At 42.0% G+C, this 487,587-nt stretch overlaps 1 protein-coding gene across 18 annotated transcripts; it reads left to right on the forward strand.

The window, feature by feature from the left end:
- Positions 1 to 126,565: 126,565 nt before the first annotated feature.
- Positions 126,566 to 486,435, forward strand: NFIA (nuclear factor I A). 18 transcript variants are annotated; one of them, XM_027806990.2, is made up of 13 exons: positions 126,709 to 126,883; positions 236,812 to 237,343; positions 368,980 to 369,045; positions 394,965 to 395,039; positions 404,511 to 404,628; positions 407,143 to 407,270; positions 423,423 to 423,509; positions 424,543 to 424,581; positions 433,354 to 433,482; positions 446,441 to 446,604; positions 449,135 to 449,300; positions 456,566 to 456,657; positions 479,182 to 486,435. In XM_027806990.2, the coding sequence occupies exons 1-13, from the start codon at positions 126,788 to 126,790 to the stop codon at positions 479,197 to 479,199; spliced, it is 1,710 nt and encodes a 569-aa protein (XP_027662791.2). In that variant the 5' UTR covers positions 126,709 to 126,787; the 3' UTR covers positions 479,200 to 486,435. The 18 variants fall into 18 exon arrangements, with proteins under 18 accessions (XP_027662794.2, XP_027662797.1, XP_055581237.1 ...); XM_027806989.2 differs by having other exon boundaries at positions 126,713 to 126,883; positions 446,441 to 446,619; XM_055725263.1 differs by lacking the exon at positions 126,709 to 126,883 and adding an exon at positions 230,645 to 231,051 and having other exon boundaries at positions 446,441 to 446,619.
- Positions 486,436 to 487,587: the final 1,152 nt, after the last annotated feature.

A 487,587-nucleotide genomic window follows, 5' to 3' on the forward strand; every position in this document is an offset into this window, starting at 1 on the left:
TTGCACTAGCAATGTAAGAAGAAAAAAAGACACCACCTGTAAACTGTAAGAATAACAGTAAAAATAAATAAAATTATAAGTCCTGCCACAACGTGCTTCAAATGGATGAGCAAGCGGGTCCTCAGGTGGATGATGCATCAGGTGATGCAAAGCTTTCTTTGTGCTGGCCATCAGAAGTGTTTCCCACTCCACCCAGGGAGAGCAGATGGATGAGGAGGAGATGCTGAACAAGGCCAGGTAGACCAGGTGTTGGAATATCCAGTGACAAAATCTGGGATCCCGGCATCCCAGGCCTGGGCCCTCCCTGCCGGGCCGCGCAGGGCTTGTGCTAATGCTGGATGGGCAGCAGGACCTGGGGAGTGAGCCCATCCCGCCAGCTGCTGCTGGCTTTGCTGCTCTCCCAGCACTGCCAGGTGAATTACTGACCTCCTCCTTTGGGAAGCAAAGGAAAGGGAGGGGGCTCCCTGGTCTTGGGCTGCCGCGTACTCATGCAGAGACAAGACTACCAAAGCTGCGCGTCCTCTGTGGGTACAGCCCTGAGACAAGTCCTACCTGTGCATCCAGGGCAAAAGCCCTGCTGCAGGATGGATGTGCTGCTGGGTCCACACCCTCAGCCTGTTCTAAATTCTTGTTCCACTTTGTGGCTCCCAATTAATAGCTAAAGAGTTGTTTAGTAAGATGCTTCATGTTGTTTTGTACATTTAGATTAAGTTTTTGTTTTGTTTTCATAAAAGGTTATTCACAAGCTCTAGGTGCCCTGGCAATTAGCTAGATTCACAGTCAAATTGGAATAAACACCTGGCAACATAATGATCCTCCTACACAACAAAGCAAATTAATCTGACCAGCCAATAAATCAAGTGGCAGAATACAGCCCCTTCCACCCAGCTCCAAATCCCATGCCATCAGGCCTCCTCCAAAGCTGTTGCATACAGATGTTTTTTTACATCATGCCTGGAAGGGTCAGTAATATTTGGGCTGTTTCACACCAATGGGGCTGGGGACAGGCTCTGGAGCCAGAGGGTGTCCGCAAAATGTGCTGTTGGCAGCTCTCGCCCTTCTCCAGTCAGGGACTTTTAACGGGAGTAAGCCCAGTCCTGCAGCACCAAGCTGCGATTCAGGCACTTGCAACTCACTCAGAACGATGGAGAGTGGTCTCATAAAAGTTGGAGAGGCATGAGGACACACCCACAAGCCCACACAGTCTTCCAGCTTCAGCACTTCTTTAACCATCTTTAAGCTGGTTTAACTTTACCTGATTATTTCTCATATATCTGAAAAGAAAAATACAAGTCTTGCATATGAACGATTTCCTGAGTCCCAAAACCTATTTCAGGACTTCACTCCCTGTGAGTAGTCTCAACAGATGAGGTTTGGTCTGCTCAAAGATTAACACAGGGCAACTGCCTTTCTGTGAATAATGCCAGCATTTGCAATATTGCTGTATCAGTAACAAAACAGTAACAGCATAACCACTGCAAAAAACCAATACATACGTGTACAGTAACAGCTTGGAGTAATGAGGGCATTAATCAAAATGATGTATAGTGAATAAAAAAGCTCCAAACATTTTTAGATAGTTGTGGTCAGAAAGCTTAGCTGAACTCCTTTCAGGAGAAAGTAGGGCTGAATTGGCTGCGTGTCTTTCAGACTGCACCACTGAGGCAGCAGGCTTGTATCTGCATGCTGGGACTCAGAGGAGGAAATTTCAGTATGATCGACAACATTGCAGAGAAGAGATAATTCCTTTGACAAATAAAGGGTTAAATTTGCTTAGGAAAAATAGGTTGGATTACCGATAGGTAGTGGCTGAGTTTCAGGCTACGTCACCAGAGATAAATAACCAGCCGAATGCTTTCTAAGGGCAAAACAGCCTCTCTACAACATATTGTTTCCTTGAAGGCAGCAAAGCTGAGGCGAAAAAAGGAAGAAAAATGGGTGGAAAATGAAGTAAATATCCTTGACTAATGAAAGGCATGAGGGCTGGCAAACTTCAAGTGATTCAAAGTTGGGGATGTGAGAGCCCACCTCATATTCATGCATTTTAAAAAAACTGTCACCAAAATAACCCGTGCTTGAATAGAGTCTTATGCTACCGGTCTCTCATCAAACTCCTGGTCTCTGCTTAGGGACTGCAAAGACAGGTCTTCCAGGAGGAGCCTGCCATCCCCTGTGCATGCAACTCAATGGGTGCAGAAAGCAGTTTTATCCTAATGCCAGGTGAGTTTCTCCCTTTGTCCTTAGGCACATCAGAGCAGATCCCTGACAATTCCTGAAGTATCAATAATAGCTTTTTAAAAATTGATGTGCAGTAAGAGTTGGATTTCTGGAGGGGAAAATGCTGCCAGAATAATCAGTTTGAATCTTGCTAATTGAAAGCTCAACGCAAAATTCAAGTGGAGGCAAGCAGAGTACACAGCACATGGCCACCCGTTAATGTAATGAGGAGGAAACATGAAGGCTTCAGTGGACATGGAGAGAACATATTCTGGACCTAAGAGGCATTAAGAGCACACATTTATGGAGCTGTCTTCCACCAGCAAAGGGGAAATGCATCTTTAGCAAGGACCCATGATGTCAGTGAGTTTTCCAAATCTGCATTCATGCCTCTGAAAACTCATTGTACTCAAAGTCAGTTAGTTTACCAAAACCCAGTTAGTCAAATCCTGAGGCTGGCAAATACAAGAGGGTTTAATGTCACTGGTATGTCCCAGAGCAAACTGGGATCTTTGATACCTTCCACAGCCACAGTGTGAGGGCACAAAATGGCTCATGCCTTTGGGTGAGGAAACAGACTGTGCAGTGAAGCAATGCAGCGTTGAATCTTTCCCAGCTATTAAGGAAGGATTCAGCATTTATCCACATGCAGGAAAAAACACAACTTTCTGAGCACAGAGCCTGAAAGTGGCCACGAGTTTTGGTCCCTTTTGCCAAAAATAAACAGGTTGATATAAGTCATGAGTCACTCATTATTAATTCAAGTAATATTATTGCATTGATTTTATATCAATTTAAAAACTTAAAGAACTGTTGGATGACCTGTCATTGATTAGCTACCACTGGCCCAGAAGAGGGTTTGGGATGTACAGGGTGATTTACATAACAGATTGTGTCATGTCTCCGTCTTCTCTGCTTCTTTTCATTTATTCGTGTGTGGAGCCAGGCAGATAATGGAAAAGTAATTAATAGATTTGGCTTGAAAAAATGTTTTGATATTAGTGTATATTTTATTAATACAAACCTTCTGTCCAAATCCAGGAGCTGGATGAATAATGGGCAGAAAATACTTCACTTACTGGAGATATAGCATAAAATTTATTGCATCAATCTTCTGACAGATACCTTTTAGCCTGTTTTAGCAAGGTGGATAAACCAAATTAAATACAGGGGAAAGAATGAGAAAAAAGACAATCGTACGTGACTGCTTGCTCTTGTAAAAAGACTAGACTGCTACTGGAAAGCCAAATTCTCAGCTGGAGAATGATCCCTGGCCGAGGTCCAGGTCGGCCACACAGATCACACAGATACGCACGCACGAGATAAGAGACACAGCAAAGTTGGCTGGAAGTTCCCTTACAGATGCGGTGATTTACCTGCAGTCCTGCGGTTATCGAGGACAGCCCGAGGCATGAATTCCACACAGCAGGGAGAACTGGCTGGGGTTCGCACCTTTCCAACCAGGTAATTTTTCCTGTGGCACAAATAGACTTAGAATATAGCATGAGAGAATAATCAGGAGGAAGTTGACACTGTTAGTGGTTATTTATTACCTATTTACTAGCAGATAATGGCTGACCTGCAGGCTATACTAAAGAAACATACACAGCTAACTCCTAAATTACCAACTGTTTCAACTCCTGCTACTGAGCTTCAGAAATCTCTGCCTTGCATCGGTCAGTCTGGCAACCAGATTAGCTTCTTTGCTGCTACTGAGGAAATCTCTGCATCCAATGAGAATGACTTATGAAATCAGAAAGTGCATCAATAGCTGTGAATGTCAAGGCTGCCTGGGCATCACAACTGTGATCACAACATCATGTAGCTGGGGTTCAAGTACCCAGTGCAAAAAAGACACACAGCTATTCCAGAATAATACTTGAAAACAAGGAAAGAAGCTATCATCTGATCACTACAAATTTATAGGAATACCAAAAATACAGTAGTCTTCAAATAGCCTTTATGTGGGCTAGCAGCTGATGGCTAATGCTCGTGCTTAAAAATATCTGGGTTTTCCTTGCAACCCATCGAAAGGGCTGGTGAGATGCACCAAGTCCTAGTCACATCCCCTTCACTCTTAGCCTCCTCATGACTGTCAAGTCTATTCTTCCCCTGCCTTTCCAAAACTGCCTTTCTCCAAACAAATTTGTGTTTTTTCAGGCCAGAGGCTTTTTTCCTGGGCTGTCCCTATATCCTAAGCTATACGAACAGAAAGCATAGAAGAGCAAATTTGATCTAAACCAGAGCACAAAGGAGTGTGACAAACGACAAGCAGGACAAGAGTCAGACTGTGAAACCAAAGCAAATAAAATAAGGTCACATAGCTGCATAACTGAGCCGGTCCCCATTTCCAAATCTTATCAAGGGTCTACTTTCAAATGCAATTACAGCAAGTTACAGCTAGTGATGCCAACCTACACACTACTGCTTATAGGCACAGCAGAAACTTGGTCGTGGAGAGACCCCTGGAAGAGGAGGTGACTAGAGGATTTCTGGAAATACAGAGGACCCACGCTTTCAAGTGCCCTATAAATGCTGTAGCTGGTCTAATAACTAAGACAGTTAGGTCACCAGGGGCACGTCCACAGGACCCAGCTGTTAGGAAAAAAGGACTTTTGACAGGGTCTGGTGCTCAGCCATCCTGCAAACTTCTCAGATCCCAGCTTTTCAGCAGTTCTTCTTCCCAGGTTATGCACATACCAATGCAGATGCTGTTCAGGAAAAAAAAAAAGAGGTGGTCTGCAGGTAATTTCTCCTCCCAAAAGCACAGTAGGTGAATGCTGGGAAAAATATCTACACAGACAACATGAGACAGGTCAAATTCTGCTGATAAATGATCACAACAAATAATAGAATTCTTTTCATTATAACACAGGCTGTTTTACAAGGGGGAAAAGGTCTTTCAAGATCTTTTGCAGAACTTCACAGAGCAACTTATCTGTTCTTATTGGAGTGTTTCAATATGTTGTAGTGCGTCACTGATTCAAGGCCAGAGCATTGCTAACCCTAAGTGCTGTATGATTAATAACCTCTTACTCCAACAAATTGCTGGTTTGCACTCTTCAACGAACCCTTCCTCTTTGCAAAACTTGGCATAATGTTTACTGAAGAGCTTCATATTTTGCATAGGATTCTGCTTCAGGGAAATTGGGTTTCCAGTTTCTGTATCATTTCAACTCAACCGAAAGAGAAAATCTGATTTTCTTTTAATTCAAGGTAGATCACCTTTCAAGTATCACCGAGAAAGAAATGTCCTGCAACTCACTTTGTGATTTATGACTATCCCTTTCAGAACAATTACTATTTATACATTCATTTTTTGTGTCTCTTGGTGTCATATTTTTGGCAAAGTCACTGGACAATGTAGTGTGTCCCAATTCTCCCTCCATCAGAAAACATTTAGCAGAACTGCCTTTTAATAATGGTACTGCCTTTTAATTTTCCAAATGAGGATGTGGATTGTACTACTTTACTCAGCTTTTCCTTTGATTAATGGGAACGCACCTCTGCATACAGAGAAAGGGGCTGCAAGCATTCTAGCCTGAAAAAATTCAAGTATGAGGTTTCAAGTGTAAAAAAAAAACCACAGGGAACCTGGAATGCATTGTTTTAAGGTAGATTCAGGGTGAATTGAAAGATAAGACAGTAGAAAGGTGGAGGAAGAGATTCTGTTGGAAACAAGGCTGTTTGCAAGAACCAAGTCAGTGCCTGGACATATGTATTGTTTGGATAAAAAGAGAAGAAAAGAAACACTGCTGATAATGATAATAGATGATTCTGCTTTGCTGCTGTCTTCCATCATAAATAAACAGCATAGGCCAACAGTTAAACATCATCTGTTTCAATTAGTATTTAAAGCATTTAATTATCTATGTACTGAGTAACTGCAACAAAACTTTGTCAGGCTGGAATGCAAAGGGGGGAGTTTTGCAAGGAAAGCAATCTGATCCGTGCTCAGTATTGTGGCCTCCCTTTAGATACCAAAACACTTACATGCTAAATTCCAGCTGACATTTCAAAAGAAAAAAAAATAATAGAGAACAAAACCAACAGATATGAAGAAGCTAACTTTTTGATCCTCAATTTTTCAATGATACATGGGCCAAACAGACCTGCACAGTTGCACAAAGGCCATCACTGCACAACTGCTCTGGTCAACCAACACATGAACTGATTAATAAATGTTTACAAACTGCTCCAGCATATTTACTATTTGAACTGTGAGGTATTAAGCAGTTATATTATTTTTTTTAAACCATTGCCTACTTTTGTTAAATTCATCAGTATCCAGTATTCTAATTAGGTTCTTTTGGGGAAAGCGGTATAGGGTTATGTTGACCTATTGCTGGATGAGCTTAACTGCTATAAATGTTTGTAATACCAGATCTGATGCTGATGAATTGCACTGGTGTGAAATAAGTCCTGCTTGGCAGCAATACAACTGTCAATCCACTATAGTTTAAGCTTAATAGGGAGGTGGCTTTTGGCCCAAAACATGCCCTAATAGTTATGGTTGGGAAAGTGAGTTCAATGCACTGCATGGTGGTGGGCACTCATGGCAATTGTGAAGGCTGTAAGACTACTGTTTCCTGAAAACTGCAACCATAATCTTAAGGAACTAAGACTTTTGATTAACAACTGAACTAGAAGGTCAACCAACTTCATGAAGTGAAGTTTTACTAGAACTGAAGCCATAAGGGACCTCACCAGTTGTGTTTGTAGCTGCTGGGTTTATCTCCACAGCCTGCCTAAGGAAAGAGATCCAATGACGTTGCTAGTCTCCTCATCCTTGATCTCCCGGGGACCCAGGCAAACAACTGTGTGCATGGCTTAGAGGAGTAAATAGGAACAGATTCCTGTGCCATTTCCTACGGAAATCAAAGAAAATCCAAAAGATCAGATAGATTTTTGCTCTCCAAAAGCAAAATCATGACAATTAACTGTATGTTATAATTAATGAGATTTCCTCAGTTTTAGAAGGTTAGCACATGAAAACACATTAACCTCAGGGTTAAGGATGCCTGTTTTTCTGCCTGTCCTGGGGGAGCAGATATGGCTCTTTCTGTAGGGGCAGGGTACATGCTAAGGAGAAGGTGGTTCAAGCTGTGGTGCTGCCCTTCTAATAGAAGCACTGCTTCCCCTGTGTCTTCTGGGGGTGGGGGTGGAACCACAGCCAAGCACAGACTCCATCCCTGCTCTCCTTCAGGTTCCCGCACAGCAGGCATGCTTCCCCTCCTTGAGGCTTCCCAAATGCTCGCAACACCAGCAACACACAGAAATGTTCAAAGTGCTCCTAGGAATCACTGTCCTCTTCCTCACACCAACTGCTCTGGGTGTGGACACAAACCCCTGCATATCTCATGCCTGGGACTCTAGTGGGATGTAGCAGTGCTCCCAGCACTGCCGCATGGCTCCGGCAGCTCCAGCAAGACCGCTGTGGAGAATTGCCTTTACGGATTGATGATTCAATTTTGACCAGATTGCTTATCTCTGCTTTTCATGGTGAGCTTCCCTAACTAATGGCCACATTTTCAATGAGCCTGGAAAAAGCTTGAACTACACTTCTGAGTGTAAACCTGCTCTGAACAGCTTGCCCAGTTGTAGAGTTATTGAAAATGTTTACACATGTAATTTTATTGCAAGAATATACACAACTGTGTCTTTATTGATTGCTTTCCTAGTTATGGAAGTGTTTCACTGCTTTAAACCCCGCAGCTCACCCTGCAACCTCCCCAGCTCTATCATGCACCATTTAATGTTGTTCTAATATTAGCAAACCTTTGTTTCCACAACCTGGATTTTCCATATTTTCATCCATACGACCAGCGGAAAGCTCATCACCAAATAACAATGAGCTCATCTCAAATGCTTATGCAGCCAGTGCCAGGTGAACAAATTGTCTATTATTAGACTTTTTCATGCACTAAGAGCTTTTGTTCCCTACTTGCCTGTCTTAACACCTGCTGCTGCAATGTATATCAACTTTCAGAACATGATTCCCAGTAACAACAGAAAATAAAATGTATTTGGGGATTGTTCATACAGAAAGTGATTAAGTTTTGTGAAGGGAGCTTTGTCAAGCAAAAAGGAAAAAATAAGGCATGTGGTGATGCGACTGGAGTAATTATGAATATAAATAAAAAAATCTTCATTGAATAAATGCAACAAAAAGTTAGGCATTCAATTGCAGTAAATTCATTCAGCAGCACTCAGGAAAATACTAATAGTTGTGAGAAACGAATTTGTATTAGTAGTAGTAGTAATAGGAATTTTTTTCCTTCAGTGAGTTTCACACAAATATAGAGTGTTTGACTGGTGTGTGAAAGTGTTGATGGGATTGTGTGGGCTGGGCATATGGAAAAGGTGTAACCCAAACCCAGCAGCTTAAAAAACACATATATAGATATTTAAAAATATTTAGTAGTGTGATCCAAATGTTAGAGAAGGAAATTATAATTAACAGGTTATAAGGTATGTTATGAGGAGGTCTGGCTTTTACTGGAACAAGAACAGTCATCGCTCGTGGTACAGAAATGGACTACTGTTCTTATGTGAGATGGCTTTTTTTTGCTTTTAATATTTTTCTTCTGTTCAGAAAATCATACTTAAATGGTTACTTTTACAGCCATGAAATACAGAGCTGGAGAGAACAGCATGACCTGTGAGCAGAGGCTCCATGACCACATGGAGTGGGCAAAATTCCTGCCTATGGCTGAGTCACTTCCCCCTCTCACTAATTCAGATGTCCATTTATAATAAAAGAAATTTCTCTGCTATCCGCTTCTCACCTGCCACATGTATTTAGATCATAAATGTTTCAGGCCAGGAACTGTCTCTCACCACATGTTCATACAACACATAGCACGTGGGGATTCCAGGCTGGATCAGGCAGTTGCAGGAGCGTGCTGCACACTGTAAGCAACAGAGACATCCGTGAGCAGTGAAACCCAAAAGTGTTTGTTACCTCTCTTTACTGTGCAATAAGTTCTGACCTTGGTTTAGCATTGCTATCAGAAAGAGCTGAAGACCAGTTCCTGGAAAACCAGAGTCCAGGTGTTAGATTACTTATTAAATATTGAAACGGCAAACTATTCAAATAAGGTTTTCTTAGTAATAACCCCCAAAATGTACCCTGCATGTAAGTCAGTTTTTCTAACAAACCTTTCTTTACTCTTCCTTTTCCTTCCCAAGTCACATACTACAAGGATACACATGCACTGCATCTCCTCCTGCCCAGGGGACAGTTACGTACCGTCATATTTGTACAGAAATCTTTGTGTGGCTTTAGCTGTATTTGAATTTCATCATTCTCAAACCGGAATAAAGGGGAGGGAGGATTCATTATTGACCTTTCTTGCTGCTTATTTAAAAAATATGACCTGACCCCACCAGTCAAAAATTATGTAAAAATATTACTTACAAGAAACAGGAGGATACAGAGCAGTCTCTGCTAAAGAAGGAATTACTCTGCAGAAGTAGTTAGTCCAAATGCATCTGCTAAACCAGGCAGAAACGAACAACAAAGTTACTTAAACATGTACACCACATTTAAATTCAAGAGAAAAAAGTTATTTTTGGACTGTAACTAAGGAAAGGGTATGTTAGAGCCTCTGCTACACTTCTAATAATAAGTAAGAAGTCTGAAGGCAGAAAGTCAAGCTTTTGTTAGAGTTGTTTAAACTTACTCTGTTACCTACAACTATTGCTGGACATGTGCCTCAGCTGCCCCTCTTGCCCCCAGCCACACCTTTGGTACCACAGCAGGAGAGGCAGCTCCACCGCAGCGACCGGCTGTTGTCCAGGGACTCTCACCTGCCGTTCTCTGCTTTAAGGTGCATTCGCACCAGCTTGGTCCTGTCCAGAGATAAAAACCAGTCATAGGTTTGAAGGGATAATAGATCCAGACCATCCTCTTCAGAACTAAGAAAAGATGAGTCCACTAAGAAATCACCAGCTTGGACCTCCAGCAGGAAAATACTCTGCTCTGAAGTCTACACAAACTGTTCTGTGTTAACTTTGATAAAGATGCATACTCATAACCTCTCTTTTCACCAGTAACAGCTGCAGATCTTAGAAAGGCAAACAGGAAAACACAAACCCCCTGCAATTAATGGCAAAGCAAAATACTAAAGAGCCAAATCAGAAAGTAGAGCTTAAACAGGAAGAAAGCAAAAGGAAGAAGTTTTGCTTAGGTGGCCCAGGGTCTTCCTGAGCTACGATGTTTGTTGGAGAGCTTACACAGCATGAAAAAAAGTTTGGAAGAAACAATCACCCATACAAAAATCTGGTGAGTGCACGACATGAAGTCTTGCTGTTAGACATAATAATCCCTATTTCATGTGTGAGATTTATTCTCAGCATTTGTTATTACACCTCTGAACATAAACATAAAACACATATGAAAGCTAACAGGCAGGACAATTCACTCATATAGATCATCCAAAACAGATTTGACATGGTCCCTTGTATCAGATGGCCAAGCACATCTTTCTTGTAAGATCTTTTAACACGCCATATATCCATCAGCATAAAAGAGACGTTTCTGCCTCTGGTGTTGCACGCTGGTATCACATGGCCGCTGTAAAATAGGTTCAAGGGGCTCATGAATCTGCCTTAGCCACCAAAGATAAACAAATCTGGAACTCATTAGTCTTCACACGGCAGTGTTTTGGCACACAGAGGAAAAGGAGTTATCAAGACTAAATTCAGAAAGGTTGATATATGTATCTACATCTCAAAATGTCTGTTAGACTGCCAACATGCTTCACATAGTCCCTGTGAGGTTTGTATTTTTTCCTGCATTGTTTAAGCTGTCAAATGTTAATGTGTTTCTGGCTTAATTTATTACACTGATATGACAAGTTATGAGCAAATGTATTCTTGTTTACTACTGTTAATATTTTGGTTATACTCATTAAGAGCAGTTTTAAGATTAGTCTTTTTTGTTATTTTGCATAGTCGAAAAGAAGCAAAAGTCTTTAATGAGGACTGCATCCCGTCGTGGCACAGGCTTTCAAAATGGAGTTGTCCAATTACGTATTAAAGCATCACCACAGATCAGGACAAATCTTAATGAAGGGGTGCCCCAGAGCCTGCCTGATGGAGGAACTGTCCTGCTGCTCATGGGATCTCACCTGGATGTGAGAGATGGACACTTCACTCAGTGAAATTCCAGAATATACTCCTAAACAGGTAGGGTGACTTTCTTCCCTAGCAGGAAGCTGAGATACATATAATTTGCTTTAATGCTAGCCAGGTCACCCTCTCCAACCTCAGGGATGGCACAACATATTTGCCAGCAATGCCTCTGCATGATCCAGTAGCTTTCTGTCATATTTGGGCCTCGTTAGCCTCTTGAGCCACCTAAGAGAGAGCCCATTTCATAGGAAAGATGACAGAGCCGTCACGGCACAAATGCCATGCTCTGGTCAAAGTCTCACGAAACACTATGCAGCACTGCCTGGGGTACACAACGCATGATCAGTATTTTCCCCAGGAATGCCTGGAGATGTTCTCACAGCTCACCACAGTCTTGCAATTTCAAATGACACTGCCTCTTTGTCATTTGCTACAAACTCAGGGTCAAAGGTAATCAGAAGCTCTTTAGCAGCACATTTCACCAGCCGTTATATCAGAGATACCCAATACGGAGCTGACAGCACCTGCCAGCTCAGATGTCTTTAGGAAGGTATGTGACCATGCATCCCAGCCCTCTGAGTAAACACACCATACACCACGATCATCATCAGATTTTCGCTCCTGCAAGCACCACAATGGTAGGCTGACTGAGAATGAATTCACTGCTTTGCCCCTACTACTACTACTACCGTGGCTTAGCAAGTATACATTTTCTCGAACAACCATGTCTGTCTGTTGGCAGAAGGTAGAACATCTTTATAGATATACGGCACTGTGATGAGCACTTAGAATGTCAGTCTGTCATTCACGCAGCATGATGCAACACAACATAGCTCAGTCACAAACCCTATTGTGACACAAATTTAGAAGTGGAGCTGGATGAAGATCTGTAATTCTGGCACAGGAATTATTTTAATATTCCAAAGTTTGTTTTCATTCTGCTTTGGAAGGAAAAGAAAGAAATCTAGAAGGTTTGAAAAATTATCAAATAATTTGGATAAGTTTCTAATTAAAATTCCACTTGGCTGCATAATACAGAGACAGGAACTTGGAAGACCCAGATAAATGGGAGTCTCGGGGCTCAGAAGCCAATGCTCCTAGGCTCCTGGCTTCCTATACATATACATGAAGCTCAGAGCTGCAGCAACCTGCCCAACGGGCTGTCAAGTTGCCCATCAGCCTGCATTCCTATGACTCTTCCACTCTACATTCAACCAGCTACCAAGCCTGCTCAGATTTTCACAAAACAAAGAGTCCAAGTAACTTTCTGGAAATCAACATCTGTCTGGGCAGGAGCAAGACTCTTGACACATACGACCTCCCTAGCCTGAGGGCATCCTGTTTATGTCTAGATACAGAACTACACAATTTCATAATTATGGGTGTGATCCAAAGGACATCCAAGACAGTGGGAGAATTCCTGTTACCTCCAGTTGCCTTTGGGCCAGCAAGCTCCACCTACAACACTTTGCAGTATTTACTACATATTGCAAAATCAATTGCAATCATGATAAATTCCATACAAAACCTTAGCTCGGAAGTATTTACTTATGTGGCAGGGCTTTTTACTAGTCAAGTTGATATTTTTCTCTTCCAGTAGCTGAATGTGGCAGATGGTTTGATTCAGTGTGGCTACAGAAAGAGCCAAGGCAATTCTGGGGCCATGTGTGCAAAGCTTTCACACCAGGGCTCAAGAACAGAATCACTCTCCCTCTGCTGTAACATTCAACATCTGCCTCTGCTTGAAGAGCACTGACAAAATGATGGAGAACGTAGCAAAGAACAAACATCAAGCAATTATTGGAATGCCTTCTACAGAGGCAGGTCACCCGTACTTAGTGGCCAGGTAAGCTCTCTCAGTGTGTAGCTCTCAGTTCATGGGGGCACAGAAGAGGGGTTTTGTTAACTTGGCCTCTTATTCCTTTGCATTACCTGGAACATGGTTTATGGGTGTGTGCTTTAATGAACATGAAATGCCTTATGGTCACATCCCTCCAAAGTATCTCTGAACATACTTATCCCAAGGACACCAAGACAGACAGGTAATGGTTAAGGCACAGCAAGTCTTTCTTATCCTCAGGTAAAAAATAGCAGATGAACTCCAAATCTTGCTTCTGTCCACATGTGACACAAGAATGATGATAGTTTTGATTGAAGTGACGTATTTTTCCATAGGCTATTGTGCACTTTTGGAAACACACAAACAAGAACTCCATTTTTATCTATCACTACGCTACTACGTCTTCCGCCAAGTATTATGGCGCTGCCTACATATTTCACTATAGTTCACATAGATCATCAATCCTAGATGTACCCTTCCCATCACTTATCAGACCCATTTTTTTTTTTTTAAATTCTCTAGCATGCAGTCTGAAACGGGACCAAACTCCTTGTTGCTACAAGCCAGTCCAGCCACACATGCCGATTCACAGAGGTCATTTATATACGGTTTGTCACAGATACACAAATTTGATCAGTTTTGGTTATTTTTGCCTGTAAGCAGAGGTATCGCAACATTCAGGTAACCCAGATTTCCCACATTAGATTTCTTGATTAGGCAACCAGGCTACAGACCTTTGCTTGCTTAACTGCAAGAGGCACCACTCTCTTCTCAAGGGCTTACAGTAAATCATTGGTACAGCCTTCATTCATTTTCACTTCACCACCATTGTGTGAATTGGCCTACAACGCTGACATTCCTCCTGTCTAAAAGTGCTTTCCCCCTCTATTTTCTTTGTTCTGCTTCCCAACGTTTTTATTTTCTGGGTCACACCCCATTCCACTGCATATTTTGAGCAAAGCAATAAAAGTACTCACATAAAACCCCTGCAAGAAATGGACCCATTGCTTTCATCAGTGAGCTCTCCTCATGTTTGATTGTTTCGTTCTGAATAGCTGGAATATGTTTTAAGGCATAAAAGTGCATTGTTTCATATGCTCAGGAAAGTCGGCGATGATGGCTAGATCTCAGCCAGCGTTGGAAATACAGTACCTCTGTAACAAGTTGTCAATCTCAATTAAGACATCAACATGTCAAATTAAGAAGGTACTGCTGCACAGCCTATTGTTGAACTGTATGTCAGGTGAAATAAGCACTAATTATACACTTAGTCAAATATGTCTGTTCAATATTACTTCAAAACTAAGGTCACTGAGTTATTGTGAAGTGGTAGTTTACACTATTTTGGATCCCACCAAATGGCAGGTGGCCATACAAATATGCAACTCAGCATGTTCTGCTTGGTCCCCACAGCTGTGCTGCCAATCAGTTAAGGATGGCTGCAAGTAAATGCTAATTAGCTTCTGTTGATCTGCATATACCAGCAGCCTCCCAGGATTCCCATTTTGATATGCAAGATTGCCAGTTGGGTATGTGATTGAATTAAGAACCAGAGAAGATTTTATCTTCCATGCAGGAAAATGTGGGTCTGAATCCCCAGCAGAGACAGTTATCGCTCTGATTTATGTTTGGCAGTGCCTGTCATTGGAGTGGTAGCAAAGGCTCAGTGCTAGAGGGTGCTACCTCCCTTCTTTTGAAGGAGAAAGAGCCTCCTTGTTAATAGCAAACACTCACCATCTGGGGTCCGACCCACTCCTGGCTTTTACATTTGCTATGCTTCCGCACGTTTGCTTCCCCACTCAGGGTCCAGCAGATGCTCTTCTGTAGGTTGACTGGTCCTCAAAAAATAAAATATGAGAAAAATAGAGAGAAAGAAAATTCAAGAGCAGAAAGATTTGGAATTGATGGCGCTTTTTTTGTTGGTTTTGGATTTTTTCCCATTGGTAGGATTGCAGGAGGCAAAAAATAAAAACCAACCAAACAAAAAGATATTTACCAAAGTTGTCAATAGCCCATTAGTAGCTGGCTGGTTACATTTGCAAGGACTGCTTAAGAAAGAAGTGGCTGGAAAGTTGCACTTCTGGGAGCGGAGTGTTTAGATATTGCACCTGTACTTCATAAGGGAAAAAATATGATCTCATTATGTAAACATTACAATAACAATTTTCAGAAATTTTGCTTGGCTCGGCTATTAGTGAGTGCTGGTTCCCTGTAGTGAGGAAACAATATTTCTCAGAAACTGCTCACCGCATATGATAGCAAAATAAAATGTCTCATCTTTGTGATTTTTCTCTTTACAGTTTGATCAGACATTGGAAGAAAAATGATTATTTAATTATCCTGCCAAGTTTCTGTAGGTTGTTATCATATTGTTTCTTGACTTGAAAATAAGTCAAAAAAAGGTTGGCTTCAGACTGATGGAACTGTATGCTGCCACAAAATACTGGGAAACTGTTCTTCCGTAGGGATTTCAAGGTATCTTCTCTTTTAAATGATGCTGTTCTCCCATTCATAAAGCTTGTCAGCACTCTGCTGTGAGATACCTGAGTGCATGTGCACTAATCCAGTTAGACCAGTTCAGTAAAGTTTATAGGAGAAATGAATAGGTAAAATTTCACTGCCAATTTCAGTAACATATTTAATGTACAAAAGCCTGACACAGGATCACAATCACTGTTTTAAAAGGTACTTGTGTACTCTAAAACAGTTGCAGTTGAAAACACCATCCTCTTCTAAAGGACATAAAAAATAAATAGATGGATTAAGATGCAACACTTAAACAAGTCCCCAGTATTTTTTTCATTGCTCTATTTATTTAGTTGTAATGAATAAAACAAAAAAAATGGGGAAAATGTGTTTAAAAGTAAGAAACAACTGCCAAGAATTTTAAGTCAAACAAGATTTGCTATCCCTTTTACTCCATGTACAATTATAAATGCAAAAAGAGTCTTGGGCCCAATTGTGCAAATAGCTTACAATCATATATGTATTTTATATATATGTGTGTGTATATATATGTATCTGTGAGATGAAAACCAAGCTTTGGTATTGGGAGAAATAGAATCTTAGGTATGATTCCATCAGCTGAGAATTCATCCTAGGGAGAAAAAGAACCTCTTATGTTCTTTTGTGTTACAGGGATACTTTTAAGAAAGTGGAATTATTTATAAATGAAACTGAGCACTATTAAAGCCTGCTAAGCCCATGCTTTTAGCCAGGTCAGTTTTTAATTGGGTATGCATTATCACTCTATCTATGGCCACAATTAAACAATGCAATGAAGCGCATTGTTAACTTTAAGCATCCTTGAAGTCAATGAGACGCGTGCTTTGTTGAATTAGGGCTTTAGGCTTCTTGGGGTATTAAAAGAATGTATCATATTTCTCTCTATTATGTGAACTGCAGGGACCGGACGGTTTGGGAGGTGTTTCGTTTTAACTTTTTGCAATGACATTGTAAGTGTCAGAGTCAAGAGTAGGATTAAATTTTGCCCTGCAGATGCTGAAGGTCAGAGCTGCTCTTTGCTATCCTGGGAACATCTGACTTTCTGCAAAATGGATTACTTTAGCATGAGTATTTTCATGTGGTACTACAGTGGAGCAGCATGTTTGAAACAGAAAATATGAGAACACATGCTCAGCTCATAGAGTAATCAAAATATGTATCTTTGTCCCCAAATACATATGGGCAAGAGTACCTTCAAGCCCTAACATATTGCACAAGCCCCAAGATACTCAGAAACTAACATCGAGAAAGTATAAGCCAGAAAATGTCACTAAAAACACAGTTTAATCTATTTTTATACTTTTTTATCATTTTACCATTGACACATTTCATGAGAAGGTTTTGAATTGCTCTGTGGCCCTTGTTTGTCAGATCACAGAGTTAACGTCACTCGTCCCAGCTTGGCCAAAACAGACAAGGACTTTCCAGTCCAGGAAGGAGGCTGGGAGAGAGGAATAAATATTGCACTGCGTAAAATCTAAACCAGTGCAAAAAAAGAAATAAGCAAACCCTGTTTACATTTCTCACAAGACAACAGTTAAAGGCACTTAAAGAAGTTATCAGGGAGGCAGTTTAAAATAAATATAATAAATAAAAAAAAAATTATTTACTATATATATGTGATAGATGAAGTAGAGGCGACAAAAGGTTGTAAAAAGTACTTGGGGTGGACATGCTATGAAACTCATAAAAAATTCTTTGTTGTTAAATAACACTAAATCTATGCACAAAGAGACCAGCTTAGGCTGTTATATTGTGGAATAAATGATCTATTCAACCATTCTTTTATATGAAGTGAACTGCTGAAATAGTAGTGAATACTGCTTTGTAGAAGGACTAAACAGAGAAAAGATGTATTCAAACAATGTATCATTCCTTACACCAAAATAATAAAAGTTGCTTGTCTACCCATCTAACATTCACACTTCAGTTTTCTGTGTAAATAAGTGGATTCCCCTAACAAGGTAGAGTCTGATTTTCACTCTTGGCTAACTCCACAAAAAGAAATATCTGAAAGTGACAGTTAAAGTATCAACAGAAAAATTCCCTATCATAACAACTGTTAGCTCTTGGACTGTCTTCCATAGGAAGTAACAGCTGTTTCTTTTGAGTTCTTACAGTACTGATAGTTTAATTTTGGGACAAAATCTTGCCTCAGCAGTGAGGAGTGAATGGAGGACAAAGACTGCCGTGTACAAGCAGTTTTCATGGTGGAAACACTGACAATTGAAAACAGAAGAACTAGAAGGGAAAAGCCTTAAAATGACAGCATAAATCTGAACAATCTTAACCAAACCACATCAAAGCTAAAAACTATTCAAATTAATTTCTCAGGAGGTTGGACTAGATAACTTTCAAGCAGGAACCTGCTTCGTTTTATGCATATGAAGTAATACCTGGTTCCAGGGTGAATGAAGTAAAGGATGGGGCTGCAAAGCTCTTGTAATACCATTCCTGAGGTTGCTTCAGTATCTCAAGAGCTCTACGCAGGCAATATGTGACATTTGCTCTTGTCAAAGTGACCAGAAATAGGTCATTTGATAGCATGCCAAATAAGTACTGTCATTTGCACCCAAATATATGTTCCAATCTTACTTCTTTTAATTTTATGTTTTCCATGGGTTTCAGCTCTTAAAACTGACCAGTTGAGACCCCAACTTCTTTGAAAGCTTGTAGGAAGTTTAGTCCACAGCCACACATCTCTCACTGAGAACAATGAGGGAGGACACTCAGCTTGACAGCTAGGGTGTAAAACTCCCATTCTTTCCTTAAACGCAAAAATGATGAAAACATTTATTATGAAACATATTTTCCATTACTGTATTGTAGAATGTAAACAAGTTCTCATGACATATGGGGCCATGTGTTTCCTTAAAGAGGTGTTATGTATGTCAGAAGCAGCATATGTACCGTGTGATACAGCTACCACCATGGTAAGCATTTGTTATTGCCTAGCGAACAGGTGCATAAAATCCCCATGTAAACAGATGTCATAGCTGCACTGACATCTCTTGCTCGTGTCTACTCCTGCAGGAAAATGAGGGGGTTTGTTTCCCCCTCTTGGGTGTTTAATGTGGATGGCCTCGACTTGTGCATTTGCATCTTCCCGCTTTCACGTACGTGTCTCCTCCTTGATCGCACAGTGGCTTTTAGAAGGAAAAAAATCACCCAGAGAAGAACAGTTTCCTCTAAGAGACTCCACAATAATGCTCGTTCCAGAAGTCTCCATACAGTGGACAGGCACATCCAGTTCCATAAAGGAACTGACTCAAGAGTCCTGAAAGGCACAACCAGATTTTCTCTTGATTTGTCTCTTAGCGCCTAGAAGACAACTTTTCCCAGTGAAAAAAAAATAAATTATTAAAAAACATGGATGATTCAAGTGGACCCCACTAGAAAAACTCAAAACATATGGGAACACCAAGAGGATGTCTCACCACCCCACTTTAAAGTCTCAATTTGCAAGGTGATGCTCGCAGGTGGACATGACTGGGTGGGACACAAAAGGTCTCACTGGCAGTCTTTGCATGGCCAAGGGTCTGTGCAGATGGAGCCAACCCAAACTCACCCTGCTCACATGAGAAAATTGTCTTTCCCAGCAAGCAATCTCAGTTACCTTCATGTCTCATGACCTCCCAGTGCCATTAGATTTACATGCCTTACAGAGTGCAACACTTAATTCTCGGGTTGCTTTGGTGAGAATGACAGAATCTTGCAGAACCATTTGTACTAACTCCTTTAAAAGACTCCTAAGTCACAGAAGCAATGAACATAAACATGTAATTACCTATTATCAAACATATGCACTCAAATCAGATAAGTCTCAAAACTTAAGTGTCATATAGCTTCACAGAAACAGGTAGGGACTTATGCACCAGATCTGGCTCTTTCCTCCTCACACCTTCTTTTTAAACAGAGATATTTGCCAGAACTTTTCAATGTAAGCCAAGGTTGTGGCTCTCTGCTGCTCTCAGACGTGGTCAGATTTGTGCTTGTCCTTGCCTGGTACATATTAAAATAATAATTTTTCCTCCCTTTTACCCTTCCAGAGCAAAGTAGTCTGTTTTCGCTCACGTACTAAATTTTTAATGCATTTTTCATTTTCAATTCCTTTAGCACAGTTTCTGTGGTTGTCTTTGCCTTCCTTTCTTCCCCACTCCCCTTAGCTATGGTTTGTTGCACAAAAGAAAAAGCCATTCTCACAAAATTATGCAAAAAAGACAGTATATTATGATCATGATTCTGGGCCTGACCCAAAGCCCACTGGAGACAAAGCTACTCTTTGCATTTAATTCAACAGGCTTTGGATCGGTCACCCCCTCAACAGAACTCTTGCAGTATATATCATTTAAGTTATTAACTGTGGCAGGCTTCTTTCCAGTGAAATGCAGTATGGGTGGCACCAGCTAACCTACTGCAGACACCACAAAAAAATGTGTATGATAAATCTGAGCATGCTTACCACCTTATTTACAGCAACTTCTGGTAGCGCAGCCAGGCTAACCAATGTCCATAAATCCTGGCTAAAGGGTGTGAACTGGTTAGGAAAGTGTCAGCCTGCAGGAGCTGGTGTGTGCACCAGAAAAAGCATGGGTTCAAGGCACAGCCCTGCTCAGATAACCTGGCTGAGGACATACCATATTTTAGCTTCCCTGAGGTTTTTATGAGTTGGTAATGACAAACCACAGTGGAGCAGGAACCTGTCCTTTAAAGAAGATGTCCTGCAAGCCCTGGGCTGCTAGCAGAGAGGAGCTGATGCAGTGAAAGGAGTGGAATGAATGTCAAGGAGATAGAAAGTAAATCTGCTGGGGACCACCTGGGAGAAATGGCCTGAGAGGAGGAACTTGCCGTTCTATGAGGAGATATGCATAGAGGAAGGGAGGCAAAAAAGGGGGAGTCTGAACATAACCAGAAGGAGGTACTGAAAAACTCCCTTTATCCAGAAGCAAGGATGCAACTTGCCCCACTGCTTTAAGCAAACCCACTTAACATCATCATAAATCCGAGCCAGAACGGTTCTCAAACAGGGAATGCCTGAGGCTCAAGGTAGGTCAGAGCAGCAGAGAGCAAACTTTCCCAATGCCTTCAACGGCCCCCGCAGAAGACATCAAAACTTAATCAACTCAGTCACGTGTTCAGAGATGCCAGGAATTAACAAGTTGCTCCGTGCCAGTGCAGAGGCATTAACTGATGGCACATGTATTAGCACTCCACACCCCATCATCCGCAGAGACCTCGGTGGGATGCACCCATATGGGCAAGAGGCACTGCTCTGCCAGCTGCTCTCAGCTCAGGGCTTAAACTGTGCTAAGGGGGGGAAGGGGATGGTGGTACCCTCGGTCAGGAACAGACTTCAGGCTTTGCAACAATCCTCCCACCTCTAACAAGTCCTGTATCTCCTACATTAACACTACCCAGGCAACTGCATCGGCCAGCCCAGAGCCCTCCCAGCTCTCCAGGCAAGTGTGAGAAAATCCTCCCGTTTTCATTTTATACTCACATAAAATCGTAGTGCTGGAAAAAAAAATAATCTGAAAATCTTGCCTTCTTGCAAAAAGATGCACAGGATTTATGAAAGCTGAATTAAAGGGACTCAGAACACACAGATCAAAGGACTGCCCTTTTCAGAGCAGTAGCTCAGGACATGGAAGATACAGTTTCATGTTCTTGGACTGCCAGACATACTCTTAGCTGGTCCTGATGAAGATATTTCATCACATCACTCCCAACCTGTGAAGCGGAGCAACAGCACTTCTAAGGGGTAGTGCACCATGCTGCACAGTTAGCATCATCAACTCCACAGACTGCCAGCAAGCATTGCTGGTTTGGTTACAGGTGTAGGGCTAGAGGTGGCAGAAAGGTCTCTTCCCTGGCCGGGGGTGTCTGATCCGGCCCTAGCCTTCAGTCATCTCTCATTTATGGAAACACATCCCTGATTTTATTTTCCAGGAACATCCCTCAGCCAAGGACTGACCTGATCTGACACGGCTGAGCTGGGGATCAGATGAGAACACAGCCTCGAGCCAGCGGTACAACAGCAGCCTGTAGCAGGATCCGTGTACACTCTGGGACTGGGGAAACATCCTCCTTTCTCCCCTGCTTCCTTGTGTTGCCTTTCCAACACACTGAGCACTACTGCAACAGAGAGAAAACACAATCTGCTGGGTTACAATGATATTTAAATTTCAATTGTTTAAATACCATTAAAAGATGCTTTACAGCCATTTCCAAAGGAAGTTTTCCACGGTCCCCATTTCTGAGCAAAGCAGAAAGTTACTTTTCAAGTCTGAGCCCAAAAGAGAAAAATAACCATCACATCTATATAACCCCATCTTTCTCCTTGTTCCCTGATCACTTCATGAAGTGCAAACAAAACCATCTTTAACTGATACCAGGAAATCCATACAAGAGTCTTTTAAAACAATACTTTTTAGATTTGTATCAAACCTGAATGCAAGATCTAAAATTCATATTAAAAATTCCCCTCTGCATTGCCTCTTTGAATTTGCACATCCTTCCTCAGCTGTCCTGGTCTCTCTGGGAACATTTTCATTATGAAAAATTGATTCCTCCATTTTTCTTTGTGGCAGGAAAAATATTCAGAAATCCAGTGGCTGGAACAAATGAAGGGATTTATCCCAAGATCAGTTGTTTTCCATCTCTCCTTTCAACCAGTAATGAGCAGCAGGATTGGGACAGGCAGATGCAGAGCATAAGGGGACTTTTAACCCAACATTCAGCTAGATACTAAGGCAGCACAAAGGAGAGAAGACATCCTTTCAGAGAGGAGTGAAATAACTCCTGGTCACAGCAGTGACTCAGTTTTTACACTTCAAGATATGGATAACATAATTGCAAACTTCTATTAGGATTACTAAATAAAACTACTAAATTAATGCCAGACTTCTTTATTGATCCAGAAATTGGAACCTAGAATGGGAATTTTTAGGACAGGGGTTTTGTTATATATACCTCTGATTGCCCCTTAGGGTCTTTAGGGAAGACACAGTAGAAATAATAGCAAAAATACAGATAAATCAGAAAGTAGACTATCTGAAAACTCTTTTGCCATTATAAAGCAAAAAAGTAAATGGGATAAATAGTGAAATGTGTTAGATAATGTAAAATCCATAAACTAAAATTTTTTGGGGAAGGTGGAAGCATGGAAAGCTAGATATCCTCCCTGTTATTTAAGAGCTGGGGGGAATGAAAGCATTATGATGTATGCTAACCGTGATGTCTCATGGTCTGTTAAAGGGTAGATCAATTAAAATGTAGTTCTAGGGTCCAGATTTTATCTTCCTCCATCGTTACTGGTGTTTGTTTTCATAAAGCTTTGACTTGCTACATAATGGCACTTATGATCAGGGTCCCCTGAGAAATTCAATTCCTCTATTTTATTTTTAGTTTTCTCTGGTGGTTAATTTCTGAAGACATATTTCAACCTTTCAGTTTTTAGCATATATCACATTTCACATGGGATGGGAAGCAAAAATGTATTACTTTTCGGGGGTCTTATTCCCCTGCCCCTGCCGTATATTTGACACAATCATTTCTTTTCCAGCTGAGCAGCATTACTGTGGGGTTTTGCTGTGTTGCCACAGTTCCTAGCCTGGTAGGGCTGAGACGCCACAGGTCAGACTGCTGACAGCTTCACTGACCGCGAGAGTACTTCACAGCACTTCTCCCAAACAATGAACGATCAGTATCCCTGTATTTCACAGTACCAACATTACCCAGCTAGGTTCAACTGGGATACTTTGACAGCAAACTGGAGAAAGCGTGTTCTGCTTCAGTTTTTTGATGGTTGATTTGCACCCCATGCTGTGATGAAGTGCTGGATGCTGATACACATCAAATCAAGCATCTCAGAGGTAAAGCTGCATGACAGCTTAAAAAAAAAAGAGGAGGAGAAATAAAAGAGAAATAAGTGATCCTTCATTTCCAAGGACTTCCGTATCTTATCTTTACAGAAGATTGCTACAGCTAGCTCAATTATTACTTTCCTGGGATGTCTTGTTTGTTTCCACCAGACGGAAGTAATATAAAATTATGTAAATCAGCTTTCTTGAAGTAAAGAATCATGGACCAGTCAATAATGTTTATGCATTAAGAAAGGGCAGCTCCTCCTGGAAGAAATAACACAGGGAGCCGATCATAAGTAAACATTTCTAAACAGACAAAGGGCTGGTCCCTGCAGCACAATATATTATCATATTTCCACATAATTAGTTTGTTTTCCACTTGAAATCAGAAAACGATTCGACGTTGCATTCTGTGCCTCAGGATGGTGCATACAGTACAATTCTCATGTGCAGGTTCATATGTTGAATAATTAGTAAGAATTAATCTGTTGAAATTAAAGTTTGGAATATTATAGAACTCATGAATAGTGCATGGAACAATCAAGTAAATTAAACCAGATACAGAATTTAAGAAGCCAGACAATAGCAGATGACTGCTGGCAATCTGTTTTTTAATCAGTGCATTACAAGCCAGAGGGATGAATAGTTACTGGCTTTGGAAAATAGTGTAAAATGTTAGCAGGCATAATAAAGAAGACTTACTAAGTAAGCACATTTTTATTATATTTGTGAAAGAAGCACACTTCAAAAGGACATACTAACTTAGATGCCTACCTGCTCTCCAGGATGCTCAGATCAGAAAAGATTAGACTTATGAAGAGTCCTGCACTTTTGGTCTGCACTGCAAGTGCACTAAGGACTTCTGAGAGCTCCATCTCTGTCCATTTTAAAGTTGTGTTTGCCTGTCTGGAGCCAAAAATGTGTAAGTTTCTTTTTAGTTTCTTTGAAAGTAATGTTTGAGTTGCTATAAGTCTCAGACAGCATGAGTCCAGTGAAGTAATTTCTCATTTTATGAATTCAGAACAGTTATCCTTTAGGTCAATTATTCTCTTTAAATCCATCTAACCATTATAAAGATATTTTCTTTTGCCTGCCTTACTGTAAAGAAAACAATGCTCACATCTTAAAAAAATAAGAGCATTCAGATATCCTCTATAGACTAGGCTGATTCATGCTGAAACATATCTATTCCTTCCCTTGAAGAGAAAAGCTTTAAATCTACATGCACACTTGACTTTTTCTGTTCTGTATGATCCTGTTAAATTGGAAGAGGTTTCCAGATCTATTTGAAAAATGGCCACTACGGTTAGCTGAAACTTCAATCTTGAAAATGAATGAATGGAGCTGGTCCAGTACATTGGCTCTGGACCAGTCTTTAAAATACAGCAGAACAATGAATAACTGAATTCACAGCCAGCTGGTATCATAGTTGGGCAGTGAAAGTGTCAAAATATTAGTGACTTTTTTACATTTGTCAAAATCATTGCCAATATGGGAAGCATGGGCAGCTTGCAAATGTGAATCTTACACCAAAATAGTTTTAAAATCTTGCCTTAAGAATGTGAGTGCAGTTCCTGGTTTTATATCACCCATCACAGGAGAGGCGGAAGAGAATAAAATATCTTTTACTTAGAAGATAAAAGCTATTATTGATTTATCATCAAACATCAACTACTAATGTGGTTGAGTGGTGCTATATGCCCTGCAGTAATAATGGATCAACCAGCATTTCTCTTGTCTTATTTTCTGGAGTCGAGTAAGTCCATTCAGTCATTCCTAGAACATAGCATGTAAGGTCTCCACGCAGAGCAAGTATAAAATTTATATCTGTATATACATACACACGCATAACTCACACAATGTAAAGGAGAAGGAAACAGAGTTTGGCCATGTTTCAGTTACAGGAGAGAAAAAGAAAAATAAACATATGTTAGTGGTGTCTGACACATCTTTCTGCTCCAATAATTTGAAAAATGTTTGTTTTATTTTTAAACCAAAATTTTGCTGGCATTCACTGGATGCTGCAGTTGAGAGACTTTCACTCTTTTTGAAAGAAATAAACATCTACATGACCGAGTTACTCCACTGCAGCGGAACAGAATTTCCCTGTGCTTGTGCACCGAGCTTATTCTCCGGCAAGCTGCTGGAGACTTTTCAGTGCCTACTGTCCACTTGCTATGTACTTCCTTACCCTCACTGACACAGATCTGTTCAGGTGTCAGGACTTCAAAGGGGCTACATAAATTATCCTTCCCATGATGATGTACACGGCAACCTAGGACCATTCAAACCAGGACCCGTCTATCACTGAACTTAATGGATTTTTACAGAGGGTTTTGGAGACCTGAATCTGCTGACAATTTATTGATGATCTTTAAAGGCCTGATGCACAAAATATGTGGACAATTAACTCCTATGACCAGTTAAATTAGCATCTATGGAAGCAATCACTGAGCTAATGAACTTGTGAACTGCAGCACTCCATCATGTGCAGATAGATTTGTGGAAGAACAGTGCAAAACTCCCACTGATGCATTTCAGCCACAAATCAAATCATATCATAACTTTTAAAAGAACAGGACATACCTCCTTTTTTTTTTTTTTTCATTAAAAAAGGACTGATTTCAAAAGCAAACAAGCATACCTCTATGCAGGTGTATACTTTGTATAGGCAAATTCATTGCTGAGAGTAAAGGTTTTTACTCTTTCTGCACCCAAGTATCTAATATATTCCTCTTTTTCCTCTCTTTGGAATTCATTAGTTAAACAAATTGTCTCTTTATGTTCCCTTATTAGTTTTATACTGAAAAACAGAAACCTCTGCTATTTTCCCCTGCTCCTCTGCAATGTTCTTATTTCAGCTAAGTAAGGTTTGAGCTGGAAAGTTTCCCTAAGAAGATTTTCATTTCTCATCTTGTCTGATGCAAAGTAAAGAGTATGCCAAGTGCCACTGACCTTAACTCTCCTGAATCAAAAATATCTGATGTGATATATAGAAAACTTTGATGTGTAGATATGCTAATCAGCAGAGAAATGTCAAATTTGCATACATTTCAAGTGACCCAACAATATTTACCTTAGAGCTAAGTTTCATATTTTTCTGACAATTGCAGCATTGAACAAGTGACTCATTTAGCATATCTAAGCAGCATTATGTCACAGGGATTTACCTCAGAGTTGTTTGAAAGCATCAAAAAGATGAACATCACTGTCTGAAATTAACAACAAGCCTAATTTGATTTGACAAATGATGTTGATTTAGATAGGGTCACTAGCTATTGAAGATGCGGAGGACAAATAGTGCCTTGAAGCCTTGATAAAACTGAATATTTAAACAGTTCATTATGCAAATTTGCCCTCTACCTGTCAGTAGTGACTAAAGAATAGGGTTAGAGTGCTGGAGAGGCTCTGTGCTAAGGAGACAACTAGTATACATGTACCTGGCTCCTCTTAAAAACCCAACTCCTTAGACATTTACAAAGTGGATGTGTACCAGGACTGTCCTCGCCAGGTTTGGCAGTGACAAACCAGACAAGGGCTTGAGTCTGAAAACTTTCAGCATCAGTGCTGAAAGCTTAACTTTACCAAGAGAGCAGGCAGACACGGACATTCACCTATCGCATATTCAAGGCCTCATTCTCCAAGCCTTTCCCACAAGATGAGCCTCCTGGGAGCCCAGTGGAATTCCATGGAGCTACCTGCATAAACATTGCTGCTGCTCAGGACGAGGATGCTGGATAGGAGCCCTCTGGTGTAACCAGTCTTAGAGATAGGCTCCCATCCGTAACAGCCTGTGAACCAAGAAGGTCCAGATTGCTTTACAACTGTGTGCAACGCCTACAACATATGCCTTCATCATCACTCCCAACATCACTTGGCCAACTGGTATCCGTTAGCAGCAGAAAGACAAAATCTTGTCCACGATAAGCCTTTGGTTTTGAAAAAAATACCTTGAGATATTATTACCCATTCAGAATAGAGGGCTTTAACTCTTGAGGGTCTATTCTAAAAAAAGTAAGCATACTTAACTGCATCAACCTTGTTGCACTGAAGGAATGAAATGTGTAGTAATAGAATTTGAAGCCAGAGTAGATATCTAAGTGTTCAGGAATAGTTAACAATATTTACATGTTCCAAAATATGATGTGCTAATAAATACTAATTCTGAAAGCAAGTGCTACAGAGCACTTAACCTATACCACAGCAACTCCTTAGAAGTTGGGTTTTGGGGTTTTTTTGACATTTGGTACAATAGTATACTTCAGTTTCCTAGCACACTTCATGACCATGGGTCAGCAGCTTTTAAGATACTACGTAGTACAGTATGCTTGGTTATTTTATGCTTTACAAGTTAACTTTTTGTAAGACACTTTCCACCATGTTTTCCTCAGAGCTCAGAAGAGCCCACTGGTGTAAATCAGACTGAATTTTGATGCAGTGTGTTTAGAGAAGTATATGAAAATGTCAGTTGAAGTACTGGCAAGTAGATAATATTGGAAAAGCAGATAGAAGCTATTCAATTAAAGAAGTAGGAGAGAGCAACAACAATACAGAGAGCAGATAGAGGAATATCTACACAAATTAGATCCCAGGAAAGCCTTGCATGTAGTGAGCTCTGGCACCCATGGGGCAGGGTGCCTGTGCAGCACATCAGCTATGCTATAACCACGGAGGGGGTTGCACCTGCACTTTCCCTATAACCAGAAGTCCTCATGATGTTGGTACAGAGGCCAGCCAAGCCAGACATGACTCAGGAGAGGCACTGTTCTTCCTTACAGCCCTGTGCATGAACACAGATTCCCAACTAAGAAATGGGATTTCTGAGGGCTGTGGAACCAGGGATATGTTTATACCGTAAGTAGTAGACTTGGGCTAAGGTATATAGCAGCCTGTTGTGTAGACATCCCATCTCAGGAGCTCATTAGCATCCATGAATCTAAGCCGAAAGCATCATAAACCTTTTCCCTTTTATGCTTTTATCATACAATCTTATTGACTCATTTACATGTGTTTTGGAGTATCTGTGGGTTTGTTGGTTTTTTTTATCCAGGTTATCCCATCTCCTCCTCGCTGGTCAGACTAATTGAGAGATGACTGTATTTACCATTTCACCGGATCTGAGAAAACATACCTTGTGAGCAACTTTGATTTGTTTATAAACTACTCCCCTCACTCTGCTGAGATTGTAAGTTCTTGGCTAATTGCTCTCATGTCCATGAAATGGGAGAAACCCAAGTTTGAAATACATGGAAACAATTAGGGCAGGGAAAAAAAAAAAAAAGAAAAAAAAAAAGGCTTCCCCCATAAACAGATGTCCATGCCAAGATACCCTACCTAGAGCAACTGGCACGTGGTATGTTTGCAGATGGATCCACAGTAGGATCTAGCCATTTATATTTAGCATGCAGTGTTATTTGTTTTAGCTAGCCAGCCAGCAATAGGCGGGAGTTGGAAGCGGAACCCATCATTTTTGCACAGAAGTGCACCAGTGTCAACACCCCTCTCATACCAATCACATACCTTAACCCTTAATTATTACAAATGTAGCAGTTATTACAAGAATATCCCCCTTTTTCCTTCACAACTAGACACAAGGAAAGCTGTCTTAGAAAAGCATAGGTAATATAATTTGTAATGTGCTATCTTGTTACATACTACTTTTGACATTTTGTTCACATGTGGAAAAATAAAAAAAAATACAGTAGTGTTACAGCCCATTTCATTATGTTGATAATTTCCAACACACACATTTACTGTTAACTATGGTTAACATGCATGAAGTAATTCAGCAGTCTGAAGGCCAGGAGGGATCATTTGTGCATCTAGTCAGATCCTCCTCAATAAGCTGTGCCACAGAATTTCCCCATTAGTCCACTATCTGTACTCATGCCTTCTTACCTAGCTAAAATATCAAATCCTGACTTGAAGCCTACAAGTGATGAGAAAAATCTATCCCTTCCCTAGATAAGCTGTTCAAAGATCAAAGTTAGTCACTGTAGTTTCTATTTTCTCCCCATCTGAACACCCCAATTACAAAATCAGAATTGTCTTTGGACCAGACATAATTGTAAAATCATACAGTACTCCTGAAGCAAAAAGCTATTATTTTTTTATAAGAAGAAAAATCACTTGAAGAGAATGAGAGCACTGAAATGTCAAACAGACTTGGTCTTTGGGCTTACATCCAAAAGGAATGGCTACATTTCCATGGCCCACAAAGCACAGCTACATGATCATATTGACCTTTTTTGCCCTAAAATAACCTACAAGTTTACAATCTGCCACCTTGGAATTGTTACTTTAACAAAAGTGCTATTTGATGTCAGAACAGGTACAAGTGTTCGATCCCTGCCAGTTTGCATATGACAGCCTTAAGATTAAGATTTCTTTCTTATAGAAAGACGTTCCAAACACTAATGATCTCCAAGGTATTTTTGTCTTTATAAGACCAAAAGTTAAAATATATTTTCCTGTAGAAGGGTGGTAATTGAAGCAACCATTATGATGGAAAAAACTAAAAGTCTAGTCAGTTATTTATGTATTTGGATGCAGAGTTCATCTTCACATCCTGCTGAACAAGCACCTCTGCAATCTCTGTATGAAAATGAAAAGGCTACTTCAAAACATTTTGAAATTTCTGAGTTATTGCAAATGCCATAATCCAGCAATCAATAATGGAAACAACTTCAAGGAGTGCACATTTTGTTAATATCAAATTATCTTTTTCCAAGCATCGTTATTCAAATGTCATTAATTTTATGACCAAAAGTAACTGCATGGGCTTATTTTTGTAAGTCATAGTATCTCCAAAGTAGATGGATTCTGTTGGACTCCTCTTTTGCTGTAGGCCAGATTCTCTAGGTCATGCTAGACATACCAAGTATTCACTAGTGCACATACTACCTCTGAAGTTATTTCTGAGACATTTCAGAGTATCTTACACTGCAGTTGCTCTATTAGCTCGGTGTTACATGTCCAAGCATAGGCAGGGTAGACAAATGACCAGTTATCCACGCTTGAGTATCATCAGGAAAAAAAAAGTTCTTCTTTTCCATTTCTGGAGCTTCAGATGATAAAGTTTTTCTCTATAGAAATGGAAGCAGTAGTAGCTCGGTGAGTATCTCATAAGGGATGAAGATTCAAATACATAATCGTATTCTGATTTTATAGCTTTCTTCAAACTTGCTTTGTGAAGTTTAAAGGACTGTGATGGCTTGTGAATAAATACAGGTAAATAAATAGCTTTTATCATTAGAATTTAAGTCTTCTTTCTAAAGCAAGCTGAAACCATATAATATTTTTTTTTTAAAAGGGGGGGGGGGGGGGGCGGGGCTTGGGAAGGATGTCTCAATTGTAAAGAGAAGAACAAGGAACTGAAGAATACCAGGAGGATGAACAGCAAGCAGTAGTCTTAAAAATATTCCTGGAATGAATATCATTCTAGTGACTGGATTGCTGCCAAGAGTTTTTATTCTGTGTTTTAAAAAATGCATAGACTAGGAGAGTCATAAAAGAATGTTTTGTCTCTGGAATATGCTGGAACAAAAGCCAGATATGATTAGACTTTGACATGGACATTCATCATGTCCCAAGCTGAATCAGTTATTAATTCTGAAAGTATTAAATACGGAATGAGTTGAGTGTCTTACAAGTCTACAATATTACTCAGTTATAACTAAAACGTTAGACTGACTTCTCAGAAACATCCTCCTGTATATTAAGTTGTGTGAACTCAACCAAACAGCACCCCCAGTTCTAGTCTTACAGAAACAAGCTCCATGGGGACCTCTACCACTTTGCCTGACAAGTTGAAGCTGAAGTGCCAGGATTATTTTCATGGGCATGTAAGGAACTTCCACACACAAAGTGCAAAACCCAGATAAAATTAATAAAAGCTTCTCTTTTTAGAAGCTTGCAATGTACCGGCTCCTGCCTCCTGGCCAAACTGACATCTTCCTCTGAAGACTGGTGTAGTTAGATGGCTGGAACATCACCGCAAGGGTTTAACATATCCCCCACATTTCCTTTCTGGGATCTCCATGATAAAGTTTCTCCTCTCTAGTCCTTCAGACCACCTTTGAGGGCACAAATGCAATTATTTCTGCTATTTAGTTACACTATTCAGCACATCCCTTCAGGAAGTCAGTAGCTCACATGTACTGACTCATGTAGATACTAGCATTGTTATATTTAACAGCACTTTGAAACTTGCCAATATTTATCATAATAGTAGCATAAGCAGCGGTGCTATTAAATTCTGAATTTTAGCATGAAGCCACTTCCATAAATTCTGTATTTAAGTGTTATTTCAGTTTTCATTGTAATGTTTGTGCCATATTAAAGAGAAAAGCAGAACACTTCTCCAGCTGTTCATTAGCACTACTGCTTATCACTAGGAGCTTCTTGGGAGGAGAAAGGTTACAGCTATAGCTCACAGAGGTACAAGAATTTTTAAGCTTATTTATCATCCTAATATAAGCCTTCGGTATTTTTTTTCTCCTAAGTGGAAAAAAAAAAATCCTTACATTCAGGAGGAAAGCATACCTTTATAGGCTAAAAAAAAAAAAAAAAATGTTAAATGTGGATTCATGCACTCTGGTTTTCAACATAGTGCATATCCTACATAATGTTCCTAGACAGACAGCTTTCTGTTTTCTTAAACTCCTAACATAGGTTGTCTTCAAAAACAGAAGGAAAAAAAAAACCACAAATCAAGTTGGGTCTTCAGAGCTGACCAAGAGGGTCTGTTAGGCTTTCTTGGAATGCTGTTCTCCATTTTCTAATCAAATTTGTTAAGTGGTGGCAATATCAGTAATAACAAATGTTAATATTAGCGATGAGCAAAGTGACCGATGGAACCCATTGCACTTGCGCTACAGAAGCAGAGAAGGGACAGTCCTTGTGCAGAAGAACTTCCACTCTGAAGCCATAAATAGGCAAAGGGATTGCAAAGCATGTAAAACATCAAAAGAAAAAAAACACTACTGAGAAAGTGTCCAAGCACCAGCCCAGGGTCAGTCCACCATGCTATGGACATCCCAGGGTCTGACTTCATTTTTAAGGAGTCCTGCTTTGATGACAGTACGAGGCCTCCTGTATTGCTTCATATTCCTTACTTGTAGGGAAATCTCCACACTAAAGTATCCTCCTTCCTCCGCCCGCCCCCCCCCCCCCTTAGTCCTGCCAGAGGTATTTTCTCAGAGTGGGAAAAACCATACATATTAACACTGCCTCAGACTCTGTTACCAGAGGAAAGTGCCTTTTGAACCATGAATTCCTGATACTGAAGATCATCCATTGGAAAAAGCCTTCAGCTTTACCTCTGACATTCAAAGCTTTTGTTTATTTCAGTAAGCATGCATGTAATTTTTAGCTCACATACATAGAAGACAAATGTTTTCTTATGCCTACCCAATGTAATGAAGAAGATGGGAGAAGATAAAAGGACATTTGTGCTGTGTCCGTGTTAAACTGAGCTGTGTGGTTCTGATATTTCCTCTCAGTTTTAATATCGTGATAGTAATAACATAGCTGGAGTCTAAATATTTCTCCTGTCTTCAGTTTTAGGCTGTGGCTGTGCACAATCTACAGCATTTTAGCTGCAGTGATATTCAAAACCAGTTTGACTAAATACTTGCCAGGTCTGTGCACGGCTCCTCTTTTGTATGGTCAGAAGCTTGGTTTATTTAACCCAGTAGATACCAGATCTGTTCGGCACAGGGGATGCTACACATGAAGAGGATTCTTACAGAATCTCTGCATAAGCTTTAGTCTATTAAGATCAAAATATGCTGAAAAAAGTCACCCTCAAGACAGATACAAGCAAGTACATACAAATAAAAAAATACTCTAACCAAACTACATTAAAAATCACTCTTTATCAAACAGTGCAAGTTTGCTTCTAGACAAGGCCTACAAAAATTGGCTACGCTGTTTTAAACTACTTTTTAATACTTTTGGGCAAGCAGCTTATACATCCACTGTGTGGCTAATATTAATGGCAGAGCTGTAAATCCCTCGCAAGGGACTTTGTGGAAATGCTGATATATCCATTACCACCACAGGAAAGTGCTGCCAGGCTCTTCTGTAATTACAGCTTCTTCAAAGGATAAGTACATCATTTGGTCTGCAGAGAGAAGCAGCAAAAGCCAACACAAGAGTAGACTGGCCAATTTGTCAGAAGTCCTGGTGCCAAGGGCAGGAGTATGTTGGTATCCAGACATCCTCACCCAGGTCCCACAGCAGCAGAGAAGAGAAACTACCCCTTCCTACCCCCTCCACCACTCTTCTGCTCCTCTTCCTAATTTGTTACACCCACTTGTTCTTTTGCAACCCATGTTTCCCCAACACCCATCAACACATCAGTCATGCCTTCCCTCTATATAGCATTTCCATCTGTAACTCTCAAAGCATTCTGTAAAAGGCAATAAACAAGCTGCTTCCTCCGCCCAAGGTCACCCAGAAGGTCGGTGCTGAGCCCAGCAATTGAACCCAACCTCTCAAGACCTGCACCAAGGATGGGACATGCTGTACCACTCACAGCCACCTGCTAGGGAACACCACAGACCGAGTTAGTATCTGAGCTCTTACAGGGTGCTTGACACTACTCCTAATCAAGTAAAAATAATGAAAACTATTTTCTGTCCATTTGAGGCATTTGCAAATTACCATTCACTGTCATATCTAAGTGCCAAACACTATCAGACATACTGACAGGCTTTGAAGGCTTCCAAGATGAGGCGGCATTAACACAAGCCTCCCTCACTACAGTACTACAAGAATTATACAGTGGATACCTAAGCCTTCGACCCTTTAAGTGCAAAATGATTCCTTGCAATCAGTAATAACAGAGCCTTGCGTGGAGCAATACAGCTGTGAACGGGTCATTCAGCTCAGCACCAACGCATCCTTGCACAATCATCCAGCAAAGGCGCAACAGAAGGATGCTGTGCTCGTGTCCTGCAATCAAGGGCTGTGGGTGGTACCACACAACATCCCCAGGAGTAGGTGGCTATTCCTGAGTAAGTGTCTGACTTGCTACTGACATGAAGTTCAGCTGGATCTTGGTTGTGATGAAGGCAGTATTACAGACCTGCTAAAACTTTGTGTTACTGGCCTGTCTACCTCTAGTCTTGTTTCTGCATTGCAAATAACGAAGGAAGAAAATATACCTGACTCACATGCATGGAGAAACCACCTCACACACACCTGCCCACTGCCCCAGAGTACCAGGATTAATCAAAATGCATAAAGTCTCTAACTTTGCAGGCAGATATCAAGGGGCGATCAGTATCAGATGATGGGAACTTGGGACCCACAATGGCTGTGCACATCCCTGATGTATGATAGCATCTGAAAGAAACTTGCATTTGCGTGTGGCCAGGGAGAATCCTTTCTTCAAAGAGGCTTTAGTGTGAAAGAAAAATCCACATTTTACCATCTTGACTCTTACTCAGATCCTGAATCCATGTTCACATAGTACTGAGCCTTCAGAGGATTCAAGGGGCTTTGACTCATTTTGAGCACACAACACTTGGTTTCAAGCAAGACTTTGAATATTTTTCACTCTCAGACATAACCAGCTACTGTTGGAAGAGAACTACTTGGGACCAGAATACAACAGTAAGAAGCACTATTTTAGTTTCTGATCACAATAAAGTTAGCAAAACTGAGGTTATTAGGGTGACGCCTTTGTAGTTTTTACTGAGTTGTTAGCTGAATAAATGCAATGGTTCCTTGCTCAAAGAGTACAGGATTCTTTAGAAGATTTTTGCCTTCACTTGCTTGCTAACAGAATTGTCTCACAAACTAGACATTGTTAGTTATTACATATTTAGCCCTGTGACTGGTGTGGAGATAAGTCACTATATATCAGAAAGGCTTCTTGATGAAAACTGGACATGTGTATGATAGAAGTTAAATGTAAGCAAATATTTTTCAAAGTATACTTCTTTTCACCAAACTGAAATCATTTTAAGACCTGTTCTATATCTTAAGGGGAAATCTCACCGACACTTTATTACCAGAGCCACAAAGGGAGATATTATGCTTCGTGAAAGATTTCATTATTTGTTTCATTTATTCAGAGTAAAAGCTAAACCCCAAAAATGTGCGTTCTCCAAGAAAAATACTTTCAAAATATTCCATGAGATTGTGCCATTTGCATTTTGACTTAAGGTTCAGTACAGGCAGCCGAAAATTTAACCACTTAATTTGTAAAGGTCCAAAAGAAACATTTAGACATTGCTAGAATATTTCTTCTTCTGTCACAAAAAGGAATATACAAATGAGTGAAACTTGACTAGTCAGCTTGTTTTCAGAAATTCCTCAGTTTGACAGAATTGCATTTTATAGGGGGGAAAAAAATAATCCAAAAATTCAACTACTCATTGCTTCCCCCCCCAACAGTATCTGATCAGCCATGCTGCTTGACTACATCTGCAACGTTTCTAATTCTCTTTCCATTTCAGAGACATGAACAGAATTGCCTTTCCATCAGTGTTGGCAGCAACACAGGTCTAAAAAGCATAAACCTGTGACCCTACTACAACATGCAGTTGCTTAAAAACATGCAGAGTAGGTGAGAAACATCACCAGAACAGTGTAGTTATATAGCTACAGTCTTCTGGACAAGTTACAGAGTACAGGATGAAAGGTAGTGCATCAGCACAGTCTTTCCCACCTGATTCAGATCTTAATTAAAAATAAAGAAAAGGGGGTCTGGAGTTGTTTGTTTTGGTTTTGTTCCTTTTCGGGGGGGGGGGGGGGGGGGGGTGTGTGTGTTCTTTTTTTTTTTTTCATTTAATCTAGAGCACCATCTTTCCATTCAGACACAGTCAAACATATTTTGAGAATCAGAATATCTAATGAAGTTAAATGGAACAATGAACAATGAATTTCTGCTCAGCCCTTAGTGGACACCTCTGTCTAAGATCAGAGTCGCTATTTGTGCTACTTAACATTTCAGTCAAATTAAGTAAGGATTGAACAGAATGGCACACGTTGCAACACTACCAAAAAATGCTCTTGGGACTGTGCTTAAGTCCCAGCTGCTCCAATACTCTTTTTGGTCCCTTTCATTTTCTACCTGCGAACTTGGACTAGGAGATGGTGGCCTTCTGGGTTTTAGAAACTAAAAGGAAAACACGTCCATGTTGGGCAGCTTAATTGATTCTGCTCGTGACTATTCCCAAAGACTACTCACAAGCTTCAGTTTGTCAACGTTTTGACAGAGCAGAGCAGTCTGGGTAAGTTATTCCTCATGATCCGCGAGCTGACCTGCTGTTTGCTGCTGGGTGTCAGTCTATCAATGAAGCCTCACACAGGCTGGAGCAGAGTTTTGTTATGGATCACTTCTCTCCCTGTGCACCACCACAACACCCAGACTCAGAATTAAACGCATCTGCTAGCACTCCGCCGGCTGCGCATCTATGGAATGAAGGCTGATGCTTTAAGAGAGGGGTCACCAGATGGCTATTTCTTACTGGCAAACTAGCTTAGCTCGACCTTCAGAGAGTACTGTTGTATCCTACGCAGCATGGCATCGCTGAGCTCCAAGGCAGAGCGTAAGATGCATTATTAGGTCAAACACTTACTTGGCTGAAGACCATTGTGGAACTATTTATTATGGCCAATTGGGACAGATTGCACTGGGGATGTACTGTAATAAGCACATTAATGCTAAGTGTCACATGCCAAGATCTGACAAAGAGGGGTGAAGAACATCAGTTAGTACTTCACTCATCTGTTTTTCCTGGGTAACTGCACAAGAGGCTTAGAGAGCTTCTGCCCATACTACATCTAACCTGCTGGAAATCAGAAACCTCCATTTCCCAGACTGAAATACTGGCCAAATCCACCCAATCTGATTCAGTTGCAGTCAGAAAAAAAATCCTGACTGAACTACATAGGGTTAAGCACTGGCCAAAATATTAACAGAAGCAGGAGGCTTGGGTGCTTTGAAACTCTGTTCAACATATGTCTGAAGGATTTTTGGGACTGCACAAAACTGTAGTAAAGGAAAAGATTGGCAAGGCAGATGTTCGTTGTTTACTGACCCCTGATGAAACCTGCCCTTTCCTTTACCCATTTGAGATGTTCAATAGATACGTTGGTGCTGATTTTTAAACCATGTGCTGCCAAAAATCTGGTGTATTTCTACATCCCTGAGAGTTTGAAAACAAGAAGTACACTAGACTAGTGTGAAAACACACTTCCTTATGGCAGGTTTATAAGCTGATCACTGGAAATGAATTTCTTGCAAAGTAACATGTTGAAAACCATGACAGGCTCATTGACAACAAGCAAAGCCCTCACATTTCTATCTCAGGAAGAGGGTCAGTTTGCAGAGCAGGCACCAAACGATTGTTTATTGGAGCTTTGCAGAAAAAAAAAGAAATTTTGCCTTCCGGGTATTTATGTGGAAAAAGCTGATACTGTCGCAAACACAAATAACACAAAAACAGGACTGTGAGAACTCCCAACTACACTCAAGCTTTCCTTTCCACGCCATTTTTCTATATGGCTAACATGGCAATGTTAGAGCCCCAGCCAATGTTGTAACACTTCCGTCATTGGAAGAGGCCAGCATTTTCCTTTACTTGATTTTTTTTTCCTCCACCTGTCAAGCATGTTTTGTCCAAGAATACTTCCCAAGCAGCTGAAAAGATGGAGGTGGAGACATGACAAACACAGAATAATGAAGATATTTCCTTGAGTAGCTTCTTAGAATTGCTGGGGCAGCAGCTAGCAATAATCCTAGGGACTTTCATTCATAGGAAGCCAACACCATGGTGGTCCCAGATGGAGTAACACAGGCACTATTTCTGTCACATATTCACCCCCTGCTTCTACAGTCACACTTATCTTACCTTCCACTTAAATTTCCAGATATGTGACTGGACAAAAATAACCCCCACGCAAGTAGTGTAGCAAAGCTATTGTAAATGGGGCACAACCGAAGATCTAAAACCTTACAGAGCCAAGTTGTATTAAGTAGCATCCTGGCACCCCAATAGCGAAGCCACCAGTATCCCACACACCGTGGGACCAATCTATTCATCCAAGTACACATATGAACAACTCTTCTCTTGTGCTACAGGATGTGCAAGATTCTCAGTTTCAGTGTCTATAGCATACCAAGCTCCAGAAGGAACCACCAATACTGTTAAACATGACACTTCAATTTTAAGCTGTGCATGGTGCAGAGAGATTAGCTTGCTTCAATAACACTAACTTGATTAAATGAACTATGATTCCATACATTATGGAACAGCAAAAACTGATGAAGTGTGGCTTTTGAGATCTAGACTGGTTTATTTTACTACCAACAAACTCTTCAGCTGGCAAAGCTGCCTCTTTTCCAGCCAGCTGAATGGCCAGCACAAGACCAGGCTGAAAACAAGGGCTGCACCCAAGGAGCATGCAGCAGAGGTCCTGCACTCCGAGGCCACTCCTACTCCTAAATCCCTGCTCATCCTCAGGTGGTTCATTTTCCTTTCTTGGCAAGAAGGGAAAGCAAGAGAGGCTGCAAAGCAAGTTGTTAAGTAGAGTCATGAGAAAATACAGGGAAAGGGTGCATGGACTACTGAAAAGAGCAGGGGAAATGTGGTAGCTGGAGTCCCTGGAGTGAGCTGACAAAACGATAGGGTGAGGAAAAAAAGCAAGAGTTCAGACGGCACAGTTTGTCAGCTGCCATCACTGTTAATACATCATCCAGTCTTCACAAAAAGCTAAGTTGATGGCCTTTGCCATATTCTTAACTGAATACACAGGCCATTAATAATCCATGTTCAATAATGTGAACTATTGCAGACCCATAAAATGGTACTAAAGTGCATTGAGCTGACACGGAAGAGAGACACTAAGGAAAGCCTTAACATGTAACAGAGCTGAGGAAATTCTGCACAGCAGAGATAATTTTGCATGCCAGAAATAAATATTCCTTCAACAAGGGTTGCTACTCATTTCCATTAGCAAACTCTAAACCTGCCTCTTCCTGAACACTGGAGAGAAACAGGGCTTTAATAAGAATCAATAATCCCAATTTCAAGTCATAGGATGGAGTCACTCTTCTTCAAGAACAAATCCTTCCTTTGCCCAGGATGGCCCATTTCCTCCAGGATCACAACCTCCAGCAAGTTTCCCTTTCCACAGAGGCACACTAACAAAGGCAGGTTGCAGGCACCCTAAGATCCTGAGCACAGACCTGAGAGACCACCAAGTGCCTTAGGCAAGTCTGGCACAAGAATGGTTGTCACAGGCAAGGACCCCACACAAGGCAGCAGATTCACATCACAACACCAAAAAGACACCTAAATAATATAGGACAGATTAAATTAAAGCATCTATACCAACAATAACATCCCTAGTAGTCCCATCTCAAACATAGCAAGCACAACTCCCAGCAGAAAACAGCTTTGGACAACAGCAAGGAACACTGGGGATCCCTTTCCCCATTCCAGTCTCAATGGTTCACCCTTCGTGCAGGCAGGGGAGCTGCCTGGTTTTTGCTGGGTTAGTGGGCAGCCACAACATCCAGCCCAGTGCTGTCACATGCAGGAAGCTTAATTGTAATCACAGAAGTGAAGCGTACTGATGAATGTACCTTGGGATCTGCCATTTGGCTCACACTCTTTCTTGCACTTTCTATTTTACAGGTAAAGCTAATAAGTACAAAATTAAACACTTGAGAAACAGATCACTAACAAAGTCCACACCAGATTTGTTGGAGAACGACATAAGCAAGTCTGGGGAATATTCCCTATTCTCTCATATCATCTTTCCCTCTCTTCAAGAGATATGAAGGACACAAGCTACTAAACACCTTAAGCTGTTGTTTTCATTTTATTAATGTATTCCTACTGCCATTTTCAGCTCCTAGTCAATGTCTTTGATAGCTGACACATTGTTTTTATCACATCTTATTTTGCTGAAGGCATTTTCCAACTCCCTTAAGTTTTTCCTTTCCCAACTCCAGTGCACACCTTTGTGCTAATATTAATTTAAATGACCTTTTTTTTTCCCCTAGACCTGCTTTTTAAATTTAATGAGATCCCAGGATTATACCTGTACTTACCAACACCCACAGGGGTACAGTCCCCGCTAGACAGATTATAAAGGCTGAAGTAACTAAGGAATCTCACAGAGGAAAGAAGTCTTGCAGGAAGCATAAGACTGTATGGATGCCACACTCCTGCCTCCTCCCTGGTAAGGCCCATCATGTTCTAGCTCCCTGCTTATATTTTGTTTCTGTGGCACATCTGGGGGTGGAGAGAAAGGGGAAGTTACTGAGCTTGAATCCTAACCCAGCAAACACCTCTTTTTTTCTAAAATTACTCATTTGCAGCACATTCATAGCAAGCAACAGCACAAATATACACAAAATATAGTAGTAAGAATGGGATTATTAAGAAGCAAGTATGAGTTCTGTGGAACGAGGATAGAATGATACAAATATGTTATTAAATTTATTTTTTAAATGAAACTTATCTTTTTTGAGGGAGGGGGGCACATTCAACACTTTTGACTTTTTTTTTTTCCACGGAGGGCAGGAAGATATTTGAGAAGGCTCTTTCAAGCCCATTCCCCTTTCCCCACTCTCCATGGTAGCAGTTAACATTAGAATCACTCCCCAAAACCCAGAAAGTCATACATTCCTGAAAGTTCAGTCCCCTTCCCACTGGAAACCAGGGACCCCACACCCACCTTCTATTCCAGCTTCCAAGCCAGGACTGAACAAGCAAAAGACCAAGTCTTCCTACCCCTCCCAGCTCCACCAGCCCTCCTTGGCAGGCTAGCCTCCTACAGCTTGCTTCTCCAACACCTCTCCACCTACTACTCCTATTCCTGCTGGGCTGCAGCCTTTTATAGCAGCTGTTTTTTGATTGGCACTTTTTCACAGATGGGGGAGGCAAATAGGTCTTTCATTAACCCTTTTCAGGTTGCTGCCAACTGTGTGTGGGGGTTATATGTCATTTTTGTTAATGAAGTGCCTTCTGGAATTGAACCCTGTGCTCCTTTTCCATATCTGTGTAGTTCAGCACATCTAACTGGAAAGTAGAAACAATATATATTCTAAATCTTATTTACTGTTGGTAAATGAGGCAGTGAAGTGGTTAGGTGAAAAGGCACTATTCTGAACAAAGAGGTTCCTTTATCCAAGGTAAAATTTAAAAATTAGCAGACTTTGGAAAACAACACAAGTACTTTGTCTCCACTGTTCTTTTTGATTTATTTTTATTTTGCTAAATGAGATCTAGGATAAACAGGAAGGAAGAAAAGAAGCAGCTCCCTTCCCTGCTTTTTTCGTATTTTCCCCTCAAAGGGAAGTCCATGGAGCTCCAGCCTGCCTATAAGGTAGCAACCAGCTATCTATAAGGTAGCAACATGTGTTTGCAGGTAAAGCCTCCTGTGTGCTGGCAGCGTGGGAGGGAACTGAAGCTCTGCGTGTTTGGCTGACGATGTCTTGCTTTGCTGTCTTTTTCTGGCCTTGCTTTACACGCACTCCTGGCCTAGTGTCCCACAGGAGAAATCAATTCAAGAAGGTTTATTAAAATATAAAGCTCTCTGCCCCATGTGGGGCTTTATGGAATGTTGCTGTTTGTGAAAGATGAATAAGGTTATAGAGAGAAGCCCTCAAAAGTGAGATTTAAGTGATTTAAAGCAGAAGTGCCTAAAAGTATTGTTAAAATCAGTATTTACTCAGTTTTCCTATTTGCACTGTGGCTGCAAGTGACCAGGGATACATAACCTACATACTCAAACTTCCCAGAACTCAGATCCTTTCTTCTCCATTCCTCTTCCTAATGTGGGGTTAGGGGCAAAGCCAGGTGGGAAAAGGTATGGGAACAGGACAAAGTACTTTAACTGCTGCTTTTGCCAGTGAAAGGTGGGGGAGATATTGTTGAGAGTGGCTAGAAAAAAAGCTTCTACTTCTCAGGAGCAACCAACTTGGGCATTCTGCAACCATGTGAAAGGGCTAATTGCTTAATCTACACCTTGAACCAGCTATGTGGCAACATCTAAAGGGACACTTGCTTAGCACTCAACGTTCAAAACCTTGCCTACCATAATAATATTCTCTGCCTTAGGTGCCACTGCTCAACAGAAGTGTAAGCCATAAACAAAAGTGCCATGTTACTGTAGCTACCCATATAAGTCATTAAAACAAGTGGTCCATTTCATCCAAATTTGGAGGGAACACACAGCGAATACTTTAACAATTCAGCAAAAGCATCCGATAAAATGTATTTGATGTCTTCTGCATGATGATATAATACATCAAAAATCTGATTTTAAACTTTTTGACAACTTGCCCCAGGTTTTATATCAAAATTAGCCTTATGCTGATGCTGCTGAAGGGAAGGAGGAGGGGAGACAGCCGAATACCACGCATTAAGAAAATAAGCAACTATACAAAAAAGGTGTTCAATGTGCAAGTGGCCCCAGTACCCCAATGGATCCAGGGACTTATATGACATACTGTGAACAGACACGAGCTCAATTTGTTCACTTTCCAAGGTGGTTCAAGCCTTGTGGTTAACATCATGCCAAGCCTGAAAGGGAAAGCCCTGCCAATGACTAAATATATTAACTTGGGCTTGGTGCTGTGTTGATGCAGCCACATGGAATTTGAACCAACTGGAACACAGACAGAGTGAGGCTGTGTTTGCTGATGAGGTACTGCCAGATGAGCTCTATGTTCATCCATAAGAACAAACAAAAGGTCTTCCTGCACCATGTCATTAAGGAAAACATGCAAGACACCCTCTCCAAATTTCACCATAAAACTGAATGGACAGGCCAGAGCTCCCTGCAAGAAACAATACATGGGAGGCACATTTGGACAGGCTTGTATAATGGCCAAAGTTGTGCTTTTTCCAGTCTGCATTTAATGCAGACTCTGTGTAGTATCTCATACATGCATAAAAAAAATGCCTCTCCCCTGGGGACATCCAGGGCTTTGCACCTTAAAGGTGAAATTACATCAGCAGGCTCCATTGCTGCCATTCTTGATGATCGCTGAAAATGTAGCATCTGCACAGAACACCAGTGCTCAGAAAACAGCACTGTTCCCTGTTAATTTTGTTTACATTCATGTTTTAAGTCCTGCTTGTTTTGGTGCCTTATGCAGAACAATAAAAGAACCACTAACATACTGCCACTATGCACAGTCATGCTGATTTTATAACTCTATAACCACACTTCATTTTAGGGAATGAATATTCTTTCAGTTACGTCACTCTGGCTTAAGCTGCCCAACCTGTGAATTGGTAGTGCTGCTTTTTTTCTTAAGCTCTGCATATTGGTAGTGGGAGAACCACTCACTTCTCCAAGAACCTGAATCAGGACACTTTTGAAGTATCAGAAAGTGGCTTGATTTCCCTCCCTTGGTTTCATTTACCTCCCCATTATAATGCCACCTCTCCTGGTTTTAATCAGGAATAGCAGCACAAAACTGAAACAGTGTTTAGGAATATTTATTTTTTGTCAAATCAGAAAGAGGAAATATCCAACATCTTGTGAGCGACCTTGTTCTCCTGAGCCTGCTCTACCTCAGCTTAGTTTATTCAAATGGTTTTGCATAAACATCTGGAACAGCTGAGTGCTTTATCCCATCTTAATGTTTGACACCCATCTCTAATAGTAAAGTGGACCATAGTGGAATTAGATCCAAAAGGAATTTTTCTGCATTCATGAGTGTTATGATCAGTAAAAGTTAACATCCATAGACAAAATCTACAAATTGTCACCGTGCCCAGACAAGTTACTTGTCATTACAATGATCTGCAAGGCATCCATAGAAAGAAATGATTTTGACTGAGCTTCATTCCTCAAGGACAATGCCAAAGTTAATATATTTGGGTTTCACTTGGAGTTGGGGGTGGACAGTCCCTAGAAGAGTAGTAGTATCTGCCAAATGCATTTCTGGGAGTATTTGCTCACGGACTACCCTTCCATTCCTCACCTTCCCAAATGTCTCCAGCAATTTAGGCTACGTTCATAAGCTTATTCTCAAGGTTTTACTCCACTCAAGTGGCTCCTGGTTGAATTTTCCAAGATTTGTAACAATGAAAACTGGGAAAGCCAAATGTCACTACCTGTAACGCTAGAAAGATACTAAGAAAAGATACCTTGTTAGAGAGAAATGCTAACTGTAGATATGGGAAACAAGAAAGAAAATTAAACACTAAAAACTAAACAGTCCCATTTTTTTTTTTGGAATTTAGAATAACACATTGACTGAGAAGTCCTCTCTCCCTTCAAGAACTGCTCTCCTGTCAAAATACTGTCCCAACACATTTAGCCTTTCGCCATGGCTTCTTTTGTAATGTGAGGTTATATCTCACTGTTTGAGAGTCTGCACAGATACTGATAATATTTCCTGAGGTCCCCTCATCTTTCACAGCCTTTCTAAGCTTTCTGTTTGATACAGTCTTGAGGCCTCATATTGTGATCATAGCCTGTTGTACATCAAATTCTGTCTTACTCGAGGTTTCAAGAGCTCTTCACTGTATTTTTATATTAGCATCCAAGGTCCAAAGATGTGTTCATGGACATATAACAGCCAGCTGCAACTGTACCTTTGGAAACAAGCCTTTCTCAAAGAACCATTTACACAGAAATTTTTGGCTCTTAGTAGCACCATGATGAATAACCTCAGCTCCAACAAGCTGTTTCCAAAACAGAGAAGAAAAGTGCATATTATAAAACACACTTATATAAGGGAAGTGAAGTTGTAGAAACATTGACTGCACTTTGAACACGTTCTGCATTTCATGGCAAAAAGTAAAAATCAAAGGTCCCTGTTAGAAAACTCTATTTTCTGGGGCTGCAGTTTGGCAGTTAGAGACCAATCAGTGTTTGGGGGATTTTTTGGCCTTCCAAGTCCTCACACTCACAGGGCTTGATGAAGATTGACCAATAACTTCTGAAGGATAACATAGTTCATATTTTATACCATAGATATAACTACAGTGGCAGAAGAGGAAAACCTCAAAAAAAAAAAAGAGTAGGGAGCACAATAAGTTAAGTACAAATATAAGTGATCTTGGTCAAAACCCCAAGATATTTGATACAAATTTGATTTTAAAAGAATGAGTATTTTTACTGGGAAATGAAGCTTGAAATCCAAAATAACAATGCCAAAATTCAGCCCCACGTGAGACATCCATGCCCCACACACTTGAACAAATGTGGACTTGGACCTAAAACTGTCCTTAAAATTACAGATGTGTGTTCAGTAGTAAAATGACTTTTTATTGACAATGTGTGTCATATCCATTTACATTCTGGCCAGCCCTCCAGTATCGAAAACCATATGGCTGTTTTTTTAAACAGGCTGAACTCTTTTCAAAATCCATTATAGAAAGTGTGCTGAACACCAGCTTTCTGAAATGAGCAGGGAGTTTGTTTAGCTCTGTCTGCATCAGGGGTTACATGTGTAAAGTGAACTGATGGCTGCTGGAAAAAGTCAAACTTGCTACCTTCATCAATAATAGCATATTATGTCAGGCCACAAAAGGCATATTTAATACATTAAGAACATGTAGAGTTAAGATTAAAATTCTGAAATCACTGTGTCTATTAAAAACGCTTGGTTAGGAAGAAGCCAAAGGAAACAGTGTTAGGATGGTGTCATGATCCCAAACTACAGAACAGGACTTGAAAGGAATACACATCCCAGTGCTCAGGAAAATACTTCCAGAGATGTGAACTTCATTATAGCTTGTACCTGCATTGTCCCATTGAACAGCAATAATAATTACTATCATTATTTATTATAATAAAACACAAATAACTGTGATATCTGATATCCAACCAAACTCTCTCTCCTAAAGAAGATACTTTGCTCAGATGACGTTCCCCCTACCCCATACATCCTTTCTGTGCCGAGTCACACAACTTCCCAGCATATTGGAGTGGAAATAAAGCACCTTGCAGCCCTCCCTGATCATTCATCTTTCTAGTGTCGCACATCCCTGTCCCATTCCTGAAGAGCTGCTCTAAGCCACAACTCCTGGTGTATTATAACTGTCTGGAATAATCTTAAAAATTATTACTAAATACTGCATCTCTCAAAAATATGGTATTCTGGGTATGCAACTTAATCCTGAGGATGTCGAAGATCAGAGTGACTTGCAGAAGTCCTGTTGATTTCAGTGTTTTGCCTAGGATGAGTGCAAAGTTTGTCCAGTATTATTACACCACGTAGATGACAAGGTGATTATTTTCAAACTCTCACTCAGCACGTGGCCAGGTGACTCGGCTATTTCATTTAGTTACCTGCTTCTGCAGTTAATTACAAACTGTTGGCCCCAAATCACAGCTACAGAAAGGAGCAAGCAGTACAGCCACAAAGATAGAAAAACACATGTTTTACAAGGCTCCTGAAGAGCTAGAAACTCAAGCTGGTTGTCTCCAAACACTAAAAGGGATAAAGAAGAAAATAAACTTGTGCAAACAAGGGAACAATGTATCTTGGGGAAGCCCTGACTTCTTGCACCGTATTACTTTGTGCAATACATTAATGTTAACCTGACACAGCACATAACTGGAGAACTCAAGTTAAATAAATGAAATCAGCTGTCTGACTTCTTTAAGATAAATGATGTTATTACAGCATAATTGTATAACCCTACATAGCTTACAGCAGCAAAAGGATGTGTATTTCACATGCCCTACTATAATTATATTCCCATTATAATTTTGCAGTTAGTTGCTATGAGCTCTGGTCATGAAAACATGCCAATTTTGTATGGGATTGAGTTCTGCCTAATTTTAGCAAATTGAGAGCTGCACAAAAGAAAAGAGATAAATACTATGTTGTTATTTTTCATTAGAGAATTGCTATATTAAGAGGCTGTGATCCAGCTGTGTTTGTTTAAATAAAAGTGTGATTTGAATACCTCCTACAGCTATGTTCCTGCCAATGAATAAAAGATAAAATGCGGCTCTCGTTGGATGTTAGTCTCTGAGTTCTAGCTGACTCAGAGATTTATTGTTTAACATAAGGAAGTGAAAAGCATGTAGAGCAGACCACACACAGGGCTCTTTTGTGTATTGTTTCAAGCCATACCACTAATAGATTTGTTCCACCAAGGCTTGCAGCAATTCAGCTGTGCTAAAATGCTCCACTTAACTGTGAAAAAAATAATAATAAAATAGTAATTATGTCTAGATGGCAAATGCAGCTTAGACCAACACCATGAGTAATGTAAACAGGAACTAATACCATTCAAAGCTGTATGTTATCATCATTATAATGAAATTAAGCTTTTATTTCCAAAAAACAAGCCCTTTAACATACTACTCAGTATCTGTATAAACAGAGTGACTTCCTCTCATAGCCTGATATGACTCTGAAGTTGCTGAGCTAATATCCTTCTAACAGTATATACATATATATCTACATATAAATACATACACCAAATTTATAGTGTGCTCCAGTAGCCAGCCTGAAACTTATCACAGGCAACTTGGAACTCATTTTGTGTTGGAAAAGCCTTTTACAATGCAAATAAAATGATGCATATAAATAGTCCTCACTTTGTAGCTTCCTGTTTTGTAGGTTCCTTCATGGTAATCTTAGATTGAGGGACATCATTCTCATGGAGCTGATGTGTTTGAATGGATTTCATTATGGGCAAGTGCAGAAGTGAGTGGCTGTGTGCCAGTCAGAACTGACTACCGAAGGGCTTAGGTTGTCAAAGGACTGTCTTGGGCTGTCTGAGTTCATTTAAATAACACAAGCATCTCCAGTTTGGGGAAAAAGAAAAAAAATAGAAAAAAGAAAAGAGGAAAAAGAAAAAAGAAAAGCAAGTCTTTTTTCCACTGTAATCTTTACATTGGATTTACAACTATAATGGATTGAATGTATATTACACATGTACAGTTTAGTTCAGCAATCAGCAACTATATTACAGACTCTGAATAATCTGAACTACAGGCTAACAAGTAGGTAGCAACTTCCTTGAATAAAACAGGCCAGAGTGCAGAGCATCCATAGCCAAAAGGACCAAGTTTGAGACTTGAACTATGTGTTTGGAGAAAAATCTTGCAGGTCTAGCAAGGCAAGCTGCATCTTGCATTTTGTATGATAAAATGGAGCTTTGTGCCCAATCTTTACCTACTTTAGGGCGGGTGCAAAGCAAGGAGAAAGACAAGAAACCTTATTCACTGTTCTTTGGCCAAAGAGGAAAGACATCGTGTGTATAGGAGAACCAGCAACTCAGTGCAGTGCAGGTAAAGGATCCATTCTCATCTCCTCTCCTCACAGCACCGTAGATGCAGATGAACTACAATTCAGCCCCAAGCTGGAGTCACCAAGTCCCTGGGGCAGAGCAACTGACACACTACTCTTTGCTCAAACCTGTGCCAAAAGAACAGCCTGGAGCCTATGAGTATGTTGGAGCTGTAATATCTGTGTTTTGAAGATACAATCTCAGCTCATTCTACAGGACTTTATGCTTCAAATTCTCAAGAGTCTTAATAACAATATCCTGCCTGCTTTTTATGTAGCACCTGTCAACCCGGAGGGACCAAAAACACTTCAAAAAACTCTGTGTGGTTGTTGCTATTAAAAAACTCGGGAATCACTGCTTGAGTTGCCTGCAGGAGGCTGAAATGTAGGATATTTAGCATTAAAGAAGAGCAAATAATTAGCTATGAATAATTTATCCCCTCAAATCAGCTTCTTTTTGACTTTATTGAACATCTGCAAATAGGTCTCAGCCTCACTTTTAGCTTTGACTGTTTCATTTCACTTTTTCTTTTTCACATTACTGCATAGTTTTGTGAACTATCATCTACCTAAAAACACTGAAGAGAGTAGAGCAAAGATGATCAAAATTTAAATTACCTGACTATAAATGTGATAGAAACCACTAATACATAATAAGGAGAGATACAATTTTTTAAACAAAACAATGGACAAAAACATTGAGTAAAAGTGTTGGAAAGAGATGAGCAAGGCATGGAAGAGAGTGAATTGTCTAGGACATAGATGGACAGAAACATTTTATGGAGGCATTTTAAAGGAATATAATTTTGGAACTCTAAGCTAAAGGAGAGAGGGGATCTGTAGAGAAACTGGAATAAATGTGATTGATTGGATATGCAGGTCTTGGAGCAGACATCCCAAGGGAAGCTCTAATCATCAGGATGAAAGGAAGGGAAGGTATGAGTAAAATTTGGGGAGGGAGACATCAAACCTGTGGCATGAAAGAAGCCGCTTCTGAAGCTGTGATTAATTCACAGCTTAAAACGGATGAATTTAGACTTTTTTCCTCCTGCTCAGAACTTTTTTATTAACACACTTTGTTTATTTGAAATTGTTGAAAAGTTTTCTGAAAATCTGTTTCAGTTAGAGGTTGATAACCAGATATTTGTTTTCACATGTTTTCAGTTAGACAGTGTCCATGGCATGTGGTGGGATGCCCTGATCATGTGATACTGATACTTTCCTAAGCAGGAGGAGGGAAATCATAGCTTGCTATGTAAGCACTTTCTACTACACATAAGCAGTGCTGGAATGAAATTCTACCTATATATATGCAAGGTAAGTGCAGTTAAGAATTTGTTGGATGCCTTTTTTAGATTAGTACACATAAGGTTTTGTCTTAGAATAAAATGCAGAATTTCTCAAGACAAGTAGAGGCAGATTTAGAATGATAACCTTAATAAATGCTCTAAGGAGAAAAATGGAAGAAAGAATTGCTCTTGAACTTCTCTGAATTTCTAACAAAAGCCTTCCTGCACCTTCCTGGGAATTGCTTGCAATGGAGCACTGTCCTAGGGTACAAATAGCTTTCTTAGATCTGCTATTCCTAGCTATTTAACATGATCATTTCTGCTCTTTGCTGGTTTGCTAGGGATCTTCTACCAGCACAGTAATGCTGATGTTTCATTATTTTCTAGGCTTTACTGTTTTAACCTTTCACCTTCTCCCCTTCTTTTTACTGCTGGCAAGGTTTACTCTTATGGTTGCAAAAATACTGAGGAACTGATTTTCTAGCTGTGACTGAACTTAAATAAACTGAAAGAAGCAGAACTATTGTAGGACTAAAGCAGTTCAACAGTTTACAATGTGAAATGATTTAAGTTTTGACACTTATTTCCTCAGCTATCTTTCCATACCGAAATATACCACAAATAACAGCTCAGCATGCTAGCGCTGACAGCAGTGCTACTGCCTGCCGAAGGTTATAGCACCCTTTGCAGGGTTCCCATTAGCTGAGCAGCATCTGCCAGGCGCAGCACGACTGCCTTCATAGACGGGCAGGAGATGGCTGGCGAACGGCAACGGGAGCTGCTGGGAAAGGCTGCGTGCAGCAATGCTTCTGAGCCCCTGCAGCTGTGGATAACCCCAGCACAGATGCTGAAGCCAGAATGGACCACAGGTCACTCATTTCATGCAACACAAAATGTCTCCCAAAGACCGTGAGCAAGCTTTGAGTGTTTGCTGTGAAAGAGTGGAAAGCTATCTGCCATTGAATGGGAGCAGGACTGACTCCAGATTCCGTGAGCTGAGCATATGCAGCGAAACCCACCAGTCAACTCAAGCAATTAAGATGCACCGTTACAAACAGGAAAATATCTTTAGATACTACACTTACAGATACATCTAGTCTGCTACATACTATATCTCATAACTAGCCAGTTTCTGTTGCTTTTGAGGAAATTAGAAGCCCTACAGCATGGAATTAGTCAAGTACCACACAAGTACAACAGAATTCATGTTCACTGATCAAATCTCTTTTCACCACCTTTTTGGGGATAATGAATCAACAAACCAAACAGTCCAAGCTTCATGATCAGAAACAGTGGTTTCAAAACAGCCACTATCCTGTTTTACAATCTCTTTCATAAATTCTTTAAGCCATTCTTGAAACACTATACTTCTGGGTAAGGCCATTCCAGAACTTCTGGCAGCTACAAAGTGTTTTCTAATTCCTAATCTAAAAATATTGAGGACAATATATACTCATTTGATATTGTACTAAACTTCATGTTACCTCTCTTTAGACAACTAAATAAAACATTCTAGTGCTTCAACATAGTGTTGGGGAGTACTCACCTGTTACAGCTGCTTCTTAGCAGCATTTATAATAACATAGTAGAATGGGACTCTTGTGCTGGGTGCTGCAGAAATACATAGAAAGAAACAACTCCTGTCATTCAGAATAGAAATGCTACATAGAACTTGGGGTGGGGGAAGGAGTAATATAATGGTGTATGCATTTTTAATGTACTTTTAAAATATGGATATTTTTAATCTTTCCTGACTCTCCAGTTCTCTTTCACTGACTGATTTTATTTTGTTATTATCATAGAGGTGAAACTTGAGAACTGAAAGGAGACAGTGGCACTCTCTGCATTATGCATGATGAGAAACAATATAAAACCCAGAGCTGTTCACAGGAGATACTGGTTAACAAACAACTTCTCCAGGTACTATGGTGGAGCATTGTTAGATAGGTACTGCAGCAAAAGACATAAGATAGTAGGGACAAAGGTAAGGAAGGATCCAAAAGATTAAAGAAATAGTAGGGATGATGAGGTAAAACAGGATGAGTAATTAGAAGATTTTGTCAGAGGAGTGGGCAAGGAAATTAATCTTTACTGGTGTCATTCCTTTGGACCAAATGGATGAGAAGTCCATGAGATGGAAATGAATTAATCCTTGTTTTCTGGGCCAAAGACTAGAATGAATCAAAGCTGATCATCCCAGGCTGCAGAATGAGGAGCAAAAGAGTGGTGCAGCCAAGGATCATAAAGAACAAATGGGATGAGAGAAATATTAAGGATATGTTAGGAGTTAACTTCTGTCTTTAAAGTATTTCAGTTGTAGCAAGACAGCTACGAAGACATGTCCATGCTCCAAGACGTATGATTGGAAACAGCTCAGGAGCAGGTCAGAGGATAGTGTGTATAAAGACAGCAGATGAATATGCTGAATGGGTGGATTAAAAAAATGGGCAAAGGGTATGAAGAGAAGAGGGCACAATTAAAAGAGCCCTATGGCACCCTTACTTGGAAGGAGAAAGGAAGGAGAAGATGCAACAAGGAGATAAAAAATAAACAAAGGCAAGAATCAAAGAATAAGAGAAATCCTGAATGTTTCCCATTAGAAAAGAAATGCTAGCCCATATGTCCTGCCCAGATTTCCACTCCCCATTGTTCTAACTTAATTTTTCACATGGGTAAAGATGTTCCCCACAGATTGTTTATAATATTTGGGTTTATAATGTTACCTGTTATACTCCACATAAGTGATGAATGTTTTTCAAAAATGCCTACTGTACTATATACATCAGTTGATTAAATGCATGAATGTTAGGGATGAGGGATGCTACTCAACAAATATTTATTATTAATGTTCTTGGATCATCAATGCAGAACACAACAGTCATTTTCATTGTAAGGTTTTATCTCTCCTCTCCTTCCACAGAAATGGTAAGGTTTCTCACAGGCAAAAGCCACAAAGCAGGTTCAAGACAGAGCCTGCATAGAAGTACGTATGGATTTTGGATACAGTTTTGTTATGCCTTACTTCAGCAGAATATCCAAGGCAACAAAGAGAAAGGAAATGTGAAACCGTCCAAAGCACTGGCTGAGCTGTAGCGCCAGGGGGGGAAGAAAGCGCAGAGAGACAGAGAATGCCTGAAATGTCTGCAAAATGTAACTCAATTATCAGAGATCAGCCATAACAAGGAAAAAAATCACATAAGGCTGTAAGAGCTATAAGTATCAAATAGTTACGTTTACTGCATTTATAAACAGATATCTTTTGGCAGGAGACTCAAAGAGGCCTCCACAAGGCACGAGAATCTGGGCTTGAATCCATTCACTCTGTGAATTAATTGACTTGGTTTGAACTCTACTGTTTTCAGTTGGAGAATTCACTGTGAACATGTTGTACATATCTCAGATATCAAATAGCAAATGTACTGAAGCCAGATACTGAACTGGAGCCAGAAATTTTTCATTAATCAGTATTGTATGCTTTCTGTGAATAGGAAATAGAACAACAAAAAGCAGACAAGAATGGGGAAAATATTTTTCTCTCTCTCCCTGTTTCTACACCCCCACATATGCTATTATTATTACTCAGTATTTACATTATAGTCACACCCAGTGGTTCCAATTGAGGCAGGAGCCCCACAGTGCTAGGTACTGTACAAAATAAATACACTTCAAGAGACAATGGCTGCTCTCAAGAGCTCAAAGACCAAACAGATGGGACAGATGAGAGAGAGGCATAGAAAGGCAACTGAGTTGGCCAGAGGTCAGACAGTGGGTCCATGGAAATGCTGAGAATCCTTTTCTAAAGAGAAATCCTGAAATCATTGTCAAAATCCACAAGTTTTAGGGGAGAAAACAGCTTAGTCCACACCAGCAATGCAGGCTTGTGCCTTTTCCATCAGCTTCCATCAGCTCCCCAACGCTGCAGATCAAAACTTACTTCCAGGCAGAATGAGTAGCTGAAAATAACAATGACATAATATCACACACACTTTTGTGAAAGGGCAGATTTAGCAGGGAACTGAAAGTATGGTAGCCCTCACCACCATCTGACAGGAAAGAGGCGGTCCCCCTCCTTGTGTTCCTTCATAATCCATTAATTTGCTCCTGATTTACACCACCTAAGAGGGCAGACCCAATGTCTTCACAACCCAGGAAAAAACAGTAGGTTAGACTTCTGTTTCTTTGCAATTCTCCTGGGCAAAGCACAAATAAAGTAGAAGCACCCCACAGCTGGCATCGATCACAAACAAATGCAAGCACTCATTTTCAGCAGCAAGGCAGAAGCCATATATTTTACACCTTCTTTTGCTCAGCAAACCCAGTTGTTCCCCATCCCTGCTGTGCACAAGTCAGATGGTAACTGAGGCTGCAGTTACTGTGCATTGTGTTCTCTGCTTCAGTCTCATCTCCTACCTAACCTGTCCTGCATAAAGCTTTGTTACTGTGTGTTTAGATTGTGCTATGCCATGGCCAAAATCATTTCTCTGGAAAAAATGAGAAAATCTGCAGGAATATGGTCTAAATACATAAAGAATCTGCTGGAATTTGATGATGGCTTCTCTGCCTTGTCTCAGCTTTTTAAGCTACCTATTTGCAAGCCAAATAAAAGAGAAAGCATATTACGCAGTTGCTGGAGGGAAGGATATTTCTACTTATACAAATGAGCAGGGGGAAATGGAGACAGAGAGAAGACGACCATAACCAGGAAAATAAATGAGCAGATGGAGAAAACAACAAATGAGGAAATAACACCAGGCAGAGTCATGGCTGTGATTCCAGACGGCCCACCTGCAAATGTTTTATGGTAAGCATGCATAAGAAGAAGAATATTTCCATTGGCCATCTCAGTGTTTACCTCCCATTACTGGCACATCCTACTTGCCCTAAATCCTGCTGAATGCTGGAAAAAACATAGAAGCAAGCAAAAATAACAACACAAAGGATTTATTAATGTCTCTGTGACTTATGAGGCTGCTGCCAGCAAACTGGGGAAGCCTCTCGGCAAACCCACTGACCCAAAGCTGTCCCTACTTCATTGCCCCCATATTCTGACCCCAAGCATCCCATTAGCTCATCTCCAGCTCTTTTAGAAATCAGAGAAAACACAAAATTTCACTCCCTAAACCATCTACCTTTGAAAGTTACACTCGTACTTTAAAGGTCCAGTCCAGAATAGCCTGATCTGAACACAAAGACACACACTGTATTTTTAGCCCAAGAACCAGTACCATAATGCAGTACATATAGGTTCAATTCACATTATCTAGTTAAAGGAAATCCTAGGAGTAAGCCCATTATTAACCTTGACTAGATAATGCATATTAAGATACGACTGCTTTGTCTCCAGCAGGGTTTTAACACTGTTTAGCTCAGATCGGCTTAAAAAACCACATATTTTTCCTTATGAAGATATATACAGCACTTGAGCAATTGTTTGGAGAAATCTCTCTATCCCGTTCTGCAGTTTTCATTACCTGAGATTTGTTAAAGACCAGTGATTCTACCTCACCTGGTCAGGAAGCAAGGTTTGCTTTTGACTTCTGAATGTTTCTAGTTTATATAGAGTGCTCAAAACAGTTACAGCCATGTGCACTGCAACTTCCTGAGCAAGAAAACGTACGTCAGCTCCCAGACCTCCTGCCCAGTAGCCCATTTTACAGATTTAGGAAGGTAGATGAACACCAAGGAAACAGAAAGAAAACATGAGTATTTCTCCTCCCACTCATGCCCCATATTTGCACAATTGGTTGGAACAGGTAGGAAGAAAACCACCATTTCTCCAAATGTTCAAAGCAGAATCCCTGAATCTCTCCCAGAATTAAAGTTCACTCCTGCTCCATGCTTATGAACCTTCTGTATCTGATTAATGATGAAAATTTTGGACAAATGAAAATGCAGTGTAAGAGCTTAATAATATCAGGAAAAGGTCTTGGTTACATTGGGAAGGAAACTTCTGTTTCATTACTCTCTATTTTTACTGGTTTAGTTTTTTGGGTTGTGGGGTTTTTTGGTGGTGGTTTTTTTGGTTTTTTTCCAGAATTACTAAGCATCCTCAGGCAAGAGGAATACAGCTCACTAAGAATTGAACTCCAAAAATGTTAAGAGACTCTGACATAGCTATCTATGCTCATAAAGTATGCAAACTGTATTCTTCCTTTCAGCACCCATTTAGTCTGTTCCAGAAATAAATATATTTGCTTGTAGGAAAGTCTGAAGAAAGTACAGTCAATAGACAGATGTGTTATATGTTTGTGTAAGAGTCCATTTCCTTTCCTCCTCACCTCCCATTTCTGGTAGTAATATACTTTAAATAAAGTATGACTAAAATCCCCTATTTGGCATGGGGAGATTGCCAGCTGTTGAATCCAAAGCAGTTCAATTTAATCTAGACAACCACTGTCTGGTTCAAATGAAATATGAATATTTATTGTCACTAAATACATGAATTATTTACATTATTTATATTAGCCAGAAAAAGAGTTGCAAGCATCTTTAAAAGAGGTGGTTATGCTGCTGACTGTAAAGAGACAGATATATAAAAATATTCTCAAAATATTTTATTTATGGATTGAACATACACAGTTTGCATAACAATCTAGTCTTGGGAATATATATAGATGTATACATATGTATATGTAAATAGGCCAAGAAGAACTGAGAGAAGGGCAATGTTCTTGATCCTGAGGGTATCAGAATGCTGTAGGATGAAAGCCAGGCAAGGTATGAAACAGTCAGATGCTAATAAGCAAGAATCTGGGACTGGGAAAGATTCTATGCTGTAAAGCGTCCATAAGACAGTGAAGGGAGCAGGAGAAAAGGGAGAATTTAGTGGGACTTTAAGGGAGAAGTCACAGACCCTGGAAAGGAGTGTAGGGGAATTTACTGAAGTACAGTCAAGTAAGAAACAGGGAAGAAATTTGAAGCTGAGAAACTTGTTATAGGTGGTGATCCTGAGAAAGGGGAGCCTTTCCATTTGGTCTATATAGCAGGCAGACAACTGCTGATAACAGCCTGTCTAGAATTTGAAGGGAGGAGCAGGGGTTGTGTGAGTGAAGGCACCCAAGGATTCAGCCTGAATGAGAATGGCTGGAGCGCCGGCTGCAGTCACAGCTTAGTGCTAACCAGTGCTCCTAATAAAGAATACATTTAGTATTGGAAACGTGGAGCTTTCTTGTGTTATTACACAGCATACTGCATGTACAGAAGTGTCTGAGGTCAGCCTTGTGGCAGTCGCAGCACAGAGGGGAGTGATGTCAAGGGAAAACAAAGCAGCATGGTAGAAACAGTAAATAGGCAGCACTCAGATGACTAGGAAAGCTGGACATGCTTTGAACAAGAAGAGGGTAAGGGTTTGTCTGCATCTTCACCGCTTCACTTAGACATTTGGAGTGTATTTTTCTGTGGAGATATGTAGCAACAGAACTGCTTCAGCTAATAGCTAGAAATGTCCAACATGGACGTTTTTCCATACCCCCTTGTAAGCTTGCTCTCAGAGGGCACCTTTGACTGAAGATGAGCAATAGAAATGCCCTCTAAGTGTTCACAAGCTTTAAGAGGTGTGAGCACAGAGATAGTACTAGGCATACTAGCTTGACTGTAAAGACCTGCACTTGACTTAAAACAAAGAGAATGGGATTTTGCTTTGGATTCTTTTATTCTTCCTGGAAAAAAAATAATTCTAATTTCTACTGGCGATTGAAATACTAGCATTAACAAATGACCAAGGAGAAACCGAGGCACAAGTTGCGTATGAAGGACAACTGCTTGCTGCTAAATAATGCAGCAAACGTGCAGGATATTTTTTAAATCATAGAAAAAGCCGACTGGCTTGCTAGTTTGAAAAAAAAATGCTTACAAATAGAATATTCCTTAAAAGCCTATTACAGTTCCCTGCATTTATTTTAGGACTTGTCTGTACTTAAAGTTAATTTGACCTAGGGTTGATCTGAATTTTGAAGCCAAAAGCCATTTTTGAGTAATTCCATGCTAGGCAAGCCATAATCACATACTTACATAGCCCTCACTACCTTATCATGTAAAATAACATTGCTGTATTATGATGTTAGACGCTGGGCAAACCAAGTGTACTAATGGTCCCTGCTCAGGGGGAGTGGCTAGCACAGGGCTGAGACTGTTGCTGAAACCTCCAATATCCTGTTTTAACTGTTTCTGCACTTTCTCATACTGGCCAGCAGTCTAGTGTTCCTCCTTTAAAACATATTGCCCACAGAAGCACGATGCACATTTCTGACCTACCAAGGTGTATGAGAGGGTTGGGAAGGAAGATGGAGTTGTTTCTCTTCCCTGTCCTGAATCTCAGAGATGCTGAGAACAGCCCCAGCTAATCCACATTTTTCTTCTCTTAGTTGTGCATGACCCATTCAGTGAAAACATACAACACATTATGTAGCTGCTATTAGTAACAGAGCTCTAGCCCAGAAACTAAAAAGTCAGATTAATATTAATTACCTTATAGGTATCAAGTTATATGCCATATATTTCTACTAAAGGTCAATATGGCATTCCTTCATTTTATATCCATCTGCTTCATTAGGTAGAAGCAAGCTAGATATAATGGATTTTTTGGTAGTTTTAATCAACAATTTCATCAAAAACGTTTTTCACCTGTGATACCAACATAATGGAAAACTGGATCAATACATTAATTATATCCACTGCTTTCTAAACTTTTTTTGAAATGAATTACGGTAAGTGTTGTGGAAACTGGTAAGAACTAAAAGATATTACTTTTCTATGTCAGGCAAATAGTCTCAAAAACATGCCTGCCTATTCATATTTTTCAAAGACACTTCTTAATGTTCCATATAAAAGACCAGAAGTTAGGAAGCCTCTAATTGTGATGTCCATACAATAGCAAATAAGCAGCATAACTATTTTGCTAGCACATTATGCAGAATAAGATGAAGTAAAGCGGACTGACAGTAGAAATGGCAACCACAGTACTAATCTGGGGAAAATGCAAAATCTTGACTTCATGGGACCACCTCCCCAGTAGACTATGGTGAAAATAAATATCTTCAACTATCAAAGGTTCTGTGTCAACCACAAAAAGAGAGGCAAGGCAGCTGTCAGAGCTGTATGGAAGCATCTCTACAGCCGGGATATGTTCTTGTTAGGAAGAGCATTTTCATACTGAAAGGCTCATTTGTCTCCCAGGACGTTGAGTTCTTATAAGCCTAGAAAGTGGAAAAGAGCTACAAATCAGCTAAGATACAGACCTTAGCAGGGTTTGAAAAACATTTGGTCTCCAGGGAAAGTGGAAGCTGAGGTTCTCCCCAGTTTGCTAGCCTTGCTAGCTCCCCTAGTAACACACCATCTACAGTCACAGCTCCTCATACATCTTGTACGTGTTTCACTGTACAACCGAGCACAGTGCAAAGAGCCCCAAGAAAGCACCAGCTTGGGACAGTAAATCTCTACACAGTACTTACACAAAACAGATCCAGAAGCAGCTCTGCCTTGGGGACAGAGCTTATTAATTTGGGTGAAAAATTGCAGAAGTATAGCTGTACAGATTCAGATCCAGCTCAGAGAGACTCTGTACCTTCTTCCTCAGTGACTCCAGTTCTAGAGTTATCCTGCACCAAGTCAACTAGGACACCTCTAATCAGCAATCTATGAAAACTTTACATATGCACTATTAACTATGTTCTGTTCCAGTTTCCTTACCCCAAAAGATGCTTCTTTCAGATGCTCATTTTCCAGCTCTGGAGAACATTGAGAATACTGAAGACATAGCAGAAAATGGATTTAGCTAAAAAGGAACAAGACAATCTAAGTTAGCAACCCTTTCACACCAAGGTCTATTCAGCATCATATCTTGCTACTGCTTCCATTTCTTCTCTTCATTCTCCCAATAACCAAACCCAACACATCTTTAGCACTTATTTCTTAATATGCTCACATATTTTAATTACCAGCTTAAAAAGGAGAGCCGAGTCCTACATTATTTTCTTCTTCTTGCAGGCATCACTGGTTAATTCCCAAAGACATCTTCCAGGCATTCCCTGAAGCTTTCTGATGCAGAAGTCTGCAGTGTTTGGGGAGCTTTAATTTCATAGACTACTAGCACATGATCCTGATCCTCTGACCCAAATGACAGGTCAAATTTGAAAACATCTGGGACTACATTCTTCACTGGTTGTGGGGAAAGGGGAGAATTTAATCTTTTGACTGAGAAGGGAGCCCTCTGAACTATTAAACAAATAGTTGTCTGACCAGTGGAATGAATTAAGCCTGGTTTCTTACGAATTTGAGGTGCATAAAAGTGTGACCTTGGACTGAAGCTTTTCTGTGTAGTGGGGTGTTTTTAAATGCAGTTTTCACCTCCATGGTTTCTCTGGAGCCTCATAAGATATAAGCCCTTCCCTCAGCTGGGCAACATCAAAATTTTGGTTCCTCAATCTGGCTAATTATTTTAATGAAATTTGTCAGAACCTAGTTACCTTGAAACTTCTGTCATTTCATCACACTTGGTTGGAAAAGGCCACTAGATTCAAAAGTTATTAGGGGGTACACAAGGACAGATACATGCACAGAGACAGCCTGATCACAGATGCCTTGTTTCCATAGGAAACCAAACTAAAAATAGACAGTTTCCTAAGTGTTAAAGATGGAATTTTTATTTGTTTTTGCAGTTGGGAACCAAACAGACCCACTATTCACATGGCTGTAGCACATGTGAAATCGGAAAGAAAAGTAACCTTCAATACGTGTAATACAGTGAGCAATGACACAACAACCATGCATCCAAAGGCTGCAGTCTGCTGGGCTGAATGACACATTGTCTAAGTGGCAGTATATATGAGATACATTTTTTTTTTCCTTTTAGCGATATCTCCAAAATAATTTAGTAAGCTTCTTGCCAGAAATGCAACACATGATGACATCAGTCTGTGTAAATTTCATTGTTTTGAATGGCCAAGGCACAAACAAGGTCTCTATTTGGTTTTTCATTCATCAAAAAATGATAAAACAGATGTTAGCAATTCATTTCTCCCCCTCAGTTGCTAAGTACCAACCTCAACATAGCATGCAGCAGCAAATGATAGCTAGGCATAGCACGACAGAGAAAGCACAGCTTTCTTTCGTAATCAAAATAATATGGTCCTTACAGCATGCATATAAACTGTGCAGCACAACCTTTGGTTGCATCCTTATAGAAGCTGACATTTTACATACGGATGTCTTTAATGTATTTGAGGTGTTTGAGCTGAATCACTCAGGGACATTATATAAAAGTATATACAAGTGAGGTGAGCCTCTCAAGTGATGGATAGAAGAGAACGGGAGAATGACTGACAGTTTGGGCTATCTGCTTATCATCCAGCTAAACACATAGGGATCTTAAGACCACAAGGACCGTATAAATACAGATAATCTGAGATCTCTGAAGGGTCTCAAAACAGAAGACTGCTTTTAAGGTGTAGAAACAATGCAGAAAGAATAACCTCCATGGTGTCTTATGCAGCAGTATAAGAGATTGTTGCATGAAAACAACATTCCAAATACACTTTTCTTGGGACTGAAGCTGCAGGTGGCAAAGGCTGGTTGTGCTTACAGCTACCCCTCCAGCTCAGGTGAGATCTAACAGTCAGCAGCTTGCCAAGAGCTAGAATGAGCCCTTACAGCTGTATGGAGATAGGGTTGCTTTGCCCATTACCAGCAAATGGTGGATGGTGCTGCAGATTTCACAGAAAACAGTGTCATGGTATGCATTTATATGCCTTCATGCAACTGCATACAGCAACTTAACATGGTGTGCAGGTATGCATCTCAGACCACCACAAAACTTGGAAAGGGCTGGTGCTGAGCTGCAATTTGAGTTAAAATAGACAATAAATATTGCAATGCACCCATATCAATTAGCTGTCAACAGCTCACCTCTCACAGCATCTGTTAAGGGTCACACATTCTCTTGCTTGTCTCAGCTACATCAGCCACCAGTTTTTGTAGTCCAAGTCAGTTAGCCTCACACAGGGCACCAAATGTTGCAACACAAATAAGCTACAAGGCTGCATCAAGGCCTTACCATCAGTCAGACTCTACTGCCTGTGCTATTTCACCTTCCCCCAGAAGCCAGACCACACCACTCCTCCAACCCCTTCTCCCACACTCCTCAGGGCTATTTAACCACTTAGCAGAAATGAGCTACAGCTGCACATCATCCATGTCAATCAACCCACTGCCGTCGTGGCAAGGCCACAGCTGCATGTTATCAATGCTAATCAACCCACTGCCTTCAGTCCTCTACAGTGCTGGGCCTAAGCTTACACTTTACTGTGACAACTTTCTACTTCCTATGTCAGACACACTCAAGATTCTTTACGTTACCAGAAAACAATAGCGAACATCAGTCCTGAGAATCACATTTGTGGCTTTTAAGGCAAGGAGAGGCTTTGGGGCTCAGCCAGAATGAGAGCCCCATCCCTCCCCCGGCAGCCATAGCAAAAACACTCTTCTGTGGCCGCTTCCTCCTCCTGTACAGGGCCAGCACCAGCAGCCACAGGTTTCAAGTGTCGGCCTTTGTGTGAAACTAATGCAGCTGTATAATAACTCTATAGCAATAACTAATAAGCTTGTGGGGAAAGGGTGCTCAGGCCCCCCTCGGGTAGCACACAGCCTACAGTGGGTTGGGTTACCTTAAGGGCAGCCATGTTGTCACAGTGTTCCTCATCTTCCTGCTGCAGCCTTGCTTTAGGGACAGAAAAATGTCCTGAAGAAAGAAAGTGGGAATAGGAGGTAGGTAGGATACCCCAGGTGAGGGAGTGTGTGGGAGCTGGGGAGGGGGAGCCTCTGTCGGCCAGTGAGGTGGGAGGGAGGCAGCCAGGCCCTGAGGGAGGCCGCCATGATGGTGGTGGAAGGGGGCACTGGCCTCTGCTCATAAGCAAGTTAAAAGTCATATCTGAATACTTTTTTTTGCACTGTAGTTTGGAGGCTGGTTAGAGAAAAGGTTAGGAAGTGCTAGCTTAAATCCAGGATGGAGTTTTTCAAGGATAGGTTGTTACACACAGATTGATGCCACACTGTTGTCAACATGCCAGGGGTAGTTTTAGCTGTCAGCTCTGTCAGAGTCTGCCAACCAACTTTAACTTGTTTTCTGACTTTTCCAAATGTTTTCCAAGTTTTTGCTTGCTGTGCTGAGGATAAATTGTCCCTCTGTTTCTGTAAAACCACATTTGTTTACTTGTTTCCTTTTTGTCTCTGTTTCTTTCTGTAGTTTTCCCTTTTTTGGACAAGCCAAAACCTTGCACCTTTCCCTAGCAATAGCATAAACACGGTTCACCACTGCTGTCTCATGAACCATAAGGTTTTCCTCACCTACCAGTGGTCACTGGTGCAATGCACACTTGCCTCCCTCCGGAGCTGGCTGTGCCCCCACCATGGCCCTGCCCTGGGTTATGGACTGGACAGCACATGCAGCCACTCAGGGATAAACCCTTACAGCAGCTCTTTTCCTCCAGGTGAAGGCTTCTTTCTTCTGGAATGAACAATTTTTTGAGGAAAACTCGTCTGGTTTTGTTAGAATGATCTGCCCTGCGTGCAAGAGATTTGAACAGGTAAGCTACAATCCTGAAGCTTTTCCCTCCTTCCCAGAGCCTCTCTCTTCCCCAACTGGACTGATACTGAATAGCTCCATTTGGGAAAACAAATCTCTCATTGCAAACACAGTAATTACAGTGAAATAACATTTAAGGAACGTTAAAAGGACGGGGAACTTCAAAGACTGAAACATTAGAAAGCTGAAATTAAGAATGCACAACTTCTGTGTATGCATTGTGCTACTTTTACTTGACTGTGTCGGGTTTTGATTCACATGTAAGATAGATGGTACAGACATACTTCTGTTTTTCCTCACAGTTCAATGTGTGGTCCCAGGCCTCGTTTACTGCCCAGAGTTATTAATTTCCTCTTCAGCTCTTTTACAGCACTTTTTATTATAACGTTTATATATGTGACAAACAAGATTTATTTCATTTTCTTTATACCACCAGAAGGTGAAAGGAAATGAGGTAGAGAAAGAAATAAAGAAAGCATTCTAATGTAAGATTATAGTTATTTTAGAATACTTACCATTACATCTTCATATTAATACACTAATTTGGGGTTAACAATGGAAAATGGGTTCTTATGACCATTATTTTCTCAAAATGCAGCAAGGCAAAAATACGGAGCAATTGGATCACCTGAGTAATATTAGTCAGTTATTGAATTCAATCACTTTGCTTCTTGGAATCCACTGAATTCACAATAATAATATGTACAAAAGAGAACTTTAGGTTTTGGCTACTTTCTATTTTCAGTGTACCTAAAAAAAAATCCATCTTTTCAAAGTACTCATAGTTGATACTGTTCTTTTACTGATACTGGAGTTTATTTTAAATGTTTTATGGAAATAAATACCCACATTAAACTTTACATGTTCCTAGCATGGCCCTCTTTTGTCCTCAGCTTCAGCTAGTTTAGCACTTTAATGTATCTAACCCTTGAGTACCAATTTGGGCCCCCTGAAAATGGGGTACATATAAGTGACCAAATATCATTGACTATGTCATTTGTCTATCACCTCATGATAACTTTACTTATGGCATTTACAGAATCCAAATCTCAACCTTAAGTGGATTTAACTTTCCTGTCAGTTCCAGTAATCTCTACCTTATTTATTACCTCAAATTTCTCAATCTGTGGAGATCCAGAGGTGTCTGCTTCACTATACAACCCTGATTCATGCCAAAGTAGGTCAGAACTATGCAAGGAATAAGGCAAGAGACTTGTAGAAAAAAGTAGCATGCAATTATGTCATTAAAGATATAATGCATGTGAATAGAGAGAATTCAATTTCTACTGAAGGAATAACATTGATTCTCTAATCTCTTTTCCCATGAGTCCTTGGCATTGAAATATGTATAATTTTAGTGTAGCTCCTGCCTGTCATCTTTCTAAAAGGATCACAAATAAAATGGAAAACAGATCTTGCATCACACTGACATCCCTGTAGGTCGCTCCTGAGTCTGGGTCCCTTTGTACCACAGCATGGACCTCTCTGTCTGAGCTAATGGACCAGTTAACAGGAGCAGCAGCTTTCGCATATGCTTTCCCCATTGGCTTCCAAATGCAGTTTGCTCTGCTTACATTCTTTCCATAGCCAGCTCCAGTCCTTTTTTTCCTTGCTAACTTCTCAGACCTGCCTTTTCCTAACCTGTTAGTATCTCAGAGTTAGGGTTTGTTCAGTGAAAGACTAGAAACAAGATCTATAAAAGGTTACTGAACACTTTTATCTACCACGGTACAGAAAGTTAGGCTTGTCTTCTTAGTTATGTCTTGGAAAATTAATTAGGATGAATTTCAAAAACGTATTAGTGTAAACATAGTGATGGAGGATAGAGGCATATAAATAAACATTACAGCATAAATTTGAGTATGAAGTTGGTGGACATGAGCTACTCTGCAGTAGTTGCCTATGTGCTTAATTGTTTCTCCATTGTAAATGAAATATAACATAGCTCTGTGTGAAACAGACTATTTCACATTTACCTCTACAGACTTACTTGCATACAAGCAGTAATGACAGCAGATATGCTGTAAATTCACATTCAGGCTTAGGTCACTGTCACTTATTTCTAGGCTTGTATGAGAATGAAGTGGCCCTACGGCCCTACTTTGTATGTGCTGCACTTTGCAAGCAAGATCATTGCCGTTCTGTGTCCACCAAGTGTTTTATGAAGGGTAACAGATCCACTATAAATTCACGTTTGTAGTTAACTCAGATATCTTTTCATAAACATTGCCAAGTAAACAAACACTTTTCCACCTCTTTTAGAGTCATCATCCTCGGAGGAAGTTGTCATGTTGTGATCCAGATCTACGAGTGGACCTGTCTTTGATGGCAGTGGTAAGTCTAAGACAGAACTATCGGGGTTTTCTCACTCCAAGTCATATAAAGCATAACAGTAAAACGTGCAAGAGGAGGTTGTACATGATATATCACAAAATGTGGTTTGGCATCAAGCACAGTAACAGTTTAGGGAACAGGCTGTTCTTTAAATAATATGCTTTTGTTTTCATGTTTTAATTCTTCATGCTGCTGATTTACAGCAAAGACTTTTTTTCTTCAAAAAAAGCAGACCCACATCTAATGCATCAGAATGGTGTAGTATGCGGTTTCTTTGTCAAACATTTCAATAAATGATTCAGCTTTCTCAAGGGTATTTGTACAAATCACATTGGAATGGGATTTTTTTTTTTTTCATTTGAACAATGGGACAGATTTTCAAACGTTGATGCGTGCAGAGGTATGTGCACAAATTCACATGCCTGGCTTCAAAAGTTTGATCTTAAACACACAGCAGGTGAGTGAATGATACAGAGACTGAAGAAAAACTAAAATTCAGCTAAAAAAATCAGAAGAACCGTGACCTGATAGATGTCTATCACCAAGCCTTAACTGAGATCGAGGGGGTGACTGGTAATTGGCACCTTTGGATCTGATGTCATTATGTAGCTAAATACATACCCAACAACTAATCCTAAAAAAAACATTAGGGGTTCAAAGCTGCACATAATAATTTTGCCTGATTTTCTGTCTCTCTTCCTTTTCATTAGGAAGTTTATCTTCTGTGTTACTAGGTATTTATGTTGAAGACATTGTAATAACTATAAAACAATGTTGACATGTCAGACAGATTTAAAGTCAGCGGTAGTATTATAGGTAACAGATGAGCTTAGAGTGTGGTGACAATACCTAGAATACCTTGGGTGAGGGTATTTGATCTTGCCACCATAGTCAGATCTCTGATTTTCTGTTTGCCATATGTTGCAAAAAAATAGCAGCGTGATCAATGGATTTTTCAATTCCATCACAAAATAAAAACTAAAAAAAAATTTTAAAAAATTAAAAATGTGCTCTGAATCATCCCTGATTTTATCATTCAAATGTAAATTAATTATTTTGTTTCCTTTTTTATATAACTTAAAATTTCTAGAGGCTCTTGTCTTCTTACAGGATGAGGTCAAACTTTAAATAAAAAATATTTGTTTCTGAGGGAAAATTCTGAAGTAGTATTAAACAGAAAGTATCAACATTCCTGAAGTTGGACATTTCAATTTTTAGAAGAACCAGAAAAGAATGTTTTGCCATTTACAATATTTTCTGCATTTTTTAACCAAATTATTGACCAAATCTATTCTACTAACAAACAGTATTTTTTCTTCAAAACTGTCATATACACACACACAGAGTTCTATTTTGCACATTTCATTTGTGAGGAAAAAATATAGAACAAAATAAAACAAATGTTTATTTTAAAACAGGGAAGTAAAAGAGAGAGAACGCCAAAAGTAAAATGTATTTCCACAAGGTGGACCATTTGAAATGTATTTCTCATCTGCCTTTGAAGATATTTTTCACTAAAATTTGGTGAAATGTGGCACAGCCAAGCTTTCTGGTCTTCAGCAGTGCATGAGATATTACTAGGCAAACCTGCAAAAATGGGGCTTATAGGAAAGTATAAAGGGAAGCAAGTGAGCAAATTACTTAGTAGACTAAAAGCAGCGAACAACCACTGGATTGTTAAGCCAAGTGAAGACTGAGCATGAATGGAGGGGAGACACTAATGACAATAAAAGCTACATGGGCTAAATTGTATTAGATTTAATGCAACTTGAGGCATTGATCTTCATCCCTCTGAAGCCCCTCATGTTGATAAGCACTGCTTATAAAACTCCATCATGATAATGCTGACCATTCTAAGTGTTGGGGGCAAGGGTGAAATCCTGGCTCTTGTTGACATCATTAACAGTTCTGCCATTGATCTGAACTGGGTCAGGATCAGCCCAAATTAAAGCAGTAGCATTGGTGACAAATGACCACCAGTCAGGAGACCCTTTCACTGAGTTTGTCAATCTCATGTGTTATATTCAGCAAAAGTCATTTAAGATGGAAGGTCTAGATTTAGATTGCTAGAAAGATAAGCATGCCAGGCTGAAACAAGACTCCAAAGAAATCAAGGGACAGCATTATTTGGATATTTGCTGTATGGCTTGTTTGCAAATTTTTAAAATGTGCTTTATCCATATTTAAATCCAGTGTAAACTGAAGTAGAAGAACATGATCTCTGTGGGAAGAGGTCATGGAAACAATATCTATGCACCTGCCTACATATCTATGCAAACATCTTCAAAACAGAGATTTTGGAAACAGCTACTACGAATCTATTATTGTTTCCATGCAGATGTTTATATAAATCTTCCTGTAAAATGCCACATACCCTGCTTAGCTTTGAATATAGGCAGAAGAAGCACAGATTCAGCCCATGTAAATAAAATTTAAAACTTAAATGGTTTAGGGATCTGGACTTAATAGAGGCAACTGTGTTAGAATTATTATAAAATCATGAATTCAAAAGGATGTAAGTTCCAAATAATGTCTGTAACTTTTTTTACAGACTCTTAAACATTTTCTGCTTGTTTATATTTCCTTTAAGAAAATCTGAAAATCCAGTCTGAATAGTAGCCACAAACCTACCTTAGCGATCCGCTATACCTCTTAATTTAAGATACAATCGCTTGAACATGGTTTGATAATACAGGCTGTAAAGCTGTGTGCGTGCGAGTGCACACACATGTGTTTATCCATACATGCATTCTTTAATTTTCTTCCTGAGACCAGCACGCTTTGGAATGATATTTTAATTTATTATTATGAAAGGAATGGCAACTGGTTTTTAATGGTTACAGAATGGTGACTCACAACACTGTCCCAGATGCTGTCACCGTCGCTATGAGAGCAGATTTGCAACATCTTGTCACAGGCACACATCAGTGCTCATGCCTGCTGCCTTCATCCCAGAGGACAGCCTAACACCTGCTGCTGGCAGCGTGCCGGCCCTTCGGGGAACAAATGTTCCATTGCTGCTGGGTGGTAGGACAGGACAGACTCGAGATTTCAAGTGAACTGGCTAAAGGCACCCTAGGGCTCAGTGCACCCACCCCAGCACCCAGATGGTTGCCGTTTCTGTAGGAATATTAGAGAGTGAGTGGTATGCCTATAGCTGTCTCCTACAAATAAAGAACAAGAGAAAAATCAACAGCATCCTGGATGATTTCTAGCATTAGATGTAGTTCCTTAGGAAAAAACATTTTTCCAGTCAATATTATCCTGCTGGAGTAATATGTGTCTACTCTGTATATATCCACATAAGGAACTTAGAAGAGTGTGTTAAAGATATTTTTACAGGAAAATGTAAGTGCAAATCCACTTCTAGAAGAATAATGTGCTTCTTTCCAGCAGAATATCCTTAACCTTATACAATTTACAAATCCTAGACAAAACAGATATTGGTTTTATTTTTCACATACTGTTCATCTGTCATACCTTCATGTTGCCAGACATACTATGTTAACAGGAGATGTAAGAATAAAAAAAGAAAGAGTAAATACCTTTTGCAAATATTTCTTTTCAATGTATGTTTCAATACACCTATCACAGAGTTGTAAAACTAGAGTACTGTGCACTAGCTTTGGAGAGCCCAAATTTCCCACTGACATCAAGGACAACTAAAAGGAACCCTGGCTTGGAATAAGAAGCTCAGTGCATTTCAGGATCAGGTCTCTTGGATAGTATGTTATGCTTTTCTCTCCATTTTTTACCACTCTACATCCAGTGGGGTGATAATAGCAGTGTTACGGCATCTTCACTTCATGTGGATTGAATAGCAGGCTAATAAAATGAGGGTGGCACTTTTTTCAGCTGTTACACTCAAATATCAAATAAGACCATTTTTATTCTCAGCTTTTGAAAAGGTTTTTTGTACACATTATTCCAAAAAGCTTAGATCAAAACATTGTCATGCTTCTGAGAGAGGTACAATCCAGGATGCAATGCATTAGTATTTCAGCTACTGTAATATAGTTTTGATACTCTTTTGCATTTCAGCCTTTGCACAGGCATTGGCCTCTATGAAAGCAGGATCCCTTAAAAATAAAAGGATTGATCATATATTTATAGGAGGGTGGCTTGATCCAAAGCCTCTAGATTGTTGCAGTTTAATTCAATGTGGTTTAAATCAATGTGCAGTGGAGCAAAACCCAGGTGATATTTCACTTTCACTGCAGTATGCTGCACTTTTCTGCAACAAATCAATCTAATCTACATCACAATACACTGGGTGACACCCTGAACTACCTATGGGAGAATTCTGGATGACTTTCACCAGTGAAAAATTTCCTCTTTTTCTCCTCTTAGAGAGGTTCACAACTGGGAAATATCCCTGTAAATTCTTAGGAAAGAACAGCATCACACATACATCAGCTCTCTTTGTGGTTCTTTGAGCACATGTTCCTCTGTTATATTTTCTGATGGCCTCTAGACAAAGTTTCCGGGTAATGCCAATTCATAATAATTTCTCTGCTAGTGATCCCACAACTGGCCCTGGGCAAATCGCATTGTTTTTCTTTGTCCCCTGTTTCTGTAAAATGATGCTAATAATATCCACATCAGAGAGATCTTGGGTGAATCTGTCAGCCTGCAGAGGACTTTGAAGATGAAAAGGTTTATTTAAATATCACATATTGCCACTATTATTACTAAAGATTAAGAGTGCATTCTGCCCTCAGATGGACATGTGCAGCTGCTGCTACTCCTATTGTCCATGTTTACACAAATAACCATGCAATAGCCAGAGATGTACAATTCTAGAGACTGTAAGTTCAGCAAGTCAGCTTCACTGGAGCAAAGACAAGGTTTTTATGTGCAGATGGCAGGCATGCAAATTTGGTATGATCACAATTTAGAGGTGCTTGTAAAGCATTTGCATCGAATGAACTCGTTCCAGCTTCTATTTCTACAAGTGTATTAATTACAATGAGAAAGAATAGAATGAAAGAGCAGGAAAACCATTTATCATAAATCTTTGGATATATCTACTAACCAAAGGTGTCCAGAGCTAAGGAAGTCTTGGTGACAGAGACCAGAATACAATTCAGAGGTCAGGCTGAGCTCTCATGTCACATTTAGGTCAAGCTGCATGAATCTTCTCTTTTGCAAGGCTTCCTTGTAAACTATCGAGTGTCCCAGGTCCTAATGCAGGAAATGAGCCCCAAAGGTTTGATAAACCTTAAAGAGCACTTCTAATCTGGAATTTCTGTTCAAACTGAAAAAAATATGGAGGCTCTGTTATTGCTCAAACATTGCATTCTATTTTGATGTTGTTAAGAGTATTTTTTCACTGTCCTGCATACAGTCTTTACAGAGCATTTACAGGCTAATCTTTCTGACTGTGCCGTGTCACCCTTGTGAAATTCAGTTGCAGTTCTATAGTCACACTGCCTTTGATTAGCTTGCCAGGTGTAATGGCAGTAAAATTTGGTCTAATGAGTAGAAACTTAGCCTTGTACTCAAATAAAATTCAAAAGGAGAGTCTCCCTAAATAGATTGTCATCTTCCACTTTTTCATATAGACTGCTTTAATTCCCTTTTTTTAATTGAGTCAGTACACTTGCAAAGTAAGGATCATCTGAATTCAGAAACAGAATAAAGAAAACTGCCACTCAGTTGTTATAAAGGCAGTGTTGGCAAATAGCAGAGATGCTTCTTTTACCAGGGAAAGCTGCATTTATTGCTTTATGTTCAGAACATTTTGTGAAGTGAGAAGAGATGAGGCTGATCTATGCAAGAACCAGGGATTCAGAAGTCAAAGAAATAAACAAGTTCCTGCAGTTAACAATAACTTTGAATACATTTTTTAAGGCCAAGAATAAGTAAATCAATAAAGGAGATATATGCATCTTCAAAATCCAGCCACTCAGACCTGCTTTTTTTTTTTTTAATAAAAAGATCAAAAGTGGCTTATGGTTTGAGAACTCAACGTTACTACTGAAGAGCTCAGCATTAAAATAAGGGAAGCCAGAGATTGTGGGCCAAGCTGACTGACAGAGCAAGCTAGTGTCTGAGCAGCTGCATAAATGCTTAAAGGGCTCTCCATCCCTTTGAAAGTTTAAGACAAAAACAAGGAAAAAAGAAAATCTTTCATTAAGGCTCTGTTGCCCTGGATAATCAAGGACAGATTCTGGGTGGTCCCCATAAAATTTCTTTTTAACTTGATAGCCAGACTCATGGGTACTTTTCCAACAGTTGTAGGGGATGAAATGACACTGAATTAATTTCCTTTTTTAAAAATAAAAGGGATAAAAGGAACAGCTTGATCTTTATACAACTGCCTTTGAAATCACCACTGTTGTGCTTGTCTGCATGTTCTATGCAATACTATGTATTCGCATGGTCTGGCCCTCCTTCGGGCTAAACAGCTGATCTTGGTAACATGGGATGCTTCGCTTGACCACTGCAGAATCATTTGGGCTGGGCAGCATTCAGGAAGGTCACTACTAAATGCAATGATAATTAACAGTGGTAAAATATGTGACCGCCTCACCTGGCTTCTTAGATAGTCATCTGCTATCTCCAAGTCATATTCTCCTGCACTGTAGGAACCACCCACAGATGATTAAAACCATTAGGTGACAATGGCTAAAACCATTGGTTGAGCTGGCTACCTTATATACAATGCTCCCAAACAAGTTAAATATTTGACAAAGTGCTAAACAAATAATCTTCAGAATCAAGGGGGGATTTTTCCTGCTGTTTCTTCCAAGTATTAATGATGTATTTTACAGCTGTTCCTTTCTTGGAAAAGCTCTTCCTAACCTAGGAAAACTTTGGTTTCATGACTGCCCACGTTCTGAGCTTGTTCTTATCTCCTCTTCATGATGCAACTGTACTGCCTAATAAAGATTGCCACCTTGTGCTGCCCCTCATTACTCATTATCACTCCTTGACTAGATCTTCCATTTCCAAAGATCTGTTTTGGAATTCCTTTATGGAATGACTTTCCTTATCTATTGGAGACAAAATGAGCTGTATGATTGGCCTTCTTCAGGTGAACCCTCCACCTTTGGAGTGATGTGGGTAAGGGATGTCTCCCAGGAACAGGCACATCACCAGGCAGTGGCAATAGCAAGACAGCAGGGATGGGCTGCAGGAGTTGGGCTTTAGACCTTCCTTTAGACCAGCTTCTGCTGAAAGACATTATATGAAAGTAAATAAATAAAAAATACAGTTATTAGCTTTTTTTTTTTTTGGTGGTGGACAATAAACAGCAGGAACATGCACTTCACAACCTGAAATTAATGGCTTTCATCCATGCATCACTGTGATTAAGTCTAGACAAATGAGCTGTCCTCTAGCACTGCTGAGTATGTCTGCATCGCGCACAGCTTGCATGGTATACATTCCTTAACTGCTTGAAAAATTATGTCAATTCTATTAACTTCTTCATCAGTGTTGAATGAAAACAGGTTTAGTAACATTCAGGGCTGATATAACCCCCTGCCTCTTCAAAGCATCCTACTGCACAATTGGCTTAATTGTCTATTACTTCGCAGGATCCTTTTCATTGTGCAAAAAAAGACATGCCAAAAAAACCTCCATGAGGCTCTGGAGCAAATGTCTGCAAAGACAACAGTGGGCATTGATCTACAGAAAGACAATTGAAGATAGGTCACAGTCATCTTCACATAATTAGAATCAACACACTTGTAAACAAGGAGAGCCAAATTCCAACATTACCATCTTGATTTTACAATTACACAAATAAATATAAAAACATGACCTTATCAGGATACTCAGTTTCAGGTAAGTGGAAAGGTGAAAACTGTTTATTATTGACAAGGCAAATGAACGTAGGCAAGAAAAGATAGAAATGTGCTTGTTGGAACATGCTGATCTGAAATTTGAGTTAAGAAATAGTTGCATTTTTAAGTATTAGAAAGAAAGTACCTTTGATAAGAGGTGTTCTCAGAAAATAGTCTTAATTTGGAAATTCTATTTAAGGAAGCAATTTATATTCTCTTGCAATCAAATTCCCAACTGCCTAGACTCCAGGTTGCTTTTCCCAGATGTTCCATCTTTAGTTGTCAAAGAAGTGAAGTACATTTCTGTAGTTTGCAGGTGTTTATTTTTGCATAATATAGTTTGCAGGTAGTGAACTTTCATTTTCAAAGATAAAAATGCTAAATGTAGTCTTGTGTCTATTGTTTGCATTCCTAGCACTGCTTTGTTACTTATATTAATGGCATTAATAACCAGGGAGGAGCTGTGGGGTAGCTTTGAGATTAAAAGGCTTTTAGTCCTCAGTTGCTGGGTCAGACTTTGCAAGCTGTAACTATCTCAAAGCTCTTAAGTGATCTCTATGGTATACATGAATTGTCTTGGTTTAGTTCCTTAGGGACAGGTTTCATTGCTGCTCTGTGTGGATGGTAGGGTATCCCATCTGAAGACAGAAGTGAAAATGTCATAGATTTTTATGCCTAGTCAGCCTTTTAGCTGATTTCCATTTTCCTCAAGTTGCATCCATTCTTTTGTTTGCAATAACCTGGCAGTGGTGTTTCCTTAGATTGATGGTTTTCCAAAATATAATTTCTAACAAGAATTGCAGATGTATCTAAGAAAACAAATGCTACTTGGACAGAAATTTAATTCTTCATTCACCTGCACAGACACTGAAAAACTCCATGTGGCCAGGAGCAACTGTACCACCGCTTGAGGTACTTCAAGGACACTTTCCAGCCCAGTTACTGGTCAGCCAGGAGATAAGTCTCAGAGAAATCATGGTCTTATCATGGAAAAACTACAATCAGAAAAGTAAAATCAAAACAAGCAATCATTAAATATTTGCTTAGTTCTAGGTGACAGTCAAAGCAAAAAAGACCAAGTATTTGAATAGGCATGAAGTAAGCTTATCGTTATTTATTCTATAAGAAGTGCTAGAGGCACACTGGTCCTACTGTGCCTGTTGTTGCAAGAATAGCTAAAGGACTTCAGCTTCTGAGTCAGAGCCATTTTACTCACTAAAAGTGATTCTTCTTTTTATTATTTACAAAAGCAATGATTTTTTTTTTTTTCAAAAATAGTTAGAACAAGAGGAGTTTAGAAAAAAATTACCACAGGTGCTTTTCCCTTGAAGGCCATTGCTTACTTAAAGATGTAATTCAGATCTCCAGTTTTCCCCTTGACTTAATTGTCATGTGTTTATGACTCCTACCTTCAGTTTTGTACCATGTTCTTCATTCCAGATCCCAGAACCTTCCAACAGTGACTATTCTGGATGCAAGGACTGGTCACATACTGTTTGTTCCCTCATTCCCGGGGGGGTAGTCTGTATGATGAGGAAATTATTTTGGTAAAGGAAGCATTTGGGGCAGATTGTGTAGGGTTTGGGTGTCCTGAGTAAACACCTAGAAAAATATTGCCATTGCAAAGGCTTATGGAATATTTCTTGCAATTTCTTTGTCTTTTCTAGCAGAAAACAGTCCTTGGGAAATTCTGGTTATCAATGTTCATGAGAACATGAGATAAGCCTTTCTGCATGTTTGATCCATCTAACCTAGCATCCTCCCTACTAAAGGACTCGAAAGGGTATTCTAAGGATAGAGTATAAAAGCAGCACTAGAGTGACCTTCCCACTGTATAATCGTTCTGGTTTTCAGCATTCGGTAGTTTAAAGACTCAAGGCTGCAGCTGGATCATCCTCTTTAATGACTATCAATAATTTCATTCTTCAAGAATTTCTTTAACTCCTTTTTTCTATCATCAGATTTATTATTCTTTGGAACTTCTGGAGTTTAGGATTGGATCATTGCAAGAGTACACTATACATTATTTATATTCAAAATATTTAATGTCTACCTCAACAATATAGCTTTACTTGTTCTAAGATTATACGAGGTTGATATGCCTGCTTGAGTAAACATACAGTTGCTAGTTAACAAAAATAACATCTTAACTGCTTGAGTGCATTTTTCCAGTGACCCACAAGGTAATTGTTCTAGGCTTTCTGCACCCTTAAGCTCAGTGTGAGTTTAACCTCTATCCATAGGTCCACAGATACGGCAGCCCTAGAACAACAGATGAACTTACCTAAAAGGAGTGAGCGTAAAATTCAAGCATAAATTTAAACGACTGTGTGGTAAAAGCAAAAATTTGCTGGACACTTTTAAAAGACAGAAGGCTGAAATAAGAGCTGAGAATGACAGAGAGGGCAAGTACCGACCACCATACTAAAAGATGTACAACAAAGGCATTTGCTATAAGTTCTCATGGAAAGCCTTTTAGACAAATTAATTAAGCAATAAGACATGACAGGGTGTGAATCACTTGGTAATGATTTACGCCTATTGTGTTGTTAGGCAGAAGGCCAAAGGCCAAGTGCTGTCAAATCACCTAGGTGTAAATTATCATTTGATAATTTGAGCCCTGGAGTGCGTTATTGTAATTAGAAGGTGTTCTATCATAAAAGTTTGCTAGTTCATCATATTTTTTTTCCATTCTCAGCTACATTTTGATGCTTAGAATTCTATCACTAAAAATTATTCTTTTTGCAAGATTATTTCAGACAACTAATATCCTCAGAGGCTTTAGATAACAAACCCTGTCATATACCACAATGCATAGCAAAGAAGTCAGTGCAGGCATGTCATCACTGTGATTTAGTCACTGTGCCTTCATTCATAAAGCCAGTTACAGACAAAGGGAGGTATTAGGGTTATAAGGGAATGTGCAATTTAAAATTAGTTGGAAGTCAGATGCAGAGTTGATGAAGAGGAATGAGGCAGCTGCAGATGACTTTCACTTCTCACATTAAATAGCACAAAAAAGATGAAGAAATAATAACATGAATTCTTCCAAGTTTCAGCATTCTAACAGCTGTGGAGACCACAAGGAAAAGGCAACTCAAAACCTGGTTATTCAAATTGACAGAAACAAAGTCCAGCAAGGGCTATTCAATACAAAGATGTGATTTGGAAATTCATACAATGCAGCTTGTCAGAACCTGGGAGAAGGTATGACTGGCTAGCTTTCTACTTGTTCTGTTCTTAGATGCTTCTTTCAGCTGCACACTACTACTGGAGATAGTATATTAAAGTAGCAGGGTCTCCAGTTTGATTCAGTTTGCCATTCTTAGGTAGTTACAGCCACTAGTCACATCATGTGTACCAAGCGGAAGAAAAGTCTTTTCAAGTCTGGCATAGAAATGGATGTCATGACAGCCTCTTTTTCCACTCTTGTCTCATCTAAGACCCCAACATAGTTAGGGAAAATTATTTCATCAAATCTAGCTACTGCTTCCTAAACATTAACCAAGGTCACAGTCATATGAAATAGAATGTTCCTAATGTTCTTGCATGACTAGATGACAATGGTCTTCACTGCAGAATTCCTAAGACTAAAATGATTGCCCACTGCTAAAAAGCAGTCCCAGGATGCAAGTATCCAGGGTGAAATGTCAAGGTCAATCGGAAGAACATCTCTCCAAGCATTAGACACACTCAGAAAGAGAGAGTTACACCAAGCCGGTAATTTCTTGGTCAGCCATGGTTTCAAAACCAGTAAGAAACCATCTCATAAGTTATGTCACTGTAAAAAACAAAATATCTCAAATCTGTTCCGATAAACTACTGGTCTTATCATTTTTCTGGAGTTTACTTTTAATGTTTTCTTATTGATGGCATATGCTTCTGTTTTGTTGTGATTCTTTTTGCATCTATCTTTTTCCTCTCATTTTGCGTTGTCACAGAAGCTGCCACACATCCTATTGCATTTATTTAATCAGAAGGATCCAGATAGCATGATAGTTGGTTTTACCATCCGTCTAGCATATTATTAGTAGGTTAGGGTTTGGAAAATTGACAGAGAAACAGATGTTGGGATTATTTTATGTAGCTTGAATATCATAATGATATACAGTTGTCAGAAGCTTCTATTTTCTTATTTTGGGAAGATGATTATTTTATGGAGAAAATGGCTTGAATTTTTACAAGCCAGAAGGGAGAGAAAAATAAAATGAAAGACCTGAGAAGAAAATGTAAGGAAGGAGTGATGAATGTTTAGTCTGTGCCTAAATGTCTGTGCAGAACATGTGCAATTTATGAAATTATTCTAAGGGAACAATCCTGGCTTTGCCTGTTTCCCTCACAGATACATATTTAATGAAATAAGGGAAAATAAATCTACAGTCTCATCATTTGCACATCCTCAGTCTGCTGTAAAGTGTGACAGGAAGGAGGCACCATTTTAGTTAGTTGCAGCTTAATAACATAATATGCAGAGGTTTCTCCCTTTCTAGGAGGAAAACAGCAAGCTTGCAAATGAAGAACTTGGACATGCTTGGCATGTCTTCATTCCCTTTTAGCTATGCTTATCAGTCACAGTGGGGAAAAAAGATCTAGCTGATGTATGAAGGACAAAGGTCAAAAAAAATTTTCCATTTTTTTCCCACATTTAGTGTCTTACTATTGGACTTTTAGATATGATATAACAAAATCAAAGATATTTTTGATTGCTTATGAGTTTGCTTCCATTGTTTTCTGTCCACCTGCTCAAATTACATTTTAGGAAGAAACTAAGAGACAGTGGAAAATATTGTGAAGAGGACACAGTACTCAGTGCTTTGATGCGTACCTCTAAGAATGAATATCCATTCCTACCTTTCTTTGCCTCTAATTCCTCTTTTTCCTGCCTGTTTCATCACTGCATGTTAGTGCCAGATGTGGATAAGGTTTCACTATCTGGTAGGACAATTGTATTTGGTCCCCATCACCATAATTTAAATCTAAAAAGTTCAGGCACTTGGCTCCTTCTAGAGGTGAAATAAGCCTCAAAAATTAGTTGTTTGAGCACTGGGGAAGACAAAATCTCTTGACGCTTTTCATCCAACATTCATATGCAGGGCATGATACTTTTACCACTGATATCTGTGGGAACATTCTCTGACTGGAAAAAAAAAATGAGCAAATAGAATTGTATGTGGATTGGTGTTGGCACTTTGTTGGGTACAAAGTAAAGAGAAACTTTCCTACACATACGTGGACATTCACATGCAAGCATGTATCAGCAGAGAGATACATTATATGTCTTCCAAAATCTCTCTTATTTAAAAAAATAGAAAAGATGAATGTTCGGTCTTTAAAAAGCACATGAACCTGGTTATGAATAGAGTAGTTTGCACAAGATGATATAGTCAAGTAATTGCCTAGGAAATTTGCAAAGATTTTTATTATTAATATCAAATATTCTCATTTTTTATTAAAGGCATAAATCTCCACAATGAAATAGAGTTCACCATCTCCAGATTTATACTCTTAGCAGGGGTTTAGATCTTTATGGATGCCTCCCAAAAATCTAATAGGTAATAAAGAAGTACCGGTCCAATAAAGTCAACAGGTAGTTGATGGCTGATGCAATATTTGAATTTACACTACAGTTTTTAATTATAGGGTTACAACATGTAATATATAGAACTGCCTCTGGCCATTCATCAGAAATATCTCCTTTTGATTTACTTACCTAGCCACTGGTTTCTAGCTAGTATTACTTAAAGGCAACTGGGAAAGGATGTATCTGATAGTAAAACTATTTTCATTAAGATATTTACGAACCAGAGCGTGCATTTTTTCCATGCAGCTTTAATCAAAAAGCACTGTTCATCATGCTTTAGAACAACAATGGTTATTACCAGTATTACAGTAAGATTATTAGATTGATCCACTGATTAAATTATTCATTCTTTCTTCTCTGTCCTTTTATTTATTTTAAAATATGAATTTCATGGGTGTTATTGACAATGAAGAGCAAAGAAAAGAGAGTCAGCTGACTATCAACTGCTCAACGAACTCAAATTCTGTTCTCACAGGAGCATGTTGTTATTATTCAGCTATGCCCAGCCATTCTCCAAAGTAAAAAAATATTAGGTACTAGCGAAAGGTTTAAATGAAAATTCTAGATGCAAGCCTTCTCTACCCTGGGGAAGACTGCTTCAAACTTTTGTATCTTTTTGTCATAGCCTAGTCCCAGGCTTCAAATTCAGATTAACCCAGGATATTGAAGTAACTATGATCTGAGTCTTAACTTTGTAATTATGGTCCATCTTAGTAACATCCAGTGACTTCATAACATCCAAGTACTACTATAGACAAACACGGAAATGCTAATAGAGTCTTTCAAGGTTTCTCAGGAAAGCTTCTAGGATTTACAAATCATTATTACAAGAGACAAGCCAGAAATAGCGGACATTTGAAATATTTGAGACATGTTAGTATAGTTTTACGCGATTAAAATACACACCAAAAGAATGAAAAAGAATTAGCCGTCAAAGATAGCAGACAGGGACTAAGGCTACAGTGAAATGAATTGGGATCACTTCAAAGAGATTATTTTATCCTTGAGGTAGATGTGTAGGAGAACTGGATTCTGAGATTATTCTTTTCCTTAGAGAACTAACCAGAATCATGTGATAGTCTTTACAGAGTTCGGTTTAACATAACCAGGAACAGTATTTTAGCATTCTTATACATTGAACAGATCTCTACTGGGAAACATTAAAGACAGCAACCAGCATGATACAGAATGTTCTGTATCTTTGACCTGCAAATATATTTTATGGCTGAACTGGTGTCAGGATTCTGACTGGCTGCTGCACTGGCCTCAAAATGCAGCCCAGCTCCCTTGTACTAACTTGCAAGTGATTCAGACAGAATATTTTGGGGATCGTAAAAGAGCAACATCTATTCCCAGGGTAAGGCAAGTCTATTTCACAAGTTACTTTATGGACCATATGGTTATACTTGGTTACGTTCAGTCACATAACATCACATAAAGCAACTTAATCCAGTATATTCAGATACCATGCAATGCAAATGGAGCATCATTTGCAAGCTTTAAAGGAGCCTTGTCTTTTCCCCTGGGGAGCATGGTGTAGGCTATAGTTTTAAGTCAAACTTCCCATAAACTTTTAACACTCCAGTCTTTCAAAAAAATATGTCAGCCTCCAACTTAGTGTGATGCAACTTATTATCTGTATGTCTGAGTATAAAAAAGGCATTCTGGTGTTCTTCTAAAAGTATGCTGAAAACAGAAAATGGAATTGCAACCAGTAAAGAGGAGAAGTCAGAATGGGTTTAGGTTTTTAGGATGGTCCTTGCCAAAACCAGCAAAGCATCCCTGAGGCTCCTTATCCAGTGTGCTGAGCCGAAGCCTTCTGGAAACAGTAGGCTCAAAGGTTGCTAAGCCAGACTGTTAGATAATTTTAAGGCTTATAACTAGGATATTTTAGTACTATACAGAGAAATCGTTCTCAGTCTCAAATATGGCAGATACTGGATGTAATTATGGGGTGAGCAAGACAGAAAACATTGCTCAAGAGGCAAGGAAAGAGTTAAACATTATGCACTCAGAGGTAGGATTCAGTCCCAGGCTAACAGCCCTCCAACACAACTTTCCATTGTTCACAGGTCTGGTAAGCTCCTGGGGTAAAGTACTTTTTTGGCTGTTGATGGCAGGAATGCTATCACTTTTGTGATATAATTTGGTTTTCTGTGTAATTACATCCTGGCAAAAGCATGTTTCTAATAGCACAGCTAGAATTTTCTGTTTAAAATGCATTGTTGACTTTACACTGGAATGCCGTATTTAGTTACATTCCACCCTCATTATAGAGCTCTCTGTACATCCCAGAGCACAATAGCGTTATTATGCACTACCTTGGCCTCCAGGTCATGAACTACAATTATCTCTTTTCATGGCAACAATCTTTATAACCTAGAAACTACTCCCAGGGACAACATTATAAGGAAGGATTGGCATACGCATAAATAAAGATGAATAGATATTGGCACTCCTCAGAGTTTTTGCCATTGATTATGGAATGTTGATTAATGCCATAATCACTACCTCCCCTCGTAAGTGATAGCGGCATTTTGTGCTGGCTTCACTTTTCTGTATTCACATCTGCTGCTTTCTCTCCAGTCCCTGGCTCTTGTCACCCATCTGATTCATCCTCGTAGCATGATGACAAAAGTCACAATGTTTGGTTGCCAGTGAGAAAATTTCAGAGGAACAATTTTGAATTTGATTGTTCTCGACTAACATGCTGCTCCAACGGATTATAGCACTTTTATATGCAGTTGCTTTTTGCTAGGTCCATCTGTCTGCTCTCCAAGCTGTGCTCCTAAGATTTGACATTTCAGGCAGTTCTGATTCTGTTTCCTCTCATTCAATTTCAGTTTTTAAGAACAAAAATCCAGTCAGGAAGGTTATTTGGGGAGCAGTAAGCAAAAAGTATGATTATTATTAGCACTCTTTTCAAGCTGTTAACCATAGTGCTTTATTTCCTTGATCTTACTTCAAAAAAAAAAAATATCTTCAACTCATCTGAGAGGCATATGAGTAAATAGCACCTGCACTGCATATCAGTGACTCAAATCCAGAAATCAGATACTCAATAGTCCACGGAAACAGCTTATGAACCCTAATGGCTACTCCCAAAGCACTAATTACTACAATATTCCCCATCCTCATTAGATCAATTATTTGAAAGTTCATCTTTACTGTGCATCGTTACTTCATGTAGGTTGCTTACCTGCATTCACAGGTAATTAATGACTTGTGAAATGCAGCTGCATTTTAACAGACGTGGCCACACAGACTTCGCAGAACATGATCAGAATTGCTACTAATAGAGATTGCTCCACAGAAAGAGGGCTATGCTAGAAATGTATGTCAGAGTAAAATAATTAATTTACATGCATTGTCATTTTATGCAACATATGTTCATTTCTTAAATACTTGCCTTGCCAGAAGCTAAAGAACCAACCGTAAAGATAAACTAAACCAGACAATGTCTGGTAAAGTTTAGAGTAAAAATTGCTCCAAGTCGTACTGCACTGTTCTAGTTGTCCTCCTGTACCATTTAAAACATATAGTCATATCAAGTTGATTAGGTTAGTCAAAACACACTAGATGAAAATTACTTGGTATTGGTATCAGAGAAGTCTTCTGATAGCTTGAGAAGAAAATGCTTGAGGGGAGTTTGTTAGCCAACACCAGCAGGTTTTGTCTATATGAATGTCCAGTGAGGCTTATGCATGTCTACATATTTTGTGTATCATCTGGTGTATCTGAGACAAGTAGAACAAATGGATTTTGTCCCTTTGGTCCCTCTGCTGTGGGAAAGGTTTCAAAATGAATTCTTTATCCCTAAATGCCACAGGTTCCTTCTTGCAATAGAGTAGCTAGGAGCAAGAGAGGAGTAAAATACATAGACAAGAGGTGTAAAAGTATGTCAAAGCCAGCAAAAATTAACCTGAAAGATTTTTCAGTTGTACAGGACAGAGGAGAGAAGGCTGGACCCTGGAACTGTAATTGATCAAATAAGAACATTTAAAGAATAGTATTTCATTTTCTACATCAAAATATTGAAACGTTTTGAGGGTTTTTTGTAAATAGAAGTACGCATCAGAGACATAATAGCAGGTTAATGGAAGAACTTACAAAAACTTTCAGAGATGGGGAATCTCCTAAAAGGAGTAGAGGTTGTACAGATATTATTGTTTCCCTTTATTCAGGAGTTGGCAGAAGGAAGAAATAGTATGGCAACCCAGTAGTTCTACTTTTCTGAAGATAACTCAGTGTGCAGTTGCCACTCTTTGGGTTTTTATTTCCTAGCATGACAGTGTGGCATGTGGATAATGAATCCAGCTCTTAAATCCTGTTTTTCTAAAAAGTGTGTAGACCCGTGTCAGTGTTCTGGCTGTATGAAGTGGCCTATTACTGTGAGCCCACAGAACATTCAAGCCCGTTTCTTTCTAAAGTGGGAATTTATCCTCCTTGAGACTTGCCCAAAGATTTGGCTGCAAGCAGATTCAAGAGGAAAAAAACCAAACAAAAATCCTCAGGGTGTGTTTAAGTACATGTTAGCACAGGGAATTAGTCACACTGAGAAGGACACCCATAGGGTGGATCTAGACCAAATCCCTTTAACATTTGCTGCTTGCAATCCAAACGGGTCAGCGAACAAGTGTGTCCTCTGCATGGCAAATGAGAGCAGCAGAATGGAACGATAAGTAATATCCTACTTTCTGTACAAAGTTTGCATCAGAGCAGAGTAACTACCTTGAAGGATTCCTCAAAATCTATAAAATAATGAACAGTTTAATAGGACTTGTGACAGGGCTGAAATGCAGAAAACAACTAGCATGGTAGAAAAACAAGTTTGTCTAGTACAGTAGGGAGCATGATATGCTCCCAACATTTGAAAAATGAGACAGGAGCTGCTGTGTCCTCGTGCCTTTCCATTTTTATAACTACACACCCACAGTGATTACAGTTTTCTGTAGAAGGAACTGCATCTGACTTATGCCGAATTACCTTAACACCAGCATAGTTTATTACCTGCTCCTATGCTGATTTACACTCAAGAGAAACTACAGTTCCCAGTAAGGTCTGCTGTCCCTTTAAAAAATTCAAGTTTAGTGCCTGAAGTTCAGGGAATCTTTATCTGATTAATGATCTTCACTGAAAATTAACATCTGAACTGAGCTGACACGAACACAGTTATGTCCGAAGAGAACCAGGAATTCCTCCTCTATTCCCTCTATTCCTGGATAAAAGCAGAAAATAATTATATCCCTGTTTTCACAGGATGCCTATTATGGACAAATACAATCTAAAAGGGAGTCCAGAATAATGCCATTCAGCCTAGTGACAGACTACGTAGGTAAGCTAGAACCAAACTTAGCTCTGCATGTCTGTGTGGCAGCAGAGGTGACAAGAGAATACCATTTGCAGTAAGGCAGCCAAAGAGCAGTGACAGCAGGGATGATGGTAGTTGCAAAGTGCCAGCAGACTCAGCTTTGGAACAGATTTGCCAAGACTGCTGCACCATGTGATGACACAGATTCCATGCTGAATGCACAGTGACATGGAAAATGTCTCCTAGTGTTTCTAGGCTTCCCCAGTTAACTTCTCTAATAGCTGCTGTCCCCTGACTTTGTACTGTTTCACCAGCTGTTGTGCATCTCCTGTTCAGGAGACACTGGCAAAGTGGAAGCATCATTAAGAAAAAGCAACAACATATGGATGGGAGAAGGGGGGGTGGGGGTGGGATGTTAAATAATGAGTGTGTGTGTGTCTGTGTTCAGTACATACATAGGGAGTACCGTCTTTTTTAGTTACTTGAGCTTGATTTGCTATTCATACCATTCTGTACCAAGGAGCTCTCAGAGGTGCAGAGGATTCTGGAAGATACAAGAGCAAATGCACCAAGCACAAAGTCAGTTCCACTTAGCAATGCAAAAAAACTCTAAGGTGGAGAAAATTTCTATTTGATGAAGAGTCAGTTCAGCAATCCAGCCTTACACTTCATTCCTGGTTGTCTTCCAGGGCTGAAGACATTCACCTGATGTCATCATGATCTATGACTGCTGAACAGCCTTTTGAAGTTTATGGCATCCAGTTAGAACTGCCTTTGGGTAGCCCCAAGACCAGAGAGTTGAAACAACCTATTCTATAAGAATTAGAGCTAATGAAGACTGGACTACTCCATGTATTTATGTCTTAGGGTGACTGTCTTTGGTGATACAAGCTCAAACTGAGGCTTTTGGGATGCTAGGAAGGAGCAATCCTCTGAAGATTCTCTGACATCTAAAACTGTCAGCTTGTGTGATAAATGCTTCCTTAGAGTATGTATAGCTTCACTCAGTGGATCATTCTCCTCTAAACAAATACTGATTTTTACCCAACCTGGAGAAGCTTAGTTGTCTTTAAGACATGTTTGAAATTCAAAAAGTGTTAAAGGACACAATGCAGACAGATAGTTTGCCCCACCTAAAACCTGTGCCCTCAGGAGCCTGGTTCTGCAGTTCTTGCTTCTGTATGAAGGGTAGTTAAAAGTAAGGTAAGCAGTTTTTTGCACTTTGCTGTCTGGTTTTGCCTGTTGGTAGGTGGCTTGGCTGCACGTTGTCAGTCCTGGTGCTCTTTCTTCTGATGGTCATGAAACCCTGGGGAAGACACTGGAGCAATGAAGATTGCCAAAGTAATTGCACTGTCTTTTGTCTTTTCTAGGGCCTGTGGCACATTCATTGTCTCCAGGATGTCATAGGCCCAGATTCATAAGAGTTTTTGAGGTTTTATGATCTCAAAGTTCACATCCAAACAGCACACGGTTTATTTGGGCCACACTAAATTAAAGGCTTTTAAGAGTTTATTAGCATTTCTCCCAAGCTTTTAGTTTATAACTGAGATGAGGAAGTATTCCTACATTCTGCTTCACACCTGCCTATTATGTTTCATTATTAAGAGCTTTCATTTGTAAAATTTCCTATGAGATGCATACCTTAGAGAGTAACTGAAATCAGGCAGTCATAATCTATCCAATTTAATGTTTCATAAGATAGAAGCTTTAGGATTCCAGCTGGTATAGTAAAAAATCACCAGATACACCACCATAACAATGCATTGAAAAAAATAATCATTACAACAATGTAAATGATGCTGGTACCTTACACTAGGTTTCTCAAGGGTTTCTATACTATACTTAGCAATGTGACAGGATCAGGGAGCAATCGCTGTAATTTAGCAGATGGTGGATTTTCTCCTCTTAGTCTAGGGGCTTTCATCTAACATCCTTATCAAGTTTAGAAGCACACTCATTCCTCATGTTTCAGTAGGACTGTTTTAGCATAAGTTCCAAGTCCAGCAGGTAGTGAGGACGTGCTTTTTCTGTATGATGGGTGCCACTCACTGGGGTGCATCTCACTACTGAGAATGTTTAGAGATGAGGTACAGTGTGCCATGGAGCTCAGACTAATGAGGCTTATTATTGTGATGGTTCTCCATTGCCATGGCCAGAAATGGTAGAGGGGAGAACAAGAAGAGATGGAGGAAAGCTAATTGGGTCATTATGAGAAAGGAGATTATGATATGGTGAGTGTAATATATATTCCCCAGTCTGCACATTTGTCAACAATTCGTTTTAGGCTTATCTGTATTCAGATCATAACATGAATTCAAAGGGCAGTGGACCTGATTTTCTGTTGCCTGGCACATTGTTTAACATTTGCCTTTTCTGCAAAGGAAGGAAAAAATGAGTGTAAAACACAGCTCAGAACCTGGGTTTAGTTTTGAACTCACCCTGGTTTAGCAGAAATGCCTCTGTACTTTTATTCTTCCTGAGTTACCCTTGCATGACAGCAATGGAATGGTATGACCCTCTTTTGTCCTTGCTATACTTATATGTAGCTTATGTTCTCATCAAACTGACCCCAAGCCTCTTCTCTGCCTATAACTGCAGGTCAAAACATCAATTTTGGCAATTTGGTTGCCCTCTCTGCCATTTGGAAGGGGCAAGGTGGAGACAGCTGGCAGTTAGGGGAGCACTAGGAAGCATATGGTGGCTCTGTACAGTGCTGTCCAAGAGCTCCTAGGACAATCATTTGCTTGCTTCACTGATTTCTAAAATGTACATCTCTTTTTGGGTTGGTTTTTTTTGTCTTTTCTTGTAAGCCCCAAGGATAGCCATTGCTTCAGCAAGTGTCATTTTGGAAGAAATGTCGTATTTTGATTTTTTTTTTTTATTCTTTACATGCAAGAAAATCTACTTTAAAATTATTCTGCTGCTATAAATGACTACAGAGAAAATAAGGTGACTGACAAATATAGGTAACTGGCCAGAAACAATTTTTCAAAGACTAAATGGAACAATAAAATGCTGGAAGAGAGCATCTTAAGTTTAAACAATTATGTAGCTGGGCATGTGCAACTTGTGTTTTTAACATGGCAGCTGGTCAAAGGGTTAAGAAAATATGTGGCCATGCAACTTTGGCTGAGATCCTGCCTGATCTTGGGAGTTAAACACAGCCAAGCCCTGTAGTGTTGGATGGAAAACTGCCAAGGAAAATCCAGTGATTCGATAAGTGGCATTCTTCCTGCACTATTACAGCAACCCAAGTGCCAGCATGGTTCTAGGAGATAGTTTTGTTGGTGGCAGTGATGTTTTAATATGAAATGTAAACTTGTCTAAAGATCTAGTGACAATTTGCACAAAACTAAGAAAGTTTCAATAATTACTGTCTTGTAGTTCCACCCACTGCTTTCCGTTGTATAGTCTTCCTGTTTTATTCTGTTTGTTGCTCGTGGTCATCACTACAATAAAACTAACAAATTCCTCCAAGGAGGTGGCTGCATTTCTGTAGTAAATTCTGTTTATATACACTGCCCATAAAATATCTACAGCATTTGATGAGGTATATAATCAGAAGGTTTTGCCTGTATAAAGAAATTTCAAAAACTCTCAAGCAAGAGAGAGTAATTTGGGAAGCCTTTTATATGGTTTACTTCCCTTTCTCTACCACAGTCATTCATTCCAGCCCCTGAGCTGCAGTGCCTTGTACTAATATTTGTGTTGATGCAACTGTGTGGGCTGCTTTCCAAACTGGGTCAATGAGCTGACTTTGCCTAAAAAATCCTTTAAAATAGGATATTTTTTAACTCAGATAAGTTCCGATCAAGTTTGAAGTGCAGCCATACAATTGGTTTCATTAGCACAAGTGTGGAGGCCATAAATCCCAATGTGAGCCTAGATGTGGTGGAGCAAGGAGGCAGGAGCACCTTCAAGTGATCTTTACACCAGAAGAAAGTCTGCCACACATTTTTACCATTACTGTAACAGTAATGCCTATGTTAAGTTTTGAAATTTAACTACTAAACATGAATCTCCATTCTTTGTATACCTAAGTTTCCATTATATAATTAGGAGTTTGGAGTTTATAAAGGATATACAAAGTGCTTTTGGATCCCTAGATTATAATTGTCTCCTGTAGTACTCTCTATAATGCACAAATGGGAGTGCATAAATGAACATTTTTGCTGAGGTCAAGCTGTAATTTTTGTTATTTCACTTCATCGTTTCCATTTGAAATAAGATTCCATGATACATCTAAATCATCATACACAAGGGTCTATTCTAATAGTAGTAGGCTCATAAAAAATAACAAGACCAAATGATAACTGTCTCCTGACCCATACATGTATTTACAATAGAAGTACTTTAATAAAGGTAGCTACATCCTCTAGATCCCTAGACCTTTATTTGAACTCTGCTGTAGCATAATTGACGGACAGAATTAGAGTGTATATTAAGACCTGGAACTGAACTTTTTTCAGTAGGCTCAGCTTCACTCACATCACTCATAATATTAGAAAGAATCTGTGACAATCATATTAAAATTATGCCACCCTGACATAGATTAACAGAGTATGCAATTATATTTAAATGCTGTAATTGAAACTTGCTGTTATGCGCGTACTGTCACTTCTTAATTCCCCTCAAGGCAAGTAAACCACTTCTTCCTTTACTCTATAAATGTAATGCCATATTCTGCACACAGAAAGAGCTGGTATTTCATCAAGAGCATTTTGTTTGCCTCAAATGCTGTGAAAACACAGGCCTTGTGAACACTGCAGGATACAAATCCATCCTGGAAAATGACTCTGTTAAAAAAAAGGCATTTTGCCATTTCATGCTTATGGGGACAACCTGAATCTCTGCATTTGAGTAGTTTCTTAACCTGAAAGCTGTTTTGAACTCAATCTTTTGTACACAGCACTGTTAGGAATAAAGATCCTGCAGGTAAGGGCAGGGCCTGGTGAACCTAATGATACCCAGGTGTACCTAGTTAAGGCCCATGGGTGCACCCAGGTGTTTCTGGGGACCCCACCTCGTTGCCTGAATAGCTTTTGCTTCTGCTGATACGTGACAAAGGAGACGCTTGGGTTGTCTTCTCAGCAGAGGCAGGACTGTAGATGGGGTAGGTAAGAAAGAAATATTGTTGCTTATACTTTATATGTAAGGTTTGATGGGAAATTTGAAGGAAAATGGTAATGGTGGGTTTTGTGCCTCTCAAAGAAGTCTCTCCTCTGAGCGCCTCTGCAGCTTTCTGTGAACGTGGTGTGTTGGCTGTTAGCCTTTGGTCAGTTCCTTCTGTGTTTTGTTAGACATAGTCAGGAGTGTATGTATCTCAAGTTGTGATATGATTGCTTGTTTTGCTGGATTGGGTTAGCAGCTAACGTGCTAGCAGTGTGTAAAGAGTAGCAGAGTGTTAGTTAAAGCTTAGACAAGAGTTTTACCATTTTTGTGGGTTCAGGCTGACTGAAGCTGGGCTTCTGTTTTTCCAGCACAGCTATGAACTCCTTTTCCTTCGTGTGTGTTGCCAAAATGACCTGGACTTGAACTCTGCCAAGTATGGGAAAGTGCTTTTATGTAGTCTCCATACTTGAGCAGTCCTAGAGATCTTAGCTAATGGGATTGATAGCCAGTGTCTGTTATGTTGGTCATACATAAGTCTGCAATGTTGACTCTTGCTCACTGGAAACTTAATCTAAGATAACTAATTCCTTTAATGCTCAAAAGCAGCAGTTAAATAGTATTAATTTGGAGGTGCTTTGAAAAAGACTGGCTAGAAAAGTGTAGGAAGGAAAAGTGGGATTTTTTTATTTATTATGACTGACTATAACTTTGCTGTGAAAATTGGTATTATACAGGCTGGGGTGCAATTAGATACGCATTCTAGTGGTGGTGTTTTTCTGCGTACTGTACTTGTATTAATTCTACGTGATGTCTACAAGCCTATGGATGTTTTGAAAACAGTGACTATAAAGCTATACATTGATGGGTTTGATAAATACCTGGAAGACTAGAATATGAGACTCGGCACTGCTCTGCATTGTACAAAAATCCATCTATTAATCCCTTTCCATTTTCTGTCTTGAAACCACATATTTTTCTCTGAGCAATGAACTAGAAACCAGCAGACCCAGATGCTACAGAGGGCCCTTGGCTCCTCCACAAAACTTGGTCTTAAATAATGTTTTTGCAGTGTGGCAAGTGCTAGAACCCCACATGGTGACCTACATGGCATTGGCTAGAGCTTTTCTTATGAATCTAATCCAACAGAAGCAGATGTCTCTAAACTAGTAGAGCTGCAAAAAAATTAATGTTTTAGCACTGCAGCTATTCTTCAGGGTACCTGGTAGTAAATGTTTCTAATGGGATACAATACTTTCATCAAAACTTTAGCATGCATGTTTTCCTGTAAATCTCTTTTTTCATTCTTTTTGTCTTGACACTATACATATTATACATACTCTGCTGGCTCCCTGAGCTGGTGGAAGGTAAAAATAATGCAGCCAAAAATTCTTTTAAACAGAATCTGCAGTCGCTACCAACAGAGGCTAGCTCATGCAGCATGATTGCCATCATTGTATGCTAATGGACTTATTAAAGAATGCAAAGTAATACAATGCAAACTGTATGAAAACATACAGCTCTTGCTGAGACCAAATCCTGTGTGCTCTCCCAGCGCCTCAGCTTAAGGTAAGAGTTCCACTTACAGGGAGTCCCAAGAATGTCACCTTTCAGTCACCCCTTGTAAAAGACTCCCTTTGTTGAGGTCCAACAGCTTTGTTAACTGGTGAGTTTTTTCCAAGTGCTTTGAGCATTCTCCTACAACAAGGATTTGCTATTAGTTTATCAAAATTTGTAGCATTGGCTACTGCTTTCTCAGCCAATATCACAAGATTATGTAGATTAGGTCCTGCCCTAAGTTATCCATGTCACTATCTCCATTGTTGAGACAACTGAGGATATTTTAAGGCTGGTTTTGTTCCATGGCATTTGATAATCTACTTTGTTAATTAAATTCTTTCTCTTGGGATTCCCGGTAGAATATGTAGAGTGAAATTCTGGCCCCGGTGAAGTCAGTGGCAAAACTCCCATTGTTTTCAATGGTCCAAGACTTCATCTGTAAAATCAAAAAGGAACAGACGCAGGCCAATGAGCTGCAAAAATACTAATAGAGTCATTTTCAATCTACTACCATGACTGAGGCTTATATTCTGGGAGTGAGAAACTTAATCCCAATAGTAGGCGACAATACATCTCTCCAAGGAATGAGTGGAAGAGCTGGTGAGGCTTAGAGGTTGTGACAGGCCTGCTGTCCTAATTAATAACTTGTCAATCTCAGGATGGAGTTAGGCTATTTCACCAGCCCAGGACTCCAAACCTGGGGATACACAGAGGCGGGGTTAATTGAAGCTATACACTAGCTTAAAATATCAGGAAGTTTGGGGGGCATCTGTCATAAACTTCTGATATGCTGTGATACTTCATTAACTTCAGGATATGTTTCTGGCAAACATCACCATAGCATAAAAGAAACTGGAGTTTTGAAATTCCATCCCTCACACACTACCAAAGATGTGCCTAAAGGAAAAGTTACATCTTCAAGCATCTTGTATCTAGTAAAAGAAAAAATCTTTTAGGGTTTTAGTGGTTGTCCTAAAAACTCTGTAGTGTTGGGAAAAGTATCAGTGATAATAAATGGAAGAGGAAAGACAGCATAAAGTACATGACTTTTGGGGAAAATGCATATAAAACCAGATTTTGAATAGTGACCTGCAAAAAGTTACAGTAACAACTGGCCAAAGTTTTCTTCAAAATTTTGTTCAAACACTTTAATTTCGTGACCCCAACTACTTCACAGAGAGGTAGTGACTTTTTTCATGCCTTTACGAGGAGGCTTTGCTATCACCACTTATACACAATGGGAAACAAGCACAAAAAGATGTGCCGAAGGCTGTAGCACCTACTGTGAATTTAAAGCCACAACCCCTTATATATGCTAGCCTTCTAAAAAGTAAATACAAATGTGTAAATGCTCCAGTAACTTTCACTCTAGAGTCAGAAGTGTTTCGTGTTTAACTAGCAAAAAGTGTCTTGCAACTCGCTAGTTTGCCCTGTGCACAGTTTGAGTGCTGAAACTCATATTTCTCTATTATGCAATTCTTTTTTTTTTTCACCAAAATGTATTGAAGATGCATTCCAGCCTTGTCTGTCCATCCAGAGTTTTAAAACTTCAGGAGCTGAAATTGTGGCTTCAACATCTGTTGATAAGGTACAGCTCAGACATTTTTAGTTATTGTGATAAGTAACTACCTGCCCCCAAAAAGAATAGCTGCAGCCCTGGGAAACTTCAAATCTCGGTCATACCTTTTAACTTGGGTTCATCTCTAGTAGTCATTTAGATAAATGCAGATTATTACACACTTTTCATCCTTCCTTGAAGAAGACAGTCCTCATCTGGACAGAATCCATCAGCCATTTGGAAAAACAAGAATAATGAGAGTAGAGTGTACGGAGTACCACCCACCAAACGGTGCAGAAATCACCTACCTATCTTAGCTATCCTAAGTCCACCACCCCTGGTAGTTGCTGGAGTCCTCTGGGGAAGCAAGCTCAGCTTTATTGTATCATTCCAGCAGCCAGCCAGAAGGGGGAGATGACAGCCAGGTTGTTTAAAACTGAGAGGGCCAAATGACTCTTAACTCCACTAATCACATCTAGCCAGAATAGAGAGCTTTTGCTATCCGCTCTGCTGCTTGGGGGAAAAAAATAGACTTATAGACATAACTAGCAGAAGTGAAGTATGAGCGGAAATAGGAAAAGAGGACACTCAAGAACACTGGGCAGCCACAGGGAAATTGATTTTGAGAGAACCTAAGTTCTGCCAAGAAAGATGGCTAGATAGAAGAGTTTGTATTAAAGGCCTGTGTGTTGTGTAAACGGATCGTACTAGGTCTACTTTGCTATGGATAACTGTGAGGTCTGATGGTTATGATATCATCTGTACTCCTACGAAAATAAATTCTTTTTTACATCCAAGCTACTACATGTCATTTCTGTATTCAATAGCAAGGTGTAAGGGGAGTAAAATGTCAAGTGTGTTTAATGGCATGATAAGCTATGCAATTCAGTGAAAATATTGTATATACATTAAATGTTTTGTGCCTGGCAAGTGCCGTTTTATCATCCTGCTGACATTTTGGATTATTTGTTGACTATTTTAGAACTCATTCTTTTTCAGCTGAGATTTTCTGTCTTACTCTGATAAAATCATAGTGTTTGATAATAAAGTTGGGAAGGAACACTAACCTAACATGGGACTTAACTAATGCTGAAAGTGATTATTTGTAAACAGATGCTGCTACTAAGTGCTTCATTTGGATAATAAATGGTACCTATCTCATGAATGCCTTTCCCTCCATTTAGTGTGGTGTGTAGTCTGAGATTTTTTTCCCCCAGCTTTTAGGATGTTTTAGGGATGCAATTTGCTTGTGAATCGTGCACAACTGTCACTGGCTCAATACAGGCTTAAAGGGATTAATTCTTTTCTAGAGGGTCTCAGGTGCATTTTTTTATTAACCTTTTGGGTAATAAACATTTATCTCATTTTTACAGCAGCATTTAACACTATCTATTTATGGCCAAATATCTGTAAATCCATTACATGAGCTGAAAATGCACCTGCTTCAGAAAAAAAGCTCTCTAGAGAACCCACAGCAGGCACTGATAATTGTAAACAAAACAAAACAAGAGCCCATAAAATAAAAATAAAAGTATTACCTTGAGTATCATGTCTTACAGAATGACTGCTTTGAACAAAACCCCAATTATTATCATAGCATGTCTATTAGGGAAAAAAAAAAAAAAAGGACAGAAGAGGATGATAGTGTGAAACTGAGGTGGATGCTCATGTGCCCAAACCACAGCAACTGCATCTGGGACATATGTGTATCAATTTAGAGCATGAGATTGTGCTATTAATATATAGCACTGTGACCTATCTGCCTTGTTGCTTATAAATTTATAGCCCCCAAAACTACTTTGAATGCTCTGTGTGAAATAATAATAATATAGGCCAGTGGAGGAAGCAACCCTGGTAAATCCCATACCTGCTGTAGTCTTTGCTCCAAAAGAACCCAAATAAAAGTAAGGATGATAAATGAATGGAGGAAACCAGGCCAGAATACTACCTGCCGTCTGAATAACATATTTTCATGTTATGTGTTGTGAGTACAGGTGACTCGGAACAGAGAGGTTGCATGCCAGAGATCACCAATAGTGTTTTCAGAGGGAACAGATTTTGAGCATATGTTGTTTTAATTGTCATCTTACTTTCTTAAAGGTAAGCATGTGCTTAAGAGCTTTGATTAATCAGAGGCGTAGCAACAGAAATAACTACTTCTATTTAAAAAAAAATAATAAATTAGTGTGATTGAACATCAGGGTGCAATAGCATTCTCCTTGCAAGTCTGTTGGACCTTTCATGATCTTGAAACTTTAAGTCCAAACTTGAAGCTACTTTAAGATTAAACAGAACTGAGTTTCTCCTAAATAGTGAACTGCTGATACCGTATGTGTATATCACCTTTTCCTAAAAGATAGTATTTTCTTATTATGGAGCACTACACTTTGTCATAGTGGCCACGTTTCCAAAAAGCTATATAAATTTGGTTTCCTGAAAAGATATTTAACTGCAGCAACATGATAGGAGATGTACAATGCACATAACATTGAGGCAACCTGATGTTTTTCAATTTTAGAAATAAATAGATGGTTTTTTCATCTATTGAAGTAATTATTCTGCTAACAATTTAATTATACCTGCTAACTATGCAGCAGTTGCCACTTTTAACCATGTCAACCTCTTATACCTAAAATGTAGAAACAGGGGTCAAAGAAGTTACATCATTGCACCACAAGAGAAAAAAGCAGTCTTTCACTGGGCTGATCAAATTAATTATGCTAAATAGCTGAAAATAGAGGGAAATGAAACAGAATTAGCCCTTCAAATGATGCTTAAGGCAAAGCTAGAAATGAGCCCACTTCAGAGTGGTCCAGTGGTATTTACAAAACAGGATCTTACACCATTCCCTCTGGCTCTGGCTGACACCAGTTTCAGTTACTGGTACAGTTTTCTGTTGTAGAACTGCACCATACGGGAGCAGAGGGTGAGAGCTGTTAAGTTCTGGGATGCCACTACCACTAAACATGCAGTTTTTTAGAGAATTTTCAGGAATTACTAATGCTGAATTTTGATTTGCTATTTACATAATGTGATTTTCTTTTTCTGTAAGTGGTAGCTAAGAGCTTCCCAAGAAGTCTTGTGTTTGGATGGAATAGGTAAATGTGCATGAAGCCAAATTTCTGTAGTATGTACACCTGTGCAGCCCAGAGGGAGCAGCTGAATCAAATAAGTGTAATGGAGGAACAGGGAGTGGGGTGAAAACTGTTGTGGGTCTTCATTTATATCAAAACAAATGATAACCATCTTTATTTCCAACACTGAATCCATTCAACAGGGTGATTTTGATTTAATTAAGTAGTTGTCCTGCTGCTGCAATTCTCTGAAATTAGTGATAGTGTTCAATTCCCAATCTAAAAGGCATTTGAAAATACTATCAATTTAATCATACATATATTTTGGTTAAAATGCTTGTCCTAGTGACATCTGTATTTTGACATACTTTCATGCAAAAATAGAAGACAAGATAATGCATAGCTAAGGAATAAATCAAGAGCATTTGCTTTGGTTTTGGGGTTATGTTTTTCTTTGATTTTTTGATTAATACAAGGCACAGCTTTCTTTTGCAGAAGTTAGTAGTCTATCCTTCCTGCATCAGCAGTGGACTTAAGTCTTTCCCTCCTGTCTTTATCAGTCAGGAAATGCATGAGTAAGAGTAGAGACTGAAGCATAAAGTGTTCCCAATAGCTTTCATAATTCAGTGAAGGTCACTGGTTTTGTACTCAACCAGAAAAGACTTAACGTGAGAAATTAAACAATGACTGTACTGAAGGTTAAAACTTTTATGCTCAAAATTACTCCGCTGTATGTGGAATAATACATGTACATAAGGTTTGTAAGACCCTTTTTATTTAAAATCCCACGTATTTCTTTACATTTACATATGTGTTATTATTTCCACTTTCTAAATAAAGAGCTTTAGGCTCAGAAATACTATTTAATTTAGCTAGGTCATGTAGCGTATCTGCAGAAGAATGAAAATACAAAACTGTTGTTCTGCTTTCTGAATCTGACTATACATCAACCACTCCACAAGGCTGGGTAGATAAAAGGCTGATGAAAGAGTTTGTAGAGGCTTTCAAAGCTCCTTCTATGGTGGGAAATAAGCTCTTTGATAAAGAAGAATGTAAAACACTTCTTGAAGGGATACTGAAAATGGAACTGTTACTGTATGTTGAAGTAGATGGTAAGAAAGCCACTGTTGGAACCATTATTAGGAAGTGTTGAAACAAGATGAAATGCTTCTCTGGGTGGAACTACTTGGTCAACAAGGTGGTTAAGACTATATGATGGTAGGTGTTCCTCCATAAATAATATATATCCAAATCTCTAGAGAATTGTATGTTACATAATAGAGTATTCCACATACTGAAAATGAGAACTGCAGAAAAGACTAAAATTGAGGAGGACTGTCAGTATTGGTAGGACTTAAATTATGCTTCTTCCTTCCAAAAAAAACCTTAACGAGAAGATGTTACTCGCTGATGGTCTGAAGTATGTAATTTAAATGGTTTGGAGTTGTCTAGAAATCGGTGACTTACCCAATTCAACATAAAGTACTGGGACTGAGGGGAAGGTAATCAAGAAAAAGGTTTTACTGTTATTTCTTATTTTTTATGGGGACATGAACAAAAGAAAAATATGGTAGTGATTTGAAATAAGCTCTCTGAAGTAATGAAATAATTTTAAATAGCAATAACAAAACCTTAGGAACAAGTAAAAGTTTTCATGTTAGCTGTCTTATTTATTAAACCAAGAAATGCTATAGCAAACAAACCAATGGGGCAAAAGGTTATTCCTTTGGGGGCATCCTGTGATACATTAACACTACAAATCCAAGCCTCAGACCATAAAAGAAGCCCCTGAGCTCTGTTACAGAGTACACAGTACATGTGACTTCAGAAGTAAATTGTTTATGTATTAGGAAAAAGAAAACATGGAAATAGAGCTTGTTACCAGACTTCAGCAGCCCAGGAATTATGAACACATTGTTTTTGTGTTTTCACTATTTCAGCTTCTTAATGATTTAGGTACATCAAAACCAGAGCTGTTGCTTTGGCAGGTGTCTACAATTGAGCACGTGTGCTTCCTGAGTCAGGCCTGCAGTACCTGCTTCCTTCAGAGAGGTGCTTTAATACCAAACGCAGGGTAATGCAGGTGGGAATTCTTCTTCACAGAGTTAAGAATTTCCTGAACTTGAGCCCAAAACTGAATTCATTTCTGTTTCGAAGAGCTGCTTGTCTAGCTACAATAGTTAATTACAACCAGATTGAAGAAAAATAGTTGAGACTCTTGGATTCTTCAGTTATCTGTAGAGTCCTCTTTCTCTTAAAAAGATGTTGAGAGTTCTTGAGGGCTACGTCCCTAGTTTATTATCTCTACTACTGCCTCACCGAACAGGAGAGACTCTATAAACATGTTAAGTCAAACCACCTTGAAACTAGAAGCAATGAACACATTTGTTTTGATCACAGGCAAATATGAAGACCTGACTTAAATTCTTTCCATTTAAGGTCAATATTTTTGAGTGTCTTAATAAATATGATGTTTTCTCAAAGATTACTTTGTTTGCCTCACACCTGTGTAACCCTTTCTTTTCCTTTAGGCTAGTCCTTTAACAACTCCAAAAATGTTATGATTTTTTCTATTCTGAAGGCAGAAACCAGCTGTGTTGGCCATTTTAAAGGCTATTGGTGTGAGCCCTAAAGACAGGGACTATGACCCCTGCCATCTTGCAAGGCCTGAAAGAATTTTGATCTCCTTGCAAGTAAACAGTTTCTCTTGCCTTTAAATACATTTTTTCTGCTAAATCTTTCAGATAAATTATGTTTTGGGATTGCCAGTTGTATTCTCTGGTATTTGAGCAAAATAAATTAGAAAAGGACTCATCATAGAGAATGTCTCTGAGCAGGATCATTCAAGAACTGCTGGGACATGAGGTAAAAAACCCACAGGATAAAATGAACAGGCAATGCAATTACTTGAAGTTTAGTAGATAATGAATTGCAAAAATTAAATAGTCTACCATTTTGTGGGCTACAGGTGTCTTTCAAGAATACCCCTTCAGAACTTCTTCAATATAGTTATTCAGTCAATACAGTATAACTGGTAAAAAAACTTAATTTGCCAAAAGGTAAACAGAAGATCTTGTCTTGGGTTCATAACTAGTAAAGAAAGAGCAAACAAACAACAGAACAACAACAAAAATCCTGAGTTCTTAGGTGACAAAATGGCACCTGGAAACCCAGATTAGTAAGTGCAAAGTAATGTGTGTTGAGGGGAAAACAAGCTGCTACACAGAATGGTTGGATCTAACTTACCTGTTATCACTCCAAAATGAGGTTGGTTTTTTTGGTTGTTTTTTTTTTTTTTTTTTTTTTCACAACAAATGTGGATACTTCTGTGTAACTGTCCACTTTTGTGGTGTAAACTGACAAAAAGAAAACATTGCTAGGAACAGAGGGCAAAGCAAGGAACACATTTACCTTTTGCGCCCAGCGCAGGCCCTAATCTGAATGCAGTGGACTGTGCTCTGATCCAAACGCTTGAGTGTTTTTAAGGACAGGGCTCTCTGTAAGCCCCTGTGCAATTCATAAGTGATTGTTTAACATGGTGCCAGTGTACAGCAGGCAGAGTCGTTGCACTCTGTTGAACAGTTTCACTGCTATTGCAATCACAGCTAAATCTTTGCAAAAATGAAAATAACTAAATACCTGTAAAATTATTTGAATCAAACAAGAACAATACCAGAAACTTTACCCGAGAGTGAAAAGAAATAGGCTTCATCGCTTCTGAGGGTTATGGATGCTTGGTTAACCTCTACTGCCACAGTAGTTCTAATTTTCCATGGCATTTCCAGAACTATTGCTAAAGTGGCAGTGGAAAAAATAAAATAGCTGTGAGAGAGGCTTTTCTCACTGCCGTTTTGGTCTGCCTAGAAGCCACTCAAGGAAAGCCATTTCTCATTATGTTTCTGCCTCTTTATGTGTTTGTTCTTGGGTGTTTCGTCAAACCAACTTTCTGAACTGATTCAACCTTTGTCCACATTTAGAGATGTCAAATCATGACTGAAAGATGGAGAAGCACTCATTTTTCTTTTTCCTATTCACAGCTGTCAAGCTACTGTGTCTTAGCACCTGCACAAATTAGCATACTCTGCTCCAGCCGAGTACTGACTCCCAGACTTCTCTAAAGCTCTTATGGGCTACAACAGAAATTGCTATTGGTTTCAGAAATGCCAGCTCTACTTGTGGTATCTGGATTTCTTTTGTGTCTCAATCAACTAGAGCAAGGATGTATTCTTAGCTGGTGATAATTAGTTTGAATACACAAAAGCCAGTGATGCTTTGCTGTTTTACATCTAATAAGAATCTGACCTATCTTTGAACCTTCACAGGCCTATGTTTTTGGCTTTCTTCCAAATCATATCTTTTTTTATAGGGTGGTCAGGTCATCATTTTCCAAACTTTAACTTATGCAGCAAAAGTGTGTTCCGTGTATAGAAAGTATGCTGCATTTCCATCAGGACGGAGTATCACTTGCTTCTGCGGGTGGGAATGGCTTATATCAAGTTTCTCTTTGCATAGCCAGTGTAAGTCTTTTCAGGCAAACAAATCTTACGCTGAACATCCTTCATGGCCCACCCCTCTACAGCAAGCAGCATGCGCTTCTGGAGAGTGCTGTCACTGTTGTTTTAAGTTTTGATACATATCAACCTCTGTGGCTGCTGCTAGGTAGGAAGCTAGTGCACGGCAACATCTGATTGTGTGAATCCTTCCACCAAGCCTCTCGCTTCTATCTACGTGTAGGTGTAGCTGAAAGCCCAGTTCAACTAGTGAGAGCAGGCACAGACCAAGCCGCTTACAATTTACCTGTAAAAGAAGAAAGACTAGGAAATTATATGTTTAATTTGAAGAGAGCTTACATAAATACACTTTGCAAGGAAACCTTTCTGACAGTTTTGTATGGTTCTTGGAGTAATTTTGTCATGTACTTCGGGTAGCAAAGTTAAAGCACTTAGCTGCCTGTATTTCTATTGCAAATACTGTGCTGTATATGGGCTCTTGTCTGAATTCAGTGCCAACAAACTGAGCCTCTGCCATTGCTAATGTACCAATGCATCAGAGAGACCATTAACCTCTCCTTTTACATGCTCAGCCCTGAAGTAGTTATTATTTATCAAGCAAGGCATGCTGCAGATATTCTCAGCAGGTTTTCTAATTTCATTTTCCTTCTTTTGCTGACAGGATATGGTGTACTATCTTCCCCCTTGTAAAGAGGTGCAAATAATACCAGAGATTTTACAAAAAAGAAAGTAACTGTTTGAAAATAGGAAAATATTAGTATACATTAATATTATAATCCTAACTGAATTTTTTAAATTGTAATCTCTCATTTTTCTGAAAGTAGCTAGAAAAAATTGTGCACCTGACAGTAGGAAATTATTTCTTTCACCAGTTTTTTAGAAAATGCAATTATATTACATCATCATTTTTATAGGCTTTTCACCATTTTTATTTTTGAGAAAAATTCTTTTCACTGGGAACCCACAAAAATGCTGATTAAAAATATTTTTCCCTTTGTATCATTTCTTACTAAATAATGTATTTAGGTTTTTGCAAGAGTATTTCATGAAACTTTGTAGTATTGTTCTGTTTCCTAGCTTACTGTGAAAGGTATGCCATACATTTGTGTGTTGCTGTATTTAGCTATACCATAGAATAACTCCAAAAACACATGAGCAGAGGATGTCCCAGGCATTATTTTAAGAATGTCTAATTGGAGTGGGAAAAAGAAGCAGCAGAATCATAATGTGAAGAGGGGTAGCTATAAGGCTGCTTTTTTTTCTTGATGAGACAAGGTGGCAAATTCAACAAAGAAAAAACTGCTGGGAGTCAAAGCCAACTTCTTCCAGCCATGGGGCACGAGGCTGCTCCCGTTGGAAGCAGTGCTGCCTTTTTCAAGGCTGCTGGAGCCTGGGGGAATGGTTCTTGGGCTTTTGCTAGCCCACATCTCCCCTTTTGCTGCCAGCAGCCCTGGCCCTACTCCCATTTCAGTTACAGCGCTGTGAATGAGTCTGTAACCTTGGTGGAGAAGCAGTAAAGTTAATAAGAGGACTAACTGTCACTCTACACCCCATCCGCCTTGGAAATTACAGAGTTCAAAACAGCTGTCCTTACATAAAGCAAATAGTTCTCCACAAAGCATGCAACAGAATGTTCTTTAAATGGCAGGGTGCAGGAAAGACTGCTTATGCAGAGGAATATCTGTACAGTGTATCAGTTTGCATGTTGAGAGATGCTCATATAGTTGTGGGTCTAAAAAAGCCTAATTCGGTAGATATCGAACAAGACTTTCTTCTTTCCGAATTTTTTTCCTTGGAGGCATTTGGTATGGCAGTCACAGAAGTTGGCAGAACTGAGAGGTTTCACAATAGAGAGGGATAAATTGTTTCACGCATTGTCCAAGTGGCAGGATCTTGGGAGGCACGGGGTCCCTTTGCCCAGAACTCTGTTCTGTGTAATAAGGTTTATATAATGAAGACACCTTCTTCCTGCACCGTGTCTCCCTGTAACATCCATGACCTCAGGACTATGAGTGGAACTGGGATGTAAATCTGCCGGAGCTATGCCCCATGCCCTCACACACACAACCCCCCCATTTTTAATCCTCCAACATCAGACACAATGCATATGATTCTGATCTCATTTATAGTACTATAAAATGGAGATTAATTCCATCTAAATCATGCAGCCAAGTCAAGTTTTGGAAGTGTACCTTTAAGAAGCATATGGCAGAACACAAATGTATTAAAGTCATCAATATTTATGGAGCAGGTAAAATGCATATTAGACAGGCTAGATGCCATCTGTCAAAATAATCTTGATTCCAACTTGCTATCCAAAATTATGAAGACTAATTCTAGGGCCAGCTCCTTAAGTCAGGTTAAAAGATAACATATTCCTGTGCCAACAAAAGTGAGGTTATTGCACAAATGAATACAAAAGGATTTCCTTATGTATTGAGTCACCGTCAACTCCAGACGTGTACCAAAAATCTTGGACTCCAAACTTGTCACAGGGTAGCTCCTAGGCATGACTTTGTGAAAGTAATTTTATCCTTTAGCCAGAGCGCTAATTGTTCAGGGCAAATTATACCTCAAGTAAATTAACTAGTGTTCCATTTCCGAAATCACCTATTAGAAGAGTGGACCATATAAGCTCATCGGTGACATAGATTATTTTAGGTAAGGAACAGTCTGAAATTTTCCCCTTTCTAGATTAATTCCAGGAAGTGTTGGGAGTTAAATATTTACAGTCTAATCCTGCATCAGCTTATGTTAATAAAACTGTCATTAAACCCAGAGGAAGAAATTTCAGACCCTGGAAGGTAAATCTATTTTAATCCTGTTACATAGGGCTGTTTAACAGTCTCCACAGAAATCCCTAAAATAAGGCAGAAGTGACTTGTTTTTCAGATTTTGGGAGGATTCTTCTTTCACACACACCAACCTGAAGCTCTGATCATGTTTGCCAGTTTGGCTAGAATTCTGACTGAGCTTAGGTTAAAAAAAAAAAAAAAAAAAACAACCAACCAAACCTAAGTTATATCAGGGTCTTCATGTGGTTTACAGTTTCAACCCAAATAACTCTAAGTTCTTTTGGTTTCATTCAGTGTAAAACAAAGCAAACAGTAACTTGAAGGAAAGGGGATGTGAATGGATGTGATGCAGCCCAAGCAGGTTGGTAGTGCAGGAGCAGAGGGAGGCCCTTCCCCTAGTCACTATTGGGGTAGGTGCCAAAATCCCCCTTTTCAGTGTTAGAAAAGTATTCATCTCGGCATACATTATGAGTAGAAAAGTATTTGAAATTCTATTGGCTAAGATTGTGTCAGCTGCTGCTTTTTCTTCCTCATTCATAAGAAAAATCCAAGTGTAGACACTTTCCATATATTTATAAAAGTTTTAAAATGCCAGGAAATGAGTGTCACGTTTGGTAACCGATGCACACTTCATTAGCAAAGCTGTTATTAAGCAACACACAGCCAAAGGCCTCTGAAATCAAAGGGAAACTTTCCATTTGCACCTTGAACCAGGCCCTTAAATACAAGCCAGGTAGTAAAAAATCAGGCCTGATTATTACATTTATTTCTTCTGAAATGCTCATGTCCTCTGCTATGTTATTAAATGCAGACTGCCTGATGAAGGGTATTTTTTTTTCCCTTAGATGGACTCCCTGAGTCTATTATATGTTATGGCCAATATCCACAAAATATTTCTTTTGCTAATTAATGCCTTCATTAAATACTATTTAAATTTCAAAGATGAAAGCAACTATTTAGTGTTCATTTTTCCTGCTACTGGCTTCATGCTTCATCAGTGATGTGAATGGGTAGTTTGTTGTTGGCTATACAAAAGAACTTGCAATCTTTTCATTTTTACTCAAAGCCTTTATCCCCTTAATGGGGTACTACATTGGGGTATTAAGTGTAGTGGGATCTGCTTGGTTTTTTTCCCACCTTCAAAAGGTGTTCATGGAATAGTAGAAAATGGCACAACTTGATATTCCAGCTCATAGGTGGCAGGGGAAAAAAAGTAAGTTCACTGAAAGCGAAACACATTCGTTCTGTACAAGTAGAGGCTTGTGTTCTCATTTTAATTCATCTTTTCTTCTTGCAAAGTGCCTTCAAGTATGCTTCTTCAATGAGATTTGATGTTGCTGAGCTCCATCTATAACCCAGACCTAGTATAAAAATGTTCAAGGAAGACTAAGTCTAATTTAATCTATTACATGATTGTGCAAAATTGCTTAACCGCATCAAAGGAGCAGGGGCATCTACTCTGGGAAAGACCTTGTAAAAGAGCTTTCAAATGAAAAATGCAATCTTACAGGTGATTTAGTCATGGGAATGCATCTCGGAATGTATGCTACACTTATGCCTCTAAAATCAAAACAATGGAGCCATTATCAGAGAAAGAAATATTAGAACCATTTTCCTTATTAACTTTTCTTATTAGAGAATATTTGCTGTCTATTCATCTTTTCTTTTTCTTCATTAATCAAAGTATTTTTGAAAAGGACCTTTATTAGACATAAGGCATCTTCCAAGGGTCAGAAAACATTTTGAGTTTTTTTTCATAAACAATAAATTTAAATATTAGTTTAAAAAAGGAGGAGAGGGATAGAATTCTGAATTAAGTAAATGAAGTTCAATTCTGAATGAAGTTTTTTCCCCACGAAGTCCAGTACTTCTTGCGCAGAGGTAATATTTCTTCCACACCCAGCTCTTGCTGCTGTAGTCACTGAATATTATTTGCTGTTTGAAAAAAGTCAGTGTTCTATTATTTGGTTTCCACACAAAGTGGTTTGAATGCCTGCGTACATCTCATTCCTTGGTTAAACTGGTAAAGTGCATTGAAAAACCCCTCAGCAGGATTTAGGGGTTTTTTGGTGATTTGGTAATTCCTACTTCAGGCAAACACCACCATGAAAATTCCCTTACTTCAATGACTCTCTGCCCCTTTTTTCATTATTTGTCTAGTCTGACATTGCTTATTCAGCACAGGAGAGGAATAGTTGATATGAATCTGAGGAGTGTGGCTCTAAGATACCTGACCTCTGCTGTCCTCAGCAGGCTTTTGATTTTGGGGCCATTTACACTCATTGTAAACTGGTGTAAATGAAGGGGATGTTATGGTTAATAACAAGACCTGGAAGAAGCCTGTCCCAAGCACAGCCTTGAGGGTGATTGCACAGAGCTGTTCCTCTCACCTGCCTCTGATCATACCCTGGAACGGATTGATGTAGTCACATAACCAGGCTCGTTTCAGGTACCAGAAATCTTTATGAACCGTTAATTACTGAGGGCCCAGCTCGCTGACATGCATCCCACACCATCCAAATGGCCTGGATCCTCCTCCAAAGCTTCATTCAGAGGTGAGTTGAAGCATAGCCAGCCCCCCCCAGGTCAGCAGTGATTGAAGGGGGCAAAGTATCCAGGAGCAGGGAATTCTCCTTTGCAGCAGAGTGGGAGTGCATCTGCACCAGCAGTCTCCACCTCGCACCTCCCACCTTGCTCACAACTACAGAGCATTAAAAAGATAAACTGGGGCTGACAGGGAAAACAAAGATTGGTGTTGCCTGCTGAGTGTGCTGCCCACAGTCCAATTCCTGTACACTACAGAGGCAGGAAGGAGGCAGGCAAAGCAGCTCAGCTGTATCTTCTTGCAGCATTTAACTTTTGCTCAGAGCACAGAAAAGTCTAGATGTGCCCCACCACCACTCTCTCCCATAAAGATGAAGCTGGATAAAACGACACTGTTTAAAAGAGGATCTTTTAGGATTCCAGGACTCTTGCTCTATGAGGAATGTTTGGAGGCAGAGACATGCTGGTTTCAAGGTCCTGTAAATGCTGATACAGACAACCAAGGTGTTACCTGATTGCAAATGCACTTGCAAGTACAAAGTAGTAGCAGAGTAAGGCCTTGAAGCTTTTTTGTCAGACATTTTGAAGCTTCTGTTAACAGTCTTCTTGTTCCTTGATTAGATCCAGAACCTGTAAAAACACTTAATTTAGTTATTTTAAAATAATGATGTCAATGAAAGGCTAGAGTGACCTTTACTTGTGATTAGCGAGCAGCATGTAGTTTGTAGCTTCTGAGAACAACATGTAGTAGTGCAATAGTTACAAGCTCAGATGTGAAGGTGTTTCTGTTTATGCAGACAAACTGTGTAACTCCAACTGCCAGCACTCACTGAAGAGTGAGTTTCTTCATTCAAGTCAACATGGTGCCCTGAAAATAAAAGCTTATATGGAAATGATGACACAATGCTTGGTATGACAGCAGAGTGCTTGCACTGCTGCAACACTGATTCAGTTGTGCCTGTGCCAAGAACACCTTGACAATCTTGCTTGTGCATTGTGGTCTGGTTTTAGCTCCAGTGTGCTGTAGCTCAGCTGAACAAATACTGTGGGTTTAGCAAAGGTGTCCGGATTACACTACATCGAGCAATGCTTCTGCAGCAGAATCAGCCTGGATGCAAAAAAGTTGTCTACATTTCTCTGCGGATAAAGCTGGTATAATGTTGTCCATATTGATTTGTATTTAAATGCACAGAAATTCTTCTTCATTTTTTGTTAATTAAAGGAAACTGACTATGGCTGCCAAAACCACAGAAGTCTAATGCCAATAATTTAAAGCACAAAGTAACTGAAGGAACAGACACACTAACCTACATATTAGAAAAACTGGGTAGGAGGTTGTTAGTGTTTTCCAATTCTATTTTAAGCCTTATAAAATTATCACTTCATTAAAATCCCTGAAACATCAATTTCAGGGGCTAAATTTAGCTTACACCAGCATACATCCAAACCACCTCCCATAAGACAATCATTTTGTATAGGTATAACCAAAGTCTAATTTTGACTGCTCTTGAAAGTGCAACCTTCTATCCATAGAGGTGGAAGTAGAATTGACTTTGGCCTTTAAACAGCAAAGCTATTTCATTTTTGACTAAGCAACGCAAGCTACCCATCTGTCTTTAATGTATAGAGGCAATGCACAGGAAAGGATGAAGAATTTAGATTGAGGGGAGCCTGATTCTAAAGAGCAAATATTAACTAATATTATTAGCAAATACTATCCTCAGTAACCTTCTGAACTAATCAGACTTGTAGCCTCTGGAGTACCCTGTAGTGCAGAGTCCCACTGCTTGCTTCCTCAAGCAGTTTCATTTGCTGCCCAAGTTCTCTTTCCTTAAACTTCATGAGCTAAGTGCTGGCAAAACACCCTGGCACAGGATATTCAAAGCAGAGATGTTTCCTCTTTCCAGAAATTAGTCTGGACCTTTGGTCTTTGGCACATCAGAAAACCTGATGGAAATGAAGTACAAATCCAGATTGTGAACAGGCTCTCTGCTCTTGTAGGGGGAACCACAGTCTGCTCTAATCACCCACAAAAGCACATAGAAGTATTGTATCTTCCTTATGTTCTTTCTGGTGAACCTCCAAGGATTTTGATGTTTTACATAGACCCTTGTTCAGAGTTGGGATTTAAAAGCTTCGGTTTAGCTGATATGTTTAACAGCAAGTGATAATCTTTCCAGGTATTTTGAACTGTCCTGTGGGACCTTAAGCATTAACTTGCTGCTAGATAATAGTTTGGAAAACCTGTGAAAGAATGTCAGTCTCCTTAAATTCTTTTCTTTCCTCAGGTATTTCTGATGCTGTTCTGTTTTCATCCTTGTCTAGGTTTTTCCACAAAGAATTGAAGTTCCAGCAATAACAATTGTGCTAGAAATATTCTCTGGCCGTTCGGTAGCACCAAAAAGCTGGAAATCTTGAAGAGAACATGCTTAAATGATTTACGCACGGTCTTATGCATTTATTTATTTTTACAGATTACACATTAGCACTGAATAAAAAATTCTCCTGGGTACAAAGTACGCATAATAGTATATTTCTTGCTTATGTGTAAAAGCTTTGGATATTCAGTGCACTGGATAGTCTGAGGAATCAGAGAAGTATGTGACATGGTGCAGAAGCCCCAACACTTGCTTCCTAGAGCATATGGTGTTTCTGGTCTCCAGGACACATATCTGTGTTTATAAGAATTGAGCTGCAAAATGTAGCCAGTCACTCTGCATATGCTGGTGCTTATGAATCCTTCCAGTGGTTAGAGATGGTATAATTAGCTACAGGAAATCATAACTCTCTGCCTCATAAAGAAAGAAAAAGATCCTTTATGCTTAACAAGTTTTAAATCTATTTCAAGTTGTAGCCGCTACATTACCTGAGTGCATGAAGCCACTGAAACCAAAGAGAACATTCTGAGTAAAATACTCAGTCTTGGGAAATCATAGGAAGACATGGATGTAGTCTTCAAGCTCCAAACTCACGTTATTGTGTTGCCCATAGCCTGTCAATTACAGTGCAATAACTGACAAATGAGAAAGCTTTTATCAGTATTTGCGTAGTGCAGGAACCAAACAAACCAATTTTGCAATTTGTGACTGCTTAATTATGTGTTTGGAGGCCAGGCCTGCTGCGGATAGCAAAACAGGTTTAATTGTGTCCCACAGTGAAAGGTTTAAAAGTCTTTTAAAAGGTTTTACAGCATTAAAAATGCACTTAATATTTTGTTTATTGCTGGACACAATAAATTACATTCTGCTTTGCATAGCTTTTCGAACGGCAAACTTTTGGACTGTTTGGGGGATACCTGGGGAGAGGAAAGGATGCATCCCCAGTTGCCTCCAGTGCATTTCATAGCAGCTCCCTGTCCAAAAGCACATGCCCTCTCACAACTGTGTCTTCTGTAGCGAGTGCGAGTCATTTTTTTCACCTCCTGGCTTCAGGCTGCTGCTGGACTGACTGAGTATCCGTAGCAGTATGGCTGTCAGGGGACTTCAGAGGGGGAGAAGGAGGAGCAGGAGGCAGCAGCTTTGCTTAGGCCAATGTACTGATCAGAGAGCAGATCAGGAAGTACCATCTCAGAGGGGATTCTCCATCTAATTTCCCTCCAGAGTCAGTTGACAGCCAGTTGCTATTCCCCTCCCCTCCTCTTTTGTGTTCCAGAGAGGAAAGCAAGGTGGAAAAGGAGCAGGAGGCCGCAAGCAGAGTAATTAAAGAAGGATGTCCCTGCAGAGGACACGTCTTGTCATTGTGCTTAGCCTCTGCCTTCAGTAGCATCAGCTGGCACCGTAGCACACACTACACCCATGTATCAGCTGATGCTGTGGCAGATGTGCAGACCCCCAGCCCCATTAAAATCCAAATCTCTCCCTGCTCTAACTTCCCACAGATGGATCCCATCTCGAATACTCTCTCTCAGGAAATACCACAGGAAAAACACACTGAAGTAGTTGCAGTACTAAATACTCAGTGGTGAGCCTTTCTCTACTGATCATGTCCTATCTGGAAATCCCATTGGTTTGATTTACAACTTCTGCTTTAGTCTCTTTAAATCTTCAAATCCTTTTTGGACTGTTTCTTTCCTTTTTTAAGTGAGGAAGCACTTGATCTTGCTTCCAAAACCATCTTGTCCAGTGTCGGCATCTCCACCTGCTGCAACCAACTAAAAACAAGACCAACTTTTGAAAGTTTAGTTATGTCTGTTTTCCTATGTTGATTGCTTCTATGCATTGGAGTGGATGCCTAAGTTTCATATTTGTGCAGTAGATTCATTACACAGAAGTGTGCAGAAAAAAACATAGCAACTGAAGAACTTACTGTAAACCACAACCCAAAGGTTGAAACGTACTGCTTTATGAAATGGTTTTCTCTAGGTGATGTGCTAATTTTACTTGAATAGCAGTTGTCTATTCCTTTAGCAAAAGAGTAACTTCAGTGGCCGGTTGAGGTTTGTTTGTTGTAATGGAGTTGTTAGTTATGCTGTGAATTAGTCTCTGATTCTTTCATTATTCATTTTAAATCTATCAGAGGCTGGGCTGGAGAAACTAGCCTAAGGGTTGATGTTGTTCAGTATATTAGAGAGCTGGGCTGCTTCCCTGTGTATCCCTAAAGAAAAGGATAAAAGAGGGAAGTTTAGTGAAGATTACAGGGAAGCCTAGAAAAGATGCAGGCAAAGCTTTTTCTCACTGCCACTATGGCATCTGCTGACCCAAACGCCTACTGTAACAAAAGGGTGCAAGGATTATTAGAGAGTAATCACTAGGTGTGATGCTATCAAATTAACCCTTGGATTGCTTGTACTGACTGGAAGGGAACTGGGGAGATGAGGTCTTTGTAAAAGAAACAGTACCACAAGAAACAGAGTTGCAATACATGAGGGGAGAAAGTGATTAAATAAAATTTAGTCCCACAGCTAATGCAAATTATACGTTATGTACAGAAATGTACAACATTGTGAATGTGATGTCTAAACAATATGCTAAATCATAAGAAGCACTCCTATATGTGATGTACAGCACATACCAAGGGCAAAATACTTAAATAATGGTCTGCAGAAATATCATTTTGTTACAAAAGAAATAATAACCTTATCAGTCCTGAAACTGAAGGAAAATTTCTATCAATAACCATCAAGAGACAGTTTCTCCACTGCAGTTAGGATAAAAAAATCAGAGGCTACCTATCTATAAATTCAGGGGGTCTGGATATTTTCTCCTTCACCAAGATAACTTCCAGCTCTGGACTGCCAAGCCAGAGTAAATATATAGGCTTCAGCCTACCTTCCCAGGTGATCCTGTCTGCCCCACATGGCTCCCAGTCCCTGAGTCCCGAGCCAGTACAAACAGTGTTTGCCTTCCAGTCAGTCCAATTCCAGATCAGACAGCCACCAAGGGGAATTCTTAGAACACGCGTCACCAAGCTACTGTAGTGATATTGCTTGAATCCAGGGACCTCCCCCAGACCACTGTTACCTTGTTGTCATCACATTTCATAACTTCTGCTCTCAAAATGCCAAAAAAATATTTTGAGAAGAGACCCTACTGTCCTCCTTAAAAAAGCAAGTATCTCCAAGGCTGCACTTACTGTTAGCTATAGTTTGCCATAAAATGCTCCACTATTTTTACAGAGCTGGGCACGGTGGAAATGAGCAATCGTTAGGAGTAGGACAAATGACCTTCCTTTGAACTTATTGGTTCCTTTAAAATTTGATAAAAACTTCTTATCTTTAACCTTTATCTCTAATTCTTCTCTAGAGAAGGGCTGAAGTTTTGAGCTCTTTTAAAAAAAAAAAAAATCCCCAGTCATTCTTTGCTGAGAGAGAAGGTACAAAATTGATAGAGAAAGGAATTTTATTCTGTAGCTTTTAAAGAGGGCAAGGGCATTGCAAGCAATGGAGATTAAAAAATAGAAAATTAAACTATAAAAAAGTACTTGACAGTTCTCTCCTGCACTTATTGGAATATGCTGCTCAAGCTAAAAGAGAGGGCAAGAGGTAATCTGCTCTGCTATTTGCTTTTAATATGATGATGTTTTTGGCTCATGCTACATCTAATGCTGCTTGTATCATTCAAAAACACACCTCATTATCTCATGTTAAATGTTGAAGGTGCTGGAAAAGCAATTGTAGTGGGTAGTATGTCTCTGAGGTTACGATATACATGAAATATGTAAGCTCAAAACATGTTTGCAATCACTGACAATACTGCCTGCTAATGTATTATTACAGCATTTGTCTTGGTTTTGGTCATAAGTATTTTGATTCTTAAGCTTTAAGGCAGCTCAGCATTGGAGGCTAAGTTTCACGTAACTGGTTTAGCTATTGTTGCTCTGACATTTATCTCAGATGCACTAACTTGTGTGTAGTCTGCAAAATCAATAAATAAAACACGTAAAGCTAGTTGGAGGTTAGCGGGTGTCTTTTAAGCTTTCTTCATTTGGTAAATATAGGGCTAATTTGAAAATCATGCAGCTAATTTGAACAAGGGTGAGGGAGAAATTGGGTTTCACTCTAAGCCTTGTTTTCAGGGACTGAAAAGCTAGGTCCAGGTTCAATGCATCATTCTTGAAGCACTGAACAAAATCAGTCTTTGTTCTTCAGTGAAACTTATCTGCAGAGGAGCTGCGTTACTTCCTGTGAAATACAGCCCTGCAGATGTGCTTTGCTAGTCGTCCCTCTGCTTTTGCTTCCTTTGGTCAAGTAGTCAAGAATAGATACTTTGTGCTGGAGTGAAAATGATGCTGCCTCATTTGCCCTCTGCTGAGACGGAGCCCTGCTCACCAGAGGGGCATGACTTCCTGCCAGTTACTCTGCTGTTTGTTTATTTGTAAAGTGTAATGGGATATCACTCTGTGAAACCAAAGTCTCCCTCCTTCAAACCTCAGAAAAAGAGGCAGCAGGTTCTCAAGCAAGTGCAAACAACCTGAACTGATGCTGTAAATGTGTAAATGTAGGCAATAAGCAAGTGGAGACAGTGGGTGTGGTAGAAAATAATTAAATAGTTTAGCTCTAAGAAGCATATGATCAGAGCTCAGGAGCAGCCAGTCGCACTTTAACGAGTCTGAATATAAGAAAGTGAATTGTAGCAAATTAAGGCTTTAAGTGGTTGGGCTATAAACCAGAATAGAAATTGATTTTATAATAGTCTTGCATACTCCAAATATCCTTAAGTGCTTTATGTTTTAAATAGAGTAAATGCATAGCAAAATGAATTGCCTATTATGCACCAAATAGTACGTTTGTTACTAAATCTTAGAACAGGTTGGATTTTACCAGTATCTTTTCTGTAGGTATTTGTTTAGCATAAAAATTATTTATAGTATGAAGCTGTCCAGAAACCAAATCCACATTCATGGCCTATTTGTGTTAGGTGCAGTGTAGAGTTAATGAGATCCCTACCCCAAATAATCTGTGTTGTTAGAATGTGAACGGCACAGAGGTTGGTGAACACATTCAGCTTTCCATATTTGTCTCTATATATCTTTGTATTATGTGGTCCCAATTAAGTGGGATGAATCAAGCATTTTCTGACTTTCAGATTGCCACAGAGGTGAGTTTCAAAGCAGAGGGTGTATGTGACTTTTCTGTGTGTGTAGGACACAAATGGAACTGCTGTCTAAAGCCTGGGGTGAATTGATGTGTTCTCAAGGCTCTCTTTTTACGTAAACTCAGAGTTTCTCTTTCACTAAGTTGCATCCCTGGATTCAGCAGCAGTGGCGGCTCTCACCAAGAATTTCTATTCTGCCCCTTCGGGGGAGCAGACCTGGAAGCAACACAAGGAGAAAGCTAACTGGGTTAGATTGGAGGGTCACAGGAGCTAGACAGGGGATGACCAGAGGACTAGAGTGGGGCAGAGCAAGGGAGTAATAGAATGAAGTGAGGGAAAAAAAAGAAACCAGAAATAATTGAGAACGCAAAGAGACTGGAGTCATGGAGCAAGGGAGGTTGAGCAGAAGCTTGGATATCTGGAGGAATGGGAATACCTATGGGATAAATTTGTGTTGCTACTGAGACTGCCAGGCAAAGTGATCCAGACTTGGAGGAACTGATGACTGCAGGCCTGAAAAATAGTGAAGTGCAGAAAGGGTAGGACAAGGGGATGTATGGAGGTGAAAGGACGGGAATTGCAAATGCCCCGTCCCTTCGTATTCATCCCCAGGGAAGACGGCAACCTGCTACTGCTGTCAGTGAGATATTGGCAGAGGTATGAATGGAGAATGTGAGTCCAGGCCCACTGAGGCCCTGTGGAGTTGTCAGTATAACGCAATCTGATAAAAGACTGGAGGGTAACAGGGTTTAGGTGTTTGGCGTTTTTTCACTTGGTTTAACTTAATATAAAGGCAGTTATAGCAATGTATGTTCACAGACCATGCAAGTGTTTTGCATTGTTTGATACATAATACTTTCCCATTTTCTCTAATTTTACATTGTTTCAGGCAGCTTTCCCAGTAACGTATTCTTGGCTCATATTTGTGGTGTGACATTTTTGATAAGTATTGTCTGGGTTAATCCACTGTGGAATAATCTGTTGGATTATCCACTGGAGCCCTGGACTTCTAGCACAAACACAAACAAGCTCTGGCTAATGCTGTTTCCCTTTAGGAAGGTGATCAATATATTCTCAGGTGAAGCAATTACAAGAAGGAACCTGATTCTATGTTTTGCTTTTTTTTTTTTTTTTTTTTTTTTTTAAAAAGGCACTCTAGGCAATATAATATCCATTTCTGAGAGAATGTGTGTGTGCATAAAGGTGCTGCTCTACATTTCTACACAGACAGAATGAGGGGCAAAAGAACTCGTTCTGCCTCATTTAGAACATACTGAGGTACTGTAGGTTTGGAAGCCTGACTCGGTATAAGGTTTACATAAACTTCTGAATAAAGACCATGGATACGTGCCTGTAAATTTACATGTGAAAGCAAATATATCTAATGTGTGCCAGGTATCGGTAACCTTTTTGTGACAGGGTAGCCTTAGAAGGAATGATCTTACTGCAATACTTGCAACAAGCTTCTCTTTACTTATAGAAACATAATTATTTTAGTTACATCAGAGAAACCTGCAAACTTGCACTAGTCTGCTGATGTTTTTTCCTGTCCTTTGATAAACCATTCTCCCTCTGCTTCCTGTGATGGCTATTTCACTTTCAAGAGTCAGGATCTGCCCTGTTACTGAAAAGTGTCTGTAATTTGTAGGCATCTCTCATCTTAACATAATGTTGTGCCAATTATTTGCTTTGAATCCTCATATTCCGATCATAAAAGCTCTGGTCCTGGTAAGTGCCCAGAAGCAAGACTGTCTAGCTAATGTGTAGGCAAATAATCTTGAAAAAAATGAGTGAAAAAACAGGTTTTAGTCGACAGCCTAGGTGACATTTTGTCAGAGGAGGGGAAACAAAACATGATCTCGATTAACTTGTCCACAGCTGTCAGCCAAGTTAATCTCTTTTTTTTTTACTGAGATTTATATTCTAAAATTTTTATTGGAACATTTTGAGTAAACATTTACATGTGAGTATACTTGCATCTCTCTGCATTCTGTTTAGGGCTTCTTTAGTATCTGTTGTCTACAGAGAGTGTGAGGATACTTTTTATCCAGTGAAAAATAAACTGGTCTTGTGACAGGTTTTGAATTGCCTTATTGCCTTAAGATGGTTGAGAACACAACAGTGACCCGGCTCAGGCTGGGAGAAAGGGAAGGTGATGCAGGCAGGAGAGTGTCCCAAAGCTCCAGCACCATCCCCAGACATCTGCACTGGTCTCTGCTTAACTGAGAATTAGGTTCATAGTTGTCAGATTGCAAGAAGTCTGGGATTTCTGAAATGTGAATATTCCTATATAGAGCCTGACCCAGAGGCTTGACAGAAAGCTGATGAGGACAGACTTGAGTGCTCTGTTCTACCTTCCAGTGTAAGCCATATTCTTCTCCTTGTATTCTCTTCTTAGCAAATAGTTTTCTAGTCTTGCTCAAATACAAGGTATTCTTGATCAGCTTAGTCTGTATGCTAAGTGTAGGGCTTGAAATATGCTCTTGCCAACTACATGTAACTATTTGTGTTATCTCATGTAAACAAGAGAACTTTTATCTTCTGCTTTTTGTTGATCCCAGTAGGTGACTTACACTGAAGGAAGAAACACCTGATTTATTAGTCATCAGTCCCCCTTCCTGAGGACTCAGCATCTGAAATAAATTGAATGGGGTTAAGAATGTACTTAGACCCAGACACAGTTGTGTCTTGTGTCTTGTCTCAACAATAAGAAAAGTACTCTGAAGCAAATTCAAAGTGTCATTAGTGTCATGCTATAAATAAACAAAACGCTACACAGATAAGAGAGTACCACATTTTCAATTTGGAAATACCTTGGAAGCCATTAGGTGCAGGGTAAGATATAGAACCACAGATTTAGAAAGACAAAGTAAAGACAGATTAGTGCTGAGGAGCAGAAGGAAAAAGCAATCTGCAACCATGATGTCTCGATTTTCCATCCTCAGATGAAGCTATTCCCTCTAGAAACATAAGGAGACATCAGTATTATTTGTCAAGATGTTATGCCTTTGAAAATCGGTCTCAAGGAATCAGAATCTGACCACTGTTGGTCTGATGGAGTTTATCCTGTAATGAGAGAGCCCCAGTGGCAACTCTGGGTCCTCTCTTTCTCCCCACGAAGCCTCTAGCAGTAGCAAGGTGCCAGGAGGTAGGATGGGGAAGCACTAGAGCACCCTGCATTCAGCTTATCATGTGGAGTGATGCATAATATCTATGGACCCAACTATTACAAGGGAAGACTTGCTCCTTCTTCATCTCAGAAATCAGGGAGGTATAACACACTTTTCTCTGCTTTTCTTTTTTTTTTTTTTTTTTGTGTGTGTGTGTGTGTGTGGTTTGTTTGTTTGGGTTTTGCTGCACACAGCAGTCAAACCAACTTGCTCTTTCTGGGATGTCTGCAGCCTAGAAGATAAGAGAGCAAACACCTCCCATAGTGAAGGGGACTCATTCCAGCAATTTGGTTGGAGTTGAATGGTAGATCTCAGAAAACATGTTTTCCATTCATAAACAGAAAGAAAGAAAGAAAGAAGAGCTACTCTCAGTACTTTCCAATGTCATCCTCTGGGGCCTTGGGGGCCATGTGTCACGCACTCTTACTTTGTAGGTCTTGTTTTTATAGGCTCTGTTTTTCACTCCCAGAGATTTATTGTCCCAGTGAAGACACAGTCTGGATATGCCTCTGCAGTGGAAATGTAGCCATGTATTTGCTAAGAACAAGCTTGTGGTTTACCAGAATATTTCTGTTTCCTTCTGAGGTTTTCAGCTAATGAAGGGGAATTTATCCAGTACATTTATTGACATTAAAATACGAGTTGCAGTCCATAAATAATCCCATTGTTGTTTTAGTTTGCAGTTTAAAACATTTTGTCAGCAGCATTGTCTTCTACTGTGACTCAGCTCGTGTTTTTGCTCGCAGTATCAGAGCAGCTTGCTGGTAACGCAGACATACATTCCAGCTGCTCCTACCAAGTAGGCTTCAAAGTACACTTTGAAAGTGCTCCTGAGCTTTTCAGTGCTGAGCACGTCTGATCCCAAGCATGGAGGCAAGTTCATAGTTATTCATTACTTGACATCTATGAAGATAAAAGCACAGCACCCGGACTGATTTCTGGGTTCATACAAACTCCTGCCAGCACAAAGCTGCGAGAAAGCCTGTGAGGGACAGATAATGTAGCAGCATAAGGGTCACCACCTCAGTTTTACCCACAGGCATTCAAAATGGCAAGTCAACTCTGAAAAGTTGTCAGCATTGGCCAGAGGTGCGTCATGATTAGGCTGAACTTAGGGTGCAAGTTATTTGTTACATTCCTGGCCCTGGTCCCCCTCCAAAAATGCCTTCATGGACAGAAAGTGTCATCTTAATGGTGGATCCCTGTGCCAGAAAAAGACTGCAATGCATCAAGGTACACTGTGTAATCCCTTCATCTGTATCTTTTAATCTGCATCCTAGAATGTCCACCAGTGTTTTAGTATCTGTCAGTCAGTTATCCTTTGCAAAAGTAAGTCCTTTATCACAAGGAAGAAGTCAGAACTTCAGAATAAAGGCAATAAAGAATTAAGTTTCCAATAGGTGTATGGTCTAATTTTAATGGAAATGTCCAGGGGATACAAGAAAAAATAAGAGTTAGAACTTCTTCATAACCTCCTCCTTGCTAGCAGTGCACCAGGTTTGATTATCAAAAGTCTGAAGTTATAGGTTTTCATTCGTTCTAAACTCACAAAAACCTTTCAACTTGGTTATCTGAAATGTTTCCCTTCTGGGTGGGTTAGTTTTTTTGATCAGCTAAAACTCCTGCAGATTTTGAAAACCTGTTTTGAAAAACAAAAGGAACCACACAAGTGCTACAGACTTCATCTCCAAAGTTCCTTTGTCTGTATGACCAGGTAACTGAAAAAAAAAATATGTTTATAGTAATGTGTTTTGAAGAAACTACATTCTGATTTCTCTTCCATGATGTGATGTCCAGTGGCATAAAATACACAAGAGTGTCAGTATATTTTAGAGTCACCAGAGTGTTATCTTGCTGTAAAAGTGTTCAATAATCCAGAGCCACTTCACTGGATTATACCGGACTGGCTTGTAAAACTTGCTTACATGCAGCTCAGCCCTTCCCAAAGCACTTCTCTAGGTATTTACCTACAGTGTTGAGCATGCTGGCTGCTATTCAGCTGGTATTACCAAAAGGACAAGTTTGACACTCAAGAGGTGAAGCAAAGAAAAAGGCAGGCATTTAAACAGACATATGAGCCAGCAAACAGGAGTGGTCTTAATATTAGTAGCATTTTAATCTCGTTCTCTAACAAAAGAGGATTTACTTATTCATGGCTCAAGAATTACAAATTAACGTATAGAACTAGAGTTAGTCCAGAGGGCACTGGAAATTCCTATGATTCAGTGTATTTATTGTTTTAATTGTTCATATTTCCTTTGCTTTGAGGGATTTGGTCTTTGAGATTAATATGATGGTCACTGCCACATCTGTCTTGGATTCCTAATTCCTCAAGAATAGCCCTAAGCAAAGAGCATTGCAGAAGTCTCTCATTAGGAAGGAGTAGTTGCAGTCTTTTATGTAGCTATTGATGATAAAAGGCACGGATTTAGCACTGCTGCCTGAAAGTCCACCAGCACTGTTGGACTCAGTAGGTCCTGGGCAAGACAACCGTTTCCAGGGAGACTTTGAGGACTTGTCTATCCCTCCTGATTAATAGTAAGATCTTTTTTTCCACTATGAGCCGCTTGCAGAAAACCGTTATCAGAAGCTGGGATACTAAGTAAAACTCAAACCCATAGATTCAAAGATTATTTTCCTGTCACTTGTGACACTGCAATCTTTGAATCCAAAAAAAGTCCTCAGTTCCACAGCATTACCTACAAACTCAAAAGGAGGGGATGTGAGACTCGCCTATGTGTCTACCCCAGTCATGTATACAGTAAGAACCAGTACTGAGCCTCCAATGTCTAACCAAGCTAATGATAGAAGTGTGCAGAGCTTTATGATTTTTACCTGCTGGCTTCTCTTTCTGCCCATACCCTGTAGACTTCAAGTACAGAAACTCTCTGCAGCAATCCCACAGTTCCCACTTGCAGTCTTTGTGTCCTTCCACACCCCTCTTCCTACTTTACCTTGCATGGAGAGATCCAGGCAGGTTGTTTCTCACAGCTCTAGAGAGCCTGAAATATATTTTACTTATGGCAAAACAGGACATCTTGAAGATAGGCAATGTATTCAGATATAGCAGATGTTTCTGAATACCCAGACAGAAAATTTAGAATGCAGTTACCATTTGTGTTAATATCAGCTCAGCCATAGCTCCAATAATGTCCTGGAGCAAAGATAATCAGTGTCCAGTCGCACCTCTGAAGACGCTGAGAAAAGATAAAACCCAAAGAAGGGGCTCATCTAGTACTTAGGTTTCAGGTGACTCAACAGTTATTCTTTATGTGTGGTATCAGCTACTAACGACAATCATTTCAAACCTATAAAAACAAATTAAAAGGGACTAAGAAAATTAATGGTACAAGCTATTCTGTATTTTCTTTTATGATAGCATTACTTTTGAAAGAATAAATCATTTGGGGATAGGGTGGTTAATGATTATCGTCACATTCAGCAGTTGTGCCCTCCCTGAGCAAAGGCTTAAATATTGACTCACCTCCGGAATGTCAGAAATCTGTTTCATGATGATAATCTACTTCCTTAATTATCTGCAGTTGATTTACATAAGAGTCATATTGAGATTATTACATGACATGAAAACTGTAAAGCATTGTTAATTTAAACAAGTTTTTAAATCAGCCAATTTTAAGCTAACTGTACATGACATAGAATTCAATACGAAAACAAAAAGTCTGTCCGCCTGAAAAAGATTTTTTTTCCAATTGGCTGGCACACAGAACAAGTTTGTCTTATATATGCCAATTTACAAATATGTCCAATAATAGTAGGGGGAGCAACTGTTCCATAGCTCTGCCAGTGTTCATCAGACACAGTGACAGTAGCCACATCATTAATCTCATGGTATATTAGAAATAAAGTCACTGGAATGGAATGGTGTCAAAGGATAAATGTTTCCCCTTTTGAAAATAAACTTCTCAGTTTCACCTCATTGTGTTGTCTTCCCCACCCCCCCCAACCCCCCCTCACTTTCCACCCGCCCTTCTATAAATCCTTTGGTTTCACCTGGCGTTTAGGTAACAGTAGGAGACCAATATCCTATGTCAGAGCTCATTCTACAGTTAACAGTTTAGCATACCCTTAAATCCCCACAATTGCTGTGCCAAGACCAATCCTTTCTCTGAGAGGTTAAACATATGCATTACATATTGAAACAATGTAAGTAGCATGTAATTAGCACTGTTTATGCATTCTCACTTTAAATTATACTTTAAAACTTATGATGTTTTTCAAGGCGCTCAATGTTAGAGAGACTTAAATGAGCATTCATCTTGTCTTTTTAACTTTATTCATAAATAATACTCTAAATATATTTGAATGGTTTATTACATTAGATCCTGTGAACTGACATACACATTCTTCCCTTAGAGGATATAGTTCTTAATAAAAAATCCTTTAAAATTATAAAACCCGTGAACATGGCAATTAAATCTACAAACAGCGTCATCGACAACTTTAACAAAAGATGTTTTGCAGGGGGTGGGTGTTGGGGGACTGTTTTTCTGTCCTTTTTTTTTTCCCCTCTTTTTTTTTTTTTTTTTTTTTTTCTCCTTTTTTAAAGTCTTGTTCCATAAGGATTATAGCTCCCCTGCTGTTTGGAAAAGATAATTTCACTTGTAACACTAATAACTTGAGCAGGGAGAAGGCTGGCTGGGTGAATGGAATGCACTTCACTGCACATCTTGGCTTCGCTAGAAATCGGAAACAGATGGTCCTTGCGGCTGGCTTCCCACTCGGGCCCGCTCAGTGCCAGCCTGTGGTCGTTGGCTGGTTGCTGCTGGCACTGTGTGACTTGAACATAGTAGGACAGTGGCAAAAGAAATCAAATCTTTTTCATTGAGCAGCAAACTGTAATGAAATTTGACAGATCTGACATTCTATACCCAACATCTAGTTAGAATATATTAACCTTTTCGTTTTCTTGAGCTCCTCTCCTACTAGTTATGAATTTCCTTATTAGAGTTTTGCAGTGGCTCTGGAGATGGCAGGAAAACAATATCTTCTGGATCCCCTCTGATGTTAGACCTAAAATACATATTGCAAATAGCAAAGGTAGTGAGGGGCTTCTAACTCCTCCCAAATTCTGATACAAAAAAGCCTTAGTAATAGAAATAAAGATTAGACACTTCTGTTCATATTTCATTCTAGGAAAAAAAAGAAGAAAATAATAGCAAGGTGATAGTCCACCCCCACATTCTCAATAAGAATATTATCTGGGTATGTCTTGTATCCCCACCTCACTGCAGCAATGCTATTTTGGATCCAGCTGCATCAAAACTGAGTTTGTGGTTTTGATGAATACTTTTTTTTTAATTCTATGAATTTGCATTTACTTAGGTGTTTTAGACTGGTCCAGGGCAGGAGTCCTTCTTTCCCTCTAAAGTCTTCTCCCAGGTATGAGCATTATGCTTGATATTAGCTTTTATCCAGATTAGTCCCTGTTTAGCCCTTCTCAAGAGGTCGTGTTGGCTGTCACACAGGCCTTGAGCCAGCAAAGCGCGTGCTCTGATGGGATGAGTACCTGACTCGGGTGAAGAGCATCTTGAAATGTTGTGCTGAGTTATGGTCAGAGATTATGAAATAGTTGGTTATATTTAGACTTAAAAATAAATCTGGTTTGTGTTCCTTTACATTTTGGGTTGATAGAGAAGAATTTTCACTTATTTTTTAAAAATGTTTGTGTGTCATTTCTTCCCCTTCACTCCTTTCATCTGTTCCTCCTGTTTCTTTCAGACATGAAGTCACAGCACTGTCTGTGATGTCAGTGTGTTTCCATATTGACAGACCGTTCTGTCAGAAACAAGATCTTGATGCTTGTTTCAGATGAGGCAAAAGGGGAATACAGATGGCAAGAAGAAAATCAAAGGCGTGAGAGGAGAGTGGGGAGAAATACACTTAGCAGAGCTACAGTGGGAAATGCAGGGTCCAAAGGCAACTTTTCTGTGGAGGGGAAGGGACTTCTTTCTCTGGGTTCAGCAAGATCATACAGCATCTGTGTGTCTTCTTGAGTATCCAGTAGAAGCTTTGCTGTTGCACTCGTTTTGGCTCAGGAGTCCTTGAAGGTGCAGGAGCAGTGGTCACATGCTGCTTCCCTCCTTGTTTACGCCTTCAGCAACAGCAGATCCTCTTGATTGAAGCCAGGATTATAGGATTTCCAAAAGCTAGAACACACACTCGTTGTCAGCAACTTTGCATAAGTTCAGAGGCTGTCCAAAAATCAACTGCCTGCTCTCACGTGTCACTTGAACTAATTGTCGCTGTTTGAGATAAGGAAATCCTCTTCGTAACTAATCTAAATTCGGGCTTCCCAAGGAAAACGCCTCCCAAATTAGGAACAGATATAAAATCAGACTGTTGCCATCAGCTGTGAAAAGGTTCTAAGCAATTGCAAATGGAGAAATAGGGGGAGGTGAAAGGAATAAAGAAAGGGTTAATGAGCAGTGGATACTATGCAATTAATAGATAATCTAGTAGAGAGCACTAAGATCCTAAAGATGTGTCTAGCACTGGGACCTGCACACCGTTCTGCCACATTTCTTTTACCGACATGAATAGTAGAAGCCAACATTTGGAGAAACCACCCGCTATGCCAGCATTTCTAATGTTCTCATGCATTCAGTTTCCAGTAGACTGTAAAATGCCAGCTTGATATAGTCATCTGAATTAATATACTTTATTAGCCTTTTTTAGCATTCATTCCTGGTTTTGTAGGGTTGATAGCAACAACATCCTCATGTGAACGTGCTGCCAAGGGGAAATAGAGGGGCATGCTTGCACTGCTTGTGCTGTGGCAGGTAACTCTGCTCAACAATTAAGCAAATTATTAGTGGCTACTTGGCCACTTCTCCAGCAGGAAGTCAGGAAGCAACTGGCAAGTACTTCAGCTCGTTGCTTGAGGCCTAAAGCTGTCCAGAAACAAATCTCTTCTCCTGTAGCCCACAAACGCACACACCTAACTTATTTCCAACTTGAAATATCACTCGTATGTTGCAAGCATTTTTATTTTGCAGCTGTGTCTGCACAAATGTCTATGCCGCATGAAGGCTTTTTCTTTCTTCGGAACGGATCTGATTTAGAAGCAAACATCTTTGTGGCTTATTAGTCTTTGGAAGGCATCGTTTTGTCCCAGTACTATTCACAGGGAGTGTTGTGCAGAATGCTGATTGACAAGAGTTAAATTCAAAACATGTAGCCATTTTCTGGTGTGTGGTTTTTTTCCTGATTGAAGGAAAACTACTTAGATGTTTGTTTCCAAAACGGCATCTGTCAGCAATCAAAGGGGAAAAATTGCATAAAACAAATGCAATTGTTTGGAGTAGCATTTCCTGGATCATGTTAAATGCTTGATTTGCTCCCCATTATGCTCACCAAATAATTTTATTTTCCACAATAATTGCAATATTTAACATGTTGTATTTAATCTTGTTTTAATGCTATTAACAACAGCCGCTTATGAAAGGAATAATTGCTCTACGGGTAAGAACCCACCATCCCCAGCATCAGAAAGAACAATGGCAAAGTTAACTGCACCTAATTGTTCTGAATTTAAAACGCTGTTAACCAACAGCACTCTGCATTTCTTTGCACATAACTACTATACTGTCAGGAAGGAAATGGTTTCATGCTTCTGTCATTCATAAGCTGAAAAGTGTATGCTCATCTAAAAAAATATTTATTCGGTGTGTTTATGATTAATATTGGGAAGTAAAGTCATGTATTGGTGTAGGAAGACCTAAGTACTCTCGAAGCAGTGGTTAATATAGCAATCAAGGGAAAGTTTGTCACTAGATCTATAACTACATCAGATGATGAAAAAACTTATAGACCTAATAGAGATTTATCAGAACTTGCCTGGAATGACATGCAGCACAACTGGGTATGAAATACTAAATAAATAATAAGAAGGGTGGGTAAGTTGTTTGGTTTGAGAGGTAGGAGCAGAGAGCACAGCATAAAATTGAATCTGTCACCGATTCGAAGGCTGGTTGTTACTTAAGCTTTTTACTTTGTTTTGCATGATTATTTGGAGGGAGGTATTTATTTGGAGGGAGGTATTTTTCAGTAAGCAGCAAGCCACAGAAAGGACAGGTAGCATTAACAAACCTGGAGTAATAGAATACGATAAATGCTTTGGCCAGCCAGAGCAAGGACAGTTCCTGGCACAGTGTCTTTTTTTTTTTTTCCCCCAGTCGCAAACTAAAACTTAACACTTCCCATGCTAGTCAGACTGTTTCCTGTAACTGGTGGTGGGATTGTACCTACTATCTGGAGCAAAAAAGGAAACTGAGATGCTAAGTAGTTGCATAGATCAGGCACTAATGTATTTTTTGTGCAGTCCAAACAGATCGTTAAGGCTGGGGCAAAACCAAAGACTAACCCCTGCATGTTACATTAGCAGTTTGTTTACCCTAAATCATTTGCTTATCATCTCACACATCACAGAAATCTTAAGGTATTGTTGAAGCTCAATGAAAGTTAGTTCTGTCCTGTACTGAATGACAGTTTTGTAATCTACGCAGCCTAAAATTATCATTTTGCTGTAGCCAAATAGTTAAATAGTAGTTTGTACACAAAATAATCAAACGAAGAATTGTGCGCCCACGAGCTCCCCTTTTTGAAACAAACAGAAATGGATATTGTTTAAAATCGAGTGGATATTCTTAATACATTCTCCTTTTGTGTCCAAATTGCAAAAAGATTTGCAGAGTGTAGCTGTTTCTGAGTGAGCAAGTTCTATCAGCTATAGCTCAACAGACCTAAGAAATATTCCTGGCGAGAGTCTGTTTGCCAGTTCAGAAGTTCGTTTTTTCGAGCACTTGAGGAAAGGCACTACTGTATAGACTGAAGTGCCCTGTTATTAAGCGGTGGTGGTCATAGCCAAGCAACTGTCGCTCCGTGTGATACAACCGGCAGATTTAAAAGGAAAGCATTCACTGCTTATTTAATAGTCAGCTGTCGTGGAAGTAATACTTCTGTTGGTTTTACAGTGCATCAGAAGATGCAGAAATGGGAGATGGGAAAATGTATGATTATCTTTTACTTTGTTTTCTGGGAAAGGATTTTAATATTGGACAATAGCATGATCTCATAACTTTTCAAAACTGTTTTGGAGTTGTCTTTTTCCAAGTTATCTGTCTATTCCTCACAAAAATTTTGAACGCTGGCAAGAAGTTTTGCAGGAGGGAGAAGCAAACCTCTGTGAGGCTTTGGTGGCTATCACCTTGATGGTATTAGGAAGTATAACATTAAAAACCAGTTTTTAAAAATACGGTTGCAAAACCATATTTTAAAAAAAATAAGAAAGGAATGGTTCATTTCTTAGGGAGCACTTTAGCCATCTAAACTTTCATATGAAAAGTCATTCATTTAAACAATAAGATCTAGTATCTAAAATCAAGAAGGAACAAAGAGCCAAAACTTCAACGTCTCTGAAAAATGAAAGAGCATTTTATTCCTTCAGAAAGCATCTGTCACTAAATCAAGAAATAAACTTGAGCAGTTTATACTTTTGGTTTGCCTTTCACTGCTTAAACGATTATATGCACAATTATGAATGATAGAAAGAAAGACAGAAAGAAAATAGAAAGAAAGACACAATCTTGCTCAGGTTTTTTTTCTGTTGTTTTTTTTTTTTTACCCCCCCCCGGTCACGTACATGAGAAAAGTAGCTGCGATATAAACAGATACTGAATCAGACTGAAAGTCTTAAAAAAAAAAAAAACACCCAAAACATTGCATGATAGTCTCTAAGCAGTTCCATCTGTCAAGCAGAAATTTTAGGCTAATAGCCTGTGGCGATCTCCCTCCGCAGTCCACTACCTGCCTTTGTCCTATTAAATCTCTTTATTCTTCTTAAAAAAGAAAAAAGAGGAAAGAAAAGAAAAACCTTGCAGACCAAAATCATCTGAGTGATGAAGCCCTAATTTTGACCGCCTCTCTTTGATGTTGAGCAGTGGGTTCTTATTTAAAAAAAAAAAAAAAAAAAAGTGAGTGAGAGAGAGGGAGAGGGGGAGAGAGAGGGAGAGAGAGAGAGGAGAAGACAGTGCTAGGAGCAGATGACTTTTCATCTCCACTTCACCTTGCCACTGGGTCTGTGAGAGATTGGTTCATTGTCAAGGAGATTTTTTTTTTTTTACCCATGATTCCATATGGTATGGACCGGGCTACATGTTGCCCAACATGCCAGTGCAAATGTTTTCTCAATTAGGTGTCTTATCTCCCGTGAGTTAGCATCAGATGAAGCTTGCTGACAGCATAATGGCAGGGAAAACCTCCGACGGCTCCATCAAATGGCAGCTCTGCTACGACATCTCGGCCAGAACTTGGTGGATGGTGAGTTGGCAGCAGGGCTGCTTTTTTTTTTCTCCCTTTTCTACTTTCCCTCCCTCTTTGACAAAATGTCCCAGACCTCACATTTATCAAATTAACATTTGATTTTTTTCACACTCTTCAGTAGAGCAGCCTCACACTTGTCCCACTTGTGTGCTTTCCCCTGTGTAACAGGAGACCGTTAATGTGCACTACAGTTTCCAGAGAGAAGCTTTTTCAATTCTCCTTAAGGGGGGAAAAAAAAAAAAAGTATGCAAAGAAGTAGTTTGAAAAAGCCTTGTGCAGAGTAACTTGTCTCGATCGGCTGCCTAACGCTCAGTTTGTTTTACTTTATCTGCTGCTTTCTAGCGTGTGTGTGCATTTTTTACCATGCAATATTTTGTAAAGAGGGGAGGTGGAAAGTTCAGTCCGTTACAAAGCAAGTCGATTACTGTAAAAGCCTGGAACGGTGCGGTAGTGTCGTGGTGTAAAATCATCACGTGTGAGAGGAGCGTGTTTTGCGAGGTGCTGCCTTTCATCGGAGACCCCGATCTAACTTTTCCCTCCGCGTGTTTACGTTAGAACAGGTTACCGGGCTGTGCTGACCTGGAGCCATGTGTTACAGATCCCACATAGTCTGGCTCTAGCTGCTTTTGGGCACAATTAAAGTTTCAATAAAGTCCCAACGTGCTCCGTAGAACGAGTTAACTAGCATGTCATGGTCAGCCGGGCCAGACAACCTTTGACATCTTGAATCTATAAGAGGTATAGTGAGTTAGGAGGATGCACAATAGCCCATTGTGGCAGAAGATGCAAGTCCTGTTGTGAGGAAGAGAGTCCTCAAATCATTACTGCCCTCGTTAGCGTGTTGTCCGTTAGGGATTAATTCGTTAGCAGCGCATTTTTAGTTTTCTGTAATTATTATTCTTGTGGCAAGCGTGAATTCTTCCAGTGAGAGGAAAAGTTTGCTGCCAGGACAATGAATGTATTATCCGCTCCTAACTGGACCGTGAACCTCAGCTCATTTCACATAGATATCAGTTAAAAAAGGACTGGCGGGTGGAATTACAAAACAAGGCATGATCACTTTCATTGTATGATACGCTGAAACAAGTCGGGGGCTTTCCCTCCCCCTCGCCGCCCCGGACCAATTTTGGTATCATTTGGAAAGTTTAAGACCTCTGAGGACTTGAAAGACTTTTAAAAGTGAGATCCGGAAGGTTTTTATTCTGCAGCTTGGTGGTGGCCATTGTGTATATCATGTGGCTTGTATTTAAAGGTGTTTGGGCTCGGGTTTTTTCCGTTTTGTTTTGTCTAAACTCTTAATTTTTTTAACCGTCTATTAGAGGTTTGCTAGTGGTTCCCAGTGAAATGTAACATGCAGCTTTTGGTTAATGGAAATAGGGAAGGCTAACCACTTTACTTATAGTACTGATTTTCCAATTAGACTTTCTGCCAGGGGAAGTTGGAGGGGGAAGGGGTATTTGCATGCACATAAACTGTTGATTATTCATGTGACTTTTTTTTTTTTTAGCTTGTTAAATGCCTGTAAATAAGGCTATTGATTCTTAGTTATCATTTTCAAAGCAAAGTTTTCAAGTACCTGTTTTAACCACACGATTTATATCATGCTGTGATTTTGCCTTATTCTAAGCCATTTGTATATTTTATTACCACTCCTCTTTTATTGTCTATCAGCTGCTCTTATGATGAGGTACGTTCATGTTTATTGTTTAATAAGTATCCTCAAACGTTATTAGGCAGTTATTATCACCCTATAGAAAGTGTCCGAGGAAGTTTCATTTCAGTCACATCTATTTCACAGATGTTTTAGTACTGTGAATATAATATGTAAAAATGCTGGAAACATTTAGTAATGCACTTGCCTAAAAATAAACAGTTTTATAACCACATATGCTGTTGTTTAGATTAAACATTGCAGAAAGTTCTCCTTAAACTTGAACATCACACCATTTATTTTCTAAGAGAACAAAAAAAAATATCACTAAAACAGCCTTTTTTTGTAGAAGTTGTGCTAGATGAAAGAGGTGTTATTTTTAACTGAAATGAATAATTCAAGATCTTTACAATAGATGTGTTAATTGCAAATAATTTTCATACAAAGTTTCAATTATTGATGGAGTAATAAGCAGTTTTTCATACAGTCTGTGAATCCAAAACTACAACAAAAAGTAGATATCTATTATTTTTTTACCCCCAAACCTAATCACATTTGCCACATTCTTTTAATCAAAAGTAAGCTAGAGAGCAGATTTTAATGTTTTAAAGACAAATAAAGCTTTTAAAATTACCTCATGCATCGTCTGGCTGCACAAAATCTCAGCTGCACAGTGCTAAACTTCGGTTTGGTACTGCCAGCATACAAAGAGATGAGTGAATACCCCTTGCACCCATATGGACTCAGCTGCCAGCACTGTGATATGCAATTTTGCTTTTTAATGAATCGTAAACAATTTGTGTCAAATGAGGGAGTTTGTTTTCTTTCTGGAGCAGGTTCTAAATCCATTTTAAGCTATAGCTGTGTACTGTACTGGAGTATTATGCCCAAATTTAAAGGTTCTGTGTCATTTTGATGAAAAGACCTGTTATAATGAAAGAAACGGCTTTATAAAAGGCTGGGTGTAGTAATCTCTCTCTCTCCCCCTCTCTCTCTCTCTCTCTCTCTCTCTCTCTGTCTCTCAACCTCACACTCTCCCTCTTTCACTCCAGTCTATAGTGTGTTTATAGCTAGCTAGCTGGAGATAATGGAGATTGGTTGATTGCATGATTAGTAAAATGAATGGATTTTAGCATTGGGCAAAGCAGCTTGCATTTTTGAAAGGTGGCTTTAAAATGCAGAGTTCTAATTTTGACCTTATTTTCTTTCATAGATAATCTTTATTAATGCTCCTTTAATTCGTTTTTCCTCATCACAGCTAGTTTTTCTTTCCAGCCATCTGATGGAATGGCTAATATATTTTATCTTACTTGCCAAAATAGCAAGAGGTCAAAGTAAAAGAAAAACATTATTTTCCTTTCTTGCAGACAGTTATAAATGTTTCAAACTATTTCAGTAGAACCCACAGGGTTTGTAAATTTTAGCAATAATTGCATTTGTCACCACAGTTTTAAGGCAATCTTTTGACACCTAATCTATTTTTTTTTATGCTTTAATCAAGTAAATGTAGAAACAGTTATTATTTTGGCTATATTGTAATGTGAAATTTAGCAGAAAATTCCCCCCAAAACACGGTGAATTTGTGTGAGAAGGAATTATGTATTTTTTACTATATACGTAACAGCAAATACTTTAACCGGTGTGGCAGTCTGAATATATGAGATGGATTAGTTTGTTGGAAAAATTATCATTGTTTTATAATCCTTGGTACTTTTTATTTAAATTTGATGCTGCCATAGAGACACTAAAGGGTTAGTCACAGAAAAGTTTCAGTACTCTGTCTTGCATTTGTAACAAATATGTGCAGCTGTGCTACTTTTATAAACATTTATTTCAAGCTGATTATTTTTTTTACATTATTTGCTCTAGCAAGCCAATATGATGTGGCTATAATGTATGTTTAATAAGGGTTTGTCTGCGAAATTCCTTTGCACGGTGTTATTGAAATACATGTGCAGCAAAGGTATATACTGGAGGAAACTTCTCATTGACAATACAAAACTAAAGACCCTGGGCCAAATTCTGCTCGAGGTTTACACTGCCATCAGCCTGGAGTTGCTGCATTAAGAGGAGTGAAGCGACTCCAGGTTTACTTACCTGAGAGGCTGAGAGCCAACTTTGACTTATAATGTGACTTAACTCAGTCCAGTTTCAAAACCCAAACTGTTTCCTTTGTGAAATATCTGAAGAAAAAAGCCTCATTAATAAATTAGAAGCCATTTCAAATGAATCCATGTATGAGTTAGCATGCAAACTGCTGTTATTGAATATGGTAGTTAAAGCAGATCTTCCAGTCATTTTCTGAAATAATTGTTTTCTAGTTTTATTACCCAGCTATCGACACATAGTTCAGTGGATACACCTTCATTTTCTTTAGATGCCTTAAGTTAAAATAGAATTTAGTAAAGATAGTCAGATTGGACTTGAAATGTTCATTTTATTACTTTAAAGGTTCTTAACTCAACATCATTTTTCACAGAAACTCTTGATAAATACTTTTCTTTCACACCTCTGTGCTCCATTTTTTTCAGAGGAATAGCTGAAAATGCTCAGGTAATTTTTACAGTAAAAAAAAAAAAAGAAAATTTCAAAATGTTACTAGTGTTTCCATCAATTAAGAATTACTAGAATCCTCATTATAAATCTCATTGCAAATGAAATTTAAAATAATGGTGCATCTAATAAATATTTAACTTCATCATATGGAAAACTAATTGTTACTACCGTAGCTAAAATTTCCAGAAGCATGAAACACTCAGAAGTAGTATTTCTTGTTTAAATCACTGAGTGTATCTATACGTACATGCATATACATACTCTCATCTAAGTTTATCATGATAATCCCCACTAGCTGTTGAAACATATGTGGCTTTGCTGCTTTGTGCTTCCTACTTATAATTTACTGTATATCAAAAAGCATACATGTATTAATAATTATCCTGCTCCTGCCTTTATAAAAATAACAAAGTGTGAACAGTGTAACATTGCAGCATGGATTTTCTCTGGTTTATGCAGTAACTCTCCTATGTTCATACACTGCTCAGCTGCTGTATAGATTTTTTAAATAAAATTATTCCTTTTCTGTCAGAGTTACTAAATTCCAGATATAACCTGAACACATGTATTCAGCGCATCGTTGTACATACTTTATATTATCTTCATTTGTTATACGTGGCCTCCTTTTGCCTGTGAGTATTTGCCATGGTTGTTTTCTACTCTCTTTCCTTCACCTGTCCTGAATATTGCCATGAATGTTTCTAATTTAAAGCCAGAGGAGTCAGTGGCTGATTAGAAGACAGGAAATTGGAGGATTAAACTGTCTGGTTGAACTTCCTTTACTTATCAGTGCTGTGTAACTTACACTGGATTATAAACTCATTGGGACAATTTCTACAGTGTATCGATACTTCTGTTTTCTTAGTCTATTTTTCTGGAGAAAATACGGAAAATGGGGGAAATGGTTAGTTTGTGGCTAAAAACCAATAGTTTTTAATAACACTGAAGTTTTAAATGAAATTTGTATGTCTTCAGATATGAGAACTCATTCAATTTTAAATCTTGTAGGTCTATAATATATATTTTAAATTAACTTCAGTATGTAAACAACCAAGCAACAGATACTTTCAGGGAGGGGGAGGGAAATGACATAATTTTAGTAAGAGGAGAATGCGCCATGTTAACCCTTGTTCAACCCTCTTCCCCTCAGAAACTTTCACATTTGGTGTAACACGATGGTGTAGCTCTAGGACACCCTGAGGAAGGGCTAGAGAGAAAAGCCAGTTTATCTAAAAAAACTTTGTCTGGACAACCAGTGCTACCCCCTGAGTGAGAAGCCAGAGATCTGATGTCCTTGCGCGGCTTTTGCTGGGGGAGAAGGACGTTGTAGATAGCTGTCTAACCTAGGAGGAGAATGAAGAAGAGCACAGCTTTGTACCCTGAAGGGCCAGCTCGTTCTCCCTCTTGATGCTCATGTGCTATTTCCAGAGCTCATCATGGCCCCAAGTTATGAAATCGTTGTGATAGTTGGGAAAAGACAGTAATAGTATGATCTGGATGACCTGTCTTGTGAAGGATAAACAGGAGATCTTCTAACCTCAGTCCATGCCATACCGCCGTACCTCAGGTGTCTCTGTACTGCCACTCACCATCATTTAGTTTTACACACTAGATTGAGATTTGAAGGTGTCAAAACTCTATTGAATACCAGACCGTGCAAGAAAACTGAAAAAGATTGTAGGTTACTGCCTGAAAGGTCTAACACCTTGATCTGAATCTAAAGGCTGTGAGACTAATCACATACTCCAGTTTAAACGCCGGGACTGGATCTTTAAATTGATCAGGACGCTTGTGATGGTTTCTGACAGTCTGATCCTGCTACATTAGGCAAGCTCTCCACTAATATTGTGAATAATAAAAAATGGAGGTTAAAATAAAAGAATATTCTGAAACTTTTTGCTGGCAAAGTCCCAGTAGTTTCCATATGAAGAAAAACACAACCTGAAACTTTTTATAAGTAAAGAAGTAAATATTTTTTTCACTACCTTCATATGAAAGGGAAAAGGTAACATTTTTTGTTTATCGAAAGTGCTTTAATCCCAGTGTGAAAAGAATCTCACTGTGCTGCTGGAAGCATGCTTCACTCCTCTCCCTCAGGTGTGGTCACTGACACTGGTTAACACTTAAAGATGATTTTTAGGATTAATCAAGTTGTTTCTTTAATATTTGAAGACAAACATGCTAGGTCATAATAGCATGTTTTGGACTGATAACATCTTTGTTATTTCCATTAACATCACTAGGAACTTCTTTCACAAGTACTGCAGGTAATACTTACAGAACTCGTTGGAAATGCTGGAGCCCTTTGTACATGTACATGCACACACTTCACCTATGCGATACACTTGTATTTTATATACCCACAAAAAGCAGAGGCCCTGCCACACTCCCAAGAAATCCAGCTGATGGCAGAGCCGCAGGAGCCGGTCTGATTGAAGTGCCTTTGGAGCAGGCGCTGTACAAGCCTGCAATAGCTTTTTTGCGCAAAGGTTTTAGAACTTATATTCACTGTGATGAAGATCACTGGATCTATTTTCCATAGACTACTGAAGAGTAGTTCTCAATAAGATAAAAAATCATTAAGGCAGATTAAATAGATGTGTCGGCTAATGGAGTGAGATTCAAAATATTTTGCCTGTATAAGCATGCCTGTTGTCCTTTGGTGTGTTTTTTTTTCAGAGACTGTGAAACACAAAGTTAGCAATACAACTAGATATGAGTGGAAGTGTTGGATAGTACAGATGGCACTATAAGCTTGTAGACTTTCACCACCAATAATTGCAATGCCCTTGCTTTCAAAGGAGTGCAGGTTGCCCTTGATGTACGCAAACAGCCATATTAATTTCACAACCCAATTGGAACTGCACACATGGATTGAGGTTGTCAATAGGAGCAGTGTGGAAACTGAGAGCACAGATAGTGCTCTGAAATGGGCCTTTCTGCTTTAGATGTGACTAACTCAAAAGACACAGGTATACATGGTCACTAACAGGCTAGTTCCATAACTGAGAGAATTTGTGAGTAAATAAGAGGGAGGTTTTCCTTATTTATTTTTTTTTTAATCCAGAATTCAATTAGGCTGGACAAAATGGACCTGGTCCTGCACGGAAATATGCTGATATTCATAAGTAGTCATCTTAAAAGAGTATGTTTTATTGGTTACATCAAGAAAATTTAAAGAGTATTCTCTTTATATTTATATATATATAAAAAATTGACCCAAACTAACCTTTTGTTTTTAGTAAGAAAGGAGAAAAACTGTTCCATTTGACCATTCAGTCAGCATTTATGTTTGCTCTTGGGAACAAATAGAAACAATATGCACATGCACCACTGTTTGCTAGGATTTTTTTATTAGAAATTTTCTTTTGTGGTGCTATTTGAAAGAATAAGTTAAAAAGAAGAGGTTAAACATGGGTTATGTAGGGCAGTGACTGAAAGGTGAATCACAAAGGTTTTTACAAGAGTGCAAACAGAACAAGTTTTCAAGGATTATAAGCAAATACAAGTAAATCTCAAATTTACTTCTGATCTGCTGCTAATGAGGTCTTACAGTTTAGACAAATTGCAATGCATATAAGCATTGCATTAGGACTTGTTGCTTCCCCTTCTTTTATCTTGATTTCTTAAGGAAATGAGGCTTAAAAGATCAGCTATGCGTCCCCTATGTGCAGTGAAGGAAACCAGCATAAAACATTACTTAATACACCCAAGGAATTCCCTCGTGTTCAAAAATCAGTGAATAATTCTTGAACACTTTAAAAGAGAATGGTAACTTTCTTACAGATTGTAACTGTCTCACCTGATTTTATAGGCTACAACTTTTTCACTATGGAGATATGTAGAGTTGTTGAAACGTGGTATAATTCTATGGACACTCATTCTTTTCATTCTTAATGAAGTTTTCTAAGAGTCTTTCACAGAGAAATGGAGGAAATACCTTCCACAGAAGTATGTGGGCATGTAGGAAGAGGGCATAGGCCTAAAATGGTGGAAAGTCCTTGGTGAAGGCCTGGCTCCCAGCAAGCCATGACATTTGCTAATTTCTAGTATAAGTTTGTGTCAAGAAGAGAACATCTAAAGAATAGAAAGAAAAGGCATGACCACAGCATGGGTATTCAGCACAGGCACTGTAAAGGAGATGGAAAAGAAGGCAGGCTTTGATATGAAAATATGTTTTCTGGCATTATGAAGAGCAGTGGCCAAGAGATCATACCTGAGTAGAGGCAGTGAGTCACAATGTTTTTTTCTCCTTCTCTTCCCAATCTCTCTTTGAAGTTCTTTCATTTTCATTACTTAAGATCCCATTCAGTAACATATGGGCTACCAACTGCTCTGGTCTTCCAATAACTAGACCACTGCACAGAAAAGTAGATTTGTGGGGTTTTTTTCCTCTCTTCAGAAGCAGAGGCGTGGTTTGAATTGCAGAATAGTAGCTCATTTGCCCACACTCTTCCACACTGAAGCACTCTACAGTAAGAAGCCAAAGAGCCGTAGGACAACAGAAGTGGCTGAACAAAACAAGGCTCTGTGCCAGCTCCGTGAGGTGTCCCCCATGATCAGCAGTGCAACCACTTTTGATTGCATCTACTCAATTCCAGGATTTCAGGGAATATTTCAGGGAACTTAGCTGTAAACTCTAGTGAACAACTGAGGAAAGGAAGACAAGAAAAAGGAGCAAAGACCAGGCTGGCAACATGCCCCTGTGGCACGGGGATTCAGAAAAGTCTAATGTTCCATTGCCCATCATGTCCCAGAGCCTCGTATCCTGGTGTCTCCCATTTGTGGCTTGACAAAGTCGGTGGTTTCACAGCACGTTAATCACGGGAGCCACGTGCCCTTGTGAAACTAGTTGTTCCATCTTTGAATGGTGAAGTCCACCTTTCTGTAAGTTGTCCTAACACATCTTCTGTTTTCAGACCTGTGCAATGATCATGGAAATGATCCTGCATAAAACCCAAGATCTTTGCAATAGTGGTATGCAGAGACAGTGGGCAGGAGCGCAAAACCTTAACTAAAAAAAGTTTGTCGGTAGATTAAAGAAGTGAATGATTGGCTAAGAACAGAAAGATCCATGGGCTAGGAATTTTTATTATCCCTTTCAACGGGATAAGGGGTTGGAGACAAAATGAGCGGAAGTTGTACCCTGAAAAACAGTGTGAGACAAGGCCTTCTGGAATATGAGAAATAAACAGACTGACTAGGACAGAGCTGCAGAGTTTTAAGGATGGTGACAATTTCAGTCTGATGCAAACATCTGTTCATGTGCTTTGGATTGAAATAATCAAACACCTGCACTTCCATGTATGTGCTGCAAATGCCTTTGTTCTAACAAGTTTTCTGTGTGCATGCTCCAGGACGGGTGTGCGCAAGCATGGCGTAGAATTTTTATTTGTATGCTGTAGGTGTTTGCACCTGCAAAGTGCAGGTGCCTGCTTTGACGTGTGTGTTCTTACAAGCAGATAGGCAACGTGTTTCTCTTGGTTTCTGTAGAGATGTGCCAAAACTAACACTTAAATTTCTTTCTATCTCACCCTTCCCATCTTTAGAGTAGAATAATAACACTCGTGTACCTCAGAAAGGGTGTTAGATGTTAATTAATGGGTTTCCAATGTTATCTGAAGACAGATGTTATAATTGCAGTACATTATTTTATAAGAGAGTTACTTAGGAATATATGCTTTTTGCAGAATTAGGGTACTAAAGACAGGAAAGACCTAATAGGCTGTGGAGTCTTTCCATCTACAAGCAGTCTGTTTTTTACTGTTTATTTATTGCTGACTTTTATTTTGCCTTTAAGCCAAACACTATGGGTTACTCATATAGCATATGCTTCTTCACTCTGCACACAAGTAAAAGCAGTGATCTCAAAATCAAGATAATATTATAATAAAACTTGACTGAGGGTGCCTGAAGTGGTACGTATGCTCACACTGTGTAAGACAGAGAGATCTCTGTGCACACCAATGTTTCGTATTAAGTAGGAGTTTGGTAAATTGAGTGGATTACTGGGATTTCATTAAAAATTAAATGTACAATTATTTAGATGAATTTTTCACATATGCTTGTGGGCAAACAATTTTTGATTAGTTGTTGACATATAGTACACACAGTGCGTGTGTGTGTGCGTGTGCACATGTATATTTACATGCACGATATATAAATAAAATACAGACAGTAATGTAGTGTTAGGGAAGTCCACTGTTAGTCATTAATTTGACAAGTCTTATATAGGATGGAAAGACTGATCTTCCTTAGACTGAAAAATTGTTTTCACTACATCACATTAAGGCTTATTTCTCCAATAAGCAGTATAAGAGCTCAAGACCAAGCACAGCTCATCCCAGCTCTCTGCTCATTTCGTCTATCTCTTTGAAGAAGTTGCTCTTCCGAACAATGCGATGGAAGGAAAGCCATGCAATGCCTTTTTTAGCAGTGCTTGTCACTGGTCTGGGGCTGTGGGTTTTACATCAGTGGAAGGAACTTTCTCAGTTTGATTTTAATTAGAAATCAGGTGGTAAAGCTGGGGAAAAGATTTGTAAAGATCTGAAGTGTCTGAAGAGGAGCGGCTTGAATAACACTGTATTAGTCATGAGGCAAGGAAGGAAGAATGTTGTCATGATTTGAAAGTAACATTGTTCAGTAAACGAAGATGTGTGAAGCACTTGCTAAACTAAATTAGTTCCGAGGTTTGGTGCACATTTGTGTAATTTTGTTCATTGAAGCTTTGAACAATTGTGAAGGAAAAAACAGAAACACATTATTAAGAAAAAAAAAAAAAAAGCTTGAATTTCTCTCTGGTGGTGTTTATCTGCAGCGATTCAGCTGCCACTTCTCATATTTCAGGCAGAATAATTAATTGGCACAAATAAATATTAATACAGTATAATTCTACACTGAATTTTATTTTGCTGTGCAGATCTAACGAAGACTTTGCTTTCCACACACAAACAGAAATTGCAGAGAAATTTTAGGGCCCTGTGCCTGCTAAATTTTCTACAGAGGCTGTTCCTCAATACATGACCTTTTTCTAATGCATGGGGATTCAGTGTGCAGACAGGGTAAATCTTGTGGTCTGAGTGTTCCCTGTAGAACATCACTGAGTAAGTGTAACCATACACTTTTCATTGTATTATCTTGTGATTAATTTCTCTAAGAGTTGGTGCTCCCACCTCTTTGTGGGGAGCGGAGACACTTCCTGCACTCCCAGGTCACTACCTCAACTCCTTTAATGCACGTCTGACATTTACCCGTCTACCCAGGATCTTTGCCTCCGTGCCATTATACTTGTTGCTGTCTTACTCAGTTAAGAAGTACAGATAGCCCCAGCATTGCCAGCTGCAGTCCCAGGCTGGATCATTACTCCAGATTTGAGGTTAATCAACTGCAAATTCCATTAGCTTCATACAGAGTGAAAATAAAGAACAGACGGTCTCACATGTGAGCCAGAAGTCAGGTGCAGCACAATACGGCCAGCCTTCAGGTAGAGGGATTTTTTTCCCTTCAGCTAACATCTTTGAGATAAGACCAAAGGATCAGATAAAAAAAGATTTTGATGAAAGTTTTATAGACTCCCCCCCTCCTTTTCCCCCCCCTTCTTTTTCTCTACTTCCAATTGCGAATGTTAGTTCTTCATTTGATTCTGGTGAGGATTTTACCCCTTTTTCTCCTGAACACTATGGAAAATCACTGCTACAAGTTATATTCTCAGACACCTTATGTTCTTTACCTACTTGTTGATTGTGCCGGCAACTTGCTTTATTGCTCAAAGAAGTGCTGTGTGAAGTTTTGGGGGGATACGGGTGCAGTTTGATGTTGAAGACCCATTTACTAAGATCGCAAACTTGTAAATGCTGCCATACACATGCACCTTGTGAGCTTGGCCACTGATTTCAATAGGACTCACTATATCAAAGCTAGACACACAAGCAAGCAGGAGCAGGATCCAGGCCTAGACGCTTCCCCGCTGCTTTTATTTTGTGCACTGTCTCCCACACACACCCCTCAGCATTTTTGCTCATCATTGGTGGTTTGCTCCTGAGTCCATTCAAAATCTGTTTAATGTTCTTTTTTTTCACATACTACAAGCAGTATTCATAGAAAAATTTTTTTTAAAAAAAGTAATCAAGTAATCTACAGTTGTCTGAAAAGAACGTCTCTGATATACCTCAGTCCTCTAAAGCAAAAGCTTTCCTATCAAAAGGGAAGTACTGTAGGAAAGTTAGGTCTGTGGCCAGAAGTTGAAAAACTGCTGCACACAGAGTACACAGCAATTTCCAGACTGAATTCTGAAACTTTACATCAGCACAGTGTTTGCCAAACAACATGAATTTTGTGTGCTGTGGTTTTTCCCTTTTCTTTGCATCTTTATCTCTTCATGCAGTTTTGGTGGGGAAGGGAGGTGCCTCTGTGTGTGTGTGTGTGTGTGTATCTCCCTATATACATATGTTAGATTATCACTGGCGTGCCATTACAAAAGGTTAGGGAAAATATTGCTGCCAACAGAACTAAAGATTAAATAATCCAATCTCTGGGAACTGTAAACTAACAATCACTATCACAAATGGGCCCTTTCTAATCATAGTTTGTGGTGGAATGAAAGATGCAATTGTCTGGAATTGATGAATATGGGATCCATGCTGGCTTCAGGGTCAAAGGTGACTTCATGCAAAGGTCCCTTTCTCTCTGGCACTGTTTCCTTTGTATAGCATAGCTTGGCAGCTATCTCTTTGCACTTCGGCTACCTGCCAATGCAGCTGGTACTGTGCAACTGTCTGGTACAGACTACAAAGCATCACTCAGCAACCAGCAGCTCCGCATGGGGCCCCTTTTCTAGGATGACAAAGAAAGATGGGCTATACATTCTGCCATCTATGCCCATTAAAAAGACTCTTAAATTGCATTACTACAAGTTATTGTTAATTATGTAGTAGTCACTGGATCTGTATGATCCTTTTAGGGGTTGGTAATCTTTACTGTATGCTGGCAGTGTAAGTAACCAAGAGGGAAAAATCAGTATTTTGCTGTGTAAAAAGTAAATACTAATGTGGTAAGTTGCTCATGCATAGCCATATGAATAAAACCTTCATTTGGATTATGTACACCACAGGTTTGTGGCATACCCAGGAACAAAACTGATTGAACTAGACAAATTACTTGCAAAGTTGTGTCCTTACAGCTTCAATATTCATGTTATAGTTAACCCTGGGAAGTGTTTTTGTTGGTAAGCATTTATCCTGAAAGCTTGCCGGTTGTTAAAATATGCCTTGAGCTGAAACTGAGATGGAAGAAAACAAAGTTCCTGGCTACATCAAAATAAAGTTTCCGTTTAGAAATCATCAATCTAACCTGTGTTTAAATGAAGGGGTTCTGATAACGAAAGTGGCATCACTGGCAGACTGATGGAACAGAGATTACCCTGAACACATTTTTAACTCAGTAGTGCATTTTCTTCCTGTTCTTGAGAAAACGTTTGTAGTGTGTCCAACAAAAGGAAAACCTTTGTCCCCCCTAAAGCTGAGGTCCTGGTTGTCTCCTGAGGAATGGCCAAGCTACTTCTGTTCTTCAGTTCAGGCATGTTGAATTGTATTGCTGCAACTAAACCTGCAGGCCTGATTCCACTGGATATTTTTCGCCTCCTCTAAATCCATCAGTGTTAACGTAAAACTGGAATAGCTAATCTGGGGCAAGCGGGCTTGGATTCACCTCCAGTAAGACTTGAGTGAAGTCAGCTTAGGTTGACTTAATACGTTGATCCAAGTTACTTCAATTTAAATATCTTGGGCCAAATGCTTAGCTCCTGTCAACTGGCATAGCTCCACTGAAGTTAGTGGAGGTGTACCAATTTACCATTCCTGAATTTTCTGGGACTTGTTTTTCCCCAAGATTTCAAGGAAAAGTCTGTAAAGAAAATGGTGGGACTTTTTTTACTCATGATTGGGTTTGTTCCCCTTTTCTATTTCCCTGCTTTCTCTGCACTAGTTATGATCTTGCACTTGCCTCCTGGAGAGCTGGCAGGCATCCTAAGATGTACACCAAATTCTGGGAAGGAAACAACACCATTTCTGTATAGTACCACTGCAAGAGCTAGTCTGCTGAGCCACTTTTCCTCTTTTGTTCAAATTACACAAAAATCTGAGAGACACAAGATACAACAGGAGGAGATGAGAACCTTCAGTCTTCAGTTTCTCTCTTTCCTGCTAGCGTCTAATATTCCTTTTCTTGCCTTGTTCTGATATCGGCTATTTGAAATAGTTATATATAATTTAACATTATACAAAAGTATTGTCATATCAAACATAGTGAAATGGATTCCAAAAACACCATCTGGTATTTGGGAATGCACTGTGAGTTGGGAACGTGAGAAGAGATATTCTTTGCCACTTTGCTTGGGACCCAGCCATTAGCAGTGTAATTGCCAAGAAAAGGTGACAGGCTTCAGGCTTAATGCAAGTGGGTTTTTTTTTCCCCTCTCTCTCTTTCCTAGCCTGTTAACTCTATGAGTCCTAAACTAAATGCAAAAGGCACTGTTAGGGCAATGCAACAGCAAAAAACAATAGGCTCCCTTAAACTGAAAGGCAGGGCAGAAAAAGAAAACAGTCACTGGGCTCCTACAAGAAGACTAAAATAAGTGAAAGCAAAATAAGCTTGTTGAGAGGAGGAAAGAAAACAAGCCATGTATGCTTTAAAGCTGCAGCATGCTACACAGAATTGTTCTCTTAAGTAGTGGATTTGTAATGATTAGAGTTTCCCAAGCTTTATCCAAAAGCTCATTTCAAAGCCATCATTAGTTTTCTCTAATCCACCCAAAATTGCAAAACGCATATTGTGAAGGTCATCCATGACCATTCTAAACCTGTTTTATTTGATGTTATCTCACTTCTTCCTCTGTATTTCCATCTATCCCTTTAAGGAGGGGGTGGAGGGGTGGGGGGGAAGAGAGAGGGCTTAATAAATTAAAATCTCAGATTGATTTCTATGGGAATATTATTCTGATGTGTAAGAATCCAAAGGGCATGCACAGTACAGTTTATATAATTTCATGTTTCTAGCCTGTATGCAACCATTGGCAGGTGTAATTCTAACAAGTTTTGCCAATATTTCTCACCTGAGAACCAGATCAAACATGAGGGAAGTAAAAAATCAGAGATATTTGAACAAGGATCAAAGTCACTGTGCCACACACGGGAAGACATCAGAGGACAAAAACAAGTGAATAACCCAGAAAGGTTTTAATCTTCATTGATTTTCATCTAATATTTGAAATACAGCAATATATTAATTCTGAACTTAAAAAAAGGCCACATCGATTTGTTTTGGTATGTCAGAAACTGCGATGCTACAATAGATCTGCTATTAAATTACACAAAATAAAATGATTTCTGGTGGGTGTATCTAATGCTTGCCAAATTAGATGAAATGAAAGCTAACCCTCTTAGTCTAGCTGTTGTTTTTAAATATTTATGTCTTTAACAGACATTTGTGTGTGCCATGAGGGGGACTAGAAACTCCTTTGCTATCAGTCAGTTTATGTAGACATGCAAAATTCTTACAATCTCAGTACCAGACTCACACGAAACGTTCGTCACTGCAAGTTCTTTCAATTTATTTGAAATAAACTTGCCGATTCACCACACTGCTGTTTTGGCTCCCGTTACTTATTTATTTACTGCGATTGCATTTCGCTGCAAATGAGTTCTGTATGCAAAATTTAGTCTACAAGGTGTAACGCAGATTTTCAGCAAGGAGTTCAACCCTTCAGTGCAGAAAAGGTGGTGGCATTCCCATGGGTGCCAGATTGCTTGAGGGACTGAGAGAGAAGCTGCGAGCCCAGAGCTCGCCCTCTCTGCCGGCGACCAGCCGTCGTGAAACTTTGCCCTGAAACAAACGCTGTAGAGCCGAGCCTCAGCACGCATCCGAGGGGGAAAATGAGTCAAACATCACAAAAGGATCTTTCTGTTCTTTACAGGAGCTCGAGACTGGGGCACAATTTCACCCCAGCCCTGCTCGACCTGACCTTCAGTGCTGTTTGCTTTCTACAAGGCAGCGATGGTCTCTGATATGTCTCTCATTTAGCACCAGGTTTCTTGCTCTGAAGCATGTTGATCAAGGCAGTCCCCGATGCACTTCGTGTCCCGAGCCCTCCTGAATAATAACCCAACCTAGGCAGCCCAGAAGAAAGAAAAAGTTCTGATTTCTATCTCACAAAAACAAACCCTCTTTTCAGGCAAAACCACTCTCCAGCAGAGTGTTGTATTCCGAGTCTCATTCAGTACCTGCCGCTCCAGCAGCACTGGCTTTGGAAGCGCAGCTCTGCTTGGGATGGCGCGGTGAGGGACGCTTCGATCCATAGAAGCACAGAGGTTTTGTGTGTGCAGAAACCGAGGCCATGCGATCGGTTCAGTGACAGAGGGACAGACCACACGTGGGATTCCTGATTCCCACTCCAAGAATCAAGAAACACACACAAAACTGTTTTGCAATTTAATTTCTGAAGGGGCGTATTCATCTATGAAAACTTTTATACGAGAGATAAAGGCCTTCAATACAAATTAAACGTGACGATATTTTTTGCATTATAGTTTCTCCTTAACAGAAATTGCACAAATTCTCTCCTTTTTGACTGTTCTTTTCTTTGACCTTTTCCTATTGAATAATCCAATGTTTCTAGAATATGTATTTTATTTAATGGTTTTAATCAACAACTACAGTAACAAAGTATCTGCATCTTCAGTAAGTTAATACCACTGAGTTAATACCAGCGTGGCTGAAGCCTCTGTAGAGCAGCCACAGCTTCTGTGAACCAAAACCTGCCGTGATGATTAATAGCAGCAATATTTTTATTCAGTACAATTTATTCCCCATTCATCCTCACTGCACAGGGGCACTCGGGGATGCCCTGGGTGTGCGCAAGCTGGAGCATCCAGTGCCCAGCTCCGTCCCCAGGGCCCTGCTGCCACCAGCCAGGGATCTGGGTCTGGGCACGCAGGCGCTTTCTTGGGTGGTAAACTGCCAGCTCCAGCAGCTTTTAGCTTTTTATCACCTTAACAGGAATGTGCCACCCACAGCAATGCAGAATTATTAGATCTCGTCATTTTTTTTCCTTCTGCATAGAGGGCTTTGCCTGTTTTTCCCTTCCCAGCCTATGCCAGGATGGGGTTTTGTTTTGCTCTCCAGTGACATGATGACAAACTGCAAATGAATAATCAGAAGTACTTAGAATTAAAATGGCAAAAATATTATTAGTTGCTGCCCCCCCCCCGCCCCCCCCCAGCTCCCGCACCACTCTCCTGTTTTCCCCTCCCTCCTCTTTTGACGGCAGGCAGAAAATGCAGATGCCAAGGCAGCGGAAGATATTTTTAAGCAGGAGCATCTGGCTCCTTGGCAGACTTCACAGGCAGTTGGTTTGGTTGTTTTGGAGTTGCCTCTGGGTCTGTCACATGTTTTGGCATCTGACTGATTGTCTGGGCTGCCTCCTCTTATTGGACATATTTTTTCTTTGACTCACCTTTGATTCTGAATTGTCTCTTTATTTTCATTTGCCAATGAACAGCAACTTCAGCTGATCCTGGGCTTGTTTATATAGAAATAGTCCCCGTCAGTCCCCGCCTGTGGCTCACGGGAGCCTCCTGCCTGCCCAGGCTGTGCTACCAAAGGTGCTTGCTGCGAGCGCTGCTTCCTTGGGGTTCAGGTCAGGCTCCAAGTACTCCCTGTGAAGGAAACTATTCCAAGGAGGACAATTTTCCCACATCCAAATATACCGCCAAAAGCAAAGAGACACTGTTCCAGATATATGCTGTACCTGTGTATGGGGTTTTTTTTATATATTAATTTATATATATATTATAATACTGAGGGGAGGGTTTGTCTTAAACCAGTGTTTTTAATACCTTTTGAGCAGAGTATGAAAAACTACTTGAAATGACAGGTCTGTTCCCTGCCTGGAAGCCCGCTGCCTGGAAAAAAGTTATGATGCTTAGCAGTATTTGTTTCTCTGTTTTCCTAACATGGTAAATCTTAGGCAAAGCTAGTTTGTCGCTCAAAAAACTTTTTTCCCCCAAACATCACAGTGAGGCAGTCTAAAAAGCCTGTCACTGCAACCTGCCCCAGCCTGCGGAGCCGACCAAGGGATTTTAGGACTGCCAGGGCAGCGAGGCTGGCAGAAACAGGTGGGCTCACAGCAGGGAGCAGCGGCAAAAGCCCCACCACAAGTTCTGCTGGGATTTTTTTAGGTGGCTAAACTAAATCTAATTAAACCAGAGCATGTTTAAATGAGCTTCATTTAATGTGTACTTTGTATAGCTCCTCTGTTAATAACAGCAGCTCTTGTTTTTATTATTAGTGCTATCATTTTTCTGTCTTTCCTGATATTCCCAGGGATTGAATGGATTATTTATCAAAAGGGTTGGTGTTGGCTTTATATTTCTAAAATGCTGGTTTGGAACTGTCCTGTGAACTAGTCCTTGCTGTGCTCAGGAGGCACCATGGAGACTCAGAGATGAAAGATAAATCTGTGCTTTCAAACTAAAATGAGACCATATTCCATAGAGAACGTGTTCTTCTTTTAAGCAGAAGGCAAATAGAAGGGAGAAAAAATGCTATTTTTTTAATACCTTATATTTTTTTGATGGTAACCTCATAAAAAAATTGTTTTTCGCTAATCTCACGTAAAGAGGGCATCATGTAACTTATATGTTGTTTTGGATTTTTTTCTTAATTACACCAAATCCAATTAAACTCATCCAGGAAAAGGGTAGGGAAAAACATAATATGACATTTTAAAACAAAAGCTCCCAGTATGTGTTTTTCATTGGAGTTAAATTATTGCCTAAAACGGAAAGCTTGTCTCTCACTGCCTTACCATTTTTGCCCCAGTCAGGTATGTGTTTGGAAGATGTACATATATTATTGCTGTAAATAGTAAGGATGTCAGAGGCTAGGGAATTGGCACATGTGAAATAAAGCTATTTCTACCCAAGGCAGAACATGGTGGGCAGCTAGGCTACATCCTTGTCTCATCCTCCTACCTGTATGCAGCAGGGACCTGCAGAGTAACTCTGAAGTTAGTCTTCAGGTACACAGAGTTCACAAACACAGAGGAAGATGACTAGAAAGATTTTAAAACATGAATGAAACTATATTTGCAGTTACATGGTTTGTGTGTGGAAAGGAAAAAATATTTTCAAACTACCTTGAATTTCTAAACCAGTGACTGAAGGACCAGACAGAAAAAAAAAACCCGTACATGTGAGCAGACACCCCTGCATGCACACACACCTTACACAAAATTACTTTTGCCATCTGATCCTGAGTCTCGTCAGGACTGATTCCAGGAAAAGCCCTGGGTCCCAGATCTGTGCGAGAACATTAGTAAACATTTGCACTGAACACATCGCATGCAAATTGCAGTGAGTTTCCAGCTCTCATGTTTGCAAAAGGAAGCCTGTGAGTACAGTAAATGCCTGCATTCTGAGATCTTGAAAAGAAAATTACAATAAAACTAGCAAAACCCCCAATCTACACTGTGTTTTTAAAGTCATCTTGGTATTCTAGGGAATGTGCATCATAAATTTTGAATAGATGGGATTAGCAATGTCATGAAGGGGAATCCCAAAGGGCCTATCTCCAACAAGGAAGGAATCTTGTAAAAGACATTCACAATAAATCCTTTCATAGGCCTTGGCACTTGGATGTAACTCCATAGATTCTCTGTTAGGTTTTCCTGGGAGGAAAAAAAAACAGGTCCTTTTGGGCTTTTGATTCTGTGAGTTGATTTTGCGATCCGAAAGCACCATATGGGTGCTTTCACCTTTGTTTTTCAGCACCTGCAGCATTTGGCAGATACATGGCAAAGCAGAAGCAGCAGCACAAAACACAATATTACTGGGAGAGGGAGATGTGATTCTGAACTATCTGTTCTCTCGGGGCAAGCAAATAGCAGAAAGCAGCTACAGTGCTGTGCCAAACTAGTCCTGTGGGATGATATGGTTACAATAACTAATTTTTAGAATAGCCTTGTTCATGCTACTCTAAGTCTGTGCAGCCTCGTCCAACAGGAGACTCGATTTTCAAGGGCACAGCTCTAGGAGTGCAAGATTGAAATCTTTGTACAAGAGTTACAGCCTTCGGGCATATGCTGTTAAACTGATAGAGCTTTTCTGTCTTGTCCTGCCTGTGAACAGTTAATAGACTAATCGGTACGTCTTTAGAAGCATAACCATACTCTTTAAGTTCTCTTGGATCTTTTCATACTGCAGACGGCACGCAGGCACTGCGGCTGGACAGACATGCTTCTCAGGAAAACAGAGACACCTTTAGCACTTCTGACTTGGTCTCTTGGCTTCTGGTGAGTCAAGTCAAAAAAACATTTCACACCAAGGTAACTGACTGCATTTCTCCTCTTATTGTGAAAAAAAAATCCTTGGTCAAAATCAAGGCATTCCAACAAATCCTTACCTATCTAGTCGTCAGTCTTGCATTTTTTAGATTTCAGGAACCCTTCAGAACAGGTTCATCTGCCTTGTGCATTTTTCTGTGGTCTGTTTTATGGCAACAATGGGCTTTGGGTCTCTACAAGACTGAAGGAAGGAAGACTTCAAAATATATTTGTAAAAATAATGAAGTCACTTCTGCTTAGCAGGGAATGGCAGTCTTTAGCATACCAGTAAAGAAAAAGGGGTTAATTGATTTGTTCAATATTGAACACTACTCACTACATCACCACATCAACCTTTTGTAAACCCTTAAACAGCTGCAAACACATTGTAAAACATGAATTATGATCTTGACTTCTCTTCCTACTTTGCCAAGATCCTTCCTGTCATGAACTTTGGGGACTTGAGAAAGTGGTTCTTCTGTCTTTGTAGCTGAACTAGAAAAACAATTCATCTGGTTTCTCTCAACTCAAACGAGTAGCAAGGGAAAATATAAACCTGATTAGAAATAATTTCTCATAAGGACACAAAGAGCTGGCTAAGGTCAGGACTAGGACTGAACATTATCTCATAAATCCCCTGGAAGCTGTGGCCAGTTACATTGGTATCACCAACACGCTCTGAGCATCTTGATACTGTTTGGGAGTGCAGGAAGCAAGGTGAAAATAAGCAACTAAGGAGTCTGAGTTTTGTAAACCTTTTTTCCACTCCAAATCGAAAGATGCTGCTGTTCCCAATCAGACTTTCCAAAGCAAGGACATGGCTTGGCCACAGTTGAAATGGATTTAGTCTCCCAGAAAAGTTGTTTTCTCTGCTGCCATCTGACACAGGTGGAGCTAGTGCCAATGTAGTGTGCACAAATTACAGCCAACATGATGTGGAATATCTTGTGCACGGACCTATGTAGCTGTGTAATTGCTTGGCATGTCTTTGGCCCTTCACTTGTCCCAAGTGATAGGTGTGTGAATGGGTTTATAGGAATAATAATCCTCAAACGTACAGCCAACGTTCTCCTTCCTCCATTACCCTGCTGGAAAAGATTTCACAGCCTTTTGCATTTGTTGCAGAAGCCTACAAAAGAGGTGAAGTTAATCAGAACTTTGGCTGTCACTCCACTCCTAGCAGAGGTTTTTTGGAGCTGCGTTTCCACATTCAGAGCGATAGAACTTGCCTTACATTTAAAATAAAGAGCTGACCTGTGACAAAGAGAAAATAATGGCTTAAGATCTGGATCATCTGGAACATAAAATGATCCATGGAAACAAATCCATGGACAAAAAAAAAAAAAAAAAAAAAAAAAGAAAAAGAAAGAGAGAGAAGAAAATTGAAATCACATATGAACCAGGAATAATTCTCCTCCCACCTCTCAAGGTTTACACAGAAACGTGTGAAAATGAAAGGGCAAACTGTGGTATAAATTCTGCTCACCTGTTGTGGCGCTGAGATCAGTGATACGCTAACGTTATGGAAATGAATCCTGAGGATTCATTGCAGAGGATAGCAAGGAATATCAGGTGCTTTGTGCATGAAGTTTAAATGAATGCTTAAATGCAACTCAGGAGCACAAAAGGAAGTTTAACTGTAAAATATGAATGTGAGTACACTTGCTTCCAGCACTTCAATCACTTTTTCTCTGCCTTCTTCGTGAAATAGTTCATATTTTCCTTTCCCACTCAGTCTTTTGATGAGGGATTTGTGCCTCAGCATCCTCTCCTAAGTACCAGGAGCCCCTCATAACAAGAGGAGCGCAGCGTGCTCCCTTTGTGTTTGCCCTGGCACAAGGTGCTCTCCTGCTGTAATGACTCAAGCAAGACTGAGTCGGGGGGCAGCAAGCTCTACAAGCCTAAACGCTGCTCCATGGATTTGGTTTTGTGGGTTTGTGTCTAATCCGTGAACCTTACGTCACTTAAGTGTAGATTCTCCCTGTGGTTTAGAACAAGCAGCCAAAGGTTGAATTCATACTGTGTTCTCACAGGTGAAACTTCGCTGACTTGTGCCAAGCAATATATTCCGCATGTTCCCAGTTTACATATTAAATCTATGGAGTAGAAGTGGGCAAAAAGTAGGAAATCTCCTATTACTTAGAGGCAGTGAGAAATAACATTCAGTGGGGGGGATACCATTTCTTAAGGAAATAAGCTGTTTCTCCTTTGAAGGAAAATTTAAATAGAAGGGAATAGTTAGAAACATAAACTGAAGTAGAAAAATTCACTTCCCACTTTATTTCAGAAAATTTTGATAATATTGCCCAGACAGGACATGAATATGTTATCATTGAGTTAAAAGCATCCACACACATAGATTTTGACCTTGCTGGAGTACAGAATCTACAGTGAACTATTTGTTCACAGAGATGATAGAAAATAATTGAAGTTTTTTTCAGGGTGAGGAAAATGCTTTGTAAGCAACCAAGAAGTATGTTTTGAAAGATAAAGGTGAGAATGAGCCGGGAGTTGTCAATATTGAGATTCCACTGTGTAATTTACAATGTTTCTATTGCAGCTCATCACCATTTAATATGTGAAAATATTCTTACTCCTTAATTTTGCAATGTTGCAGTGCTGCACACCCCCTTTTCTCCCTACCCAGCACTAGTAAAGTCAGACACTATTCTTTATACTTTATTTGGACAGTTCCTATCACATTAGGCTTCTGGTCCATTCCTCAGGCTCCCAAATGCTGTTGCAGTAAATATGAATAACATCAGTGAATTTCAGCATCATTTGCAGAAGTATTTCCTCTTCCTGAGGAAAGAACTAGACTTGTCTGAATTTAAAGCACCAAGGTTTTATTTCCAGAAATCAAACCCAGTGGAAATGACAGTCTGCTTTGAGAGAACCCCATTGACCTGTAAGACCTTAGTTAATTTTTGGCATAAAGTGAAATATTTTTCATTGTTACTGTGCTAAAGTTCCATACAGAAAGACAAAAATGAATGCTTGGGGGCTAGCTAGGAAGTTAGAAGTGTAAAACCTTCTCAGTAAACAACTTCCCTGTGAATTTTTGGTGAAAATGAAGAGAGGGCAAAGCAGGGAGAAAGCGATTTTTTTACCACTGCTCTGGTTCATGTGAGTTCAGTTCTTGCCTTTCACAGTGACTCTGGGGAACTCATTTAATCTGTTTGTTCCTCAATTTCCCCGCATTTAAAACATCAGAGGTAACACATCATTGCTCTGTAAGGATGCTGTGAAGGTAAAACCAACGGGAAGAGCTGCAGGTAAATACAGTGGTGTGAGCAGGTCCACCTCTGGCTGGTGTACACTGGTATGTGTTACAGCAGTATGCAAATGGGGCAGGCTGTAAGCTTCTTTGGGCAGCGGCCCTTTCAGTATATTTGCATAAGTGAGTTAAACTGAGAACATCTATAAATTATATAGATGCTGTGCAATGCATTGGTGAAATTGGCTGAAACACAGCCTAACGCTTGTAATAGAAAGTTGAGATTTTCCCATTTTCTTTGCATGAGGGGAGTTATGAAGGACTCGGAGACTTCAGTCAGACAAGACTGAAAAGATTGTCCTTTGAAATGGACTGTCCTAAAATCATGTTATCCCTTAACAGGATTAACCATGGAAAGATAGAGAATTGATATCTTCATCCTATGAAATGACAGCCTTTAAATATCTTCTCTCATTAAACTGCTTGCCACCTTTAGGGCAAAGAAATGATGAGTCAGCTACTTCACAAATTTCTGTGGTTTTGTAAGAAGAAGCATATGCAAGACCTGGTATTTATAACACACCTTTGTCATGCTAGAACATTTTAAAGCTCCTTCTGTAATAATTTGCTTTCTTTTAAAGGCATGAGAGCTCAAGCAGCCCAGCTCAGCCAGCGCTATGGAAGTGACTGCGTCACTCCAGCTATGCCGTGCCTGCGGTCTGCGCTCCAGTGATTGATGGATCCTTGAGATCCATCGTGACCTTGCTATTCATATCAATGGGCATCCTGCAGGAAACCCCAGGGCTTCTGCCACACTGCCACCCTCACAAGCACATCACAAGTTGCATGTTGCAAGTACTTTGAAGCTGCAATCCCTCTTTATTTAGCCCTCGCCAAGTACAGTTGTTTTGTCCATCTTTGGTACTGCATCAGCAAATATGTCACTCTGCAATCCTGGATGTTACCACACCACGAGGCAGTGGAACAACGGGGCTTTGCAAATCAGCAGCTGTATTTCTGCTCTCTTTTATCTGTTGTGGTTCTATTTCTGACCTTGATAATTACTAATTTGTCTTCAGTATACTCCCAGCCTCTCTCCAGTATCATGGTTTAGGGAAGCAGGAGATTCACTTACAGGGTTTCTCGTCTGAACTCTGGACACAGGACAACGTGTCTTGATGCAGTAGATGCAGAGCACTCCACTTAATAGAGAGTTGAGGACACAGCAGAACAAATGGGAGCTGGTGTCTTAAGTGCAGGCTGAGAATTACTGCTGTAAAGGAGGTTATGCCACCGAAAACTATGACGAGAAAGCAAAGCTCAAGTAGAGTGAGTAGTGTCAGAGAAACAAGCAATGATTTCTGCTTGGGCTAGCTGGGGTTTCTGATCTCCTACTCAGATACGCTGCGGTCGCTGACCCAGGCTTCCAAGGACTCCTTGCCAGTGACTCCATAGCGTTCCCTTTGCACTCCCCAGTCTCTGTCCCAGCCTCATTGCTCTCCTCCACTGGCGGCAATCCAGGTGAAATTGTGCATTCTTCCCTCTCACAACTGATAAATGCAGAGAAGCGTTTTATTTCATTTTTGAATGGTTTCAGCACAGGGAATTGTACCAATAAAACAATGAAGCTCCTACCAAATATGACATAATGATTCTTCGAGGTCTCATCATTCCCTTCCTAGATAGCAGAGCTGTTCTGGGGCTGTCAACCCATTAGTCTGATAGGATTGTCATGATAACCAGAAAAATAGTGTCAGTCCTAGCTCAGAGAAAAATCCTCTCCTCTTGAAAAAGCAAAGCTTTCTATCCCTGTGTACCCTGAGCCACACGAGGAGGTGACTGAAGCCAGAGCGGTTCCTACAAATAGAAATCTTTATCATTGTAAATCAACCTGGTGAGTAGCAATCGACTTCTTTGTCTCTAGAGACATTTAATAAAGTACCCTGCAAGCTCTTTGTCATCCATTAGTCACCAGATATTGGACATCCCATTTTAAAAGCACCATTTCTGTTTTTAAATATATAGCCTATGAAAGATCTATATTTTACCTCTTTTTGGATGGACACGTTAAAAGGATATTCTTACTTCCCACTCTGGATTGGAAGTGCTAAGAAAATCCTGTTGTACGTGAAGAAAATGTATGCACACATTTAGCAGGGGCTTTGCTTTCCTTTTTTATTGCTAATAAGGCGTACATCTCCAGCCTGCTCTGGAGGCCAGAGAATCCTCCAGAACAGTTGCTGAAATCCAGCCTGCCCAAGGACTTAGGGAGAAACGGCATTATGGAAAATAGGGAAAACCATTGTTTCCCTTCATGTAATATTTGACAAAACCTGTAAGCTAAAAAGTAGATTCAAATTTATCAGTTGCTGAAGTTCATTAATCTGCACATCTTGAGGGGTAAGGGCATTTTCTTGCTCTTAGCTGATTTGCCACAAACCTCTCTGGTCCTGCCCATGCTGCAAGCAAATACTCACTCTAACAGACTTTAGTCCTCAACTGAGGTTGAACACATCACTAACCTGAGCTTTGGCACAAAATAAAATATAGTCCAAGCCTTCACGAAGACAGAGCAAAGCTTGAAAATCCAAACCCTAGAAAGTCCAAAAAAGTCATAAACAAATATGAAGGGCATATACTTATTTGCTTCTGTTTAGTCTCCTGATTCTCTAGTCAATGTCATGAGTTTTGTGGGGTCTGACGCGTGATTTTTGACATTGATAGTACCACTGTTCTCACAACAGGGTACTGTTTAAATGGGCATTTTACTGTAGGACATCTTGTATCGCTGTGTAACTGGACCCCAGCTCCCCGTGAAACTTTCCATTTTTAGCTGTTCTGTCCGCAGGCTGATGACACCAGCATTTTCCTTCTGGGCCAACTTCTCTCCGATTCCTTACCCTGCATCCCAGAGTAAGACTTCAAAGATGTGCTTCCACAGCAGGGCAGGTGAAGACCTTGCCGACACTTTGCAATCAGTGAAACATGGGTTTAGCTGCAGTTACTGATTTTGTAAAAGAGGGAGTGCAGACAAGATTTAACTAAACGTCTGAGTGGTGAGGAATGCCTTAGTTGATATTTGCACTTTTCAGTAAACAGCTTAGCATTCACTGTGACAGAGTTTCATTTCTCCAGAGTGCTTTATTGCATGTCTTTTTTTGGCTTTTTGAGTTCAGATTCTGTGACTGGTATATTAATTTTATTTTTTTTTATTATATTTCCTCCCTTTATGTTCTGCAATTACATTAACTCAGCCCTTCCCGATCAATAAGAGCTGCAAACAGTTTGCCTTTCATGGCACATACAAAATCTGTAATAATGGTCTTCAAGTTTTTATGGTTTCTTTAGTGGTGTTAAATTTATTATACCTTATTAGCATAGAAAAAAGGATCAGTAAATGACTTGCTACAGTAGAAGGCAAGTAGCAGACCTAGCATCGGCTTCTTGCAAAGAAAAAAAAAAAAGTACTCTAGAATGGAAAAAAAACCCCAAATACCCAACATTTTTTCTCCAGAAATTTGTAACAGGGCTATAATTATTGGCATAAAATCTCTATGGTTGCTTTTAAAATCTGCACAAGCTCTGTTTATTTCTTGAGCATGTTATTGGTTACTCAATCCTTTTCAGTAGTGGATGAAATCAAACTGGATTATCATAATGGTGCTTACTGGCCTTAAAAATGAAAACCAGTGCTGGAAGGGCTTGACCGTCCCCAGTCCTAATATGAACATGCAGAGAAATGTGAAGTGTGGTAAACCTCTGTCCTGCTGCTCCCCTCCCCTCCGGTCCATGGTCCTCTTCACTTAAGCTCTAGAGCAGGAATAGGCAGAGGATCCCAGTGCTGCCTCCCTCGCCAGCAAAGAAACTGGGAAGGGGCAGAGCCCTGAGCACAGCATGGCAGCACACAGGGCTGTGAGGCTGGGAATGGCCGCAAAACCCTGCAGCACCAGCAGGATGGAGGGGAACGAGGAGCCGCATGGAGAACTGGGATGGGGGCACCCAGTACTCAGGGCAGCGGGCATGGTGGATCCTGCCCCACGGGTTGTGCGGGGACAGGTCAAGCCAAGGAATGCTTGGCTTCTCCTCCCTGGGGGGAAGAAAGATTGCTCATATTATTTTCTGTATACTTCAGGCTGAGTCTTACTCATTTTATTTACAGAAACTCTTTCAAGCCATTGACTTGAGCAACACTACTCATACGGGTAAAGGAAACAGGAATTTGGCCTCGTGACAGCTTTAAAGTCCTAGGATTTATGTTCCTTGCATCCCTCAGATATGTTTGCAAATGTTGACGCATACTCCTAGATTTTTGCTCATAAAAATGCTGCTTGTGTTTTGGGGTTTCTTAGAAAAATATTTTTAAATCACTTTCTACCCTTAAGGGCCGTTTGAAATTCACACTCCCAAGGCAGTAAAACAACACTACAGGTTTGGGTTTAACTGGGAAAAGGCAGGAAGCTGAGTTTTAGTACACTGCTCTGTGAACAGTAGGTGATTTTGAAGACAGCTTTGGTGTCAGCTCTGAATATCCCATCTTGTACTGGTCCAAGCAAGACTGACATGTTTTATTTTTTCACTTTGGCTTTCCAACATTTAATTTTATTAGCTGGGGAAAAAAAAAAAGCGGACATAAAGTTTTAATGGAAGTGTATGAGAATTGACACGTCAGGAGCAATTACCAATACATGCTGTATAACGTAAATCTGCAGGCAGTCTTTATAAACTGAAGGCTTTGGCTCTATTCAATTTAATGGCCTCAAACACTCTTGTCCACCAGTAAAAAAAAAAAAATGTTGTCTTCAATGTGATGTATACCTAGAAAATATGCATATTTCCTAGTGTGACTCTCTTTGAATAGGGATTGAACCCAACACCTCCCTGCCCAACAGCAGGACCTTCTGTTTGAACTTCTTAGTTACCACCTTGCCCCGTGGAGGTCTCCACTCCAGGGGAATCATGAAGTGCTCCATCACACAGGGCTCTGGTGGGAGCAAAGCTCTGCTGCTCCAGCACGGGTCACCCAGGGAGGGAGGAGATGAGGCCATGCTCTAAGAAAGCTCAGTGCGTGCTCACGAGTGTAGGATCAAGCGGGAGTGTATGATGAAGGAATGCTGCTTGAAGTCAAAAGTTAAAAAAACCCCACCCTTTCCAAGGGGCATACTAATACCCAGATGGATTTGTTTGCTTCCACTTACTTTCCCCAGTACTTACACTGACTTCTGTTCTTACTAGTCCTAATTAAGATCACTATGATTGTAATGAAACACGATTCTGCGTGCATGCAATACCATATGTTACCAGGGGATTAGGTACGGGTGCTGTCACAGCTTCTGTAACCGCAGCACCACGTCCTGCTCTCTGTGGAGCTGCAGTGGGATCTCAGCCCTCTGTGCGTCTGCCCCTCTCCCTCCTCATGCTGAGGATGGGGTACCCCCACAGCTTTGCCACACCAGCACCAGGGAAGTGGATGAGCTGGATTTGGGGCAGGCTTTTTTTTTCTCTTCTGATAACTGGGCGTATTGCAAGAAAGTGCTAAAGAGATGTTGTGAATATGAGCCAGTGCAGGTATGTTGGTCCTAGACCTCTTGGGTATGAGAAAAAGGAAGGGGTTGGGTTGGACAATGTAGGAAGGGAGAGGAGTGACCCAGTGCCATGACCACCAGCCTGGGCTGTATCTTTCAGCATGGGTTGAAGGCCTGGCTTCCCACTGAGAGGCAAAATAAGCTGGGAAATGAGGAATTAATGAACCTCTGTTCCACATCCTCTCATACCCTACAGCTCCCTGTACCACGCTTGGAGCCTCTGTGGTGTTGTGACACTTTCAGCATGTTGGTATCATGAAGGATTCAACTGATTGTTCCTGGCACTCATTATAACACACATTGTTGTCATATTTCAAGGTGAAGCTTCTCTGCCATTTTGCATACACCTCTCAAGTGGTAATCGCAGTCTTTTCAGCCAAGGAGAGTACCTCGATTCAATGTACTTTGTCCTGTAAAGCTGCTATTAAGCAAGACAAAATGGTGAGCATCATATTGTTCGGCTTCTGTTTTAGCCACATCTGACAACAGGACTGGGAGAAGGGAATTGGATCCTGGTTTCCTATAGGATGGAGCAGCAATGCTGTAGCCCTTCTGAGCTCAGGGATGTAATTACAAAATGGGTCTATAAACAAAAATTCACCATTATGGAGCAAATAAAACCAAAGGGTAGTTAATCCAGGGATATATCACACATCAAATTAAATCTCACTTTGCCTGCAGTAATAACAGAAATAATTCATTAAGATAAACCTCTAGATTATGCACAGCATCTGGAGATAGAATTAAGACCTTAGCTGTGAGTGCATGTGCGTGCAAACTCCCTTCCTCCCCCCTCCAAAAAATGATGCCAGCGTAAAAGGCAGTTGAGAGTTGACTACTGAGCTTTTCACATCCATTTCTTTCCGGCACTTACAGAGAAAACAAATGTGATTTCCAAAGAGAGCTGTCTCTGGAAGGGTAAAAAATTCCCACATCCTTTTTTCTGTGAAGGAATGTAACATGATGTAGGGGCCCCTGTGCGCAGTCAGGACTACTCAGAAAAATGTTGACATGCAGCCTTGGAACTTGATCTAACTTCTTATGAAGTCAGTGTGAGTTTTCCCATGTATTTCAACAGAAGTTGAAAGAGGTCCTTCTGTCCGCTTTGTCTCACTGCACACATAACACAAATAACACTGGCAGTGAAGATGCTAGTGGGCTGTTTTGAAATGTATATTATCTTAGTGCCAACCACGGGACAACAAGTTTCATCTATAGAAGCTAGACACGCCAATAGAGTTAGAACTGAATCTGCATCTACATTCAGTGTGAAGGTATCCATGTCAGGCCAGAATCATCCTAAACGTGCAGACACGATCCTATCGTGGAGCAAGGAAGAGCAGTGCTTACTCCGCTGCCCACATCTAGCAACTTAACAACAAATGAAATCTGCAATTGTAAAACTTTTCCTTCCTATAATCTTGAATAATATTAAAAATTGACAAGCTGATTTGGATTAAATAAAATCGAATCATAAAACCTAAAAAAAACCTCAAGCTGAAATGGACACAAAACCTGCTTATCATTTCTGTAAGCTCTTTAAGACAGAAATTCTCTCTTCCACATGTTTTCATAACTCTGGTGGAGCCCCACTCGTACTACACTGCACCAACTCAGGACTGTCAGCAACATGCCACTAGAAGCTCTCAAATACTTTGATTCTCAATAAGTTGTTATTGCTGCTCCTGTTCTTGTTCCAGGCCTTGCTGTCTTGTCTTTCATCCAAGAAAAAAAGTCCTTAGGACATGCCCAGGACACTGTAACAGAGCATGCTGAAGAATACGCTTGACAAACCTCTGCCAGGAACCAGCCTGCTTTTGGACAGAGGATCTCACAGGGGATTCCTCAGGGTCCAGACCAGCCCCGTTTTCATGAACCCATCAGTAAACCGTATGTTAATAATCCTTACTGGCAAGAATTATAATGGTATAATTGGTAGAGTGGAGATAAATCAGCCCTCATCCATTTCTGAAGGCACTCTATTACATTCAGACAGTTCAATCACACTCATTTTCTTCTGGACCTTTCTAGAAATGGCCTGCCACCTTGTTTCCCATCCATGCCCTGCAACAGCTGTTACAGCAAATGGATTTTTCTATGACTCGTACTGAGTAATGGTGGGCTATAAATTAGTGCATGCTTGGGAGCTCCCAAGGAATAGCGGCCATCATCTAATTACATTTCTAATTAAGGTTACAGGAAGACTAAAACCAGTAAAGAATAAATGTGTGGACTCTCAGCAAAATACATAGTCGGAGAATACCATCAGGGCTGCCCAAAACATGCTAGAGAGCACGAGACAAATGGAGACAGTATGAAGTTCTCAGTGAAAGATGACCGTGTACACAAAGGGTCTGACAGCAAACCCATGGGAAAGGACAGTGATGAGTTTGAGATGCAGGCATGAATCCAAAAAATTGAAAAGGCCTAGCAATAGGTGCCTAAAGGAGCAGATCAAGGAGACAGGATCAGAGGGAGTGGGAAAGCCGCAACAAAAGCCAAGGCTGAGAACTGCCAGATCATAGTATCTGCTGGCTTTCAAATCTCCAGGGAGTGGGAATAGGGACTAGCTACTAACTCATATGCAGGACACCACTGAATAGACTTAAATATTATTTTTTTTTTCCTCCAGAAAAGACTTCTGAAAGGGTCCTCTACTCAGCCTGGTGGCAAATGTCACAGGATTCTAGCTTCACGGGGAAGAATATTCCTCTGGATATGCCATTAGTTTTGCTGGAAAAAAGCCTGAGAGGTCACCAAGTACATTCAGCTATTCAAAAGCACGGTCAGCTTTCTGATTTTGTCAAGATCTCCAGTGATGAATAATTTGTGACCTCTTGAGACAACCTATTTCAGTGCTTCGCAGGATGTTCAAACCCCAGAGTCTCTCCTTGCTGCTCCCATTGCTTCTCATCCACATTGTACACTAGGATCTCAAGAAGAGATGTTCTACAGTTAACAGGGAAAAGGCCTGCAAATATGAAAAAAAGGAAGCTACAGAGCGGAAAGAAATAAATCCTTCTTCCATCTGTAACCAGGTCATGTTATCTACCACTCCAGTCATTCTTCTTGTTTTCCCCTGACATATCTCAAATTAATCTATATCAATCCCTTGAATTACAGTGCCCAAGCCTCATTCCTCAGAATGCAATGTTGCAAAAATAGATTTTCACCACTTTAGCTGTCTTGGAAAAGGAAGCTGAAAGGGATGCTTGAATATAAGACATTCAGGTGCACCTTGTTTGCATAAAACAATTAAAAGGAGATGAAAGAAATAGTGCATGGGTGCTGTGGACAGAGATGTAAAATTGCGCTTTTTCACTGAAACAAACTGAAAAACAGGCTCAGCTTGCAAATAGCCACATTCTTGAAAGCCTTTCCATAGCTGACAACAACAGGCACCTAGTAACAGTCACTGCCCTGAAAGGTTTCTGCCAACGTAAACCACCGCCAGGCTGGACATTAACAATGAGTCTCTAAGTTAACTCAAAATTAAAATCAAATCTTTATAAATAAGGCTGAATCTTGAAGTTTAAACAGAGAAACACTTACAGAAGGAGAGTTCAGACCCTGGTTCTAGAGATATGGCCCTGTTGGCTTCCAGGTGTGGAACAGGAAACAAGCTGCCAGCCAGGACTAGGTAGACTTCCAGAGCTGCAGGCTCTGATTCAAGATCACACACAAAGTCACTTAAGCCTGGAAATCAAATAAGAAACTGCCCCAACAGCCTTTTCACTCAGACCCTTATTAGGTTTTTACTGCATCTAGGACAGAAAAGAGCCTACATAACCAGCTTTTTCCAGTGTTATTTTTTTGTTTCTGCTTTAGTTTGTGAGCAAAATCATCAAGTGGGAAAAGCAATTTAAAAAAGCAAACAATTGGGTTGGGTCTAGCTTGACACATGGGCTTGACTCTGGTTCAGAGTGTCAGCGTGTGGCGGGAGATACAAGTGAACAGGGCCAGATGACATCTGTCTAGGGCTGGGGATGGATAAGTCTTTGGAAAAGGAGAGAGTTGCGGCAGTGGTGTCCCTTGGAAGGTAAAATGGGGAGAGATCATACAAGCTTTTTGCTTTTCTGTTTCCTACTCTGAGAAAGCCAGGCTTCGAGGCACTGCTTTGCCTTCCGTGGTCTCCAGAAGGTTCATTTAATGGAGCCTTTTGTACCTAGCCCGTGTTCCACAGACCATGACTGATCAGCAGGCCCACAGGAGTGGAAACAGCAACCTGTACATGCAGAGTTCTCTCCTAAGCCCATAACCAGAAGCATTAGTGATTTGCCTCTTCCCTCAAAGAGGCCTTATAGTATTTGAGATACCCCTGCATCTCAGCCCTGGACTGAATTTAAGAAAAGGTACTAGTTCATTGCTTTCTGCATATTAACACTACTTCCTCTTTTTTTTTTTTTCTCTCTTTTTTTTTTTTTCCTGGTTTCCTGTGTGTGCTGAAGCTTTCAAATACCAGATTATTCCTCAAACATTCCTCATCTGTTTATTTGTCCATTCTCATAACTGACTTGCATCTCTCAGACTGTTCTGACAGTACCTTTCCACGTGATCATTTCCTTTGCGACAATGCCAGCTCCAGGGTACTGGTACTTAAGCCTCTTGTCCTCTGCAAGGTAACTGAGCTTCCACATTGAGCACTGACACTTGGAGTTTTGAAACTATCACTTGCTTAATAACTCTACATCCATCATTCTTGGATGAAATCCATGGCAAACAGAATGTGAGAAAGTGAAAACTAATGAGCGTCTTCAAGAAAGGATAGGGAGCTTCTGTTATTTCATTTAGTCCTAAGAGTTTAACTTCTGGCACCTCCATCACATTTCCAAATGGTAACTAAAGGTTGTTACTTTTTCAAGTTGTGCTGTGTAGCACATTTCATCAATTAAAATGCACCCTCAATGTAAAATCACAACAGGGCCAGCCTGGCATGAAGGATGCTATCATGTCATTTTTTTTTTCTTTTTTTAAAGGATACTTTTGTTTCAAATTGCTGAGATCTTTATAGAGCAGATTTAAATTAAAGAAAACACAGATTTAAATATAACCATGAAAAGAATACAACATGTGTTCATCTTGGAGTACTATGCAATTTACACTCCAAGTGGAGCTAACTCTGCTTTGTGTGCTCTCGTTTCATGGTGTTTCTAATGGTGATTATTAACTTTCTTTGTACTGAAAGGACATAAATATCTCCTTTATTATGTGGGGGTTTATGCAATGACCCCGTATGGGTCTGAAGTTTCCATAGCAGTGTTATCAGATTGCATTTTCAAGACAGTTGAGGAGGGTTTAAGATGAAGGAGTCAGTGTTGCACAGCAGTTAGACAAGGAGGGTGAGAATTAGAGTAGCGGGGGTCTGGCCCCAGCTTTGTACTGGCTCCCTACACTGCCTCTGGTAAGTGGTACAGCCCTCTGCTCTACTGCCCACAGCTACTGTGAGCAAGTCACTTGCTGCTTCCGACCCTCTTCCATTTACCTGGGATTAAAAATGTTTGTGGGCAAATGTTTTGTACCAGTGTCATGCATTAGTGTTTTCACCCATTGCCTTTTTTTTTTTTTTAATGGCTGCATCTGCACATCAGGCCTGTTTTTCCCATTCTGCATTGGTACATTTGAGTCTGCTCAGCAAATCTGAACCACCACATCTCCTCTGTCTTCTTTGGTTATGTTTTTACCCCCTGTTATTTCTGTTTGTGATAGCTGAAGAAGGACAGGACTGGTGAAGGGTGAAAGCAGTGAAACAGAGTCCAATATGTTAGTTCCTAAGCTTACCAAAACTTCGGCCAGGTGCAAGGGTTCCAGTTTAGGCATTTTTACCAGTGGACAAAAATGAAGAACAAAGTCCTTTCTCTGTTACAACACAGCAACTGGTCCCTTTGCATGTCCTCAATCAGGCATTGCCTAGGAAATCCTAACTTGAACAGAAATGAAGTCAAGCACCTTGCTCCATGCACAACCAGCACCCCCTGTTTCCCTCTCATTTGCTAAGGCTGAGCTTTGCACATTTTTGTTGCCATTGATATCAGGTAACAAACTCTCATAAAAGTCTATACCTAATGAAAATGATACAGCAAACATCCACCTGGCAGAGAAGGCAAGCATATTACTGGATACCCAAATTAGACTATTTTGAGTCAGACATTAAAAGATGTTGAAGTTCAGGCAACCCCTACCTCTTCACAAGGGTACATCTTCGGTCAATCCTGCTTTGGTGCTGGCTCAGCTGTCTCATCCCTGACGTTAGGACCAAGGGCACCAATGCAAAAGACTTCCCCACACTATCCAAAGGAAGTCTTCCCTGTGCTAGAGCAGAAATGCAAAGCTGAAACGAAGTTCAAATCCCACAACATTCACAGCTCAGAGGTTTCTTAGAAGTGCTCTGACACCAAACTGAATAATGATCTGTGGTTTTGTTGTGTTTAAAGTCATTGACATTTCATTTGTTTTCTTTTTACATCAGACAAAACTATATCGTGATGATTTCAGCTGCAACGATCAATAGGAGAGGTGGGTCAGCCAGCTAAATAAATGCAAGCCTTGCTGATCTACATGGCAATTGTCATATAGCTGATCAGCACCAGCTTATGCTAGCTAAGAATATGGCCTTTCATTTCTATTTTAGGGAAGTTTGGGAAAGTTTCAGATACTAATTTTTGTGCCTAGTTTTACCATCTATTTGAGTGAAGACTGATACTCCACAGAAATCTGAAGCTGTTCCAAAGCTGATTTACACAAAAAAGTGCATCGATTTTGCTAGAGGAACAATTTTGTATGCCCTCAAAGTCCCTGAATTTCCCAAGAGCACTGGCTTCAAGTAAATACATAACTCAGTCTCCTTTTGAATCTGTCAGCCATGCCTGCAATCATTTGTATGCACAACAGTTTTCCAGACTGAATGCAGGACCAGGATTTAGGTCTGATGGAACGAAGTAGGGACAAAAGTAGGTCAGGCTTGGAATCCTGCTTTACCAGCCTGCATGCTTCAGGACGAGTGCAGATCCCAAATGTCTGCAGGGCTAGTGATGATTTCTGTCTGAATCACTACTTAAGATTTCATTAGCAAAATAAGGACTGGTTCTATTTTCACAAGTCTGCTCAAGTGCTTGTGAAATAGATTTTTGGGTTTATATACATGTCCTCCTTACTGCAAATACTGTGTGCTCAGAAAGAGAAAGAGCAATTTTTTTCTATTGATCAAGCGAGTGAACAGCCATTCATTTAGCAGAGTATCTGTATGTTCTGTACAATTCAAATGCTGCCTATTCAGCTAGTCAAATATCTTTGTTCTATGTCCAAGTAGGCATTTATTCATCACTACATAGCATTGCAATTCAAAGGCTCAGATGTTTAAAGATATATATAGGCGATATTTGGCTTGCACTGGCATGCCTAAATGACTTGGACAGCTACATCCTATTGGACATCTAGGTCCTCTTGTTAAAGGGAAACAGAAACCTAGGTTCTGATAGCTAACTTTCAGGCACCCACGTCACTTCAATTATATCTCCTAGATGTTGAAAGAACCTATTTTCTATGACCATAATAAGAATACATAGCATAGATAGATGCCTGCATATTAAGTTAAGGAATGGGCACACCCAGTGACCTGTTCTGCTTTCTGAAATTTGCTGGTATAGAACCAGGGTACTAATTTAATCCATACATAGAAGATTTTGACTGAGAAGCTACAGCTGGTGTGCTGCAGTTGATGCTTATTAAACACATAATAATTTCAATCTTACCTTGTGCTTCCCCATCTGTTTGTATCTACTCTGTATCTCATCTTTCACTCAGACATGAGCATTTTGGGGTAGGGACTGTCCTTTCACTGAGTTTATACAGTCCCAAGTACAACAGAGCTCCAAACCTGCACCCAAACAGAAAGATGATGGCACTCACTCTGGAAACCTCTTGTGTCATAGAACGGGACTATTTTCAATGCGCCGTGCAATGGATTTAGTTGAAGAGTTACTTGGAAGATGTTTCAGTTAGGTATTTAAGGCCAGTGCTTTTTATCATCTAGTCTGGCCTCCTGTATACCACAGACTGCAGACATTCATCCTTTTATTCCCAAGTGGAGGAGAGTGATGTATGTTTGACTGGGGACCAACCTCTGGAAAGGCATTCAGTCTTATTGAGATGAGATCAAAAGGCAAAAAGAAAAAAAAAGTTCTTCTCATCTCTGCAATAGTTTGTCCCGGTGTTCCACTGCCATCACAGCTGAATGTCTTGTGCCTTGTTCCTAATCTAGTGAATTCTTACAGATGTGCTTGTCTCTGCTCGACAGTTGCATCCTACGGAAGTTGAATAATAAGAGTGATAGTAATGAATAAGCACCTCATAACTGTTTGCATGATATCTGCATCCAATGAGGCAGCATTCCAAGTGACACAGGTGTTGATATCAAATTGAGAACAGCTCAGTCTCTCTTGGCAATAATAAAAAAGCTGCCAGTCTTCCTGCTTCACCAACACCTACTGTCACCTCCAGCAAACCATAGGTTTCCTTTGCTTTTACTTTGGTTTACAAACAAACAAACAAAGATAGAAGACACCAGCCTTTACTGGTCTTGCCTTGTGTGACACCTATAAAAGCAGGATGACCTACACGTATCCCACAGCACAACTTCCAATTTTATCTGGGGCTTAAGTTGTCCTTTATTATTTCCTGAGTTTGTCCAGAGCAGGCTTTAAAGCACCTCCAGAGGAGCTCCCTTCTCACGGAGCACCTTGTAGACAGCACACGGTGCTCTGCTCACCAGCGTCCACCTGCAGAGCAAATCAGCACGGAGGGCACTTTGCCTTGCAGGCCATTCCTCCCTCCTATAAGGTAGCAGCTTTGCCTGAAGAAGGTGCAGGGAGCACAGACACGTGTCATGGTACTATCTTCAATTTCCTAGTGTGTGTGTGTGTGGTTTTTTGGAACCAACTCAACATATCTGAGGGAGAGTTTAACCAGAAAAGGAAATATAAGCAAAGTGGTTGCATCCTTTTGCAATCAACTATTTTCAAGGCTGGCCATCATGTGCTTAACGAGAAGACTTTTTCCAGTTACAAATGAATAGTTTTATTTTATGTAATTGCAACCATTTCAGTATGGCAATTAAGATAGAATGTTACCTTTGGGATGGGATCAATTAAAGGTTTGAAAATTGAATTTGGGATCATGATTAGTTTCTCTTACATCGCTTCAGTATTCTAAAATATATAATTGTATGATGCAACCCTTTTTTCATACATATAGTAAATATAACCTTTCAGGGTTTCTTTTTAAGCAGAAACAGATTTTTAGAGGCGTACCAGTAACTAAAACCATAGCATAATGGGGGGAAAGGGTTTCCCTATTTGATTAGAGGAGATTTTAAACTTCTAGTACATGAAAATGTTGAATTTAGTGTAATTGGTTGTCGGATTTCTTCAGAATTGAAATCATTATGCCCTGGCCACATTCCAAGACATCTTTTCTTTATTTTATTCTCTTTTTTTTTTTCGGTTTTTTTTTTTTTAAGATACAATTCAAAACAGTGTGGAACATGTTATAATGTTGTAGTTGGTCATGTAATGTCACTGAAGCTGACTTCTGAATATAGACAAAGGACTTCATGTACTGGAGTGCTCCACCGGTGGAAAATTGATAGCAGCATGAGATATGCTATTACAGGCTTTTTGTTCTACCTCCAAATTTGTGCTGACTAAAGTGCTTTTGTGCCTGCACAGGAAAAGAAATCTGTCTAGAAGAGGCTGGAAGCTTAAAACAAATGCGGCATGGAGGGCATAGATTCTTAAGCAGAGCTGTGTGAATTCAGCTGGAGCTCACTAAATAACAACCAAAGTGCTTTATTTTTGTCAATTACTATTTCCTGAAAGGACATGAATCACAGGGAAAATGATCAAGCAGCAAAGAATAAAATTCTCTCCAAGACCAAAAAAAGTGAAATGAAATAGAAGAATTAAGCAGTGTTTCCTAACTCTTGTCAGGCCAGCTTGGAGTTATTGCCAGGTTTGTACACACCACAATCTATTCAAGCATTACTGAGAGATAGGAACCAGAGATGCAGTTTGAATGCAAATTAAGCATGCACTTTCTTCCAAAGCAGCTTGAAAAAGTCAGCGTGACCATGGATATACGCCCCCTTCCTCCACCCTCCTTCCTAACATAAATAAATCAGCCAAACAGCACCATCACCACTGCCCCCACACCCAAACCAGAGAGAAAAGGCCAAAATAAACATTGTTAATCGTGAACAATTCACCTAACCTCACAGTGGTACTGTGGTACTGTTGGAGTGTCTCAGGGACAAGACAGTGCATAGCAAATGCCTTTTGCTAGCGCACGTGTTTTGGGTGGGTGACTTTGCAGATCCCTGGACAGTGGACTCGCCCTTGGAGAACCGTGATGGCCATGATCCTTCATTCACTCCGAATAGTGCCTTTTCAGAATTTGGGGACCAGGATTTGGGGCCCTTCTCTATTCCCATCTCAAGCCAGCACAGGCAGGCAGCCCCGAGGAACTCGCCCTTCCTTGCAAGACCAGCTGCAGGACTGCAATGCCTCTGCCTTTAGTGTTCTGCCTTGCATAGCGTTTTCTTCTCTTCCTGGCCCTCTCCAATGTCACATACTCGTTTTCCTTCCCATTTCAAATTAAATGTCTTCCATCTCCATTCATTTCCCCATTCACCCAGGGCATTGCGCACTCTGTGTCCCTGTACAGTACACAACCCCAGCTCTGCCTTAACAAGCAAATCTCTCTTTTCTTGAACACAAGGCTGGGTTCTCACTCTGACCTAGCAGGGTTTTGCTTTGAATTTTCATGTGAATCGCAAGGTGCAAGGTCAGCTAGCTACAGACAAGGTCACTTCCATTCACGGCAGCGACGGTGGGAGTGAGTAACCTCCTAACCATCCGCAGCGCTCGGTCATATTTATCTACAGTTTTATTGGAGAATTCTTTCACCTCCACCCAGATAAATCGAGCTGACATCCTGAGGGGTAACTAAATGGCAGTTACAAAACAAATGGACCAATAGTCTATTTAGCCTAGTCAGTGTGATCAGAATATATCCTTCAAAATAAAATACTACTGGATAGGGTATGGGATCCCTCCAGATGGCCAAGTGGATAGCTTTCTAAGGTCAGCATGAATATTTAAACAGCATTTTTTACAGTGCAAGCATTAAAGGCACAAAGTTGGAGTTGCTCGTGGTATCCATGGAACCCAGATCACAAGCAAGGATACCCCTTTACTAAAGAAAGGCAGAACAGCCAGGCTTATGTGATTATTGAAGTATATTTGAAATACATTTATTTATTTATTTATTTATTTGGTTTAATTGTGTAGGTTTTTCAGCTATGAGGTTTCTCCTTGGTTGATTTGTGCTAGCTAACAGCAGCACCAGAGACCTGCCACATTTGGAATAGGTGCTGGGAAGACATCAATGGTAGCAAACTGTTAAAATCAGTGATTACTGATGATTACAGTGGGTGCAAGAAACAGCAGTACCTTCCGGAATGGCTGCAGTAGGCTGTGCAATATGTTTTGCAGACTCCTCCACCACCACCACATTTAGCTGACCCTACTTAGCAGAGACGTGCAGTACCCAGGGGCATCATCAGTGCAGATATCGTGTATAACAAGGCATTTCCCAGGGTGTTTCATACCATGCGAGGGTTTATACTCACTCCTTCCCCAGAAAGAAGCATGTGCAGAAGTAGTACTGAAATTAGGAGCCAAGTAAGAGCATATTTATTCCCTGAACTTTGTACCCAGGTCATTATACTTTTCTTTCCCAAACAAGCAGCATTTTTCACTTAGACGAGCTTCATTTCTTTCCTGCCAGGATGTTACTTTCTGCATCCCCTGGGATCTTGACCCTGTGTCCCCACTCTCAACAACACTCTCACCAGCAAGTACATACTTGCTATCACCCAAAGAAGCCCCTTCTGAAAATAATCCTGCTTCCATTAATTCCTCTCTTGAAAGAAAAACACAACAAAAAATGAGTTAATGCTATTATGAATACTCACACACCCATACTAAAATTATACAGCCATGGCTTACCATCTCTGGGATGAAAGCTCAAAGGGTTCAGAGACTGTTCCTAACAAGTCTGTGAAAGGCCACTAGTTAAGGAAAACTGCTCTCCATGAGCTTAAGTTCCCTGTGCATGGATCTGCACCTCCAATGGAGGTCATCCAAGTAAGAAAACACTGAAATCCATTTTCCAGCTCTCTGCAAGACCTGAATTCAAGCTGGATTACTACATAAATACACAGCCTCATTCTAAAGACCCCCAAATGCAAGTCTGGTTTTTGTTGTTCTTAACCTATAGTTTGCAATGAGACCATGCTCACATCTCAGCCCTGGCATTCAAAGGCTTTGAGGTGTTCTGAGTCCTGGTCAAAATTTTTGCGGCGCAAGCTACAAATCAGCAGCGCCCTGGTTACTACGTATCACCTTTTTGATAAGACATTACTAAGGGAGCCAAGCGATTTGAACAATGCAACTTCAACTTTCTTAAAAAATGAGTGACTAGAATGAGATAAGGGGGAGCTGTAAGCCCAGGTTTTCTCAGCACATTAGCACTATTTACAAAAAAAGAAAAAAGTTTATTATCTAAACAATTATCGTTACAATCTACATGTTTTTTCTTTGATCTTTCAAATATCTCTTTATGCAATAGACCTCTGGTGATTGCTTCTTTCTTTTTTTTTCCCCATCTGCCTTGCTGAGACTAAAATCCACAAAATGTGCATTTTTTCCAGTAAACATAGTGTTTTCTATACTGTGAGATTTATTCCAGATCCTAATGCCCAGAGTTACTGCAAGATAGCCAGGAAAGCAATCTCTTGCTTCCTTGCTTGCTTTCCTGCCTTCCCTATCATGCTATCTGTAGCAAACACTTGACAAATAGAGGGAATTTAAAGGTTGCGGGTTTTTTAAGCCAATCTCAGCTACTTTTAAAAAACAGCAAGCCTATAGAAAGTCCTACGTAACATCTCCTGTTTTCTCCCCTTGCTGGCTTGTGCTGTCATTTGTCAACTTTCTTGTCAATGATCAGGAGAACTGAGTTTCATTCACAGTTTAATTTTTGTGGCCTTGTTGCTCAGCTTACAGCACTGCCTTGTTGCTCAGCTTACAGCACTGGCCAGAGCTCTGCTTGAGCTGTGCTGTACATGTGTACCTGGACGTAAAGCCGCATGCATAGCTCGGTCATCATCATCTCAGAAACAGCCTCCAGCATTTGGCACTCTGGGGGTACACAACTGCCTCCTTGTTACAGGATGATGGAGACGATGAGGCAGGGGATTGCACCAGTTGTGTTCTGGCCTGTGTCAGCAGCATGACACCACGCCAGCTCAGCCCAGGACATCTGCTTGTCCCGGGGATGGAGGGCACACGGTGCCTGCTCACTCCCAGGCACAGAGACCCCAGCTCAGGAAAAGACTTTCTTCCTCCTCTTAGAGACCCTGCTATTACTTGTATAAACCCTTACTTCTTCGCCAACAAGAAAAGAAGCCAGCAGGATTTGCTTTCAAAGCTCCATCCTTTCTCTGATCCCACACTGCCCAGCTGCAGTCCCAGGACATTTCCTTTGGCTGGGGGCTAGGCAAACAGTTTTCTCCTCAACTGACAGACATCCCTTTGCTTCCTGAGCCAGCCTTGGGTGCTACTCTGTGATTGGGAACATCTCTCCTGTTCCAGGCACCAGTGAGCTACATCTGGGTTAGATTTAAATCTTCCTCTTGGCCAAAATCTTTCCTGACTCAGTTATTTGAAATAACTATTTCCGTCCCAGACTCCTGCCCACCTTCCCCTCCTGTCCGTGACAGAAAATAAAAATAGAAACAGCACTAAAACATATTCTCTAAAAGTTGTCAGAGGGGGAATTACACATCTGAGTCAATAAATATGATTACTCATGGGAATTGCTCCTTTGAAACCAAACCAGCAAGAGGAAGGGCCTCAATTCTTCTGCCTGGTGCTCAGCCGACAAGTACCTAAGTCGAGCCCATCAGTGATCCCCTTCCCAGTCTGTGGCAAAAACCAGGCCCATAAAGTAAGGTAAATTACAATCAAGATGTGCATATTTCTCTCCACTGGCTAGAAAGGGATATTACTATGATGGTACTCCTCATGTAGGTGTCTTACCTACTCTTAGGTAGGATGACGGAACCCAAGCCACAAGCCTTGCAGCTAAGGCCCAGCATGTGGTACCAGGATTGAATTAGCTATGCTAAACCTACTGAAACATGCTTTCTGAACCAGTTGCTACTGCAGGCTTTGTTCTCTCACGTAGGGTGGTACCACAAGTCCAAGATCAATACTGACATGAAACAAGGTTGTGTTAAGTTTCTACAACAGTGGTGTGTCTGGCCTAGCTTCGTTGCAGCTAGCAACATTACAGCCAGAAGTGTGGTGGCAAGTCTTGTGTTCCAAGCAGGAAAAATGGAGAGGTGATGAAATGAGTATTCGCCTGAGGCTCTGGAAAACTGGAGACAGATGATGGTGCATCATATTAGGCAGGCGCTTGCTGATGAGCAAGAGCACGCATTGATGGATACTAGCAGCAGGGACACTTGCTTCCTTTCATATTGCAGGACTAGCCAGTTGGAATCATTATACACCAGAGCCCCTATAAAAATAACATGCGGAAAATGTTTTGGAGTGGCTACTTTTAACAAGCTGGAGGGAGCGGTTGCCTTCCTGCAAATCAGGCACCTCCTGACCTTTTTCTTAATGGGAGCTGAAATCAAAGACCCTTTATGCTGCTGAAACTCTTAAACTGGGAAGCCGTTCCAGCAAGCAAGAAGTCCTGAGGCACTTCTCCTTGTCCCTTATATGTTCTTTCTAGCCTTTGGCTACTCATGGAAAGAAATGCCTTTCTACTTAAACATAGTTTGACTAATTAATCTATTCCATCTGTTCCTTCCTCCCAAAATGTAACCATGACACAGAAGTTTCCGAAACAGATTTGGTTCTCATATTGATAAACAGGTCACAGAATGATGGGAGTGCAGGGAAAGGGATAAAGGGAAATGCTGAGATTTTAGCTTTTATTTCATCCTGACCAGCTTCTGACGCTTTCATGCAGACGGCTGATTTATACAGTATGCTGCATACGTGAGGGCAGTCAACAAACACATCTGATATCATTCATGCAACTAGATCAGAAAAGCTAATCACTGTTTGCAGAAAGGCCTCAGAAAGTGCAAATTTTTTTTTAATGGGGTTTTGTACAAATTTCAGTGGAATGAAGCCATTCTTTCAGATATTTCAGGTGACTTGTGATTTTCCTCTTGAAACAACATGCTGGAATCTGCTTGTCACCAACAGAGACTAGTAAATAGGGGTATAGTCTGGTCATTTTCTTAAAATGTTAAAAAAGAGCCCAATGGGTTAATTTTTAAAAGTTCAAAGTGCACCTGAGCTGCTTTGCTCACAGTCACCAGTTCAGAGCTGCTGCAGAGCTGAATGCAGCACTGTGTTGCCGTGTGCAAGTTTGCTTCTAATAAGTTAGCCCTGCTATTGTAGATCAAATGCCCTTTATCTGAACTGACAGCAGGTAACTGATCAAATATTACTGAGTTTGCCTTTAAATTTTAACCTGCAACTGTTACTCTGCATCCTGTCGGATTTTATGTTTCGTGACATAGTATGCCAGAACCAGGCAATGCGGCGCAGCATAATGCAACATGACAGCTAAATTCAAAGGAAAGGACAGTTCTCCTGCAACAATTAACCACTCTCGATACTCCAAGTGGCTACAGAAATCCAGCACCTTGTGCTTACTGCAGCCACCAAGGTGCCCCATAGCAGGCATGTCAACTGCAGAAATGCCCATCTTTTTTTGAACACACAGAGCCAGACTGCTGGTGTAGGTTTCCTGAACTTTGTTGGGTTTCCAACAAAGTTGTGGGATAAGACAACTTTGGATGTGAGGGTTTTTTTCTTTTTTTAATGTTCTGCTTAGTTTCTCTTTGTATGATAGAGTTTTGTCCACATTACTGCTCCATTGCAAAAGTATAATATTGATTATTTCCAAAGTTGAAGGGAACACAGGAAAAAAATATATTCTCTGGTGAGATAACTGTGCTCAGTCCAGACTGTATGTAATTTGGATAACCTTGACAACTAACACAATAAACAGTGCCATGATTTTAAGTGAGGATGAGCTAGCATGTTAAAATCTCTCTGCCAAATCTAATACAAGCGCCAAGCCTTCCAGGTGTTTCATTGTGTTATCACACAGAACTAACATAATTTTTTCTTTCAGTTCTGAAGAGGTGGTCCAAAATGTTTAAACTACAGTAGTTGCAACATGTCAAAGAGGGAATTTATTATCTCGGCCCCAATAGGTCTTAATAAGCCTTACACAACTGTTTAGGCATTTATTCTATTAACGGCTGTTCATTCCAGTGGCTTCACCTGAATATTCATGATCTTACTATTCCCAGTGCTTCAGTGTAGCAGCTGTTTGAAATCCACAGCAAATGTTCAAGAGAGTTCCACAAATATAAACACCCTCACAGCTGAATGTTTGGGGCCTGTGCATCGCAGAGGAGAGACATGAAACATTTATGTGGAGTGATTTTTGGAGGACGGCATTTACAAAGCTTAAATAGTCCTCGCACATTTGGGAGCACTTCAGTGTGATTGGGACATTACCATGGAGGACAAAGAGTGTGGAAGAGCCTACATCCCACAAAGATGTTATGCTCGCCTCTGTGCAATAATTCAGCGTAACGGAGGATTCCTGCTAAATTCCAGATTCAGAATCAAACCTAGGCAACTGTAATTGATGGTGGGGTTGGGGTTTTTTTCTTGCCTCGTTGACATGGGTTTGAATGAGGATGGAAATGGCATGCATAGAAGGGAGGTACAAGACAGTATAAAGAAGCAATGTGCTCACTTAAACCAGTTAAATTAAACACAGAAGGAAACAGGTCATTATACAATAAATCCTAAAAATGTTGAAATCACTCTTGCTCATGTAGGAAGTGAGCGTCTAACCCAGGACTCTACTTATGTAAACCATTTTTCTCGTGTTAAGTAGAAAACCAGTTCTGATGGAGTCTAAACAGATAAGACACTTTAATTAGCAGGCACATGGACGACATAAAGAATTCAAGCTCTCTCAGAGGAGTGGGGATGGGAAGTAAGCGCTCTACCTGTCGTTCCATCTGTTCTGCTGCTGTCCGTGTTGCTGGCATCTAGAAGTTGTCACTGGCTCAGGATTATTGGTGGTCCTTGCTAAAATTAATGGATGGATTTAGCCCACTGCTCAGAGAACATGTGCTCTCCTGCAGGAAAATTCTTTGAGGGCACGAGAGGATGATTTGGTCTGAGAAGATGGAGCAGAGGTGCAAGCAGCGGGATCAGAGTTTACAACTGCTGCTGTCTGCCTTAAGGACTTGGAGGGAGACGGAGGAGTAGTGTGGGGTCGAGGGCACTGTCCTGGCACTTGCAAGATCAAGGTTTCTCCCCATTTTATAGATTTCTGCAACTGTGAGATCTCTGATGCTGGGGGTGGTTTTCACATAGAAACCAACAAATGGGGCAGAAAACAGGAGAGCAGGACTGTTTCCTAACACTGACTTGAAAACTCCCTTTTCAGTTCAAGATGTGGGTCAGCATTTTCTTTCCCTGCTTCTCAAATTGAGATCCACATGTGAACAGATGCACTTCCAATGGAAGAGGAGGAACAGAAAAAGTAGAAACTGGGAAGACAACAGCCAAAATTGTTTCCCATTCTCTGAACCGTTCAAATAGGAAATTTTCGAGTGACTCTGGCCATTTTTCACTGGGCTTCTTTTAATACATTGACAGATTTAACATAACAGTAACATTAAATTACAGTAAATTAAAAAGCTAAAATATCGTCAAATTACAATTAAATGTTAGCCTAGATGTTAGAAATATATACATACACGTACATGTTGTATACACAAAGATACTAGTAATAGGATTAAAACCAGTTAAGATCTTCTGTAAACTATTTGAAAATGACCATATCTAGCTTTTGTACAATTCAGAGAAAAGGAATGTCCTTTCAGAGGCTATGCGACCACACTCATCTCACAAAAAATAGAGTTCTAGTGTTTAAAGGAAACCTTACAACAGCCACGGGATTTTCAGTAATATACTGGGGAAGGCATTGTTCATATACAGACCTGATCTCTGTGAACAGTAACGGTTCCAGGCTAATAATGAAATAATCCATTTTTACTAGATGAAAGAAGGGGGATCAGAAAAGTAACTCGATCTGTGGGTAATAATGGTGCCAAAAGCTTATAATGGAAAATATCTGAAGAATCCGAGACTCTCTTTGAGAGATATGAATGATTTCTTTTTTCTTGCGAAAAGTGTATGAAGAACTTGAGAAGAAGTGCCTGAGTGAATTTTATGAGAAAAAGCTCTGTTTGGGGGAGAAAGAGGCAGTGTCGGGTTGCAGCCCAAACACAGCCCAGCCTTACGTAACAGGAGGCACAGCTGAAAGATGCTCCAACGCCTGCGCTTGATGCACTTGCACTTTGACTTTTTTTTTTTCTTTCTCCTTCTCCTCTCATTTTTTGTTGTCCCAAAACCAAAGTTTATAAATCAGCAGGGAAAAGTCCCTGTATCAAATTTTCCATTGATTAACACGCTCCAAAAATAATACTGTAATGATCTTGCAGCAGGTAAAAAAATAATCATGTAAAATCACTAAAATCAACCGAACACTTGCTGTTTATTTCAATACGGTCAGGGTTTTGCCATTCCTGCCCAAATACTTCGATTGGGCAGTCAAATTTCATACAGAAACGTCACCGGAGTGCAATGCTTAGCTTAGCTCACTTGTGCAAGCAATCCTTATCAGACAACCAGCCCAAACAGCACCTCAGGAGCTTCTCAGCTAAGAAAGGCTTGCTTGAGTGACCCCTCCGTTTCTGGAAGTTTTTAAACTGCAGTTCTCATGGTTGCTGTCTTGCAGCACTTGTCCTTGACTTCTCCACACACAAGTTCAGAATGAATCAATGCAGGAAAAAGAGAGATTAAAATATTGTTATGTTTAGGTCCTCAAAATGTAGGCATGTAAAAGACAGTGCAAACAGGATTGGCCCAACTCTGACGGTGCAGTTACCCAAATGTGCCTCTCGTGCACATCAGGGTCATAGAAGAGATTGTGTGGTTCAGAAAGAGTCCAGGGGACAGCAGCATTGATCTATCCAGAACTAATGCTCTTGTACAGTAATATTGAAGTTTTTTTACAAAGATTATCCCCATTTTGCAGTTGGGGAAGATGAGGCACCAACGGGCAAAAATTGCCCACAGTTACGCAGCAGAGCTGTACTCACCCAGTCCATAGCACAGTGTGCTCTCAGCAGGGCTGTGCTGTCCACCTGAATGAGGCAGAAATAGGAATGAGATGGAAAAATCAGTTGGGTTTAGGGCAGATATAATGAACCTCTTGGCCATTCCCTCCATTTAAATCCTTTATTTTCTACAGTTTCATCCTTTGTGTTGCAAGCACTGGTATATCATCTAACTCCCACTCAGTCACCTCGGGCATGCATGTACTGATTACTAGGAAGTAAATAATAAAATTGGGGGTATTTCTCTGGCACAATAATTTAAAGTGTACTACAAAATTTAGCCTTTCTCTCTCTCTTTCTCTGTCTCGTACAAATATAAAACCTCTCTGCTTTGTAAGTGTGTGTGTGAGTGCATGTGTAATGCAGATAAATCATTGGATTTCAATGACTACTGGGCTGAGATTGAAATAAGAAATAGCTTGTTGATTACTAAGGCGATTAAAAGGATCATCTTATTGATTCCCACCCAGCCAGGCACAGACCTCAGTAATGAACATCGACTGGTTTAATAAGGGAAAAGGCAAGATTTACTGGACGCATGTGCTTTTCATTAGAGTGAGCTGAAAGGAAATAAAAAATGCTGACCTACCCAGTCATGGGCCACCGTGCCTCTTACTCTTACTCTTAGGAGTGCAGCTAGTGCAGGAAAGTGGGTAATAGAAAGCAGTATGTGACTGCACAGGGGCAAGGACTAATGAAATTACTGAAACTAAAGTAACAGAAATGAAATTACTTTCTTCCATCTTTCCCTCTTTTTGTACTGATTTCCATTCCCCTTACCTAGAGCACAGGAATGTGGATGTCCACTAAAAACGAAAGCTGACTGTATTTTCAAATCAGAGGCAAGGTCTCCTTCCCTCATAGATCTATTGGGAGATACGAGATGACTATAGGTAGCTCATATATCTAGGTTGATACTAGGAGCAAATGATTCTCTAAAAGATAAGCTTGAGGTTAAAAAGGCATCAGTGTGGATGTTTGTGTTATACGGGAGTCCAGACATTGGTTGTATTTGTTCTTGTAGCGATCAATGGCTTCGTGAATGTCTCCTTCAGAAAGACTTTCATTTCTCAGTCTGAATAGGGTATAACTGCAGAGACTTGGTACAGGTGATGGGCAAGTTGTTATTCTTAACCATCAGCAGCAGTAGCTGATTTTACAAGGATGCATGTAACCGTATTTTCACATGTGTAAGACATACCTCAGATAATTTATACCCTTGTCAGAGGACTCATACTTGAACGTAACTCCTTAGGTAACATACATCTCACCTACACCAATGTGTAACCTCCTCAGAATCTGAGGCAGGGAGGTCAGTAGAGCACAGGAACCAGTCTGTGCAGGAAAGACCTTGTTTCTGGAAGAGAGGAAGCAGGTTGCTGAGGATTAGAGATGATGTGGGCTGCTAAGGGAGACAAGACTTTTAAATAAACATCCCTTCACATCACCCTCTGATTCACAGAGCCCACAGTGCTGCTGAATCACAGGGATTTCTACAAATAATCAAATACCTTGCATATCATATATATGAAACATGATGGTCTTACATGGTAGCCCCAAAGAGAGTATTCTTTTCTAAAACAGCACAATGTGTGTTTTCTTTGCCTGCTTACACAGTGAATGATGAGGAAATGATGAAATTTAGTATGTTTTTTTCTGCATGAGAAGTGTAGGTTTCCTGAGGCATTTAAAACCAGAGGGACCAAAGTCTGCTCAGATTGCAAAGTCTGAAAATTCAAAGTACCTCCACTAACCCTAATGGTGTTACACAAGATCTGTCACCATGTCACATTTTAAGAAAAGGAAGGACAGACCTTGTTAGCAAATAAATTTTCCTTTAACTCGAGGAACGTGTACAATATTCATAGATACATCCATCTGTGCCCCCTGGGAGGGGCTCCCTGTCACTGCATCTTTTTGACATTGACAGGAACTTGGTTGATCTTCTTTCAGTGCCAATGGTCCTGTTAATGACTATGGGATGGTACCAAGGCCACGTCACTAATGTGATGCCCCTCCCTTCCCATGCTTCCCGCTGGAGTAGTTTTCCCTGCTCGGTCTTCTTGTCTTGTGCACCTTGTAAGCTCTGCTATTGCCTCCAGGGAGCACAGGCAGTCTCAGACTGGTTTAGGTTACCTGACTTGGTGGCCCAGCAATCAGCAGTCCTTTAGGAGTGGGGTGCAAAGCATTTCTTTCTCTGATTTTCTTAGAGCCTTTGGGTAACGGCCGGGCAGGATTTGGGAGAATCAGACTCCTAAAGAACCAAGATGCTGATAAGCAGTATCCTGCCTCCGGGCAGATGCTCCCAGCTCCCAGGAACTGCTGAGCTCCAAATTCAGCAAGAACTGGTGACACTGACATAACATTCAGGTGAGAGAGGCCACCGCTGAGGGCATGAAATATGCCTCATAAGTGATATCGGGAGTTGAGAGCCCTTGCCCTAGCAGGGATGTGTCTCTCAGGCCATCCTGGTGCCTGGCCTGGAGCCAGCCCTGCCAAGTGCCATTCAAACCCAAAAGCATCTGGTCCCAGTGCCATAACCTGCAGCTCTGAAGCCGGCACCCCCAAGCACGGTTTCCCTCCCAGTTTGACTGTGTTCCCACTTCTGCCCAAGACAGATTGATGGCTGGTTTGGATAAATGGCTGTAGCACAGGATCGACCAGTGACACGAAAATTTGTTTCGGGAGCTATGAAACACTGCTTGCGCAGATAGCCCCTGTGGCTCTAATACAAAACAACTCAAAATGCTATGAAGCCCCTTGTGAGCACCTTTCTTTCTGCTTATAAGTGCCCTATTTAAATCAGGCTCGAAATGGTCGAGTCAGAAATGAAATGCAGCTGAAGGGCTCCAGAAACACTGAGAAAGGATTTTGACCCAGAAGAAATGGCTGAGCTTCCAGTCACACCAACCATCTGTCTGGTACCACAAGCCAAAACCTACCAGATCCCTGCCAAAAGGGACAGGGGTCTTTCACCTTGAGTCCTACCACCTTCATCCCTTTCCCAGAAACCAAAGATGGCATTTCCAGTCCTGGATACAAACTAGCGATTTAAGAAATATTGGATATTATGCTGTAGACTGGAAAAGAAACCACACCATCCAGGCAGACTTTTTTCCCAGAGCTGATTTCCCTCCTCTGCCTGCTTCCACCCAAGAGGTACCGGCAGTCAGAGCTTCCCCTTCCAAAGCTGGCGTTGCCAACTTCCAGCTGAGGTCAGACTTAAGGTTTGTTCCTCCTGCCAGAGGATTTTGGGCATGTATTACATTTCTTGGATGCTAGAAATGCAAAGGAGTTTCTTGTGGAGGCTGTTTCTCAGTGTGATCGCTTGCTATAATGTGTGGGCACAAAGGGGTGTCCAAACCTCTCCTTAGCCAAATATTTCCCTGCATTTTAAGATTTGCATGGGTGGGTTTTGTACTTAAGCAGCCTTTAATGTATTCAAAAAAAGGTTTGGTTGGTGGCTTACATAATAGTGTTGAATCTGACCCAGACGTGTTGTCACAGCACTGCTGTCAGATAGATAGTGAGCTGTCAGATAGAAATATTCACTAGTAATCTAGGTTATTGGGCCCCTTCCTTCAAAAGTGCACCCAGCAGAAAAGCGGTAGTGTTAGGAGCTGGAATTACAAGGTTCTGCAATGACATTAAATCTTCTCAAATCACTGCCTGATAAAAGGAAAAATTTCAGGTGAACTACATTCTATTTCAGGACCAGCTTCCAGCTGATTTGTTTTTTCGCTGTTCTCCTCGGACCAGATCATGGTTAGAGGTCATAACTTCACCTATAGGTCAAAAATTTCCAGGTATTTTCTAGAAATATGCCCAAGTAGGAAGTAAAAGGATTCAAGGACTTAGGTTGCCTGCAGTCGCCTTTAACAACACATAGAGCACTACACCATCAGCTACCATCATTACATACTGATCTCTAATTAAAACCTTAAATATCAGAGACCATATAAAGCGTTGACCTTTTCCACTGAGAAAAGACTAATTGTTCTTTGTTGCTAAAGGTACATGAGGTATCTTTAAAGATGTAATCTTGCTAGTTCCAGGATGCTTTTTTAGAAAGGTTCTGCTAAAGCCATTGATAGCAGAAGTGATTAGCTATAAAAAACATTTTATATCATGTAATAGCATTTGCGTATATTCAAAAACATTTTACAGCATATTTCTTAGCTATTGAAGCTTAAATTTTTATTATGCATGATCTCCCTTTTTAAATCAATTCGGGTATCAGAGACCAAAAATGCTAAGATTGTCTTGGAGAGTATTATTTCTCAGTCAAAGAATGTAATGACTTTTTGTGGATAAATCTTGCCACTTGCCATGTAGTCTTTATTCCATATCGCAGTGATCCTACAGTGTTGTGACTGCTTGATACAATGTATCACATAATATATCTGCTATCAGTATTCTCATTACAGAGGGAGAGACAAGTGTGATTGGAAAGTAAGTGCAGAACCGGTCAGATCAAAGTAAAAGGGAAAACGGTGAGAAGTAAAAAAAGATTATGTGGAAAACCCATACTATCAGGACCTTGAATTCTCCACAGGTTCAAGTGACGCAGGTAGAAAAACAGTTAATTTCTCCTCAACCCAAAGACAACAGGCTTTTGATCAGAGAAGGCAGAGGTTAGAAAAGGAAGTTAGTTTATTAGGAAGACAAGGCATCTGCAGAAGATATCAATCTGAACCAAAAAAATGTGTTGTTATCCTTGGCTGGAGCAATCTCTCCAGTCTCAGTTCCCTGGGGCACGGGCTGCGGTCAGCAGTCCCGAGTTGTTCCGGCTGCATTTAATGTTCTTTTTGCCAACTTCAAGGAGCTCCTATCTTGTGCAGGGAGGCATGGAGCTCTTTTCCCTTACACACATCACAAACACTGACCATTTTGAACAATTTAGCTAAACTAAAACTCTTCATCTGAAGCTTCATCTGCAGGGATGGCTTGGACAATTCCACCAAGGACGGAGAAAGGGTTCTAAGCTTCCCACCAGCAGTGTGTTGTAAAGACTCCGGGGCATCCCTGATAGCCATCACTTCTGGTTTGCATTTGTACATATACATCTGTCTGAGCTTTGTTTCAGTTTGGTACTACTTCTATTGATGACATATGGGGAATCTAACTCCACCTATAGCAATGTGCTTGATTGCTTGATTGTGCTTTGTGTTGGTTTTGCTCGCACCCAACTGAGTTCACAGGAATTAAACATATGCTCTAACATCTTCTTCTGCACAGAAGGAATAAAAGAAACTTTTCCTGAGCCATCCAACAACGTCTTCTCTCTTTGCTGTGTTTTCCTGGTTGTCTTCAGCCTGGGTACCACCAAAACTCATCTTGGTGACCCAGCTATACAATTTGACTTACAGGACGGAGAAAGATGAGACACTAGCTGAAGTTGCCCCAGATCACATCACTTTAGTTCATTTTTACTCAGCACCTCACTGTCATGAAACCTGCTTTGAAGTAGTCCAGGTAATATGAGCTGATACTAGTCCTCACTTAGCAAATTCCAATTCATTCTTTAGATTAAACGCTGCAGGGCAGAACTGATTACAAATGGGTGAGGCTACTTGCATCAGATAATTGACTGGGAACTGAACAGTCTCTCCTAGGACTCATCTTCCCTGGGCAGTGGTTTGTTCTGTCATGAAAAGAAACATTTGCTGAAGCCCACTTTCAGTGCCAGGATATGGAAAAAGCCATATCCCAGTGTGGGACAGGTCTCCTGCCCTGGGATGGGAAATGGGCAGCGTCTGAGCACAGAAGCTCCTTGTTGAAGATGGAGCAGGCTGGAGTACCTGCCATCAGCTGCAATGCTATTAATGGTACAGGGACCACAGCTGTGAATAAGCAGGCTAGTGTGCATTCACTATTGTTGCCACTTTACCAAAGAGGAAAAAAAAAAAAAAAAAAAAAAAAAAAAGGAAAGAAAGAAAGAGAGAGGCTATAAATCCCTTAAACTGGGGAAGATAAATCTGTGTGAAAAGTCATGAGGAACCTGACAGGAAAGAGTTACTTTATGCCATTTTGCAGTGAGGAAAAACAGTCTTAGGTTTTCTATTGTCTGCAGGTTTTTCTGAGAACAGAAGGTTGGGCACAAGGTGAACTGTCAGGAGGAAAAATCGAGGGAATCATAGAGAAGATAGGCCTTGTACATAATTGATCTGACAGAGTGCTGCCCACTCCATCATTGTGGCTGAAATATGCTTGGCCTCCTGCGCAATAATGCATGCGAGTTTAGCAGCGCAAGACTTGGTCTATTAGGGAGTTTGTTTAATCAGGAATGCTCCCGTCCCTGCCAGCTCCGAACATCGCTTGCAAAACACGAAATCTGCTCTCTGACTGGAAGAGGAAATTCTGCTGTGCTAAACAATTTCAGCAGCAGACATAAAAGCAGAAAGTGACTTTAAGTAAAATTTGGGGCTATTGGAAGCAAGAGCAACATCTCTACTGCCTTCAACAAGGCTAGCACCATGCTTTGTTCCCTGAAGAATGCCCTCACTGTTTCTCCCTATCAGATTTTTTTTTCCTTTTTTGATTCTTTCAGTGGAAGACGTTATCATCTTATTGAATTGTCTCACAACTGACCCACCAATATGGAAAATAAGAAGCTCTGTGGTCTTTTATATTTAGTTGTAGGTGCCTTCCATAGAAGGGACAAAAGATCTCCGAGGATTGGGGATTTCAAACCTGGAGTGTTATTACAGTCACTAAATATCATGGCTTTGCTACTGCAAGACGAAGAGGCAAAGCTTTAAAGATGAAGATACACCACGCTTTGTATAAGTTCTCATAAAAGCTGGCAACTGTGTTTTGAAGACTCTGGGTGGTCCAAGCCTTCAGACCTTTTCAAGAAGCCTCTGTCCTGCCTTGGTCTGCACAAAACTTTGACAAGTGGGCAAATCTTGCGAAGTGTTATCCTGTGAGGTGCTGAGAGCTCCCGGACCCCGAGGGGGTCAGAGGGACTCAGCTGCCCACCGGCTCAGGCTGCACAGGAGACACAGATCCCACTGGCTGTTCTCAAAAATATAGCGCTAAAAAGCTATGGAGGGACCACGCTATTTTCCTCTGCACTATGGCCTATGCCACCTTCTGCTAGGGCAACTGAGCGAGTGCTACATGTTATCATTTACAGTGGCTAAAGCAAGCCAGAAATACAGCAATATTGTAGCAGGGTTACCACAAGCAATTTTCTAAAAAACTGTGCTAACATCACCAGAAATTTTATTTAAATCCGTACTAGTTCCAGCTAAAAATCCATCATCATTATGAAAATGACTAGTATCAGACCCCCAAATAATCTTTTCAGAAATGATCCTTCCTGATGTTTAAACCGATTGTGATTTATTTCACCTCTTAGATTTTCCCTCTGGCTAATGTTGGTCAGAGCTGCAATCACCAACTCTGAACTCGATACTTTTGCCTAAAAACATTTGACAAAAAAGGGGTTAACAATTTCCATGCAGGGTAAAGCTATAAGGAATTAGTGCTTCGGAGTGTAGAACATTCACTTTTACAGTAGGTGGTGTTCTTGTTACACTTTCATACATGCCAGGCTAATTAACTGTCTTAAAGACCACATCATTAAATTATTTCCCCTGCTTAAAACACTGCAATGTTTAATGTACCCCAGCAATTCAATTATGTTTAAAACAATATCCTAAGGATGAACTACTATGAGGTGGCATTTAAAGGAAGTTTCATGCTTTACCTCAAACGCAGGTAAAACAGAAGGGCAAAAATAGAATTTGAAATCCAAAATAGCTGTTAGAACAAAAAAAATCTTCCGCAAAAACTTGTAAATTAAGCTAGTTATTGTAGTCTGGATGATTGATTTTGCCTTTACTCTCTTTCATAAAAGTTCATTCAAAGACTTTAAAGAGGGGTTTTTTTGCCCTCAGTACTTGTTAAAATTTGCCCATTCCATCTTATGATATATTCCTATGGGGTTTGTTGCTTTACCTTTTTTTCCCTGTTGCAGTTTCTCTTGTTTTAAGAAAAAAAATGAGATGTTTAATTAAGTATAACATCTTGGAAGCAGGGGGGTGAGGTCATCTCAATGGTTTATTTCAGACATCGTGTTAGGGAGTAAATATGCAGAGGTCTGTTACACACCAAATCAAAACATCTCACGTTAATTTATCAGAAGAAAAGCGGGCTGCATTCTGGCTCTGCAGCATCATTTCCTCCACACCAGCATCATTTCCAGGTACCAGCAATGCATCTCTGCATGGCAGAATGAGTGCAAGGCTAGCAGAGAGCTCTGCACAAAGGACACCGCAGTCACTCAAGTCTTGCTCCTTGTCAGCAGGAGCTGCAGAGGGTGTCCTCTGTGTGCTGCGGATGAGGAAGCACGCTGCTTTGCTGCCAAGGGTAAAAGCAGCTTCAACAGAAGCTTGTGCCATCCTGGATCTACAGAAAAAAAAAAGGGGGTACAAGGGACCAGAAGAGTATTTTGGAGGACACCTGAGTCCAAAAACATACTGCCAGCCTCTCCTCTACTCCTGATGTCAGGGAGCCAAGCTTCTCTTAAATGCCTCATTGATACTGGTGTAAAAAGCTATGTTCTGCAACAGGTCTTTTACACAAACTAATCAAATTATTATTTGAAAAAAACACTAGGCACCCTTCAGGTCAACAGAGTTTACACCTAGGGCCGGGGTAGGACTCAGCTAAAATGCAAGTCATCAGCCCAGTAATTTGATGGAGTCATCTTCATCTCCTTTCTTTTTAACAGGAATGCCAGTCATCTGAATAGCTTTGGTACCACTCTGTATGTGGGAGATGCTGCTTCCTGCCCCAAACCTACCTCATTTTCTAAATCATTGTGCCAAGCCTATGAGAGTAAAAGTGATCTCATAGACAAAGCCTGCTGAAGCCTAACTCAGGTAGCAAACCACAACAAGGATGTGTGAGGACCATACCCACACAGAAAAGCCACAACTCGGAGTGAAAGCAGGATTCTGTGCAATATGGCAAAAAAATAGCCTGTTGCTAAAGAAATATGTTAGCACACGGAAGGGATCGTTATTACTCAACATTCTTTTGGAGAACAAGACAGGATAGTTCTTTCAGCTGAGGCAGGCGGAGTGACTGCTCATGATGGCATTCAAGGACCGTACAGCTTCTGCCTCTTACAGCTGACCAAAGCTGCAGCTATCATTTGACTGAAATGCTTGTATTCAGCGTGACATGACAGTTGCCCTTTTGAGTGAGTGAGAAAATCTAGGTCAAGTGATCATATGTAGTTTCTACTTGCTGCCGTGTAATCAATCATGTAACAGAAAATACGATCAGCATCTGGCTGTACAACCCCACTTTCCTGGGTGATGCCATCTTGTGGGTTCACGTGTCTGTGTCATGTAATGGAGAGGGGCTCTGCTGTGGTGGACACTTCAGGTGACATAAGGTGGGAAGATCACTTGCACTCATGAAGAACGGCACCTGTAAGCAAGCTGGTGCCACCAAACAATTCATCTGCCACTTCTCAAACTTGATGATCTTTCCTGGTGGGCTGAATCCAGCCCTTAGGGGATAAACTGACTATTCCTAACTTGAGAGAAATGAAAGGGAACTGCAGTGTCTAGAGGAGCCTATGAGTTTAGGATTTGAGCGTGGAAGCGTCAAGTTGTTCCTAATGCAAGTGACAATATACTATTGCGCCTATAATCTCACCAGTGAGAAAACCTTTTCAGATTTTAAAGGTCTAAAATTAGAATGTGTTTAGTGCAGGGTTTTGGTTGATTCCAGCTATAAAGAATTCCCTCACCATGAGGGAAGAGCGTATGCACGGGCAACTTCTATCAAGCAGTGGCTGCAAATCCCACAGGGACTTGGTTGTATAGCCAACATTATCAGAGGGAGCTGCTTCTTCAGCAGCTTGTTGATGGGTGAAGTGTTCTCCTTACACAGCTCTGTAAGGAGGTCCACAATCCAACTGGATACTGACACCAGGATACTGCTTAAATACTTTCAGACTGCACGTCCCCATACTTTCAGAGAAGCTGACCAGAAGAGGAGCCCTGTCCTTCTTCTCCCAGTCCCAGCTGCTCACCTGCTCCCATTTCACCGTCACTCCCTCTCACAGGCATTCAGAGAACCCAGCCAAGGAAATGGCCTGTCTGAAAACCAGGCATTTTTTTTTTAAACCAGGTCAATTTTCACTGAGATCAGTTTTCTTGATCTCTCACTGCATGGTCAGAGAAACACCTGTGCTGACACAGGGGGAGGGAGCACAAACAACCATCTGGAGAGCACAGGGGGACAGGAAACCCATTTTGGTTGCAGAACAGGCTTCTGCCAGCTTAACTAGGCATGGAGTGGTGGCGTTAATCAAGACCTTGAAACAAGCCTCAAGGCAAACATAGCATGGCATCCAAGGTATTAACCACAGGATGAAATACATTGCTGACCATGATGACCTAGAAGTCCTTAAAACATATACATCTACTGGAGATACCTACAATGCTAGGTTAAGGATGTCATCAATTATATAGGGAGCTGAAGGTAAAATTCTGATTATGCAATGGTTTGAAATAAGTAGGTCTTAGATATGTTAATTCACAATAACAAAGTCAGAACATAAATACATATCGGGAACATCAGTAGGTACCTGGGTGGTTTCTAAAACACATACAGCATAATCCTTTTGTACCCTGCTTAAACTGTGCAAAAGGTTTGTGATTAGGTCTTGTCCTGATGAATTCTGCAGTGAAGTACAGATACACGTAACCATCACCACTACACTTAAAGCCTAGGCACACACATGCTATGTATTGCATTGCCTAGTCTTGCATTTACTTTCTCCTTCTGAATTATTCTTTACAACTTTAAATGTGTTTACTATATTTATTTTCCATATATGTCACTATTATTTATTTAGCATTTTATTCCAATTATATGCCACCGTATACTTAGACAAACTTTTTTTCTTTTTTTTACCTTCAGTTTCTGGATAAGTTTTACAAACAAATTGCAAATCTCAAGATCATTTCCTTTCTCAACAGTTCCCTAAACACTAACCAGCTCAACAAGTCATATGTAACAAAACACACAGCATGAACTTGAAGCATAGGACTGCATATAACAACCTTTTTTTTCTTCTAATGCAGTTATGCTTATTTGATGCATTGATTGACCCTTGAAGCAGTCAATAAAATACTTCATGTAGTAAAATAAACCCCGACAGTAATATTTTTCATTCAATACTTCTCCATTTCTTTGCTGAAGACTCCATTCATTAGAAAAGTGGAGATGATGATTGTTATATATGTTTAAATGGTATCTCAAGATCTCAGGTTCTGGTTTGCTCTTGACCTATATATTTGGGCCCTGAGTGAGTTTCCATAATATGGGTATTACTTGGAATGACTTGTACACTGTTTTAGGAGTTTGTCACATTGATTTTAAACCCTCGCTTTTATAACTTAGATGAACATCCTAAATGAGATTTTTTAGAGCTTTGAGAATGAGTCTCTTAAAAAGGCTGCTATGAAACACCTTTAAATAAGAGCAAAGCCCACTGAATTCTGAAAAATTATTTTTCCAGGAAGAAAATATAGCCTGTATGGGAAGGCTAGCTTAGTAGATTAGGCTCTGCCTGTCCCTACATATCCACCAGACTAAGAACGTTCTGCAAATAGAGGGCCTCACAGCAGCAAATTTTTGATAAAAGAAAAATCCTGCAGCTAACGAACATAACCATGATTCACCCAATTTGATGAACTTTGGCTTGCATGCTTCTGCTGTTGTCCACTTAAAATCTGCACACCAGCTCCTGAGAAACACTGCTCTGAACCAAACTTATCCATAAAGGGCAATGGAAAAAAGTCCACCGATCTGTGTGGGTATCACCCCTGAATGTCCTCTTCTATCAGGACTAGCACCACCATTAGGAGGAGCTGAGGACACAGTATCCCACAGGGCCAAAAGCTGTGTTACAAAAGCCTGGTGTGAAAAAGATTAGCTGTGCTTTATTTGAGTTGTACATTTATTTCAAGTATACAAACACACTGGCTTGTTCAGTGCAGAAAATAGGCTTGCTGGGATTAGAAAACGGGCACTAAAACCAACATATAGAGTGTTTGTGCCTAATTAAACAAGTGTCTTAGTTTCATTTCTGGCTTGAACCTGTAACAGAAGGTTACAATAGTTTCACAATGCTAATTTTATTTTAGATGCATATGAAAGAGATGTAAGAAGGTGCTAGAACACCCCCATTCCTAATTTGCAGTTATAATTATTGTGTAATAAACATAGTTCTGCAAAGAAGTCTTTGAGTGACAGAGCTCGAAACCAGAATTTTTCTTCTTTATACACATTAAAGGTGTTCGTAGAGACGGAGCAAGGATCCCACACTGACCTCATCAATCATCTCTACCTCACACCTGCCAGAAAGACACCCATGCTGCAAGGGGCTTGTCCTCTGCAGGATCCATTTAGACTTTGGCTTCTCCTCTGTCACTTCCAGATAGGACCAGAATTACAGCTTTGAAATGAGCAGAGGCACGAATCTCCTTAGAGCCCTGAGTCATTTCTTGCTCTTCTCTAAGCAACCATCAGCTGGGGAAAATTCATCACTAATAACCTGTACCAACTTTCCTCTGGAATCAGCAAGGTAAAAGGCCACGTATCCCATCAAAAGTGCACCAGCTTTTTTAACAGCACTTGGAATTTTCAGCAGTATATATACATAGCTAAATTCAAATTAAGACGGTCACTGCTCTAGATGGGTATTTTACTGATTTTACTGACTGGTAAACTCATATATGGAGTAAATAATAGACTTAATCCGAAAGCAAGCCCTGAAATTTTGTTTTCTGCCATCTTTTGTTTCTGTGAGCCCCCACCTCCCTACCACATGCTGCCACCTGTTTTCCAATGGGAAGGTCATAGTCTCAGTCTTTCTAAGAGCAGGAAAGATTTTCTTTGCTATCAAAGTGATGCCTGCTGGGTGAGTGTGCTGCATGAGTTACACAGCCCTGTCACTTAGAGAGCTCAGTAAACTCATGTTCTCCTAATAATCCTGTCTCAGCAAATTCATGCAGCAGCATCCAGAAGATTTGACTGCCATTTGTCGTTGCCTCCATGAGAGGAGGGAATGGAGACAACTGCTGTTGAGGATCTGAGTCCAATTTGCCACTGTATTACTCCAGTTTTAAACAAGTGTCTCTTCGTTGACTTCTTTGGAAGAAGATTCTTCTTCAGAGTTAAAATATCTCAGTAACCTTACGTTAGTGAAAATCTGAAGTAAAACAGTCCTGCTGTACTTCAGGGCACAGTGTTGCACTGGATTTTAGGCTCTTTGTCCAATGAGACTTCATACGAGCAAACTTCTCAGCAAATTCACATCTGAACATGCTAAGCACTTTGAAAATCTTCATGCTGTGCAATGGACTGGACATGTAGGAGCACTTGGGTTCATCTTCATACCGTTTCCATCACTTTTATCACTTCCTAGAAACCCTACCTGAGATGAAGGCTCTGTTTGAGTGATAATATTTGCCATGTGTGAGTGTACATTAGAAGATTTTCTGTTGCAGGGACCAGACAGAGTGACTATTTAGGCGAGGCAGCACGTGACAAAAGACCTTGTGGTGCTGGAGGGCAGGGTAGTCTGGCAGTCGGGTGAGAGCACAGAAAGGAGAGTACGGCCTTTGCTGTGCAGCTCATTATACAGAATATTGTTGGCAAATGCACTAGTAATTTCAAGGAATAATGTAAGCAGGTGTATGTATCCACACACATATTTTGCTCCAAAACCTCAGGAACCATACATTTCTACCATTTCATTTCTAATCACAACTACTGCACAAAAATGACCAGAGTATTGTGTGTTAAACAAACCTGATAATTAACTCAAAAACTGCTCATTTGTCACTGGGTACACTGCACATATCCAAAGGATCCAAAGCATTGCTTGAAAATGTTTGAGACAGAAAGTCCTACTACCTCTTGTACCCTTTGAAACAACTTTATGGGCCAATTTAATGTACTCTGTCACAGAAACGTGAAGCTGTGCTTTAGCAGTGCCAGCAGATTGCATTACCCTGCCTGACTGTACTGAAATCACACATTTCTCTCTGTCTGCAGTCCCAGAGGTCACAACTAAGGTCAGGAGAGAACAAAAGTGATGCTTCGTGATCCAGCGTTTAGACAGTTATCAACTCGTAAATCTTGATCAGACTGTAATGACAAAGCATGGGACAGTACAATCACACACACACACAGAGATATCTTCAGGTAGAAAAGGTAAAACTATGCATAAGACAAAGACAACTGTATTTAGCATGTGGCAAACCAGACATGCCTTTTTCAACTGTTTTTATTTTTCTACTTTCCACTCCTCATTTTCTGAATTTCTAGGCGGGGAATAGAAGACCGTGTCACCACTTCGAAGTATTTATAGCAGTTAGCTAAGGAGTAATGATCATAAGCAGAATCACTTAAAGAACAACATTGAAATTTTTTTCATACTGAAAATAAATGACTCATTCCTTTGTATTTGGCAGCTTGAAAAGGGACCTCTTTCCTTAATGACATTCCTCCTTTGCAGTGTGCTTATATTCATTTGCTGTTGTTCATTTGTTCATAGTACCAGTAATACTTGGCACTTACAGTCTGTACTTTTAATTCAAATACTTTATGAACACTGATTAATTAGACTGAACAGTATCCTTAGGAGGTTAGTGTTTATACCAGTTATTCAGATCAGAAAACTGAGAGGAGTTAAGTTTCTTGGAAAAAAAAGAGAAAAAAAAAGAAAGAAAAAAAAAAAAAAAGCCTGCTGCAAGTTAACAGGTGAATTCCAAAATTCGTAAAGGTTTTGTTCCCCCTTCTTGGTCAGCAGGACTGAGGTCAGCCTGACATGTACTATGCAAGATTTCTGCCATGCGAGACCAACCTGATTAAGAAAGAAACACCGGGAATTTTGGCCCTGAACTGGGTTTGCAACCTCATACTAAAATTAATCTGGCTCCAGGTCCTTCTCTGTTTCTTCAGCTCACATGAGTGTAAAATTTAAGCATTTGAAGTTGTAGCTGCTCCGCAGGACAATCCTTCCTCATCTGTTACGTCTGGTTCCATATATGTTTCTCTCAGCTCTTCCCCAAATAGACACTGTAGCCACTGAAAACATTCCGACCTTGCTTGCATTCATTCAACTTCCTTGTTAGGTGATTTGGTTTCTTCTTCCCTTCTAATTACTCCTCTTATGCTGGTGAAAGGTGTCAGCAAGGTAAGGACACTGCTGAATCAAATACGCTGTACTAGAAAAGTCCTCGGGAAGTCTCCTGTTAAACTTGCAAGGTAGCTTCTGTCTCTCTGGAAGAATCTGGAGCAGAAACATTTCCCTGAGAGTTTTCTCTAGCCTCCTTTTGCAGAGAGCCCTTCACACCTGTTCTTAGAGAGATGTACCAGTTTGAGGGTAATTCATTCAACAACTGTCAGATCTTTCCAACTGCTTTATAGCTTGTCCTCCCCAAGCATTCTTTCCGTAATCCCTATACCAAAGCTGAACCAAATGTGTGTTTATGTAAAACAGCCCGTGCTATATGCAGCCTGTGCTTTTTGCATGACCTTTAGTGTAAAATGCAATATGTCTGGTCTCAGTTATGTTATTCTGTCAACATGTTCCAGTTTGGGCTAAGCTGGAAGCAGCGCTCTGTACATCTGGCTCAGGAAGAGAGGACATCTGTGCAACTAGTCTAATAAACCAAAGCAATTCAATGAAATATTGTTCTAGTGTTAGGGAATGAAAAGAATTTTTGCATTGCAAAACACAACAAATGCTGACTTCTACCAATAAGAGTGACCTCCAGAAATCTGGGAGATAAATCAGCATGGAAGAAAGGCGAAGAGATGTTAAATGATGTTCTTATTTCAAATATAAACATCTTTCAAACACATAAATCATCTCGTTTGATTTAGAGTTATTTAGTTCACATGGAGTTAGGTAATGTCCTCCTTTTAAAAATATCACTTTGGAAATTTATGGATGAAAAGTGCTAATTCTATATTTTTAACTGCATTTTATAATTTCATTGTATTAATCCCTTTAGGACATAATGCTATCTATAAATCCTTCCTCTCTTCTACCCAGGATTTTGTGAAGAACACAATTGCTAATGCAGTCTAAATTAGACAAAGGAATTTGGTGAGGTCAGAATACTGTTGCTTGGAGGTTCCCATTTTATTTTCTTTGGCCATTTTTAAAAGGGCAGCACCTTACACTTATTCTAATATCAGCTCACAACTCTGAAGTAATTCATTCTGCAATTGCTTTTAGGTGCTTTAGAGTCTTGTCAGCCATTTTTATCCTTCTTTTCCAAGTACTCTCAAATAGTGAAAAAGTCCGAAGTGAAGTAAGCTATTGCCATTCTTTTTTAAATAAGAACTTCACTTCCAAAATCTATGAAGGGTCATGGACAACTGAGAAAAATCCCATTTTGCTCTTACGTACTGAATTTCATATTTTGCCTGACTTAAGGTGGAAAGAGCACGGTAGTGTCAGATTTCTCGTCCCATACTTCACATTCAATCTCCACTTAATATAATTATTGATCTTTCTCCTGGAGTTTCTCTACAAATCTCACCATCCATTCTGCCCATGTTGTTGTCCGCCCACTGATAAAATCCCAGGAGGGTAATATTGTTCATTTAGTTCACAATTTGATCCAAGAGCCCATCAGGCTGTTTTCCAGCTCTCCTACAGTTTGCTGTCAGTAAACTTGCCTGCTCCACAGCCACCTCGCTTGGTCTCCACCTCATCTATCACTATAAAAGCCCACACAGAGCTGAGTTCATCCTATTCATTACCTTTTGTAAAACTTCCATCTGTCCCACTCCCATTGATAACCTTTTTCCAAGGTGGGTGAAGAATAAAACCCAGTTTGATGAGCAGTGTCTGTAAGAGAGCAGGGGATAAAAAACATCTCCACTTATTAAACAGCCTCTGCAGTGGCTGCTTGTAGTTGCACTGAATAGGTGGCATCTCTAGAGAATTCCAGAAAACCAAATACAGTCAGTGGCAAGAAAACTGCAAACACAGTAATATTTGCAGAACTTCTTTTCTTAAAAGACACTAAAAGGCTCTAAAAGTTTCCTTCAGGCAATTTGATTCTAGTCCAAGGCCTTTGGAGAAAACAAATTCATCCATATATCTTGATGCGCTCTTGACTGTCCCAGGATATGGTTCTGACCCAAGGAAGCGTATCAGTCAGGGACAAGGCAACATCAGCGCTGGATCCCTGACAACATGTATTATGTTTGCTTATAGGAATTTAGGAAGGGGGTGGTGATGATGTTATACCATACAGCCCTAGTGTATAATCGATGAGTGCAGTAATGCAGAAGCAATAACGGTCCAGCAGACCAGGCACTTGATGAGGAATCAAGTACTCTTCCTCTGAGCCCCTCCAGATACCAGACATGGGATCCAGATAGGTCATTTTGTCTTTCTGTACATCCTTTTCCCAAAATATGCCTTGGTCTAAATTGTCTGTGAGGACAGGGACCTTGTGCATGTTCCCTAATGCGCAACTCTCCAGGATTAATGGTCTGGATGCTGAGAACCAAAGGGTGTCTTTACAGCAGACCCCAGAAGTCTCATAAAGAAACTAGTAACTTTTCTTTTTCTTAAAAGGGAAAAAAAGATTTTTCAGCTATAGAAGTATAAAAATGTATCCAACTGAAAAAAATGCAGGCAATTTTTCCTCCCTAAAATGTACTGGGTTTAAGTTCATAATTTTATTGGTTTTATTAATAACTTCCAGATGAGTCTTTGAACTTTAAAACTTCATTTCAGAATGAATTATATTGGCTGCCCTAGAAGTCTTCAGAAAAGCTCTAATGGAAGTAAAGACAAGGCCAAACTCACTCTAATTTTCCTAAATTCCAGGGAAATGTATATCTGAGCCTACACTTCCCACTCCAGAACCACTTCCTCTCCTGGCTCCAGAGAGTGGCCAGACCTTAAACATATCTGAACTTTGGCAGCATCTACAGGCAAAATGCTGCTTTGTTTCTAGTAAAAAATGTCACTGCACATTCCAAAAGCAACCAGAAAGCTACAACTCTTGCTGAGTATTTCATCCCAAATTATTTACCCCGAATGGGTCTGACTGCACTGAACAGAGGTTAGTAACGTGGTATGGCAATGAAGGTGAGGAACTCTCTGATGACGATAGTCAAGAAATGGCATGGTAAGACAGTATGATGCTGGCATTGTGCTTTAGCTGTGAGAACTGCAGAAACCCATGTGTAAATGTAGGCATGTCACAGTCTGCTTAAAAATCCTGAAAACATGCATAAGCTCTAATCCTGTTACTTTTCAAGCTGTTAATAAATACAAGACAGGAGCAAACTGGTCTCTACGTTTGTCAGAATATTTGCTGTCTGTTCCTCCTGCAGCACTAAGCCCCAGAAACCTTCCTACCACCTCGGATTTACCCTGATAAAATCTTCCACTTCCTTAAAATCGCTCGAAACAATCGCACTTTAGCATCATCTACTGGGAGAGACCGGCAACTGACTGGGAGGCTCAAGCAGGGTGAAAACGCTCCTGCTCGCATCTGTATGCCTGCTCTTGTTGCAGTGCTGCCAGCCTGACCCCAGCAACACAGGGAAAACAGTTCATTTTTTCCCCTCAGAAACTGCATTTTAAGGAATATAGTGAATGTTTCAGTGCTAGTGCAATAGAGACCAGAATAAGTACTCTCTACCTTGATGCTGCTTCATTATCAGGGCCTCCAAGTCACACCACCAGAAGTCAATAAGAAGCCAGGAGGACGGGAGCAGCTGATCTCACAGATCAGTCTGTGGTATTAATTTTGTCGAAGAAATCTGAGGTCAGTTGCAGTGGTGCTCAGCGCCACGGGGCCCGGGAGCTACACTGTCCGCAGTACACAATGTGCAAGACAGTCTGAAATTCATGACGAGTTTGCACTTTTCACCAGCAGCATCAGCCACTCAAAGATCTCAAAGCACTGCGGACAGTAATCCTGCCTGGCAGTTAGGTATTATCCCTGTGTTGCAAACAAGGAAACAGAGACAGAGATTTAAGGGCAAGAATCCCAGCAGCGTTTAGATGCCTAACAGATTGACTCCAAGCTGACCAAATCACTTGAAACCAGTAGGACTCCATACCTAAACATCTTTAAAAATCCTGCCCAGGGAGATTTTTCCAAGATTCACAGGACAAGGGTGTGAGAGAGACAGCATCCAGACCCTAGGAGTTGTGATCCTTTCAATCACTGGTCTGTGCTTTAACTTCATTTCCAAATCTCTGTAGAAGTCCTGACGTCAAACATACATGCCATAGCTACCAAACCCAGCATGTTTCACACCTGGGCATGAAGGGTGGATTCACCTCAGTTACATTTTACAGCCTAAAAACTAGATGTCTACTTTGAAAAAGCTATTAGGTTACCTTGGCAGTCAAAAAGGAGAGAGGGGCACTTCCAGGAATCAATTCATCTTGCCCACCACAGGATCACTCCCTTGGGGTACAACATGATCACCTGGCATTATCTCACCTTCTCCAGTTGAAGTTATCAGTTTAGAACAGGTGCATCTTTATTTTAATTATTACTTTTGACACCTACTCTTGTCTGCAGGCATCCATTACTGTCTTCCACACTGAGTTGCACCATCTCTGGTGGCTCAGTCCCCATGCTGGTGGGCCTGCAGGGATATCTTCTTCTACAAGCAGCAGACTTGGCTGTGCTGCAGGCCTGCAGCTCCAAGAGTAGCTCAAACCAGGCAGCCAGCTGCAAAACCTCAACCCCCGCAGATTGTTACAGCATTACAATTGATGCTATTCAGAAGAGCAGAGTAACAGTTATGGTAATATTCCACGTGTATCAAGAAAGAAAAAAAAAAGTATGTGTGCTTCGGAATTCAGTTGAGTGACCTTTTGACTAGAGATTAAATACGTCGACTCATGAGATATCCATAATCAAGGCCAAGTCTTTTAGGTGTGGGGTCTAAAAGCTCTTACATGGCTTGATTTTTCAAGTTCCTCACAACAAGTGATCATTTTTAAAATTTCTGATTAAGATACCTTTAAAAATTATTTTGCTTCATTTTTTAAAAGGAACTTCTTTGCAGAGTTCCTGGGTAGTTTGTATTCCTTTTCCTGCCATCTGTCCTCTAGGTCTCTGCACATCACCCCCTAGCAGCACTGGAGGCCAGGTAGCAAAATTGTCATAAACGATATACTGGAGTTTCAGAAAGTTGACTAAAAATAAATGCTGAATATTTGAGAATATACAACTCATGTATTTTGGAAAATTGGTAAGCCTGCTTCCTGCAATTGGTTGCTGTGACTGTATATTTGGTACGCGTCTCACTTTAGGTACAGAAGAGCCTGCTGTTTCTCTCCGCTATGAATTTCCCTCAAACTGTGTTACTAACATAGTATAAATACCTAGGGCCTGCAGCTGTAAAACTCTGAGTCTGGACTTTCTTCACTACTAACACTCCCAACTTGGATCTGCCTTTAGCTCTTGACTCTCTAGGAAACAGGTTAATCAGTTACCACACCTGGAAATGCCGTGCCTCAAAAAGAAGTCACCAGCCACTTGGTTGACATCAGCCATAGATTGGCTTTCCCAAGGCAAAAGGAAAGGTGCTTTGCCCAGCTTCACATTTTGCCAGGAGTAGAGAGAGTCCCATTACAACTAACCCTGCAGGCCACCGACAGCCCCAGCCCTGCTGGGATGGGGTGGCTGTGTGTGGAGAGGTGGCTCTGGGCAAGAGGGCTGCTCCAAGGGTGGATGGGCAGAGCAGACCCCTGCCTCTCCGCCTGCATAGCTACGCATGCAGATTCCTCTCCCAAGATACTTTGGATTTTTTTGAGAAATATGTAAGGAATACTGCCCAGCTGTACACTGGCTCAGATTTGAAAGACACAGCCAACATTTTGCAGCTGTCAGTGGCTTCTGTGAAACGTGGTGGTGGGACTCCCACCCCACAAAACCCTGCTGCAGCTCTCCAAGAGGCTCAAAACCAATGAGGCACTGGGACTGACCCATCCTCCTCTATATAGCGAGCATCTCTACAGACCTGTTCCCTGTACAGATCCATTGGCTTTGTCTTCCCACTGACTGCTGTCTATATGATTACCAATAGAATTATTTTTTCAAGAAATATGACAGCACTCACTAGGTATCCTTCATTAGCTGGTGGGTACATTTCCTGTCCCTTCACAAAAGGAACTCGAGCACGTCCAACAGGTCAGAAATACTAAGCAGACACAAATTCCATTCAGATTGCCCATTTGGTACCTAAAATAGGGAAGTACAATTTAGCATAGAAGCTGAGAATGTCAATGAGCTGCTCAGCCCATTCACTGTCTGCTCTCTGGGGACCTCAGCTCCCAAGGCAGCACATGGAAAGGGGGGCTGCCTCAGGGGAAGGCAAAATAAGGAACAGATCCACTCGTGAAAATCTAAAATGTCTCCATTAAGAAATACCATGTGTCAGTTTGGCTCTGTAAATCATCTTTGTTCTTCATTAATCTGCCTCTGGGCTTGGGGGTTTGTAAGGACAAGGGTGGTCTTCTGTTCAGCGCCTGTTCTTGTAAGGCAGAAAACTGAAGCCTTCCCAGTGATGAGCTGCTACCTTGATCCCATTAAAGGCCTCCATTGTATTTTGGTTATTTATATATATATACGAGCATCTCAGTCAGCCTTATCCCTTGAATGCCTGAAAACCCTTTGAGATTTATCTTTTAACCTCTCCCAGTTTCCTTTTCTGCAGTGTCTAACCAATGCTCTGACAACTTTGGGGCAGCCAAAAGCCAACACTGGAAAAAAAATCCCAAGGAAACAAGTCTGATTGCATGAGCAGACACTCAAACTACTTGTTTTCATCTCGTGGGGGTGTTTTAGGACTAACTTTAACGCTGTGCCTAAGTTTTTCCATGTGCAGAAAAGTCTCTTTTTGCAAAGGTCTGTGGAGATCTCTATTCTTAGTACTGTTATGCCAATATGTAATTAATTTGCTTAATTCTGCTGTACCATTCTGGAATATTTGGAGATTAAAATTTACACTTTTTGTGACTTTTTGTGACATCCATGACAATGGAGTCTTGGATGCAAATTTATTCCCAAGTTATTAATACATTAGATTTCATATGCTTCATACTACTGAAGATAAAACATATATCTGTCTGAGTACCAAGATGCCAAAATGTGTCTTACTGAGCAGCTAAAAAAAGAAAGGGTGACATGGCCAATGACAATTTAAATAGTTTTGACAGTGGCATGAGGCCTGATTTGTTACTTCCTGAAAGCGGATGGTGATTTTTGCTGTGCGCATTGGCTGGATTTGTATGTGCTTATTTACTTGACATCCACGCTAACACAGCGAGGATGCATAATGCTAATTTGCAAGTCAGTTTAGGTGTTGCTACTGCAAAGGGGCCAAACTGTGCTTACAGGGCTTACAGCATCTTAGTGTGCAAGACTTGCTGTGCACATTGGGAGAGCCCTGTGTGCTGCTCTCTGTGTGCTTGGCCAACTCCCCAAAACCTCAGCCAGCCTCCACTGAAGTCAACAGAGACACTCCCATTGACTTGGAACTGGATTAGGCCATCAGCTGCCATGGGAGAGGAACATGGCCAGGTCCACTGGCTCAGACTCACAGGCAGCAACAACTTTAGGATGTGAGGTAGATGGAAATAGCAGACTACAACTTCTTAACAAACATTTTAAATAACTAACCCAAAGTTAAGTGGTACCATATCCGTTTAGGGATAATGCTGGGCAACAGGTTAGGAGATGTGAACCATGAGTTCCAAAGGGCTTTGGCCTCTTGCCCAGCATTGAGGAGCCACAGATCCTCATCTATTCGTATATCAGCTCCCAGCTCCTGCTCAACAGTGGACCCCACCTGCTGGGGTCCTCATCAGAGCTCTTTAAAGCTCAACCCATAGAAAGTCATATTTTTTTCTTTATTTTTTTTTATTATGCTGTGAAAAAAATCACTTTGACTCTGACCAGACCCTGTCTGGTCTTCAGAGGAAGTCCTGCCCCAGGTCTTGCTACCATTTTAGTTGCTAGGTACTGCTGTGACTCACCTACAAGGGCTGGGCCACTGGTTGCTCTTGACACTTATGGTTCCAGCACCTAAATGAGCTGGCACACAGGTTAACCAGAATTTTTAAGTCCTCCAGCCTTCACCTCCCCCATCATTATTTCCTATTGATCTTTAAGAAAAAGAAGTGGCAGCACTTCATCTGGGGCATCTGGCCCTGCAAGTCTTAGCTGGAGGAACCAAATTCCTTTCCCCCAGCCACCACAGTGGGGTACCTTCTCTTCTAGCCTCTCCCTGTGCTACCAAGTTCAAAGTGTTACTGGTTTTATGCTTCCTTTGAGAGGCAGGGCAGAGGACACCCCTTCCGCTACAACCCACAAGACCTGGAAATAACACTGAAACAGTGGTGGGCTTTTAATCAACAGATCTGCTTTCTGAATTTCTTCTGCAGATCAGAAAATTACTGCATGATTCTAAACAGCAGGTTCAGTGCTCAGCATTAGCACCAAGTGCTGAGGAGGGGCAGATGCTGCCCCATGCCCTGGCACCATACCTGAGTGTGGCATGGTGAGACAACAGGTTTACGTGTCCTTCAAGGTTACTCAGTCACAGGAAACTCTCTACTGCCTAAGCTGGTGATGTACTTTAACTGTTCGCCAATAGTAAAACAATTACGTAGGAAGCTCAGCCTTGGCTTCAGTAGTTTGATCACATTTCCAAAGACAAACCTAACTGAATCTAATTCATCTCCACCCAGTCATGAAAACAGCTCTCAGAAGTGTACCTGCTTTCTCTCACTCCAGCCTGGGAGAAAGGCCATACCCCTCTACCAGCTCCAGGAGCCCACTCCTTACCATCCAAGGAGATTTTATTCTGTATAACTACATTTTATGGTAAACAAACCAAATCATCTCCACTACAAAACCAAGCCAAACAGTTTCAGCAGCTAGAACCTACTTTGTCCCTATGGAGAACTAGGAAAATTTACTTTTACATGGGTACACACATATTTAAAAAAAAAACTTTCTCAAACCCATGAGGTTTTATGGGAGTCTGGGCTTTGGAAGTTGGGGTTTACTTGATTTAATTTCCATATACTCAAACTACATTTCAAAGAATGCCAGTATTCTAGCTGCCTTGATCTACATCTTGTTTACCCAAAATCTGCACAGCATTTTTATGTATGTTATACACAGAAGCAACTGTACCAAAATAGATAAAATGACAAAAGTGCCCAACTCAAAATGACTGTAGCACAGTTCAGCTCCAAAAGGAACTGGGACATATTTCATTGCATTTACTTTTTTAAATGTTTGCCCCTCTTAATCCCAAGGTCTGGAGATGTGGAAATAATTTTAAGAGAAGCTTTTTTATTTATTCTTGATTTAGACTTGATGAAGTACCTTTAAGAACTGGTCTTATTTCTTGTCATTACTATTTTTGTTGTATCTCCAGCACGACAAGAAAATACTTGCCCAAAATACCGAAAAAGAAAAACCTCTTGAGAGAGCCTGCTCTTGCAAGATTTCCATCCCAATATTTACAGGCCCAGGAGGTCCAGATAAGCTTTGGATATGCATCAAAGCTCCTGGACGGTTATCCAAACCAAGCATGAGCCCTGAATCTTTTGAAGTTTGTCCATCACTAGTTATCACATCCAATTCCACCCCCTTCATAACAAGAATTACAGTCTCTGTCTTCAGGAAGTACTTATGCTCAGTGACTCTTGATTTTCCACAGAGGGATATGTAGAATTTCATTAATGTCTATACCAGGCTTTCAAAAGAAGTCACGCCCCTATAATTTTCCAGCATTTAAGTGTATTTTTCTTATTAAAAATCTGAAGCACAAACTGAGTTTATCCTTCCAACTATTACCTTAACAAAGTATCTACAGCTCTCCCTGACGCAAAGTCAAGAGTCTGTAGGTTCAGAGGTTCAGCAAGTTACAGACTTGACCTTTCACCATTGAGATCAATGCTCAAATTCATCCTGCGCTCTCGAGTGAAATACAGTCAGCAGTTTCTACTCAGTCCCTGGTGAACAGTAGCTCACACAATAAAACTATCATACCTAATTCAGCTTTTGAGAGAAAGGCCTTGCATGCAGGCTGATTTATGGGTTAACCCAACAGAAGATACTCCCTATAGGTCAGGTGTGATGAGGTCATTGACAGGGCAATAGTGATGAAGTTTTTGACTGTAAATTCCCTATATTTCAAAAGCTATAACAGACAACTATAAACAATTTGGGTAAGGTTCTTTCATAACTCAAGAAAAATATTCTTGCTTTATGTACTGCATAAAGGATTGCCATTATCTCCTTTCCTTTTCCTTGTGTATGAAGTAAGGCTACCAGGACATATTTATTCTCCACGTTGACAGAAGTTACAGACTATCTTCTTAGTACTTTCGAGTTCATTTACAAAATTCAGTGGAGATAGCTTCAATTAGGGTCATCTGGTCATGTATCCCTTGATCCTTTGATCACCAAAGCAGAAATACCATGTTGGTAATCTCTGGGCTACCATTTGGGTTAATGAATCGGCTTGAGTTTAATTCTAGCCCAGATGTAATCTTTTATAGCTTAATGATTTGTTCTAACATGAACTCCACTTGAACATAAACAGTTTCTTTATTTAGAGTGAAAATTCTTTTTTATAACTTGTTTCTCTTCCTAATTAATTCTAGAGCAATTAAATCAAACCTTGATCTGTGGCAATCAAAATTAAATCATAGTATGGGTTAGGCTGCTAATATCGTCTTTGAGTTCATTATTATCAAGGCTAACTAATCAGCAAAGGAGGGAGAAACTGATGTAGCAAGGGTTACAGATCTGAGGACTTGTTCTCATTTTTAATAGCTGATCTGATTTAATGTATGATAATACTTGCACTTATTTAGTAACTGTTTTCCAAGGAGCTCAACATACTCTCCCAAAGTTAATTTATTCTCACAACACTGATGTGCAGGAGGTAAATATTATCTCCCAGGGACACAGAGAAGTTTTGGGACATAGAAGAGCTGTGGGCTGTGTGCAAAGTCACAGATTGGAGCCCAGATCTTAATTCCATTAACTAATCATTAGCTGGGGAGCTTCACTGTGAAGTCTGGTTATGATAAGAGAGGAACAGTACCTCATCCATAAGCTCTCACGAAGCACCCTGCTTAAAATGGACTGGTTGCCCATTGCATCCAGGCACTCCTCAGAGTTAAAAGCCGCCTCCATCACACCTCCTCAAAAGGACTTGCCATATAGCTCTGGCCTGCAGTTGCCAAGGGGGATTTGTGTTCCCAGAGGTAAAGAAAATTCATTTGTAAGTTGTTAACAAGATGGAGGCTGATGAATTTGACAGATACCGTAGATCTTAGCTCTGCCTAAATAGTCTGGCCTGTTCACATTACCACATACCTTCTTTTTGAATTAGATCGATTTAAAGGACAATGAAAGGGACACTTTACAGCCCTGACTGTCCTCAAATTAAGGCACTGAGATCCCAGATGAGCCCCAGCTGAACCAGTTCTCTGCCTGGATCTCTGTATGTAAATATATTATCCCATGTTGTGGCAGATTAATTCTGACTGTGCAGGAAACTCCTGCCCATTTGGGTCATCTTTGTGTGGTACAGCAATTGTGTGCTAAGGACTGAATCATCCCAGTTCAACTCCAAACAAGGAAAACACAAGAAAGCATCACAATGTTGTTTGTACTCCAGTTCTATATTAGCTTGGAAAAAATTACAGCAGTGCCATTTTCAATTCAGTGTTATGCTGGAAAGGTTGCAAATTAATTAGAATTATGCCTTCTTTGTGCCAAGTGATAATTTACTGCAATTAATTATCAAAAGATCTACTGCTGTCAATTACGGTACTTGCTCTTTGGGGGGGAGAAGCTATTTACGTATAGCTAAATTCTGTAACAAAGTTCCATTTTACTTTTATTGTTTTCAATTAAACTACCATCATTTGCTTTCCCTCTGCCAAACACAATAAAGACTCGTTAAGAACTAATCATGCTACTGTGACCTTTTTTTTAATCCAAACACTAGCTAGACCTGCACTGAGTCAACACTCCTATTGTTACACCTGCAAATTGTACGTAGAGAGGAGCATACTTCAGAATTAATGAGCACAGCTGTGGTCTCTCTTACATTCAACACTTGTAAAATAGACCTCTTTAAAGTGCCATTATCACAATATTGATAGAGTTATTTATAGTACTGCAAACGTTCCCAGTCATAACAGAGTCCTTGTTATCCCCCACAGCAGTTCATGTTGTTGCCATCTCCTGGACTCATTCCACAGTTTGTGATAAGGCACCACGTGGACAGTCCTTCACAAATGAACTATAAAAGGCATTAGGAAAACTTCTACATAAGCAAGTTTTATAGCAGGGAATAGGTCAGGCTGTCAAGACGCAGCCTGCGTAAGACTTGTCATGTTCGTCTGCTATGCAGTTTCCCCTATTTTCTGGATGGGATGTGAAACAAAATTACAGGCAGTGCAAGCTGCAAATGATCTGGATGGTATTGTCCAAATTAGAGCTGCTTTTTGTAGTTACCAATACTGTTTTACCTTAGTTCAGTAAAACAGATGTAAGTTCAAACTCTTGGTGTCAGTCACTGAAAACAAATATCACAGGTGCCAATTTTGGTTGCTAAAAGAATACAAGCTTCTTGGGCTTCACAGCTTACGTGCAAACAGCTAAAGATTGTCCAAGGCAGAGGTTCTACTGTCAGCTGGAAGCTATTCGCCTTTTTCTGGTGTATTCCTACTCAGCTTGATCTCCTGACACATTACTGAGATATCAGCCAACGTGATCAAAATTAAGTCAGTAGGAGACTTAATCAGCTCAAGTTTTTCCAATCTCATAACTGCACCACCAAGTATTTATTTGTAATATTATTGTTATATTTCATATTATTCTATGGTTAAGTTTTGTCACACTTGGCTCTGTATCCCACTAAAGATCAGGAAACAGCTTTTGTGGGAATACATCCATAAGATCTCCAGAGCTGTCCTGTAGACCCAGCAAACAAGCAACTGGGAAATTCAGTGCAATTGCTACAGCCATATGAAGATTTCCATGTTAGGCAATCAGCCACACTTAATTTTTTTAGGGGGGGGGGGCCGGGGGGGAGGCAGAGAGTCACTTTTGTAGGTGAGTTACAAAGTTACATCCTTGTGAGAGCTTCAGAGGTCACAGATCTGGGGTGAGCACAGCCACTTACAGGGATGGCTATTCCCCATCCAGCTCACGCAGGCAGCTGAGGAACAAGACTGAGGCAAGCCTTGGACCTTGCAGCCACTGCCACCAACACTTTTACTCCCTCTTTCTGGTTGCAATGCTTTACTTCTCTTGTTATAGGGCAGGAAATAACTTTGTTTCTGATCCCTTATCTGAGGCAAATCATTTTGTCGTAATTCAGCCTTGATTTTGGAAAGAATTGCAGAAAACCTACAAGCCCCCAGAGAGTAAAAACTCAACAAACACTTTGCTGTTTATGAATTATTTCCCCAGATCCATCTGTTTCATATCTTTAATGCTTAATGGCTGAAAGGTCAGATCGAAAATAACCTAATAATCTGTTTTCCCTCTGAATTTAAGAGAATACTTTCACTGCACAGGACAGCTCAGAGCAATGTTTCTCTCACAGGTGTTGCTGGTTCAGCTCTCCCTTCAGGCAAGTAGGCTTGTGTAGTGATTCCCAGCTGAGGGCTATTTGGTTTACCTGAAGTTATTTGTCAGCTGCTCCTGCACCTCTGGGGAAGGGGAGAAGTGAACTTCTGCTCTCTTTGAGGCAAATGTGGAGCTAGGATAGGTGCTTTAGCACAGGGTTTTAAATCCCCAGATTTCCCTTGCTTGGCATGTATCAAGCTGGGCTTCTCAGTGAGGATTTGGATATATACATACTCTGTTTGTAAGGGTTCTGGCAATTTTCTGATTATTGCAAAAAAAACTTATCTCTAGAAGCTTCTGACTTTTTCATTGCTGGTTTTTTGGTTTTTGTTTTTTTTTTTACTTCTGAAGAATTTCTGTTCCCAGGTTTGCTTATGTCTGTGGCTTGTACCTATGTGTATTCTTACCATAACTTGGAGCAGCTCTAATTTTGTCAGTATATTTATCCTCAGCTATATCAGTGCAGTAGAAGAAAGCTCAAGAGGCAAAAGGGGTGGGGAGTGGGGGAATCAAAACCTTCCAGTTACTTTGAGATTTGGAAGAGTCTTCACATTTTGAGTAACTTTTCAGGATTTTGGAAATGTTTCTATTTCTCAACAAGAGAAAAGAAAGAGCTTGTGTAGTTATTGAGATAAGGAGTTTTGTGGAAGTGAATGAGACAAGACTGGTAACTAGGCCTGTCACCTGGGACCCTGTGCTGCCATTTCCCTCTGAGTAAGTGACCTTGTTAATAAGAAAATGGCTCTTCTAGAACAGTGCTCTTCTATAAGGAAAAGCTAGAGCTGGGATGAAGCAAGAGATAGGGAGTAGTATATTGCTTTTCGTTTCCATAAACTTACTGAGGAATGGCACGCAACTTCAGTGTACATGTGATTAAACTAATCTAGTTAAAATCAGAAAAGGATTTCTCATAATTCAATTGGAGTTGTTTTTAATGTTTGGACTTTGGTCAAGGACAGCTTTATTGATTGAATTTAATTGCATATATTTTCCTGTCCATTTATTGAAGCCCATTTTTCAAGTTACTTGAGAGGCTGCTAACATTTCAGAAAGGGGATATGCCAAAGCATTGCTTTAATTCATTATCTTTTGGACATACAGTAGTTGCTGCTTGGCCCAAATTAAATCTGTTAGAGAATGTGATAGCATAATTACTTACAGGTATCCAAAACTGCTTTTAACTGAATTCTCTAGGAGGTTATGCATAAGATTTGTCTTGCCCTTACATTGGATGCAAATGTCTGGGATTTCAATGATAAATATTTCATCAACTGAGGATGGATTTTTCTTGTTTCCGTATGTTGCTGACAGACTAAAATTCTTGTGAGGTCTTTATTTTTCCTTAATATATTAAAAAAAAAAAGTCTTTTTTACAAATTAGCTCAGTAACTCTTTCAAAATGTGTACACGCTGTGACCCTTGAGGTAAAGAGAAAACCGTCTACAATTCTGATTTGCTTATTTTCTTTCAAGCCGTGCTCAACCCTCAAAGACTTTCTAGACAAAACTGCACATTAGCTAGATTGCTTCACACCGTGTTCCAATGACGTGAAGTCTGTGATCCTCCAAAAGTTATGTCAGCCTGCTTCCGAATGTAGAGAAGGGCTAGATGTTCCCAACCTGGAAAGACCTATGGGCTGGAAAACGCTGTGAGAAAGGCAGCAGCCACGTTGCACTGCAAACCCCATACCACAGCCCTACCATTTTGCTGAACCAGAGCTGTAGAGGGGGTGCTGCTCCTGTAAGTTCTGTCTCTGCTTTCCTGCCTATTTTCTATGGTCTTTTGCTCCCAATCACAGCTTCCTGCCTTCAAGAAGTTCTCAGTTTAGCAAAGAAATTGTATATGTGCTTATCTTTAGGGATGCAGGAGCTTCTGCTGGCAGTTGTGGACCCATCTGAAAGTTGGGCTCAGCTCCCTGGCTCTGCACTGAAACTAATTGGCATCATGTTGTCTGTGAAAACTACAAGTAGCGATAGTTGCAGCTGTTAAGATTGTATCTATCAATAATAAGCCTAAGTATAAAATGTGATTCTATTTATAAAAACTCTGGCATACAGTGCCTTTTCAGGTACCTGATTACTTAGTAGGGAGATATGTAAGGCCAGAGTCGGTTTGGTTTCAAAAACTGCAAATCAGACATGGTCCAGATTGACTTACTAATCCTTTTTTATTTAAGAAAGCATAATGCTTCCTTGGAGTGAGAGGAGGTTCCCACAAAGAGCCCAGGTTTTATCCTTTGTTTACATTAGCTCAGTGGTTAACAAGTGCAAGCTGAAATACCTGACAGCTATAATATCTCTCCCCTCCTGGCCCCCAAAACACCTGACATTTAAATGTTGCCTGATTCACAAAAGTTTCACTCAGGAATCCTGTGATTGTATCTGATAAAAGGCACAAGGAATTCCTTTCACAAGGAACTGAACCACAGATGGTTATGTGATTTGAGGGCCACTGAACATCGGCAGTTTTACCAACTGAATCAGAATTACAGAAACACCTGCATGACTGCATCTGCAGACTCAGCTAAATTATGCTTCCATCCAGCCACATGATATCTAATGTGTAATTCTTCTGCATTTTAATCAAATGCATTGTAATGTCAGTACAAAATTTTAATATGAATGCACCTTAATGTAGGAGTAACTAATAGCTGCCATCCATTAGTATCAGCTAAGAGACATACTTCCTACTAGACAACAGGGGCACGGTTATTTTAACTCATTACCTGCTTTGTAAATGACATTTAATTGCAGATGAAGAGGGAATGTTCACAGTACACGGCTGGGAATGCAAGACTGAGCACCCGAAAGCTAGGAAATGTTTGAAACAGTATTGTAGAGTGGTGTTCATAAACCCCTTGCGTGGTGAGACAAGCTTTGTGCGCTCTGCCCAAACAGTACCTGTTCCCTATAAAACCTGCACTGAGTTTAGCAACTTAATGCTAGAAAATTGTTGCTGAGCATGTGCAAACTCTGAGTTTGTAAAGGCTTTTCAGATGTGATGGATTTTTGAGGCTACTGTAAAGCATTTCTTAAGAAACAGATGATGTAGGCCAGTCTCCTAGGTGTGCTTTCAAACCAGAATGTCATCAGAGCTTTTCAAGCACTAACTACCAGAATGGTAACACTGAAACTTGGGGGTTTTAGCACTTTTCTTAGGGATAGATGAATTAGTTTGGAGAAAAGTTTTTCAGAAAGAAATTAGCCTGACAAAACCAGGAATTTTGGAAAATGTCCACCAACGGCTAATACCTGATAGTTACAAGCACCGAAAATCAACCTTTAAACCAGCAAGCACTGGTCAACCTTGGGCGATGGATAACACCTTAAGTTACTGCTTGCTGAAATTGCTGAATGCGTCATTTGGCTCTGTCCTGAGATGTGCCTCCAGTTTAGCCTTCAGAAGTGTGTCCCAGTGCCCACAGGACTGAATTCAAGACTTCTTCCTTGGTATGAGGTTCTGCCCACAATGTAGCTGATAGGATTGGGGCCAGATCTTCTGGAGAACAGATATTGTCACATCATGGTACTCTGTTATTGGCTTATTCATGCTTCTAGTACCATTAGGGAAAGCCTGAAAGCATGGAGTAAGGTAGAAAGTGAAGATTTAGACTAAGTATATTAATTCCTGAAAAGCTGGGTATCGAAACACAGTGCTTCCTGCCCATGTTTGACTTTAGTTCATTGGTCCCTTAGTGCACCCAGAATTATAGCTCAGTAAACATCTCCAAGATCATACATTTAAAAAAACCCAAACGTTCGTCCAAAATCTCAAAGTGTGGCTTAAAGGCAGAAAATTTCCTAGCAGAAAAGAGACTGAGAAAACACATCTTGACTTGGTCATTTCCCCTTTCATATGTGGACACGTTCATTACAAATTACACTGAAATCAGTAATTATTTTCATATGGCTAGTAAATAATAACGATTCAACATTTGCATGTCCCTGACTTGCAGTGGAGTGGGATTACAGATGGTACAGGAGGCATCAGTTCTACAAAACATCTTGAAGAATTCAACTTCATGATGGAAATTGTTCTGTCATCACTTAACTTATATGCACGTGAATACCAGCATAGTGGGGAGCCCACACTTAGGAGAACCACCAAAGATGATAAAAACAGGTACACAGAAATAAAATGTGAACGCTTGTAGTTACGTTAGCTTTCCATTTGTTTTCATAAGTACTGAATGTTAAAGCTCTAACCATTCTGCCTAGAAGGAGCCACAGGCAGAACCCAAACATCCAAGTCCCAATTCATCCCTTAAAAAAACCCTGCCTTTCTTCAGTGGAGAGGCTTAACTATACTGTTGCATGGCAAACGGAAGGGAATACACAGAATAAAGGTACTTTATGTAATAACCTTGGATTCCAGTTCATGTCTATGAAGTATTTATGCTGAGCCTGCAAACCCCACCAAGCAGCTCCCATATGAAAGAATGAGAAGGAAAGTGAGGTTGCATTTGGTGGTCCTGTTAAGCGCAGTGATTTCTAATAACAGCAATGTTTTCTGTTAGTGATCTGGATCAACATCAAAAAAAACCCACCATCTAGTCAAGTGCCCAGCAAGGGGTCTATTCTCATGTCCATGCTCATATGTTAAGTCCCATTGACAAGCATTAGTGGGAACTGCATGCACATATGGGTACGTGAATAGCCCCAATGGGAGCTGCATAAAGTAGTGTTTGACTATACAGAGATCACTTCACTCACCAAGATAAAATAATCTTGGGGGAGAGGCCTTAAAGAATGATGTGATGAAACCAAATAATTTACAGAAAATGATAAATAATGGAGGTAAAAATGAAGCAACAAAATAAAAACAGCATTACAGTCTATTCTTTGAACTAAACGGTAAATGAGAATTAGCTTTTAGAAATTAATCCTGGCCAAAATTTACAAAAAGAGCTCATAATTCTGAGTTCTCTAATTTTTAGAGCCTCTTTGTCTTACTATTACTCTGTATTCTAAATAGAAATGAGAGACACAGCAAAAAGATCTTACTGACAAGCCATGAGTTAAGAAAAGCACTGCTAAGTATTGCTCTGCTGAAGAACATGGTACATGAAATAGTGGCAGCTCTGCAGTAGGTCAGTGATAATGATACTCCTGAGGCTACGCAACACCAACAGCCACCCTATAAATGTCAAAGCCTTGCAGAAACTCCCTGAGAAAGGTTTCCTGCTACCTGAAAAGCTTCCAGCAGCCAATCTGCTGGACAACAAAAATCTCTAAAGAGTTTGTTCTCTTTCTGCAGGCAACCTTCAGGTTTTTCCCTGAAGCCACTGCCTAGTCCAGAATCCCATCGTGATTTGGAGAACTGTTCTTACTTATATAGCTGAAACAACCAAAGCTTTCCTGACAGCCACACATGAATAGGTGCAATGAGTAATGAAATCATCAATTAACAGAGCAGACAGCAATCACTGCTGGAGAGTTTTAGGACAGTGATAAGTGCCCATATTAAGAACCTAAACTGGCGGGATATGGAGTGGATGATAAGAAAATAGCACACATAAATTAGATCTAATTGTTATCAAGATCACAGGTTTCCTTACCTTGTCCTGGTGCCCGTAGTGGAATTCAGCTACCTGAATTATAAGTTATTGCAAAGTCCTGTGTATCTGTGTGTCTCACTGGCTTCAGACCTAGGTCCAGACTGCTCCAGCAACACTGCTTTGGAACATCCTGAGGTCATATCCATATGACTGATAGTGAAAGGTCTTCTCTTACAAGGTGTCCTTTCCCAGTGGTCCTTTAGACCAACAGCCAACCTATCAATCATGGTAAACCAAAATGTGTTGGGTCACTGCTGGCCAAAGCATTTGAGAAAACAAAGACACCATGTTCCAGCTGAGACACTTGCAAGTAATTACACATGGTGATGGCAGTGTGTGAAAGAACTATTTGAGAACTGATGCTAAGAGAGGTGCCTTTCTTTTTTTGTATAGACTGAACTATTTTCTGATCTCTAAGTGCCTTAGGGTCTCAGAAATCAAAGGCAAATTAGGCAAGGTAAAGAAAATCAGTCACCAGGTGTTCATCTGGAAAAGTGATAGAACTCCAGTGATTTTCACCAGTTCTGGGAGCTGATTCCCCTTCCCAGATGATACTGGATTTTATAAGGCAACTTTATCAGGCTAGTGGAAGAGGACAACTGCTCCACAGAGAACAGAATCTGGAGACCCACTCTTCCCGGAGTGTCTTCTCTACCTAAAACCAGATCTTTCAATCTCCCTCTGATGTTTTTGGATATCTGGACACATGTGATGCATAACAAAGACAGGCATGCGGTTTTAGGAGCAGCTAAAATGTGCTGGCTGACCCTTTCCTGAAAACCTCCTGAAGAGGAGAGATGAGAAGATGACTCCTCCTCTGACAAGTACCAGAGGACTGCAGCCAGGTAGGAGAACTCTGAGTTACGTTCATGTTTAGTGAATATTTATTACATTAGCACTATTTGAATGTTACTGAACACTGGTTAGAAAAGGAATGATGGAGACAGATTCGATTTAAGTAATATTTGTTACTAAAACTCAAAACGCATGCTGTTTTCAGTATTGAATTCTGTTTTGATAAAATCCATGATCAGAAATTGTTTTTACTCTACATGTACATTGATACATTAAGTATCTAGAAATCCTAAGAAGAAAATAATGTTGCAAACAGCAGTAAAGAGATATGACAACATATTTTCTCTTGTGTTCTAGATTTCCACTTCTGGAAGACAACCCACCCCCATCAGACTTCTTCCTATCGAAAGAAAAGAGGAAGACCAATATATGTTCACAGATTGAGAAATAAGTCACCTTCACATTGTACCACCACATCCTGGATCTGTTATTTTAAAGATAAAGAAGTTCCTCAGAGTACATCCATCTCAGCAAATCATTTCAGCTTGTGTTTCATTTCAAGCTGCTCAGTTGATCAGTGGGACAATTTCTTGCTCAGAGTTGATTACCAACATCACTGCAAGCCCAAAAGGCAGGTCGTCAGCCACTGGATCCACCTCTGACCAGACTATCTAGCTGTCCAGGCTTTTCTGTCACTGACAATTTTGATGTCCCCCAAACTTTTGGCATTTATCAATTAATAATGCTGCTCAGTGTCTTTTTTGTTTCGGCTTGTTATTGAGTTATCAGTGTCTCTTCTATGGACAAGTTGTGGTAGTTACAGTGCAGATACATAGACTGAAATACCCTCAATGACATTCTTCACTTATATATATGGCAGATGAATAAAATGCATGCATTTCATAGAGGTTTGTATTGAAATTGTGCTGAAGAACAGTGCTCTTGGGGAAACCACCAGGACCACCTGGAAGCACATTTACCTTGCAGTTGGTGGAGTGTGTGAGAGAAGGCCAGACCCTAGGCTGTAAACCCCAGACAGCTACAGAGTGAGAGACTGCCTCCAGTCAGTAATTAGGAGATGGATACACACACACACAAAAAAAAAAAAAAAAAAAAGGGCCATCCCTTCAGCATCACACGAAGCATTGTGAGCTCTACTGGATGGAGTTACTTTGCAGAGTTTGACTCAATCACCTGAGCTAAGATTTTACAGAGGATGCTTAGTATAGGCTGAAAATGTTACAACCAACGAGAATAGCATCTTCCTGGAGCATCCTTCTTTAAGGAAAAAAAGCCTGATCCTCACCAGCTGTACATGCCAGTGTTGCTCCCACAGAGGAAGAGCTGCCGTTCTGCAGTAGGTGTGGTTGGAAAGACCACAGGGAGCGGTAGGGGAGACCTGGTTACATCCACATCCATCATAAAATTAGTAACAACACAGACACCTGATATTTACGTTTCACAGGCTAATAAATATGTCTAAGAGCAGAAGGGATTATGCTGAGCCTTTACTCTGACCTCCTGCACAGAATCAGTTTATGCTATTTGATTTTACAGACTTTAGCTCCCACCTCTCATCAGCGGCTAGCAGGTCATTTGGGTAGGCTGAACTGCGCTTTGTCTGAACTTAGATGGGAGACCCCTGAGAACGTGCTAGAGCTGAAGGAAATGGGATGAGGTCCCTGCTTTCTCTTCCTTCTGCATTACACCAAGCTGCAATTGGAGGCACCGTGTGTTGGTACTGTAGTCTGGAAACTGTTTCTGTTTGTTCATGGGTTTGACAGTTGTTGAATTTTTTGGAGGACTGAGAGAAGAACAGGTTTGTAGAATGCGAGTAACACGTAGGATATGCATCTGGGAACTGCTGTGGTGGGTACATATGCCCACAGAGGAAATAAGCTGTGTGAGCAGCAGAACAAGTGATTGCCGGCGTTTCTTATGGGAATCGATAGCTGAGGCAGGAGTGCTTCAGCAAAAGGGGCTTGGGGTGAAGTTTCAGCCTAGCATTCTGCCTGTGACCCACTCTGATCCAGGACGGTCTTATTCATACTGTGAATAAAACAGACTTCCAAGTAGAAGATGCCCAGAGCCGGGGTCACTGCTTCCCCTTTACCAGAAAGCAGAGGCACAGGGCTCGGAGGAACCAGCTGTTTCGTGCCAGGAGGCAGGCAAGGGGTGACAGGGGCTGCCTTTTGGTGGGTTTGTGTAGCTCCATCGGCACATAAGCTTTGTTTCTATCTTTTAAAATAATACATTATTAGAGATGTATGAATGTGATATCTGCACACCTGGCCTGGGTCTGGAGAGCCCATGAAATGTGTTAGACTTGTTATTACTTGATTATTCCTTTGCACAGGTGTACGTTCCCGCTCCCAAATGCTTATGAAACGTCTCTGCTGATGTATATAGACTCACAGTGTTGAAGGCTAGAGAAAGCCCCTTGATATATGACAACTCATCATGTGCCACTGCCCCTGCATTAAATGTGTTAGCTTGTTTTTGATTACAGCAGGTCTTCTGGTCTTGCTTTGAAAATAAAAAAATTTTAAAAAAAATAGAAAGAAAGAAAAAGACAGTATATACTCTATGCCTTGAAAGTTAGTTTTCAGCCACTCTTGCTGTTAAAAAACACCCCTGAATTCTCACTTGAGTTTATTTGACTTCAACTTGCAGTTATCCATTTTTCTCTGAAAGATTAAAAATACCATCGGTATCCAGCAGATACTTCCAGACACATCTCATAGATACATAAACGCTTACACAATATACTCTTGTCACGTCTCAGTCTTCTTTCCAGTAAGCTAGGCAGATTGAGTGCTTTAAATCTTTCACTGTTAAGCACTTTCTTCAGCCCTGAAATCCTCTCTGTGATTCTTTTCTGCACCCTCTCTAGTTTTCCAACAATCTTTTAAAAGTGCGAGCACCAGGAACCACATAATCTTACGCTGTCTGTATTAAAACCAATTCTCTTTGAATGGGCTCACCTCATCAAGCAACTGAGATCATTTGGAGTGTCGTTCTCATCATTGTCTGTCACTCCACCAATGTTCCTGTCACCCTCAGATTTATCAGCTGTGAATTTAGTGTTTACAGCCAAACCACTGAGGAAAACATTGACTAGGATCTGACCCGATGCTGATCCTGGTAAAACTCTCCCATTTGATAAGGCTTCCTGATTCAAAGCTACTTTTTAACAGGCTGTTAGCCAATTCCTAATCTAATTAGTGCATGCTCTATTGATATTTCTAATGTTTTTTGATCAGAATATCACACAGTGTTAATTCTAATCTCCATAAAAAATGAATATCACATCTCTTCATTGACCTTTATCATTCAGTCTTTACCTTCATCATATTATTTGATGCGCCTCATCAAAGAAAGAAATTGTGTTTGTCTGATAAGGCTTATTTCTCCTAAAACTGTATTTAACATCATTAATTATATTTCTATTCTTCATCATTTCAATCCCATGGCAGCTTTTCCAATATACTGTAACAGCTCATGATGTGTGAGAGGCCTGTTTTTGAGGTCTGTACATGTGTTATCAACCCAATCAAAACAATTCTTACACCCACTCTTCGAAAAGTGAGACGTTTCATTGTAGTGGCTTGCTGCTTACTTATGTATCATCTGGTAATTAAAACTGACTACTTGCCACGCTGCTTTAAGTGTAACCTGTGAAAGAACTCCAGCAGTATGTCTGTTCAGTCTAGTCCTGGCCAGTTTTCCAAGTGTTTCCCAGTGACCACTGGTACAAAAACCGTTACAACCCTGGACTTCCAGGGAGAGCTACATGCTTCCTGAAGCATGCCTTAGAAGAACACCATGAAAGGGACGATGATGAAATATCAGCTATCATGTAACTATCTATAAATGTTAGATTTCTACAAAGTGATTCCACTGAATTGTAATTAAGGGTTTGAAAGTCGAATGATTTTAAGTGCTAGTTTTAATTACCGCTTGGTGAACTTTAGTGTGTTAGGATTGTCACAACTTTCCTTTAGAATTAGTGTCAAGCCAGGCAATACAGTGGGAAATTATTAACTCATACTTTGGTTCAGCAATTATCTGCATTACAAGGTTTATGCAATTAGCTGTTTAAGATGTCATTATATTTTGCCATCTGGTACACAGGAGTTTATGCATATGAACAGGCACGTGTTGAAGTGATTTTCACTATATGACTCTTGATCTCAACCCAAATCATCACTATAATGAGTGGAAGACACAGTGTACAGTACATTAGTGGCAGGTGCATACTATCAACTTCATTTTAATAGAAGACTTTCATGTTTCCATTTTTAAAGTATTCCGCACAAGTGCTGAAAAATTAATTGCTCGTTTGCAATTTAGCAAAAACTGAGGACATGTTATTGCTAAATGCTAAGGAACATCAGTTTTCAGAAAAGTGGCCACTAATTTAAGTTCTTTCCATCTGTAACTTCAGGCCAATTTCTGCTCCAGACAATAAGAAAGTCTCACTGAAGTTCAGCTTAAAATGTTCTCTCATTTCATGGTGAGCATGCTGAATTACCTTTGATAGTCTCACAGCACTGAAAGCCTCCTGAAGCTATTGCAGAGCAAGTTGCAAGGATGCCTTAAAACCCACCTGTGGTATGGTCCCTGGGCAACAACCTACAGTGTCTCAGGTTTTTGCCACGGTGCACAGTACCATGACCTGCATCCTTGGTCTTACCTCAGTCCATCTAATGTCACCTTTGCCCATTGGCTCACGTTTGACACGCAGATTTTAAATCTGGGGAGAAAAGGTGTTGCTGTCAGCAGCCTACCACAAGGAAATCCTAGCTTGCAGACGGTACAAAATGTAAATATCAATAATGACAGCGCTGCATACTTAGATAATACCTGGTATTTGTGACACATGCTGCATCTGGTGTTCTAAAAATATTCACAGTCTTTAATTAATTAAATTGCATGCAGCTATTAACCTCATTTGACACAAGGAAACCGGTCTCTGGAACTGTAAGAGACCTCCTCGGTCACAGGAAGGCTGTGCAGAGACTGCGAGCGAGCCATCGGTGGGGACCATTCACTGAACTGCAGTGCAGACTGCTAAAACCCCACTGTAACTGCAGCACTGGCATTTAGCTGTAAAAGTAGGTGCAACAGTTTGGTGCAGGACAAGGCTTTGGCATCAGGGAATGGACAGGATAGCTCCTGCTGCCTCCTCCTTCGAGCCGGACTAAGTGCTAAATGCAGGACTGCTCGCGAGACAACACAAATTGTGTGGGTCTGCTGGCAAATCACATTTCTTAGGAACATTTATTGTTTTGTATTCTGGTATTACGCTCTGGATACTCCCCACGTCTTGGGGCAGCGGTGGCTGTCTCAGAGGGGGAGAAGGCACCGTTCCCAGCTGGAAGCGAGGGACCGTGCTGCATCTCCGTGTGCAGCCGCTGCGACTTCATTATTGAATTACATTAACAGGCCGCCCTCTAGTGTCATATTTTATTACATGGGTAAAAAAAAAAATGGGCCGGGTGGGTGAAAATTTGTGTTTTCTCTTAGCAAACACCAGCAAGTGAGTCACCCACAGAAGCAGCCACAAAACATTTCTATGGAGCACGCTGGGAAGTTCTTTCTCAGGCTACAATCCCCGAAATTTGGTGTAAAAGGGGTTTTCTACTGAGGTTCAGGAAGCTGATCCCGGGAGGCCCAAGACAAATACCACTCAAATCCATGCATGCACAGGCTGAGGTGCAGAATTTACCTGCTCTCTAAAATCAGCATTAACATTTCTGTGGGTGGTTATATCAACACCATGATATATACATGCATCTATACCTCTAACGTGAAGTGCTTCATCCTCTTGTACGTCCATCAATGTCATTGAGGGAAATACAGGAAACATCCTTCACAGCAACACCCCCAGTGCACACAGATCGTTTTGCTCAGGCTAAAGACAAAAAGGTGATATACATAAGGCAATGGGCAGTGATTATTGAGGAGTCTGCAATATTTCAGGGCTAAAACTAGAAAATACTAACAATGAACAACCAGATGAATACTTTTTTGCTCTGAACCTTCACTGGCACTAGCGGTCATGCTATATAAACTCTTTAGAGCTGCCCTTACTGGGATGGTTAGGCAGGGGGAAGCGGGACGAAGCACAACCACCTCCTCAGCAGCCCAGGCCAAGCCAACAGCTGGTGTAAATTAGCATGTGAAGGCAGTGCAAGTCCATCCATTTACACCAGCCGGAGACCAGCCCTTGCGTATTATTGTTCCCTGACACTGAAGCCACCTGCCTATCTTCCATTTTACTGAGCATATTTTGTTTCCTATGGGAGACCTGCTCGGTCGCACGAAAAGCATACTTTCCTTTAGGTAAATAAAGGAAAGAACCTGGGTTGCAGCGCACCAGGACCCCCCTGGTCCCCACCGACCGGCTGGCGACCGGGGTCTGCGCCTCAGGGCTGCCTCTGAGGGGGACACTGGTGGTGTCCCTGGAAGAGCTGGGATGGGGGAAACAAGCCCTTGGTTTTCCACAGGGAGCGCGGCCTCTGCCTCCTCCCTCCTCCCCCCAAAACCCTCTGGAATGACGGAGGTAAGGAGGAAGCCGGAGGAAGGAGCCGGGGACACCCAGCCCTCCCCTTCCCAGCCGCAGATGGCAGGACCGGGAAGGCCTGGCTCTGCCAACCTCAGACCCACGCACCGCGGCTGGCAGAAACCGCGGGCGAGGCGAGGGTGCAGCCGCTCAAAGTCACGTCTCTCCCTGAGGTTTAACCGGGATTATTTCCCCGGGTTTGCAAAATATGCAAACCGGCCACCTGGGCCCAACCGTGCCCGCCGCCGCCACAGACGCGAGGGGCCGTCGCCGAGGGGCCGTCGCCGCGGGGCTGCAGCCCCCCCCCCCGCCGCCTCAGCCGCCCGCCGCCTCCTCACGGCCGAGCCTGACCCGCCGGCAGGGGGCGCTGCGCCGCCCGGCCTTGAGGAGGCGACGAGGGCGGGAGAGCGGGGCGGGGCGGGGGCGGGGCGGGCGGGGCGGGCGGCGCCTTCGCGCCTCCAGGGGGCGCCGCCGGGCTCTGGCGGGAAGCGCGCGGGGCGCGCAGGGCGCGCGGGGAGGCCGGCCTGGCGGGCACGTGCGGGCGGCGTGCGCACGGGCGGGGGACGCGGGCCTTGCACACCCATGTGCGCGAGGGCAGGCACCCACGTGCGTGCGCAGGCCTGTGCACGCACGTGCCCCTGCACCTGTCCGTGCATGCACTGCTCATGCATGCATACACATGTGTGTTTGCATGCACGTGCAGATGTGACACGTGTGGATGCGTGCACGTACATGTGTATGTGTGCACAGGCCCAACATGTGCACAGACACATGTGTGCATCCAGCAGGACAAGGCTGGGAGGTGCTGCACCCCCTGGCTTGGGGCTTGCTAGGGGGCCGGGTGCTGTGTGGGGCTGATTGGTATATGGGGCCAGCTGGCATATGTGACTGGGTGCTATATGGGGCTGGTTGGTGTATGGGGCCAGTCTGTATATGGGGCTGGGTGGTATATGGGGGCATGTGCTATATGGGGCTGGTTATATATATGGTGGGGTGGTATATGGGGCCAGGTGCTATATGGAACCAGACAGCATATGGGGCCAGCTGGTATATGTGGCCAGGTGCTATATGGAGCCGAGTGCTCTGTGGGGCTAGTTAGTATATGCAGTGGGGTGCTATATGGAACCAGATGATATGTGCTATATGTGGCCAGGTGCTATATGGGGCCGGGTGCTATTATGGGGCTGGTTTTAAAGATAGTGGGGTGGTGCTGAGCCCCTGCGGCGTGGCATGGAGCATGGGAGGGAAGGGGAGAGCAGAGCAGAGCAGCGCAGGGTGCAGAGGCGCCCACGGACACGCCGGTGTGCAGCAGTCAGCTGCGGAGCTGTGTGCTTTTATCAGACACCCCCATCCGCATTTTGCAACCCTGCAGTAACGCAACTGGAATTATTTATTATTGTTTCTTCTTATTAATTTAATTAAGTCTTGTTGCTGTAGCGTTTTTTTCCCCCGTATTAAAGGAAATGAAGTCAACATCATTAAAAGGAGTGGGATAGGCGTATGCCAAAGTATTTGTAAGAGCACGTTAAAAATATTCTAATATGAATTCCAGCTGTCTTGCAGGCCGCTGGTAACTTTTCCTGAGAAACCCAGCGACACCGCGGCCCCGCTGCCGTCGTCTGTGGGCCGAATGCAAATTTGTCACAACGAGGGGAAGCAACCTTCGTTATTTCCTCCAATCACACTTTTTAAATCAAGTTAGCTCGCAATTCATAAAGGCCTTTGGCATCGCCTTTGGAGTAAGTCTCGTGAGGTTTGTAATTAAAGGCAAATTGCACCAACCTCGTCTGCTCTGCAGATCAGCAAAAGCCCCAGTGAGCCCAGCCTGGTGCTGCCTGGGGCACGTGGCATGGCTGGGGGGTCCTGCCCAGGGGCAGCAGGTTGGTGGGGTTCCTGGGTGCCGGGGGATGTGTTTTGGGGTGTCTGTGTGCAGGTACAGTCACGTGCTGGGGTACTGGTGTGCATACATGGTGTGTACTGGGGTGTCTGAGTACTGGGGTACCTGGGTGCCAGGGTCCCCAAGTCCTGGGGGTACATGTGTACCAGGGTGCCAGGGTGCCTGGCTGCAGGTGTAGCAGTATACTGAGGTGTCTGTGTTCGGGGGTACCTGTGTGCAGGTATAGCGCTGTACTGGGGTGCCTGGAGTGTCTAGTGCTCGGGTTGCTGTTCACCAGTGGTACCTGTGTGCCAGGGTACCTGAGTACTGGGGTACCTCTGTGCTGGGGTACTAGTGAATCAGGGGTACCTGTGTGCCAGGTTACCAGAGTAGTGGGGTACTGTGAATCAGGGGTACTGGTGTGCTAGGGTACCTGAGTACTGGGGTACCTGCGTGCTGCTATGCTGGTGAATCCGGGGTACCAGTGTGCTGGGGTACCTGTGAATCCAGGGTACCTGGCCTCCCACTGCCCCGACTTCCACACAAATTTCCAAGCTGCCATAAAACCATCCAAAGGGGTGAGGTGAAGCACAGAGGCCCCGGCGAGAGCTGCAAGGGGGTTGGTGTCTCGCTGCAGCCCCCTTTGCACTCCCACAGCTGGAGAGCACGGAGCACACCGCCACGCAGGTGGGCATGGGCTCCTTCCCCTCTGGCATCCCGTCCCGCTGTCTCGGAGGCTTTAGGAAGAGCAGCACTGCCGCAAAAAGGGAAAAGCATCTCCAATGGACTCTCCATCAGACGGGGGAGGCAGTCGGCCACAGCCGCTGTCCCCTTCCACTCAGGTGTCCAGTGTCCTCTGCTCTAAACGTTTCTCCTTCACTTACCAATTTTCCAAACTGTGAGCGAGAGGCAAGATTTTCCGTGGAGATTTGGTGCTTTCTCCACATTGCATGTGCAGGAGGCCTGCCCACAGGCCCTTCACCAAGCGGAGCAAAAGTCTTATGCACGAAAGTTTGGAGCTCAGTGACACGGCAAATCTGGAGATATTCCTTGAATTTAAGGAAAGCGGGGGGTGGGGGGTGGAAAATCACAGTTTATTGCTGCGGTGCAGTTGCAGAAAACAGTTTTAGCCTCCCACCCTGTGTGCTGCGTTACTGTTGGGGGGTTTATCCCAGATTTTATTAGCCATGTAAGCATCTACTGGCAGCATGTGACTGTCCTGCATGCAGCGTCGCGCGCTCAGAAGTGCCTCCTCCCTTGCTCAGAAGCGCAAGTCTTGATGACTTGCAAATGCATCTGGTGGGCTGGAGCCGTTCAGCCTTCCTGCAGCTTCTGCCCCTGCAACCCTGCCCTGACCTTGGGCGCAGTCAAGGGGACCCAGCAGAGCCCGCGCTGGGACGAAATCCTGGTGGATTGTGTCAACCCCTGAATTGCAGCAATACCACCAGCACTTTTGAGATTGAATTTTCTTTTTAATTTTTTTTTTCTCTACCATTAAAGGATGCAATGGGACATAACAGGCAAACCCATCACAGGGCCTAACGGGGCTCGTGGGGAGAGGCGGAGCTGCCACCCCTTACCGGGGTGCCCAAGCCCTCGGGCCCGGGGGACCCCCTGGCTTTACCCATCTGGCCCGTGGGCAGCAGGAGCAGCCCTGGGACATGAGGGTCCTGCAGTAACTGCACCCACCTGGCATGAAACACCTCTGCTGCCGGGCTGGGAGAGCTGGAGGCTGCTGCCCGAGGGTCTGCGTCCCACTGTCACCGGGGAGGATGCCACCGGCTCCAGCACCACGCTCCAGAGCACGTAAACCCCCACTATATACACATACAGATAGATAGATAAAATATATGTGGATGTGCACATCTATACGGGGTGTGCCGCCGCGGTGTGTGCAGCTGCTGGCAGGCAGGACCGTGCGGGGCGGGAGGGCTCGGCGGGTCCATCCGTGTCCCCCCCCTCCCTGTCCCACGCCGGCGTAGCCGGGCCCGGGGGGCACCGCAGGGAGCGGCAGGGGCGGGCGCGGGGTGGGCGCGGCGGCTGCCAGATGCCCCCCTCCCTCCGTCCCTGCATCCTTCCATCCCTGCATCCCTCCATCCCTCTGCCCCTCCATCCCTCCCTCCCTCCGCGCCGCCCCGCTCTGCCGCCCCCGCTACTTTTGTTGAGACTTTATTTTGCGGCGGGGGTCGGGGAGCGCCGGCTTACCCCTGCCTTCTTCCCCCCAGCACCCCCATTTTCGCATTTTTTTTAATTTTTTTTTTCGGGGGGGGGGGGGGGGGGGCCGTCTCTGAGCTGGCCAAAACCTCCCCGCTCTCCGCATGTGCGTGATTTAGAGTGACATAATTGCGAGCCGGGGCTGGAGCAGCGATAAATCAGCCCGTCGCCGGCGCGGTGCTGCCGTGACTCGCCCCAGCGCCGGACGGAGACTGCGGCAAAAGAGAGAGAAAAAAAAAAGGGGGGATGGGGATGGTGAAAGGGGGGGAACGAAGGACAAAAAAATAAGGGGGGAGGGGGAAATCCGCAGCCCGCGGGGCGGCGGCGGAGCGCGGAGCGACCGCGGGGGTTGCGCGGTGCGGCGCGGCTGGAGCGGCGGCGGGTCCCGACCTGCGCGGGCTGCGCTTCTCCTGGGGTTCTATTTTCCTTTTTTTTTTTTTTTTTTTTTAAGTTTTTTTTCCCCCCTTTTTCTTTCCTTATCCTGTACCTTAGATGAAAATGGCTACCACTGACTTGGCGAGCGTTTGCGAAGGCAGAGCTGGCAGGTTACGAGATTTATTTATTTATCCTCCCCCCCCCCCCAAAAAAAAATAATCCCCAACAACCCACAAACCTAAAAGCCAGCCCCAAATCAAACCGCAAACTTTAAAAGCTTTGCTCCCCTCCCCTTTTCCCCCCTATTTTCGGTCCCCCCGCACCCCTCGCGGTGCGGTGCCAAGGCTGTGCCGGAGGGGGGGCGCGGAGGCAGGGGAGCTGCGACGCCCATCCCCGCCGCCCACGCCGGGCAGCCGCCGGCAGCGCGAGCAGGCACCGGGCACGGCCGGGCAGCAGCCGCCGGGCTGCGGATTCCCTCGGCGAGTACAAATGGTGCGGCGGAGCGGGCGGATGCTGCGGCGGACACTGTGCTCCCGCGTAGGGATTATTCGCTTTTTTTTTATATATAGTATTATTTTTTATTTTTTATTATCATGCCACAGATCTGCAACTGTACGTGCAAATAAAAGCGAGAGCTCATGGATACCGCTTTCCTTCCCAGCGAGGACTGAGTAGTTAATCCAATAAGTATATGTATTGTTTGGGGTGGTGTGTGTGTGTGTGTGTGTGTGTGTGTGTGTGTGTGTGTGTGTGGAGGGGGAGGGGGGGCAGTTAATCATGTATCGCAATGTATGGATAATATATGTGAATATTAAAGTGACATGGGGTCTCGGCGAGGGGGCTCCTTCTGGGGAAAGGACAAAGAAGAAAGTGGAAACAATCTTTTAAAATATTTTCCATTCATAAAAATGGCAGAGGGCTTATACACCAGTCTATTTCTGCGTCTGACTGCACAGCTAATACGTTATTGCCAGCTTCAAAAGATAATTGTAGTGTCGGTAGAGACCTAATAATACAGTAGCACATGTAATTTTAAACAACACCTCATTGTTTATTGGGATGTAACTTTCCCAAAGTTTATTTGTAGCATTAAGAGATTTTTAAGTGCAGAACAAATTGCAAATGAGCAGCTGTGGGGCGATGCATGTTTTGTATGACTACGAGGGTTTCTATATTTAGTGACAATCTGAATCTGAAGAGGATTAAAAAAAAAAAAAAAACAAAAAAACCCACAACACCAGAATATCTGTAAGGAAATGCTTATTTCCTCCTGGAGGAGGGGGGAGCTGTGCTGGGGGATCTCCGGGCTTGGCTTTTCAGTTTTCTGGGGGAGAAATAATACAGTCTGTGTGTCTCTGCCTGCGAGCTTCATGACCATATGTACACCTGCTCCATAGGCTCAGAAATAACCTTTTCATCTAAGAAGTTAACGAAGGGGTCGGGCATAGGTACGTGGGGCGGTGTCGTGATTTATGTGTTTTTCCAGGAATCCAAATAAAACCGTAGCTGAGCATGTCCCTTTGTAAGGGCCACCTGTGCATCGTGCCTGGCTGTTCCGGGGGTTACCCTATGGAAATCATCCCAGCCCAGTATAGAAGTTAACACAACAGTCGGGTGAGCAGAGGATGGTCTCACCTTCTCCCTGCTGTTAAGAGAGGAGAGCAGTGATTGTGACAGGCAGCCCACACGGTTTACACTTTTTTTTTTTTTTTTAAGAAAAACTTCTCTTCTGCAAAAAACAAAAGCAGCATCTCCAGAGAGATCCAGTACCAGCACAGGGTGCCCATCCTAGGTCTATATTGCCAGGGCTTACAATGCGGCAGGTCAGTGAATTACAGTAATAAAGACTTCAAAAAAAAAATTTCAGTTGCTGAGGCTAACACATTTCTTTCGCTGTTCCAAAGGAGCTGTAGGCACTGGGGAAGGCAGAGCAAGCAAAACAGAGTGGGTACGCTTCACTCTCTGGGTTTTTTACACCATCTTTTAGGCAGAAGCGTTGGGTCTCATGCAGATTTGAGTTCTTACAACCAACCTTTGCACATGAGGTAGATACACACGACTTTTATGACTTGCTCCTTGCACACTATGAAGTCGTCTATAGAATTAGAAAAGGTAGAGGAGTGAAAAGTTACTAATCACAGTGGAAGAGTGTTACTTCTTATTCCCTGAAATTTCATTTAGCTCAAAGTTTATGGGATAAAAGTGGGTTTTCTAGAATACCTGTATTAGATAGTGCCTGTTCTTCCTGTGAGGAATATAGACCTTAACACATTTTAAAAAATACCTCATTTGGGGCTGAAAAGGGTGATTTTTATAGCAGAAAAGAGACAAAGTTAGCAAAACTTGTGATGGAAAACCTTACTGCTCCATATCTGCGAGGAAAGCGATCACACCTCACGTGTGCTCTAGGTCAGCGGGGCTTAAAATATTTTGAAAGAAATAGTTGAGGAAGAGATTTTCAGATTAATTACGTGTGACACACACAACGCCAGAGGAGCAGTAACAAACCTGCACCTGTCACCGTGCCCACCTTGCCAGCCCCTAAACTAGGTGCAAAGTTGTCAGAGTTTTTGTCTGAAAAGGCCACTCTGATTTAATTTTTTTTTCTTCCCAGAATTTTAGCATAGCTAAGAAATGTGGAAAATTACTTACTGCTGAAACAGATCGCTGGTTTGGTTTTTTTATCTATTTATTTATTTTGGGAAATAATGCAAATTTCATTTGGAAAGTTATAGACCCCAGAGAAAAGCGTGCAGCGAAGGGCAGCAGGGAACACATGGTAATTAGGGCTAAAATGCCATGCTGCTTCTGAGCAGTGTAGGTGATGTTGGCATTTTTGCACTATATTCCTGGTTTCTCTTAGAAGTAACTTTTCTTTGTGACGTACCTCAAGTTTGTGTTACCTGAATCTTACCAAGTCCAATTAGCAATTCTTAAGCTTTATTTTTCACCCCATGTATGGAATCCCAGCTTTTATATTGGGAGAGAACCCTGAATGTAAAATGTTCTGTGAGAAAAAACAGCAACAAAAGATGTTGCTTTCCTTTTGAGAAATATATTGCATACATATGACAACGCATAGCTATGTAATACACTAAAATAAAGTGTGTGTGTGTGTGTATGGCCACATAAACGTTACTTGTCCCACCACATTTATACCACCCTTGCACAAACTTTATTCAAGCAAAATTTTCATTGAGATGTGCAAGATTAGGTCCAAAGTGTTTATGCCAAACTGCCTGATAAAACACTGGATATAGGACGATGGCAATATTGATACTGTGGGCTGTAATCACTCGGTATCACCAGAGAGCGATTTTGTTCCATTGTGAGAGGTGTCCATCCAGTCCCAGCAGCAGTGACACTGCGGTTCTATGTACAAACAAAATACATCTGAGGGCAACTGTATGTATTTGCATCCTTCCCCGGCTGTGAAAGGGAGGTTTATCCAGCTGGATGGTGGTATCAACATGGTGGGCAGGGACCTATAGGTGCACGCAGGCACCTGGTATAACCCTGCTCTGCCGTAGGGCTGGGCCAGCAGGCACTGCTGAAACCGATCAGGACATCACAGAGAGCTTATTAAACTGCATCCACTATTGCAGGGAACTTCCACTTTGTGGTATTTTGGGTTTTCAAATAAATTCTGCTTGTGAAGTGGTACTTGTGTTAAAATAGTATTACCGTTTCTTTTGCTCCTCATTAGATCTGCAGGAAAACAAAAGGGGAAACGCTGCCTATCCCGCCTCTCTGTTCCGTTCGCTTCCTTTCTGTAGCCTGCACACTTTTGCTAGGAAGTTGTTTCCTCCGCAATGCATCTCGCAATAGACTCAAGACCCTGTGAAAATGCATTACAAGTCTGCAGGCATTTCTGCGATACGCTCGGTTCTGGAGCTGGCACTTCGTGTACGGCCGTGCCAGGCAGCAGTGCCTCCAGTAACTCACGGTTAAAGTAGGAGATTTCACAGAGGAACGGATAGGATTGACCAATTATAGTGCAGTTAATTCCCACTTGCCCTTAGCATCACTGCTTTAATAACCATCCCCATGTGCATGCGACTTTGGCGATGCACCTATGGCCCAGACCTCAAATTGCGGTGCAGCCGCCTTCATCTGTCAAATGGGGACCACAGCACCTCTTCACCCTCCATCGCTCTCCTGCTGGGAATCATGATGATGGCCAGAAAATACCGCATGCAAAAATGTTATTTACACATATTTAGTGGTGTAAGGTGAGAATTTCCATTCAAACATATTAACCCGCTTATTTAAGCTACGCCCTGAAATTTGGAGCCTGGAGGGTGAAACTTCTGCCCACCTCCACTCGTGTTTGAGGGTGACTCAGTGTTTGCACGACTGTGGCATTTATTTATACTGCATCAAGGTTTAGAGCCTTCAGACCGAGGAGGGAAACCCCCTTACGCTCGGTTTTCTGTGTACACGGGGAATAATAAAGCAATCTCTTCTCCAGAGAGAGTCTTACAGACTGCTCTCCTTTTTACTGTCAGAATATAAATTTCATGAAGGATGGTGGGACCAAGCTGGGCACGGCACTAACCTACGGCTCCTCCATGACAGTTCTGCTGGGATTCGTAGCAGATTCTGTAGCGGATGTCGTGGGATGACACAGAAACACCTGGGCATTGATTTCCAGCCACCGTAACGGCCTTGGAGTCTTTAGTTTTGGAGATGCAATTCATAGCAGCCTGTGGCTCTAAAGGTCTTGATGGAGAGGGGATCAGGACTGAGCCGCTGGTGATTTTGGGGGGCTTCTGGCTCTCAGTGGGGCGAAGCTGCCTCCGGGGCAGGCAAGCAGACACAGTGGCTCTCCCAAAGCCACTAGCATCGCTCAGGGCCCCGCAGAGCCCCGTTGTCAGGATCAGGCCTTTAATGATTGCTGCTGTATGTTAACAGGCCATACCACATATAGACCGGCTATTGTCAGCGCTGATCCTTGTCCAACTGACGGGCTATTCAAAGCACTTCTCAAGCCTCTCCAAAATCCCAGCTTGTTCTACCCCGATGACAGCCATCCCTCCCATTCGGAGTTTTCTTTGTACGCTTGATAACATGGTGGAAATCCCTTATTATGCTTCTTTTAATAATGCTTTCACATGGCAAGGGGACATGATGTTTTAATTTATGCAGTACACATCATCCTTCGACAATTTGCTAAGAGGAACCCTCGCGACCTAAGCCTGCGCCGAATAACAGAAGTTTATGCAAAACCAGTGGTTTCCAACCTGTGGTCTCCAGCCCGCTGGGAATCGGCGGGCTCCTTCGGAGGGGTCACCAGGAGGTAACCGAGAAAGCAGAGAGCTGCTGCCGGGAGGTTAAAATGCGCCGCGCACGGAGCCATGCTCTCACCAGCACAGGTCTGAGGCTCCCAGGCTCGAAACTGAGAATCACTGTCTGAGGGTTTTTTCCCTTTCTGATTTCTTTTTTTATTTTTTTTCCTCCCCTCTCTGCTCAGTGCGCTGGGGCGGCAGCCCTCTGTGTCTTTAAATACCTGCTCGAGTCGATTAAAAGGAGTAAATTCGGAGGGATAACCACGCCACTCGTTAAGTTGGGAGGGAAGTTGTGTGAGTAGAAGTCTCACTTTCTTGTAAAAAAAAATAGTAATTAACCTTCAGATCCACTTTCTCCCCCCCCCCCCCCCCCCAAATTAATTTTGCAGTATTATCACGCATCTTGAGGCTTCCAGTTTTAGGAATATAATGCTTCTGCTGTTAATGAAGCGGGTATCCACGATCAAGGGGAGCTGAGAGCTACAGACAATTGTTTGTTTGCCTTTATTTCTCACGCCCTTTGAAGGTTTTTCTTTTTCTTTTTTTTTTTTATTAAGTGACTTTAGCAGATTGTACCCTCGGAGCTGTGAATAATAGGGTTATTCTACAAAAATGGCCAAGGCTAGTTAAGACACACAAAGCCAGGAAATCCTTTCAGGGATGAAATCAGGACTATTTTAGGGGTGCCGTGTAAGTTGGAGACTGCAGCTCAGCCCCGGGCTGCTGCATTACTGTCAGGGTCGGCCGCGCTGCTGGAAGGAAAGTTCCTCCCCTGCCCCGGGCTTGCCCGGCCCCCGCGGACCGGAGGGGAGGCCCGCACCAGGGGGTGTGTGTGCAAAGCACGGGGAGCAAAGGACGGGAAGGGGGGTGCAAAGCACGGGGAGCGGGGTGCAAAGCAAGGCTGGTGCCCCTGCAAAGTGTGTGTTTGGGTGTTTGCTAGTGCCAGGTAACTTTGCCCGTGCTTTGCTGCTGCAAAGGCATGGGGGGGTTCCCCGCGCCGGTTGCCCTTGCGGTGGGGTGCACATGGGGGGGCTTCGCGTGCAAGGGAGGAGGCTACCCGTGCAAGGGGGGGGGGAGGGGTTTTACCGGTGCAAGGGGCGGGGGTTACCGGTGCGGGGGCGGTGGGGGGTGGTGTACCCGTGCAGGGGAGGAGGTTACCGGTTCGGAGAGGGGGAGTTACCCGTGCAAGGCGGGGTTACCCGTGGCAAGGGAGGTTACCGGGGGGGGGGGGGGGGAGCTAGCGGTGCAAGGGGCGCTCGCTGCCCACCGCCCCCCCCGTCCAGCACCCCTGCGGAGCACCCCGTGGCTGGGAAGGGGCTTGGGGGCGGGCTGCAGGCCCGCAGCGGCGACTGCCCGTCCTTGGGCTTGGGGGGAAAGCGGGTGCGGGGGGGAGCGGTGAGCCCCGCCGTCCCCCGGTGCGGGTCTCCTATGCAAATCGCGGAGATTGCGGAAATAAGCGGGGGTGGGGTGGGGTGTCGGGGGCACGGGGGGAGGAGGAGGAGGAGGAGGAGGAGGACGGGAGGCGGGCGGCTGCCGAATCGCTCGCAACTTCTGCAAAGTCCCAGGCGCTCGGAGCGCGCCCGGCAGCGCGGGGAGGCGGCGGCGGCGCCCCGGAGTCACAGCGCCACCCCCACCCCCCCCAAACCCCAAGGCAAAAAAACCCCAACCCCCCCCCCCCCCAACCCCCACTAAATCCACCCCCAGACCCACCTAACGTTAGGCGGCAATTGGTTGCGGCGTTTATTCTCTTCCGGGTTCCCAACGGCTGCAAGTTTATTTTAGCTCTAGCAAAAAATAAAATTCGCAGAAGAATAAATAAAGCGGCGGCGGCGGCCCAGCCAGAGCGCCCCGAGTGCCGCCGGGCGACCCCGCCTGCCCCGGGTACCTGGCGCCGCTTAAACTTCGCTTTTTTGTTGTTTTTTACCCCGATTTCCACGCTTTTGCCGAGAGCAGCAGCTATTGTCTGGGCGCGAGCTGCGCGGGCTCTGGGAGAGCAGGAGCGCGGGCGCGGATGTCTGCACCGAGTTGCCTTGGGGTTGGTTGTTTTTTTTTTTTAAAATGTTTTTTTTTTTTTCCAGGGATTTGAGAAAACCGCTGAGCTTGACAGATTCCCCCCCGACCCCCCTCCGCGGGACCGCCCGTACGTGCGCGCCGGCTCCGTACGCGCCGTCTGGAGCGCCCGCGGCCGCGCACAAAGAAACGCGGCTGGGCGCGGGATGTGACGGACCGCGGGGAAGGCCAATCGGAGGGGCGGGGCTCTGTGACGTTGCCGAGCGCTGGCCAATCAGCGGTGGGGGTGGGTGTTGCGACGTTTGAACTCCCCGGGGGGAGGGGCGCGCCTTTTTTTTTCTCCTTTTTTTTTCGGGATTTTTTTTTTTTCCCTTTTCCGCCGAAGTTGGCGGCGCCCCGCAGGGACGAGGCCGCTGGCGGGGACGGGGAGCCGCGAAAACCTCCGGATTTAGCACCCAAAAAAAAAGCAAAAATGGGGGATGGGAAGAAGAAAAAAAAAGCGTTTTATTATGTTTTGTTTTGTTTTTTTTAAAAAGCGCATTTAAAAATTATTAATATTTTAAAGCGTGCTGACTCGGGGAAAAATAAGAATAACTTGCGCGGCCGCTTGTTTAGCTCTGAAAAATACGGCGGGTGTGGGGGAGAAGGTGCTTTTGCTCTTCTCCCCTCCCCCCCCCCCCGTTATTTTTTTTGGGGGGGTGTCCGCGGCTGCGGAGGGGCTGCGCTTGACCGCGGGCCCTGCCTAGAGGGCGCAACCAGCCGTCCCGCGGCCAAAAGTCTTCCGAAGGGCGCCAAAAGTTACTTAAAGATAATGCTGCAAACCGCAAAGCGCTGGGAGCGGTGCAGCCCCCCCGCCGGCTTCTACACGAGCTGCATAGGCGGGGAGCGGGATTTTTTCCCCCTGTACCTATGGATGGGATTTTTCCCTGCTCCCTTCGCCCGCCCCCGCATGGATAACTACGCGGAGGGACGCCGAGGTCGCTTCCAGCATCAGTGGGAAAAGCTGTTCCCAAGCGGGGGGGGGGGGAGCACAAGCCACGGGACACCCTACAGTCCCCATGAGCGGGCTGGAGAGCATCCAAACCCCAAACCCAAACGCTGCCGGTGCCAAAACAATGCGCTCCAGAAGTGGCAGGAGCCGCGGGTGTATTTTTAATTTTAAGCGCTTCACTTTTAAGGAGCGATTTTATTAGTAAAGGGGTGTGTGTGTGTGCGCGACGTGCAGATGAATTTATGCGTTGCAATTTTATTTATTTATTTATTTATTTTAAGTGCAATAAGCACCCCTGACCATAAAGCGCTTGATTTAAAATGACAAGTGCCAAAGGGGATGGGGAAAGTTGTGAACGCAGCGCCGCTCCCCCCGTGCCCCCCCCTCCCCTCCCCGGCCATGGGCCGAGCGGGGCCGCAGCCGTCGGGAAAAGACGAAACAAAAAAAAACCAACCCCAAACCGACCCCTCATCCCCCCCCCCCCCAAAACCCCCGAAACAAGAAAACTTTGAGCCGAGCCCCGCTGGCTCTCCGCGGCTGCCCGCGCTGCGGGGCGGCGGGGCGGAGGGAGGCGGCGGCGCCGCAGCCCCCTCCCCGCCCCTCCCCGCCCCCGCGGGCGGGCGGCGCGCAGCGCTGAGCGGGCGGCGCGGCGCAGAGCGGCGCGGCGCGGAGGGGCGCGGAGCGGGGGCCGCGGCGGCGGAGGGGCGCGCAGCGTGCGCTATGCCTTTAACGGCGCGCAGGGCAGGCATGCCGAGCGCGTAGTGCGGGAAAGTCGAGGCGGGGTTAAAGTTCAGCTCATGGAGCGGCTCCGCGCTGGCTGCAGTTTGGCAGAGTTGGAAATGTGAAAGCAAGAAGCAGGCTCGGGGCTCCCCCTCCTCTCCTCTCTCTCTCTCTCTTTTTTTCCCCTCCTCTCTCTCCCTCTCCCTCTCTCCCTCTCTCTCTCCCCCTCTCTCTCTCCCTCTCTCCCCGCACACGCACACCTCCAAACCGCAGCCCCCCGCAGCAGTCATGTATTCTCCGCTCTGTCTCACCCAGGTAAGCGGCTGCCGGGGCGCGATGGGGCCGGCGCTGCGGGGGGTGCGCACCGGTGCGCGCCGGGGAAGGGGCACGAACGCAGCTTGCCGAAACTAACTTTGTTGCCTTTCGCTTGCATCCCACCCCCCCACCCCCCTTCCCGCACGGCCATTTGTGTCGGCACATGGCTAATGGCGCCTACTTATTAATGGTTTAATTAATAAGGGGGGGGGGGGGGGGCGCGCGGGCGCGGTGCTGCGGGACGCCCCGCACGGCCCCGCCGTGCTTGGTCATCCGCGATCGATGCCGCCGCCGCCGCCGCCGCCCGCCCCGCACCGCGGCCCCGGGGCAGCGCTGCCAGCCACTGCGCCGTCTGCAGCCCCAGGCGCCGGGCACGGCCCGCAGCCGCCCCACGCGGGGTTTACGCGGCTGCGGGGTGGGGGGTGGGTGGAGGGAGGGGGGGGAACCGGCCCTGCCGGCTCCGCGTTTCCCCCAACCCCCCCCCCCGCCTCCGGGCGCGGAGACGGAGCGTCCCCCGCACCTGGGCACGCTCCCGCGGTGCAGCCCCCCCTGCGCGGAGTGCGCTCCGCACCCGCGCAGCTAGCCCCGCTGCGGGACCCGACCGCGGGGCACACACACGCACGACACGGGCACCCGCAAACTTGTCCCGCGCGTGTCCCCGTGTGTCGCCTCCCCGCCCCCCCCCGCGATCCCCCCGCCCTCGGATCGGGCCCTCCGCGGGACTCGGCGCAACTTTTGCGCCCCCCGCTTGCAGCGGGACGGGGCTGTGCGAAAAGAGGGGGAGGTGCCGCTCCGCGATGCCCCCGAGTTGCGCGGCCGCGGAGCGCTGCCGGTCCCCCCCCCCCCACCTTCCCCACACACTGCTGCAGGACGCTAAATTACACACCTTCAATTAGCAGGATATAATGGTTTAACGAGGAAATGCTTTGTGGTGGACTCAAACCCCAGATTATTTCCTCCTGCAGGAGATTTTGACTACATTATTCTTATTAATTTAATTTGAATATTTTTTTTTCTCCCGGTGAGAAAGCCTCTCCAGGCTCTTTCCGTCGAGAAAAAGGCGAGGAAATGCAGAGAGAGGGGATGCAGCTTCCCAGGCAGCTTGAAGAGCTGCAAAAGTTTAGTCCCCTTCTCCTGCCGTAGTGTGTCATCCCCCTGCTTTCCCCAGCCTCCCCCAAATTTCTGGGGGTGCCAGGCCAGCAGCAGCCAGGCTGGCAGGCGCACGGAACTCCGCCGGGCTTCAAAACCCCTGCACATGGTTGGTTACAAGGCAGGAGGAAAAGGGGAGTTTGCAGAGGATGGGATGCAACTCCCTGCTCTGCCTGCCCAAAGTTTGTGCCTTTAATTCAACTCTGAAAAATACCGGGATTTTATCGCTCCTGCTTCTGCAGGAGGGCCAGCAAATCCGCTCCTGTAGGGCCAGCACCACCGCATCGCTCCGCAGCTGCACGTGGAGCTCCTTGGGCTTAGTAGGCCCAGTTGTACATTAAGGAGAGAAAATAAATCCATGGGCCGGTTGTTCCCTGTCCTGGTGTCTTTTTCCCCCTGACACCCCCCCCCCCCCTTTTTTTTTTTTTCATTAAATAAAAAAAAAGGGGAAAGAAAAAGCTAGGCACTGTGCTTTTCCTCAGTTGTGCAAATCTCGCATTCTTGTTGCACGTTTGGAAAAGTAATAACGAGGATTAGAGGCCTTCTGACAAACTCTTCCCTCCGAAGGATCAATTGGGTGGTTTTGTCATTTTCGGTAGAAAAAGGAGGCGAGCCCTGAGCAATTGCAAGCAATTTCCTATTTTTCATTTCAGGAGCTTTTATTAATACAAGTTTTGGGACAGAGATATTTTTTCCCTTTTTTTTTTTTTTTGTGTGTGTGTTGAGTTTTGGTTCACATTTAAAGGGAAGCTTTCAAAAGTTGGGTTAGAAAAGGAAAACAAACAGAAATCCTAGTTATGAGCATATTTATCCAAGCACTGGAACTGAAATGGCACAAGCATTTTGTATCATCTGTCAGGAAAAATCTAAACATCGTTCCATTTACATATCTGCTGAAGATCTAGGAAATAGTTGGGGAACATATGCACATCTCCTAATAGATTTACAAGCAAATGGATTGTAAAAAATATTAACAAGGGTTGCTGTAGCTGGCTTGATTTCAAAAAGATCAGCAGAAATATATTGTTTCAAAAGGCTCCTTTGCAGTGTTACATTATTGCGGGCGCCTTTGGGCTGGGTTTGGGGGCTCTTTTGTCCTGTGGGTTTTTTTGGTTTTGTTTTGGTTTTTTTTTTTTAAATTTTATTTTATTTTACACCTCTCTGAAGAGCAGAGGAGAATTTTGGTATCAGCGATACAAAATTGCACGGCCCATATTGTAGGTGCTGCTTAGAAACAGGCTGTGCTCTGAAGAGCTGTATCCTCAAACTTTGGAGAGTAGTGCAATGGAGAGGAAAAAAAAAAAAAGAAGAAAAAAGCAACTTACTTTTTATTCTTGCTTTCCCAGCTTTTTGGTGTGCCTTTTATTTTTAGGTGACCCATCCAACACCGAGGAGGGAAAGCAAACATCTTTATAAAATACTTTGAAACTTTCCCTTAAAGCTAACTTTGGGAAAGGCAAAGATCATCTCCTTTTCCACCAGTTACTTAAAATCTTGATATTTTGCAGCGAGGCTGCAGACAAGACTGCAAATCTGTTAGCACACTTGCACTGACACATTTCCAAAACTTTTTTTTTTTCTTGTGGGGGGGGTGGGGTGGCTATAATAACACTGAAATAAATAATTGTATTGTGCAGAAACAGCTCCCCGCCCCCCCCCCCCCCCCCCCCCCCGCCATCCCCGCTTCCAGCCCAATTTTGTTTGATCGGTCCTGAGTGCTTTTATTTCCACTTTGACTTTGCTAATACCTCACCGCCGAGATTGAAGCAGTGCAATTTTACGGAGCGGCGTGTTTACCAAGACAGTTTGAAAGTTGGTCTGTTTATGAGTCATTAACCTTTTCTCCTCATACACCATTTTGAAAAGACACATTTGAGTCTGATAGGGACGTGCACACCTCGCACGCCGAGCAATGGTGCTTTTCATTTACTTCAGCCATGGACCCTGACTTTTACACTTCACACTAAAAAGTACCTTTTTTGATATTTTTTTGCCTCCTCCCGAGGTCTTTTAAAGTGGTTTGGTTATTTTTTTTCCAGTGTTGTTACCTCCCCTTTCAGGTTCCCATCGTAGAAATCAGCTTTAGCGCAGGTTAAAGCAACTCTCTCTTGGATAGCATCCAGCATCGAGCCAAAAAAGTCCCGAGCACATGAGATCAGGCAGGACAAAGCGCTGCTTAAAGCAGAAAAGTTAAAATATTTCAGGATGTACCAAGACGTGTTTAGAAACTAGGAAAGCTGGAAGCGCTCCCCTGGCTCATTGTGGGGCTGGCGAGCCTCTGCTGTGTGTACCTTCGCAGATAAACTTCCACTTGACAAAAGGCCTTTTTTCCTTGACTCTCCACGAGTGGGGAAGGGGAAGGACAGAAGGGATCAGAAGGGAGGGTTTATTATTTTTAATAGCTTGTAGGTTTTTGTATTTTTTTTTTTTCCTCCCCCCGCTCCCCCCCCAGCCACCAGAGCTCTTTCTGGTGGGTGAGAGCAGCTCCATGTGCTGGGATTGTGCCTCCTCTCACTTTTTGAATTTGCCGACTGCAAACTCACAGCAATCTTTTTTTTTTTTTTTTTTGGTTTGTTTGTTTTTTAAAACTTTATTGAAATTTGAAACTATGATCTTTTCCAGTAGGGGGGGGGATGTGTAAAAAAAAAAAAAAAAAAAAAAAAAAAAAAAAGAGGAATGTGTCAGTCATTGGAGTGATTTATTTTATTTTTACCTGCTTATATTTTAATAATCGTTCATAGTACTTGTGATTACTGCCGCTCTGCTGTGCTATATGAAATATATTGTGCCGTTTGGGGTAATTTTTCACAGTCTGCCTTTAAAATAAAAATAAATGCGGTGGTATTACTTCTAGATTTCAGTATTTACAATTCAGGGGCCACTCAGAATAAGTGCAATGAAAGCTTTTGGGAAGTCAGCAGAAGGTCTTGAATTATGACAGGATTTTGCTGATAGATATTTCTGCTATTGATTTCTCAATCTTTCATAATTTTTGAAAAGAAAATGCAAGTTAAAATAAGGTGTTGAAAGGAAGTAAGATGTCTGTTTTAATAACAATATTTGCACGACCTGAAATGATTTGGGTAGGAAATGTACGCCATGGGATAATTAAAAAAAAAAAAAAAAAAGTTAGTTAATCTGAAAAAATCCCCAATGTTGCCTTGCAAAAGGATAGGCAGCGGGTGGCTTTTACCATGCTGGGGGAAACATTCCACAAATTACTTTATTTTTCCCTCCTGGAGGGCCCAATCCTGAGAAAAGGAGGAACTCAGCCCCTGGAAGCAGGCACGTCCCCAGCACGCGGTGCTGGATCAGGCCCCCACAGGCTACATACATTTTTATGTGCAGCCTGGAGTTTGGTCGTTCATTTATTGAGAGAAAAACAAGAAACGTGGCCCCAGTATATTATAATATGTTTTGATCCCTTTGGCTGATTGATGTAGTACTTTTTGAGGATATATATATTAATTTTTTTTCAACAAAACTGGTGTGTGTGTGTCTTTCTTGTGTTTTTTTTTATTGTCAGAATAATTTTAATCGTGATTATCTTTGTGCCAAGGAAAAGGGGTGATCTTTAAGTCATCGTTACACAAAGCAAGCAGTGGCTCTGGATGGCCAAAGTAACTTTCCAAGTAGGGCATTTCTTTTTAAATACGTGAAAATATGACACAAAGTGTCACGGAAAAAAAAAAGGATAATTCTTTACGTATTTGCACGAGTCGTGCTAAGGCTTGCTGTTACCGCATTTTTCGTTTTTTCCTGTTTCTTTTTATTTTATAAAAAGGCTCAGAGTTTGGCTTGTCCTAATATGCCTGAATAGCAGGGTTTAATTTTGTTCTTTTTGCCTAAATGTAAACAAAACTTTTTGAAAAACAAAATCAATTGTGAGCCTTGCTTTTTCTAGGATTTCAGCATTAGTTGTCGCGCACGCGGGACGGATTGACGACGTTACTTTCTACTCTCTTCGCCGTGTAGGAAACGGAGAGAAAAACCACCCTTCATTGTATTTGTATATGCAGCTATATTGGCATTTTACTATACTGCCTCCTGCTATTTCCAAATATATCTTAGGGAAAGTTTTACTATACTTTAGACTTCCCCATACAAACATTGATTGGCATCCAAATGTTTAGGATTTGCCAAATTGGCGGGCATACGCTGGCTACACCGCAAGCAGCAGGGTCAGGGAGAGAGCAAAGGGAGATACGCGCTCCCTCCGCAAGTGGACTTGCAGCAGGGCTTTTTGCTTTTAACTCCTTTTACCTTTTTTTTTGTGTGCTTTTTTTTGGTTTGGCTTTTTGTTTTTTAAGAGCTTTGGGGATCAGGGAAAGGGTCCCACGTTGCCCCATCTCTGCCTGTGTGCTTGTTTGAAGTCGGGCCTGTTCTCAGGGGGTGGGAGCGGAGGGTTGGGGTCGGCGTGAGGCGAGCGGGGCTGTGGCGGTGGCGGGCTGGGGGTCCAACAGCGAGGGGCCCGAGTCCCCCAGCCCGTCAGATGTGCAAGCCCAACTGTCCCCGTCCCAGTGGGCCTTGGCGCCTTGTGAAAGCCCCCTTTCCCGGAGGCTTTTTGTTGATGGTTTCGGTGACATCGACCCTTCTCTGTAACTTTTTCAGGATGAATTTCATCCCTTCATCGAAGCACTTCTGCCTCACGTCCGAGCGTTTGCGTACACGTGGTTCAACCTGCAAGCCCGAAAAAGAAAATACTTCAAAAAACATGAAAAACGCATGTCAAAAGAGGAAGAGAGAGCCGTGAAGGACGAACTGCTAAGTGAAAAACCCGAGGTAAAGCAAAAATGGGCATCCAGACTTCTGGCAAAGCTCCGGAAAGATATCAGGCCTGAATTTCGGGAGGATTTTGTTCTCACAGTCACAGGAAAAAAGCCTCCGTGTTGCGTTCTTTCCAATCCAGACCAGAAGGGCAAGATGAGAAGAATTGACTGCCTTCGCCAGGCAGATAAGGTCTGGAGGTTGGACCTTGTTATGGTGATTTTATTTAAAGGTATTCCGCTCGAAAGTACTGATGGCGAGCGCCTTGTAAAGTCCCCACAGTGCTCTAACCCCGGGCTGTGCGTACAGCCCCACCATATAGGAGTTTCTGTTAAGGAACTCGATTTATATTTGGCATACTTTGTGCACGCAGCAGGTAAGTGCCTTTCTATACCACCTTCTCCAACTTTTCGGTTTATCTCCGTGCCGGGCGCCGTGCCCCGGTGGTGGCTGCATGAGCCGGGGAGGGAGCAGGGGACGCCGGTTATTGCCCTCCTGGGGCGGCCAGGAGAGTGCCAAAACTCCCCTCCCTCGCCCCCCCTTTATTTTTCCTTTTTCTTAATGGGTTTTTAAGGTGCAGCCACGTAAAAGCAGCTCTAGTTTTCCTGGGGTTAATGGCATTTCAGGCATCCCTCACAGGTGTTACCCTAAATGTTGTCCTAGGAGGGATCGCAGCCAGACGCGGCTTCCTTTATCCTGATTTTGGGGGAAAGCAGATAGATTTTAATTAGAAAAAAAAATTATTAAAGTTTGTATATGTTATGTACAAAATAATGTGAGAAGGCTAGAGGTGCCTGAGGCCCATGGGTCAGGAGTGCTGGGTATCCTCACCCCACGGGGATGGAATGGGGAGTGTAAATCCTGCAGGATTGGGCTCGGAGGGGAAGGAGAAGACAATCCCTTGATAGCAAACCTAGTCATCGGGTCTGAGCGGCCACAAGACAAACCTTGGGTAGTCCTGTGGGGAAAAGGAGACGTTTAAACCCCCTGAAATACCACAAGTTATAGACCTAGAAGCTGAGTGGGTCTTGAAACAAATTCCTGGTTTGATAATGCTGTGCTTATGGCGGGGAGGGGTGGGTGGTGGTGCTGAGATGTTTTTGCGTGTGACAAAAATCTTGGGATCTCTGACTCCAGCGCAAAGTACACCCTGCCTGCAGAGCGACTCGGTGTGCTCAGAGGATGTGTAGTATGTTAACTGGATAAAATAATACACTATTGTAGTTGTCCTGGGTGATTATATTGCAGAAAAATGCGTGCGTGTGAAGTGTTAGGCCCCGGTTTTCACGTATGGTATGCATAGGTCTCTCTGGGTTTCAGCCTGACTTGCAAGTTGAGGGGCTGGATGGGCTGGAAAAAAAAAAGGAGGAGCAGAGGGAAAAGGAATCCTACTAGTAGAAACCACTTCTATTTAAATGTATATCGGTAAGAAACCTGAGCAAGTTACAGCGCAGGGAGCCTGTATTTCCAATGCTACCTTCTTTCTTAGAGTCTTGCAGAAAGTTTTGGCCACCCCGAAGTTTTTCTGCACCGAGTGCCCGCGCTGGTTGTGGCGATAGGCAGTGTTGCCGCTCTGAGTTTACAGCTGTGATTCCTGTTCGGAAATAACTTTCAAGTATCCTCATGGTATTTCCTACAGATAAGCTGTGAAATTTACTTTGCACTTCGGTGCGATGTGGTAAATCATATTACGCATTTATGACTATGGGGAGGTAGGCGAATATTGTGGAGAATTATTTATTTACGTTGCCATTTATGATGGGGCATGGTGAAGGAAGGATTACCAATTAATAGCTAACTGAAGGGTGATTAGGGCTGGGGTGTTATGGGTTACCTCCCATTCTGTCACCGGCCCTGGAGAGACCAGGGACTCTCATCCTTTTTGTGTCTGCCTCAGTTTCCTCCTCTGCACGTCAGAACGGGGCGATGCGCTTGAAGTGCTTTGGTATCCACGGCTGAAAACTGCCATGTGTTGCTATACAGCATGCAGGTTTTTATTATTTAGATTTATATATAGCATGGTGCTGCTAAATACCAGTCCGTATTGTGTTTCCTAAGTGCAAAGCAGCCTTCTGTGGAGGGCGAAAGTTGTTAATAGAAAACAACGGTCTTGGCTTAGCTTGCGCGTTGGGTCACAGCGGTGTAGGATGGGGAGAAAAGGATGAAATCCAGGGGCGTAAGTATTCCGGGGTGCTTGAAAGGATCCTCTCCCTGTTATAACAGTTGGGCAATAGACATTGTAAAAGTTCAATATTGTGGTTAGGGATATACCATCTTATCGGCATGCTGTTGGCAAACAGTAGCCTTGATAGTGCGCTCTTATTTATTTCTGCCTTCATCGTCAACAGGCAGCAATTGCACTAATTGTTCTTCGAACTAGATGTCTGCCACGGAAACTTAGCGCGAGGCTTAGGCTTGTTTTTTGGGGTTAGATTTGTTGGTTTGTGTAAGCAGTAACGCACTCGTACAGACCGCACCGCATCGTGTTTTCGGCCGTTGTTTGCTGATTGCACGCATCGCATTGTGCTCCTAATGCAGTAGCGTGTGCTGGTGTATTCCCTGCTAAACCTCACTGGGGAGGGGGACAAAATGATTTTTAGGAGGTAGCACAGCTTGGTCACCATCTATATTGCTTCACGGAGGAGTGCTGAAAGCCTCGCATATAGGCTACCTTTTTTTTTTTTCCCCCTTTTTTCCCTTTTTTCCCCCCTCCGATGTATCCCAGCAGTCTTTGTTACACCTGAACATTGGCCAAGTTGACAGCCATTGGTTCCCGCAGACCCGCAGTAATGGCAGCTTGTGCCGGGTGCGCAACAGGAAAATTACAAAAGAAAAAAAATATTAAGGGTCCTTTGTCTCAAACTCCATCAGACCTCGTTCCCTGAATGTATGGACCGCTTATTTATGAGGAGGAAGTCACCAGCCCAAATATTAGGTAGGCTGGTCAACTTACATATAGCGGATTTGACAAGCATCTGCTATAGTACAGAAGATTTGTAAACACTAAACAATGTTTTTACCTCCTTAAAAGTTTTGAGAAGTTGCCAGTATTGGCAGGAGGCACAGACTCCGAAACGTGCTTGAAGATACGTGCCAAAACCATTGTGACCTTTTCACCCACAGTGCTTGCTTCTCTTTTTTCTTGGGGTTTCCCCCCCACCTCCCCACCCCTCTTCGTCTTTTTTTTTTTTTTTTTTTTTTGGGGGGGGAAGTATTCTCTTCCAAGATGTCCTTAGTTGAGATGACTTCAGCAGCGAGTTGTCCCTTTCCTTCTAAGCATGTACAATAATTATTGCTTTGAATCCACGCTTTTTCTTCAGTAGGCACTATCATCTGTAAGGGAACACGTGTGCAGATTTAAATAGTGCTTCTTACAAAGCTACTGAAATCAATTATTCTCTTTAAGAACTAGCTAGAAAGAGAAAACAAAACTATGCAAATAGGCAAACTACATATAATTTTTGTTTAAAAAAAAAAAAAAAGAAAAAAAAAGGAAAGGAAGATGGGTGTTTTGTGAATTAGAGGTTGACCAAAAAATGTATCGAAATCTAGAGTACTGCTCTCAGTTTGCAGTTTCTAATCTGCTTAACTAAAAACAGGCGGCATTTTCATACCCCGAACTTGGGTTTGCTTTTTAGTTTTCTCTTATTCTGCGCTTGTATCAAATGACAAGTTGGAAACCATTGTGGCAAACCGTTTTCTTTGTGGGAGTCGAACAGTAAAGCTAATTTATGACCAGTCCTTTACCAGATGATCTGTATCAGAATCTACAATATACTAGGCACGTGGCAAGGTCACAATTTAAGTTGTTAAGGTCACAACCTTAGCCACCAGGCATTTGACCTTTTAGATAAAGTTAACCTTTGTTCATTAGTAGGCACTCAACCGAGAACTTTCTGGAGTTTTTTACTGCTTTGGAGTTCCTTCTGCTAATGTGATCAGATTGGAGAATACATTCGCAATGGAAGTAGTTAAATTTTGTGAGAGGTCACAGTTTTTAGAGACTTCTCTGGTGGATGAGGCAGGATGGCAGGCCAGGAGGCGATGCTGCAATGCCCGATTTATTTTTTTGGATGGCCATCGTTATGCGCTCCAGGCGAGAATTAAGCTAGCGAGGTATTTGTGGCAGAGAAAATCTTTTTAGTCTTTCAGAAGGACGTTTAAAAATCCCAAATTTAGGAAAAATCTGGGAATGTTTTTTTTTACATGAGCTCATTTTTCTGGTCATGTTTAGAACAGAAGCCAGCTAAGATGCAAGAAGTCAGCCTTCTTTCTGCCACTATGAAAATTTACTTGGTGTCTAAATATGCTTTATGGCTAATTGCCTGGGCAATTGTATATAGCACATGACCTTGAACTTTAAGCAGACCCATTTTACACTCCCATCGGTGGATTTAAAATATTTCTACTTGGCCCATCACAAAGAGGCATCGATGGGAATAACCCAAAGATTGGTTAGCGCGGAAAATGACCGCAGATAGCCAAAATACCCATGGAGGTATCGGGGAGTCCAAGAGGTACATAAGGCTTTGTGCCGTAATCTTTTAGTACAATTGGTATTGATTGTTGCTACATTAATCCTGTTAATAGCCGCAGCCGGTTCGGCATGTTGCAGGGATGTGAGAGGTGTCCTGACAATACTGTACATCACCAAAAGAGCTGTCGCAGCGTCTTGAACTCCTGATAGCTGCTTTGCAAAAGTGGAGCGTTCAACGGTGGAAACTATTGCTGGCTCGTATAGAAACACACACCATATTGTTTACTTAATTATGCCATAGCAAAGGCTCGTTTTTAATTATTTAGCTGACTTTCTCGCTTTGCTGTGATACGGCATTTATTATTTAATTTAAAATCAAAAGAGCTGCGCTACTGTTAGTTTTTGATGCATTTTACTTTTGTTTTGGCTACGTTATTGTCATTCCATCGTACAGTAATCCAGATAGCCGTGATATGCAGATTGGCCAGATGGTCATGTTAACAGATTGAGAACCTACTTCCCACTGCTAAAGAGCAGGTGTAAGATCAGTGGGCTTTCCCCCCCCCCCCCCCCCTGCCTTTCCTCCCAAGTTTTAACCAAAACGCTCTTTAGACAGCTCATAATGGTAGTTAAAAAGGGGCACATTTCAAATGGTGTTTGTTCTGTGGAGATAATACGTAATATATATGTCGTTTTTACACGTATCTGAAGACTTTTAAAGCATCCGTGACATTCTCTCCATATACAAGGCTTTTGAAAACCTGCTTCCAGCCCGTGACTGTTCCAGCATACATCCAAAACGGTCCTTAAAGTTTTGTTTGCGATGTTAATAGTCCCTATGCTTTCCTACAGACAGATAACATTTACTCTTACTGAAAAATACTCAGCTAGCTTTGCAGCAGGTATTTTGCACTCTTTCCCTGTTCAGGGCTCCCTGCACACACCATGGGGAACCCGAGCAGTTCAGTGTTCGGCTGAGATTTTAATGTTTAGGGGCTCATAGGGGTCTTGGTTTTTTCCCCCTCCATTATTTTTTGCCGCAGTGAGACATCTATAGTTTTAAAGAAAAAAGTGAAACGAAGAAATCTCGCGGTATTTCTGCCCTCAAGGAATACCAGGAGAAGGCAGATGTTGCATTGCTTTACCCTTATAAAGGTGCCCATAAAAGTCAGCGGTGGGAGCCTGGGTGTATATCGGAGTCAGGAGAGGTGGGGAGGTGACAGCTACAGCTCCTTGACACCCCAAATTTCACTTATCCGGGCGTGCACAGAACGCGGTGATCCATACACCCTGTGTGGCACAAAGATATCTACCGATGCTCTCCGCTTTGGGGAGCAGGGCCAACCTCTTTCTGCAGCTGTGAGCAGGCGGTAGCTGACAGAAGCAGGATTTAGGTGGGACAACTGCTCTCCCCCTGTAGTTGTAACTGAGCTGGTGAGTATCTGTGATAATTCAGATACTAACTGGTGCGGCACTTGGGACGGTCTGCTCTATCACGAACCCCTGGCAGGAGTTCAGTCATGTGGTTTAGCTTTCCCCTTTCTCCAACAACAACAACAACAAATAAACACGGGATAAAGACGTATTTCATATGTCCAGGATGTTTTCCAGGTGATGGGTTTGGCCAGTGTAAGGGTGCGTGATTTCGCCACCTGCCTGCCCCGGCGGGCTTCAGGGTGCAGAAGCAGGAGAGGCCTTTGAATGGTAAGAAAGTTGCCCAATGCTGCTGGCTTGTCTACAAGCAACTGCACTTTTATATTTCCCTTCTTTTCCACCCAATGATGAATAGCATTAATTTAGATCTATTTAAGGCGAGTGTGGGAGAAACCACAATCTTTGTTGTGGTCACTGCTGTACACAGCGGGGCTGAATGTTTCTCTTGGTTGAGGCCTCAAAGCTGAATCTGGAGAGCCCAAAACATCATGTCAGCTTTTCAAACCCTTCAAAGAGACAGTGGAATCCTAATTGTTCATAAAACCCACTATTTATTATTACAATTATGTATTTTCTCCCCATTCGGATGTAAAAGAAAGGGCATCCCTTGCTTTCCGTGCCTTGAGCTTCTTCACAGCTCCTCCTCCTCCTCCCCTCCATGCTTCAAGTTTAGGCACCGGCTGAGGCTTTCGCAACCAGCAAACAAACCCCAGCCCGCTGCTCCGTAGACCCTCGACCCCTCCCCAAAAGCCTGCGCTTTGCCACACGCGTCCCGAAGTTGGACCCTCGGGGCTTGGGGACTGTCCCCGGCGGGATGGCTTTTGGGGCATCCTTGCTGGGAGCTGTGGGTGCGGCTCTGCCCCCACTCCCTGCCACACAGGCAAGGGCCGGAGCTGCTGATTAAATTATAGGCTGTAAATTCAGGGCAAATTATTTTAGCCTCCTAACAGCAGCCAAGCCTGAAGGTTTCCTTATGACAGTGAGGGCTCTCGGTAGATAAGGGTTGTTGGTGAACTAAAATACGTTCTAATAGCTTTTAGTTTTCCGTTCATATGATGCTTTTCATTCGTTTCGTCTTTGGTTATTGTTAATTATCACCTGGATTATGGTAGCCACCAAAAAGCCCAGCTGGGATCAGCACATGGGTCACGGTGCCCGTGATGTGTGGGGCAGTTTTATCCCAGCAAGTTCTTTGGGGGGTTGCAGCCTCATGTGCCCAATTGCAAGGGCAGCACCCTGGCAGATCCCCTCCTCATGGTATAATTATTTTTGGCGAGAGAACGGTGTATTTATGTATTTTTCGGAAAGGTTCCTAGCTAGCATCGCTCCATGTCCCCACCCAGGGAATGGATGTGACGCGTGAGCTCAGCTCCGCACCTGGCATCGTCACCGCTCGGCACACAGGAGGAGGATGTGGCCCCCGTAGAGCGGGTGAATTCGGGCTGGATTCGTAGCCGCCACCTGTAAAATACATGAGGGCCTCCATTTTGTGTGCCAGACTCTCACGTGCGAGTGCAAAATGGAGAGCTGCGCAGTTGAGTATTGCCCATAGCGAAGCAGCAGGCATACATCGCCCGTGCTCCCTGCACCACCGCAGTGCACGTCGGCCCACGGCGAGGCCCAGGGGGGGTATCCTGAGCTTGTACGTCCATCGGTTCCTCCTAAGGGGGGGGTCTCAGTCTCTTCTCCAGGTCCTTAATATCCACCCTCCCGCTCAGAGTGCTATCCCAGTGTCACGGCAAGCCGGCACGTTGGCTCTCGGGCCAGTGCGAAGGGCCCCGGGGAGTCGTTCCTCCTTCCCCACAGGCTTTGCTACACATCAGTGCCATTAGATTAGCAAGATAAAATCAAGACGGGTTTAATGACACGCTATTCTGAAAGTTTCCTGGACTTTATTGTTCATAACTTGGACCTGAGTCGGGTTATTTACACATGAGGATTAAAAAGCTGCAAACAACTGTGTGATTTTTAGGGGCTGAAAGCAATTAGCATATGTGGGTAGGAGGATACACTGCATGTCTGCGTTCCTTTAAAATATAAATCACAGTTATTTAATTATGTTTTGAGAGGGCAGATTTAAGGATATACTGCAAAATGCATTACCTATTATACCAACACGATAATCTTATTAACCTTGCTTTCTACTTTTTTAATTTTATTGTGCACCCTGGACAACTCTTATGATATCAAAAATAATTACTTGGCGAATACATGATGTCAGAGGTCCGATATGACATTTATCTCCACAAGTGTGGAGACTGCTATCTCGCGCATTGCATAGCAGCACGGGAGCCATCAGGCGGGTCCGCACTGGGGAAGGGAAGCAAAGATAGGTACCATCAGATGCTATTTCATGTATGTAAGCGTGGGTTTGCAGATTTGCGTTACAGCTGAGGGCCGGCTTGACCAAACTCGATGCAGTTCAACATCTGTGGGCCTCCTGCCATGGAACGGCTGGATGTTTTACTTGCGTGTGCTGTACAACACCCATAGGTGAGCCAATATTTCAGGGCGGCTCCACGCATCCAACCCTGATCCCAGTTGGATCTCCTGTTAAACCCTGCGTTCTCCATCCTACCCCTCCTCAGGGCAGTGCCTCCCTCTCTCTTTTTATCCATCTCTCCTAATGTTTGATACGTGTTGATATTTCCCCCTTTATTTTGTGAGGGAATGGGTGAGGGTGATGGTGAGGGGAAACAAATGCCATAATAATATCCCTTTTCAGAAGAATATAGTTTAATTTTGTGTGTGCGTGCAGCAGCTGCCATTGGCAAGCTGTCGTCTTTGTTGCCATGGGCTTTTTTTTTTTGCATGCGTGCCAGAACATGATTGGATGTTTCAGCATGTTCATGTTTTGGGGTAAGATATATCTGTAGCGAAGCACAAAATTCTCATGCGGTTGGTGAGTGTCCAAGGCAGGGTTATTTGGCCAGGTGAGCCAGTGTAGCTGGAGCAGGTCGTGCGAGCGTGGTACCTGATGGTTCTTTGAGTGATGAGGTAAATCTTGCTGGTGCTTTGGATTTTTTGATGATGTAAAAAGGTTGTTCAAAACCATCATAGGAGGGTGTATCGCCGAGGTCCCCTCCAGCAGGACACCCACAGGGTGCAGCAGGGAGCCCCTGCTGTTACCTGGGAGCACCAGTCAGTGGGTTTCTCCTGCCCATCTCACTCGCCTGGTGCACACATCCTGTGGGAGGTAGTGTCCATCCATCCTGGCTGTCACAGGGAGCTGGGTGGTGGCACCACTGACTTTGTGCTGCCTGAGACCAAGTGATACACAGGATCCAGGCAGGGCTTGCGGGGCGTGCAGGAATGGAGCATGCCTTCCACAGGGCATAAAACTAATGTGGCATCACCCATGAGAGCTGCAGGTGAGAGCAAATCCGCCGCACCTGCCACTGTGGCACTTGGCCCCGGCCACAGAGGTGTAGCTGGTGTTTTTCCTGCTCCTTTGTTACATCCATTTGTCATATTCATAATACGCTCATAGCATCAGTACCTAACTGAAGTCTAAACCTACTCTGCACCGTCCTCTGCGCTGCACATCTCTCCTCTTGTCCCAGCCACTGTCGCCCCATGTTAAATAGGGTTGGACTCGATGATCCTAAAGGTCTTTTCCACCCTAAATGAGTCTGTGGTTCTAAGTAACACAATGGAAGAGCAGGAGGGCTCTTCAGCCTAAGAAGCCCACTGTGTGGCCGTGAGGATCACTGCTAGGTGCAAAATACATTTGCAAACTTGGGAGAAATATTTTATAGGGAGGCATCTCTGTGCAGCCCTTTTAGGCTCGGACCAGTCCTCAAACAGAGCACCCGGTGAAGGGAAGGTTTCCAGGGTGAGTACAGGCAGCGTGCACAGTCTGCCGAAGGAGAAAGTCAGGAGAAAGAAGGGATGAAGAACTACATGTAAAGTGTCGAGTTGGCCTCATTCATGTTCTGTTTTTCTGTGTCTACAGATTTCGTCTTGTGTCTGAGGGACAGATAATGAGCTGCATGAGCTTTGTAATAAACAGCGCGTCTGGTTAAATTACCATTTTTGTGTTTAAAGCCAGTATGTGTGTTACAAAATACCTTGTAATGCGCTGAAAGAACAGGGATGAACCCTTGTAAAGATATCAAAAGGCAGGTTAGATAGTCGCTACGTTTATTGTCAAGATGAAGACTTACTGGAGATTTTAATGCCGAAATACATTGTCAGTCAGATTTCATCCTAAGGATATTTGCTCAAAATTTTCTCTGAACTTTTTGCCCAATAAGCTTTTAAATAGTAATCGAAGAAAATGGCCAAATCCCTGAGTGATGCTGGAAACTTGGGGTAAAATTTAAATTTAATTCAGTTCTTTTTTTTTTTCTTTTTTTTTTTTTTTCTTTTAAGGCAAAGTAGTTTCAAGTAAATCAGAAGAATGAATTCTTTGTATCAGGACAATTTTCTAAAGCCCAGCTATTGTTGGGATCCCTTTTAGGGAGGATAGCCACTGCAATGCTTTTATTGTGTGATGACGAGGACTTTTCCTGACGTGATGAGGACTTCATTAAAATTAGCCAACAAACCTTTTTACATTTGTTGCTGTGTTAAAAAGTAAAAAGTAGTTGTCGCTTAGCTAAAAAGTAAATCCCCTGTCATTTTATTTGAAAGCTTCACAAGCAGCTTGCCTCGCTGTGGGAGGATCAGCCTTGATAGCGGCTGAACCTTGCGAGTGTAGGTCAGGTATTGCTGGAAAAGTTGGGCAAAACACAGGGCGGTCAGATAAGAAGGGGGATTTTCGTGATCAAGACCTTTTTTTTTTTTTTTTTCCCTCTGTAGAGGACATCAGCTTCAACAGCTCTGGTTTAGGTTCTTCCTAGGCAGATACAGTTATGAACACCCAGTCACGGAGCTCAGGGCTGTTTGGGGATGTACACTTGTTTTACAGAAATGCATCTTCAAGCTGTCTGTTCTTTGTAATGTGAGCACAGGAGCGTGATACGTAGGTAAAATAGCATGCATAACACACACTTTAAACATGGACATTGTTTCTTTTTCTGGTCAAAATTCTGATGGGAACTGAGAGTGGACCAGTTATTCTCCATATACACTGTCTTTAGTAATAACCTTTTCTATTAAAAACGTGAGATGCATCTCAGCAGTGAGCAGTCCCAGGGTGTGAAGCCGCTTGCCTGTGGGCTGAGGATGGTGCGGGCAGGGTCCCCATCCTAGCACAGAGCTTGGCTATCTGCTGTGGTCCCGTACAGCACGGAGCTAAGGACTGCATGCCGTGGGGTGGGATGCACACGTCTCGCTGCAGTGTGCTGAAGGATGCTGTGGGCATGGGCCTGGAAAAAACCAAGTAAACGGAGTTTTCGTTTCTGGACATCCTGTTGGTAGGGTAGATTTTCCATGAGATGGGTCACTGAGAAAATCCTGCTTTTCTCCCCATTCCCGGCTGGATCTCTTCCCACTATTGCCCTATGCAAGTGGCTTTGTTTGCCTGGGGCTTGGGGCTGAGTTGTCCTCAGCTGCTCGCTGCCTTCATCCCCGCTGCAGGCCACCGAGCTTGCACTGTCCAGCCTGGCTGAGGGCTCCAGCAATGCCACTGTCGGCAGCAGGGGTGGGTGCAGGGAAGGCATGAGCACCAGCGATGTGAAGTCAGGATACATAGGATATTTGGAAAGAGTGAAATGAGTCAGAATTTGAAAAGAATATGGGATGTTTCTGTCTGCATGGTTCTGAAATACGGGGCAGCGGTACCTTTGAGTTGATAAAAGTGCTTTGAAAGTCTCAAAAAACTTCCTCTGGTTGCACGAGCAGTGTCTGACATTATTAATATTTCCTCATTAAAAAGGATGAAGGATTTCTCAGACAGTTTTGCTCATGTACATCGTTTTTTGAACAAGCTTCGTCTACCTTAGCAACTTCTCCAGGGAACTTTCCAGCTCCACGCTGGGGCCGCTGGTGCGGCTCGAGGACGGGTCAGTGGCCATGGAGGCATTTAACATTTTAATTGCCTTCCTGTACCGATTGCTGCGATGACCTGTTTGTTTAGATTATATCTCTTTTTCATATTTAAAAAAAAAGGGGGGGGGGGCCCAAGAAAACAAAGGAAGTACAGTGCTGTGCACAGAACAGTTATTAAAAACAGTTGGGAAGCATATAAAAGGTACTGTTTGTGTGAGAAACGGGACAGCTGTGATGGTCTATTGGGAAAGTGTGTACAGATGGTGGTAGGGAGGGGAATGATGACTACATGGCTGATAAATGAAATACAAAAAGCATTAAATTGGTGATCTTTTTAAAGAGTACACTTTTGGTTAGCATTTTTGGTGCATCATTAGGGCTCTTTGTCTGCCTCTTATTTAGCCAGGAAGTGTGACTATCTTTGCACGTTTGTGGCTCTGATTTTGTTTACAAATAAGGAGTCTGTAATAAATCACATACCATGGAATTATTGAAGAAGATAATTAAGCACACGGTTTTCCCTACATTGGGAATGGCACAGGATCGTCCTAAAGACCTGACAATACCACAAATGCAGTTGGGCTTGAATTAGTTACGGTAACACGTGGGATTTCCTGGAGCCTAAACAGATTTCTTTGTTTTGCAAGAAGTGGGACCGGCCGCGCAAGCTGGGTTCGGGGAGCCAGGCTTCAGCATTTTGAAACCACGGAAGGCAAATCACTCAGCATTTTGAAACTGCAGAAGGCAAATCACTCAGCATTTTGCCTTTATTTTAAATTAGTTTATGGTCCCGAAGGTGGTGGCACCCAGTGACTGGTGTCCAGCCATGGTATCTAGGGGTTGGTGGGGATCCCAAGGGATGCAGGGGTCCCTTGGCCCCATGGTGGCCACTTTCGGAGGAAAGGAGGAGGGAGGGAGAGTCAGAAATATTTTTTTTTTCCCTGTAGTCCATAGGATAAGGGTCTTCATCTTCCAGTCCTTAGCAGAGCTTTATCACATCCCTTTACACGGAGCTCATTTATCGGGGGCTAATGGAAATTAAGGCGATATCTGCGTATTTCTGCACACTGCTATAAAATAGAGGTGGTCACTCAAATGCTGCAAACCTCAGCATGGAGAGTTTTTAAACTAATAGGCAAAATAATCCCCCTCTTCCCAGCATGTCATACAGTTTCCAGCTGAAATAATTCCTGTTTTCCCTTCGCCTTCCCTCTCACCCACCCGTTGCTTCATTTTTCTGCTCATTGTTTCTGGGTGCCATCAATAGACGAAAGCATTTTCCTTAATAATAAATAGCTTTTGGTAATGCCGTGTTTTTCCATGAACCAGCCCAGTGTCAGGCCGCCTCATGAGCCCTGGCCCTGTCATTGTCCCTCCCTGGGGGGACAGGCCACCAGCAACCTTAGCACCTTGCTTCAGGGGTGGCTTCAAGTGTTGCAAAAAGGGGGTTCAGCAAACCTCTGTAAGAAGAACCTGCCCAGAGGGAATTTTTCCAAAGCCGTATTGGTTGCAGGTTTATTGATGCTCTGAATTTTGTTGATTTACAAACCTTCCACAACTTTTAACACGCCACTTTGGGGATTATTTGCTCTCCTGACACAGTATCATGAACTTCTCTTGTTACCAGACGTGATGAACAACATGTTTCACTCTGCCTTTTTTGGGGCCAAGTAAATTTTCTTCTGCTTTTTCTTGAAATGTAGGAAACAAGGAAGATTTTAAAAAGGTTTAGTGTGAAGAAAATGTATGACAACTTGATAGATTGCTTGGGACTTCAGTGCGGTAATTGTACAAAGTAGGTTGCAGTTTTTTCTTTACAGATGCAACATATTAAAAAGAACAATAGACAAAGAGACATATAGCACGAGGACGGAGAGACCATCTTGGCCAACCTCTACAAATTTGTTCCAAATTTCAATTATTAAATATCACAAAAACATATTTATTGAGGTAACACTGTATGTTTTCTTGGCTGATCAGCTCTTGAGTCATTTGTGGGTTTTTTGTTCACCTTGTCCGTAAATATACTTCACCTCTTGCAGAGAAAGCAGTCAGTTTCATTTGCAGGTCATGGCAAAGGGACAATTTAGCAATATCTGGGCATGTATGAAATGCCTCGAGTTGAAGATGAATCCTTCTAATAAATGCTTTATTTTTTTATCTGTACGAATGCATGCTCTCCTCTAGCTTCACTAAGTAGGCAGGTCCAAGAGGTCCTCTAATAGCTGCACTGGCAGGTACCCCAGAGGCAGCAGAGATGAGCAGCTGTCCGGGATGGTGCTGTGGTACTCCTTGAAGGGTACCAGCCCAGCTTCGGTCCTGTCCTCGCAAATGGCTGCCAACAACACAACCTCATCAGCTGGAGATGCATATGAAGGCGCGTTTTAGAACCACGGAGGTCTCCCTCCTTTTCCGCAGTGCAGAGCGTGCGTTGCACCAGCCGTCTGCTTAGCAAACCCAGTGAAGGGAAGCCAGATTTCTGTGCCAGCTTGCACAATGGTGGTTTTAACCACCGTCCCCGAGAGCAGAATTAGTCTCCGAGTTGCTCGGGCTGGGTGTGTGCATCCCCTCCAGAGCCTCATCGGCGCGGCTGGGTGCAGAGTCCGGCGCCGTTATTCAGCCGCTATTTCAGTCTGTCCTTCGGGATGTGCTGCCAACCACGAGGGAGGGGGAAGCAAAAGAATATATGGGGTCTCTCGATACTGCCCCGAGCTTTGAAAGAAAAGGTTAATTCTTACTAAAGCAGTGATTCGTGGTTTGATTAGTTACTAATTTTACACTCAGGAAAATAATCCTCTAATGATTGCAGTTGACAGGAAAGCCCGGCCACGTTGTACGGCTGTGGTTTACAGTTTGCTTTTCCAAACTTCGTTTTGTTTTGTTGCTGTAGGGGACTAGGTCCTGCCCAGAACAGAGGACCCTCAGCTCCCTTTGAGACCGGGTAGTGCCCAGCCCCGTCGCCAGAGCCCCGTCGCCGACAGGGGTTGAGCAGAGCAATGCTACTCCCATCAGCAGACTACAGGAAGGCAACTATTAAAAGTAGAAAGCTATTAAGCAGTCAGGTTTTTATTATGCTTTAGTGTTTTGTTTAAGTCTGTTCTTAATTGGTTGATTAATGTAAGCAAAGTCCTTTTCTCCCCCACCATCTCTACAGATGGCAAATGGTAGGTCCCAACTGTCATTGTGCGCAAAAAAGGTTATGGTTCAAAGTCAGAGATACAGAGATACCACGATAATCAATCATAGGAACTTGTCTCGCTGTGCCTGGCCAGGCAAAAGTTAGGCTTGGTAGCAATATTCCCTCCAAACCCATCCGGAGGAATTTCTTTACACTTTATTTTGGGGGCAATGAGTTGCTGCAAACTTCTCGCTGCCGGATCTGGGGCGTTTCAATAAATGCAGGCAGAGCTGCACGCGGCCACGGTGCCGGGTAGCGTGGCTGGGGCTTTTCTTCTCCTCAGCATCCTTCTCCTTGGCAGGGTCTGTACGAAACAGGAGGTGCAGCCCATGAACCTCGTTGCTAAAAAATGAGCCCAGAAGCAATAGAAGCGTCGTGTCTGCTTTAGAGAATTACCTTCAAATACATATCTTTTTAAACTTTTTTTTTTTTTTTTTTTAAATCTAAAGGGATGATTTATTAAGGCTAACTTCCTTCTCAGGATGAAGCATAGAATTATGTTTCTGGTATTGATCTATAAAGAGGATTTGCATTTTATTCATACTATAAAAGTGCTTTTAATGGAGACATCGTGGTAATTGAATTTATACCGTGTGTAACTATCGAAGTATCTTTTTAATTATTTTATGTTATGTAATTCAATAACTAAATCTAAAGCCTGTGAAAAGGGATGGCTGTACTCTGTCCTTAGGAGTAACATATATAGCTTTTAATATTCTAACGGTGGAATGCAGTTAAGGACATTCTTTATTTGAGGGGAAAAAAAGAGGGGGGGGGGAGAGAGAGAGAGAGAAGAGAAAGATTTCATTACATTCAGCACAGTATGAGACTAAGTCAAAGTAGTTTTGCTAATTAAATTCAATTGCTATCCATTAGACCAATGGAATGAGATGAATCTACCATATAGCTGACACAGCACAGGTATGCAATTTGGCTAAATGGCCATTTCTGAACTGCAGCACGCCTTTCTCCGCTTGCTCGTTTTTCCAGGCTCACAGTTTCTGCGCGGAGAGAAGTCGAGCAGCCCCCGACACCTCTCGGGGAGCGTGGATACGTGTTTGCATGGGCGGGCTCGCCGGGCTGTCCGCTAGCTGCTGATCAATTTAAAATGTACTGCAGTAAGCTCATAAAGTCTGAAGGTGATAGGGAGATGGGTGGAGGGTTTTTTTCCGGGGTCATTCACAGATACTTCTCTTTCTCTGCCCCGTCAGGCTGCCCGCAGCGGGCTCCCCGTGTTGCGTAGAGCCAGTTGCTGTGAGAGCGAGTCTGAGTTACCAAACCGGCTTGAAATGCAGCGAGCGGGGTACGTTTGCCGGCATTTTGGCATAACGTGCTACTTGGGGGAGATTTCGTATGTCAGACGGAGAAGTCTCCTACCCCAGTGAAATGACAAGAATACTTCTCCAGCATTGGCGGAGGCAAAATTTTGACAGCCAGCAAGCCTGCGATGCTGCTGAGCGCACAGATTTACACTTCCTGCCAAGATTAAAATGGGCTAAACCCAAAAAGGGTATCGGGGATTGTCACTTTAGGAAGAAATAACGCCTTAGTGTAACGTGTGGAGGCAAGGGCTGCGTTCGGCCTTCCAATACTTCTATTTCCTGGGATCTCGCGAGCTCGTGTGTAACGGTTGGTGTTGTCGGGTCGCGACTGGCAGGACAGGAAAATAAAAAATAAGTTTATAATGCAACTTGGGATGAAAAATCTTGCACCTGCCCTGCTTTAATGCTGGAACTCAAGTTCCAGTTTTTCCTTTCGTTGGAGTGAATCTTGGCAAAGTCTGGGGAGCTTGGTGTGAACAAAACCACTGGACTTCGCTTTCTGCTTCTGATTAACCGCTGCGGTGTGTTTTCCTTCAGGCTATATTTAGTGAAAGGAAAAAAATCACCAAGTTGGGCTGAAAAAAGGCCCAGCGGAACACCGGTCATTTAAGCCTCTCTTTGCTATATGGTATCCTTAAATTTCCTTCCAAGCACAACTGGTGATGCTTTTTATGATCAGTCTTTCAGGTCGGGGTATTTGCTCAATAGAATCCAGACAAATAAATGTGAAGAAAAGCATCCTGCTTTAAAAGAAGGAAACAATTAAACCTCCTACTTTGTTATTTACAGTAACTACCTTTTTTAACAATTGTAGAAGTTCGAATGGAAGTAGCAGTGTGAAGAGGGAAATGTGGGAACTTTCATTTGTCAAGACTTTGCATTTCTTCTGCTTTATAGCCATCAGAAAAGAGATTGTTGTGCATTCTATTAAATACTGCCAGTATGATTAATTTAAAGGGTTACATTTTATTGAACCCTGGTGTAGATGTTCTTTGTCAACTCACATTCACTGCTAGTTAGAGTGTGTGTCGCATTTATCAAAACTTTCTGGAGCCCCTCTCACCTCATTAGCATGTGAATCTCTATTGAGCAGTTAATGTCCGTTACAGCGAGAGTGCTCAATTCTTGTTTTCAATAAGCCAGTTGTAAAATGTCAGACTGTCACTTACAATATAAAAAAGCAAAAATGATGGTATTTGTAAAAATGTTATCACCTCATAAAAACAAATTGTAAAGACATGAAAGTGATCTTGGTATGCTTTGCTTTCAGAAGTGAGTTAGTACAGCTGCTTTAAATACCAGTTGTCTGGATTCCCACACTTTCCTACCAATGGAGAGGTTTACACAAGCATAATTTAAGTTACAATTACCCTAATTAACATCTCATTTGCATAAATTGTTGAAGTCAAAACAACAAAGAATTGCTTAAGAAGCTTAACCCTATTTGTCCAAAATAAAGAGATGAGTTTTCACTTTGCAATCAAAATTGGCAGGTTCATTATGTCGGAGCTAGAATACAAACCGAAGTTATACTATTAATTAATACTTTACATTTTTGTGATTGGGCTGTGCTTCTCCTATCTACAAGGTACAGGATTTCATAACACCCTGCAGTTGCTATTGGAGGTGCGGAGCTGTCAGGTGGGGAGTATTTCCATGGAGTATTTCTGGAATTAGGGAAGCCCAGCTCTGTCGCCCTCATCCCTCGCCTTCGCACACACGGGCAAGCCCTGGCTTAGTCGGCCCTGGCTGGGACGGGAACTGGGGAGGAGGTGGCATCCAGTATGGGCTGAAAGCTGTCATCCTGGGAAGGAGGACTTGTAAAATGGTGTGAAGAGGCTGAATGATGGTGGTGACAATACCAATGACAGGCAGAGAGACCCTCTGTCCTCCAGTGGGAGAGCTGGCTGGTCCACCTGGCTTCTCCAAGTCTCCTCAAACTTTCCAAGGCCACTGCAAATAATTGGCCCTTGTCTCGGAATACAGAGATAGAAAACTGAAAAATAAAGTTTTGGTACTGTTTATATAGTAAAAACACAACTAGTCTTCCATCACTCTTTTGGGGTGCTGGTTTAGAGGAGCTTCCAGTGCCTCTCGGTAAGTCCTGGTCCTGCGCTCTGGTCCGTCCACTTTGAACATCTGAGTCCTGGTCACTGCCTGCCGCGGGCAGAGAGGTTTGGGGGGTCTTAGGCCAAAGCTGCTGATGGCAAGGGGAGGTTTTCCCTTGGACACTTACTACCACAGGTAGATTAAAACTCTTCCACCGGCCGGTCCTGCTGCTTTTCTATCCTATTAACTGCTGAAAAAAAAAATGCCTTTTCTGTGCCTCTGCCACTGCATGTATGCAGGGCAGTGACTGAGTCATTGGTACAGGCAGTAAACGTAGTGATGCTCGGGGTTTTTTAGCAGGGACTGGATGTGGGGAAGCTCGTTAGCCTGCAGGGACGGATGGTGGCATGGGGTTTTGATCAGCTGTCAGGTGCCTGCATGCCGGTGCTAATGAAAGCGTTTCCCACTCGCTGGGGCCATATTTTCCTTTCCTGTATTATCTTGTTGCAGCTTCATTAGGTAAGTCAGGGCGAATGTGCATTAGCCCAATAAAACTCTTCCTGCATCCCTGTGATTTAGCATCCCCTCCCATCAGTGCCCTCTGGATGGAGATTATCTGCCGGCGTCTGCAAGTAGGTGCTGATCGATTGAACCATGCCGGAGTGAATTGGGTCACGCGTTGAGCTCAGTTTCAACCTGAGGCTGAGCCTGTACTGAAAAACTTTGCAAAGCAAAGATCACAGTGAACTTAGAACTGTAAACCAGCTGAACCAAAGATGAATCTCGCCTACTGGTTTTGCATATTCTTTTTTAAAGATTGCATTATAATTGAGCGGTTGACTTTCGCGCTGTGCTCTTTTTTTATGAGCCGGTGATTACACAGTATACAGCGCTTACGCTCTGAACATGAATGAATCTGCCAGTTCTACTACAGTACGCTTTATAAAATAACAAGGCTTACCAGGTGGCAAGAATTGCATAATTGAATTGGACTGAATCCTGGTTTTCCCAACCCAGAGTGGTTACACTTAGAAGTAAATTACAATTAAAAGAGACAGAATGTTTCCATTGTATTAAAATCCTTAATAGCAAACTTTTCATCCATAACGCTCTCTTCTCTTCCTGAAGGGTGAGAGAAATTGCTGTATGTGTCTAACTACCATTAATGTTAATGGGAGCAACATACATAAATCCCCGCATGGCGATGGCAGAGCAGACCCTAGATGCCTTTAAAGTGGAAAGTGTTTGTAGGGGATGAATAGAGGCGCACGTGTCTGTTGGTCCCTGTGGCATCTGCTCTGGAAATGTGTGAGGGCTCAATCTGAGGTGCAGGTTTTTGGACAGTCTTGCCGAGTTTCACCCAGAGCTGCGTTGTGAGACCAGCCCTCTGCTCCTTTGGCTGGGCTCTTCCTCCAGGGCAGTGGGAGGAAGCAGATCCCTACAGCAGATAGGAAGATGCCATGGACAGATTTGAATGCCACTAAAACCACTATTCATTTTAGTCCTCCAGAAAGTTAAAAAAACCCCAACCCTGGTGCTGTTTGCCAAGAGTACCCGACCTCCTCAAGTTGTGCTCACCACTTCCTACCCTTCAGAGCCAGGGATATTGAGAACATCTGTCTCCAAATGCAATGAGAAAAGGATAGTCTTCTTCCTTCCCTCCCTTCCAGAGAACCTTTGTGGTTCCCTGCCTCTTCGTTTCTTATTCCCCTTCTCTCTGGGATGCCTGTCAAGAGCAATCCTCATCCAGCTGTGCAGGTCAGAGCAATTCCTTTATCCATACCCAGTAGCCAGGGAGCAGCCCTCCCGTCCCAGCCCTTCCCCAGCTGTTTGGGCACGGGGATCCTTCATGCCGTACACAATCCACTCAATGAGGAGACGATGCAGATACAAACCTCATTTTTATTCAAAACCTGGTTCTTCATGAACTTTCCAATCTGCTCTTCTTGGTGGCGAGGCAATGCACTGTCACCTTGCCATTAGGGCTAAGTAATTAATAGCCGCCTAATAGAAGTGAATGTAGTTGCTCAGCAAAATGAATGATGTGTACTACAAGGGAAAGCACTAGAAAGTAAAGCAGAGCTGGAAAGTGTTTAGCGGGGTGTGGAGGGGGGGGGCGAATTATGCTTGCCCTTCATTAGGAGGAGCTCCAAAGGAATGTAAAGTGGGATCACATTAATCAGAAGAACTGGCATCATGCGATATTCTTCTTTGTTATTTGGCATAAATTGCATGGCATTAAATGATTTAAATTACGCATATACCTGCCATAATTTTTTTGCTGGTATTTAATGAATACCGTGGGTTGTGTTTAAGCACTGGTGTTGGAGCATTTGAACATACGAGCCGGTGAAGGCTGAACGCAGCCCCTTTTTCTGTCTGGTGAAATCTGTTCTCGTGCAGGCTCCCAGCATGGATGGGGAGAAGGGAGCAAGTGTTGAGTGAGTTTGTTACAATCAAGGCTCTGCAAAATAAAAATGCATTATGGGTCTCTCCCCACCCCCCCCCACCCCCCCCCCCCCACCCCCCTTTCTTTCTTTCATTTTTGTTTGGCATGTAGGCTTTCATAGGCCATGCATTTGTTTAATCCACCACTGATCATCAGTGATGTGATCATTAAGAGGCCGTTGCAGGTACCTGGCTCTTACCCCTATCCCTTCCTCAGGCTTTTCTCGTAGCTCACTTTTATGAAGATGAGGCCAGTCCTGTGAAGAACAAGATGGCTCTTATTGCACCTCCACTGTGACAGATTTTAACCACTATTGTAGTCATGAAATGGGCACAGAATGCCTACGACTAGTCGAAGACCAGCTGTGTTTTTCTAAGGTCTACTTTAAACAAGTTGCAGTCATTTTTTTGGGCTCTTCAGAAGCCCTGACAGACATGAGCATATATAACGCCAGGAATACCTTTATATGATTTTTTTCTGGTCTGATACTGTAGTGTAATTAGCAGGTTCAGACTTGCTCGTGCTCTTTTCAAATGCAATTCTTCTTGGGGAAAGAAATTAAACCAAGGGATGATACAGCTTTTCGCAGCCACTCAGATGAAAGTAAGTGGTGGTTACAATTATTCAAAAGTACTTAGAAAAGTATTGAATATGGTAATCTTTGCTAGGGAAAAGCACTGGACTGGTTGGAGCACATGGCTGGAAACGTGCAGAGGCTGGGTCGCTTTCCAGCTCTGCCACAGCCTTTCTCTGTGTCCTTGGGCAAATTATTTAACTGGTTCTGTAATGGTACAGTTCGTCAGGAATAAAAGTGGGAGTGCCACTGTTTCTTTTCTTCTTTCCATTTGTCTGCTTAACATTTTGAAGTTGCCAGGGCATAGACACTGTGTATTTGTGCTGTACCCAGCCCAGCCACATAACAGATATTAACATTATCACCATTACCGTTGTTCTTGGCTTGCAGAAGACATTTATCAGTCTAGATCAGACCACATAACAGTGGTGTAGGAACTTACTTAAACGTAGCAAACTGTAAACCTGCCTGGTATATTAAAAAATGAAAGTAGATGATACCCGCTCCCCCGCTGCCCATCCGCTCAGACGGACACTGTACCCAGGATAAAGCTGTCCTTGTTCTCACGAACACGGCAGTGCTTTCTCTGATGTATGGGGCTGGGACTGTTCCTGCCCACGCGTCCACATGCACCTGCAAAAACCCCAGAAATTCCCAATGCCTTTTGCTACTGACATGTCCTTTTAGGAAGGAAGTCTATTAAAAAAAGTCATGGAAGAAGGATAACTTTTGAGGAGTGAGTGGTAGGACCCAGCGCTGTTGCAGGGTTTTGGAAACTCTGAGATTTGCTGTCCCCTGGCACACACATAAGAAGTCTTTACATGACTTTTTATGAGAAATGTTGGCATTAGACAGCCTAGAGCTCTTTTCGAGCTTTGAAAATTTAAAAAAAACCCCAAAGATCAAGGCCAGTATCTTTGGCTTCGGCACGTGTATTTGCACTCCCTTTGTTCAAATTCTGGCGCAGTTCACAACCAGGGGTTGCTCCTGGGTCCATACCACATGACTGCTTGAGTGTCTTCTGTAAAATCTGAATGGCAAATATAAAGTAGGCAAATAAAACCCATAAATGGTTTATCATGTGGACTAGGAAGAGAGGGCTCATATGCAGCATCAGCCGTCATCAAGGTAACACCGCCTAGAGTTTGTATTCCCCCAAACAGGGGTGTGAGCTCATCGCGGGCATGTTACGGTGTAAGAGGAAAACTCAACAAGGAGGGTCCCTAGCGGGACAGTCTGGGGACCTCAGTGGGGTGGGACCTGCTGCTTTTTCTTGACTGCCAGATTTCTCACCCATCCCTAGAGCCCTCAGCCATGCAGTTTTCTGTGTTTCAGTAGGGCTGCTGACACCTTCATTTTGCTGTGGGTGCCATCCCCACAGCATCATCGGGGAGGTTATAGCTTTAACAGAGAAGAAAAGCAAATAGCTATAGGATATCCAAAGAGAACAGCTTGTTAGGAACAGCTAGACTTGGAAAACAGCAAGACCCAAGTGGATCTCCTGGGAAATAGCCATCAAAGAAATACCTAGCTCAAGATTTTGTTGAGTTTATTTAAAGTGAAAATTAAGAGAAGCGCTCTCTTCTGGAACCATATTCACTTCATTATTAACACTTAAAAACAGCAAGCGCTGCTTGGTAGGAGGAACGTACCCGTAACTGTAATGCTGTTCTCACAAGCCAAAGAATTTACATGTCCAAAAGGGATGTGTATCATAAATAGACTGTTTACAGTAGACTTAAATTATATGATGAGCCATATAACAGCAGTGAATATATCATATCGCAAGCCCCTGCCAACCACGCATGACTACTATTTGCTTCTCCTTAGGCGGTAAACAAAGTTTTCAGCTGACCTACTGTTTAGCAGAAGTGCACTGAAACAGAGATAATCGGTGCCGCTCCTAACCCTGTAGTGAAATAAAATCTGGCATAAATTTGCCTAGAAAGTAGAAGGAATGCATGAAATATTATTTCTTAGTTCACATACAACTTTTCTGCCAGCACGCCAATGTAATATTGCACTTCTAATAAAGGGTGTGGGTGTTATTCCTGCTTCTGGAAGGGTTCATATTCCAATTGAGCGGTCAAGGCAACATATATTGTATGACTATCAGATTCTTTAAGTTGAAGCATGAATTAAATATGCTAAAGTAATGACCTGAATGAACAGACAAAGTGCACAAAGTGTCCCATATCGTATTGAAATGCCTCAAGATTCCCACTGGATTCAGTAGGACCGGGAGCAGCCCTTCTGACGTTGGGGTGAATGCTTTAACATAACACTGGGGAGGCACATCTGGGTTCCCAGGACGGACCTAGACTTCACCTACGCTTGAAAACGGGCTGTTTGGGGCTCTGCAGATTTGTATAACACACTTTGGACTAATTTTCCAGTGCCTAATGGGAACGTTGTGCATTGCAGCCGGTTGTTTGTTTGTCTGCCTGCTCCTAGCCTCCCTCTACCCCTATTTATATACGCACACATGCAAAAAAATATGAGAGTTAAAGAAAAATGTCAACCATATGTAACATACATGGAGATTAGTGACAGTAACAGTGAATTCATTGTGGTTTTGGCAGTCAGGACACCATCCAGGCCATATTTTAGAGTTTTAGACAAATCCACATGTATTCCAGAGATTGCTGTGGATTTTCAATATGTGTGGCTCATTAGATACGCAATCTGCCTGCTATTCTCTCCTGTCACACAAAGCTGATGGCAGCAAACTGGCATCTTGGAGATGTTGGTAGCACTACAGATTTTAGCATTAATGCCAGCCTTGGGCATCCTGGAGCTCCGTATCCCTCTGTGGCGCGCGCTGGCGGTCTGCGCTGGGGGGTGAGGGTGCCGGGCTGCCCGTGTCCCGCGGCTGCGAGATTGGGGGCCAGCATGCAGGAGAGGGCTGGTGGCAGTCTGGTTACTGTTCTGCTTTCAAGGAAAACACGACAATTAAAATCTAGCTTGCGTCCCAGATCACTGTCCTTAAAAAAGGAAACAGTGCAAAGTTTGCCAGCCCTGAACTCTGATTTTGCTTTTTCTAAGTCTGTCACTGCAGCACACTGACCAAGTTGCAGCTTTTGTGCATTGTTTTTCTTTTGTCACAGCTTGAAAATACTTTTGGGGGGGCTGGAAGTAAGTGTCAATCTCTTCTCAGATTCATAATTTTTTGAGACGTATAAATTCTTCTCAGGTGCCTATTTTTTTCCTTTAAATCTTAGCAGTTCTGCATCTCCTGTGAACATATCTGTGTAGAGTTAGTACTGCCAGCACAAATCTAATAATCGCCTATACACATGGAGCACACAAAAGTATGGGTTCAGATTCATATAAAAGTGCTAAACTCTTGCCTTAACCCGTCTGAGTTCAGGCGAGGCTGCGTTGAAACACAGGGCTGAGTGCTTAAGGATAGGTGAAGGCGACTCTGGTCTGCTAATTTCAGCAGAATGTTTCAAACAAAGTGTTACTGTTTAATCTGGGCACATGACGGGTGAATGAATGTTTGAATGAAATGACATAATTGTTGGTTAGCCCTGTATAATTTGGAGAGTGTTCGCACAAGTTTAACTCTCTCTGGAGGCAGGGGATCCTCGATGTGGGCAGGGAAACGCCTGCCCTGAAGGCAGAGGATGGCCAGGTCCTGTGTCCCTTTGCATGTGCCAACCTTTCGCGCGACGGGCTGAGGCTGGCTTAGCACGGCGTTTTCAGTTCGAGAGTTTTATCCTTAACCCCTCTCCTCACGTCGTATATGATATTTAATGCATCATCTTTGTTTTAAACAAACAATACGCAAGCTGTTGCTGGCAGTGGTGGGAAGCTGGTGGTCCATCTGGAAAGCAGGGAGATAGATGAGGGGAAAAAAGAGAATTAAAACTGTTTAGGGGTGTATTTGCATGTGTAAAACCTGGGATGGGAGCAGGGTATGTAATAGCTTTTTAAAAAGCAGTTTGAAGACAGGCAAGATTCTTTGTCTGTAAAGGAGTCTATCAATGATGGACGTTATTTCTGTAATAAAAACAGAAAAGACAGTGCGGTTTAATCAAAGCAAAGCAGAGCTGTGAGTCCATACCTTTAAAAAAGTTGTTTATTCATTATTTCTGCTGCATCAAATCCATTCATGCTAAAAGTAACCATTTTTTCCTTGACAAAAATTCAGAATGGTATAAAATCAACCAATAATGTAGCTTATTAATTAAACCAGTGGCAAAATAGCTATTTCAGCGTAACGGGCTCTGTGGGACGGTTACAAGTTGGGTTTCTGGCTGATTGCTTCTGTCATTCCCAAAGGACAGAGCACCCCCACCTCAGCTTACCACTGCCCAGCGTGCATCCAATATGCCATTTAAAACCTTGATTACAACCAGAGAAAAGATCATTGAAACCAGAATAAGTCACAAAATAATTAATCTTTCCTGCCATCTTGGATTCTCTCTCTCTAGAATCCAGCCAGATGTTTTGCAGTTGCTGCATGCACAGGGTGCTGCGCTCCTATTTACACAACGTGGGGTTTTCCTCCATCCTTAGCGCACTTTTGCTCTGAAATGAGACATTTTGCCTTTGCTTTGGAGATTCTCCATCACTGCTGAGGGCTTCCGGAGAACAGGAGCGACTCTTCCGGCATAAGTGTATTTGCACATTCAACTCTTTTATGTGTCTGGCAGTTTTGCTGCCGTCCTTGGGGGACTGGGCCTGAGCATTTTGGGAGAAGTTCCTCACAGGAACGCAAGCATCACCGCCATTTCGGTCTTGCCAGGCCTGCGGATGATGTATGGAGCAGGTGTTTGCAATTTAGGGTTCGCTGCCGTTCCTGGGGAAATGGGTGGAAAAAGGAGGGTTGGGAACAGAGTGAAAAGGCAGCAGGAACAAGGGCTGGCATTATCCACACTGCTCCCAGCCCGAGCTGCACTCCGAGCCTGCGCCCTGCCAGGCTTAGAAAGCTGCATCTTCCACCGTTAAAAACGACCTCGGTAAATGAACAGGCAAAAGACCTGAGTGAGGAAGTTTGGTGGGGTTTTTTGTTGGTTTTTGTTTTTTTTTTTTTAAGTATAAAAAACTAATTGTGGCTCACTGAGCAATCTGACATCGCTGCAAATCCTGCTCAGAAATATATGTGCTCTGCTTTAATGACAGCACATAGAGTACTGCTGAGATAGTGGGAAAATTTTACAGGGAGTTTTGCTTAAGGAATGGCTTTAACTCAAGTTACCTGTAGAGTACAGTGTCATATGGAAACACTTAGGGAGCTGTGGAAAACTTTCTGAAATACAGTGGAATTTATTTAGCGAAGCGTTTCACATAGGGAGGAGGAATATGGATTACAATGGAGTCAGGAAAGAGCGGAGTGGGCTATTGAGCACTTGGAGGCGGCAACTCGCAGCCCTACTACCGCAGATGAAAAAGTACATATGTAACGGGGGGGGGGGGGGGGGGGGGGGGGGGGGGCGAGCATTCCTAAACAGCTGCGTCTGGGATACATTTATACTATTTGCCATGCACGTAACCTTGTTATATAAAACAGAATCCAAGAACCTTAAAAAGATGGACGGTAAAATAAAAAAAAAAAAAAATAAAAAAAAAAAAAAGGAAAGGTGCAAGGAAGCAGATCTGCTTCCAGATTTGCATGCCCAGGGCCTGCGGGGGGGATAGGAACAGCAAAACGTGGAGCTGGGGGGGTGAAGGGGGCCCCTGGTGCCAGCAGCCAGTGTTTGCCATGGGGATGGCTCCAATGGAGCCAAAGCTCCAAGGTGGGGAGGGTGCAGGACAGCCCTGGACCACTCTGCGGCCAGTGGGAGCATCGCGTGCCTGGTGGTACAGCATGGCCGTGCCGTGCACAGGGAGCCGGTGTTTTCTGCCGTGGGGTATCCCGGCAGGCAGGGAGGAGAGGGGCAGGGAGGAAACGGATATGTTTTCAAGTGCATTTCGTTGTATATTTGCTCCCTAAATGCTTATGGCACTGGTCGCCAGAGCATCTGGGCACTTCACAATAATTAAAACTGACAAATCCATAAACAGTAAACAACAGGCTACCCATTCGGGCAGCCAAAAAACCCACTACTGCATAAGCTCAATAGCTGCACCCATCTGCCAAATAAAATCCTCTCCGCTGCCTCCTCTTGTCTGCAAAGGCCAGGGCAGAGCCAGCCCATCCCTGCCATCACCCCGTGGCCGGGCACAGCCCAACCCCCTCACCCTCCCTGGGCCTCCCCAGGGCTTCACCCTGCCTTTGGGAGCAGCACGAGTTTATTTTAGTTGGTGGTTTTTTCGGGGGGAGGGGGTTGATTTTGGTTTTTTTTTCCCCCACCACAAAGTGGCAACAAGTAATGACACCCTTTTCCTTCTGACTTCTTGGCCCGCTAACCCTTTCGCAACACAATGGGAAGGCAACCGCTCGCACCCAGGGGGAGGGGAATTTAATGACTAGAAAATAAAGAGAGAGAATTTACTTGGAAAAACTGTGGAATTAAAAGTTCTGGACAAAACACGCATCACTGATGCATAAACATTTTTGTTAATTGGGTCTTAACAGGTTTGTGACTCAGGCTGTAATTATTTTAGAAATGGGTCACACTAGGCAGTGCCAGCCGCACGTCCTGCCGCTGCGGGAACTTTCACCTAGTTGTAAAACTACATCTAGACGCGTGTTTCCTCCGCTTCGGCAAAGATCTGGGCTTTGGAGGAGTGACGGCAGCATGCCGAGCCCGCCAGCCTCTGGGACGGGCGTCAGGCGCCGGGATGCTCCCAGCAGACCCCTCCTGATGTGGGAGGGCTGGGGCAGCCGTGTCCCGCTCTGTTGGCGACGGAGAGGCGTCTTATCACGTGCCAAAGCTCCCCCTTTCTCTTGCACTATTGTTTTTACTTCTGATTTTTTCACGTGTTTTCCTGACCTGCCAGAGGCACTAAATCTTCCTAATGCCTGCCTGCCCTCTAATCGCAGAATGGGCTGCGGGAAGTTTTTCTTCTTTTTTTTTTTTTTTTTTTTTTTTCCCCCTGACTAAAGCGAGATTAATTAAAATATAAAAAATGCACCCAACTGTGGTAAATCATTTCTTCTCTTTGCAAAACGGTTTGCTCTCTGCTCAGTCCACCTCTGCTTTCCACTGCAGAAGTATCTCCATGCAAGCAAAAGTCTTCTAACGCTCCTAAAGCAACCGAGATACTATCTCTCTAATTAGCAGCTGGAAAAAAATAAATGAGAGAGAGATCAATTAATGCTATAATTAAAACCAGTGCCTTTAGATGTGTTCTTTGTGGTGAATGAATGCTTACTCTGACAAGAGCTGTGCCGTGTTTCTCCCCAAAAAAGTTGGAGCAGGAGCTCCCTCTCCAGCCGCGGCAGGAGGGACCCTGAGATGTTCGTGGCAGCGCAGCCCACCCCGGGGTGCTGGGGGCTCGGGGGGCTGCCAGGGCCGACCTGCCCACCTCCCTGCAGCAACGACCAGTGTTTGCCCTGTCCCTGGCCAGCTCTGGGGAGGTGACAGGGTCTCATGGCAGGGGTGGGGGGGTGGGGGGTGGGGGTTGCAGCTCTCGTTTGGCCCTTCCCTGCTTGGGGGTAAGCTGTTTTTCATATATTGTAGCCTGGGAAAGCTGTGTTACTGTTAAAAGAGTAACCATATCCCTTTCTGAGCTGTTGCCAAGCAGATGTAGGGTTTTGGAAAGTTCCCAACAAACTTCCACAGCTGATACTTTACCAACTTGTTCCTTCTCCCATCCCTCTACTTGCACCTATTTAAATAACCAAAGGACATAATTTGGGGGAAGGAGTGTTGCTTTGCATCTTCTACTTGTTAAATATAATTAATTGAGAGTGACCCATTAGTCAATCACAGTGTATGGCTTTGAAAAGAAATGCAGAAATATCAAATATTACTGTTTTACTGAAAAAGCTCCCTATTTTGCACTGAAGGTGAAACAGCCAAGTAATGAAGAAAATTGAGCCCCTCCAGCCCTTTGTGCTGCTGCCTCTGGCGAGGGCAAATACCTTATTTATGTTCTTAATTGCCGTTTGTGGGGTGGCTGCTGGAAGAGGAAGAAAAGTAAGAGCTTCTGAAGCCTGGTGTCAGTGCTATATGGTGTAGATGCAGATCCTGCTTGCATGTGCTTGTTGCGGGGGGGTGGGGTGGGTAACGCAGGGCACTGGAAATGTGGAAAGCTCTCACAAATCATATCTCACAGGAAAGGTTTATGGGAGTTCAGAGTATAGCAGAGGGGATGGATGTCAGGTTTTCCTACACAATAGAGGGTCTTTTGTTTCCGCGCTCCCTCTTGGCAGCAGCCCCCATGCCACTGCTGGTAATTTCCTGTCCATCCTTCGCCGAGCAGCGGAGCTGGAGCAGAGGAGTAGTCCCACGTTTTTGTTTAGACTGTGTTTTTTTTAATGCTGAGCCTTGTCCTAAGCAGGATATCCCTGTGTATGTTTGGAGTTCCTGAACTTCTCTGGAGAAAACTATCCTTAAAAAGCCCCTTCCACTGCGCCGAGTTTGTAACTTCTCTCTTCTTAAAAGAAAAACAACAAAAAACCCAACAAAAAGCCCTCATTTAATTGCTTTTGCTTGTGAGAGCTTGTACCTTGCGGCTTAATCCGCCCGCGTCTCAAACATCCGTCGGCGTTTTCCTTCCACCCGGGGGCTGAGGAGCAAAACCAAAAAGTGGAGGTGATTCGGTTGGCAGTTTTCTTTTGGCAGCTGGGGGACGGTTTAGCGGGATCTGGACCCCACAAGGTGGGGTGGCGTCCCTCGGGCTCCGCGTGTGCTGAGGGCTTCAGTTCATCCCTGTTTTCCAAAGCACTTTACGATCCAGGGCCTGGCCGATGGGCTTTGGGTGCTGACTGGAGCTGTATGTTTCTCAGAAACTCTTAAAACTTACGGACCAACACCTACTTTTTAGAATTATTTTTTTTCCCCGGCTCTCCCAAATGATCTCCTCAGATGGCCCCGTCTGCATTTGTTGACATCGCGTAGTAAAAACAAAGTAAAACTAAAAGCAAGGAGTGCAGTGGTTAGCTTGCATGGAGGAAGCAGGGTGAGGACCCAGCTGCAGACTCTTCAGAGTAAAATAGAGAAAAATATATCCAGTAAAAGGACATGTGGCACTGCTGTGAGGAGCCTTAGTGACATGACACCCCCTTGGATTTAAAAAACACCACTGTGTTTTGTGTAAAACTCCCACCTTGATAAAACAGCCCAAAGGAAAGCAGGATGGGGTCTCAGACGTGGCATGGCACCCACTCCGTCGGGAGCATGGCACTCGCAGCCATCCGCTGTTATTTAGGTTTAGAAACCCCTCCAGATTAGCACGCCGGCGCGGGGTGCATTCCAGGGCAGCAGCAGCTGCCTCCGCACCGCTGGCCAAGCTGCTACGCCGGCGGCCATCAGCCTGCGCTGAGCACGCACCGGGGTAGCCCAGCTCCCGAGGATTAAAAGCAGAGTGGTGGTGCTGGAGTTTGCCTGCTCCTTCCCAGGGAGCCCTGCATGGGTTAAACTGCAGCGTGCATGGTGCTGTGTGGTGCTGCGCAGTGCTATACTGTGCTGCACAGTGCTGTACGGTGCTGCACGGTGCTGGGTATTGCTGTACGGTGCTGCACAGTGCTGCACAGTGCTGTACGGTGCTGTGCTGTGTGCTGCTGTACGGTGCTGTGCAATGCTGTGTGGTGCTGTGCAGTGCTGCACGATGCTATACGGTGCTGTGCAGTGCTGTACGGCGCTATACGATGTTGTGCGGTGCTATACGTGCCCCTCTGGCTCAGGCATTCTTCTGGGTAACTTGATCTTACTTCTGTCTGCTTTTAACAGATAGGCGAGGTGAAGTTATGTTAAACATGTCGCAGTAAGTTTTGATTCGCACCGCTTTGGTCTGGTTTTCTTCCTTGATTAGCTTTAATCAAACCTTCCACGTTACATGACCTTAATAAAGCTATTTTTCCTGACAAGCAAAGACCGTCTTAACAAGCAAAGCTCATCTGGCCTGAAACTAAAGCCAAGTCAAGATGGTGTTTTAGGTCCTCATTAAAGTCCACAGCGTGAAGCGAGAGGGGAAATGATGAAATGGTGCTCCACCAAACCATCTCTCCTTTACATTTAATTAGAGGAATTATATGCAACCCAGTAGATGCCTTGGGAAGGCAATCACCATTGGGTTCGTAAAGAGCCCGGCAGTATAAAAAGGGGCAGCTAAGGCTTTAGCAAAGAGTAAATTAACACCAGGAGCTGGGTGGACTTTGGGATCAACCGAGAAAAAAAAATAAAAAGTTCCTATGGTGTTAATATGAAAAGAGCTGTGAAGCTGCCTGGCCCTGCTCCGGAGCTCACGTGGGCAGCGTACAGCGACCCTGAAATGCTTCGGAGGGAAAGTTTCCAGGCGACGGTGTGTTTATTCTCCCTTCAGCTCTTTCCTTCGGTTACTGCTGACTCACGCAGGTTGGGTGAAATATTGACGGCCGCGGAGGGCCGAGCAGCGAGGCGAGGAGGCGAAGGAAAAGCCCCGGCAGGGAGCGATGCCACGGGGCTTGGCAGTGGGTGAGGAAATCAGCCACATGCAGACAAAATGCGGTCAAGCAGCCGCCCCACACAGAGGATGTCCCTTACGCTCATTAGCATTGTGTTTGTAGCAGAGCTTATCAAAAAACAGCCAACAGACATAATCTGTGGTTTACGCTTTCTTTCGTTCCTTTTTTTTGTACTCTTGTTTTCCTTTTTTTTTTTTTTTCCTGAGGGTTTCTAAAGGGATGTAATCCACTCTGGTTTTATTGCCGTTGCCTCTGGACGTGCTGCAGCTCCAGCCAGCAGTTTATTCCAGCCTCTCCAGCCTCCCTGCGAAGGTCTGCGCTGCTGCTGCTGCTCTGGGCTTGACTGCTACTAAATTGTAAACCACAGAGCTGCCTTAACCCTTTGCTGCCTGTGCAGCTCCCCACATCGTGGGTGTTGCAGGGGGAACCGCTGGCCAAGGGCAGTGGGGCCTCAGTGCCAAGCGCTTGGCTTGGAGCAGGCTGCACAAAGCCTCGGCTTCAGCAGCCCGGCAGGACACAGGGACACTTCCCAAACCTGAGCCCCTCCAGGGCTTTCTCGCAGCTCCATCAAAATCTATTTTTGCACTTTGATGGCTCTTCCCTGCATAGCTGAGGGGTCAGCGATCCGCTGGTCGAGGGGGTCCCCCCTGTGCTGCCGTCCCGCCAACTGCCTTGCACCAATCCAGGTGGGCTCTGTGGATGCCTCAAATCCACCAACTTTGCTAAATGCAGCTGGAGCCCTCTCCTCACTGCCAGGAGGCCCATGGGGACAGCCTGGCATGATGAAGGGGGCTGGAGGCTGCACCCCTGTCCTGCCCAGCAGCTTCAGTGGGACTGGGGAAGGTCTCTGCAGCCCCTGGTGCCGGCATCGCTGACTGGTGAAACCTGTGATCTCTGTGCACCTGCTACAGACGTCACACCCAGCACCCTCCGTTTCCCTCATCTCCACTATTTCACCCTTAAACTCTGCGTTTCCCTCTCAGGAACGCAAACATCTCGCTGCAGTATGGTCAGAGGCACCTCAGGCACACAGTTGTGTTTGCAAAGTGATTTCCTGGTCATGCGCGTCCCCTCCCTTTCCTCCACATCTTCCTGAGCGCGGGGATAAGTAAGCGGCGCTTGTCCTCCTGCATGTGGCGAGCCGACAGGAATGCTCGCCTTCCCTGCCCCGGTCCCACCAAAAATCAATTCTTTGCTTTCTTGTCCAAGAGGATATTTGCAAATAATTTCCTAAAAAGGCAATCTAAAAATGGCCCTGTTGTTACCCATATTTGTACACAGGCTTATGAGTGACGGGATTCCTCGGGCTTGTCTACACGGGGACAATTGAAACGGATGTGAAATAACTTGAAAGTGGATTAGCTAAACTGCATTACATCCTTGTGTAGACACTGTCATTTAGAAATGAAACGGCCTTAATTTGGTTTAGTTGAATTTTGCTTTAGCAATTTAATAAAGACACTTTAAAGTCTGAGTGAGGAGTTTACACAGGGATTTAATGCAGTTTAATTAATCCACTTTAAATTCACAATTTTAATTAATTAGGATGAACTTCCCTTAAGTGTTCCCCTGTTGAGATAGTGGTGCAGCTTTTCCAGCCACCTGGCATGATGGCCTGACAATTCTTGAGTTGGAAGAGTGTTGCAATGATGCATGACCGGTCCAGTCCCCAGAGCTGGGTACATAAAGAAAGTCATTTAAAAGTCCTCCTGGTCTGGCCACGGCCAGGCAGTCCTTCCCTGCAGTAATTTACCTCTGGAGAACCCAAGTTCCTGCTGTAATGAGCCACCATCCTCCCAAGTGCTTTAGGTTCTTGCATTGCCCATGAAACCATAAGTAGAAGCATCTGTCTCATGTGAAAGGGGTTTGGGAAGATGTGGCCCAGAACAGAGAACAGCACAACAGCCTCCTTCAGCCATGCTGCGCTGACCACTGAAAGGGTTTCAGTTTCTCACCCGGCTTACGCAGTGGTTTTGCAATATTGGCAAACCCACATAAAAACTTTCTGTGAATCCGCCTGCACCTGGGGTGGGGCTGGCTGGGGCTGCAGGACTCCCGTTGTCCGTCTTTATTTATTGTCGGTAGAAATGCCCGCTGTGCTCATCGTGCGGATGACCTCTCCTTGGGATGCTGGCCTTGCCCTAGGTTCACATCATCAGCCTTCAGCTTCCCAATCCTGCTTGCAAGGGTGGGGTTTATGCAGTGCTTTTTATGAGGGCGGCTTCACAAAAGTTTCTTTCCATCAACTGGAACATCTCCTTGCTCAGCTCTCCAAGACCCTTCAGACTTCTCCCAGCCCTGCAGCTTCTTTGGGGTTTACTTTCCATGGGACCCCTTGGTGTGCTGGCCTCAACATCCACCCCATGTCCTTCTGCCCAAGCCCTGCAGCCCTCTCTGTCCTTGGGAAGTACTCCAGCAGGGTAGGGTCTACCCGTGGCTGAGGTTTTCTGGGCTATGATTGTCTGTGTCCCTCGCTCTGTTACTGAGTAGCAGAGCATTTTACTGAGACCTCAGGTCCCTGCTGCCAGCAGGTGATAGGGAATACATGGTGTGGGAGTGCTCAGAGCATTTTATGGCTTATTCAGGGCTTAAAAAATACCAAAATGGTGAAATGTGATCTCCATGGGCTGCTGCCTGGTAGCTAATCAGTACATTGTAGGGGCTGTGCAGGGCTGTGCTCAGTTCCTAAGGCTGGAGGGGAGGGTTGTAGGTAGAAAGTCAGGGACAATCAATCAGTTGCAGTTTGCCTTTATGAGGGTAACAAGTCAAGGTGGGAGATTACTGACATACCCATTCGTTCCTGTAATGACACGTTGCAGTCATTCCCAAAGAGCAGTGAAGAGTAAGGTGCAGTTTTCCCGGGGCTGGGTGTGCACGGGCAGTCTCTGCCCCGAAAAGCTTGCACAGCGCATCGGCCAGAGGAGAGCTGTGGGTCCTGAGCTGAGCGAGCACACAGCAGTGTTAGCACCATGATTTAGGGATTGCATAAATCATATCATAGAATGCTTTGGGTTGGAAGGGACCTTAAAGACCACCTAGTTCCACCCCCCTGCCACAGGCAGGGACCCCTCCCCCCAGCCCAGGCTGCTCCCAGCCCCATCCAGCCTGGCCTTGAGCCCTGCCAGGGATGGGGCACCCACAGCTGCTCCGGGCAGCCTGGGCCAGTGTCTTGCCACACTCACAGTAAAGAGTTTGTTCCTTCTGTCTACTTTAAATCTGTCCTTTTTCAGTTTAAAGCCATTCCCCCTTGCCCTATCGAGACATGCCCATGGGAAAAGCCCCTCCCCAGCTTTCTCGTCAGCCCGTTAGGTGCTGGCGGGTGCTCTAAGGTCTCCCGGAGCCTTCTCTTCCCCAGGCTGAACAGCCCCAGCTCTCAGCCTGCCTGCACAGCAGAGGGGCCCCAGCCCCCTGGTCATCTTCGTGGCCTCCTCTGGACTCGCTCCAGCAGGTCCGTGTCCTTCTTATGTTGGGGGCCCCAGGGCTGGATGCAGGGCTTGGTGGTGGTGGAGCATCCCCTCCCTTGAGCTGCTGGCCAACTCTAAAGACGTTAGGGAATGGGAAAGGTGGAAGAGCTGAAGGGGCAGATGAGTGGGGCTGAAGTATCCAGTGTGAGAAGCAGCTTAGCAGACACCAGTAAATGGTTTGGGAACTTTTAAAATCCTGGTCCGTGTTGCAGCAGGAGGGGTGGGGGGCGGCTGGGGCACAGGCAGTGCCCGCGGCAGTGGGGATCGTTGCATGCCGCGTGCTCCCAGCACGTGGCCTGGAGCATCTGCATCTCCCTGCCCAGCACGCCGGGGCACTGGGCACAGCTCAGCCTTGATTTGTAAATGCCAAAGCACTTTTTTATGATTGCTAGGCCAGTGCCAAAACCCAACACAGGCTTGCTCACAGCCTCCATCGCGCTCCCGTGCTACAGGCCAGAGTGATGTCATTTATTGAAGAAGGGATCTGCCACCAACTGCAAGCTCAGAAGTGCCAATTTTAATTAAAAACTTCTCTTTTGCAGTGCATGGGGTTTATCCGTGGCTAAAAGGACATGGGCAAGAACGTTCCTTGGCTTTTGTGCTTGGGCGTCTCTAGGCTAAACAACACAGGGGAAGTTTTCTGTTGCTAAGAGCCTGGTAATCCTGTGTTTATCCTAAATTTAGGACTAGTCCATTTTCTCCATCATGCGAGGAGGGGACAAGGGAGTTAAAACCGAATCAATGGCAAGCGCCTGGATAGAGACGGCCTTTCTAACAGCCGTAAAAAGATTGCCTTTGATAGGAATTTTGTTATTTCACTGTGGAAGTCATTATAAGGGAAGATCTCATATCACTGTAAAGTTAGCCACTAGATTAGCTATTTATATATTTTATTGGTAAAAAATATGACGAGGGATTATTGTGTGAGAACTTTGTGGAAAATAAAAGAGATAAAAGCAGTTTAACTGTCAGTACATTAAGGCTGTGGTTAGCTCTGCGTAGCGTTACTGGATGGAAGGAGACCAGGTCTCTGAGGACTATTGTTTTTCTGTTTAGATAGGCATGGACCGCGCTAGGGGCTGGTGGGAGTAAGGAGCCCAGGTATCTGAAAGAGGAGACATTAAAAATGAAAAAGGAGTTGGTTTGGCCAAAGCAATGGAGACGTGGAGGGAAGTCAGCATTGATGCAGGGGCTGAGCGCAGCTTGTCCCCATGCCCATGCAGAGGCTGAGTCCTTATCCAGCTGCAAAAGGGCTCTTGGCCACATGAATGCAGAAGGTGATCACCATCACAGCATTTATGTAGCCCTCCTTGCACCTGCGTCCTGGGTTTTTTTCACCACCATTTTTTTGTTTGTCCATGTTTTTGGCAGCAGACATTCAGAAGTCCTGGACAACTGGCTGTGGTAAACATACAAATTGATTGCACAGTGAGCGTGCAGGGAGCATGCACGGGGCTTGCCACAGCAGCCCGTGCTCTGTGTCCATCTGCGCAGCACATGTGTGCCGGGGCTGAGGCAGCAAGCTGGCTTCTGGGGTGGGAGATGGAGCCTGGCCGCCCAGCCGCCCCTCTGGAGCGGGTTGAAACGTGACCAGTGATTGTCACGTGAAGATTCTTTTCTGGAGGCATCCTGGATTAGTAGTGAGGAAGGCTCGAGGCTCCTCTGCTAGGCTGCCAGGGGAGCCTTGGGGAAAGGTGGATCGCCGTGACAGGGAGGTAAGTGGGCTGCAGAAGTCCCCAGGATAGAGACCCTTCTTTGTGTCTAGTTTAGTTGGAGTGCAGGAGAATGGGTAATGTGATTTAGGAGAGCACTTGGTTTGGGGAGTTGGAGGGGAATGCTTGGGTCCATGCTCTTCACCAGGGTGTTCAAGCCATTGCTTTATAGAAGATACAGAGATGCTGTATTCAATAGATTCCTTTATTGCTGGATGTAGCCAGCTACACTATCATTGCCACCAGTGATGCAAGATTGTATTCTTAATTTACAGCTTCCTTTACATGAAATCAAATTGCTCAGCACCTAAAGCTAATATTGTGCCTTGGTTAGAGTCCCACCTTACTGTGTTGCCATCCGTCCATTCTCCTCCCAGGTGTAACTACAAACTCCTGTTGTGTTTCATGGGTTGTGCTGCTTATAGTTTGCAGGTTTGGACACTTCAATGTCCTTATCAGTCCTGCTTTGCATGCCAAAGTGTTTTCATTAGCACAGCATTCATGCATGTGAGATTGTTGCTAACTGATATAATTAACCAGTATGTCAAAGGCTATTTGTTTATTGCACATGCAACGGCTTTTCTGGAGTAAGAAACCCTTTCTGCTGACACTGTGCGAATGGGAACATGCTAAACTGGCCCTGAGCCGGCGGTGGAAGTTATGAACAATGATTGTACTTAAATGAAGCAAAAATAATAACACAGATTTGAACGGGTTTGAGTAAAGATGATCAGTGTGTGAAGAAGGGAAGGCAGGGGTGAAGAGAACAGAGTTTGTCAGATAATTTTCCTCCCCCCACTTAGTACTGTATGAGAATATAATGTTATTCAGAAGCACAAGTGTCTTCTGTATCAAATGCCATGACTGTGAACCCCTGGCCTGCTGTCGCTTTGCCATCATTTTGGACATCCATGCAGCTTTTAAGAGATCTTTTCAGGAAATCTTTCTTTTTACTTATTTATAAATGAATATTGCTGGGGTGGTCCTCACAGCAGGACTTAGCAGTTCCTACACTGTGAAATGCAAACTGTAGTGTTCAAGTGTTAAGTATTAAAATGTGTACCTTGTAATGAAAAGATGAGGAATCACATTCGTGAAGGTCTGAAGTTTTCAGGGTTGACAGTGGTTTGTGTCCCAAAAAATCTGTGGGCTGCTGCTGCACAGAACCCCAAATATATGCCATAGACAGCTCAGTAAATGTCAGAGGCTCTCACCCCCTTGTGTTGGTGGTATCTCAAACCCCCTGCTTAGGCTCCCTCCTCTACACTGTTTTTCAAGTCAGTTGCTTCTGCTCTTGTGGCTTCATCTCCCATAATGCCCAGTCCATTGCTGCCTCCACTCAGTCCGGCAGCTCAGCCCCTTTCCATAGCTGCTTCTGTGGAAGCAGTTAAACCATCAGCATTATTTAACGCCATCAAAAATTACTTTCTTGCTTCCTCCTCTTTCCATCGCCACTTCTTCTTCCTCCAGTTGCTGGAACCACTGCCAACTGACGGCCAAAACCTGGGCTCCATCTTCAACTTCTTGTTCCGCAAACGTGCAAACAATTTGTACCGCCCCGTCTCTCTTTTGCCTTGCCCATCCCTCAACATATGATAGCTTTTTTTCACTAGTCCCGGCTGCTGCAAAGCTGTAAATTCTGTGGCCTGGATTTTCTCAGTCTTTTCCATCTATGCTGTCCCATGCCAATGCTCAGTTTTGTCCCTGGGCTTTGACCCTGGCTGTGCCATCCCTTGGAGCATCTCTGACTCCCAGCCATGCTCCCCCTTAGCATTTGCACGTCTGTTCACCATTCTCCTTTGCTCTGTCCCCTCTCTCTTCTCTCTCCTCCAGCCTTCCTTGCTCCTTGATACAGAAGCACCTCTGTGTCCTCCTCACCCATTACCTTCCCTGTCTTCATCTGGTCCTTTCCATCCTTGGTGCACCCTTATGATCCTCATTGCCCGTGTGTCTGTGGGCCACAGGGGTTGTCCGTGACACTACACCTCGTAAAGAAAAATCACATATGTTGCGTATCTGTGCATTCCTCCCCTTGTTAACTTTTCACCTGCTCCCTCTTAGCACTTTGTTGTTGTCTTTGGCTTATCTTGCACGGTAATCTCTTCAGGGCACAGTGGTCTGTGTGTTCCTATAATTCATATCGCGCCTGGTGCAATGCAGCCTTTGTGCTGTCGGGTACATGGGAACGTTTCTAATGCAAACAGCTAATAGCTAGGAAGGGAGTTAAAAAATTAGAAAGGACTCCAAACCCATGTCACATATTCTCTTGCAAGGAATGGGGAAAAAAATTGTTTATTCTGGCCCCAAATTTTAATCACCCAAGGGCTGTTAAGATAAAAATAGTCAGTTCTGCCTTCTGTTTATGGTATACTTGGTTGAGTGCAAGCCAATTTTGAAGCTGAACATACTGTCTGCTATTTTTGCTTGATTTTAGATTCCACATTTTAAATAGTTTCTTTAACAAGAAGCATATTTTCACTGATACAAACTTAGCTTGAGGAGAAGCATCCTGAAGTTCCAGCCATATTGAAGATCAGTGAAATGTAGTAAACTCTGGTTTTAAGGGTTTTGTTTTCTCCAAGAGCTGAAATGAAGACTGTGTTCTGGCAACAAGTGCTGGCACGTTGTTCATTAAAAGCTCTCTTCCGAGCCTTGGTTCCCACACACATGTGCCCTCATTCTTCAGCGGAGCTTCCAGGCAAGGGCATTGGCAGTGCTCTAGTCTGATCTTCAGCCATACAATTTGTCTTAATTGTCTACTAGCATCTAGGCAAGACTTAGCTCACGGGTGGCCACAGCAAGGGGCCACATGCAAACCGATGAGCTTCTTAATGTGGCCTGCCCGGCAATCGGATGATTTAATTATCTGTGCCCGTAGTAGGCTGCCTGGCTGCTCCCCATCCCGCCTGCCCTCAGGCACGGCGGGCTTAACCACATGCAGCCATGGGGGCAGCTGCATTTGATCTTCCTCGCCAACGCGAGGGTCCAGCCCTGACAACAGCCTCTCTGTTCGGTGCTTTCTTTCCCCTTCTTTCTTTTTCCGCTTCATTTGGCACCGTGCCCCCAGCATCATTTGTGTGTAGGGGAGGATGGGAGAGTTGGATGGCAAAAATTTAGAACATGGAGTTGGGTGTTGACAATCCCAATGATTAATTGATCCTCTGAGGATCCAAGATGATTTGCTGAAGCATCAATAATAGAAATCCTGTCATTATACACTATTTACTTGGTCTTTCTGCGGGAAGACATCCTGTCTCACTATGTGTCTGCATCATGTGTCTCACATGGGGCCAGCCTGCCGTTCCTGGGGCACGAAGGACCAGGCTGTCGCCCACAAACTTTTTGCCGTCACACTGTGCTCTCAAAGTTCTGTAGAAAAATTAAGATGTCCGGCACATTGATTATTTTCAGAAGTCAGCTCAGCAAAGCCCTTCACTCTTGATGCTGCTGGAAAATAACTCAGTCCCCTTTAGGTAGCGCGGAGCACTGGGGCTGGGTGGTAGGTGGAAGGCAGAGGGGCCATGGTCTGCTGCCCAGGGTTTTGCGCTGCTGAAAAGCTGTTTGGACACTTGTGGCACATTTACCCATAGTGTCTCCTGCCACAAGTCAAGTAAGGGCAGGCGACGGTGTGAGAGAAGCAGTAGGATCAGGATGACCTCGTGCCTGGGGCAGGGATCAGGGATGTCTCCGAGGATGACCTCTTGCCATCCTGATCTCTTCTTATCTGCCCAGGTTGAAATGCAGCTACTCGGCTGTCTTGCTCCTACCTGTGATGTTGGCTGTAGTACCTGTTAGCCAGGAAAGGAAAGTAGGTGACATGCAGGCGGGACGGCACTGAGCTGCAGTGCAGCAGGGGCTTTCCCCCGTGTCACTCTGGGTGCGCTCTTCTGCCCACGCAAGCTGAAGAAAGGAGAACCCCTTCTGACGGCTGTCGTTGCTATGTTGAAGTGCCATCCTCGCTTTTGTGAGGGAGATGTCTGCTTGAGCGCACGTAGAGTATTTGTACGCGCCTCCTTAAATGTGCTAATGACAGTGTCAGACGGGGCTGTGTTATTGATAACGCTCTTCATGTGAGCATCTCAAAGGCTTTGGGGAACCTGGAATAATCCTTTGAACTTCTAATCTCTACCACGATCAGGGCCTGACCCCCTCTCCTGACTCTCCGACGCTCCAAACATGTGATATCAGTATCATGGATGCTTTAGAAATGTTCGGAGAAGGAGAGGTGGCCAGGCTGTGTCTGACAGAACCATGCACAGCCCAAGTGGGGCTGAGTGCGCTTCCACATCTCTGTGCCAAGGCAGAATCTTACCCAGGGATTTTGTGGTATTCTTCATCTGTACTAAGTGTAGGGGACTCAAATATTTTCAGGTGGTGTAAGTCTCTAATGCTGGGCCGAGAAAGGCTGTCCTTTGGGTAGTTAATGCATCTCAGACATGCTGGTAGAATATAAAGTCTGAAACATTATTAATGCTTTAGCAGACACCTTAGGAAGCATTCATACTCCTCTGCTGCATTTTGCTTTCATGCACGGCGATGCCTGGGGTGAAAGTATTTCATGGAGTCAGGAAAAGGGCATCAAAGCTGCCAGGCACCGAGAATATTTTATTCTTTCACTGGTGTGGGTCAAATTCGGCTCCTGAATCCTGCTCACTGGGTTGTTTAGACGGGTTTCACTTTCTGAAAGTACTGATAGTTGGTGTTGAGGCATCACCAGATTGGGGGATGCTCTACCAGAGCCCCTGCGCCTGTTACATGCCTCTGGAAATCCTCTTCGCAAAGATCCTCTGCATGCCAGCTGAGCCCATGCTGGGGGAGAGGGTGGCTTTGTGCGCCCAGGGCGTTTCAACTGCCATGCTGTGGCGTGCACCGCTTTCTGCTCGGGTCCCAGCTGCGGTCCCTGCAGCCACCTCCACCACGGCTCCAAAATTATTCCACTGCATGGCGTGCGAGGCACGAGCAAACCTGCGATGGCAAGATAGGGTGGCAGGATGGGACAGCTGATTTTAATTATTTTATATATAAATAACTTTCAGATAGTTTGCAAGTTTGGCAATAGCTTCCAGCATAGCAATGTGACCTTGTTACTCTTACCCCATTCCTCTGAGTGTTTGTCTCACTCACTTGTTTTTCCGTATCTTAAATTAGATTGCAAGTGGTCAGGGAAGGGGCCGGGGCCGCCTCTGCCCCTGCACAGCCCTGCGGGGTTCTACCGCAGCAATAACAAATAGAGATAAAACATTGGTTTGGGATCTGTCAAGCCTGTCTGTGCGGGTATGAAAGCCCCAAGTGTTGTATTTTTCCCTGGGGTGGTGTGGTCGCTCCCCATCCTCTGCCTGACGGTGGTTTGCCCCGCCGCCCCACGGAAGGCTCTTTGCTGACAGGCAGGGCACGACGCAGGGGCTGCCACCATCGCCCAGCCCACCTTCGAGGGGGGATGAAGGGACAGGGTGGGGACGGGTGTCCTGGATTTTAGCACTTTGGGGAGTTTATTAGTGTTGACAGTGTGTGAACTTGACATCCTTTGTAATAATGCGGTTTTAAAATCTGCATTATTCATGCGCACTTTTTGAATACAGGCCCACTGTGTAAGTTCAGGAGGAAAATTAATTAAATAAATGTCAGTATCCTTGAGGAGCGTGTGAGATTTCACATTGCAGGATAACAGCTCCGGCTGCTTTAACTGCCAAGGGGAGTAAAGAGTGGGAAGAGCGAGGTCTGCACTTAAGGTATATAGCCTTTCCCTCACCCTTAACTGAAAACAGAAAAGATTAGTTAGAGAGAAATGAGTCCAGCCACACAGATCAGTAATATTTCATATTTTTGTTAATAATTGTAGTTCGTTCTCCTGCTCTTTATTTATGGCACAAATAAATATGTTCTGGATGGTTCTGAGTGAATTTATCACGGGAAACACCCTTTTACTCTTAGGTTAACGTTTAAAATTAAACCCTAGAGCAGATGGCTAAGGATGCACTGGCTGGATAAACCAGACAACTGCACTGGCGGATTGAAATGTAATTACACCCATGAATATTATTTGCAAGAGTAACTGATAGTTACAAAAGTTGTGTTTCTTAGGAAGCACACAGTGCAGCCTAAGTACAATGGGAGAAATAATGCCAGGAGGGCTGGATACGGAAAGGAAATCAATTTTTTAAGTGAAACCCATAGTTATTTCTCAGGAGGAGGACTTGCCTTTAGTTCTGTAGCTGGAGGCTGCACCTTCCCGGGCAGGGAGTGACAGAGGGACTGGCCAGGGATGCTTCTCTGAGCAGAGTGTTCCTACGGTGTCACCTAAGCTGGAAAGAAAAAAGGAGTAGGTATTGCAAGAGAAAATGCTTTGTAGTTAAAAAGTATGCAAAGACATAAAAACCTGCTTGTTAGGTCAAACCGATACTTTATTATGATCGCTGTGGTTGTTTTTAAAAGCCATTGCTGAGAGAAGGTGTCCATCCCTGTGATGGGAGATCACTGAGCTTATGGCCCAAGCACTTGACTTTCTGGGGGTTTAGTGATTACCTTATCCTCCAAATTACTGAGGAGCCATCTTTAATTTAATACGTCTATGAAGGGCCTTCAAAGTAAAGTGTGTTAAATGGTAGAAGCCTTTCTCCCAAAGCAAGGCAGGGGAGAGCAGGACCCGAAGAACTCCTGTCTGCACCAGCACGAGGATCAGGAGCTGCTTTTCAGGTGGGTGCAGTGGGTGACTGGGATGGTCTGTGGTGTGATGCACTTGTAGAATAAAACGGAAAAAAGGGCATATGGAGTGCCGTGGTGATTTTGCACAGGTCTACATGGTGTATGCTCAATCCCAAGTCAAGTGTACGTACAGTCCTTGCAGCACTCCAGTGATTTTGAATTGCTTGACATTGCGGGAGCACTCCAATCTCGGTCTCTTTGAAACTCAAGAGCCTCTGCGTTATCTGAAGCACAGCTTCGTTTTAAAACCGAGGCAAACAGCATCCTCGTCTCCTGGTTTCAGAGGCGAGGATGTGTTGTTACACACACCCGTGCACACAGTTAATGCACAGGGTGGGGGGAGAGGGAGGAATCAGTGCAGGCAGGAGAGCCTGGCTGCCCTGAACGTGCTTTCCCACTAAGGCTGAGAAGCAGCAAAATAAGATTGCAGCCCATGAATGTCCCGTCATTGAGAAAGGGGAGTTTAGAAATAGCCCCAAAGATAAAGGAGGGCATTTATCCCCACAATTGTTTGGCAGAAAAAGCGATTTACATAGTCTGCTGATGGTCAATCAGGAACATGCTGCAAGGGGCCTGCTGGTTGTCTCGGACAGAGCTGACGGTTTTACTGGTCGAGTTTTGTTTCAGCTTAATGAAGTAAGTACTTTGCCTGTGTCCAGGCGCTGACAGGGAAGGTTTGTAAACTCCTTGCCTTTGTTGGGGTGACTGAAGTATTTTTTTCTTCCTTTTAACCAGCCATTTTTGTTTCTTCTCGAATTCGTTGCCATAGACAAAGGGTACGTTTACTGTAAAAAAAAAAAAAAAAAAAAAAAAGGAGGAAAACAAAAAAAAGGCTGTAAACCTGGTTTACATCTTGAGTCCTGAAAAGACCATTTTTTATGCAGGGGAAGAGGAGAGCGTTAGAAAAGGCAGGAGGCAGGGATGGAGGGTGACGGGGTGGGGAGCCGGAGATTTATGGCCCTTTGAAAGCGAGCTTTTCTGCCGCGCATCCTGCTTGGGTGCTGCGGGCTGAGGTGGTGGCTGGACCAGGGCTGGGACCTGCATCTCACACAGAACCCAGACACAGCGGGAACAAAGCAGGAGGCGCAGGTCCTGCCTTGTCCACCCCATCCCTCGCCACGGCGCAGTTTTGGAGCCGACGACCTGGACCTCCCAGTGTCGATGATGTTACACCCACGTCAGCTGACATGTATGTTTAGTTCAAAATCATCACACGACCTGAGGTTTTTGAGGTTGGGGTTTTTTTTTCTCTGTGTGGAAACGGCTGTCGCTGTTTGATATCAGCCCACTCTGGAGCACGGCAGCCTGCCCGTGCTCAAAGAGAGGGGCACACCGGCAGCCCAAATCCAGCCCAGCAATACAATAATAATTGAAGATATTTAAAAATGTATGTATCTTCCATCTTTCCCATATGGGCTCCTTAGGCAACATGACCTTATGTGGCCATTATCTGACCTCTCTTACACTTGGATTACTCGGTACAAAGCAAATTTATGGTTGTTTATTCTCTCCTCCTATCAGCTATTAGTGCCTAATCATATGGTCTATCGATCAAGTGATTAATCGCCTGCCTAAAGAGGCAGCAGGTCCTGGGGAATGCTGCACTGCACCAGCCTGAACTTCAACCTCTTATACAAACCAGCAGAGTAAAGGCATTAGTCACTGCCTGAAGCTCGGAGTTGGTATGCCGCGGGAACGCCGGGAGGTAAAGCCCCTGGCTTTCTTCAGCAGCCGACTTTGTATTTTCCTTTCTTAATGGATAAAACTCCACCTAGCTGAGCGGGCATACAGTTGTAAATGGGATGATTTCCAATGCATCCTATAAATAATGATCAAAGAGGAAAATATGTGGGCCTTATTACAACAGTGCCCGCTAGTGCTGCTATAATTAAGGGTCTGTCAGCATTTCTATTATAAACCCTTATTTTCAAGGGTTTATAACTCGGCCATAAAATTTTGCTCTGGCTGAGACTTGGCATAAAACGTCCCAGCGTGTGACCAGTTTTTCTTGTTACCAAATTGTTAAAAACCTAGCGATCAGCCCCATTTTAGTTATAACAACATCCACGCACCTTTGTGTTTCAGAACCACTTTTACTTCTTAAACAAGCAGCTTACTATTAAAATGAAATCAGCATTCAAAAATCAGAAGTGTGCACCAAGCCCCTCTGCTCTTTATTCTAGCCAGCCTTAAAAACGAACGCGTTATTCCCTTCTGTGTGTTGAGTTGATGGCACCCACACCATTGCCATCAGCGTAACATGCTATGACCGACATCTTGCAAGGGTCTTCCAGGGGTGTAGGGCTTGCCCTTGGTCCTAGCCCTGCCTGCCTTTGCAAGGCTTGCTAGTTCCCTGGCGGGTACGTGCTCAAACCAGCAGTTATTAAAACCAGTGGGTCAGTTTCAGCCGCCAGTGATTCTGTACAAATCCAGAGAAGCTGGACATGAGTGCCCAGTATGCTTTGGTTTAGCTGGCATGCTGAACTGCCTTAAGTGGATTTATTCACTCTCCATGATCCACACACGTTAACTCCTGCTAATGAGAATTGTGGCTTTTTCAAAGGAGGGAATCTAGAGTTCAGTTTGAGTGAAACTGAGGGAATTTCACTCTAAAAACTCATATTAAATTTTAAAAACATAAGGTTGCCATACCTGTACCTCTCTGGTTTCAACGGGAGTATGTTCCATTTCCAGGAACATGTCCTTGATGTGTTAGCAAAGGACAGCAAGTTGGCTGAAAAAGATGCATCCACTTAAAAACATTGATTCTCCCGGGACAACCCGCCAAAATGCAAAAATAAATTAAACATAAGCAGATGCTGTGCCTCCTTTCCATTTTTGGCGAGCACATCCCATTATGGGACTACTAGTGGGACAACCGAGAATGACTGACATTTACTCAAACTTAAGGCCTTATTGGACTGCCCTCTCAATAGTGATAAGAATTCAGGTTTATGCTAGTATTAAATCTGACCGTTTCACCGCCTTGTTAAGGCGTGTGTTGCAACAATACAGTTTTTTCTTCAGTACCAGTTTTATACTATTTCTCTTTTTTAAAAAACCTGATCGAGTTTATTAACATCAGCTTGGATTTTCAAAAGAGCACAAGGGAAATGGCGACCCAGCTCCTATTGAAAATCCCAACCTCAAAAAAACCCCCCGAGTTCCTACCCTGGCCAGGATCCCACAGCTAAGCTCTTTCCATTTCCAGAAAAATCATTGAGCTGAGGCTAAGAATGCTCATCTGGTGCCTGTCGAGTGTATTGTCTGAATGTAAACACAATGATTCTGGAGCAGGGAAAGGGCCTGTGACTTAAATGGATTTATACTGGCTAAGAACCTGGCCTTCGACACTCGACTTCTGACATTACTTGAAAGTAAACATTGAGCTGAACTATTTGGTGATTGAAACGGTGATTTAAGATGCGTGCCGTTACCAGGCAGTTGCTCTTAGGGTGAGTCTCTCAAAGTCTGATGTTTTCCTTAAGGTCCCAGGTACCCAAAGATTTCCATGTGCATCTCAGCTGTCATAAAAAAAAAAAAAAAAAGTAGAAGAAAAAAGAGAAAAGTTCAAGTTTCTGACTCTTGAGAAAAGCCTGAAAATGTTCCTTGTCTGCACTTTAATGGATCAGAAAGCAGAAGGCAAAGAGAAAAAAAGAAGTTTGAAAATGCCATGATTTTTGAGATGTGACATATGCTTTCCCTGTGCTCCGGGTTGGCAGGAGGAGTTGCATGGTGGATGCAGCCCCGCCAGAAAGCAGGTGCGGGAGCCCAGACGAGCTGCGCTTCCTTCCTTGCAGCAGAGGCAGTTCCATCCAGTCGCTTTTCCTTACTCCTGTGCCTCAGTGTGCAGCAGATTGCTGCAGGTTGTTTGCAGGAGATACAATAAATAGTTGTGTGTGTGCCCTGAAATTATCACGTTGCTTGAACGTTGGTTAAGATGAGAGCCTTGAGGCTACTGAAGGGCTAATGCTGCTACCCTGCGTTGACAAGTCGTACGTACGGTTGTGTGTCATAGAGCTGCAGGAGGGCCAAAAAAATCCTGGGACAGAAATGAACATATTTGCTGGGCAACCCGGAACGCTCACTTTTATGCATTGCGGGCCAAAAAGTGTGGGCGAGCAGTTTGCAGGCTGACGGTGGTGGCCGGGGTGCTCCTCCAGCCTGGCACAGCATGACATTGGGTGGGAACGTGGGTTCCCAGGGGACCCCAAGCGGGCTGTGCCAGGCACCTCGGAGCTGTTTCTTCTCCAGCCTGGGGTTTGGCTGACGTAGCAGCATGTGTGCCCCCAGCCTGTTGCCGGCTATGTGGGTACCATCCAGTCACCCTTCAGCAGACTGTCCCTGAGCTGCAGGGGCTCTGCAGCGATGGTCCTTGAAGCCTTTGGTCCCTTCCCTCCAGGTCTTCTCCAGGGATGCAAAATTTTGGGCCCCTCTTGCATCCCTCTGGTGTCACCAAGGGCCATTCCTGCTCGAGGACAAAGCAGGACATCCTCTCTGCTCCCCTCCTCCCCTCCGAGGGTGTTCCTCAGAACTTCAGATGAGCGAAGGCTCTTCTGCGCCGCACGTTTTTGGGCTGTACGGCAGAGAAGAGCTAACATCCTTATCCATGTGGGCTTGTGCAAACGGGGCACAGAGGGCAGAGTCTCAGCGGGTACAAATTGCTCTTGCAAAGTCATCTGGGGAGTTTTGTGGATTTATACCCGGACTGGAAATTCCTCCCCCACCCCCGCTCCGGCCCCAAGTCCTGCAAATGCTTTTCTAAATGCTTTCCTCACTGTGTAAAAAGTGAACTAAAGATTTTACAAATAATGAATCTAGCCCCTTAAATATGATAATTCTAAAAGTTCAGTAAAAATCCGGGGGCTGGGGGCAGGCGGCGGGGGGGTTGGCGTCCCTTATCGAGTCAAGGAATGGTGGGTTAGCAGCAATTTCTTCGTCACAGTTAGTCTGGGTACCATTGGAAGCAGAATTTGTCAGTTCTGAAGTGCACAGATTAGAAAGGAATGTGGAATTTGGAAACGTGGCAGCTTGTAGCGCTGTATGGTTTAAATTAAACCTTTTTTTGGAAAGCAGAATCGCTGTAGGCCACATTTAGGGGGAAAGCAACAGCAGAGAGGGCTGGCTGTGGTTTTTGCTTTGCTGTGTAACTGGTCCACTTTCTCTTGTTTTAACACAGATTTAAAAAAAAAAAAAAAAGGGAGAGAGGGGAAAAAAAAAAAAGCCTTTGGACTCCTTCCACCCAACCACACAGCTTCTCTGCTGACCACAAAGAGGAAGCTTGGGGTAGCAGCCATAGGATTAATACCCACTGTCTCTTAACCCAACAGGGTGTGAAAACATTTTATAAAATCTTTTTTTTTTTTCTTCCCCCTTTCAGATTGATAGCGTGGCTGGGATTTAGACATCTTGAAACAAGCACATGGTTGCCTTGCATTGTGTTCCTCGGAAGGAGGGAGGGGGGCTCTAAATCACCCCAGCCAGATCTGTTGTTTAAAATCTGTTTACACCCATCTCCGGAGCTTTCGCCTCGCAAATCACCAACAACTTTGTTCGTCTCGCTGAAATGACAGGAAATATAAAAATGCGTCTGCTGTGAGGGCTGTGCGGTGTAGATCTTGATCAGTTGGAATATAATTGTTCTTAATGAAATGGAGACGCCTAGCTCTTAACTGAACAGCCTTTTCTTCTTTAGAAATAATAAGATTAAGATTATGGATTCTATTAATCATTTGATCAGCTTTATTCATTCATCTTATTTCCTTTACATGCAAAAAAGCCCTACTCTCTACATGGCTTTATCTTTTAAGATGATGACATTTACATATTTCCCGGTCCTGTAATGTCCCGGGCGTAATATACAGATTGCTCCGCTCCGATATTGTAAACTGACTATTTCCATGCGCTAAGTACTCTCGGTGATGAAGATCTTAATAATGTGATTAACTAAACTGTGTCTTTATGCTCTTCCTCGTGCCTCCTGGCCCCGCCATGGCCTCCCGGCCGGCTTGCTTACCACAAATGGCATCAGCTGCTGGGATGTGCCTGTGTTTTGTGACCCCTGTGACAAGGAGGTGTCACATAGCACAGAGCTGAGAGGTTCCTGCACCTTGGAGTCAAAGTGTAATTCAGATGACCCATGCATTAAGGGAATCTGCTTTCCTGGCGGTATGCGGGAAAGATGCTGAAAGCATGAGTTTTGAAACGTTGAGGGAATTATGAGAAAAGGAATTTGTTCTTCCACAGCGTAGTGACAGCATTGTTATTTCTTGCTTGGATGTGCTGTTGGGAAGGTTTTATTTTGTTGTCATTAGAGAAATCTCTCTGTTGTTATAACGCTTTCTATGTGTGAAGAAATACAGACATAATGTGTATCTAGTCCATTAAAACACTCTTTTCGGAGCCTCCACCTGTGGCACAGCCTCTCTGTACTGCCAATATTTTGCTGAGTACTGTTGGTAATTCCTCTCCTTCTGCATTACACGGATTAGTAGTTAGAGTGAGTTTGAAAAAAACCCCACCAACCCAAAGTAGTGGCAGGTTCTCTATGACTTCTGTTAGCTGAACTGGAGAAGTTGCATTGCGTCTTGATCTTTTTCATCTTGGTAGAATTATACTGTAACTAATTGAATCCATTGATCACTGTCTTGTTTTTTTCCATCTTCTTCTCAGAGGATTCATTTCATAGTGTTCCGTACATCAGTCAAGAAAATGGCTGCGGTGGAATTACCAGGGTTGATAATAAAGGTAATTTAGCCCAGTTGAAATTATTTTTTATGTATCTAAGTAGGGTAACACATTCACACGTGCTGCCTTAAATCTAGCGATGAAATACTGGCATGGTCTAGACTGCAGGATCCCAAAATAACTCTTCTGGATGACCGCGGAAAGTAAGAGTAGCTGAGCGAAGGACCTTTTGCAGCCTGACAAGGACCGAACAATGACCAGCAACGTTAATTTGATCAAAAAACTGTCCCAGAGCAGGATAAATAACCTCTGCTTTGTGCAGTTCATGGGACAGGGAGTATTTTTGGATTAGATAGTAAGTGCTTAACAAGCAAGAATAGCAGTAAGTGTCAGGAGAAGCGGTGTACATAGCCGGTGGTTAGAAGTCTCCTATGATTCAGGTTAGAAATCGGAGCCAAATCTGGCCTCGGCCAGGGGGGGTTTACCGTGGATGTCTGATGGTGGCATTTAGCCCTTACTAAGTAACAGTTTGGAAAGGGATTCTCCAACTATATTAGGATTGGTCTTGTCAGTAATACGCAAGACAGGATGTCAGGAGATCTGAGCTGAGGTCTGCCACAGATTTCCAGTACGATTTAGGTCAAGTTATCTAATCTTGCCCGCTGACATAGTTTCACCCCGAGAGAAGGTGACAAGAGAGTTTGTAAAATGTTTCCTTTACAAAGAGGCATTTACTCTCTCGTTCTCACCCAGGTCAGGGTCTGAAAGCAGAAGCACAGGCGTCTTCTGCTTGCAAAGCCGCAGCCGTGCTTCTTGCTCCTGCTCCTGCCTGCATCCCCGAATTTGCCCCCCTGGGGCTGGTGGGCAGCATGGCTTCCGAGATGACCAAGTCCCTTGGCCAGCAGACTTCACTCCCAAAAGGAGGGAGCCCTGCTCACAGTCTGCTGGCAGCAGAGCAGCAGCTCCTGGAGCTGCAGGGCTGCCTACCAAGTACATGCTCTTTGCCTAGATCAGCACTTTTTTGGACAATGTATAGTATTTGCAAATGGGAACTGACAATGGAAGAAATACAGCAGAGTGAAGGGTTTAATATAAAATATTTATACAGTAAAGATCTTTCATCTTTTGTCAGTCACAGGGTAGGGAAGTGAGGAATGTATTGGGAGTACATTACCAAGAGTATGTTATAAATTAAAATCTCAAATTGAATAATACTGGCTGCTAATGTGCGCAGCGTTGGAAATGAGTCACTTCTGAATCAATGTAATTTACTGTGCCAGCTGAAAGATATTTACAAAAGAAGGTATCTTCTTGTTGTTTTTATACTTAGATTTTATTCAACACTTAGAGATAGCCTGTGCTGTCAACACCGACTAATTTGTCATGGAGAGCAAGTCACAGCCGCTAATACGGAGCTGTTTCAAAAGCACTTAGAAAACAGAAAGGTGGGCTTTGGGCCACATGAGTGGTCAAACAGTTTATACTCATTGTTTCCTTTCAAATTTAGTACTGGTAATTAGTAATACAGCAATTTCGCAGAGAATAGTTAGTGGGAGAGAGCAGACCGGCTGTTTTCTTGTAGAACTAGTGAGCGCAAAAATGACTGCTTCTGCTGCGTACTTCCAGCCCACATTTTTCAGCGTATTTAAGCTTTTATTTGGGCACTGTAACCTCAGTGAAGCAAGTGTTTGGCCCCATGTCTATCAAATGGTTGCCACCATCTCAGGAGTTGGGTCTGGTTGATGGTATTGCATAGCTGAGGCCGAGATAGGATTTATTACCTTGGAACATGCCACGTTTAAGGTGCGAAGTGGTATATCTACAAGGTCGGATTTCACAAAGTGTGGATTTTGAAAGCTCGTTACCCAAATGCTGTGCATGAGCTGGTATCGTCTTATGTCTAAAAACCATTTTAGCAGGCATAAATAGTCCTGCTACAGTGCTGTACTGACGTCTGCATGGCTTCTGGTTCCTGGTGAGGGTGGCTGCCGCTGTTTATCAGACATTTTGGCACTGCACAGACCACTTCATTGCACAGTGCAGACATGCTGTAGGGTAGCCATGTATTGGGAATTGTGGGTCAAACGTCCAGGCAGATGCAAGGTAACAGAGGAGAGATGGATAGAAGAAAGCAGGTTTGGAAGCCAGTCTAGATTCAGGTTCCTGCTTTCTTCCTCCTTCTGCCACTGATTTTTGCCACCTTGGCAAGAAAAGAGGGGCACTCTGGGAATTTCTGCCGTAGTCTGAACTATGTCAGATTACCATTCCACTCTGATTTTTCTACAGATTCTGTGATCCAGGCAAATATTTTGTGCTTGGATTCACCTCATCTAAGTTTATCTGTCTAAAACTCGGGTGCTTGGTCTAATGTGATTGTCTAGGCTGGTTCTGTTGTTTGGTGAAATGGGAGAGGCACTCCCCAAGGGCATTTCAGCCCTGCAAAATCCTTTTGCAACATCCTGGCTCTCACTGTTGGCTCCACACAGAACAGAGGCACCTCTCTTTGAGATGTGCCCACCCATTAGACAACCACATTTAAGTGAGGCAAATCTTGCCTTCGGTCTCTCTGCCCTTTAGTGTTTTATCGGTGCAATAGGGATAGCTTAGATAGAGATGGTGAGAGTAAGTAGACTGAAAGATGGGGGAATATCCAAAAGGAGAGGGATGCTTGTGGTGGCCCTTATAAAGACTGATGAAACTTTCCTCTCCCTTTGCTCATTGAGGATAAGTGAAGGTAACTGTAGACACTACCAAATTAATTGTAACTGTGGAGATGCAGGTGATCTTCTGATGGATTCATGGACAGGCTTCTATACATAATAAAATATGTATTAAGGTCATATTCTAGCAGAGCAGTAGGGAAACTGGAGTATTCTTATGCCATATTTTTTGGTAGGAATGCTTCTGCTGGGTGCATTGCTGTCTGTAAATTTTATTGATTATAATTAAGTCAGTCTGCATTGTCTCTAAGAACCTACATGGGTTTAAAAATCAATACTCCTTATATACATCAGGGGAACCAGTTTGAAAAGGGATTATAGTGGGAATAAGCAATGCATTTATAGCTCAGAGTTTGTGTTTACAAACCATTAAATGCTGGCCTTCTCAACAGTCCTCATTTAGGGGTCAGAAGTGTTTTTTTCCCTGTCTTCTATCCTGCGTACAATGAGGAAAATTCTCCCTCCATGGTTATCTGCCCTAGCTTGCACCTGCTGGCTGGAGCTCTGCTGTCTCAGTGACCTTCCAGGGGCATGGAGGCAGCCTTGGACAAGCAGGAATGTGAGCAAATGTACTAAAAATGGCAGTGAATCCACCGAAGTCCTCAAAACAGGTGACTTCTGTGGCAGCACCTGGTTGTCTTAGAGGGGTTCACCAGTTCTCTCACCTGGCTTGTTTCTCTACCTAGACAATACTGCATTTGCAGTTATTCAGAGCTCTAACAACCATACTCACAGAAAGTCAGAACAAAGAGAAATGGCTGAGTGTATCTGGTATTACTGATTTATGGATGAAGATTAAGGCCAGATTGCCCTGTCCTTATTTCTTTAACAACCTGGTGCATAGATAGACTTCCTCTAAGTCAATGGGTTCCTTATGTATGTGCTATTTATTGAGGATAATGTTATCACAGTCTGGTGCACTAAATATGTATAGCTCACCTCAGGGAGGAGATGTGAAAGATCTTTGATGATATGAAGGGTGTGAACACTAAGGAGAGTGAAGGATAATTTAGGTTGGGACTTGGGAGTACACTGAAAAACATACCATCAAAGAAATGTAGTAGAAGTGGCGTACTCCCCAAGAGTAAAATTAAATGCCCTTCAGTTTGAGTTGCTTGAAAGCAGGAGAAAGGACTAAAACTCTCTTTGTAGGGATCATTCTGTGGGCACAGAGGTGAGCTGGGTGATCTTATCAAACTTTTCTACCTTTGTGTTTTGTGCCGTGCTTTGATTCATATTTGATTTGGCCAATAATTGATCAATATAACACACAATGTATTGCACCAGGGATGCTGTTTTAGCATTTCCATACAGTGCCTTAGTACATAGTACTCTGGACTTTACAAATTTGATTCAATTTATTGTATCAATGATTTCAGTTTTAACGGCTCTCTAGCATGGCAATGAAATAGGACAAAACAAGGCGTGCTTTTAGCTCATGAAACCTTGCAGGATCCCAGGGGGCTGAGATTCATGCATGGCTTCTGACTGCATTTGAGAAGCTGGTGGTTGGAACATGTAGGCATCCATCCACATCCCTAAAATAACCATAGCTAAGTTGGCATTTAAGTGACAGTATGAAAAGACCACAAAGGAAAGACCAAGGGAAACTGGGCTTAAGTAGGAGTCAGAGTGGTTTCCAGATTACATGGCAAACCAACTTTCTCATCCTAGACACTGCTCTTCTACATCATCAACATTTTGATTGTGTCTTAATGCAGGGAAGCTTAAAAAGCAACTGCGTGAACTTTGGTTTTTTATATGAAGCCATCTGATACTGCTCGCTACTAATAAATGCACACATATGCATACATACATAAAATAAAAGGAGCTGGATGTTGTTGAAGAGACCGGAAGAATCCCATGCAAAATAGGAAAGCGGGTTTTTTTGTTTGTTTTTCTGGATTCCAGTCTAGGCAGCTGTAAAGATCTGGTCAGAGCTGGCTTTGGGCAGTGGCAAAACCTGCAGGCTGGGCTTTAAAAAGTTGTGAGAAACGTTCTTTAGCTGCGGTTCTTTGAGGCTGTCATTTAGATAGAAACCACTGCCCCGAGCTAGGATGCCCCAGAAATTTCTCAGGAAGATTTGAAGGGACCTGAATAGCCAAGCTTACCTCGGGCCACTGACAAGTGAAGATCTGGTGGTATCTGCTGTGACAATGTTTTCCAGTGTGTGCACTGAGACGTAATGATTCATTAGAAAAGAAGTTTAATTGTGGCCAGTAGTTGAGAATATTTCTTTGTGCTGTCTTATCAGTGTTTTCCGTTTGCAGCAGGACTTGGCTTGTTTGGTAATATGATGTTCTCCATTTGTTTGGAAAACAAGGTTTGACTTATCATATTGTTTGGCAGGAGAGAAGAAAGGCAAAATGCAGCCCTCCTAAAGCCTGAGAACAAGTGAAAGGAAAATAAACTTTCAGGGAAAGTTGCTCAGTCAGTGGGAACTGGCACAGCTGAAGTAGGTGAATGAGTGTCCAGAACTCGGTTGCATCAAAGGCATGCGCCAGATGATGGTGAAGAGACCTAATCTGACCAGTAACTCAGGAAGATGCAAGACAGTTTTACCCATCCTCAGAAACCTTTTAAAAGCTAAAACTAGTTTGTTTGGACATTTAAAAAACCACAGCCTTGCTCAATGTGAAAAATGAGATACACATAATTTTTCTCAAACTAGCAATCAAAAAGTTCACAAGCTGCCATGCAACTTTGATTCAGTTGTACTACCTGGTGTGGCACCGAGCAATACCAAGGAATTACTGGAACTATTGTGCTGTTCATGTGACTCTTGTATTTCTAAAATGCATACAGCACTTGGTTTTTCAGATATGGTCTGCCACAACGCAGGGTGGCATTATTCCCATTGTACCGGTGAAGAAAGGGCAATGGTAGTTGGAATCTGCATCATGTGCAAAGCTGATACTAGAACCCACATCTCCTTAATCATAAACAATTCACTTTTAAACTCTTCCCATTGACCTTAATAGGGCCAAGCTTTGATTCCAAGTGTTTATTCTTCATTCCAAGCTCAAAGATGCATATTTTTAATCTGAATTTGAATATATGTTTCATGGCTTATTCATGCTCGGAAATACTTCTTGGCAGAGTCACCTAGACTGAGCAAAATGAGAAGCTTCTTTTAATGCAGAAATATTAAACAATGTGTGCTGAAGCACAGAAAGCTATTTGGACACAGGAAAGCATTATAAACATAGATTTGATTGTGATTGAACCAAAAATAGTGGTATTAAATTAAGGTCTGTTTAAGGCACTAAAAAATCTGCATTTTCCAAACTGCTAAGGATAAAATCAATCTGCAAAAGTATTTTAAGTTTGTAATAAAAATACCATTGACAAAGTAAAGTGAAAATAATAAAGTATATTTAAAATTACTTGGAGGTCTTCTTGAAAATTTATGACCTCTTTCCAATTGGAGCTCATTTAGCTGAATAAGCTGTTTAAGAGCCTGAAAGTGGACATTTTTGTGCCTTGCAAGAAATGAGCTACAGGGCAAATGTTCACTTGCTTGTTCAGAAACATAGGAACCTTTGATTAGACAGAACCTGTTGGTTTTTATTATTATATGTGAGCTGCAATAATACTGTATTTATATTTGCTTAGAACAGAAATTACTGTGATCAAGCTCACTAGCTTTACAGCGCAGGGAACAGTTGAAGGTCCACAGGGTCTGCCCATACCAACGTGTGATCAAACCCATGTCCTTCCCCTCCCATGACCTCTGCTGCCAGCAGTCCTGCTAGAACATCATTTTAAGAATGCCTTTGCTGGCGTCTGTCTTCCAAACACCAAGTTAGAGGGCAGCAGCAATGGTTAGAATCAACCACAGACTGGTTTGGACCTCAGATTTGAGCCCTTTAGCAGACAGGAACTGAAAGTGATACCAAGGCCTTGGGTCGTCAGTATTTTCCATTACCATAACCGCTTTTTAGCAAAATCTAGTTGATACAAGGAGAGTGTGTGATTGAGGCCATGCTCATCTCTTTGCAAGAGGAAGAATTATGGCATTCATAGATTGGAAGAGAGTGGGTGATAAATAAAACTGAGGCTATCCAGAAAGCCCCAGGGAGCTTCCTCTCTGCAGAAAGAATAAGAAATTTATAGATGTCTAGAAATTACAGTTGAGCTTTTTGCCTTTTCTTTTTTTTTTTTTTTGTTGTTTGTTAGCCTCTTTCAGTCATATGACTAGAGTTCAATTATCAGCACAATAAATATTCCTGTGAATCGGAGCCGTGTGTTGGCAGCATATTTGTGCTTATTAGAAAGGAAGGAACATTTAGAATTTATTAAAAATAACAGTTTACCATTGAACTTGATTCTAAAGTCAGAAAGTGGCAGAGCCCAAAATATGTGTGCTAAATGGAAATGTGTTCTGGAGGACTCAGATACAGGCAGGTTAATGCAAATATGTTTTTGAAATAAGATTTTTAAAATAGGATCTATTCAGACTAAAACAATGCCGTGCATTTGTATTGTTTTCAAAACAAAGCAAACCAGTTACTAAGAGGCTCTTTTTGCTGCTTTTAGCAAGAGACTGCACTGTAGGAATATTACCTGCAAATCAATTTAATAGATCAATCGTTATGCTAGGAAATACCACTGGTAATTGTAACGTCTATCACCTAAGATGGGTTGTGCTTGCCAGAAGGGAAATGGGAGAGATTTTAGAATTTTTTTCCCCTCTTGACCCCTAGGGAGTGGTGGCTGGGCTCATTTAGAGTATTCCCTGGAAGCTCTCGTCGCTCCTCCAGTAGACCACCAACAGGCTGGGGCTGGGCTTCAGCCCCACTCCGTCCTGGGCAGGGGATGAAGCCTGGTTCCAAGATAATTTCTCAACTGCTTAGGCTTGGCAAATGCCAGAAGCTCCTGTCTTCCCCAGTACAGTCTGCTGACCAACCCACATTGACTTGTTTTCGGCGCTGTTCCTGTTTGGCATTAAATTTCTAGATCTGTAAGCTGTTTCTCTTAATTTAAGAGAGACATGACTGTTCTGGGCTCGAGAAGGTCTGACAAGAGGGAGCAGAAGTCTTCCTGACTGTACACCTTTGGCCAAGGGGACTGTAATTCTTGGATCCAGCTAACACAGGCTATTTTAAGAGAACAACTTGGCCTCTTTACAGTAAACTTCTTCGGTGGAGGGTTCATTGCACCTAGCAGGCCTCAGCCAGTCTGGATCAGCGTCTGACATTTGAACTTGACGCTCTTAACACATTTGTCAGCTATACGTGTACACAGCAAGATACTAAACGATTCGATTGCTTCACATTTCCAGGCAATTCAGCAAAACCAGAATCCTTGTTAGCTTTTAAGTTAGACACCCATATATGTGTTTTATTAATATTTCAGTGATGCTGCAAGTGTTGCATGTTGCAGAAACACAACGGCAGTAGCACCGCTGTCACAAGAGCAGCTACTGAAGTTACAGGCACTCACTGCAACAGTCTGGGGAGTATCGGACTGGAATTTACAAATGACAGTTTAAAGAGTTATGGTTGCCTAAAGAACAAGGCTGGAAAATTTGCAAAAATCTGTTTTCAGTTATTGGTTGTTTTTTTTTTTTTCCATTCAGCTTTAATTCCTCCAGAGGAATTTCTGTGCAGTACCTTAGTCGTTCCTTTGTAATCCTGTGTTCCTGTTGCTTTATTAAATACCTGGAGTTATAATCTTGTTTATGACATCGTTATTATCTCTCCAGTTGCAAATTGCAGCATTACGTAGAGGAGTGATTATGGCATGAGGCATGGAAAAATCGGATATGCAAATAGAACGAGTTAAGCATAATGATGGTTCAGTCCCATAACGGGTGAAAAAAACATCACAGCTTTTCAGTTGAAGTATTCAGATTTATACCAACTTGCAAACTGACCCCATCTTTTTTATATAAATGCTCCAACTAGCTGAAACAAAACAAACAAGAGAAAACAAAACAAAAACAAACTGTCCCAGAAAATATATGATAAAAATAGTTTTATTCCTATAAATAGAAAACTTTTTCTGTGGTTCCAGAACAGAAAACTGCATCTTTAGAAATGGTAGATGCAGTAGTCTAAGCGCTTTTGTTATGTATCATGTAAAGGCAGATTTTTTTAATAAAGAGTCATCAGCTTCTAGTTTTGAATGTGGAGCATTGAATAATAAGTGAAACCTAACATGTATACTGACTTTCTGATCGAGATTACTTTGGAGAAGGTAAAACTTGAAAAATTAAAGACCAGGCTTTCAAAATCCATGCCTCTGATGTTTGATCCTTGGGGGTAGCTACCTTGCTGCGCTGAGGATTGTTGCCCTGCAATATTCTCCCTCAGGTGCCATGCACTCGAGCTGGCCTTATCCCGGAGTTGCTCTGCCAGCCCTGCATGCATTCCCATCTAATCCAAGTAGTAGGCAACCTCATTTTGTGATGGTCTTTTTCCCCCCGCCTTGTTTTTAAGTGTAGCTTTAATGAAGGGTTGCTTTGGACTCTTTCGTGTCTAAAAGGGGAATAGGGGAATATAAACAATAAATGAGTCTTATTTTCTTGCTAACATCTTTCCCTGGCAGCGGTGTTAAAGCTGTGGCTTGTGTTCCCCAGCATTAAGAGGATTGTTGACCAGCTTTCAGAGTTGACAAGGTCACTTGAGGTACTGTGACAGGGCATTTAGGTACAGGAGTTGATCCTGTGTAACGTTAACCCAGGAAGCTGAGAAGAAATTGGGATGATCTTTCTCCTGATTTTTCTTGCCTAATTAAGGGTGTAGAAAAAGCAGACATTGCAACATAACAAAATGTAATTACAGAGATGTTGCCTGGCATGTGTCCACTAAGCAATTGCACCTCCCCCCTTTTGAAAAATAAATATATTTTAGTTCCTTTTTGAGCAGTTTAAACCTTTGAACAACACCGCTCGTGCATGTATCACGGAGGATACAGCTGCGTGCGTCAGGGAAGATGTGCAGAGTTTATGTGCTGGCTTGCCCAGGATTTCGGTGCTGTGTGGAGTTCCCTCCGTCACTCGCTGGTGCCAGGATCCAGAAATATCAGTCAGGTTGGGCCAAGAGGAAGTTGGAGCTGCCCTGCTGAGGGAAGGAGACGTCTGGAATTCCTATTCCACCATTCACGGCCCTAAAAAGGGAGAATTTTTTTATTAAGTTATTTATTTATTTATTCTTTCTAATGGTGTTCTGTCCCATTTTTTTGCTGTGTTGCCTGAGGGAGAGCCAGAGAAGTGTGTTTTAGGGAAGTCAGTGAGGCCAGCAGATCCAGATGATGCTGGATGCTGACATGGAAGCAGCTGTGGCACTTGGTGCACTCACAGAACACCATAGCTGTTAATTCGATAAAATAGCTTTTCCAATTGAGATATCCATCCTGGGACAGCTGATCTTTTGTACTGCACAGCCCAATCATGTCTTTAAAGCAGCAGCAGCACCAGAACTTCCTGGAGGGTGCCTGCACTTCACTGAACAGTTTGGCAGCTACAGCACAGGCCTGAGGGATACTTTCAAATTTCCCTGTAATTAATGAGCACCTCTGCACTTATGGCAAATTACAGTGTCTGATGTAGAATGTTGACCTACAGCTGCCCCATGCCAAGTAGTCTATTTAGACCTATTTATTTCTAAATAGAGCCTGTAAATGATAATGGGAAACTTCACTATTGATTCATTTACTCCTAAATGCTTCCTCTTTCAGGTATTGAAGTTGAAATAATTTTCCATAATCCTATACTTAGGCTGATCCTTAGATTTATTATATATTTATTATGTGAAAATTCTCAAGCTATTTAACATTCCTGTAAAGCCAAAGAAATCAGAGGTGGAAAGGACGTGTTTGATCTTGTCTTGTCGGTACATAGCCTTTTTCTTATAGAGCACTGCTTATCTCCTTCTAGATGTCCCAAGTAATGAAAAACCTTCCACTTCTCAAAAAAGGTGGACCTGCCAAAAGTTTCACTGACTTTTTCCTACTGCCCTGCAACATTGCAAGCTCTTGTATAACCATCTCTTTGCTGTCACTGGTATGCTTATTTTGACATTGTATTTCCTCATTTTTTCTGTCCCTGTAATTATTTGATTTTCTTCTTGTGTCTGTCCATTTTTCTGAAACTAAATTCATCTTGTGCTCAGACTGCTTCCAAAGTTCTAGCACCTTTCTTTGTTTCTCCGTTCTTCTGGTACATCAGACATCTGTTTTGTGGCTATGCATGATTTCATTCCCTTCCTATTTTCCTTTTAACAAAGATTTTAAAGAAGACAGGACTTTCTTTCTGACTACCTCCTTTCCCCGGAGTACTTCACTAAATGAGTAGGTTCAGCTCATGAGGTGATTGTTCATAATTTTCATACATTACCATAAGTTTTCAATCCATACAGTTACTTCAGAACCAAGTCAAAATAATGCAGTGCATGCAGAGATTTATGAGAGTTTGTACTAAGTACTTTGCCAGAATCTAAATATACAACTTCTATTGTTCTATTAATACTGTAATTCTACTTGATATACACCATAGATATATCTCGTTTGTCAAAAAATATCCGCGCTAAAACAGTAATACTAATTGGTTCAGGCAGCTCAGTTGTCTCCCTTATGCGCTTTGATTTTGTTCTGTTAATTTTTTACTCTGTAAACATTAGTTTGGGCTGCCAAGGTTGCCTCTTCCCTTCTTTCTTGAAGATTTGTATCACATTTATATTTTTCCAGTGTTCTGATCTCTCGCCATTTCTCCATGAATTTTTAGAAATAATTATTCATGTTTTGGAGGGCTTGTTAGATAATTCAGTAAGAGTTTTTGTACAATTAAGGACGGCAGGTTGTGGATAATAATTTTAAGCTTGATCAAAAGGCCATGGAAGCCAAGTCTTCTAAGGCTTAAACTACTGTATTAATTTTACGGAGAACTGACTCTCTGCTGCTGATTTTTTTGTCTCACCTTTCACATGGGGCAAGATCATAGGTTAAAATAATGTAAATCAGCATAGGTCCATTGAAGGCTATCGTGCCTTTTGAGGAACCAGCAGCCGCCCTCAGGGTTAGGTGCCTTCCTTTCCCCATATATGCTGTTGGGGTAAGAACTACTTTCCCTCACAGGAGTGTTTAAGGCTTAATTTTTTATAGCATATAAAGTGCTCAGAGATGTTCAGATGAGGGATGTTGTGAAAATGCAAAGTAGTATTATTGTTGATAAATTATTTAAAATATTGTGGTCCATTGAGAAAATACTAGTTTGTAGGCAGTGAAGTGGTTAATACGATTGCATCTCTTACAGGTTTCACCAGATACACTCACTCACTTACAATGGATAATTGTTAGCTCTTGTTGTGCAGATGCTGTTGCAGATGGAGCCCTGTACCTGCATGCATAGCAAATGAATTAGACTGGCAATCCCCTTTATAAAGCATAAATATGTAATTTGTTCAGCTGTTGTAATTAAATATGTATGTGTGAAACAGCCACCATTCAGGTCATTAATGATGCGCCATGCCAAATTAGAGCTTACAGACAGTAATGTACATTGTTGTGCAATGAGGGAATTGCAAATAACATAGCTAAGCCTTTCCTAGTAAAGTGATGGATTCAGTGGCTTTAAAAGGAATATTTATATTTCCAGCATTTTGATTGCTTCAGTCTATATTTACATTGATGCTCAATGAAAAAGATACAATTGGATGAATTTTTTTCCTGTATTTGGTTTATACTCTTTGAACATGATAGAATACCCATTAGGTACGTGTCACACAACATTTATTGGGTGTAACATTTCATACCCGTTGGTAATACACTGAATATGTTGCTATGATCATTCTTAAATATATAGTCAATTAAGATCTGGTAAGTACCTTTTCTTCAGCATAATGTAGACAAACACCGTATCAAAGCACTTGGACAATTTTAATGTTTTCCATGTATCTGCTTTTTAATCTTTGGACTTCAAAGGTACGACTGGTAAAGGAATCTTCACTGTGGTAAACAACATATATATTTCCATAGAAATCCACCTGATAGAATAATTGTTGTAATGAATTAAGCTTGCTGGTGTAGTGGGTTGCTTTAAATGCATGATGACTTAAACATCAGGCTTGCTTTCTTCTGTCCGCATTCTTTGTTTCTTTCTTTATATTTACCAGGAAAAAGTAATTGTGTTTCAAAAAAACCCACAAAACAACCTCCTTGAATCTTCTTGAAATAACAAAGTTAACAGGCAGGTGTTGTTGCACAGCAGCTAACAAGCAGAATAAAAAATTGTAACTCACTACACCTTAAACACATCTTAAATGTCCTTCCCAAGTGTGTCTTCTTGTCTATTTAAAACAGATGAAGGTTTAGTATACATTTTGTTTTGACGGTCGGTTCCGAGTATACAAGAGCTAATCGTCTTGACCTTTCGGACAAACAGGGCAGCAGAAGGAAGCATCTCAGAGTTAATTCTGTCTTGTTCACGGTGGGAACAGAACATTCCTCTGTGATCCTCTTTCACATGATTCGCTTGGGCTTCCTAGAAGCCCGTCCTGATACTATTAGTGCTGGGCTTCTTAGGTCTAAAGGAGATTGATGGCACTGACATCACCCACCGCTTGCGGGTTGCCATCAGCTTGGACAGGGCGAGTGGAGTTGTTAAGATTCATATTAAATAAGAAAATTTCTCATTAACTTTCAAATTTGCATCAAGTTTTCTCTGTTAACTCCCTCATTTAATAAGAAAAGGGAGCAGAAAATGGGATTAGTCAATAGATTATGTGGGGGTTTACAGTGAATCTGCAACTTTTTAAACCTTGACTAAGAGAGTAATAAGGAGTAAAGATTTTTTTCCAGTTTAGAGCTGTAGCAAACTATGTAACTTGCTATGTAACATCTACTTTAGCAGATACACTCTGTGACAAAAGTCAAATATTACAGTGGCTTAAATTTGTATGTTAAAAGCAGCACCAGAATAATTATTTGTATCCCTCTCTTCCCATTTTAGTTAAATTATAATATGAAGGCTTGCTTGCTTCTTTTTCGTTCCTTCGTTTCTTCCTGCCTTAATAACTCTTTCTCAGTAATTCTTTCTTTCTTTGAGGCGTTTCCCCAAAATACAGGTTTTCCTGTTTCTTCATAGTGAAGTCTGCTTGATTTATGGCACGAAGGATTCAGATGTGCAGGGCCTTGGCATGTTCATTTGCTGCGTTTTAACACTACGATTACTGGTGTATTTCAAGGATGACCACAATGATAACGGCCCTGAGCACAGCCAGGCCTGCTGTAGGGTTCCCCTCGTTTGTTGTGTTTTTTTCCCTCCTTTCCTGTACTGATTTTATGAATATTGAAGCTGACAATTCACGAGTCAAATTACTTGGATTTAACTGCCCTTGTTTGGTGAAGCCTCTTGGTAACATTTGGTTTGGAGGGTGGGAGAGGGGTGAGAAAATGTATCTTTGTGTCCCTTAAGCAGCATTGCATAGCGCTGTGTATTTCAAAATCTATTCATTTTTGCTGCTGAAAGACATCCCGCATGCTGCCGCTGTCCTCTCGTCTCCTTCCAGCCCTGTGCCTGTGCACGACATCGGGGCCCGGCTAGCGGCTGCGCTAACCTGCAGCGTTACGGACATTCACTTCACGAAGGGTTAACTCCTTGAGACCGTGCAGGGGACTCGTTCCCCTCATGCCACTGGACCCTCATGGCAGACTGTCCATGCAGGCGAGGTCGAATGAACGGGCACATTTAGTAAATTAACCATTTCCCCGGCGGGGTGGCGGCTGGCCAGGTGCTGTGCAATAAGTGCCCGCAGGCCGGGCCGAGGCGAGCGGCTCGCTCGCTGGCAGTCACTGCTTTGGCCAGTGCTGCAGTAAACACTTTCCCTTGGATGTTGGTTTTCTGTTGTGTCTGGCAGCCACAGAGGGCTGCTTGAACTTTAGCCAGAGGCAAATATTTATACATCAGAGCATGCAGTGTTCAATGGGTCCGGCCTGCGAGCATGAGGCTCGCAGCATGCTTCGTCGCCGGAGAGGAGGCGTCCCTCTTAATTGCACTCATGATGCGGCAAAGCGGGACCGTCTTGGGGGTCGCGGTGGCTTTTGTGGCGGAAACCTGTGAAAACATTGCCTTCTCCGTGCTTGGCAGAGGGGACATCCTGACGGGAGCCGTGTGTGCCTTCAATTCCTGTTGGAAAGTTTACAGTTAATATTTTCCCTGGAACGCTGTCAAGCTTTTGACAGTGCCTGAGTGTATGCTGAGCTGTGAAATTGAGACGCAGAGCAAGTTGTGAGAAATCTGTTTCTACTCAAATCTGTAAAGGTTTATAAAAACTTCAGTGGAGGGGGAAGGAGGGGGGGGAAGAAAAAAAAGGGGGGGGGAATAAAAAAAAAAAAAAAAAAAAGCCCTGGGGCTGGGGCTGGGGCTGGGGCTGGGGCTGGGCTTGCCTCGCCGGGCGCGCGGCAGGTCCGCCATTTTAAGAATGCAGCGAGGGGCGAAGCTCTCTGCTCCTTACATGGCGGCTGCCTCGGCTGCGGGGCCGGCCAATGGGGCGGGCGGTGCCAAGTCACGTGACATGCCACGACGGCACTGACAGCCATTTCCTCGTTTCTGAAAAACTTTGGTACCTCTGCGGAGCGCTTTACCTTGTTTTTGGTGCCAAATGTTCTCTGCCGCATGTGTCTCGCAGACTGGCATTTGTCCATAAAGTTATTTTAGTAGGTAAAAAGTCTCTGAGCACTTGAGCTCTGTGCGTTCTTTATGTAAAATGGATTTCCCTTGCTGGCCTGGGGCCAGGAGCGCGGAGCACGCGCTGGGCGAGGGGAGCGCTTCTCTGCAGAGGAACTGGTGGACTGACACACTCTAATTTTTTGGCTCCTGACCAGACAAGCTAGATGGATGCCAAAATTCAACAAAATAACACATTATTGTGTAATAGGAACAGTGCTCAAAGTGAGCAAGAGCTCACAGGAACTGAATACCAGCACTTTTTTCCTTTCTTTTTTTTTTTTTTTTTTCCCTTTTCTTTCTTTTTTCTTTCTTATTTTCTTTCCCCTTGTGCAGCAGAAGCTTGGAACTAGCACTTTTAGTATATGGCTTCAATGGAACAAGGAATAAATATAACCACAATGTAAAGAACGGGGAATAATGTACAACTGGGAAGATGAAGGGGGGAAGAAGACGGGGAGGAGAGAGCGAGAGAGGGAGGGAGCGAGCGAGACGGAGAGAGTTAAAATTACTTTTGTGAGACTTCCTTCAAACATGCTCTATAGTGAGGGCTGGTTTAACCCTGTCTTCCCTGCAGCAGATCCCCAGCCTGCCTCATTGCATCCCACTCTCTCGTTTAATGCCTATCACCTTGAAAAACAAACAAACACATGTTAAAGGCAGCGCACAGGGCTGCATGACGCTGAACTGGGGCCACCGGAGGGGTTGGAATCGCTGCAGAAAAAGTCTTTCCAGAAAAAAACTTTTCTTTTTTTCATGGCATGTCTCCGAAAGAAGGAGAACCTATGTAAAATACTGGGTTTCCTCCTCAAATAACCAGCATTACCTGGATTTGTCATTACTGATCTTACACTGTAGTAGCACCTCCTAGCACCACACCAACTTTATGGTAATAAATTAATTAAGCTTACCTGAGAAGGTAAGCGGCGTTCTGTAGCTTCATCTGCAAAATGCAGGTGTCTCTGGGGCTACACATGGCAACTCTTGGAAAGTGCAAAGCAACACAATAGGAAGTGAAAACTAAAACAGCCTATGGAAACTGCAAGGGGTCGTTGGGTCAGCAGCATGTAATTACAAGAGTTGGAAGCCAGCCAGGACGAGTATGCCCATCGCATCAGCGAAACACCATGTGCCCACACGTACTGAGAACGTTCTGGTTTCAAAGTGGTCCGTTAACATCTTCTGCTCCTCCTGCCCATGGAGAGACCAGGCAGGGAGAGCGTTCCTGGAGGGACTGCGCGGGGTGGGAAGGCAGAGCAGGCTTCCGGGTGGACTGTGCCAGGGCTTGGCTGCCATTGCCCGCCGAGCGTAGATGTGCTTGCAAAGAATGGGAAATGACCTTCCCCGGCCCTGAGATTGCATTTTTCCAGAGAATGTAATGGCCGTAAACCTCTTCTACCCTCATTTGTTTCCTATGATCTACATCTCATAGAGGCAGCTTGATTTTTCCCCCCCAACGGATCAAAATCCATCAGAGCATAGGCTGATTACTATCCTCTTAGTGCTCTCGTTGGATTTATCCTTCTTATCAACCTTGTATATTCCTAAAACAGATACTGCTGTGGTAGATAAACACCAAGATCTAAACCAGAGACCTTGCTGGGTCTTGAAATCTGTCGAAAGAGGGCAAATACAATAAGAGCATGCACAGTTCTCGCGCTTTATCTCAGATTTGACCTGTCAAAGAGAAATAAAGGGCCTGTGTCTTCTTGTTAGCCTACAATATATTTTTTTTCCTTTTTTTTTCTTTATTTTATTTTCAGGAATATGAATGCTAGATTTTTCACATGAGGTGTGCAAGTAGCCACATGAGGTGCCGTTGTGGGTTGAATGCTGCTTGTGCTGTGCACCACTCCTTCCTATTGTCCCTGCTCCGAAATGCTTACAGGCAAGAGTAAACCAAGGGTAAACAAACTGGTTTGGTGTGTTTGTGGCCTTAGGGAAAATAAACCGTATTAATGATGTGTTATATTATTTAATTTGGAATTTTTATGCCTTATCAAGTAGAGAATAGAAAATGCAAAATAAATAGTAAATAAAAAATAATGATATGGGAGTTAGAGTCATCCTGGTGTGCAGTAACATTAAGTGTGGCAGTAATTATGGTTTGGACTTTCCATGTAAAAAGCAGATTTTTTTTCCTCATAACTGGTTTTATATCCCTCTGGAACAAAGTAAAAAAATCTTCTGGCAGTTTTTTAATTGAGGTTTTGTAGCTTTAATGGTCTAACGCTATAAAGAAGTCAACCCTTCTGCCAGTTTTTTAAGGCCAGATAAAGGTTTGACATCATGTTAAATGCGTGTGTTTCTCTGTGTACATGTATCCCCACACACTCGCTACCTTTCTCTTTCTCTTTCCCTTTCCCTCTCCGTCTCTGGTAGAGGGAATAGGAGACCTTCAGAGCAAATATCATTACAGGATTCAGAAATGTAAAATAAGTTATTCTTCCCTCGGTGTATTTGGCTTGTTCCTCTCTGTGGAGCTGGGTGGTTATACCTGTGGTATTATAAAAGTGAACTAAAGTAGTAAGAGGACGTTTCTGAGAATCTGTTTATGCAGATTACAGTTCCCGTGTTAACGACGGAACCACTCCACTTCCCTGGATAGCTGCAGCACCGCAGAGGGTCCGCTGCTGCCCCACAGTTGGCTTTTCAGAGCAAACCTTTTTCCCAGCAGGCAGGGAAATACCTGGGACTCGGCACGCCTGCTCTGGAGCTGTGGCTTTACGGCCAGGAGAGCGTTAGACATTAATACAAATTACAGGAGCTTTACACCCAGAGACCTAGCTTGCCTTGGGTTACCATTTTGGCACATAGGGTTCAGGGAACATCCAGCTTTGCAATGTATCCTCTCTGTCCGGTGTCCAGCTTTGCAGTGCATCCATCTGCGTGGTGTGCTCTTCCCCAGGAAAGACCTGGCTTTTGGTGCTTTAAACAAATAAGAGAGCTAACAACAACAACAACAACAATAACAAAAACCCCAAACACACCAAAAAACCCAAACAACCAAAGCAACAAAAAACCAGTTAATAAGGGGTGAAAAAAACCCCAACTTGTAGGGAAACGCAGGGCTATAAGTGATGTGCCCTGTCTCTGTGTAGTATCCAGGCAATAATGTGGCACAGTTAAAGCTGTTAAGTGTGGATGTCACAGGAGTATAATTGGACCAGTGTTAACTCCATCATCTTCAGAGATGAGTTTGCATGGATGTGATAGGAGAATCTTGTAATACTTCTCTTTTGGTTTTTTTACATGTTAATGTGTTCTTTTTTTACTTAAAAAGAAAAACCACTTTAAGAATTGTGCAGTAACAATAGCTGATCCCAAACAAACAGCAATTCACTCTTGCCACTCTGCAAAGATAAAGCATGTCATGTACATTAGCAAAAGATAACTGACATTAACACAGTAGGCAAGGTGATTACGTACCACACTATTGACTCTGTGTGATCATTATTGCTATTTGGTGGGTTGCTTAAGTGGGTACCTGAAGGTTAAGTAATAACTGTAGTAAGAATGAGAGGGAAGCAGAGAGAACGAGATAAAGGAAAAACAAGATAGAAAACATTGACACAAGGTTAAAATGGAGGAAAGTGGATAAGTGGGGGTGTGGGTGTCTGAGGAGAAAGGTGAGGTGGCTATGCCTTGGTAAGTGATATTTAAGGGTTGGTGGCTGAGTGAATAATGCATCCAGTTCTGTTTCCTTTGAGATTTTTATGTTTGTAAAATATCAGAAGTAAAACACAACTTTGGGGTAAACCTGTGATCACTGAAGCAAAAGGCAAAAGAGAATCATAATCACTTTCTCAGTTTTCCAAGAGGTGTTCTCTCTACCCAGCTTTAAACAAAATCCGAGAGAGTGCCAGGTTGGGATTTAGAGGGTTTTTGAAAAAACTAACCTTCTTTTAACCCATCTAAATTTTTGTGTGAGCCTTTGAAAATGCTTTGTTTATTTTCATACTCCGAGTGTGCGCGGCCAGTGAATTCGTGAGTCTTGCACGGCTCGGCTCCAGAGCTGCGATGGAAGTCAGTGGCATCGCTCTCACAGCCTGCGGTGAAGGGTGCTCACAACGCTTAGTTAAGCCGTTGACAGCAACTCTTTGGGGTGGTGAGCATCTTCCTGTTTGTGTGGACTGTGTAACAGTCTGTGGGCATTCCTGCTTTACGGTGAAATAGTAACTATATTCTGGAATCGATGATTAATGCCAGCTTTTCCTCTGGAATGTATTTCTGATATTATAATATCATGCCACAGAATCAAGTTTAATTTCAAATTGTATTAACCTATTTACAAAACATATCAAGGGAACATTTTTCAAGGGAATAGTTTTCTTCTTTCTATAGATTGAAAAATAAAATACTTCTTTTAATATTGTGTTCTCCAGGCACTAGGGCTAACTATTTCACTGGAATTAATATCTAAAAGGGAGTTGTTGCAAATTTTATATTGACATGGAGAACATAACGTTATGGCTTTTTAGGGTGGATATGCACAAAATATGTATGTGCATTCCAAACTAGCTAATAGTTTTGCAACTGGTGATTTAATATCTATACTTCCCAGCTTGTAGCAGTGTTGTCTGAAGTCTGGGATGACTGATGTTAATCTCCAACTTGTTTGTGGCTTTCCAAAAATGAACTTGAAGTAGAATAATATGTGATGTAATTCCTATTCATATTTAAATTTATAATAGAAAGTGCTATGTGGGATCTGTCCTATATAATACTGCTTAACAAAACTTAAAAATATAGCTATATTCTTGCATTGCAAAAGGAGGAATATGTGCGTACGTTAGTTGTTAATTGCATTGCTGTTCTTAGGGCTTGCACTTAGATGCCTCCCGTATCATAAATTCATTCTCATGTGCCCTGGATTTTGGAGTTTTCAAACATTAAGCATCACAAAAGAAAGGTGAAGGTAATGGTGCCATCTCAGTTTCTTCTTGGGGAGCATTTGGGGAATGGTGTCTTATTAAGATACACATGAGAACTCTAGATCACTTCTACTGTTTCTTTGGAGTTAGACTGAAATTACACAAGCCTTGCAGCTGAGAATTTTATAGGTAATCCCTTTGAAGACAGAGGATGAAAGCCTGGCTTTGCTGAAGGAAAGGGGAATTTCTGCTGTTGTTCTCAAGCTGGCTTGCGAGTCGCTCCCTTGCTCTGTCCGCGGAGTAAGTCGCTATGCAGTGCAATGCTTCTCGGTATTTCCAAATCCATGGCTTTTGTTAGGCTAAGGCACGTTTCATGGCAACATAATGATTTGGAGCCAAATTTCAGAGATGCTGAGCCCCCCTCCTTACCCCCTGCAACTTGCATTCAGGTCAGTGAAGCCGAGAGTCGAACCCTTCCAAATGAGCGGCATATCAGATGCGAATGAGGCAACGGCTCACGACAAGCAGGAGTTTATTGGGTGTCTCTCTTGCACTGTAGTTTTAGCCATGAACACTGGATTTGTTTGAGAGCAAACAGAGACGCACTAATTGATGAGAGTGTTATGCAAATAAAAAAGAGAAATGGGATGGGTAAAATAAAGGAACTGTAAAACACTTTATTATGCCTGGAAAGCCAAGCTAATCCCAGAGGAATTCTGCTAGGATAAAATGTTAGCTGCTTTGACATTTTAAGCCTTTAAGAGTTGTCTTGGAATTTTCTTTTTCGTTTGCTTTTCTTACTTTGTTAGATCAGTCTATAGAAACGTGGCTTACATTTTCCTTCCCCCTCTTGGCTGAAGGTAACTTAGCACATGCTTGGCTTGCAGTGGAAATCAAATGGTTAAGTGAGTTGAACCTCAGGTGCTTTGTTCTCGCGCTGGATGCCTGCTGCTAGCGAGGCAGGCAGAAAGTCCTCGCACTGAACTGCAGTGCTCCTGCCGAGAGCCGAAGACATTGCTTACCCTACAAGACCACAAAATGAGTGACTGCAGTTGAGTAACCTGAGTATGCTGCTGCAGAGGCTGAAGCAGGGTGGAAAGAGGGTGCACTAGCTCAACTCCTTTTTTGACCTTTTCTCTCGCTGTTTCTTCCACCTTTCATGGACTTTATCCCTCTTTCACCTCAGATGGGTAGGCAGGCAGGCTGCTTTAATGAAAGCAATACTGTGTCAAGAGGGATTGCTGGCAGAACCCTTCCCAGCCAGTCTGACCTAGCACCTCAGCAATGTTCTTGGCTTTGGCCAGCAACAGCTTGAAAACCCAGGTCTGTTTCTGAATCCAGATGGTGGTGCATTGCCATATGTCAACAACACATGTCATCCTGATTAAAATTTTAACCACATCCATTCTGCCATCCCCATAAACCATCCTCAGCCCACTGTGTGGCAAAGGCTCCTTCCACGCTGATCCTGTTCCTCCAGCAGAAACGTGCTGTTGGCATCGATGCAGGTGAAGCCATTACTTCTGCAGTGATATCTGCCTTACCATCCATCTCATTGCCTGTGAGCTCTACCTGGGAGGGCGTGTGGTCCTTATCAGCGCTGCTGGAGCAAGGTCTTTGCTTCAGCTGACTCAGGAGCACAGACCTTCAATGTTGGAACAGAAAAGGAAAAAAAAAAAAAAAAAACAACCACAACCCAAACCTAACTTATTTAATCACTTGTTAGGGCTTGTGGCGTTGTCTGTTAGGAAGTGTCCTGCCCAGCCTTGAAAAGAGAGATAACATATTCCTGTTGAAACACAACCTTGTCAGGTTACCACTGAAAGACATTTTGAAGTTGCTGGCATGTTGAAGACCAGCCCTTGCCATTCTGCACCCGGGGTGGATGCAGCTCCATTTACCTTGATTTCTAAGCTCTAAGGTATAGCCCTTCCCCTAAGCCATGAATCCCCATGCTTCCTGGAGCAGGGAAATGTCCTTCAAGGGATTTGCATAGAAAAGCTTGTGTGCTCTTCCCTTTGTTCAAAGAGACAGGTACTGGTGGGCTGCAGGAAAAGGGCATGCTACAGGCTGCTAAATTCAGACCTGGGGACTCACTCTGGTCAGTCGTTTGGTGTAGAGGAATTCTAGAGGAATGAAGGCAGGTTAATTAGCATTGATAATATACAGCTGTGGACTGGCTTCAAGGGTGGTGGGTTGGCTGACGTGGATAATGTGCAGCTGTGGCTGGTTCCTGCTAAGTAGTTAAATAGCTCCAAGGGGTAGGGAAGAGGAGCTCTGGAGGAAGCAGAGGAGTGAGTGCTCTGGATGTAGGTGAGACAAGGAAAGGCAAGAAGGAGGGTGGACTGGCCTGTAGAGGGTGGAGAAACAGCATGGACAGTAGATGAACTTTTGAAACCTTGTGGGGGATTGGTGGCTGTGCTGGGGCAAGGTGTGGGCACTACTTCTTGAAGTCAACCTGGTATGTGAAGGTAAAAGCCTTGTTGTAGCCAGCTAGTTTGGATGGTGCTGTGACAGTTTGGGGACTGGGATAATTTGTGAAGTGAAAGTGGTTTCCCCAGCTGTGCTGTTCAGTTCTTCATATTTTAGCTTGGTTTCTGCAATAGCTTCCATGTTGGCTGTAGGTAATGCTCACATAAAACTTATCCCTCTGGCTCATTTCATTCTAGTATGACAGACAGATAAAAGCCCTCAAGGACACTAAGCTCCTATTTCTATTAATTGAAAATGGTGGCTGAGTAGGGAGAGTCACCACCCCCATCCATATCCTCCCAGGAGGAATGCTGGCAGGGGGAGTCTCACCTTTGTCCGGTGCGTCTGTCAGCAGGCGCAGAGCATGGAAGTAGCCACACGCAAGCTGCCTCTCACCCCTCCAGATGTGAGGGCCAGAGGTCGGGAAGGGAGGAATCACAGGGAAGGGGAAGATGAATCATAAAGGAGTTGGGGGAGAAGTGCAGGATGTTGTCCTGGGAGGAATGAAGACATGCAATGCAAATCCTCAGGAAACAAGGCTTTGTTTGCTCTGATGGTTGTGGAACAACTTGTCTTTCTGAGAAGAAGGGTGACAGAGGACGGGAAAAAAGTTGAAATGTCTTCTGATTATTAAATTTCATACCTGTATATGTTTTCCCACCTCTTTGTAGTGTGGTGAATCTTACAACCACTTTCTGAGCTGTCTTCTGGTGAGATGTACAAATGTAGTATTAAAGTGTCTGGTCCACAGCTTGTAGAAACTGGTGGTAGACATCAGTCGTCCCTATCTGAACTTGTTTACAGACTTTACAGCCTGGGAGAGTTGTATTAAAAACTGTGTTGCTCCTGTCCCCAAGAGGAATTGGGGGTGTTCACCTTCTAAACATAGGCATGGCTTGTGTGAGCAATCTCCTGAGTTACTCACTGCAAGTCAGTTAAAGGGTATATTATGAATCTTACAAGAATGAACCTTCTAATTTCCTCTGGAGGGAAGAAGATGTTTTGGAAGCCAAGGCTGGTGAAGTGCTGACCTGCTCTAAGATCTGGGACCCTGTGAAGCACTCGCTTCCAAGCGTGGGGGTCTCCATCACAGAACCAAAAGCGGTATCCCTGCTCCAAAGAGGAGCCCAAAGGCAGCACTTGGACTGGAGGTCAGATTTTGGACAAAATCTTGTAGAGAATGAATCTGTCCCCTACCTGCTATTGCCAGTTTGATTGCATTTTTGGAGCAGGTACCCCCAATGGCATTTTCATTTTAACATTACAAGTTAGAGAGTTATAACTTACAGCCCCTGGTCTTTGTTGTGGTGCTGTCACGCCAATTTGCAGAACTGATGAAGTACCTGAAATAAAAAAACCTTAAATAGACTGAACCTCTCTAATATATTGTGAGCGACTGTCTGTGCAAGGGCAGGACTGTATTTGGATCTAGTTTTCCTGGGCAGTCACATTTTTTCAAGACAATGCCAAAAGCATGCTTTCAGTTCTCTTTCAGTGACCAATTGCTGGTGGGTAGTATGCCAGTGTGGAGAGATGCTATTCATGTAGCAGAGCTTTTTGTTGGTTTTTATTTGGTATATATTCGTACCAGCTATTGAGTTGGATTCCTGGCTAGTGTAACGCAGCACAGATCCATTGGCTCCTGTGATTTCCATAGTTCAGTCTGGCATATGTTTTATTTTCAATGTATATTGACTGTCCAGCCTGTTAAAACTCTTGCCACTAAACCTGTGCTGTTGTGTAGTACACTGTTGACTTCTTGCAGGGCTGCTATGAATAGCAATGGAGGAAATAAAGTAGCTGTTAGGATTACTTTTCTTACACTTTATAAAGTCTGCTTTAATTTGATAGAAACACAAAACAGGAGTGTCTTGTGTAAAGTTAGATGTGGAGTCTATGACCAGTGGAGAAATCGGCTTTTATTACATCAAATCCCAGTTTTGCCTTTGACCTGCTCGGGTGTTTTGGGACTTGCCTGTGTTTCAGTTTAGTCTTCCATGAAATGGCAATAATGTGTGAGGATTAATTAGTCAGTGGATGTCAAACCCTGGATTTTGTAAATGGTGCTGTTACTGTTTCAAAAACTTCCTTTTCTGGGTTAAAAGGAAACAAGCTTAAGGATTATTGAAGTCTTAAGCAATATTGTTGGATGTTTTTTCAGTGACGCAAATACAGAGCTCATTTTTAAAAAGATCAAAATGGACGTCAACGGTAAATAAAATTGCTGGCCAATAACTTGCAGCAGTTAAACCAAATTTGATTAAGTATTAACTGTGGAGAAACATTCTTAAAGACAAGTACTCTGTAACTCTTTGCTTATGGTTTGTCTGCATTTGCAAAATATGCATATGTCTGTCAGCCATGAAATAGCATGCTGCTGGGGCAGGTCCATTTGGGGTGCGGAGTTGGGGTGCCGTGCAGTTGCCATGAGCTGAGGCAAGATCTTGTTCCTTGTGTCCCAGACCAGGACACTTGAGTGCATGGAAGTCCTGGTCTAATCACACATGGAGTATTCTCATCTGAAATGCAAGCACCCAGTGGCTCTGAAGATGTCAGTATTAGATGCAGCTGATTACACCCTGTGCAAATGCTGTTTGGTGTGCTCATGTCCTTTGGTGGGTTATCGCTGGCCGCAGAAGAAGGCTCTCAGAGCAGTAAATGAACCGTGGCTGTGGCTTTTAGTCTTGGCTGTAAGCCGTGAGACAGCCTGGAACTGGTTTTAGGGCTCACTTCCTTGTGATAAACCTCCAGAAACGATGTATAAATAATATCCATTGTCCTGCTTAAACTCAGAATGTTGTAAACCTGAAGGAAAGGCCACCCCACCCTCAAGCTAGCCCTCTGGGACTTGTATGTTACATGTGTACAGTGATAGGTGAAAAATCACATCTGTACCCCCTGCCTGCACTGGCCTGTTGCACTTGCAGTCCTGACATCAGGCTTTTGGAGCCCACCTCTGAAGTTCCTGCCTTTCCGCGGGCTTTATGCTCATTTCTTCTTTTCTGCATGATGACATTTGTAGTTTCCTTCTTACCATGTTTTCTTTAAATTGCTGAGATTTATACTGCAGGTTTGAAAGGGAAATCCTCCTTTGGTTTTCTCAGAGTTGGGTGTTTAGTCACAGTAAGTCACGTGTGTGTGTTTTTCACCGGTGGAGAGAGACGGATGCAGCTGGAAAAGACGGCACCAACCCATGCATGGAGCAGTGTTTGGGATAGGAAGGCTGTTTGCCTGCTCTCTGTCCACTGGTGTCCTGGGAGAGCACGGGGAGCTAGCTTTGACCGAGTGCCTAGCTCTCATGTAGGTAAAGCTATGTCAGGGTGTCAGTACAGGTAATAAAGGAGGCAGGGCTGTTGTACCTATCGTACCTGCAGTTTATGATATGAAGGAGTTAAGCTTCCCCATCTGGCACTAAGGGTAGCACCCTGTTATTTGCTTAACAAAGATTTTTGTGTCTGTGTCTTTCTAATCCAGTGTGTTTTAAATTCATTGCAAATAATTCTTTCAGCTGTTTCCTAGACATCCTGTCACGCAAATGGATAAAACAATATAGCCAGCTCAGTGGAAAAAACAATAAATTACATAATAAAAATGTATACAGTGTACTCTTTGTGTTAGGGCTTGATTCGCCACTCATTGTGTTAGTCCAGTTTTACACTATCAAAACTTGGGACTTTGCGTGGTCAAAGAGTGGAGTGAGACAGTGGTGCATCAGGCTGGTAGCAGTGGAAGTATGCTGAAGTTTTTTAAACGAGTAAGAACAAAATACCCATTAAATCATGCATAAGAAGTTCATTACTTACTGGTAATGGTGACTTTGGTAATATTAACACTTATGAAAATATTTCTTCTTAGAACATTTTCATATGCATATTTAAAAACTGGAAATCCACTGTTTGCACAGGAATGCCATTAATGTCATAAATCAAACTGCACCATTAAAGAATGTACTAAAAACTTGAGGAATTAAGAGAAATGGTCTGTTTTTTAATCAATAGACCAGAGTAAAATTACTGTCCAGGCATATATATTACTACTCCTGGAAGCCGTAAGCAGCACGTACCTCCGTACAGGGAAGGAATGTGGGTGCTCTCATTTTCTCTCTGGAGGTACTTGCTTCTCTCCTCTGGCTGCGTTTGGTATTGAGACTCCTAAAAGCAGGCATGAGGCCAGGCACCTGATGGAGCTCCAAGCAGAGGATAATTAAGTAAAATGAAATCCTGACAATTTTTATGGAGAGCAAAACTTGAGTGTACAAATTACCTGGGAATGCTGGAAATCGATTGTCTCCCCGTGGGATAAAGCTTTGACTCCTGGAGTGGGGAGGTGCATGTGGGGGACTGTATTAGGTTAACATATGGCAGGTCATGATTTATGGAACCCAAGAACGGGGCACGCAACACGGTGCTTTAAAAGATCTTTGTCCCAGTTCCAGTTTAATTTCCTCCCAACCCTCTGTATACACACACAGCCCCTTTCCCATATGATCTCTATATAAAGAAAGGTGAATGATGTGTGTGAGGATAGCTGAGGAGGAGGCCGCAGGGCCAGCCCAGCAGCCATAAGTAGGTGTTGCAGTGTGTCCCCCAAGGCATTTTTCCAGGCTGTTGCAGGGACTTTCTGGGACCTGGTGGGAGAGGTGATTTTCCAGGCTGAGCTGGGGGCTTGGTCTGTGCAGAGGCAGCCCACGAGGTACCAGGCTGTGCTAATTATGGAGGTGAATATGGGTTGTGCAACCTCTCCAATGGGCTCAGGTCTCCAAATACCAAATTTGTTTCACAGGAACCACAGAGCAGCCACCAAGCATTCGGTGTCAATCTGCTTGTGTTTAAGCACTGATCTGCCGCGAGGAGTGGGGGTTTGGTGGCCCGGCGCCAGACCTGGGCTGCCAGAAGAGCTCAGAAGTTTCCTGATCCCGCTCCCCACCTCCCGTCTCTGAAGGGAGCTGCTGCCTCTTTCCCATGACAGCTTTGTCACCCGTCCAAAACGCAGGCATTTGTCAGGATGTTCTCTCCTTTCCTGTGATGGGAGAGACTCTGTTTCTGCCTTGTGGTGGGGAAGGAGTTGGGCTTTGTGGTCTTCCCATGCACGGACCCGTTATTTTAGGGAATAGGCAGCAGCATGACTGTGCTGGGGACTGGAGCTGCAGTGCCTGCGTGCAGAGGTTCCCAGACTGAGTCGGGCCGATCCACTCGCATGCCCGCACAATGCCAGCCTTCTGCAGGAGTGCACATGATAGCTGCCTTACTCCCCAGCCAGTTGGCTCCCTGAGAAATGATGCGTTTGCAAATAACCACTTAATCATTTTTCTGCCACAACACAGGATGATTTTCAGTGGATTCTCAAAGTCAGCTTTCAATCCCCAAACCCCAGTTGCACTTTTACTCTGCTCCACACTTGCCATTTTAGCGTTAGCCCACCCAGATTCACCCAGGATAAAGAGGAACCACTGCTTTTACTACCTGAAAGTAGGTATGTAAGTCTGTGTTATTATAAACACAAAATAGCAAAGAAAAAAGTGTTTAACTTTCAGACCAAAGGTCCTAGATGTTTGTTTAATGATAATCTCAATGCCTGAGCAGGTATCCCTTGCTCACGCCTGGACCAAATAGCAGCCCAAGTGCATGGTGCACAGTCAGGCCCTCATTTACTAAATTACATAGTTCTCACTAATGTTACCTAGGTCAGTGGGTGAAGCAGCTGTGGGTTAGGACACTGCAAATCTGACAAGAATTAATGCATTAGTAATTCTTTTTAAGCCCATAATGTATCCACAGCTTCCAGGGGAGGTATTTTCAGATAAGACATGTAGAAGTCAGTTGTTATATTAAGCTGGCACTCATTAATGGGAGCCTTTCTTACTGTCGTTTCTGATTGCATTAGTGGCAAACTCTGCTCTTCTAAAGATTAATGGTCTGAGTGTAATCTATAGCAGAAATGTGGCCTTGTGGTAGAGGCAGTGGCTGGGGACACCAGTAAGTTGGCTTTAGATCATGCCTTGGGCATGGACATCCTGGGCACGTTGCTCGGTGAGGATCTCGGTACTTGGACTCATGTGGCACAGATGTGCGTGGGTGGGCTCTGGGTGCTTGGGGAGCCCCTCTCAGCAACATGCTGAGAGTCTGATCCCAAACACGCATGCCTCAGTTCCCCTCCCTGCATTACTCTCAGGAGTAAATTGTAACAGCAGCCTCCTACAGAATGGCCTCAAGGAGTTACATTACTTTCTGAGGTGAGTTGTCCTGGTTTGATACTGGTAAGAGTGTGTGCGTGCATGCATATGACACATCCTCTCCTTCAGTTTCTGAGATCTGAAAATTCCTTTGGCAAAAATCCCTGTGGCAAAATAGTGTTTCAGGCAGCCACATGGGAATGATTCTCCTGCTCTTTGTTAACTGGTGTCCCAGGACTTGGAGACCCATACATTTTGGGGAGGAATGGGCATACAGCTGTAGCAGGGAGACTCCTCCTAGATTTTAAATCGTTCTGTCTGCAGAGATATTCATGATTCAAAATGTGCTTCAGTTGACTGATGAATATTGTCTCCCAAAAAAGCCATTGAATACCAAGTATAGTTTTCTATATCCTATTTGAAAAGTATCTGTATGCAGGCAGTCCCACAATTTTGTTGTAAACAAATTTATTCTGCTATAACACACCTATGCTGTAAGTCAAGGTACTGTCATGTGCAAGGTGTCTAGTCAAAGATGCATTTGCAAGCTCTTGTTCCAGCCTGCAGAAGGGCTCTTTACGCGTTCCCAGATGGTACTCTTACGAATCCCTCTTCAATTAAGTGAAATTTTTGCATCGCTGACTTGTTAATATGCCTCGCTTAGCTGTCCCTTGTCTGGTTTCAGAGGTCCCCTCTTTCCTCCCTCATTCATCACAAAGTTGTTTCCTTATATATGCTGAGTAATAAAAAGGCTATTCATCCTCCCCCAAATCATTAAGCTAAGAACTGTCATTAGAAATGTATATGTAGAAGAGTAGGGGAAATGGCAGTGGGGAAAATGTCAGTGCCACACATTTCTCATTGTGTTTTAAGTACAATCATGCCCTGTCGTCTTCATATAGATTCAATGTTTTTGTAACATTGAATTTTCGTTCAGTTGCTGCCTTTGTTCATACCCTCACAGCACAGGCAGATGCAGGGGATGGGATTGCAGCCGACTCTTGAGCTGCTCTGCAGTTGTCTGAAGGAGCCTTCAAAGTTAATTTTGCCTGTTTGTCATTCCCTTTACCCCACAGCACTGGTGCAAGAGGGCAGTAGCCTGGCTGAAATGGGGCTTAGTGACTTTGGTTGCATAATACATACGAGGAGCAAGCAGGGTTTGGTGGTAAAAGTGAGTTACAGGCATTGCTCTGTGGTTAACCGTTGTGTTTTGCACCTTGTATCTGAGCCCACACCAGGCATCCTTGGCTTCTCCCCGTTCCTCCTGGTCTCTCCTTTTGCCTTCCCATTCCTCCTAATAAACTTATCTCATTGTTCAGATGCTGCGTCCTCTGCTGGGCTCTGTGGAGTGAAACCTCCTCCAGATCTGACGTGGTCTGGCAAGTGCTGCTGTCCTGGGGAACTTTTGACTTGTGAAATAGCCAAGTGTGGGGTCGGCAATGGCCGGGGACCCAGAGGAGCTGCGGGGCCGGGCTGGCCCAGCCATAGAGAAGTTTGTGCGAGATGGGCATGAGTTTGTAACAAGGCTGCTCTGTGGGCTGCCAGCACTTCCCAAGGGCTGGTTTGGCAGCCTGGCCGTGCCAGGACCCTGGGACCTTCCTGCCGTGCCCACTGTCCCCCAGCCAGCGGAGGAGGTGGTGGCCGTATGCCACGCAGGGATTCCCTTTCCTCAGGGCTGCCAGGTTAAAGCAGCTTAGTTCCACTGAAGCAGAAAGTAGCAGCGCTACAGCAAAGAACCGGGGCCTTTCAGTGTGTAAATAACTAACACTGCATGTGGATTTCATTTTCAGCACAGAGGTTTCGTGTGGGTTTGTTTAATCATGAGTCCAGACCCAGGCCTGATCTGCCGCTGCAGCGAAGCTTGCCTGGGTACGAGGCTGTCCCTCCGCCAGCGAAACAAAATATTTTCACGCTTTTATCTGTGTGCAAATTAAATGAGTTAATATGGGATTAAAAAAAGCATTTGTTTACATTGTTGTCCTCCTCTAGGGTAACAATCTACAAATTGATCTAAAAAGATTGCATTTGCTTCAGGGAAAAAAAGAAAATTGTATTAAGCCACAATCGCACTAATTATTGACCAGGGGGAGCTGAGCTCTGGATATCACTGAGATTATAATAATTATATGGAGTTGCTTTTTAAAAGCAGTATCCTACATGGCTCTGAGCATTGAATTAAACCAAAAGTTTTGTAACAGACTTTTTCTCAGTTGTGAGTTGTAAGGTCTGGGTGAAGAACAAACAATAAACTAAAAAGTAGTAAAAGGTAAAAAAAAAAAAAAGCAGAAGGAAAAGCAGAATAACTGTAATCTTTCAAATTAGCATTAAAACTGAAATGGCTACAGCAGAAACTTTAGTTCAAGTAGTAACATTATGTATTACTTCTAAATTTGTCATTTTGTGTACAGCATTTGTGTACTGGCAAAAGGCTTAGTGTTAAAGGCATTTCTGTCAAAACAACCCATTGCTTTGGGGGACCTAGTATGAACTTTATTGGCAAAAGCATTTTTTACTTGTATAAGGTACAGTTACAGTAGAGTAGTTTGCCAGCAGAGCCGTACGAGGAATTTCTTTGCCAGGCTGACCTAGCCCATAGACTTTTTCAAAGTAATCGGTTGTACATCGGCTTTCCTTTGCTCTTATTAACAGCAGAGTTCCTTGTGTTTGCAGAGAGCGCGGGGTTTGCACTAATTATTATACTTTAACTGCAGAAAGGCGACAACGCCAAAGAGTTCAGTCGTGCTCCTTTGCTTGTTCTTTGCCAGAGCCCCGCTGGTTAAGGCAGTGAAGGCTGCTGCCCTCCGTGCCAGTGCACTATCAGGTTGCTCGGCGCCTGATCGATGGACTGGGGCTTTGCCACTGGAACCAGTCCCGTGAAAACACATCAGCCTGTTCTGCACGGTGAGGTGCTGCGCCGAGGACTGACAGTGGGATGCGAATAGCAAGAACACACAGTGGCAAAACTGGAAAGAAGCAAGAATTAAAAAAAGGGAAAAACGAAATAGTTCAAGGTAGTGGTGACTGTTTAAGAGCATAGACAGGACAAGGATTGTACATAGAGGCTTAGTCTTTCCCTGAACCGACTGGTGTAATGGGAAAAACAAGACAATCTTGCAGGGACACAAACTGTTAAAATAGATCTTTATGTATCTCACTTCAGCCATTAAAACTTAGCCAACTATTGCACTTTTTAATGTGGAACAGTGGCACACATCCATCGCATTCAAACATGCAAGCAATGTTTTCACCGATATGGTTAAGTAACCCAATACTTTCTATAGCTGAAAGATCAGTCGAACAAAGTATCCATCTAATTAAATCTAATCAGTCAGTGCACAAGCTTACATTGTGGTCATCGCCTTGGTATGTACGGGAGGTTCTGAAGCAGTGAAGCAAGGGGCATAAGATTGAATAAGTGTTAGATGATGAAAGGCAAGGGTTAAAAACTTTCAAACTACAGTGTTAACATTTCTTCCCTGTCATCAGCTATCTGATATTTTGGTATTTCAGGGTGGGGGGTGGGGGGGTTGAAGAAAAGAAAAGAAAGAACAAACAAAGTATGCATGGCATCTAGATCCTGGGTACAATGCAGCCAGCGCTCTGTAAGCTGCAAAGCGTCTAAGTTAGTCTATATGCAGAGTTAGTCGCATCATAGCGTTTACAATAGAGGCTTCCGTGCAGTATAATGACAGTACTGTTTTAATGATGGAAAGTAATACTACTTTAACTTTTCAGACTTCTAGTGGCAGACTCTGGATGTCTCGAGCAGGAAGGTGATGGGTCTCTTTCAAGACTGTTTTATGGAAGAAAAGGTTAAAGTTTGGTGTTAGGAGCTACAGCACACATAGCTGCATCTGCTGTGAATAATAAATACTGCTAATTTCACCCCTTATAGCCCGATAAGCCCTCTTCACAGCAGAATAGTAACAGGCTCTTACTAATCTGCCTATATGTTTTTCAGTTTTTGAGACTGCTTTTAAAAACTCATGCAGAGCTTCAGCAGCACAAGGACAGGCCAAGCCAAGGGCAATTTTTTGCTCTTATGCAAGCAGGCAAAATGGCACTTCGGGGCAGACTTTGGCCATAAACTTGTTGCTCATACGAACTCTGACCATGTGGCCAAAACAAACTAAATAGTGTTCAAGAGGTTGGGGCAGGTTCTCTGTGCAAATCGATGTGGCTCTGCGAAGATAAACAGTCTTCTGCTAGCAATTGATGCTGTGGGGTGGCTTGGCCCCTCGTCATGACTCTGCTGAAATCCTAGGGAGGCTCACCCCCATCGCCTCCCTGCAAATCTCTTTCGTTAACTTCTTCCTTCTTGACTCGGTGTTAAATGAGCTGGGGCAGCCTAATGCGGTGGTGTGGCTGAGGGCTGTGCTGGAGATGTTGCAAGGCTTCTTTTTGCTCCACGTCATAGTGCTGTTTGCTGGTGTACCTCTCTGGGTCATCCTGCTCCAGACAAGGTAAATAGAAACATGGGGCTAATCCTGTTACAGTGTCACGGTCCAAAAGGAATGGTGTATGTTTAGTCCTGTCTTTATCGTTCTACCTGTGCTGGAGATATTTTCCTTACTGCTGGGTAAGCCCAGATGTACACCATCTGCTTGTCTTATGATCTTTGACATGATTGAGAGGCCACCAAAAATACCCAGTGATTGCATACTTTTCAACTGACTGGTATAAAAGGAGAAGATGTTAATAATCAAGCAAATAATATTTTCTGTTTTGAGGCCTCCTGAAATTCTTGTGAGATACGTTTTGAAAGTGGATGCTAAACACTGTGTGTGCGTAAGCCTTTGCATATATCTCTTCCCTTAGCCATATGTTTGAATACACACAGTTTTAGATGAAATATAGCAGAGTCTATTTTAGATGTGTTTGAAAAACTCAGTAGCCTTAGATTGGCTGCCATAGCCTGCTCTTGTCAGCCGTTTCATTTCTGATTTTCTGTGAAGTCGCAGGGTCTCGAGACCAAGTATCTGAAATACGCCTCATACCTCTGGGGTAAAAGTAAAAATATCCTTCTCTGTACACTTTTGAGCAAAATACTTCATCCATTACCGTTTGGAGAGAGCTTGCCTCTGCAGGGCTGGAGCGCCTGTTGCCAGTGCGGAGATCAATGGGAGCCCGAGTCCCTCAGCATCTTGCCAGAGCCCTGCTCCAGATGTCCGATAAAACTCCACGGGGCTCGTGCTTTGAAAAGAGCGTGGGCTATGTGAATTGCTGTTGCAGTAATAAAATTGCACCTATTCCAGATCTTGTCTTCTCTGTCCAATTAGAAGAGCATGTTTTCTGCTTATGGTTTTTAAAAGTTGGCTGACCAGCTGGGTTTCATTCCTTTCTCCTTTTTTTTTCCCCCTTTTTATTTGGTATTTTCCCCCCTCTTTTTAATATATAACATTTGAATCTATGTTCAGTGCCGTTCTCTTTGATAGTTCATATGCTGGTTTATGAGCATGGCAAAAACAAAAAAGGTCAGTTAAAGGTTAAGAAAGACAGTTATCAGGCCTGTATAAGTGAGGTATTTTTAAGGCTCTGCTAATTGGCAGCACAGTTAAAGCATCATTCATAAAATAGTGGGCATTAAAATGACCATATCCACTTTTAAGAGTATGGAGATTACTCCTTTGCCAAAAGGATTAACTCCACCTTCTCATCACTGCCTTTATACCAGGGTGTTTTTCCATGGGAGAGAATAATTTTGGGCATTTTGCCTACAGTATCCAGGCTTATACCCCACGCTATTTAACTGTTACAGCTGGCAAAATCTGGGACTGAAAATGTAGCCATGTAATATGGCAACAGCCAGAACAATAAGACAGGCAAATCTTTTAAATCTGTATTTTATAAAACATCTGTTAAAGAATATTAAGTCAGAAGTTCTGTTCACATATTTGCTGTGTTTCACTTATTAAACTCAAACATTACAGCTTGCCTTATTTTTCTTAATAGAATTACTAGTCAGGCTTAGTAGAAAGATTTTGGAGGGGAGGGGGGAAATCCTGGTTTTTTAGCCTTCTCTGAAGCCTGTGGCATAATGATCCATGCATACTGGCCTGCAACCCCAGCAGATTTTACAAGGGCTGCTGGTTATATTCACCTGGTTTGGAGGGAAACGTAACAGATTTTTCTCCTGATCTGTTTGCCCGCATGCTGAAACGCTGCCATAAACTGTCCTCATTTTGTGTACAGCCTGTGTGTCAGCCTGCACTCATTTTTCTTTTGTCTTTCAACCATCTCTCATTCTGGGTCAGCAAATTCTGGTTTTCTTGAGAACCTCAGTTTCCAAATCAACATCTCAAACCCAAACTAAAACATCTGCGAGGTCTCGTGTGCCAGCTCAGTTCACAGTAACTATAAAACCGAGTGAGGACGGTCCTAACTTAATCCAAATTTTCCAGTATGTTTACAGTGCATTGGGTCAAACCATGAGAAACAGACTCAAAAGTGGTTCCCCCAGGTAAGTTCCTTACCAGCCACAGCCAGTATGGGAAATCCTGACCATACTTCTCCCGGTTAGAAAAGGAGAGAGCCACTTCAGATCTCCAACCATGAGTCCCATCATAACAGCAGAGATGGGAAAGCCCCAGCGCCTTCATTTGGCATGCGGGAGACGTGCCTGGGCGCTGCATGCTGCGGGAAACAGTTCGGCAATTCATGGGACTCAAGGCTCCATCTCACTCTGTAACCCAAGTTGTTGGATACTGTGCGGATGGATACCGTGCAAATTCTTATGGTAGATAGATAAAAAAATCAATTATCTGAAAAAGCCTGTTGTTAACTCTTCTAGCACTACTGTATGATAATGACTAGAGTGTCAGGGCAAACAAATGCTTAGAATATTTAAGATACACATATATCTTGTGTCTTGCCACCTTTTCTTGTAAGCCGACAACTTACAAAAGTCTTATTGAAGTGTATTACTTAAAATTGGACAGATACTCCTGGGCAACAATTTTCTACATTTGATCAGTCTTGCAAAAAAGGTTGTAGGCATTTGTGACTGCTGGTATATTCATATTTTAAGTATATATTTTATGTAAGAATTTTACCATATCTTCCATCTGAGGAGTATATATGTTTTTGGTTTTTTTACCTGGGCATACTGAAGGGTGACTAGCTGTTTCATTCTGAAGCATTTAAACCCAATAACAACACATATAGACTTTACTAGATGCTTTACTAATTTATTGTGGCAATGTGGTATTTAGACCACTGTTTAAGTGAAGTTTGCCAGTACAGTTAAAAGAAATTGGAGACACCATCATTGCTAAATCACTTTAACATTCAAAGAAGAACTGTAAACATATGCATTCATTTAATTATAATAGTACCAATTATAAGAGAAATTGTAATGCTGAGAGTAGTAGCTTTTATGTGATCATAATAATGGCATATATTTATCTTGGTTTGGCAAGTTAGGTCTTTCTTTAATAGCTGGCTTTGCTTAAATAGAATGTGGTTTGTTAAAACCCACACTAACCCCCACACCCTTCCATTTGTTATTGCCCAAATAATGAACAATAATCATGTGGTATAAATGATTAATGTATACATGGCTTAGCAAGTATCTTTGAGGTTTAGAAAGTGTTTTTATTTTCATTCTTGCACTGGACCAAGCTATAGCCCAATTACATGTTATTCTTTGGTATTGGATAGAAAATCTTTTTGCTTCGGTAGAAGTGATAGGAACTTGAAGCCTGAGTCCACTCTCTTTGAAGTCGATCAGAATTTCAGCGCCAGCCTCCGGAAAAGCGAGCTCATTGTTTCTGGGGCAGTTTGCTTTGTGCGTGTTATCTGATAAATCACAATTTAATGTCACATTTCAAAACAGCCCGCGTAGGAGAGCCAAATCCGCGCATTCCGTTCCTGAACAATTAATACAGTCCACGCGAGGAACACCCCACGGAGGTAGATGTAAGAAGTTGTCCAATTATCCTCTCCAGCTAAAATCTCACTCGGCAGCACATACGGCAGCGTCTTTTAACATGCGTGTGCAGCTTCCAGACTGAAGTTTAGCAAGTTCCGTATCTGTTTTATTTACATCTGATTTCTTTGGAGCCTAATCAGTCCCAGTGATAAAAAAAAAAACAAAAACAAAACAACAAACAAACTCTTCCCTTTCAAGATTAATTTTTAAAGTGTCAGCCATACATGACTATTTTCAACAAGATTACCCCACGCAAATGAAGGGTGCTTTATCTTGTGCGCCACAGCGAGCGGCACAATGTTGTCACCGTGCTGCAGACAATGCCACCCATTTATAAGAGGATTCAAAGAGTTAAAAAAACGCATTACTTGAAACTTGATATAAAACCTGTGGCCAAAGCAGGCTATGGGCTGGAGCACTTGATTATTCTTTTATCAATAAATAAGAGTGGCATACAGTTAATTTCAGCACTGTAATTGAGCGGTGCATTCTGGGAAGCTGCAAAGCACTGTAAGATGAGGAAATGTTTTAGAGACTAATCATGAGAAGAAAGGAGCCTTTCATAGCCCTTATGATGCTGTTGTCAGAGCTAAAGGCAGATAATGATTCAGTAATAATGGCACATTGTGAATATTTAAGCTGAAAAGATTGGGACAAAATGAGCAGACATTGTTGGTTTGCTAAACTGAACAGTTGGTCTCTGGGCTCCAAAACTATCCACAACTCAAATTTGGGGCTCAGAAGTTGCAAAATTAAAAAATAAAGATGTTTCCAGGATGCTCGCCTGGCACAGGGGTCGTGCATGGAGCCTGCACGGGGCCTCTTCACTTACTTTTGAAATCTGAAATTGATAGTCTTTTCTTTTTTCTACGACTCTCTGAACTGGCAAAGTACAATATGCTGCAGACTGTGTAAATCTCCCTCCATTTAGGTGCCAGAAGAAATCACTTCAGAAGAAAATCAGTTTTAATAATGACCTAAAATATTAAATATAAAATGGAGAGTGTCATATTGCAAATAAGTAGACTCATTTGCATTTTGTCTCCGGGGCATTGGTAGCGCTATAAAGAGACATGCAGCTGAATTTATGTACATTGTCTTTTTTCCTCATTACTACATTCTGGATCTGTTAGTTGTCTTTCTTTAAACATCTGTTAAATGCAGTTTCATGAAGCCGTACGTTCCCATATGTTTGGGAACGGTATCAAAGCGTAGAGCTTTTGGCCTCCTTTACAACCTTTTGTCTCGGAGAAAAAGGTGGATGAGCTCTGGGGCCGGATTCTGCTGAAGTTGAGGGACAGAAGCACTGTTGCTTTCAATAGGAGCCTGATAAGTTTGCTTAAAAATGTAAAGACCAGCACTGATAGGGACAAAGAACATTTCAGCCCTGGACCTTGGTATGTATACTTTAAAAGACTTCTACAATTATTTTTTTTAAAGTGCAAAATTTAAAAAAAAGCAAACACCAAACTTTGGAAGCCCTTAGGGCAAGTTTTACTCTTCATAATTTTCTTATGTGTTAAATCTTGGAGAATTCGGAAAGTTTGCCTGCATGAAGACGGGCAGGAGAAACTGTCTCATGCACTTTTACAGGCACAGTAAGCACTAATTTATTATTATCTTTACAATGACATAAACTATTCCAGCTCTTGTATTTCTTTTGTAGAAACACTTTTCTTGTATACTTTCACACAAAGCAGAAGAAACAAACTTCTGCATCTATACATCTGTTTTTCCTTGAGGAAAAGCAATTACTTAAGATAAACAGCTTCAAAACTTTAATCAAAATACAGTTAGGAAAAGTTTATCTTTTTGCAAAATTCTTTCAAAAAACATGCTTCATGTTTATAGTAACACTCATTTTTATCCATATGCTTTAAGTCTGTGTATTTACTTAGCAAGGCAATATTTTTAACCTTTTTTTTCTAATCTTTATTTTTAATGAAAAGTTTCTTACAAAGTCATTTATATATTAAGAAAATTTAAAATCCCAGGACCAGGTCCTCCTCTGGGGAAAAGAAGCATTGCTGCAATAGTCCACAGGCACTACAGTTGTCTGCAATAAAAAGAGAAACCCAGTTTCTTCATGGTTTCCAGGGCCCCAATCCTGCATACTTATGCACTTACTTCACTTAACTACTGGAAATGAGATCACCCGCAGCTCTCGTGTGTGCCTGTGCCGTGCAGGGAAGGGAGGCTGCACGGTGGGATCGCTCCCACTACCAAAACAAGCTCCGGCAGACCCTGCCTGAGTCTCTCATGCTGTTTGCTGGGCAGACAAACCTCGGTGGCCTGATTTTGTAGCACTTTGCTGGGCAACTTGTGGGCTTGGCACGACGCAGCGCAGGTGTATCAGTGTTTCTGGAGCGGGGGTGGGGGGTGGCAAGGCGTGGGCAGTGCCTGCACTTTGGTTAGACTGGCTCAGGCAAGTCTCTCATTTGGATTTAGATGATGTTGCCCTCCTCCCATTTGGTTTTGACTTGTCAGTTTGTCACAATTCCCCGGGTAAGAAGCAAATTTTAGTCTGAAGCACTGATTTGATTCAGCGTGCTTGGGTTATGTTTAAGGACTGGTAACTCTACTCTGTCCTTAAAGGCTTTCTTTCATTTGCCTTGCAAAGTTCGGCAGTGTCCCTCTGTCTTGCACTACGTACTGGAATTGCATTCACGATACAGTGTTCAAGTTCATCATCATTATCAGATTTCAGGCAGCTCAGACGCAGTGGTAGTGGGAATCGGAGGTCTGATTTGCCCCAGTAATGAGGTCTGAATCATGAAATGAAGTGGTGCCGCTAAATTCAGTGAAGATCTGGCCCACAGATCCTTTGCCAAATGTAGTCAGATCTGGATGCGGAATTTCAATATCCCTAGTGTTTGGGTTGCTTTTGATCTTTCTTACCCAAGTGATAAAGGTACAAGAAGAACAGATTAGCTTTGGTCCGTCTTAACGGTTAGGAGCCGTGTTGCAGCTCCAGTACAAATCGCAGCTGCACATATAATCCATACTAATAGCTCACTGCAGCAGGGAATTCAAGGCACAAACTTCCCCTTTGCTGCCGTCATCAGAGCCTCCAGTTCACGCCGTCAAGAGAAATTCGTAATGGTCAAGTGCTCGGGTGACAAAGTCTGCGCAGGACAAACAACAATCCCTGATTTGTTTGTTCCACCCTCTCTCTCCCTCCATCCAGGCCATTCGAGTTGTCTGAGAGCACTTCACATGTTGCCCTTGGCCGAGGACAGCTCTGCCTGGAGCTTGTCCAGCTTGGCGTGGAGATGTTATAATAAAGCTCCAAATGATGCTCGTTGCCAGTGAGGAGGGGGATGAGGAAGGTGAAGGAAAAGATGGCGCCAAGGTCATCGTGTTTTGGCCTATAGCAACGTGCTTTTGCAGAAAGACACATTTCTTTCCCGATTTTACTCTCGAACACTGCTCTTAACAATGGTGATGATAATTTCATCAGTGTTGCTGATACTTGATATTTCTCATTTACATTGCATGTTTCGTCTTCAAGGCTCTTGAAGTAATGAGCTAATCCTCACAACATCCCTGTAAATATTATTCCCCCCTTAAAGAAACTCAAGCAAGGAAGTTAAGTAAATAATGTACACTATTTATATTATGATGGCTTATAGGGGTTCTGGTGAAGGTCAGGTCCTCCTTGTACATAGACATTATATAAATAAGAATCTATATAAGTAAATTACTCCTTGACCTGATGAGTTCATACTACAAATATACAAAACGAGCAAAGAATAGAGGAAATAGAGCCCTATCAAAAAACCAAAATGACAAGGAGATTAAATGATTGAATGGAGGTAGTGTCTGGAGACTTGGGCTGAAGTCAGCTCTGAATCCTGGTCTGCTGTGTATATTTGTCCTTTCAGAGAAGAGGATTGTAAAGCCTAGATTATTAGAACTTATTTTTACTAGCAGGTGACACACGTGCCTTTAAAATGTTAACAAGACCTCGATTTTAATTAAAACATATCAGTATCAAGGTTTATATTCATTAGGGATGCAGAATTACCTGTGGGTGACACAGGAACGGTAACTCACTCAGCTCAAACAGCTTTTGGCAGAGTTTTTGGCTTCCTCTTATTTGGCATTTTTTGACTGCTGAAGAACTGTACTTGACAGTCTGTTAGAATGAAACTTAGGTTATTGTCTTAATTTAGCTCGCGGCACTTGGAACTTCAGTGTCCCGTTTGTAAGACAGAAAGGGGTTTCAGTGGCATGAGGGTGAGCAAGCACATTTTTTCTGGAACTGTGGAGAATTATTTTCTTGTTTCTCATTAACTGAGGCTTCAGTTCAGCAAAACACTTAAGCATTTACCGAGCTTTCAACAGAAGTCCCATTGCTTTAATTTAGAAGAATTTACCTTTGTCACAACCTCTGCTTAGAGTCAGTGGCATGTAAGCACCAGCTTATAGTTCGGCATGTGTTAATTGTTTAAATATGTTTAGCCCTTTCCCCAAAGCTGTTGTGAATGTTTAATGCGGTATTTACACTAGCCTTAGCACAAGGACTTGTGCTGTAGGATTGATGCTTAAACATATACTTGCTCTGGAGTATGTGTCAAGTGCTTCGCTTGAATTTTCTGATTTTTTAAATTTCTGTTGGGACTTCTAAGTTTTTAAGAGAAAGCACTTTTCAAGAATAAAATGTCATTTAACATTTAATAAAGGCAACTATCTGCCTAAACCATAGAGTAACTGCGGAACTGGGAGAAGCCCTGAACATCTGCCATAGCTTCTGCGCAGCAGCACAGGACACTGCTAACGCGCCTCTGAAGCGCCAGAGTTTTCACTGCAAACGCAAGTTACGGTGTGCTAAGAGCTTAAATACTGTAATGAGTGCTTACCCCTGAAAAGGAGTACATGTGGAAAAAATGGCATATTTGGTACTTCAGGAGTTAACAAAAGTAAGGGCAGATCCACTTAGAGAAAGGCCGGGGGTGTGTGTCATTTTTATGTAAGAATTCATTAAAAAATATAATTAGTTTATTTTAATATAGTTATCTCTTTATTATTTAAAGGAAAAGGTTACATGCAGTATATTTGGGGAAAGATTTTATTTAACACTTGGATGCGTTTTGCTCTAAAATGAATGCTTGCTCAAGAGTCTAAGAAGGCTTCATGGGAAGAGCAAAGCAATCTAAGCCATATGTATTGGGCAGTTTGCCAGTTGTTTGCCAATATGCCCAGGCCACCTGGCTATATATGCAGCCAAGTATGCCATTCTGACTAGCCAGCTTTAACCTTCAGGCTGCTTCTTTTTCAGCTCTTAGGAAACTCTAAAGCCCTCCAAAGCGCATTGCATTTCCCCCATGCCAGTAGTTTGTGTGCATCCAGACGCAGGCTGCGCGGTCGCACTGACCAGACAGCTCGCAGCACCCATTTTCAATGAGTTTGCCTTTTGTCTAGAGAGCAGTTCAGTAGCGTTGAACCCAGGCCATAAGATGAGTCTGGAGATAGCAGACTGAAACCTTTACCCATATGCCATAGTTAGACACTTTGACTGACAAGCCACAGTTTTTGTTCCCAATACTGTAGAGACACTGTTTTATGGGTGTGGTTTAGGAAGGATTTTGTTTAATGTAGTTCACCGCTATAATTTCTTTTCCCGAGTATTTGCATGAATTGTAAGAGAAGTGAAGCATTTAGCATAACTCAGGCATTAATGGCATATTGTTTCATTATTGGGGTAATTTATTTAAATGTTTATTCATTAAATTTCACTTGCAGCCAAAAATATCTCAGCATTCTATTAATCTTTAGTTACATTTTGGGTTGTGGGCAAAGCCTAAAACAAGTACAGTATCCATGGCAGCAATTTAACATTTAGTAGATATCAGATATAATTAAGCTATTCTAAATATTGAAATTAAGGTAGGAAGAAAAAAAAAGATTATATTCAATTCAGTAAACACAGCATGGGAAGTTTTGGTGTAGCAGCCAGCAAAATCTTTAACTGCATCCAAAGTAAAGGGCGTGCAGTCTGCTGTAATTGTCTTCTGTTTTAGTAGAGAGCGGTTTGGGGACGGTATAACACGGGGACTTTCCCTCGCTTTATAGCTGTTAATAAATACGGCGGTGATGGCTGCATTTGCAGGCTGGGGAAGGCAGGCGTGCTTCTTTGAGACACGTGCTCTGTGTCTGCTTCACTTTACAGAGGTACGCATATTTTTTGGCGAGCACACGCGTGCTACAAAAACTTTCTGTGCTCTGATCTCGAAGCACGGAGCCTGCGGTTCAGATCAGAAAGCTCCGGGCAGAATTCGCTCAAAATGGCCATGGTTTCCTCCGTTTGCACACCGAAGCCATAAATCTGACACAGCTTCATTTCAAAAGATCCGTGAACCTGAGGGCCTGATATTTGAGACTCAACTTCTCCGTTTGCAGGTGGGATTATTTGTGGAAGTAAGCGAGAGCACGCAGGCATCTCACTGCCTGGCCGATCCCCTGCTCAGGTGGCAGCAGGACGTTTTTGCAGCTTGCAAAGGCGGGTATGGAAAAACTGACACACAGCCCCCCTTATTTTTTAGGCACAAAACTGAAGATTAAACAAAGGAAGGGAGGTTAAGGCTTTTGAAAAAATTGGGCCCCGAGGGAAACTTTGCCAAGTTTCTCGTGAAGCTCGAAACGAGCAACTTTACAAGGAAAGTTTTGCCATGCTCGGCTCGCCGCACATTGTTCCCATCGCCCTGAAAGCCAGGCTGCTCCCGCACCGCCACCTGCGCCCACCCCGCTCCCCGACAAAAGTGAACCGAGATCAAATGTGGAGCCCACCGGCACTGCAATTTAATCCAGCAGGGTTTGCTGTTGAGTTGCATTGAGGTATTCTTTGTCCCTACAGGCGTGCTGCCTCTGGGGAGCCAGGCATATTGAATTGCTTTAAATCAGAACCCATACTGACATGTTCAAGGTATACTTTTTGGGGAGGCCTGTCTTGGGTTTCCTCCATTAAGAAACACATTGCAGATCTGTGACTTATTAGCGGTGCGTCGTAGCTGTAGCCGTGCAACATCGGTGACACGTTCAATAAAGGCCCAGAGAAAGGCGCTGTTGCAAATGCACAAAGACAGACATAAAGGGAGCGGGAAAGTGTCCCGGTGGGTTTTGCAGTCTGGCAGGTGAGATGCAGCTGCAGCCGCCCCATCTGTGCTACCTTGGCCTGCTATGGCTGTCAGTGTAGGTAACTCGGGCTATGATGGGAGAAGCAGAGCAGAAATTGAGACAGAGAATAAAAATTAAGGTTAAAAGGGAGAATAATGTTCTACGGGCATTTTGGGGATACTAACAGGTCACAAATTTTCACTTTAAACATTCACTGGGTCCCATTTTGTGTATTGCACTAATACATGGCTGGACAAATACACCACTATAGTTTGTATCGTTTGTTTACTCAGCCTTGTATCAATCTGGTGCTTTCCATATAATATTTAATCCAAGTGATGGGCTTCGGGCACCATATTAATAGTATCTTGCCTATCACACGCTTCACTATTGTAAATCTGTTTATTGTTTTTCTGCGTGGGTGCGTGCCGTGCACACACACATTCTTTTTACATTGTTACTCTGTTATTGTCCTTTTATTTATTTGGACCCGGTTTTGCTTTCAGATAAAAAGATTAGTCATAAATAGCAGCTTTGTCATCCAAGAATTTCCAAGCACTTAAATTTTTAAAGGTTGTTCATGAAAAGTTGTTTAAATGGGAGCATTATACTACCGTATAATATTGATAATATTAAGTATCTGCAGTTTAGTTTGTTCCTTGCCAAAGCTTTTCTGCAAAAAGGACTAAGAAGAACTGTGTATACTTCATAGCAATACTGGCTTCTGAGAACAAGATTTTTTCCTCCACCATTTCTCAGTCTTCCTCTTCCAGCAAACCTTCCTCCCATCTGAACCCACATACTGTATTGCAAATATGCAAAAAGGCTTAGTTCCCCTCTGCTTGTAAACGCAGCGCTCCCATTAGTGGTGAGGCTGCCCATGCCTTTCAGGGGGAAAATGGACTCTGAAATGCTTGGGAGAAATAGCAAAGCTCTCATTCATGTGGCTTGGATTGAAAAATTGAACCCACTCTGCTCATTTGCACCTCCATGCCAAAAAAAAAGAAAAGTGCTGGTGCACTAGTCACAAGTGCAGATGAAGCAAACTAATACGGATTTCCGTGGTCTAATAACAAACAGGGACGTTCTGGTGCCGTTGCCAATTCTGCATGATTGACTGCTAAGTCCAGAGAGACAACCCTGTCCCATTGAAATCAATAGGATTTTTGCCATTGGCTTTCCTGGGACAAAGATTTCATTTCCAGTAATCCACCACCTGATTTTAGGCATGTCATTTAGTAACTGATTTGCTGCCAATTTACAGGAGAAACTTCCCCTACTGAAGAATGTGCTTTCCTTTTTTTCTTTTTTTTTTCCTCCTTTTTTTTCCCTACTGCCTTTACATTTAGTAATAGTTCTTTCACAAAAGGTATCCATTTTTCTTTAGATTTTTTGTCATGTTTTGTTCTGTTGGGGTTTTTTTTGTTGTTGGTGGTGGTTTTGTATTTTACTGCATACCATAACATGGGAAACAGTCCCTCCAGGCACGACTGTTTCAGACGAGGATGTGGTAAGTTAAGGATATATGTTGTTGTGTTGAATTTCATCACGCCTCCGCACATCCTTAAAGCACTGTGACATGCACTGACTTGGAACAGCTAATCCACACCTGGTGACAGGCTACATCACCGTGGTTCAAAATTTCAGCCTCTTCCCTGGTGTATGGGGGGAAGAGGTCATGTTCCCCATGCCTGCTACAGGATGCTAACAGATATAATAGTCAGGACAGGGAAACAGAAGGATCTGTTAAAGGGAGTTGTCGTGATAAACAGGTGTGATATTCAGGTTGCTACTTCAGGGAATCTCGGGAAAGGAGGCTGGTTAGCTGAACCTCAAGCAGATGGTAAGGTTTGTCTTTGCATAAGGCACAGCCTGAAACGAATTTTGACTTGGTTAGACTGAGGAAAACCAGAGTTGACTTCATAGACTGGTATAGGACTATGTAACGGAGAACAGCACGAGCTCTGTAACTTGTTAGAATTTTGTGTTTAAAATCTATGTCATCAAAAAGCTGATAACCTTTGAATGAACACAAATGACTGCAGCATGTTAGATAGCCCTGTCGTGGTTCAGACTCTTTTGGGTGCTGAGGTTCCCCAACTACCACAGTCCTGGGGCTTAGCTCACTACATGGTCTCCACTGGGTTAGCACTGTGTGACTGCTCACACAGATCTGTACGCAGGTTTGAGAGTTGGTACTTAAAGTTTGGGGTTCACATGCAAACGTAGATCTACGGAGAATCAGTCTGGGAGAAACTTTGGAAGTCAGTAACTTAGTACTTCAAAAAAAGAGGAATGTAAAAAATTCTTAAATAAAGCATAAACCAAGGCAAAACATGAAATTAATAAGAACTGAAGGCAAAAATATGTAGTGTGTTAAAATAATAAGTCATTTTGTGCGCATACACAACTTATTAATTTACAATTGTATTTCTGGAGGCACTATTTCTGTTCAGAGCTCTCAGTTACTTCAGTATAGGAAATTGTCAATTTCCACTCAGATTCTGTCCGCAATGCTATCAGTTTTATCAGAGTTATTTGTAACCCATATACCAACCTGAATGTAATTAACTGTATATAATTTGTAGGGCTTGCCAAATAGCGAACAGTTATTTGCTACCCAAAGTATTTGTGTAATTAAAAAAATGTCAGCTAGCGTATTAGAAACATTTCATACAGCTGGCTAAATAGTTCAGAACATATTGGTGAATAATATATTAATTCACTGATGTAATACATATTGAATAAACTGTTTTAATAAGTAAAATTGCATTTGACCCATTAGAGCCGAGTCCAATTCCGCAAAGTATTGAGTACCACCTTGAGTTGAATGGAGCTGAGGGCCCTACAGAGGAGGCTTTATCAGGTTGTTAAGTATTAGGGCTTGTGAGTACGGCAGTTAGATGTATGCTTAGGAGCGTTACTGAGTGAAGAATACGGCTCCCCAAGACACTGTTCTCCCAAGGTTTTTCAAATGTGGTAACTAGAACCTTTCTTAGGCATAAAAGTACTTTTGTACTTTTGCATTTGCAAAATCAATATGGTGCCGTTAATGCGAAGTTCGCTTTTTCAGTCTGTAATTACTATGGTCAATATTATACAGTCATTATTAAATAAAAAAAAAAGTTCCCACACTGTATCTAATCAAATTTCAGGTCCTGCATTCTGTAAGTTCATGTTATAACTTTGCCATATTAATGAGGAGCTTGTGCAGCAACCCTGGCTATAGCCATGCAGCTATATTATGTAAGTGTTTTCCTGTATGGTAAGCTTTGTCTGCAGCAGCATATAGCACTTTTGTTTGGTGTAATGCTCTCCTTTTTCTAGGTTTTATATGCCTAATTCAGTACCACGACAAGTCTAGTGAAAGCGGAAACCTAGCCCCTGCCTTGCGGCCGCTGTGCTGTCCATGTCTCTGTCCTTCACCTGTGAAGGCTGTAAGGCAAGATGCCTTGGGAATGGGTTTTTGTTGATGTTTTAGGTCTGTATCAATTCCATGAGATGCGCAAGTGATTTTGTGGCTTTTTATTGTGCTTTTATAGTGTATTCAGAGCAGGGAAACAGTAAATTTAGAGAAGTAATAAAATGAGTTTCTGTATTCTCAGTGTTTTTAATAAAATTCAGTAATTGGCATATTAAAAAGTCACAGAACGGTATAATTTTTACTGCAGGGAATGTCCATTTGAAGAAGGCTCCTGGATCGTGGCGGTGATAAGCAGGCAGCACTGTCTGTTGGGTTACTTATCCACGGCACCAGGATTGTCTGTTGTTCAGATGTGTGAGCTCCGGCCTTGGTTTCCGTTCACGGTTGCCGTGTATCATCGCAAGAGTGATGATAACGCCTCTTCAAGGTGGCACTATAGTGACAGTTTAACATGGCAAACTTCTGCTTGGCAAACAGACAGCGACTGTTAGCCAATATTGGCTGAGACTCGATGATGATACCACATAGTGTATCCTTAAAGAGGATAGTTCTTTGGACTTGATCCCGATCTGTTTTCTGTCATGTGCCTCTCAGTCCAAGGAGAAAAAAGAGCAAATAAATGTATCCACTCTCCTTTTTATGGGTGCGTTCAACTCTCCTTTTTACACGGGTATGCTGAGGAATGGCTTCCTGACAGAAGCTTTTTACTTTCTTTCCTTTTAGGAAATGGTCTGGAGTTTGCAGAATTAGAAAGCGTGCTTCTTATGTGCTAAAAAAGGGGGTTAGCATAACGCTTATCATCTTGATCACAGGGAGTACTTACTATTCATGAGAGACTCGGCAAGTGTGTCCCAGCAAACCCTGCAAGGCAGGATGGAAATCTCCATTTGGTGGGGTTTTTTCAGGTAACAGAGTTAGGGCAATCTCTGGCCTGTGCTCAGTAACTCAGCAACTGGAGACTTCAAACATTAAGATTCTTCTGCCCAAACGCACTGTTAAATCCTCCTTTGCCACTAGAGTACAAAGTCAAACAATCCATATATACTGCTTCTTAATCTCTACTGTTAACGTCTGTTAATGTATTTAGTATTATTTGAAATAGTTGCTTTGTTACCAGTGTAACTTCCCTATGATGCTCTCCAAATGCCTCTCCGTCAGTAAAGTAACTGCAAATGTTAACAAGCACACTTTAAATATGCTGCTTCTATGCATAAATGTAAGTTAACATCTTAACAGGAATTCCATTTTAGTATGTATCATAATGTTTTGATGATACCTTCTGATACTGTCTGTGTATGAAGGATCTCATTCCTGAAGTAACACTGTATTGTTATAAGGTTATTGTTACTTTACAACCTCATTTTGTGAGCTTGGTGATACAGCTGGAAGTGTACGGGCCTTGTTTCAGACAGCAGCCGCTACCGTGGCACCTGTAACTTATGTCCTCAAAAAAATGGGGCTCTGCAGATCTGAAAATGTAGTTTCCTGGTTGTATTGAGACCTCTTTGAAATTTCTGCAGAATTTTTCTTTCTTGATTTAAGCTTTTGGACTCCCTTTTGGCAGCCGGAGTACTTGGTGCATGCATTTTCATGTGCTTTGGTCACAGACTTCTGGGCATGTGCATAGGTTACTACGTGGGTGGAAGTGGAGTTGCATCTTGCTCAGTTCAGAAAAACATTGCTTTTGTCTTGGTTTGTTTTGGAAGGAGCCCTCACGGATCTTGGCTTGAGGCGAAGCTGTTAGGGTGAGGGTCATGACAAGCTGTACGATAGGCGATGAGACTGCATGAAAACCTGTGTCGTGAGCCAAAAAAAGTGCCGGCCTGAAGCCGAGCAGATTTATTTTATCCCCACTGCAGCTCAAGTCAGATTGCCTTCTCTACTGCTTCAATGGGAATTTACCGTCCCTTCTTAGGTTCTAGCCCCTGACATCTCAGGAAGATGCGTCTTACTATGTGCCCTGTGCCAGTGGGACTGAGCAGGGACTATTCTCTTTTCCAGAAATACATTGTAAATTGTTGGGCCAAAATAGAATGTTTAAGTAAAGCTTAGAGGTAATCTCTTCTTAAGCATTGACCCCGGGCCTTAGATTTATAAGCTTATGCCTGCTGTCCCACCAAAAAACTAAAATACACACTCAAACGTGCAGTATTTACATAATAGTTTGGTGTAGCTTTATAAATGTATGCACTCGTATTTTCTCCTTGCTGTGGAAAAAAAAAATAGTCCCAAGGACTTGATTCAGCTAGGCTGTTCAAGTGCAGTGCAATTCGATCCCTGTATCTCAGAAGGTGGATTCATTGCCTGGGGAGAGTCACATCACTTTCTTGGGAATGCCATGAAGAAAGCAGCTGTAAAGTGTCTGCAGGGCTGCCCAGCGAGCAGCTGCCTCCTGGGTGTCCTGGCCATGGCCCCACCGCAACCCTGTAGCTCTGCCTCCTCTTCCTCCCAGGAGGAAGCTGGGGGTGCCTCAGGCAGGACCCCCCTGGGGGCAGGATCGCTGCTGCTGGGAGCCAGCACCTCTATTTCTGTCCTTCAGGGACCTGGAGATAAGCAAAACCCTCTAAAGTTAGGAGGGAATAAACAGCTGCAAAGTGAGTTTTGCAATTGAAAAATGTAAAAAATGTAGTATATAAAAAAGAAAGTTATTAAAAACTTAAGATAAGATCAAAACATTCCAGACATTATGGTCTGTGTTCCTGCAGAGCTGTGTAAAAAATGCTGGAGCTTTACAAAAGGGAGCAGCCGAAGAGTTCATATATGTCAAATACTTGGGACCTTGCAGCCCATTAATGTAACAAATTAAAAATAACAATGATGGTCTTACTCTGATACTGTAACACAGTCACATTTTTAAAGGCAGAAAACTTTTCTCATTTTTTTACAACAATTTCATTGGGTTTTTACAGAAGATCTTCTGAGGTTTCTTGAGTGCTTTGCTAACATTGTGACTTTCAGTATAAAATGCACACTAGGATTTACACCCTAACCATACACTTTATAATTGGAAAAGGGTGTTCCTGTGGCTGAGATTCAGCTGCAAAATCCATGGGATTCAGAACCAAGCTTTCATTTTGAACTAGGGCCATGCAAACTCCAAATTAAACATAAAAATACTAGCTAAGATGTGAATATAATGAGTGAAACAGATGATCTGCAGAAAACATGCGATATTTCCTTTTAAATTATGAATGATCAAAATAACACCTATAGTTATTATTTTCCCGGTCTCCACGTAAGGTCAAAAGTGCCTTCAGCTACATGGATGCAAATCTGGAATACTTTCAGCAAAGTTACTGAAACACACAGCAGACTGATTTTGTTGACGAAGAAAAAGAGATGGAAAATATATGGCCTTTGTAACACCTTCTTTCCATACTGTGAATTATTTGAAGCTTTATTTTAATCCTTACTATATTTCATATTGGCTGCAGAGAGTTTTGGAAAATAATCTCTTTTAAACCTGTTGTTGTAATATATGATCAAATATTTTAAAGGCCAAGGTTGGGACTTGCCAGTTGCAAAAAAACCCTCTCTTAATTGCCTAAGTATGAAAGTCAGTTGTCCTCATATACCATCAGAAAAGATAACCATACTTTTTTTCAGCTGTGCTGTACCCTCCATATCTTACTGTCAAGAAGCTTCTTTTGGGACCGAGACGGGTCACGTTGGAAGTCAGTGGCTAATCAGCTCCCACTGCACATTGTCTGCTTTCAGCTTGAATTATCTTAGGCAGACATCCTGGCTAGCTGCAACACAAACCTCTGATGGCTTAAGCCTGAGAAGACCCGAGTTTGGCAGCCACTAAGTTAGCGATGAGAAGAGGAAAAGAAATCCTATCTCTTCTGGTGCTTTTCCCGTCTTGGTTTCCCCACTAGAAATCAATAGGATGGTCGATAGTTGGTTTTGAATTGTTCACTACATGCTGGAGTTTTCTGATGTAAACCTTGGGTGTCTGGGTTTCAGACGCTCTAATGTGTCAGAGGAGGTTTGATAGCTGCCACGGCCATCCCAAGTTACACTTTATTTCCAGTGACAGCGTTTGTAACATGAGAAGGGAATGAATTCAACAGTTATAAGTACAGATCAATCTTATACGATTACTGCCGTGGGGGAGGGAACAGGTTAAATTTTTTAGAGAAATTGATTATGGTCTTTTTTGAACTACACACTGAAGAAGTGCTGTGTGAGGTAGGGCTGCATTTTGGTAATATTTTTTCCCCACAGATGTTTCTGGCTTCATTCAAAATTCCAGGAGTACTGGGGTTTTTGTGCTCACCTCTATGTAGAAATTATTCAGCATGAAGGTACAACGGACTGGCTGAAAAAAGTTTTTATTGATTAAAAAGCACCCATTCAGGGTTCTTTTGTTAGCACTTCCATAAGCAGAACAGCTAAAATAGTAAGAATATTGCATATATGGTATTTTACAACATATGTTTTTTTCTGTTCATGTGAAGGACCTGTAAATATGAAGGAAGCTTGAGTTGTGAGAAATGTTCAGGTCTTTTCTGCATTTAATGAGACAGTCTTACCAGCATAGGTACAAGAGTTGTCTCCTGTGCATCTCTGTAATACAGATTTGTCTTTTGTGACAGTGGTTTGACGTCTGTCTGCCTCACATGCTCTCATCTTTTGTCACATCTCCTCTGAAACAATACATTTCCTCTCTTGCTTCTTGAGGTGACTCAGTTATATATTCCTAAAGCTGTAGGGTTACGGGTGCATTTTCTTCAGTGGCATACTCTAAAAAGTTTAAAAAGAGGATTATTATTTGTATAGATGACAACCCAGAAGTACAGTGAGTTATGCTAACAGAATATTGGAAAAGAGATGAAACATGAGCAGGGGAGCGCTGATGCCTCTACATCGCATTGTTGGGGAATCCATGCAGGTTGCTGCTGTCTGTCTTCTCCTGCTGGCAGATTTGGAGAAGAGACAGGTGGCTGTGCACCACATAGCAGTTCCTCTGCAACAAGACTTTACAGACTCCTCTTTACTTCATCTTCTACTCACTCTATTCACACCTTTGGCCTCAAAAATAGCTGTTTACAGAACTGGACACAAGAAGTCAGAAGGAAGTTTTGTCCTTGGGTCTACACATGGACCTCATCAACTGGCTTCAGTGGGAGTTGACTTCAATAGAGAGCAGCTGAAAACTGAGCCTGGACCATATATATTTGAAAAGCATCACATAACTTGTTGGTAGCTTTGGCAAGGACTTCAGTGAGGGTGCCTGATCCAGTAAAGTGTCCATAGATTTCAAAGAAAATGCTTAAGTTGACCTGCCTTACGTGAATATTACTTGCAAATGTGATTTTTAGATCTGAGAAAATCAACATGCTTAAAGTGGTCCTAGAAAAGTCTTTGAAAACGGTGACGATACATCTTTCATATTACCAAAATGACACTGTTATTTAAAGCGCTGAAACTGCTCTTTGAATTCTGTTTCAATATTTAACCAATAACATTTAAAGATGTGCACATGAAGCAAGTATCTTACCCCAGTACACTTTTAGATATCAATCATGCTGTATTAATTGAAAGGATTTGGTCTAATCTCATAAAGAAACAGGCAAACTCTTGGCTTTTCTCTAAAGTAAAAATATATCACTCATGTCATCCATTACTGTGCTATAATTATGGTAAGTGAAGCAGAACAGAATCGATGGAGCAATTTATCAATGCATTCCCAACTATTCCAGCATGGCTGACGTCATGTGGCTGCAGATACTGTCCTTCAATATAAAAGATATTCAGCAGTGTCAAGACTTTATTCTGATCTACTCCAGCATAATATTTTCATATTTAATATTGTCATTTCAATTATGGTTTAATTAATTTATTTCATTCACTATGAAATTACACTTAATTAGTTGGCTTTAAATTCCCCCCCCCCCCAAATTAAAATTTCAAAAGGGCAAAAAAAAGAAGGAGAATAAAAATCCCAGACATTATTTAATTCAGACTTCAAGGTCAAAAAACCCTTACAGTTTAAACTTTATGCTAATAGAGCATAAACTTGATCTTTTCTGTTCCACTCTAAATTATTTCAAGATAAGAAGCAGAATATAATGTGTGTAGTAAGCACTTCCAATAGACATTTGTCTTCGGATATTAAATACTTCCCCAAAATGTCTTTTTAATACTCGGATACTGTTTAGTACCTTCAAATATTTGCCTTTTTACACACTCTGTTTTCCAAGTGTTGGATTTTACCTATATATTATCTTTTAAGTTTTATTCAAATAGGCTGACAGAGTTAGAGCCCATGTAGACTAAACTTTAGTGAAGCAGTCCTGGAGATAGCACTGTTTGTTCTGTAAAAACACTCACCCTGCATTCCTCCTGAAGTTATTAAATGTGTTTACACTACATTAAATATGAAAAATGAACTTCTTCAGCAAAGGGATTGTTTAAAATACTGGGAGAAATATGGCCGGAATACCTTGCTGTTCCCACTGGCCCTGAGGAGCAGTGCTGAGGCACTTCCCCCGGCTCCTCCGTCCTCCTCACGGCCGGAGTGTCTATCTGCAAAACACTTTTCCTACTCCTGGGCCAAAGCAGTTTCTAACAACCGTGCCTTTCTTCAGCTGGCACAAAGTCCTCCTTGGGATTTTGGCACTGTCAGAGGGAAAAGCGCTTCGTCCAAAAACCCGCTGGTCTTGTGGGGTGAGGAGAAGAAGGGAAGTGTTTGTTTACAACTCGCACTGGCATTGGGCTCTCTCAAGAAACCAGGCTTCGTAAAGATGTCTGGCTGCTGGGATGACTTTTTCATCTCAAACTTTCCTTTTTGTCTCTGGGAGAGGAGCACATGGAAAAGTTCATCAGGAAATTGAAGCTGTGAAAGTAGTTTTTCTCACACAACTGCTGCAGGTTTACATGTTGTTGTGTATAGTCTCCCTGTCAGCCCTGGACGTGGCATTTCCTTGTCCGGAGGGGCCTTTGCTCCCTGGTGGGGTTTCCGGGGCCTCGTTAAACAGCAGTGAAAGGCAACATGTCTTCTGTAGCCTTCCGTCCACGGTCTCCCCATTTTGCTGCTGGCTCTGGGGGGAGAGTTCCCTCCATCGGGGCTCCATGGGGGCCTTGGTGCTGGGTGGGCCTGGCAGGGCTTTGCCAGCACCACGCCTGGGAAAGGGTTAAGGCACCCGGGCAGCCTCCATGGAAAGCACAGTGTCCCTCGCTCTTTAAAGATGTACTTGTAAAAACCTGCTGGATGGATTTATGAAGGGTGAGTTTACCTGATATTACACGGTATTGTTTAATTTGGACTATATTTAACCAGCGCTGTGTTGAAACAGTGTCGGCGAGCTCTGAGAGCTTGCCAGGCACATTCTCAAAATGGTTGCCAAGCTGTAAGATGGCTGCCAAGGTCTGACTACACTGAACAGGTCCAAAATGGTGACCAACTTCTCAGAATTTTCCTAGTATTTTTGTTGTTGTTGGTTTGGGGTGTGTGTGTGGGGGGTGGGTTTCTTCCCAAAATAAGGAAGATGCTGGACTTGGCACCAGCCTCTTGGCACTACGATTTATAGTGTCATCCAGAGATTCAAGTAGTTACTGTGTTCTTGTTTCACAGCACTTGGCAGAAAGCTGTGTAGGGGAGGACGTGAGGTGAAATAGCCGGTATAAAATAACATGAGCGTTTTCCTTCCTTGGCTAAAAAGTACCAAACATGTTGGGAGGAAAAAAAAGTTTTTTTAAAAAAAAACAAAACCACATATGTGGAAGGTAGGATATTTGAAAAGAAATCAGCAGAGAGCAGCTTCGACCAAAGCTTCAGAGTTTCTTTTGGGCTCCGTGTCTAAAGTGGTACAAACTTTATCTCCAACAGGTTTAAGATATTTTTTTGATTTTTTTTTTTCCTGCATTTGTTTACTGGAGTTTATAGCAGTTTCTTTCTGGCAGTTGTGCTACTTAGCAGATTGAAATAAAATCATAAGGGTGAATTAAAACACACTGCTGTTAGTGCTGATTAGAATTTTAGCTTAGTGTAAATACCGGATGCAGTGTCCAACTTTTCAGGGACTTGGCATAGACTCAACAGGGATCTCCGGGCTGCACAGGAGACAGTGTGTGCTTGCAAGCTTTTTAAATACTTGGATAGGTGAAACTTAGTGCTTCTGCTGGCGTGTTAGCTTAATTTGGTGTATGTATAATGCATTATATAGTCCAAGGTGGCTGTAAAAAAAAAACACGGAAAAAAAGCGCAAAGGATAAGAATAAAAGGCAAATAGTTTGATCTAAGAACTTTAAATACATGGGCTTTTATTTATATTCTGACCATCCTCTGCTAAATGCTTGCCTGTGCAAGTATAATATAGTCCTAGCTAATTTTTGGATTGCACTTGAAAACAAACAGATTGCCTAAGGACAAGTAATTTTGAAAATACTAAATGGTTCTTTATGCAGCTGGAAAATATTTGTAGTTAGAATAACAGAATGGTAGAAATGCATTTTTTTTCAGTGCAAATACTTACATTCAGGTGGATTATATTAGTAAAAACTCTGTTTTTCATAGTCACACACTCAGCCTACAACTTGTCAGTTTTTATCTGTTAAGAGTTTCCAATGTTTTGAATTACTTCTGTGTATTTTCATCGTTTAAGGAAACAACAGAAAAACAAGCATTGTCATCCCGGGGTGATGAGACAGCTTCCCTCAGTCGGTCATTTGGGAGGTACTAAACCAGCAACACAATCCGCACCCAAGTCCAAATGCTTCATCTCTGCTGTTGCATATCCTCTACTAGTGCTGGGTCAATAGGCCACATGATTTCTTCTGCAAGAATGGCAAGGACCCTGAAATGTACTTTGCCCTTAACCATTTGCTTGAGGAAATTCACAGGGATGCAGATGTCTTTTGCGGTGATATTTGCTGTTTATATCTGCATTTCTCCCATAACCTGTGCCTTTATGTCTTTGTAGAGGTTATAAACATCCCTGTAGTTCGGATTCACCCTCTTTCACTGGCAACCTATATATCCATAGTACTTCCATAGAACGGGGTATTATTTTTAATGATGTAATTTGAACTCTTGATTCTGTGGTGAAAAAATGAGATTAAGACACACAGCCTCTAAAAAAAGCATTGGATACCGGTCAGGGCCCATGGAGTTTAATTGAGCCAGATGCATTTACTGAGTTTATATGCCAGATTCTCTGAAACTTGTTTTCAGGATATTTTAATATTATGCATTACCAAAATTCAGAGCAGTTCAAATTGGAAGGAAAAAAATCAAGAAAAGTCTTACTTATCAATGTGATTGAAAAAAAATCGTTATGGAAACTGGAAGTGAACACTGCTGTCCTTAGTGAAGACTTTTAAGGAAACATTAGAGCAGGTTACTGGTGTCATGTTCTCAATTTCATCTCTCTCTTGCTGCCACATTAATCAAAACCTATGAATTTAGAGGACAATGTTTGGTCTGCTTTAAATAAAAAAAGCACAGTGTTTAGGAAATGCTAAACCTGGCTACAGTGCACACACCAGCATAAAAATTGTGGATAACCACATTTTTGATTGAATCTAAGAGTTTATTCTGCTGTATGATTCTTGCCTTTGTGTTTGAGGTCTAGGTAGACAAACCCTCATCATCTGCTGCAAACCCAATTTTAAATTCCTGAAGTTGACTATTTATTTACATAAATATCCAAACATACCTAGTTTATGAAAACTGAACATAACCTCTGAATGCGAAAAATTTGGGAGCCATTAGGACACATCTGTGTTGTAGCTTATACTAAATTATCTCTGGGCCATTTCATACCTTTATATTAGTGCAACTCCTGCATGTAAATTTTTTTTTTCGATTTATGCAGTAGTAGGTAGGAGGAGAATTAAGTCTATGGTACTTTGCTTTAAGTAGCCATTATTAGTTCTAGACCCTGGTGCCATTATACTCTTGTATAATGGAAACAACTCTATTGAAACTAATGAAAATGTGGAGGGAATATTTTGAAACTGGTAGGTCTGAGAAGAGGATCAGGTCTTTTAGTTTACAACTTTTCAGACCTGTGAATTTATCTCCCACGAACAGAAATGAAATCCTTCAGAAGCTTTTGGCACTTTTGCTTGTTTGTATATTCTTCATGTACACATCATGTGCATCTGTGTGTGTCTGTGTGTACATATATATGATATGTGTAAAAGTACTTTTTATATAGTAACTTTCTGCATAGGGCAACCCAAACAGCTGTTACTCCTTTTTATAGCTTCTTTAATCTATGTGCCAACAAGTCAGTTTACAAAATCTGTTTTGTTGATGACTGCTGCGATAATAATTGTGGTGTTTTGTGGCTTGGCAAAAGCCTGGGGTCTCCTCCGAGGACTCTTGCCAAAGCCTTTGAAGGGGTTGAGGTGGATTCACTGCCAAAATGAGTCACCACTCTCTATTTTATTTAGTGTCCTTCTGCCAAGGCCTTAGACACTTTCTGTTTTCATTCTTTTGTAGGCTTTCCTTCCCACATTGTGGTTTCCTTCACAGCCAGAGTAATGTGTTTGCCAGCATAGGTGAGAGAGTGTGGCTGACTCTCCAAATGCCACCGCTAGACTATGCTTAAGGGTTAGTGGTTTAGCTATTGTGCTTTCTCAAAATGAATGTGCAAGATTTAATTATATGCCCATGAATTATAAATAATAATAAAAAAAAAGACTGCTGCATCTGATCCAGCACAGTGCAATAACCTAGAGTAAGGTCAAGGGATTTCAGAGGTCTGTCAGTGTTTACTTCTCCAAGGCTCTGTACTACTGCATCCATTGAATTATTTCTCTTGTGATTGTGCTAGTCAAATCAGAGATGAGTTGCTCCTCTAGAATAAGCTTTTCTTTTGTTTTGTTTGAGGCTGGCCTTTCTACTAACTTTCTTCTCCATCCGGAAGCAGATAATCATTCTGTTCACAGCAGAATAACAGATGCATGGTAGTTATCATAACACTTTGCATGTCCCACCCAGATGTCTCAAAAAATTTGAGAAACCAAGATGAATGGATGTGACATTCTTACATCCTTCATACAGATGTGAAAACTGAGGCACAGAGAAGTGAAGTGATTCAGCTGAAGTCACATAGGAAGTCTGCGTGAGGCCTGGAAACAGAACCCACATCATCTGACTCATTGGCCTTTGCTTTAACCACAAAAACTTCCTTTTTCCCACTATACTGAAAGTGATATGTTTTGGCCTTATTCTAGATAAAACGTTAGATGTAGAGATGGCCTAGATATCCTTACAGTAAAATGTGTAATTCCTACTCGGGTGATGTTGGATGATATGAGTCATGATTTATTACAGTATCTGTGGTTTTCTTAGTGCTGTGAGGTTTTGGTTTGAATGAAGAAAGCAATATGGGGATTTCAGTTAACTGTAAAGCAAAATTAGAGTGGAAAAAACACATAGTACTATAAAGAGTAACGGCAGTATTAGCTTTTCAAACAGCTTTTCTGTTCCTCGTCAATGAAGTGCTACACTATAAGGCAGGCAGCTGAATAGTTCAGTACTGACATACGAATCTTGGTTTTAAAGGGCCTAAAGGAATTAGTCGCTGTGTTCCCCAGAATCGTGCCCTTAAGTGACTATATATACACAGAGGTGCATATAGAGGTGATTCTGCAGGATTGTGAGTGTCACATCTGTTTCTCTGGTAAGGATCTATGTGGGAGCTTACTGTTGCTCCCCAGTATATGCTATCAAGCAAAATTATTCTAAGTGCATAAATTTGAATGTTAAAAAAAAAAAAAGGCAAATGTTACCAGACAGCATAGTCCTTTGTATAGTTTATGGAGTGGAGCCAAATCAGGAGAAATGTTTTCTTCAGTGCTGTTTGCTGTGTGTTTCACTCTTTCTTGATCAAACCCATAAATGATGTATGCCTTTGGCTGGCAGTCTGGTTTGGGGTGAACTTTACCCAGAAGACAATTTAATCTCAGGAGTTTTATATGTCCTTAATGCATAGATCTCATACCCCTTCCATACAAGGAAACATTTCAGCCTTCATCCTTACACCTCTCCAACTTGCTTGGGTTTTTTCTTTCTTACTGTTTCTTCCCCTTTCCCCTTGCTGCCTTCTTTATTTGTTTGGTATGCTCACATACCAACTGCCTGGTTTTTATTTTGTTGCAACTGTTGCACCGTATATGTGCTATACATTTCAAACCCTTCTTTCTCCTTTTATTTTTGATGGTTTGTTCTCCAGGCACAGGACAGAAAATCATTGCATCTTGCTCTACCTGAAGTGTCTTCAAAAGAGTGAAACTGGCAGAAATGATGAGTCACTTAGTGGGAGTCCATGCAGATAAAAAGGCTATTTGTCATTGCCAATTAATAGTGGACATTCAGGTTGGGTTGCTTGTTATCTGCAGTTAGCACGAGAGTGGTAAGATTGTACATCCTTTGAAGACTGTGAGCCCAGGTCCCACCTGGATAACCTGGCTATGCCTGACCAGAGTTTCCTGGGATTGGTTTTGCAGATTGCAAATTGAAGTTGTAATTGGAAAGAAGAGACCACTTTCTGTTTTACAGTCTGAATTAAACTAATGGTAAATGGATTAGGCTGTTCTCTTTTCCATGTTATTCAACATGGGAAGACAGCTACAGGTCTTGTGTCCTGAGTAATCTCATTGGACTAACTGATCTCCAGAGCGTAAGGGTCGGGGAAGGGGAAAGGGAGAAGAGGAAAGGGAAAGGGAAGGGGAAAAAAAGAAACAATCTGTGACTTAGGGAGATTTCCAGGGACAGATTGTATCCCTGTCCTTGGGCACAGGGTCAGGAACAAGTTTTATGCCATTCCCTGTACCAGACACCTTCTTGCTTTTAATGAACCCAGTAATCTTAATCTTCTTTTAAGAGTTGTGCCCTTTTTTCTTCAGAAAATATGTGACGTTGTTTACTCAGGTAACGATTCAACTTTATATGGAGCCTGGATGATTGTGACTGAATTCAATATTAAGTAAAAATTAAGAGATTATTTGTATAGTTCAGCAGCAGCTTGCCTTGGTTATCTGTGTGCCATGGGTTATGAAATCTGCTTCACCAGTGACAGCATTAACAATGCAGGCTTTATTTACAAGAGTTTTATAGTGATACCACAACTGATAGCAATCTCTGTAGTTCCACTGGTTTTAATGGAATTATTCCAGATGTAGCTGTCGATCTGATCTGTAGCACAGCACTCCACATTTTAAATTACCACTGAAGTTTAGGAGAGTTCAAGCAAATTCTGGGACCTAGTGCATAGTTATCACTGGGAGAACCTATTATAATTAAGAAAACCCCACTTTGCAGTAGAGTTAAATTAGGATTTTTCACTCACTGATCTGTATTTGTTATCAGCAGCTAGACTGAGTCAGCCAGACCAGGGAAGATGCAGACACACAATATATATTTATTCCCTTTTCCTCTCATACTGTTTTTAAAGCATTTGCTGAGTACTGTAGCTCTAATTCAAAAGTATCAAAGTTAGGACGCAGAAAAATTTTAAGAGCATGTGGTATATTCTCCATCCTGTAAATGCACTAGCTAAACAAATGATTGCTTTACCTACAGATAAGTAGCAATTCAAGTAGAACAGGAAGAAAACTTTCAGTTCAGTAAAAACTTCTAAAACACAATAAGAGCCTGTGCTATACTGTATTAGAGAATATATTGCTTACCTCGCGGAAGTAGATTGAGGGTATTCATGACCACTGGTGAATTCCCTTGTGTGTAGTAATTTCTGATTATTTGCACCTGAAATTCTTCACGAGCATAATGTTCTGTAGCCAAGGCTTACATAAAGTTCAGGTTTTATTAATTCAACCTTAAAAGCACAGTACTTCGTTCACAGTCATGATTACAATTATTTACTTAAGTAGAAAGAGATATCTAAAAAACATCTTGTGGATTATTCGGAATCTCAGAGGGCTCTTTTATATACAATATTTAATGAGCAATCTACTTCGGAAAGTAACTAGATTTATTGTGGGTAGCTATCCTTTACCCAAGTGATGTGGTATAAATAAAGTGGAAGCCACTTTTTAAACTATTATAATAATAGGAGCACTGAAAGAAATAAAAAAGATGGTGGTTTTTTTTTGGTATGGCAAGCCATAAAATGTACAATGGTGCAGCAGAATGAATGAGTGCCTGTTCAGAAGGGAAACTTTCTGTGTACCAGAAGGCTAACTGCTGAAATAATGTAGCCATTCACAAATATATTTTTTTGTTTAGCAAATAATGAAAGTTGGACAATGAAGTCTTCTCAAGTGCATAATAGATAAAGAAATTAACCGCAAAAAAAGGGAAATAAAATTCCATCTTCAAGATCATGGTTGGATCAATTATAAAGTATTTGTAAAGGCTGATCCTTTGTCTGCAAGGCTGTGTGTGCACTAAAGCCTGCTGATGCTCACAGGATAGACTGCTTTCTGCACTCTTGAAAGAAGCTGAGCCCGAAGGAGTGGTGCACCCTCCAGTCCGCGTGGCCTGTCGCGGCTCCGACGTTGTCCTCTCTCTTCATGTCTGGAGCTGTTTGACCTGGTGGGATACCCGTGCATGGCCAGCTGTGATTAGGGCAGCTTTGGCCTGGAGCATTAAAATGAGATCGCTGGCTCAGGGTGCTGCAGCTTGTTAGCAGCGTGGGCCTGATCCACGTGTGTGAGCATCAGTTAGAGGGACTCTGTCTCAGAAAAAGGATAGGCTTAATCAAACTGTAAATTTTGACCCAGTCAGTCCTGAGACATAAATACTCAGCCAGCAATTATTCTTTTTGCTGTTCTTTACACTCAGCGTTAGTTTTAGGCACTTCTTAGATGTGCTCCATTATCTGTGCCTAAAACAGGGGGGCAATACAGTACATTTCTTACCATATTGCATTATTGATGCTGTAGTTAGAGCTGAGGTGGTATTTTAAGTCTAAATCATATCTTTCTGTGGTTTATATATTTATTAATGGACTTAGATGGGTATAATATGTTATTTCCTTTATGGGTTTGAAATGAAACAAAATGAACAGAATTACTTTATACTTTTTTCCATTTTTATTTATGACTGGTTGGAGCCAGAGCTCTGAAGATTTACACTTGGCAGTGGAGTAAGATGCTGTGCTTGTCCTGCTCTCCTGGTAGGCCTAGTAAATCGTAAACTCTGCAAGGCAAGAGCTCACTCTTTGTTCTTTGCTTATACAGCGCTTAGCAAAATGGAGATCTACGGGGTGGCAGTCCTAGGGGCAGTACTGATAATAATTAGTGTACTGAGACTTGGCAGTGATGCCCCTCCTGTGCAGGGTTAAAGGGTAAGAGCCCTTTCCTAGATCACGTGAAGCAGGGGCGGGCTGTAGGTGTTTCAACAGCCTCAGATATGGGAAGAGTTTCTGCTTGGATTATGGTACCTGCGTAAGGTTGATAAACCTGCAAAGTCAGATATTTGGTGCATTCATCCCTCCAGTGTCCTTGCTTCTTGATCTCAACAGCACACAGCAAATTGTCCTGGAATACATACTGGGTATTGCTTTTGAATAAGGAGTGGAGAAAAATCAGAAAAGAATTTTGCCTAGTGGGGGAACATAAGACAGTCTCAATTTATTACAGGCTTGCCTGTCATGACTAATGGATTCAGCTCTTATTAACTGAGCTGTGACACTTAAACTGTCTACTTTTCTCCAGCTTCCTCCCTCATTTTGGACCAAACTGCATACCTAGCAAGAAGAGATTCTTTTCTCCAGGGTAGATTTTTGGTGTATGAATTGAAGGGGAAGTTCAGGGACAAAGTCCACCACCGTGCATGTATGCCATAGTTGGGGTTATGTGGCACCATCACTTCTGATCATAAGTTTGAGTCTCAGGGCACATATATAAAAACACAACTGTGTAAACATCTCTAATATCTCTGGCTGCCTTCCTCTGCCACCCTTCTCCACTTTCCCCTGCTATTCCTGTTTTATTTAGCCTGCCATTATGAAATTATTATCTAGCAGTGACTAGGCCAACAAGAGCTCTGCAATGGTGTGCTGACTTAGGACTTCAGGTACCTTGGTTAGTCAATTGGATAAGTGCTCCCACCTTACTGGGATTGGCATGGTACGTCCATAATGCCTTAGTGATACCAGAATGAAGCGTCACAGGGAGAAGTGAGGTGACATTTGGAGGAAGGATATGTGCTTGCATGGACTGATTTTATCAAAGATTATTTTTGTAACTTCTTCAGTATGAGAAAACTGTTTTAAGGGGATGGGCCAGATTCTTCTAGTCATTGAGTGTTGTTGGGCACTGCAGTGCAGTGAGGAATTGGGTTTTCCAACTCACTTTTTTCAGTTGTAGACACTTATTTTCAGACTTGGGTTTGCTAAATGGAGAAATTCCTCTTTTGGAACCAGCATGAAATATCTGATTTCTGAGCATGTTCACAAAATAATTTACTTTTGATAGGAAGTTTAAGGGAACAAAAAAGCAGACTATTTTGAAGTCTTACATACACTTTTCTAACTAGATCATTGGCTACATGGTAATTTTAGGAAAGGAATGCAGTTCACATTTGAGGAGTAAGTTAAAAAAACCTGAGTTTGAAATTCATCGGAGGAGAGAGACATTCCTGCTTTATTCTTACAGTTTGGCATCAAACCAGTCATATGCAAATTGTAAATTGTGCTGCTAAATAGTTAAATAAGCAGATCTAAAGGGTGTAAGGTTCCCAGATCCTTTGTAATATCCACACAGAGCTCATTTTATATCTTCTACCAATACATTTTGAATCATTTTTCTGATTTTATTGAAGAAAATGTCTGGAATTTTGATAGGAAAGACTTGAAAAAGATAGTTGAATCTGGATAAAATATTCATAGATATAAGAACTTCTAGTACCAGGAAAAGGCTGCTGGGTGCCTTCATGACTGTTCTTCTAATTTCCTAATTTCTGTTTTCCCTGTTTTCTGTGCTGTGTGTTTAAATAAACTCTTCTCCTTCTGTCTTTCACACATCATTGCTTTTTGCTTCAAAGGCTCCTTTTAATAACTTATTCTTTGGTTTAATTTTCTTTTGAACATGAATTGGGCTTCACCAAACACTCTGTATACAGCTCACACCCACAAATAGTGAGAGCAGGGTTGATTCAGTCTACATGTGATTTTGTGTATGGAGCTTAGTCTTTACTGTATTGGCTGACAGAGTTAAGTTTTCAAAATAGTTTCCATTGTAGCTCCTTCTTTTACCAATCCCCATGGTTGGGGCTGCACCTTTTCCTCCCTCGTCTTTGTGGAAAACAGACCACACTCCAGGTTTGCACAGAATCTCTTCCACCATATGTTTTTAGTAATTGTATAGTAGGGAAAAAATCACTTTTCCCTTGTCAGACATTTCTAGCAACACTATTTTTTCTAAAGGGCTTCATCAGAAGTGGCTGAAATTTGAGACTATTCATAGAAATAGTCCTCAGAGAAGATTAAGTTTGAGAAAGAAAATAGAAAATACAGTTAAGCTGTGATTGAAAAACCACTTCTGAGCATGTTCGTAGGAGCCTTGTCTTAACACCGATAACACTCTCTGTTTTTGTGGCACTGAGAAGCAGTCCAAGGGCTCAGCCGGATGGAGCGGATGCCGCGTGCTGGCTGCTGTCAGGACAGCTTTCCAGAGGGTGTCATTTATTAGCTGTTGTGGTAGAAACTTCGCTTTGCACTGGGTTATTTTTGTGCTGTTGCACCTGTGCCCTTTAGTGGGCAGTGGCTGTGTCTGTTGTCTGCTGCATGTAGATGAATCATATGGCACTTTGTGTGGCTGAGTGTAATTCCTTACTTTTAATTTGCTTTTTAGCTTTAATTTTTTATACCTTGTGTGCAAGCAAATGTGTCTTTCTTGCTGTTATTCCTCATGTCTTGCGCTGGACAAACTACTATTGGTGGCAACTTCATGGTAGGGAAGAAAGAAGAAAAATACCCCATTAAAAAAATATGGTGAGATGCTCAGTTGGCAGAGGCAATTAGGACATACAGAGGAGGCAGCAGGAAATCAAATGTTTATTTACCTTTTGGGATGAGTTGCTCAGATTGTAGATAATCCCATTAGAGTAGGAACAATCCTCTTGGATGGTGAGGTCTGTGCAGCACATACAGCCTTGCGACCAGGTTACTGAGGCACCTGGGTGGTAATGGGAATTAGTAATAGTCTTAATATCATTAATAATTTCTGTGCTCCAAAGGGTTTATAGGTATGGAAAGAAGCAATTAAGTAAAAGGTAGTGCTGGTTCTTTGCAGTCTTCCTGTGGTCTATAATGGGACTAGCACGAGGCCCTATAAATAGCTTTGAACATTTTCATCTGCAACATTTGGTGTAAATTGTAACTTTCAGAAACTTATCTTTTATGTGGTGCAGTTTGCTTTTATGTCCCTACTGTCTAATCTTATCTTCCCATGTGCTGAAATATAAAAATTCATTGCAATTATCTTTCCTACTCTAGTAAGATATCAAGGAGTTGGTACATTGTAAGGGGACTGGGTTGAAGTACAATCAACACACATTTTTTGGATCTAAAAATACCAGTGCTTCAAAGGTCATCTAAATGATAAATCCTGTTCTAAGTGTATATATAATACATATGAATGCACACTATAAATTTGTTTTATAGATTTTCATTGAAGTGCTTCACAGTCTGATGATAATTCCAAAATGTTTCGAGTTTATCTGAGGTCGCTGATTCAGTGAGCAAAGAGGGAGAGAGGTGACGGGAAAGGCGGCAGGAGGAGGTTGTGTCCCTTTTGGCCGAGGGCATAAGAGTGATTTGCCAGTATTTGCTATTGAATATGATGAAAACCCATCAGGTTTTTTCTCTTAAGAAGTTGGTTGGACAACAGCAGCCTTCTCCTATGGCCAAAGTCAGTCCTGTTGATTTAAATAGGAATAGGCCCTCGTATCACGCTGTTGAGTTCTCCTTTGTTTCTCGGAGAGCATGTAGGGTGAATGCATGCAGGGCGCAGCTGCTGGAAGTTGCGCTGCCACTGGGAAACTGGAATACTTTTCTGTGTGGACAGTGTGATCCATAACCGTCAGCCCACAACTTAACAGCATTTCTAACAGAGACAATGTAGAAATTCTAGAAGTACTCCGGGAGTGCATGTCCCCTCTCGTGTTCTTTTTCTTTCCATGGGAAAAGATGGATTCAACCAAGGCATTGTAAATAATATAATTGACCGGAGGCATTTTCAGATGCAGAAATGCTAAAATGGATTTTCTCTAACATACAGGGAGAGGAGTCTTTTATTCCTCTCCAGATGGTATAATTTATTTAAGTTTGGTGGTCTTGATATGTCTTTATTAGGAGTAAGAGTAACAGTTTAAAAAGAGGAAGCGGTCAAGGAAACTGAAGGACTCTCATCTCTTTCTCAAAATAATAAGTATTTTTAAGTAGACCCAATGTTTCTTGTACTGGACTAAATAAAGCATTCCAGAATAAAACAAACATGTCTTCCCGTTTAGGCTTTCATTGCACAAGTCCTGTTGAAATTCATACTAAGAGGGCTTGAGAATTTCCCTCCCATAGACAATCCCAGTGTCCGGCATTGTGTCCAGCCTGCTTCACGCTCATGGACAAACACAGCTGGGTGCTCAGGTTTGTGCTCGCAGGAGCTTCAGAGAGAGCTGCCGATGGTAGGAGCTCATCAAATGAAAATGTCTCACTTGCATCGTCTGCGTGACGGGGAGAAGCAAATCTAGTTTTAACTACGCTTTCTGAAGTGTTATAGGCAATACAGTTGCTCTTTTCACTGGATAGTGCTTACTTTTCTTCAGGATCACAAATACTTGAATACAATTACTCAGTCAGCTGGACATCTTTTTCCTCCCATTTCTGCTCGAACAGTAGTAGAATTTAGTGTTGATTTAAAAGACTGTCTGCCTTAAAGCAGATTGCAGAGTTTGCACACTGTGAATTGTAATTAAAGTGTAAGGGGTGCTTATTATGTCAACAACTGGCATGAGAACCCCCGAGCAGCAGGTGACCCCAAACATGTGACGTTTGTGACAGCTAGGATCCTTCTTTCACTGGTTTAGCAATCTGAAAGACCAAATTGAAAGAAGCCCAGAGGCTGTATATTTCATTAAGTCCCAAGGGAAGTGTGGGATACAGCTTCCTTCTGCTTTGCTGGGACGTAGCCAAAAACTTTCTAGAGGCTCTGTTTTTGACAGAGGCTTGCTGAAGGGGGGGGACGGGGGGACGGGGGGACGGGACCTTCCACCAATCACCCATAGGACCATAAATTTGACATTTCCCACAGTTTCTTTGAGGCACTGATGTTGCTGTGTCAGCACTATGTCCCAAATCTTGTGTTGTATTGTTTGAAAAGGAACAGTCAAACTTTCAGGGGAGCTGAAATGTTTTTCTTCATTGTCCAACAGTTCCTCTGCTGCAAAACCACAAAGGATTATAAAACGCACCTCTCAAAACAGGGGCTGATTTTATTAAAAGTAGGTACCGCACATTCACAGAGCGTACGTGTTTTCTGGTGCAGCAGAACACAGTCGGTAACATTTCATCCATGTTCCAAAGCAGACATGAGAATATCATTTGTAGATGTATACAACCTGATCACAGGAATGATAAGAAAAGGAGCGTTATGAAGCTTTATCCTGTGCTAAGTTTATCGCCAGTGTAATTGCAGTTGGGTTATGTCAAGAATAAGCTTGACCCAAAGACTGAATTACATGGTTTGCAACACAGTCTGTAATTTATTTTTAAATAATCGTAACTTCAGTGTTTAAAAAATTCTTCTGTCTCAGACCCTGCACCATACCCCACTAATCTTTTTGTGGATGACCTGTGGGGCAGCTGGTAAACCCTTGCTTTTTCTGAGCTTGGAGTGTCAGCCCTCCGCAGCGACAGCCTCCACGAGACAGCAGGCAGCACTTCATCGGCTGGTGTTTCCCTTCCTCACTGGACTGTGCATGTTTCAATCAGGAGACTTTTCATCTTTGTTAAGAAAGTTTGACTTTAATTTTTCCAAAATGTTTTGAAAATAGCGAAGGCATGTTCCTTCTCTTCATATACTTGTTACCTGCACACACCTATCGATCTGTCCATCTATCCTACACTATGACAGCGTTTCCTACCAGCTCTATTATGTGCCTGCTGATTCCAGATACTTCACTTCGGTGGCACCTCAATCCCGTGATGGTAGAGGAGTATTTTTGTCCTCCTTAAGTCAGTTTGCATATGTATGTTTTTAATTAGCCTAGGAAGGAGGAAGGCTTTAGGATTCTTGACTCCTGAACATGATTACTGTCAGTTCTGCCACTGATCCAGTAAGTATTTCTGGTCAAGTTACTTAACCTATAGAGTCATGCTCTGCCTAATGAGATACTACAGTAACCAGCATTTTATTAAAAAAAATAGAACAAGTTAGATAAAGATAAAATAGGTTTAATAGTACTCCTATTTCAAAGGAGTATTTTATGAATTAATGTTGATGAAATTCTTTGATCTTGGATGAAAGATGCTTTAGAAATGTAAAATATCTTTGTTATTTGTCATCTCTGTGGCTGTGAAATTTTTCTGAGAAATTAAATTTCTGAAAACACATGCAGAAGGTTTCAGTGTAGCCCTGATTGTTTAATTTTTTTAGTAGACTTTCAGAAAAAGTGACTGGTTTTTTTGTGATTACACATAGCACAATATGTCAGTGTAGATGCAAGTAATCTGGAGTTGTTAATGCAACTTCCTATGTCACTCCTCATTTTGACTTCATATTTTAACACTATTAAAAAATAATAACATTACTAAAATACTGAGAATTTGAACGTAGTTTCTGAGTCCTTCCTATGTACTTTGCCTGGTACAAAACCATGTGTTGCAATTGTTCTCGCAGGATTGCACTTTTATTTCTAACTTTATATGCAGAGTGCAGTTGGACTCTGCAACTGAGAGCTAGGTCCTAAGAAGTGCTTGAACAGAATCTTTGCCATCTCTCAGCTCTGGCCCAGGGCAGCATTAGACTTAAGGTCTTTGCGTTTTTTTCAGTACAGTATGATAAAGACCTGCAAACAGCCTCTGCCCTGCCAGCAAATAAATGTGTGAAAATACTGTTAAAAATGGCAGAGGAAATAGTCATAAATCAATGAGGTGGTTACATTTGGTCTATTCTTAATTTTTTGACAACTCATTTCTTCTGAAAAGTCTTAAGTGAACCATTTTCCAAATGTTCTGTACCTTTACCTTTTTGTAAGGTCTGTTTCTGAAAAAAAAACCCAACCCAAAACAAACCCAAACAAAAACATATTAGTAATATTTTTATCTGGGAAATTTTAGCTTTTTTGTCCAACCGAAGTTTTTCTGTAATGTACTGCTTGCTAAAAGGCACACTCTACAATGCATTAAGTACAACAGAATATTCCTTTGCAGGATTCCCTTTGTTGCAGACATTATTTATGACATTTCAGTCAATATTTGCATGGCAGACTGTCCAAAATTATTTTGTTTTAGGCACATCACTGATAACTGGACCCATACTCTTTTATCATTCTTTTACATTCATTAGTCACTCTGTAGTGTTTTTAACATTTTAAAACACTCATGCAATTCAAAGGAAAATAGATTTCAGCCAAAACGCCTTCAAAATTATCTTTTTTCCTTTGAGTTATTCAGCGATTTTTAACACTTCGTATGTTTGATGTTTTTTTCTTTAGTCTCAGCAAGGCAAAGTTTTTGCAGGCTTTGACTATGCTAAAGATAGGATTTTGATAGAAAAAATGTGAGGTAAACTGAACTCAATGTGAAAATGTTATCAGACGTGGTGTAAGGTGTAGCCAGCCAAAAAAACTGGCTATTTGCCTTCTGTGTAAAAGGTAATTTAAAAAAAAAATTACAACAAACCTAATTAGCAGATATTCTAATGCAAGAAAATGTTGCTGTTAGTAAAGTTTCTTCAATATGCCAGAAAGCAGATGGTGGCAATGGAATAGCGTTTTCTTTTGCCAGCTTTTCTATATGCTTTCTAAACCTGCAAGAGCTTTTGCTATTCGGTATTCAAATTTCTGACACTCTATGATCTTTTTCATCTTAAAACAGAAATAGAAACTGAAACTTAAAAATGTAATCAAGTCAAGCTGTCTGTTCATCAGATCATAACCATGGCTTTAAAAGTTTGATTAAAATTTGGTCTACACAGTGTAGTTACAGGGTTTGAGAGCTCTGGACTTTTTTGTTTTTAATCTTTTCCTCAAAATTTAGTTTTGCAACACTGGGACCAAGTGAAAAGGGATTCAAGGTTGTATTTTCAGAGTCAACACATTAAGCTTAATATTTTTCAATGTGTGTGTGGGGGAAGGGAATCCTACCTTACATACATATGCTCAACTCTTTCATATATTTGTAATGATCTACTGTCCTTTGAGATGTAGATACATTCCATTTCTCCATGTTTTATGGTGATTGTACCTTAGATTTTTCTGTACCTCGGTGTGGTGGCTCTGCACCGAGCCTCCAGGACGTTACTTCTCTCCGAGTTTTAACTTTATCTTCCACTTGTGTGGCTTACAAACACAGCAGAAACACAGAACAAGTAGGCTGCCTACCAAAAGGCTGCTTTTTTTTCTGCCCGAGTCTATGTTGTTGATGCCAACATGATACTGATGCAACAAAACACGTCCTGATTTTTATGGTAATTTTCTGTTCTTCTTCACAGTCTACAATATTGTGAGAGTAGAAACATATCCATGGAGCAGCAATCAGTGGCAATTCTTTGTGGGCAAAATCCTCTGACTTTTCAGTTCAAGAAAGGCTTTGGTCTGATGGCAATAATTCTGCAATTATTTTTAGAAAAAAAGCAAGAGAGGGGAAGGGAGGTAGGGAGGAAAGGGAACTATCGAGCAGCTTTTTCTGCTGCATAATTTTATATATATATGTATTTTTGCCAGGAGTTTAATTTTGCATAAAGCTTAAGAAAACCTGAAATGGAAATTTTTCACATGCCACGCTGAACTCGAAGTGCACAGAACAAGGAAAAGACATCTGAAAAAAAAAGTAGAAAAAAAAAAAATTGGCCACTACAACCAAGTATGTACTTAACAGGGGCTGAAATGGGAGTCAAGTGGAAAAGTGTCAGGTACATCAAAATGAAAGAGAGTTGTGAAAATGGGGCTGCTAGTGTAGATCCACAATAAAAAAATAGTGTCTAAACTTTGTTCACATTGCCCCATCTGTAACTTGATATTAATCTGTTATTGATAAAAAGTCCATGGAATATTAGTTCTCCTTTTCTTTATTCTTTTAATAATCACACTATCTTTTATTATCAGCAGCATTTTTCCCTGTGTCAAATAGAATAGTCCTTAACAGAGAAAATTGGACTGTTCTTCAAGATACTAGTTCTTTTGAAGTATTCTTTATTCTGTTTGATGTATAGATTCCTGCTTGACTTTTTGGTTAATCATAGGAAAATTTTACAACTGTCCTTTAGGATAAAGAGGAGCATAAGAGGTTGAAAAAGGAGGAGGAGGTCAGGTTTTATGCGGAGTTTGTTGATTTGATGAAGGTGTGTTTTTTTCGGTTTTGCTGGCTGATGAAGTCTTGAATGGCTGTGGCTGCAGAGAGACCTTAGCAAGAGGCACAGGCTGAAATATACAAACATGCTGATGGTCTCCAGAAACAGCTAGGTTATTCCTGTGATGTTAGAAAGGCAAGCTTTGGAAAGCACTTTAAGAAGGCTGTGCTCATCATCAGGGAGTGGGTTTTATTCAGCTTTTTGATGGAGGGCAGGTTTGAAACATTTTTTATTCCTGTCTGCTATAGAAAATCTAGAGACCCTCCTTTGTCATGACCTTGTAGCACCGTGCATCTTGGCCAAAGGAGAGGTGCCAGACCGCCAGCTCCTGCTTGGGCAGCGCAGATAAAGAATGAGGATGGTCACTGACGAGAATAGCCTGGGAATACGCAGTTCCCTGCCTTGGGTCCCATAAGGATGAGTTTGTCACAACAAATAAATAACAAGGGGATGGTGCAGGATAGAGATTAATTGGGTGACTGTATTACCACCAATGGAGTCTCACCATATGGCGGACATAATCCTGCTTTACTGATGTTGGTTTACTCACCAGTGTAAAATTGCATAGAAGCAGACCTGGAGACTTTGACCAAAGCTACCAGATCTGCACATCACACAGTTTCATCTTCACTTGCCTTTATACATGAAATCAGGCATTGCAAAACCAGCTATTTAGTCACCCTAAATACTGTGGTTGTTATTGTTAAACTGAGTTAGAAAATTCTCTGGAGAGAAATGTAGAAATGATTTCTTGTTTTTCAAAATACCTAATAAAAAAAAAAAAAAGGGCAAGTGAAACAGAAAATGAGAATGACTGGAAATATCCCTTCTAGGTGACTTTGGATCCACTCTACCAAGTAATTTTCTACATAATACAGTTGAAGGCTTCCTAAGCAGGCACATTGTAATGGCTGTATTGGTGGGAGTGATACTTTATTATCTAGAGCAGTGGCTTGAGAGCTCAGCCCCATGCTTTTTGCTCCTTTTAGTAACTGTGCCTCTGAAGGTAAATCACTTAACCTCTATGCGCCTCCTTCATCCCTGTGTAAAGTGGGCATAGTTATGCTCACCTTTCCCACAGAGGTATTGTAAAGCCTAGTTTAATTTTAATAAGGTGTTTTAATTTCCAGGATAAAAGGATGTTCTATAAATATACATTAGAAGTAATAATAGTTTTAATGTATGCCATTATTTCATAACAGTGCTTTTCTAGTTTTAGAAAATTTTTAGTGGTTTGAAATTATTACAGAATCCGTTTTTGTTAATTAAAGATTGACATTCGGGCAAAATTTGTTGAATAGTTCTATAAATTCAGATCCATGTGCACTGAGCATGCCCACAGCCGTGCTCACCTGCACTTTGGGATCGTCAGTACGGCCCTTCGGCTTTTAAAACAACTCTTTGATGCATGTGCTCAGAAGTTTGATGGCTTCTAAATAGAATAGTTCAAATATTTCAAAGCACTTGAGATTCGTATAGTGTGAAGCAATTTAAAATTATTGTACTGCAATTAATTTTAAATAACTGAGCACTGCATATGTCTAGAAACCCATACAGATCCAAATGGAAGCTCTCTAAAAATTGAAATGATTCAATAAATTTAAATCACTCTGAAGAAACGGATATAAGTACTGTAAATCATTTTGTGAGGGGGATAAGCAAATTTTCTAGAAGTGAATCTGAGGGTAGAGACTCTAATTAGATTTTTTATTTTGGGGTTTATGATGATGAAATGTAGGTTAATTTATATTTCCCAGGGATATGAGGGCAGCTCTTGTTGATCCATATGGTTTCTTGTAGCTCTTACATAGGCTGCTTTTTTTTTATTTCCCAAGATTACAGAAACTTAGCAATCCAACTTTGCACATATTTTTTTCCATTACAAATATCTTTCCCTCCAAATCTGTATAAAAAGACATGAGAAAAATATTGGTCCACAGCTAGAAATGCCAAGTATATTTTTAAATGCAGCTAAAAAAATACTGCAGAATTAAAACATTGTGCAGCATGGAAGCTAACATTTTTTGGAGCTGGGCTGCTCAATGAATATGAATTTTTATACGCCTAAATCACTGGTTCAGGTGCAACCTGTATCTGTAGGTACCAAAGTGGATTACAGTCTGATAGCTGTTCGTTAGCTTAGAGCATGTTCTCAGTCCTTTCCTTACAGATGTATTAGAAAGATGCTATCTAATGTAGGAAGGCTGGTAAAAATATTGATGCGAGACCTATGAGAAAGTAATGTCATTTCCATTGGCTTCAGCTCAGCTCCAGGAAAATCCGCGTGCTGGTTCCTCCTGCCGCAGTGAAGCACCGTTGTGTGTGGCTCTCCGTGCTGTGCACTTAGCTCTAAGATTACAATTCCTCCCAAGTATCAGAGCCAGAAAGTAGAAATTAGTGCTACCACCGACGCTTGCCTGACCCTTCTGTTTCACTGTTTCTCTAACAGCCACAGAAAAAATAGGACAACACAGTTCCTCTTCGTGCAAGTGCTCGGCACTTGCTGTTGGCACGCGTGCTTCCTCCAGAGACGTTGCCACCTCTCGGCAAATGGCTTGCGAGGGTCCGGCAGCTGTCCCGCGCCAGCAGCAAGGTGTCCCAGCAACTCGGGTGGGATGGAGCCCTTCGCCGCCCAGGGTGCTGTTCCACCAAGCTACTCATTGCGGTCGGTCCGGGGAGAAAATGTGTTTTTTGAATTTGCCCCATGTCTGGTGGGCTCTTCCTGGGTGGAGGAGCCGCAGAAAGCGAGAGGGGCCCCTCTGCAGGGTCTTCCTTAAGGCCTTACCTTACTTTTAGACAGTTGTCATTATCTTTGTCTAAAGGTCATGGCTAAATTGAATAAAAGGAAAGCTGTGTGTTCCTGTCGATGCACAATGGCAGTATTGACTTTCCTAATCCAGTTTGCTGAGGGGTGAGAGAATTAAATTAGATATCTAAGCACAGAAATTGAGAGCCTTTGAAAACAAAGATAAGGAGACAGCCTGTATTTTCCTTTTCCTGGGAGCTCTGGGCTCAAGATTTTGCAGGTGTGTCATCTGATCCATGGCTTGCATCGATCAAAACTGTGCCAATGCATATTTAATTAGCAAGGGGACCCTGGATGCATTATGGCCATCATCCCTATATTGAATGGACTGTCAGACTTTCTGAATGCTTCCCCACCCCCCCCGCTTCGTTGTTTGGGGAGCTTCTGCATTTTGTCTGAGCAGCTAAAAGTTTCTTTGTTTTTAGCTGGTGATGCATACAGCACCACTGAGGAGAATACAAACAAGTAAAGTCCTAAAGTGTTTATTTTGTCTAGGAAAAAGGGCTGAACCAATTTGAATCCTTTGGGTAACGGATTTTTGTATCTCTTGGAATTAAAAAAACACAGTCGCATGATGTTTACTTTAAGAATATTTTATTATGTTATAATAAAATCTGTGCTCTGGGATTTCTTAAGGAAGCCTTTGATGACAATTTGAATTAAGTCAAAATTAACGTTTGCTACTGCAAAGGAATAAATAGAAAATGTTCCAGAAATGAATCAGTAAGCAGGAATCAAAGGCTGTAAACTGTTTTAAAAACAAACATTTAGAAGTGAATCAAATGCTTGTTTGTAATATCAAGGAACAAATATGGGAATACACAGATTCCCCACATTCTAGGCTATCACACGATAGCAGTAAATCATTTATGGGCTTGTGAGAACAAAGAAAGTTGATTTAAAATGAAACCATTTTGATACAGCTTTAGGGTCTCGCAGCCTCTCGGCGAAGTTTCATGTTCTTATTTCCTACGAGGAGGAAAGTAATCGGGAATTTCTGCGTCCAAAAAAAAGTTAGCCCAGGAGCTGTGGAGATCTTTGTTTGCATCTACCTTGGTACAAAGCTGCCCCAGCAGACAGAGTGTTGCCTGATAAACAGATGTAATACACAAAGTCTGCTTACAATACCAAGCAACAGACTGTGGGCACATGTTTTGGTCTCATTCAAACTCATCAGCATAGTCTAGCTAGCTGTTTTGTTGCTAGTCTACTTACGGGGTAGCTTAGTAGCGTCTTACTGGTGAAGTAACAAGGAGGGGTTTTGCCACAAAAGTTTTGTGGCAAGGGCTCATGGGAAAATCATTTGCATACATCTTGTTACAAAGGCTGACTACTTCCTGGCTTAGACAAAGTGTTGCCTGATAAACAGACTTAACACACAAATGTCTGTCTGGAATAAACAACAGCAAGCTTTGATTTACATTTCCATTATCGAAGATAATCTCTTTCCCAGTGTACAGGAATTAAGAGTCCTCGCCTTATAAAAAAACCAGGCTGGCACCGCAGGGATTTTACCACTGCAGAACCTTATTCGAGAGCTGTGGGGATGGGGTGTACTGTAAGGGGGGTATAAAATAAAACTGGAAATCTGGCACGGATGTGTACATGTGTGATGGTGAGGTGTATGATAATGAAGCACTTTGAACTCCCTATAAAAGTTGACTTGAAAGCGATGGCTGGAGTTAAACAGAGAGCCAGGCCTTGTAGTAGTAGCCACCAAAATAGCCATAAATAATAATTGTAGCATATATGGAGCAATCCCTATGTGTTTATATTATAATGTATAATGAAGGGAAAGTGAGTGTAAAAAAGCCTCAGTCTTGGTGCTGGTTTCTGTTTGTAAATCCCTTAAGCTTACCATGTAAGACTGTATATAACGGAGCATGATTTAGCTATTTTTTTAAAACGTATATAAATCTTTGGTAGAATCCATGCCCAAAATTATAGATGAAAAATTTATTGCATGAACACAACCCAGCCATATAAATTTTTTATTACAAATAGGACTCTGAAACTTGAATAAAATATGTCAGTTTATTATACAATATTCCCCCCCAAAAACATGATATGAATGGAAAATTCAGCTTGTGCTCTTCTGCGGTGCTTCTGTGAGGTGCTGGGCTGGCAGCAGAGGAGAGGGAGCCCACTTTATTTAGCTGCAGAGCAGGCTCAGCATGGGCAGTGGCAGTGCAGCCTTGCTCATCTGGCATCGCCAGTAATTTTTTTTTCTCCCCAATGCGGGGATCACCTTTACTGTTTAGAGGATAGGTGCATTTGCACCTGAGTTAGCACGCTGGCTGCTAGCAAAGGCTCAGTTTCTGGTAGGAGCTGGCTCTATGTAGGTAAAAAATAATCTTGACACCCATTCATTCACTTTGGGCAGACCAGCAGACAATAAGGCTGGTCCCTGTGGTCACTGCCACCCCAGGCTAGATTCAGCACACCCTGGAAAACACGGCATGCCGAGAAAGTGCAAGGACCCAGGAAAGTATCCTGTTTCTCCAAAGTCAGGTAGCCATGAAGTGGCTTAGCATTGGGAAGTGCCATGACACTCGAAGCAGGCTTTTTTGGTGAAGGCGTGTAACAACTCTGCACCATCTGTGTCACGGTCTACAAAAAAGAACAACATTGTCAGTCTGTTGACATTGGTCCTGTCCACGGGCCAGACTTTCCTGGGAAGGTTTTATTCTTTTCAAACAATGGAGTGCTCCCTTCCAGCGCCGCGAGCACTGCTTCCATGCAGCCATCATGCAGCCTGGCTGAAGCTGCGCTACTGCTGCAGCTGAAAAGGAAAATTGCATATTGAAAAGTCCAGAGCTTCCATCCTGGAGGTGAAGGTCCCTGCCTGCTGATGGTTTGAGATCAGGCAGACGGGTGTTGGTCATAACCACCTCAGTCATGTTGGGGTAGCATGTGCTTAAGAAACAGATCCAAAGAACAACAGAGAGACGTAGTAAGAAATGCTACTTTGGAAAAAAACTAGCCTGTTTTGTTTGTGTATTTTTTTTTCTTTATCCCTTAATCATAGTTGATTCTTGGAAGTAAAGACTAAAATAGCTTCCACATGCTTTTTATCCTGTTTCCCCATGATTACGGTTGATACCAGATCCCCTAGAGCTTCTCTTGTCCAGTAACATTGACTCCAGTGAACATATGCTGACTCCAGGTAGTTCAGGGTTAAAAATTCCAACCACTAACTTTTCTTCAACTAAAAAAGCCCCCAAATAAAACCCATTGTGCTATTCAAGGTTAAGCTTCCTCAAATATAAAACTAGATTCCTTCGGTTTTTTGGTTTTTGGGTTTTGGTTTTGTTTTTTTTTTTTTTTTTAAATCAGCAATCTTAATAGTGGTTCCTCACTATAATATTTCCAACTCCATCTGAAATCATTTAAATCCTCCCCTTAATAACATGCACTTTATTGTAATATACAGATTCTTTGGCTTCCTACCAGCCTTAGCTTAAGGCACCAATGAAACTCGTTGCCGCAGGGGGCCGTGGATTCAAGAGGGGCTCGCATCTACTGTATATTTTGTTTTGTATGTTTTCCAATGGCTCTAATTATTGCAGGTGGTAGAATTTAACTGGCAGTGTTGTTGCTAAAGAAAATAGGCATAAAGTGTATACTGTTTTGCAGAGTGGCTATCAAATATATAGAAAAGAGAAAATCAAATGAATTGTTAAACTGCTCTATAGTAAGTGATTTTATTGATTTAATGCAAATGCTTATGAAAACGATCTTCCATTTATATCAATTATGTATGGGCAAAAATTAATTTATTCCTCTGGTCACCTGTTTGGCTAACTGACTCAGCAGGACAGACATTCCGCCTCCCATTGTAGCCGAGCCCGCAAAACACTAAACGTTCAGAAAACTGGAATTTTAAAGTTTCCATGTGCAAAACAACAAAAAAGCCCCGACAGGAGTTACTGCCAACTGCTGAAAAAGCAGAGAGTGAGTGGTGGAGGCTGAGCAATACTCTCTCGTCCTAGGCAAGACTGTAAAATACAACGGCTCTGATTTTGCCAATCCCTTAACCATGTGGCGGCACATTTATATGTACCGGATCATCTGCGGCATCTGAATAAAATCAGGGAAGCAAAATTCTGCATATAAACATTTTGGCTAAGTGCCTTAACTCAGTCTTCTTATCTGGGGTTTCCACAAGATGCCACCTTGCATAACAATGCTGATCATACGCTTGCCCAGTGCATGTTTTCGGTAGCCTCCCCTGATCTCCACTGCAGTATAGATTGGTTTTAATTCTGCCTTGTCCTGCATTTTATTGCCCCGTGCCTCTCCATGAAGAATAGCGCTTAAAGCCTTTGTTGTCTTTTTTAGAAATTAATATTTAATTTCAGCAGAAGGGGTGGGTTAGGGAAAACGTTATCGCTGTAGCCAGAGTAATAAAAGAAGAAAGTTAAGATTCAGTATGCAAACAAATGTCCTACGGCCAGTAGAGTCTCTCTTGTGCCACTAGCTTTGGTGTTGGAAAAACAGCACTCAGCGCAAACAAAAGTACTTTGTTTCACAAAATCCAGGAGCAGCTCCCGCGCTGTGTGCTGCTGCCCACCGGCTGCAGGGCTGCTGGGGAGCGAAGGTGCCAGGCTGGGGGCTGAGTGCGCCAGCGCCCAAGCCCAGCTCCTGCTGCTGCCACTGAGCCTTCATCCCTCTCCTTGCTTAGCTGGGTTGTTTAAAATTTTGAAAGGAAAATGTGCTTTGAGTCCCATATTTCTGCAGTAACTTTTTCAAATACGTAAATTCTTTGTGGAATTCTGACCCTACTTTAAACATAAAGCCCAAACGCTGATTGAACCATGGCTTGCTGGAGGAAAAAAAACCCTAAAAAATAAGCAAAAGCCTAATGCCTGCCCTGTAAAATGAAATCCATTGAATGTTCACTTTGAATGTTAACTAAATATTTTACATTCCTAATATCTTACCTTTGTTTCTACCTTTGTGGTATTGGAAAAATGAAACTTCTTGCCAAAATCGTGTGTCCAGAATCTAACAGCACTGTGCATGTTACCCGGTAGTCTATCTGCTGTCACTGATTTGAGCTTCAGTTAAAGGTAACTCAGAGTATCAATATTTAAAACAAAATTGCAGAAATGAGAATTAATTTTTTTCACTGAGCTTCATTAGAGAAATTATTAAAAATAATAAATATAAAAGAGAGGAAATGGATTATGGACACACTGGAAAACACATCGCTTTTCAGGACAATTTTAAAGTCATTGATTTTAAGTAGGTGTATCAGAACTGAAGCTTTCTTTCCTAAATCTTCTGAATGTTTATATTCTGAAATTTATCAAAATTTCTTTTGTGAGCACTTTTTTTTACTGGTAGTTTTTAATTTATACAAGATTGTCCTCTAAGCTTCTGAATGATACCTAATGCATACAGTCAGCAGGTAAAAAAAAAAAAATTGAATATTTAAAATAGGCATTTTCTTTATAGTGCTCTGCGGTAATTAAAATCTTCATTTGCTTAAAAGCAAGAAACCTTTTTAAAGCAATAAATTAGCATTGCTTGACCCAAGGTCAATAGTAGTACTGCTTCTTCCAGCACTATTAATACCTCAAAGAAAAAGAAGGGGTGGTGTTATCACTCTGTTGCAATAGAAGTAAGATTTTCAATTTAATCACAGTTAAGTGTCATGACCTTTTGATCTTGCATTGACTTCTCACTGAAATGTGGTCAAATTTCAGACAGCTAATTCTAAACTCTGCAAAGTCAAGGTGAAGTCAGAAAATAGGTTTGCCATGATTGGGGGTGTTTTTGATTCAGTAGCAAGTACTTTCATTCCCTAAGTTTTGTTTCACAGCAAAAACTTTTTTTACGGGATCAATAAATTACAGAAGAGTGTCGGGGTGGGGGGAACGAGATGGGATGAGTGATGATGATGGATGAACAGAGAGATGACACCAACAAATATCTTTCTATTTGTATTAATTGAGAAAACAGTACATGGAGGCATTTTTAAAAATATGTTTTTTCACACAGGTAAAAGGACCTTTTTTTCCAAATCACAGTAATAGAAATAATTGAGAAGGAAAATACTATTTGACTAAAGCTTCTACTAGGAATGATTTTTGAACCAAAGAGCTATCATCTTCACATAAAATAGAGTTAATAATGTGTAAAAAATGCAAAACACTCATATTTACACGTTTGCTTTTATAGGTCATTTTATTATTTTAGGGAAATAAATTGTGTTCGTTGGAGAGTGTTAGCTGGGAGTTTGTAGGACCCATTATTTACACAAGGTCTAAAGCAGTTCATCCACTATCTAGTCTCAATTTATACCACTGCAAATCAGGGGCAATGCCATACATTTCAGTGATCTCGCAGTACTGTAATCACTGCGAAAGTATGACAAAAATCAACTCTTCTATCAGTTTTGCAGATTTTGTTCCAGAAATGTGTAGACAACAATCCCCACAACTTTGTAGTGTTGCTTAGTTACCTTTATACGCCTGCTTGAAAATATGTTTTGAGACTTTACTATGTGTTGGATTAAGGCTCTGGTTTGTATACAACATAGAGGCTGCATTATAAAAAACATGTAGGAGAGCAGTTTAAATATGCCTTCTTTAAAAAGAAGGATTCTCAAAGCTTAATTTATGCTAACACACACACACACACCAAGCACTCTGTGTAGTGCCGTAAACAAGATTCCCTTTTTTTTGCTAGCAAAAATATTACCTAGGCACGGGACTTTTGCATTATCATGTCCTAGTGCAACACTCCTGTCCTTAAGTTTGTGCTCTCAGCCTTTTGAGGAAGTCTGGCGCCTCTGATCTATTTTCCACAGCAGACCCTGTAATTTTTGGCTGTATTTTATGTTTTTCAGATTCAAGTCAATCTGAAAGTCCCAGCCAGCCAAGTGAAGCTGATATTAAGGACCAGCCAGAAAATGGTAAGTTCTTACCTGCTGCTCCTGCTTTGGGATATTAAAACAGCCCATATTTATAAAGATTTTTTTCCTATGTCTAATATAAAAAAATATTCAGAATAATTGACATGGGAGATAGCTACAAATAGGTTGTGTACTCTCCTCATAGTTAAAATGCTACTGTTTCACTGATCTAAGGTAGCATTTGTTTCTCCAGTCCTGGAGACGACTTTTTTTTTTTTTTTGCCCCCCCCCTTTAAAAATAATTTTAATTAGGGAGATACCATTAAAGAGCCTGCTGTATGCAACCCTTATCCTTATTCCTCCATAGCAAAGGCTTTCAATCCCTGGGCCATGAGTCATGACCCCCTAGGGGTGTGTGCTTCATCGCTTTCATTTTTATCTATGTGCTTTTAACTTCATTTTGTTTATTGATGCTCTCACATGACACACTGAAGTACCTAACCTTTGGTATGTGGCCAGCCATCATTTTAGAGTGCAGGATCTCAGATAGTCCCGCGAAACAAAATGGTTGCTTTGAAATATGTTTCTGTAGACCCATTCTGCACTGCAAAAATCTGCTAAACAAAACTGAGCGGCAACACTTCCAAACATTGCAGTTTCAGGGCAAGACTGCACACCTATAAACATACCAGCCGCTCAGGCACGTACCGACTGCAGGACTGATACAGGTGCTACCGGCGTCGTCTGTATTTTTTCTTCGGCGTGCTTTAGAGTTTGTAGCTACTATGGCTAAGCAGGTCAGGGAGGCTCAACTAGAGCTGGTTGCTCCTTCTCTGTATATTTGCAATACCATTGTTTCAGGTGGCAGCGGCTTGAGCTTCTTTGGAAGTAACGGCAGGGCTGTGACTTTTGGGAACACTAATATTCTTTGACAGTTTTAAAGTAGAAGCAATAGCTTCTACTGAACCAATGGCTTGCTTTCTAAAGCAGCCTGAAAAAGAGTCATTCAGTAATAGTGAATTTCCGTAGGGATTGTATGTGAAAGAATAAGTATGTATATAAGGGAACAGCTTCTCTTCCTTTTTATGTTTAAGGTAGACCTCAATAATGTTTGTTGGCCCATCAGCAACTGAGTTTTGTCTTAGTACTTATATTTGGGACTTAGAAATAAGGTTTCCCAAAGTGAAAGTGCTTATTATGAATAGTTTTTCTTGTCTTTTTTTATCCATAGCCAGATCTTTTTGGTAAGACCTAAATGTAGATGGGGTATCCACTGTACTGGGGTCTACTATGCATACACAGGAAAGAATTTACGTGAAGGGTTTATGTCTCTAAAACCTGTCACCATTTGGGGGATATGTAAATCCATCTCATGTAATACAACTGTGACTGCCCTTTCACAGAAAAACTGCTTTTGCCCCAAATCCCTACAGCTGTGTGTGTGTTTAGTGTGCATTTGGGGGACTTTATTAGCAACTGAACAAGCTGCAAGTGGGAGTGAGGTTGAAGGGCTGCACTCATATCCAGACTGCTTTTGGATCAGGGTTTAAACGGCAGATACAATGAAGGAAAGAAGAGGTTTAGGTACATAAAAAACTTCAAAATATCAGCGTAGGACATATAACAGGGCTCATTGGGCTGGTAAGATTTTGGCATTTGGGGTTCCCGTATTTTCCTCCTATTGAAATATGAAAGGTTTCATATTTTGATAGATTTTGTGCTGTTCATCTCTAAACATACCATCTTAAAACATTTCTGTTGTTTCTGAAAGACAGTGCCTAATTTCCCTTATCAATCGTGTTCACAGATATTCTAATTTGTAGCCAAAGGATTGTGAGGTTAAGAGAAGAACTGACTAAACTGTGATTTTTGTTCTGCCAAATCTTCTATTTTTTTGGTGGGGAATATGTTGCCTATGTTGATTAAATCATATTTTAATTTAGAATGTATTAGGCACCAAGCATGTTATTATTTCATGTTTAGATAATATTCTTTCACAGCTATTAAACCACAGTTCTTCTTACCCTGCAGTTTCTTAGTCTTAAGGAAGCCTGTTACACAACAACCTCCCCGAAAAGCAGCAATGTCAGTGTTTAATAATGTAAAATCTGTAAGAGCCTAGTGAAATGAAATATCTCTCATTTGGAGCCTGACTTCTCCTTGTTAAACAAGCTTTTAGTGAATTCTTGGAACTTTCCTGGTGACCTGCAAAAGGTACTTTTTTTTTAATAAACAGGAAAAAGATTTTTCTTTTTCTCAGTTTTACTAAAGGGTATTTTTCCCCACCACAGCAGAAGCCTCCTAACTGATTACGCACCTTTTGCAGTGCCTGTGTGGGAGATTTTCTTTACAAATGCATCTAACGCAGTCGGCTGGCCCTAAAGGGGTTGCTCCCCCTGGGCAGACGCTGAGCTCATTCTCAGCACACACAGCCCCCACTTGCAGTGTACCCAGTGTGTAGATCAACAGAGATCTGCAGCTCTTATCTACTGAACGTGAGGATGAAAGCAAAACTGCAGGCTTTAGAAAATGAAAAACTGCACGCACAGAAACGGACACAATAAATCATATTAACTGCGTTGTTCTACGCTTGCTGTAGACCCACTTCCACAGGGCCTGATCCAAATCCCTCCAGAGTCAATGGGAGTCTTGTAATTGATTTTACTGAGAGTGGGAATGAGCCCGCACAGAGAGGAATTTTTTTTTTTAATCAAAGAAAAATAGTATTGTGAATAATCCTATTCCCACTGATGCTAACAGCTGAATGACCAGATTGAGGGCAGATTTGGAATAATTTTGCATGTATTTCTGGAAGGCACAAAGAAGTGTATCGATTAAGTACTACCTTTTACATTCATGCATTCCTTCATTTTAAAAAAATAAATCTTTAAAGGCCTTGTGAGGGTTATACAGCCTCTCTACTTGCCTGTTAATATCCTTTCTGTTCCACTCCATAAATTCTAGAGCTATTTATTATACACATATATTTTGCATACCTTGAGTAATGTAGGTTCAAAAGGGTCAACTATACAGCCCTGAAAAAGAAGGCCTCCTACTACAGATTTTAATTTATCATTCTAAATTGTATGTGTTATTTTGGAAAGCCTGTATGTCTAACCTTCATTAAAGTGAAGTTCATGGGAAAAAAAGGTTTTCTTTTGGAGAACCACTCCTTTTTTCTAGAGGGCTTTACAGTTGCATTTTCTGGAGCAGAATCATCACAGAGAAGATGGTGACGTCTTCTGCTCTCAGTGGTGGCTTTAACACCAACTCTAGCCTTTTCTTCAGCCTTCGTTACGCCAGAATAGTTTTCAGGGATTCACTTACCCGATCCCTGCTGCAAAAATTTTCAGAAATATTAAGTATTTATTTTTTTTTTAGCGAGGGAGATATCCAGCATGATGGTCATGAAAAGCAAACATGCAGGCGAGACAGGGCTCATTCATGTATGCATGGTCCAAGGTCCCCATGTCTTGGCCTGGAACTGGGAGGGGTAAAGCTAACACGCAACTGAACAGCGTGCACAGTGCTGCTGTCTGTCAGGTCTGTTAGCATAGGAAAGAGCTTCTTGAGAAGGGGAAGAAACCCCAGAATTTGTCTTGTTTGTTATGTAGGTGAGGAAATTTGCAGGAGGGGTGATGAGAGAGGCCAGCAACTTCATTTGAAAGGCAGGAGCATGTTCTGATGTCCTGATATTTTGCTCAAATGAGGTTTTTTTCTGACCAGCTGGGTGGAACACCCGTGTGGAAAATTCCCCACTTTTGTAGTTGCCTAATGGTATGTAAAAGCTTCATTTCAGTTGGCACCGCAAAATGATTTTGCAATTCACCCAATCAAAAAAAAAAAAAAAAAAGTTTATTGATTTTAAAAGCTTGTTAAATGTGCTGGTTTGGTGTTGTATTTTATAAACAAACTAGTTTTCAGTGAACTGACGATAACAAAATGGCTAGTCTGATGTAGCAAAGTGACTGCATGCCTGGGGATCAGGAACAACTGAATTCCCGGCTCAGCACTGCCATGGACTCTCTGTAGGGCTTTTATTCTCACTTTCAGTCGTGGAAATGGCTATCGGATAGATTTTCTTTTTGTAAGTAGGATTATTTTAAACTTTTGTAGGAAAACTTTTCAGTCTTTTTGTCTGCAAAGTGGGGATATTTGTGACACTAGCTTTCAGAGATTCATTGAATATTAAAAGTCAAATCCTGCTTTGCTCCAGCTGGAGTTTAACTCTGGAGAAAGGCAAGAAGGGTGTAGCACAAACTGGTTAATAATTGTGGCACAGCACTGTGTTGCTGCTGTCAGTAAATGGATGTCAGACATCCACCAGGCAATGTTTGTGTTTGATGTAGTAGTACTGACGAATTAATAACTGCAGCATAAAGGTACACACAAAATGTGCTGTGTAAAGCAGAAGAATGCTGTGTCATTTTCTACAGACAACTGATGTCTCTCGAGCATGTGGTATTGTGATTTGATAACTCAAAGTTGGTGGCACACTGCTGTAATTGTAGATTAGCAAATTATTTTTAAAAAAGTTGGTAAATTCTCCCATTTCAAGTGAGTGTGACAGCATTCATTATTACAGCTGATTACACATGTGTGCCAAATTCATTGCTCAAACAATTTCTGTAGAGGGAGAGGCATTTATCTAAAAAATGAAAATGTTTAATGCCCAAACCAATTGCTTTCTAGTTTTAATGTATTCTTGCTGCTTTGAGCTGCAAGTACCTTAACAGCACTGCAGGAAATGAAAGGCACATTGTTCTTTGTAACATTAAAAAAAAAAAAGAAAAAAGAAAAACAATGATGTACGGTAACTCACAGAACTCGTTTTTCAACCCTGCAGTAATTACACTGGACTTGTAAATATCATCTGTGAATTGTTTGCTTAAGTAGGGCAGGACTTGAGTATTAAACCTTAAAAAAAAAATTTAAGTATATGCTTACTTTTCCATGCCTAAAAGCATAAAGGAAGAAATTCTAGTCTTTAAGCTGTGGGGGAAAGAAAAGGCAATAGTGGGAACATACGGAAAGAGAAGTTTCCTTTTCTTCTTCTCTAAGCAAGGCTGGTCATGGCAGGCGTAACACCGCTTTGGCTGCAAGGAAGGAGGGGATTATGTGCAACCTGGTAAAATGCAAAAGCAGCTTGTGGAAAGACCTCTCTGCCTTGACAAACAGGGTGCAAACTGCAGACCCTTTCTATACGCTTTTGTTCTGGCCCCAGAACCTGGCATTCTCATTTTGTGCAGTGGGGTAGCTTCAGCCAGTGGAGGTGGTGCCTGGCCGGCCTGAGTGTTAGGCACTCTCCTCGGATGCAGAGTTCAAACCCTCCTCTCAAGCTGAAGCGGGCAGAGGACGTAACTGTTCTTTGTGCTTGTCTCCATCACTCAACCACAATGTAAACGGTAGCTGAGAGCCCTTCAATTCCTTCAACAGCCAAATTTTAAACTGGTATAAATATACTGTCTTCCAAGGGCATCCCTTCTTCTCAGGTCATACTTAACCTTCCATCTCCGTTACTTCAGGTGGAGTCCAGCTGCCTTGTGGGACTGAACTGATGCCAACCAGCTTAACACTTACTAGGGTGATGCTGCAAGTGCAGCAGGACTTGAGGTGTCTGGAGGGTCAGCTGTCCTTGGACAGGCACCTTGATTCCCACCTGAGCAGCGCACGGGCATGAGCAGTTCTCTGTATACACAATGCTGAAACTGGTACTGTTAGAAAGTACATCGTCTCAGTTGACTAGCATTCCTGAAACACCTCCTTTGCAGCAAATAACCAAGCCTTGCAGGAAAAGTTTTCTATCAGTTACAGTTGCAAACAGGGTAATACAGTAATGGCAGCTTTTATTAGTGTTCTTGATCTTGGGATCATTTGCATCAGAATCTTATAAATGCAAGAAGACTCTCCTCTCTTGTTTACAGAGCAACACTGAGGAGTTATCACAGCCTGAGGGACTAATCTAAAATTAACTTTGCTTCAGAAAAAGCTTTAAAAAAAAAAGCCCTTAGCATTTTCAATGAGGAATCTCATAGCTGGCGGTGAAGTTAAAGCTCCTGGTGATGTCAGCTTGTTTGCACCTTTGTAACTTGCCAGGACCAAATTCTGAATGGATTTGCACCCTTATGGATCATGTTGTCTGCCGGGAACAGCAATGGGGAACTTTGTCCAGGCTTGAAAGCTCCGGCTGAGTAGAGGAGCCCTGGTGGGGCTGGTCTCTTCTGCCTTCCCACGGACTAGACAGAATTGGCTGTGGATTCGAATAGGACCCATCAGCTGATGAAGGTCCAACCTGTGTTTTATCACCCCCTGAGAGAGAGTACATGTAGGCAGTTCTGAGAGCCAGCATCTCCCAAGGAAACAAAAGCAGATATGTCTGGTTATAAATTTAACTTGTGTGATTCAGTCTTGCATTTTTTTCATTTTCTTTCATTACAGATAGATCTCAACAGGAACTAGAAATACAGTGTTTTAATCATAATAGTCTAGAGCTGAAACTTTGCAGCAACCAGCTGTATTTCCCAGCCAGTTTCATAACTGTCATGAAGAAGCAACTGAATAATTAGGAAAGAAACACCATTTTCCCCTTTATTACCATATTTTCTTTGAGATTCGTACTCAAAGTCAAAAGATTTTGTCATTTAGATTGTGAGGCACAGTTACAGCATTTCCAGGATTTAGTGGGTCCTCTGCTAGGCTCAGGATTTAGCCTGCTTATCAGTAGCTGGCACTCTCTTGAGGGGAGCCGGTGACGGCAACAGCGAAGGGTGTTGACTGTCAGTCGGGTGAGATACGTGGTCGTCAATCAGGGTCAGTTCTGCAGCCTCTGCTGGGGCCGAGTGGAGAGCCTTTCTCATCAGTGACCTGCAGTGTCTGAGACTTGGGGATTGACAGAGGACTTCAGTTTTCACTGTTGCTAACCATTAACCTTCACAAGCAAAGCATTCCCACAAAAAATTCATCCAAGGCGAGTATGACAGGAAATATTCAAAGCATGAAATGAATGCTTATAGCATGACAAAGCAGTGCTTGAAAGACACGAAACGTTCATTACGCTTGGAATGGCTGAATGCTGCAAAGGAAAGGAGGAATAAAAATGTGGCTACAGTATAGATTTTTATTTCTTCATATGTGTGTACAGGAAAAAGGCAATGAACCTTTCCAGTGGATAAGGTGCATAAATACAGCTGGGATTATTCTAAGTCATTTCAAAATATATTTATATTCTGTTGCTCCGTTCCTTTCTGTGTATATTTATCCACAAGATAACAGCAAGGGCCATCTAGAGGGCAGCTTGGAAATGGGCTGGCCAGGAGCCCCGTCCTGGGAAGCTCCCGTGCCCTGGGGAGGCGAGTTTCCCCACCTTGCTCTGCAGGGCCAAGGCTTTTCTTGGCCTCGCAGCAGTGCCAGGTTGCTGCCCTTCCTCTGCCGCAGCACTGGGCTGGGGGCGGGCAGCCATGGCAGGGCGCTGACCCCGTGCCGGCCCCTTCTACCCATGCCCTGCCTTGGCGTGTTGAGAGGTGCCTCGGTGCTAACTTTAACCAGTCCTCCTGGGATCTTGGGAAGGGCGGCTAGAACTGTGAGCAATCTCCAGGTTTCACTACAACCGTACTTTCTGTCATGACTTCTTGAGAGACTTGCTGTTTAATTAACAGCTGAGAGTTGTGTTGCGTCAGAGTAATTGCTACTGCCAGAGCGGACCACAGGCTGAAGGATGCTTTTGAATACCATGCTTGCCCACCAAGAAGCTGGGCACTTAGGGAAACAAGTTTATTTGTGGTATGGGCATCGTTTTAATTTTCTGTCCAGTAGAGAGAGGATTTTATTAGTGGGAAGCGAATGTGATGCCAAGGCCTAACTTGCAAAACAAAACCCCAAACCTATCTATTTGTCTTTCGATGTAGGAATTTCCTAATGCTTGTAATGTAAGACAAAGGGAAAATTTTACTTGCAGGAAAATTGCCTTCCACAATAACCAAGAAAAAAAACACAAAACGCCCACACCAGAGCAGCATGATCCAAAATGTGAACTTTTTACGCCTCCCCAACCTTCTAGGTTAGGCTTCCAACCAAGTGATCTTTTATTATCAACATGATATACCCTTGACATAATTTGGCGCAGTAAAGCTTCTTCTGCTGAACTCGTGATTTCATTTACTAGATCTGATGAAAGTTCTGTGAACCACAGTAAAATGTGATAATTAGTAGTTTAATTCTTTTAGGGTGTGCGTATTAATTGAAAAGGCTTGAACTATAAATACAGGGCCTGTGGATAAAAGCACACTCTGAAATCAGTCGCTTATCCGAAGTATTCATTACTTCACATCTATTTAGGTAGTGTCTCTTTGCAGCAGTGCCAGTCGGCTGTTGAAGTGAGTGGGAGCCCTCCACTCAGAGATCGCAACAGCAAAATCCAGGCTGCCTCGCCGCTGCCTCTCATGCGATCGGAAGCACTCTCAGGCCAAAACTTTGCCCTTTGTGGTCAAACCACTGGAAGATGAAAATGTGTGCTGGGAGCTGTGCTCTGCAGATGGTGAAGCACCGGCTCTCTCGCTGTGCAAGCTGCAGGAGACAGAAAGGGGCTGAAGGCAGCGTTTACCGGCCAGCCACCGCATCCTCCTCTCCCGCTCAAGGTGGAGGCGGTGGCGGGTGGTGGCAGTGGGTGGCAGACTGCCCGTCTCTGGCAGCTGAGCGGGGGAACTCTTTCTGCTGCTCAACAAGTCCACCAGAGCATCAGAGGTCCCCCCATGATTCGAGTCCAGCCAGCCTGGCACTTTGTAACAAACTGTATTTTTACTCCTGTAAAAACTCCTGTAAAACAAACTGTATATTTACTTACTCACCATACCTGGGACCGTTGGCACCTTAACCTTCAGCCAGAGCTTGGTTCATTTGGATGTGAATGTTGGAGTGTAGCCCACGGCCACCAAGAGCTGCCATAAGGGATCGTGCTTTCTCGCTTGCGCTCATGTGTTCTTTTGTTCTGACGTCCTGACCGACACAGGAGGTGTTCTGTTGACTGTAGGCCTTTCCAAAGAAATATCTGTTCTATGAAAACCTGTGCTGTTATTTCACACCTTCCTCTGGTTTCTGTGTGTGGTGTAGTGCCTGGATGTATCATACCTGGTTTTACAGGTACAAGGTGATTTTCATTCAAATGGATTTCAGCCTTCATAGTCATATTTGGTTTACACACTCACAAAAAAAAAATATGCATACTGTAGATTCATGGGTTAATCAGGTGTTTTCCAAGTAGCCTTGATTTTTTAAGTCTAAAGCTATGTACGTGAGCAAAGAGGTGCACATGAAGAGCAATGCACAACTGAAATCTGTAGGCTGAACTGTTGGTGTTGTCAAGGGAGAGCACTTTGGTGAGACCAAGCTCCCAGAAAAAGCCTCATCACTTCTATAGCTAATTAGATACTATTTTTTAATTGCAGAAGTTGCTAGATAGGAAATGGAACAAAAGTTTAGGGTGACTCTCACTGAGCTGTGAGAATAAAATCCCCTCCGAAGTCTGGCCGTAGTGTGACTGAAATGGAAAAATACCAGATCTGTTTCTTGGAAAGTGAGAAGGAGACTTTTATTTGCAATGGTTCGCAAATATTTTCCCAGGAGCAACACAGTGAGCGTGGCAAAAGGGGGCAGGAGGAAGGTGAGGCGAGTGAGCCACGCTTATGAACATACTCCTTTAACTCTGCTATTGTTATCTCCTACATAAAGGGCGCTACACGTTGTTTACAGCAGTTCATGTTATTCATGTCTGCTCCTTTTTCTTCTGTCAGTGCCGTGTCTTCAGTTATATGCCTTTTTTTCTGGGTTATGATAGTGTCCAGATAGATTTTGGCGGTGGGGTGGTAGAAAGGTGCCAGTTGATTAAATGTGCTGCTTACTATGTGCATTTCATGTCTGCTGTCTTAACATTTTTTTGTTAACCACTGTTGCAACTGAAGAAAATGCTGAAGTTTGACAGTTGGGAGTTACTGCCGAGTATGTGCTGTAAACTATATCATCCCTCTGCCTTCTCCCTTTCTCCCCCTCCTGCTGAAACCAAGTGATTTATAAAATGCCTTCACATTCTTGAGTGAGTTCACACTATCACCTCCAGGCACTGCACTGAGGAGTCTTAGGAGTGGATGGGAAACACAGATCTGATAGCTGGTATTTTTCTCTGGAAGGGGTTGGGGGGGGCTGGGGGGGGTGAAGCTGATTACATTTAAAGGAGAAAAGTTTCCCGCTGTGCCCCAGAGTGAATCTGTAGTCAGTGGAGTACTTTCTAGTAAACAAGCAATGTATGTGGTTATAGTGGGCTTTTATTATTACACACTGCTATTGTTTTCCATTTTCCTAAGATTTAATTAATGAAGTCATTTTAGAGTGTCTGTAATCATCACCTCCCACCCTCCCTCACTCATACTTAAAGCAAGGGAATCTGCTGCAAGGCACACTCTGGGGTGAGGAGCCGGCACCTAGCTCCTGTCACTGGCAAAAGGAGGTACAAGAAAACGATACAGTTGCTACAGGGGATCCAAATATTTTCCTTCTCTCTCTCTGGCCTTTGCAGAAGGCATGACTGGCACCCCAAGCCCTGGCTGCAGTGTGCCCTCCCGTGGGCTCACTGCCGTGTCCCCCCTGCCCCAGCCCACTGCAGCGCTGCGTGACAGAGGGAGAAGTGGTGCTTTGGTGGTGCGGTGTCTCACCAGGTGAGCCAGGGGACGGGCCAGTAGTTTCCTACTAGCCAGGCACAAGGAGGTCAACACCATCTTTCAGACCATGGTGGGTCAAACCCTTTGCTGGCATTTCTTCTCCCAGGATCATAAGGAAGGAATAACTTGTGTAGCTTGTAACACACATTCATAGAGAATCTAGACCTCTGTCCCTGTTATTTTTCTACTTCAGTTCCTTACTCTTAAAATTTTAGCTGTAACAGAAGGCTCTTTGACAGCTGCATCCCCATCTGAAAACCTGCTGGTGTTTGGGGGGTGTCCCCACCTGACCAGCTTTGCAGTGCAGACCACCTGCAATTTTCCCACATGTTATACCTCAAAGCCCGTAAAAATCAGGGAATTTGCTTTCAGAACGTTTCCAATAGCAGAATGCAGAGAGCTAGCTGGGTCCCCCATGCCGTACAGAGGGGAGCCAATTTTATCGTACAGCAGAGCATGCCATAGCTTGAGCTGCTGGAGGAAGGGAAGAGGTGAGAAGCAGGAGAGGATGAACAGCAGCTTGATGGACTGAGGTGGCTGCGGTTTTGAGGCAGGAGGGGAACTTCACAGATTTTTGTGAGGAAAGGCTCCGAGCAGTGGTATGGTAGTGCCCCACAGCTCAATTTAAAGCAATAATAAAAGGGGCTGGAAAGGGTATGACAACCTGAGCGAACAGCTGAGGAATGAAGCAGCCCAGTATTAGTGAATCCAGATTTCTGTCTGTCATGGCCATGAAGGATGCATTTGCAGTAGGACTGGGAGCCGTCCACTGTTAGAAGGAAAGAGAAGTGAAGATCATCCCGTGTACAATATAAATATAAGTTGTTATTACTACTATTGCAATGTCAGCCGTAAACTGTTCCCATGAGAACAGAGATGCAACATCATTGAAAAAGAATGTCTTACTGTGAAATGGGCAGCAGAAACACTGTGGCATTATCTGCTGGGGAGTGAATTTACCTTAGTGATAGATCATTTATTCCCTCCTGCAAATGAACCAGATGAAGTACAGGAACACAAGGATAACTCAGCAATACTTGTATTTTACAGTCTTCTGAATTAAACAAACAAACACAAAAAAAAGTAGCCAGATATAAATGTAAGGATAGAGGAGCATGGCATATCAAAAGAGATTGCCTGTGGCAAGATAAGCAAAATTTCTTTCAGGTTTCTGCCAACATGTTTTATGGACTAATGCTTGGATTTCATCCCACCTAACATTAGGCATTAAAACGAAACACCAGCTATGAACCTAAAATCCTCACTCTCCCTCTGTAATCAGTGGAGATACTGGGTCTTCTGGGAATTCATCTCTCTCTCTGTGTTGAACCTCAGGGACATTTAAAACCAAGATGTTTCAGGTTAATGCTGTAATTTTAATGAGATTCTGCTGCTAGAGGAAGTTACCCACCCCTCTCCTGCCTATTGGAAAAGCCAGAGTAGACAGAGTTTGCTGCAAGAGCGAAGGTGGATCTAGCAGGGCACATTGACTTGGTTGAATGATTTCTTTTGGGTAAAAGGGTGGACGGTGTATTTACTGTTCACGTGTACTTTCCTCCCTTTCTCTTTTTCTCTTGACTTCTACAAAACAGGAGTTTCTTAGGTAAATTAGCATTGTGGAGAAGTGTTTATGTGCTCTGTGGAAGAATGTGTCTAGGGATGGGCATACTGGCAGCAAGAACTTCCTTCTCAACTCTTCCAGTGAAGTTTTGTTCTAAACTGCCCAAATGGAGCCATTATTCAAACGTTAAAATGTTCTGTTCCATTTCTTGTTTTCATTCTTTTATGTGTCTGGGGACTAAACTGCTGTGAAAAAAAGCCCATTCTCACAGGATGTCTTGCCTAATTTTGCAGACAAGAGGGGTTCAGCTATTCCAATTACGAGGAGATAAGAATCTGAAATGTTGGGATCACATCCATCCTGAGCTGAACTCTGAATCTTCCAAAGTCCATCCATCATTATTTTTTCCTTTTTTTCTGTATTTCAGTAATGCGAGCAAAGAAGGAACAGAGAAGAAATGGATGTTTATGCATTATAAACCATAATGGATGGGTTTCCTTTTTACTTGAGTTGCTTTAGTTTAATGTAAAGGTCCCTGTGAGTGGAATTCCTTTTCCATTTTCATTCTTTCTGCCTGCTCAACTGCCACTCATCAGCAAAAGGTCTGCCTTTCATGTAAAGTCAGTCACAGTACAAAGTCTCATAATTCACATGCAGAGTACTGTTAGAACAAGTCTGATGGCAGTTGCAGGGCAGGTGAGCCAGGCTGCTACGCATGGTCCAAAATATGACGTCCTGGCCCCTGCAGTATCTTCAGATTGTCTTACATTGATACAGATAGGGTGTCTGACACCGCACTGCCACATTTCTGCATCCCTGTGTATCGTACTATGCCACACAGGACTGACTGCTGGGAACAAGTAGGAGGGTCTAGAGAGGCAAGCCTCCTACTGTAAGAAGAGGACTGCACAGGCTTGGCTGACCAACCCAGCCTCTAGCAACAGATTAATCTCAGGTCTTCACCTTTATACCAAAAGTGTGTCTAAGTTGCTGGAGGCAGCCTTCTGGAGTGAGACATCCCACCACTGTCATCTCAATTCCTTGAGGCACCTCATCCCACCACTGTCATCTCAATTCCTTGAGGCACCTCACCTGGAACCCCCACATCTGCTACACATGGGATGAGCACATGAAATTAGATAAGGACTAAGAAGGCCCCTCTCTGCCCCTTCTGTTTACTTTGTTAATCTTGAATCCCTCACAATAAACTCACAATTAGTGAACTCTGAGTCCCTCTTTGGGCTCCAGTCTGAGCAGATTACACAGAGAAAATAAATTTGGTCTGTGTTCTGGCCTGACCTTGGCCTGAACCTGAGAAAGTGAATGCCCCTATCACACCAACATGTGTCTGTAGAAGTACAGTAAACACAAACGGGGGTCACTGTCCCTCTCTGTCGTACAGTCCCAGGCCAGGAGTCTAGAGTTTTGGGCTGGCCGCCCAAGCACTTGTTAATAAATGTCCATTCTTAGTCTGTAAAGGAATGTAGACAGGGCATCCTGCCCTACAAAACACAAACTTAGAATAAAACAGAAAGAGAGTCTAAGTCATCATGCGGAGCTCTGCTGCTGGTTTCCACATCCAGCAGTCTTTTCTCACTGGACTTATGCTGCTAGTTTGGGACTTGGCTGGGGGGAGTCATCCACTAAGACACTGTGGGTTCTCCACCATTGTCTGTAAGCGTAGTTGTCTGCCTAACCCCAAGTGCATCAGTCCCTGGGAAGTCAATCAATAAGTCTGTGGGGCTTCCTCCTCAATACTTGGAGGAGGCAGAGCCCTGGCAGAGCCCGGGCTGTGAGGCAGGAGATCCTGGATCACCCAGTGTGGGGGTTGTGTTGCTTCTAGGGTTGCGCAGTACTTTGCCTGTGCATCTTCGTAGTCCCAGCGGAGTCAGTCAGAGACATATTGGGGGGATGACACGTTCCTTGTGGAGACTCATCAGTGCCTTTGCTAGTCATTCCATCCTTTTGTTCTTCTCTGGACACGTCCTACATAACTAAGATGGAGTTGGTGCAGACCTTGGTGGCCATCCAGAGATTCTGTGGTCGTTGGAGGCCCCTTTGTTCTCTGCTAGCAGGCAATGAGGACAACCCCTTCAGTTCCCATCCCTCAGTATGCAGCGTCTCTGTGGAGAGGGTGACACTGCTCTGGGTGTCAGTGCTGTCTGGACAGGAGTTGTAAGCCCAGACTTGTTGGGCACATGGTGTTTGCCAACAGCAGCCTAAACTGCATCCATAAGCATCAAGTTTTGTGTTCTAGGTCTTGTGCAAGCTTGACGCATCCCTAAACAAGCATTACTGCGCTTCCCAACCCATCCCTTTCTGTCTTCTCTGCCACCAGCATACCAGAGCTTTATTTCGGAGACTTACCTTGGTACCCTGCTGTCCAAGGTGAGACAGCCCAGGTGCTTCTGGACAAAAGCTCATGAGGTTTCCCCCATCTTCCATGCAGGGATGTCTCAGGGTGGCCCTGACTGAACTTTGTGAGCTCAGTAATGTGGACAGTCAAGGACAGAACGTATGTGTGTTGTCACACCGTGTCTAGCAGGAAGTCTCTTTCATTCCCAGCCACAGAGATAACTAACACGTAAACCTAGTGGAAGTCGGCCTACTTGGGACTAAAAGTTGTTGAAGTGGAGAAATTACTGTTCTGTACAAAGAACAGAGGAGTAACAGCCTTCGGGAGAGAAAACCCCAAGCAATACAATGGAAAGGACAATAGGTAAACAGTAACATGATTTGCATGGGGTTTATCGTAAATTGAAGTTTGCTCACCAGTGCTGTCAGCAGAGGAGGGGTAAGAAGCAGCTCTGAAGGGAGAGGAAAGCCTGTGGGGAAAAGTGGAGGTGGCTGATCCTGTGACTTAGCTTCCATGCCCAGCATCTTTATTTTCACATCATATTTATACTATCTAATCTTCAGCAGATATTTCTACAGCTTCCATTATCATGGTGTCCAGCCACAGTCTTTTAAAACTGCTTTGGTGTAAAGAGAGAGGAGTGCCAGGAAGGGAGGATGAGAGGAAACAGCTGATTAAGTCACCGGGGTTTGTGTCCATATCACCCAGCAAAGCCGAGCAGGAAGGCTGCCTGCCCTTGCCTGACCCTGGCCCCGGCAGCTCCTCCTGGATGCTGGGCTTTTCTAGAGAATTCTGCCACATGCTCTGAATACATGGATTATTCCTATAACTGTAAACTAACATGCAAATTAAAAAACCCCACACCCAACACTTCTTTTTATAGCCCCCTAATTCTGTGTCCACAAGGCTTCAGACTCCCTTGGTTCAGCTCCGAGCATGTCCGCAGAGGAGCCTTGGCGGGTACACTTAGCTACCACCAGCCGAGGGAGGGTTTTATAGTTCCTAAAATAATTACAGCATCGCTGAGTCTAGTTGTATAATTTCTTGGCAATATACTAATTAAAACTAGATATTTACACACAACACTTATTTAAACTTAAGACTTATTGAGAAGAACCTGCATACTTATAATAGCTATATATCATGGCTTTATCGAGGACCGTGTTTTTCATGCAGATTGAGTTCTCGAGCGCTGTTATTAACATAAATGAGCCCACGGCTTTATGTTCAGGACCAAATACTACCAGGGCATCTGAATCATCCTGGTATTTCATTTCACCATCTAAAATTATTTTTAAAGCACTACATTTTTTTAACTTGCTGTATTATGGCAATTAGAAAACGCTCTGTGTTTACTAGGAACAGAAAGTCCAGCAGAGCTGAGTGTTTAATGTGATGAATAGTGTTAGGAGCTCAAAGAAAAGTCAGATGTGTGTCGGCACTTATCAAAGCTGTTCTGCTGCTCAGAATGACTGTTCGTGATACTTGTTTCATGATAAACTTCCTCAGAACATGATGTTACTGGAAAAAAAATGATCCACTCTGAGAAATACGCAGGTGACACAGTTGAGTCAGCAGCTTGCAACAGTGACACAGGCTTACGTTTATAAAAATCCCCACTGAACTTTTGTCTCCCGCGTGCGTATATCATAGCCTTAAAATCTGTTGCCGCAAAAGTGTCCCGTTTCTTGTCTTCACTCGGTAACTGTTTAACAAAAATCTTCCCACCACCCTGATGAAGAGGTAGATTCCTGGGCTTAAAAGTCTTAATAGTCACAAAACTTTCCTCTTTCATAAGTAATTCACCATATAAATATTAGTAACTCCGGTGACCACTGATAACCCTGGGGAAATGATAAACATGGAAAAAGAACAGACCGCTGTGGAAACCAGAAAATCCTACCTCCCATATGAGAGGGTTTAATTATTGAAGTTGCAAGCATTTCCCCGTGCACAAGCATCTCGGCATTCATAGGTGGAAAGTACCTCATGCTGTGTTTGAAATATCAACTGGATTTAAAAGAAGGCTTTGTGCTTCACTATGGACCTTTCTTAGCCTCCTGCAGATGGTCCCTATTGCTGAAAAGAGACACGACTTGTGGGACGGGGAGACCTCCGTGCCATTTTTTCGTGCTGCTGTAATCCTGCTTTACACCCATGAAGGACTTCAGCCCTTAAGCCCTTACCCTCTTTCTCCTAAATATTAAAATTATTTTCCTGAGTGTCATACTGTATTAAAGCAGAATGAAAATGGGTTTAACAATTGCTGGCATGGGGCTTCTGTACAGCATGTGTGTCACAAATCATGTCACTTTTCAGCAATAGGGCTGCTGCCAGCGGGAGGCTCAGAAATGCTCATGTTAATCAAAAATTTTAATTTCAAATCAAATTGACAGTTTACACATGGTGAGAAATGCTTCTCACCATGTGATATTTCAGTATGCTACACTGGGCAAAATGGGTGCACTTTCCTGTTAAGAATTTTGACTGCAGTATCTGCAAATTTATGGGTTTCAGTGTATTGGGTATGGTGAGTAGTTGATCTAAGGGAGCCCCTTGGAGAATAGGAGACAGAAGGGTTTTCATGCAGCCTGGCACTGGTGAGACGCTGTTGGCACATGCTGCTGGAGAAATGACAGGTATTCAATAAACATCACTATGGTTAAGAGGAAGATTTAAAGGAGGGAGGGGCTGCAGTGCTATAAACAGGATTTGAAACAAATGTGCTTATTTCAGTCTGTGATTAGTCTGAATACCTAAGTATTCCACACCAGTTTTTAAATATCCTTACATTTATTTTCACACTGATGTTCTTCACACAGCATCGACAATAATATTTATGGCATTAATACTGTAGCTAAATTCTAATTTGAAGTAGTGGAAACCCAAGTAAACTCTGCATGTATCGAGGCATGCTCCATTGGTGTGAAGACCAGAACGCAGCTACGTATCGTGCTTACGGCATGCGGCCCCAGCATCAGCTCCTACAAGCCCTTACTTCTGCCAGCAGCTTCCTGGAAGTCAGCGAACAAAATTCAGGAGGCAAAATTGCAGTCAATACTTGATGAGGAGTAAGGGGAGCAAGGACAGTTGATGGAGCCTGTGTGATTGGCCCCAGACAAACAAGTCGTAGAGACCGATGTTTTTAGGCTGTACCAGAAATGGGATGCTGGAGAAGAATGACTAGCTGAAAAGAAATTATCCCTACATTGTTCTCTTTAGGAGGTTTTTCAGCTCTCTGCAGGGTCCTGAGGTTAATGCGATGCCTAGCTCATGACATTGGGGCTTTCATTTTAAAAAGGCCTTGAAGGGGAAAGGAATGGAGGTGGCAGTACCCACCTTCACGTATCTCCCCCTCCAGTGGCCCGTACTTATCGTTCGTCTGCAAGGGTGCAAAGGTGGGTGGGTGCCCATTGCTGGCAGCCTGGGGAGCGCCAAGCAGCAGCACATGCCATCAGCATCCCCGGGAAGCTCAGGGAAACCGGGTGGTTTCTCTGGGCTCATTTGGACACTGAGTCATGCTTCAAACTGAGAAGCCAAACTGGCAATATCACCACAGACCTTGGAGATCACAGCTGTCATTACTCTTGTAACCAGGGTTGATATAAAAATATGAAGATAAATAACTCCTTCATATTATTATTTTCAGGGAGGCAGGCTTTTCTTTTTATTACTCTTTTTATTGTTGGATGCCATAAATATTCCAGAATGATTATCCCAGGGTAGATTTCATCTCATTTACTTCGAAAGGCTTTTGAGGAGGCACATTATTTTATAAGCTGCCAAATGAGTATGACCATTTATAATGATTTTTCTTATTTTCTTTAATATTTGCTTTTTGGATTGAGGAGCTGAAATCAAAATATGCTAATTTAAGACATCTGTTGTTTTTCAAGCTATAGGCCCCTATTGGTATTAATGCAATTTATTTATCAAATTGGTTATATGGTAGAGAGGGATATTCTAAATTTTTATCATTATATGAAAAAACTATTTAACTGATTTCTCACCCATGTGAGTACCAAAAAGTACCCTACAATGTTAGGAAACATCAGAAACAGAAAACCGCAGCAGACATCTTAGGTCTTGTAGTGGTTGCCATTGCACAAGCTCCTTAACTTGAACTTGAAGGGCTTTCAATGTTTAAAGGTGGCCTTTGTCTTCAAGAGAAAGGAACTATCCGTGTGCCCTCCATTTGGACAAAATCTGACATGATTGATTCCAATCTATGATCGGTTCATTAACGGTAATAAGTTGCCATTAATTCCACTATCTCTGCACTTAAATACAAAATGAGCTGAGCCTCCTAAGAGCTGAAGCCGCTGTGGATCCGTGCAGGATCAGGCTGTTGGTGACACAGCCAGCCTGATCCACATTTGCTCTGATCCGCGTTTATGAATTTGCAACCCAGACTCTGGAGCTCAATATGACACATACTGAAATAATAATTAGGTGTTGTTACTATCAGAGATTCTAAAATGCCGTGGATATGAAAGCAACGTGCAGTGAGACGTTACATGTGTATTTCTGTTCTGATTCAGCTCTGAAGAACACCCATCGTGACGGGTTGGGTGGGTTCCCCAGTGAAGGCGTGAGAGTCCTTTCTCCGGGCCGCCTCGCAGTACCTTCAGATGTTGGTTCCCAAAGGCCACCAAGAGTTTGCAAACTGGAGCACTGGTATCAGAAGTGCACCCACGAAAACTCGCAGCACTTCACAATCCTACTGTCTGCTAGATACAGACGTTTTAGCTAAAAACCAAAAAGGCAAATCATTTACCAATGGTTTTGCATATTGTGAAGGGTTAACAAAACTTTCATTATCACACTCTATTAAGCCAGGACCAGGAAACAATTTCTAATCAACACTCGGATCTGGGCAGGGATTGTGCAGTCTTTTGTAGGAGGCCTCAGATCTGTGTTCTCTATTCTCACATGCTCACTTCCAGCTGTTGTCATTGAAATCCCACATAATCTCCCTGGGTCAAAGGGCAGTCATCCATGACTGCCGCTGTTAGGAGGTTATGCTGATTTCTGTTGTCAAATATTGGCCCTTTTCTCTTTCAATCACTCCCATTCTACTTTTTTTAACAAGAAAGATCCAGCCTAGAATTGTATTACATGACTTTAAAGTCTTAAAAGTGTTCCTCTATTGTACTAACACGACATGCCCTGGACGGTCTAATCCATCCTGCTATGGGCCACAAAGAAAGTTCTGGTGCTTCTTAAAACCTCAGCCAAAGGCAGGTAGCGAGCCGGAGAGAATAACGGTGTGTGCGACATGTGGGCCAGCAGTTGTTTCATACAAAAATGTGTAATTTGTCCAAGGTGAGCTATTGCTACGGCATTAAAATTAAATTGGAAATAACAAGCCGAAACAGAATTAGGAGCATTTGTCAGGGAACAGGAGAGGTTTCTGTATCACCTTGAATGTATAATTTCTTGCTTAACTCTTCTATAAAAGGTCCATTAATTAAAAATGTGGTCTAATTTACCATTAAAGGTTTATCATTTACAAATTTGAGGAATGCATTTTGTACAAGGCAATTAAAATGAAGCCACTATGCCAGCTCTGGAGATCGGTATTTGGGGTCTGTAGTTAAACGCAGATTTCATTACAGGTATACCTGTCTTCCACCTGAATGGGAGAGACATTCATATGGACAGAGTATTGTGGCTGCGATAGATGGTCTCTTTGGCCCCCACATTTTTTTTAGCTACGAAGCTGACATACGCTGTGTGGCCCCATGGATCTAGCTTCCCATTTCCGTCATGGGATAGTATTGCTTGGTGAGAGAGATACTGCTGTTGAACCTGGGCAGGGTGCGAGGATACAAGTGCTTAGGCAGGGGCTGGTCACAGCCCCGGGTTCTCTCGCCGGCCACCCATGCTTGCCCTGGAGGTGGATGCTTCCCAGAAGCAAAGTACATCTTCCTCCCTGTGCGTGCCCAGGGCATGGGACCACCATGCCAGGCTGCCTGCAGCACCCTGTGTCTGTGCAGGGGGATGTGTTTCTGGAAGGGAATGCATAGGGCTGGGTCAGACCAGGCTTAATAAACTCACCTTCCAATTAAGCAGAACGTAAATGTTCCGAAGGTCTTGACTGAAGCACGCACACTCTCTCCTTTCCTTTTTTGCTGGAGAATGCAGATTAGGACTAACTCTGTCGCTCCCATCCTCCTCAGCCAGTGCAGCTGTGGAACAGCTAATCTTTTGGGAATCCTTGGGGTGATCCGGGTTCCCTCTGATAACGTCCCCTCTCTCAAGGCCTGCATGTGCTGTGTGATACAGACATTAATTTTCTAATCAATATTATTGCTCCACATTGTTTGTGAAACATGGGATTATCTAGATAGAGGATAAACCCAAAAGGAATCAAGTTGCACTTTGAGCAGAGACGGCTTTTCTTTTAATCAGGCATTTGGTTAAGATAATAGGCTTGAGACCCTAATTGATTATTACTATTTTAAGGTTTTAAGATGGCTATGTATAGTGAGATGCGGAACATGAAAAAGGCTTTAGAAATGGCTTCAGTGCTAGTCTGAGGGACTTGTGTAATTTCAAAACACTGAAAAGGAATCAAAGTCTCCCAAAAAGCTGTTCTCCAAAGCTCCATTGTCAGTCAAACTGTAGTGGAAAATAAATAACTGGATTTGGACTTTTTCATCTTCAAAGGAGTAACTCTTTCCTGATTTAATTTAAGCTTGGATTTCAGGAAACCAGCTGTATCTCTGTTTAGAAAATACCTTGTATATTTGTGGTGCAATCTAACTATTTTATACTAAAAAAAATACTGTTGGATTACACAGGGAAGCCTGCTAATTAAATAACAATAATACCTTGAGCACCTTGAAAACATCTTCTGATATTCAATTAAGGAACAATAACCCGATGAACTTTAACCTATAGACCATATTCAGACTTTCTACATAAAAGTAATTGCATCAGTCATGATTTTCTCAAGCTACAACACAAGCTCTTGATTGGTAGCTCAACGTCTGAGACTCCTTTTTACAGCATTAATTGGGAAAGCAGACAATACTCTCCCTGTAAACTAGATTTTAGGACGAAGGTTAGTTGCCTTTGTACACGTTTACTCATTGAAATAGGAATGTTTGCTTAATAATTCAAAACAAATAGCATTAGACAACAAGTCCTAATCCTGATTTCTCCTCTGCCAGTGTAAATTAGGAGAAAATGAGGTGAAACTCTATTTGATCAGTGTAGAAAGACTTGTTTAAAACTTCTTTGAGATCAGAATTAGGCTCCAGCGATTCAAGCCTTTTCTTCTGGCATCTTTACTGGGATCTAAAAGAAGAATATGTAAATCACATTATGAATTTTCTCCCCAATTAAAGCAGTCATCAAGTTATGGAAAGATGTTTTTCATGTGGTACTTGTTACAATACTGTTGCATCGCATTTGTATGCTATACCAAACGTGTGATTGGGTAATGGCATATTATTTATTAGTTAGTATCCTGATCTGCTTTATTCATTTGGTCTTATTAGCCTAGGGTTTTTTCCCGCTCAGGAGGGAAAAAACGGTCATCTTGTGAGCCGAAGTGAGGGCTTGCGTAATGAGCTACCTTCTAGCTGCACCTAGACTTGAGTTGAAGGAATGATTCAACAGTATGTTTAAATGCCTGCTTAACTTTGTCAGCCCATCTTTATTTGGCAGAGCAAATAAGCATGTGCTTTAGTCAAGCATGTGATTAAAATTAAACACGTGCTCTAACTGCTTTGCTGAGTCAGGGCCTGCCTTGGCTAGCCAGGTGTCTTAATTTATACCCAGAATTTCAGTGAATGAGCTCTCTTAGATTTTTATAAAGTGAGTTAAAATTCTCTCATCCTCATTCTGAACATCTGCTTTACTACCAAAATGTGACTGTCGCACAAAGCTGTGGAGATAACCCGATCATATACAGCAATTTCAATATCCTATCTTTGGGATATTTAGCAAAAGTATCACAGTGCACGTATTTCAGTAAAGTGCCGTATGAAAAGTAAATCTTGCAAGCTTTTGAGATGTTTAATCATCTTTTCAGTGAAAGAGCTAGTTAATGCTAAGATCTGCATATGTAATTGCTTGACTTTACCTTTTTTTTCTCATTCAGAATTAAGTGGAACAGCCAAATTGATATATTTTTGCATTTTGACCCCAGTTAATAAGCGTGAAATACTTACTTCACATATTTTGTCAGTCCCGCTATTTCCCAGTCATTCTCCTTTTACAAGTCTAGCTTCTTTGTCCTTTTTCTCTGATTTTCTTCTTGCACTGTTATCACAGCTCAGCAAAAGCTACAGTCTTGGGCCTGGATTTTGCAATCTGAACTGTCCGGGAAGACCTTTCAACTTTCATGGAGTTCTACTGAACTGTGAATTCACAGACCAACCATGCATCAAAATGAGCTCAAGATACAGCTTTAAGCCTAGGGCATTGCTTTTAGGGGTATCGAGATATTATTAATGATTGGTGAGACGAGCCCCTGATTTCCTAATGTTTATAAGTAAATAACAAATTGGAGAATTGTGAAATTCACCTTTCATTTGTGAAATGTTTATCTTCAGTATTGAAGGATGAAAATCTAATCACTCTCATTGCGTGCTGTTGTTTAATGATTACTAATAACTGTGCGCGCATAAGAAATGTTCCTACAGAAGTGGACATTTCTAGTGTACCCGGCAAATTAAGAATAATGACGGTAGCAGGCCCAAACTAACTTAGTCAACTTTTCTTACACCCTGCGGGACCCTGAGACCTAGAATGTATTTAAAACCATTCTGTGGCGTTTTCATTTCTGGTTTTGTCTCTGTTTGCTAGGTTAAGGTAACATGGCTAGCTGTGCAACAGTCATGCTTTTATTGGATGATTACAAAGAGCTCTAGGTTTTCCTTTAACAAATCAGTCAAATGTCCTACTGTAGCTGTAATTTGGTTTTTTTTTTTTATTTTCGTATTTAAATTTCACTTTCCCTCTTAGTGTGGTAGGAATCTGCCTGAGAAATGCAGGTGGAAGTGGACACCAGAGCAGAGCCAGTATGGTGCACTGTGAAAAAAAAAACACGTGACAGATGTTTGTAGCATTGCTGAATGCACTTCTGGAAGTTGCTCAGATACTGTCATGATGAGCACAGTATGAGAAGTTATATACCATAGACTGACTTCGCTACCAAGGGCTCTGTGGAGTAGTAAGCGTCCTGGCCCTGGTCCAGCAAGGCACTTAAGCATATGCTTAATTTTAGGCACATGAGTGGTTTCAGTGAAGACCTAAGAGAATTATTTTTAATTCACAGATCATTTAATTCAATAGGCAGGTCTGCTGCAGCATATGAAAAGTAGATCTTCATATTAAAAATACTTGGGAAATTTTCAATGAACAAAGGTCGTGTATGGCCAGCAACCACTTCTAAAAAGCAGAATGATGTAGTCATCACCTTTATTATGGTAAAATACAAAGCAGATCAGCAAAAGCATTTACAATTGTCTGAGAGCTATTTCTAAGTTGAAAATAAGGAAAAATAAAAGCTTGTAAGAACATTTTTTCATTTGAAGTAGAGAAAAATTTATTCTCTTGATGTAAATAAAAACCTTGTTTGCAGATTGAGGAATTTGTTTGTGTTGAATTTCAGCATCAATTTCAATATTTTATAGTACATTTATCTACAGCTGGAGCATGACAGATTTGTGTATATTTATATGTTTGTGTACATAATACATATGTATACACACATACACAAGGAAGCCCAAAGATATACATATACACAGTTTGAAAACTCATCATTATTGCTGAAGTATAAAAACATGCCTGATGCAGAAACTTGTCTCAAGTCTGTTAGCTTAGCAACTGCGTTCATCTGGCACTGTAGAATCCTCACAGAAACAGGGAAGTTCTTCTGTGCAGGAGCAGAATCCGCTGAGCCCTTGGCTGGAGGTGGATGGCTGACCTCACACCAGATCCCTCCCAAACCTTTCCCTGACATGTTTCCTGAGATGTCACCCTCCGTAGTCCTGCACACGAAGATGTATTCCTTTTACTTCCCATTCTGCAGGTAGAAATGGCAATGGGATATGTTGTTTTTTTAAAGAAAAAAACCAGAAGAAAGCCAGGGAAACAAATGTGCAGCTTGCATTAGTCCTGTTGCTCTGGTCATTAGAGGAAGGTGCACAGGTATTGCTGGGATGAGCGTGGGGTACGGTAGAATATACTGAATGTAGGGAAATGGTACTAAATCTGGCAAACAATTAACGACAGAGCAGATGGTGCCCCTGCAAAACATTCAATAATATATGTGTGCATGCGCTGGAATCAGTGACTCTAAGTAGGACAACCTAAAAAGGTATGCCACTTATCCTGTGGGCAAGTAGGACTTTACAGTTCTTTTAATAATCTCTTTATCCTGAGGTTTCTCCTTTGACCCTGATTTCAAAAGCAGGAGGTCATCTGGCCGACTAACCGCAGACCTGTAATTGAAGTCCCAATATGTCCCGCGTGAACTGCTGTATCCCACTCCACACGCTTACACTGGGTTGCAGCCTTAAAGCTGCTCCTTTTGTAATTGATCATACCCGTGAAAATTAAATGAACATTTGGTGGTAGGCATGTTTTCAGAGAAGAAGGAAAATACTGTTATGTAAAGTGTAATAACATTTTGATACCGAGTGTAGAGGCATTCCTTGCACAGGGGAGGTGAGCGTGGAAGTGTGCACCCTGGTTCAAAAAGACAGCCCAAAGCTGAAAGTTAATACCTTTCTTAGGCAGTGATTTATTTTTATTTCTGAAAGCTAGTTTTAAATGTTAGAATATTTTGGGGGGTGGGGGGTGCAGAAAGGCATTAATTTACTTCTTTTTAACCAGCTGCTGTTTTAAAATTTCCCTAGTGTAACCTTAGAAAAATGAAGAGTACATCTTTAAATCTTGTTTTGTTTGAATGAATGGGTAGATAATCCTGATCAGATGTTTCTTTAGAGAATAATGTTTAAAACGATTATGGAACTTAGCTGTCCTGTCTGTTTCCTAGGTACACTATTTTCATTTCAATTGTGAAGTCATTAGGGGTCATCCAAGGTAACCGTTTATTAAAATAGTCCTCTTTTGTTTCAGATTTCCTGTTGAGATGCTTTAACATGTAAAAATCTCCCTGCTGATGTGTCATGTTAGCTTTCTTAACCTCTAGATAGAAACCACAAAGCAGCCTACATAGCTGTATGACTAGTTACCCACCTACATAAACAATAATTACTGCTAAGTGGGAAATTAGATGTCACATTTTAAATCTAAATGAAAGTAAAGTATTTGAGAATACTGTCATTAAATGCTTAAAGCTAATCGCAGTTCTCTCACTCTGTTTGTTTTGTAGGACATTTGGGCTTCCAGGACAGTTTTGTCACATCAGGTGTTTTCAGTGTGACTGAGCTAGTAAGAGTCTCACAAAGTAAGTATTATTTTGTGGCCAGTTTATGTGGTTTCTGCAATCCCAGGTTTTTTTTCTTTGGTTCTTATCGTGCCCCTTCCCCAATTCAGAGACAACAACTTGAAAATTGAGAGTCTTCTCCCCACTTCTTGCCAGTGGACAGTGTTTATGTGCCATGTCTTTTAATGTGGGAAAATAAAACAGTGTAATTTTAAAAAGTAAATTAAAAAGTTTTAATTCTGCAAACTTGCATGCGCAAGTTGGCAAGCTCTTCTGGTACCCAGCTGAAAATGGGCAGACTGTATCAGAGTGCAGACAAATGCTCACAAAGATTGGCTTACCCGGTGGGTCCCTTGCAGGATCCAAGGACTGTATTTTAACCAGACCTCTAGAAATGACATGATCTGTGCACATAAGCCTGGGAATTTTCTTATGCTGCTTTTGCACGTTGTGTTCATCCATGCCACGCATACATGTGTACACCTGCAAATTGATGGACTCATTAATAAGGCCAACAACTGTACCAACCTCAGCTCTGATAATCTCCGTGGTGCAGAGGCATACATCTTGACTTCACAAGGCCTGCGTTTTCCATTAACTGTATGGAATTCTGTCTTCTAGAAGGATTTGTTTTTTGACCTTTAAAGAATGCTAATGCCCCCAGCATGAATGACACACTGCAGCATGATCATTACAGGCTTGTCAATACTCACTAACAACAGTGAATTAAGAGTACCTGTCACCACCCTGTTCCATTGATCAAAGGTGCATTGATTGTATATTGCTATGACATAATCTAGATAGTCCAAGGAGAGAGTATGGATGGTCTCTCGCAGAGAGACTACTGGTAAGCCAGGGCTGTAGGTACTAGGTCTTTGAGGGCCTTTTCTGCAGCTAGTGCAGAGCTATGCAGGAACATCACATTGCCACTGTGCCAGGCAAACCACGCAACTACGTGCCTCTTTAAAACCTCAGGGTTTGTAACCAATCTCTCCAGCACAGACAGTAATAAAAATCGTTCCGCTCCTAGGTAGCAGGAATATTTGTTTGTCTGCTGGCTCTGAGCATGTAGTTTTAAGTCCTTCTGGGGCTGGAATCTAACTGGCACAAACCTAGCAGAGGATTCGTGGGTTTGAGTCAGAACACAGAGCTTCTGTAAGGATTTTCCTGTTCTATTTCCTCTTTCAGAAAGACTTGCCGTAGCTAGTAAATTGGTTTATATTCAAAAATAGGATGCTACAAGGAAAGCATGACATCTTTGTGGGAGATACATGAATGTCAGTTACCTGTGCTGGGAGGAGATGAGAGAGAGAGAGAGAGAGAGAAAGTTTGAGGCAGGCATTTCTCCTGGGTTTTCCTCCCTGACAACTGGTGGGAATTTTGTGAGAACGACAAAGTTAAGAGGACTTAGAAGTCAAGAGGAGCTGCTGAGTGCTCAGCACATTTGCAAATCAGTTCACTTACTGAAGTGCTTAAATAGGGACTTTGACATCTAGCTCACTGTACTGTGTACACTAATTTGCCGGTATCTGCAGCCATGGTGGACAAAAGCAAGCTGTTGCCAATCTTTGAATGTCTCCGTGTTATGTCACTGTATTTCAGTATGAGAGTTCAGGTTTCTGAAGCCCAAAGGATTCACCCTCCCCCTCTGTAAGGCATCTCACTTCACCACAATCTTATCTTCACTGTAGGAACCCTACACAGCAAAACTGCCTCTGGACTCTGTCAGCCATGCTTCATGTGTGCACAGGACAGGGCTGCTACCAAAAGTGCCCCCATTCAGGACTTGATCCTTCACAGCCAGCCCCAGTCCCAGCCTCCCTGAGAGTTTGGCATTGACCTCATAAGCATCGTGTTTCGTGATATTTTTCATGATATCATTTTCCATGATACTTTATCATAACTAAGCTAAAACATTGTGTATCAGAAATCTTAGCATTCAGCATGTTTTGCAAACTATGAACTGTGTCTGAGATGTTCCTTCTGCTTGCCATTGAAGTGCACCACCTCCAAGGATGGAGCACCTGCATGCAGGAAGAGCAGGACAGACATGAGCTTTATTGGAAATAAGAAGGGTATTGGTGGACAAAATGGGCAAAATAAAAAGATTTAGCTTTTATCTGTTCCAGACACAGGGGTTTGCGCGCTTTAATAACCCTGGGAGGTCAAGACCTCGGTTTTATATCCCGTCTACAAGCCAGCACCTCTACCAAAAATAGTGTCCCCAAAGCATATCGGGATATCACTTCAGAACTGACTCAGAGGGAAGTGTGCCAGCAACTGATTTAGCTACACTGCTTTTGGTAGCACCCTGGATTTTCCCTGGAGATGCCCCAGACATGTACTGACCAGCCATAACCTTGTTTACTTTATGAGGTCTGAGAAGCCCACAACCTGACATGCCGTGGGTACCCAGTAGGATATGTTTAGTGTAGAGTCTAGCAGCTAATTCCCAGCAAAGTCAGTATGAATTCACATGCTCATATTCAAAGAATTATTTAACATAGACTTATTTAACTTAGCAGAGCAACAAAGTAATTGCTGAATATTTGCCTGAAGTGGCAGGCAAGGTCTTCCAAAGAGTGTGCTTTTCCGTATAACCCTTGCTGGGTTGCCTGCATGTTCCCTTGTCTTGATTTGAGACCGGACTGTGGTTTACTTTTATGCTGGGGAGCTCAGCTTATGAACAGCCATCATCCAGACTCACTGGCAGCTATTAACAGTCTGTAGCTTGAGTAATCAAAATGTCCTCACTCCATTCTCTTGGTTTTACTTTCTAAAAAGTCATTGCTCCTTCAGGAGCCACCACGGCTAGGGAAGGAACAAGCCTGCCTATCCATGGTGGGCCCACACATTTAGTCTCTGCTGTCTTACTGAGTGTGCTCGCTGTTTGCTTTACAAAGAGGTCATCTTTGTGTATGCCTGTTGTCATTTTTCTTTCCACGCTTCTGTTTGATAATATGATGATAGAAACAAGTGATCTCCCATAGTTTTAACTGGCCTGTGGCTGCTGTTATCTAAAATTAATCTCATGAAATATTGTTGGTAGCAATTATGTGCCAGCTTTATTTAGTAAAGTTCCCACAGGTCCACATGACAAGGAGTCTCGAGTAATAGGCAGTTGTCTCCGTCATGCAAATTTGGGGAATGAATTAATCAAGCAAAAGGTCAGCTGTTACATTATCTATCTTACCTATCAGTGCTGATCATCACAGTTTCTGTGAGCTATTGAACAAGTCTAGACTGTTTTGGTAACGGAAACTTGCTTTCTTCAGTCCTATAGATGCAGATTTTCTTTCAAAATGCTACACAGCTACTGAATCTTACAGAGCCTAGTAAAATAGAGAAAGTAGATCATAAATGTTCATCTGAAAAACAGATAGACCCCTCTCCACCTCGTCTGATGTGGATGTTGCAGACAGTGCTGTCAGTTCTCCTACATTATTAGCAGGCAAAGGGTGTGAGCTCCTTTCTAAGTGTCGTCTGTCACCCCAGATACTGGGGAGGACCCCTTCAGATAACAGAGACTTCATGCTTCCATCTCGAGAGAGGTTTGGGCTGACAACAGGAGGCTCAGAAGTTGAAGCGTTGGAGATGTACAGGTTTTGTGAACTGACAGCCAGCTGTTGGCCAGGCAAAACCTTCTCCCTCTCTACCCTTGTTAGGAAAATATTCCGCTCCCTGTGTGCAGCTATCTGCAGAACACTGGAGAACACCCTCTGAGAAAGGTGCCGGCAGAGGGGTGGCCGTGATGCCAAGCCACTGCCAAGTGCACAGTCCTGTTCGCTTGGCAGAGGCTGGGAAGCCGTGGTAGGCTGGAGCAGAAAGAGAGGCATGGCGAACACTGTTCCCCTCTTGGCTTTGAGTCTGTACTATGTGCTCTTGCGCAGAGAGCTGCTGGGAAGATCTCCTCCCTTGGAGGTCCTTCAAGCAGCCAGATAAACTGCACTGCCCAGGATGTGAAGAAAGATTTAGGATTTATGAACATTTGCTAGAGCCAAATCAAACATATTTGTTTTGTGCTGTGTTATTTGTCAAAATGACATCATTCTTCATGCTGATAAACAAGGGAATTCTGACTGCGCCCTGGACTGAAAATGCCACGCTTTGAGTTTTAACATGTTAGTGTGTGCAGTAAGGAGCTGTAAGAGCAAGTGGGGTGACTTTTAATCCTTCTAATGAGCCAGTGAAACCTCAAGCATACAGGCAGCTGTTTACTGCTTCTGTATAAACACAGAAATGGTCTAGCTAATTATCCCTGAAAGAGTGACAGTAATTCCACAGGTAAGGTGTGCTTTTGTGGCCAAGGCGTTTTGGAAGGCTCAGGATCCTGCAACACCGAGGCTGCTGGATGTGGCGGGTGCCAGACTTGGTTAGTGGCAGCAAAGGAGGCAGGGGCTGAAGCTGTCGTGCATGAGGCAGGCAGACAAGTGCTAGAAATGAAAGTAACTGCCACCGCTCCAGGCACGGAGCATGGATGCGGTGGAGGAAACAGAGCTTCCTCATGCCTTTCATCCAGTGGCCAGGTACAGCCGAAACAAACTGCAGGGGAAGTCCTGTGAACTCCAGCACATGCTGGATGCCTATGGCGAGGTGTGGGGTGCCCCAGCTCCTGCCGTGGTTCTGGGCCAGGCAGGCAGCTGCAAGGGGCAGGGAGGAGGCTGCTGCCTTCGTGTAGCCCAGGAGAGGAGAAGAGGCTCTCCTCCACGCAAACCACGTGTGTGAAAGCTGGGGTATAATAAAACAGCGCTCTCTAAACAGCAGCCCGTATGTTTTCTGCTATACTAAGCATTACAGCAGTGAAGGTATTTAAAGTCAGCAGCATAAAAATTAACATTTAAAAAGATACTCTATATTCCTTAGCAAAGCGCTGCTATCCAAAACACACTGTGTGGGCTTGGGTATGAGAGGAAGAAAAAAATATTATAATAAAAAATAGACTGCAGGCATAGAGTGAACAGTTGCCGTGACCTTGCCTTTTGTATGCCATTACACAATTCAATGGCAGTCCACTCAAACCTTGCTCTCGATCAATATCCTATTAAAGCAGCACAAAAAGTCTCTATAAACTTAGTGGTTAGCTATGTTTATAAATGGAACTCAGCATAATTAGATGGTCAATAGCAGGCTGTACTTGTAATTTTAAAATGAACATCACACATTTCATATCTGTTGTATTCGGCAAAACCTCTTCGAATCTAATGATACAGTGTGTAGGAAACAAAGGCCTTGCAAAAAAAAGAAAGACACCCGGCTCCCCTTTCCTCTCGGCAGCAGCAGCACAGTGTGTTTTCCTTTGTTTATGGAGTCACAACACAGGAAAAAGTTTATTAGTCAAATGTCATGTTTCTCCCATTTAACCTTAAACACATTATCACTTTGCTACAGTGTTACACGTGTAATGATCTTAGTCACATCCCAGCCTGTTTGTAAAAATAAATACATAAAAATGGAAAAAAGAGAAACTAAGTATTAACATGAGTAAAAGAGAGTGCTGTATTCCAAGGAAGACAAATGCTGGCCTGGCTGGTTTTATTTAGTGGGTTTCCTGTTCCGTAATTCAATAAATTTTTCAAAATAAGTATTCCAATTGGGTTAAGTCAGAGGGCTTTTTGTTAATTTCTCTGTTATTTTTCTTGACATTTTGGGTGAAGATCTGAGCTCACAAGCTGGCAGTGGAAGGAGCAGGCTGGCAGCAGGGGCAATGCTGCCCCACATCCCTGGGAGCAGCACAGTGCTGGTGCTCAGGCAGAGGTGCCCACTTTCCTCCTCCTCCTTTTTGGGCAGACCTACTCCTCCTGCCCCTCAGAGCCAGCAAAACGTGTCCCATCTACACAGGGATTTTTTTTGTGATGCCAGCAGCTGCAGTGGGAGCTGAGGCCAGCATCAGTTTGTTTGCTTAGAAAGCCTGTGCCCATCAGCGGGCTGGGTGTTAGGGGAAGTGGGGTCCTTCCTCCTCGCCCCCCCACCAGGTCGGAGCCCTGGGTCAGATGGCATCTTGATGCCGGTGTGTAGGTGGAGACTATCGTTTTGAGTCACAACTGCAATTTCTGGCATCCTTTCCTGTTCGGGAGATGTTCCTGAGCTATCAGAAGGTCACTTTGCTGCAGAGTATTTCTTAGGGGGGGAATTGGCCTGGTTTTAATGTTGTTGCCTGGAGTTTCTGCAGGCTGCAGTGTGTAACAGCTGGCTGTGCTGGATGAAGCTTCCCAACTGCTTTGTGTGGGGCCAGAGCACATTCCTGGGGCACAGGAACAGCAATGTGGGGAGGTTGCATGGTGGACTGTCAGATCCTACAATGAAGAGATCTGATTTAGACACGGTTTTGCCACACTCGGCACCACTTTGATCCCTTTGCTTACTCTCCAAACCTGCAGCCTTTGCAGATAAATGCAAGTGTTCCCTTCCCATCAGCTTTCTGGGCCCGTGCGAGGTCGGCAGTCCACAAAGGAAGTGTGAAAAGCCATTTGGAGCAGGCTCGGGTGCCTCTTGGCTCAGCTAGCCACACCGTGCCCGCTCTCATGGCACACTGCACTGCAAAACACAAGGGTGACTAGAGGGGGGCAGGTGCCAGGCAGTGAGCTCCCTGCAGCCAAAGCCCAGCGCAGGAGGTGCAAGGAGCAGTCCAGGTCCACACACAGGGCTTCAACCAAATTCCAGCCAGGAAGCAACCTTCTGCCATGCAGATGAAAAACATTAACGTCTTCCTGACAATCTCAGGGTGGACTCCACACACCAGCATGTTGCTGCGTTTTATGATAGTAAATGGGGTAACTGCAAGCAAAGGTACAAATACCCTTTGCTGAAAGACCTGCAGGCAGGAGCAGGATTTCAGACCAGCGCTCCGTACAACATTTGCCACAGCACTTCTAGGGCCAGAGACCTTGAGCTGGTTGTGGCAGGACTATGGCTCCTCTCTGCCGAGGAGTTTCAGGTACATTGGCCAGCCAGGCACTTGAACCTCTGCTGCTTAGATCTGTTGGTGTATATTAGAGGTGGGCTTTGTTCTTGAACACACGGGCTGCAAACAGGCTGTTGAATGTGGCAAGGTGGTTTGGCCTGTGACAAACAAAGCATCCTTCATGTTTGCTACCCAGGCGGAAATTACTGTGTGATTAGCCCTTTCTACTTTGTGCTGAGTTTACACAGCATTAACAATACATTATTCCTACCCCACCCCTTGCTCTGGAGATACTTTTAATTTTCCTATAGGGCCAATTCAAGGATTGGAACAGAAGTGTCCAGGATTTGGTGAGAGCAATAACAGAGGAGAGATGAGAGAAGGGAGAGGGTCATTATCCACATACCAGTTTTTCTTCCGTATCTGTTTGGAATAGAACTGTTTCATAAATCTTGCAATGCCTAGGAAATTCATTGTGTCTCAGAAAGAAATGGTGCTGTAATTTAGTGCTTGCCTTTTTATGTTCCTGTTTGGAAAACGGTGTGCTTAACCTGTAAGTTAGGCTTTGGTAGGTAGAGGGTGCAGAGGAATTGGTCGGCAAAGGGTTTAGAGAGCACAAGTCTGTTTGGCAAGGAAGTTGCTGAAAACTGTGGAGTAGATGCTGCAGAGAGTACCTTTATGATTGATTTCCATTCAAGTCAGACTGACTGCAGTGTGGTCATTTTTCTAACCCATAACTGCTCACACTGCAGCAGTCTGCTATCTGCAGGGTGTCTGAATTATAGCAGTCCATGTCCGTGTTACCTTTTACACAAATTACTTACACCAGTTTCTTTTTCCATGCAAATTCATCAGTTTTACAGCCTCTTGTAGCTGCTGTCATGAAACTGTTGCAGAAAGCACAAATTGATAAAACGAGCTAATTTTACTATGCTAAATTTTTTCTTTCTTTCTGTTAACACACCCTCTCATATACCCAGTGTGCAGGAAGTGTATGATAGTTAAGAGAAGATGACAAAGGATTTGAGTGTTCTTGTCATAAATTACTTCCCAACTTAATTCCTTTTAATGATCATTCCAGATTTTCTCAAGTTTTAATGGCATTGTGTATTTTCCATCCCCTGCTTTTAGAAGTCCGTGGCTATCCAGGCTATTCCCTTTCTGTCTCAATGACGTTCTTAAACGATCCCTGCCAAACAACAACTAATTGTCTTGTGGGGATGATGAGGCAGCTGCAAAGCTACATTGTTCCTCTGTCAAATCTGACATTGTGAGCTCCTTAAGACTTGGGGTGAAATACTGGCCCCATTACAGTCAATGGCAGCACTCCCAGAAGCCTACGTTTCAGCCCAGACATGTTAGCTGGGTGATAGGACCTATCCTGTCTTCATTTCCTCACTCCTGCCCCATTGGAGTGAAAGATTTTTTCATGTTTGAAAATGGGCCAGATTCTCAGACCAAAGATTAAACTTGGCTCAGCATCCTGTGTGGCACCGAGACTGCTTTGCCTTTGTTGCTGTGAATCAGTGCTCTCAGACAATACATTCCAGGCCAAACTTGTGCATTTTATTGTGGAGTACGTCCTTTTTCAGATGTCTCTGAAATGCGAGAGAAAATCATGATCTGTAGTTGTCTGCTCCCAAAGTTGTATTGTCCTGTAAATAGCAGGGGAACAGCAACAGTGGATGTGGTATCATTTGCTATATAGTGGCATTTCTTTGTGAAATGCATAATCTGTTGCCTTTAACATCAAACTGCTCTGTTCTTTTTCTGTTCCCAGAAGAATACAGCACATGAAGTTCATAGGTTTATGCCTGCAAACTTCAGGGTGTGTAGGAATTCATTATATTTTAATGTAAAACCAAGGCTCTAAGGCAGGGAATTTAAAGTTATTCATATCCCTTACAATAAAACTTAGATGCTGCATAAGGCAGTGAGAGATGAACAGTGGAAGCTAACCGCTGGATAGAAGTTTTTGAGGGTCATATGTCTGTAGCTCTGGTTTAGCTGGAGGAGAGGCCAAAGGAAGACTCAGATGTTCATGGGCAGAAAAGAACTCAGGTTTCTCATCTGCTTTTGTGCTTTCTGCAAGGAGCATTTGTAACCTCTGTGATTGTGGATGTACATCACGTATATACCAAAGGTCCTGAGGTGTGTGTTTTCCTGCCTATACTGCTTATAGATTATGCCAAGCACACTACAGGGATGATGCAGCCTATTTGTAACTATGCCGATAGATGCAATGTTGTCCTAAAAGCAAAAGCAACAAGTTTCATTAAATGTTAGAATGGTATTAATAGAAAAACAGTGCTGAAAGAAAATCTTGCCGTAATTGTTTAATTTTTTTTAAAAAAAAGAATACCTTCAGAGGAATGTAAGAAAGAGTCTATGTTATGGAACATTATATTCTTGCTAAATTTTGCATCTTCTTGATTGCAATGCCAGTTACGATTAGCATTTCCTATTTTCCGTGTCCCACCTGTTCTCATTGTGAAACTAAACACACTCATGAGGAAGAAGAAAATGATTTTGAAGTGCAATTCATGCTTATTCACATGACTTACTGACTGCAATCTCTTTTGTTTCCCCAGCACCAATAGCTGCAGGAACAGGCCCTAATTTCTCCCTCTCAGATTTGGAAAGTTCTTCATACTACAGCATGAGCCCAGGAGCAATGAGGAGGTCTTTACCTAGCACATCCTCTACCAGGTAATTTAATCGCTGCCATCTACCAGGTTACTTGGAAACCCAGGCCAGCACCTTTACTCATCTGGGAAAGTAACCATTAAATTCTTTGACAAGCTGTTTGGAGACCTCAAGATATGGAGCTTTTTCAGATTCACAGAGCTGATTGTTCAATTGGATTGCTGTTAAATTTCTTTTTATACGTACAAGATTCAAATTAAAACTGCTGCATTGACTTGCATAACTTCTGGCTTGTATCTTGGCGTATCAGGAGAAGTTTCACTGGAATTGTTGGAGTTTCACTTGTGGCAGAAGAGAATTTGGAGCATATTGAGATCTGCCACTTTGTCCTAGCAGGAAAGTCTTAAGATAGACTTACATGCGTTCTTTATCTTAGAAAGTGTTATCTGTAAGACTAACATTGTTTTAGGACCTTAGCCTATAATGCATTCTCATTTTTATATAGCATTTAGAAATTTGTGACTCAGCCTTTGGAAAACTGAATTGTTAATGCAGATGACTACCCAGTCTGATTTTGATTTTGGCTTAGATGCCAGATACGAAACAAGGATATTTTTTATTTTTTCCCTTTCACTTTAACCATCCATGAGATTAGATTTATAAACAAGCCCAGTCACTCTAGTAGTCTTGAACACTATTAAGGAACCAGATTGATTTTTTTCCCCCCACAGCCAAAATAGATCACTTATTTCAAAGACATGACAAGAAAGTCTAACTTCAGCACAGGGTTCTTTTACATTTTTATCTCAGTCTGCAGTGCCACCAGCTTTGCAGTAAGCAAGTACCCATGTAAAAAGTCTCTATAGTTGGAATATAGCTGTTGTTTTTATTTTTAAAAAAATGTTTAAAGAGAGGCTCTTAGCAATAACTTCTTACAGTTTGCATTGATTGGAAGAACATTCTACATCTTGCACTTAGTGTGCACATTATGGAGCTCAGTGACTACAATTCCCATTGCATATCAATTAAAAACTTTGTGCTCTTTCTCTTTTGCGTATAAACTGCGTACCCTACAGTGCTTATCATTACCACCATTCTCAGGTAGATTTTACTTGTGACTCCAGAAGCAAAAAAGTGAGGTTATTAACGTTACTTAAGAGCTCAGTTGTTGCTCTTCTATTCTTCTGCAAATAGCTACCACTGATAAGGAGCTAATTATAAACAGCATGGGTAGTTAATAACTTGGTAATATGTTTGTTTTCCTCTCATTAGGCTGTTCCCAGTCAGAAAAAAAAAATATTCCTTAAATACACAGACTCAGCAGAATTATCATGTGGCAATTATATTGTATGCACACAATTTCCCCTATTGACACATAACAATTCTCTAAAGTAAGGAATGGCCAAACCTGCATTCCACGCATACCACAAGACTTATTCTTCCTGTTTCTCACAAAATGATTTTGCATACCTGCCAGCTCCTACCTGTGCAGACCTTTGGGTGGGGAGCTGTGGAGAGGCTGCAAGTTTTAAACCAATAGAAATTGCAGTGGAATATTTTATGTCTGTTAAATATGTTCCCTGTACATAGAGGAGCCTGTTCTTGAATGCCTTAAGTCTTAATAGAACACAGATTTGGTGAAAAAAGTGAGCTGACCCAGCCTTGGAAAAGTACTTAGAGGAATTCTCAGTAACGTCCCCACGCAGTCTGTGCAACTCATTATAGAAAATAGAGCCAAGCTGAGCGTCTTTGGCTTTGGGATCCTCTCCCTGCAGAACTACTGGAGTCTGAGTCAGTGGCCACCAGAGACCACTGAAAGGGCTCTTCTGTCTCCTGAGCCTTTGATGAGGGAGGTGTGATAGGTAACAAGGGAATCCTTTAGTACAGACACTGGTGAGAGAGAACTGTTGGGGACTTTTTGTGCTTGGTGGCATACAGTTGCAGAGTAAAACGCTTATACTTGTAGGGTAACGTGAACATTTGAACCAAGAATGGATTCTTCCATCATTCACTTGTCTATGCTTCTGCTTATGAGGCTGATATCTGGGTCAGTTTAACGGCTACTGTTAAAAGATGGAAAATGTGTTTGAACTGATAAACAATTTGTCTTTCAGAATAATCTGTGGAAAAAACTGACAGTTAAAATAAGTCTTGTATGTCATTACCATATTCATTCAAGTTGCAAAAATCACCCAATACAAATTAAATTCTTGCCTTTTTATTGACTTCTGTGTGCTTTGGGAAATGTCCTACTTTTTGGTCTGTAAAAGCCTAAATGTTAAATTATCTTCTAGTTAAACTCATGTGTGTTCAGGGGTTCAGTCTGGCCTCTGGTGTATCTCACTGACGTTTAGCCATTGGCAACAAAGCAGATCAGAAACAAAAGTGGTGCTGGGGGGTTGGGTGAGCAGGATGGCTGTGCAGGACTGAGACCTTCCCCTTCTCGGGGCCCTAAATCTGTTATAGTTTCCATAACCAAGTTAGTCTCCAGCAGGGCTGGCAAGATACGTCCCAAACAGAAGTACCTTTGTTCCTTTCCATACATACAGTGTTTATTATGTGGGTTTCCTTTCTCAGCTCTACAAAACGTCTCAAGTCTGTGGAGGATGAGATGGACAGTCCTGGTGAGGAGCCGTTTTATACAAGCCAAGGGCGCTCTCCAGGAAGTGGCAGCCAGTCAAGTGGATGGCATGAAGTGGAGCCAGGTAAGCCACGGCTTTCAGGAGCCCAAGAACATGCTCTCCAGTTGTTCTTTTTTGTTATCTTAATACACTGAATGCTGTATAGAAATGTGATCAATTCTAAACATCTTGTCATTTCTTCTGAGGAAAGATCAGTCTAATGAAAGTATTGTAGTGGTTTTATCGCTCCTGCAGCTGTGAATGTTTCTGTAGTGTGTCACTTCTGTATTTTGGCCAAATATCTGAAGTATTTAAATAATGCAGCAAAAGATAGGAGGTCTTTTCTGTCAAAATGTCCAGATTCAGTTCTGGGATAGCGGTGATAATCACTTATCAAAAAGCAGTACCTGTCTGGGCTGTGCTCTACAGTTATACTGTTTAAGTAAATAACCCTAAACTTATATAAGGTAGAAGTACTTTTCAAGCATTATACAACACTTGAGCTCACTTAGTAATGACTTTTAAGAGACTTACAGGAGTTGTTTTATTAATCTGTAATACTATGAAGTGTGATTGGAGGCTTCATATCAAAATAGAATTACTGGGCATTACGCTTCATAATGTAGCAGCTGCTCTGCCTCTTCTGAGTTATTTTTTGTGTGTGATCTTTCTTGTTGATCATCTTTTGGGTTATGTTATGGTACATAATTAACTGTCCATTGATCACTTATCCTGAGATCATCTGCGTGCTTAATACTATTGGAAATATTTTTCTGGGTGAGTGCTACATGCATAGGTGAAGTTAGTGCCTCAGTTTTGCTTACAGCTAAATAAGCAAGTATTGCCAGTAAAAATAACAGGTCTTATTTGTTAGACAAAGGCAAGTAGTGCTTTCATCTTCAGCTTCCCAGTGTTTGAGAAGTCCCTCTAAACAACCCTGAGCACCTTTTGCAATATGTATTTTTTTTTTTCTTTCTTGTTTGTTTGGATTTAAAACAGTATGGTTTTGGTTTGTTTTGAAACAACATATGCTTATCCAGGGCACTGTGTATAATGGACTATAGAGCACAGAAAACTAAATTCAACCTGAATGGCATTAAAATCAGTTCTGTGGGCACTTGGCCAGCCACCTATATCCCTCATCATGTAGGAAACATACCCACAGCTTTCTCTGGAGACCCTGTCAAACAGCTGTCCTTTACAGCATGCCCAGAAAGTCACCAAATTTGGGCTATTCCAGACTGGGAGGGAACTGATTCCTGTGCCTGGGAGCCCTTGGAGGATCCCCTGCCAGCTGCCCTCTCTCCTCTAATGAGGAGGAGCCAGCTTGTGGGCCCTTATTGACTGCAGATGTGGCACTTTGGCAGGAGGAGAGGGTGGACCTGCAGGCAGACAAGTGCCAGGCTCCCTGTCACTGCCTTGCTGCCGCTGTCCCCAGGGCTCTGGTGTTTTCAGTGAGGTGTCCTGCTCAGTAGACACTAGAGGCTGTTTCCTCCATCAGCTCCAGGTTCCAGATGATGTAAGGCAGAGCTTCACCTTGTACTGAACTAGTCTGCTTATGGAGCAGCAAAAACACGAACAAAAGCTCAGCGCCCATTGAAAGGAAGAGATCACAACCTCCTCTGCAGACACAGATGGCTAAAAGCTGACTGGGTCGCTGCTTCTACATCATTGTCAGACTGGGGGCTGACTCCTCCCAAAGTTTGGGGTATTCTCTGTTGATGACAAATGTTCTGCATTTGTGCAACAGCCAGAGGTTGGCTATTAATTTTGCTGTCACTTCTGGTGGTTTTCCCCACATGTGGTCATTACCTCTGGCTCATCCAAGTCCTGACTAGGTGGTGGCACTCAGCTGCTGAGCTGGACAAGAGAAGTACCTAAAGCCTTACACCTCCAAAGCACCTCCACCACTCTTGGCACTACTGGGTGCCCATTATGAAGAAGCATAACTGCCCATGTCAAAATTCCTGAGGTGCTCAGAAAGGCAAGAAAAAGTCAGAGAAGAGAAGGTTCTTCCTTCCTCATGACCTTCCTCACTCAGTACAGAAAAAATCCCAGGTTCTGCTTAGTCTTGCCTGTAAAATGACAGAAAATCACCTTGCAACATCAGGGACTCAAGCCAGGTACCAACTAGATATAGCTCAGATTCACAAAGCTATCTATCACTGTCACGGCTATCAAGAAAGAGCTTTATCCTGCCTGCGTGGGATGCGCTTTCAAACGAACTTTATGCTATAACCACGCAGCCCCACCCCAATACTTCTGCCATGGCTTTCCAGCAGCCTGTCCTCTGAATTCATTGCCTCAGCTTCTCTGTAAAACAGGGTCACCACAAGAGCACGTCTGGCAGAGAGATTACCTAAAGGGCCACAGCTTATCAATGGTGAAGGACAAAACAGTACTGAGGTGTCCTTCCGTTCCAGGGCAACAGTGGCATGTCACTGGCACCAGGTGCTCCCCCGGAGGGACACATCCTGCTGTGGTCTGTGCACAATGCCCTGCCTTACCTCGGAAATCACATGTGGGTCTGATATTGATGTCTGGCCCTTTGTGTTTGTTATGGGTGCTTTATCTCCCGAAGTGTAAAATGGTTTATGAGTCTTCAATGAGGCATCTGCCTAGAAAATGTATTGGTCATCTGAAAGCTGTACAAATTATGTTAATGTCCCGTATTACTCAGTGGCTTGCTGCAGCATTCCTCTCTGAGAGGGCAGTTTTGAAGTCTGGACCTGTTTCAGATCCATCCTTCCCAATGTCTCTCCTTTCCAGGAGTAGGCCTTGCCTTTTATTTAATCTACAGTCAAAATGATGGCAGTTCTAACATACAGTAATCTCTGAGCTTCAGTGTTTCGGTTTTTTCTCAGTGAAATTCACAAGTAGAAGTTTAAAGACTAAAACCGTCTTTTTGTTTGACTTGGCATTTCTTCCATGTCGTTCATTTTATGCTGCGTGGGATAATGCAGGTATGAACAGTGCAGAATGATGCTGGTTCGGAAGGCAGGCTGAAGTTTTATCCTGTGCTGGCAGAGTAGCGTAAGCCAGGTTTCCAAACTCCATAATTAAACCCTGTCCTTTGGGTTACCGTCCAAACAATGGGAGGAGGAAATAAGACCAAGAAAAGGAAGCTGAGACTTGTCTGTGGGATAGATGTTCTGGCTGGGAAGGAAAGTTCAGAGAGGAGCCAGCAGCCAACCTCCCAGCCCAGTAGGATCCACACCAAAGATAATAATATATCCTTTGGCTTTATTGCCTTTGAGTAGACTGCTTCCTTGCAGGAGATTTAGATTTATGCAGAGATAGCTTCTTGGCCTATATGTCTTGACAGGTTTATGGGAGTGAGAGGATGAATATTCTGTCTCTGTGTGTTGCATTTGCTTAATTCTGAGGTGTGCACATGAGAAAAAGTGGGGACTCAACACAGGAGCAGGTGTGAAGCACCTGTATGCTTATACACGTGTAGAGACGGAAGTGCTCATAGCATAGAGACTATGAGAGGGTTGTAGCGAAAGTTGTTGCTTGGGACAGTGCAGGGAAATCAGGTTTGCATGAGTGGGAGACAGGAGAAATGTTGCACTTGAAAGAGAGCACAACGCAGAAGACAAAGGGAAAATAAGAAAACAATTTTAGACCATACAGAAAGAGAAAAAAATATATTGGGAAAAGAAAAAAAAAAAAGAAAAAGCCAAGAAAACAAAGATTTGACTTCCTAGAAAGGAAATATGAAATGGAATATGTGAACTCCTCTTAGAGAAAGAGAGCACTCCAGGCAGAGGGTTATTTACCGCCAGCCGTGACTAGTCTCTACATCTGTCTCCATTTTTTTCTCTTGAACAAATTCCCTTTTTGGATACTTTCTTCCTGCTTTGCTTCCCTGTGATTGCCCCTGTAAGTGGTCTTTGGAGGGCAGGCTGTGTACTCAGAACATATGTGCAAACTGGCAGGAGAACAGAAGAGGACAAAACCACTCTGTGTGCTATTTAGATTAGGCAGTGGATGCTTCCCCTTGCTGACTCTCGGGGTCTCCGCTGCGTGCAGAACACCGGCTGCACCTATTGTCCATCCACAGTCCTTCCTCTGCGCTTTTACATCATGGGTCCCTGCGGCATCTAAGAGCGCCCTGACACCTGTCTCATGTGGAGGCTTTGCTAGGTGTAGGCCCTACCTGCTTCCTATATATACCCTTGGCTGGGTCTAGATCCATATATCCTATACCCACCAGCAACATGACCTTTCCATTCATGGTGTTTCAGACTCATAGTAATGAGCAGAGGACTCAGCCTTGTGTTTTTTACATCTAGATACTTCTTGCAAGCAAGGATGTAGCACTCTCCTTATACGTCAGATGTGACAGCCAAAGCAAAAGCCAACATTAATTCCATGTTCCTTGTACTGTACTCCTTGAGTCTCACATCCATTTACCTGCACTCGAAAGCTCCTGGGGAGCTCTTGGGCCTAAAAAGGCTGGAGTCTGCCAGAAAAGATGAATTTCCTTTCACAACAGGAAGGCTCAGGAAGTAAAACAAAGCAGACATGTAGTAAATTACGTCTGCTTTTCAAATACCTTTTGCGGTATCCTCCTTACCATTACTTTATCTCAGCACTTTCAGTACATAACTCTTGTTAACTGAGAAGAAGGGCAAGAGAGGATAAAGATGATGTTAGCAAGAAAATAAGGCAACATCACACTGGCTTTGAACTCATGTGCAACGCTGGCCTGTGTTCGGTCCTGTAGCAGCTCTGCTTGTAATAAGGGTAAGCCATAATTACAGGTATAAGTTCTTTTAATTCCATAATAAGAGAAGATTGAGTTATTGTATATCAGTATTCCACTTACGCATTTTTTAATGAGTCAGTCCAGGAGTAATGTTCACATTGTGCCTTGTCAGTCATTTTGCAGTGTAGCATACGGAGGGTATTTGCCAATTCTACTTCCATTGTAAACCTACAGCGTGGCATGGAAGAAATGTTTAAGGTGCAAATTCAGGGTATCCTATTAGTTTCTTTACCTAGATCTTCCTGGTACTTGTATTTCCACAAGTGAGTTTGGTCCCTAGAGGACATTAATCCCAGGAAAGTTACTCCTTGTGCTTCATAAGATATCTGAAGGGGCAGTTAGCTCTGCTTCAGTTGTGGTCTTGACCAACTTACAGCACTGTACTCGTCTGCAAAAGGGGTGGAGCTCTGTGGTCCTTCTTCCCCTGAAAGATGGACAGGGCTTTTCATGCCATGGTCGTCCACTGTCCCTTGCCCCAGTTCTGCCCCAGCTGTTCTGCTGCTGGTCATGCTGTGCTGGGCTTTTGTGTGTCTTCACCTTGAAAACCCTGGGAACCAAATGAGACTTCCAGTGCAGAAACCTTAAGGAATTAGTAATACCACTTGCACTGCATGACTGAAAGACATATTTACAGTTCCAGGGGCTTATGAAGTTGATAATATTATATGAACCTGCAGTAAGCTAGAGAGCTCACTGTTAGACTGCTGGACACGTCTTCGGTAGTAAAGATGCTATTAAAGTCAGTCTCATGATTGCTCACTACACCACTCAGGGTAGTGCTGCTCATTCTCATGCCACCAGCTATGGGACTGTCTGAAAATAGTTTCTGAGCAATTTCTATGCAGCTGAGGAGCTGAGATCTTATTTTGGAGTATTTCCCTTGCAGTGACAGTGACAGTGACCTCTAACTTAATGGTACCATGTCTCTCCCCATTGCTGGTTAAGGAACAACCACATACAGGCAACCAGTCCAAATTCTTGTTTCAATAACCCTTTTCTTAAAACTGGCACGGGCTTTCTTCTCATCAGATTCTCAGCATGCAAGAAAACTTGTTCTCCATATTTACTAAGAAAGACTCATTCAGGCATAGATGACCGCAACAGTTTGTTTTCAAAGTCTGTTTGGAATTATATCTTGGAAATGCAAGAGAAAGTGGTATAAGGGAGGTCCTAGATTGTGTTCTTTATGTATTCTTAATGCCCTAAACACAGTTGTTGCCTGGCACTACCTAGAAGATAAAATATGTATAGTGTGTCCCAGCATCAGTGATGCAGAGTGCATCTGATCCGTCCTCAGGCAAAAGCTCTATGGGCTCATCAAAAGACTTGATGCCACACACTAACTCAGAGCTTAGAGGAGCTTCCAATGATTGTGCTACATTACTGCCAATGATTCAAGGGACTGACTGCAGAAAATATGATGAAAAACATGAGAACCATGTATTATACAAAATAAGGAATAGAGAAATAACCCCCTTTTTTACTGGGAAAACATTCAACTTCAGACCTGGAATATTCAGTATCAAGTAATTCTCTGGCATTACATTTCAGCAACTTGCTGTAGTGGGCAGTTTTCACTGGATTGTAACTAGACACAGGAATTTCATGATCTTTATTAATTTCCTTAAGCTACACTGTTTGGATACTCATAGACCTATTTAAGAAAGGCAAAACCAAGGAAATGTCTCTTTTCCTTAGACCAGAAAAGGTCTACATCCAGGATCCCTGCCAATTATATTTACTCAGTATTTCCCAGATGTGACATTGTCTTGCCCTCTGATTTGCAGTGTGTACAGAAAAGTCAGACAGCACACTCACATAGCTGTTAAGATTGTACCTGCCTTGTGCGGCAGCTTCATCACATACCTTGACACATCTATCAGCAGGCACCAGTGCCATTTTTTCCTCCATTGAACTTAATATCTTAAGACGGTGGGAACATTTCACAACCAGACAAAGCTCCAGCCCACGGCATAGTTTGGCTCTTCCAATGGGAGGTCAGAAACAGATCATGTTTCTCTGGTGGCCAGAACATATTGGTTTACAGCAGAGAGAATTTCATCAGGCTAATTTGTGCTGTTAGGCTGAAGAGATGCCATGAACAGTATGGCGAGACAGAACCTGTTGCCTCCCAGGTTCATGCAAACTTCCAGTGTTCATTTTCTCTGCAGAACTTCTGAGCTTTGTTAGACTGTATACAGTGACTAGGACTCTTGCTCCTGTTCACCCCCTTTCCCTGTTGTCGTTCAGACCTGTGCTTCATCTTATCTCCAAGGCTTTATACACAGCTCCCTGCATTTCTCCCCACTCTTACAGCGTCTTCCAAGATCCTTGTTCTGCCACAGCCAAGAAGCAGAGTGTGCTCGGGCCTGTGCAACCTTTCATGCTTCTGTTACTGGTACATGGAATTAAAACATGGCCCCAAGTGCATGCTGCCGCTGAAAAAGTTGGTTTCAAGTGAACGGGTAGGTGCCCGAAATCAAACGTACGATGGGAGCATACTCCAAGGAACTCCAGCTACTGTACAATACAGATATTTTCTTAATGTCTTTTTGCTTTCGTAGACTGCATGTGTTCCCTTATCCCTGCTCTCTGCATTACAGTATCCCATCAAAACACAAGCTGCCCAGTGGTTTTCAAGAACATAAGATTTTTCTTTTCTTGTAAGAGCAATAACACTTAGCAACTTGTACTGAAATACCATATCAGCTCCTTGTCACTGGCAGTCTACAGTTCCTGCCGCTAAAAGTTTAATGCATTTACAGGAGCACTTAGGCATCAAGACTTTGATATCACAATCTGTTAGTCACAGGTGCTACATGATAGGTTTGTGTTAGCACATTATAGATCTTTTATCAGATACTGCACAAAATGTGTGTGTTTCTCTGCCAGGCAACCAGAATCAGACTGCAGCGTAGTTGATGAGTTACTCACCAATATAAGTTGTTTATTTTACAGAGAAATTTTTCTGGAACTGCACCTTAATGGATAACTTAAACTCTAATTGGTCAAGGCCAGCAAAAATCAAGAACTTAATGTGAGCCAGGAAAAATGCAGCAGGTCAATAGTGGTGCTTTGAGCATTGTCAGTCTTTTGCAGTAGCATTCATCCAGTCAAATGATTAACACTACTCATTTGCTATAACAGACATAGTCATTTTGACAGCAAATTACCGCTGGATCAATAGCTCAGCTTTTCTTTGGCAATTCATGAGACCTGTTACAACATGCCACGCTGCTGGCATTTCTGCCTCAAAGTCGTGGAAGGAAGTTAGAGGTGGGGAAAGAACTACTGATGGAAAAGTCAGTTCAGATTGAAAAGTCCTAGATGTTTTCACATCCCTCAAAGGCTCCTTTTTTCCCAGATACCGGACAACACAACAAACTTGGCCCTGAGATTCAACCTAAACTGTACTTTCCATTTTTAATAAAATTAATAATCCCATGCAAGTGTTAGAGCACATGCCTCTGCTTTGCTGTAATCCCCAGAGGAAAACATCCCTTCAGTACAGTCCTGGAGAAGTCAGTCAAGTCAATGTTGTGGCTCTGCTTCTTGCATCTGATTCCAGATGTCAGGAAATGCATCATTTAAAAATGAGTATGGATCTGTAGGAGTTCTGAGTTAAAAAATGCAGAAAGTGTTTCCCTTCAGCTATCAAATTAAAGCTGTGTTTTCGACTGGCCTGGTGCTAGCATTATCCACACATACTATTTTCACTGATTTTAATGACCCAAGTTAAAAGCAGATCTTTGTGTGCTGTGACAACCACAAGATCACTTGAGCTACTTCTGTCTCCACAGACAGTTAGCATCATCTGAATAATTTTTCAGACTGATAGGAAAGATTTAGCGCATGGAAAACTATTCCTTGACAAAGATTGGAACAATGCTTCCTGATGACAATGGGATGCCTGTGATGGGAGTGCTGTATTGGTAGTCCTTGGACCAAACATTCCTCAGACATCATTGCTGGGTGAGCTGTGTTCTGCCACCCATTCTGTTCAACATCCACACACAAAGCAGAGACAGTGATACAGTTAGTGCTTCACTTTTGACACAAAGTGAAAACTATAAGCTTCCTTGGTATTGGGATAAAAGCAGACACTTTCTACGTCTTTCCAGAGGTGAGCTCCGAAAGACAGAAGCACCTCTGTTTCAGTATGGCTGTGCATTTCTTACTGATTTGGAGTCTGTCAAACCTGAATCTTTGTGAGCTCCAGACGGGTCTCCTCTGATGCAGTTATGCTTGAAGATCATCTGATAGTGCGGCTTGGGACTATTTAATTGCAAAATGGAATTAAACACATTGAAAGTATTGTACCTGTCTTCCAAAAGTTGAACTAGTTTTCTTGTTTGCTTCTGAGGCCAATTCAGGATGTTGACTTGGATCTATAAACTCTTCTATAGATTAGATCTTGGTTAGGAAATGGACTACATTCCTTTCATGTGCTGTCTTAGCAGTTGAGATCAGCAGACTTGCTTTTTCTAATGTGTTTGGGAAGCAGAAGCAATATTTTATCTCCTGCGGTATGCTGCTGGTACAGAAACGTTCAGGCTTATTAATTCTTCAGGACACAGGAAAAGTCTTCATCACCTGTGTAGGCAGTCATGGGAAAGCACCCACTGCAAAGACTGCATTGAACTTTTTCTTTTGGAGGCAGCTGGAAAATATTAGTAGTCTTCAGAGCCAATATACAGTACATATTGAGAGCCAGTAAATGATGCATATTATTGCAAATTCCTGTGCACTTCTGCATTTTATAAAACAGATAACTAGAATACTCACCTAGCCAGATCAGTTCCCCAAGGGATGCACATTTCCAAGTAGAGAACAAACCAAAAACACAGAACAGAACACAAATTAGCCAAATAGAATGGCTAAGTGGTTGAAACAAATGGTTTTAAGATCACCGAGTAAGGACCATGACCTCCTTTTGCATCAGTCAAGGCAACTGTGAAACTTTGTGAAAGAAGCTCACCACAAAACAGATGCTGGGCTATCTTAGGTAAATAAATTACCAAAAAATAATAATAAAAAACTCCCCTACACATTTTACAAAGCACAGCTGTGTAAATATTGCATGAGACAGGGGAGAGGGGGAGAGATGTAACATACACCCTTTTTTATGCAGAAGTTCTGCTCTCGGCACTGTTTATTAACATTCCCAGTACAACCATCACTCTACTGCGTAGCACACAGTGCGGCTACTGTACTCCATGCACATATTTTGATCTTTGCTTTAGAGGAGAAAACGGGCTTTATTTTAATGGAAACATTTTCACCCAAACTTAAAATATGCAATGAGAGGTGTTAGGGGACAGAGAGAAGATGGTACAGGACTGGGAACAGGAAGCAGACTATATTACATCTCTTTTTTCTGTTTCCTTTCTCACACTGTCTCTGCCACGCTGACTCTAGATGTTCCTCCGGTTCTGCACAGTGAGGAGCAATCTGAGATCTTAATTTCATTAGAGCTGGATACCTACTGCAATTTTCCTGTTTCTCATCTGCCAGTTACAGCACATTCCAGCCTACAAAAACTGTGGATCTGCCCACAGAGAAGAAAAAATGGCTTTTCTCAGTGAGACTGAACACTCACCTAATCCAGTATGCTGTCTCTGACAAGAGCTGGTAGCGGACACTTAAGGAAAGCATACGACAGCAGGACATGCATCCAGTGATGCTTTTCAGAGTACAGCCTCACAGATTTTGGCAGCAAGGAGCTTGATTTCATGAGCCAGAGGCTCTGTTCACATCTCTGTGTTTGACAACCTTCAGTGGACTTTTCTTTTGGAGATGTGCTCGGATGTTTTTAACCCGTTCTTTATTTTGGCCTCCACAACATCCTGTGGCAGTGACTTCCAGTTTTACTGGGTGCTGTGTAAGGAAGAACCACTTCTTCTGTCTGTTGCCTGATCATTTTGCTTGATGCTCCTTAGTGGTTTTTTTACTGCCTGAAGCAGTGAATAAATCATTCCCTGGTTACTTTCTTTACTTTCTTTCAAGTTAAGTGCTGCCCCAACACTTTGACCACAGCAGTCAGTGAGCATAGGAAAGCAGAGAAATCTGTCTAGCAGCCTGTTAGCTCAGGTAACAATTTGGCTGAGTGGCTGCAGAGCCATCCTATACCTCCAGGAATGTATATGTGCTGGGATAGCAGCTGTGTTGTTCACCCAGAGTGGGTAGTCTGTAACCTTGACCCGTAACTCCAGAGCTCATGACATGAATGCAGTGCTACCCTGTATGGCTGAGCCCCGCTGGAGTGACTGTAGTAAGGACACTACAGCCTATGTAAGGGGCTACTATTAAGTACTTTTTAATATTCTTTCATTTTCCAGCTCCACAAAAACTTAAAATTTATGCAGTATCTTCATCTAGTGTGTATACTGGCTACAGTTCTGATTTCACTGCTGTCTTGCTCAGGGGAGAGCAGGTAATCCATAGCATTCTCCACCTCTGCTTTCCCACACCACTCTTGCACAGCCTGCAGTCCTAGTGAGATCCTCCTTTCTGCTATTGTCTTATGTCAATGGTTGCTGGTATTTTTAGTGTGATATACACCAAAAAGTGTAACATAAGAGATCCTGCTGCTAAAATTAGCTGAAAAATTATAGGCTCTTTTATTGGTTTATGCAGTCTTCATTTGCCTTGCTAGGATTTGTGTGCAGATCTTTGAACCCCCAAAAGCCAGCAAAGTGAGAAGGTACCTGCAGTCTTCGTGTCCAAGAGCAGTACTCTTGAAAAGAATGGGACCATTTAATATCAGCAAGGGCTGGAGGCAAAGTCTTAAGTTCCACCTATATTCCACCTATATAAAGGAAATACTTTTTTTTTTTTTTTTTGTAAAGTAAGGATTTATAATCAATGAGTTTTGGAAAATACAAATGTATAGATTATCTTTCTTTGTACTTAGTGTAACATCCCGTTTTATTACAGCAGCCCACATTTGTCTCCAGGAGTATTATCTGTGATGCAGTAAGCTAATGCACTACCTTGCTCCGAACAGGAGAAAGCACTTTGGATGTAGTCCAGATTTAACCCTGTCTTAGGGCTTGCCTTTACTGTTAACCGAAGTAATGGCACATGAAAGTAAAGCATCATCCTGACTCTTCCTCTGAACTTGGCCAGTCCTAGGTGTGAGGTGCATCTTTGAAGCAAAGGGTAATGGTCATTCCCGCTTGCTCCATGACTCCTCTGCCTCACTCTGCCCTTTCAGTCCTTGCAACCTACATCGCTTTTCCATTCCTTGAGTGAAAAGCACTCGGCCACGCCTAATCTAAATGTGCTGTGCAAGGAGCTGCTTCTGACAGTCAAAGTAAAGGTTCAACATCTGACATCAAATTGATTCCTGAAAATAGTCCTGTCATACAGGCGGAATTGCAAATTCTGGCCATTTGGAGATTTTAAAAATTAAAAGATCTTCAAATCAGCTGTATTTCTTATGCAAATCCCTAGCCAAATGGGAACTTGTAAGTATTAAATAAATTGTTTGCCCTTTATTAATACATTACCATCTAGAAACCCAATAATTTGGGGGGACAGGTTTTAAGAGGGCAAAGCAGTCTTACAAACAACATTTCAGCCATGTCCAGTGAACTGTTGTGCTATTGTGATTTTACAGTATCATTTCTCTACTTTTGCAGGATTTTTCTCTTTATAATGTTATGTGAAAAACCCTGAACAAAACCTGGCACTTAATTCAGAGTAAACAGTGTCAGTGACTGAATAGAAACCCGATGTCAAATATACAACCACCCTGGGAAAGTCAAAATCCATTGCTTTCTCATCTCTTCCAGTTGTTGCCTTCTTAAGTGTATTATTCATAAAATTAGTGACTTAAAAATGCATAGAAACATTATTTTTATATTCATCGCGTCACTTTAAAAAAAAATGGTTAAAAATCGATTTGCTGGCCTCTTGGGGAAATGCTGTAATGTTTTTGGCTGTCTCCTACTTTCTGCTGCCAGCTAAAAGTACCATCTGGCTTGTTTAGGGCCCTTTTCCATATCAGGTGCTTCCAAAATTCTCCCCAACCAGAGGATTGTTTCATTGGGTTGCTTTGCCTGCTGAGGCATGTGTCCTGGGCTGGGAATCCTACTGCTTCTGTTCCCTGCCATCTTGCTGACGGTGGTGTGTGTATGTTTGGGCAGCGATCTTGCTGCCTCTCTCCCGAGGACATTTGCATCATTGTCAGCTGCACATATTAAATTGATATGCAGGGCTCAGAAACACGTATCCCATCTTTTGTCCCTTTGTTTGTGCAATTGTTGTGGTTTTAATTCTTCTTTGACACCTGGAATATCACAAAGCTGCTGATAATCTGTTGGCTACTAAGAGAAATGACATTGATAGAAGGATAATGTGTGTCAGACTTATATCTAGATAATTGCAGACACACCCCGAACCCTCACAGCTCAGGGAATGAATATCCTAAATCCATTATTAATTTGGAGAGTCGTATGTGGCAGTTGGCTGTGGTGTCATCCTCTTGCTGCAAGAGTCACTTGCAAGGGATTTTAAAGGACAGTTTTGGTTAATTCTGCATTGCTGTATCGAGTTACGCCTAATATGAGTCAAATCTGGTACATTCTTGCTGCCATTTCGTGGCAGTGTGAGAGGCTGTAACAAAATGGGGTTGGAGTCCTAACTCCTCGCTGAAGGAAGCTTCCCATGTGCCTTCTCCTGCACAGGCATAAGATACCAAGAAGATGAGAAGTGATGCACTATACGTGGTACCAGTTGACGGTGACACCTCCTCCTCAGGATTCTTTGTTTTTCAAATTGGCTGTTTTATTTAGAAATAGAAATTTACCCCTCAAAGGATTTATGAGTAGATTTGAAGTATCGTAGCTGCTAAGTATAGACTTTTGATGTGATCGTATGGAAAGATGGAGCGTGTTTTGAAATAGATACTGCCGTAAGCTGTCTTGTCCTATTTCTAAAATGATCTGTGCCATACACTGCTGACTTTTCCTGTTCATCCATTAAAAAGTGAATTATGAAGAGTGCTGAGACAAACAGATAGTAGCTTAACCTTGTTAGTAAATATCAGGTAGCTGATATATACTGCTAGAATGTTACATCACAGCCTTTCTCTTCAATATAGGTTTATGAAATTATCTTGTTACTATATAAACTGCCTTCGCTGTGTACATTCTTTCAGAGGTTTATTGTTCTTTGTATGTTGGCACAGTAGCATGACTCTGAAGAGTCGGTTCACAATGTGGTGAATTTTAAAGACTTGGGAGATGGCCATATCTATTTTTCAGCAAAGGAATGAAAGCTGCTTTGCCCCCTCCCCTCCCCCCCCAAGGTATTAAAAGTTTCAAAAGATGTGCTGAAATGAAAAGGAAATAATAACTAAAGACTGGATGGGAAGTAGTGCCTCAGAGTACTGACTTTGTTTGTTTGTTTCCCCCCAAATCTTAATATTTTAAGTACAAGTTACCATTTTAAATCGAATAAACCTGTTTTGTGAACTAGTAAGGTATTTGAACTGTATCACACATTATTCATTTATTTTTGTGTGAGTGCAATAAAAATTTTACAAGCTGTAATCTTGTTCTTTTAATAGAGGGAAAACTATGCAGAATATGTTGCTTAGAGTATTAGATAAGCTACAGTGTGTTAATCAAATATTTTTGTGATATGAGGGCAGTTGAGAAAACAGTACAATTTTTGCTAATGGCACTGGTAAGTAAACGGATCTATCATTACATTGTCATGAAAAGTGACATTGAGCAGAAACACCCTGCCAATCCCTAGAAGATAAGTATTTAATGTAATTAGACAGACACTGTCTCCTTTGTTGAACGTAGCATTAATCACCCAGAGAAGTCCAACTTTATATGAAATGGCTTTTTCTGATATGTCTTTGTATTAGAAAGCTTCTTATATGGTTTTGTCATGATGATATATTTGAAGAAATGACTGCTATAGCTATACAGTTTTCTTCATGACATATCTTGCTGTTCTGTGTTCCATATTTTTTTTATTTAACAATGTTATATTATATAGCCGTGACTTGTTTTTAAGTCTAGAAACCTACATGCATTTGGAGCTGAACCTCTTTGAAACAGTTAATACATTCAACTTATGAAATATAAAAGAAACACAAATAGCTTCCATTATGTTCTTTAGTTCTTCCGATGTGGTGTTAGCACAGGTTCATTCTTAAGGCATAAGCAAAATGTTTCTTGCTTCAAATGCTAGTTCATAGCATCACGCAAAAAAATAACTTCTTTCTATGAAAATCTCATTGTTAAATTGCTGAAAAATGTTGCCCCCTTCCAGAATTCATTGGCACTACATTTTTTTTCTTTTCTTTTTTTTTTTTTTTTTCTCCTCTGTTGCTTGTAATTTGTACTGTGAAATGCTGTCTGGTTATGAACTGGTATCAATTTGAATCAGTGCACAGCTGTGTCTTCCCACCTTCTCAGTGGTGCAGAGGGCTTTGAAGGGAAAGAATAGGGTTTAGTCAATAGTCAAAGATGACAGCAGACTTCACCGAGTAACAGGTGGAGGTCAAGTTGGTTTATTTGTTGGGATGAACAGAGTGCAGAGATGAAAAATCTTTGCCATAATAAGGTTTAGGAAGAAAATGCTGACTAGTCTAAGCTTTGATTCCAGCTGACAGATCCTTTTCTAGTGTTCATTACTTGATTTCACAGTTCAGGCAATTTTAAGAGGCTTAAAATTATATTTCTGCTCTCCGCTATAAAACTTTTCGATCACTTTCTAATTTTTGCTTTAAGTAAAGTTATAGGGACTCCCTAATATATCACTCCTGCCTTTAGACTCTTATAAAGTCAATATGCCATCAAAAATGTAAGGATAAGCTGTTTTTTTTAGACCCCCTACTTTTACTGATTCTTTTTATAAAGGAAGTAAAAAACTGACATGTAGGCACCAATTCGATTAGAAAATTAAAACTTCAGAAAAACTATACTGAGAAGTGGATAATAGAATAAGCACAGTGCTTAAGAAGTCCCGGTTCCTGTCTGGGCATACGGGATTTTTATGTGTACTGGTAGCAGCATTAATGAAGCTACGCCACCCCAGTGTGCTAAGTTTCAATCACCAAGTGCCGGTGAGCCATGCTACATCCTGAAAGGGAGTCACAGCAAGACCCCAAATAATCAGAGCAGAACGTCCTGACATTGTGTGGCAGTGCTGGGACTGCGATGACCTGTCGGCATCGTTGCATATCAATGCAGCATCACAAAGGGATTTCAGAGGGCTGAGCTGTGAGTGTGTGACTTTCTCCTAGGTTAGCCTCCTGCCCTTCCCCTGTGCCAGCTGCTGGGAGGGGAAGGTGGGCGTTTCTCCTTTCCCACCCTTTTTCTTCCACCACCACCACCTGCTTCCTACCTGCTGGAGTGGGCAGAATAGGATTATCTTTAGCCATTTGCTAAAATCTTCCCCCTCAGACTTTCTATTACTTCTGCATTCATTCTTTGCAGGGAGAGGAAACTCACTGGTCAAACCCTTGGACACCAGAATAGTTGCATGCAGTTTCCCAGGGAGCCAGATAGCTCTAAAGCTTCCCAGTGAGTGACAGTTTCTCTCTTCTATTCTTCTGAAACATGTGTTTTACACATATACTGAAAAATGTTAATATCAATTTACAGCCAGATTCTTGCTTTTTTTTAAAAAAAATATAAAATCTCCCAAAGTATATACACTTAGAGCACCTCAGCACACATGTCATTTTTTTACGTAGGAAAAAGTGTTGGATGCTCTTATACACATAACGTCATTGGGCTTGAAAGCTGTTAGCTCATTCAGAGTTAGAGGCAAGAACACTGGACTTGCCAGCACCAAACTGTGAAACCTTTTTTGTGTGACTAGTAGAAAACTCATGGGGGTAGAAATCCAAAAAAGGGGAGGAGGGGAGGTGTAAAACTGTGCATTTGGATTTGAGTATCTTCAATACCATGATATCAACTTTGTCCTAGAAGTCCTTGAATCACAAATCATTGGAGGCTGGGAGAGTATTTTGGAGAATTATCACTGTATGCTTTCCCTGGTCTTTTTTCTAGGCATCCATTAGCTACCACTGTCAGAGAGAGGATACTGGACTAGGTGGATCCCTGTAATCTGATTTGGCATGGCTATTTTTCTGTGTTCCTAAACTCATGAGATCAAGTTATGTAGGATTATTTCATAATACCAGAGCAGCAGTTTCTGAGGTTCGACAAAGCTATCTAGCAAAGTGTCTAATAAAAGAAAAATCCTGTCCCATACTGTAGCTTTCTTGGTCCAGTGAAGCAGTGTTCTCATGCATACAAATCTTGTAAAGTTGCTTCTGCTAGCTCCCTCTGTCCCTTCATTTTTGTAAGCTAAAGTGCCATTTTCCTCTTTACAGCTTAATTGAACCTAATTGCACCCATTTTCTGCAATGTGGTGTTTTGGTAATTTTACTATTCGCTCGTAAGTTTTCCCTTAAGCAAACTGAAAGCTTCCCCTTTATCACTTCACTGGGCCAAGATTTCACACAGTATCCTGCTTGCTACAAAATATGATAGTGTTCTCTCTCACCTTGTTTCTTTTTTCTTCTTTTACTTTCTTTTATAAAATTAGGATATCTAAGAAACCCCGAACACCGTGGAGCACTACATGGTGGGTGTGCTTATTCAAACAATGCCAATGCTCATGTTCTCGGTGCATAGACATTTTGTGTTGGTTGGGGGGATGTACGAGGTGTCCCCTCTTGTGTGGGTTCTCCAGTGTCTAGTAAGGAGAGAGCTCGTGCCAACCACTTTGCCAGAATGATAGCACTGGAGGGAGCACTTACACGTTACCTCTGCCCTTCCCATGCCTGTTTTCATGAAACTTGCAGGGGCTTTTTCTCTGCGAGCCCTCTGCCTCTCCATCAGATGTGTTTTAAATTGCTCAGGAGATGGGAGAGGTGTTGGGAAGATCACACAAGCAGACCTGCAGGCGGCATGGTCATACATGGCTCCTCTGGAAATGATGCCAAAGCCAAACTGCTGTGCTCTGCCTTCTCTGCAATGGGAACATTTTATTTTTTTCCAGGGGGGATTCTTTGTTCCTCCCAGAATCCTAAAGCCATTGGGAATGGAGAAAAATGAGGCTGATTTCACCTATCTGATATCACCTGCCTGAGAGCCGATCTGCTGGAAAGCAGTTTAAGTCTCTGCTGCCTGGGAGCTGCCAAGACTTCCCCAGGAGCTGCCGGCAGCAGGTCTGCAGTGCTGTTCCAGTGGGCGCTCACCAGTGTACAACTGGCAATGGACACTTTCCAGTAAAAGAGCACAGCAGCTGTAGGTCAGCTACAAATTATTTTTTGTGTTACAGAGAAATAAGATGACTGTTCAGTCCTGTGACTGTCAAACCTAGAGAGTCATATGGCAGAAATACCAAGAACCACTGGATAGCAATACATAACAGTTCCATGAGTACACTCTTGACCTGTCAAATTATAAATCCATTCCAGTTTGGTACGATGCACATGAATTCAGTTTGCAACTTGTTCTTTCTTTGGAATAATGTGTAAACTCTTCACCTCAAATTGCACAGAAATCAGGTGACTTTACAGTACGTGGTAAATTACCTGAGCCCTTTTCAATCCTGACCGCAGCTCTTTTATTAATTAAAACATATGTTCAATGGCAGTGTATACCGATTAAGTCTTCAAAACCAATATTAACACCAAAGTTAGTCTTGTCATCATAAAAGTAATTTAAAAACATTACTATGCAGTAACTGAGGTCACAGGTCGAAAAAATCTGCATATTTGCCCATCTCCATCTCATGCCTTTGGCATTTAGCAGCCATCATTGTTATATATAGCCTGGATAGCCAATGATCTTTTGATGACATGCAAATAATGAGCAAATGATTTTTGAGAAAATAAAAAATAATTTTTAAAAAACCAAACATTTGAGTCCATCCTCTTCAGTTACTAAAAATTCTCTTTAGTATCACTTGCAATTTAGCATCCATATGCATCTCAGGAAGATATAGTTGAAACATAAATCTATTCTGGGTCTTTTACTTGCAAAAATATCATACCTCAGCTATAATCATATGCAAAGACTTTAGAGGGCTTTGTAAATGCCATCCAAATTTATGATGGCATTTTTTGCCTTACAGCTATAGATGTTCCATCCCCAAAGCACCCACATAAAGGTATATACTCCTATGGATGGCTGCAGTTTGTCCCTGCTGCTATATCTAATCTGCCAAGTATGGTGAAAAACTCTCAAATAACATTTGAAATTAAACAAATGTAGTCATGAATTTCAGACAAGATGTCTAAAAACGTCATTAGAATTTTTTTTAATTTTTATTACAATACATGTTTATACAATGCAAAATGATACCGAAACTAACATTAAATCAACGGGAAAATTGAACTGTTATCTTGCTGTTTATTATGCTTCTCATTAAAGGTTTTAAATATAAAACTCATGCAATTATATGTTGAAGAAATTGGTAATATGTTGAGTACTAGTTTATTAGTTACTGAAAGAACCACTTTGGTGACAAAGCAGGAATGAAGCCTAACTTAAGACCTCTAAAATAATCCAGATGATGCTGTAAACATAGATACAAACAGATAAGCTAATACACTGTGGGAACATTGAACCAAACAATTTAAGGCAGATTTTAATGGGGTAGGATTTTAAAATAATTGTGAATATTGTAGCGCTTGGGTTTAAAATTCTGTAGGCACGATCTTCCAACAGCATGAAGTGATATTTCTCCTTTGTAAATGGAGCGGTGCTCATTTACAAAGGAGAAATTTCAACCTTCTTTTTCCTAAGTGACATCAGAATTTTGATTCTAACTTGAATTATCATTTTTGGCTAAAAATTGCTGAGGAGTCCAAAAGCATTTAAAACCTAAAGCCATTGAATCCATTTAATGCGCCTTTGGCACCTCTCTCTCTCAGTCCTTTTTGAACATTCTGGTCCTCATTTTAATCAATCTCTTTTTATTAAGTTCTTTGGCTCATTTACTTGTATGTGCATTTGCTTTATTTTGTTTGGAACATTTCTTTTGTAGTGTCTTGAAAAAGAGTTGTGACATTTCTTTTGGATAGCTTCTTAAGTATCTGGCAGTCACCTATGATACGATGTTGATGGGTACAGATAGATTAGCTCTGTTTTCCTGATGATCTGTCAGATGTCGAGTTCTGAGGAAACTGGTTGTGTGTGTTGGTGATGCATATGCAGTAGTTTGATAAGTGGATAGAGGGGGAGCTTTCATTTTTCTTCTGTAAAATCACTGTTTATTAAGCTGGATTTAGGCTTCTGAAGCGAGATGCTCACTGGCAGGTAGTTAATCAGAGATCATGGTAACTCAGAATGTGACCAGGGGAGCAAGTATCCATTCAGAACGTAGAAACTAAACAGCACTTCATTAGGATGAGTGAATTTCCATCTGCGTTGTATTTTGCGTATATAGGAGCAACTAATACAGTAAACTGATGGATGGCAGTTAGTGTGATCGTATCTCAGCTGATGACAAATAAAGTTTGCTCAGCACTAAGTAGAACAGACTTGCTATGACTGACAGTATTATAGCCATCAAAATTTCAAGCTTGAAATTAAGAATTCCCCAGGAAAAAAAGAAAAAGGCGGCTGATCAGCATTCCTGTTGATACTGATTTCAGTGAAACTGCTGGAATAGTTTGCACAAAAGGATGAAAATTCCTTGAAAAATTCTTCCCATATATCATATGATTTTTTCTTCAACAGCCAACTTGTTTTTCTGCATCATCTATTTGTTCTGCATGTTGTTGATTTCATGGTCCACCTGCAGATATCTGAGCTTCCATGATTCCTTTTCATGTATCCCTTGAGAATGAAGATCCACACCCTGTTTCATTCATAGGTTTTGTTATGAAATCTCTATCAGGAGTCTAGTGGCAGAGAGCTACTGGGAATATTGGGGTAATTATCCAAGGTCATCTTTGGAGATGACTATTAGCTGGTCTACCAATGGGACTAACTTGAGATGGAGTTATTGTTTAAGATATGGTGCAGTCAGAATAACGTTAGTAATTAACCAAGTGAAATTGGATAGATATACAGATACAGCTACAGCTATAGATTTGGAGAGAAGGGGAATTGTTCTCCTCTTGCACGGCTGTGACTCCATTCACTCCATCAAAGTTAATCCTAATTTCAGTACTTCTGTTAGTAAGGTGCATAGGTATATGGAAAATAGGTTCCTAGATATGTATTTGTTCTGGGAAGGATTTGTTTATTCAATTCTCACGCATCATTTTCTGGTCCATTTAAATATATATCAGCCTCATACATGAAAATTTGAAGATCTTTAGCTGTACTCAAGGAAGACTCTTATGTGGTGCATTTCTAGTACTGGCAAACATAAGGAGGTAGAGGAATTAAAACCATCAAATGCTCCAGTGCCCCTTAGAAGATGAGGAACATGAAGTATTCCTGTGCATTCACTGATTAAACTTGGGCTGGAGGTTTGCGAAGTGCAGAGTTTTGGAAAGTCTTACTGCGGGACTTCAACATCCGTGCAATGGCTCCAGTAACCAGAGTCTCTCAAGGACAAGGATCCCATTTACGCTTGCATTATGCATTGAGCAGAAGGGTGTGATGCATGATGTGGAATGAACAAAATAACTTGTGTGTTTAGGGAAATGCCAAATTAATGAAAATTCAGAAAGCTCTAATGTTGAAAAGGCGCACAAATTCCTTGATAGAAATATAATGCTGCTAACAGTTTCAAGATTATTGTTGTCTGAATTTTCTGCTTATTGTGTACTGCAATTAAAATTCTTTTCAACTGAAAAACCAATGTCAAATTAATATTTCCTTTTGGAAAAAAATACGAAAGCACACATCTTGTTCCATTTAGCACCATCATGGTCTTTGATCTGGTTCCCTCTGTCCAGTGAAAAAAATGGATTCATGTTAATGGGAGCAGGCTAAGACCATATATGTTTGGCATACATATACTTATAGAATCACATGAACACAAGTACAGTAAGTTAAAGTAACACACCCACTCAGACTTCCATCTGTGTTTTACGCCACAAATCCCTTTATTTTCTTTTTTATTTAGCAATTAACTTTTCCATTTATTCTGTAGTTAAAAGCTGCCATAACACAAAAATAGACTGAGTCTGATTTTCTTCTCTTACACTCCAAATAACATTCAGAGGAGACTCAGACCTGAATTACGAAATCTGTTTCCTGAAAGTGCCAGGTGTGACTGTGATTTGGACAACGGTCCTATACACAGAATAGTAAGAAACACTTTTAAACCCCACCTGGGTTACCCAGCCGTTGTGTTCTGGCTGTTCTTGTTTATTCCTTGCTCAGAGCAGATGGATAGAAAGAGGCAGGCAACGGGGAGGATCCTTGGCTCCATTCCCCATTCACCGGCCAGCGCAGCTGAGACGGGTTGGGGGATATTGTAATTTGTTGCTGCCCTGCATCAGAGAGGAGAGAGAGAAGAGTCGGGAGTCAGAGGTGTCCTTATGACTTGGCACTACCCCTTCCTTGGGGCTGTGTGAAGTGCTGAAATCTGGTCTTTAGTGCAGTGGTCCCCAGTATTCATTAGCTCTTGGGGACAATGCTGAGAAAAGCCATGCAAGGCAGCAGCATACTCCCTGGGCTCTGCCCAGGGTAGCTTCAGTTTTAACTTTTTAATTTCCTGCATCCCTGAGCAACACAGGAGGGGAAGCTGCGGACTGGGGACCACTAAATGTGTTAAAACTCATTAGGTATGAAACAAAAGGCCTTTAAAACTAGCCAAGAGTCTCAAAAATGGGTGCCAGAAATTAAACACCTAATTCCATATTTAGTCATTTATCTTAGTTCCTGCCTCACAGTTGTTAATATACACCATGCTGTCTCATAGCCTGATTTTCATAGGCACTGGGCACCTACAATGCTAATTCAAGTGTTGAGACTCTGTACCTAAGAGTGAGACTTACAGCATCAGATGCAAATTTTTCTGGGTGATTAAACCAGAGTTCCCTCGCTCTTGCTCTCAGCTCCTGGAAGGAGCGTCGATAGAATGACCAGCATTGTAACATATGGCTTAGCAAGGGGGAAAAAAAAGAAAATTAGTATTAGAAATGGATGGACTAAAGAATACGCAGGATATATCAGGCACATTAACCAAACATATGGTGCTAAATGAGATATTTTTTTTAAATTGCAAAAAAATTGACATTCCTGGCAGTCTCAAGGATAATGTGACATGGCTGTGATAAATTTAGAAGAATGGGACATATTTTGGCTTGTTCTTGGAAACCTTTTTCTTGCATGCCGACTGTATTTCTTCTTTTATTAACCCATTCAAAGAATGTTTGAATTTTGCTGCTAGAGCACCATGCTAGCGCAACATAAAATGTGAATGATGCTAATTGCTTTGCACTGCCTAACTTTCTGTCATACCCTCCCCTCTTAAAGGACAAAACATGCTTTGGAAATGAGCTGGCAAGCTCATCTTATTCTTTCTTTTGGTCAATATTAAGTGATGTAATTAAGCTCCTGTTTGCATATTCTTCTGAACTAGGAAGCAGCCATTTTTTTCTTGAGATTTGATGGATACAATCACTCAAAATAAAATGTGTCATTACAAACCTCAAACAAAATGAAAACATGGTATACTTGGACTGTTCCAAACCAATACATTTCAGAATACCCTGGGAAAAAAAAAAAAGAAAACCCAAAGTAGTGATAATGCAATCAGAACGATGATAGCAAATATAAAGAAAGTAGGAACCAATTAGTGGTGCCGCAATTTGTCTTCCTATTCAATTTTACAACATAGCGTTACATTAAAATCTCATTTTTCACATGAAAATTATAAAACTCATCCCCACATGAACATGACACTGCTCACCATCGCCATAGTGGAAGGTCATTCAACAGCTTTGTTGTAGCTCCTCAGGTTCCAGTGTTTGGACACAATCACATGAACTTGCTACAGCTTTAAACCATTATCCACTGTTCTCTCTACCCCTTCTCCCTACCATGGTTTAGATGAGTCAAGCAGATTTCTTAGCACAGGGGTAAAAAAATAGTTCCTTTGCTTTCTCAAAAGCTTTATTATCTTTCCCATAACCCTGAAGAGGCATGCAGCTAGAGGAGATGGGGGAAAGCAGGGAGTTCATGAGTCAGCTGAACCATATGGTGCGTAGACTTAGATCGTACTGGGTTGCTTGCCCAGGGCACAGGTACTCAATGTCCCCTCCTGGATCTCTGCTTATGGGCTGCACAACTGTCAGCTGCATGCAGGGCCTTGTGCCTCCATGCAGCAGTACTGCACAGCCTTACAGCTGGAGCAGCTCACAAGCAGGTGTATTTACTATGATAGTCCCTGTGCATAAATAGTTCCTTGTTCTGTCCATGATATTTTGCACTTAGAGGGATGGAGCCTGCCACGTTAAGACCTTCCTGAGGAGCAAACTGAGCCCCTTCCACAGCCCAGCACAGAGGAGAGGTACCCCCAGCCTTGCTGCCAGCAGCGTAGTTCCTCTACCCCTCGCCAAGCACAAATATTGCCACCGACCCTTGACTTTGTGTTTAGGGCTGGGGTTGACAATCATTTGATGCTTCCATCCCCAGTTCCTCCATCATAAGGAAATCTGGGTCAACAGCACTGTTAGTTCTTTTGAGTATGCTTGTCCTCAATCTGGACACTCAAATACAGATCAATACCTGAGTTACATCCCAGCATGTCATTTGAGCAGAAATTCAGCAAGCTGCATTGGAATATTTAGTTGAAATACCTTAGTTCAGTCTCCTTTTCTCTCTTACCCCCAAACTGAACCAACTCTTTTTGCTTTTGTCCCTACTTCAAAGTCCTTAAGACCAATAGGGAAAAAAACCCCAAACAACAAAACCCATCAGTATTTTTCTTGTACAATAGTCTGTCAGTTCTAAACTTTTATTTTAAAACACTAAGTAGGTAACCTTTCTTGCTGTGAGGAAAAAGCCACCACAACAGCAAACCCTTGCAGCAGATAGTTTCGAGACAGAAAGCTGCAAGTGTAACACTGGAACTCTAACCATCCCCTTACTTCAACTTTCTGAAACATAAACTGCAAAACCTCACTGAAACCATTAAGACCCCAGCAGTGCAGCGCATAAAGTACAAGAAGGCTCCTGCATATTGCAATCAACATCCCAGGGACTATAAAACCAGTGTTATTAAATATAAAGTTAATAATATTGTCCAGAGATAATATTGTCCAGGCCTCTCTCTTTACTTTATGACAATTAAATTCTATAAAATACAGAGTTGGAAATAAGGTTGAATGACTTTGCCAGTGGAAGTTCAACTTTCACATGATCTGATATTTTGCTTTTGTACCTGAAATCTCAACTATTCTGCACCTTTGTTTTGCTATATCCCTATGGGTATGCAAAATGTCTGATGTACTGTATATACTGGAAATTATCTGTTTTCAGAGTATGTGCAGATAATCAGAATACCTATATGCCTCTAGAACTATAAAAATATAGAGAATACTACAGACACAACAATCACACATACATGTTCTTCATCTATATGCTGTGATATTCTTTTATCCAAGCATAAATCACATGCAGAAATGGCTCGGACTTTAAGAGCCTGTTGCAGTATATTCATTCCACTAACTTCTTCGGTGCCATGGGCTTGATGTGATATCAACAGGAGTTGTTCTTACAGAGTATAACAAACTGGTTGTATTAGCATTACACCATTTCTGCCTGTCCACAGGAGAGGTTTCACCCAATGGCAACTTAACTCTGATCTTCATTGGAAGCCTTTGATATAGTACAAGGGCATAATAACAACTCTGAAATAATTCCAGTGTGGCTTCTAATACCAAGACACAAATACCATTCACCCTTTAAAAAAAATTTGAAAGCAAAAGGGAACCACATAAATGTATTACTTTCAAATACCTTTGAAGTCAAGAGAGTAAGGAGAGGCAGAGTCTGAACTCAGAAAACTTCATTCTCTAGTTGTGCGGTGAGTCGTGCAGCACATTTAAAAGATCCATTTGCAATAATCTACTAAACCAGTCAGTGAAAGACAGAACTCATAAAAAGCCTGTAAAAATCCAAATGCTCCAGCTATTACAGATTTCTAAAAATAAAGTAGAGTAGGTTTCAGTAGCAATAATAAGCTGCATCTTATTCATATTTCAGATTTAAAAGAAAAATATGGCTGCCTTTTAGTACTCATTGCTCAGAGCAAACCATGGCCGCTTCTGCCTCAAAAAAGACCAGAAATAAAAGTGAGCTTTTGGCTTGCTGTTGTATTCCATTTCATTTGTCCTTTAAGTTTATCTAGCTGCTTCTGCACCCACTTTCACAATGCATAGGCTGTCGTTCCATGACCTAGCATTATTAAATTGCACTTATCAATCATTCTTGCCAGGAATGCCATCGCCAACTACATTAAAGAAGTCAGAGAAGTCTGGTTTCAGCAGTCCCTCGCCTTCGCAGACCTCCTCCCTTGGAACGGCTTTCACACAGCACCATCGACCTGTCATTACAGGACCCAGAGGTGAGGCCTAACCCAAGAGCCCCCAGGCAGCTTAAACGTTAGCCCTGGCACCCAGTGTCCATGCCAGCACCTTTCCACGGAAAGTCATCGCCATGTGTGAGACACCCACAGTGAGAGGCTGTGCTTCGGAAGCTTGATAACCTGGATGTTTTAGTTGTCAAGACCTGCGTTTGGTTTTGCTAGGCTGGGCTGTTCGGTAAAACTCCTGATGACCATTCAACAGTGCCTGAGGTGGAAATGCTGTTTGCTGGGGGCTTGGGGTTTTATTTGAAGAGGGTGGGCAAAGGGACAGAATGTGTTACAGAGAGTGTCTTCTGCTTGTGTCCATTCATAACATAGATTCAGTCTTAAACTGCTCAAAACAGGGACCCATCACTCACTTCTGAACCACGCCTGTCTTCCAGCACTGTGGCTTTGTTTCTGCCAGTCATTACTGCTTGTGTTGTTGGTATCAGCGTGCTGAAGAAACACCTTGTTAGGGGACTCCTTTGAAGTTGGTTCCTGCGATGCTTTGGCTGGTTTTCTTCACAGTACTCTTCTGACTGACTTTCCAAGTAAAAGAGATGTCCTCTGGGTCTAGATGTGCTTATACATTTTTGTAAAAAGATGCATTTGCATTTAGCCTAGAAAACTGAATGCAATACCGAGTTCACATTTGCAAAGGAACTCACTTGGGCACAGTAATATACACAAATGAATGAATCTTCTTACAAACCTCTTTGGAAGATATAAAATAGGAATGAATGGTTGTGACATGTTTCTTTCTGCTATGAAATTTTGTCTCATTTAGAGAAGATTATTAAGGAAATGGTCAAATGTTGAAGCATAAAAAGTCATATTAGCAATTCCTACTAGAAATTATTTTGAAATGTCTGTTGGGCATTAGTGTGGTTTTACTGAGGGCAGCATAAACCAGGAGGAGCCTCTTCGTCTGCACAGTCCAGGTGATGCGGTGTGAAGTAGTGGAATTGCACTAAATTGAAGTGAGGTCAGAACTGCACTTCATGGGGTTTTGTGCTTTGTTAAATCTACTTGTAGTTTGATTTGTTGTGGTTAGACCCATAAAAATTATTTATTACCCTTAGACACATACCTAGATCCTGAGAAGATATTTAGGCATCTCAGTTCTATACAGATTTCCCTTGAAATTTGGATCTGAGCTATTTGGCAAATATATCTTCTTTTAAAAGCCTTGATAATTGGTGATGTAAGTATGAATAATATGAATGTTCCATTAACATTATATTCAGTGCACATCAGCTGACTCTGAATTGCTATCTTTTAGAAGTTCAGCCATTTAGATTTGAGTTGTTGATTGATTAGTTAATAGGCCTTTCTTTATTTAGCTATGTTTTACCTTACACTTATTTTTTAAGATCATTGATTGCTTTTGTCTGCCCCTGTTTAGACCCTCTGTGTTTGGATTTTTGTGTGGCTGAGAGAGGAAATGCATCACTGGTGAGGCCTTGTTTAAATCTCATCTACAGTCTGTTTCACAAGACTTTTCCTGCACACAAGGGGATATTCATCAGCTATGTGAGAAGAACATTCAAAGACAGCCAGAACCTGAAAGAGCAAAGACAATAATTGCAGTTCCCAAATTTTTTTTGCTCGGAAGGAGATGTCTTTACCAACTCTATAAAGAAGTAACACAGTTTATAATCATCGTGGTTCTTAACAGGTTAACCAAAACTGTTCTTCTGCATTTACTATTTTATGCTTGTTCACAAAGTCTTTTACAGACTTTCAGGAAAAAATCCCTCTGAATCCATCCATGAATTCTTTTAAGTGTCATCATCCTGGAAAAATCTTGTTCCAGACATCGTTCTTTGTACTCTTTGGACATTCCTCTTCAGTATTCTTCTTCCACAGCACACTGGCTGTGTTTATTTCTCTTCTACAACACCCCATTCTGTTAGTAAAGGGTAATATGCTGAGATGGATTATTTTCTGCAAATCCAGCTTTGTTCTTTATCCCATTGCCTTCAGTGTACTTTAGGACAGTAAGCAGAAAAGAGAAGCTTTTCAGGTATCAAAAATGGCAACATGAGGAGTATAATGTAATTGTATAAGAGGGTATAATCTTTGAGCAGTTCATATCCACCGTTAGTTACTGGGATTTGTACCTTTCTGCCAAAATTATAGGTATGACATAGTATATACATGTTGCATGCTCTTTGGATACATACGCATTAGTTAAATGGTCAGTGGCAGGTCATTCTGAGTGGTCTTCAGAAAAGTAAGAGCAGGATTTAATCTTCTGTCTGCAGAGGTATTTCAGAGAAAGGAAAGTCTTTCTCTGATGAGTAAGTAGGTTGCAATCAGAGTAAGCTCCTCAGCCAACTGAACAATTACAAGAAGGTTCAATCTCCTTCTGATGTTCGTATGTGAAAGTTTATCACTTGGATGTGTATATGAGATGCATTTGTAAAGCATGATCAAAATAGACAGCAGAAAAGAAGCTGTAGACTATTCGTGGCAGGTGTTGTCATTGACAACCAGTGATACATAACTTCTCAGGAATATTCCTGAATCTTTCACATTCTTCCAAACATTCCTTAGAATACAGTGCACGTCTTATGCTGGGGTATCCCAGGATACTGAGTGCCCTTCCCAGCGATCCCCACAATGAGTCATTTTGGAAACAAAACTTGCTTGGAGGAAGAGGAGATCCTTAAGAGGATTCTTAGCTATAAGGTGCTCCATTCAATGAACCAGTTGGAAAACCTCTGTTCTCATGAAGCTGTCTGTACTGTACTGTGTTGTGGAAGGCTGTGCACTGGTTTCCTATCTGTATTGGTGCTGCTGCCAGTACTCAGCCCAGCTGGGCAGTAGCCAGCAGAGAGGATCTGAGCTGGCTGACCAGAAGACCAGATGTGCAGTGAGTGCTGGCACATGGATGCCAATGCTTCAGTGACTCCTCAGTAGTTCCAACAGATGGTGGTAAGATCCAAGTTTCTTTGGTGATAAGCTAGCAAAGTGATTCATGGAGCCTCACTTGATGATGGCAGTTTTTTGGGCATGACTCTATGAATGCACCATATGTCTTCTCTGGACCAGTGTGGTTAGGATTCAGTGTCTGGCAGATGGCAAATTGATCACCTATAGGGTGGCTTTAGCGTCACTATCAGTTTTAGAATTTATTTCCAAGCGTTGAAAATTCAGGCAGTTAGATCTCTGTCTCCTACACAGCATACTTTTGTTACCTGCAAGTTAGATTATTTGGTGGTCAGTGTAGCTCACTATAGTACTCCAGTATTGCAAAGCCATCATGTAATGCTGGCATCTTACAAAGTCTCCCAGACATTCGTCCACTTGAACTCTTTACCAGACAGTGAAGGATTGAAATACTATGGGTGACAGCAGTATTTACATAAGTGATTTTAGGCTGCCATGTATTGCTACTTACACTCTAGTGACTTTATTTCTGGAGCTGGCTGAAACATTAAATTGACCACGATCTTGTAAACCTAGGATATACGGCAGCCTGTGCTGTAGAGCATTCAAGCATTTCCACAGAATATAACAGCATAGATCCTGCAAGCCAAAAAGCAAGGAAGAAAAGGCAAGGAAAGAAAAAAAAATAAGAATTTGAGATGCTTATGTTAGGAAGAAAAATGAAGGAGAAACACAATTACAAGAAACAAAAATTCAGCACAAAGGGAAGAACCCAAGGAAGTGGGTGTGTGTGCAGAAAGAGAAGGGGTGAAAGTCAACTAGTGGAGTGGTTCCCATTATATTAATTTTCTCCATAATAAGCATTGCCATTGAGATTTTTATCAGGACAAGGCCTACCAGGGAAACTCCACAGGATGGTACTCTCTGTTTGTGCCAAAGTGGCAAAAACTTCATGTCACATATCTGGGAAGACATTGTGCCTTTCTCTATCAAAATTCTCCACAGGGCCACCAAAATATCAGTGCCTGTTAGCTGTCCTGTCAGCCAGCTTCAAGCAAATGTAAGTGATAATTCCAGCTAACGCTAGCTCGCTGCAGAGTTCCACAGTGTAAAAGGACATTTTGTAAGATCCTATTCCGTGGCTGCTCCTCGATGCTGTCAGCTGGCAGACTAATGTAACCTTCTACTTTCCTTTGAATTTTGACAAAAACAAAGCGGTGCAACTTAATTCCGATACAGACACCTCAGGCCAGGGAATGGTAATGTTAGAGAACCAAAAGAGGAGAGAGCCACACCACAAGGGTAAGAAAGTTGAGTAGAAGCCTTCAACAGCATTACACTTTTGTGACAGTGAAAAGCAGCGCACCAGTTTACAGTCAGGATAGCTGACTGTGTAGGTGAAGATTTTTATTTTCTCCACTCACTTGGAAATAATATGATGCTGAAGGAAAAACACTTTCCTAACAGATGGCCTCAAGGTCAGGGTTTAGTAATTATGAGATACCCTACCCGAACTGCCATCCACTGCTCTATGCCAGGCAGGGGAGGGCAGAGAGGAAGGCTTGCAAACGGTTAAAGCTTCAGCTAAACAAAAGTCAGGAACCGTGTAATTAAAACTCTACCTTTGTTGTATTGTAAAGAGTTAGCCTGTGACATAGGAAATATTTAAAGGAGCAGGCTGTTCAGCTAATTTGTGTGTGAGTGAACTGCTTAGACAGTCCTATCCTAAATTAACTGTAAGACCACCCACTGAGATTGCCTCATAAAGGGCCATGATTGCTCAGCTTCGTTTTGTATAACCGTTCAATAATTACTAGATAAATGCATAACTAAAAGCTCTATTACACTAATAATTTGTACTGAGATAGATGTGTGGGACACCATGCTGGGTTAATTTGTCATCCCTGCAGCAAACTTCTAAAGAGGGCTCTTTTGCAGAGGAGTTGTGTTAATATGTTGCTCCAGTGAGGACATGTTAGAGCAACCAGATGACTTGGTCGCTTAATCTCCTAAAGAGGCAAAATGCCTGGAGGGTAAGTGCCAGAAAGAAGAAAGGGGGGTGATTAACACAGTGGACCCAGATTTAAACTCATCCTGACAAAAGGAGCTGATCTAACTGAGCAAAAGAATGAGAAAAGGGGAGTGTTAAAAATACTAATAGGATTTCATGCATCCCTGAAAAATAATATAAAAATAAAGTGCTGCAGGAACAAAGTATTTTACCCATGCTTTTACTGATTCTGTGTTCAGTTTCTTTGCTCTCTTTGATGTATCCGTGAAGTTAAACTATATGCTTTAAACAGTGCAGTGAACTATAATATTTTTATCTCTGCTTTATGCTAAATTCTTCTAGCTTCAGACACACACAAAAAGCACATTATTGCTTTAAATATGGAACCCATGTTTAAGCATCAGAGCTCTGGATTTTCAACCTCCTCTATTGACAGAACCATAAATCATGTTAAAGTTAAGTGAATTACTGTAGCGTGGAACTATAGCTTTAACAATGTTTATGTAGTATCAGCTTACCATCTACAGAATGAAAGGGAAAAAACCCACTGATATTAGAAATGGGAATGTGGAGTCCTATTAACTTAACAGCAATATATCACTCCAAAGTCACAGATTCCATTACCATGCCCTTTTTAGTATCAAAGCAGAATTATATCATCACACACATAAAGGTTGTGGTTTTTAAGAGAATTTACATTTCTATTGTAAACTTATCAACTGCATTTCATTATAAGAAAGACATGATATATTCTCCTAGCAGTAGTTTTTATCTTATATATGAGAATACATCATGTGTATTAAAAGCAATAATGATACGCAAAAGTTGCCAGGATTTGATGTGAAGTAGGAATGCTACAAATAGGTTAAATTAGATTGGTTTGACCTCTAGCTATGGTCTGGGAAGGGAGACCTGCTTTCTGTAGGTATGATTTTTATTTCTGTACCTGTGTAATCAGTTCTATAGTATTCTGATCTCCCAAAGGTAGAAGAATTTTGACATGTTTTAAAACAATCTGCTCAAAATAGCTAACTTAACTGGCCCCCTGCCTATGCCAGAATCTGGAACCAGTGCTTAGTTCAGCTCTACAGGTTTTCAAAAGCAGCCTGTAATACTCAGCAATCCAGAGTACACCAATAAACCCTGTGCCCAAACACAGCTTTAAGCATATTTTCCTTTTGCTGGGAACTCCGTGGGCCTTGGCAAAATGTCATTCTGCCTCCCACTTGCTACTGCAAAATCTCTTACAGAAAGTGTTTTTGAATGAAGGGTCCAGGTGGCTTATACCACTCTGGTCTTGAGAGCAGCAGAAAGGGGCTGATGACCAGGCCTGACTCGGAGACACCATGGGTCCGTTTTTTCAGCAGTGCTTAGCCGACCACCTGCACTTGACTTCTGGAGCTGCAAGATGGATGTTGTGCAGTTCAGTCCTTTTTGATGCCCATGGGCAGGAAGAGATCCTCCATCCACCATATTTAGGGTATTTGTATCTCTCTTGCATTGGTCAGCTGTTTATATTATGTTTTGAATGTTTCATCTATGTTTGCCTATATAATATAGAAGTAAGTATTAGTGGTACCTAACTTTTACCCATGCTAAGAGGGTAAGGCCTCTTTTTGTTCTCCTGCCCTGTGATTTCCCAGCCTTGTCGCTGCAAATGGGAATGCAGGACCCCATCCGTCGGAATTTGGTTCATCCATGGACCTGACAGATGTGTTACTAAACAGCCCTTTTGCATCATTATGGGACTTAAGCAATACTCAGGTTTTCCAGTGATCTGAATTCCCTTTGAAGGGCTGGTTCTAGGGCTGCTCAGGCCTACCCTCAGCAGCTCAATATTTAAGTAGAGGCAAGTCCTTGCTAACCTGAATAAGAGATCACTCTACATTTATCACTCTAAAGTCTATTCCTAATGGGCAGTAAGGAAAATGGGGACTTTCAGAAACCTTTGAAAGAGTTATGGGGACACAGCTCCCACTGATATTCAGAAGCGGTTAATGAATTCTCTCAGGACCTCCGCAAATCCCAGCCCAAGTTTCTTAATTATTTTTTTCTTGTTTGGGTAACTGCTTTCATCACAAAAATCTGTGGGCTTGAAGCTATTGTTTTAGGCTTCTATTCTTTACCTCTTGTATTGTATTATACACAGAAGTGCAAGTTCCTTTCAACAAATTTGGATTATTGCCAGATCTCCTTATTAAAAAGTCACTCTTCATATTTCCGATAAACACAGCTGTTTCATGGTGTTTGAAAGCATTTCACATCAGCCAGCATGGTGGCTTAGCCAATTAGTACTCTAATATGGTCAATTTTCAGAATAAGTACCTTTGGGATACAAAGGGTGGGATACATCTTGCATAATTCGAACTGGCACTTGCATCACTTAAATGCTAGGAGAAAGCTTGCAGCACGCAGGGAGTTAAAGCAACTTAGAAGCCTGAAGTGGAAATATCTAGCAGAACAAACTGTTCTATAACATTTCCAGGGAAATGACTTTTAAAAAAATACTTTCTTAATTGTAATGAAGCCAATTATAATGGCCTCAAAAACAAGCTGATAAAAATGATCCTGTTTCATTATGATTATAATGTTACTATTTCTAGGAAGATTGATCAAATTTTAATGAGCTATTAGTAAACTTAATTATCACTTTATAGAGGAGATATCTGAGCATTGTGCCCTAGTGAAGCCAATCCACTGTTGGCCTGGTCTGATGGACTAGCCCTTGTGCCTGTGAAGGAGCAGTGGTTTCGATTCCCGAGATCACTAGTGCCTTTTCCTGAGCGGAGAAGAGTAACACTAAATGACCCTTTCAAAGACTTCAAACAACTATATGAAGAAAGAAATTTCATTCAGTCATCTGGACTTGAAGGGGTTCGCAAGGCTTTTTGGAAGAGGAGACGGAAGGTGGATGGATCAATATGTCTCCCCCATATGCTGCGCTTTGCTGGTGGAGAAATCTGAGTGCTGCAGGTGTGATCACAAATCCCTTTACCACATCAGTGAGCGCTCTCTGGGAGCAAGGATCCCATGCATCTTTATTAGGACTGCTCCTTTGTTTCAGGAGAAGGGCCTGAGAAAGTTACTAAATATCTCAAGAAAACTATAACCTGTTTCAAATTAACTGATTCTTTATTATCTGATCATTCAATTGAATAGAATTCACAATATTGGCTCTTCTTCATTTGCCTTAGACGTGTGGAGTGCTAACCTAATCAATGAATGCAACTTACTTTTATTGGTTCCTTAGTTTGTTATTAGCTACTACAAATCAAGAAGGGAAAAGACAAGACAGGCCTGCATAATCAGACTTTTGAATTCAGCACTCTGAAAAAGCCTCTTACTTCCATGCTGCACAGCACCACAAACCCGTAAAACACTAAAAAATCCAGTATAGTACGCAACAGCTGTACTGCATAATTACTTGGCCCAATAGCAGTAGTTTTAAAATACTGGTGTATCTGTTGCAGGCCATCATACATTATCATCTCATTTTCAATAAAAAGTCTGGGGTGTTTGAGATGAGCTTCAATGGAATTAGAATCATGTGTGCTTTGAAATATTTATGCTTGCCTTGAGATGGAAGGATAATTCTTGCCTCCAACCCCCTGACCCCCCCCTCCAAATAACAGATTTAATAGTGCCCAGCAGTCCAACTCCTCCATACCTACAGCAGGTAGAAATGAAGTTCTGATCTGGAACACGCATATTTTCATAGGTCATAGAACTTATATTTTATGTCATTTAGTGAGGTCAATAATAAAATATAAATGTCACGCAAGCTGAAAGACGCCGAGAGAAATATGGTTTGGCAGAATGCAGCTGCTTAGGGATACATAAATAATCAGTCAATAAGTAAATAAATAATAGACAAAGACCTATTTTATCTTCCATTTGAAGATCTCAAAGAATTTACAATCACTGATTGAGACTTGTAATATCCCATCAGAAGCACATCGGTAGTAATTGCCTCTTCTCATACACAGGAAAATTTGCATCACTCTAGGCATGTTTTTTGGAAGCAATGACTTTATAAGTTTTATTAAGTGTTTCTGAAAATCATGAAGGGGTTTACCCATGTTCGCTTGCCCCTTTTAGAGGCAAACAGGGAAAAAAGCAACCTGCCTCATGTCCTTCAGCTGATTAAAAATGTTTGTGAGGATCCATATATTTGCAAATACGGTCATGTTCTGCACTCAGAACTTGTTTGAAAGGCTGTTTTTGGATACACCAGAGCTGGTGACCACGACACAGCCATTGGAGTAATAGTCTGTATCCAGGCCAGCAGTTTTTAGACTTTAGCATTTAATTCCCTCTCAATGTGTAATGTTGATGAGTTTAATAGTAGTAGATTCTTCCTCATATCAAACAGCCCTTCTTTTTGCCACTTGAGAAATTTGGTATTTCCCAGTCAGAGACTGCAAAAATAAAACGTTTTGGAAATCCTTATTCCATTTGTTACTTCTTATGCTAATCCATCTACTCGGAAAAAATGAACCCTACATGTGAGTGTATGGCACAGACTGAGAACTGGTGCCTGTTTGCGTTTATTTCCTTCCCTGTCTTCCCTGTGATCAGCAGAAAGCCTTTCGAGGCTGTGCTGAGGAGTTGGCCAAGACTTCAAAGAGGACTCCTTCTTGTGGCACTTATTTTCCTGAATTATGGTCTATCATTCCTGCATTCACTTTTCTTCTTTCTCTTTGGGAAGATCACTGACAAATGCTTTTCACTTTGTTTTCTACCCTGACAACCCAAGGAGGTCAAGGCAACAAAGACCCACTACTTAAATGCCTATGAGTATTTCTAATAACCATAACATGTCTTTCATATAACAAATCAAATTATTAAATGAAGAGCTATACCATGGAAAAGCTAAACATAGTGTGGTCTCAGACCTGCCTTTGAATTTCCGTATGTTCTCCAGGTACAATGTTTTATTCCTTCTTGTTTGCTTGAAATAGAATTTCTATCTCCTTTGCACCCAGCGGAAGAAAAGGAATGGATTTGTTCCCAGATGTGTACAAAGGACAGTGCAGTTGCATAACAGTCTCAAATAGTGTTAACAGAGCTTGTGCTAAAATGCATTTTTTTCATAAATGTTCAAAAAATCCCAGTCTAGTTTTTACTTTATTAGATGTTTACCACATAAATTTTCATTTCTTGCTTTTATCTTCATCCTTCATCTTCCATTTGGCATGCAAGGAAAGTGGAAACTATAAAAGCAGATACAAAGAAAGAGAGGAAGAATATGTTTTATATCAAAAAAAGGACAGAAATATTGTAGGCCGATGAAAATTTTGTTGTAGTTATCAAAATGCTTACCACCGACTTTAGTTGAACCACTATTGGTGGCAAAATATTTTTACAAGCTCTAAAATGACTGTTGCTTTCTGGAGAAGGTGATGATACGTTCATACCTGTAAAATGGCTATGATGTAAGTGTTGTTAAAGCAGTTGCACCTCAGGGGCTGGTGTGAGATCAGAGGTTGACACTTCAGGTGGAATTCACTTAACTGAAGGTGCATGCATAGACTGGAGGTATCTGCCTCAGAGCTAGTACTGGTGGGCTCCCTTCACATCCCCTAGTGAGCCATCAGTGTGGTCAGTGAAGTCTGTAGTCAAAGGCAGTGGTCCGTTTTGGATGAATTGGACGGCTCCTTAGACACCACTAGTTCTGTTTAATTCTGCATTGGTTCTAAGAGAATTAGCTCATGGTAGACACCCACATTTACTAAGGTGAATCCCACATTATCTCTACTTTTAATAGCACACTTCAAAGTTACAGCCTCTCCCAGGAGTTTGGGGACGGGAAAAGAGCCTTCATTTCTTCCTTTGAAGACCTGGGTTCTTTATCTGAAGAGTTTTCAAATATACTATAATTTAAGATGCAAACTCAGAAGAAAACTATTTGTCTTAAAAGTGAGTAAGAAATAATTAACTAGGTTTGTAAAAAACAAGAGATAAGCCCAGATGTGCAGACAGGTTGAGCAGGCTGGGCACACAGGTGTTTGCCTTGGCCATGGAATAACTGTCAACATTTCCATAACAAGGAGTGTGGGATATGCTGCTTCTTGTTTCCTTTCCCCAAGTGCAGCACGGCAGAGCTAGCACGGCTGTGGGAAGACAGTTTTTCAGTTCAGCCCACATGCCATCATATCTAGCTGTTCCAAGATACAGGTACAGCCCGTGCTGTCAGAAGAGTTTCTCTGGATATACATCTACTTTGATCAGAGATAGTTGAAGGCTGTATGCTAACTTTTGGGTCCTCATCTCCATGCTTGCTTTCAACGGTGGTTTCCTGTTTAGTACCAAACATTTAGTATGCATTTCTCTTTCTCTTGTGAATATTTTGAACAGTATTAAGGGGAGCAGCCTGGGAAGACTTGTGGGGTTAACGAGGGTACAGGGGAGCTTTTCATGGCAAGGACAAGAGCTTCATGTTCATCCCATATCAGCACCCCAGGCATGAGTGTAGCTCTTTTTGGTGGTGGTGTCAAAAGCGATCACTCCTATCGAGTCGTGGAGAATTACATAGAAGTGCTGCCCAGCCAACCCTTAGTGTATGTTTATAGGATAATGCAGTAGGTTTCCTTGCTGCTGCCTCTGTGTGCACGTTTTATCCATATCTTCAGGCTCTGAGTTTGCTAATGGTTTAATAATGCTTAAGAAAAAAATATTAATAAAGTGTCATATTATTAAACTGGCAATGAGTAAGACTAAAAAGCAGACTTTAGCTTTTACTTAACCGAGGGTTTTTCATAACATTAGTCCTGAAATGAGTGTTTGCTCATTTGTATTTGATTTTAGTTAACTTTCCTGCATCCCTCCAGTTTTTTGAAAAGTGCCAAAGGCTTTTTTTTCCCCTCTTGTATATTTTACTTACTTCAAAGCCAACAGATGAGTTTCTGTAGGTTACTACCTCCCTTACATAGCCTTTATCCAATCAGTCATGTGTGGTGTACAAGGGCAGTACATACACATGGACACCCTTGAAAGATTACTAGGATAACATGCAAAGGGAGCAACAGGGATGTAACAGTGACTGTTTGGTGAGGAATAAACTATGATGTATAGATGAACTTGTGCACAACCAGATTAATTGGCCATTCTAAAAGAAGAGTGAATTCTTAAAGGGGAAAGGGAGAATTCATAGCACTCTGAGTGGCAGCAGTTACTACCTCATGGTGACAACTAACAGGGGAAACCACTGTTAGCTAACAGGGGTCCAACCCGATGTATCTGGAAGGCCAAGGAACTGGGCAAAGGTGTCACATAACATAGGAGAGCATAAGAGTCTTCAGCTGCACTTGTAGTTTTGCTGAAATCAGCTGTCGTTGAAATATGTCATTGCCAATGGGCTTGTGTACATTACACCTTTACACCTTCACTGTAGTACATTTTCCAGCTGGCTTGTTGGCCCATAAATTCACCAAATTAAACTTCATCCCTGAATGCAAGCTGGGGGCTTGCTGAAGATTTGAGCCTAACATTATTGAGGAGAAATGTACATGTAATTTTCAAAACGATCTTCCCACTTTGTGCATGTTCATTAGATGAAAACATGTTACTTAAAATAAATGTTCCTAAACTGAGGTGGAAAAAATACCCAACAACAGAAAGTGTTAGACCATCTTTAAATTATCAACCATTTATAGTACAATATAAAATAGATTCATATGTGCAAATCCAAGTTATATGAAACGTCAATTAAATCAACCCTAATCTCCCAAGTACATTTTTTTATTGCCTGATTGATGAGGACTGTTCTTAAGGTGATGAATAGTTTTCACTTTCACAAAGGACTGCCGATTCCTTTATATGTGTCCACTAAAAATACAGAAAATCCTTCAAAATGTCTGGCTCTGTTTGCTTTCAGGATCTAGATGAAGCGAGTGTAGGACACAATGTGGTCTAATATATTAATTGTGAAGATCAGATGTATAAACAATACTGTACATTTTAAAAAAGGGCTAAAACTACAGTAGATTTAAACTGTTTTATTTTCCAAAGGCAAAACTCTATATAACTTCTTTGTTTTCTTTCCTATAGCAAGTCCACATGCAACACCATCGACTCTTCATTTTCCAACATCACCCATTATTCAACAGCCTGGGCCATACTTCTCACACCCAGCAATCCGCTATCATCCTCAGGAGACTCTGAAAGAGTTTGTCCAACTTGTCTGCCCCGACGCTGGTCAGCAGGCTGGACAGGTGGGGTTCCTAAATGTAAGGAAGCCGTTTTTATTTCTTCAGAAGTGTTTGTCCTATGTAAAATTAACCATGGGATTATGGGATTATTTTAACAGCATGTTGCATACAGGAACACACCTTGAATAGTCGCTGGAAGAAAAAAAAAATGCTGCTATTGCAAAAATATTTTAAAAAGCAACAAAAAACCTCCCCAAAAAACCACTCAACCACATTGTGGTGAAATTAACTTAAACTGTCAGAGAAGCTGGTGATACAGTGACCTTTTGGGTCCCTCCATAAATGGCTTTGCCGCATATGTTGTAACCCTGGTGGAACTAGGGTTAACAAAATATGAAGGCAGAATAATTTTTATTAATTATTTTTGAAGTTCAGGGGAGAGTGGGGGGGAAAGAGCAGGAAAAGGGAGGGTGAGAAACAGATGTTTCAGATCAGCTAAGTTCATTAAAAAAAAAAAATAATACTGCCTTATAGCACTTTAGATCAAGTTGACCAGTACTTGAACTCAAGATGTTAAAAGTACAGTTTATTATGGTTTGTTATTTCTGTAAGCAGTTATCTTTTCCCCTTATCTCTATGAAAAATTAAGCAGAGTTCCAAAGCTTCAAATAACCATTTTCATTTTTTTTTAATCAAATAAAGTGAATCATCTTGCTATTATTGAAATAGCATTCCGGTCAAACACAGAATTTATAAATTTTATGTAAATCAAATCTAAAATAATGCTCTGAATATTTCATTAAATGTAATGCATGTAACTTTCTCCAGCCAATGAAGTAATAACTGGCAAAATTACTGTTTCTCTCCTGACATACATACGAATCAAAGTGTTAATGAGAATTAGTTTAATTATTAGCATCTAATTTATTACACTTATTTAATAAGCTATATTGTTCTCAGTGCTTTCCTTTCCCTAGCAGAAAAACTGACTCTACTTATTCCAGCTAGTACTGGCTTTGAATAATGTCTGCAATATGTTAGCAGATACATTTATGTCTAGACAACAAATCAATATAGTGCTTTTCTTTTGCCTTGAGTATTCATTTGCTTAATTTATCCCAAACCATTCAGCATTATGAACTGTTAGCACACTCACAATGAACATACAGCAGGGGTCTTCTTGGCAGGAAAGGGACCTAATTGTGAGACAAGATAGTGTTTGAGAGATGCCACTAATATATTAGTTTATTAAAGGTACTGGATGTTGGAAAAATAAATATCCCTGAAGGATTGCTTCTTACTGCAAACACTAGTAACTGCAGTCTTTGAAGTCAGTGGGAGTGCTGTTAAGTTAAATGCAGATGAGTTTGAGTCTTATTTATGCCCTGAACCATTTTTGCTCTAGCACAAGTGTGATTTGCACCTACATGACTTTAAGGCCTTTCGTCAGTGCCAAAGCACGTGAAATGAAAATAAAGTCCCAGGCATTTGCCAGTACGAGTATATTGTCCCCAGTAGTTCAGGCTAATGGAAACCCTAACAGGAATTAAAATATTATTTTCTTTAGCAGTACTTAGAATATGGATCTGTGTTTAAAGCTGAGCTTTTATCATCAATGGAAAAGCCAATGCTCAGTGCCAGAACTGCAGTGAGATCAATTTGTAGAGTGCTGTCGAAAGTGATCTCATCATTTTTGTCACTAAAATGGAACACCTGATTCACAGGCTGTCCTACTTTCTCTTTATAATGGCATTTGGCATCTATCTGTATGGTTTTCAAGTGTCCAGGCTGCGTTACATTTGAAACGTAAACTTAACAGGTTGGGGGAAGGGGTGGCTTTTTTTTTTGAGCCTGCTTCTTGCTTTTGTGATACTTGAAAACACTTTTACTTCCAGACAGGTTTTTCTGGTGATTAATTGAAAGACCACACTTGAATAGCTGGGCCCATTCTGCCTGTGACTGACCACATCCCAGACCAAAGGGAGGGGTTTTTTCCCCACTGTGTAAAATGAAGCAGTTCTTAAGTTCAGTCATTTCTCCATATGATCCTAGTGGTAACTAAACTGTGAGCTACTAACTCAAAAGGGATGTGGGAGAGCAGTTACTTTAATATATACTCATTCATTTTCCTGTAATAAGATATCAGCCTGAGTTTTAAGACCACCAAAAATGCTTGTTTTTTTCTCTTAATGACCAGTATCTTTAAGAAATTTACACTCAAGTTCTAGGCACTGATATCCTAAGGGTACAACAGAGGCACGAGACTGGGGGATTTAAGGGGTCAAAAATATTGCTTCAGCTCTCACTGAGCTTGTATTAGTGGCTGCAGGAAATACAGTAGAATTTAATCCAGGGCAGTTCAGACCAACTGCTAATAGGACAAATATTTAAAAGTGAGAATTTCCATAGTTTCACAAGGGTTTGAGACCAAGTTCCTTGAAGTCAACGGAGAATTTGACCCAACACTTTCTTTGCCACCTCTCAAGTAATTGTAAATGTATTGAGCATAGCTTTCAACTGGATTGTTAATACTGGAGGTTCCTAATAGCTGTTTTTTAGTGTAATTTTTGTCTGTTTGCTTGTTTTTTGGCAGCCCAATGGTAGCAGCCAAGGCAAGGTGCACAATCCATTCCTTCCTACCCCAATGTTGCCACCACCACCTCCACCACCAATGGCTAGGCCTGTGCCTCTGCCAGTGCCAGACACAAAACCTCCAACTACATCAACAGAAGGAGGGGCCACCTCTCCCACTTCTCCAAGTAAGTATAGACGCAGCGGGAACCAAGGGCTAACAGCAGCAGGCAGCGTGCTGCAATCACCGTCTATCGGCTGTTCAGAGATGAGGACTGGACTAGCTCTTGGGAAGCAGGCGAGCTCTCTGCTCTGTATAGAATGGACAAAATTCTGAGCTGCTTCTATAGTAACAAGGAAAGCATTAGCATAAGGTTACAGTTTTATTTCTGACTTTGTTGGCATTTCATATAACCACGTATGAGAAAAATCACGGCCAGTAGCTAAGCTGTGACACAGACCTCAGACCTTTGGGATCCTGTTTACTGTCATGAAGGGACACGTTGGTATCTCAAGTTAGGCTTTGGAGGATAGATACTACGTGGAAGTCAGACAGATAGCTTCATTGAAAACGTTGCTGCTTATAAATACGGGGCTACACTAACAACTCTTTCGAGATTACTTCGTTTGTAGTTCTTTTGGGAATAAGTCTTTCTAGATTAACCCAGACGTCTTTCCCTTATGACTTGGTTCCTGAGCCCTGCATTTGGGGCAAGAAGCTATGGTATTTCTTAAGCCCAGGAAGAAAGCTTTAATCCTCTCTCCACCACCCACACGGCTCCCATATGTATTTTGTGTAGCCACAAGTCAAATATACAAATTCCTGGATACACACTTGGGGATACCACTTTGGACTCGCTCTTCTGGGAAACAAATGCGATTCAGCTGGGTTTGATGCTTTAAAAAAGTCTGGATGTTCAGGGAGTTAATTGTGAAATGATTTAATGAAGCTATGCTCAAACTGACATTTAAAAACAAAAGGGAAGCTTTCAGTGCTTTAATGGCAACTGTAGGGGACTTGTTCCACAGTGAAGGGAGTCCAAATAACATCCACAAACAAAAATCAATCTAATCGAAAGAGCAAATCCCTTTGTGTGCTTTTCAAGCTTATTATTTAAATGCTATATGCCACCACTGCTTGATGTGCAAAGAGGTTTTCACTATTCAGACCATATGAAGCTGAGATTTTTAAAGCTTTATATATTGTTAGGAGATGTGCACAAGTTCCAGGGGGCATTTTTAAAATCTGGTAGTTTTCAGACTTTTCCATTGCCTTCTGCTATGCGATAGTGCACAACTGCAAACTCAGCAAGATGCTCTGGCTCGCTTTGAAATTAAAATGGGTTTTAGTATGAGACAGTCTGGTAAGTTTGTGAACATGATCTTCTACAATCAGGACTTCTAGAATTGATCAGCAGATTTTTGTTTAGCTAAGAAGTTGATTCATTCCCTTCCCTCCTCTTTCTGACCTTAGACCAACACTTGTGCTATCAGGAAGTTTTGATGCTTTCTGATGGGTGATACCGTCTTTTAAGTCCTATCAATAAGATTTGGTGGTGGAATCTAAAAGGTTAATATTTAGTCATAGTTATCACTGAATACAGTCAGCAATGCCTTACTATTTCCTTGTCTTCAGAATTGGGAAAAATGAAACTAGGTCAATGTGTATTTGTCATTACAGTTGTGACTCAGTTTACTGGCAGTGTGTGGTGTCTAAAAGAAAAAAAAATACCAGCATCATTTTAGCAGTAACCTTAATACTTAACTTGTACGATACTGTGATCATGTAAACAAGCTAAATGCGTGTCTGGCCTGATTTTCAGCTGGCATAAAAACTGGCATTTGTCCGCTGAAGTTTGCAGACCACCACCCATCGGTACCGGCTTGGGCTGGTCACTGTGGCTTAGTGTTCAGCAGACAGCTGCCATGTTAATTGGGAATTGAGGTTTCCTCAAGAGCAGCCAGTTAATGGTATTTAAACAAAAGATTAGGAAAATAATTACTGTTTGTTAATTAGCTACGCTGATGTCTAAACATATAGATCTGTACATACTCGGGCATGAATCTTCCTTTTGTTAAGGGTTTTGAATAATAGCAACTTGAGTTGTAAAGAAGCATATAATTTAATTTAGGGACAAATTTTACAGAGAAGTAGATTGTAGGAAACATTTTCTTAGAAAAAATATTACATGTATACCAAAGCCAGTGGAAGTGGCTGGCCGCATAAGGAGTAAAGCAAACCCAAACTCCTAGCCTCGCAGGGAAGGTTTTCCAGAAGGGCCCACTGGACTCCATTTAGAGTGTCAGTCAGTACCAACCCTCCCATTTTCATCCGTGTTTATTTTTTCCTTAACTAAATATTAGACTCCAAATAGCAAGTGCAGACTCACCAGAGTTTCATAAAAGCCACACAAAAAAGGTGTTTTCCATAGTTACGAACTGCTCGAGTGCACCAGTTCTGGGAGTGTCACTGGGTTATGGCTGACTGCCCTGCCGAGCTTTAGGGTATTGGAAAGCCACTTATGCAACAAAGGCAGGAGTGATGTTAGAGTTTGGCCAGACTCTCTCCTTCGCTCTGTGGAGGAGAATGAAGCCCCCCCCCCCCCCCCAAGGAAATGGAGTGAAAGGGGTTGCCATTTGCTCCATTCTCCCACCCTTTTTTGGTCTAACAGAAAGCCCTCTGCAGAAACAAAATGCAGTTACGGCCCTACCAAAAATTGGAATATGGCTCTCCTGAGGGGTGCAGGAGCCAGGAGCAGCTGTTCAATACAGCGTGGCCTCCTGGGAATGAGAGCTAAAAATCACAACAAGGTGGTTAATGATTCTCCGAGCGATAGTGAAACCCTCCAGCTGTGACATTAACCAAAACATGAACATTAGTGCTGTCCAAGGAAAGAAGAGCCCCTGGAGATGCACACCAGGGATTTGCCTCTACTGGGTGGCCAGGAATGCTCTGGGAGTTAGAAATTTCAGCTGTGAATCCTATCCCTTTGGAAAGCCAGCATTTTCCTCAGTGAGATGACACAATGGCGATGGGATTCATGAGGTTTGGGAGGGTTCATTTTTCCTCCATAAAAAGCCTTTTCAATAAGACACATCCTTGATGTCAGAAGCAGTCCCAAAATTATCTTATCTCAGATCTCTTCTAAATTTTGTTTGGTTGGTAACCCATAACAAACACAACACATTTTTTTCTTGAACTTGACAGTTTCTGGGTTTAATATCTCATTGCCCAAAGAAAACACCACTTCCACTACGTGCCAGTTGGACTTTATCACTATCATAACTGAATCTGAGCTTTAGGATCTGTGGCCCTCATTCCAGTGCAGAGTCTAAACTACAGCCATCCTGTACACGGTAATTTTCAAAGAGCTTTTTTAAACTAAACGGTCTTTTCTAAGGTTCACAACTCTACATGGGGAGAAACTTGGCTATTTTCCCTTGTTGGGCAAGATCGTTATTGGTTAATGTCCCTTTGCAGAAAGGAGTTTTCGTGTTAAACAGCATTTGTGTCAGGACAAGAAGAATGTTCTTGTGGCTATAGTAGTGGATTCATAATCAGATTGGATTTCTCTCCCTTTCTCTGCTATGCATTGACGGAGCACCCTCTGGGCAAGCCGTTGTAGCGTTCTGTTTGCTCCTTTCCCCATCCATAAAAAAGATGGTGATGACTCTATCATTTAATTTGCTAGAATTTGTAGTTCCCTCTCAGATACTCAGCTGCAGAATGCAATGTGGTAGGAATTGCTGTAGTGCACTGTGTTCCTCTGGTCAGTTCTCTCACTACAACTCCACAATGGCTAAACTGACTCCTAGTCCATTGCAAAACAGTATAGCTCTTCATTTCAAGCACATTTACCTGTCATCTTGGTCTGTAGAAGAGAGACCTAGCATTACATTAGGTTATCGCACGCCCAAATCATCTTTACCCACCAAAAGTTTATCCTTTTAATCCAGGACTGTCTGATAAATGACACACTCCTATACTTAATAGAAATTATTTCAGGAAAGTATATTTAAAATTAACATTCTCCTACTGCAGGCAACTTTAAAATACATGACATTCCCAAAACTGTGTGTTTGTCTTGTCTTTCATAAAATTTCTTGCCATTTTGGCTAAATATCAAAGCTGTCTGTGTGAGCAAATGTTCTTTCTCTGCCAGCTCCTGTTTCGCTTGTTCCTGAAGTGAAGCATCACAGCAAATTTGTGGCATCACATGCATTTCCTTGGCTATGCACTATGATGTTGCAAACAATCCTTAGTGAATTCCAGTAGCAGAAAGACTAGGCTGGGCAGGAAGATGTTTCTGTTCAAGCCCAACAGGCCAGCTATCAGCTGGTGTAAACTAGTGTAGATCTGTGCAATTCCCGTGGAGCAAAGCTGATAAAGATCAGGAGAAGATCTGCTTAAGAGACCTGGCTTCTGTTCCTTTCCATGCCTTGGCTTTTCTCTTTCCTAAAAAGGAGTTTGAAGACCCTACCATGGGCTTAGCCTATGTGTACTATAATATAATACCACCCAGCTTTAACCAGTGAGAGCAGTTAGCCCCATCCTAATCTCAGAGCAGAGCATAGGGATCAGAAGTGGTAAAACTTCCAGGCATCCCACCTCCATGTCAGACAAGGGTATTTATATGAAGACAGTAATATACAACTAGAAGCCGTGTTGGTGATGGTCTAAGCAACACCCGGTACTGCTCCCTTTTCTGAAGCAGATTGCACCGTAACAGGTCTCACTGCTAATGTGTCCATGTCAACTTAATATTCTGAACCAAAATGGCCCCTTAAAATCCGCAAAGATCTTGTGACATTTTACAGTGAAGTAGGACTAGCATCTTGGGAAACTCCAATGTAAAGCTTGCTCTGCATATATGTAGTTTTGGTGCTCTTCATTTCTTGGCTGTAGCAATGTAGTTATATGACCTTAAGGAAATACCAAGCTGACATCCGAGTATTTTCAGAAAGCAAGTTAAACATAGTTTGGAGCATTACAGAAGAAAGGTATACATAGTAATTCACCCAGCAGGATTTAAGGAGACTTTTGTGCATATTATACAGTTTTCAAATGCTTTAGAATTTTTGTTTGAACAAAGAAGCCATTTAAGACGGCATTCTGATGGTTTCTCTTTGATTTTCTACCAAATATCACAGCAAAACTATCTGCCAGTGGGGAACTGTAAACAAGATCTTGAGTTCCTTCCCCTCTGAGTGGAACATACCTGCTCCAAGGGATTAAATGGCCTCTCCGCTCATTCTGCTTCCTTAAAAGTAGACCAGAAGAACCGAACAACAGATGTTTGATTTTTGAGCTTTAAGTTAGTTTTCCCCACTGCAGGAGGAATTTTTAGTCTTGCTCAACATAGGGTTCATTAGTTAGTTTAAAGAAAACCAAAGCCCTCACCATAAAACAGCACAGAAGAATCTTAATGCATGGCACTAGCAACAGAGGTACACCTTTTGCAAACGTGTGGCTTTGAATTATTAAGCAAATTAACATGGTAAAAAGGCAAGGAGAACATCTCACCAAATCTACTCAGTTCATTTCTTCTTTGACTTGCAGATATGAATAACAACCAGTGTACCCGTTCATACTCTAATGTGCAAGCTGCACTGCAGTTTGCAAAATCATCTCAGAAAGATGAATTTGTGCACTTAAAAATTCCTTTAAAACTTTGTGAAGGAAAGGTGTTCCTCACATGATTTTTGCAAGTACTAGCAAACTATTACCTTTTTGGAGTGAAAAGCTCATCTGACCAGAAACAACTGGGAAGGATTCATTCTTAGGAATCAGGAGTGCCTTACCTCCCCTCAGATCAGTTAAGAAATGTTAGTTCTTAATGCAGTTCCTGGGGTTATTTCAGGGGATTGCTCTTTAAGAAAGTGAAGCTGTCTGATATAATTGTAAGAATTAGGAGGCATCATGAGATTTTTATGAGACTTGGGTAGAGAGGGAAGGGAAGGATGTGGTTCCACATGCTCGTAGACTAGGGAACTCCTTGCCAAAGCGCTTTGTGGGATGCAGAACATCTGCACCCAAGGGCAGATCAGGCATTCATCAATGAGAAATCCCTTGTGGGCCATTAAGTATAGGGAGACCCTGAGCTGAAAATAATCAGAGGGTGGGTGGTAAAGAATGTGAGAAAGTAAATATGTGACCTGTTCTGACTCTTCCCTGTGCATCTGCTTATGGCATCTGTGAGAGAGAGGACAGTGGATAAGGTAGAGCATTGGTCTGATTCAGCAGTCTTAAACCAAAGGCTTCTCCAAGTAACATCTCCTCACCAAATATTTTGCCTTCAGAAAGGCAACAGGCTTTCATCTACAGAGACAACTCAGTGTCTTCTCTGACTCTTAACTCACTTTATTTTTCTGTAACGTTGAGGCCTGAACATTATATTTAGCCTGACTGGAATTTGGCAAGTAACTTTCCTTTTAACATTGCTTTTTGTCTCTTCATTGGATAGTTAGATTGTCTGGGGATTTTATTCAGCAGAATGCATTCCCATAAATATATTTAAAATAGACAGAATCACTGTTTGTATTAAGGCGTCTATTTAGGTTATTTGAATTTAGATCTGAACCTGCAAAAAACTGAGCAAGGGAGATTACATGGGGGATTTTCAAAAGAGAGGACTGAAAATGTGTTGAAAGCTTTTGAATGTGGAAGTACGTGGCATTGTGGACAGTTGCAGTGGAGAATATAATGCAACAATAAAATCATTAAAGTACTTCAAGTTTGGAAGTAATCTGGGTTCTTGGCTTGCATTGCATTTAATAGCTTTACGTTCATGGGAGCCACTCCAGTTTTTAAAGGCAGCTTCAGCCTTCAGACTGATTGCACTTACCACCCCAGTGAAACTGCAACCCATTAATTTTTTACCGAAAGGATCATCCTAGTTTGTCAAACACATCAAGTGAACATTTCAGAGAGTGCAGACCATAGCAGTATGAAAACCAAAACTTTATATGAAGCGAGAATGCTGGATTAGCTTGAAATAAGGGTCTGATTCTGTTGATAAGCACTTTAATAAATTCACTGCTATTCAAAACTCCATTAAAGTGGAAGATACCACATATTTGAGTGAAAATAGTCAGGCAGTCTCAGGACCTACAGAAGTCTCTTGTGCTGTCCCATCACGGAAAGGCCTGCTGTGGTTCTCTTCTGGGATGGAGAGCCGTGCAGGTGACCCAGCACACTTCTCCCCGAGTGCACGTCATTGCCATCCTGCCTGGCAAGGAGCCCTCCCCCAGCAGCCCAGCTCCCTATGTGTTTATAGCCCCATCATTAAGACCAAACCTTTCCAGTGTCTAAAACCAAACTCTTGCTCTCTAAAACGTTTGCACATTTCTATGTTAAACATCTGCTTAGGTGGCTCTGAGACAGTGTGTTTTGGTGTTGTTCGTGTGCAATCTAGTGCCGCTTCCTCAACGCATGTGTCCCTTCCCTTCACAGCCTACTCGACACCCAGCACCTCCCCCGCAAACCGATTCGTCAGTGTTGGACCACGGGATCCAAGCTTTGTAAATATCCCTCAACAGACTCAGGTGGGCCGCTTTCAACTTCTCTGTATGCCTGCAGCCTCTTCTTCTTCAGTGTACTCTAACGTGTCCCCGCGGAGCCAGCTGCATTGCCGCTGTCACTTCACCCACATGGTCTCAGTAACTACAGTGAAATGTCACTTGCAGTTTGTTTGTCTGTTGTGTTTTTTTTGGGCTTGTGTAGTAATAACGCTGCTTTCGTAACTGGAAAGATCTCTTCTGCTTTCTAAGATAATGGCTTCTAGTGCATAGTTTTTTCCTCCAGGACTGCATTTTCAAAGACTTTTGCTCCAACCTGTTCCCTAGGCAGTGCATTTAAATGCATATGCAAAAGGAGCTCAGAGAGACCCATCAGGTAACAGTGCACCCTAGTCCCCTACCAGATACAGCGGGAGACTGCTCCCATGACTTCCATGTAGAAAACCAGTCTCGAATTCCTGGCTGGCCATTTGCATGGTGGGCTGTGAGCAAGCAGGAGATTTTGTAATCGCGAGCACATCTGTTTCCTTACACAAAAAGAAAAATGTCCAGTTGAGGCAGGCCTATAAAGCTGGGTTAACTGAATTCATAGTCCTGCTATGGTCAAATCAGAAGCTCAAGTAAACATTTGTGTTTCTTTAGGAGAAGGACGAGGTTTAAATGTGCTTTTTCCAAGCTGTATCAAATTCCCAGGGTCGATTAAGAAAATAGTTGTTGGCAGTTTTGTTAGCAGCTAATTTGAGCCAGATGTTGAAAAAATTAAGTCTGTGCTTAATATCATGTTATTGTGGTGGAGAAGGTATAAAAAAGTGGGCAGGACTAGTGCTTTAGGACAACTGCAGTTTGTAGTTTTAAGTCATTGCTTGATTACATTACAGTTCTTTTAAAGATGAACAGCAGAAATGTTTGTAATTTTGTTTTGAGCTGGTTGCGATAACTAAAAAGTAGTAATTCAAATAACTAGCAAATTGGGGAGTAATACCCTTAGCTCTTGTAACTTCTTTCAAATCGTTTATATGCATCTGCATAATTAGTGTACAGATTAATGGCTGTCACATGCCACAGTCCAGTGTATGCATGAAGACAGGCTCCTCGTTGCGATGGCTCCAGCACCTATGCTGTCAATGAAACCCAAGGTGCTCATTACCAAAGACTTTCAGTTTACAGGGCTGCAACCAGATGCCTGTGCACACAACGTGTTTTCTTGCTATCTGTTCTTTGTGTACAATTTGTTAGGGGCTTTAGTTTATAGCTCTGTCGACAGCACAGGTTAAACTGCATCGAATCTCAAACCTTCTCTGCATTAAATAGGGTCACAGAAAGTACACCAGCAGTGCAGAGCGGGGCTTTAACCCATCAGGTTCTGATTTTTTTCATGCCTTAACAAAACGCAAGCCGCACCCCACTTTTCAGGCCTCTTCCCTTATTGAGTTCATGTACGTGACAAGTTTTCACGTGCCTTCACATTTAAATCGTATTTCTCCAGTCATTTTGGAAACAACTGGAATACACAGAAATACACAGAAATTGGGAAACGGGGATGTTAAGGTATACTGTTAAAGTCCTTTAGCATTCGGTCTTTTCCTTCATCGCTCAGGAAACTTGAAACCCTTTGGAGAATGCTACTTACCTTTTCCAGAAGACTTGAAAAACTACTAGTTGGTGAATTGATTATGTAGTAAGACACAACAGTATTAAGTCTCCAAAATATTTCAGACATATTTGCAGCATGCAGCCTAGGTTTCCCAGATAAGTTTGTTGACTGGAAACTTTTATCCTCCTTATTTATGACTTAAATCATTTTAAAGTGCTCTAGCCTTACTTTAAGTGCTTCTATGTAATGCAGTATAGTGAATAACAATGCTGTACAGTGAAAAACAATACTCAAGCACAGCTTCCAATTAAAGTCAAACATGCTGCAGTGGGTAAGGAGACTGACTTCCAGTCTCTGACTCCAGCTGCATCTCTTGTGCTTCAATACATCATTACACCACCACAACCCACTTGGTACTAAATATATAATTTATCAGCAAAACTCACTACTTATTCATGAAACAACTCTGAAGTTGACTGTGTTTTAAATCAGAAAAGTGAGGTAAAAATACTAACTGCAATGATTTGGGACTTTCTTAGTGTTCCTCTAAACAAAGACAGGCTTTTGTACTCTTTTTTGCAGGGCATTAGCGTATAGGATGATCACTTAGGATATTTTCAAAATGAAAATATAAAAACACATAGGACTGTGTTATTAAAAGCAGCTGGGGTGGCTGCTTTCCATCAGGATTTTTATAGTACATTCAGAGTCAGCCTAAGATATGGGTCCTGAGGACCACTAACTGCCAGGCCACACAGCTCCCTTAGACAAGAGGAAGCAGTGAACAGTCAGAGCTTCTGAAAGTCAAGCTTAAATATAAGGGTTAAGCAACTCTTTACTGCTGGAGCAACAAAATAAAAATGAAGACTGTATCTGAACATCTGCTTTTTAAAATTACAGTCCAGCTACAAGCTATAAGAAAACGTTATGGTCAGCTTTTTGGTGGCTCTGATTTTCTCTTCCGATTGGTGGGTCATTTGACTGCAGGCACTAGTTACGCATCATCGTTATTAGTCTTAAAATGCTGCAGAAGTGAGTCTGTGCACGGGGATGTGACAGTGCTGTTCAGCAGAAGTTGCATTTCCCATACATGGGCATTCACAGGCTTTCACAGAACATTGGAATAAAATCGTAGACAAATGTACAACAGCATGGCTGGGTTTGAACAAGGATCATTCTGTCCTAGGCTGTTTTCAAACAACCAAAAGCAGTACATGTCTTTCTTAATGGGCATTACAAAAATTAACAGTAGACATTTCCATTAGCAGCATGTTCTGACTTGTGTCACGTTGCTTCAGATATAATCCCTTAAAGGAATTTTATAGAATTTATATAATATTTTATTTAGAAGAAGGCCATCTTCCTGTGTCAACAAAGGTTGTAGCAGGACGACAACTCCATGACAGAGGAGAGACCAGAAAATAAACTGGTTTAAGTCAGTAGTTCTGATTCAGCAACAAAAGCCCTGAAAGGGCTGTTGCCTTTGTCTGGTTTTAGCAGCTTTAAAACTTTTCAGGGCTTGTTTTTCAATACACTGCCACTGCTTACCCCATCCATCACTCTGCCACTCTGGTGGCTCACTGCGTAATTGTCCTGTCTGGGGGGTTATTTGAATCTAAATTTCTGTTTGAGCTATTAGAAGAAACACTTGACTTGGCATCCTCTGTATATGTTGACAAAAAGGCACAGGTGTTGTAACCTTTGCTTGATAAATCATTTACTTTCGCTACTCGACTCGCAAGCAGTATGGGGGCATCAGCTTTTTAACTGCCTTTTCCATATGCAAATCAGAAATACAGTATGCCTGGGGTACACAGTCTTTAGTTTCAAAAGCAAGCTGGTCTAGATACCTCATGACTAAGTAATAGATAGGTCTCTCGTATTGCCAAGGACTTGTAATAAGGAGAGTGGTAGGGGAAAGGGAAAGTACCATCACATTAATTAGGGACTAGCCTATCAGTAGCAGCAACACTAATAAAGAATAAAGGATTCTGAGTTTGGGGTGGGTGGGTTTTTTTTCCTAACCAAGCGATAAAAGTAATTTTGAAACACAGGATATGCGCTCCGAGTACACGCAGCTGGTAGCACTAAACTAGCAACCCGCTCTTTGTGACCAGAGTTTGCGTTGTCACTCGCCTCTCTAAACAGTGTTTGCTGATCAATAATGCCCTCACTCTGCTCGAGCGTACAAAATTCCTTTGGGGATCAGTGTGCTGTATTCAGTGTGCTGCAGCTCCACTTCACACTAAACATTGTTTACTAGGCTCAGTCCTGTTTGCCACCTACTTACCCTGTATCTTCCTGGAAATTGTATTTCGGATGCTAAAAACAGCTCCTGAACAACACATGCCTGCTCCATCTAATCACTCCTACCTGCCAGTAGCCCATGTGCCTTACACAGTAAGGTTACGAGGATGAACAGAACAGAAACCGCCTCCTACTGAGGCACCCAAGCAGAGGATCAACTGCTTTACCACTGTGAGAAACTAAACAGTTTTCTTGTCCGCTTAAGAGATAAAGTGTATCATGCACCCTCCTGCCCAGCTGTTTTTGGAAAAATCCCTCTCTAAGGTAAACATGCTTTATATCGGATCCATCCCAGTTAGTTTCTAAACCTTAGTTAAGAGAAAAACTAATTAATTATTCCCTTACCTTTCTCTAGGAAAAGGTAGAACTATTTTCTAGAAGAACAGAAGTAGAAGCCTTTTCTGCTTCTGCCTTTGCAGGTTCCCAAAGCTACAGTCAGATCATGGATAGCAAGCCAGGGTCTTGTTTTCTGGCACTTTTCCTGGCGGGGCCCTCGAGCCACCCAGCTACAACAGTGCTCCAGGTAGAGTTCATCCTTCATAATGCAAAACAATTGAAACAAAAGTCACAGAACTTACCTAGCACATGCCAATAAAGTAAAAGAAAAACCCCAAAAGTCAAACAAGCTTATCTAGGCAGTGAAAAGGTAAGTACAAAAACCAGTAAGCTCAAAAGCACAGCCATGCACTTGCTACCAGACTTATAAAGACCAGGTACAAAAATGCACACTGTGAAACACACCTAGAAAAGAGTAATGCTGCCCTATAGTAAGTTGGGAGGGAAATTAATGAAGTTTAGTAAAATATTTATAGTATAAAGAAATTGCTGACTTCTTTAGATCTGCTCCTGTTCTCTGCCTTTCTTGAATTAGACAGTGGTATCTTTGTAGCTTCTTCTTTTAGGCTTTTATTTATCTCTAAAAAACCACCTTATGCCTCAGGTGCGTATACAAACCTAATTGTACAATTACTTTCTTTTGAGAGGCAAGGGAAAGACTATTTTACTTCCCCACAATCCTTTTAGACAGCAAACTGCAACCTGCAATTTTTTACTGGCAGCACTTTAAAACAAAGGGCATGAGAAAAAAATGAGCTTTATGCTGTGTCCTGTAGGTTAGCAGATGTGAGCTCTGTCAGACACGGGAGGGAGGCAAATTCCAGAGTAGATGGTCCTTCTGTGATAACAGCCAGTCGCTGCTGCCTAGACACTTAATTCGGAGGAGTGTGGTGCAGGTGATGCCCCTCACCGCGGCTGGAGGCTGTGCAGGCAGGGGGGAGGCAGGGAAGCAGTCTTGCAGGTAGCAAGGCCTGAAAGCGTATAGGATTCATAGATCAAAGTTGGCATCCTGAACAGGAAGCTAATGCAGTTCCTCCAGAGCTACTGTTCCTGCGGCTGAAACCACATAGCTGTTTTGTGCCCAGGTTCCATTGCCACCCTATGGAAGAAAGAAACCAGTGCACACATTTTTCTTCTGACAAATAAAACATATGCCTCGCTTCACAGGGATTTTCCATTTTTGCTTCTCACTGCACCCCTGCCACGGTGCCCTGCCCTTTGCACTGTCAGAAAGGGACGTGGAGCTGCCAGCCTTGCACACGGCTCGTGTTGATGTGCTTTATTAATGAGTACCACAAGCTGCTTGTCCTTTTCTGCCTCTGCACCCTTCCCTCTTTCTCCCATTTCCCCACACCCAGGCATTGCTCGGGCCAGACAGGCAGCACCTGCTGGCCCTCGGGCAGGAAGGGGAAGGTCAGGGTTTCGTGGTGTCGCTGCAGTGGGCTAACAGCTGAGCCACCGCTTCACTTCGCAGAGCAGTTTGTGGTCAGAAAAAGTGTAAGGGGTGCAAGTGGCTTGTACATTGCAGTGGACATGCAGAGAACGTGAGAGGCTGCAGGAACAAGATCAGGCCTTTTATTTTGGGGATTCTGAGCAGAACTATTTATAAGCCAGGTCAGTGCTACTTGTTGCTTTGGTGACTGTTACTCCGCAGGATAAGAATACTTATCCTCAAGGCTGAACACACCGCTTGTGTTGGAGCGTGAATGAAGAACACTAATTTGGAAGCACTTGTTCAAAGCAGTTCAGCCCCCTGAGAATTACATAGTCCACAAAGTAACTTCCCTAGGCCGGCATGCATGGCTTTGGAAGAAACTTAAGCTGCAAACACTTCTAAACAGAGACTTGACTGCCCCTTTTCTTCTCTTGGTCCATAGCAGCAAATGTAGTGACAGGTTCAGAACATCGTTTGCATGCAGGAGTAACATCTCTTCTGGGTAAAGAAGAGAAATTTGCAGAGACTAGATATAAAAACACAGTTTTGTGGTGTGGGACTGATACTTTCTAGAGCTGCTGAAGTTAGAGGGATTGCTGTCCTCCCTAACCCAGCAGGAATCTGTGGACTTTCTCATATGGGCAATGGGAAGCAAGGGCTGCTCTCCTCCAACACCCAGAACAGAGTTACACAGTGCCCAAAGTGCCATCTGAATTTTAGATTGCTCCTGAGCCTGCTCTACACCCTCATGGATCGCTTTCCTACTAGACATTACAATACACTTAAGAAATGGGACACCCAAAACACAGATCAGAAACAGAACCGTTGCAACGAGCACTTGAGTGTGTGAGAAAAGAAAATTGTATATGTGAGCGCTTAATTTATAGTAATTGCCTGGGCTGAAGGGCATCGAAGAAGAATGGGCTTTTTTAGGCATGAACCCTGTTATGACCACTGACAGTTTTGATCCCTGAGCAAAAAGTGTTTTGTTGCAGAACCAGTGGCACAAAGCTACTGATACGTGACCTGAATGTTGGTCTGTCTTTCGTCTTCCACCCAGGAAACAGCTATACTGGCCTTATCTTGAGGGTGGCCTGGAGATGGCTCTGAAAATGTAGTATAAGTGTAGAGAGGGTGCGCATAGAAATGCAATGTTAATCCCTATCAAGCACCCACAGGTCTCAGACTCTGGGAAGCTGAAAGATTTCAGATTCTGCCTTAGCTTTGTGTTTGGCCATATTAAACTCGCCCTTCTCTTTTGTTGAAATTCATCAAGGAAATGTTGGCTGAATCTTTAGCTAAGCTAAAATTGAGATGGTTCTACCATGATGGGAGCAAAGAGCCCACATGCGGCTGAGTGCAGCATGAGTGTGAGCGTGCTGCTCTGATCGCAGTTGCTAATGGCAGTCCAGAGTGTGTTCCACAGAGAGGAGACACAAAGGTGGCCAGAAAGCAGGGTCACTCCCCAACTCCCATTCCCTTCATTGCCTGCTCAGCTCAGGGCACAAAGCCCATTTAATTGAGTTTTTGTGCAGAGGGGCAGCATGAAATTTCACTCTCAGCTCAGTTCTTGAAAAGCAGAGAACAGTATACCTCAAGAAGAAAGCACATATTGCACTATAAAGGTAAAGATTCATAGAAGACTTCCCAGTACCATCATGTGGCCTTATCTTCAAAGTGGGTTGGAGCTAAATCGGTCCAGAAATGCCTGGGTTAGTCCTCAGCAGGGGAGATCCTTTTTCCTGTGCTTTTTCTTCCTCCTCCTTGCAGGCTCCAGTGAGCAGTTCAGACTTTTTTTGGAAACTAACACTAAGCATCCTATTTCCAATAGATACAGCATACAATTATTTACAATGGATATAGACGAATTTCCCAAACTAAGCAATTAAATTACTGCATTTTTCCCCCTCCTTACAATAAACAGGAAGCCTGTGTGTAAGGCACCCTTTCTGTGGGTTTTATGGCCATTACTTATGCTCCACAGTAGGGGAGAAGAGAGAGAAGAAGTAAGTGTGGGCCTGGTGGGAAGAGTTGGCAAATGCAGAAATATGATGAATGAGCTGGAGAGATTTAATTTCTTACTAAATTCTCTACAAGCTGTGTAACCTTTCTTTAGCTAAACAATTACTCTAAAAGGCAATGATTTTCTGTGTTTTCATTGAAAAGTCTTCATAATAACAATGGCCTATGTTCTCCTTCTTGAAGAACTTCTGCCAAAAAACAGTTTTCTTTTTTCCATTCAGCAGGAAACTTTCTTTTATTTTTATTTTTTCAATCTCGTATTGCCTGCTAACATGGATTTACAAGGCCTACCACTTACCGCATGGGGCTGGGAAGAAGCTTCCCCTCAGGCCAAATCATTTTGGTCCATCTCCTTCATAGGGATTCTCACATCTTCCTCCCAAGAGGAGTGCAGCCGCTGTCACAGACATCATACCAGACCCAAGTGACCATTTAAGCTGACAAAACGTGACAGTTCCTATGTCCACAGGTACAGAATACTTGGAAGGGGACTCCCAGATTTGTCTTTCAATGGACAGGCAGCAGCTCATGCCGCTGTTGTGGTGGGTGCAGCCAGGAGGGAGAGCAGGCACTGACTCTGGTGTGGTGCGGGAGAGTCAGCAGATACTTTCATTTCATCAGCCACGCTGCAGATGTAATTAAATCAGAGTGGGTGCTGATCCTCACTGAACCACAGGGTCCTGCGACCAACAGGAGTATTGCAAGGACTTCGGAGATGCAGCATGGGCAGAGCATTTCCCTCCTGCAGAGCTGCACATTTGCTCACATACACACATGCATATGTACAGACACACACACAAATCAAACAAATAAGTATAAGGCAAGATTATAGTTATGTGCCTCTTACTGCTTTTACTTGACTTGGCCCATTTCCTGGCGACCCCACGCCTGCCCCCAACCTCCACTGCAGATAATGCTGTATTGGATTAGTCTGCCTCACTGCTGCATCAGGTCCCAGATCGATTTATTGACTCTGTCAGAGTGGCTAGTACAGTAATTGTTACAAGAGCAGAATAGAAAGCAAGAATGTGTCCACATAAAATATAAAAATGACGTTTTGTTCGTTCTTTCCTCTTTCGCCCTATAGATCTTCATGTGTTTACACAGTGGAGAGCACTTTACTTAAGTTAATCAGCTCCTTCTACATTATTAATTGCGACAGTTAGGGTGCTACATGGCGGCAAACGTATTATTGAAAACATTGATCTCACGCTCACGGTGTCGACCTGAGTAGGTTTTGTATTCCTTCCCTTCTTTCGCAACTGCTTTAGGGTACTATCAAATCACATTTCCCTGACTGACAATACGCCATCGATACCATTGATTGCAGAGAGGGGCAGAGAGATGCGCATGAGAAAGGAAGGAGTGTGCAGAGGTTCAGCGTATTCTGTAGGCTTGGAAAGGGGTTGTTGTAAGTTGGTGCTCGCAGTAATTACATGCCTGGCCTGATTTCTCTATTTTGTAAAGAGTAATAATTTAAGAGCTGGAGTTTCCTAAGTGTTGAAGATTTGCAGAGATGGTATGACGAGACCTTTTAAAATGTGTGTAGAATGTATACCCTTAAAAAAAGACATACTGACTTTTTACAAGGGGTTTGGAAGTGCCTTTGAAAGACATTTCATGAAAGTTCAGCTTTCGCAGCTGGTACCTATATGAGCTCCATAAATTCCACACAGCCTGACAAACTCCAGTGGGTGTCACATGTGACCTGGATGGAAAAGGTCAGCAGCTGAATTTATGGCTTTTGCATTTACTGGAACATTAAGATTTTTGCCAACTGCCATATATACATTTTAACAATTCTGCAACCAAAGGATTAGGACCACAATCTACAATGAAGGTCAAAAATTAAAGGCCACAATCCCTACATCCTTCCCAACGGATAGGCATTAAGCTACCTCTGTTCTAAGAATCACCTTTGCTTAATGGCCTCAACATGGAGGTCAAGGAATAAATAAGCTCCAGAGGTGAACACCTTGCAAAATAGACTGTCTTGCTCTGAAATTAATACTAAATTCTGTAAGAAGGGACCAGAAGATGAGAAGCCATTTCTTAACAGAGAAAGGCTGTCCAGTTTGCAGCAGGTTTCATGTTCCCAAGACACTGAGCATCACCTCCCCTAGTGCTGGACTATCCCACAGAAATGCAGGTATCATACAGGGAAAGGACTGGGGCTTCAAATGAAATACGGCAAAATTGCTATAATTTTGTTAAAACCTGCTTATATTTTAAATTTAGCGAAGGTGTCTGGTTTTAGTAAGGACTACTAACAGCACACCAAGTTGTAGCTTTCAAACTTTACCTGGTTTTAGTTCAGAACAACAAAAGGTATTGGTTTGTTTTAGGCACTTCTTTTTATAGTCTATTCTACTTGAACAGAGGTAGAACTGGAAAAGTTGAATATAAAACCAGGATTTAAAAAAAAATTCTACCAAAAATCAAGAGGCTGAACATGAACATATCTTGTTCGCTTAACTACGTAGCCCTTAGTTACTTTGGTTATTAACATTCAATTTTGAAAACAGTACTGACGCTATAATCATAATATTTTCAGGCATATTCACTTGCATGACCCAACTCTTAGATCATCTATACAAATACTGGTTATTACACATTAAGAAATGCAGTTAAAAACATTTCGGAAGCCAAATGAAATGTAATTTTAATTACAAGATATGAGTAACAAAAATCACTACTGATAAAATGCAGCCACCTTTGAAGCTAAACACAGTAATTTCTGCATCGCTTGGAGCAGCTTTGTACAACTTCAGGTCTTCTTTTGTGCTTTTCCCCTAGCTACATCTTTTTAGATATGACAACAGAAAAGGTATCTTGTTTTTTTTTAAAAAAGGGGATAAAGTTAGATATGAAATTTGCATGTGGGGTTGGTATTTTCATCCTAGCATGTGCTAAACAATGGGATTTGAGATTTTGCAAGAACACTTTTGCATATAATGTGCCTTGTTTGGCTCTTCTCTTTGTTTTTTGAAGGACTTACTTGTAGTCTTTTGGGTTAAAGATCGTATCTGTGAATCTATGGTATTGGACCTGACTGTACATTCATTGAAGTCGATGAGAGCAGGGTAGGGAAAATTTGTTACTGGCAAGAGTTTGCTTAGAAATACAATAATATTTTTGTTTAATTATGCTTTTATTTTGCTTATAGCTATGCGCAGTGGAATAAATCTAGTCTTTTTCAAATAAGATAAAAGTTAAAATTCACATTTTCCTTATGGGGAGGGCTTCCAGTGCAGTCATGATGTATCTCTAGAGTTTTGATTTTGTGGCTACAGGTATTATCTCTCAGTGACTCCAAAGCAATATTCCTTGATGTAGCGATGGGTTTAGTGTTGGGGTTTTCCCAGTTTACTGGTCCTGTAAGCTAAATCTGAAAGTCTAGGCCAGGTTACATTCCATCTGGTTCATTCCCAGCAAGGGAGGCTCCACAGGCTCTTAACAAACTCCTTGTCTTCCTGACATAGTATCAAGGGCAGAACTTGTCCCAGTAGTGGGAACCGCTTTATCAGTCCTGTTGATGTTGTGTGCGTCAAAAGAGAGTTCAGATTCTTCTGCAGGCTTTTCAGGAATATGAGGAGTAAAAGTAGTAACATTTAGAAAACAGGAAGTAAAAAAAAAAAAAAATAAGATGAGGGAGAGCTGTAATTCTCCGTACAATGGAGCAGCTTGCTTACTAAGTACAAAGAGCCACTTCTGTACAGCCTGTTTTCAGAGAAAAGCCTCACAGTCAGTGGCTCATAAAAGCGGAGGCACCTTTTGATTTTAAGTTCAAGGTTTACATTAGTAATTTTGTCTGTTTTCTCTGTTAGTATTAATTAAATTGAGATAGTTTAATTAGTATTACTAAATTTGATCATTAGTAGTAATTCATTCTGCCTGCCATACTGCACAAATATGATGAAGCAGAAATAACTAAATTGTTTAATTTCATCTCATTTAATGACTTTACACTCCACCAAGACTTTCATTGGCATCTCACAGTATGTGTGAAAATCACTCCAAGCTAGGCCAAGACCCAAGTCCCTTTAGCCAACCATGTCTAATATGTCCCTCCTCATCCCAAGGCAGATCATGTGCTGCACAGGCTTTTCTCATTTCTCCACCGGAGCGCTGGCTACCTCTGAAGGCTGGGCTGGCCTTTCCTTGCCCTGGTCACCCAGCTCCTGTAGCATCCCGATCCCGACGGAGCTGTACGGGACTCATCTGCTAGCACGTCCCTGGCCGGGGGCTCCCTGCAGTGTAATGGGAGAAGTCCTGTCATTGATCCCCATGCCGCAGGTGCTGGGGACTGAGTGCTGAGCACAGGCACGGTGCATACCCTTCCACTTTGCTTAATGAACTTTGTTCAGTTTAGCAAGGTACAAAGCATCAGGAAAAATGCAGACATCAAAAGTTCTCGCGTTCAGGAGGGGTTATTTTGTTCAGCCTCTTGGCTTTCTTTTTTTAAGGAAAGATTTGGGAAGAGGAATTCACTGCTGAATTGATTCATTAGTCCTCCAGCTTACTGTCTACTTTAATTTTAAGGTCCATGTGGCAAAAACACCAGAGATGCCTCCATGCCCCAATTTCTGTCCATGTTGATTTGGAGACCAATTTTGATCTCTTTGCGCAGTACACCTAAGACTTGCCAAAACCCCGATTCCTCTTCCTTTTCGGCAGTCTCCAAACCCCAACCTTTCTCTACCCACTTCTGAGAACATGCTGTTGTCCTTGCCCTGGAGTCCCCAGCTCCTGTGCTGTCCCCTCTATCCATCTGCACCTGCCTGGTGTGTGCCCCGCCAGCCCTGATGTTCCTGCTGCGCACAGCCAAATTCCTCTCCCATGCGTTCCGGCCCTCCACCGACCTGTGTCGTGTCCCCCCCCCCCCCGTATTTTTTGCCCTGCCTTTATCAGGCTGTGCACGCTGCTTTTGCTATCCCAGCAGAGCCATGGGGATGCTCCTTTGCCTGCTTCACCCACAGGCACCCAGCATGGGCAGAGGCTGGGCACTGGGGGTTTTGGGGGGGGGTGGGGTTCAGAGGGAGGGCTCACTCTCCCCTCCAGTTCAAGTTGTTATCTCCCCTCGCTTTCCTCTTGTGCTGGGTACTCTGAAGTACTCAGGGAAGTCAAGAAAAGCAGTTGAAAACTACCTTTTGTACCCCAGACTCTGCAGAGCAAAGAGCCAGAGCCTCTGCAGCAGCCTGCCGGCCGAGCAGCCCATCCCGCTGGGACCCCTCGGCCCCATGGGCCCCTCATGTCGCTCCAGTTGCTCCGCTGCTCCCCGCCGGCACGGGACAGAGGACAGTCCCAGGGGCAAACCCCCAGAGTGTGTGTGTACGTGTGTCTCTGTGCGTGTGTGTGTGCGCTCAGGCTGTCTCGCTGCAAATGGAGCTTGGGAGGCCCAGACTGGGGGTTGATTTTCTTTGGATGACTTTCCCCGATTGTCTAAAGCAATAAAAGTAAAGAAACTTTGGGGGAAATGGCGGTTGCGGGGAGATTATTTTTGCAGTCCTGCTACAGGCAAAACTCTTGAGGCTTCAGGGGAGTTTCGCTTGCCTGAGGACTGCAGGAACTGGCTTAAATTGAATAAAACTGTAAGTACAGTATAGGGGACTGGGTAACAGGGAGTTCTGCAAAAGCAACAAAACCGGAAAGCACAATGAAGAATAGAGCGGGTTACGCTGCGGTGAAAGTATGTACTGGTTGTTATAACACCGTGCCTCTAGAATAAATTATGTCCCTTTAAAAAGTAATACTTTAACTGTGGAGCTATATAGAGACAATTAAGACGATATTGTTCTCCTCATTTCCCTCCACCCCCACCCCCCCTCTCTGCAGTAGCTCTGTGGAAACTTTTAATGCTGCAGCTTGAAACTTGGGCCTCTGGGTCTAAAATGCCTGAGAAAGCACTGCGGGCTCTAACTGTAAAACATTCCTTCGGCGGGCCCTGGAAACAGGGCGCGCTGGCGCAGGCGAAGTTCAGAGGGATCACATGTAAATGAGGGCTGGCTGCAGACTCCTGAGGAGCATTTTATTTCACTTAAACCTGAACTTGAACTTGCAAACACGCTGGCAGAGCCCAAGACAGGCAGACCGCGGGCGCGTGGGGCTGGTAGCCGGGGCTGCCGCTGGCCCCCTGCACCCACTGTCAAGGCTGGGGGGTCCCTGTGCACCCACCAGCTTTGTGCCGTGTCTAGGGGCACAAGGGAACACAGGACAACGCGGGCACTGTATTTTCAGGAGCAGGCTCATAGCGCTTCCCAAAGGGCTTGCTGTTTTCCTAACAAAACGCTGGAAAGTCCCATCAGAGCAGTGTGTCTGCCATCCCAGTTTCCATGGGAGCTCCTGGCATGACGTTATAAGCAGATCCAAGTCCCGATGCACACTTTATTTAATAAGAGGAAAGAAATAAGTGAGATTTAGCATAAGAAATATTAAAAAGTGTTGCACTCTAGCAAATTTAGCTGTGCTTCCAGCAGAAGAGAATACAGGGCTGTCTAAAACGCGAGGCGTAAAGTGCAGAATTTGAAAGCCCCTTCACAGCATATTTACTTTTAAATCACAATAGTAGATGTAAACCACGAGGTGGGCTTTAAAGTCATCTTTTACTTCTCTGATAAAATGTGTACTACTGTTTTCTTTTTCCCTTGCAAAAGGCGATGTATGTAGCAGGGGAGCAAGAAGGGTGCCGATGCCAGTGAGTGTCACCCAGGTGTGGTGGCAGAGGTGGCTGCTGGCTGGGCGGGAGGCATGGGGGCAGCTTTCTCTCCCTGACAGCTGTACTTGGCTGGTGGGTCATATTTTGGTCATTTCTGATTACTCCCGAACAATTTTGGCTATGTTTATAGCAAAACTTTGAAAGAATGAATGGACGAAAAAAATTCTTTTTTGGCAGTAACTCAGGAAATATCTACAAAGATGTCCTTTCTGGAGCAAGATATTATTTCAGGGTTTGTGTTAGGATCGTTTTTACTCTGTGACAGCACATAAAGAGACCAGGACAGAGCAATGAGGTCTGGCATAGCTAAAATCCCCTCTGTGTGTGTGAGGTTATATAGTTTATCAATGCAGAAACCACCACAGGCTTTGAAAAGTAAACAGCTGGCTTGGGTCTCTGTGCTGCTCTTCCGAGTCGTCTGCTGGATTTAAATGGCTAGCCTGCGATTTGTGGAGTGGGGAGAATATATATAGTTTTTCTTTAAAACATGTCAAAAGGCTTTTGTAGCCATGTGTTTTCGTAGTTCCTTTATTTGTTACAGTTTTTCTTTCTGTTTCATTTTGGTTTATTTTGCTTTTACAAACATCTTCCCTGCCACCAGCAAGTCTACAAGTAAATAAGTTTCTATCCCAGTCAGAAAACCTTATGGCAGTGACAAATATCGGAGAAAGCCATCGTCTCTCTCAAAGATTTCATCTCACCATCCATTTAATCCGCTTGCTGTACCTCAGATCTCAAGTAACTTTCATACTGTGGGCTCACTTTAATGGATAGAATCTATTTTTCATGAAAAAAGCAGGAAATAAGCTGTCTTTCGTACAAAGATTTACAAAATGTAATCATTGTTGAAATATTCTCTTTGAACTGCCTTGTCCGCAGGGGTGTCTGGCTCCCAATACCCCCGTTTCTTTAGAACACCCTTACAAGTTCTTCTGGTAGATCAGGTACACTGGTGGTTCTGGTCTTTGATGTCTTGAATGAATGAAAGAAAAGCATAATAAAAGAGAGCTGTTGATCAAGCATAAAATACTCTTTAAGCTGACAGAATGGCAGAGTTAACACATTCTAAGCTGCTTTTAGGTTTTTCCTTTTTTCCTCACATTTTCCTGTGCTTTGTGTACAGTGGGGGTTTTTATTTTTTGAAAAGTCTCTGATCTATGTAGTATGCCGTCCTCTAACAAAAAACAAAATGGGATTGTTTCTCTCTCTTTCTCCCTTTCTTTTTCCTCTCTCTCTTTCACTCCACTATCTTCCCCCCCCCCCCCCCCTTAAACAGCAAGGGTTACCATTTAGTAGCGTTACTGCAGTTAGCTTTCAGCGTACCACGCAAAGTTTAGAAGTTATTTTGCAGATTTAAAAGTCAATTTACTAGCAAATAAATTAAGTTCTTCAGTTAACTATTTAGAAAACTGGAGGAAAACTGTAACTGGTGAAATGTTCTCGAAGCAAAAGGAAGACCCTCTGTCTAAAAGCAAGATTGTAAACTGAAAGACGGACATAAAAATGACCTCATTGTGAGAGAACTTTCTTTTAAGAGAGTCAGAGAAAAGGGAAAGTTTTCTTCCTGTAGATCTAATTTAGATCTTAAATTCCCATACATTATTTATACATCATATTCAAAGTGCCAGCCTACTCTGCTTGCTGGATTACATTTCAAACATTTGCCATTGATAAGTCTTTGCTGTATTATATTCAGGCTAAATGCAAATATGTCATAGTGCAGTCAACCTTTAATCCGCTGAGCTTCAGGTTCGGGCAGCAGGGGGTCCAGTGCTCAGAGCATTGCTTTATACTTAAGAAACATCTGGGGCCAGCTGGGACACTTTACTGGAACATTCAGATGTCTGGAACAACAGCAGGAGTTACTGTATGAGTGTGTTTTCATAGGTTTGGGAGGGTTTGGGGTGACTTAGTTAAAAACACTAGCTGTTCCCAACTTGAGGTTTGAACCCAAGCAGAAATCTTGCCTGAAGTGAGTTTGTTGGTCCCGGGAGAGAAGTGGTTTGGACTACTATACATTTTTAATAGTCAGCAGGCAAAAGTCCATATTACAAAATTATTGCATGTAATTTAATGCAGTTTGCCACAATTGGCATTCCTGCAAACGCTATTGGATGCAGAGCTACTGTACACATCGCCTGGAGACTAGTGTCCCTCCTGGGACAGGTTTTATCTTCCCTCAAGACAGCATAAATATGCTCGTAGTGGGGCGTGCAACTCTCCTGGGTGTGGATGTTGGACAACCAGAAGATTCACTCACTGTTTTATATCCCTTTGGGGATGACCAACATGCTACTTATGTCCCTTTCGGTATTTTATTTTGGAAAATATAATTACTAAATAATTAATCCCAGCTCTAAGAAAATAACTTACATAGGCACAAAGGTGACCTTGTCTTTAACATTCACCTTTCGGTTTACGCAGTAGCATCAAATTTCATGCCTGGAGAAACTCTGGAGAAACCAATAGAGAAGTGGGATGAATTCAGATGTGGGGTAAACCAAAGACAGTCGCTTTATCTGCAGGAGCCCTCCAGCCAGTCGCACCAGAAGCTGAGTTGCCACTGCCTTCACTCACCCTGGCAGCCTTTTTGAAACTGCATCAAAGCCCAGGTTTGGCCCCTTGCTTTCACACGACGCATCGTGGGGAAGGAGCCTTCCTGGGACCTCTCACAAGGTGATATCTAAAGGACCAGTTTGCTGCTTAGCTGTTTACATTCTCATTTTATCTTTGCAAACAGAAGGACTTGTCACCCTGGTTCACCTTCCTGGGGTTAATGTTTTTGATTGCCTTGAAGTTCTTGAGATGACTGCAATGTCATCCCCAAACAAAGCCACTGAGCTGATGCGCTGTGATGAAGCCTCGCAGGTGCCCGACGGTCGTGGCTCAGGTTCAGCTCGGCTGCTCAAACAGCTGCTTTGCCGGCGAGCTCTAAAGCTGCAAGTTTTCTTTTATTTAGGCTCTTATCAAAGGTGTATTTTCCCGCCCGGGCCTGTGCAGCGATAGCTTCCTGCAAGCAGAGCTGTGCCCGGGGCAGCAACGGCCACAGCAGTGCGGCAGCCACGTTTGAAGTCCCGATGGCACCGACCCGTCCCACCGCCAAGCAGCGGAACCAGGCTGAAACCTAAAGAAAAAGGCTAGTACAGACCAGGTCTTAGCCCTAAGTGGATTAGGTGAAGCAAAAGCTCCTATGTGTGGAGTTTGTCAGAATTTCAAATGTGTGAATGTCCTTAAATAACCTACATCGCCTGGAGAAATAAGCCAACTGTCACACCCAGTTCTGGATTCCACATTAACAACCTCCTTCCGCAGCGTTAAACTTTGCCCTTGAGGACTTTTGTTTAACTTTTTAATTTGAAAAACAGATAGGGCTGCTTTACAACCCTCGCTTTTTCTGCGAGGTGAAAGGTCCTATTGTTAGGGCAGGAGATGTGCAGGTAGGAGTAAATGTAACGTGTTTGCATTTGATTGTCTTTCTGGTTTAAAACATGTGAGCGGTGCTTAGTTAGGCTTGGGAGCCGGGGGTGAAACACGTTGTGCAGGAAGGCTGGTTTAAGAAGATTTTAATAAACAATGGGCCTGTTCTGGGTTCCTGACGCAGGCAGAAACTGCTACCGGAGTCAGTGAGGCACTTTCAGCTTTTTTCCTTTTAAATATCCTGAATCGCCAAGTGTTTTCTTGCTGTTCTTCCCATACAAAGGGCCCGATTGTCAGAAGTGGCTTGAGGATTTTTGTGTGTCTCTGCTATCTCCAGAAGAGCATAAGAAACAAATAGACTTGCGCTATCAAAGAAACGTAATTGCCATTTCAGACTTCCTGTTTAGGATTCAGTCAAGTAGATATTGTTTATGGTTCATAAAACCTTACTACTGTGAGGATTCTCAGATACTGGCAGCACAGAGTTTCAACTTTCATGGTGCTGTAAATTAGGGGGGAAAAAAAAGTGTGATAATACTCCTCCGAGAACAGTAAAATAGAGCTCTGCAATGGTTAAATGGAATTTTATAAGCACATTCGGTGTGGAACTGTTTTGCATTACATGAGTTGAATACCTTAGAGATGACACACATCTGCAGGCACTTTATTAAATCCTTAGTCAGCACTTTTCAACCTGATGAGATTACTTCTTCATTTGACTGGAGAAAGGGAAGCAAAGATCTCGTACTGGACTGCAGAATTCTTTCTGATGTTTCACCTTGAGCGCTGGGGAAGGACAGCAAGATGCTGGGCAGGACAATACAGACCCATAGCGGCACCGACAACTGTGTGGCAGTAATCGCACTGAGTGGGACCTTTAGCTCCAGTGGGTTCATTTAGCTCTAAACTGGCTGGGAGAATAGTACTGCAAACTAAACAGAGGGGAAATAAAATACTGGCTCTTTTATGAAACGTGCAGAGATAATATCGTCCTGACCGTATTGTGATAGTGCGCGTGATTTAAATGTTGATTTTAAATTAAGAAAGGCAATATGCTGTTCTCTGTCTGGGTGCAGTCAGATAGGTTACAGAATGTGAGAGGATAAAATGGGTAAGGTGGGTAGATGCGAGAGGACAGCCTGCACCACATCGAGCAGTGCTCTGAAAGAAGGCGCAAAATACTTCAGCCATCTGAACGTAGGGATACGGGCTTCTTTTTTCCCCTCTAAGCCCCCTGATTGTGCAGAAAAACTTGACAGATCCTGACTATCAAAACTCCAAATGTGTAATAAGCTTCCCAGACATTTTCATTTGACTCGCGGAGGTCTCCTCTTCCCTTGCAGAGAAGTTTCACAGGTGCTTCAGAAGGACAATAGTGGTCTTCAGACCTAATCCGGGAAGACTTAGACGTGTATGGGAGGCTTGAGGGGGATATGAGATCTTAATATTAAAATGATTAGTAGAAAAGGAGGATCATTCTGTGTGTGCATTTCAGCTGTAAGACGCTCTAAATTAAAACGGTATCCTGAGAGTGGTGCTGGTGGGATCTGATGGGTAAATGCGCTCTCTGTCTCGCTGTTCTGCTGCCTCAGCCCATAAAACATCTCATCCAAGTGGGCTTGCAGGAGCAGGCGAAGCGGGATGCAGCTGTTTGCGAGGTGCTCCGAGTTCGGATCCTGTAAAAGCAGCTTTTTAGTAAAGGCGATCCAGAGCCCCGGCATGGAAGTTTAAAAAATAGCCGCGCGGTTTGGGTCAATCCTGTAAGGGTTAATTAAGTTTTTCATTGGTATTAAGGCCGAGCAGTGTCTGCAGGAGTCATATTGACACCCTAGTGCATGGTAACTCTACTCCTTTATTGACATGTTGCTACTCAGGAGCACAATAGCACTCTGTGTCTGCAAATCATTGCTAAAATCATCTCAAGAAAAAAAAAAAAGTTTGAAAGCCCAACGCTAGACAAAGGCCCCAGAGCTGCACTGCGCCGCTAAAAACTCCGGAGTCAGCAACTTCTATTGATTAAAAACTAACCTTTAAAGTAACTCGCAGAGTGTGTGGTTAGCATTTAAATTTAAACATGTCATGAGTTGATTTGTGTTACTGAATACCAACTCAGAAGGAGTTACATTCACATCAGATTTTTTTTTTCTAATTCCCTTAAGCAGCTAAAGTATTTCATGAAATGTCAATAGGGCAGGGGAGAAAAAAAAGGTGTTTTGGAGGGAGGGGACTTACGCCCAGCCTCGCCGTTTCTTTTCCCATGCAAATAGTCACCCCAAAAAGAAAAGTGTGGGGAGCGACACACAATAATTAGACCTTTGTCTAACTTTCCCAAGTGCCAGAGAAAGACAGATTAATTAAATATACAACAGTGTTGGTTTTTGGAGTGGGGGTCTCTCTTGCTGTGGAGGTCATAAATTAGGCAGAATAAATACTTCAATGTGTTTGCAGCGGGGCTGCTACGTCAGAGCGGCTGGCGGGCGGTGGGAGGGCGCAGCGCGGCTCTTGCTAATGATAGTCACGTCTGGGGCTGTCTGGTTGCCCCTAGCAACGAGACATGATGTAACACCAGGATGAACTTGAACTTGGGGGACTTGAAAAGGGAACAATAGACCAGAGCAATCAATAAAGCCTATTTCAGTGAAGGATTACAGAGCCGCTCTGGGGTAACCTTGTCTGCAAGGCACAGGCTGAATAGCAAGATGCGTGAAGGAGCGCGGTGCGGCGGGGGACGGACCGACGAGCGGACGGCGATGGACCGAGGGGAGCCCGGGGGGAGCCCCGCTGCCGCCCCGGCCCTGGGGGAGCGCCGCCAGGAGCAGCTCCACCTCCGCACCCTCAGCTTCCTCGCTTTTTGCCTTTTTTTCCTGCCTTTTTTTTTTTTTTTTTTTTAATCTGCTTTTGAAGCTAAAGAGGAGTGGCGAGGCCCGAGCAGCTCCCGCCATCCCGGCCGGCGGGCCATGTGGCCGGGCCGGCAGCGAGGGGAGCCAATTGGACATCTGCGATATAGATTTGAACCATCGGCTCTGAAATTTTAACCCCTGTACTCCCTGCTGGGCACTTCCACACTTCCCAGCCCGACCAAAGACTTGTCACACTCCAATGACAAGCGTAAGGGACGAGCCAGCAAAGTTCGGAAGAGTTGGGAGCTGGTGGTGGTTGGAAGTGCCGCTGGCACGGCCCGCGCTCCGCGGCCCGCGCCCGCCTAAAATCAGTAGGGCCCTGCGATCAGGGGGGGCAACGGGACTTGGCACCACTTCACTACTCCTGCCAGAACTTTCCTCTGTTTATGAACTTTACATATGAGAACTATTTGGTTTAATTGCAGCCTGCGTAAGTCTAAATATAAAATCTGTAGGCAATAGATGAAGCCGATACGGGACCGGTGTGTTTGTATTCAGAAGGGTGAGCAGAGGAAGAGTTAGTTAATGAGGTGTATTGGAAGCAGGACAACTTCTCCAATCGTGCTATTTATTTTACCGGTTCCTACCTCCATGGCAAGACCACATAATCTCCGAGTCCCACATGAAACTTGCCTCAGAGTCTTCTGTAAATGTTCATAAATCCTCCCCAGGTTGATTATGCTATCAATCACGTCAGACGCTGAAAAGGAACGGAGGAAAAACTTGGTAAAACTTGTCGTCAGTTTATACGTGCACACATATGCACCTCATATATTGCGGGAGCCGAAGTAAAAACGTGGGGTATCAGCAACAGCACTTTAATACCTGAATCTTTCTTGTTGTACTACTTCACTTCAGGCTAAATAGTTGCCGCTTGTTGGTGTATTCCCACAGCAATATGTCATTGCCAAGTAGCATCCCCCTGCGCGTACAGTCCCAGGGCCTAACACTGCTCTTATTCATCCCGGGTTCAGGTTGGTCTGACCTCACTGGGGCCGAGCCGGGTCTCCCCGGTGCGGTGGCACTGCCCCGACTCCAGCAAAGCCCACTCCAGCTTTCCGACAGTGTTTATTTTCCTATCAAGGAGCAAAATTGCTTTCTGTGCTCTGGGCATCTGCACGGGTGGGTTAAGGACGGTATTGTTGTGGAGCTGAATTCCCAGGGAATTCCTTCCCTTTGGGGGAAGGAAAAAAAAGAGAGAGGAAAAAAAGATTTTCCCAAAGAAAAGCTATTATTTGAGGTCCACGTTTTGTTTTGAAACACAAGTATGGCCAGAGATACAGGACACTTTCGCTGATCCACTTTCCCCCAGATTTACTTTATCCCGGCTTTTCTCTAGCAATCCCCATTTCTCCTAAGAAAACAGCCCTGTTGTTGAATTTCTGTGCATCTGTTCCAGTGAGACAGTTGAAGCAGGGCAGTATAAAGCAACAGATGCTTATGCTGGCACATGCCTAAATACCCAAGAAAACCCCGACTGCAGGGTGATAAATGGCACAGAGAGGCGAATGTGTATCGCCTTTTCAGGGGATTAGACAAAAGTGAACTGGAGGGATCTTCAAGCCATAATCTATTAAAAAGATTGATAACTTGTAACGTGACATGACCCCCGCGTTCATCTGTAGCTATGTCCAGCGACTGTCGATGAAAAAAAAAATATATTGATTTGTACAGTATTTTTAATTAAGCTTTGTAATTAGGTCAATTCGTCACAGTCTCAATTAGCCCCCCTCTTGGCGGTGGAGGCTGGCGGCAATGCCCGGAGCCCTTCGGGAAGCAGTGAAAGTGGGCAGCGGGGCTGATGCTTCTCCTCTCTCTTTTGCAGTCCTGGTACCTGGGATAAAAGTCTCCGCTTCCCACCACCCACCGGACAGACCACCAGACCCCTTCCCACCTCTGTAACACGGAAGCAGCAGCAACGCAGCGCAGCGACTTCACATCGGCGGAAGGGGAGGCGAGCAGACACCGACAGCAAACTAGTACATGGAAATGGCAAACGTTATGGTTGAATGGCAAAGGCCGTAACTTTTTCAAGATTTTATTTTTTTTTTTTTTTTTAGACAACTTAGGACTGTTGTAATTTCTCATATGGTGCTGGAAATGGTTGGGCTTCATAACTTTTGAAGTGTTTCATTGGTAGTGTAAGCGTTAGGTGACACTGAGTAGAACTAGCCTCTGCTGCTGCTTACCAACTCGCTGTTGTAACACACTTTCCGTATGGAGCCTAACTGTTTTACAGTATCCTCATCGATTTTTCCCATACAGGTGTGAGACTTCTTGAGAAATCATGAAACACACTTAAACTATAACTTTTGTAGTAGCGGAATTCTGCAATATATAACTTACCGGACAGACATAGAGCATGTTTTTCTGTAACATATCGGAAAAAAAATTGCAGGTTTTTTTTTGTTGAGTTTTTTTTTTTTTTTTTTTTACAGTCGGCACTTAGATACGTAACATGAACCATAAGAGCATTGTCAACAATTTTTTTCCACTCAATTGCAGAGCGATCTAAAACATCGAACTACTACTATTCACTAAAAAAAAAAGAAAAAAAAGAAAAAAAGTTTGAAATGCTGCACTTACATTTAAAAAAAAACATTTTTCAACAATTTTCAACAATTACACAAAAATTCACGCAGAAATGGGGAAGTTGGTCTGTTTTGACAGAAACTGACAGGAATCAATCAAAACAATCTAATTTTGAATTGAGTAAAGTGCAATTTCATTGGATAGCTAAATATCTTTGTAAGATAGAGATTGTTGAAAATTCTATTTTTGTTTTCCAAGTCCTTCCACCCCAGGACTCTAAATTATTGGGGTAAAAAACAGCCTTGCAAGAAAAAGGGGAGCTATTTTTGCTTTTTATGTTTTTTATTGTTGAACTTGTATCCCTTTAAAACTGAAGGAAAATTAAAAAAAAAAAAAAACAAATCTAATGGTGCTTTTACCACAATATGTTAACTACATTAAATGCTAATTAATCATTTTCTGTTATCAAAGCACATAACTAAAATGAAATCATAATATCTGTTAATTTTATAAGCTAAAAGTCACTATAATGGATTATGCCAATTCTGACAAATTTTACGTGTTTCCGGCAATATAGGGTTTATCAGTTCTCAAACACCTTGGGAATAAAGAGAGAACAGTCCAGAAAGTAAAACACCTTTGTGTCCCTGAACTGGTACATTTTTCTGGACTGCGAAGAAAACATTACAGAAACGAATGATGCTGATCTTACAACTTATGCCAGTTCAAAGCAAGGGCACTTGCTGAAGAAGAAAAAAAGAAAAAAAAAACAAAAAAAAAAAAAACAAAAAAAACAAAAAACAAAAACAAAAAAAGTTTGGACCCCAAACGTCCTGTATCTTATGTACAAAAAAAAGGAAAAAAAAAAGAAAAAAAAAAGAGTGCAAGTGATTTTTTCTATCAGACAGCGGAGCACCCCTTTGCTTCACATGCAACTTTAAGAAGGTTTCCTATACTATACATATATATACGTTCTGGTTGGCGAGTCCAGCTAATCAGAGAAAGTCTCTGCATGTTCTAGTGTTAGTAACTAATTTTTATATAGTTAATGTAGGGTAAAGTAGAGTGCATTAAGACACAATATTGTAATCCCTATTCCAGGCACTTGCCTTTAAACTATGTTTGTTCGACCCTTCAGAAGGGTTTCTACTACTGTCCTATACAATCAAGTAACTGAAATTCTTGGGAAGACACTTTGCTCCTCATCTTTTCCCTGAAACAATGTTTTGTTTTGTTTTCTTAATTTGCACGAAACAAAAAAAAAATTCCATATCAATGTGCCTTGCCCTGGATAGCGATTATTTGTGGAATTGTTGCACATGTTCCTATATTGAAAGGGGTTTTTCCCTAGTCAAGCATTTGGAGACACTTTTTGTAAATGTGACTTTTATGTCAGCCATTGTCAGTTTCAACATCTAGAATTAAATAGGATGTTAGTTGTTCCGCAGATAGGAGTAGTGTTTATTGTCCTGTATGGTCAGTGGCAGTGCTATTCTGAGATCTGTAGATGCTAGATTATCAGTATTTTTGGATGTTGCTGCATTTTACATTTTATTTGGAGTCTTCCTTTTTGTTTTGTTTTCTCCCAGATATATGAAAATATGCAATACCTGCTTATATCATGTAGAAAAGCTTAGCAATTATTAATTTTTCTTTTAATTTTTTTTTATTTGACCAAAGTTGGTGCTGCACTTGACGCAGTGTGTTTTAGGTGTTTGTCTTTGTACTTTTGTGATTTTGAATGCACATGCAGGAAGGGCTCTTCTTAGAGAAGCAGTCAAACTGTGAAGCACTAAGCTGAACCCTGCTTCAAGCAATTTTTGTTTTACAACTGTTCCTTTCACAAGCAAGCCTTAAAAAAAAAAACTTCCTTTTTCTTCAGATCCCACACCCATTTTTATTAGCAGACTGCAATCAATCCACATTCAATAAAAGTATATAATGCCCATTTTTATATGCACGTTTTTAAACTTCCAAGTTCTGAAAATTGTTTACTGGTTATTCTCTATTTAAGGAAAAAATAAAATGTTTTGGATTTTCATATGTGTCTGATAAGTGGTTGAGTAGTCATTTTGCTCTATTGTATTGTGTGATTGTTAGTATATGGTATCACATCCTCTAGCCAGCATCCTTTGCCTTCCCTATAGCACTTAGCTGGGCATTACTTTATTAAGACATATGTGCACTAAAAAAAAAATAGCAGCTTTCAGTGCTTCACAGTGAAGGGAAAAAAGCCTAGACAAACATTTTGTCAGAACCTTGCTATGAGACAAGGTATTACCAGTAAATTGGTTGTATATACAATAAAATTGCACCCTTTTTTAAACAAAACAAACTAAGCAATAGTTTGGGCAGTTAGTTGTTTTTAGTGAGCATGTTGTAGTCATGGCTGCAAAGAGAGAGAATTAAACTGCCCACTCAGAAGATATGTAATTTGTATGTTGTATAGTTTTATTGATTACACTGATTTATTCTACCCTATTTTATAATGCAGGACTTTTGTAATGTTGTTTAAATGAGGAAAAATTTCTGTCAAATTAGCTTAGTGGAATTTCTGATTGTTCGTTATAAAGGCAGCGTTCATAGAATTGCTTTTTTTTTTTTTTTTTTTTCCTTTGGGAACTGGATTTAAGTTAAAAACTTTCCTGTTTCCTTTTTGTATGTATTTAAATACAGTTATTTTTCTTCTCTCAATGGTATAGCATATTCCTATGCTTGAGAAGTATAGGCTACTGAAGAACCATTGTAAATGGACATTACAGGTATGCTGTATTTTTGAAGGTATTTTGTCATATTAAGTTTGATGACGCTAAAGTTAGGGAACTCTGAGCAGAATTGCGAGAAAAAAAAATGTTTTAAAGGCTTTAAAACATTAGGTAGGCGGTCAAGGGTGTTAACCAACAGGGGTTGTAAAGTATTACACACTAAATTAAATTTTCGTTCACCTTACTCTCACGCAGAAAACACAGCAGTTCCGTTCTGTGCAGGTGTAGAGAACAAACAGTGTTTTAGTCCTCCGAGGCAAGCAGGAGCGGGGGCCGAGCAGGAGGGTCCCGCCGGGGGTGTGCAGGCAGCGGGCAGGAGCGGGCAGCAGTCGGGCCAGCAGCCGCAGCCCCTGGCTCCGCGGCCCGTTACGTCCCCGCTCCCCTCCGCGTCGCTCTGGTCGTGCTTTTTGAGTCACGCGAACAACTTTTTTCTCCCGTCTCCTTCTCTCCGGAAAGCGTCAGACGCACAAATACTCTGACCTGTATCCACCCCCCCACCCATCCAAATTTAAAGCCCTAGAAATGGCTTAGCGCGAATTGACTTTTTCTCAAGTTAATTCCTTTCTTTTTTCCTCTTTTTTTTCAAGCAAGGGCACTTGCTTTCATCATGCCGCACACCCCAGCAATGCCATTATTATTTATTCTTCTTCCTTTATAATAAAAACTTTCGGGCTTCAAGTTTAGGCAGCCATGGTACACTTTGTCTCTGTTGCTTGTTCCCCCTCCCCTTAAGGTCGAAGGGGAAAAGAAACACCAAGTTTTCTCAACTCCACAGTATTCAGTCAGCCCACAGGAATATGCAAAATCCCTCTAACATTTTTTTTTTCTTTCTCTAGTTCTCTTTGTTCCGTATATTTGCAGCTTTGTAGTAACAGTGTTATAAAATATTTACTGTACAAAAATACAAAAAAACCCAGATACATAGCCTAAAACAGTTTTTTTTTCCTTGTGGTGAATTTTTTTTTTTTTTTTAAGAATGTCAGTTAATATTGTACTTTGCATTGTGTCTCTGGAAATATCTTTTTTTTTTTTTTGGTAGAAGGCCTCCATCAAACAAAATTAAAACCATAACCGGCATGACAATGTAAGGAGAGCTTCAATGGCACCTAAACAATAAATAAATAACAAAATAAACCTCATGAGGTCTGTCAGAGGCAGGTCTTGTGAAGTTAACACTGCCTGCTAGGCAGGATTTTCATTAAATCAAGCTTACAATGCCAATTTTGTCTTGAAGTCAATGCATGTATTACTGTTTGACAGTAAACCCAGCTATGCCATCATCAAGTCCAAGGCTGCGCAATAGTCTAATTAGTATCGAGTACATTTTCCTTTTATTTTTTCCAATAAAAAAGCAGTGGGATGAAAATTGCTTTGATATATAGCAGGTAACATTGAAGCTATTCCATAGCACTTAACTGTAGTGAATACTGTGTCACCAATTCTGAAATCAATTTAATGTTTAATGCAAATCCATTACATGGTGCTATTACAGGCTGGCAAAATGATTTACAAAAATGTGACAACTTGGGCTCAATTCACTCTGCTTTCCAACAATGTAAATGCATAGCAGTGTTTATCTGCATGAAAACTATGCACTAATCTATCTGAAAAAAAAAAAAAAGAAAAGAATATATCAACTTTGGTATCTACTTTCCGTTTACTTCGATCCTTGCCTTTTCGGTCATTGTTATAATGCCAGCTTTAGGACAGAAAGAATTATAAGAAAACCAGCATAATACCTGATATATTAAAATGTAGTGCCTGTGAAATCTGTATTATATTGCTCTTCTGAAGTAAGATTTTTCTACACCGGTAGCCTTCGCTGTCTGTCAGAACCTTCTGATATAGGTGATGTAAAATAACCGTACAATATTAATGCATGCTATTCCATAATGCTTAGTAGCTGTATGAATATTACTCAAAGTTATGTTAGTCTTTTTTTCTGACTTGGTTCTTGTCAGATAGGTTTAAAGATATTTCACTGAGAACGCAAATTCTGTCTTTTCTTGATTTGGGGTGTTTTCAGTATTTTGGAGGTATACATTTACTTAAATTCAGTATTACTTGTGTTTTGGGTTTTTTTTCTTTTTTTTCTTTTTTTTTTCCTTTTTTTTTTTTTTTCTTTTCTTTTTCCTAGAGGGCAGGACATGGTGTTTGAGACCAGAAATCCGTGCCTGGTAAGATTTTCGTCTCAAAAAGCTACCCTAAGAATTCAGAGAGCTTGCTCTGAAGAACAGATGCATAAAGTTCAAATTTAAGGGACAGTCCTTTAAACCCACAAATGAGATTGAGCTCACATTGCGAGAGATTTCTTAATGGGCAGCGGTTAACCAGGTACCCATGCTTGACCCTTCTTCACACCAGACTTCCTCATATAGAAAGAAAATCCCTTTAAAAAAAAAAAAAAAGAAAAAAAGAAAAAAAAAACCTCATGTGGTTGTTTAGTTTCATGCACAGTTGCAATATTTTTCTTCAGACAAACTCTGTACAAACTTTGGGCCCGATTCATAAAAGCTCCTTTGCTATTAACACGGGAGGCTGGTGGGCTTTTCTCGTCCAAATTGAGGATGGCTTTCTTTCCAAGCGCACGCTTTGGCGAGCCCCGCTTTCCTCAGCACGCGCGCCTGCTGGCTTTCCTCTCCCTCCCCTTCCCCTCTCCGCCTCCCCTAACCCCACCGGAGAACAGGAGTCGATGGGAAGGGGCCACGGAGCAGGCGAGGCAGTGCAGGACCATGCTCCGACACCCCAGACGCGCAGGCTGGCAGGAGAAAAGGGGGAGACAGGGGAGAGGCCGGACTCCGTGCCGCACTTTGGCCGATGCCAGGGGTTTGTAACATGGTGGTACGAGGCTGCTCGATTACAAAAGAGAATCTTGTCCGTACCAGAAAAAAACCACGCTAGATCGCTACCTCTGAGCTCTAGAGAAAACCTTTGCAAAGGCAAACACTCGTACACAACGTGAACTTTTTGTACTTTGTATGCTTTTTTTTTTAGGGAAGACTATTTTCCACTTAGTTAATCTTCTATGCTCAAGCATGAACAAAAACAATTGTGTTGGGTGAAATCCCCCCCTTTTATCTGCATCCACAAATTAATATGGGGGGGGGGGGGGGGGGCGTGGAAGACAAAAAGAAGATGAGTTTCTAGACGGAGCATGGTAGGAAGAGAGTGCCCGGCTTGGCATCCGCCGCCGCTGCTTGTTCTTGTTGCCGGCGCCCTGCGCCCGGCTGCGACTGCTGCCTTGGGGAAAGGTCTGTGAAATTCTTTGCTTTGGAAATACAATCAAGGAGAAATCTCCATTTTGGCTGGCTGTGCGGTTTCTCCGCGCAGCCGAGCTCTGACCTAGCCCTGCCCCACTGCCTGAGACTGGCCCAGCCAAGTCCCTCAGCGTCAATTTGAAATTCAGGGCGCTAAAATTTCCACCGGCCGTGTGAAAGATCTGCTGCAAATTCACTTGACACCCGTGTTAATACCATGTCGTGTTCATTTTTTTTTATGAGTCAGGCCCCTCGTGCCTCTAGTATACTTGTATTGACTCTCATAGTTACCATTTTAGTTTTACTGTGTTCTGTGAAAAAAATTGTAATTGGTTGAGAATCACTGTGGGCATCCATTCTTATTCAACTAAGTCTCCGCAGGTTTTTTGAGCTGGTGTGGATTAGTTTAACTCTTGTATTCAACCATTAGTGCTACCACCTTCTCACATTACAATACAATTACTGGAAGCAAGTACTGCATTTCCTATGCAACAAAAAAGGAAAATAAAAAATTGCTAATGCTAACAGGCTGTGTTGTTATTTACTTTCAGCTGGGGACGGGGGACGGGGGTGCGGTGAGCAGCTGTAGGACCGCGGGCATCAGCGCTGGTCACGGCATTGACCTCTCCGGGTGCGCGGCACCGGTGCCAGCCCTCTGACCTGGGAAGGTCTGGCCGTTCCCCAGCAGCAGCTTCCTCCCAAATCACGGGGCTATTTGGTTAAATCGAGCCGCTGGCATCACATCGGCTGTGCTTCCCCGTGCTGTCACTGTCCTGTCGGCACAAAACCGTTCCTCGCACGATAACAGATTAATCTTCAGCGAACCTCTTGCAGGTTAAATCATCCAAAGTAAGGACACGAAGCACATCTAGTAAAGTCCGAGGAGATTAATTAATTCTTCAAATGCTGCAATATATCTTTAAATGTAGCTAAACTTTAAAAATATTACCCCGTTTCCCAAGAGCCCCGGTACCAGATGTCAGTCACGTTTTGGCTGTCGCTGTTGCCGCTGGCCTTGCTGCCCAGCCATGCTGCGCTGCTCTGCCAGGCTTCTGTAGGTGTGGGACCAGAAAAAACAGGTTTCTTTGCAACCTTTAAAGTTTTCTTCAAAGTCTTTCACTCTGCAACACCTTTTTCTTAAAAGATACGTGCGGAAATTGATATTTGCAGAAAGGAATTTTTTGCATTTAAGCCATTCTGCCTGTTTTCTACTTCAAAGCCAGCACTGAGGCCGATGAGAGGCGAGGGCCGGTGCCACTCTGCTGCATGGCCGTGGGGGATTGGAGAACGGGACCATCGCAGCGCCCAGCGCTTCCCAGGGCAGCACCAGCTCTTCCATTTTATTTGGGGGGAAATGAGTGTTTTCTAACAAGGGGTTGCCTGACACTCATAAACCACTGCTATTTCCTTTCTCACACCTCCATGTAGTTTTGGGTTTGGCTACAAGGCCAGGAGGGAGCTTTGGGCTGGGCGCCGCTCTAATGTCACCGTCCGGGGGGCCCCAGCTGTGCCCCTTGCCACGTCCCAGTCGTTGCTTCGGATGCGACACCCGCTGGCACCGCTGCATGGTGTGGTGGCTGGCGGCAGGTCAGAGCCCATTCAGTTCGGCAATTTTTCTGTTGAAGGGGACTAGACGGTAAGGAAAAGCCAATTCTGTACTTCCAGAAACCCACAGTG

The sequence above is a fragment of the Falco cherrug genome, chromosome 12 (assembly GCF_023634085.1).
Source record: "Falco cherrug isolate bFalChe1 chromosome 12, bFalChe1.pri, whole genome shotgun sequence".
NCBI lineage: Eukaryota > Metazoa > Chordata > Aves > Falconiformes > Falconidae > Falco > Falco cherrug.

Bases quoted from the DNA above. Each gene is read 5' to 3' on its own strand.
- NFIA (XM_027806989.2), top strand. From the start codon at position 126,788: ATGAAGCTTGCTGACAGCATAATGGCAGGGAAAACCTCCGACGGCTCC. The intron at 395,040-404,510 runs GTAAGTATTATT...TTGTTTCCCCAG, and splicing joins GCTAGTAAGAGTCTCACAAA to CACCAATAGCTGCAGGAACA. The intron at 449,301-456,565 runs GTAAGTATAGAC...TTCCCTTCACAG, and splicing joins CACCTCTCCCACTTCTCCAA to CCTACTCGACACCCAGCACC.